The 576,716-nt window shown below is 42.4% G+C and overlaps 6 protein-coding genes, 1 long non-coding RNA gene, 5 other non-coding genes and 1 pseudogene across 17 annotated transcripts; 4 read left to right on the top strand and 9 right to left on the bottom strand.

Moving 5' to 3' along the window:
* Positions 1-19,519: 19,519 nt before the first annotated feature.
* Positions 19,520-44,146, top strand: tmem178a (transmembrane protein 178a). The gene is made up of 4 exons (XM_059986422.1): positions 19,520-20,121; positions 30,660-30,773; positions 34,104-34,241; positions 43,901-44,146. Exons 1-4 carry the CDS (start codon positions 19,761-19,763, stop codon positions 44,140-44,142), a joined length of 855 nt encoding a protein of 284 aa, XP_059842405.1. The 5' UTR covers positions 19,520-19,760; the 3' UTR covers positions 44,143-44,146.
* Positions 44,147-48,225: 4,079 nt separating this feature from the next.
* Positions 48,226-53,477, bottom strand: LOC132403124 (uncharacterized). The gene is made up of 3 exons (XR_009515185.1): positions 53,250-53,477; positions 51,096-51,190; positions 48,226-48,326 (listed from the first exon to the last, which is right to left on the bottom strand). It is a non-coding gene; the product is annotated as an uncharacterized LOC132403124 (long non-coding RNA).
* On the top strand, positions 52,873-52,986 carry LOC132403338 (U5 spliceosomal RNA). The gene has a single exon (XR_009515245.1). It is a non-coding gene; the product is annotated as a U5 spliceosomal RNA (small nuclear RNA).
* A 10,322-nt stretch (positions 53,478-63,799) lies between the features above and the next one.
* Positions 63,800-63,913, bottom strand: LOC132403340 (U5 spliceosomal RNA). Its single transcript, XR_009515246.1, has one exon. It is a non-coding gene; the product is annotated as a U5 spliceosomal RNA (small nuclear RNA).
* A 4,083-nt stretch (positions 63,914-67,996) lies between these two features.
* On the bottom strand, positions 67,997-68,110 carry LOC132403344 (U5 spliceosomal RNA). Its single transcript, XR_009515250.1, has one exon. It is a non-coding gene; the product is annotated as a U5 spliceosomal RNA (small nuclear RNA).
* A 12,744-nt stretch (positions 68,111-80,854) lies between these two features.
* LOC132403343 (U5 spliceosomal RNA) lies at positions 80,855-80,968 on the bottom strand. The gene has a single exon (XR_009515249.1). It is a non-coding gene; the product is annotated as a U5 spliceosomal RNA (small nuclear RNA).
* A 12,770-nt stretch (positions 80,969-93,738) lies between these two features.
* LOC132403342 (U5 spliceosomal RNA) lies at positions 93,739-93,852 on the bottom strand. The gene has a single exon (XR_009515248.1). It is a non-coding gene; the product is annotated as a U5 spliceosomal RNA (small nuclear RNA).
* Positions 93,853-103,039: 9,187 nt separating this feature from the next.
* LOC132403122 (retinol dehydrogenase 13-like) lies at positions 103,040-190,098 on the bottom strand. Its single transcript, XM_059986421.1, has 7 exons — positions 189,926-190,098; positions 160,374-160,492; positions 156,961-157,116; positions 133,439-133,543; positions 122,711-122,923; positions 108,287-108,388; positions 103,040-105,476 (listed from the first exon to the last, which is right to left on the bottom strand). The coding sequence occupies exons 1-7, from the start codon at positions 189,988-189,990 to the stop codon at positions 105,250-105,252; spliced, it is 987 nt and encodes a 328-aa protein (XP_059842404.1). The 5' UTR covers positions 189,991-190,098; the 3' UTR covers positions 103,040-105,249.
* Positions 190,099-201,317: 11,219 nt separating this feature from the next.
* On the top strand, positions 201,318-417,576 carry LOC132403121 (son of sevenless homolog 1). Of its 2 annotated transcripts, XM_059986419.1 has the most exons (23): positions 201,318-201,614; positions 297,321-297,446; positions 316,826-316,957; positions 319,856-320,020; positions 326,670-326,870; positions 332,059-332,202; positions 337,988-338,098; positions 338,202-338,300; positions 344,075-344,202; positions 345,232-345,887; positions 372,370-372,451; positions 374,004-374,126; positions 381,492-381,595; positions 381,706-381,928; positions 382,450-382,569; positions 383,280-383,442; positions 391,745-391,862; positions 393,900-394,072; positions 397,837-397,953; positions 409,892-410,171; positions 411,629-411,673; positions 412,362-412,483; positions 412,988-417,576. In XM_059986419.1, the coding sequence occupies exons 1-23, from the start codon at positions 201,528-201,530 to the stop codon at positions 413,477-413,479; spliced, it is 4,011 nt and encodes a 1,336-aa protein (XP_059842402.1). In that variant the 5' UTR covers positions 201,318-201,527; the 3' UTR covers positions 413,480-417,576. The 2 variants fall into 2 exon arrangements, with proteins under 2 accessions (XP_059842402.1, XP_059842403.1); XM_059986420.1 differs by lacking the exon at positions 411,629-411,673 and having other exon boundaries at positions 201,319-201,614.
* Positions 417,577-426,911: 9,335 nt separating this feature from the next.
* On the bottom strand, positions 426,912-427,467 carry LOC132402524 (peptidyl-prolyl cis-trans isomerase-like; annotated as a pseudogene).
* Positions 427,468-429,042: 1,575 nt separating this feature from the next.
* Positions 429,043-472,300, bottom strand: morn2 (MORN repeat containing 2). Of its 2 annotated transcripts, XM_059986418.1 has the most exons (7): positions 472,137-472,300; positions 452,082-452,117; positions 449,546-449,599; positions 447,511-447,617; positions 435,381-435,517; positions 433,834-433,876; positions 429,043-430,459 (listed from the first exon to the last, which is right to left on the bottom strand). In XM_059986418.1, exons 1-7 carry the CDS (start codon positions 472,141-472,143, stop codon positions 430,418-430,420), a joined length of 426 nt encoding a protein of 141 aa, XP_059842401.1. In that variant the 5' UTR covers positions 472,144-472,300; the 3' UTR covers positions 429,043-430,417. The 2 variants fall into 2 exon arrangements, with proteins under 2 accessions (XP_059842401.1, XP_059842399.1); XM_059986416.1 differs by lacking the exon at positions 433,834-433,876.
* dhx57 (DEAH (Asp-Glu-Ala-Asp/His) box polypeptide 57) lies at positions 472,301-567,821 on the top strand. Of its 3 annotated transcripts, none has more exons than XM_059986395.1 (25): positions 472,301-472,366; positions 476,123-476,228; positions 476,462-476,772; positions 482,476-482,628; positions 491,968-492,168; positions 497,158-497,960; positions 500,019-500,206; positions 504,513-504,634; positions 505,716-505,911; positions 508,232-508,356; positions 509,363-509,496; positions 513,024-513,078; positions 517,057-517,268; positions 518,798-518,914; positions 530,854-530,950; positions 534,965-535,138; positions 541,740-541,940; positions 542,848-543,124; positions 543,758-543,853; positions 545,839-545,922; positions 546,019-546,156; positions 548,137-548,211; positions 551,710-551,844; positions 563,305-563,505; positions 565,184-567,821. In XM_059986395.1, the coding sequence occupies exons 3-25, from the start codon at positions 476,474-476,476 to the stop codon at positions 565,325-565,327; spliced, it is 4,227 nt and encodes a 1,408-aa protein (XP_059842378.1). In that variant the 5' UTR covers positions 472,301-472,366; positions 476,123-476,228; positions 476,462-476,473; the 3' UTR covers positions 565,328-567,821. The 3 variants fall into 3 exon arrangements, with proteins under 3 accessions (XP_059842378.1, XP_059842377.1, XP_059842379.1); XM_059986394.1 differs by having other exon boundaries at positions 472,335-472,829; XM_059986396.1 differs by lacking the exon at positions 476,123-476,228 and having other exon boundaries at positions 472,338-472,366.
* Positions 567,822-567,915: 94 nt separating this feature from the next.
* On the bottom strand, positions 567,916-576,127 carry gemin6 (gem (nuclear organelle) associated protein 6). 2 transcript variants are annotated; one of them, XM_059986414.1, is made up of 3 exons: positions 576,074-576,127; positions 573,503-573,656; positions 567,916-569,910 (listed from the first exon to the last, which is right to left on the bottom strand). In XM_059986414.1, exons 2-3 carry the CDS (start codon positions 573,628-573,630, stop codon positions 569,526-569,528), a joined length of 513 nt encoding a protein of 170 aa, XP_059842397.1. In that variant the 5' UTR covers positions 573,631-573,656; positions 576,074-576,127; the 3' UTR covers positions 567,916-569,525. The 2 variants fall into 2 exon arrangements, with proteins under 2 accessions (XP_059842397.1, XP_059842398.1); XM_059986415.1 differs by lacking the exon at positions 576,074-576,127 and adding an exon at positions 576,029-576,060.
* Between the last annotated feature and the right edge of the window lie 589 nt (positions 576,128-576,716).

Here is a 576,716-nt window from a genome sequence, read left to right as displayed (position 1 = left end):
AGACACTTTCTGAGCACCATCTGGTGTCCATGACACCTAAAAACAAAGAACTATTTGGTCTAATTAACCACAAACACGAGGCCTTCTTGGACTGGGAAGTCAACCGGGCCTCAGGTAAAAGCTTTTACAGACAAAAAAGCTGATGAGTTAACAGATGGACAGGGTGCAGGTCATCCAGTAACTTACCAACAGCCAGGGACTGCATGGCCTTACCAGTAGTGACACCACCAGCCAGGCACCGAACAACCGTCGGCCATTTTTGCTGCAAGCCAAGGGCAACAGCACAAAGAACTTGCCCTTGACAAAGACTCCATGATTCCATCCATCACAGGGACTGCGGAGGGATATGGGTCATGTGATCATGGAACCGATACCACATTCAGCGCAGGCCTCGAGTGATGAAGGGCCTGTTCCTGGTCCACAGTAAACTATCCTGTATTGTTCTGTGGGAGCTCAATCCCCGATGTCAAACTCAAACAGGAGACAGTAGGACATATGGCTGGAGTTTTGTTAAAGCAGCAGGCTTTAAGCAGTACTGTGAAGGATGATTCAAGATTCAAGTTTGTTTATTGTCATTCTTTGGTGCCGAAGTGTAAAGGAGAACTAAACGATTGTAACTCTAGACCTGATGCAGCATTAAAAAAAACACAGTAAGTGTAAAAATGTGGTAAATAGAAGTACAAAATCAACCCTCTAAAAGACTGAGTGTGGCTGTGAATGACTAGCTTACGTGCATGCACGTAAAGTGACGAGGTGAGTCTTGGCAAGGGGAATTCCTCCTGGTAGCAGCAGGACATATGAAACCACAGCAGAGCAGTGACAGCGTCAGTGTAGGAATGAGGTGAGGAGTTTAAGCGTAAAGAGGAAGAGTATCACACACAAAATGCTGAAGGAAGTCAGCAGGCCAAGCAGCATCTATGGAAAAGAGCACAGTCGACATTTCGGGCCCAAAACCCTTCAGCAGGACTGGAGAGAAAAAGCTAAGGAGTAGATTTAAAAGGTGTCGGGAGGAGAGAGAGAAACACAAGGTGATAGGTGAAACCTGGAGGGGGAGGGATGAAGTAAAGAGCTGGGAAGTTGTTTGGTGAAAGAGACAGAAGCCATGGCAGAATGAATGGGGATGGGGGAGCACCAGAGATAAGGTGAGAGAGGGAGAAGGGGAAATGGGAAATGATGAAGGGGGGGTGGGCGGCATTACCAGAAGTTTGAGAAGTCAGGTAACCACAGGTAGCTATATGGGAATGGGAATGGGAAGTGGGTGACCACTGGGAGATTCCGCTCATTCCAGTGGACGGGGTGCAGCTGCTCGGTGATGCAGCTTCCCTATCTATCCCTGATAGGGATAGGGTTACTTATTAAAACGCCATCTCCTTCTCTCAATTCCTCCGTTGTCGCCACATCTGCTCTCAGGACGAGGCTTTTCATTCCAGAACGAAGGAGATGTCCTCCTTCTTCAAAGGAAGGGGCTTCCCTTCCTCCACCAGCAACGCTGCCCTCAACTACATCTCTTACATTTCACACACGCTTGCTCTTACCCCATCCTCCCACCACCCTACCAGGGGTAGGGTTCCTCTTGTGCTCACCTACTAGCCCACCAGCCTCTATGTCCAGCAATAATTTTCTGCCATCTCCAACGGGATCTCACCACCAAGCACATCTTTCCCTACCTCCTGTTACTGCTTTCCGCAGGGATCGCTCCCAGTGTGACTCCCTTGTCCATTCTTCCCTCCCCACTGATCTCCCTCCTGGCACTTACCCTTGCAAGTGGGACAAGTGCTACACCTGCCCCTACACCTCCTCCCTCACCACCATTCAGGGCCCCAAGCAGTCCTTCCAGGTGAGGCAACACTTCACCCGTGAGTCTGTTGGGGTCATCCACTGTGTTTGGTGCTCTCAGTGTGGCCTCCTATGTATCAGCGAGACCTGATGGAGATTGGGAGACCACTTCACCGAGCACTTACACTCTGTCTGCCAGAAGTTGCGGGATCTCCCAGTGGCCACCCATTTTAATTCCACTTCCCATTCCCATTCCAATATGTCCATCCATGGTCTCCTCTTCTGTCATGATGAGGCCACACTTTGGATAGAGGAACAACACCTTATATTCCGTCTGGGTAGCCTCCAACCTGATGGAATGAGCATTGATTTCTCAAACTTCTGGTAATGCCCCTCCAACTTCACCATTTCCCATCCCCTTTTCCCTCTCTCACCTTGTTTCCTTGCCCACCCATTGCCCATCTCCTCTCTCTGGTGCTCCTTCCCTCTTTTCTTCCTTCCATGATTTTCCATCTCTTTCACCAATCATCTTCCCAGCTCTTTACTTCATCCCTCCCCCTTCAGGTTTCACCTGTCACCTTGTGTTTCACTCTTCCATCCCCCCACCTTTCAAATCTACTCCTCAGCTTCCTCTCTCCGCTCCTGTACTCCTGGAGTACAGTCCACTCCACGCCAACTGAACTCTTTTCCACAGATGCTGCCCGTCCTGCTGAGTTCCTCCAGCATTTTGTGCGTGTTGCTCGATTTCCAGCATCTGCAGGTTTTCTCGTTTGTGAGGAGGCAGTGCAGGAACAGATTTATGGAAGGAATTCTAAAATGTAGCAACTGGATGACTGAAATTCAGTGACAGTGATCCACTAAATAATACACACCTTGATAATAACAATAGGTAGATAGCTCCTTTGTCCTTTTAGCTTCCTGATGTTTTGTTGCACAAGTATTTTACTGGTTGTCTGCACTCTTGTCTCTGAAACAGAATACAATGAGTTTCAAGCTCCGATTGAAAGACAGATTATGAGGTGTTGCTCCTCCAATCTCACCATGGCAGTAGGAATGGGAGTGGGACGTGGAATGAAAGCCGGCGGTCAGTGGGAGATCCCACGTTTTCTGGCGGACCGAGCATAGCTGCTAGGTGAATCTGTCTCCCCGATACACAGGAGGCCACACCGGGAGCACCTAATGCAGTAAATGATCCACACAGACTCACAGGTGAAGTGCCGCCTCACCTGGAAGGACTGTCAGGGGCCCTGAATGGTGGTGAGGGAGGAGGCGCAGGGGCAGATGTAGCAGTTGTTCCGCTTGCAAGGTGGTAGATCAGCAGGGAGGGATCCCTGTGGAAAGCAGAAAGTTGGGTAGGGGGTAGGCAAAGATGTGCTTGGTGTGGGATCCCGTCGGAGGTGGCAGAAAGTTGGGTAGGGGGTAGGCAAAGATGTGCTTGGTGTGGGATCCTGTCGGAGGTGGCAGAAAGTTGGGTAGGGGGTAGGCAAAGATGTGCTTGGTGTGGGATCCTGTCGGAGGTGGCAGAAACTTGGGTAGGGGGTAGGCAAAGATGTGCTTGGTGTGGGATCCCGTCGGAGGTGGCAGAAACTTGGGTAGGGGGTAGGCAAAGATGTCCTTGGTGTGGGATCCCGTCGGAGGTGGCAGAAGTTTCGGAGAATTACATGCCAGGTGCTGGGGTGGGAACAAATTGGCAAAAGCAACGCAAGCTCCTTTCCTCCTTCACACCCACATACACAGTCCTCCAATCCCAAGAACGGCCATCTCCAGCCTCCAGGTAAAAGTGAGAATGGAAGAATCCAGCTGGGAATGCAGGGGGAAGGACAAGTCGTGAGACGGCCAGGGAATGGGATGAGAGGTTGAACAACAGATGATGTACGGAGGTGGCAACGTGATCTTGGTGAAGGCCAGTCTGCGTGGCCATGGCACACTGCAGAGTCATGTACCACACCAAATCCACCAGCCTTCAACTCTTTATAGGAAAGATGCAGAGAAGATTTACCAGGATGCTGCATGGACTAGGTGGCATGTGTAATAAAGATAGGTTGAGTGAACTGGGGCTTTTCTCTTTCGAGCAGAGGTATCTTGATGGAGGTGTACAAGATAAGAGGCATTGACTGCGTGGATAGCCAGAGACTTTTTCACAGAGTGGAAATGGCTAATATGAGGGGCCATAATTTTAAGGTGATAGGAAGTGATTTAAGGTGATTTTAAGGTGGGGGAAATGTCAGAAGTAAGTTCTTTACACGAAGAAGGGTGGGTGCGTGGAACTCCCTGCCAGGGAGTGGTAGAGGCAGATTCTCTAGGGGCATTTGAGAAACTCTTAGATAGAGACATGGATGATAGAAAAGACTATATTAAATATGAAAAAGTTAAGAATAGGGTTATGAAGGTGAAATGGATATAGATTGATCTTAGAGTCGGCTAAAAGGTCGGCACAACATTGTAGGTTGTGGCCTGTGCTGTTCTTTGTTTATAGAACAGAACAGTTCAGTGCAGGACCACCCCATGGTCTTGTATTGAACCAATTAAATTAGTAATAAAATGGCCAATTAAACTAACCCCCCCCCCACCGACCTGCACAATATCTGTGTCCTATAGAACACTGTGGTCATATGTCTGCCAACAAATTTTGGAACTGGAAACAACATTTTTGAACAAAAATTTGGTCTTTATCTACTTTGTTAGGTGGTCAGTCAGATTTTTCCGATCTTCCTGTCTCCACTCCTCATGTGGCACCGCATTGCTGCTTGTAGAATTGCTGCCTCATTGTTCCAGTGATCGGGGTTCAATACGGAGCTCAGCTGCTGTTACCCCAGTTGCTCTGCATTCCTCCCACTGTCCTCTGGACTCTGAAAACTCACACTCGGCCCTCAATCATACTTCGTTCATTCGTGCACAGACAACTACGTGGCCCCTGTCACCACCTTGTTCCGAAATCTAAACAAAGAAAAGCCGTCTTTTCACAGAACTTGACGAGCTGGATACAGATCTTGACTAATTGGTAACCCTGTGTACGTTCAAATTCACTATTTGCATAATCAATCACCAATCACACTCCGATAATACAGGTATTAATAGACAATAGAATCGCCACATTAAAGGCCAATATTACTTCAGAATTATAAGGGGAAGTGACCAGAATCAGAAGCAAGTTTAATATCGCCAACATATGTCATGAAATTTGTTGCTTTGCAGTAGTACCGCATTGCAATGCATAATAATAAAAAACATAAATTACAATAAGTTTATATAAAAATTAATTAAATAACTAGAGAGGGATAAAATAGTGAGCAGTGGTCCTGGGTTCACTGATGGCGGAGGGGAAGAATCTGTTCCTGAAATATTGAGTGAGTGTCTTCAGGCTCCTGTACCTCCTCCTTGCTGGCAGCAATGAGAAGACTCAAAATTCGGGTGTTGAGCACCATCAATGGCAGATGCTACCTTTCTGATTTGGTGAGGGGTGGGTGGTGGACACCTACCTTGTCAGTTTGGACCAGAAAAAATGCCTTCATAAGATATAAGTCATAAGACGCAGGAGCAGAATTCGGCCATTTGGCCCATCGAGTCTGCTCTTCCATTCCATTATGGCTGATTTATTGTCCCTCTCAACCCCATTCTTCTGCCTTCTCCTCATAACCTTTGACACCTTAACTAATCAATAACCTATCAACCTCTACTCTAAATATACCCAATGACTTGGCCTCCACAGCCGTCTGTAACAATGAATTCTACAGATGCACTACCCACTGACTGAAAAAAACCCCTCCTCATCTCTGTTCCAAATGGACATCCCTCTATTCTGAGGCTGTGCCCTCTGGTCCTAGACTACCCCACTATAGGAAACATTCTCTCCGCATCCACTCTATCTAGGCCTTTCAACGTTCAATAGCTTTCAATGAGATCTTCCCTAATTCTTCTAAAGTCCAAGGAGTACAGGCCCAGAGACCTCAAAACTCCTCATACGTTAACCCTTTCTTTCCTGAAATAATCTTGTAAACCTCCTCCGGACCCACTTCAATGCCAGCATATCTTTTCTTAGATAAGGGGTCCAAAACTGCTCACAATACTCTATGCATGGTCTGACCAGAGCCTTATAAAGCCTCAGCATCACACCCTTGCTCTTATATTCGACTGCTCTCAAAATGAATGCTAACATTGCATTTGCCAACCTCACCATCAACCTGCAAGTTAACCTTTAGAAATCCTGCACAAAGACTCCCAAATACCTTTTGCCTCTGATTTTTGAGTTTTCTCCTCATTTAGAAAACATCTACATCTTTATTCCTTTAACCAAAGTGCACAAGCATACACTTCCTAGCACTATATTCCCACTGCCACTGCCTTGGTCATTCTCCTAATCTGTCTCAATCTTCTGCAGACTCCCTGCTTCCTCAACACTTCCTGTCTCTCCACCTATCTTTGTACCATCTGCAACCTTTGCCACAAAACAATCAATTCAGTCATCCAGATCATGAACACGTAATGTGAAAAGAAGCGGTCCCAACACTAAATTCTGTGGAACATCACTAATCAGCTGCAACCTACCACAAAAGGCCTCCTTTATTCCCACTCTGGGTCTCCTGACAGTTAGCCAATGCTAAATCCACGCTAAATCTTTCCTGTGATACCATGGGCTCTATGTTTGTTTAGCAACCTCATGTGCGGCACCTTATCAAAAGCCTTTGGAAAATCTAAGAAAAACTCTCCTACGCCTATCCTGCCTGTTGCTTCCTCAACAGATTCCTTTTTTTAACCTTCCACTTAAAGACAAAACAGTTTCTTTCTCCCTAAGGAAATCATGTTCTGACTTTGGCCTATTACTCATGCACTTCCAAGTACCCCAAAACCTCATCCTTAATAATGGACTCCAGCACCTTTGCAATAATTGAAGTCGGGCTAACCAGCCTACAATTTCCTTTCTTTTGCCTCTCTCACTTCTTAAAGATCTTCATCCTTCAACAAGATATTACACGTACCTGACCGACGTGCTCCCCAAAATCAGGAACTGGATCCAGCTGCTCAACACAGACATCTGTGGTGCAGTCCAAATCAATGGGTGGAAAGCAGATAGCTTCATTAAGTCTGAAGTCAGGCAGGACTGCCCACCCTGCCCTGTCTTGGTTGTGTGGTGTATAGAACCCTTCACCAAAACCATTAGGAACAATGAGAGGCAATGTTGCCGGACAGTGGAGGGACCAAGTGGAACTATCCATGGACATGGGAGATGTTACAGTATTCTGCTTGGATCTGAGGTCAGTTCACAGGTTGTCCATGTCTGTGACCAGTTTGAGTTGGCATCAGGGGCGAGGGTTAACTGCACAAAGAGCAAAGCCATGCTCTTCAGCAACTGGCCTGACAGTGTCCCCTTTCCCCTTCACCATCAGGCCCGCAGGGGCTGAGGCATGCAACAAGAACTTGCTGGAGCGGATTGGGAAAGTAAGAAGGAAATTGGGACCGCGGAGAGGACGTGCCCTTCCGGATAACTGGGAAGAAGCTGGTCATCAGGTGTAAGGTGCTCTCAGGCCTACTGTACTTGGCGTAGTGTGGCTCACCCCCTGCTCCTCCAAACTGGAAAACTCCCAAGCCATCTTTAGGTTCAGCTGGGGATCCAAGATGGAGCAAGTCAGGCAGGTCACAGTCCATAAGTCCCTGAACAACAGGGGCAAAAACACAAAATTCACCGTCACCCTGATGACCACCATCAATCTGCAATCTGCTGAGGGCCAGATCAGTGGGATTCAGGTCAGGTGACAACGTAAGATACAAGAGGTCCAGGTCAGCTCTCCGGAAAGCCATCTCACATGTGAAGTGACAACTCCGGACCAAGTTTGAATCCCTGAAGGATGCTCAACAACCATGGCTGGGCTTGAATGCTGTCACCTCTTACAAAGTGAAATCAGGTGACATAGGTGAAAACAAGGCTTCGCTCCCAGGTGAGTTCAATGCTTTTTATGTCCGCTTTGAATGTTAAAGCATGGAGGCAGCTTCACGACTCCTACTGTCCCTGACAATCCTGAGATTTCAGTCTGAGGCTGATGTGAGAGCATCATTCAGGAGGGTAAACCCACGGAAAGCATACAGCACAGACGGGGTACTTGGCCAGGTAAGCATACAGCACAGACAGGGTACTTGGCCAGGTAAGCATACAGCACAGACAGGGTACTTGGCCAGGTAAGCAGACAGCACAGACAGGGTACTTGGCCAGGTAAGCAGACAGCACAGACAGGGTACTTGGCCAGGTACTTAAGACCTGTGCCAATCAACTGGCTGGACTATTCACTGATATCTTTAACCTCTTGCTTCAGCAGTCTAAGATGCCCACTTGTGTCAAGCAGGCTTCAACTCTGCTGGTGCCTAAGAAGAACATGGTAACCTGCCTCAATGACTACTGTCCAGTAGCACTTTCATACACCATGATGAAGCGTTTTGAGAGGCTGCTGATGAAACATATCATCTCCCACCTGAGAAGCAACCTAGATCTGCTCCAATTTGCCTACCATCTCAACATGTCCACAGCAGCTGCCATTTCATTGACTCTTCACTCAACCTTGGAACATCTGGACAGTGGTGATGTATGTATACATCAGGGTGCTCTTTACCAACTACAGTGTGACTTTCAATACCATCATCCCCTAAAAGCTAATCAATAAACTTCAACACCTTGGCCTCAATGCCCCTTTGTGCAATTGGATCCTCCGCTTCCTTACTTGCAGACCCCAGTCAGCTTGGATTGGCAACAACATCTCCTCCACAATCTCCATCAGCACAGGTGCATCGCAAGGCTGTGTGCTAGCCCCTTGCTCTACTCGCTTCATAATTAGGATTGTGAGGCTAAGCACAGCTCCAGTCCCATAGTTAAGTTTGCTGATGACTCCACTGTCATTGGCCAAATCAAAGGTGGTGATGAATCAGCATATCGGAGGGAGATTGAAAATCTGGCTGAGTAGCGCCATAACAACAACCTCTCACTCAATGTCAGCAAGACAAAGCAGCTGATCATTGACTTCAGGAGGAGGAAACGGGAGGTTTAAGAGCCAATCCTCATCGAGGGATTTGAGAGGGAGAGGGTCAGCGTTTAAATTCCTCGGGGTTATCACTTAAGAGCTGGTCCCAACATGTAAGTGCAAATACAAAGGAAGCGTGGCAGCGCCTCTACTTCCTTAGGAGTTTGCAAAGATTTGGCATGACATCTAAACTTCTCTAGATGAGGGGTGGAGAGTATATTGACTGGTTGTATCACGGCCTGGTATGGAAACACTAATGTCCTTGAATGAAAAAACCTACGAAGAGTCGTGGATGCAGCCCATTCGATCCGGGATAAAGCCCTCCACCCCATTGAGCACGTCTACCCAGAGTGCCGTCACAGGAAAGTAGCATCCCTCATCAAGGACCCCTACAACCCAGGCCATGCTCTTTTCTCATTTCTGCCATCAGGAGGAAGTTACAGGAGCCTCAGGATTCACACCACCACCTTCTGGAACAGTTACTACCCCTCTACCATCAGGCTCTTGAACCAGAGGGGATAACTTCACTCAACTTCGCTCACGCCAAAACTAAACTGTTCCCTCAATCTGTGGGCAAGAATGTGGGCAGATGCTGGAAATCCGAGCAACACACACAAAATGCTGGAGGAACTCAGCAGGTCAGGCAGCATCTGTGGAAAAAAGTAAACAGTTGACGTTTCAGGCCGAGACCCTTCATCAGGATTGATCAGCCCAAAATTCAACTGTTGACTCTTTTCCACAGATGCTGCCTGACCTGCTGAGCTCCTCCAGCATTTTGTGTGTGTTGCCCACAATCTATGGACTCTCCATCTCATGTTCTTGATATTTATTGCTTATTTATTTTTTCTCTTTTGTATTTGCAGTTTGTTGTCTCGTGCACACTGGTTGTACGTCCATCCTGTTGGGTCGGTCCTTTGTGTTATTATGTGTGTGCATAATAAGTAACTCCAGTTCCCAGTGCCCGATACAAGCAGTTCACCCGGAACCAGAAGTGACACCGATGAGCTAGTCACACACACTCAGTGTTGAGCTGAAGCTGTTCTGGAAATAAGATGTTCTACCATTTACCCACACGAAGTTTGCCTTCATTAAGGACAAACATAACATGATGTCAGAGGTCTAAACACGGAAAGCAAATTAATACCACGCTCGACTGAGGAAAAGACTGCCTGAGCACAGAAGGCGCTAGCAGAGAGTGAAGTCGGTTGGCCAGTGAGGCAAGAGAGCATGTTGTGTCCCGAAGTTTACCAAGAAGTTCAGCTGAGAGGCCAAGAATTCCCGTCATGGATGATCTAAGTCCCCTCACACCTATGGAGTTTACCAGTAATTTAACAGATAACCGGAAACACTTCAAACAGCGACAGTACTTAGAGGCTAGCGAAGCTGCAGGGGCTGATGAGAAATTGAAAGCATCAATTTTTCTACATGTAATTGACGAAGATGCTTTGGACATCTATAACAGTTTTTAAATTACTGAGATAGCTTCTAAATTGGACACCTTGATGACAAAATTTGAAGAGTATTTTGTCCCCAAAACATCACATTTGAGAGTGATAATTTTTCTTCCCTGTGATCAGAAACAAGGGGTCAGCTTTGACCAATATTTAGCTGAGCATAACACACTGAGTCCTGCGAGTTTAGAGATTTGAGAGGCTCGCTAGTCTGACACAAAGTGGTTTGTGGAAACCCCAATAATGGGCTCAAAAGAAAGATTGCTTTGTGAAAAAAGTTTGACACTGGACAAAGCTGAGGATATGTGCAGGGCAGTAGAGACCACACAAACTCAAGCTAAGAAGCTGCACAGGGTAGACACAACAGTGCATGCTGTGAAAACAGAGGAGCAGAGGCCAAGACATTTCACAAATCAACAGCAAAGCAAAAAGGAAGGCTCAAACAGCAAACATGGAGATAATCACAATCCAAAATCATATCCTGCTTATGGAAAGTCCTGCAACTTTTGTGGAAAGAAGAGTCATTTTGCCAAGTGCTGCAAAGCTGGAGCTTCCAAGAAAATGGTGCACATGTTGCTGACAAAATGGAGGAATTCTTTGTGGATTCTCTGCAGACAACTGGTGCTGGTAAAACAGGATGGATTGTTCCAGTGACTGTGAATGAGACGGTAATTCCATTCAAGCTTGACACCGGAGCCCTGGTGATTCTGTTATCCATAGATGATTACAAGACTCTCACAGTAAAGAGCAAGACAGGCTACACTGGAGAGACCATTCTGGTAAAAGGGGGCATCTGCAGCCACAGCTACTGATTGTAGAAAAGAAATTACAGCCAATATCAGGTCTGAGTGCATGTGAAAAGCTCAACTTGGTGAAAAGAGTCTTCATAGTGATGGCACAGACCAAATATGACAATAGACAATAGACAATAGGTGCAGAAGTAGACCATTCGGCCCCTCGAGTCTGCACCGCCATTCTGAGATCATGGCTGATCATTCACTATCAATACCCAGTCCCTGCCTTGTCCCCATATCCCTTGATTCCCCTATCCATCAGATATCTATCTAGCTCCTTCTTGAAAGCATCCAGAGAATTGGCCTCCACCGTCTTCCGAGGCAGTGCATTCCACAACTCCACAACTCTCTGGGAGAAGAAGCTCTTCCTCAACTCTGTTTTAAATAACTGACCTCTTATTCTCAATCCATGCCCTCTGGTACTGGACTCTCCCAACATCTGGAACATATTTCCTGCCTCAATCCTATCAAATCCTTTCATTATCTTAAACGTTTCAATCAGATCCCCTCTCAATCTCCTCAATTCCAGCGTGTACAAGCCCAATCTCTCCAATCTCTCTGCGTAAGACAGCCCTGCCATCCCAGGAATCAACCTAGTGAATCTACGCTGCACTTCCTCAATTGCCAGAATGTCCTTCCTTAAACCTGGAGACCAAAACTGTACACAATATTCCAGGTGTGGTCTCACCAGGGCCCTGTACAAATGCAAAAGGACATCCTTGCTCTTGTACTCAATTCCCCTTGTAACAAAGGCCAACATTCCATTTGCCCTCTTCACTGCCTGTTGCACTTGCTCATTCACCTTCATTGACTGGTGAACTAGGACTCCTAGGTCTCTTTGCATTTCTCCCTTACCTAACTCTACACCGTTCAGACAATACTCTGCCCTCTTGTTCCTGCTTCCAAAGTGGATAACTTCACATTTATTCACATTGAATGACATCTGCCAAGTATCTGCCCACTCACCCAGCCTATCCAAGTCTCCCTGTATTCTCCTAACGTCCTCTTCGCACGTCACACTGCCACCCAGTTTAGTATCATCAGCAAACTTGCTGATATAGTTTTCAATGCCCTCATCTAAATCATTGACATAAATCGTAAAGAGCTGATGACCCAATACAGAGCCCTGTGGTACCCCACTAGTCACCTCCAGCCAGTCCGAGAAACACCCATTCACTGCTACCCTTTGCTTTCTATCTGTCAACCAGTTTTCTATCCATGTTGAAACCCTGCCCCCAATGCCATGAGCTCTGATTTTACTCACCAATCTCCTATGTGGCACCTTATCGAATGCCTTCTGAAAATCTAGGTACACTACATCCACTGGCTTACCCTCATCCTTGTTACACCCTCAAAAAACTCCAACAGATTAGTCAAGCATGATTTGCCCTTGGTAAATCCATGCTGGCTCGGCCTAATCCTATTTCTGCCATCAAGATATGCCACTATTTCGTCCTTAATAATGGACTCAAGCATCTTCCCCACGACTGACGTTAGGCTAGTTCTCCGTTTTCTCCTTCCCTCCCTTCTTGAAAAGTGGGATAACATTAGCCACTCTCCAATCTTCAGGAACTGATCCTGAATCTAAGGAACATTGGAAAATGATTACCAATGCATCCACAATTTCCTGAGCCACCTCTTTTAGAACCCTCGGATGCAGACCATCTGGACCCGGGGATTTATTAGCCTTCAGTCCTACCAGTCTACTCATCACAGTTTCTTTCCTAATGTCAATCTGTCTCAATTCCTCTGATATCTTATGACCCTGGCCCATCCATACATCTGGGAGATTGCTTGTGTCCTCCCTGGTGAAGACAGATCTAAAGTATGCATTAAATTCTGTTGCCATTTCCCTGTTTCCCATAACAATTTCTCCCAATTCATTCTTCAAGGGGCCAACATTGTTCTTAACTATCTTCTTTCTCTTCACATAGCTAAAAAAGCTTTTGCTATCCCCTTTTATATTCCTGGCTAGACTGAGCTCATACCTGATTTTTTCTCTCCGTATTGCTTTTTTAGTTAAGATCTGCTGTTCCTTAAAACTTTCCCAATCATCTGTATTCCCACTCATCTTAGCCCTGTCATACTTCTTTTTCTTTAATGCTATACAATCTCTGACTTCCTTTGTCAACCACTGTGTCCCCTTCCCCCTCTTTGAATCCTTCCTTCTCATTGGAATGAACTGCTTTTGCATCTTTTGTATTATGCCCAAGAATATCTGCACTGCTGATCCACTGTCTTTCCTGCCAGGGCATCCGCCCATTTAACTTTGGCCAGCTCTTCCCTCATGGCTCCGTAGTCTCCTTTATTTAATTGCAACACTGACACCTCTGATCTGCCCTTATCCCTCTCAACTTGTAGATAAAAACTTATCATGTTATGATCACTACTTCCTAATGGCTCCTTTACTTCAAGATCACTTATCAATTCCTGTTCATTACACATCACCAAGTCCAAAATAGCCTCGTTCCTGGTTAGCTCAAGCACAAGCTGTTCCAAAAATACATCCCTTAGACACTCCACAAACTCCCTATCCTGGAGTCCAGCACCTACCTGATTCTCCCAGTTCACCTGCATGTTGAAATCTCCCATAACGACTGCATTACCTTTAGCACATGCCAATGTTAACTCCCTAATCAATTTGTACCCAATATCCACGCTACTGTTTGGGGGCCTGGACACAACACCCATTAGGGTCTTTTTACCCTTACTGTTCCTCAGCTCAATCCACACAGACTCTACTTCCCCTGTTCCCAAGTCACCTCTTGCTAAGGACTGAATCTCATTCCTCACCAACAGGGCCACCCCACCCCCTCTTCCCATATTTCTGTCTCTACGATAGCACATATACCCTGGTACACTCAATTCCCAGGCCTGATCCCCTTGCAGCCATGTCTCTTGACCACACAACACTCATGAAGAGTACACAGGGGTTTGGATGCTTAGCTGGTGTACACTAAATTCATGTGGATGAGGCGGTAGCTCCTGTTGGCATGCACGTAGGGAAGTTCAGACAAACTTAAGGAAGAACTATAATGTATGGAATGGATGAATGTCAAACAGAAAATTGAAGGGCCAACAGATATTGTGATCTCTGATCATTGTGCAAAAGAAAACATAGTATTGTAGATATGTCTAGACCCAAGAATCTCAATAAGGCCATCAAGAGAGCATGTTAAATTGCCAACACGTGACCAAGAGATGAATGCTGATATACAGGTCTATGTTGACATGATTGTTGCCTCCATTTCTGTATCTCCCAATGGAACAGAGAAGATTAGGGCAGCAGCAGTGTCAGATGAAACAATGGAAGTACTCAAAGAGACAATAGAGAAAGGATGGCCAGCAACTAAGAACGAATGTCCAATGTGGATTCAAGACTATTGGGCATGCAGAGCTGAACTGGCAGTAGCAAAAGATATGGTCTTCAAAGGGAACAGGTTTGTGATTCATGTGTCATTACGCAAAGGAATGCACTAGAACATGCATAAAGGACATCTTGATGAGGAAAAATGCAAACGTTGAGCTCGTGAAGTGATGTACTGGCCAGACGTCAGCCAGAAACATGGGAAGCATGCCTGCTGGGTCAACGCATGCACACTAGCCTTCCAGTGCACCAAAACCTGTTGACACCTAAAGGAGCAAACAAAGTGAAATTGGCTAAAGAGAAACAGAAACAGTATCACAACAAGGCTGCAAAAAGCCTACCAGTCCTGAAGCCCGGAGGTCAAGTGCGGATGTGAGATCACGATTCTGGCACTGGTCCATGCACCACATTCCTACCAGATCCAGACGCCTCTGAGAGGAAACTGCGTAGATCCACGACCATCAGTTCCAGTCCATGACTGTGACCCATCACCTGTCAGTACACCACAGGGGCCAGCAGAGGTAAAAAATAAGCATGTTGATTGGAGTTCTCAGAAAGACACAAATATTAATGTGTCAAACGCAGGCAATACACCTGTGGAAACAAAAAGGATCATTAAAGCACCACAGAGACTGATCGAAAGTTGTTGCATGAATAGGGGACTTTATTAATATGAGCATGATAAAGACCTTCAGTTTCCAGTGGGCAACGGGAGTGGTTCAGCCGGAACTGGAAGTGACAATGGTGAGCTAGATCCATCCTGTAAATGAAATGTGCTACCATTTACCCAGGCTAAGTTTGTCTTCATTAGGAAGAAACATAACATCCTTCATTGATTCTATTGTGCTTCTTGGAGTTACTGTAAATGCCCGCAAGAAAATGAATCTCAGGGTTGTATGTGACATATATATATATATATATTTATATACACTTTGATAATAAATTTACTTTGGTTTTTGAAACTTTGTGTGTAGCTGCATCAGGCTGTATGTGCAATCTAAGTATGTGGGCACCAAGTTTCACTACATGCCAAGGTTCTTTCTGACCCCAGTGTTGTGAAGGATGGGTCTGGCCCCACTGCTGAGCAATGTCCCAGTCAACTGGACAGTGTTGGACTACCTGTCCTTCATGGAAAAGCTCTTCCAGATCAACACCTTTGACCACAGGCCCATCAGCACAGGACATCCAGCAGACACTGCAGGAGAACAGTGGGGTGGTTTCCTGAGCAGACTGTCCAGACCATCTGGCAGAATGCCACATCACCAGACCTCACCAATGGGCACCAAGACCTTGACTGGCAGGCAGTGAGAGAGGCCCTTCCAGTCATGTCCTTCCTGAATGCCTGGAGTATCACTCCCTCTGCACACAGCCTGCAGGATGGCTGCAGTAAAGAGGCGGTTGCTAACTTCTTTGCAGACTGTGGAGAAAGATGCAAGGGTTTGTGCCATGGTTAATCCCGGACTTTCTGATCTACAGGCTGTTCCCAGGGATACACAGAGACGGAATACACTGGCAAATCGTCAGTGGAGAAAGATGTCCTTTGATTTGCCCAGAACCTGTTGGTCTGCTAACACTTCAAGCTACTGGAATATATACTGAGGGACACAACTGAAGTTTGGTGCAGCCACCAAAAGGGGTCAGTGGGGAAGGACCACAGCATAGGGGCAGGGTTGGGTGAGGAAGCCCCTCAAGTGTACCACCCCAGGGGGTCACTTGAGTGGCAGCAGTCCTATTGCCTTTAAGTAATGTAATACATTGACTATGAATACAGGAGGAAAGGGGAGTGCATACTTTATTCCTGTAAATTGTTTTATTATGAATGAAATTTATTTTGATATAAAAAACCCTTGCCTAAGACGACATCCACACCACATCCCAAAGGCATGCGGGTTGGCAGGCCAACTGACCCCTGTAAATTCTCCCTAGTGTGTAGGTGATGTGTAGAACCAGAGGAAGGATAGGGAATCTGGAGAAAACTGAGGAAAAATTTGGAAAAATTAAGTGGGTTTATTATGGGATTGGAGTGGTCAGCAGGCTGAAGGATCTGTTCTTGTGCAGTGCATCTCTCCAAATATCTACCACTTCCAACAAGCACCTGTCTCAACGTCCCCTTACATGACATCAGATTTCCTCTGTATCTCTCCCAAGGTGTACCCAGGGACATGGTGGCACATTAAAATCTCTTCATACAAAGCTCTTCATTGTATGTGGAATTTACTCACATGTGACACAATGACAGAATACAAAAGACCATTCAGCCCACTGAACTTCTGCTAACCTTCTAACTCGTCCCATGTTACACCCCACCACCCCTACCATGCCTCCTTAACCTCACAAATTTCCCCATTCTGAGTTTTTACCTACAGCTGACCAGCACAAGCCTAGCTCTACCTCAGCAATGGAACACTACGGGACTCCTCTTGCACGGCCATGGTCTTGTCTCTGACTGGTTATTTTTTGCTTTAAGGTCTTGTTTTCACACGGTCTCTTTTTAATCTCTCATCACTGTCTTATGTAATTTGTATATAGTTTATAGTCTGTGCATTGCCTCAACTACCTGTCTATTATGGCGTGGCAACCAAATTTTTCATACTACCTGTACCTTGCCAAGATTGTGCACATCATGAAAAACTCAACTTGATATACCTAATGACTTTGAAAGGCATTTTTAAAATCTCCTTCCCATAAACAGCACCCTCTAGATCAGAACCATTCATCACATAGAAATAATTTGCCTCATATCACCTCTGATTATCTTGCCATTCACCTTACATCTGTGTTTTCTAACACTGTGTTTTCTTTATTTTATTTCTTCTTTGCCAAAATCATTCAAGGTGTCATCTCCCACCATGGCAACATTGTTTTCTCTGAGGCAGCCACAGTTTCTGTCATCTCACTGCGATGTTTGTCCCTGGGTTCCTCCTTGTGGTCTTCCAAAGGCTTCACATCCTCCTTAAAGTGTGGCATCAAAATTAATCACAGCACTTTTTACCTAGCTTCCTTCCCTTTGTACTATGTGCCCCTGCTCTAAATTCAAAGGATTTTGTTTGTTATTCCTCTCCCTGCCTTGTCACAGGTCTGGCAGCAACCTTTGCAATTTGTTTAGCATTGTCTGTTTTTTTTTACGAGGCCGAGTTGCTAGCTCAATGCTCGAGCCAGCACGGATGGAAGCGGGAAAGGAGCCATCCGGATTTGAACCTGCGACCACTCGCCTCAAAGTCCATTGTGGATACCACTACACCACTGGCTGGCTAAATGCAGAGAATCCTTGCACCTATTTATCAACTTGCCCTGTGACATCAGACAATTAAATGTCTTAATCTCGATGTAATCTTAAGTATTTGCACACTTTATAATCTCACTTGTGCATCTTTAGAAGCATGTTACATTAAAAAAGGAATTCCTTTCAAATCTTTTTGAAATTTATTCCCATTGAAATCCCAGCTCATATGGACAGAGGGAAAGGGGGTGTGTTGAAATATTTATAGCAGTGTAAGTTGTTGTTTCCTTATGGTGTTTTGCCTTGCTTTTTTTTCAGCAGTTGTCATAGTGATGGTGTCGGGACCTAAATGTGTACTGGGTGGAATTTGACAATTGCCTCAAGCTGAAATTTATTTCCTTGCCACTCTCAGGTAATATGTCAAATAATCCTGAATTGTATCCAAAAAAAGCGAACAAAAAGAACATTGCAGATGCTGGAAATCTGAAATAAAAACAGAAATGTAACTCAGCAGGTCAGGTGGCCTTTAAGGATAGCTGACATTACCATAAAACAAATAAGCAGAGTTAGCCTATTGAGCTCATCAAGTCTGTCCACATTGTTTGATTTACTGTACCCTTCAAATCCATTCTCCTGCCTTCTCCACATAACCTTTGGTACTCTTACTAATCACGAAGCTATCAACCTCCGCTTTTAGTAGACCCAGTGACTTGGCCTTCACAACTGTCTGTAGCAATGACTTCCACAGACTCACCTCCTTCTGGCCCGAGAAATACCTTCTCACCCCGATTCTCAAGGGACGTCCTTGTATTCTGAGGCTACGCTTACTGGTCCACGGGGGAAACATTCTCTCCACATCCACTCTTTCTTGGCCTTTCAAAATTCAATAGGTTTTATTGCGATCCCCACCCCTTATTCTTTTAAACTCCAGTGAGTACAGGGCCAGAATCTCAAATGTCCCTCCTAAGTTAACCCTTTCATTCACAGGATCGCTCTCGTAAACCCTCTTGGGACCCTCTCCAATGCCAGCACATCCTTTCCGTGATAAGAGACCTAAAGCTGCTCACAATACACCAAGACCAATGCCTTATAAAGCCCCAAGGGGTGTCAATGATCAATCAAATGTATTGATTACACGTCAACAACATTTCCTCACACTTGGAAGGAACATAAGAATTAGGAGCAGGAGTAGGCCATTTGGTGAGCTGCAGGGAAGGAGAAGTTGTGGACAGAACAAAGAGAATGCCCCAATGCAAGGTCATTCTCTTATACTATTAAACTGTGTCTCGATGAAGGTCTATTACTTGCACCTGCCAGCTAGTACACCTTCCCCTCGCCCACCACCCTATTTGGGCTCCTTCCACCGTCCTCTCCTGTCCTTGGCAGGATAGGAGGACATCCCTTTAGAACAGAGATGAGGAGCCTGAATCTGTGGAATTCATTGCCACAGGCCTGTGGAGGCCGAGTCATTGGGTGTATTTAAAGTGGAGGTTGATAGGTTCTTGATTTGTAAGGGTGTCAGACGTTACGGGGAGAAGGCGGGAGAGGGGTTGAGAGGAAGAATAAATCTGCCATGATGGAATGGCAGAGCAGACTAATGGCTGAATAGTCTAATTCTGCTCCTATGACCTGTGGTCTTACGGTTTAAATTGAGGGTATAATATTGTGTAAAATGGTGTAGAATGAAGGTATAATTGAGACCAGAGTACTGAAGACCACTATCTTCCTGTAAAAGTATTGCGGTACAATCAATGTTAATTTAAGTTTATGTGATTGAAGGTCGTGAAGACAAAGCTCATTGACTGTCCGCTGGGTACGTATCCCAGTGACAATAAATTTGAACCTGTGATCCTTCGGACAGTGAAACACTCCCTCGGCGCCACATCCCGCGTCTCCGAAGTGGGTCGAAAGCCCTTCGTAGCGTCCACAGGGCGCCGCGTCCGTGCTGTGGTTCCTGCCGCCCTGGAGTGTGCGGGGGCGGAGGGAGGGAGGCGGAGAGAGATCAGATGTAGCAGCCGGAGTGAGACTGCGAGACAGAGAGAGAGGGTAGAGGGAAGAGAGAAAGAAAGAGAAAGCCGCCCCCCCCCCCCACGTCCGGTCTGAAGGCAGGAAGGAGTGACCGACCTGGGTATCGGGGCGGCTCGGACGATGGGCAGCCGCGGCTGGAGCAGTATGGCCAGCCTGGCGCTGAGCGTCGGCGCGCTTCTGCTGCTCACAACCGCGATCTTCACCGACCACTGGTACGGCACGGACACCCGCCGGCATCGGCAGAGCTGCGGCGGTCCGGGGCAGCGGCGGCTGATGCCCATGTCGAGCCTGCCGCTGCGGGAAGCCCCCGAACCGCTGCCCCCGGGAGTCCCGGACTCGCCCACCGCCTGGCGCTCCGTGCTGAGACTGGGGGTCCTGGAGTCGGACTGTGCGCGCCCGCTCTTCGCCACCCACACCGGGCTGTGGAGGAAATGTTATTACCTGGGCGTGGACCCCGATATCGATCATCTCGTCTCCAGAGGTAAGGACCTCGCCCCCCTCCCCGCCGCCATCCCAATCCGGCATTGGGATGCCGCTCCCAGATCGGGTTTCATTGCAGACCGGTCCGGCCGCGAGTACCGGGGCTGTGGCAAAATCGGGCATTCGCCAGGTAGACACCAGCCGGATCGGGAGCTCCCGGCCGGTGTGGCTCGAACGCGCGGGTTTTGTTGTACAAGGAAGAATTGTAATTACGTGCACACTTTGACTAATAGTGTTGGTCCATGATTGGGAACTCCTGTCAGGACTTCACAATCTTATAAACACAGCCATGGTGTGCGATACACAACGTAGCGGAGATACATTGCGTTGCTTAACGAAAGCTTTTCAATTGAAGATAACGGTTGCTATCAACGGCTCTGAAAGGAAAAGGCCAACTAATTATTTTGCTCATTTACTCTTTTCTTTGTGGGGATCTCGGGCTTTGCGTTTCTTTTTATCCTCCAAAAGATAGGGGTGAGCTGCTTTCTTGACTCCCCGCTGTCTTTCCGGAGAATGGGCTCCCGTGGGGCTGCTCAATGTCGGGATTTAGACCCGGCCGCGGTGAGGGGCCGCGATTTACTTGGGATCGGTGGGGAACCTGCGGGTGGTGGTTCTCCCGAGACGCCGGCTGGGGTTCGGCCTTTGTGGCGGCGGGCTCGGGGCAACTAACTCCAGTCTTTCTTGTGGATGACTAGATTGCAGCTAGATCGGGCTTGGACCTCCGGCAAGGCGACCGGGGGTTTCATGATCTCTGCGCCCGTGGGGGAGGCAACGAGAGGGGAACCATCAACTGGGCTGCCTTAGAGCATTGAACAGTACAGCCCAAGAACAACCCCCACAATCAAATGGACAACCTAACTAATCCCCTCTGCCCGCACAATGTCCTTGTGCTTCCATTTTCCTCACATTCGTGTGTCTGTCTAACTGCTAATGTGTCTGTCTCTACCACCATCCCAGGCACCAACCACTCTGTAAAAAAGCTTGCCCCTCATATCTCCTGTGAAATTACCCCTTCACACCTGAAATGAGGGGCCCCCTGGTATTAGACATTTCAACGCTCTGGAAAAGGTGTGTCAATTTTCATGAGTGTTAAAACATAGAACATTACAACACTTCGAACTTTAAACCTACTCCAAGATCAATCTAGCCCTTCCCTCCTACACAGCCTCCATTTTTCTATCATCCATGTGCCTGTCTAAGAGTGTCTCAAATGCCCCTAATATGTCTGCCTTGACCACCATCCTGGGCAGGGTGTTCCACACGCCAACCACTATCTATGTAAATAAATTACCTCTGACAACTCCTACTATACACTCCTCCAATCATCTTAAAAGTCCTGACAAAGGGTCTCGGCCCGAAACATCGACAGTGCTTCTTCCTATAGATGCTGCCTGGCCTGCTGTGTTCCACCAGCATTTTGTGTGTGTTATCTTAAAATTATGTCCCCTCGTATTGGCCATTTCCACTTTGGGAAAAAGGTTGTTCACTTGATCTACATCTCTTATCATCCTGTACACTTTCATCAAGTCACCTCTCATCTACCTTCTCTCCAAAGAGAAAAACCCTAACTTGCTCAACCAATCCTCATAAAACATGGTCTCTAATCCAGTCAGCAGTCTGGTAAATCTCCTCTGCACCTTCCCTAAACGTCCACGGCCTTTCTATAATGAGGAGACCAGAGGTGAACACAATAATCCGGGTGTGGTCTGACCAGTTTTACAGAGCTGTAGAGTTGTTAGGGAGGTGGAGAGTGTTCCATCCCATTCTTCACCTTGTCAACGGTAGGAAGACTTTGGATTGTTGAGAGTTACAGATAGCCAGCCTCTGATCTGATCACAGTACTTATGTGACTGTTGTGGTAAGTGATGACTCTCCCCATCTCCTGCCAGGGTGGTGATGGTGAGAGAGTCAGCTATGGTCAAGGACTCTCCCATGTTACCGGCCGCCTACCTGCCCCTGCTTGACCGGTGTTGACCGGTGTGCAGCTCTGGCCGCCTACCTCCAGGAAAGATGTCAATGTGATTGAAAGAGTACAGAGAAAATTTACAAGGACGTTGCCAGGACTTGAGGACCTGAGTGATAGTGGAGGGTTGAAAGTTCGGAGATTTATTCCTCAGAATGTAGGAGAATGAGAGGAGATTTGACAGAGATATACAAAATCATGAGGGCTATAGATAGGGTAGATGCAAGCACTGAGGCTGGGTGGGACTAGAATTAGAGGTCATAGGTTAAGGGTGAAAGGTGAAATGATTAAGGGGAACTTCTTCACTCAGAGGATAGTGTGAGTCTGGAGCTTGCTGCCAGTGGAAGTGGCGATTGCAGGTTTGATTGCAACATTTAAGAGAAATCTGGATAAGTCGGTACAAAGTAGATGGGGGAATACGAAGGGCTGTGGTCTGGGTGCCGGTCAATGGGACTAGACCGATTGAGTTCAGCATGGATTTGATGGGCTGAAGGGTCTGCTTCTGTGCTGTAGCGCTCTGTGCCTCTATGACTTGCTGCATACTGAGGAGTTGTGAATGGAACTGAACGCTGCGCAATGGTCAACAAACACCCCCACCTCCAACCTCCTGTTCAGTGACGAGGCAGTAGAGGATGGTTAGAGCTGGGATACTAGCCCAAGGACCTCCCTTCAGTGGCGTCCTGGGTGTCGATCGACCTCCAACGACCACAGCCATCTTCCTTACTTTGAAGTTTGATCCCAGCCATTGACATACCCTCCCCTTTTGATGCCCCTTACCTTTATTTCTACCAGGGTGTTGAGATGTCATTGTCAGTGAAACACTGCCTTGATGTCAAAGTCAGCCGAGAAGCCCAACTCTTTGGCCGTGTTGATGTCTGAGGCTGGGTCTACTGGCTGAGCAGGTTATTGTGGCAAGGATCTGAAAGACATTAACTACTTCTAATAACTTGGGAAATCCGCCATTGCTTTCAGTACATTAGCACAGCTTTCATTTGGTTCATGAAACGTGTGCTTGAAGCGTAGAACATGGTCCAAAGCTCAAGATCCACCAGGCAGCCATGATCCCTGTCCTCTGGGTTGCTTCTGAGACCCAGACACCTACAACAGGCAGTTCAAGGCCCGGGAGATTTACCACCAACACTGTCTGCACAGCAGCACAGAGCAATACATGAAAATTATTAATATGTCACAAAATAAATTAATAGAGCATAAGGTAAATAACAAGGTTGTGTAACTTTGGTGAAACTCGGCAGGTCAGGCAGCATCCATGGAGACGATGGGTTGAGACCCTTCAACAGGACTAGCAAGGTAGTATCCATCGGTACGTGAACCAATCAGAAATCTGACGATGGAGGGGAAAGGGTGTTCCTGAATTGGTGAGTGTGGGTCTTCCGGCTCCTGTACCTCCTCCCAGATGAGGAGAGCATGTCCCAGATGGTGGGATCCTAAGTGATAAACGCTGCCTTCGTGAGGCACGGCCTCTTGAAGATGCCCCTGATGGTGGGGAGTGTTGTGTCCATGATGGAAAAGGCTGAGTTTACAGCCCGCTGCAGCCTCTTTCAGTCCTGTGCACTGGGATTAGTTGACCAGTCAAAGTGCTCTCCATCGTACATCTTTGGAAATTTATAAGGGACTTTGGTGACATACCAGATCTCTGCAAACAAAGCAGAGTTGCTGATGAGCCTTCTTTGTGATTGCATCAATGTGCCAGGCTGGGATGTTGGGTAAACCAGCCCGACATCCCCTGCACTGAGGCCCTAGTAACACTCCAGGCCATGTCATCTGTAAGTTAGTTCAAACTCTGCCTCAGGAAGTGATTACTGTGGGGGGGGGGGGGGGCGGGGGCGGGGGTTGCAGAGGTTCAAAGAGATCTGCTCAAATGCTCTTTCTGCACTGATGCCTGGGAAGCTCTGGGCCATGAAGTGGGAAGGAACATTGGGTTGGTGTTGAGAATATGAGACCATATTCCAGAAGCACACAGAGACTCACTAACTACCCCTTTGCCACCTCCTGCCTCATCTGTGGAAGAGTCTCTGTGGGCCACCTTGGCCTCATCAACCACTAAGAGCCCACATCTCTGGGGTGGCAGCAACTCATCCCCCAATCCAGCAGCACCTCCTGCCATACTCAAGGGCAGAAGGATTCTTCATTGCTGTTTCCCTAACAACTTTGCTTTACCAGTAAGGGCTGAACTCCCCCCCCACCCACCTCCCCAAAACCTGGAGGTCTGGTGAACCACTCTTAGCCTGGCCACTACCCTTTGACCTTTTTGGCTTGGGTGACCCTACCAAGAGCCAAAGCACAAGACCCTGACTCCAGCCAACGTAGCTCCCCAGGTCACTGAGGCATGCAAACCTCCAACTTTGATAAGGTTGTGGAAGTGGTCTGCTTTCTCACTGGGTTACTATACCAGCTCTTACACTTGCTTTGATCTTTGACGCTGGCTAAAGCCAACGGTTGTGAAGGGAAAACACCATGGCTCTGACGGTGGTTATCAGTAGCTACGAATGACAATGCCAACCACTCTAAGTGGAGCTGCTTTGTTTTAGCAGCAGTTAGCAGGACATATGCATGCTCACTCTCATGTCTGGAAGAAGCAGACTGGCTGACAGATTGAGAGTGCCAAATCTGTCAGCTTACCCTGCCAGAGCATCCCACAAGGAGTCCAGTGCCAGGGTTCCACTTTTCCAGATTTCTGTAGGCTTTGCTGAGGGAAATAACCTCTCGAATCTTGGGAGCACAGAGACTATTGTTTAACTAGAGATTAGGGCAAGTTATCTGTTTTCCCCTAGGGTTATGTACTTAATGATTTATGTGCTTGATGTTTATTAGCGTTAATTTTATGTTTTTATTTTTATGAAATACTAAGTAATTGCTGAAATTGAAAAGATTCACTTCAGTTGTAATAATATTTTTGTGTCTGAAGCTGGAGCCTCGTAAGTTCATTTTTAAAAAGATCACTCAGAACCTTTACAGCCAGAAGAGGTGGGGACAGGGATCTGGGGCTGTTTTGGAAGCTGGCTGACCTCACTGCCTGTGAGAGCCGGGCTCTTTGCACCCAGTCCAGGTTTGTACAGTTGTGAATGTGGGATTGAACAGCAGAAACAAGCCTGGTGCAGGATCTGGATCAGAGGCATCAGGCCCGTCACCAGCTGGTGTTCACTTCGCCCCCCCCCCCCATTTGGAGGATATTTCCCAGGATGCCAAAGGGGACAACTTCCTGTGAAGTTTTCCAAACCATTGTCCCAAGATGCTAAAGCCCACTTGAAAGGAGAGGTAGATGAGACCATAAGAAGACACAGGAGCAGAATTGGGCCATTCAGCCCATCGAGTCTTCTCCACCATTCCATCATGGCTGATTCCGGATCCCACTCAACCCCATACACCTGCCTTCTCGCCATATCCTTTGATGCCCTGACCGATCAGGAAATGATCAACTTCCGTCTTAAATATACCCACGGACTTGGCCATAGTCTGTGGCAGAGCATTCCACAGATTCACTACTCTCTAGCTAAACAAATTCCTCCTAAAGTTCTAAAGTGTCGCCCCTCAGATCTGAGACTGTGCCTTCTAGTTCTAGATACCCCCACCATAGGAAACATCCTCTCCACATCCACCCTATCTAGTCCTTTCAACATTTGGTAGGTTTCAATGAGATTCCCCACTACCCCCCACATTCTTCTAAATTCCAGTGAGCACAGGTCCAAAGCTGCCAAACGCTCCTCATCTGTTAACCCCTTCGTTCTCGGAATCATCCTCGTGAACCTCCTCTGGACTCTCTCCAATGACAACATGTGCTTTCCAAAATGCGTGGTCCAAAACTGTTGACAATACTCCAAGTGCAGCCTGACTAGTGTCTTACAAAGCTTCAGCATTATCTCCTCGCTTTTATATTCTATTCCCCCTGAAATAAATGCCAACATTGCATTTGTCTTCTTTACCACAGACTCAACCTGTAAATTAGTCTTGCACGAGGACTCCTAGGTCCCTCTGACCCTCTGATGTTTGAACCTTCTCCCCATTTAGATCTGCACTATTGTTCCTTTTACCAAAATGCATTATTGTACATTTCCCAACACTTTATCCATCTGCCACTATTTTGTCCATTCTTCCAATTTGTCAAAATCCTGCAGCAATTTCATTGCTTCCTCAGCACTGCCTACCCCTCCACCTATCTTTGTATCATCCGCAAACTTTGCCACAAAGCCATCAATTCTCAATACCGACCCCTGAGGAACACCACTAGTCACTGGTCATCAACTGAAATCTAATTGGAGTGATGTGAGGTTCTCAGATTTCCTGAATCCACAACCTCCATTGCACAGAGCGCACTCAAACCAATGCTGATTCTTGCATAGTGCCGTGTGTGCGTGTGTGTGTGTGTCTGTGCCTCTTTGTCTATGTATCTGTTTGTGTGTGTTAGTGTCTGTGCCTCTGCGTCCGTGTATCTGTTTGTGTCTGTGTGTGTTAGTGTCTGTGTCTGTGTATTTGTGTGTGTTCGTGTCTGTGCCTCTGTGTCTATGTATCTGTTTGTGTGTGTTAGTGTCTGTGCCTCTGTGTCTGTGTATCTGTTTGTGTGTGTTAGTGTCTGTGCCTCTGCGTCCGTGTATCTGTTTGTGTCTGTGTGTGTTAGTGTCTGTGTCTGTGTATTTGTGTGTGTTCGTGTCTGTGCCTCTGTGTCTATGTATCTGTTTGTGTGTGTTCGTGTCTGTGCCTCTGTGTCTATGTATCTGTTTGTGTGTGTTAGTGTCTGTGCCTCTGTGTCTGTGTATCTGTTTGTGTGTGTTAGTGTCTGTGCCTCTGCGTCTGTGTATCTGTTTGTGTGTGTTAGTGTCTGTGTGTGCAGGTGTCCATTTCTGTACATGCCTCCCATTAACGGCATATAGAATTGTAAAGAGAAACAGTCCCACTGCTTGTTGACCCCCTCCCATCCCCATTTACACCAACCCTACTTCAAATCCCAACTTATTTTATTCTCCCCACCTTTGCCTCATTTCTCCCAGATTCCACCACCCACCTGCGTACTGAGGGCAATTTTACTACCAACTCACGTACTTTTGGGAGGAAACTGGGAAATCTATGTGGTCACAGGGAGAACATAGGTCCAGGATTGAAGCTGGACTGCTGGAGCCTGACACAGTGGCTGGGTGTGTGTGACTCGTCTCTCAGACTGGCAGCTGCCAGCGAGCTGCCCAGCCTGTTCGGTAAATGGATGCAGCAAGGGATTAATTTACAAGCGTGTCGCAGCTATTTTCACAGCTTTACAGCAACACTTCTCGTGCATCAGTCACGCGTGCTGGACCATTTATAAACGTCTAGCAAACGCCTTAAACATATTGCCGAACTCAGGTTCTGAGCACATCCAGTAGATTTAACACAAGACCACGAGACCGAGAGTCACTCAGAAATGGAGAACCACGTCCTGCTCCCCACTCGGCGCTGCCTTGAACCCATTGCTCCCGGTGCAACAGCTTCGGAAGTCAAGAGAGACCAGACACGAGGGAAACGTGGCGACTTCGCAGTCCGCTCGCTGGTACGAGGCACCACTGCTGCAGAGCAAAGCAGCCCGAGTTCGGCTTGTGTTTGCTCCGGTTCCTCCCTCTCAGAACTGTGCAGAATTACCAGGGGTATGAACAGGGTAAATACAAGCAGGCTTTTTCCAACTGTGTGATCAGAACTAGAGGTCATAGGTTCAGGGTGAAAGGTTAAATATTTGAGAGGGCGCCTCTCAAGGTGGAGAGAGCATGGAAGGAGCCGCCAGCAGAAGCGGTAGGTAGGGGTGTGGCCCGATGGGACCAGGCAGAACAACAGGTTGGCATGGCCTAGATGGGCCAAAGGGCCTGTCTCTCTGCTGTAGTGATCAATGATTACATCACACAGTGCAATACTGGCTTTGAAACTCCCTAAGTACAACTCTCCTTTCTGCTTTTCAACAAGTTAATTACCACAACCCACAAATGATTAAAAGTAATAAGGATTGAGGTATGTTTGTGTGTAACAAATAGACAGGTGTACACAGTTTTTCAGACCTTGTGTAGTGGCACAGCATTGTGGAAAGAGCTGGAGCCTCCTTTCAGTATTTTAGGGGTTTTTAATGTTCACAGGGGTGGTTTGGGGGACAGAGAGGGTTTAGGGACGGCTTGTGGTGGAATTAGAGGACAAGCTGGAGTCTAACCCTCCATTCTGTGTTCAAAGGCCAGCGACGCATGTGTGGTTGGATGTCAGCTGGCAGACCAGTGAGGCCACTGTGCGGTTCCTCGGTTGTCGTCATTGACGAGCCCTGGGGTCGATACTAAGGCCCAAAGTTCAAAGGTCGACTGGAAGTCCTGATCGAACCCAGAGGCCCAGACTGAAGACCAAAGGTTGATTGGAAGCCCAGGCGTTTGATGCCTAATGCTCAGAGCTCAAGTCTGTGAGTCCATTGGAGAAGTTGAAGCCCAGTGTCTGCAAATCCACGAGTCCACTGGACCAAAGACAGCCTGTCCTGGGGTGTGAGGACTGTCGATGTGGGTGGAAGGGAGGGTGCTTTGTTCCGACATACATGCAAGTCTGAAGTCACACTTGCTCTACTTTATGCGCCATGATTTAGGTCAACGATGGCAGCTGTTTAGTGCACATCAGAGTCCTCATGACAGCTCCAGAGTGATGAACCGGTCAGTCTGTTCCACAGGCGTCAGTGGGAGGAGAAACGCTGTCCACAGCAAGCAGTGAACTTCCCTTTTAGCTCTGTATCTCTGCTGTCCACCCGTACCTCTGGAACAGATGGAGCCCGTGTTTCCTGTCTCAGCTAAACGCTGGTGCTCTTAACCGAAACAACTCGTAAATATCATTACAAACGTGCCAGATCCTGAAGACTCTGGAAACTGGTGCCACACACACAAAATGCTGGAGAGACTCAGTAAGTTAGGGCAGCAGCTACGGAGAGGAAAGCCAGGTGACGTTTCAGGCCAAAACCCTTCCTTAGGACTGAAAAGTAAGGGGGTAGAGGTCAGGGTGAGAATAGGGGAAGGGGTAAGAAGAGAATGGGGAGAAATCATAGGAAGTTAGAGAGATCAATGTTTATGCCTTCTGGTTGGAGGCAGCGCGGATGGAACATGAGGGGATGAGGGGTTGTGCCTCTGATCTGGGATTGGAGAGGAGGCCATGGACCGGCTCACCAACGTTGAGACCAGGAGCAACGGATACAGTAAACAAGCCCAACAGACTCACCTGGAAGGAGTGGTTGGAGTGCTGAGGGAGGAGGAATGGCACGTCCCACTTGCAGTGTCTGGGGGGGGGGGGGAACGAATGAACAGGGGAGTCGTGTAGAGCCCGAACACCTACGGAAAGCAGAAGGGGCAGGGAAAGATGTGTTTAGTGATAGGACACTCTGCCCCATCAGGAAGGCTTAAAGCTCACCTCTTCTTCATTGACAACAGACCTAACCAGTTTCCCTCCTCCATCCGACTGAACTGGTCCTCACCTCAATAATTTCTCTTTCCGCTCCCCCCACTTTCTCCGAGCCCAAAGGTGTAGCCATGGGTCCCAGCTACGCTAGCCCTTTCGTCGGCCATGTCAAAAAGTCCACGCTCCAAGCCGATACCAGCATTGCTCCCCAGCTCTTCCTGTGCCACGTTGATGACTGCATCAATCACATCAATCCTGACTATACCTCTTTCCACCATGTCTCTTGAAAAAATGCTGTTCCCTTTCTCAGTTCCTCTGTCTCTGCCACATCTGTCCGAAGGATGAGGCTTTCCATCTCAGATGCCCTGGTTTTTTTCAAAGAATGGAGGATTCCATTCCACCACCATCACTGGCATCTTCTCCATTTCTTGTGCACCCCATCCTCTTGCTGTAATAACAAGGATAGGGCTCCCCTCGCAGAGAGAGGAGAAGTAAAGGTGTGCTTTGTGGTGGAATCCCTTTGGAGATGGTGGACATAGTGGAGGAGAATGTGCTGGGAGAGGGGCTCCTGAGGCACGGGAGATTTAACGTGCCCAGTTCCAGCTCTTCATTAATGAGCTGACTTCACTTTCCTCTGTTCCACTGGAGCTGACAGACTGGGCTGAGTAACGCCCTTCCCTGAGCAATTTGCTTTCCCCATTTCCACCAATCGTTTCAGTAAACACATGAGAAGCAGAAGCCAAGCAGGCAAAGCGTAGAGATCTTCAGATGCCAATGCCCCTTGTTACACAACACAACAGATGCAAACATAGATTAAAGTTCCCCTGTGTACGCAGCACAAATGTGGAGGTCACTGGCCCTGAGCCAGGGTCCAGTAAACCATTTTCATTTACGGTTCTAATTAGAAGCACAATAATATTTGGCTAATGTGCTGTGCAGCACTTGAATATGAGAGACTAAAGAATTTTATTAAAATATGAATGATCAGCCTAATTTCATGAGCTAAATATTGTGAACATTGGCAGTATTCCAAAGTGAACGTATGATATTTTGCTGATAAGATTTAATCAGTTCTATTATAAAACAGTATATAATTATGTTGCTTTTGATGTTCCACACACTGCGTGTTTACAACGACTTCGTGCTACGTCCTCCTCTGTCTGATGCTCTGAATCTCATTCCCCCGTCAGGAATTGCACAGAGATGCACATCTGTCAAGTATCATTACTCCCAGCCCCTTCGTCTGAGAAATATTCCCTTCAACCTCACCAAGACTATCCAACAGGACGAATGGCACCTACTGCGTGAGTATAGACCAACGTTCAATGTCAAAGTTAATTTATTATCAAAGTACCTATATGTCTCCTTGAGATTCGCTTTCTTGCGGGCGGAAACACAGTAGAATTTAGGAAAATATAGTCAGCAGAAGACTGGCAAATGACCAACGTGCAAACAAAGACAAATTGTGCAACTGGAAAATAAATAGTACTGAGAAATGAGTTGTAGATGTTTACAGTGAGTCGGTGTGTTATGGAGCCAGTTCAGTGTTGAGGTGAGTGAAGTTATCCACACAGGGTCAGGAGACTGATGGCTGGGGGGTAATAACTGTCCCTGAACCAACAGGACATGTAGGACATAAATCTCCTAGACCTCCTGCCCAATGTTGGTGGCAAGAAGAGAGCACGGCCTGGATGATGTTGGGGGTTCCTTGACAATGGATGCTGCCTTCCTGCGACAGTACTGCTTGTAGATGTGCTCAGTGGTGGGGAGAGCTTTGCCTGTGATGGACTGGGCTGTATCAACACTCTCTATAGACTTTCCCATTCCAGGCCGTGATGCAATCAGTTAGGGTACTCTCCACTGTGCATCTATCGATGCTTCTCAAAGTTTTAGGTGACGTGTCTAATCTACACAAACTTCTAAGAAAACCTTCACTTCTCCTCCACACCCTGCCTTCACTACACATTTTTTCCCCGCATGCAAGTCTTTTCTTTAAACAAAATAGTTTTGTTACATAGAAATATTTCACTTGTTCATACAAGTCGTGGCTGCAGTCAATATGTTGACTTTTGAGTTTCTTTGGCATTATTCCACCTTGGCCCAGTTGTCTGATGGGGGTGACTCTTGTGTTGAATCCTGGGCAGAGATCTCCAGGTTGCTGTTCCAGTAACAGAAGGAATATAGTGAGTCAAACCATATGGGGCTTACAGGTGGTGAAATTCTTGTGCACTGGCGTCCTTCCAGGTATATAAATCAGAAACACAAAGGAATTCTGCAGACACTGGAAATCCACACACAAAATGCTGGAGGAGCTCAACAACTCTGGAAAGGAATAAACAGTCAATGTTCTGGGCTGAGGACTGGAAAGGAAAGGGGAGCTGAAGCCGGAATAAGAAGTTGGGGAGGGGGGAGGAGTACGAGCCGGCAGGTGATAGGTGAGACCAGGTGAGGGAGGGGGATGAAGTAAGAAGCTGGAAGGTGATGGATGGAAGAGGAAAAGGAATCTAATAGGAGGAGAGTAGAGCATGGGTGAAGGGGATCACTCACTTGATCTTTGCAGGCACATGGAGACCTCCTTACAGCTTCCAGCCACCGATCATTTTCACTGTTAGTAAATATAAGTACAGCACTTTCATCCAACTCACTAATACAGGCTGTAAAGATTTTAAGGTCCAGCACTAATTCTGGGGAAATCCCATTAGTTATTGTTTTATCACTCTGAAAATTATATCTTCATCCCAATTCTCTCTTTCACGTGAGCCACTCCTGTACCCATGCTGGTATTTTACCTCCAAACCCACGCATCCTTACCTTTTATGAGGGACCTTATCAAGTGTCTTCTGTAAGTCCAAATATACTACATCTGCTGGTTCTCTTTCATCCCTGAACAACAGGAGCAAATTTGACAGTCATTATCTCATGTTACCTAGTGACCCCTGCCGTTGTTGGTATAATTAAGGATACAGGAATGGTGGTGAGGGGTTTACACTTCAACCCAGCTCAGTTCAGAATTGGTGAACTTCCCTCTTCTCTCTGCTGGTTGGCAGACATCAGTCCAAATGGGGGTGACTTGGTGTTCGTTCCCCATTCAATCACATTGATCCTTGTACACAGGACGCCCGTGGCAATGCTGGCCGTCAGTGTACAAGCAGAAGTTTAAGATGCAAGAACTGGCAGGCGAGATCAACTCGCTCTGTGGGTAGTTCGACCACAGCTGGGCTCACAGCCTTGGGCCCTTCTACCATCTGGACTCACCTTTTGACAGGCCACTGGGGATGGCCGAGCCAGCGCTCTGACCCTGGTTATCAGGGAACAGTCCCTCTGCTTGCACAGTGTTAGGGGACACACGATCAAGAGAATTATTGGACAGACCAAACCCTTTGCTGTGTTCAGTAGAAACAAAATGTTATTCATTCAGCAAAGTTCATTCACCCTCATGTGCTCAAATCAGACACGTTTGAGGTTTGTTTCCAAGAATCAAAATCTGGATTATTATCACTGGCATGTGTCGTGAAACGTGTAGTTTTTATATACATATAAATTACAATTTTTATATAGAGAGAGAGGGCAAAGAGAGAGGTAGTGTTCATGGGTTCATTGTCCATTCAGAAATCTGATGGTGGAGGGGAAGATGCTGTCTTCAGGCTCCTGTACCTCCTCTCTGATGGTAACAATGAGGAGAGTATACTTCATGTGAGTTACAATCACTGCAATCTGCAGCCTCTAATTTCCCTTTAAGTACTTCTGAGCTATCCGAACGAACTAGTGATTTTACAGTCTCCTGAAGGATTCGGCCAGCTTAGCTCTCAGGAATGGCCATCGCTGGGGGCAAAGCCCGGGAGTGGAAAACGGACCCTTGCTCAGGTCTGTTACTTCGCACCAATTAAAGCACTGAGTCAGGATAAAGTGTCAAGCCCCAAGAGTGAATCATAAACCATTGTTCAGCACTGTGTGCCTGAGTTTGACCCAACTCCCTCCCTCATCACTACTACCATCGGGCAGGAGTCTTGGGCCCTACACCATTAGGTTCGGGAGCCGTTATGGCTCTGCAGCCATTGGGCCCCTGGACCAGCCTCACTCTCCTCAGCACAGTGCTGATTCTTCGACCGGCTGTCGGGGCTTCAGGTCATGTTCCGGGTATTATTTGTTTACTTTTTCACTATTTGCACGATTTGTCCTACTTTGCACGCTAGATGTTTGTCGGTCTTTATTGTGTGTGGTTTTTGTTGTGTTTCTTTGTTTTGTAATGCCTGCAAGAAGATGAATCTCAGGGTTGTGTATGGTGTATACCCGACGACAATGAATGTGAATTCTGGGGTGATGGGGGTCTTTAGTGATGGACGCTGTCTTTTTGAGGCACTGCCTTTTGAAGTTGTCCTCGATGCTGGGAAGGAAAGTGATGATGACGGAGCCTGGCTGAGTTTACAATCCGAACCTGGACAGTGGTCCCTCCGTACCAGACAGCGATGCAATCAACCAGTCAGAGTGGGAATTTGCCGGAGTCTTTGGCAACTTACCAAATGCCCTCAGACTCCAAATGAAGTACAGCCTCTTTGTGGCTGTGCCGATGTGCTCTGCCCAGGACAGTTGACAGTTCTAATGATCTTCTTCTCTTCCTCGCTTGGCCGACTTAGATCTGAGGAGGATCACAGCTGGGTTCCTGGGCATGGCCGCCGCTGTCCTGCTCTGTGGTTGCATTGTAGCCTCCATGAGCTTCTTCTGGGAAGAAAGCCTCACTCAGCACGTGGCAGGTCTCCTCTTCCTAATGACAGGTAATTTTCCAGCACCTTCCTTCGGCTACTCACCTGTCCGTGATGTCTGTGCACATGTGAAACGGGGTGTAGCGTTAATGTGACTCGGACACCGCAGTATTAAACACACACGTTTATTCACCAGACCTCCATTTTACAAAACCCCATGTTCTGACATCATATGCACTCTGACCTACGAATACTCACATAATACATTACATCCCCCCTTAAGTTTATTTTTACGATACTGTGAATTACCAAAACAATGCCTCTAGGTATGACTTTCTAACATTACAACAGCCATGACATAAACTAATAAAAATCTTAACTTCTTATACTGTATTCTACATTGTATCTTACAATACTAACAGCAGTATATTTTCTTTTACTAACATAGACTAATAAACCTTTTATTTCACACCTTGGAACTTATAACATGTGTGATTTTGTCTCAAACTGTGCGAGACTGTAGGTAGAACTAGACTCTGTATCTAGCTGGAAGTTTGACTTGTCTCCCAGACCTTGTGAGATAGAACTGTGACTGTGCTTGTCCTTCAGAGTCAGTCTCTCAAGTAACCTCTGCGTCTGCATTGCCAGCTCGGTCTGTCTGCGCCGAACTTTCACCGTCATTGCGTCGTGGGGTTTCATCACGCCCCTCACTCTTGGTGTCGTTTGTTTCCATGTCTGTATCCGTGGAAATGTCCTGTATATCTGTACGTGGAAACTCCCTCTCACCTGTCTTCAGCAAATGCTTCCTGTTCCTCCTGTAGACTCTTCCATCCGGCGTGCAAACTATGAAGGATCTTGGTTGCTGATGCCTGTTCACAACCACAGCCGGCTGCCAAGTGTCTCCTCTCTGTATTCTGACATTTTCACCTCTATGCAGATCTGGTAACTGTCTTGTATGTCTGTCATAGTAGCTCTTCTGCTTTATTTGCTTGTACTTTAGCTTGTCATGTACTTGAGCATTACCTTCAGGAGTCAGTAGAGTTGTGGATGTTGGCAGCTTGGACTTCAGATGATGTCCCATCAACAGCTGTGCAGGAGAGAACCCCACACCCTCAATCGGTGTGTTGCAGTATTCAAGCAGAGCAATGTACGGGTCACTGTTGCTGCTTTGTGCCTTCTTGAGCATGTTCTTCACAGTTTGTACAGTTCTCTCTGCTTGTCCATTAGACTGAGCGTTCCCAGGACTGGAAGTAACATGTTGAAATTCCCAGCTTTCTGAAAACTCTCTCAACTCACCACTGGCATATTGTGGACCATTGTCACTGACGACAATATCTGGAATACCATGTCTTGCGAATGTCGACTTCATTGCGGTAATGACACCTTGACTGGACATGTCACTTAACTTGGTGATTTCCAGATATTTTGAATAGTAGTCCACACAAAGCAGATATTCTGCGCCGTTATAGTGAAAGAGATCTGTGCCAATCTTCTCCCATGGTCTTCCTGGTAGTGGATGGGGAATCACAGGCTCTCTTGGATTGCTGCTTTTGTTTTCATTGCAGACGGCACACTGAGACACAATGTCCTCTATCTGAGTTGACATACCTGGCCAATAGAGAATGTCCCTTGCTCTTTCTTTACATTTCACTATCCCCAGGTGTGACTCATGAATTCTGTTGAGCATTTCCTGTCTCATTTGATTTGGTACTATGAGTTTTGCCGCTTTGAACATTAGTCCTGATGCATAGCTAATTTCCTCTTTAAATGTCCAGTATGTCTGTATTTCTTTTGGAACATCTTTTTTTTCTGTTGGCCATCCATTCATTGTAATGTCTCTTAGCGTTTGCATTTCAGGATCTTCTGCAGTTGCTTTCCTGAACATGTTCAACTTCTCCTCAGAGATGGGTAGCTGAGGTGTAACCCAGTTGACCTCCAGCTCTCTTCCTGGCAACTCTTCCTTTTGCTCTTTGAGGTAAGCACGGCTCAAAGCATCAGCGATGGCTTATAGGTGACTGTGAGAGTGTACCTCCGTAGCCTGAGAAGCCCCTTTGCAGCCTCATAGGAGCCTGGGGAAGTGGCTTTTTGAAGATGCTCTCAAGTGGTTTGTGATCACTGTCAACCTGGATTTCTTTGCCATATACATATTGGTGGAACTTCTCACACTCATAAACCATGGCGAGTAATTCCTTCTCGATTTGAGCATATCGGTGTTGACAGTCTGTAAGTGTTCGTGATCCATACGCCATAGGCCTCCCATCCTGCAGTAAAACAGCTCCTATTCCTCCTGAACTGGCATCCACAGACATTGTCACCGGTTTATTGACATCATAGAACTTGAGTGCTGGTGCATTGGTAACCAACTGCTTCAATGTGTCAAAACTTTTCTTTTGTTCATCTTCCCAATGCCATTCAGTGTTACTCTCTAGTAGCTTTCGAAGTGGAGCACTGACCTCCGATAAGTTGGTAATGAACTTGGCAAGATACTGTATCATGCCCATGAACCTCAAAAGTCCTTGCTTGTCTTCAGGTGGTGGTAGCTGTACCACAGCCCTGACCTTTTCATTATCTGGTTTGAGCCCATCAGCGCTGAGTACGTGACCTGTGTATTTGATCTCTGTAGTTCTGATCCTACATTTACTTTTGTTCAGTTTTAGGTTGTACCCATGTGCACTCTCCAGAAGCTTCCTCAATCTCTGATCATGCTCCTCAATGGTGTCACCACATATCAGCAAATCATCAATGATACTGACCACTCCATCCAGGCCTTCAATCATTTGTGCCACTGACCTCTGGAATACCTCTGATGCAGAAGAAATCCCAAAGGGTAGACGCAGGAAACGATATCTCCCTATGGGCGTGTTGAAAGTGCATAATTTGGAACTTTCTTCATCCAGCTTGATCTGCCAGAAACCTTGATTTGCATCCAATACTGAAAATACTTTGCATTAGGCATGCGGGAGACAACCTTTTCAACCGTGAGCAGCAGATAGTGCTCTCTTTTGATGGCTTGGTTGAGATCTTGTGGATCCATGCAAATCCTAATCTTTTTCTCTGTGACCACTGTCACCATACTATTCATCCAGTTGGTCGGTTCTATTTCTCTCATTATGACTCCCATCTGTTCCATTCTGTGTAGCTCCTCCACTACTCGATCCCTGAGAGCTACTGGAACCTTCATCGGAGCATGCACGACTGGTGCAACAGTTGGATCAATCTGGATATGGTGTTTCCCTGGTACACATCCTAGTCCAGAAAACAAGTCATTTTCTTTCTCAACAACATAGATTCGCATCACCAGGCCAAGCTCTATGCATGTTGCTCTGCCTAGTATTGCCTAAACATGCTGTTGCACAATCTCACACTCCATCTTGTGTTTCTGTCCTTTATACACACAGGTGAGTGTTTTCTTTCCCAATGATGCTGTCTTGTGGCCAAAATATGCAACAAGCTTGCAGGTGGATTTTCCAAGTTTTCCTCTGATGACCAGTAAGTTGAACTACATATTCCTGTCTGGACACGCCCCCTGCTGACTGCTCCTGTGGCTCCTCCCACAGACCCCTGGATAAAGGCGATTGAGGCCTGAGCCCGGCCTCTCAGTCTCCAGTATGGTGATCAACCACTGCTTGTTCCTTCTTCCAGTCAATAAAAGCCGATATCTCGCCTTTACGTCTCAGAGTGAGTTATTGATGGTGCATCATCCAGTGAGTTGAATGTTTCTGCTGACATTATATTGCATTTCGCCCCAGTGTCAAGCTTAAATGTCACATTCCTCCTGTTTGTTATCAGATCTTGAGTCCATTCATCTTCAACATCCATCTCTGCATTATCAATATTCTTGATGCATACCTCCTGTTCCACTTCAATTGTTCCAATGAACATGTCACTGTTGTACTCACTCTGTTCCACAGCATGCATTTTCCTTGCTTGTTCCTGCGATTTGCACATCTTTGCAAAGTGATTTTTCTTTCTGCATAATTTGCACGTCTTACCAAAGGCTGGACATTTTCTGTATCCATGTTTATAACCACATCTGTTGCAGTTAACTTCCTTTTGATTATCCTGTGGAGCTGGCTTTGTCCTACTCTTGTCAGTTTTCACAGCTTTTATTTTGTATACTTCAGTCTCTTCATTAAACATTTTAACCTGACTCAACGTGATCTCGCTAACACGGCACATATCAATCGCTTTTTCCAATGTAAGCTCCGCCTCTCTCAACAGCCTGCCTCTCACATGATCATCTCGCATTCCGCATACAATCCTGTCGCGTATTAAAGAATCATGCAGTTGTCTGAACTCAGTTTTTTGCCTTGTTCTTCAAATCTGTTACGTAGGCGTCTATAGTCTCTGTCGGTCCTTGAGCCCTCGTAAAAAATGTGTTGAATGTACGGTAGGTTTTTTCTCGGTTCGCAGTAATCCTGAAACTTTTTCTTCAACACTTCAATTTTATCTCGTTCACCCTCTTGGAAGATAAACGTGTTGCAAACCTTTATTGCCTCTGCTCCAGCCACATGCAGAAACGTAGCACACTGCACCTTCTCCGTCTTGTCATCTACACCACCAGCGGTGCAAAACAGCTCAAACTGCTGGAGCCATACCTTCCAATTCTCAGCAATATTACCTCGTAGGCTTAAACTCGACGGTGGCTGTAACTGTGATATCTTTTTACGTGTCTTCTCTTCCTTTCCTTTCCGCTTTCTTCTGACACCATGTAACGTTAATATGACTCGGACACCGCAGTATTAAACACACACGTTTATTCACCAGACCTCCATTTTAAAAACCCCGCATTCTGACGTCATACGCACTCTGACCTACGAATACTCACATAATACATTACATGGGGAGCCTCCAGGGAAGGGAGGAGGACAGAGGGCACTGCGTTGTCTTTCCTATCACTGGCAAGAGGAAAGAGGCCAGAGGAGAAGGAGGGAGTTTGCATTTATACTGTTAACTGTACAACTGCAAGAATTCCTGCGGCAGTTCACAACGTGCTTCCGACATGCGGACCAACTGCAACATCCTGCAGGTAATGGAAACCTGAGAAAAAATACAGGAAGTGCTGGAGAAACTCTGCAGGTGGGGCAGCATCTGTGATGTTCTCTCTCTCTAACTCTCTCCCTCTCCCCCTCCCTCCTTTTCTCTCCCTAACTCTCTCTCCTCTCCCTCCCCCTCCCTCCTTTTCTCTCCCTAACTCTCTCTCCTCTCCCTCCCCCTCCCTCCTTTTCTTTCTCTCTCTCCCTCTCCCTCCCCCTCCCTCCTTTTCTCTCCCTAACTCTCTCTCCTCTCCCTCCCCCTCCCTCCTTTTCTCTCTCTAACTCTCTCCCTCTCCCTCCCCCTCCCTCCTTTTCTCTCCCTCTCCCTCCCCCTCCCTCCTTTTCTCTCCCTAACTCTCTCTCCTCTCATTGCTGTTTGACCTGCTGATTATTTTCAGCTTCTACATTTGAAATATAGTCACTTTTGTAACTTAGGAAACACAGTAATAAATAGTTTTGCAAGGCCCCACGATGAATCATGTAACAATAACCAGATATTAGGCATTCAGTTCACTTTATATGCCACACTGAATGGCGGTTGTCCTTTATTTTACCGCCCGGGTGGGACGCTCCCAAAAGCTGGCAGAAATAGGGAAAATGATAATAAACACATGAAATCCAGGGCAACACACACAAGATGCCAGAGGAACTCAGCAGGTCAGGCAGCATCCGTGGATGTTTTGGGCCGAGACCCTTCCCCAAGACTGGAAAGGAGGAGGAAAAAGCCAGAATAAGAAGCTGGGCAGAGGGAGGGGAAGGAGTACAAACTGACAGCCATTTCTCCCCCTCATACCCTTCCTTCTTTTTCCATTCCCCATCCTGGCTCCCCTCTCACCCCTTCTCTTCTCCTCAGCTGCCCATCCGCTCCCTCCCTCCTTCCCTTTCTCCCTATTAGATTGGACCTCTACTAATAGATCCCTTCTTCAGCCTGTTATCTTTTCCACCCACCACCTTCCAGCTTGTTACTTCATCTCCCCCCCCCCCCACCTGTCAGCTTATACTCCTACCCCCTCAAACCTTTTTATTCAGGCTTCTTCCCTCTTCATCTCCAGTCCTGATGAAGAGTCTCCTCTTCATAGACACTGCCTGACCAGCTGAGTTCCTCTAGCATTGTGTGTGCGACTCAAGCATGGGGAAACGTACCTTTAAAATATTGCTGTGGTAATTGGGATGCTACAAAGACACACACTGCTGAACTATTTCCATTAGGAGCCATGGAAAGTTGGTCTCTGCCTTAGAGTACTTTCTCCAGGCAATCCCAGACTCCACTGACCCACTGACCTGGGGTCTTCTCTCACTTGCAGAACAGAACCCCCAGTTTCTCCACCCTCCATGTGGGTATGGTGTACCCCTATGTTGGGGTAGTCAGGGTAATGGAAATTTACCCTCACATAATTCGCAAATCCCCACAAAAATAACCTGAGATACAGAAAAAAATTCCACTCAAGCAGTTTATGTGTGAAAAAGTAGCTAAGTACAAAACGCGAACACAATTATGAATGTTGTCGGGGTTTGCGTTATGGAAACCAGTGAGACGGAAAGTTTTCCGGGATCCACCCCTTCCCGGGTGTGTGGGAGGCTTGTTTCTGCTGCTGCTGTGATGTTCTGCTCAGCACCGTGGGCTTGCTATTGTTGGCACCAGAATGCATGGCAACTCTTGTGGGCTGCCCCCAGCACACCCCCAGGTGTGTTATCCTTTCATCCTCTGTCACTTCCCTTCATATCCAGAGATTTCTATCAAATCAATCTTGACCTATTCTCGATTTATATCATCTCTGCTCATAATTTAATGTTTGGACTCCAAGTATAATTCTGATAAATGCATGCTCGATTTCCATAAGACGTAGGACATGGAAGCAGAACTAGGCCATTCAGCCCATTATCCCTCTCAACCTCATTCTCCTGCCTTGTCCCCATAACCTTTGACACCCTTATCAATCAAGAACCTATCAAGCTCCACTTTAAATGTACCCAATGGCTTGGTCTCCACGCACATCTCTGGCAATGGATGCCACAATTTCACCACCCTCTGGTTAAAGAAATCCCTCCTCATCTCTGTTCTAAAGGCACATCCTTCTATTCTGAGGCAGTGGCTTCTGGTTCTAGACTTCCCCACTATAGTTAACATCCACTCTCTCCACATCCACTCTATCCAGGCTTTTTGATATTTGGTAGGTTTCAATGAGAATTCTCTCCCCATCCTGCTAGGCTCCAGCGAGTACAGGCCCAAAGCCATCCTCATGTGTTAACCTGTTCATTCCCAGGGTCATTCATTCTCTGAACTCCCTCCAGAGTTAAGATATTTTTCCCAAGGGACTGCCCTCGAAACACCCAGTAACACCAACATTGACTTTAGAGAGGGTGCAGAGGAGATTTACCAGCATCATGCCTGGATGAGGATAGCTTCTATGAGCTAGGGCTTTTCTCTTTGGAGAGGAGGATGAGAGGTGACAATAGAGATCATTAAGATGATAAGAGGCTAAATTGAGTGGACAGTCAAGGAAATTTCCCGGGACATAAATGAATAATACAAGGAAGGATAATTTTACGGTGTTGGGAGGAAAGTGTGTGTGTGTGTGGGGGGGGGGGGGATTCCAGAGTTAGTTTCATTACATAGAGAGTAGTGAGTGCCTGGAACACAACGCCAACAATGTTGGCGGAGGCAGATACAATAGGGACATTTAAGAAGCTCTTAGATAGGCATATGGCTGATAGAAAAATGGAGGGCTATGTGGGAGAGGATTAGATTAATCTTGGAGTCAGTTAAAAGGCCGGCCTGTACTGTGCTGTAATGTTCTACGTTCTATATTTTAACCAAGTCAAAGTCAAAATACATAGGTATCACTACATACAGTACAAGTCTAAGATTCATTTTCCTGCAGACATTTATGGAAAAATAAAGTACAATAAAACATATGAAAAAACCATACTTAATAAAGACTGACAAACAGCCAACGGCCAAAAGGTGACAAATTGTGGAAATAAATAGACAAGCAAGCGCAGAAAACAATAAATAAATCTGAGAACACGAGCTGTCGAGTCCTTGAAGGTGAGACTGTAGGCTGTGGAATCCTTTCCGAGTTCAGGTGAGTGAACTTATCCACACTGCTTCAGGAGCCTGACGGTTGTAGGATGATAACTGTTCCTGAACCTGGTGGCATGGGACCAGAGACTCCTGTACCTCCTCGCCAATGGAAGAGAGAATGGCCTGGATGGCAGCCACCTCATTACTTTAATGGCAGAAACCCTGTTTACTTCAAAGTAGGGAAAGTCGCAGTTTCCAACTTTACTCCTTTCAAGTCAAGTCAAGTCACTTTTTATTGTCATTTTGACCGTAACTGCTGGAACAGTACACAGTAAAAACAAGACAATGTTTTTCAGGACCATGGTGCTACATGAAACAGCACAAAAGCTACACTGAACTACGTAAAAACAACACAGAAACAACTACACTAGACTACAGACCTACCCAGGACTGCATAAAGTAACATAGGACAGTGCAGGCATTACAATAAATAATAAACAGGACAGTAGGCACAGTAGAGGGCAGTAATTTGGTGTCAGTCTAGGCTTCGGGTATTGAGGATTCTGATGGCTTGGGGGAAGAAACTGTTACATAGTCTGGTCGTGAGAGCCCAAATGCTTCGGTGCCTTTCATTTAATCTTTTGAAATTTCTTTGCAATGTCTCATTTTTATTTTGTCCATGTGATGTATATTGCTGCTTATCTTCGCTTCATTCTGCTCCAGTTATAAGTAGGCAGCATTGTTGACATGGCTGCACAGGTCCCGGGAGACACCAAGCATCCTGTTGCAGCCTCACTGCAGTGAAATGAATGCCCTAGTGAGAGAGAATTTAGATGCAACTGTAAATCACATTGTACAATGGATTATTTCTGAAATTTGTTTCTGTTTGAATAATAGCCTTGTATGAATGTAAATTTTGTAAAGCAGCATGTATTACGTAATTGTGTTTTAGAAAATCCCTCCAAAAAGATCCTGTGTGCACAGCATACTCTCAGAGGCCACTTTATTAGGTTCCTCCTGTGCCTAATAAAATGGCCTCTGTGTGTATGTTCGTGGTCGCCTGCTGCTTTAGCCCATCCACTTCAAGGTTTGACGTGCTGTGCATTCAGAGATACACTTCTACACTCCACCGTTGTAACGTGTGGTTATTTGAGTTACTGTCGCCTTCCTGTCAGCTTGAACCAGTCTGGCCGTTCTCCTCTGACCTCTCATCAACAAGGTGTTTTCGCCCACGGAACTGCTGTTCACTGAATGTTGTTTTTGGCATCATTCTCTATAAACTCTAGATACTGTTATGTGTGAAAATCCCAGCAGATAAAGTTTCTTTGATACTCAAAACACCCAATCTGGCACCGACAATCATTCCACTGCAAAGTCACTTAGATCACATTTCTTCCCCATTCGGATGTTTGGTCTGAACAATAACTGAACCTCCTCACCATGTCAGCATGTTTTTATACATTGAGTTGCCGCCTCATGATTGGCTGATTAGATATTTAAATTAATGTACAGGTGTACCTAATAAAGTGGCCACAGAGTGTATCTTTATCAATTTAAAAGACCTTTTGCGTTTCATTTCATTCATCTCTCAATGAAAATGGTCCGTTGTTGAAATGGTATGTATTATGATAATGAGATTATTTACACTTGCTTTTTTTTGTTTCTTTTAGGAATCTTTTGCACAATTTCTCTTTGCACCTTCGCAGCCAGCATTTCTTATGACCTGTCACGCCAGCCAAAATTTATCTACGGGCTCCCGAGCGATGTTGATCATGGTTACAGCTGGTCCATGTTCTGTGCCTGGACCAGCCTGGGGTTAGTGATGATAGCAGGCTGTCTGTGCACTGCCTTTCCTTTCCTTAACAGAACCAAGACAATCCATCAAAAGTCCATCAGAGATTCCTCTGTCTGAGAAACTGTTGCGATCATCCGCAGAGTCTGGCTTTGTGTTGGAGGTGTTACATTCAAATATGCCCTTGTGTTTCTCATCCCTTGTAGGTTGTCCAAGAATTACTTCTTGCTATAGATCCATACTCGTGTCTTTAAAACACAAAGTGGTTAGTTGAAGTATTGCACATTCAATGTGAACCTGTCAAATGCAAAAAGGACTTTGAAGCAGGCATTAAGTATATTCTACAAGAAGCAAACAGTATGTCACAAACACAAGAGATTCTGCAGGTGCTGGGAATCCAGACGAACACACTTCCAAAATGCTGGAGGGACTCAGCAGGCCAGGCCGAATGGAAAGGAATATTTTATGTCAGATTGGTGCCTCCAGCTCTCAGTTATGGTGGTGAAACATTGCAGATGCAGGAAGTCAGAAAAAATGTTGGAAATTCTCATCAAGTCAGGAGCAGGAAATTGAGTTCGGTTCTGATGGATGACTTAAAAAGCCATTGTTCTGAGTTGTTAACTCTATTTCTCCCTCTGCAGATCCTGCCCGACTTCCTGAGGATTTCCATCTCCTGTTTTTGTACCAGTCGTTCATTGCTGTACTACAAATTCAAAAAAATCAAACAGAACTGTCACACGGGCCGGGGCCACAAATAAATTTTACATTTCCGATCATTTTTCAGTATCCAATGGAGAAAAAAACTCCATAAATTTTATATAAACAGCACAAATGCATAATGAAATTGTCCCTAGCTGGAATAATTGAACAGTCAATAGAAAATTCACAGCCAAAAGATATATTTTTCCACTCAATTGAGAAAAATCTCAGATTGTGCTTAAAATTGTATCACCATTTTAGCACTATTTCCACCACAGGTGATATCACCCCATTAAATTTAAATTGCCAGGTGTAGGGTCAATCTGCACTTTTAAATTCCAAATACTGTCTCTCATAGACATGTGTGATTTTCTTTATTGAACAGTGTATTTGAATGCGGTCCATATGCAATTATTTCATGGTAGCGTTCCGTCAATTTTTTAAAAAAACTGTGTGTTAAAGTGATAGTGTGTTGTCATTTGCCTTCTGGTAAATAACGTAAATTAAAATATGTGGGTATGTAGGTAGAATGTTCCATCGATGTGACACCAGGTGTAAATTCTTTGTGCTCTTTGCTTCTGGAGGTGATATTTTGTGTGATAAGGCTGAACGCTCTGTGGTCTGAATATTGCCTCTGCAGGTCTAGAGAAGGCAGCACTTTGTCCAGGGAGGCCTGTTAGTTCAGTGGCTCCTTTGTTTATTACTGGCAGCCCGCAGCCACGGGGTAGGAAAGGTGGCTGTGCTGCAAGGTGCTGACGGGACTGGGGGTGGGGAAGTGAGAGGGACTTCCCTGATCTTCCTGGCTCCACAGCGGAGTCCAGTGGCTCTGGCCGAAGGGAACCGACGGCTCTCAAGGTGGCAGGCTGGGCAGTCAGCTGCTCAGGAGCCTCTCCGTGACGAATCGTCAACGTCTGCCGAGAAAGAGGGCTCACAGAGAGCCAGACCTTACTGCCCAGAGCACACCGACCATCGACCGTCCCATCTCCTTCCCTCCGCAACCCCTCCCCAATTCTACCACTCACCCGCACAACAGGGGTTGATTTACAGTGGCCGGTAAACCGACCATTCCCGGACGTGGGAGGAATCCCATCTGATCACAGAGCAAACACCGCCCGGGGTCAGGATTGAACCTGGGCCGCGGGCAGCATCTCTCCCTGTGTGATTGGGGTGACCACCCTGGAAGGTAATGCCCTCACGTGGCTCACTCCAGTCTTTACTGAGGAGATCTGCCACTCTTACCCACCTGGTCCGTGTGTGTGATTCCAGATGCCCTACTCTGGGCCAGCTCTCGACTCTCATTCAGTTGATGAAGGCCGCCACATTGTCCCCTTGCAAGCAGATCAGGGGAAGTGGGGGATGAACAATAATCCACAGCAATCCAATCCCCACATCAGACATATGAGCAACGTAGGGTACTCTGCCGTTCCATTTCAGCCCCATTCCCCTGCCTTCTCCCTGCAGCCCTTCACACCTTTAATAACCAAGAACCTATCAACCATCACTTTAAGTATGCTCAATGACTTGGCCTCCACAGCCATCTGTGACAATGAATTCCACAGATTCAACACTCTGGCTAAATAAATCCCTCCTCATCTTTCATCTAAAGGGATGTCCTTGTATCCTGAGGCCATGCCTCTGGTCCTAGATTCCCTCACTTCAGGAAGAATCTTCTCCACTTCTCTGCAACCAGTCTATCTCGGCCTTTCAATGTTCAATAGGCTTCAATGAGATCCCCCCTCATTCTTCTAAACTCCAGTGAGTACAGGCTCAGAGCCAGACGGTCCTCGTATACTAACCCTTTCATTCCCAGGATCATTCTCATGAATCTCCTCTGGACCCTCTCCAATGCCTTTCTTAGATAAGGGGCCCAAAACTGCTCACCGTGTGGTCTGTCCTATGCCTTAAAGCCTCAGCATTACACTCTTTTATATTCTAGTCCTTTTGAAATGAGGCAAACGTTGCATCTGCCTGCCTTCCTACACAAGCACTCCCAAATCCCTTTGCTGCTCTGATTGCTAAATTTCCTCCCTGTTTAGAAAATAATCTATACCGTTATTCATTCTGCCAAAATATATGACCATACACTTCCCGACACTGTATTCCATCTGCCCCCTCTTCGCCCATTTTCCTAATCTGTCTCAGTCTTTCTCCAGCCTCCCTGCTTCCCCAACACTACCTGCCCCTCCACCTATCTTTGTATTGTTTGCAAACTTTACCACAAAGACATCAATTCCGTCATCAAAATCATTGACACATAATGTAAAGAGGATAGCTCCCAACACTGACTCCTGCAGAATGCCACCAGTCACTGGCAGCCAACTAGAAAACGCATCCTTTATTCCCACCTTTGCTCCCTACCAGTCAGCCAAACTCTTCGCCATGCTTGTGTCTCTCCTGTAATACCCCTCTTATCTTAATACTCCTTGTTTAGCAACTTCATATGCGGCACCTTGTCAAAGGCCTTTTAAAAGTTCAAGTGAACAACATCCACTGACTCTCCTTTGTCTGTCCTGTCTTACTTCCTCCAAGAATTCCAACAAATTTGTCAGGCAACATTTTCCTTTGAAGGAAACCATGCTGACTTCAGCCTATTTTATCATATGCCTCCAAATACCCCGAAACTTCATCCATAATAATGGACTTGCCGGTCACGGAAGTCTGGCCAACTGGACTATAACTTACTGACTTTTGCCTCTCTCCCTTCTTAAAGAATGGAGTGACATTTACAATTGTCCAGTCCTCGGGAACTACTCCAGAACCTATTGATGAACCAACTAAAATACCTCAGGTGTGTGTGACCCACCCTGAGGGTGAACATGCATGCCAGCCTCTCAGGTGCCCATTTTGACCCAACAGTAGTGACACACCCAGTTTAATATGTTGTTTATAAGATACCTGCAAGATAGGCCTTGCTTTAAGATAGTGTGACGGTTAACATGTTTAGATACTATTTGGGAGAATACAGTATATCTCTGTGTGGAGTATCTATTTGATGTTGTGCAAACCCTTGTTCGATACAATCTTTTTAATGGGCATTTGCTGTTCAGAGTAATACTTCTTTTCAAAAGTGAAGCAAAGATACCTGGTGACAAAAGCTTTACTTCCAATAAAAATAATAGAGTATATTAAAAATACATTTAATTATTCAGAATTTTACAAATGTCATTCACAAACCTCAGAGCAAAACACCTGCTCGCTGTGAATTTAGGATCTAGTATAGTTATCACTATGAGCCTGTTGCCTACAATGTAACCTCTGCCACACTATTATCTAAAATAGCCTGGCACAAGTAAAAGGTGCCACACAGAAGCTGGTTTCACTAGAAACACAACAGTGTGCCACAGCAGGGTTGTGGTTGGCATGGTACCACTAAAGCCCAGGACTGGAATTCGGAGTTCAAATCCAGCGCCGTCGGTAAGGAGTTTGTACGTTCTCCCCGTGACTGTGTGAGTTTCCTCCGGGTGCTCTGGTTTCCTCCCACAGTCCAAAGATGTACCGGTTAGCAGGTTAATTGATCATTGGAAATTGTCCCGTGATTAGGCCTGTGTCAAATGCTGTAGGTGGGTTGGTGAGTGGTGTGGCTTGTTGGGACGAAAGGCCCTGTTCTGCAAAAATAAAAAAATAAACATGGTTTTGCAGATGCTGAAAATCCAGAGTAATCAGCCCAAAATGTTGGCTCTTTATTCCTTTGCATAGATGCTGCCTGGCCTGCTGAGTTCCTCCAGCATTTTGTGTTGTTTACTGGTTTAGTGAAGAATGCACAGCAGGTTTCAGAAGTGGAGTGTTTTATTTAGCTGGGAGGCTTGGAAGTGGAGCAGGGAGCCGGCCAATCTCCATTCTAGCCCTGCTCACCTGGACCCACCTCTCACCGGGACCCACCTCTCACCGGGACCCACCTCTCACCGGGACCCACCTCTCACCGGGACCCACCTCTCACCGGGACCCACCTCTCACCGGGACCCACCTCTCACCGGGACCCACCTCTCACCTGGACCCACCTCTCACCCGGACCCACCTCTCACCCGGACCCACCTCTCACCCGGACCCACCTCTCACCCGGACCCACCTCTCACCCGGACCCACCTCTCACCCGGACCCACCTCTCACCCGGACCCACCTCTCACCGGACCCACCTCTCACCGGACCCACCTCTCACCCGGACCCACCTCTCACCCGGACCCACCTCTCACCCGCACCCACCTCTCACCCGCACCCACCTCTCACCCGCACCCACCTCTCACCCGCACCCACCTCTCACCCGCACCCACCTCTCACCCGGACCCACCTCTCACCCGGACCGACCTCTCACCTGGACCCACCTCTCACCTGGACCCACCTCTCACCGGGACCCACCTCTCACCGGACCCACCTCTCACCGGACCCACCTCTCACCCGGACCCACCTCTCACCCGGACCCACCTCTCACCGGGACCCACCTCTCACCGGGACCCACCTCTCACCGGGACCCACCTCTCACCGGGACCCACCTCTCACCGGGACCCACCTCTCACCGGGACCCACCTCTCACCGGGACCCACCTCTCACCGGGACCCACCTCTCACCCGCACCCACCTCTCACCCGCACCCACCTCTCACCCGCACCCACCTCTCACCCGCACCCACCTCTCACCCGCACCCACCTCTCACCCGCACCCACCTCTCACCCGCACCCACCTCTCACCCGCACCCACCTCTCACCCGCACCCACCTCTCACCCGCACCCACCTCTCACCCGGACCCACCTCTCACCGCACCCACCTCTCACCCGGACCCACCTCTCACCTGCTACCTGCTGCTCCACACCTTCCTTTCACCTCTTTTGGCTAGTCTGTGTCAGTCCAAATGAAGGGTTTAGACCAGAAACACCAACTGTCCATCTGCCGCCATTGATTCTGCCTGACCCACTGGGTCCCTTAGAACCAGATTTACTGTCACTGGCTTACTTGGATGAAATGCGCTGTTTTGTGGCAGCAGAACAGTGCAAAGGCATAAAGTTTCTATATTGTTCATGGGTTCCTGAAAACTGATGGCCAAGAGGAAGAAGCAGTTTCTGAATTGGTGAGGGTGGGTCTTCAGGCTCCTGTACCTCCTCCCTGACAGCTGTCTGGGACAGCGGGTTTCAAAATGGTGGTATAACTCAGTGTATCAGAAATGATTTACGATTAGCTGCTGTACTGGGTGAGTATGCGGAACCTGGTTAAATCACAATAAACAACATGTAGTCTGTTGCTTACACACTGTTCGGAACACGCAAGTGTACAGCACAGAAACAGGCCCTTCAGCCCACTATGTTGTGCCAAACCTGCTAAAAAGTAAAGCAAAAAGCCCCAAGGAACTGATCTCCTGCCTGCACCATGTCCATGTCCCTCCATCTTCCTCTCCAAACCTCTCTTCAAAGCCTCTACCACCGTACCAGGCAGCCATAACTCCGAGTAAAAAACTTACTTCTCATATCCTCTTTGAACCTACACCCTCTCACCTTCAATGCCCTCTGATATTAGACATTTCTACTCTGGGGAAAAAGGTGCTCCCTGTCTACTCTATCTATGCCTCTCAATCTTATAAACCTCTATCAGATCTTCCCTCAGCCTCCACTGCCCCAAAGAAAACAACCCAAGTTTGTTGTTATCATTGATCCAGCTCTACATAAAGTTCAGATCAAAGTACACATAAATAACCATGAGATTCATTTTCTTGTGGGCATACTCAATAACTCCAATAACCATAACAGAATCGATGAAACCACACACCAACAGGATGGACAACTACCATGCAAATACAAAAGGAAAGAAAGAAACATTTAAAAATAGCATTCTCAATAACATCTAATGCCAAGTATTTCTGTGTAAAGCACTATTGATGCAGGCAGCACGAGGTAAAGGCTTCAACCCCGAGAGTATCTTGTGATCTAAATTAGGCAGCAATTTAAATTGCATAACTTGCTGAGATTGGGCAGGGGAAAAAATCATTGCAGACACTTCCCAACCAGCAAACTGCCTTTTTCAAAAGTTCCCTTCTGGAAAGCAGTACAGGACTATTAAAACAACACGCTATATTAGAAGTGTCTTCCCTCAGGCAGTTAATCTGATCAACCATTCAAATTCACCCCACCCCATTCTCTCTATCTGTTACCTCAGTCACTGCACTGTAAACAGTGCTGTTTCTATTGAAAATACTCTACATGCTGGCATCTATGTATTTATGAGCTGTCCTTTAACCTCCAACTTTCTTTTCATATAATTCTTTACAACTGTTGAATGTTTTTGTTGCAAGTTGTGTCCTGACCAACACACAATGGCAAACTCCTAATGCATGTAAATATACAAACATGGCAAATAAAGTTGATCCTTGAAGATGAAAAGGATTGGCCTCACCTGAAAGCTGGGTAGGAGAAGAACAGAGGCCTTGCAGATCCCAAGACCAGGACCAGATCCATCTGAGGGCAGCAGGGATCAACAGGGGTTGCGAGCTGTTCAAGTCAAGGTTCAGAATCAGGTTTGTTATCACCGGCATGTGCCGTGAAATTTGTTAACTTGGCAGCAGCAGTTCAATGCAATACATAATAATACAGAAAGAAAATAAATAAGTGAATCAATTACAGTACGTATATATTGATATTGAACAGATTGAAAATAGTGCAAAAACAGAAATAGTATATATTTTTTTAAAAAGTGAGGTGGTGTTCAAGGGTTCAATGTTCATTTAAGAATTGGATAGCAGAGAGGAAGAAGCTGTTCCTGAATCGCTGGGTGTGTGCCTTCAGGCTTCTGTACCTCCCTTCTGACAGTAACAATGAGAAGAGTGGGTGATGGGGGTCCTTAATGATGGACACTGCCTTTCTGAGGCACCGCTCCTTGAAGGTGTCTTGGGTGCTACGGATGCTAGTACCCAAGATGGAGTTGACCAATTTTACAATTTTCGGTAGCTTCTTTTGGTCCTGTGCAGTAGCCCCCTCTGCCCACCACACCAGACAGTGTCAGAATGCTCCACGGTACATCTGTAGAGGTTTCAGTTGACAAACCAAATCTCTTCAAACTCCTAATGAAGTATAGCCGCTGAAAGTCTTGCCTTCTTTATAACTGCATCGATATGTAGGGACTAGGTTAGATCCTCAGAGATCTTGACACCCAGGAATTTAAAGCTGCTCACTCTCCACTTCTGACCGTCCATGAGGATTGGTTCATATTCCCTCGTCTTACCCTTCCTGAAGTCCACAATCAGCTATTTCATCTTACTGACATTGTCCCCATACGCCCTCTCATTTCCAACTGAGCTTCTACCAACAATCATGGGCAAACTTATAGATGGTATTTGAGCTCTGCCGAGTCACATAGTCACGTGTATATAGAGAGGAGAGCAGCGGGCCAGTGTTGATCGCCAGCAAGGAGATGTTTTGGGAGTAGCGCTAACGTTGGTCAAGTGTCATTCAAATGGAAATTACTATCACAGCTGCTTCTCTGCCCTCTTACCTGGAAGTTTTGGCAGACAGCCTGCGGTGTGCGAAATACAGTATATTGAATACTAATCACATACAGATTACACTAGGCGGTATAAAAGTATGTTAACCCATGAGATTAGGACAAACACGAGGAAATCTGCAGATGCTGGAAATTCAAACAACACACACAAAATGCTGGTGGAACGCAGCAAGCCAGGCAGCATCTATAAGGAGAAGCACTGTCGACGTTTCGGGCCGAGACCCTTCGTCAGGACTAACGGGTTTTATTTTTCACACAACACGGAGAATGAATTAATATCTAGCGAAGTCGGAAAGGACGCCTCTGCAACCCATCTGTGAAATCTCTCCCGCTGTTGCATATTAAAACCGAGAATAAACTCCAAATGCTAATTATTTTATACGTTTTGAGCAGAGAATTACGCCAGACCCGATTCTACAACGTCCTAGCCGGGAACCTCGGAGGTATTGGAAGAAGCCCCGCCCGTTAATTTACATACCCCAAATACATTGCATTTCGGGTGTAAGAGTTCGAGCGAGGGTATTGACAGTCTTTCAAATAGTCTTGTGTTCTAGAAGTAAAACCTGTCCCTATCAAAGATTTACCGCAGTTTATTGTTACTGTGGATGTTCACTTTGATGTTGAAGAGGTAAGTCCGAAGTGAGCTGAAGGTAGTCGGGAGATTGTTCTCAGTTCACTCTGGTTTCTCTTCAGATCGAATAAATCTTTCGCCTTTTACTAAAGATTTCCGTGGAGAGGAACGCTCAGAGTCTCGGGCAATTTTTTGTTGCCCTGCGCAGGCGGGGCTTGTTAATCACCAAAAATAGATGACTGTTTAATTACTGCCGGTGGTGCGGGATGTGGTCATACAGGGGCTCGAACCGCGGTCTGCTCCCGGAGAGGGCTCTGGCCTTCGGCCGGTACTTCTTTACGGTCTTTATTATTGTCCGTAAGTTTATTACAAATGAAGTTAATTTTAGTCGAACATCCATCTCGATGTGCTAGTGAGACAACGGGTGTAGCAACTCAAAGCATGTGAGGAGAGGAATAAACAGGAGTGAAAGGTCAAACCTGATACAATGACTCCTCAGGTGCTGCCTGTCCTGCTCGTGTGTGATTCTGGATTTCCCGCATCTGCAGAGTAACGTGTAGGTGATAGATAAAAGGATAGGTGAGGCGGGAGGTGACAGGTGGAAGGGTAAAGGGCCAAAGGAGAAGGAATCTGAGAGAACTCAATGGACCACGGGAGGAGGGGAACCAGAGGGAAGTGATAGGCAAGTGAGGAGAAGGGTAGAATGGAAAGGGGGGGGGGGATTACTTTAAATTAGAGAAGTCAATATTCATCCCATTATGCTGGCCGCTGAGAGCTTAACCTGGTGACATGGGTGGAGTGGGGTAATGACGATTAGAGTGTGGTGAACTATGTGCCTGTCGGGACACGCCCCTGCTGACTGCTCCTGTGGCTCCTCCCACAGGCCCCTGTATAAAGGAGACCTGCGGCCTGAAGATCGGCCTCAGTCTCCAGGACCTTGTATGATAGACACTCACTCCTGGTTCCTTCTTCCAGTCAATAAAAGCCGATATCTCGCCTACGTCTCAGTGTGAGTTATTGATGGTGCATCAATTTTATTGACTGGAAGTTTTAAAACATGGAACCCGTTTTGCGTCCGGACCGGTTGGATTTGGACCCTCAAGACCCTGACGCAGCTCTCGCTTTTGAACACTGGCTTGCATGCTTCCAATCGTACTTGGCGGAGCTTCGTGCGACTGAACCCGCCGTTATGCACAGAATCCTACTCTCGAAGGTCTCCTCCAAAGTTTACTCCTTTATCCGGGACCTGCCGACCTACGAAGGGGCACTGGACGCCCTCAAACGACAGTATCTGCGGCCGGTGAACACCGTCTACGCAAGACATCGCTTAGCTACCCGGCAACAGCGGCCTGGCGAATCGTGCGCTGAGTTTCTCCGAGCACTACAGACACTCGTCCGACCTTGCGACTGCAAGACGCTCACGGCAGAACAGCATGCGGAGCTGCTGGTGCGAGACGCCTTTGTGACGGGACTGAGGTCAGTGTACATGCGCCAGCGGCTGCTGGAGAACTCGGATCTTACCTTAAGCTCGGCGATAGAGAAGGCCAACGCTCTAGAAGCTGCGCGGCATAACGCCGACGCTGTCCAGTCGCGCGATTCCCCGCCGGTTTCGTGGACGCCTCAGACCCCGCCACCGCCGGCTCCCGGGAGCGAATTCGCCAACGCCGCCGCCAGTCGCCATTCCACGAGCTCCCCGACCCAGACCACGGCTGTGGCCCGTAAGAAACTCGTGCTTTGTTATTTCTGTGGCCAAAAGAAACATCCTCGACAACGCTGTCCAGCGCGAGAAGCGACCTGCTCCAGCTGCGGAAAGCGGGGCCACTTCGCCAAGGTCTGTAAGTCTCAACCTCGAGCGGAGTGCAGCGCGGCGGGTGAAACGTGGGGGCCGCCATCTTGCATGCCGGGATGTGGGCGGCCATCTTTGTCGACGTCAGCACGCCCCGCCCCCGATCCTCGGATGCTGACCGGGTACCCCGGATGTGAGCGGCCATCTTTGTCGGCGTCAGCATGCCCCGCCCCCGACCCTCCGATGCTGACCGGGTACCCCGACGGCGATCCAACTCTGGCCACTGTGACTCTCGACCAAAGCGCCCCACACCAGCTTGCAAGATCCATGATGGACATCCAGGTGGAGGGGCATTGGACTGGATGCCTGTTTGACACGGGCAGCACTGAGAGTTTTATTCACCCGGACACAGTGCAACGCTGCGGACTTGCAACGCGGCCGGTCAGTCGGAGGTTCCATTTGGCCTCTGGGTCGCAGTCCGCAGACATCCGGGCGGGTTGTGTAGCGACTTTGGTGGTGCAAGGCACAGTATATCGGGACTTTGAACTGCTGGTCATGCCTAATCTGTGTGCACCTGTGCTATTGGGGCTGGACTTCCAGAGCCATCTCGAAAGTGTGACTATGGTATACGACGGGCCCCTCCCACCACTCACTGTCAAGAATCCTCAGTTTTGTGGGACTTCTTCACATACCCCGCTACTGACCACACACACACACGGACACACACATCCCATCCAGAACCAGGCCAACAGCTGCGCTACCGACACTTGCAGCCTCTCCACTCTCAAGATCCCTCCCCCACCGCTGTTCGCCAACCTGACCCCCGACTGTAAACCTGTGGCAACCAAAAGCAGGAGGTACAGCGCGGGGGACAGGGCCTTCATTCAGTCGGAGGTGCGGCGGCTGCTCAGGGAGGGGATCATTGAGCCGAGCACAAGCCCTTGGAGGGCCCAGGTGGTTGTTGTTCGGACTGGGCAGAAAAATAGGATGGTGGTGGACTATAGTCAAACCATCAATAGGTTTACGCAGCTTGACGCATACCCCCTACCCCGCATCGCGGATATGGTCAACCAGATTGCTCAGTATAAGGTGTACTCGACAATAGATCTGAAATCCGCTTATCACCAGCTCCCCATCTGCCCAGAGGACCGCCCCTACACCGCCTTCGAGGCGGGCGGCCGGCTCTATCACTTCCTGCGCGTCCCTTTCGGTGTCACGAATGGTGTCTCTGTCTTCCAGAGGGAAATGGACCGGATGGTGGACCAGTACCAACTGCAGGCCACATTTCCCTATCTGGATAACATCACCATCTGTGGTCATGACAGGCCAGATCACGACGCCAACCTCCAACGGTTTCTCCAAGTGGCCGCAGTTCTGAACCTTACTTATAACAGGGACAAGTGTGTTTTTGGTACCACCCGCCTTGCTATACTTGGGTATGTCGTGGAAAACGGGGTTATTGGGCCTGATCCCGAACGTATGCGCCCCCTGTTAGAGCTCCCTCTTCCCACCACTCTCAAGGCCCTCAGACGGTGCCTGGGGTTTTTTTCCTATTACGCCCAATGGGTCCCCCATTACGCAGACAAGGCTCGCCCCCTGGTCAAGTCTACCTCGTTTCCCCTCTCTGCTGAGGCCTGCGCGGCCTTCAACTGCATTAAAGCGGACATTGCCAAAGCTACGATGCATGCAGTGGACGAGACCGCTCCCTTCCAAGTGGAGTGTGATGCCTCCGATTTCGCTCTGGCTGCTACCCTTAATCAGGAAGGCAGACCAGTAGCAATCTTTTCTCGCACCCTCCAAGGCTCTGAAATTCGGCACTCCGCGGTGGAGAAAGAAGCCCAGGCCATAGTGGAGGCTGTTAGGCACTGGAGGCACTATCTTGCTGGCAAAAGATTCACTGTGCTGACCGACCAGCGCTCGGTTGCGTTCCTGTTCAGCAACCAACAGCGGGGCAAGATCAAAAATGATAAGATTTTGCGGTGGAGGATAGAACTCTCCACCTACACCTATGATATCCTGTACCGGCCTGGCAGACTCAATGAGCCCCCTGATGCCCTATCCCGGGGAACATGTGCTAGCACACAGCTCGACCAGCTGTACGCCCTTCATGCACAACTTTGCCATCCGGGGGTCACCCGATTTTACCATTTTGTGAAAGCTCGGAACCTGCCGTACTCCCTGGAGGACATCAGGACGATGACCAGGGACTGCCAAATTTGTGCCGAGTGCAAACCGCACTTCTACTGTCCTGACACGGCACAACTTGTCAAGGCCACCCGCCCTTTTGAACGCCTGAGTGTTGACTTTAAGGGCCCCCTTCCCTCCACTGACCGCAATGTCTATTTTCTCAGTGTTATTGACGAGTTCTCACGGTTCCCCTTTGCCATCCCCTGCCCCGACACCACTGCCACGTCCGTCATAAAAGCCCTGCGCCAGCTCTTCACTCTGTTCGGGTATCCCTGCTATATCCACAGTGATAGAGGGTCCTCCTTTATGAGTGAGGAGCTGCGCCAGTACTTGCTAGCTAGGGGCATTGCTACCAGTCGGACCACGAGTTATAATCCCCGGGGTAATGGCCAGGTGGAGCGGGAGAATGCCACAGTGTGGAAGGCCACACTTTTAGCCCTTAAGTCCAAAGGGTTGCCGGTCTCTCGATGGCAGGAGGTCCTCCCTGAGGCACTGCACTCTATCCGCTCTCTGTTATGTACGTCCACCAATGCCACCCCTCACGAACGCCTATTCTCTTTTCCCAGGAAGTCTGTCACTGGGACCACCCTACCAGTTTGGTTGACGTCCCCGGGGCCAGTGCTGCTCCGGAAACATGTGAGGAGCAATAAATACTCCCCGCTGGTGGAGAGGGTTCACCTTCTCCATGCGAACCCCCAGTATGCTTACGTGGTCTTACCTGATGGGCGGGAGGACACGGTCTCCATCCGCGACCTGGCACCCGCAGGTGCAGCAGACCACTACCCTGAAGGCTCTCCGGTAACTGTGAACCCTGCACCAGAGGTGACACCGTACTCACCAGGCCCTACACAGACTCCTCACGACACTTGTATACCGGGCGTTTCGTACGCATTTATACCAGGCGCCTCGCACATGCATGAGGGATCACCGGCGCCTAGTGGGCAAGAACACGCGCAACCCCCGTCCCCTGTGCAATCGCCAATGTTGCCGGCACCTATGCAGTCACAGCCGGTGCTACGTAGATCGCAGCGACAGATTCGACCGCCTGATCGGCTTGACTTGTAAGAACCTTCGCTACATGAGGACTTTTTCAAACGAAGGGGGGGTGAATGTGGTGAACTATGTGCCTGTCGGGACACGCCCCTGCTGACTGCTCCTGTGGCTCCTCCCACAGGCCCCTGTATAAAGGAGACCTGCGGCCTGAAGATCGGCCTCAGTCTCCAGGACCTTGTATGATAGACACTCACTCCTGGTTCCTTCTTCCAGTCAATAAAAGCCGATATCTCGCCTACGTCTCAGTGTGAGTTATTGATGGTGCATCATAGAGAAGACATTGAGCGACTGTCACAGTTGAAGACACACAAAACCTTCCCGTTGTATACCCTTCTATGCCGGTCTGTACGGAGAAAAGGCCACAGACTCCACAGCCTCCCGCGACTTACTGTCGTCTATCACGGTGGCAAGCGGGAGAGTCTGGAGCAGCCACTGACCCTGGACGAGCTGACTGGCTCCGTCCGTTCCTTTGAGTCGGGTGAGACTCCCGGAGGAGACGGCTTACCGGTCGGGTTGTATTCGGTCTGTGGAACCGGATGGGCCCTGACCTGCTGGACGTGTACAACGCTCCGCTCCTGGCGGGCAGCATGTCCGAATCCATGAGGAAGGGCACCATCACCCTCATCTACAAGCAGAAGGGGGAGAGGGAAGCCATTAGAAATTGGAGGCCCATCTCACTCATGAAAGTGGACGACAAGATCCTGTCCAAGGCTGTCGCCAACAGGGTCAAGTCTGCACTGGAGTTGAGGGACACCATCGCCTACGTGCAGGACAGGGCGGTGGACAGCTGCCTGGTCAGCTTGCACCCGGGTGACACTGCCAGGCAGTGGAGGGACCCAAGTCAAAACCTCCCTGTACATGGGCGACGTCACCGTCTTCTGCTCCGATCCGAGGTCAGTTTGCAGGCTGATCAGCATCGGCGAACAGTTCGAGCAGGTATCGGGGGCCAGGGTCAACCGCACAAACAGCGAAGCCATGCTGGCCTGACCGATCCAGCGTCCCCTTCACCGTCAGGGCTGATCACCTGGAGGTGTTGGGGATCTGGTTCGGAGGGGCCGAGGCGTACAACAAGAACTGGCAGGAGCAGACTGCCAAGGTGAAACAGAAACCGGGGCTTTGGGGGGAGGGGGCAATCCCTATCGATAACGGGCAAGAACCTGGTCATCAGGTGTGAGGTGGTCTCAGGGCTGCTGTACTTGGCGCAGGTGTGGCCAGTCCCCCGCTCCTTCAGCTCGGAAATCACCTGAGCCGTCTTCAGATTTGTCTGGGGATCCAGGGTGGAGCCGGTCAGACCGACCACCATGCTCAAGATCCTGGACAATGGGGGCAAAAACGTTCCCAGTGTCGCCCTCACCCTGATGGCCAGCTTCGTGTGTGGATGTATCAGGTTGTGTGTGGAACTCAGGTATGTGGGCACCAAGTAACACTACATGCCCAGGTTCTACCTGTTGCCCTGGCTAGGAAGGATGGGTCTGGCCCCTTTCCCGCGCAACACCCCTGTCAGCTGGTCATTGCCGCCATACCTGTCCTTCGTAGAGAAGTTCTTCCAGGTCAATGCCTTTCTCCACAGGGCCATCAGGCAGTGGTCAGTACGCAAGGTCCTGCAGGCGCTGCAGGAGAAGAACGTGATGCACACAGTGGGGTGGTTCCCTGAGCAGACCGTCCAGTTTACCTGGCAAAATGCCTCATCGTTAGACCTCACCAACAGGCACCAAGACCTCGCCTGGCTGGTGGAGAGAGGGGACCTCCCAGTCCGATCCCTCCTGTACGCCCAGAACATCGTCTCCACACCCCACTGCCCACGGGAGGACTGCAGTGAGGAGGAGTCGGTGACCCACCTCTATGCACACTGTAGGTTTGTGGAGAAGGTGTGGAGGAGGAGGGAAGGGACAGTGTCGAGGTTCATCCCCAGCAGCTGTGTGACAGAGGACTCTCTGATCTACGGGCTGCTCTCGGGGACTCACACCGAGACCAACATCCGGTGCTGCTGGCAGATCATCAACTCGGTGAAAGACGCTCTTTGGTCAGCCCGAAACTTGATGGTCTGCCAGCACACGGAGATGTCCGTGGGGGAATGCTGCCGACTGGCACTCTCGGCTGCAGGAGTCCGTGCTGAGGGACGAACTCAAACGGTGCAGCCACCGCAAGGGCCCGGTGGGGAAGGACCACAGTCTAGGGTCCTTCCCCCGTGGGAGTTGAGGGGTGGGGTGTATACCCCTAAACAAATGTATGTAAATATGGAAAACAGAGTGCCACATGGGTGCGAAAAGTGTGAAAATGTAAAGACAGCAATGGAAACAGTTGTAAAGGATTGAAAGCCATTGAATGGTTTATGTATATAATTTATTTTTGAATAAAGTGTATTTTGTTTATTAAAAATATTTAATATCTGAGTAATCTTTTATATATTAAGCATTCTTGATTCAGCAATTCTTGTTCATTTATTACAGGTTATATGTAAAAACACGTGAATGGCGTACGCTATGTCCAGGCCTCGTTAAACGTAAAGACGAAGTTACACCCGCACTTCTGGACTCCCGTGTTTTCTCCTAATTAATTTAGTGTTTTGAAGTTAGAAAACACACCTCCCCCCACCCAGGTAACAGAGCACGTTGTGCCTGTTGCGGAAATCTTCACTATCCTGATCGTGGGCATGTGTGGGCATCAAGGACCTGTTTGAGATCTGGCCCCTTCACCTGGTGCTTTCTGGTCAAGTTAAGGGTGGAAACAAATGGAGCCACCCTCCTTCAGAGTTTGTGATCAGAGGGAACGCGGACATGTGCCATATGCAGAAAACCCAGACCGTGCAGGGAGGGTAGTGTAAGTGAAGAAGGACCCAGATGAACCCGAATTGACAGGTGGGACAGAGTGCTGGGAAGTGTGCGTTCATGCACTTTGGTAGAAGAAATAAAGACGTAAAGGATTTTCTAAACCGGAAGCAGATTCTGAGGTTTTCAGAGTCCTCGCGCAGGATTCCCTGAAGGTTAACTTGCGGGTTGGGTCGGTGGTGAGGAAGGCAAATGCAATGTTAACATTCATTTCGACGGGGCTATAGTACAAGAGCAAGCATGCAATGCTGAGGCTTTATGACGCCGAATGTGGAAAATTGGGAGCTGTTTTGGGCCCCTTATCTAAGAAAAGATTTGTTGGCATTGGGGAGGGTCCAGAGAAGGTTCACAAGAATTATCCCAGAAATGAAAGGGTTAATGTTTAATGGCTCTCGGCCTAAAATCGGTGGAGTTTAGGAGAACGAGGTTCTATCGAATACTGAAAGGATTTGGAGAAAATGTTTTATATAGTGGGGGAGTCTAGGATCAGAGGGCAGAGCCTCAGAATAGAGGGACATCCATTTAGAACGGAGATGAGGGGGAACCTCTGGGATTTTTGCTGTATTTCTGGGTGTATTTAAAGTGGAGGCTTTTAGGTTCTTGATTATTAATAGTGTTAAAAGTTACGGGGAGAAGACAGAAGATTGGAATTGCAGAGGAAGGCCGCTGCAGCGTGTGTGTGGAAGGGGACACCACCCAAAAGAAGCTACTAACGATGTCCCCAGAGGGCAGCAGTCTCCCCCCCCCCCACCCCAGCTCAGGGCCCTCCCCAGGGGAAGGGAACTGTTCGGCCGAGAGCGAAGGAGAATGGCAGGTAAAGAAAAGGAAGAATTCTTGGAAGACGCCACTCAAGGGACAACAGGGTACTGAGAGTCAAAGTAATAGGTAGAAAAGGCAATGAGCAGTTTTTAACTCACCCCAGCTCTGAGAGCACAGCGTCCACACTCCAGCTCTGGGAGCACAGCGTCCACACTCCAGCTCTGGGAGCACAGCGTCCACACTCCAGCTCTGGGAGCACAGCGTCCACACTCCAGCTCTGGGAGCACAGCGTCCACACTCCAGCTCTGGGAGCACAGCGTCCACACTCCAGCTCTGGGAGCACAGCGTCCACACTCCAGCTCTGGGAGCACAGCGTCCACACTCCAGCTCTGGGAGCACAGCGTCCACACTCCAGCTCTGAGAGCACAGCGTCCACACTCCAGCTCTGAGAGCACAGCGTCCACACTCCAGCTCTGGGAGCACAGCGTCCACACTCCAGCTCTGGGAGCACAGCGTCCACACTCCAGCTCTGGGAGCACAGCGTCCACACTCCAGCTCTGGGAGCACAGCGTCCACACTCCAGCTCTGAGAGCACAGCGTCCACACTCCAGCTCTGAGAGCACAGCGTCCACACTCCAGCTCTGAGAGCACAGCGTCCACACTCCAGCTCTGGGAGCACAGCGTCCACCCTCCAGCTCTGGGAGCACAGCGTCCACCCTCCAGCTCTGGGAGCACAGCGTCCACACTCCAGCTCTGGGAGCACAGCGTCCACACTCCAGCTCTGGGAGCACAGCGTCCACCCTCCAGCTCTGGGAGCACAGCGTCCACCCTCCAGCTCTGGGAGCACAGCGTCCACCCTCCAGCTCTGGGAGCACAGCGTCCACACTCCAGCTCTGGGAGCACAGCGTCCACACTCCAGCTCTGGGAGCACAGCGTCCACACTCCAGCTCTGGGAGCACAGCGTCCACCCTCCAGCTCTGGGAGCACAGCGTCCACCCTCCAGCTCTGGGAGCACAGCGTCCACCCTCCAGCTCTGGGAGCACAGCGTCCACCCTCCAGCTCTGGGAGCACAGCGTCCACCCTCCAGCTCTGGGAGCACAGCGTCCACCCTCCAGCTCTGGGAGCACAGCGTCCACCCTCCAGCTCTGGGAGCACAGCGTCCACCCTCCAGCTCTGGGAGCACAGCGTCCACACTCCAGCTCTGGGAGCACAGCGTCCACACTCCAGCTCTGGGAGCACAGCGTCCACCCTCCAGCTCTGGGAGCACAGCGTCCACCCTCCAGCTCTGGGAGCACAGCGTCCACCCTCCAGCTCTGGGAGCACAGCGTCCACCCTCCAGCTCTGGGAGCACAGCGTCCACCCTCCAGCTCTGGGAGCACAGCGTCCACCCTCCAGCTCTGGGAGCACAGCGTCCACCCTCCAGCTCTGGGAGCACAGCGTCCACCCTCCAGCTCTGGGAGCACAGCGTCCACCCTCCAGCTCTGGGAGCACAGCGTCCACCCTCCAGCTCTGGGAGCACAGCGTCCACCCTCCAGCTCTGGGAGCACAGCGTCCACCCTCCAGCTCTGGGAGCACAGCGTCCACCCTCCAGCTCTGGGAGCACAGCGTCCACCCTCCAGCTCTGGGAGCACAGCGTCCACCCTCCAGCTCTGGGAGCACAGCGTCCACCCTCCAGCTCTGGGAGCACAGCGTCCACCCTCCAGCTCTGGGAGCACAGCGTCCACCCTCCAGCTCTGGGAGCACAGCGTCCACCCTCCAGCTCTGGGAGCACAGCGTCCACCCTCCAGCTCTGGGAGCACAGCGTCCACACTCCAGCTCTGGGAGCACAGCGTCCACACTCCAGCTCTGGGAGCACAGCGTCCACACTCCAGCTCTGGGAGCTGAAGTGTGCGGAACTCCAGAACAAGCCAGACATTGAAACAGGAACACTGACCAATCTTCCCCCAGTGACAGACACCATCACCACCACTTCTTCACCCTGGGGGTTTTATAATTTTACAACAGTTGAGGGATTTCCTACCCCTCCCTCTCCAGGAGCAGAAGAACCCTGTACTGTGGTCCACCATCACCAAGGGTGAGTGTTTAAACAAACTGCTTGAGAGCTTTTCTGCACCTTCCGCAAAGAGTGGGTTCACCTCAGCTGCCTCTGGTGCCCCTCCTCTTTCTCGCACGATACACCTCAGCCTTTCCCACCTTAGCTTAGCTGTCTCCAACAACCCCTCTTCCACCCACTCTTTTCCGGCATCCTCCCTCTTCCTTTCCACTCCTGCTGAAGATGCTGGAAGGGGGTATTGGAGAAATCAACTGTTGCATGAACCGCCGAGTTTCCTACAGCGTCCAACAGTTACCCCCACTACACAACAGAAAATACTCCGTAGCGGTACATGTAAAGATAATCTCTTTTTGGTGATTAACAAGCCCCGCTTGCGCAGGGCAACAAAAAATTGCCCGAGACTCTGAGCGTTCCTCTCCACGGAAATCTTTAGTAAAAGGCGAAAGATTTATTCGATCTGAAGAGAAACCAGAGAACTGACAATCAGCCGTCGCCATTCTCTCCCCACACACCCCCTACCCCTCTAAAGTTAATGCGACCCGCTACATTTGTCACCAGAATCACAATAGCAGAGACCCCGCGATTTAACTCCAAGCAGTAAAACGTTATTTTACAATTCTTCACGCAAACCACAGGATGAGGAATTATTATTAACTTACATTTGCACAAAGCATTCTGGTATGTAAATAAGGGAGCGGGGCGTGACCAAGAACAGACTGAATTTGATAGCGGAACTCAGCATGTGTAGAGAGATTAACTGTCGACGTTGCGGCCCGAGACCCTCCATCAGGACGAGAAAGGAAGAGGAAAGCACCTTAAAACTGTGCCACCTTGTGTTAATAGACAATAGACAGTAGGTGCAGGGGTAGGCCATTCGGCCCGTCACTCACTGTGATCATGGCTGATCATACACAATCAGTACCCGGTTCCTGCCCTCTCCCCATATCTGGAGGCCAATTCTCTGGATGCTTTCAAGAAGGAGCTAGATAGGTATCTTATGGATAGGAGAATCAAGGGATATGAGGGCAAGGCAGGAACCGGGTATTGATAGTAGATGATCAGCCATGATCTCAAAATGGCGGTGCAGGCTCAAAGGGCCGAATGGTCTACTTCTGCACCTATTGTCTATTGTCTATCCCTTGACCCCGCTATCTATAAGAGCTCTAACTAACTCTCTCTTGAATGCATCCAGAGACTTGGCCTCCACTGCCTTCTGGGGCAGAGCATTCCACATATCCACCACTCTCTGAGTGAAAAAGTTTTTCCGCATCTCTGTTCTAAATGGCCTACCCCTTATTCTTAAGCTGTGGCCTCTAGTTCTGGACTCACCCATCAGCAGGAACATGCTTCCTGCCTCCAGCGTGTCCAATCCCTTAATAATCTTACATGTTTCAATCAGATCCCCTCTCATCCTAAATTCCAGTGGATACAGGCCCAGTCGCTCCAATCTTTCAACATATGACAGTCCCGCCATTCCGGGAATTATCTTTGTGAACCTACGCTGCACTCCCTCAATAGCAAGAATGTCCTTCCTCAAATTTGGAGACCAAAACTGTACACAGTACTCCAGGTGGGGTCTCACCAGGGCCCTGTACAGCTGCAGAAAGACCTCTTTACTCCTATACTCAATTCCTCTTGTTATAAAGGCCAGCATGCCATTAGCTTTCTTCACTGCCTGCTGTACCTGCATGCTTGCTTTCATTGACTGATGTGCAAGAACACCTAGATCTCGTTGTACTTCCCCTTTTCCTAATTTGACTCCATTTAGACAGTAATCTGCCTTCCTGGTCTTGCCACCAAAGTGGATAACCTCACATTTATCCACATTAAACTGCATCTGCCATATATTTGCCCACTCACCCAACCTGTCCAAGTCACCCTGCATTCTCATAACATCCTCCTGACACCCAGCTTTGTGTCATCAGCAAATTTCCTAATGTTACTTTTAATCCCTTCATCTAAATCATTAATGTATATTGTAAACAGCTGCTGTCCCAGCACCGAGAACCTTGCGGTACCCCACTGGTCGCAGCCTGCCATTCTGAAAGGGACCCATTAATCACCACTCTTTGTTTCCTGTCAGCCAGCCAATTTTCAATCCATGTCAGTACTCTGCCCCCAATACCATGTGCCCTAATTTTGCCCACTAATCTCCTTTGTGGGACTTCATCAAAAGCTTTCTGGAAGTCCAGGTCACTACATCCACTGGCTCTCCCTTGTCCATTTTCATAGTTACATCCTCAAAAAACTCCAGAAGATTAGTCAAGCATGATTTTCCCTTCATAAATCCATGCTGACTCAGACTGATCCTTCTACTGCTATCCAAATGTGTTGTAATTTCCTCTTTTATAATTGACTCCAGCATCTTTCCCACCACTGACGTCAGACTAACTGGTCGATAATTCCCTGTTTTCTCTCTCCCTCCTTTCTTGAAAAGTGGGACAACATTAGCCACCCTCTAATCAGCAGGAACTGTTCCTGAATCTATAGAACATTGGAAAATGATTACCAATGCATCCATGATTTCAAGAGCCACCTCTTTAAGTACCCTGGGATGCAGACCATCAGGTCCTGGGGACTTATCAGCCTTCAGACTCAACAGTTTATCCAACACCGTTTCTTGCCTAATATAAATTTCCTTCAGTTCATCCTTTACCCTAGTTCCTTTGGCCACTATTACATCTGGGAGATTGTTTGTGTCTTCCCTAGTGAAGACAGATCCAAAGTACCTGTTCAACTCGTCTGCCATTTCCTTGTTCCCCATAATAAATTCACCCATTTCTGTCTTCAATGGCCCAATTTTGGTCTTAACTATTTTTTTTTTTTGCTATTCACATACCTGAAGAAGCTTTTACTATCCTCCTTTATATTCTTGGCTAGTTTACCTTAGAACCTCATTTTTTCTTGGCGTATTGCCTTTTTTGTTATTTTCTGTTGCTCTTTAAAAGCTTCCCAGTCCTCCGGTTTCCCGCTCATCTTTGTTATGTTATACTTCTCTTTTATTTTTATACTGCCCTTTACATCCCTCGTCAGCCAAGGCCGCCCCTTACTCCCCTTAGGATCTTTCTTCCTCTTTGGAATGAACCGATCCTGCACCTTCTGCATTATTCCCAGAAATACCTGCCATTGTTGTTCCACTGTCTTCCCTGCTAGGGTATTGTTCCATTGAACTTTGGCCAGCTCCTCCCTCATAGCTCCGCAGTTCCCTTTGTTCAACTGTATACTAACACATCCGATTTTCCCTTCTCCTTCTCAAATTGTAAGTTTAAACTTATCATATGGCCACTACCTCCTAATGGTTCCTTTACCTCGAGGTCCCTGATCAAATCCGGTTCATTGCACAACACTAAACCTAGAATTGCCTTCTCCCTGGTAGGCTCCAGTACAAGCTGTTCTAAGAGTCCATCTCAGAGGCACTCCACAAACTCCCTTTCTTGGGGTCCAAGTGCCATTCTGATTCTCCCAGTCTACCTGCGTGTTGAAATTCCCCATGACAACTGTATCATTACCTTTGCGACATGCCAATTTTAACTCTTCATTCAACTTACGCTCTACACCCAGACTGCTGTTTCGGGGCCTGTAGATAACTCCCATTAGGGTCTTTCTACCCTTAGAATTTCTCAGTTCTATCCATACTGACTCTACATCCCCGATTCTACATTCTCCCTTGCAAGGGACTGAATATCATTCCTCACCAACACAGCCACCCCACCCCCTCTCCAGTCAGTCTGTCCTATCGATAAGATGTATATCCTTGAATATTCATTTTCCAGGCCCTCTCCGCTTGAAGCCATGTCTCTGTTATTCCCACAACATCGTACTTGCCGATTTCCAACAGAGCCTCAAACTCATCTACTTTATTCCTTATACTTCGTGCATTCATATATAATACTTTTAATTTGTTACTCCCCTCTCCTTTCATTTCAATTCCTATTTCACTTGGCCATACTGTATGATCTCTTCTTAAGCTTTCTACTGTTGTCCTTTTTAACGTTTCTTATTTTCACTTTCCCTTTAACTCCATCCTTACATTTCCAGTTCATCCCCACCCCACCCCCACCCCCACCCCCACCACTTAGTTTAAACTCATCCGTGTTGCAGTGGCAAACCTGTCTGCCACAATGCTGGTCCCCCGCCTATTAGGGTGCAATCATTGTGTTACATTTCAGCCCTGGGAAAAAGCCTCTGACTATCCACACCGCTATCAGGTCACCTGTCATCCTCCATCGCTCCAAGGAGAAAAGGCCGAGTTCACTCAACCTATTCTCATAAGGCATGCTCCCCAATCCAGGCAACATCCTTGTAAATCTCCTCTGCACCCTTTCTATGGTTTCCACATCCTTCCTGTAGTGAGGAGACCAGAACTGAGCACAGAGCATATATCCAAGTGGGGTCTGACCATGGTCCCCTATACAGCTGTAACATTACTTCTCGGCTCTTGAACTCAATCCCACGGTTCATGAAAGACAACACACCGTAAGATTTCTTAGGAACTGTCAACCAGGGAATAATGCCAGAATATCCTACGGACGATCACAATCTTTTCTTTGGTGATTAACAAGCCCCGCCTGCGCAGGGCAACAAAAAATTGCCCGAGACTCTGAGCGTTCCTCTCCACGGAAATCTTTAGTAAAAGGCGAAAGATTTATTCGATCTGAAGAGAAACCAGAGAACTGACAATCAGCCGTCGCCATTCTCTCCCCACACACCCCCTACCCCTCTAAAGTTAATGCGACCCGCTACATTTGTCACCAGAATCACAACGGAACAGAAACAACACTTTAGCAAAACTTCATAAAACAGCAGAAAGTCGATTTACAAGGTCTTTTACGAACTACAAAAGGAATTATATTCTTTTTTTTGCATTTGCGCAAAGCATTGTGGTATGTAAATAAGGGTCGGGGCGTGACCAAGCACCGGGTTCACTTCCGGTGGGTTGTGTGTTACGGAGAACAAAACCGGGTTCGGAATGTGATACACGGGGAAAGTAGATACTGCATAGCAGTTTCAAAATAAACTTCATTCACAATATAAATTGCAAGAATAAGCCGTGCAATACCTTTTCTTTGTTACATTCATAGTCAATTCCATTCGTTAAAACCAATAGGACTGTTGCCACTCATGAGACCCTCTGGGGTGTTTCACTATTACATTAATTGTGGGGCTTCCCCACCGACCTGACCCCTCTCTTTCCTGCAGTGGATGAACCCTACACTGTCGTCCTTGCAAACACCAGGAACTCTGCAGATGCTGGAAATTCAAGCAACACACACAAAATGCTGGTGGAACACAGCAGGCCGGGCAGCATCTATAGGAGAAGTACAGTCAACGTTTGATCCTGTACAGTCCTGACGAAGGGTCTCGGCTCGAAACGTCGACTGTACTTCTCCTATAGATGCTGCCTGGCCTGCTGAGTTCCACCAGCATTTTGTGTGTGTTACTGTGGTCCTTGGAGTGACTGCACCAGGTTTCAGTGAGTCCCTCTGCACGTAACCTGGAATGTGCCAGTCGGGCCATCTTGACATACTAGTGCAGGATTTTGTGAATAAAACACGTGATTAATATTGTGTGCTTAACAGAAGCCTTTACTTCCATTACCAACAAAGCAAAAGCAGTCACCTTACACTGACGTCACTACTACACCGGCTCCTAAAGTTAACACAACTGAAAGACAGTGTTTGTGAATAATGTCCAACAGTTTATATGAACAATATGTGTCACCCATTACACCAGTCCACACTGACAGCCCAAAATGGGAAATGGTGGCAACACTCAGACCAGGTGCCAGTGAAGGCCATTTGGCCCCTCATACCTAACCCCCTTCAGTAAACTCATGGTTACTCTGGCCTGACCTCAGATCCTCTTTCCTTCCTGCGGGGTTTAACCCTTCACTCTTCTACCAAAACTCCATCGTTCAGCCTGGACTGCAGCGATTTTACCTGCAATATCTGCTGATCATCCACTTTCAGCAATCACTCCCTTACCCAGAATAAAAACTACAAGAATAAACCACACAACCTCTTTCATTCTTACATGACAGAGTCAATGCTTTCAGTAATGTTTTATTGTACACAGGACCTAGACCCTCGATGTCCGGTGTCAGAATCAGAAAGGCTTCAGACAAGCAGAAGGGAGAAAAGGAAGATGTTAGGAACTGGAGGCCAATTTCTCTCCTTAGCATCGACCACAAGATCCTGCCCAAGGCAATCGCCAACAGGGTCAGGTCTGCTCTGGGACAGGTGATCCACCCGGACCAAACCTGTGCTGTACCGGGCAGGAAGATCTCGGACAGCCTCACGCTGCTGAGGGACACCATCACTTACGAGCAGGACAGGGGGGTGGACGCCTGCCTGGTCAGCTTGGACCAGGACAAAGCCTTCAACAGGATATCGTACATGGCGGATGTACTCTCCAAAATGGGATTTGGGGAGGGAATCCGGAATTGGATCAGACTGCTCTACACGGACATCTGTAGCGCAGTCCAGGTCAACGGGTGGGAAACAGGCAGCTTCCCCATTAGGTCTGGAGTCAGGCAGGGCTGCCCTCTCTCCCCTGTCTTGTTCGTGTGCTGCATAGAACCCTTTGCCGAAGCCATCAGGAGGGATGAGGGCATAAGAGAGGTGATGCTGCCAGGCAGTGGAGGGACCCAAGTCAAAACCTCCCTGTACATGGACGACGTCACCGTCTTCTGCTCCGATCCGAGGTCAGTTCACAGGCTGATCAGCATCTGCGAACAGTTTGAGCTGGCGTCAGGGGCCAGGGTCAACCGCACAAACAGCGAAGCCATGCTTTTCGCCAACTTGTCAACCGATCCAGCGTCCCCTTCACCATCAAGGCTGATCACGTGAAGGTGTTGGGGATCTGGTTCGGAGGGGCCAAGGTGTGCAACAAGAACTGGCAGGAGCAGACTGCCAAGGTGAAACAGAAACTGGGGCTTTGGGAGGGGGCAATCCCTTTCGATAACGGGCAAGAACCTGGTTATCAGGTGTGAGGTGCTCTCAGGGCTGCTGTACTTGGCGCAGGTGTGGCCAGTCCCCCGCCCCTTCAGCTCAGAAATCACCTGAGCCGTCTTCAGATTTGTCTGGGGATCCAAGGTGGAGCCGGTCAGACCGACCACCATGCTCAAGATCCTGGACAACGGGGGCAAAAACATTCCCAGTGTCGCCCTCACCCTGATGGCCAGCTTCGTGTGTGGCTGCATCAGGTTGTGTGTGGATCCCAAATACGTGGGCACCAAGTACCACTATGTGCCCAGGTTCTACCTGTTGCCCTGGCTAGGAAGGATGGGTCTGGCTTCTTTCCCGCGCAACACCCCTGTCAGCTGGTCATTGCCGCCATACCTGTCCTTCTTAGAGAAGTTCTTCCAGGTCAATGCCTTTCTCCACAGGGCCATCAGGCAGTGGTCAGTACGCAAGGTCCTGCAGGCGCTGCAGGAGAAGAACGTGATGCACACAGTGGGGTGGTTCCCTGAGCAGACCGTCCAGTTTACCTGGCAAAATGCCTCATCGTTAGACCTCACCAACAGGCACCAAGACCTCGCCTGGCTGGTGGAGAGAGGGGCCCTCCCAGTCCGATCCCTCCTGTACGCCCAGAACATCGTCTCCACACCCCACTGCCCACGGGAGGACTGCAGTGAGGAGGAGTCGGTGACCCACCTCTATGCACACTGTAGGTTTGTGGAGAAGGTGTGGAGGAGGAGGGAAGGGGCAGTGTCGAGGTTCATCCCCAGCAGCTGTGTGTCAGAGGACTCTCTGACCCGGGGGCGCACACCGAGACCAACATCCGGTGCTGCTGGCAGATCATCAACTCGGTGAAAGACGCTCTTTGGTCAGCCCAAAACTTGATGGTCTACCAGCACATGGAGATGTCCGTGGGGGAATGCTGCCGACTGGCACACTCTCGGCTGAGGGACGCACTCAAACGGTGCAGCCACCGCAAGGGCCCGGTGGGGAAGGACCACAGTTTAGAGTTCTTCTCCCGCGTGAGTGGGAGGGGTAGGGTGGCAAGGAGTATACCCCTCATCAGTGGTGTGGGTAGATGAACCAACATAGTGCCACGTGAGTGGCTGAGGGTGTGGAAATGTCTGTAAAGGATTGAGAGTCAATGACTGGTTTATTGTAAATAACTTTACTTTTGAATAAGAATTGAGAGTCACGAATGGTTAATTGTAAATAATTTTATTTCTGAATATTTTTCAAATGAAGTATATTTTTGGAGAAAAAAAAAGTGCTACACCTGCCCCTATACCACTTCCCTCACTAACATTCAGGGCCCCAACTGTCCTTCAAGGTGAGGTGATACTTCACCTGTGAGTCCGTTGGGGTCATATACGGCGTCCAGCGATCCCGATGAAGCCTTCTGAGTATCAGTCGGACTGGGAGACTGCTTCGCAGAGCACATACTCTCCATCTGCCAGAAAAAGTGCTGACCATCCATTTCAATTCTACGTCCTTTTCTCATTCCACGGTCTACTCTACTGCTGTGATTAGGCCCCACTCAGAGCATCTGTCTGGGTAGGGTTCAACCTGATAGCACAAAGATCAATTTCTCCGACTTCTGGTAATTGAGCCCCGCCCAGCATTCCCCCATTCCTGTTTCCCTTCCTCACCTTATTTGTCTCATCACCACCCTCTGGTGCTCCTCCCCCTTCCCTTTCTTCCATGATCTTCTCTCCTCTCCTATCAGATTCTGCCTTCACCAGTCCGTTATCTCTCTCACCAAATGACTTCCCAGCTCTTTAATTCATCTCTCTCAGCTTCACCTATTACCTTGTGCGTCTCCCTTTCTCACTCTGCCTTCTCGTCTATGCATCCAGCCCTGATGAAAGGAATCAGCCGACCCCTGAGCTGATGCCGACTGGCCTGCCGAGTTTCTCCGGATTTCCAGCGCCTACAAACCTCCGCCAGTTTTTTAAAATTCAAATTAAAGATATTTACAGTTCATTGACTCTCAAACCTTAGGCAAGGATTAAAGAGTTATTTACAATAAAATAAAATTATTAACAATAAACATCCGGGCATTGACTCTCATTCCTTTACCGAAGTTCCTTTATGGTCTATACATTTCCTGGAGCACTATGTTGACTCATCTATCCACACCGCTGATGAGGGGTATTCTCCTCCCCACCTGACCCCTCCCATCCCGCAGGTGATGAACCCTAGACTGTGGTCCTTCCCCAATGAGCCTTTGCCGTGGCTGCACCGAGTTTGAGTGCGTCCCTCAGCACGGACTCCTGCAGCCGAGAGTGCCAGTCGGCAGCATTCCCCCACAGACATCTCCGTGTGCTGGTAGACCATCAAGTTTCGGGCCGACCAAAGAGCGTCTTTAACTGAGTTGATGATCTGCCAGCAGCACCGGATGTTGGTCTCTGTGTGCGTCCCCATAGATCAGAGAGTCCTCTGTTATGCAGCTGCTGGGGATGAACCTCGACACCGCCCCTTCCATCCTCCTCCACACCTTCTCCACGAACCCACAGTGTGCAAAGAGGTGGGTCATCGACTCCTCCTCACTGCAGTCCTCCAGTGGGCCAGTTAGTTTAAAGTCAATAACTTCTACCTTAGACCACAAACTTATCAATCACCCCAGCTGTGGACACTTTCTGGAGGTCCAAGATCCGTATGCTCCACGACCGCCGGACTAAGTGTGTAAATGTAGGAGGGGACTATGTTGAAAACTAAATGTGCTAGGTTTTCTAAAATTGACTCCTTTTACCCTGGGCCATGAACTTATCAATCACCCCCCCACCCCCCTCCATACATGTACTTGTGTGTGTGAGACAATGAACTCAACTTCGACTTTGATGCTCTATCTGAATGTTCTGGTCATTCGCAGGATGTTCTGCTATGTTGGACTCTCATTGCAGGTGGAGAAAGTCCTGAGTAGGGGCTCCTTTGAGCAGAAATCCATCAGGCTAGAATGTGTTTGGAGTCCTGAGAAGAGGGAGGGTAATGGTCCAGCTGGGATGTAGCCTGAATGGTGGTGAAGCAGCTGATCTTTGTGCTGTCATTCCAACACACTGGCAACCCCATACCACTCTGGAAGCTGCATTCAGGAGCAACCTGCTGCTTTTCCTACTGCAAGGTCCCTCAGCTGAGAGACACGCGGTCCTGATAAAGTCCTAACACTAGCCTTTGTTCACCCAGAACCGTTCTCAGCGATGGATACGAAGGCAGACATTCATTGCTGCTGGATGACCATCAACTCTGTGTAAAAGAAATGGAGATCTGCTCAAACCTTTTGGTCTTTTTGCAGAAGGAACAGATCAGAAATGTTGCCAAGTAGCAAAAGGCACCTTGGCAAGCAGGAATATGCTCTGTAAGGGGCAGTAAAGCACTATGCAGCTAAACAATGGACCTATGACAAAAGTTTGCTCTTTCTTGCCACCTCTCCCAAACTGTTCACCACAATATACAACAGGATATTGTCTATGGGATGGGTGGATCCATAACTAGAATAAGATGCCTTAATATTTGACTGCAACATACAATAGCAGTCTATAACTGCATAAACCGGGTATGTAAATACAAAATAAAACTCCAAACTCCCAATTTACAAATTGTTCTCTCACCTTCATTGTGGTCATGGAGCGTGGGTATCACATTCACTGTCTGAATAACATGACCTCAATGATCACATGGCTTTACTGCACTGCAGGGAATTTTCTTCAAAATTACTGGTCTTATGGGTGCATGAAACAAAGGTACATTTGTGTGCCTTCTCAACCAGAATGACTGGTATTTGCTGATGATACAACCACTGCTGGCAGAATCTCAGGTGGAGATGAGAGGACGTACAAGAGTGAGATATGCCAGCTGGTTGAGTGGTGTCACAGCGACAAACTTGCACTCAATGTCAATAAGACAAAAGAGCTGATTCAAGTCAAGTCTGTTTTATTGTCATTTTGACCATAACGGCTATGTACAGTGCATAGTAAAAATGAGACGTTGTTTTTCAGGACCATGGTGTTACATGACACAGTACAAAAACTAGACTGAACTACATAAAAAACAACTCAGAGAAAAAAAACAACTACACTAGACTACAGACCTACCCAGGACTGCATAAAGTGCACAAAACAGTGCAGGCATTACAACAAATAATAAACAGGACAGTAGGGCAGTAAGGTGTCAGCCCAGGCTCTGGGTATTGAGGAGTCTGATAGCTTGGGGGAAGAAACTGTTACATAGTCTGGACGGGAGAGTCTGAATGCTTTGGTGCCTTTTCTCAGACTGCAGGAGGGAGAAGAGTTTGTATGAGGGGTGCGTGGGGTCCTTCATAATGCTGTTTGCAGATGCAGCGTGTGGTGTAAATGTCCATGATGGCGGGAAGAGAGACCCGGATGATCTTCTCAACTGACCTCACTATCTACTGCAGGGTCTTGCAATCCGAGATGGTGCAATTTCCAAACCAGGCAGTGATGCAGCTGCTCAGGATGCTCTCAATACAACCCCTGTAGAATGTGATGAGATGTGATTACTTCGCAAAAAGTAGACATGCTGCTGGGTTTTCTTTGCAATGGAGCTGGTATTGAGGGACCAGGTGAGATTCTCCATCAGGAGAACACCAAGAAATTTGGTGCTCTTAACGATCTCTACCGAGGAGCCGTCGATGTTCAGCGGGGAGTGGTCACTCCATGCCCTCTTGAAGTCAACAACCATCTCTTTTGTTTTGTTCACATTCAGAGATAGGTTGTTGGCTCTACACCAGTCCGTTAGCTGCTGCACCTCCTCTCCAGCTGTGTGTTGCGGCACAGATGTGGGTCAGTGGACTGAGCACACAGCCCTAGGGGGCCCCGTGCTCAGTGTGATGGTGTTGAAGATGCTGCTTCCGATCCAGACTGACTGAGGTCTCCCTCTCCCGGTCTGACTGATCGTGGATTTCAGAAAGAGTAACATAAACCAATCTCATAGAAGGATCATAAGTGGAGAGAGTGAGCAGTTTCAAGTTCCTGGGTGTCAAGATCTCTGAGGATCTAACCTGGTCCTAACATATCGATGTACTCAACAGTTAATAACTCATCGGGGTGATTGATAAGTTTGTGGCCTAAGGTAGCAGGAGATTTGTTAACTTCAAACTTTCTGCATAATCACTCAAAAAGAGTTTCCCTGCATGTGCATGAGATGAGAGCTGTATAACTCATCATCTCCTTCTTAGGCCACAAACTTATCAATCACCCATCTGTGGAAAACTCCTGGAGGTCCAAGATCCGTATGCTCCACGACCGCTGGACTAAGTGTGTAAATGTAGGAGGGGACTATGTTGAAAAATAAATGTGCTAGGTTTTCTAAAATTGACTCCTTAGGACACAAACATATCAATCACCCCTTGTGGTCATAAAGAAGGCAAGATAGCAACTATACTTCATTAGCAGTTTGAAGAGATTTGGTTTGTCGACTAAAACACTCAAAAAACTTCTGTAGGTGTACCATGGAGAGCATTCTGCCAGGCTGCATCACTGTCTGGTATGGGGGGGCTACTACAGAAGACCAAAAGATACTACAGAAAGTTAGTCAGCTGCATGTTTGGTACTAACCTCCGTAGTATCCAAGACATCTTAGAGGAGTAGCGTCTCAGGAAGGTGATGTCCAATATTAAGAACCCCCATCACCCAGGGCATTCCCTCTTCTCACTGTTACCACAAGGAAGGCAGTACAGAAGCCTAAAGGCTCACATTCAGCGATTCAGGAACAGCTTCTCCCCCACTGCTATATGATTCCTAAATGCACATTGAACCCATGAACACTACCTCACTTTTTAAAAATATAGTTTTTGCAATATTTTAAATCTATTTAATATATATATATTTACTGTAATTGATTGATTTCTATATTGTTATGCATTGCATTGAACTGCTGCTGCCAAGTTAACAAGTTTCATGACACATGCCGGTGATAATAAACCTGATTCTGATTCTGAAATTTCTGACTGACCCTTGGGTCCCTTTATAATTTATTACTTCTAAACTTTTAACCAAGAAAACAGCATCCATTATCAAGGACCCCCATTTCCTGGCCATGCTCTTTTCTCGCTATTATCATCAGGCAGGAGGGGCAGAATTAGAATTAATATCACCAGTAGATGTCATGAAATTTGTTAACTTTACAGCAACAGTACAATGAAATATATGACAAATAAATACAGAAAAACAGACTTACTTTAAGTATATATATGTCCATTAAATAATTAACTTAAAGTAAGTAGTGCAAAAAACCCCAGAAATAATAAAGTAGTGAGGTAGTATTCATGGGTTCAATGTCTATTTAGGAATGAGATGGCAGAGGGGAAGAAGCTGTCCCTGAATCCCTGAGTGCATGCCTTCAGGTTTCTGTACCTCCTTCCCGACAGTAACGGTATGAAGAGAACATGTCCTGGGTAGTGGGGATCCTTACTGATAGATCCTGAGGCGCCACTCCTTGAAGATGTCTTGGATTCTACTGAGGCTGATAGCCAAGATGGAGATGACTAATTTTACAAGTTTCAGTAACTTATTTTGATCTCATGCAGTAGCACCCCCCCCACCCCCCCCCCCCCATACCAGGCAGTGATACAGCCAGTCAGGATGCTCTTCATGATACATTTCGAGTCTGAAAGAAGCCTACGGTTCCACACCACCAGGTTCAGGAACAGTTATGACCCTAGAGCCATCCGGCTCCTGAACCAGCAATGATAATTTCACTGTCTGAACAAATTTCACAACCAGCAGACTCACTTTCAAAGAGTATGTATTATTTATTTACTTATTATTTATTATATGCACAATTTATTAATATTATTCAATTTTTGGTATTTGCATAGTTTGTCTTCTTTTGACCATTCTCATCTTTGTGTAGTTTTTCATCGATCCTATTGTATGTCTTTGTTCTACTGTGAATGCCTGCAAGAAAATGAATCTCAGGGTGGTACAGTATATGGTGACATATATGTACTTTGATAATGAACTTACAGGCTCGAAGGGCCGAATGGTCTACTTCTGCACCTATTGTCTATTGTCTATCCCTTGACCCCGCTATCTATAAGAGCTCTAACTAACTCTCTCTTGAATGCATCCAGAGACTTGGCCTCCACTGCCTTCTGGGGCAGAGCATTCCACATATCTACCACTCTCTGAGTGAAAAAGTTTTTCCGCATCTCTATTCTAAATGGCCTACCCCTTATTCTTAAGCTGTGGCCTCTAGTTCTGGACTCACCCATCAGCGGGAACATGCTTCCTGCCTCCAGCGTGTCCAATCCATTAATAATCTTATATGTTTCAATCAGATCCCCTCTCATCCTAAATTCCAGTGGATACAGGCCCAGTCGCTCCAATCTTTCAACATATGACAGTCCCGCCATCCCGGGAATTATCTTTGTGAACCTACGCTGCACTCCCTCAATAGCAAGAATGTCCTTCCTCAAATTTGGAGACCAAAACTGTACACAATACTCCAGGTGGGGTCTCACCAGGGCCCTGTACAGCTGCAGAAAGACCTCTTTACTCCTATACTCAATTCCTCTTGTTATAAAGGCCAGCATGCCATTAGCTTTCTTTACTGCCTGCTGTACCAGCATGTTTGCTTTCATTGACTGATGTACAAGAACACCTAGATCTCGTTGTACTTCCCCTTTTCCTAATTTGACTCCATTTAGACAGTAATCTGCCTTCCTGGTCTTGCCACCAAAGTGGATAACCTCACATTTATCCACATTAAACTGCATCTGCCATATATTTGCCCACTCACCCAACCTGTCCAAGTCACCCTGCATTCTCATAACATCCTCCTGCCACCCAGCTTTGTGTCATCAGCAAATTTCCTAATGTTACTTTTAATCCCTTCATCTAAATCATTAATGTATATTGTAAACAGCTGCAGTCCCAGCACTGAACCTTGCGGTACCCCACTGGTCACAGCCTGCCATTCTGAAAGGGACCCATTAATCACCACTCTTTGTTTCCTGTCAGCCAGCCAATTTTCAATCCATGTCAGTACTCTGCCCCCAATACCATGTGCCCTAATTTTGCCCACTAATCTCCTATGTGGGACTTTATCAAAAGCTTTCTGGAAGTCCAGGTCACTACATCCACTGGCTCTCCCTTGTCCATTTTCATAGTTACATCCTCAAAAAACTCCAGAAGATTAGTCAAGCATGATTTTCCCTTCATAAATCCATGCTGACTCAGACTGATCCTGTTACTGCTATCCAAATGTGTTGTAATTTCCTCTTTTATAATTGACTCCAGCATCTTTCCCACCACTGACGTCAGACTAACTGGTCGATAATTCCCTGTTTTCTCTCTCCCTCCTTTCTTGAAAAGTGGGACAACATTAGCCACCCTCTAATCAGCAGGAACTGTTCCTGAATCTATAGAACATTGGAAAATGATTACCAATGCGTCCACAATTTCTAGAGCCACCTCTTTAAGTACCCTGGGATGCAGACCATCAGGTCCCGGGGACTTATCAGCCTTCAGACTCAACAGTCTATCCAACACCGTTTCTTGCCTAATATAAATTTCCTTCAGTTCATCCTTTACCCTAGTTCCTTTGGCCACTATTACATCTCGACGATTGTTTGTGTCTTCCCTAGTGAAGACAGATCCAAAGTACCTGTTCAACTCGTCTGCCATTTCCTTGTTCCCCATAATAAGTTCACCCATTTCTGTCTTCAATGGCCCAATTTTGGTCTTAACTATTTTTTTTTTTTTGCTATTCACATACCTGAAGAAGCTTTTACTATCCTCCTTTATATTCTTGGCTAGTTTACCTTAGAACCTTATTTTTTCTTGGCGTATTGCCTTTTTTGTTATTTTCTGTTGCTCTTTAAAAGCTTCCCAGTCCTCCGGTTTCCCGCTCATCTTTGTTATGTTATACTTCTCTTTTATTTTTATACTGCCCTTTACCTCCCTCGTCAGCCAAGGCCGCCCCTTACTCCCCTTAGGATCTTTCTTCCTCTTTGGAATGAACCGATCCTGCACCTTCTGCATTATTCCCAGAAATACCTGCCATTGTTGTTCCACTGTCTTCCCTGCTAGGGTATTGTTCCATTGAACTTTGGCCAGCTCCTCCCTCATAGCTCCGTAGTTCCCTTTGTTCAACTGTATACTAACACATCCGATTTTCCCTGCTCCTTCTCAAATTGTAAGTTTAAACTTATCATATGGCCACTACCTCCTAATGGTTCCTTTACCTCGAGGTCCCTGATCAAATCCGGTTCATTGCACAACACTAAACCTAGAATTGCCTTCTCCCTGGTAGGCTCCAGTACAAGCTGTTCTAAGAGTCCATCTCAGAGGCACTCCACAAACTCCCTTTCTTGGGGTCCAAGTGCCATTCTGATTCTCCCAGTCTACCTGCGTGTTGAAATTCCCCATGACAACTGTATCATCACCTTTGCGACATGCCAATTTTAACTCTTCATTCAACTTACGCTCTACACCCAGACTGCTGTTTGGGGGCCTGTAGATAACTCCCATTAGGGTCTTTCTACTCTTAGAATTTCTCAGTTCTATCCATACTGACTCTACATCCCCGATTCTACATTCTCCCTTGCAAGGGACTGAATATCATTCCTCACCAACACAGCCACCCCACCCCCTCTCCAGTCAGTCTGTCCTATCGATAAGATGTATATCCTTGAATATTCATTTTCCAGGCCCTCTCCGCTTGAAGCCATGTCTCTGTTATTCCCACAACATCGTACTTGCCGATTTCCAACAGAGCCTCAAACTCATCTACTTTATTCCTTATACTTCGTGTATTCATATATAATACTTTTAATTTGTTACTCCCCTCTCCTTTCATTTCAATTCCTATTTCACTTGGCCATACTGTATGATCTCTTCTTAAGCTTTCTACTGTTGTCCTTTTTAACGTTTCTTATTTTCACTTTCCCTTTAACTCCATCCTTACATTTCCAGTTCATCCCCACCCCACCCCCACCCCCACCCCCACTACTTAGTTTAAACTCATCCGTGTTGCAGTGGCAAACCTGTCTGCCACAATGCTGGTCCCCCGCCTATTAGGGTGCAATCATTGTGTTAGCCATTTCAGCCCTGGGAAAAAGCCTCTGACTATCCACACCGCTATCAGGTCACCTGTCATCCTCCATCGCTCCAAGGAGAAAAGGCCGAGTTCACTCAACCTATTCTCATAAGGCATGCTCCCCAATCCAGGCAACATCCTTGTAAATCTCCTCTGCACCCTTTCTATGGTTTCCACATCCTTCCTGTAGTGAGGAGACCAGAACTGAGCACAGAGCATATATCCAAGTGGGGTCTGACCATGGTCCCCTATACAGCTGTAACATTACTTCTCGGCTCTTGAACTCAATCCCACGGTTCATGAAAGACAACACACCGTAAGAATTTTTAGGAACTGTCAACCAGGGAATAATGCCAGAATATCCTACGGACGATCACAATCTTTTCTTTGGTGATTAACAAGCCCCGCCTGCGCAGGGCAACAAAAAATTGCCCGAGACTCTGAGCGTTCCTCTCCACGGAAATCTTTAGTAAAAGGCGAAAGATTTATTCGATCTGAAGAGAAACCAGAGAACTGACCATCAGCCGTCGCCATTCTCTCCCCACACACCCCCTACCCCTCTAAAGTTAATGCGACCCGCTACATTTGTCACCAGAATCACAACGGAACAGAAACAACACTTTAGCAAAACTTCATAAAACAGCAGAAAGTCGATTTACAAGGTCTTTTACGAACTACAAAAGGAATTATATTCTTTTTTTGCATTTGCGCAAAGCATTGTGGTATGTAAATAAGGGGCGGGGCGTGACCAAGCACCGGGTTCACTTCCGGTGGGTTGTGTGTTACGGAGAACAAAACCGGGTTCGGAATGTGATACACGGGGAAAGTAGATACTGCATAGCAGTTTCAAAATAAACTTCATTCACAATATAAATTGCAAGAATAAGCCGTGCAATACCTTTTCTTTGTTACATTCATAGTCAATTCCATTCGGTAAAACCAATAGGACTGTTGCCACTCATGAGACCCTCTGGGGTGTTTCACTATTACATTAATTGTGGGGCTTCCCCACCGACCTGACCCCTCTCTTTCCTGCAGTGGATGAACCCTACACTGTCGTCCTTGCAAACACCAGGAACTCTGCAGATGCTGGAAATTCAAGCAACACACACAAAATGCTGGTGGAACACAGCAGGCCGGGCAGCATCTATAGGAGAAGTACAGTCAACGTTTGATCCTGTACAGTCCTGACGAAGGGTCTCGGCTCGAAACGTCGACTGTACTTCTCCCTATAGATGCTGCCTGGCCTGCTGAGTTCCACCAGCATTTTGTGTGTGTTACTGTGGTCCTTGGAGTGACTGCACCAGGTTTCAGTGAGTCCCTCTGCACCTAACCTGGAATGTGCCAGTCGGGCCATCTTGACATACTAGTGCAGGATTTTGTGAATAAAACACGTGATTAATATTGTGTGCTTAACAGAAGCCTTTACTTCCATTACCAACAAAGCAAAAGCAGTCATCTTACACTGATGTCACTACTACACCGGCTCCTAAAGTTAACACAACTGAAAGACAGTGTTTGTGAATAATGTCCAACAGTTTATATGAACAATATGTGTCACCCATTACACCAGTCCACACTGACAGCCCAAAATGGGAAATGGTGGCAACACTCAGACCAGGTGCCAGTGAAGGCCATTTGGCCCCTCGTACCTAACCCCCTTCAGTAAACTCATGGTTACTCTGGCCTGACCTCAGATCCTCTTTCCTTCCTGCGGGGTTTAACCCTTCACTCTTCTACAGACCAAAACTCCATCGTTCAACCTGGACTGCAGCGATTTTACCTGCAATATCTGCTGATCATCCACTTTCAGCAATCACATGCACCCTCTATACCCCCTCCCTTACCCAGAATAAAAACTACAAGAATAAACCACACAACCTCTTTCATTCTTACATGACAGAGTCAATGCTTTCAGTAATGTTTTATTGTACACAGGACCTAGACCCTCGATGTCCGGTGTCAGAATCAGAAAGGCTTCAGACAAGCAGAAGGGAGAAAAGGAAGATGTTAGGAACTGGAGGCCAATTTCTCTCCTTAGCATCGACTACAAGATCCTGCCCAAGGCAATCGCCAACAGGGTCAGGTCTGCTCTGGGATAGGTGATCCACCCGGACCAAACCTGTGCTGTACCGGGCAGGAAGATCTCGGACAGCCTCACGCTGCTGAGGGACACCATCACTTACGAGCAGGACAGGGGGGTGGACGCCTGCCTGGTCAGCTTGGACCAGGACAAAGCCTTCAACAGGATATCGTACATGGCGGATGTACTCTCCAAAATGGGATTTGGGGAGGGAATCCGGAATTGGATCAGACTGCTCTACACAGACATCTGTAGCGCAGTCCAGGTCAACGGGTGGGAAACAGGCAGCTTCCCCATTAGGTCTGGAGTCAGGCAGGGCTGCCCTCTCTCCCCTGTCTTGTTTGTGTGCTGCATAGAACCCTTTGCCGAAGCCATCAGGAGGGATGAGGGCATAAGAGAGGTGATGCTGCCAGGCAGTGGAGGGACCCAAGTCAAAACCTCCCTGTACATGGACGACGTCACCGTCTTCTGCTCTGATCCGAGGTCAGTTCACAGGCTGATCAGCATCTGCGAACAGTTTGAGCTGGCGTCAGGGGCCAGGGTCAACCGCACAAACAGCGAAGCCATGCTTTTCGGCAACTTGTCAACCGATCCAGCGTCCCCTTCACCATCAAGGCTGATCACGTGAAGGTGTTGGGGATCTGGTTCGGAGGGGTCGAGGCGTGCAACGGGAGCAGACTGCCAAGGTGAAACAGAAACTGGGGCTTTGGGGGGAGGGGGCAATCCCTATCGATAACGGGCAAGAACCTGGTTATCAGGTGTGAGGTGCTCTCAGGGCTGCTGTACTTGGCGCAGGTGTGGCCAGTCCCCCGCTCCTTCAGCTCAGAAATCACCTGAACCGTCTTCAGATTTGTCTGGGGATCCAAGGTGGAGCCGGTCAGACCGACCACCATGCACAAGATCCTGGACAACGGGGGCAAAAACGTTCCCAGTGTCGCCCTCACCCTGATGGCCAGCTTCGTGTGTGGATGTATCAGGTTGTGTGTGGATCCCAAATACGTGGGCACCAAGTACCACTATGTGCCCAGGTTCTACCTGTCGCCCTGGCTAGGAAGGATGGGTCTGGCCCCTTTCCCGCGCAACACCCCTGTCAGCTGGTCATTGCCGCCATACCTGTCCTTCTTAGAGAAGTTCTTCCAGGTCAATGCCTTTCACCACAGGGCCATCAGGCAGTGGTCAGTACGCAAGGTCCTGCAGGCGCTGCAGGAGAAGAACGTGATGCACACAGTGGGGTGGTTCCCTGAGCAGACTGTCCAGTTTACCTGGCAAAATGCCTCATCGTTAGACCTCACCAACAGGCACCAAGACCTCGCCTGGCTGGTGGAGAGAGGGGCCCTCCCAGTCCGATCCCTCCTGTATGTCCAGAACATCGTCTCCACACCCCACTGCCCACGGGAGGACTGCAGTGAGGAGTCGGTGACCCACTTCTATGCACACTGTAGGTTCGTGGAGAAGGTGTGGAGGAGGAGGGAAGGGGCAGTGTCGAGGTTCATCTCCAGCAGCTGTGTGACAGAGGACTCTCTGACCCGGGGGCGCACACCGAGACCAACATCCGGTGCTGCTGGCAGATCATCAACTCGGTGAAAGACGTTCTTTAGTCGACCCGAAACTTGATGGTCTACCAGCACATGGAGATGTCCGTGGGGGAATGCTGCCGACTGGCACACTCTCGGCTGAGGGACGCACTCAAACGGTGCAGCCACCGCAAGGGCCCGGTGGGGAAGGACCACAGTTTACAGTTCTTCTCCCGCGTGAGTGGGAGGGGTAGGGTGGCAAGGAGTATACCCCTCATCAGTGGTGTGGGTAGATGAACCAACATAGTGCCACGTGAGTGGCTGAGGGTGTGGAAATGTCTGTAAAGGATTGAGAGTCAATGACTGGTTTATTGTAAATAACTTTACTTTTGAATAAGAATTGAGAGTCACGAATGGTTAATTGTAAATAATTTTATTTCTGAATATTTTTCAAATGAAGTATATTTTTGGAGAAAAAAAAAGTGCTACACCTGCCCCTATACCACTTCCCTCACTAACATTCAGGGCCCCAACTGTCCTTCAAGGTGAGGTGATACTTCACCTGTGAGTCCGTTGGGGTCATATACGGCGTCCAGCGATCCCGATGAAGCCTTCTGAGTATCAGTCGGACTGGGAGACTGCTTCGCAGAGCACATACTCTCCATCTGCCAGAAAAAGTGCTGACCATCCATTTCAATTCTACGTCCTTTTCTCATTCCACGGTCTACTCTACTGCTGTGATTAGGCCCCACTCAGAGCATCTGTCTGGGTAGGGTTCAACCTGATAGCACAAAGATCAATTTCTCCGACTTCTGGTAATTGAGCCCCGCCCAGCATTCCCCCATTCCTGTTTCCCTTCCTCACCTTATTTGTCTCATCACCACCCTCTGGTGCTCCTCCCCCTTCCCTTTCTTCCATGATCTTCTCTCCTCTCCTATCAGATTCTGCCTTCACCAGTCCGTTATCTCTCTCACCAAATGACTTCCCAGCTCTTTAATTCATCTCTCTCAGCTTCACCTATTACCTTGTGCGTCTCCCTTTCTCACTCTGCCTTCTCGTCTATGCATCCAGCCCTGATGAAAGGAATCAGCCGACCCCTGAGCTGATGCCGACTGGCCTGCCGAGTTTCTCCGGATTTCCAGCGCCTACAAACCTCCGCCAGTTTTTTAAAATTCAAATTAAAGATATTTACAATTCATTGACTCTCAAACCTTAGGCAAGGATTAAAGAGTTATTTACAATAAAATAAAATTATTAACAATAAACATCCGGGCATTGACTCTCATTCCTTTACCGAAGTTCCTTTATGGTCTATACATTTCCTGGAGCACTATGTTGACTCATCTATCCACACCGCTGATGAGGGGTATTCTCCTCCCCACCTGACCCCTCCCATCCCGCAGGTGATGAACCCTAGACTGTGGTCCTTCCCCAATGAGCCTTTGCCGTGGCTGCACCGTTTGAGTTCGTCCCTCAGCACGGACTCCTGCAGCCGAGAGTGCCAGTCGGCAGCATTCCCCCACGGACATCTCCGTGTGCTGGTAGACCATCAAGTTTCGGGTTGACTAAAGAGCGTCTTTCACCGAGTTGATGATCTGCCAGCAGCACCGGATGTTGGTCTCTGTGTGCGTCCCCATAGATCAGAGAGTCCTCTGTTATGCAGCTGCTGGGGATGAACCTCGACACCGCCCCTTCCATCCTCCTCCACACCTTCTCCACGAACCCACAGTGTGCAAAGAGGTGGGTCATCGACTCCTCCTCACTGCAGTCCTCCAGTGGGCCAGTTAGTTTAAAGTCAATAACTTCTACCTTAGACCACAAACTTATCAATCACCCCAGCTGTGGACACTTTCTGGAGGTCCAAGATCCGTATGCTCCACGACCGCCGGACTAAGTGTGTAAATGTAGGAGGGGACTATGTTGAAAACTAAATGTGCTAGGTTTTCTAAAATTGACTCCTTTTACCCTGGGCCATGAACTTATCAATCACCCCCCCACCCCCCTCCATACATGTACTTGTGTGTGTGAGACAATGAACTCAACTTCGACTTTGATGCTCTATCTGAATGTTCTGGTCATTCGCAGGATGTTCTGCTATGTTGGACTCTCATTGCAGGTGGAGAAAGTCCTGAGTAGGGGCTCCTTTGAGCAGAAATCCATCAGGCTAGAATGTGTTTGGAGTCCTGAGAAGAGGGAGGGTAATGGTCCAGCTGGGATGTAGCCTGAATGGTGGTGAAGCAGCTGATCTTTGTGCTGTCATTCCAACACACTGGCAACCCCATACCACTCTGGAAGCTGCATTCAGGAGCAACCTGCTGCTTTTCCTACTGCAAGGTCCCTCAGCTGAGAGATACGCGGTCCTGATAAAGTCCTAACACTAGCCTTTGTTCACCCAGAACCGTTCTCAGCGATGGATACGAAGGCAGACATTCATTGCTGCTGGATGACCATCAACTCTGTGTAAAAGAAATGGAGATCTGCTCAAACCTTTTGGTCTTTTTGCAGAAGGAACAGATCAGAAATGTTGCCAAGTAGCAAAAGGCACCTTGGCAAGCAGGAATATGCTCTGTAAGGGGCAGTAAAGCACTATGCAGCTAAACAATGGACCTATGACAAAAGTTTGCTCTTTCTTGCCACCTCTCCCAAACTGTTCACCACAATATACAACAGGATATTGTCTATGGGATGGGTGGATCCATAACTAGAATAAGATGCCTTCATATTTGACTGCAACATACAATAGCAGTCTATAACTGCATAAACCGGGTATGTAAATACAAAATAAAACTCCAAACTCCCAATTTACAAATTGTTCTCTCACCTTCATTGTGGTCATGGAGCGTGGGTATCACATTCACTGTCTGAATAACATGACCTCAATGATCACATGGCTTTACTGCACTGCAGGGAATTTTCTTCAAAATTACTGGTCTTATGGGTGCATGAAACAAAGGTACATTTGTGTGCCTTCTCAACCAGAATGACTGGTATTTGCTGATGATACAACCACTGCTGGCAGAATCTCAGGTGGAGATGAGAGGACGTACAAGAGTGAGATATGCCAGCTGGTTGAGTGGTGTCACAGCGACAAACTTGCACTCAATGTCAATAAAACGAAAGAGCTGATTCAAGTCAAGTCTCTTTTATTGTCATTTCGACCATAACGGCTATGTACAGTGCATAGTAAAAATGAGACATTGTTTTTCAGGACCATGCTGTTACTTGACACAGTACAAAAACTAGACTGAACTACATAAAAAACAACACAGAGAAAAAAAACAACTACACTAGACTACAGACCTACCCAGGACTGCATAAAGTGCACAAAACAGTGCAGGCATTACAACAAATAATAAACAGGACAGTAGGGCAGTAAGGTGTCAGCCCAGGCTCTGGGTATTGAGGAGTCTAATAGCTTGGGGGAAGAAACTGTTACATAGTCTGGACGGGAGAGTCCGAATGCTTCAGTGCCTTTTCTCAGACTGCAGGAGGGAGAAGAGTTTGTATGAGGGGTGCGTGGGGTCCTTCATAATGCTGTTTGCAGATGCAGCGTGTGGTGTAAATGTCCATGATGGCGGGAAGAGAGACCCGGATGATCTTCTCAACTGACCTCACTATCCACTGCAGGGTCTTGCAATCCGAGATGGTGCAATTTCCAAACCAGGCAGTGATGCAGCTGCTCAGGATGCTCTCAATACAACCCCTGTAGAATGTGATGAGATGTGATTACTTCGCAGAAAGTAGACATGCTGCTGGGTTTTCTTTGCAATGGAGCTGGTATTGAGGGACCAGGTGAGATTCTCCATCAGGAGAACACCAAGAAATTTGGTGCTCTTAACGATCTCTACCGAGGAGCCGTCGATGTTCAGCGGGGAGTGGTCGCTCCGTGCCCTCCTGAAGTCAACAACCATCTCTTTTGTTTTGTTCACATTCAGAAATAGGTTGCTGGCTCTGCACCAGTCCGTTAGCTGCTGCACCTCCTCTCCAGCTGTGTGTTGCGGCACAGATGTGGGTCAGTGGACTGAGCACACAGCCCTAGGGGGCCCCGTGCTCAGTGTGATGGTGTTGAAGATGCTGCTTCCGATCCGGACTGACTGAGGTCTCCCTCTCCCGGTCTGACTGATCGTGGATTTCAGAAAGAGTAACATAAACCAATCTCATAGAAGGATCATAAGTGGAGAGAGTGAGCAGTTTCAAGTTCCTGGGTGTCAAGATCTCTGAGGATCTAACCTGGTCCTAACATATCGATGTACTCAACAGTTAATAACTCATCGGGGTGATTGATAAGTTTGTGGCCTAAGGTAGCAGGAGATTTGTTAACTTCAAACTTTCTGCATAATCACTCAAAAAGAGTTTCCCTGCATGTGCATGAGATGAGAGCTGTATAACTCATCATCTCCTTCTTAGGCCACAAACTTATCAATCACCCATCTGTGGAAAACTCCTGGAGGTCCAAGATCCGTATGCTCCACGACCGCCGGACTAAGTGTGTAAATGTAGGAGGGGACTATGTTGAAATATAAATGTGCTAGGTTTTCTAAAATTGACTCCTTAGGACACAAACATATCAATCACCCCTTGTGGTCATAAAGAAGGCAAGATAGCAACTATACTTCAATAGCAGTTTGAAGAGATTTGGTTTGTCGACTAAAACACTCAAAAAACTTCTGTAGGTGTACCATGGAGAGCATTCTGCCAGGCTGCATCACTGTCTGGTATGGGGGGGCTACTACAGAAGACCAAAAGATACTACAGAAAGTTAGTCAGCTGCATGTTTGGTACTAACCTCCGTAGTATCCAAGACATCTTAGAGGAGTAGCGTCTCAGGAAGGTGATGTCCAATATTAAGAACCCCCATCACCCAGGGCATTCCCTCTTCTCACTGTTACCACAAGGAAGGCAGTACAGAAGCCTAAAGGCTCACATTCAGCGATTCAGGAACAGCTTCTCCCCCACTGCTATATGATTCCTAAATGCACATTGAACCCATGAACACTACCTCACTTTTTAAAAATATAGTTTTTGCAATATTTTAAATCTATTTAATATATATATATATTTACTGTAATTGATTGATTTCTATATTGTTATGTATTGCATTGAACTGCTGCTGCCAAGTTAACAAGTTTCATGACACATGCCGGTGATAATAAACCTGATTCTGATTCTGAAATTTCTGACTGACCCTTGGGTCCCTTTATAATTTATTACTTCTAAACTTTTAACCAAGAAAACAGCATCCATTATCAAGGACCCCCATTTCCTGGCCATGCTCTTTTCTCGCTATTATCATCAGGCAGGAGGGGCAGAATTAGAATTAATATCACCAGTAGATGTCATGAAATTTGTTAACTTTACAGCAACAGTACAATGAAATATATGACAAATAAATACAGAAAAACAGACTTACTTTAAGTATATATATGTCCATTAAATAATTAACTTAAAGTAAGTAGTGCAAAAACCCCCAGAAATAATAAAGTAGTGAGGTAGTATTCATGGGTTCAATGTCTATTTAGGAATGAGATGGCAGAGGGGAAGAAGCTGTCCCTGAATCCCTGAGTGCATGCCTTCAGGTTTCTGTACCTCCTTCCCGACAGTAACGGTATGAAGAGAACATGTCCTGGGTAGTGGGGATCCTTACTGATAGATCCTGAGGCGCCACTCCTTGAAGATGTCTTGGATTCTACTGAGGCTGATAGCCAAGATGGAGATGACTAATTTTACAAGTTTCAGTAACTTATTTTGATCTCATGCAGTAGCCCCCCCCCACCCCCCCCCCCCCCCCCATACCAGGCAGTGATACAGCCAGTCAGGATGCTCTTCATGATACATTTCGAGTCTGAAAGAAGCCTACGGTTCCACACCACCAGGTTCAGGAACAGTTATGACCCTAGAGCCATCCGGCTCCTGAACCAGCAATGATAATTTCACTGTCTGAACAAATTTCACAACCAGCAGACTCACTTTCAAAGAGTATGTATTATTTGTTTACTTATTATTTATTATATGCACAATTTATTAATATTATTCAATTTTTGGTATTTGCATAGTTTGTCTTCTTTTGACCATTCTCATCTTTGTGTAGTTTTTCATCGATCCTATTGTATTTCTTTGTTCTACTGTGAATGCCTGCAAGAAAATGAATCTCAGGGTGGTACAGTATATGGTGACATATATGTACTTTGATAATGAACTTACAGGCTCGAAGGGCCGAATGGTCTACTTCTGCACCTATTGTCTATTGTCTATCCCTTGACCCCGCTATCTATAAGAGCTCTAACTAACTCTCTCTTGAATGCATCCAGAGACTTGGCCTCCACTGCCTTCTGGGGCAGAGCATTCCACATATCCACCACTCTCTGAGTGAAAAAGTTTTTCCGCATCTCTGTTCTAAATGGCCTACCCCTTATTCTTAAGCTGTGGCCTCTAGTTCTGGACTCACCCATCAGCAGGAACATGCTTCCTGCCTCCAGCGTGTCCAATCCCTTAATAATCTTATATGTTTCAATCAGATCCCCTCTCATCCTAAATTCCAGTGTATACAAGCCCAGTCGCTCCAATCTTTCAACATATGACAGTCCCGCCATTCCGGGAATTATCTTTGTGAACCTACGCTGCACTCCCTCAATAGCAAGAATGTCCTTCCTCAAATTTGGAGACCAAAACTGTACACAGTACTCCAGGTGGGGTCTCACCAGGGCCCTGTACAGCTGCAGAAAGACCTCTTTACTCCTATACTCAATTCCTCTTGTTATAAAGGCCAGCATGCCATTAGCTTTCTTCACTGCCTGCTGTACCAGCATGCTTGCTTTCATTGACTGATGTACAAGAACACCTAGATCTCGTTGTACTTCCCCTTTTCCTAATTTGACTCCATTTAGACAGTAATCTGCCTTCCTGGTCTTGCCACCAAAGTGGATAACCTCACATTTATCCACATTAAACTGCATCTGCCATATATTTGCCCACTCACCCAACCTGTCCAAGTCACCCTGCATTCTCATAACATCCTCCTGACACCCAGCTTTGTGTCATCAGCAAATTTCCTAATGTTACTTTTAATCCCTTCATCTAAATCATTAATGTATATTGTAAACAGCTGCAGTCCCAGCACTGAACCTTGTGGTACCCCACTTGTCGCAGCCTGCCATTATGAAAGGGACCCGTTAATTGCTACTCTTTGTTTCCTGTCAGCCAGCCAATTTTCAATCCATGTCAGTACTCTGCCCCCAATACCATGTGCCCTAATTTTGCCCACTAATCTCCTTTGTGGGACTTTATCAAAGGCTTTCTGGAAGTCCAGGTCACTACATCCACTGGCTCTCCCTTGTCCATTTTCATAGTTACATCCTCAAAAAACTCCAGAAGATTAGTCAAGCATGATTTTCCCTTCATAAATCCATGCTGACTCAGACTGATCCTTCTACTGCTATCCAAATGTGTTGTAATTTCCTCTTTTATAATTGACTCCAGCATCTTTCCCACCACTGACGTCAGACTAACTGGTCAATAATTCCCTGTTTTCTCTCTCCCTCCTTTCTTGAAAAGTGGGACAACATTAGCCACCCTCTAATCAGCAGGAACTGTTCCTGAATCTATAGAACATTGGAAAATGATTACCAATGTATCCACAATTTCTAGAGCCACCTCTTTAAGTACCCTGGGATGCAGACCATCAGGTCCCGGGGACTTATCAGCCTTCAGACTCAACAGTCTATCCAACACCGTTTCTTGCCTAATATAAATTTCCTTCAGTTCATCCTTTACCCTAGTTCCTTTGGCCACTATTACATCTCGACGATTGTTTGTGTCTTCCCTAGTGAAGACAGATCCAAAGTACCTGTTCAACTCGTCTGCCATTTCCTTGTTCCCCATAATAAGTTCACCCATTTCTGTCTTCAATGGCCCAATTTTGGTCTTAACTATTTTTTTTTTTTTGCTATTCACATACCTGAAGAAGCTTTTACTATCCTCCTTTATATTCTTGGCTAGTTTACCTTAGAACCTCATTTTTTCTTGGCGTATTGCCTTTTTTGTTATTTTCTGTTGCTCTTTAAAAGCTTCCCAGTCCTCCGGTTTCCCGCTCATCTTTGTTATGTTATACTTCTCTTTTATTTTTATACTGCCCTTTACATCCCTCGTCAGCCAAGGCCACCCCTTACTCCCCTTAGGATCTTTCTTCCTCTTTGGAATGAACCGATCCTGCACCTTCTGCATTATTCCCAGAAATACCTGCCATTATTGTTCCACTGTCTTCCCTGCTAGGGTATTGTTCCATTGAACTTTGGCCAGCTCCTCCCTCATAGCTCCGTAGTTCCCTTTGTTCAACTGTATACTAACACATCCGATTTTCCCTTCTCCTTCTCAAATTGTAAGTTTAAACTTATCATATGGCCACTACCTCCTAATGGTTCCTTTACCTCGAGGTCCCTGATCAAATCCAGTTCATTGCACAACACTAAACCTAGAATTGCCTTCTCCCTGGTAGGCTCCAGTACAAGCTGTTCTAAGAGTCCATCTCAGAGGCACTCCACAAACTCCCTTTCTTGGGGTCCAAGTGCCATTCTGATTCTCCCAGTCTACCTGCGTGTTGAAATTCCCCATGACAACTGTATCATCACCTTTGCGACATGCCAATTTTAACTCTTCATTCAACTTACGCTCTACACCCAGACTGCTGTTTCGGGGCCTGTAGATAACTCCCATTAGGGTCTTTCTACTCTTAGAATTTCTCAGTTCTATCCATACTGACTCTACATCCCCGATTCTACATTCTCCCTTGCAAGGGACTGAATATCATTCCTCACCAACACAGCCACCCCACCCCCTCTCCAGTCAGTCTGTCCTTTCGATAAGATGTATATCCTTGAATATTCATTTTCCAGGCCCTCTCCGCTTGAAGCCATGTCTCTGTTATTCCCACAACATCGTACTTGCCGATTTCCAACAGAGCCTCAAACTCATCTACTTTATTCCTTATACTTCGTGCATTCATATATAATACTTTTAATTTGTTACTCCCCTCTCCTTTCATTTCAATTCCTATTTCACTTGGCCATACTGTATGATCTCTTCTTAAGCTTTCTACTGTTGTCCTTCTAAACGTTTCTTATTTTCACTTTCCCTTTAACTCCATCCTTACATTTCCAGTTCATCCCCACCCCACCCCCACCCCCACCCCCACCCCCACCCCCACTACTTAGTTTAAACTCATCCGTGTTGCAGTGGCAAACCTGTCTGCCACAATGCTGGTCCCCCGCCTATTAGGGTGCAATCATTGTGTTAGCCATTTCAGCCCTGGGAAAAAGCCTCTGACTATCCACACCGCTATCAGGTCACCTGTCATCCTCCATCGCTCCAAGGAGAAAAGGCCGAGTTCACTCAACCTATTCTCATAAGGCATGCTCCCCAATCCAGGCAACATCCTTGTAAATCTCCTCTGCACCCTTTCTATGGTTTCCACATCCTTCCTGTAGTGAGGCGACCAGAACTGAGCACAGAGCATATATCCAAGTGGGGTCTGACCAGGGCCCTATACAGCTGTAACATTACTTCTCGGCTCTTGAACTCAATCCCACGGTTCATGAAAGACAACACACCGTAAGAATTTTTAGGAACTGTCAACCAGGGAATAATGCCAGAATATCCTACGGACGATCACAATCTTTTCTTTGGTGATTAACAAGCCCCGCCTGCGCAGGGCAACAAAAAATTGCCCGAGACTCTGAGCGTTCCTCTCCACGGAAATCTTTAGTAAAAGGCGAAAGATTTATTCGATCTGAAGAGAAACCAGAGAACTGACCATCAGCCGTCGCCATTCTCTCCCCACACACCCCCTACCCCTCTAAAGTTAATGCGACCCGCTACATTTGTCACCAGAATCACAACGGAACAGAAACAACACTTTAGCAAAACTTCATAAAACAGCAGAAAGTCGATTTACAAGGTCTTTTACGAACTACAAAAGGAATTATATTCTTTTTTTGCATTTGCGCAAAGCATTGTGGTATGTAAATAAGGGTCGGGGCGTGACCAAGCACCGGGTTCACTTCCGGTGGGTTGTGTGTTACGGAGAACAAAACCGGGTTCGGAATGTGATACACGGGGAAAGTAGATACTGCATAGCAGTTTCAAAATAAACTTCATTCACAATATAAATTGCAAGAATAAGCCGTGCAATACCTTTTCTTTGTTACATTCATAGTCAATTCCATTCGGTAAAACCAATAGGACTGTTGCCACTCATGAGACCCTCTGGGGTGTTTCACTATTACATTAATTGTGGGGCTTCCCCACCGACCTGACCCCTCTCTTTCCTGCAGTGGATGAACCCTACACTGTCGTCCTTGCAAACACCAGGAACTCTGCAGATGCTGGAAATTCAAGCAACACACACAAAATGCTGGTGGAACACAGCAGGCCGGGCAGCATCTATAGGAGAAGTACAGTCAACGTTTGATCCTGTACAGTCCTGACGAAGGGTCTCGGCTCGAAACGTCGACTGTACTTCTCCCTATAGATGCTGCCTGGCCTGCTGAATTCCACAAGCATTTTGTGTGTGTTACTGTGGTCCTTGGAGTGACTGCACCAGGTTTCAGTGAGTCCCTCTGCACCTAACCTGGAATGTGCCAGTCGGGCCATCTTGACATACTAGTGCAGGATTTTGTGAATAAAACACGTGATTAATATTGTGTGCTTAACAGAAGCCTTTACTTCCATTACCAACAAAGCAAAAGCAGTCACCTTACACTGACGTCACTACTACACCGGCTCCTAAAGTTAACACAACTGAAAGACAGTGTTTGTGAATAATGTCCAACAGTTTATATGAACAATATGTGTCACCCATTACACCAGTCCACACTGACAGCCCAAAATGGGAAATGGTGGCAACACTCAGACCAGGTGCCAGTGAAGGCCATTTGGCCCCTCGTACCTAACCCCCTTCAGTAAACTCATGGTTACTCTGGCCTGACCTCAGATCCTCTTTCCTTCCTGCGGGGTTTAACCCTTCACTCTTCTACAGACCAAAACTCCATCGTTCAACCTGGACTGCAGCGATTTTACCTGCAATATCTGCTGATCATCCACTTTCAGCAATCACATGCACCCTCTATACCCCCTCCCTTACCCAGAATAAAAACTACAAGAATAAACCACACAACCTCTTTCATTCTTACATGACAGAGTCAATGCTTTCAGTAATGTTTTATTGTACACAGGACCTAGACCCTCGATGTCCGGTGTCAGAATCAGAAAGGCTTCAGACAAGCAGAAGGGAGAAAAGGAAGATGTTAGGAACTGGAGGCCAATTTCTCTCCTTAGCATCGACTACAAGATCCTGCCCAAGGCAATCGCCAACAGGGTCAGGTCTGCTCTGGGATAGGTGATCCACCCGGACCAAACCTGTGCTGTACCGGGCAGGAAGATCTCGGACAGCCTCACGCTGCTGAGGGACACCATCACTTACGAGCAGGACAGGGGGGTGGACGCCTGCCTGGTCAGCTTGGACCAGGACAAAGCCTTCAACAGGATATCGTACATGGCGGATGTACTCTCCAAAATGGGATTTGGGGAGGGAATCCGGAATTGGATCAGACTGCTCTACACAGACATCTGTAGCGCAGTCCAGGTCAACGGGTGGGAAACAGGCAGCTTCCCCATTAGGTCTGGAGTCAGGCAGGGCTGCCCTCTCTCCCCTGTCTTGTTTGTGTGCTGCATAGAACCCTTTGCCGAAGCCATCAGGAGGGATGAGGGCATAAGAGAGGTGATGCTGCCAGGCAGTGGAGGGACCCAAGTCAAAACCTCCCTGTACATGGACGACGTCACCGTCTTCTGCTCCGATCCGAGGTCAGTTCACAGGCTGATCAGCATCTGCGAACAGTTTGAGCTGGCGTCAGGGGCCAGGGTCAACCGCACAAACAGCGAAGCCATGCTTTTCGGCAACTTGTCAACCGATCCAGCGTCCCCTTCACCATCAAGGCTGATCACGTGAAGGTGTTGGGGATCTGGTTCGGAGGGGCCAAGGTGTGCAACAAGAACTGGCAGGAGCAGACTGCCAAGGTGAAACAGAAACTGGGGCTTTGGGAGGGGGCAATCCCTTTCGATAACGGGCAAGAACCTGGTTATCAGGTGTGAGGTGCTCTCAGGGCTGCTGTACTTGGCGCAGGTGTGGCCAGTCCCTCGCTCCTTCAGCTCAGAAATCACCTGAGCCGTCTTCAGATTTGTCTGGGGATCCAAGGTGGAGCAGGTCAGACCAACCACCATGCACAAGATCCTGGACAATGGGGGCAAAAACGTTCCCAGTGTCGCCCTCACCCTGATGGCCAGCTTCATGTGTGGATGTATCAGGTTGTGTGTGGAACTCAGGTACGTGGGCACCAAGTAACACTACATGCCCAGGTTCTACCTGTTGCCCTGGCTAGGAAGGATGGGTCTGGCTTCTTTCCCGCGCAACACCCCTGTCAGCTGGTCATTGCCGCCATACCTGTCCTTCGTAGAGAAGTTCTTCCAGGTCAATGCCTTTCACCACAGGGCCATCAGGCAGTGGTCAGTACACAAGGTCCTGCAGGCGCTGCAGGAGAAGAACGTGATGCACACAGTGGGGTGGTTCCCTGAGCAGACCGTCCAGTTTACCTGGCAAAATGCCTCATCGTTAGACCTCACCAACAGGCACCAAGACCTTGCCTGGCTGGTGGAGAGAGGGGACCTCCCAGTCTGATCCCTCCTGTACGCCCAGAACATCGTCTCCACACCCCACTGCCCACGGGAGGACTGCAGTGAGGAGGAGTCGGTGACCCACCTCTATGCACACTGTAGGTTCGTGGAGAAGGTGTGGAGGAGGATGGAAGGGGCAGTGTCGAGGTTCATCCCCAGCAGCTGTGTGTCAGAGGACTCTCTGACCCAGGGGCGCACACCGAGACCAACATCCGGTGCTGCTGGCAGATCATCAACTCGGTCAAAGACGCTCTTTAGTCGACCCGAAACTTGATGGTCTACCAGCACATGGAGATGTCCGTGGGGGAATGCTGCTGACTGGCACACTCTCGGCTGCAGGAGTCCGTGCTGAGGGACGCACTCAAACGGTGCAGCCACTGCAAGGTCCCTCAGTTGAGAGACACGCGGTCCTGATAAAGTCCTAACACTAGCCTTTGTTCACCCAGAACCGTTCTCAGCGATGGATACGAAGGCAGACATTCATTGCTGCTGGATGACCATCAACTCTGTGTAAAAGAAATGGAGATCTGCTCAAACCTTTTGGTCTTTTTGCAGAAGGAACAGATCAGAAATGTTGCCAAGTAGCAAAAGGCACCTTGGCAAGCAAGAATATGCTCTGTAAGGGGCAGTAAAGCACTATGCAGCTAAACAATGGACCTATGACAAAAGTTTGCTCTTTCTTGCCACTTCTCCCAAACTGTTCACCACAATATACAACAGGATATTGTCTAAGGGATGGGTGGATCCATAACTAGAATAAGATGCCTTAATATTTGACTGCAACATACAATAGCAGTCTATAACTGCATAAACCGGGTATGTAAATACAAAATAAAACTCCAAACTCCCAATTTACAAATTGTTCTCTCACCTTCATTGTGGTCATGGAGCGTGGGTATCACATTCACTGTCTGAATAACATGACCTCAATGATCACATGGCTTTACTGCACTGCAGGGAATTTTCTTCAAAATTACTGGTCTTATGGGTGCATGAAACAAAGGTACATTTGTGTGCCTTCTCAACCAGAATGACTGGTATTTGCTGATGATACAACCACTGCTGGCAGAATCTCAGGTGGAGATGAGAGGACGTACAAGAGTGAGATATGCCAGCTGGTTGAGTGGTGTCACAGCGACAAACTTGCACTCAATGTCAATAAGACAAAAGAGCTGATTCAAGTCAAGTCTGTTTTATTGTCATTTCGACCATAACGGCTATGTACAGTGCATAGTAAAAATGAGACGTTGTTTTTCAGGACCATGCTGTTACTTGACACAGTACAAAAACTAGACTGAACTACATAAAAAACAACACAGAGAAAAAAAACAACTACACTAGACTACAGACCTACCCAGGACTGCATAAAGTGCACAAAACAGTGCAGGCATTACAACAAATAATAAACAGGACAATAGGGCAGTACGGTGTCAGCCCAGGCTCTGGGTATTGAGGAGTCTGATAGCTTGGGGGAAGAAACTGTTACATAGTCTGGACGGGAGAGTCCGAATGCTTCGGTGCCTTTTCTCAGACTGCAGGAGGGAGAAGAGTTTGTATGAGAGGTGCGTGGGGTCCTTCATAATGCTGTTTGCAGATGCAGCGTGTGGTGTAAATGTCCATGATGGCGGGAAGAGAGACCCGGATGATCTTCTCAACTGACCTCACTATCCACTGCAGGGTCTTGCAATCCGAGATGGTGCAATTTCCAAACCAGGCAGTGATGCAGCTGCTCAGGATGCTCTCAATACAACCCCTGTAGAATGTGATGAGATGTGATTACTTCGCAGAAAGTAGACATGCTGCTGGGTTTTCTTTGCAATGGAGCTGGTATTGAGGGACCAGGTGAGATTCTCCATCAGGAGAACACCAAGAAATTTGGTGCTCTTAACGATCTCTACCGAGGAGCCGTCGATGTTCAGCGGGGAGTGGTCGCTCCGTGCCCTCTTGAAGTCAACAACCATCTCTTTTGTTTTGTTCACATTCAGAGACAGGTTGTTGGCTCTGCACCAGTCCGTTAGCTGCTGCACCTCCTCTCCAGCTGTGTGTTGCGGCACAGATGTGGGTCAGTGGACTGAGCACACAGCCCTAGGGGGCCCCGTGCTCAGTGTGATGGTGTTGAAGATGCTGCTTCCGATCCGGACTGACTGAGGTCTCCCTCTCCCGGTCTGACTGATCGTGGATTTCAGAAAGAGTAACATAAACCAATCTCATAGAAGGATCATAAGTGGAGAGAGTGAGCAGTTTCAAGTTCCTGGGTGTCAAGATCTCTGAGGATCTAACCTGGTCCTAACATATCGATGTACTCAACAGTTAATAACTCATCAGGGGTGATTGATAAGTTTGTGGCCTAAGGTAGCAGGAGATTTGTTAACTTCAAACTTTCTGCATAATCACTCAAAAAGAGTTTCCCTGTATGTGCATGAGATGAGAGCTGTATAACTCATCATCTCCTTCTTAGGCCACAAACTTATCAATCACCCATCTGTGGAAAACTCCTGGAGGTCCAAGATCCGTATGCTCCACGACCGCCGGACTAAGTGTGTAAATGTAGGAGGGGACTATGTTGAAAAATAAATGTGCTAGGTTTTCTAAAATTGACTCCTTAGGACACAAACATATCAATCACCCCTTGTGGTCATAAAGAAGGCAAGATAGCAACTATACTTCATTAGCAGTTTGAAGAGATTTGGTTTGTCGACTAAAACACTCAAAAAACTTCTGTAGGTGTACCATGGAGAGCATTCTGCCAGGCTGCATCACTGTCTGGTATGGGGGGGCTACTACAGAAGACCAAAAGATACTACAGAAAGTTAGTCAGCTGCATGTTTGGTACTAACCTCCGTAGTATCCAAGACATCTTAGAGGAGTAGCGTCTCAGGAAGGTGATGTCCAATATTAAGAACCCCCATCACCCAGGGCATTCCCTCTTCTCACTGTTACCACAAGGAAGGCAGTACAGAAGCCTAAAGGCTCACATTCAGCGATTCAGGAACAGCTTCTCCCCCACTGCTATATGATTCCTAAATGCACATTGAACCCATGAACACTACCTCACTTTTTAAAAATATAGTTTTTGCAATATTTTAAATCTATTTAATATATATATATTTACTGTAATTGATTGATTTCTATATTGTTATGCATTGCATTGAACTGCTGCTGCCAAGTTAACAAGTTTCATGACACATGCCGGTGATAATAAACCTGATTCTGATTCTGAAATTTCTGACTGACCCTTGGGTCCCTTTATAATTTATTACTTCTAAACTTTTAACCAAGAAAACAGCATCCATTATCAAGGACCCCCATTTCCTGGCCATGCTCTTTTCTCGCTATTATCATCAGGCAGGAGGGGCAGAATTAGAATTAATATCACCAGTAGATGTCATGAAATTTGTTAACTTTACAGCAACAGTACAATGAAATATATGACAAATAAATACAGAAAAACAGACTTACTTTAAGTATATATATGTCCATTAAATAATTAACTTAAAGTAAGTAGTGCAAAAACCCCCAGAAATAATAAAGTAGTGAGGTAGTATTCATGGGTTCAATGTCTATTTAGGAATGAGATGGCAGAGGGGAAGAAGCTGTCCCTGAATCCCTGAGTGCATGCCTTCAGGTTTCTGTACCTCCTTCCCGACAGTAACGGTATGAAGAGAACATGTCCTGGGTAGTGGGGATCCTTACTGATAGATCCTGAGGCGCCACTCCTTGAAGATGTCTTGGATTCTACTGAGGCTGATAGCCAAGATGGAGATGACTAATTTTACAAGTTTCAGTAACTTATTTTGATCTCATGCAGTAGCCCCCCCCCACCCCCCCCCCCCCCCATACCAGGCAGTGATACAGCCAGTCAGGATGCTCTTCATGATACATTTCGAGTCTGAAAGAAGCCTACGGTTCCACACCACCAGGTTCAGGAACAGTTATGACCCTAGAGCCATCCGGCTCCTGAACCAGCAATGATAATTTCACTGTCTGAACAAATTTCACAACCAGCAGACTCACTTTCAAAGAGTATGTATTATTTGTTTACTTATTATTTATTATATGCACAATTTATTAATATTATTCAATTTTTGGTATTTGCATAGTTTGTCTTCTTTTGACCATTCTCATATTTGTGTAGTTTTTCATCGATCCTATTGTATTTCTTTGTTCTACTGTGAATGCCTGCAAGAAAATGAATCTCAGGGTGGTACAGTATATGGTGACATATATGTACTTTGATAATGAACTTACTTTGAATTTTAAACTTTGTCTTCTTTTGTACATTGGTCGTCAGTTTTTTGTTACTTATAGTTTTTCATAAATACTTGCAAAAAAACAAATCTCAAGAGAGTATATGGTGATATATGTATATGTATTTTGATAACAAACTTACCTTGACCTCATTCGGTGGTAACAGTAATTATCTCACCCCATCTGTTGGACAGTTGCAGAATTGCAGCTCAATGCCAGTCATGCACTTAGGTGATTATCCTACAGATGGCACAGAAGTTGGTCACCACGACCATCATCTCTCACAGAATTTTAAATTCTTTGCTGCTTGTAAAATTGTTCAGTGGAATCTTTAACAGGGAGACTCTGCATCTATGTTGAAAAAAAAGTAGGACTTACTGCTTTTCTTTCAGATCTGCAGTATTTTGATTTTGAATTTAGCCATGTGTCAATATGGTTAAAGACACAATGCCCCTGTGGTGTAATAGCAAATCCGTGTGGATGTGAGTAGCCCCCTGAATGTGCACTCAAAGGATACAATTGTCTGTGGAAATGGAATCATTGCAACTATTAAGTTCATGGTAACAGGGGACAAAGTGCTGCATTACAGCAGCAGGTGTGTAAAAGGGCCCGGACAATCATCAAGGACTCCAGTCACCCCAACCACAAACTGTTTCAGCTCTCTCTGTCTGGCAAATGGTACTGCAGGACCAACAGGCTCTGGGACATCAGATTCATCAACACACAGTAATTTGATTGCAAATCTGACTATATTGTATCTGACTGTACCTTGATCTGATTGTGTATATGACTGTATATGCTGTACACAAAACAATTACATATACAATTTTAGTTTGGCTAATATCCTCCCACATTTCCCTTCTTATTGCTTGTACATTGCGACAGAGATGTAACATAAAGATTTTTACTGCCTCATGTTGTGAGATGGATGTAAGAAATATATCTTAATGCTGAGGCTTTATAAAGCACTGGAGAGGCCTCACTTGGAGTATCATGCGTAGTTTTGGGCCCCTTATCTAAGATAGGTTACGCTGACATTTGAGAGGGTTCAAAGGAGGTTTACAAAAGTTATTCCAGGATTGAAAGGCTTATCATATGAGGAGTGATTGATGGCTCTGGGTGTTTGCTCACTGGAGTTTAGAAGAATGATGGGGGATCTTATTGAAACCTATCGAATGTTGAAAGGGCTCAACAGAGTGGATATTGAGAGGATGTTTCCTTTGGTGAGGGAGACTCGGACTAGAGGGCATAGCTTCGGAGTAAAGGGCACACCCTCTTCAGCCAGAGGGTGGTGAGTCTGAGGAATCCCGGGATAAACTTTTGATTAGTCAGGGATTGAAAGGTTACGGGGAGAAGGCAGGAGAACAGGTTTCAGATCGAAATAGATCAGCCATAACAAAATGGCAGAGCAGACTTAATGGGCTGAAAGACCCAATTCTGCTCTACGTCTTATGGTCATCAAAAGAAGATTCTTGGCTGATTTTGCAGTCAATGGAGAAGGAAAATTCTGATTTTAAACTCCCGCTGCCTTGCGGCCATTCCCACTCATGGGAAAGGCTTCAGGAGTAAACCCCAAGGAAGAAATCTGGAGCTGGGGTCCCTAAGGCAGTCTGATGTTGTTTACAAGTTCACTCTGGCAAACTCTGTAACGACACTGGTGTCAAGCTGTATCGGCGCTTGCCCTTCCCTTGGACTACATCAGTGACGTGGAGAGGGGGAACCCACTGGATGGGCCACAGCCATTTCTTCAAATCTTCCTACCCAGGCCTGCGCTCTGGAGAGGACACAGTCCATCAGAGGCACAAACTCATGATCCCCTGGGATCGATGGCTGCCTACCAGGTTCAAAATGAAATAGTCATATATCTTACATAATGTTGAGTGGAAACAAAATGTAAATTGATAGCTGATTGATTTTTGCAAAATTGTCTCTTAATAGCTTGAAGAACTTGTTTTTATACTGTGTCTGAAGAATTTAAACCTATCACATAAATCACAGACATGTACCACCAGTAAGAAAGCATTCTTTTGGAATATGACAATTACTTTATGGTTCATTTGTAACAGTTTAATTAATCTCATCCCAGAATACACAAGATCATTCATTCTTAGTTTCACAAACCTAACATGTGGGCACTTTAACTTTTAATATAAAAACATACAAAGATGAAACAGTGAAACACCTGTTGGTAAAATTATTAACTATGCCAGTTCTTGTGCTTAAAATGACAGTAGCTCACTTCAATGGTTGGAAAAATGTTCAGGAACTTCAGGAAGAATGTTCAGGAACAGTTTGGAGAACATCTCATGTCAACTAACCTTCTTCAGATATAATCTTCTGTGAAAGATGGAGGGCATTTGACTTGCCCTCAACCTTCTACCAAGGCAACAAGAAATTACCTTTCCTACAGTTCCATCCTTTGTATAAGGAAGTTGAAGGAACTGTGGTTATAGCTACACTGATAGGATTGGTTGTTCAGAAGAATTCATAAGTCCACTAATATATTGTTATAATGTTTCATTACTATTTCATTCTAACTTAGAGGGATACATGCGGGCAAATGGGATAGCTTAGTTGGACATCTTAGTCTGCATGGATGAGTTGGGCAAAAGGATGGATTTCTGCGCTGTAATCCTTAAAAGGAATTGTATAACACAGTGGAAAATTGCAGTGCACGGCTGGATAAATTAACAGATGGAGAGGAAATGGAGACAAGGTTAACCAAGTGCTCCACAGTGAAATTTATATGGGAATGAATTGTAATTGCAATCATAATTAAAAATTCACTAGCATATGATGTGTGACATACACTCAGTGGCCACTTTATTAGGTACACCTGTATACCTACTTGTTAATGTAAATAACAAGCTATAAATAACAAGTCAGACAATCATGTGCAGCAACTCAATGTATTAAAGCATGCAGACATGGTCAAGAGATTCACTTGTTGTTTAGGCCAAACAGAATGGAGAAGAAACGTGACCTAAGTAACTTTGATCATGGAATGATTGTTGGTGTCAGGCAGGGAGGTTAGAGTATCTCAGAAACTGCTGATCTCCTGGGATTTTCATGCTCAACAATCTCTAGTTTATAGAGAATGGTGCAAAAAACAAAATATCCAGAGAGGTCAGAGGAGAATGGCCAAACTGGTTCAAGATGACAGAAAGAGGACAATAACTCAAATAAATATGCCTTACAACAGTGGAGTGCAAAAGCGTATCTGAACACACAACACATCGAACCTTGAAGTGGATGAGCTACAGCAGCAAAGAGCACAAACAATAGGAAATCTGCAGATGCTGGAGATCAAGGTAACACACACAAAATGCTGGAGAAGGGAGAGCAGGCCAGGGAACATCCATGGAACAGAGCAAACAGTCGACGTTTCGGGCTGAGACCCTTCACCAGGACTGGAAAAAGAGATGAGAAGTCAGAGTGAGAAAGTCGGGGGAGGGGAGGAAGAAGCACAAGGTGGCAGGTGATGGATAAAACTGGGAGGGACAGGGGTGAAGTAAAGAGCTGGGAAGTCAATTAGAGAGAGATAACAGGCTGGAGAAGGGGGAACCTGATAGGAGAGAGTAGAAGACCATGGAAGGAAGGGAAGAGGGAGGAGCACCAGAGGGAGGTGATGGGCGGGTGAGGAGATACAGTGACAGAGGGAATTGGGGGGGGGGGATATTACAGGCAGTGTGAGAAATCTATGTTCATGCCATCAGGTTGGAGGCTACCCAGCCTGAGTGTGGCCTCATCGCTTTCTCCAGCGTGTGGAGCATAGGTGCTCGGCAAAGCGGCTTCCCAGTTTACAGCGGGTCTCACAGATATATGGGGGAAACACAGGGAGCACTGGAAATGACTCCAACAGACTCACAGATGAAGAGTCACTTCACCTGGAAGGACTATTTGGGGCCCCAAATGGTAGTGAGGGAGGAGGTGTAGGGACAGGTGAGCTTGCAAGGATAAGTGCTAGGAGAGAGATCAGTGGGGAGCGATCCCTGTGGAGAGTGGAAAGTGGGGGGTGAGGAGAGATGTACTTGGTGGTGGGATCCCACTGGAGATGGCAGAAGACTACACCAGGTTCCACTCTTGTGGCCACTTTATTAGGTGCACTACTGTTCCTAGTAAAGTGGCTAGTGAGTGTATATTACCTTTCAGTACGTGATTACATACTCATCTTTTGCATAGCTATTGAGGGTTGTTGAGTGCTCTGCAGTATTCATACTCAGGTTGAAATTACTGAGCAGTTGTGTCTTTGTTGTCCTCTAGTCCCACTAGTCTAGCACTGGTTTCCCACAGACGTCGGGCTGTCTCTGCATCCAGTGCCTGTGGGGAAGGATCCTTCTGCTTCATGACATCAAAGTATTTTCCAGATATTCCTTCTAATTCTTCTGCCACACTTAGATACACGGAAGGTTGTGCTCCCAGCTTGGGCGATTTCACAAGAAGGGAAAATAAAGGCCCTGAAAGAAAACATTTTTAAAAATCAAACTTTATTCATAATAAAATATTTACAGGAATTAACCACACATGGCCTTTTCAGTCTTTATATTAATAGTCAATACTTGCAGATCAGTTCTATTATATTGCTTCTCAGACAGACAGACATACTTTATTGATCCCGAGGGAAATTGGGTTTCGTTACAGCGGCAACAACCAAGAATAGTGCAGAAATATAGCAATATGAAACCATAAATAATTAAATAATAGTAAGTTAATCATGCCCAGTGGAAATAAGTTCAGGACCAGCCTATTGGCTCAGGGTGACTGACACTCCGAGGGAAAAGTTGTAAAGTTTGATGGCCACAGGTAGGAATGACTTCCTATGACGCTCAGTGTTGCATCTCGGTGGAATGAGTCTCTGGCTGAACGTATTCCTGTGCCTAACCAGTACATTATGGAGTGGATGGGAGTCATTGTCCAAGATGGCATGCAACTTGGACAGCATCCTCCTTTCAGACACCACCGTCAGAGAGTCCAGTTCCACTCCCACAACATCACTGGCCTCATGAATGAGTTTGTTGATTCTGTTGGTGTCTGCTACCCTCAGCCTGCTGCCCCAGCACACAACAGCAAACATGATAGCACTGGCCACCACAGCCTCATAGAACATCCTCAGTATCATCCGGCAGATGTTAAAGGACCTCAGTCTCCTCAGGAAGTAGAGACGGCTCTGACCCTTTTTGTAGACAACCTCAGTGTTCTTTGACCAGTCCAGTTTATTGTCAATTCGTATCCCCAGGTATTTGTAATCTTCCAGCATGTCCACACTGACCCCTTGGTTGGAAACAGGGGTCACCGGTGCCTTAGCCCCCCTCAGGTCCACCACCAGCTCCTTAGTCTTTTTCACATTAAGCTGCAGATGATTCTGCTCGCACCATGTGACAAAGTTTCCCACCGTCACCCTGTACTCAGCCTCATCTCCCTTGCTGATGCATCCAACTATGGCAGAGTCATCAGAAAACTTCTGAAGATGGCAAGACTCTGTGTTGTAGTTGAAGTCCGAGGTGTAGATGGTGAAGAGAAAGGGAGACAGGACAGTCCTCATCAATAGCTCTGCTGCCACTCATGTGAACCCCTGGGGTGGTTCATAACTGCAATAATTGAGGGGCTTCTTCATGCAACCTGGATCCTCCCTCCCCAGGAAAAGAAGAACCTAACACTGTGGACCTTCCCCACCGAGCTTCAATGCATCGCTCAGCACGAACTCCTGCAGCCTGGAGTGTGCCAGTCGGCAGCATTCCCTCAGGGATCTCTCGATGTGCTGGCAGACCAACAAGGCTCAGCCAGATTAAAGATCATCTTTCACCAAGTTGATGGTCTGACAGCTTCACTTGATGTTTGTCTCCATACATGTCCTTGGGAACAGCCCGTAGATCACAGAGATGGTCAGGATAAAGTGAAACAAAAATATTGTTTGTCTACACCTACAGGTAAAGCTTCACTATTGCAGCATTTCAGCCCTACTGTGAGTGGTCAGACATTTCCTGTATGATATACTGGTGGCAGGTAAAAGAAAACATTCACTGAGCAGAAGCAAAATGCTAGACCTTCCAGTTAGTAGCTCCACGTGGAACTGCCACCATTTCTCTCACCACTTGTCAGGAAACAAATGTAGAAGCCTCACATCTCCTTGGACTGGGGCACTGATGACTTCCAAATTATGATCCAAAACTATAACAGCAACAGAGTGGCAACTTCCACCAATCTATCAGCAGTTCAATTGGGAAAATCTGACTGATTTGACCTGCTGGAGATTCAGCATCTCCCTTCTTTTCAATAGAATGGCATTGTCACAAGGGAGAAAGATGAGTTCCAAGTAGTTTATATTTTCTCAGATTAATTGAGTTCAATGCATTTGCTTAACTTATTTACAAAACTGTCTCAGTTCTACAGGCTTCAGTTCTCTTTACGTGCAGTTACATGGCATTCTACACACCATGCCCGGAAGGATGTGGAGGCTTTGTAGATAGTGCAGAGGAGATTCGACAGGATTTGAGACTATTATCTTGGACTCTTTTCTCTGGAGTGTTGGAGGCTGAAGGAAGACCTGACAGACATTTATAAAATGATGAGAGGTAGACAGTCGGAGCCGCTTTCCCAGGCTGGATGTCTCAAATAGTCTTAAGCTGACAGGGGAAAATTTAAGTGAGATGCATAGAGCAAGTTCTTTTAATAAAACAGTGATGTTTAAGAGGCATTTAGTCAGGCACACAGAAATGAAAGAAATGGAGGGATGCAGGTCATGAGCAGGCAGCTGGGATTAGTTTCATTTATCGCTGTGATGAGCACAGACACGGCGGCCAAATGGCCTATTCTTGTGCTGCACTGCTCTGTGCTCAGTTGGTCAAGTCTCTCCCCTGGCTGCCACTACTATGTGACGATGCCTTTTCACTCTTCACCCTTGTGGTCAGTTCGTTCAGTACTGTGCTATTACATGCCTACACATCGATAGCACTGCTGTCGCTCGAGTGGCCCTCTGAGGTGGTATACTACTACAGTAGTCGAGGAGCTTTCACACCCAACCCAGCCCCTCCCAGTCCTGTAGCAGAAGAACCCTATGCTGCGGTTCTTTCCCCTTTCCCCCCCCCAAGCTCTTTTGTGGTGGCTGACCAATAAAACTAATGAGAAAATATTTATTTATAGGCAGTGAAGTATCTCACATACGAAAGTAATGTTGTGGTAAGCCAAGCATTGTTCAAAAACAACCCTGTTTATTAGGAAAGACGTTTGCTGTTTATAAGGTGAGGCAAGAGCTGTTGACTACACTTACCCATTACGGTGCTAGAAAAGCTGGATTTGTGCATTCCTGTGTGTCTGCCGAGCTCTGTATCAGTTACGCCTGGGTGCACGGCATTGGCAGTTACCCCAGTTCCTTGAAGTGAAGAAGAAAAGATTTTCCATGAAATTAGAGCATCAAAAAAGACATCACCTTCAAAGGCTCATGAAGTAATTCAGTGAATAGGTGGGAAATCTTTGTGGTGAGCTGTTCAGAAGACATTATGGTTACATTAAGGCTCATATGAGTCACACGTACTTCTTCGGCAGTGACACAGGATGACTCATTTCTTCTGACTTTGTGGCTGATTAGACCAATGTAGAGATCTATTGAATGGGGTAGGAGGTGCCTGATAGGATGGGCAGGTGGGTAGCTTCGGAAGATCAGGTTTATCATCACTGACACACATTAGGAAATAATGTTGTTTTGCAATAGCAGTACAATGCAACACATATGAAAATACTATAAATTACAATAAAAAATCATATTTAAAAAAATAAGTACTGCAAGAGCGCAAATTACTGAGGTAGTGTCCATTGGTTCATGGACCATTTAGAATCCGATGAGAGAGAGTAAAATGTTCCTGAAATGTAGAGTGTGGGTCTAGTGATCATAATTCCACTAGTTTCAAGATAATAACTGAGAAGGATAGGACTGGTCCACAGGTTGAGATACTAAATTGTTAAAAGGACAATCTTGATGACATCGGAAAGGATCTGGCAAATGTGGATTGGGATAGGTTGTTTTCTGGCAAAGGGAGGCCTTCAAAAGTTAAATATTGAGAGTGCAGAATTTGTATGTTCCTGTAAGAATAAAAGGCAAGGACAACAGGTTTAGGAAATGTTGGTTTTCAAAGGATATTGAGGCCTGGTCAAGAGGAAGAAGGAGGTGTGTAGCAGGTATAGGCAGGAAGGAGCAAATGAGGTACTTGAGGAGTACAAGAAATGCAAGGGAACACTTAAGAGGGAAATCAGAAGGGCTAAAAGAGGCACGAGGTTGCCTTCTACAGATTAAAGGCAAAAGAATAGCAAGGGAAAAAATTGCCTGCTTGAGGGTCAAGGTAGTCATCAGTGTGGAGCCGAAAGAGATGGGAATATCTCAAATGGATTTTTTGTAACTGTACTGACTTGGCAGACAGACACAGATACTATAAAACTGAGGCAAAATAGTGTTGAGGTCATGGACCATATACAGATTATAGAAGAGAAGGCTTGAGGCAAATTAGGGTGGATTAAGCCTCCAGGGCCTGACAAAATGCCCCCTTGGACCTTGTGAGAGGCTAGTTCAGAAACTGCAGGGCCCCTGGCAGAGGTATTTAAAATATCTTTAGCCACGGGTGAAATGCCTGAGGACTGAAGGAAAGCTAATGTTGCTTCATTGTTCAAGAAAGATTCTAAGAATAAATCAGGAAATTATAGCCAGAGAGCCTGATGTCAGTAGTGGCTGTTATTGGAAGGAATTCTAAGGGACTGATAATATTTGTATTGACACTGACTGATTAGGGATAGTCAGCATGGCTTTGTGTGTGTGTGTCAATTCAATCTTATAGTGTTTTTCGAGGAGGTCACCATGAAAGTTGATGAAGGTAAAGCAGCAGATGTTGTGCACATGGACTTTAGCAAGGCCTTTGACAAAGTCCCACAGAGGAGGCTGGCCAAGAAGGTTCAGTCACTTGGCATTCAGGATGAGATAGTAAACTGGACTGGACTTTGGTTTTGCGGGAGAAGTCAGAGAGCGGTAATGGTTACCCCTCTGACTGGAGACCTGCGACCAGTGGTGTATCACAGGGATTGGTGATAGGTCTGCTGTTGCTTGTTATCAATATCAATGACCTCGATGAAAATATGGTAAACTGGATCAGCTAATCTGTGGATGACACCAAGATTGGGGGTGTAGTGGACAGCGAGGAGGGCTTTTAAAGCTTGCAGTGGGATCTGGACCAATTGGAAAAATGGACTGTAAAAATAGCAGATTAAATTTAATGCAGACAAGTGTGAGGTGTTGTATTTTCGGAGGGCAACCCATGGTAGGACTTACAAAGTGAATGGTAGGGCACTGAGAAGTGCAGTAGAACAGGGAGGTCTGGGAGTACAGATCCAGAAACCCTTGAATGTGGTGTCACAGATAAATCATAAGGAGAGTTTTTGGCATATTGGCCTTTATAAATTATTGTGTATAGGGATAGTGGTATTATGTTGCAGTTGTATAAGACACTGATGAGAGAAAATCAGGAGGATTGTGTGCTGTTCTGGTCACCTACCTACAGCAAAGGTATCAATAAGATTGAAATAGTATGGAGATAGTTGACAAGGATGTTGTTGGAACTTTTAAAGACCTGAATAATAGGGAAATGTTGGATAGGTTAGGACTTTATTCCTTGAAATATAGGAGAATGAGGGGAGATTTGATATACATAATTATGAGGGGTATAGCAAGCATGCTTTTTCCCCTCAGGATGTGTGAAACTAGAACTGGAGCTTATAGATGAAGGGTTAAGGGTGAAAGATAAAATAATTAAGGAGAATCTGAGGGGGTAAGTTCTTCACTCAGATGCTGGTATGAATATAGAAAAAGATGCCAGAGGAAGTGGTGGATGCTGGTTTGATTTCTACATTTAAGTGTGGATAAGTATATGGATGGGAGAGGTATGGAGTATGATCCAGGTGTGGGTCAATGGGACAAGGCAGAATAACATTATGGCTAAATGGGCTGAAGGGCCTGTTTCTGTGCTGTAGTGCTCTATGACACAGTAATTTCAACATTAATTTGACATTCGTGAAGAGTGGTTCAGTGACCCAAGATAAGGAGTTTCCAGAAGGCCTATCTATATTCAGGATGACAGAGGAAAGATGGAGGTGGAGATGGAGAGTACCTGTGGCATTTCTTTTGCTCTGTACCTCATCTGCACAACTCATTGTTTCGTGCTCGCTGCTGTGAACATGAACACGGTTCACTGTGAGCTTCACACCATCAAGGAGTTTCATTACACCCTGAATATGAATTTGGAAGCAAATCAATAAAGTGGAAATTAATCAATGACTTGTCCTGAGCAGAAATCCTGATTTTGATATCATTGGCTTTGGGAGCTTAAAACAAAAGCACAGTGCATGGCTCTGTTCACATTCAGTGGCTCCCGAGTGGTCTGCTGCTGGAGCCCATCCACGTCAAGGTTCAATGTGTTGTGCGTTCAGAGATGCTCTCTGCACACTGCTGTTGTAACTCATGGTGATTTACCTTCCTGTCCACAGAACGGCTGAGCACTCTATGTTTAAAAATACAAAATGCTGGCAGAATTCAGCAGGCCAGAGATAGTGACGACGTTTCGGGCCGAAACCCTTCATCGGGAGTCATCAGGATCACTGTATGTTTCTTGTTTTTGTTTTTTGCACCATTCTCAGGCGATCAGCAGTTTCTGAGATACTCAAACCACCCTGTCTGACACCAACAATCATTCCACGGTCAAAGTCACTTAGGTCACACTTCTTCCCCATTCTAATGTTTGGTCTGAACCTTGACTATGTCTGCATTGAGCCGCTGCCACTTGATTGGCTGATTAGATGGACGGACAGGTAGATACTTCATTGATCCCAAAGGAAATTACAGTGTCACCATAGCATTACAAGTGCACAGATATACAAATATTAGAAGATAGAAAGAATAATGTACCATATAGCCTACTGTATATTATGGGACTACTTTATGTTGTAGTAACACGTTATTGAGCATGTGCTATTAGGTGTGTATCGATATGTATGTGTGTGTTCAGTTCGGGTTCCGTAAGTAAAAAGCCCTGTTAACTTAACTCCAGTCTCCAGAGTTTTTATTTATATTTTTGTTGTTTAACCGGACCACATACACAACAAATTGGTGACGAGGTTAATGAACCTACATCGTATTGGAACACCGTGTTTTAATTGACAACGGCACTTGGAGGAAGAGCGCAAGGAATGAGCCAAGGTGCAGGAGAAGGAGGCAGAGCAAGGCCCTGAGCAGCACAGCCGGGGTTGGGAACGTTGGGAGACCAAGAGACACAGTCAGAGCCACAGCACGTCCAGGCAAGGCCACAGCCAGCACTGACCCCCAGGGGCTGAGGGTCTGCCTGCCCAGAAGGGAGATGAAAAAGAAAGGAGTGACACACACATCTAGACGGAGTGCGCTCATGATGCTAGCAAAGAAGATCACTTGAGTCAAAAGGAAAACAAAGGGAAAACTGGGTTTAATTTAACATAACAAGGATGGCGTTGATTGGCACCATTACAACATTTGATAGTAGCATTGAAGACTGGGCAATTTATATTGAAAGAGTTATATTGTGATGTTAACAATGTTAATGAAGAAAAGAAAGCCAGTGTCTAACTTAGTGAAATGGGCGTGAAAACATACAGCCTGCTACGGAGCTTGTTAACCCCTGAAAAGCCAGCTGACAAAACGTTCAAGCAAATAGTAGACACTCTCCAACAGCATTTAAACCCCAAACCGCTGGTCGTTGCTGAAAGATTTAAATTCCATAAATGGAATCAGAGCAAAGATGAAAGCATTTCTGAATATTGTGCTGAATTGTGCAAATTATCAGAACATTGTCAATTTGGAACTGGTCTATCAGATGCATTGAGGGATGTGTGGCATGTACTGTGAAACCACACAGAAGAAGTTCCTGTGTGAAAAGACCTTACATTCGAGAAAGCGCTAAACATCTCAATATCATTAGAAATAGCCACATGAGGTGCTTCAGAGATACAACAAAAATCCCTGGATTATGCTACGAATAAAGTGTCACGGAGCAGAAATGAAGGAAAGAACATGTCACATGACCCTGAGGACTGTTGGTTTAAAGCAGTGGCAGTGCTGAGCTGGCGCTATAGTACCAGCAGAAATTACAATAGCACCACCAAGAAATCAACTGAAATTTGACATACAAATTACAGCTGCTTTCTCTGTATAGTTTTGAATACAGCTTGTTTCTCCAGTTGATCTAGTGCAGGGGTTGGCAACCTTAACCACTGAAAGAGCCATTTGGACCTGTTTCCCACAGAAAAGAAAACACTGGGAGCCACAAAACCTGTTTGACCTTTAAAATGAAATAACACTGCATACAACGTTTTTGTTTTGCCTTTATGCTATGTATAAACAAACTATAATGTGTTGCATTTATGAAATCCATGAACTCCTGCAGAGAAAACAAAACTACATTTCTGCATGCAACAAAAACATTTTGAACTCCGAAAAAAAAGACGTTGGTTGCAGGTTACTTTTAAGTAAAATACTCAATGTCTATTTGAGTCCTTCTTGTATTTATGAAAAACGCCGAACTTAAATTGTCCACCAGCAGCAAACCAAAAATAACGTCAGCCAGCTGTCAACCTGAAAATAAAAGTACTATTTCACTGAACAATGAAAACATTTGAATATACGTAAAATAATCGGCAATTAAAATATTTATCATACTTGGTTAATGGGATTTCTGCTCCTGGACCTCAGCGCACAGCATCTGCACATCAGGGCTGTATGACGTCACCTTCATCTTTACACAGGATCGCAGGCTGTCATCTATGAGGCGTGCACGATGTTTGTTTTTAATAAAGTTCATGTTGGAGAACACCTGCTCACATACATATGTGGATCCAAAGATTGACAGGACTCCAAGCACATACTTTTTAATGTTTACATAAATGTCGGGGATAGCATTCTATGTTTCGAACACAAGTTTGTCCGGTTTAGGGAGGTTTTCAATATCACTCCATCTGTGATTCTGAGCAAGAACGGTGTTCTGACGGGCAACATCTTCAAGGTCTGCTGTCAAGCGTCTAAACTTGGACACCCATATGTCTTTGTCGGCTATGTCGGCCAGTTCAATCTCAAGATCAGGTTGACTCACACCTGCCAATGAAATCGTATTCAGTAGGGATGGATCGATGCTTAGGGGAGTGACCGGGAAGGATAATGTGTTTTTTACCTCTCTGAACTCACAGAAGCGTTTCCCAAACGATGTTTGCATTGCGCTGATTGCAGAATGTAAATACTCCGAATTTATCATGTCATGACCTTGTTTGAACTCTCTCAAATTGGGGAAGTGAGACAATGTGCCTTTCTGTAAATCTCTGGCAAGCACTGTCAACTTGCGCTCGAATGCCAAAACATCCTCCAACATGTGCAGGGCTGTGCGTCCTTTCCCCTGAAGAGCTGTGTTCAGCGTGTTCAGGGTGTTCAGGTGCACTATCATGTCTACTATGAAGTGTAGCTTTTACAGCCACTCTGGCTGTTCCAGCTCAGGAAAGGTGAGCCCTTTGCTGCCCAGGAAAGTTTTCACTTCTTCCAGACACGCGACAAAGCGTTTCAGCACCTCCCCTCTTGACAGCCACCGGACTTTGTTGTGCAGCAGGAGATCAGAATATGCGCTTTCCAGCTCGTCCAGTAACAAACGGAATTGACGGTGATTTAAACTTTTTGCCATTATTTTACTGACAATCTGAATAACAACATCCATTACTTCTGTGCATTCTGGAGGAAATGTTTGAAGGCACAATGCCTCTTGATGCAAGATGCAGTGAAAAGTCAGCAACTTTCTGCCCAGTGACTTCTGCAGTAAAGCCACAAATCCCTTGTACGCTGCTGTCATACTTGGTGCCCCATCAGTAGCTACTGACACCAGGTGGGTGGTCTTTATTACTTTGGCTCTTAAACAATTCAAGACAGCCTCACAGATGTCCTCTCCCCGTGTTTGGCCTTTTAGAGGTATCAACTCAATCATTTCTTCCTGTGGCCAGGCAGAGTTTACATACCGGCAGAACAGCGCTATTTGTTCAATATCACCTTTGTCTTCAGACTCGTCACAGACAATCAAGTAGGCCACAGCTGAATTGATGTCTTTAATTTGCTGCCTTGTGATGTCTTCTGCCATTTTTATGGTTCTGTCTTTGACAGTCTTTGCAGAGAGGGGCATATCCCTGATTTTCTGCACAATTTCACTCGTTTCTAAAGTCCGTGAATAGATGTTCTGAAATCTTAATGAAAGGTTCTTTTATATATTCACCATCTGTAAACTGCTTCCTGTGCCTGACTATTTCAGGAGCGGCAGCAAAACTGGCATATGTAGTTGATTTTCCAGACTTCATCCACCTCTTGAAATGATTTTTGCTCAGCTCAACCTTCCGCATCAGCTCTGAAACGGCTTTTTTTCTCTCATCTCCATCCGGATATTTTTGAGCAAAGGCTGCGTGTTTGCTGGAAATGTCTTGCGACTTTTGACTGTTTGTTGTTTGCTAGTTTCTCGTTGCATATTAAGCATACCGGTAAACCAGTCTCGTCAGCACTGAAAGCAAATGAATCTGCCCACGTATCATTAAACATTCTGTTTTCTTCAGTCATTTTTCTTTTTTTAGAATTCTCCATAGTTCGCCAACCTTGGATTGAAAAATTAAAGAAATCGCGCACTGGCAGGTGTCAGGCATTGGCAGTGGTGACGTATATTAATAGCGACAAAAAACACGTTTTATTTAGATTGTACAAGATCACCATAATCTTCAAATTTAGAATTACATTTCAAAAACTAACAAACTAACATAAAATACATTTTAATTAAATACTCATCATTTATTTTCCAAAGCCACAGGGAGCCGCAGCACAGAGATGAAAGAGTCGCATGCGGCTCCGGAGCCGCGGGTTGCTGACCCCTGATCTAGTGAAACAGCGCCCCCAATTACCGTAGCACCCACGCAGCAATAACTTTATAAACTCTGTGCAGGTCTAAGGTCAGATCCACAATACACTTCTGCTTATTCCTTCGATGTCAATATTTGCCGTTGCTGTCCTCACTCAGGTCAGGTAAGCTGATCTAAGATCACCTAAGGTGACGATGTCACTCACGCGAGAGATTGGTAGTATACGTACATTGTGCGGGATCTAGGCGCAGGTCCATGGTCTTGCGAGACTAACGGATGCCACACACACACGTTGTGCTTTTACAAGCTAACATGGGCCTGGCTCGTGCATTATTTTAGCTGGTGTGAAAAATGGATCGATTTTTAGTGCGAAAACGACCTCATCCAGAGGAATGAGGAAACCAGAGGAAACCCTCCTGATGAAGGGTTTCGGCCCGAAACGTCGTCACTACCTCCTCCCACAGATGCTGTCTGGCCTGCTGAGTTCTGCCAGCATTTTGTGCTTTTATTTATTTCCAGCATCTGAAGATTCACTCGTGTTGTCATCCAGAAGAATCAGTGGTGTCTCAGCCTGAGCCTGTCTTAGTTGAAAGTGATGTGCAGAAAGAGGTGAGTGGGGATGAGGACAACAGCAGTTCATCGAAGGAGTGTGAGGGCAAAGTAGCGGAACAAGAGATGGAGCGGGATTCAGAAGAGAACCTGGATGAAGCTGCTCTTAGTGCTAGTGAGAATACTGTTAGCGATGTTAGCCAGCAGCCTGAGGAAGGCCCCCATCGGCCAGCATTGAAAAAGTTCCCTTTGCAACAGTTTGGCAATCAGCAAAGGAGTTTTATTTGTGGCTGGTTTGACCTGTACTCTGGCATATTCGATCACGAAAGATACTACGTTCTGCTTCGCATGCAGGCATTTCCTGTGTGGAGGACATGGGTTCCATTCTGGGTCACCGGTTACCACAATTGGTGGAAAGCTACAACAGCTTTCAAAACCCACCATGACTGCAGAGCTATATCAGGTTCAGCGTCTGCTGGAAACAAAAGCATTTCTAACTGAAATGAAAAGACAGTTCTCAGTTGAGACTGGGAGTGTTTTGACTGGAGTCTCAGCACTGAGTCCCAAACACAGACTCTTCCGAGACAAGAATTGTCTTTGGCCAATGGCCCAATACTATGGAGTGACTGAAGTGAACCTGACTGCAGAGCTACATCAGGTTTGGTGTCTGCTGGAAACAAAACAAAAGCAAGGACAGACAGTGAATGACACAGTGGAATTTCTAGCTCTAATGAGACCCTACCACGACGCATTTATAGATTTATACAAACTAATCGGTATATCACTGACTCTGCCTGTGACACCTGCTTCATGCAAACGGAGTTTCTCTTGCCTAAGGAATAGCAGCGGCGATGCTCGGAACAGCAACTTGGCTCTGTTGGCCATAAACAGCCGGAGGACCAAGGCACTTGACATCCAGAAAATCACTGACGCTTTCACCACCAATCACAACAACAGACGGATTGTGCTTCTCTGAAAAACTCAATGAGTGCAGTTGATTTTTAAAAATTTGGGCCTAGACTAATGCTGATTATAATTATTATTTTATGGTGGATACCCCATAGTCCTTATATTTCCTGCAAATCCTAAAATATTACATTTACTGCTATTAAGCCTGCTGGTTTTGCTTAGACTTCCAAGCAGTGATTCTGTTGATTTTTGTTTTAAATTCAGTAGTCGAATTAATTGAGGTATTGCATGGTCAGAGTACGATTTGTCCAACTCCTGGTAAAGCCTTGCATCTGTTGTTTGCCTTATTTGACTTTAATAACTGTGTATCTTTTGGCATTGACTGTCTATGTAATGCGAATAGCAGTGGACATTGTGGTTTAGTGTTGTGTTTTTCAGTTGACGCTGATTGCGTGATTCGTGTTGTGCGCTGTGGGTCGGATGCTCTGTTGGTTTGTTTGTTTATGCTCTGTGTTGTCTCCGATGCTGTTGACACTGTCACAGTTCACTTCCATATTAGATCTATCAATTGCTGTTGCTTGTGAATCAACAGAAGGACTTATAATAGGTACATAATGCTTGAAACTGGCTTTTGAATGCCGCACATCTGGCCTTGTGAATACAGATTACCATACTGTACATCCCTCAGCACCATCACTGAATAATTCAGCCCCACTGTAACACCAGCAAGAAAAAATCTCTGGTGCCACCACTGGTTTAAAGGTAAAGAATGCAGGAACTGTGGCAAACAGGGCCACATTGGCGCAAAGCTAGTCAACAGCAGAAAAAGGGAAACAAGAAACCCCAGATAGGGAAACGCAACAAGGTACACAAAATGAAAGGCGGCAGTTCCAATGAAAACGATTCAGATTGTCTTGTCTGCAGCTTCTCAGCGTGAAGGAGACAGATGATCGAAGAGTAATAAGCATCACTCCACAAGTGGCAGGTGAGAGACTGAAAATGGAGTTGGATACAGGCTCAGCTTTAACAGTGATCTCTGTACAGGACTACAAAAGACTATTTTCTCACATACCTCTAAAACGAACTAAACTACTGCTAAAGACTTACACAGGACAGAAAATGCGTCCCAAAGGTAAAATTAAAGTGACAGTGACCTACGGGGACAAAGCACAGCAGCTGAACCTCGATGTACTGGAAAATGGAGGACCACCGTTGTTGGGACATGAATGGCTCAGGAAAATCCAGTTGGATTGGCACTCCATCAAGGCACTAGATGTGTCAACAAAGGAGGGCAGCTCAGCGGGGAAGACGTCCGCAGCTTTCCTCTCACCCATTGTCGACTATTACAACAATGAGGAGGAGCCAGACAAAGTCGACAGGGAGACATCCTGCCAATAAGCAGGATGATGGAGACTACCTGGAAGTGAAAGAGCAGATGTACCAGGAAAAACTGACTTCTCTCAAAAGACAGCTACAGCAGTTACAGGAAGGCATTTTGCAGGAGCATCAGAAAAGGATGAAGAAACTAGATCAACAATACAAGGAAAGAATACGCAATGCAGAGCTTCTTCTGCAACTGGAGACAGAACAAGTGGAAAGGCATTATATTAAAAAGAAGAAAGCAGCAGTGAAGGAATTTGAAGATAAAAAGGTTGAGTTATAAGAAAAGAAAAAGTTGATTGAGAATAAGAGGCTAACAATGGAACTCACAGGAGATCCTATGGAGGTAAAGGAAACTTAGGTGGAGATCTAATGACCCTGTTCCAATTACAGACAAAAGAGGAAAATCTGCACCTACGCAGTTAAATTACTTGTCAACAGATGAACAGATAATGGAATATCCGCAAACTCTCAATAAACTTAAATCTCAGAAAAGACTAGCATCTCCGTCTGCTCCTGAACAATTTCCTTGGGAAAGATCCATGAAAACTGGTCATTCCTTAAAAGCTCCTGGATAAAATCAATTCCATTCAACAAAACAGCTTTCGCACAAGGTAAATCTTAAACCAATCATTTCCTCCATTGAGAATCATACACTTAATCCTTTGCAGGGAAGTTTCTTTTGCATGGACACATTTTGAATCCTCAGCCAATGTGTCTTGTTTTTCACAAAGAAGTTGGGAAACAGCATCAAAACAGAGGTGAATTCTGGCAACAACCTGTAAGATTTCTATTGCTGTATTTTCACACTTGCGCTGAATTTGCATCTGAAGGAATTCTCCCTCTTGAGCCAGACAGATAGCACTTCAAGTTATCCTTAATATCAGCAGAACTGTACCGTAACAGCAGCTTAAGAACAATGGAATGAACACAGGATTTCGATCAACTGCTGCATCAAATGGTGAAAAATTACTGGTAAAGTACTGATCTTTCTGTGAGTCAATGGTTTGCCCTGACTTTTGAATAACTAGCAGAGACAGCAGATCACCAACCACTTCTTTTGTTGGGGGCAAGTCATCTTTGAAGCAGACCTTGGAAACTCCCTATGCTTAGAGGTCAACTTTTCATGACTTTTATATGGAAATCTGTATTAAAACAAACAAGTTTATTGACAGACATTACCCAGAGAGGCAAAGAAGGCCCCCCCCACCAGAGACTCGAGTTATAATAATCATAATAATAATAATAATAATAATAATTATTATTATTATTATTGCTATGTTACTTTATTATAATTTGATATTAGTAAGTTACTAAGTAAACAGCTGGTGGGCATTTGTATGTTAAGAGTACACATATTTACACTAATACAATAAAAGGGAGGAGTGTACCATATAGCCTACTGTATAATATGGAACTACTTTATGTTGTAGTAACACATTATTGAGCATGCGCTATTAGGCACGTATCAATACGTATGTGTGTGTTCAGTTCGGGTTCCATAAGTAAAAAGCCCTGTTAACTTAACTCCAGTCTCTATCGTTTTTATTTTTTTTTTGTGTAACCCAGCCACATACACAACAAATAAAAATAAATTACCTTAAAAATAAGATATACAAGATTTACAAATCAAAGATTACAAGATCACTTCCACAGCTGAAGGTTGACTTATTACAGAGCCTAATGACCAAGGGTAAGAACAACCTCATTGTAACGTTCTCCTTCGCGTGTAACTGATAACGTCGAATTCAACGTCGAGATAAACCACAGTCAATGAGAACCAGATCGCAGTAAGATTAACCATTTACTGTTCACTCTTCACATTAACATATGGTGAAAACTGTTGATAAAACAATACAAGATTGATACAGTATTTGTTCCTTCCTTAATATCACATTTCAATTGTAGATACTTGCAAAGGTGACTATAACTACATTACACTAAGGTGCAGTATACAGGCAGAGTTTACCTGCTCCATTGACTACTTTAAATACACTTCAATGCAAACTATCCGCAACTCTTTAACTAACGAAAGCATAAACATTATCGACCGTCGTTACTTCTAACAGGATCGGCATTAACATCTTAGTTCAATATATCGATTATCTATTAACTTACAGCGTTGCTCTCACTGTGATTTCTCATGCCTGCAAAACAACTTCTGCTCAGGTGTGCCTCGTGGTGAGCCCCCACCCTTGCGTTAATTCCAAACCGGTATTTTCCCACAAGACGCGGCGAAACCGGATGTGACGTCATCGCATGCCGATATATTTTACATTCAATGAATATACTTTGAACACTTCTAATTCTAACTAGAAAACACTATCGAATGAATTACTAAGCGAAAATATTATAAACTAAATAACTGTCGTAAAGACAGCACACTCATATAACACTCTTTGGAGCCACACTGTTGTCTCAGTCTATTACTGAAAGTGCTCATCTGTTCAGCCAAGGTGTTGAACTGGAGGGGGGAGGAGGAGAGACGTTGGTGCTGAGGGAGCATTGGGTGCCTTGGCACCTGGACTGGTGCGCTGAGGGGGTATGAACAGAAGAGCAATTGTCAAACCTATTGAAGAATTGGCTTAACTCATTAGCCCATTCACCGCTGCGTTCCAAGGCTCTACAGCTAGGCTGACTGAAGCCTGTGATGTTCTTCATGGCTGTCACTCCTCCCGTGTGCAACTCTGCCCAAGCTTGTTCTCCAGATTTCTACTGTATTCCTTTTAGCCACCTTGATCTTCTTCTTTGGCTCCCTCTCTGCACGTTTCAATTCCTCCCTGTCTCCTGATCTAAAGGCTCTCTTTTTGTGGTTGAGAAGCGCCTTCAGATCACTGGTGACCCATGGTTTGATGTTAGGGAAGCAGGAAGCAGTCCTTGATGGTATTACAGTGTCCACCATTTGTATCAACGATCAGGTGTTCAGGTGTACCTAACAAAGTGGCTACTGAGTGTACATCTTCATTATTCAATTGAATAAGGATGATGTATTTGAATTAAAACAGAATCTATCACAGGGTGGCAGAATCTCAGATGGTAACAAAGAAGCATGTAGGATGAGCTACAGTGGCTAGTTGAGTGCTGTCACAATAATCTGCCACTCAACATCAGCAAAACCAAAGAATTGATTGTGGGAAGGGGAAGGGGAAGCTGGAAGAACACACGCCTGTCCTCACTGAGGGGTCAGCAGTGGAAAGCACAAGTAACTTCAAGTTCCTGGACCCAACACATTGATCCAATTATGGAGGAGGCATGCCAGTGGTACTACTTCATTAGGATTTTGACGAGATTCGCATATGTCTATAGATGTACGGTGGAGGGCATTTAACTGGTTGCAACACAGTTAAAGGCTGTGAAGGCTTCAATGCACAGGATTGCCAGAGGCTACAAAGGATTGTCGACTCAGGCAGCTCCACCACAGACACAATCCTCCCTGCCATCGAGAACATCCTCAAGGAATGGCACCTCAAAAGGTGGCATCCAGTGTTTAAAGATCCTCACCGTCCAGGATGACCCCATTCACATTACCACCAACAGGAACGAAATACAGGAGCCTTCCCCAATAGGTAAAGAATGATCTAATTTAACCTCTTATAGAGCAGTAGAGATGGTCACATTCTCAATACGTATGTAAAATCTCTGTCAACAGGTGAAAATTTGACAATCTACTAACCAGTGCTCTCAGTTTGAACTTAGCTCTTTTTCTCAGAGAAACATACATTTCCACATTTACTACCTTTATGTATTCATGGAGTTTTGAAAAATGTATTTATACTGCCAATTCATCTATCTATAATAATGCTTGCTTCAGTAAGATCTGTTGCTTAGAAAGAAATGAATTGGATAAGCCATTATATTTGTATTACATGGTAGGACCTCACTTATCTCAGGGGCTCACAAATAGCAATTTGACCCAACTTACCATCAAGGCGCTTAGCCAACTCATTTGTAAACAGCACATTTGCAAGTTTACTTTGACAGTATGCTGCCTTTGTGTTATACTTTCTCTTCTCCCAGTTGAGATCATCAAAATCAATTTCCCCTGCAACATGAGCCAGTGAGGACACGTTTATAATGCGACTCTTTCCAGATTTCTTTAACTTGTCAAGCAGTAGGTTTGTCAACAGAAAATGACCTGTGTAATAAAGGAAATCCATCATGATTAAGTGTTATGAACAATTATTTAATAAATGAAGATAATTAATTAGTCTACTTACAGACTTCACTACACATTTCAGAATCAGAATCAGGTTTAATATCATTGGCATATGTTGTGAAATTTGTTATTTTGCAGCAGCAGTACTTACCAATACATAATAATAAAAAACAAAACCTATAAATAAAAATAAGAGGATATATTAACAAATCAAATTACATCAGTAGTGCAAAAAGAGAGCAAAAGAAAGTGAGATGGTGTTCATAGGTTCATTGTCCATTCAGAAATCTGATGGTGGAGGGAAAGCTGTTCCTGATACGTTGAGTGTGTGCCTTCAGACTCCCGTACCTCCTCCTTGATGGTAGCAATGAGAAGAGGGCCTGTCCTGAGTGACAGAGGTTATTTTTGAGGCACTGGCTTCTGAAGATGTCTTGGATTCTGGTGGGGGGGGGGGGGGGGTTAGTGCTCATGATAGAGTCGGCTGGGTTTTTCCAGCTTTTCCGATCCTGTGCAATGGCTCCTCCATACCAGACAGTGATAAGACCATTAGACATAGCAGCAGAATCAGGCCATTTGGCCCATCGAGTCTGCTCTACCATCACGGCAAGATCCTTTCTTCCTCTCCTCAGCCCTATTTTCCAGCCTCTTCTCCCCGTAACCTTTGATGACGTGTCCAATCAAGAAACTATCAATCTCTGCCTTAACTACACCCAACAACCTGGCCTCCACAACTAACTGTGGTAACAAATTCCACAAATTCACCACCCGCTGGTTAAAGAAATTTCTCCAATTTCTGCTTTAAATGGATGTCCTTCTATCCTGAGGCTGTGCCCTCTTGTCCTAGACTGTCCCACCATGGGAAACATCCTTTCCACTACTTTGTCTAGGCCTTTCAACATTCGAAAGGTTTCAATGAGCTCCTCCCTCATCCTTCTAAATTCCAGCGAGTATAGACCCAGAGCCATCAAACGTTCCTCATACAATAACCCTTTCATTCCCAGAATCATCCTTGTGAATCGCCTCTGGACCCTCTCCAATGCCAGCACATCTTTTCTTAGATGAGAAGCACAAAACTGTTCACAACACTCAAGGTGAGGCCTCATCAATGACTTATAAAGCCTCAGCCTCATATCCCTGCGCGTGTATTCAAGCCCTCTTGAAATGAATGCTAACATTGCATTTGCCTTTCTCACTACTGACTCAACCTGCAAGTTAACCTTCAGGGAGATCTACACAAGATGCATCCAGTTAGAATAATCTCCACAGTACATCTGTAGAAATTTGCTAGTCTTTGATGACCTATCAAGTCTCCTCAGTGTCCAAATGAAAAATAGCTGTTGTTGTACCTTCTTTGCAATTGCATTAAAATAATGGGCCCAAGACACATCTTCAGGGATGTTGACATCCAGGAACTTGAAACTGCTCACTCACTGCTGATCCCTTGATGAGGTGTGTTCCCTCTACTTTCTCTTCCTGAAGTCCACAATCAATTTCCCAATCTTACTGTGCTCAGTGCAGGTTTGTTGTTGCAACACCATTCAACCTACTGACCTATCTCACTCCTTGTCACCATCTGAAATTCTGCCAACAACATCGGCAGATTTATAGTTGGCTTTTGTGCTGTGGCTAGCCACACACTTGTGGGTGTAGAGCAGGAGTTCCCAACCTATGGTCTAAGGACCCCTTGCTTAATGGTACTGGCCATGGCGTAAAAACGGTTGGGAACCCCAGGCGTAGAGAGGGTAGAGCAGTGGGCGAAGCACACATCCTTCAGATGCGCCAGTGTTGACTGTCAGCGAGGAGGAGATGTTATTTCCAATCTGCACTGAGTATGTTCTCTAGGTGAGGAAGTCAAAGACCCAGTTGCAGAGGGAGGTACAGAGGCCTAAGTTTTGGAGCTTGTTGATTAGAACCGAGGGTACGATCGTGGTGAATGCTGAGCTATAATTATAACAGCAGCCTGATGTAGGCATTGCTTTGTCTGGGTGATCCAAGGCTGAATGGAGAGCCAGTGAGGTTGTATCTGCTGCTGCCTCACTACGGGAAATCAGATCAACTTCTACTCCCTGAGTACAGGCTGAGACTGAAGACTGCAGCACCAGTAGTGAGGACCAAGAAGGTATGGACAAGGGAAGCACAGGAGTGCCTATAGGACTGCTTTGAATCAGTGGACTGGACTGTATTCAGGGATTCATCTTTGAATCTGGATGAGTATGCTGCAGTTGTTACCGACTTCATTAAACCTGTGTGGATGAGTGTGTGCCTACAAAGATAATTCTGTACATTCCCAAACCAAAAGCTGTGGATGAACCAGGAAGTACGTTGTCTGCTGAAGGCTAGATCTGTGGTATTCAAGTCTGGCAACCCAGGCCTGTACTGGAAAACCGGGTATAATTTCCGGAGGGCTATTTCAAGGGAGAAGAGGCAATTTTGAAAGAGGTTAGAGGCAACATCAGATGCACGACAACTCTGGCAGGGTTTGCAAGGCATTACTTCTTATAAAGCAAAACCCAATAACATGAATGGCAGCGATACTTCACTACAAGATGAACTCAACGCCTTCTACGCATGCTTTGAAAGGAAGAATACAATGACAGCTGTGAAGATCCCTGCTGCACCTGATGACCCTGGATTTCTGTCTCAGAGGCTGATGTTAGGCTGCCTTTAAAGAGAGTGAACCCTCGCAAGGCAGAAAGTCCTGAAAGTACCTGGTAAGGCTCTGAAAACCTGTGCCAGCCAACTGGCAGGAGTATTCAACATTTTCAACCTCTCACTGCTAAAGGGTGGAAGTTCACACTTGTTTCAAAAAGGCAATAATTACACCAGTGCCTAATGAAGAAAAATGTGGGCTGCCTTGATGACTATCGCCCGGTAGCTCTCACATCGACAGTGATGAAATGCTTTGAGAGGCTGTATATGACTAGACTGAACTCCTGCCTCAGCAAGGACCTGGACCCATTGCAATTTGACTATCATCACAATAGGTCAATGGCAGATGCAATCTCAATGGCTCTCCACACGGCTTTAGACCACCTAGACAACACAAACAGCTACATCAGGATGCTGTTCATCGACTATAGCTCAGCATTTAACACCATCATTCCCACAATCCTGATTGAGAAGTTGCAGAACCTGGGCCTCTGCACTTCCCTCTGCAATTGGATTTGTGTGGATTGGTGATAATATCTCCTCCTCGCTGACTATCAACACTGGTGTACCTGGTGTGTGCTTAGTCCACTGCTCTACTCTCTCTACTCATGACTGTGTGGCAAGGCATAGTTCAAATACCATCTATAAATTTGCTGACGATACAACCACTATTGGTAGAAACTCAGAAGGTGATGAGGGGGCGTACAGGAGTGAGATATGCCAACTAATGGAATGGTGCCGCAGCAACAACCTGGCACTCAACGTCAGTAAAACGAAAGAGCTGATTGTGGACTTCAGGAAGGGTAAGACAAAGGAACACATACCAATCCTCATAAAGGGATCAGAAGTGGAGAGAGTGAGCAGTTTCAAGTTCCTGGGTGTCAAGATCTCTGAAGATCTAACCTGGTCCCAACATATCAATGCAGTTATAAAGAAGGCAAGACAGTGGCTATACTTTATTAGGAGTTTGATGAGATTTGGTACATCAACAAACACACTCAAAAACTTCTATAGATGTACCATGGAAAGCATTCTGACAGGCTGCATCACTGTCTGGAATGGGGGCTACTGCAAAGGACTGAAAGAAGCTGCAGAGGATTGTAAATTTAGTCGGCTCCATCTTGGGTACTAGCCTACAAAGTACCCAGGACATCTTCAAGGAGCAGTGTCTCAGAAAGGCAGCGTCCATTATTTAGGACCTCAAGTGAAGGCACACACTCAGCAATTCAGGAACAGCTTCTTCCCCTTTGCCATCTGATTGCATTGAACCCTTGGACACTACCTCACTTATTAAATATTTGGTGTTTCTGTCTTTTGCACAATTTTTAATCTATTCAATCTACACATACTGTAATTGATTTAGTTCTTTATTATTATTATTATTTTATTTTGTGTTTTTCTTCTTCTATAATATGTATTGCATTGTACTGCTCTGCTAAGTTAACAAATCTCACATCACATACTGGTGATAATAAACCTGATTCTGAATCTAATTCTGTGGTGTTAGGCAAATTGCAGTGGGTCCAGGAACTTGCTTAGTCAGGAGTTGATTCAAGCTATGGCAACCTCTGAAAGCATTTCATCACAGTAGACGTGAATGCCACTATCTTTGAGGCAGCTCGCTCTGCTCCTTTTGGGCACTAGTATCATTGTCACCCTTTTGAAGCAGGTGGGAATCTTCGATTGTATGAGGGGTGATTGATAAGTTCGTAGCCTAACATAAGAGGAGATGAGTTATACAGCTTTCGTTACATGCATGTGCAGTTCAATTCTTTGAGTGATTATGCATAAAGTTTGAAGATAATAACTTTTGTGGTACAGGCAGTCCCCGAGTTACGAACATCTGACTTACGAACAACTCATACTTATGAACCAAGGAAGGAGAACGCCATCCACCATTTTAAGTTGTTGCCGTTGACATTGTGTTGAGTATGTAACTTTGTATTCAGCTTAAATTTTTCTTAGCAAGATTCACCTTGACTGCACCCCCCTTTTCCAGTCAGCACCACCCCCACTTGTCCCATTTAACCTGACACAGTGCAGTGGACTTCAGGACCTGGTGGAGCTCAGGACCCGCCACCCGCAGTGTTACTGTTCTGTTGTCGGAAAACGATCACAATTGAAAATAAAGTGGAAATAATAAAGCGATCGGAAAGAGGTGAAATGCCAACAGTCATTGGAAAAGCGTTAGGCTAGGTCGGTCAACGATCGGAACAATTTTAAAGAATAAGGTGAGAATAATGGAGCATGTGAAAGGCCCTGCCCCGATGAAAGCTACAATTATTAATGCAGTGGTTTAATTATTGGAATACACACATTTCTTAAGTATTTTATATGCATAGAAAGGTCAAATATATACTATATACTAAGACAAACGTTTGACTAACTGACACTAAATAATACTGGATGTACCTGTTCCGACTTACATACAAATCCGACTTAAAGATGGACTCAGGAATGGAATTCGTTTGTAACACAGGGACTGTCTGTATTTCTGTTTCAGATAACTGAATATTGTAAGTAAGCGCTGTCTGACAAAATGGACCGTAGGCCATGATCTTATCAACCACCCCTCATAGGTGTCCCTGAACACTCACGCCATTTGGTCGGCACAGGTTTTCCGTGCCCCACCAGGTACACCATCAGAATCTGACACTTTGCAAAGGTTCACCCTCTTGAAAGATGTTCTGATATATTGGCCTCTGAGACACCTCTTTGCCTTTTATGAAAAAATTCTCTTTCCCATAATGCCAGTGTCTGGAATATTTTGCAGTTTGTGAACACTGTTATCTTACTATATAAAGAATTCTGATCTTCAAATGATCAAAACAATAATGGTTCATTTGATTTTGGTGCTAATAGCACGTATTAACTGCTGGTTCCTTCTCAGCACCCTCACAGCTAATTGTTTTGGGAAAAATATGAACAATTAAAAAAAACTCAATTGGCTAGGGTAAGGGGACATCTTGAAGTTAAAGATATTCCTTTTGCACCAAGTGAAGAAGCAAAGTGCAAGAACTTGATGAATTTGAAAACATTACACCAAAAACCTCAGAACAGGTCTAGGGGCATGACTTTGAGAAACAAAATATTCTTTGCAATTTTTCCAGTTCAGTTTTAGGATTCACATGTGTGCTAGTTGGCAACCATGTTGCATCAGAACTCCACACAGTTTGCAAATAAGATATTGGGACAGCGGCTGGATCTATGGAAACTCCCTGATGATTTTGCAATTAAACACACCATATGGTATAGTATAAGTTATATGAACCAGTAAGTTCCAAGTTCAGTCCTTGATTTATAATATCCAATCTGAGCTAGAATTGAACGACTAGTCCAAATTGTGAAGTAGGATAGCTGGTTAGCTAGATAGATAAATATACCTACAGATGCCAACTGCATTTGTAATCAAGACCAATTTGTAAAGCACCTTGTTACAGGTTGTTAAGGTAAGGGGAGGACTGGGTTCAGCTGCTTCCACGTGATGTCCATCTGGTTTATATATACTGAAGCTCAAACAAAAACAATGGCAGCAGAACAACACATTCAATCTTATGAATAGGTGCCTGGAAGAAGGAAGATAAGGAATATTTACAGAAGGCATGCTAATCAATTCAAATTACACCTAGGCTTCAGGTGACGTTGAGAATGCTGGGCCAGTTTACTACCTTCAGGGTTCTTTAATGAGCAAAGGAGGGCACTTCCTCAGAAACCACGCAAATATTAAATCAAAGGCCAAAACAAAATGTAACTGCAAGCAAAGGGCAAACCAAACTCAAACTGAGCTGGCCATGTCCCAAAGGACATAGCTACCAAACTGAGTCTTGATATGTCATGAGTGAACCATAATGAAGGAAGAACAGACCGGAGCTCATCCTCATCAATCTATGGATGACAGAACTGGTGGAACTGATCACCATGCATTTTATGTGGAGATAGTTGAGGACATTAGGTCACGTTACATGGCATGGGAATAGTTCGATATGAGGTAAACTTGGAAGAGATCTGACAGATCAAAACTGCATGTAGTAAGCAGCAGTTTTAATACACAAGGACGGCACACAAGATCATCTGGTCCCTCAAGCCTGACCTGCCATTCAGTGTGATCACTAGGCCTCAATTCATTCTCTGTGCTCGTTCCCAAAGCCCTCAATTCCCCCTATTTTTCAAACATTTATCTAGCTCTATTTTAACTACTTCGAATGGATTACCCTCCACGATTCTCTGGGGTAGAGAACTACATAGGTTCATTGCTCACTGCAGAGGAAAAGGCTAAGTATCACAGCTTAAATGACTGGCCCCTTTGCTTGAAGCTATGTCCTCTCATTCATGATGCTCCCACTAGTGAAAACATCACAACATCTAACCTGTTATGCTTCCTTAGAACCTTGTATGTTTCAATAAGATCACCCCATTATTCTTCTAAACTCCAAAGAATACAGACCAAACCTGTTAAGCTTCCCTTGACAGGAGAATGTGATACCCCAATGTTATGCCTTATGGACCAGCATGCTCCTCACTCTATTGTCAATCCAAGGGAATCAAACCTGGTTCAAAAAGCAGCAGAAATGGTGCCAGAAACAGCACCAGACAGACCTAATGAGGCACCAACATAGTGAAAACCCATTAAAAGATCAAAATACTACGGAATGAACAGAAGTAAGCGATCCCCGATCAGTCAGATAATATCAAAGCTTGGCACACCTTGTCATGAATCATGGGAGGGGAGGGCAATTAGCCAATTAACAGGAAGAGAAGGTGCCAAGTACATCCCAAATATCAAGAATGGCAAAGCCTAGCATATGAATGCTGGAGTCAAGGCTGAAACATTCCCGTTCACACCCAGAAGGAAATACTGAGAGGCTGGGCCAACTTTGTTTCCTCCTGAGATACCCAGTCCCCCCCCACTGACGTCAGTCTTCAGCCGATTTGGATCTCTCCAGCTGAAACCATGGAGCAGCTGACAGTACTGGGTACAACTACGAGCATGGGTCCAAGCAATATCACAGCTGGAGTTGGGATGTTCCAGAACCAGCTACAGTACTAGCTGAGCAGCTCCACAGCAGTTCCATTCTGACACGGGAGGTACAGGAACCTGAAGAGCCCACAGTCAATGTTTTCGGAACAGCTTTTCCTTCACCATCAGATTTCAGAATGGTCCACGAACACCACCTCACAATTGTTTATGTGTGTTATTTACTTACTTTTGTAATTTGTAGAATTTCATGTCTTTGCACTATACAGCTGCCACAAATCAATGCATTGTCATATATCAATGATAATAACAATTACAATTATAACAAATCTGATTCTGATGGATAACCCAATCGATTCATCCACGCATCTTAAAAGTGATGCAGTGTGTTATTTTCAACTGGCACCTGCTTCAGTTTCACAAGGACAGCTTGGTTCCAGGCCATAAGACTATAAGACATAGGAGCAGCACACACAAAATGCTGGAGAAACTCAGCAGGCCAGGCAGCATTTGTGGAAAAAAAGTACAGTAAACGTTTCAGGCTGAAAACCTGAGACCCTCCAGCATTTCGTGTACGTTGCTCAGATTTCCAGCATCTGCAGATTTTCCCTTGTTTGAGACATAGGAGCAGAATTAGGCCATTCAGCCCATCAAGTCTGCTCTGCCATTCCATAATCATACATTTCCCAACACTGTATTCCACCTGCCACTTTTTTACCCATTCTTCTAATTTGTCTTAAGTCCTGCTGCAACTGCATTGCTTCCTGAGCACTATCTACCCCCCACCTATCTTCGTATCATCTGCAAACTTTGCCACAAAGCCTTTAAGTCCATTATTCAAACCATTGACAAACAATGTGAAAAGTAGCAGTCCCAATACTGACTCCTGAGGAACACCACCAGTCACCGGCCACCAGCCAGAGAAGATCCCCTTTATTCCCACTCAATACCTCCTGCCTGTCAGCCATTCCTCTATCCACGCCAGTATCCATAGGATTTTATCTTGTTAAGCAGCTTCATGTGTGACACATTATCAAATGCCTTCTGAAAACCCAAATACATTACATCCTCTGCCTCTCCTTTGTCCATCCTGCTTGTTACTCCCTTGAAGAACTCCAGCAGATTTATCAGGCAAGATTTCCCTTTACAGAAACCATGCTGACTTACACTTATTAATTTATCATTCGTCTCCAAGTACCTCGAAACCTCATCCTTAATAATGGACTCCAACACTTTCCCAACCACTGAGTTTGGGCTAACTGGCTTATAATTTCCTTTTTTTTTACTTCTTTCCTTCCTTCTTAAAGAGTGGATGATATTTGCCACAGCATAGTCTTGGACCATATCTTTGCAGACAGCTGTTCGTCACATGTATCAGTATCTTAATGGAATAAAGAGTATTACAGAGGCACAAGATGGAGGAGGATACTGGCAGGGGATGACAGCAGAGCAGAGATAGCTCTGGGATAGTTCACAAGGTGCAGGTTTGATATGTCCCATAGAAGTAGTAGTTCTCAAATGGCAGTGGTAGGCAGCCATGGCTGACAACGGAAGTTAAGGACTGCATAAAAGCCAAGCAAAGGGATTATAAGGTATCAAAAGTGAGTGGGAAGTTAGATGATTGGGAAGCTTTTAAAATCCAACACCAGGCAACCAAAACAAGCTATAAGAAGATGAAATATGAGGGCAGACATTTCAGGGTACTTGGACTCTAATGATAAAATAAGTTGAAGTCAGCTTGGTTTCCGTAAAAGGACATCTTGCCTGAAAAATCTGTTAAGAATTCTTCGAGGAAGTAACAAGCAGAGTGGAGAAAGGAGAGGCAGTGGATGTCATTTACTTGGATTTTCAGAAGGCACTTGATAAGGCGACACACATAAGGCTGCTTAACAAGATGAAATCTTATGGCATTGCAGACAAGATAATGGCATGGATAGCAGAATGGCTGACAGGCAGGAGGCAGCAAGTGGGAATAAAAGGGGCCTTTTCTGGTTGGTTATCATGGCTAGTGGTGCTCCTCAGGGGTCAGTATTGGGACTGCTGCTTTTCACATTGTCTGTCAATAATTTGGATTATGGAATTGATGGCTTTGTGGCAAAGTTGTGGCCAGAGTTGCGGAGAAATTTCGTTAGACAGAGGGTGGTGAATTTGTGGAATTTGTTGCCACGAGCAGCCGTGGGGGCCAAGTCATTGGGTGTACTTAAGGCAGAGATTGATAGATTCTTGATTGGACATGGTTACAGGGAGAAGGCCGGGAAATGGGGGCTGAGGAGGGAAAAAAAAGGATCAGCCATGTCTCATGTATTATGGTCTTACGGAAGTCAGTAATGAGACCCTCATTTCATTGATGATCATAGAATCCAGACCACTGTACTGAGTTCACAATTAATTTCAACATTGTCAGGAAATAACATTAGTTCAAGACCAAGCACTTTTGTATATTTTGACCAAGCGACAAATCTTTTTAGGTGTCTAACCTCTCAGTTCCACAATTAAAGAAATGGAATGCTTGCCAGCTGTAGGAAACTGCCAACAGTTTCCCACATCGTGTGATTCCAGCATTTGCTGGGCTTTAGCCAGGACAGGGGAAATATTAAAAAGCAACTTAATTTTTGAGTATTTTCTGATGGCGTTTCACAGAGCAGCAGCAGAGCCAATCTCTTGGCCAGGATCACTGATGCACCCAGAGGAAATGGAAGAAAAAAAAATTCAAAAATGAGCAATTTTATCCTAAAGCTAATGGAAAACTTAAACACGAGGGTACAAATGCCTAATCGATTCTATCTTACAGATGCAGATTCCATGCTCACAAGGAATCTCCAAACACGTCCATCAATACAAAGCAGGAAAGAAAAACAGTGCAGACTTACCAAGGTGATTTACACCAAACTGCATTTCAAATCCATCTTCTGTTTGCCAGTGAGGACATCTCATAACACCGGCATTATTAATTAGGATATTTATGTTCTCCTCTTCTAAATGAACAAAAGAAAAATATATCAGGTTTTGAAATTTCACACAGGCTGAGAACAATGTACTCTGCTGCTGGAGGTTTTCCTGTCACTCCACATTTGCGCCAAAGGTTCATGGTAATCTGGAGATACAAGAGACTGCAGATGCCGGAATCTGTACTTTATCAGTAACAGCCATCTTGCAGGTCACTTCAACTCTAGGGAGGAGGTATAGGAGCCTGAAGACAGACACTCAATGTTTTAGGAACAGCTTCTCCCCCTCCACCATCACAATTCTGAACAGACCAAGAACCTGTGAACACTATCTCACACCTTTGGCTCTCTTTTTGCACTACGTATTTTCATATACTTAATTTTGTATGCATTGCATTGTACAGCTGCAAAAAAACAACAAATTTCACAACTTATGTCGGTGACCATAGACTTGATTCTGAACTTGTAATGGTGCACAGGAAGTCCTGAGTGACTGTGTTGTCTGCAACCTGGCAGGGGAGAGTTGGTGATCAATGCCACTGTTCTCCAGTGACGGTAATCACATAGGCTGATTTACAGATCCTTTTTTTTGTAATTTATTTTTATTTAAGTTCATCATCAAACAAACATTTCCATAAGATGTATTTCAGACATTGTACATATATATCATATAATCATATATGTCACAAATCTCCACAAAGTATTCATCTGAGGTATACACTTATAGAAAAGAGTGGAGAGAAAAAACAAGCAAAAGGAAAAAACTATGTACAAGTAGGGAGTGATCTTTTTTTTACAACATATTCATTGATTTGTAAGAATAAAATCAGGCCTATGAGGCATTATGTAGTTAAACCATTTTTCCCAGTATGAATCAAATTGTTCCAGCTTATGATTAACAGATGCTGTTATCTTCTCCATTTTGTAAATGTCCATTGTAATTTCCATCCATGCATTTAAAGTTGGGCTCTCCTGTGATAACCATTTCCTAGTAAGAGTCTTTTTATCAGCCACCAGCAGTATACTCATTAAATATTTATCTCTTTTCAACCATTCTTGAGGTATATATCCAAAATATATGGTCTTACTCTTTAAGGGTATTTCACATTTAAAGATGTCTTGTAGGGCATTGTGTATCCCCCTCCAATAGTCATTAATAACAGGGCAGTCCCAAAAAATATGATAATGATTTGCATTTTGATTTCCACAATTTCTCCAGCAAACAGGGAGGTTACTATTATAATGGGATCTCTGAGAGGGTGTAATAAAATATCTTATCAAGTTTTTCCATCCAAACTCCCTCCATTTCTGTGAACTGGTACACTTCCATTGATACCTCCATATTATTGTCCATTCTTCCTCAGATATAATTATCCCTCCTTCCTTCTCCCATTTTGTATTAATGTATGAAGTCAAATGTGTTTTAAAATTTGACAACCCCTTATACATGCTTGAAATGACTCTACTACCGTTATCTGAATTATATGCTTTTCTAAGTAGCTCTATCAAGCATGTACTTGCCTTGGTTACATTTTTAAGTGTCTCATTAACATATTGTCGCATCTGTAAATACCGATAAAAATCTTGTTTTTCTAATAAGTGTTTCTCTTTAAGCATTTCAAAATTGAACAATGTTCCTTCTTTCATTGTGTTGCAAAGAACCGTTACTCCTTTAGCTGTCCAGTCCTTAAAACTAGCATCCAACTTATTCAGTGTAAAATCCGAGTCATATGCACACCATTTAAGAATTGCAGCATCTCCCTCCAGATTATATTCTTTTATAGTAGTTTTCCATATTTTAAGAGTCAATTTCACCCATGGGTTATCAATAGTATTTATGTACCTTTGCAGGTTGTTGTCAGCCAAAATTGCTTGTATGGGGATGGGAAGTACCCGCTCCTCAATGTTTTTCCATTGAGCATCATAAGATGGGTTGCACCAACATATCACAGCTCTCAATTGTGCTGCAAAATAATCATCTCTAAGAGAAGGTAGGCCCCATCCCCCCTTTTCCTTTGCTAATTGCAAAGTTTTGAGACGAACTCTAGGCCTTTTACCCTGCCAAATATACCTTGATAACATCATGTTCCATTCATTGAATTGATTTTGAATAATCTCTTTTGGTAGGGTCTGAAAGAGATAACAGTCTGGGCAATATATTCATTTTAATAGACTCAATCCTTGAACTGAGACTGAAAAAAGGAATCAGGTTCCATCTTGCCATATCTTCCTTAATTTTTTTATATAAAGGCTGATAATTACATTCTGATAATTTTGCCAAACCTTTTGGCATAATGATGCCCAAATATTTGAAAGACTCTGTTTGCCATGCCCAGGAATATCGACTTTCAATTTCTCTTGGTGGGCTATAGTAATATGAAAATAATTGGGTTTTATCTATGTTGATCTTGTATCCAGATAATTGACCATATTGTTCAAAGGATTGCATCAATTTAGGTAAAGAGTATGTGGTTGTCCTAGATAGATCAAAATGTCATCCGCATAACAAGCCAATTTATGCTCTGTCACTTTAATAGTAATTCCCCTGATATCTTCACTTTGTCTGATGTATTGAGCTAATGGATCCAGATATAATGCGAAGAGTAGCGGTGACCATGCACAACCCTGTCTCATGCCCCTTTCTAGGGTAAGACTATTTGATAAATATCCATTGATTTTAATCCTAGCAGCGGGGTTGTCATATAGTGCCTGTATAGATTTAATAATTGTGTCTTGGAAACCAAATCTATGTAAAAATCTGTAAAGAAAATTCCAATTAACCGAATAAAATGCCTTTTCAGTGTCCACGCTTATCACTATTGCTTCAATTTTATTTTTTTTTGTATATGATCCATAATGTGAAGTGTCCTTTGTATATTGTCTCGTGTTTGGCGTTGTCGTATAAAACCTGTCTGATCGTTACATACCAGTATGGGTAGAAACTCCTCTAATCGTTTGGCCATGATGGAGGTAAATAATCTATAATCTACATTAAGAACGGATATTGGTCTAAATGACCCGCATTCCATTTTATCCTTGCCTTCTTTCGGTATAGCTGAGATTATCGCTTCCTTCCAACTGGGTGGCATTTGTGCCTTTTTTAGAGCCCAGTTCAGTGTGGGGAGTAAGACAGGAATTAACTCATTTTTAAATTCTTTGTACCACTCTGCCGTAAACTCATCTGATCCTGGTGACTTGCTTAATTTAAGCCTACTAATTGCAGCTTTTAATTCAACTTCAGTTATGTCAGCAGTCATCGTTCTATTTTGATCTTTGCTTAAAGTAGGTAACTCTAGAGAATTCAAGAAGGTGTCAATTTGGGTTATGCTTCCCCCTGGAACTTTGGAGTATAGAGTTTTGTAAAACACTTCAAAATCTTCTTGAATTTCACTTAGCTTATTTTTTTATCATTTTCGTTCTTGGGTTCCTAATTCTATGAATTGTATTTTCTGCTATCTTTTTTTTCAGCTTCCACGCCAGTATTTTCATAGGCTTTGATCTACTTTCATAATGTCTCTGTTTCAGAAACATTAAATTTTTCCTGATTTCTTGCATAGCCAAACTATTAATTTCATTCCTAATTTTTTTAAATTTCCCCTAATGTATCCAGTGCCAAATTTAATTTGTGTTTTTTCTCTAGTTCCTTCAGCCTATTTTGTAATTCCTCTAATGTTTTATTCCTTATTTTTTTCTTATATGAAGATATCGCTATAATTGGGGAGCAGAATAATGAGTGTAATCCCTTCTGTCGGGAAAAAGGTCCCTCCATATATCAACTAAACCAACATCCTCAAAAAGTGTATTAACTTTCTTATCTACGGATTTTGTTTCATAGGTTTTTCTATTGGAAGAGTCTAAGTTTGGTTGTAATTGTGAATTTAAGTCTCCCCCACATATCAGGAGACCTTCTGTTTCCGCTACCATAATATCAGTAATTTTCTGAAAGAAACCAATATTACTTCCTGGGGGTGCATATATATTCAATAAAGCAACTGAATTTCCGTCTGTATTCCCCCTTACCAGAATATATCTGCCCTCTTTATCTCTCATTTCGAATACTTTTTCAAAATTTAGCTTACTTGAGATAAGAATAGCAACTCCTCTCCTATGTCCTGATTTATATGAGGAGAAAAACAGATTAGTGAAGCCCATTCTCTTTAGTTTTTTATGCTCAATATCACTTAAATGAGTTTCCTGTAAATATACTACATGGGCTTGTTCTTTTTTCATTTTGGATAAAATTCTATTAAGTTTGATTGGATTTAATAGCCCATTGACATTAAAAGAAATTAATTTTACTTTGTCCTTAGCAATCTGTATTTATTTCGCTCACTTACTCCTTTTTCCCCACCAAAATGAGAATATATATACATATACATATATGCATACGCATATATATTCTCATTTTGGTGGGGAAAAAGGAGTAAATGAGCGAATAAAGAATAACAACTAAGTAATATAAAATCCACGTTATAATAAGTATTTCTCGAGATAGGTATATCACTGTGTACTTTTGCTTCCGTTTAGTTTCTCAGCATTTTTAAAGTTAGCCAAACCTTATGGCTCTTTTGGAGGGGGTGAGGACTGTCTTTGGAAAACTCCCAGTCTCTTCCCAATATACTTCTCTTGGCCTCCTCCCTTCTCCTGCCTTCTTGATTCTCGCACTATTTCCCAAGCGGAGCGGGATAATTCCTCTGCCAGGCTTTCCCTCGGTTTGATCACGCTGATGGGCAAACCTCTGGCCTTCATGTCTGTAGTCACCTCTTCCACTGTCTGATACAGTTGGATCCCATCTTGATAAAACACTTGAAGTTCAGCAGAGTACGGAGTTTGAAATCTAATCCTTTCTTGTTTTAGTATTCACTTTACTTCAGAGTATTTTTTGTGTTTCTGCAGGACCACGGGGGTGGGGCGTAATCTTGGTCAAAATATATTAATTTATCATCTAAAAACACCCTCTTCTTACCCCAGGCCCTTCGTAGAATCTCCGCCTTGGTACTGTAGTGAAGGAATTTAATTACTATTGGGAGTGGCTTATCTTCTCTGCCTCAGGTAGGCCACAGGATGTTCGCACAATGCCCTCTCTCAATTTCCAGTTCCATAGTCGAGGGAAGCTCCAGCTCGTCCTGCAGCAACTTTCCGACAAACTCCCTCATAGACAAGCCCTCCGCTCCTTCGGGAATGTTGTATATTCTGATATTTTTCCGCTGTGATCTTCCCTCCAGGTCAAGCAGTTTACCTTCTTGTTGATGTAATATTTTTATCGTCTTATTCAGTATCCGTTCCACATTTTGAACGCGATCTTCCACCTTCTCAATTCGAGTCTCTGTCACTGCTATTTTTTGATTGACATTGGCAAGCTCTGACTTAATATCATGTAGCTGCTGTTTTAGATCTTTCTGGAACTCCCTTCTCTCTTTCAAAATTTCGATCATATTTGCTGCTTCACCTGAACGAGGCCCAGCGTCCGCCTCGCTAGCACGCAGTCGAGTAGGAGAGCCGCTCGCTGCACTCCTCTCAGCCGCAGGCTCCGCAGTGTCGCTTTTTTAATTTCCATTCTTTTTCCCCATTCTTGCCCCTCTTATAAGTTCAAATACTTTCGAAAAATACTATACTTGATGGGTTAACGGGGCTTAATAAGCATTTTTCCGGAGGAGCTAGTGACTTAAGCTGCCATTCCTGACGATGACGTCACCAGAACCCCTACAAAGCAGATAGCCATGTCCCATGGTCCTGATGGAATACATCCCAGGGTACTGAAAGAAATAGCAGAAATTATAGTAGAGGCTTTGGTAATTATTTACCAAAATTCCCTGGACTCAGGGCAGGTAGCAGCAGATTGGAAGATGGTAAATGTCACATCACTGTTCAGAAAAGGATGTAGGCAAAAGGCAAGTAACTATTGGCCGGTTAGTTTAACATCTGTAGTTGGGACAATGCTTGAAGCTGTCATTAAAGAAGAAATAACAAGGCATCTGGAAAGAAATGGATCTATCAGGCAGATGCAGCATGGATTCAGCAAAGGCAGGTCCTGTTTGACAAACTTACTGGAATTCTTTGAGGATACAGAGGGGAACAAATGGATGTTATTTACTTGGATTTCCAGAAGGCATTCGATAAGGTGATGCATAAAAGATTTATCCAGACGACAAGGATGCATAGAGTTGGGGGTGATGTATTAGCATGGATAGAGGGTTGGTTAACTAATAGAAAGCAGAGAGTTGGGATGCATGGGTGTTACTCTGGTTGGCAATCAGTGGTGAGCAGTGTGCCAGAGGGGCTGGTGCTGGGCCTGGGCCTGTAACTGTTCATGATATACATTAACAGTCGGGAAGAGTGTAGTTTATTGAAGTTTGCTGATGATACTAAATTGAGTGGAAAAGCAAATTGTACAGAAGATATGGAGACCCTGCAGAGGGATATAGAAAGGTTAAATGAATGGGCAAGGGTCTGGCCATCAACTTTGGAGGGAAAATGGAAGAGCAGATTATTATTTAAATGGCAAAATTTTGCAGCGTGCAGCTGTGCGGAGAGTCTTAGGAGTGCTTGTGCATGAATCACAAAAGGTTGGTTTGCAGAGGCAGCACACTATCAAGAAGGCAAATGGAATGTTGGCCTTCGTTGCTAGAGGGATTGAATTTAAGACCAGGGAGGTTATGCTGCAACTGTTCAGGGTACTGGTGAGGCCACACCTGGAGTACTGTGTGCAGTTCTGGTCTCCATACTCGAGGAAGGATAAACTGTCTTTGGAGGTGGTACAGAGGAGGTTCACCAGGTTGATTCCAGGGATGAGTGGGTTAGGCTATGAGGGGAAATTGAGTCGTGAGGGACTGTACTCGCTGGAATTCAGAAGAATGAGAGGAGATCTTATAGAAACATATAAAATTATGAAAAGGACAGATAAGATAGAGGCAGGTAAGTTGTTTCTACTGGTAGGTGAGATTAGAACTAGGGGGCATTGCCTCAAGATTCAGGGGAGTAGATTTAGGACGGAGATGAGAAGGAACTGCTTTTCCCAAAGAGTGGTTAATCTGTGGAATTCTCTGCCCTATAAAGCAGTGAAATATATTTCAGACAAGGTTGGATAAATTTTTGCGTAGCAGGGGAATTAAGGGTTATGAGAAAAAGGCAAGTAGGTGGAGATGAGTCCATGGCCAGATCAGCCAAGATCTTATTGAAAGGCGGAGTAAGCCCAACAGGCCAGATGGCCACTCCTGCTCCTATTTCTTATGTTGTGTTCTTATGTTTCAGTTTGACGATGAAGGAGGAGAAAGAGAACAGTGATTCTTCACAATCAAACAGCTGTCAAATGAGAGGTTAACCTGCTGACGTAGAAGGGGATTCTAATGCTGATTGGGAATCCAATCAAACGCCTCTGCAGAACATCACGGACAGAGACTGGAACAGGGACACAGACTGATCAGCCTAATCACACCCTGAAGAAGACCATTTCCAGTATTGTAGCCCAAAAACTGTGAGACCGTTCACTGAGGCTGTGGGTACAAGGGTTCAGGCTGATTGACGATGGACTGGATTTGCAAATCCTGAACTCCACTTAAAGGTGTGGGGGACTAACTATGAACTAGAATGATTGATCAGATAAACTGACTGGGGAAAGATCCTTTTAAGATGATATGAAGTTTTTGTTTTAATAGCACTTTAAGCAGGAAGGGAGCTTCCAGGAAAGGCAGTTTGCTGGGTGGATAGTGTCTGCAATGATTTTGCCTGCTCGCTTCTTTGTCCTGGACACTAAAGTCCTGCAGTAATGGTGAACCATAGCCATTCACCTTGTATATTCTGAGAAGATGGTACTTTGTTTTTTAATTTAAAACACTGTTTGCACTATTGCCTGCAACTACTACGAATGCAACACACACAAAATACTAGAGGAACTCAACAGGCCAGGCAGCATCTCAGAAAAGAGTAATAGTTGACATTTCAAGCCGAAACCCTTCAACAGGACTTCCTTTGTATATATTTTTATGATGAATAAAGTTTATTTTTTGAATAAATAATTGCTTTGAAATGTAGGAGTCAGTTGCTGCCATCCCCTACTGCCTATGAGGCATGGTCTTGAATTGTTGCAGTCCTGGTGAACTTGGGCACAGAACAAGATTCAGTCACTGTGATAATGAAGGGAACCTGCAGGTGGCAGTGGTTTCATGATAGCTGCTGCCCTCCTTTCTCTAAGTGGTAGAAGTCTTGGGTTAGGGCAGGGGTCGGCAACGTTTACCACTGAAAGAGCCAATATGGACCCATTTCCCACAGAAAAGAAAACACTGGGAGCCACAAAACCCGTTTGACATTTAAAATGAAATAACACTGCATACAACGTTTTTTTTTTGCCTTTATGCTATGTATAAACAAACTATAATGTGTTGCATTTATGAAATTGATGAACTCCTGCAGAGAAAACGAAATTACATTTCTGCATGCAACAAAAACATTTTGAACTCCAAAAAAAAGACGTTGGGTTGAAGGTTACTCCATAGGTAGCCTACTTTGGATCGAAGAATTAAAAGAAAGCGCGCACTGGCGGGTGTCAGGCATTGGCAGTGGTGATGTATATTAATAGAGATAAAAAACACGTTGTAGCGGTGTAGCGCTACACGCAGCGCTAAAATAAAGACACTGCAGTCAAAGGTAACTTTATTCGAACTAAACAGCCTTGCTTTAAAGCCTCCCTCAACCCGACCCCGTGGGCGCAGATGCTCCAAAAGACACATACTCACAAACCCCCGTAGGCTATCTCCCTTAGCCGGAACGGTGGCTAATTGTGAGCCGGTTCGGATGTGCCAGGAAATGGGGTCTCCACAACGTTTTTAGATTGTACAAGATCACCATAATTTTCAAAGTTCGAATTACATTTCAAAAACTAACAAACTACGGGGAGCCGCAGCACAGAGATGAAAGAGACGCATGCGGCTCCGGAGCCGCGGGTTGCCGACCCTTGGGTTAGGGCTACGCTGGCTGGTAAATGCAATAATGCAGTAATCACTGTTCATTTTGTAGCTGGCACCCACCATAGTATTCATATGATGGATTATGACTGTGAATATTTAAGATGCTGGACATATTATGAGCAAGATGGTGACTTCATCCTGCGCAGTATTATGCTTCTTTGGCTTTGTGGTTTCACCTATCCTGCAAATGAATGGTATTCCTGATATTCACCTTGTAGATGGTGGGATAGCTTTGAGGTGTCACAGTGGCAGCCATTGCTGTTGTAAGCATAGTACAAACACTCAGTGGTCACTTTATTAGGTACACCTTTACACCTGCTCATTAACACAAATATCTAATCAGCCAATCCTGTGGCAGCAAGTCAATGCATGAAAACATGCTGACACAGCCAAGAGGTTCAATTGTTGTTCAGACCAAACATCAGAGTGGGGAAGAAATGTGATCTAAGTGACTTTGACCCTAGAATGATTGTTGGTACCAAACAAGGTGCTTGAACATAACAGAAACTGCTGATCTCCTGGGATTTTCACACACAACAGCCTCTGGAGTTTACAGAGAATAGTGCAAAAAAAACATCCAGTGAGTGATGGTGAAAATGCCTTGTTAATAAGAAAGGTCAGAGGAGAATGGCCAGACTGATTCAAGCTGACAGGAAGGTGAGAATAACCCAAATAACCATGAGTTACAACAACACACACACAAAATGCTGGTGGAACGCAGCAGGCCGGGCAGCAGCTATAAGGAGAAGCGCTGTCGATGTTTCTGGCCGAGACCCTTCGTCAGGACTAACTGAAAGGAAAGATACAAAGAGATTTGAAAGTAGTGGGGGGAGGGGGAAGTGCAAAATGATAGAAGACCAGAGGGGGTGGGGTGAAGCTTAGAGCTGGAAAGGTGATTGGCAAAAGTGATACAGAGCTGGAGAAGGGAAAGGATCATGGGACAGGAGGCCTAGGAAGAAAGGGGGAGGGGAGCACCAGAGGGAGATGGAGAACAGGCAGAGTGATGGGCAGAGAGAGAAAAAAATCAACCAAATATGTCTGGGATGGGGTAAGAAGGGGAGGAGGGGCATTAATAGAAGTTAGAGAAGTCAATGCCATCAGGTTAGAGACTACCCAGCCGGTGTATAAGGTGTTGTTCCTCCAACCTGAGTGTGGCTTCATCTTGACAGTAGAGGAGGCCAAGGATAGACACAGATGAGCTACAACAGTGGTTTTTATAGCCCAGGATGGTAGTGGAGATACACTCCCACTACCTATTAAATGCTCCCAATGGCATGTACTTCAAATAGTTTCTGACAATCAAGTCCAACTCCTGGCCTTCACATGTCTTACCTACTAAGCCCAGCGGAACTGTTTCTACTAACAGGAGAAGGGGAAAAGGCAGGTTACTGAAGCCTTAAAACCAGCCCTTCGGACAGATGGTCATGTTTGGCAGCTCATCTAGAAGGAAAACTCTGTTCTCAAACCGCCACTGCCTTGCCATTATACCCAGTTCTTAAAACAGTACTACATTGAGTTCAACGCTGCTGGTACCAAACTGTATCGGTCTCTGCCATTCCTTTAGGCTCATCAGATGTGTGGAGAGGGGGAGTGTGCTACACGGGCAACAGCTTGCTCTCCATATCGTACTGCCCAGGCTTGCGTATCTACACAGCTAGGACACAATATCCATGGTCAACTCTGACCGACAGAGGCCTCAGCAGCAGCACAACAGTGGCATGCAGAAGAGCCTACCTGAACACACAACTCGTCGAATCTTGAAGTTGACGGGCTACAGCAGGATAAGACAATGAACATACACCTAGTGAGCACTTTATTAGGTACAGGACAAAGTGCCCACTGAGTGTACGGGGCTGGCCTACACAAATTTCTGGTCAGTAATGACTATTTGCATGTTGATGGCCTGGGTCACTGAAGCAGGATCTCCCAGTAGCCACACATTATAATTCTACATCCCATTCCCATTCTGATATGTCTATCCATGGCCTCCTCTATTGTCAAAATGAATCCAAACTCAGGTTGGAGGAACAACACCTTATATACCGGCTGGGTAGCCTCCAACCTGATGGCATGAACATTGACTTCTCTAACTTCTGTTAATGCCCCTCCTCCCCTTCTTACCCCATCCCTGACATATTTAGTTGTTTGCCTGTTCTCCATCTTCCTCTGGTGCTTCCCCCCCACCCTTCTTTCTCCTGAGGCCTCCCGTCCCATGATCCTTTCCCTTCTCCAGCTCTGTATCACTTTCGCCAATCACCTTTCCAGCTCTTAGCTTCATCCCACCCCCTCCGGTCTTCTCCTATTTCGCACTTCCTCCTCCCGCCACTACTTTCAAATCTCTTACTATCTTTCCTTTCAATTAGTCCTGACAAAGGGTCTCGGCTCGAAACGTCGACAGCACTTCTCCCTATAGATGCTGCCTAACCTGCTGTGTTCTACCAGCATTTTGTGTGTGTTGTTGTTTGAATTTCCAGCATCTGCAGATTTCCTCGTGTTTGCTCACTGAATATCTAATGGGTGTTAGGCTCTCACTTGAAGGAAGTAGCCTGAAGGTTACTTGCCACTCATCTCCCTATTGCTGCCCAGATCTTGTGCATAACAACGTGGATGTCTTCATTTTCTGGGGAATTGCAAAACAGAATTAGACACTATGAAATCCATTAATGAACTTCTGATCTTATGGCAGAAGGTGATAGGACAGTGCCCTGAAGAGGTTCTGCAGGATCTCCAGGAGCTGGAACGAATTACCAATGATCATAATCACCTCTCTGTGCAAGTATCATTGAATCACTGATGTGTTTTACATGTGGCCCCTCGATGCCACACACAGTCACACCCTGCCTTCTTATCAAAGGCGGTCATTTTCATCTTACCGTGTAATTGAACTCTTTCTTTCACACATAGACTTCAGGTAGAACACTGAGTCATGTCATCTGCAGAAATTCTCTGATAATTCAGCAATAGTTGGGGTGTCTAAAGGGAGGATGGGAGGATGAATACTGGACGTGAGAGAATAGGACCAATCGAGTGTGACAGTGGAAAAGTATGTATGGAACCAGAGGAGATAGCAGACATACTTAATGAGTACTTTGCTTCAGTATTCACTATGGAAAAGGACCTTGGTGATCGTAGTGACGACTTGCAGCAGCCTGCAAAGCTCGAGCATGTAGATATTCAGAAAGAGGATGTGCTGGAGCTTTTGGAAAGCATCAAGTTGGATAAGTCACGGGGACTGGATGAGATGTACCCCAGGCAACCGGGGGAGATGAGAGAGGAGATTGCTGAGCCTCTGGCAATGATCTTTGCATCATCAATGGGGATGGGAGACATTCCGGAGGATTGGAGAGTTACGGATGTTGTTCCCTTATTCAAGAAAGGGAGCAGAGATAGCCCAGGAAATTATAGACCAGTGAGTCTTACTTCAGTGGTTGGTAAGTTGATGGAGAAGATCCTGAGAGGCAAGATTTATTAACATTCGCAGAGGCATAATATGATTAGGAATAGTCAGCATGGCTTTGTCAAAGGCAAGGCGTGCCTTATGAGCCTAATTGAATTTTTGGAGGATGTGACTAAACACACTGATGGAGGTAGAGCAGTAGATGTAGAGTATACGGATTTCAGCAAGGCATTTGATAAGGTACCCCATGCAAGGCTTATTGAGAAACAAAGGAGGCATGGGATCCAAAGGGTCATTGCTTTGTGGATCCAGAACTAGCTTGCCCACAGAAGGCAAATAGTGGTTGTTGATAGGCCATATTCTGCATGGAGGTCGGTCACCAGTTGTGTGCCTCAGGGATCTGTTCTGGGACCTCTGATCTTCATGATTTTTATAAATGACCTGGATGAAGAACTGGATGGATGGGTTAGTAAATTTGCTGATGACACTAAGGTTGGGGGCTTTGTGGATATTGTGGAGGGCTGTCAGACGTTACAGCAGGACATTGATAGGATGCAAAACTGGGCTGAGAAGTGGCAGATGGAGTTCAACCCAGATAATTATGAGGTGATTCATTTTGATAGGTCCAATAGGATGGCAGAATATACTATTAATGGTAAGACTCTTGGCAGTGTGGAGGATCAGAGGGATCACAGGGTACCGGTCCACAGGACACTCAAAGCAGTTGCGCAGGTTGACTCTGTGGTTAAGAAAGCGTGCCGTGCATTGGCCTTCATTAATCATGGGATTGAGTTTGGGAGCTGAGATGTAATGTTGCAGCTACATAGGACCCTGGTCAGACCCCACTTGGAGTACTGTGCTCAGTTCTGGTCACCTCACTACAGGAAGGATGTGGAAACCATAGAAAGGGTGCAGAAGAGATTTACAAGGATGTTGCCTGGATTGGGGAGCATGCCTTATGAGAATAAGTTGAGTGAACTCAGCCTTTTCTCCTTGGAGCAACAGAAGATGAGAGGTGACATGATAGATGTGTACAAGATAATGAGAGGCATTGATCGTGTGGATAGTCAGAGGCTTTCTCCCAGGGCTGGAATCGAGAGGGCACAATTTTAACATGCTTGGATGTAGGTACAGAGGAGATATCAGGGGTAAGTTTTTTTACTCAGAGTGGTGAGTGTGTGGAATGAGCTGCCAGCAACGATTGTGGAGGTGGATACAAAGGGGTCTTTCAAGAGACTCCTGGATAGGTACGTGCAGCTCTGAAAAATAGAGGGCTATGGGTAACCCTAGGTAATTTCTAAGGTAAGGACCTGTTCGGCACAGCTTGTGGGCCAAAGGGTCTGTATTGTGCTGTAGGTTTTCTATGTTTCTATGACCCTGATGGAGCACTTTGCCAAAAAGTGCAAGCTAAATCACCTGCAACTTAACATCAGTAAAACAAAGGAGTTTGACTTTAGGAAGACTAAGCCTGCATTGCTCCCTGTTACTATTGATGCTGAGGACGTGGATGTTGTGAGGACCTACAAGCTCCTGGGGTGCATCTGGATGACAGACTTGAGTAGAGCACCAACACAGAGGGAGTGTACAAGAATGACCAGAGTCTCCTCTACTTCCTGAGGAGACTGAGGTCCTTAGGAGAATGTAGGCCTCTCCTTCACATGCTCTCCTGTCACCAGCACAACCTTCTATGTGGTGGTGTGCTGGGGCAATGGCATCAACATGGGTGATGCCAACAGGCTCAATAAACTGATAAGGCCGGCTCTGTTATAGAAATTAAACTGCACATTGGAGGCTGTGGTAGAACAAAAGACCCAAAAAAAAATCCTGGCAATTCTGGACAAAGTTCCTCACCCTCTGCGTGCCACCTTGGCTGAACAGAGGAGCACTTTTAGTAATAGACTAAGACAACTGTGCTGCTCCAAAGAGCACTATATGAGGTCATTCTTACTGTCGGCCATTAGGTTCTATAATGAGTCAATCTATAGCCAGGAAAGTGATGACCCTTCCTGTTAGACTGCTTGAGGTAACTTATTTTTAAATTTTTTTTCTTACTTCTCTTCTAATATTTGTATATCTGTGCACTTGTAATGCTATTGTGACACTGGACACTGTAATTAACTTTGGGATCAGTAAAGTATCTAACTATCTATGACCACAGTTGTAATGATGTCTGCAGCCACATGTCCTGATGAATCCCAAACTCGACATTACTAAGCAGGTTATTAGAGTGTTAGATTCTAGCACAGATAAAGCAGTGACAAAGATTGGGAATAAAGAGAGCCTTTTCTGGTTGGCTGCCAGTGACTTAGTTGTGTTCCACAGGTGTCTGTGTTGGGACCAATTCTTTTTACATTATATGTCAATGATTTGAATGATGGAATTGATAGCTTTGTTGCAAATTTTTATTTTCTAAATGGAGAGAAAATACAAAAAAACTGAGGTGCAAGGGGACTTGGGAGCCCTTGTGCAGGATTCCCTAAAGGTTAATTTGCAGGTTTGAGTCTGTGGTGAGGAAGGCAAATGCAATGTTAGCATTCATTTCAAGAGGACTAGAATATAAAAGCAAGGATGTAATGTTGACACTTTATAAAGCACTGGTGAGGACTCATTTGGATTATCATGAACAGTTTTGGGCCCATTATCTTGGAAAGGATGGGCTGAAACTGCAGAGGGTTCAAAGGAAGTTCACAAAAATGATTCCAGGATTGAACGGCTTTTCACATAAAGAGCGTTTGATGGCTCTAGACCTGTATTCTTCTGAATTCCAGTGAATGAGGGGTGACCTCATTGAAACCTCTGAAATGGTGGAAGGCTTTGATAGTGTGGATGTGGAGAGGATGTTTCCTTTGGTGGGAGAATTTAAGTGTAGAGAACAGAGCCTGGGATAAAGGGGTGTCCTTTTAGAATGAAGATGAGGAGGAATTTCTTTAGCCAGAGAGTGGTGAATCTATAGAATTCTTTGCCACAGGCAGCTGTGAAGGCTAAGTCTTTATGCATATTTAAGAAAGAGATTGAAAGATTCTTGATTGGTCAGGGTATGAAGGGAAATGGGGATAAGTCAGGAGATTGGGGCTGAGAGGAAAATTAGATCAGCCATGATGAAGTGGCGGAGCAGATTCGATGGGCAAATGTTCCAATTCTGCTTCTGTATCTTATGGTCTTATGGAATAAATGTTACTGATTACCACTACTTATGAAATTTCCCACTACCTTGCAGGCGATATAGACAGCAGTAGCTGGCTGGATGCTAGTGTTGCAACTCTGCAACACCACTATCATAATCAGCTGAGCAACTGTTTATTTTACCTGGAATTCCAAACTGGAACATGTTCTGATAGGCAGGATGAAAAATGTCCCACAGAAACAGGTGAAGAGCACCCCTTGCTGATCCTGATGGTTACTTCTGTGTCTGGCTGTCTTTCACAGTCTGTTCAGCCCAGGTACATAAACAGAAAGTGTTACTACAATCTACCTATTCCCTGCGCTGAGAGATTTGGATATAATCTCATGGGCTGAGAAGACAGGAGACATCCTGGGATTCTAAACCACATTGTCCCTCATCCAACACACACAAAATGCTGATGGAACGCAGCAGGCCAGGCAGCATCTATAGGGAGAAGCGCTGTCGACGTTTCGAGCTGAGACCCTTCATCAGGACCTAAAGAAGGGTCTTGGGACAAAACGTCGACAGCGCTTCTCCCTATAGATGCTCAAAAAAGCTGGATGAACTCAGCAGGTCAGGCAGCATCCGTTGAAAGAAGCAACTTTCAACATTGCTTCTTTCAACGGATGCTGCCCAACCTGCTGAGTTCATCCAGCTTTTTTGTATGTCTTGATTTGACCACAGCATCTGCAGTGTACTTTGTGTTCCCTATAGATGCTGCCTGGCCTGCTGCGTTCCACCAGCATTTTGTGTGGGTTGCTTGAATTTCCAGCATCTGCAGATTTCCTCGTGTTGTCCCTCATCCATCATCTTTTCTGGATGGAGAGGTTCCTGAAGAAGCATCCCTTTGACCTCAAAGTTGTCAGGCAATGCTCATCACAGAATGTGGTTAGGTTAAAGACAAAAGAACAGAGTGGATTCAACCGGATCTTCCCTGTGCTCTTAGTTAATGTCATTCAATAAAACATTCTGCTGCCAGAACTGCCCCATCGGCACTTGGATATCAACCAGAAATCGAAGAGGAGAATGCTTTACTTGATCCTTCCAACATGTTTAAGACCTCATGCCACCATAAGCTGACTCCCACGCTGCAGCAGGGAGAGACTTCTCCTGAAATGCCTCTTTGCACCGAAGCTAAGCGTATCTGAGTGTACACATTGTACACTGGGGCAGGCACCAGTTGCTGCTAGAAGATCAGCTTTGTGGAAAAAAGAGGTTCTGTGGTGCACACCAAATCATTGCCAGGTTAAGGACCTGTTCACAGCAAAACATTGCCAATATTGCATGCACGAATTGCAGAATGAACACAACAGGCCAGTGGGAAAGGCTATGTAAACAGAAGCTCCCCAAGACCTCATTTTCACACACTGTATGAGAGTAAAAGGCGGCAGTTCGGACTGCAATGTCTGTCAACATTGTGGCACAAACTCAGCTGTTTTGTTTAGGTTTGTAGGGAAGGTTTTAGCGACAAAGTGAGGAATTAGAGGTCAGGTTAGGGTTTAGGGACAGGGATGTTGGGGAATGTCTGGGCAGCAACTCAAGTCCAGGTAGAAGCCCTTCGCAGCTGTACACCGGTGATCCCAGAAATCATGCTGCAAACACTGAGGAGACCAGCGATCTCCAGGTTGGAAGTCCATGTGGGCAGCAAGTCCTAGGTATGGGTGTGAGTCACAAGGGCCTATAACCTCCCCAGGTACCCAGGGTTGGAAGTCTGTATGAGTCTGGAAATAGAGGATGGTCAAACCCAGTTGTCTGGAGGACAAGATTGAAGACTGAAGGTACAGGCCTTAAGGAGTCATGAGAGCCTAGGTCACAGGGGTCGGAGGTCCATGCAAGTCTTGAATTGAGGTCCAAAGGTCAAACCCATATTTGGCATCCTCCTGGGATGAAGTCTGAAGTTAGAATACTAGGGAGAAGGAATGGAGACCTGGAGGTGGCCTGTCCTGGGGTTGAAGGGCTGTCTTGGTGTGTAAGTGGGTGGATGGGAGGGAAGGGAAAGGGATTTATTTTGCTATTATTGTTTTGTTTTGCTGCTGCTTGTGGTTGTTCTGTGGAACCTTGTGAGCACACTATGCTGGAATGTGTGATGACACTTACAGCTGACCACAGCAAATCTTTGGGTGTGCTGGTTGTAAATACAAACGATGCATTTCACTGTATGTTTTGATGTATGTATGATAAATAAATCCAAAACTGAATCTGAGAGCACATCATCTACGTGGTATCATTTAAAAAATGATTTTGGTATATATCACGAAAGATTGTAAAATACAGCAAGTCATTGTCATAAATTTTTTTTTTTTTTTTTTTTTTTTAACGCACTTTTTAATGAAATGTTTGAAATGTTTAGTAAAGAACTTGACTTCCCTGAGGGCAATGAGATGGGTTCACCCGGAACCAGAAGCTACGACAGTGGTCGGGGTTGGTTGTACACGCACAGGGTCGAGCAGCAGTTCAGTAATAAAGTGTTCCAACATAAACCCACACCAAGTTTGTCTTTATTAAGAACAAACATAACATGGTTTCAGAAGACAGTGTGAGGTCTAAATATGGAGAGTAAATGAACATCACGTGCAAGTGAGATTGGACACCAGTTACGATGGAGATAATCTGGCCAGCAAAGCAAGACAGCATGTTGTTCCCTAAGTTCAGCCATCACTGGATTCAGGTGAGAGGCCGAGAGTCCCCATCACAGATAAGCTGAGTCCTCCCGCACCTATGCGGTTTACTGGCAATCTAACTGATAACTGGAAACGCTTCAGTGATTCAATATATATTTAGCAGAGTGGGGAGAGGTATCTATGAAAAACTGAAAGCATCTATTTTTATGCTTGTAATTGGCAAAGATGCTTTAGAGATCTATAACAGCTTTCAAATTGATAAGACAGCTTTTACGTTGGACACTTTGATGACAAAATTTGAAGCATATTTTGTCCCAAGTTAAAGCATCACTTTTGAGAGATACAAGATTTTTTTCCTGTGACCAGAAACAAGGTGTTAGCTTTGACCAACAGCTGAGCATCATACTGAGTAAATTTGGAAATTTGAGATACTCATTAGAAAGAGTCAGAATAGTTTGCAGAATTCCAGACAACGGACTCAGGGAAAAACTGCTGTGTGAAAAAGATCTGAGGCTGGAAAAGGCTGTGTAGGGCAGCAGGGACCACACGAGCATACGCTAAGGAGCTACACAGGGCAGACACAACAATGCATGCTGTGAAAACAGAGGAGCAGTGCACAAGGCTTTTCCCAAAGCAACAGCAAAGCGAAGGAGGATCAAACAGCAAATGTGGTGGTAATCACATCCCAAGGACCCATCTTTCTCTTGGAAAGTCCTGCAGTAATTGTGGGAAGAGCCATTTTGCCAAGTACTGCAAAGCTGGGGCTACCAAGAAAAAGGTGCACATGTTGCTGACAAAATGGAGGGATTCTTTGTGGATTCTCTGCAGACAACTGGTGCTGGTAAAACAGGATGGATTGTTCCAGTGACTGTGAATGAGATGGTAATTCCATTCAAGCTTGACACCGGAGCCCAGGTGATTCTGTTATCCGTGGATGATTACAAGACTCTCACAGTAAAGAGCAAGATTTGCCCACTGAAGTGAAAAGTGACAGACTACACTGGAGAGTATGTTGCAGTAAAAAGAGGGCTGTATAGAGACTTTCAAGCACAAAGAGCTGCACCTAAAGTCACAGCTACTCATTGTAGAAAAAAAGAGTACAGCCAATATTAGGTCTGAGTTCGTGTGAAAAGCTCAACCTGGTGAAAAGAGTCTTTGTAGTGGTTTCAAAGATCAAAGATGACCACACAGCACTCATGGAAGAGTACGTAGATGTCTTTGAGGAGCTCGGACGCTTACCGGGTGTACACAAAATTCACATAGATTCAACAGTGATTCCTGTTGTCCGTGCATGCAGGAAAGTTCCATTTGCACTTATAGAGACAAACTTAAACAAGAACTATCACACTTGGAACAGATGAATGTCATACAGAAAATTGAAGAACCAACAGATAGAGTGAGCTCATTAATCACTGTGCAAAAGAAAAACTGAGCATTCCGGATATATCTAGGCCAAAGGTATCTCAATAAGGCCATCGAGAGAGAGCATTTTAAATTCACAAAATGTCCCGGTTTGCAGGTACCAAGTGGTTTAGCAAACTCAACATGTCAAATGGGTTTTGGCAGACGAAGCTAGATGAGGCAAGTTCAAGACGACATACTTTAAACAGACCACTGCGAAGATATTACTTTCTTTGGCTACTGTTTGAGATTCTGCCCTTCACCAGAAGTCCACAATAAAACGATCCAAGTGCTCTTTGAAGACATACCTGATGTCAAGAATATAATAACCTCATCGTCTGAGTGTCTACCAAGGACGAACATGATACAACACTGAGACAAGTGCTTGATGTGACACAGTATGTCAATTTGAAATTCAATTTCTGAGATTAGCATTAAGATGCTGATCTTCGTAGGAGCTGTCATATCAGAAGAGGAGTGAAGCCTGACCCAAGAAAGGTGTCAGCCATTCAAAACACGGAGAGGACCCAAAACAAAGAGGAGATGAGATGTTTCTTGGGGATGGTGACTTGCCCGGCTAAGTTCATCCCTCGACTGTCAACTGTGTGAGCACCACTTCAGTCACTCCTTGAGCAGCAAAATCTGAGTGGATTTTGTCGCATGAGCAAGAAGAGCGTTTCCAGATGCTGAAAAGAGTCATAACTGATGAGCCCGTTCTGAAATTGTAAGACCTAGAAAGGTGTACTAGGATCCCAGCTGATGTGTCCCGGCAGAGCCTTGGAACAGCACTACTGTAGCAGCAAGATGACACATGGCAACCTGTGACCAGTGCATCAGGGTTTTAACAAGTATGGAAGCCAACTATGCACAGACAGAGAAAGAGCTTCTCATCAGCTCATATGCATGCAAAAGATTTTATCAGTACATCTATGCACAAACTTTTGAAGTGGAAACAGACCATAAACCACTGGTCTCAATGATGTCCAAACCACTGAATGATTGTCCCATGAAGATACAGTGCATGTTGATAAGGCTGCAAAAACACAATGTGAAGATTTTATTATGTGTGCATAAAGAAGAATCTCAGTTCTAGTGAGCAAAGCAAGTTCACCTGGAAGCGGAAGGCACGATGATCGCACATATACACACAGGGTTGAGTAGCAGTTCAGTAACAAAATGTTCCAACGTAAACCAACACCAAGTTTGCCTTTACTGAGAACAAGTATGTCAATATTTTATGAAATTAAGTAGCTAAATTGCAGAGTTTTCATGTGGTGCCAGTGTTAGGAGCACAGATTGTTTTTGATTTGTGTTAATGACCTGGACTTAACATAAGAAATATGAGGACTAAGGTATACAGGTCCTGGAATCTGCTCTGCCATTCAATAAAATCATGGATGATCAGAGTTGTGTATATGGAACACAATTTCAAAACCTTTGAAACCTCTGAAAATTTGTAAATGTAGTAAACAGTGTACAGGATTGATGCAGGCTACAGTTAAGTGTGCAGGGGACTAACTTCAATGTCTAAATTGTAAAGTTTTGCATTTTATGTTGAGTACAAGGACATACAATAACTGAAAAGGGGCAGAAACTAGAGTGGTTTTATGATTTACATATGTACACTTAGCAGGGCAAAATATTGAGGCTCTTAAAAATATATGGATCCTTGGGATTATAAACAGAGTTAGTTTAAACTTCAGCCCATCTTCTGAGGCAAGTGAGGCTCAAAATAAAAAAGTTTTTCATTTTGACTTTTGCAGACTGTGCCTTGTGCGGGTTAGGAAACCAAGCTGATCAAAGTCGGATTACTTCTCCTATCCTTACTCCATAATCAATATTCCTGCTCCTTGACCCAACCTCAACATTGGTTGGCTCCCATTCATTCAGAGGCTCTACTCAAGAACCAGGTGATCACTGAACACCAATATACACCATCCCCAACCCTTCCTCACCCATCTTCACCCCAGATATACTAACTGTTATTGGCCTTCCACCCAACCTACTTCCCAGCTCCACAGACAACCAGCCTTTGAATATAGTGGCCCATTGAGCAAGATACATGCCAAGATAATTAAGAACGTTTCCTACTGTTAAATTTTGCCGAAGCATGGAGAAACCCTTACTTCTAGATGTTTGATCCAAAAATCATCCCTCTCCAACTGTGCTCTCCAGTCTTCAAGGAGAACAAAATCAACTTATATTGAACCTTTATAAATCAATCATCAGGCTTCACATGAAGGCCTGTTAAATCTTGGGGTATCTGCTTTTGAAAGACCTTGGAGGTGGTCAGTGGGAAGTGAAAGTTTCTGTTTGGTTAATTGAAGGGACTAGAAGAGTTGGCATTGTTCTTCTTGGGGTAAAGTTTAGGGAAATTTCAAGGGATGCATATTTAAAGGCAAAAGAGCATTATTGTGATCAGAAAACACTGACAAAAGGAAAGTCCAAATAGGAATTGGGTAAGGTTACAAGGTGACAGGGAAAGAATAGGGAAGTGTGACTAATCAAACAACTCTTTCCAAGAGCTAATATTGATTATGTGAGCTGAATGACTTCCTTCTGTACTTAAGAATTCTATGATTTAAAAAAATTCTCTGAGTTATACAAACTCTTCTTTCCTCAATTTAATTAAGCTTCTAACTTAGTTTTACGAATAAAAGACAAACATTTTCCACTGAAATTGGAAAAATTGAACTATCCTAGCTGAACTGGAAAGTGGTTATCACAGGTAGAGAGGGTGGTAAAAAGGTGTTTAACAGGGCCTTTATTAGTTAGGTCTCTGAGGATAGGTGTTAGGACGTTATGTAGCAGTTGTACAAGACATTAGCGAGTGTGCACTTGGAATACCGTGTTTTGGTCACCCTGTTATAGGGATGAAATGGTTAATCTGGAAAGAGTGCAAAAAAGATTTTGAGTATGTAGGCATGACCAGAGAGAGCCGGAGTTATAGGCAGAGTTTGACCAGATTGGGAACATAGGAAAACAAGGAATGACCTTACAGAAGTGTTTAAATTTAAGGCATAAATAAGGTGATGGTAACAGTCTTTTCCCCAGGCTAGGAGAGTACCAAACTAGGGGCCACAGGTTTATGGTAAGGGGAGAGATTTAAAAGTTACATGAAGGACAACTTTTTCCAAGCAAAAGAGGAGAATATGGAACAAGTACCGGAGAGAGTAGTATAATTGTATTACAGTTGGCCCTCCTTATCCGCGGGTTCTGCTTGCACGAAATCAACCAACTGTGGATCAGGAAAACCCGGAAGTTGAGCATTGTTCGCCTTGCATTTTGTTTGTTTACTACTTATGTTGTGAGTGAGAGGAAGGAGTTTAAGGCTAGTAAGGGATGGATGGCTAGCTATATAAAGCCTCAAGAATTTAAAGATCACGGGAGAATCAGGATCGGCTGACGACAAGGCGGCATCAGCGTTCCCATAAGAGCTACAATGGTTGCGTCTGTACTGGACGTGTACAGACTTTTTTTTCTTGTCATTATTCCCTAAACAATACAGTATAACAACTATTTACATAGCATTTACATTGTATTGGGTATTATAAGTAATCTAGAAATAATTTAAAGTATACGGGAGGATGTGCGTAGGTTATATACAAATACGACGCCATTTTATATAAGGGACTTGAGCATCCACGTTTTTTGGTATCCGCGAAGGGTCCCGGAACCATCCCCCGTGGAAAAGGAGGGCTGCCTGTATTTGAGAAAGAAGAGCTGGGCTTGGAGGGATATGAGCCGATTGCAAAATTGAAAGCAGCTGGGTGTACGACAGGGTCAGCATGCCCTGGTTGGGTCACAGGACCTGTATTCATGCCGTATTGCTCTATGACTAAGCTACAGTACCTTCAGTCCCACTTGTGCCAAACCGCCAATGGAAACGATCAATATTTTACCTTCAGTTACTTTCTTGGCAAACTCCCTAATCGATTTAAGTGACGCAAGGTTCAGGTGCCTGGTGTATACATGATGATTCAGGGTTTCTCCTCGAATTTCTCGAGCCACAGCTTCACATTTCTCCATATTTCGACACGCCAAAATGATTCTGCCACCTAAAATGGAGATTTTTTAAAAAAGCATGTAACATAATTTTCTAGCCCTTATTTATTGCTTTCATTTTCCTAGACTACTAACTCCTACTGGGATAAAATTTTACTGATTTTAGCAGAACACCCTCACTTCACTTATATACTGTATTTTATATCTCCCATATTTCCTTATAACATAGGAGAAGTCTGTTTGGGCCATCAAGGCCATGCCAGTTTTCAGAGTAATCCCACCAGTCCTTTTCCATGTAACTTATTCACTTCCCATTTGCCCTTAAATCTCCTTGATCTTCCAATCACTCAACTGTATAATTTACAATGGCAAATTGACCTACTAACCAGAATGTTGTTGATTAAGTGGAAGAAGCTAGTGCACCCAGGGAAAAGCCTCTTGTGGTCAAAAGGACATGTTAACTCCTCAGACAACACTATCTCTAGTCACCAGAATGAAGCTCTTCCTGCTATGGTCACAGAAAACTACTCAAGTGACCATTTTTCATATTTGAAAAAGGATAATCAGTCTTGGCAAACTTGTGGGGAGTACGTGCTGAGGGACGCACTCGAACTTGGTGCTGCCACCGCAAGGGCCCAATGGGGAAGGATCACGGTCTAGGGTTCTTCTCCCACGGGATTTGAGGGATAGGGGGAGTGGAGTGTATACCCCTGAACAAATGTATGTAAATATTAAGTAACAGAGTGCCACATGGGTGGCAAAAGTGTGGGAATGTAAAGACTGTAATGGAAACATTTGTAAAGGACTGAGAGTCATTGAATGGTTTATTGTACATAATTTTATTTTTGAATAAAGTATATTTTGTTTAATAAAAAAAACTTTTAGCTTGTGGCCACCAGTGCCAGCTTCAATCCACATTCTATCTGCCTTCTCAAAAAGATTTTTCAAATTTGATAGTAAAAAATAAAGCTTTTTTGTGGTAAAGAAGGTTTTCATGGAGAGGAAGTTTTTAGCTGCTTCAAAATATTAATGGAGTGGCAATTGGAATTTGATAGAGAACTATGTGGATCAAACATGGCAGGGAAATACACAATGAATGGTACAAGACCAAGTGAGGACCAACCAAGGGATCTTGGAGAGCTGGTCCACACATCATTGATTCAAAGAGTCATTCAGTGTGCAAAGAGCCATTTGCCCAACTTATGCACACCAACCACATTAATTCCTTTGCCCTGTATTTGGTCTGTAAACCTCTATGCCTAAGTGATTCAAATGATCATCTGAATGCTTCTTTAATGCTGTCAGTGACTCAGCTTCAACCACTCTTCCAGGCAGTGGAACGAGTAGAAGTGATTAAGAAGCCATATGGAATACTTGGATTTAGTGCTCTAGTCTGCGAATATGAGAACCGGCAAATTATAACACAAGAGCTGAGCTGCGAGTGTTTTGTACAGGTATAGACACCACATTAAAGAGAGTCATGTAACCAGGGAAGAGAGTGTAGAAGAGATTCAGAGATGTATCAGGACTAGTTACAAGGAAAATAATTAGGAGTGGTGGGGATTCTTTGTCACAAAGGAGATCAAACCGAACCATTTTCTGTGAGAGTGGTTCACAAATAGGGGACATCAATTAGATGTTGGTAGAAGGAACAGAGAAATGACAAAATAGTTATTCTCCAAACAGTAACTGCAGTTCACGGGGGATGAGAGTGTTGGGGGAGGGGGAGGGGAGAGCAAGGCCCTCAACGTATGTAAAGAGCGCATAATGAGCATGAAATTCCGAGACCCACAAAGATGAAGATGAATGCACTGGAAGGGATAGCATAACTTCCCATCACTGTTTGCCCCAAGGCAGTGGGATCTTCTTGAACCATTGGAGTGTGTTTTGTCACAATGCCAGCAGATGTGGCAAGTGAAAGTAAGGTGAGACCAAATGTTACCATATGCTACCCTGAGATTCATTTTATTGAGGGAATCTGGAGTTGGAAAAGCTCTCATTCATCTGCTTTCCCTGTCTTCCTGGCCAGGAGGAGGTGAAGAAGTAATAAGGTTTTGTTGCAGTGTATATGAAGATGTTAGAACAGTCCCCTGGTAATGGAGCCACTGGTAATTTAGATGCCACTATATAATCAGCCATAAGACTCAAAGACACCATTTTGTCTTTGCTGAACCAGCTAGTGTGGTATAGGCCTTACCTTTTTAACAAACAACAACTGCTAAACTGAGAAACAGCAACAGCAGAAGTTCACCTCAGAAGCTAATGTAAGTGTTAATAAACCTTCTTTCCACACTACTTCAAACTAATCTAGAATCTTGCTTCCAAAGTCAATAGTGCAGGGTTTCTGTTTCCACACCAACACCATTTTATTTGACACCAGCTGAGACAGCACTCAACCCACACAATGTTTGCTTATGGCTTCTCCATTTAGAAGGCTAACTTTACACAATCTTGAACAGCTTCAATTGACATGGTCCTGATTAAGACCCATGAATGATTTGTATTAATGCACCTACTAAAATTTGACAGTTGTTCAAATTATTATCACTTTGGATAATTGGAAATACACTGCAAAATAATATTGGTAATTTATAACCTATCTCCTAATGATACAAAGAATTAATATGTCAAAATGAATTCCTAATGTTCGTTGATAGATTTTATTAACAGACATTCAAATCAGTTATTTTTCAAAGCAAGTAATTTGTAGGTTAAAGAAATCTCATCACAACGTATTAGCATTAGGTATCTTTTCTTACTAAATATATTATGTGGGAAATTGTAACAAGAATGACTGCTGTCACATTTGATAACTAGATCTGTATTACATGTCAAATTTTGAGACTGTGTAAGTCTAGGATTAGTGATTGAGGCAAAAATAGATTGGATCAAAGAAATGGCAAATATTACAAAATAAAATAAAACAAATAAGGGAGGAGAAAATGCAAAGAAAATATTAAAGTAATAAAATCCAGGAAATAAAATTAATAGTAGATATGAAAAAATTACACTTCATTCAAAAATTTACATTGAATGGAATCCAACCTCAGGTTAATATTTTAGGAGCTTCATAATTCCATATACTAAACTTGAAGATGGCACAAACAGATCATTTATGCATTATAACATCTTGATTTCTATGTGTAAAACTTAACACTGAGGATTTAAGATTTGGAAATAAGTTATTAAATGCTGTACACAAATGTGGGCCATTTAGTAATACATCACCTTGACAACAGTGTTACAAAATAATGACAATGATTCAAGATGATGAACTTCCTTTTCTCCACTCTCCCCACACCCATTTTACCTCTTCTGGCCAGCTCTTGAGCAGTTTCTTTACCAATTCCAGTGTTTGCTCCAGTTATGATTATAGTCTTTCCTGAGACAGTTGCTGAACTTGGACAGTTTCCACCAGTTACATAATCTCTAAAAAGGCAAATAAATCACAGAGAATGAATGAAAAATTACCTGGCATGCATTATCACACAAGCATAACTTGAAACATGTATTCCACAAATACTAAGCACAGTTGATTTCAGATAATCTTTACTGATACTAAAGTAAAAATTTTAAATGGATGAGGATCTATGTAAATGCTAATTGTAATTAGCAGAACCAATTGTAAAGGCCACAAATAGCCTGAATGGGAAAATATGCATTTGGCACAGTCAGTGTCTAAAATAGGAGTTCCTTTATCCAGACCCAAAATCTCGCTCTGAAGTACAAACAATACCTTTTAACTTTTCACTATCGTTAACTAAAATGCGTATGAATTTAACTTTGCCTTTTTGTTTGCTTTGCCCTCAAACTTCACTTTGTTTGACAGAATTAGTGAATGAATGATCATATTCTCTTGGCCGCAATTATCTTTTCAAGTGCAGTTGAAATATTTCACAAACTAACAAAGGACTTTATGGTCTGGATTACATCATTCCAAAAGCTTACTTAAAAAACCTTGACAAAGATCTAAGTGAATAAGTGTACAGCCCACCACATCATTAAAGACTGGAGCCCCAAGTTTAAATCCAAGGCTGGGCTGTTAACTAGTCTCACCCAAGCAGTTGTGAGAATGCTGTTGAATAGCTGAACACCTTCGACTAAGAAGAAGAGTGATTTAAAGTATGGTTTCCAATTTGCTAATATATTCCTGTGACCTTGCTCGGAAGTGCAAATCTGTGAAGGACAGCTGAGCATGGTGAGGCTGGGCGCGTCTCAACTGGTCAAAAAACTCTCTGACTTTCAGTCTCTATTAATCTCACATCACAAGCATGCAACCGACGAGCTCAGTGTCCAATCAGCCACATCCAAGCAACAGCAAAGGACTTCATAACAGGATAGGGGAAAAGATGGCCAAAATAATACTCCTTCTGCACTTCCTTTCCGAAGAGATGATCTAAATCAACAACCAAAAAGAACAGATTGGTCAAGTGATAATCAGAAACACATTTGATTAAAATACCAAGATCATATTTGGATTTATACCCATCATCAATTGCTGACATTTCTTAGGAGACCTCAATGTTACCAGAGCTCAATGCTCAGAGCTACCAAAAAAGATGAGCTAATGAATCATATACTATACTGCACGTGAGTAAAACACCTTTTCCATCAAAAGTGTAAAGTATGTCTAACAGAAGGGAAAAATACAAGGAAAAAATAAAGCAAGTATCGCACAGCTCAGGAACTAAATAATTAAACAGCATACAAGGAGAACTGCAATTCATCAAAAAATTCTTAATGGAACAAATCCATCTCTGGTTAGTGGTTTAGGAGTTTCATAATTGCAGGCACTATGCTTGAAAACTGAAAGCCAGTACATGTGATTCAGAATCAGGTTTATTTATATGAGATGAAACTTGGTGCTCTGCAGCAGCAATACAATGGCAAAGAAGCATTGAGAGCCAGTGAGACTGTGAGATCACAAAGTCTAAACAGATACCAGCCTGGCTGAACAAGCTGTGTTACTTTGTGGCAGGAGCACACGTACACCAGACCAATGCAGGTTTAAAGGCGGAACTTAGAAAATGCAACAAAGTAGGACACATACAAAGAGCATGTCGGGCAGACAAACATAGATGGACTGCACAGGACTACACTAATCTGCATGCTATTGATGAAAAATCTGATTACGATGACAGTAACACAGGACAAGTCAGCCTTGAGAATTATAACGTGAAAATAATAGACAAACAACGTGGTTTACACCAGAAGTGAACGGCAAATTAATTAAAATGGAATTGAATACTGGCTCAGCTATTTCAGTCATTCTATAAGATGAGTTTGAATGGCATTTCAAAAATATTGAACTGAAGCCTGCAGATATTCAACCAAAAGCTTATACTGGAGAAAAGATAATTCCTGTGGTAATGACATTCAAAACAGTGAAATGCAACAACCAACAAGCCACATTGAGCTTGTATGTGGTACATACAGGATGGTCAGCGTTGTGGGCACATGACTGGCTGAGACAACTACAACTTGATTTGAGTCCCATCCACTGTTTACATACCACATCCCCTGCAACAGAGTCAACTGAGAGCAAATTAAAAAAAGTACCAGATGATATCATAGCAGTGTTCAAGGACAGGCACCAGAAAATTCAAACATTTCAGGGGTAAAATAATGTTAAATGAAAATTCCACACCCAAGTTTTGCAAAGCCCATCTGGTTTCTTATATCAATCATGATAAAGTAGCCAGTATTTTTTCTCACTGTTACCATCAAGTAGGAGGTACAGAAGCCTGAAGGCACACACTCAGTAATTCAGGAACAGCTTCTTTGCCTCGGCATCCGATTCCTAAATGGACATTGAACCCGTGAGCACTACCTCACTTTTTAATATATATTATTTGTTTTTTTGTGCAATTTTTAATCTATTCAATATACATACACTGTAATTTATTTATTTATTATTATTATTTCATTTTCTTCTTCTTCTATATTATGTATTGTATTGAACTGCTGCTAAGTTAACAAATTTCACGACACATGCCGGTGATGATAAACCTGATTGTGGTTCTGGAGGTTGAAGTCATTTTTTTCCAAGGTTGAGTGGAGCTCATGAGCAATGCCAGTGGTCTCAATACCTAAGAAGAATGGGTCTGTCAGGATTTGTGGTGATTTTAAGGCCACCATCAACCCAATACTGAAAGTAAATCAATATCCTCTGCCCAGGCTAGAGGATACCTTCGCAAACCTTTCTGGAGGAAAACAGCTGAGGCCTACCTACAAATGGAAATGAAAGTCTAAAGTGTTTCTCACCATAAAAATTCAACAATTCACTATAATAGTTCTAATGTTAGAGGAGCATCTGCACCTGCACTCTGGCAGAAAGCCATGGACCAGGTGACCAGGCACTCAGTGTTACCTAGATGACATCATTGTTACCGGTGAGGATAACAAGGAACATCTCCAAAATCTCAAGATAGTGTTAAAAAGATGAGAAGATAATGTGCTCAGAGCACAATGTAACAAGTATGAATTCTTTAAACCAAGCATCACTTACTGTGGTCACACCATTGATGCACAAGATTTATACAAGTGTGCTTAGAAAATTCAAGCAAGGGTGGATGTCTCAAGGCCAAAGGACATGTCACAGTTGCAGTCCTTTTTAGGCTTCATCAATTACTATAACAGGTTCCTGGCAAACCTAGTTACGGTACTCCAGCTTGAACTTATTACCACAGATCAGGAAGAAATAGCAACGGACGAAGCATCGTGAGGCGGCTTTCAATATGGTAAAGAAAATGGTGACATCAGACACTGTGCTCACACATTATGATCCACATCATCCAATGAAGCTTGTCTGTGATGCCTCACCTTATGGGATAGGTGCAGTCATGTCACATGTTATGAGTGATGGAATTGACCTTCCAGTCTGAGCATCACGATCCTTTTCTGCTGCAGAGAAAAATTATGCACTGATTGACAGAGAGGCCTTGAGTCGAGTTTGGGGTGTAAAACGGTTCAACTTTGGTCTGCACCTCCATGGTACTCTCTCTCCGTTCTTCCCTTGCCATATTTGCAAATGAAAACATGCTGTTTTCTCTACTTTTCCAACCTGATTGAGGGCCCATCACACAAAAGATCAAGCCTGCTTCTCTCCCAACTCATGATGCTTGACTGGCTGAGTGATTTTCCCATGGAACTCTGATGAAGAGGAGAAGTTAATTATCTTCAATTAATAGTTTAAGAACAAATGTCAATATTATGCTTGGTTGCAGTACATTAATGTATTCAATCCCAAAGAGGGTTTGTATCTAATCCAGGGATTAAAAATAACAAGATTCCAAAGAAGCAATTTTGGAGACAGAACATAGAATTTAATAGGTGATGGATAATGGAGAATGAATATACAGTCAAAAAGAAACAAAACGCTTTTCAGAATTTCAAACTATTATATTCATTAAAAAAATAAACATAATACAAAACTTACATGCCAACATTTCTTAATAAATCACATTATTCCCACTACTTTAGTATGCACGTGGGTTCCAGCTAATCGGGACATCTGTTAATTGGGGCAGCTGCTTATTTGGGACAACTCTTAAAGAACAAATACTAATCAAGAAAATAGTTGTGATTCCCCTCGTTTATTTGGGACACTATACCACTTAACTGGGACAGAAGACTGTTGCTGAAGTTTCTAACTAGCATTAGATGCATGCATTTGTGTGGCCATTAGACACTACACTGTCTAAAAGCAAACAGCTTTTAAGTAGCGTCAGTTGTGACTGCTTCTGTGTATAAAACAGTGATCTTTGTCACTGATAGTTGTCAATAAATAAGCGGTAAGGCAATTCAGAACAGTTTTGCTCTCTGCGGTTTCAAGCATTCAGGCTTGTGGATGCCAGAAACAGTGGCATCTGCCACTCTCGACACTTCTCTTGTGGTTGGCACAATGAAAAGGTCACGTCCACTGTAGAGCTGCCTGCTCTGAACCTGCACGAGGACTCTGAATGCAAGGCTCTGAAGTCGTGCCAAGACGACGCGGGCAAACACTTTCTCTGCAACACTAAGTAGTTGTTACAGTCACTACCATTGCTCTTGTTTTTGTACAGACAATGTCCTGTGTATGTTACTCAAAATGGCTTCTTTGGTTTGTTATAAGTAGGAATGCTTCTTTGTCGGATAAGTGTTTCTCTCGCCGTTGTTTTGCTTTAGAATGGCTGATATGGTAATTGTATTCATTTGTTAATCAATGGGGAATGTTATTGTGTCTTGTGAGGCTGGAAACTTGGGGGAGGGGTTTTCGCGGGTTTTTGGTGTGAGGGGAGTCGGGAGGAAGGTGGACGTGCGCTGGACTGCTCGTAAGACCACCGGGGTCCCAGGTGCGACGGCGTGGCGGTCGGATGGGTCGTTGGTTCGTTGATTGAGCTCCAACAAGTGCACTAAACAGACTGAACTTTGATAAGTTGGCGCCTTTTGTTTTTTTATATATATATATTATTGCCTAATACTCTTTTTAATTTTAGTAAACTCTTTAAAGTGTATTTCCTGACGGTATTTGTTGTGGGTTTGATACTTTGATACTGTTGGCGGGCGCGAGGCATAAACTCGATTCTCACAGCACCTGTGCGAACGGGAGGAGGGTTGGTGAGTGGCTGGATCTCCGTTTCCCCTAGACATATACCAGCCTTTTGGGTAAGTGTTACACTACCATTGCTCTTGTTTTTGTACAGTGTGACAATGCATCTCGCATGTCTTGGGGGACGTGGCCTTTCTCCCAGTACAGACAGAGAAGCTCATGAAGATGATGCAGCAAGGCAAACTTCCTGTTCTTCAAGACTTTGGGGGTGGGGGGGAATTCCATCTTTCCCTGGGGCTTTCCCACTGCGAGACAGTTGATGACTTTGCTGAACTCCTCCATAGATGGCAACGTGTTAAACTCTTCCATGACTGGCAAGTGAGGCAGCATTGGTCACCATGTTCCGAGTTACATACAGCTCTGGATATTTCTCTACCCAACGTTCAAGCTGCTTGCTCTGGTCCGTGATCACTCTCCATTTTTCAACTTCAGTGGGGGGAGTCTTGGTGGCTGAAGAGCCTGTTGCTGACTTGATGCCAGCAAACATCCCTCTTGCATTCTCACTGTCGGCAGCTGATAGGATTTTGCTGCACAACTTCAGTTGTTTTCACACCGTCGGGCAGTTTGCCATGCCTTGTTTCTAGCAGCTCTGGGGGCATTGCATATGCTGGTGCAGGGTAAGCAGCAGGGTTTTTCTCTTGGTCTCAGTCTCTTGCTCCATTTCTTCCCAGCGTGCTGCTGTACTCTGTCAGTGTTCACTGTATAGCAGGAGTTGATGCAAGATTGGCCCTTAATCTTGGAATGATGAAGTCTCTTTGGCATTAACCCCACTCTACTGACAAGGGAGTGGTCTGTGTTGCAGTCTGCTCTGTGGTAACTGTGCGTGCCAAGAACACTGCTCAGGTCCCTACGCCTGGTGATGGTAAGGTCAGGCTGATGACTGTGGATGTCTCCAGGAGACCCTGTGCCATTCCTTACACTGAAAATACATGTTGGTGGTGCACAGTCCATGATGGCAGCACAGCTCTAGCAGTCTCTACGTGTCCTTGTTCATCATGCTGATGGAAGGCCAAGGCAAGAAGCCCATGCATCGTGGTCAGCTTCAATTCTAGCACTGGTCTCCAGGCAGGTACAATCCTTCAGTGCCTGGGATTCTGGATATTGTCTTGTCCAGAGTCTCAAAGAACTGGTCTTCAGTCTCTGGTGAAGAACAAAGTGTTGAAGCACAGATGCTCAGGAGGTTTACGGGGCCAGAAAGTGACAATAAGTGGAGAGCAAGGATCCTTTCTGTTCCACCTGTTGGTAGTTCCATGGTGGTGATGATAGAGTCCTTCACTGCAAAACCAACCCTATATTGCCTAGGTCTTCATGAGGGAGACCCAGCCAAAAGAAGGTGTAATTGGACTCTCTGACGGAACCGTTATCCACCAAATGGGTCTCTTGGAGGCAGGCAAAATCGATGTTCAGCTGAGTGAGCACCCAGTCTATGACTACTGTTTGCAGGCATCGTCAATCAGTCAGTCCGGGATACATGGTGCAGATGTTCCAGTCTGCGAGGCGAAGAGCTGGCATCTTCCTAGTTTTAATACTTCTACCTGGTGCAGACTCACAGCTTGCTTGTCGAGGTGAACTCTGAGTCCCACACACCCAGTGAGGCAGGCAAGCAGTGGCAGGACAGCGCCTTACTGACTGGGGGCTGCCCAACCTGAGGCGGGCGGTAGCTGTCCAGTGAGATGCACTGATCTCTGCCACCATCAGGAGTGGCCCCCGGTGCTCCTTATAACCAGTAACCGAGATCTTGCGACATTGATGGAGTGTCCTTTCCATATTGCCACAGGCCTGTGTGAGGGGATATGGAGGACTAGCGCTGCACAGATGTCGACCCCCCCCCCCCCCAGCTTTGCTGGCAGAGTCCAATGGGAAGGAAGAACCAACACAGCTGGTGTCAAGCACAGCTGCAGAAATTGCCAGAAGGTGACATAATAAGCCATCCATCCGCCTTAGATGTCGACTCCGGATTTTATGTAAGGTTTACTCCTCAGCCTTTGCCTTTCCCAAGGGATACACAAGGCAGTGCGACTATTTACCCACAGCTTTGATGGTGTTGCTGGCAATGATTCCCTTGGCTGTTCCTCCATAATCTCCAGAAACAATTCTAGTCTCATTGAGATTTGGTCCAGAGGTCACCACAGCAGCATGCTGCAATTTTTTAATCATTTAAGAAATCATCCGCTCTTTGATTTTTCCTTCCAAAGGGGATGGCCTTGAATTTATCAACATTGAACTCCATCTGTGAGACCCTCGCCCACTCACTTAACCTATAGATATCTCTTTGCAGACTCTCTGTATCTTCTGCATAATTTGCTTTTCCACTCAATTTAGTGCCCTCATAGGCATCCGTTAGTCTTGTGAGACCATGGATTTGCGCCTTGAAAAGTTTCCAGGGTGCAGGCCTGGGCAGGGTCATATGGGAGACGGGCAGTTGCCCATGCTGCAGGTCTCCCTTCTCCACACCACCGATGTTGTCCAAGGGAAGGGCAAGGACCAATACAGCTTGGCACCGGTGTCGTCAGCAAACTTAGATACACTACACTCGTTCCCCTCTTCCAGATCGTTAAAGTATGTTGTGAACAGTTGTGGGCCCAGCACTGACCTCTGCAGCACACCACTCACCACTGATTGCCGACCAGAGTAACACCCATGTATCCCAACTCTCTGCTTTCTATTTGTTAACCAATTCTCTACCATGCTAATACATCACCCCCAACTCTATGCATCCTTATCTCATGGATAACTCTTTTATGTGGCACCTTATCGAACGCCTTCTGGAAATCCAAGTAAGTAACGTCCATCTGTTCCCCTCTACCCACTGTGCTTGTTATATCCTCAAAAATTTCCAGCAAGTTTATCAAACAGGACCTGCCTTCGCTGTGTCTGCCTGATGGATCTATTTCTTTTCAGATATCTTGCTTTTTCTTCTTTAATGATGGCTTCAAGCGTTTTCTCAACTACAGATGTTAAACCAACTGGCCTATAGTTAAAGAGCAAACACGAGGAAATCTGCAGATGCTGGAAATTCAAACAACAACACACACAAAATGCTGGTGGAACACAGCAGGTTAGGCAGCATCTATAGGGAGAAGCGCTGTTGACATTTCGGGCCGAGACCCTTCGTCAGGACTAACCAAAAGGAAAGATAGTAAGAGATTTGAAAGTAGTGGGGGGAGGGGGAAATGCAAAATGATAGGAGAAGACCGGAGGGGGTGGAATGAAGCTAAGAGCTGGAAAGGTGATTGGCGAAAGTGATACAGAGCTGGAGAAGGGAAAGGATCATGGGATGGGAGGCCTCAGGAGAAAGACAGCGGGGGGGGGGGAGAGCACCAGAGGGAGATGGAGAACAGGCAAACAACTAAATATGTCAGGGATGGGGTAAGAAGGGGAGGAGGGGCATTAACGGAAGTTAGAGAAGTCAATGTTCATGCCATCGGGTTGGAGGCTACCCAGCCGGTATATAAGGTGTTGTTCCTCCAACCTGAGTTTGGATTCATTTTGACAATAGAAATTTTGGTAAATTATCACCAAAGCCTCTACTATAACTTCTGCCATTTCTTTCAGTATCCTGGGATGCATTCCATCTGGACCAAGGGGCTTGTCTATCTTCAGACCATATGTTTGCTCATCACTACCTCTTTAGTGATAGCTATTATATCGAGGTCCTCATATTTTAATTTAATATCTGTATTTAAATTGAATAAACTAAAATTTCACATGTTTTCAAGATTTATTGCTTATTTATTATGATCTATTTTTGTACTTGCACAGTTTGTTGCCTTCTGCACTCTGGTTGAATGCCCAAGTTGGGCAGTCTTTCATTGATTCTGTTATAGTTATTATTCTATAGATTTGAGTATACCCACAAGAAAATGAATCTCAGGGTTGTATACGGTGACATATATGCACTTTGATAGCAGTACAATTGTAATAGTTTTTGAATATTTTACAAAGCTGTGAATGTCAGAATCCTAAAATGCCTTCTGAGAATTTCTCCAGACACTCAACCTGATGGCTTAGCTGTCGATGCATTGCAGCACAAAATCTTTCGATTTACAACAGGGTGGCCCCGTGTTTCACAGATAAGTAACTGTGGTGAACTATGTGCCTGTCTGGACACGCCCCCTGCTGACTGCTCCTGTGGCTCCTCCCACAGGCCCCTATATAAAGGCGATCTGAGGCCTGACGCTCGGCCTCAGTCTCCCGGACATAGTATGATGGACACTCACTCCTGGTTCCTTCTTCCAGTCAATAAAAGCCGATATCTCGCCTTACGTCTCAGTGTGAGTTATTGATGGTGCATCAATTTTACTGACTGGAAGTTTTAAAACATGGAAACCGTTTTGCGTCCGGACCGGTTGGATTTGGACCCTCAAGACCCTGACGCAGCTCTCGCTTTTGAACACTGGCTTGCATGCTTCCAATCGTACTTGGAGGAGGTTCGTGCAACTGAACCCGCCGTTATGCACAGAATTCTACTCTCGAGGGTCACCCCCAAAGTTTACTCCATTATCCGGGACCTGCCGACCTACGATGGGGCACTGGACGCCCTCAAAAGACAGTACCTGCGGCCGGTGAACACCGTCTACGCAAGACATCGTTTAGCTACCCGGCAACAGCGGCCTGGCAAATCGTGCGCTGAGTTTCTCCGAGCACTACAGACGCTCGTCCGAGCTTGTGACTGCAAGACGCTCACAGCAGAACAACATGCGGAGCTGCTGATGCGAGACGCCTTTGTGACGGGACTGAGGTACATGCGCCAGCGACTGCTGGAAAATGCCGACCTTACCTTACGCTCGGCGATAGAGGCGGCCAACGCTCTAGAAGCTGCTTTGCATAATGCTGACGCTGTCCAGTCGCGCGATTCCCCGCCGGTTCCGTGGACACCTCAGACCCCGCCACCGCCGGCTCCCGGGAGCGAATTCGCCAACGCCACTGCCAGTCGCGATTCCATGAGCTCCCCGAACCCGACCATGGCGGTGGCCCGTCAGATGCCTGTGCTTTGTTATTTCTGCGGCCATAAAAAACACCCTCGACAACGCTGTCCAGCGCGAGAAGCGACCTGCTCCAGCTGCAGAAAGCGGGGCCACTTCGCCAAGGTCTGTAAATCTCAACCTCGAGCGGAGTGCAGCGCTGCGGGTGAAATGTGGGGGCCGCCATCTTGCATGCCCGGATGTGAGCGGCCATCTTTGTCGACGTCAGCACACCCCGCCCCCGACCCTCCGATGCTGACCGGGTACCCCGGATGTGAGCGGCCATCTTTGTCGACGTCAGCATGCCCCGCCCCCGGCCCTCCGATGCTTACTGGGTACCCCGACGGCGATCCAACTCTGGCCACTGTGACTCTCGACCAAAGCGCCCCACACCAGCTTGCAAGGTCCATGATGGACATCCAGGTGGAGGGGCACAGGACTAGATGCCTGTTTGACACGGGCAGCACTGGGAGTTTTATTCACCTGGACACAGTGCAACGCTGTGGACTTGCAACGTGGCCGGTAAGTCGGAGGTTCCATTTGGCTTCTGGGTCGCAGTCCACAGACATCCGGGCGGGTTGTGTAGCGACTTTGGTGGTGCAAGGCACAGAATATCGGAACTTAGCGCTACTGGTCATGCCTAATCTGTGCGCACCTGTGCTATTGGGGCTGGACTTCCAGAGCCATCTCGAAAGTGTGACTATGGTATACGACGGGCCCCTCCCACCGCTTACTGTCCGGAATCCTCAGTTTTGTGGGACTTCTTTACATACCCCGCTACTGACCACACACACACACGGGCACACACATCCCATCCAGCACCAGGCTGACAGCTGCGCTACCGACACCACTTGCAGCCTCTCCACTCTCAAGGTCCCTCCCCACCGCTGTTCGCCAACCTGACCCCCGACTGTAAACCAGTGGCAACCAAAAGCAGGAGGTACAGCGCGGGGGACAGGGCCTTCATTCAGTCAGAGGTGCAGCGGCTGCTCAGGGAGGGGATCATTGAGCCAAGCTCAAGCCCTTGGAGGGCCCAGGTGGTTGTTGTTCGGACTGGGCAGAAAAATAGGATGGTGGTGGACTATAGTCAAACCATCAATAGGTTTACGCAGCTTGACGCGTACCCCCTACCCCGCATCGCGGATATGGTCAACCAGATTGCTCAGTACAAGGTGTACTCGACAATAGATCTGAAATCCGCTTATCACCAGCTCCCCATCTGCCCAGAGGACCACCCCTACACCGCCTTCGAGGCGGGCGGCAGGCTCTATCACTTCCTGCGCATCCCTTTCGGTGTCACGAATGGTGTCTCTGTCTTCCAGAGGGAAATGGACCGGATGGTGGACCAGTACCAACTGCAGGCCACATTTCCCTATCTGGATAACATCACCATCTGTGGTCACGACAGGCCAGATCATGACGCCAACCTCCAACGATTTCTCCAAGTGGCCGCAGCTCTGAACCTTACTTATAACAGGGACAAGTGTGTGTTTGGAACCACCCGCCTTGCTATACTTGGGTATGTCATGGAAAACGGGGTTATTGGCCCTGATCCCGAACGTATGTGCCCCCTGTTAGAACTCCCTCTTCCCACCACTCTCAAGGCCCTCAGACGGTGCCTGGGTTTTTTTTCCTATTACGCCCAATGGGTCCCCCATTACGCAGACAAGGCACGCCCCCTGGTCAAGTCTACCTCGTTTCCCCTCTCTGCTGAGGCCCGCGCGGCCTTCAGCTGCATTAAAGCGGACATTGCCAAAGCTATGATGCATGCGGTGGACGAGACCACTCCCTTCCAAGTGGAGTGTGATGCCTCCGATTTCGCTCTGGCTGCTACCCTCAATCAGGAAGGCAGACCAGTAGCATTCTTTTCTCGCACCCTCCAAGGCTCCGAAATTCGGCACTCCGCGGTGGAGAAAGAAGCCCAGGCCATAGTGGAGGCTGTTAGGCACTGGAGGCACTATCTTGCTGGCAAAAGGTTCACCTTGCTGACCGACCAGCGCTCGGTTGCGTTCCTGTTCAGCGACCAACAGCGGGGCAAAATCAAAAATGATAAGATTTTGCGGTGGAGGATAGAACTCTCCACCTACACCTTTGATATCCTGTACCGGCCTGGCAGACTCAATGAGCCCCCTGATGCCCTATCCCGGGGAACATGTGCTAGCACACAGCTCGACCAGCTGTACACCCTTCATGCACAACTTTGCCATCCGGGGGTCACCCGATTTTACCATTTTGTGAAAGCTCGGAACCTGCCATACTCCCTGGAGGACATCAGGACGATGACCAGGGACTGCCAAATTTGCGCTGAGTGCAAACCGCACTTCTACCGTCCTGACACGGCACAACTTATCAAGGCCACCCGCCCTTTTGAACGACTGAGTGTTGACTTTAAGGGCCCCCTTCCCTCCACTGACCGCAATGTCTATTTTCTCAGTGTTATCGACGAGTACTCACAGTTCCCCTTTGCCATCCCCTGCCCCGACACCACTGCCAAGTCCATCATAAAAGCCTTGCGCCAGCTCTTCACTGTTCGGGTATCCCTGCTATATCCACAGTGATAGAGGGTCCTCCTTTATGAGTGAGGAGCTGCGCCAGTACTTGCTAGCTAGGGGCATTGCTACCAGTCGGACCACGAGTTATAATCCCTGGGGTAATGGCCAGGTGGAGCGGGAGAATGCCACAGTGTGGAAGGCCACACTTTTAGCCCTTAAGTCAAAAGGGTTGCCGGTCTCTCGATGGCAGGAGGTCCTCCCTGAGGCACTGCACTCTATCCGCTCTCTGTTATGTACGTCCACCAATGCCACCCCTCACGAACGCCTATTCTCTTTTCCCAGGAAGTCTGTCACTGGGACCACCCTACCAGTTTGGCTGACGTCCCCGGGGCCAGTGCTGCTCCGGAAACATGTGAGGAGCAATAAATACTCCCCGCTGGTAGAGAGGGTTCATCTTCTACATGCGAACCCCCAGTATGCTTACGTGGTCTTACCTGATGGGCGGGAGGACACGGTCTCCATCCGTGACCTGGCACCCGCAGTTGCAGCAGACCACTACCCTGAAGGCTCTCCGGTAACTGTGAACCCTGCACCAGAGGTGACACCGTACTCACCAGGCCCTACACAGACTCCTCACGACACTTGTATACCGGGCGTTTCGTACGCATTTATACCAGGCACCTCGCACATGCGTGAGGGATCACCGGCGCCTAGTGGGCAAGAACAAGCGCAACCTCCCTCCCCTGTGCAATCGCCAATGTTGCCGGCACCTATGCGGTCACAGCCGGTGCTACGTAGATCGCAGCGACAGATTCGACCACCTGATAGACTTGACTTGTAAGAAACTTCGCCACATGGGGACTCTTTCAAACAAAGGGGGGGTGAATGTGGTGAACTATGTGCCTGTCTGGACACGCCCCCTGCTGACTGCTCCTGTGGCTCCTCCCACAGGCCCCTGTATAAAGGCGATCTGAGGCCTGACGCTCGGCCTCAGTCTCCAGGACATAGTATGATGGACACTCACTCCTGGTTCCTTCTTCCAGTCAATAAAAGCCGATATCTCGCCTTACGTCTCAGTGTGAGTTATTGATGGTGCATCAGTAACTAGTACTGGAGCCCAGCTTGTTGCTCAGGCAAGCATGGGTACAGGAAAAGAAAACCCTATATCATTGCACCACTGCCAACGGTAAAGCCTGAACTAGGAGTTTTCAAACCATTTTTGAACAAAGAAATGTCAAAGTATCTGGCATTCATGATTTATACTTAAATATTGTTAACAACTGATTTTAAAAGATGCTTACTTATTCTAGATAATGGAGTAACATGTGATAATCAGATTCCAAAGTTCTACTGCAGTGAGAACGAGAGCAGTAGCAGTAACGTAGAGAAGTCTTATTAGAACACCATTCATTGGCATTATGGGAAACTTTTCAGTTAACCTTTACCATCTGATGTCTTAGCTCAAAAAGGTATTAACTTTTCTCAATGGAGCACATGATTCTTTTAATGATTACTGATGTAATTTAAACCAAAACTCATGAAGGCAACTTGTTATAACAAATTTCAGTGCTTGGTAACAATATTGTCTTATTTAAGATCTGATTATAGAAATTTAAAAACTGATATATTAAAACAAGTACATTAAATAGTAAATTGCTATGAAATAATGAATTACCATGAAGGCAGATACATTAGGAAGGTTTAAGAAATTCTTAAACAACCACATGATGAGAGAAAAATGGAGGGCTACGTGGGGGGGGGGGTGAAGGAAGTGTTAGATTGACTTTGAGTAGGTTAAAAGGTCGTACAACATCTTGGGCTGAATGGCCTGTACTCTGTTTTATGTTCATAAATAGTTCTCTTACTTGTGAAAATGAAGCACTTATCAGAGATGATTAAGTAAGTTTCATCCGAATTCTTTTGGATGTTATTTTGTTTGTTTAGCATGCCCTTTATATTCTTGGCAATGGCCCATCTCTGATCTCACAGAAACTACACCTTGGGGTCATTAGCTACAGGCTACAAAATGCAAATTTTAAGTACGACCTCTATTTTTCATTCTTTGGCAAGGTGTCAAGCTTTCCAACCTGGAAAAGGCCAAGGCCTAGGGAAGGCAAATTCAGACAAATTAATTGTGAGATAAACAGGCATTTTCATTTGGAGATTTGGCAGTGTGGTGGTAAAAGTATTGAATTAGTAGCTAAACACCTGGATTATTGATCTGCAGATATGTTTGAATCCCTACAGAGCAGCTGGAAAACTCAAATTCAAGTAAATAAATGAACCTGGGATTAAAACACCAGCATTATTAACACTATTTACTGAGAAACTATCAGATGGCTTTAAAAATGTTACAAGTTCACTAATATGTTATAGAAAGCAAATCTACCATCTTTCCCTGATCTGGCCTGCGTGAGGCTCCAGAGCTGTTAGTATAGACTAGCTTTCCTCATTATTTGAAACAACCTGGAAACCTACTCAGAGTACTGAGCAATAAGGGATTGACTGACACTAAAGAGCAGCTATATTAGCAACTTAAGTAGGTAAACTGTCAAGATGAAATTTTCCCATTATATTATGAACTGATCATTAAGTATAAATGCTCCAGTGCTAAGAGAGTTCACAATTTTTCAACGGCTTATAGGCTTTGTTTATTCTTGAAAGATGAATGATTCATGTACAGAAGTACCAATTTCCACCTTACACGTACAAAGTCCATGCAAGACTTAGTTACAACATTAAATCAGCACCAGACATTCTGTCATACAAGGCATTGCTTTTCTTGGAAAGTTCATATAAAACTATTCTTATTTAATAAGCACAGCTTATTATTTTCCCTTATAGCCAGCTGACAAACACTGCACAACTGGATGTTGTATAATTTATTTTTGTTCAGCAACCAAGGAACTGTCTGGTTGTTGTCCTGTCTGGAGTAATATATTAGAAGAAAAAAATTAATTCAAACACCCTTATGTGTAATATTAACATAATATTTTAAAATAACTTGGCTATTTACTTTAAAGAATATCAGGAGAATGATTTTATAGTGTTGTTCTGTATTGTTAAAATAACTATTAAGAGGGCAGTAACTAAGCAAATAGATTGTTGGTGTACTGCAAAAGATTAACCCTTATAGTTTTCCATTTAACTTGTTCTACTTGTCTTAAAGTTGTACCTACTTTGAATGCTAAAAATATTTTATTTTATGAGAAGGCTTTTTGTAACTATTGTCTATGTAGAATCATCCAAAACAGGAAATGTAAAGAGAACTACTAAAAGAATGATCTTATCAGTAAATGTTAGCCAGAAGATTTAAAGATATTATTTATTAAGAATTCTGCATTCTCTGTGGGGCAGTAGAAGGGGGTAAAAGTTGCAAATGATTTTGTTTTTCTCTCCTGGTATCTTAGCCACATTTCATTACAACCAAATAGCTCAATTGGTCATTTAATCTATTCCAAAATTAACTTTTATTACTTCAGAAACATGTCAAAGCTGCCATTTCTAGTGGAGGCTACAAAAATTTCAGTAAATTCAGGGATTTTGGTCAGCTGCATGTTCAGTTTGGTTGGAGTACTATTTTGTATTCCGCTGAAAAGATTTAACAGACAATCTATTAAAAACTAAAGGCGTACATAATAGCAGAGCATAGTGCTAGCAGCAACAGATTAAAGTTGCATTGTTTCAAGACGAGATTGTGTAATTAGGGAATCAAAGGTCTTTGCCATAACCTTTCCCTCCCCCCTCCAGTGAAGAACAAAGCTCTTGAATATTTCTGATGCTTACAACTGGGAAGAATGTAAAGGATCTTCTTTCTTAGCATGATGGATTGGTTTCTACCGCTTGATCTCTAGAAGGTCTAATCCCTAGGACATTGAGATGTTTACTACACTGTTAACATATCTGCGCACTACATGCATTTTGAACTATGTTTCATTAACTTATTGATGGTAATATTTTATGTTCTGTGTGCGATGTGCTTTGTGGGTGCACCGTGGTCCAGAGGTATGGTGTTTCATTTAGTTGTATACATGTACACTCAGATTACAATAAACTTGAATGAGACTAATGATGCCTCATTGAAACCCAGACTTAGGTCAGGTAAATAAGTGGTAACAGGTGCAGCCCGTTGAATGAAGACTCAACGTTTTTTTAAAAAAAGTCCTCAGCATTTCTATTTCAGATCTCACTATTCTCTTATCACAAAGGATGCTTTATGAAGGAAGATGGTAGAAGAAATGGCTTCTCTTGTGCAGAGAAAAGGACATGCCTTTAACTCAGTGAACTTCAAAGGCAATATCCAATTGGTATTGATTCAATATGTAAGGATTCTTATCTGAAAATGCAAGCTAAATTACTTCGAAAACTGATGTTATAACCAAAGAAACAGCACAATTGCTTTTTTCCCACCTGGGCATTGCAGTCACGCTGACTCTGAGGAACTTGACGGCAATGAACCATGAGCTTAAAATTAATTGGGTATTGAGATAGTTATTTTTGGAATTGTAAACGATCTTTTTGAACATCAATTGGATACTCTGGATTTCCACACTTTGTCCCTTCCAGGCCTAACCAGGCCTATGGTTAGCTTCCACGTTGTCTTGGGAGAAAGCCTTTAAGCAATCAAATTAATGTAGGAAATTGGAATGCTGGCATAATGCACTTGCATAATGTTTTCTCCATGCTTGCTGAGCAGCCATTTTGTTTTAATAATAATGTACTCTTTTAGCATGCCAGTAGCCTTCAATTTCCGTATACCTCAAATAAGGTCAGAAAAGCTCCATAGGGAATGGAACATCTATTTAAATAAAATTAACTAGCAGGATTATCGAATAATTAAAAAACAGGGTGGATTTTACAAGATTTATCAGTCCCATGCTGTTTAATTTACATTCATATCCCATACTCCTTGTATAAACCTAGAAATTTGTTTACTTAAAATATTTGTATAATTACTTTTATAATTTTTTTCAAACAGTAAATGATTTTACTGCTCTTCCAGGTAATAAATTCCTAATGATAGAAACTGTGTGAAATAATTTCCTTTACAGTTCTTTTGTTTATTATTGTAGACCTGAGACAACAAGTCCAACCAATTAACCAGAGGAAAGAGTTTTGTCATATTTCTCCATCAAAACCGATCATAATCTGGAACAGCTTCATTGGGTCTCCTCTTTGGATTCAAAGGAAAGAAACCCTAACTTCTTCAATCTCATATTATTCTGGTAAAGCTGCTCCATAGTAAGGTGCTACCATCCTGAACTACAGCAGCTGGCATGCTACACTACACTCCAGATGAAACCTGATTAGCCAGCACGACTGCTTCTCTGCAGTGTTAAAGTCAATAATACAGGTCATGTTTTATTGGAACTGGAAAATGCTGGAGATCCAGCAGGTTTTAAACAAGTAAAAAGCAAGGGGAGTAGGTATAAGCCAAACACAGTTTGTGAATAAAGTTTGTGAAATACTCCAAGATACAAGAGGTTAAATATCAAAATGGACAATAAGTTTTATTTTGAACTTTGTTATCATAGTATGCACATGTCACCGCATACAACCCTGAGATTCTTTTTCTGTGGGCATACTTGGAAATCTATAGAACAGAAACTGCAAACAGTAAACATCAGGAGCTGTTAACTGTAAACTCTGCAAATTCAGATAAAAAAATACCAATAAATAACAAGCATGAAATAGCAATATAAAGGAATCCATAAATGTGCATAGTTATCCCCTTTTGTTAAAGAGCCTGATGGCTGAGGAGTAGTAACTATTCTTGAACCTGCTCTTCCACGTAACCATTCTTAGAATTTTCCCATAGAACAGCATCAAAAAAGGATACAAATCATCATAGAATTAGTATTTCCCAATCTAACATTCAATTTGCAAATATATTAATTTTCTGCGTTTTTAATGTCACCTTTTCCATTTTTTAAAATCCATAAACCACTCCGAGAATGAGAGTGAGTGAATAGTCTTCTTCCAGACTTCGCCAGTGTCACCATCTAAACAAGTGGACTGAGAATCAGAGATATGCTGTGTGTGGAAAAACTACCACTCCACTCTCTGCTTCTTCCTGGCAGTGATATAGAGATTGATTTATTGATTTAATCCTTCTTGTTCTTCCATAATGTGACATACAGTAAATAAACCAAAGCAAAACTCCTTCAGCACAAGTATTCTTACATGCAAAATGAACGAACCTTCACTTAAAGGACTGAACCAATCATCCAAAAAGGCAGCTCACCATTACCTTCTCAGGGGCAATTAAGAATGGGCAATAAATGCTGAGGCAGTCACTTATAGACAAATAATAAAGTAGAAAATGGTGGTGATTTATCACTAGGACTCAGAAGCAACTATGAATGAGAATGCTTCATACTGAAAACAAAACATAATTAGAAGATTAAGAGGCCCCTTCCACTTTCTTATTCTGGCTTCTTCCCCCTTTCTTTCTAGTCCTGATGAAGGGTCTCAGCCCAAAACGTCAACTGCTTATTCCCCTCCATAGATGCTGCCTGATCTGCTTAATTTCTTCAGTACTGTGTGTGTGTTACTCTGGATTTCCAGCATCTGCAGAATCTCTTGTTTATAATTAGAAGGGTAATTTTTAACAGAAAACAAAAAAAAACCTTAATAAGAGATTTGAGGAAGATATTGTAAGGAAATCTATCAAAACTCATGGAAGAACCATGAAACAGAGGGCTGTCTGTTCTTTCTGGTGGATGTAAAAGATACTATTATTTCATAAGACAGTGAAGGAGCTTGCACTGGTGTACTGGCCAATAATTATTTTTCACCATCATGTAAAAGAAAAGGATCCCATTATAAGGCTTTAAGGAGATGGGCTATTCCCTGAAGTGCATTGCTATGGTACAAGACGAGTCAATTTACTCATAAATATATAATAGACACTGATTTAAAAAAAAACAAGAAAGTATTTTATAACTGCATGCTTTGAGTTTCATTTCAAGTATCAATATTAAAAAAAACTAGGCATAGATTTTACATTCCATCCTCACTGAATATACTTCAGAAAGCAGAAGTACTTTTCTTTGTGCTTATGCTCGCAAGAATGCAGTCAGCTTGGGAAGTGAGCTTTTGCACTTCTATTAAAGTCCATCAAGAACATTAAACCTTCCTGGGTTAAGTGCAACACTGTTTAAATGCAGAGCATGCCTTCCTTTACTAACCTCTATTAATGGGTTTCCAATTTATTTTCAGAGGGTTCCCCCTTCCCCCACATTCATCAACAATTTCCTTTCCATTTCCTGCTCAGATCATGGTCTTAGGAGTTCTCAGCTATAATATACACTCAGTGGCCATGTTATCTGGTACCTCCTCTACCTAATAAAGTGGTCATTGAGTGTATGTTCTGCTGCTCTAGAGCACCAACCTTAAGATTCAATGCGTTAAGCATTCACAGATGCTTTTCTGCACACTACTGTTGTAACGCGTGGTTATTTGAGTTACTGTCACCTTTCTGTCAGCTTGAACCAGTCTGGTCATTCTCCTCTGACCTCTCATGAACAAGGCATTTTCACCCACAGAATTGCCACTCACTGGGTTTTTATAAAACTTTTTTTTACACCATTCTATGTAACTCTAGCGGCTGCTGTGCGTGAAAATCCCAAGAGATCAGCAGTTTCTGAGATATTCAAAACAACCCCGTCTGGCACCAACAATCTTTCCACAGTCAAAGTCACTTAGATCACATTTCTTCCCCATTCTGGTGTTTGGTCTAAACAACAAATGATCCTCTTGACGACGTCTGCATGCTCTCATGCATTGAGATGCTGTCGCATGATTAGATACTTGCATTAAAAAGCAGATGTACAGGTGTACCTAATGAAGTGGCCACTGAGTACACATTCAAAGTAAATTTATTATCAAAGTACATATATGTCCCAATGTACTACCCAGAGATCCATTTTCTTCTGGGCATTCACAGTAAATACAAAGAAACACAATACAATGAAAAACTACACAAAAGACTGATAAACAATGTGCAAGACCAACAAACTGTGCAAAAAACCCCAAAATTTATTAATAATAAACAAATAAGCAATAAGTGTTGAGAATATGAGTTGAAGAGTCCTTGAAATTGAGTCTTGAAACTGGTTGTGGAATCAGTTCAATGCTGGAGTAAGTCAATGAGTGATTATCTCCTCTAGTTCAAGAGCGTGATAGTTGTGGGTTAATAACCGTTCCTGAATCTGGTGGCGTGGAACCTGAGGTTCCTGCTCTCCTGCTTGATGGCAGCAGTGAGAAGAGAGCAAGGCCTGGATGGTGAGGGTCTTTGATGATGAATGCTGCTTTCCTGCAATGTGCTTGATGGTGGAGAGGGTCTTACCTATGACGGATTGGGCTACAAACACAACTTCTATCAGGCTTTTCTGCTTATGCATTGGTGTTTCCATATCATGCCATGATGCAACCAGTCAGTGTACTCTCCACCACAAGTCTATAGAAGCTTGTCAAAGCTTTAGATGACATGCTGGATCTGTGCAAAGTTCTAAGCAAGCAGAAGCACTGCCATGCCTTCTTTGCAATAGCAGTACTGGACCATGACAGATTCTCTGAAATGACAGTGCCAAGTAATGTAAAGTTGATAATCCACCACCTCTGATCCCTGATGAGGACTGGTTCATGTGACGAAAACCTACAGTACTTAGAGCCCAAGGTAAGCTATCAATGAGATTTTTTGCAACTAAATTATAATACTTAACATTGGTTACATTTGGGAATACATTTAGTATGAAAATGGTAAAACCAATGTTCATAATGTGCCTTATAAAGTAATTATTGGTGTCTGAAAATTGGTATCATTTAATTATTTCTGGTTTTATTTTGCTATATTTCTACTCTATTATTGGTTGGTGCAACTGTAACAAAACCCAATTTTCCTTGGGATCAATAAAGAATGTCTGTCTGTCTATTACCTCCTTTTGACACCAGCAAATAAGCCAATACAAAGCTTATGATCCAGTGATTCTATTTCTATCATTTTTACTTCTTATTACTATCCAGTCATTCCTACATTTGTTAATCATAGAGGAAAGAGAAAATACAGTAGATGGGGCTTATAGCACACCATTGTAAAAAATAAAGCCAAATTCACTTCTCCAGTTTATCATATCCTTCTCCATTTTTAATGTACCAAATTCCAAATTTGGAATTTGATTATCTCATTAGATAATCACTAACACTAATATACTTTTTCATTGGACTTTGAAACTGGAATCCTGACATTCCTCAGTATCACTTCTATAATTGGAAGTTGTTAAAACCAATTATAGTATCATCTAAAGACTCTATGAGACCTATAGAACAGATGGCAGATTGACAGTGCAAGGTCGTTCACTACCTTGTAGGCAACCATAGCATGTAGGCTCTTCAGTATTGCTATGGCACTCAATGGCCTAAAAGCTCGAGACACCTCCCCACCAAGAGCCGAGAACAGGGGTGAGCTCATTAGGCAAAGTTATAGCTTAGAGACCTTCTCAGTTGCAATTCTGTCCCTGAAATAAACAGCCATAACTCCATCCCACAGAAAGCTATTTGGTCAAATTTTGCCACACCTTTTGACTGACAAGAAGTCACAAAGGCTACACCCCAAGTAAAAAAAATAATGAAGTCCAGAGAGCAGACGGGATCTCTGCTTAAGCTCATTTAAAAAATCCTTAGTAACCCTCCGTTTCAGTCAAAGATATATACTCCCATTATTTGCGTTTGAAAAGGGACATCAAAGTTGGAATAGAATTTATTTAAATCTTACATTCATCCCACAATGTGAGTGAGTAAAAGTCTTTGTACTATGACTCCAGACATAGGAATTTTAAAGTCTAATGGCTTGTAGAAAGAAGCTGCCCCATAGCCTATCAGTCTTGGCTTTAATGCTGTGGGACCATTTACCAGACGGAAGCAGCTGAAACAGTTTATGGTCAGGGTGACGTGTGTCCCCGATGATCTTTCAGGCCTGGTTTCTGCACCTGCTGCTATAAATGTCCTCAATGGAGGGATGTTCATGTCCACAAATGTGCTGGGCTGTCCGAACCACTCTCTGCAGTGCCCAGCGATCAAGGTTGGTGTAGTTCCCATACCAGGCAGTGATACAGCCAGTCTGTATGCTCTCAACGGTGCCCCTGTAGAAGGTCTTGAGAATTTGGGTGTCTACGCCAAACTTCTTTGGTCGCCTGAGGTGGAAGTGATGTTATTGTGCTTTTTTACCACAAAGCCGGTGTGTACAGTCCAGGAGAGATTATCGGTGATGTGTATACCGAGGAACTTGAAACGTCTCACCCTGTAAACTGCACACCCATTGATGTTGATTGGTACGAGCCTGCCTCCATTCCTCCCATAATCCACAACAGCTCTTTTGTCTTTTGGACATTGAGGGAGAGGCACCGCTGTGTCATAACCATGACCATCTGCAAGGGAAGGTTATCCTGCACACTGCCATGGAGAAAGTCATTGCCAAGGTCCTCCTCAAGAGGCTGCTCCAAATGACTGAAGCACTGCTCCCTGACTCACAGTGTGGTTTCTGCACATCTAAAAACATAGTAGACACCATTGCCACCACTTTACCAGACCAACAGAAATGCAGGTAGCAGCACCAACCATTATACCTGGCCTTTGGGCTCAATCATGAGGGATGTAGAAAACCCTCTTCAAATTCAGCAGCCCACTGAAATTTTTTTAAAAATTAGTTTTTTAATACATTTTCTACATAGCTACAGATAAAAAAACCCAGATCAAAATGAAGAACACTGATACAGTGCAAAAATAAACATACAATAACAATATGATACAAAGAAAGATAATTGAAAAAGCACCAAAATTGAAGACAAGTAAAATTAGTATCCTCCCCAAGCCCCACAACACATAAAAAACTCCAGACCAACCACAACACAATATAGAGAATATAAATCAGGACAATCAAACCCCCAAAGCTGTAAATACACTTAGCAACAGAAGATATTAATGCCTATTACCAAAAGAAAAAGGAGCTGAAAGCAAGGGACCGAAAAAAAAACCTTAGTTAAGAGGAAGGTTATGAAAGTACTCAATAAAAGGTCCCCAGACCTTATGGAACTTTAAATCCGAATTAAGAACTGAATAATGAATTTTTTCAAGGTCGAAGCAGGCCATAATATCGTTAAGCCATTGAGCATGCGTGGACGGGGCAACATCTCTCCATCTAAGGAGGATTAAACATCTAGCCAGGAGAGAAGCAAAAGATAATATTCGACACTTAGTCGAACTCAGACGTAAATCTGTCTCACCCCAGAAACCGAACAAAGCAATTAAAGGGTTTTGTTCTAGGTGGTGATTCAGAATATAAGATAATGTTATGAAGACATCTTTCCAAAATTTCTCCAAGCTAGGACAAAACCAGTACCTATGAATGAGAGAGGCCTCGCCCCTTTTGCATTTATCACAAAGCTGACTAATGTTAGGGTAAAATCGAGATAATTTAGATTTAGACAAATGGGCTCTATGAACAATCTTAAACTGTAAAAGGCAATGGCGAGCACAAAGAGAGGTTGAATTAACCGATTTGAGAATAGAGTCCCAAGTCTCATCAGATAAGGAGGTATTTAAATCCTGCTCCCATGCCATTTTAATTTTATCCACAGGGGCACGTTGTAAGCCCACTGAAATTTATCGTCACTTCCATAACTTAATGTCATTGAAGCCAGGTACCTAATCAGTAGGTCTACAACAGCCATGTCTCAGCAACCACATACGTCAAATAACACTGCCCCAACACCTTTCTTGTTGCATCTTACCTCCAACAAACTTCCTGACAGTGAAGATAATCTTCAAAGTAAATTTATTATCAAAGTACATATGTTACAGTATACAACCCTGAGATTCATTTTCTCAGGGAATCTTCAAAGTAATGGGAGATTGTTTCAGAACCAAGGATACTCAAATACCAGCAGTGGAGCTGAGCTGCAGTAAGCAGATGATGTTTACATTTGCATGTACTTTGACGTCGTTTGGCTTGTTCACTTAAAAGCATCCAAGTGGATGGGTATCACATTCACCACTCACAAGACACAGGTCATTTGCTAACCTGCTGCACAACACTGCCCTCGGACAATAAAGATTCATGATGAGACCCTGGAAAACGTGAACCAATACCACTGTCCTCATCCAGACCAACGTCCCCTGTGCTGAGACCCTAGTTATACTCAGTTTGATCTGTTAGGCTGACCACACTGTTTGCATACCTGACACCAGACTTCCAAAACAGACATTCTGTTTCAAGTTCTGTCACTGAAATAGATTATGAGGCAGAAAGGGGAAGCCTCTTTGATAATATACAGCGTTCCCACAAACCGTTGGGAAGACTGGGCAAATGATCATCCCAAATAGCAAAGGAGCATTTTGGGATTGTAAGAAGAGTTTCAAGTCCAGACACACAGAAGTTCTGCTTAAACAGAAAAAAGAAAGCACAACACCTCACGACCTCAACTGCCCAACCCACTAACCCTTCAGATAACCCTGCCCCTCCTATGGAATTCAGCCCTTTCCACATTGACATTGTAACCCCCAGCACCCACAAAACTGAACAGGGGCAAGCCACCACTGATCCCTTGGACAAGAGGGGAAAAAAGGGAAAGCAACATGGTAAAGTTCTTCCCTAAAAAGAAATGGATTGGAAAGCTCTAAGCAGTGCTTAAAACCTGTTAAATTTCTAATTTTATCATTTCTAATGAAAAGTCCTTAATCTAAATGACTTTGAGGATGTGACTAAGCACATTGATGAAGGTAGAGCCGTAAATGTAGTGTATATGGATTTGACAAGGTACCTCATGCAAGGCTTATTGAGAAAGTAAGGAGGCATGGGATCCAAGGGGACATTGCTTTGTGGATCCAGAATTAGCTTGCTAATTCTTTTGCAAAGACTGGTTGTAGATGGATCATATTCTGCATGGAGGTTGGTGACCAGTGGTGTGCTTCAGGGATCTGTTCTGGGACCCCTACTCTTTGCGATTTTTATAAATGACCTGGATGAGGAAGTGGAGGGATGGGTTAGTAAATTTCCTGATGACCCAAAGGTTGGGGGTGTTGTGGATAGTGTGGAGGGCTGTCAGAGGTTACAACGGGACATCATTAGGATACAAAACTGGGCTGAGAAGTGGCAGATGGAGTTCAACCAGGTAAGTGTGAGGTGGTTCATCTTGGTAGGTCAAATATGATGGCAAAATATAGTATTAATGGTAAGACTCTTGGCAGTGTGGAGGATCAGGGGGATCCTGGTGTCCGAGTCCATAGGACACTCAAAGCTGCTACACAGGTTGACTCTGTGGTTAAGAAGGCATACAGTGTATTGGCCTTCATCAATTGTGGGATTGAGTTTAAGAGCCAAGAGATAATGTTGCAGCTGTATAGGACCCTGGTCAGACCCCACTTGAAGTACTGTGCTCAATTCTGGTCGCCTCACTAGAGGAAGGACATGGAAACCATTGAGATGGTGCAGAGGAGATTTACAAGGATGTTGCCTGGATTGGGGAGCATGCCTTATGAGAATAGGTTGAGTGAACTCAGCCTTTTCTCCTTGGAGCAACAGAGGATGAGAGGTGACCTGACAGATGTGTATAAGATGATGTGAGGCATTGATCGTGTGGATAGTCAGAGGCTTTTCCCCTGGGATCAAATGGCTAGCATGAGAGGGCACAGTTTTAAGGTACTTGGAAGTAGATACAGAGGAGATGTCAGGGGTAAGTTTTTTTTTACGCAGAGAGTGGTGAGTGCATGGAATGGGCTGCCGGCAGCAGTGGTGGAGGCGGAAACAATAGGGTCTTTTAAGAAATTCCTGGATGGCTACGTGGAGCTTAGAAAAATAGAGGGCTATGGGTAAAGCCCAGGTAGTCCTAAGGTAGGGACATGTTCAGCACAGCTTTGTGGGCAGAAGGGCCTGTATTGTGCTGTATGTTTTCTATGTTTCTATGTAATCAATTCTCTCATTCTGTACCTATCATTTTATGTGACACCAAGCTGGCAGCTCTTGATAGCTTATCAACAAACACACTGAAAACAAGCACAGTTAGCAAACTGTGAATATAATATGCAATAATGCTTGGAGCATTCCAACTTTATAAATGGAAGTTGCCTGAAAGACTAGTAAGACAATGAATAGCATAAATAACACATTCCCAAAATACTGGTATCCTTTCCAGTCCTGATGAAGGGTCTCGGCCTGAAACCTCAACTGTTTATTCATTTCATAGATGCTGCCTTAACTGCTGAGTATTTTGTGTATATTACTCTGGATTTCCAGTATCTAATGAGTCTTTTGTGCTTAAAGTAATAACTGCTCAATTTGAAGTGAAAGCAAGATTAAAGAATGATTGTTAAACATACTGAATTAAATTGACTAATAGCACTTTAAAGGAAGTTCTCAGGGAAGAACTGTTGCTCTAAATAACTGTTACAATTTCAATCTGTGGTCAGGCTCATCTATATCAAGCAAATTCTGACAAAACATGTTTTATAGGATTTGTGATGGGTATTTACTTTCCAGGGCGCAAGAGGTTTATTGCTAAAGTCAGCTTTCAGCTGCATGGCCAAAGTTGTGTTGGTGATAAAGTTAAACTTTTAGCAAATATTGTTTGCACAGCCTTTTGTTGTAAACAATAAACAATCACCAGCTATTAATGTAAATTGCAAGCAGCAATCAGTTTGAAGTTGGAGATGCAGCTTTGTAAAGTGACCAGGAGACTTGTCTCCACTAGCCACACACAATACAGTGGGGTTAGATTAACTCAGCACATCAAACACAGTTACAATTTGGGAGGTTTGTGTAGCAGGGGGTCAAGCCCTTACAGCATTAATTGTGGATGATTGGGATCTCAGTTACCAAAAGCTTTTCCGACCATCTGTTTAAGTTACTTTGTCCCAGCAAAGTTCTCTGGAAAACATCACATACAGATGATGTCATAAAGTAGAACAACAGTATAAATATCAGAAAGACGTGGGGGGGGGGGGTGTGGTTGTTAAGAATGACAAAGAGAATGACAGAAAGCCGGAGTTACAGAAAGAAGAAACAGAACTCACTTCTCAACCTTCAGTTTCTGCAATGGACGACTTTTTTATCTGCAACTTGTTGGTATGTTCTTTTAGTTTGTAAGAATTGTACCTGTTTGGAAATTCTTTGTACATTTTTTATAAAGTAAAAATCCTCAGTGAGTGTTAAGTGTGTGTTATGAATAATTTTTTTCTGAATTTAAAGATGCATCATTAAAAATAAATGTGTTTAAACTACTTCATTGGCTCAAAGTATCTCCTCCTGGTACAGAGGGAGCATCATTGTTATAACACAAGAAATTTACCCACCCCACCACCATGATATCCATATCAGCAACTCCTCTCCACAGTCCCTCCACACCCTTCATCTTCTCCCCAAGCCCTGCCACTTTACACTTACACTCCACACCTCGTACCCACACTGAGTCAGCCACTGTCCGACTGTGTTTTCACATTTCCTGCTGCTACCTGGAAGAGTTCCTCTTGCCAAGAGTCTCTTGGTCACTTTATCTAATTTCCTGTCAGAGGCTCAGATACTCCTGCACCTAGCGTCACTTTATGTCCATACAGTTAGTCTATTTATCTAATGTATATACACCTACATTCAATGGTTACTTGTACATTCTGTTTTATAGGATTGCTTTTATATTTATTGAGTTTTTTTAATGCTCATTATGGTTCTTTTTGCTGCCTCAGACCTAGAAATAATTATTTCATTCTCCTTTACACTTGTGTACTGAAGAATGATTTAAAAGAAAAGCAATCTTGAATTTGGTGGCTAGTTTTCAGATATCAAACTCCCAAAAACAGAAATATTACTGATCATCTGGGTTTATACCACTGATTGAGAGATGAACACAGAACACAACAGTAGGAAAACTAGCTTAATGATCTCAAATATTACCATTGTATTGTTACCTCCATGGGGCTATTTGAAGGTCGAGGATGGCAGGCAAAAGGGCCCCAGTTAAAAATTGCATCAAAACCTGGCACCATTTATACTGCAGCAGTTCTTCACCACCACACTGGATTGTCAGTCTAGGTGCTGTTCTCAAGCCTCCAGACTGAATCATGATCCATGAAGTACCTCCATCAGCAAAGATCCCCACCATACATGCTATGCTCTCTTCTCGTCCCTACCACCAGGAAGGAGGTACGGGAGCAGTAGGTCCTACACCACCAGGTTCAGGAACAGTTTTTACCCCTCAACTATCGGGCTCCTGAACCAGCATGACTAAATTCACTCATTTCAACGCCGAATTGATTCCACGACCCACGGACTCACTTTTAATTACTCTAAAGTATTTTTCTATTTGTACATTTTGTCTTCCTTTGTATATTGCCTGTTTGTCAGTCTTTGTATGTAATTTTCCTTTGATTCTTTCGTTCTATTGTGAATGCCTGCAAGAAAATGAATCTCAGGGTGATTGATACATATGTTGACAGTGATTTTACTTTGAACTTTGTTATCTGGATCAACAAAACCAAAGTTGACTGACGTAGCAGTTTCGGACAACTCATGACTTAAAATCACCCTTAAAACCTGCTCTCAACGTATTCTTTTGACAACTTTCCTAATAATCGCCATCCATATTCAACTTCCTCCCGACTTTCACGTGAATTCCCATTGCTTTCAGTCACTGACTTGGCACATTTACTGGGGTTTGCAGGCTACAATTCAACAAGATACTGTACAACGGCTAGGGCTCTGCAATTTACGCGTTCATGACGAACCAAGTTACAAGCAACAGCTCAGGTCGACTCCCAATTAACTACTCACTTGACGAGGACCATCCCGCCAATTAAAGTGCCCGCGACCGACAGCGGTAGTATGTACTTGGACATAGCTCTCGTTCCAATATTCCCTGTTAACACACACACGCGATCACTTCACTGGCCCCCGACGACTTCCATCATTAGCCGCCGGGACAGCACATTAAGGCGCCGGTTGGCCTTAGAAATCGACCAATCAGGGCGCGCCAAAGCCAAAGCGCAGGTGCAGTGAAACAACGAGGCGTGGGCTTTCTGGGAAATGTAGTTCATATTGAGAGCCACTTCCCATACTGCAACACGACCTTCTTCAGACCTTTTTCTTGAAAGGTCATCAACCTGAAAGTTGAACTTTATTTGCCTACACAGATCATTCTGGCCTACTGTGTATTCCTAGCATTCAGACGAGAAAATCTGCAGATGCTGGGAATCTGAGCAACACACAAAATGCTGGAGAACTTTTGGCCTGCTGAGTTCCTCCTGTCCCTAGCCATTGTTGGTTTTACTTCAGATTTAAAGCACAGTGCATTTTATTTTATTTTGTTTTTCTCTTAGCATTACCTCTCTGTTGTGTGTTACTATAAACAGTTTTCAAGTGACAATATTAAATTTAGGTTTGTTATTTACAGGGAAGTAAATTTAGCTTTTGGGAAAGTTTTGCAGTTACACCTGTTACAGGGAAAGTTCTGCGATAAATTCATCGTACTTCAATGATCCTGAAAGGAATCTTATTGTCTCCTAATATTGTCTCGAAAAATAAGTTTAAATGACCAGGGGATTAAGTGCTGTCTTTCTAAATTATACTGATGTAAATTAAGTGATAATGATGATGCTTAAAGTGATCAATTGTAATCAGTAAACTCTGTTAATCTGACATGCTCGCGATGCAGGTGGTGTTGGATTGATGAATTTTTTGGATTATTAATTGTTATTTCATGCTAATACCACAGCACGCTTTTAATTCAGTCTTTTATTTTAAGATTTTGCGTAGTGATATAATAGATTTTCCTTCCAGGAAACTCAGTGAGTTTAAGGGAAGTTTGGAAAATTGGGCCTACTGTTTTCAAAGAGATCAGGGTGGGGCAGGGCCAGTTGAGTTTAAGATATTTCAGAACACTGGGCTCCTGCGAGTTTAAGAAAGAACAAAACTTGGGGCATGCCTTCGTGTGTGTGGACAATGTCACCTTCTCCTCAGAACTACGGTAGGCTTGCAGATTGACCAGATCATCACCAGTTTGACTGGCCTTCAGGTCCCAGGCAAAAGATGGGAAAATTGAGGCCATGCTCTTTGGAAACTGACCCCACCATTCCACCACCCACTTCATCATCAGGTACAGGGAATCTAGTTCACAGACACACCAAGTTAAAGCAAAACTGGGACTGAGGGAGCAGTGCTCCTTCTCAATAGCTGGCAAGAACATAGTCATCAGGCATATGGTTCTCTTGCTTTTGCTGCATGGTGCAGTTGTGGCCTTGCTCTATGTAAGACCTTCTCAAATAAGTGGCCACATGAGTGCCAGTGGTGCCTTTTACATAGCATTTACACTTAAATGTCAAGACCCAAAAATGCAATAAATGCATAGACTGAAAAATGCTATGAATATAAACAAAGCCATGTACTTTTTAGTATTTTCTGCAAATATTTTCTATGAATAAAATTTATTCTTGGAATTAAAAAGAAACAGGGCCCCATTGCATTAATAGGAGTGTGAGAATCTGCATCTGGTGAACCATCAGAATATCTGAACAACTGCACAGTTTTAGTTTTGAGTTTTGAGTATTTGAGTTTTACTCCAATTTTCAGAAACAAAGTGCTGCAATTTTGTAAGTACCAAGAAATTATAAAGGTCATCAACCTGAAACAATTAACTCTGTTTCTTGCTCTACAGATGATGCCTGACCTGCTGAGAATCCTATGGAAAAAGTATCAGAATCAGGTTTGCTATCGCTGACATTGTTGAGAAATTTGTTATTTTGCAGCAGCAGTACAGTGCAATACATAAAAATACTATGTCACAATAAGAAATATAGAGAAAAATAAGCGATGCAAAAGGAGAGCAAAATAATGACGTAGTGTTCATTGATTGTTCAGAAATCTGATGGTGGAGGGGAAGAAGACGTTCACAAAACACTGAGTGTGTGTCTTCAGGCTCCTGTACCTCATCTCTGATGACAGGAATGAGAAGAGGGCATGTCCTGGATGGTGAGGGTCCTCGATGACAGATGCCGTCTTCTTCAGCTGTCTTTTGAAGATAACATCAGTCGTTGGGAGGTGGGTGCCCGTGATGGAGCTGGCTGAGTTAACAGCCTTCTGCAGCTTTTTCTGATCCGGTGCATTGCTACCTCCACACCAGATGGAATGCTCTTCGCAGTACATCTGTAGAAACTTGCTAGAGTCTTTGGTAATATTACAAATCTCCTTTAACTCCTAATGAAATATAATCTCTATTTTGCCTTCTTTGTATTGGATTAATATGTTGGGCCTAGGATATATTTTCAGAGATGTTGACCCCCAGGAACTTAAAACTGCTCACCCTTTCCACTGCCGATCCCTTGGTGAAGACTGGTATGTTCCCTCAACTTCCCCTTCCTAAAGTCCACAATCAATTCCTTGGTCCTACTAATGTTGAGTGCAAGGTGTTGTTACGACACCACTCAATCAGCTGACCTATTTTACTCTGGTATGCCTCCTCATACCTATCTGAAATTCGGAAAACAATAGTTGTATCACTGTACCTTTGGTGAATTTATTGATGGCCCTCGAGCTGTGCCTAGCCCCACAGAGCAGTGAGCTAAGCAGGCATCCTTGAGGTGTGTCAATGTTGATTGTTAATGAGGAGGAGAAGTTATTTCCGATCCACACTAACTGTGGTCTCCCAGTGAAAAAGTCAAGGATCCAGTTGCAGAGGGAGGTGCAGAGACCCAGGTTTTGAAGCTTGTTGATTAGTACTGAGGGGGTGATGGTGTTGAATGCTAAACTGTAATTAATAAACAGCAGTGTGACATAGGTATTGTTGTTGTCCAGGTGGTCCAAGGCTGAGTGTAAAGCCAATGAGATTGCATCTGCTGCAGCCCTATTGTGGTGGGAAAAAAGGTCCAGGTCCTTGCTTAGGCAGGAGTTAATTCTAGCCATGACCAACCACTCAAAGCACTTCAATACAGTGGATGTGAATGCAACTGGGTGATAGTCGTTAAGGTAACTCACTCACTCTGCTCTTCTTGGACACTGCTATGATTGATACCAGTGAAGCATATGGGAACCTCCGACGAAATGAGAGATTGAAGACATCATTGAACACCCCCCCCCCCCAGTTGGTTGGCACAGATTTTCAGTGCTCTACCAGGTACACCATTGGAGCCTGATGCCTTGCAAGCATTCACCCTGTTGAAAGATGTACTAATATTGATCTCTGAGACAAATATCACAGGGCCGCCAGATGCTGCAGGGATTTGCATAGGTTTAGTTTTATTCTTATTTTCAAAGCATACATAAAATGTGTTCAGCTCATTGGGATTGAAATACCACGGCCATTTATGATGATGAGTTTCGCCTTGTAGGAAGTAATAGCCTGCAAACCCTGTTAGAGCTGGTGTGCATTTGATCACTAGGTTCAGAATATTTTTCTTGCACCTACAATAGCCTTCTGTGGGTCCATAACTGGACTTCTTTCAGAGTTCTGGATCATTGGTCTTGAACACCACACAGCTAGCCCTGAGCAGATCGGGAATCTCACCATTCATCCACGGCTTTTGATTTGGGTATGTCCACTATGTTGTCGAAGACGCACGCTTTGGCATTCTGTGACCTGGAAATCACTGCAGACTACATGTCTTCAGTAATGCAGCCTGACGTTGTGTTTTCTAAGCCCTCAGCATTGTCAGCTGGCAGCTGAGTGCTTTTTAGAAAATTTGTAAGAATGCAAGTCCCCCTTTCTTCCAGTCCTGATGAAGGGTCTCAGCCTGCAACATCGGCTCTTCATTCCTCTCCTTGAATACTGACTGACCTGCTAAGTTCCTCCAACATTTTGTGAGTGTTACTCTGGATTTCCTGCATCTGCAGAATCTCTTGTGTTAAATGATCAGGTAATCTGTTTTTACAATTGCTGTCAGGCAGGACAACATGGAGAAATTTGCTTTCCTTTGAAATCATTCATGGAATCTTTTATGTTCATTTCAGATTTTGTATAATATCAGATTTACAGAGTGGCCCTCCTTAAGTACTTGACTGATGTTTCAGCCTAATTTTTGTGTTCAAACTCTAGAGTGGACGAAAACAGAACTGCTGGAAATATCTAGCAAATCAGAATAAGAATCAGGTTTATTATCACTGACATACTGTATAAGACCATATGACATAGAAGCAGAATTAGGCCAATTGGCTCATTGAATCTGCTCCACCATTCCATCATGACTGATTATCCCTCTCAATCCCATTTTCCTGCCCTATCCCCTCTTTAAAGACACCCAATGACTTGGCCTCCACTGCCACCTGTGGTAATTAATTCCACAGATTCACTATCCTCATATTCCTCCTCATCTCTGTTCTAACAGGACATCCTTCCCTCCTCAGGATGTGCCTTCTGGTCCTAGACTCTCCCATTATGGGCAACATCCTCTCCACATCCACTCTAACTAGACCTCTCGCTATTCAAAAGGTTTCAATGAGGTTCTTCTAAACTCCAGCAAGTATAGGTCCACAGCCATCAAATGCTCATCATACTTCAATCCCTTCATTCCCTGGGCCATTCTTTTGGCCCCTCCAATGCCAGCCACATCCTAAGGGGTCCAAAACTGTTAACAATACCCCAAGTGGAGTCTGAGCAATGCCTTATAAAGCCTCAGCATTATGAGATGGACCTGGAGGAAATTATTACGTCAAGAATACACAAGCTAAATCCAGAGTATTAATAATGTCCATCTGCAGACATAACTGAAAAACATGAAACTATTTGATCACAGTAAGTTACATAAAATAGATAAAATATATGACGCCACCCTCTTGTTGCTAGTCTCATTTTGTAGTTACTTTTTTCACTATTTCTGTCTTTCTCAATTTGGGTTTCAATTAATTCTTTTTCTTATTGCTGTTTTTTCTTCACTTTGCCACTGCTTCTCACTTTTTCTCTTTCGGATTCTCTTTTACTCTTGTTTTCTCACCTGCTCCCACTTTGAAGCAAGAAGACAACTTTTCCAGCACCATGGTGCAAAACCATCCAAGCAATGAATACTGTATTTGTATTTGAATTTGTATTTAAATTGTTCCTTCACATGTTTCAAGTTTGTGAATGCTATGAACGTGCATGGTATGTTTATTTTCCTGACAGGAAGATTTTCAAAAGTTCCCTGTCCCTTTTAGTAATCAGACCTGATGGTAAAGGAAACAAAGAATCAGTTGAACCAGTTGCAGGGAATGTGGTCTTGCCTTTGATTGACTTTGGCTGATGAAGTCCCTTCAAACTGGACATTGATGCTGATCAGTACCCAGACCAACAGTGAATCCAAGCAGAAGACAGTGACGTATAGGGAGGTTTTGACCCGAGTTCCCCCAATGTGTGGTATCATCCCCATCTTCTCACCCTGTCCCTCCTGAATCATTTGGCAAAGGGCTTGATACAACACACAAAGTCAGAGGAGAGAGGGCAGCTTTTCTGAAAAACTTCTTAATCTGAACTCTCCTACTAATGTCTGGTAGGATAGGTTAATAACATCTCATCAAGACTGGGAAAATTAAGAGCTGAGTTTTAAAGTATGAGGAAAGGAGGAAGATAAGGTGTAAATTTAGGACATTTGTGATGGGGTAAATTGTAGCAAAAATAAGTGAATGAAAGGCCTGTGAAAGAATGAGAATGGGACAACTAATCCCAGAGGAAATGGAAATAGAAAATCACAAAAAGGAAATAGGGTAGATGCTGAAATATAAGACCATACACCATAGAGCAGAATTAGGCCATTCAGCCCATTGAGTCTGCTCTGCCATTTTGTCATGGTTGATCTATTTTTCTCTCAACCCCATTCTCCTGCCTTTGCCCTGTAACCTTTCACACCCGGACTAATCAAGAACTTATCAACCTTCAGTTTAAATATACCCACAGCCGCCTGTGGCAACAAATTCCATAGGTTCCTCAGTCTCTGGCTAAAGAAATTGTTCCTCTTCTCCATTCTAAATGGACGTCCCTCTATTCTGAAGATGTGCCCTCTAGTCCTAGTTTCCCCCACTATAGGAAGCATCCTCTCCACATCCACTCTATCTAGACCTTTCAACATTCAAAAAGTTTCAACAAGATTCCACCCCCCACTTACCTTTCTAAATTCCAGTGAGTTCCAGTCCAGAGCCATCAAATGCTCAGCATAAATTAACCCTTTCATTCCCAGAATCACTTTTGTGAACACCCTTGAAACTCCAGTGTCAGCACATCTGTTTTTAGATAAGGGGCCCAAAACTGCTCGCAGTTCTCCAAGTGAGGCCTCACCACTGCCTTAAAAGGTCTCAACATTTTATCCTTGTTTTTATGTTCTAGTCCTCTATGAAACATAAAGTGGTGGAAAAGCCTCAATTCTCATTCTTGTTTTCAAACCATTCTGCGATCAACCTTCACGTATCTTGGTAATATTTTCCAACATGGTTTAAGGTGGCGCTGGTGCAGCACAGTGATGACTTACTGGCAGCAAACACAACTATTAACTACTGTATTACTCACACTTCTTCCCTTGAGCTTTGAACCGTCTGTACGACCTGGAATTTTTATGGTGTGAATTCTTGTGGGCACAGGAGGGTTGTGGTGTGGCATGTACGGGATGAATCAAGCCAATGTTTGGTTGCTGGAGAGGACATGGGGGCAATTTGAAGCAGCAGAACTGAGGTGAGGCAGAGTCAAAGCATCAGGCTGAATCGGAAAGGTCAGACATGGGCCAAGTTGAAGCAATGGGGTCCGGGTCCGAGAGCATATCGATGGGGCAAGGCATGGGTCGAAGAGCGAGGAACAACCTGCTGTTTGGTTGCTTGACACACTGGCCAGACTGATGGGCCGGTGTCCAGCTCGCTGCTCTGTGAGGTTTACTCGTCCCGATGCTGAACTGAGTCTGTGGCCTGCAATGAGCCCCTTGATTGTCTGCAGTGATGACCGGCTTCGTGGCGGTGGACTCACTTTCGTGAACTTTGGTTCTGAATGTTATTTGCTCACTTTTATTGTTTGCATGATTTGTTTATTTTTCTGTACACTGGGTGCTTGATGGCCTTCTGTTTATAATGGATCCTATTGGGCTTCTCTGTTTTGTGGCTGCCTGTAAGGAGACGGATCTCAAGGTTGTATATCTCCCTTTTGCCCATTATGCCACTGGTCTTCCATCTCTGGCGGTGTTAATGGCTTCCTTCATCGTTTCAGTAGCAATCTCTCGGTTTGCACTACTGTCAGTCATGCAGGTCGCAGGTGGAGGCTCAGGAATACCGTCACTCTCGGATTCTTCGTTGCTGTTTCTGTAACAATTTTGTTTCACCAGTCAGGGTTGTTGGCCCTGAGCTGAACCCCCGAACCTGGAGGACCGGTGGACCACTCAGCCTGGCCTCCACTGTTTGACCTGTTTGGCATTGGTGACCCGACCAACAGCCACAGCATAAAGCCCTGACTCCAACCAACATCGCTCTCCAGGTCACTGAGGCATGCAAGCCTGCAAACCATGACAAGGTTGTGGTCCTCTTGGAGGAGGTTGTGCCCTCTGCACTTCAATTTGTAGCCTCTCACTCATTCCCAAATTTACTTGGCCACTTAGACAAATGTAATTGTTTTCAAAAGGCATGGTGACCCGACAAAATTTAATTCTTTCATCCTTTTCCATAACAACAGAATGCACTCCTCAGCATCCAGCATTCATTAGTACACCCGAGTTACTCAGCAACTGATGGGCAGAGTCTGACAGATACAACCAATGACATATTTAGTTTCTTTTATGTTCAGATGCAAACCAATACTCTCTTGTCAGTTGATTTAAGAATAGGCTAAGGCTGTGTAGATAAGGTAATATTATTGCATGCTTGCCATAATTGGAAGGGAATTCCAGAGGGAGCAAAGGCAGAGAGCTAATGAAATAGCTCTCAACATGAGGTCTTGTGTGACTTCACTCATGCCTGTTGAGGATAACTGCCAAAGTCCGATCAAACAACTGATGCAGTGGTAAGAGACAGAAGTAACTGTGGCAAAAAGCAAGAGGGGTGGTGGCAACCTGAAGAAGTGTTTTTTTCCCCAGAGGGTGGTTGGATTCTGGAACACGCTGCCTAAAATAGTGGTGGCAACAGGCACTGTATTTCTTTATTTTCTTGTAAATGCCTGGAAAGAAAGAAATCTCAAGGTAGGATGTGATGACATATATGTGCTTTGATAATAAATTTTCTTGAGAAACAGGTGAAGGAGACAACTGAAAAGCAAGTGGCTCTCCACTCAGCAACAATGGCAACTTCACTACAATGGAACTTAACCCGAGTGGGAGCTGAAGAGCTGCACTTTCACCTTCACCCAGTGCAGACACAATAAGTTATGTATGTTGTATATAGAATAATTAACTATACCAATGTAGTTTTAGACTTTAAGGCTACAAAACAATGGGATTAAAGATAACTGCAAATATTTTGCAACCTTTGGGATATTGCGCCTGGGCAACCCCCAACGGTGGTTGCGATGATGACCCTATAGCACATGCTCAGAAGGTAGCAACTGCCGCTCCTCTGCTCTGATTGTGGAAGGAACTTGCCCATCACTGACGTCGGAAAGGCGGCTGTGACTGTTTCCTTACAGCAGATGTAATGTACAGGAACACTCTGCTCCAGCTAATCTCTGCATACGTCCAGCTCGGGAAAATGAATGAATGGCTATCCTGTAGCTGTTCCCACTGCTATTGGCTATGTCCTGACCCATCGTTCTGGGAATGATTTCAAATTTATTATTAATGCAGCTGAAAGGTTTGGCCCAGTGTACAAACTGGACATTATCTCCAGAGTGTTGACTGAAGCAACAAAAGAAGCCGAAGATGCAACTTCAGCAACCCTGCAGGTGCAGCGCTTTGGCCAGACAGCTCAGTAAGGTTTCTGAGATGATTACTATTGGTGAACCATGCACACATAAACAGAACTACTGATGTCTTCTCTGACCATTCCCTCATTTTTGCTGACTGTCACCTGCAGAAAAGCAAGAATTCTGGCAAGGGGATATGGGAGATGAAGAAGAAACCAGGAAATAGAAACTTTATGGAGTCAGTGGTTTCAGGTTGTAGAACTGTGAAACCCCTTTTTGATTCTACCTTGCACAGGACGGTAGCAATTTGGATGAACATCAAGAGATCATTTATCCTCAAGAGTGGTTAGAAAGTGAGGGAGATGAGGGAATTTCCCAAAACCCAGGAAAGAATAACTTCTTAGCAAACACAATCAAAAAGGAGATGGGCAACCATCTTGTCTGCACTGCAACTAGCTCAAGGGTTGTGTGTGATAGTATTGGGAGCCCAGCTTTGCATGAAGGGTCTGATTCTCAACATCATCCAAGTGAGACCATCTCAGGAAATGATCCAATAGACAATACTTCAGTCCTGAAGAAGGTTCTCAGCCTGAAATGTTGAGTATTTACTCTTTTCCATAGATGCTGCCTGACCTGCTGAGTTCCTCCAGCATCTTGTGTGCCTTACAACACACTGCTGCCTTCTTCTCCCTTAAGTCCTGAAAGGCATTCTGTGCAGACTGTTGCCTGATTGGATTGTGGTCAAAGAAACTAATCAATAAGCTCCATGACCAGAGTCGCAATACTTCCTTGTGCAACTGAATCCTCGATTTTCTCATTTGCAGACTCCAATTTGTACAGATTGGCAGCTACATCTCCTCCACAATCATCATCAGCACAAGGCTGCGTGCTTAGCTCCTGCATAATTAAGTTTGTTCTCAGGCGTATCAAAGGAGGTGACAAATTGACATGACGGTAGGAGGAAGATTGAAAATTTGGTTGAATGGTGCCACAACCACCTCTCACTTGATGTCAGCAAAAAAAACTACAGGAGGAAGAAACGGGGGCGGGGTCCACAAGCCGGTACTTGGGAGTGCAGAGGGTCAGTCACGTAAAATTCCTTGGTGTGGTTATATTAGAGGATCTGTGCTGGGATCAGCACTTAAGTGCCTTTACAAAGAAAACACGGCAGCGCCTCTCTGCACATTTAGATGAACGCGCAGATTCGGCATGTCATCTAAACTCTGACAAACTTCTGTAGATACACAGTGGGGCTAAGAGGGCGGGAGGAGGGGAGGGAAGAGAGATGCAAAAATGAATTCAATAGTTCAAACTGCAGCAGGTGTAATTCCAGCAAATTTATGCGTACGACACCACAGAAAATGGCTACGGAATTTTAAATGATTATTCCCCGGGAAGAGGAGTTCCCAACCTTTTTTTTAATGCCTTGGACCCCTACCAGGTGGGGATACCCTGCCTGGGATGATATATTTAGTAATCCCTCTCACACTGCGCTAGTACTGGAAACTGCAGAAAAATACAATGCTCAGCTCTGATGAAAGGTCGCCGCCGTTAGAAGTGATGAGTATCTCGCTTACTCCAGAGAAATGACCCAACCAACTAAATACCTCAGTAATCTTATTTATATACAAGGATTCCAGCGTCAACAATTCCCTCCCCTTCAGCTCAGCATCGCCAGCAGGGACTCCATTTCCCAGAAGAGGCTGCGAGCGGCCGCCCGTAGACGACGACCTTTCACCCTGTTCCTTTTCCGCGTTCGGCGAGAAGGAAAATGCGGCTGCCCGCATGCGCAGTCGCGCCTAGCCCTCAAGTTTGAAGACAACACACGGGACATTTTTTTTCTGTGGTTATTTTGTAGTTAAAGGGGCGATTTCTACCGACTCCCCCCTCTCTTCCAATTTTTCTTCTTCTCTCTCTCCCTCCTCAAACGGCGGCGCGGAGCTGGGGTCCTAGGATGTGATCGCAGATACCAGGGGGAAAAGGGGGAGAAAAGAGAGAAAAATCCAGATTGGGATCCTGTAAGTGAGGTCAGCTGGCGAGTGCCAACCTCCCCCTTCCCCTCAGGGCGACTGTTGGCCGCCGGCGCTCTCGTCTCGGGAGGGTGGAGGGGGGAGACGAGCCGTTGGGAGAGGGCGCGAGGGCGGCGGGCGGCGGGCGGGCGGGCGCGCGGTGCGTCTCGGGCGCCCGACTCCCCGAGCGCTCGGGCAGCCGGATGGTGTCCCCCGGCGGGCGAGCGGGGGGCAGCCGGGCCGGAGTCGGGGGAGTGGGGGTGGTGAGGCGGGACAGGGCCACATAAAATAAAAGAAAGTTGAGGGGGGGGGGAACGATCACTTCCAAAAACTTTAGGTGGGGAGGGGTGGGTGGAGGGAGGGAGGGAAGGGGGTAAGAAGACGTTTTTTTTCGGAGGGAGAGGTTTCGCTGTGACTGGAATGAGAGACGGCCGGCCAACGCTCGAGCAAGTGAGGGAGGGAGGTTTGTAAAAGGGGTGGGGGTGAGAGAGAGGTATTTTTTGTCTCGGTGGAGGGGAGTGGAAGACGTCTGCTGTCTGCTGAGGCGAGGGAGAGTGCGGGTGCGCGCCCGCGCCCGTGCCCGCTGGCTGGAGGCTGCACCATGCAACAGCCGCAGCAACAGTACGATTTCTTCAGCGAGGACAATGCACCCAAATGGCGGGGTCTGCTCGTCACTGCTCTGCGGAAGGTAAGCGCCTTGCTCCCGGGCTCATTGGGTGTGCTCGGAGATCACACCAACGCAGCCTTGTTACGTTTATGCAGTTGGGTTTTATTTTTGACATGGAAAGGGGCGGGAGTGGGTTGGTGGTGAATGGGGAAATGCATCAACTTGGTGTTTTTGTTTTTCATTTTCTTTCGGTGGCGATTTGGCTGCCTGTGTGATTTGTTAAGTAAATCAATGACAATGTTTGTGGTGCTCGTTTACCGACAGAAGACTTGCTTTATTAGAATAGTGTACAGTAGGTTTAGCAAATGATATCCTCGATGAAGAGCAACTTTGTGCAACGTTTCAGTCCAGTTGTCGCATAAATCTCTTAATCTGCAATTTCAGTTTTACCTGATTTGATTTCGTTATTTCCTGTTGTAAATTATGTTTGATTTAATTGTTAGACGATTTGTGTATGTTTGGGCAGCAAAGAATGTGTTGTTGGAGGAACTCAGCGGGTCGAGCAGCATCTGTCGGAGGAAAGAAATTGTGGACGTTTTCGGTTAGAAGCCTGCATCAATTTTTTTCCTCCCGCAGATGCTGCCCAATCCGCGGAGTTCCTCATGCAGTTTGTTGCTCCAGATTCCGGTGTATGCGGTCAGTTGGGCTCGGGTAGTGTGCCTTGTCATTGGTCGTCTTCAAGGTGCATATTCGTCCTGCGGATTTGTCTGGGTAGCAAACGGCATGAGAGTGCAAAAATGGGATTTCAGATGCTCCTCCCTCTTTATTTTTGTGTGATTTAAGACGGTGTGAAATTTATGACTAAAATGGTATCCTGACGTTTGGTGGGTGTACTGATGAGATAAATTTTAAGAGGATGTAGGGATGGGCTTTCAATCCCGTTTTCTGCAATCAGAACTCAGTTTTGAAGCATCATTGACTGCATGAAAACTCAAGTGCAGAATGCCTCTTTCAGAACGTTATTACCTTTAAGGTCTGAGGCAAGTAACTTAAAAGTGATTTTGAGAACAAATTGTTAGAACAATTCTAAAACACTGATATTTCTTACCCGAATTAACTTTTTTTGTGTAAGGGTTCATTTAGAAATACCATTGTAGTTTCTGAACAACAGTGCCCTGGTTACAAAGCAATATTTTCTTTATTATAAAATAGATAATGCACTACAAAATATAAAAGTGCTGTGAATGTCAATATATTTATTCATCATACTTGGTATATCTGACCTCAGATGGAACTGAATTTGATTATTTTTTATATTCTCTGGTATCCTCTTGTGGATCTCTTTTAGAGAAGTGATAGTTTTTGAATTGTGAATAATTGACATGACTGGTGTGACACAGAAGTCTATCCTTGGGTGCATGAAACAGTGAACACTTAATTCAGATGTTGATAGTGCATGTGTCTGCACATGGGAAGAGATTTTGAATCAGAATCAGGCTTATTATCACCGACATGTGTCTTGAAATTTGTTGTTGCGGCAGTAATACAATACATAATATGTATATAATATGAATGCATTGTCTATGTTATTTATGGAGGGTGGAGAGAGTGGTTCTTGTCAAGGTGTAAAGTACTTGGGCAAATAATATGAATGAACGATTTAAAAAAACAAGCTGCAGAGGAACTCACTGCTGGGAGATGAGGGGGCTAATTGATGTTTCGCAAGGAGACCTTGCATCAGGACAGAACCAGCTGAATTTCTCCAGCAGTTTGCCTTTTTTTGCTTTGTGTGCAGTCTCTAGTGAAGTTGGTTCTAAATATTACAAAAATTTTGCTTTTAAATTTAAAAACACCCTAATTGAATTATGAAGTGAATTATAAAGCAGAATATATATTTTTGAAGCATAATGTCCATTTGGAAAGTTTACTTCAAAATTTTTTTTGAATTAAGTTAATCAAAGAATCAGAAGGAATGAATATAACTTTTTATTACGGAGCAAGGTTTTACATAATCCAGAAGTTTTTTTTTGCTGGCCTTTATTACTCTTCCTGCACTTTAGTCACTTTTATCATCCATCAGTGCTCCAGTTATTCAATCTTTCCTGGTCTCTAATCTGCCATACTTCCTTTCTATGTAGTGTTTTATCTTTAACTTTATCCAGTTTCTAAAATGAATCCTATTCACTTCAAATATTAACTCAGTTGCTCTCTCCAGATGTGCTGTCTGATCTGGTGAATAGTATTTTCAAATTTTCAATTTCATATGTGTTTGTTTATGAGTTTGTGTTGCACTTATTTGAAGGATAGTAGAGCCAGGTTTAATAGCAGCTTTCAAGAGGAGTTTGTATATATACTCTAACAGAAAAGATTTGCAGGTCAATGAGGGAAAACTAGGTCTAATTGCACAGCTATTTCAAAGTGCTGGCATAGGCACAGCATTTTATTGTTTCATTGGTTGTGGGTCTTAATGGGGGAGGTTGAAATTTATCATCTTTTCATAATTTCCCTTGAAGACAGGGATGTTGGATACCTTTCTATACAGCTGTAAGCTAATGAGTACCAAAATCTCAACTTGGTAATAATGGAGGATTGTTGACATCTTTCCGAGTTAGGATGGTGTGTAACCTAAGAGGATCTTGTAAATTGTGGTGTTCCTATATGTCTTTGTGTTTATGCAGTTGTAGGGGTGAATGTTGGGGTTTTTTCCATTCGTTTGCCTATTTAGTTATTCATTTGGGATAGAGACATTGCTGGTAACGATTGAAATCTTGGTGACTTGGATTTATGTTGCAGCAAAGTTGTAGTATTTATGGACGGTGATAATGTTTCAAGGTGAGCCAGTCAAATAGGTACTTTGTCTTGTGTCAAGCTTCTTGAGTGTTGTTTGAACTGTATTTATCTAGGTAAGAAGATTACATCACATTCCTGATTAGTACCTTGAAGATGATGGAAAGACTCAAAAGATGTGTTCTTCAGATTAGACTTTATCTCTGATCTGATGCAATTGCAGTATTTATGTGACTGATTTAGTCTGGAATTCTAAAAAGTGACTTTTCAGATTACTAACTGTGTCAAATTTCTTAATGTTAAGCAAAGAAGGAGCTGTCTATCATCTTGCACTTGGTGTTATGAAGTTTAGTTGTGACATATCAGCTCTTGTCTCAAGTGTTGTTCTGTCTACTGGGACACTAGCTTGAGAATTTAACTGAATATTGCAACCATCTTTAAACATTCCCAGGAAGACCTTTGGTGCTGCATGATTGTGTAGTTCTTCAAACTGGAGACATGGAATTTGATATTTCACTTGTGTATTAGCCTGTAGAACATTTGTATCCTGAAACATCTGTGCCTTTACTTCCTAAGAATATTCAATATGTCCCCTATGACACTCTCAATTTTTACAGATGCACCATAAGAAAGCATCCTATTAGGGTGCATCATTGCTTGGTATGACAACTGCTCTGCCCAAGGCCATAAGAAATTGTTAAAAGTTGTGAATGTAGCCCACCCAGCCTCTTCTCGATGGGGAAACAAGCCATTGTATTAAGACTTTGTCACTCTGCTCATTCTTTCTTCTTGCCCCTTCTGCCAGGCAGTAGAAAAACTTGAGAACAAATACCACCAGGTTCAGGGACAGCTTCTGCACTGTTATGAGACACTTCAGTGGACTCCTTGATTGTTAAAGTAAACTTCTGATCTCTCAATCTATATCATCATGATTTCTGTTTTGTCTTCCTTTTGTACCACCTTAGTGTACTTGTATATGGAATGATGCATGCAAACAAAAACTCTTCATTGTTTCTCAGTACATGCGATAATAAATGAATTATTATGCATTTCCCTGTATATAGAAGTTCTGAATTAATTTCACAGGTCAGTTATTTTTATATTGAAAACTAATTTACTTTAAAGATATGCATGTTTATAAAGTGATCAAATGTTAACTAATTCTAATTGTTTTCAGATATTGCTTTAGAATGCCATCTGTTATATCTTGTACTAGAACTTTTAAGATGTTCTGGACGCTAATGCAGCAGTATTTAGGATAATTTGGTCTGTGTATTTCATATTGTTCCTTTTTGCACCTAGCTGCATCAAGTTGCATTTTTGTAGCATTTCCGTAGCATTTGACTGTTTTATGAGGCTGATTTGCAAGGAGCTGACTGGGTTCAAACTCCGTTACCATTTGCTTCGAAGTCCAGTGGTGATGCTATTACATCTCCGGCTGGCTAATGTTTCATATACAGAATTATAAAAAAAACTCTAATTCCAAAACATGTTTGAATAACTATTGTTGATAACCAAATAGTTAAATATTGAATTTTTTTGGCTAGAGGTACAAAACTTCACAAAAAAGAGCAATTATTTCATCTCCTGCCATTTGAAGAACCTGGAGAGTGAAGGAGAATTGTGAACAGGATTTTATTAGCCGAATCAGAATCAGATTTATTATCATGTGACGTGAAATTTGTTAACTTAGCAGCAATTCAATATGATACATAATCTATCAGAAAAAATAAACAAAAAATATTAATAATAAGCAAGCAAATCAATTACATATATTGAATAGATTTTTTTAAAAACATGCAAAAACAGAAATGTTGTATATTTCAAAAAATGTGAGGTAGTGTCCAAAGATTCTCTGTCCATTTAGGAATAGGATGGCAGAGGGGAAGAAGCTGTTCCTAAATTGCTGAGTGTGTGCCTTCAGGCTTCTGTACCTCCTTCCGGATGGTAACAGTGAGAAAAGGGCATGCCTTGAGTGCTGGAGGTCCTTAATAATGTGACACCACTCCCTGAAGATGTTCTGGGTACTTTGTAGGTTAGTACCCAAGATGGAGCTGATTAGATTTACAACCTTCTGCATCTTCTTTCAGTCTTGTGCAGTAGCTCCTCCATACCAGACAGTGATACAGCCAGTCAGAATGCTCTCCACGGTACATCTCTATAGAAGTTTTTGAGTGTATTTGTTGACATACCAAATCTCTTCAAACTCCTAATAAAGTATAACTGCTCTCTTGCCTTCTTTATAACTACATTTATATCTTGGAACCAGGTTAAATCCTCAGAGATCTTGATACCCATGAACTTGAAGCTGCTCACTCTCTCCACTTCTGGAGGTTAGTATGTGTTCCTTCGTCTTGCCCTTCCTGAAGTACACAATCAGCTCTTTCATCTTACTGACGTTGAGTGCCAGGTTGTTGCTGCGGCACCATTTCACTAGTTGGCATATCTCACTCCTGTACGCCCTCTCGTCACCTTTTGAATTTCTACCAAGAATGGTTGTATCATCAGCAAATTGATAGTATTTCAGCTATGCCTAGCCACACAGTCATGTGTATATAGAGAGTAGAGTAGTGGGTAAGCACACACCCCTGAGGTGCGCCAGCGTTGATCATCAGCGAGGAGGAGATGTTATCACCAATCCGCACAGATTGTGGTCTTCTGGTTAGGAAGTCGAGGGTCCAGTTGTAGTGGGAAGTACAGAGGCCCAGGTTCAGCAACTTATTAATCAGGATTGTGGAAATGATGGTATTAGATGCTGAGCTATAGTCGATGAACAGCATCCTGACGTAGGTGTTTGTGTTGTCCAGGTGGTCTGAAGCCATGTGGAGAACCATTGAGATTGTGTCTGCCATTGACCTGTTGTGCTGAAAGGCAAATTGCAATAGGTCCAGGTTCTTGCTGAGGCAGCTCAGTTTAGTTCTGACCAACCTCTCAAAGCATTTCATCACTGTTGATGTGAGTGCTACCAGGCAATAGTCAATAAGGCCGCCCACATTATTCTTCTTAGGCACTGGTATAATTGTTGCCTTTTTGAAGCAAGTGGGAACTTCCACCCATATCAGTGAGAGCTTGAAAATGTTCTTGAATACTCCCTCTAGTTGGTTGGCACAGGTTTTCAGAACCTTACCAGGTACCCCATTGGGATCTTCCGCCTTGCGAAGGTTCACTCTCTTTAAAGACAGCCTAACATTGGCCTCTGATGGAGATTACAGGGTCATCAGGTGCAGCAGGGATCTTCACAGCTGTAGTTGTATTCTCCCTTTCAAAGTGTGCATAAAAGGCGTTGAGTTCATCTGGTAATAAAATATTGCTGCCATTCATGCCAATTGTAGGAGGTAATGTCTTTTAGACTCTGCCAGAGTTGCCGTGCATCGGATTTTGCCTCCAACCATGTTCAAAATTGTCTCTTCACCCTTGAAATAGCCTTCTGCAAATCATACCCGGTTTTCTGGTACAAGCCTGGGTTGCCAAACTTGAATAGCTATGCAATCACAACCTGGGTATGTTCTATTACAATATCCACGTTGATAGGATTATGACATCCATATCACTAGGGAAGATATCAATTTGCCCAACAATTTTCAAGCATTTGCAATCAGATTCCCAATCTTGACTTTAAAATTGAGGATTCATTAATGGTTAATTTGGTCATGGTCTCACAAGAGTTTTCACTGAACCGATTTAAAAAAAAAAGGACAATCACAGAAGTATAGTGGTATGTTTGATCTGTGGAGATCCTTTTTTTAAATTTATCTCTGGCATTAACACATCTACGTATTTAAATTTTTTTTTGCATTGATCATAAAGATATTTGATGCTCTATATTTTCTAATATAGAAATCAAATAATAATAACTGTAGAGGGATTTAAAGCTTTTTTTTTAACCTGCATTTGTAAAGTACAGAAAGCAGCATCATACATGGGTGCTTTTTTAAATCATCTTAACACTTATAACAAAAAAAACACATTGACTTTCTGAACTGAGGAGAGCTGTGGAGAGTCATTCTCACGTTTGGCTATCCTAAGAAATTTGTCTTCACTTCTACATTTATCAACCTCTGCTACATGATGAAGACAAACCTAATCTCAGTGCAGATTGGAGCCAAGGAAGGCAAACTGAAAAATAGCCCATTTGCAGAATTACACTTCATCTCTCTCTGGAAAGGAGCTACACTATTGGATGAAAAGGAAATATTCCAATCTCTGTTGCCTCAGCTCCAGAACAGAGACCACTCCCGCCTAAATCATTGAGTTGCTGAATGCAAATGACAGTTCAATATGTAAAGATTTGGAGGCTGAGTTCCAGTCATTGTTGATCATGTTTATCAAAACACACCTAAGAATAGGCTTTCTGTAAAAATTAACAAATAAATTCATTTACCAACTTGTAATTAACATATAAGATTAATTCCAATGCCCAGCAATAAAGTTCCATGACAAGTTGCTGGAAAACAATAATTGGCTCTGCATATCTTGGGAACAACTGCTCAGCAAAGCTGAATATCAATGACAGATTTAATCACTGCCTCAAGTGTGCCATCACAGCCTTTGACTGAACAAGAATAGTATTAGGTCGAGATTTCAGACTTGGCAGTGAACCCATGGTCTACTCAGCAACAATGATTTATTTTCCCTGTATGCTTCTGAAACTTGAGTTACTGACAGCAAGCACTTCAAAGCACAAGGGAATTTTGTGTATGGTGTAGGTTAACTTGTGCAGAGGAAAAATGTTTAGAGTAGTAAAAAGGGTGCTAGTATGCTCGATGGTCTTTCCCAGGATATTGTTGAGCTTCTTGAGTTATTGGAGGTGAACCCATCCAGGCAAGTAGTGAATATTCTACGATGTTCCTGACATGTCTTGTAGATGGTGGAAAAGCTTCGCCAAAGGGTACTCAGCCTCTGGTCTGCTTTTGCAGTCATCCCTTTCAATACATTTAAATCTGTCACAAATTTTATACAGATTTTTTATTGCTAACTCTCCACTCATAAAGAGAAAAGAACAAAATGTATACCTGCTGTATTATGCTACAAACTGGTTTTAGACGTTAATGGTAGATTATCCCTCATTAAACAGTTTATTTTATCTGTAATTTTTAAAAGATTTTTTCAATCACCCCCTTCCAGTGGATAAATTTGTTAAGTTACATAATGTTTATGTAATGTTTTTGAATTTCAAGTATCTAATTGCAAGATGTTCATGATGGATGATTATAAGGAGAAATACTGGAAACTTTGGGATTGTTTTCAAAGATTTGATAAGGCTTACACTTTTTTTTCTGCTTATTGCAGTGTGCTTTTTTTTTGCAATGTTTATGCTTCGGGCATGACATTTTTTAATGCTTTTTTAGACCATTCTTAATGTTCACATTGCAATTGTTTCCTCCAATAAATCCTTTTCTGTCATTGTTTCATGCATGAAAACATTGTGAACAAATTTTGACAAATGTTATACATTGTACATAAGATACAGAATGTCACAGAAATGCCACAGAATTCGAGAGACCCTTGAGGTACAAGTGCTCCATTTGAGCCTGCCTCAGAACTGGTCAGCATAAGTGGTACAAAACAAATTTTCCTGAATTGTGTGATGGCATACTGATTCAGCAGAGATTCTTTGTTTATGTCAATGTGCCATATGATTTCATTTGATTAAATAAGAATAATTCCTAGTGTGAATTCTTAAGATAATTTTGTATCCTGCTTTTATCATCAAAACTGATCTGTAAGAGGATGTGGATCGAAATTGGAATTTATTAATCACTGATGTGTTTTGAGATGCAAGTTTAAATCACTTCTGTGATATTTTTGCCAATCTCCATCAGGATATGAATCTTCAGACTCAGCAATATTCCCAATAATAAAAAAGTTGCTTCTGTTCACTTGCTGAATGCAGAAATCAGGTGCTTTGTAGATAAGACACAATGGTTTTGCATCTCTAAAAGCAAATGCAATATCAGCCTGGAAAGGGTCCCAACTGAGGTGGGAAAACATCATGTGTGGTCCCAGCACCCAAGAAAGGGCAACCAAAAGTCTTGAATGGCTACCATCCTCGTGGCCCTGTGACCTCACATCATGAAGACCCTAGAGAGGCTGGTCCTGACTCACCTCTGACCCCTGGTTAGATCAGATCACAATCCCCTGCTGTTTGCCTAACATGAGCACATTTGGAGTCAGCAATGCTGTCATCAACCTGCTGAACAGAGTTAACTCCCATTTGGATAAGCAGGGCAGCAGTGTGAGGATCATGTTTTTTGATTTCTCAAGTGCCTTCAATTCCATACATTGCTGAGGGGAAAACTCCATTCAATGCAGGTTGGCACTTCCATTTTATCATGGATAATGGACTACCTGAATGACAGACTACTGTTTGTGCGGCTACAGAGCTGTGTGTCAGGCATGGCTATAAGCAGCACTAGGGCACCACAGGCAACCTTCCAGATTACCCTGTATATCTCGGACTTTAGATACAGCACTGAGTCATGTCATCTGCAGAAATTCTCTGATTTAGCAATAGTTGGATGTACAAAGGGAGGACGGTTAGATGAATACAGGTGGAGGATTTTTTCAAATAGTGCAAGCTGAATACACAACATCAGTAAGACAAAGGAATTGGTGATGGACTTTAGGAAGACTAAGACTGCACTGCTTCCTATTGCTATTGATGGTGAGGACCTACAAGTGGATGACAGGCTTGAATGGAGCACTGACACTGAGGCTGTGTACAAAAAGGGCCAGAGTTGCCTCAACCTCCTGAGGAGACTGGGGTCCTTTGGAGAATGAAGGCCTTTCCTTTAATATGTTCTACCAGTCTGTTGTTGTCTGCACAAATTTTTATGCTGTGGTGTGCTGGGGTGATGCCAACAGACTCAATAAAGTGATTTGAAAGGCCAGCTCTATTATAGGAGTCAAACTGGACACTGGAGGTTGTTGCAGAACAAAGGACCCTCTGGAAAATTCTGGCAATTCTGGACAAAGTTTCTCACCCTCTGCTTGCCACCTTGGCTGAACAGAGGAGCACTTTTAGTAATAGACTAAGATAACTGTGATGCTCCTGTGGTGCTATGTGAGGTCATTCATACCATCGGCTGTTGGGCTCTATAATGAGTCAACCTATAGCCTCTGATGATCCCCTTCTGTTAGACTGTTTGAGGTAACTTAAATTTTATTATTTCTTCTCTTATATTTGTATCTTTGTATATCTGTGCTGCTGTGACACTAATTTCCTTTGGGATCAATAAAGTATCTATCTATCTGTCTGTCTATATCTATCATCCTGTTCTAGCTTAAATCTAATGCTTTCTTCTTCACACCAATTAGAGTAGAGAAAAATAGTAAAAAGGAAATGCTGAAGACTCTTAATCTGAAAGCACATATGGACAAATTGATAACAAATATTGAAATAAATATATGCTGTTATTGAGATATTTCAAATGATGTGAGCAATTGCATTTTCCAGTATGCTTTCAGGAGAGAGGCAATATAGAGGAGGAGGAGGAGGAGTAGCCCTAATAATAGAGGATGAGATAAGGGTAATAGAAAGGATTTTAGCTTGGAACATGAAGAAGAATACATTTGGGTGGAACTAGATAGGATGGGACTTTGTATCATTGCCAAGATAACGGTGACAATTTAGGGTAAAGTGAAAATCAAAGTTAGTAACACACTTAACAAACTCTATAATTTTTCTTGCCTTTAATCAATAAATAAGTTGGATACACAAATGACCAAAGAAAAAGTCAAAGAAAAATTCAGTTTGTGTCCTCTGGACCTGATTGCCTGTTTCTTGGTATTCTTTTGAGGCAGTGGATGCATTGGTTATGATCCTCTGAGATTCCTTAGCTTCTGCAAACATCCCAGGGGATTAGAAATTGCAAAAGTATTATCCCTGTTTAGGAATGGTGGGGTACGTAGAAAAAAAGGCAGCTGGCATTGAGTAAACTGCTAGAATCAGTTATTAAAATAATGGTGGCAGAAGATCAACACAAGGTTAAGTAGTGATGTGAAAATATGTGGATCTATTGGGCAGGCAGGCTTGATAAAGGAAACCAGAAGATATAGTATATTTAGATTCTCCAGAGAACATTTAGTAAGATACCATATACCTTGTGAAATAACGTTTGTGAATTGTCCAATTAACTGGGGCATTTTCAGTTTGGTATGCTGTAAGTAAAAGTTCCACGAGGATCAGTGCTGCAGTTTAAACTTTTTATAATCTATGTTAAAGGCTTGGATGAAGGGATTGATGTCAGATTTTCTGTCTCTGCAAAGAGATGAGGAAGCATGTTGTGAGGAGAACAGAGTCTACAAAGCGATATAGATTGGTTGAATTTGAGCGTGGGTTTGCTGTTTGAAATATACAGTGGCATGCAAAAGTTTGGGCATCCCTGGTCAAAATTTCTGTTACTGTGAATAGCCAAGTGAGCAAAAGATGACTTGATTTCCAAAAGGCATAAAATTAAAGATGATACATTTCTTTAATATTTTAAGCAAGATTACTTCTTTATTTCCATCTTTTACAGTTTCAAAATAACAAAGGAAAAGGGCCTGAAGCAAAAGTTTGGGCACCTTGCATGGTCAGTACTTAGTAACACCCCCTTTGGCAAATATCACAGCTTGTAAACACTTTCTGTAGCCAGCTAAGAGTCTTTCAGTTCTTGTTTGGGGGATTTTTGCCCATTCTTCCTTGCAAAAGGCTTCTAGTTCTGTGAGATTCTTGGGCCATCTTGCATGCACTGCTCTTTTGAGGTCTATCCACAGATTCTTGATGGTGTTTAGGTCGGGGTACTATGAGGGCCATGGCAAAACCTTCAGCTTGCGTCTCTTGAGGTAGTCCATTGTGGATTTTGAAGTGTGTTTAGGATCATTATCCTTTTGTAGAAGCCATCCTCTTTTCATCTTCAGCTTTTTTACAGATGGTGTGATGTTTGCTTCCAGAATTTGCTGGTGTTTAATTGAATTCATTCTTCCCTCTACCAGTGAAATGTTCCCTGTGCCACTGGTTGCAACATAAGCCCAAAGCATGATCGACCCAGCCCCGTGCTTAACAGTTGGAGAGGTGTTCTTTTCATGAAATTCTGCACCCTTTTTCTCCAAACATATCTTTGCTCATTGCAGCCAAAAAATTCTATTTTAACTTCATCAGTCCACAGGACTTGTTTCCAAAATGCGTCCGACATGTTTAGATGTTCTTTTGCAAACTTCTGACACTGAATTTTGTGGTGAGGACACAGGAAAGGTTTTCTTCTGATGACTCTTCCATGATGGTCATATTTGTGCAGGTGTTGCTGCACAGTAGAACAGTACACCACTACTCCAAAGTCGGCTAAATCTTCCTGAAGGTCTTTTGCAGCCAAATGGGGGTTTTGATTTGGTTTATAGCAATCCTATGAGCAGTTCTCTCGGAAAGTTTTCTTGGTCTTCCAGACCTCAACTTGACCTCCACCGTTCCTGTTAACTGCCATTGCTTAATTACATTATGAACTGAGGAACAGTTAACTGAAAACGCTTTGCTGTCATCTTATAGCCTTCTCCTGCTTTGTGGGCATCATTTATTTTAATTTTCAGAGTGCCAGGCAGCTGCTTCGAGGAGCCCACGGCTGCTGATTTGACAAGGTTTGAGGAGTCGGGTATTTATAAAGCTTTGAAATTTGCATCTCCTGGCCTTTCCTAACAATGACTGTGAACAAGCCATAGCCCTAACAAGCCAATTAAGGTCTAAGACCTTGGGAAAAGTTATCTGAGAGCTCAAATCTCTTGGGGTGCCGAAACTTTTGCATGGTGCTCCTTTCTTTTTTTTCCACTCTAAATTTGAACAAAACAAAATAATGCACTAATCTTGCTTAAAATGTTGAAAAGAATGTTTCATCTTTAACTTTCTAACTTTTGGAGATTAGTTCATCTTCTACTCACTTAACTATTCACAGCAACAGAAATTTTGACCAGGGGTGCCCAAACTTTTGCATGCCACTGTATCGTAAGGAAATCTGAAATTATCCACTTTGGTGGCGAGAATATGAAAGTAGAACATTGTTTTAGTGGAGATTGACATGTTGTTCTAGAGAGTAATGCGGGTATCATTAAACTGAAGATGTTGAATTTAGGAAGACAGCGGGATGTTGGTCTTTATTATCCTGGCAGTGGAATACAGAAGTTACCAAAAAGTTGAAGGCACGATCCCGGAGTGTTTTTATGACAAAAGTTTTGAAAAGCTTAGCTCCAGTTTTCTTAGAAAGGTACAAATGGGAAAAACCAAACTTCTTGAAATTTGGATCTGCTACCTATTTACACTTGTGCATTTTATTGCATGTCTTCTGTTTTTGAGCTTACTTGCAGTTGAGTTTCTGTCCTTGCCTTTTCAAAATACTATATTGCCATTAATCTCTTATTTTCCTTGGCTTAGTAACCTGGGCTTTAGTGTTAAGAGTCCATGCTCTTGCTAATGGATTTTACCATGACCGTATCTTACTGTACCTTGGTAATTCCTTCCAGCCGGACGTAATTGAATCCACAATCCCAAGAACTTGAGCTAAATTTGCAATAATTTATACTTTGTTCAATCATTGTGTTACAAGTAATGTTATCTATAACAAAATATGGATTTATAAACTATGATAATTTAATTTCAGTCATCCACTGTTTACGTTGCAGCTATGCGATCCCCAGCCTCCAGATTTTTACAGTAATCTGTTGCACTAAATGAACAAGCTTTGTATCACAGGCTTTCATACCCATCAGGCAATGACAAGTCTAATGTGTTTGGGAGGAAAATACTTCACTGTTCATCTTAATCCTTTTTTGCAACACCCCCCCCAACCCCAAAATTAAATGTGCTTTGAATGACTATTCTGATTGTTTTGGATATGGATTTTAAGATCAAAGTATTTCTTGACTGATTATATAGTATGCATTACCAATTTTTAAAGAGTCAAAAAAGTGCATGTTCAAGTTAAGCAGATACAGGTGTCCCCCACTTTGCTAATGTTCGCTTTATGCCACTTCGCTTTTACAGAAGACCTACATTAGTAACCTGTTTTCACATTACAAAGAGGATTTTCGCTTTTACAATAACTTTTCCCATATAAATTAATGGTTCTTCACTTTATGCCATTTCGGCTTAAGAAAGGTTTCATAGGAATGCTCTACCTTTGTGAAGATGGGGATACCTGTATAGGGAAAATTGGATTAACTCGTAAGTGAAATGAGTTAATCCCCCTCCCCAAACCCCTTCCACACCCCTTAATATATTGACAATAAATTAGCAAGATGCTAATCTTCATGAAACAAACAGTCTGCTGGAGGAACTCTGTGGGTTGAATCGTGCCTGTTTCTGTGGATGAGGGATGGTAGTGGAGAGGGGGGGCTGGAATTGTTGATATTGTACGTCTAAATCCTCCATCCTAATGCAGGATTTCAACCCAAAATGCCGACAATTCATTTCTGTCTACAGATGCTGCTTGGCACACTGATTTCCTCCAGGAGTTTGTTTGATGATCCAGGTTCCTGTATCTCCTGTTAATCTTTATGCATGACTTTAAGCATTGATTGTGTGCAGCTTGAAATAAAGCCAGAAAATGTGGAAGTATGAAGCAGGTCAATTGGCATCAGTGGAGAGAAACAAGGTCACTGTTCAGACAGATGACTTGATTAGAACAAGGAAAAGTTAGAAACCAAACCAGTTTTAAGTTGCAGAGAAGCAAGAGGGGTGGAGAGAGCAAAGGGAATGTCTGAAAGGACTGGGTCCAAGAGAAATACAATGACAGAAGTGAAGGTGCCAGGTGACAGCGAGTGGTTAAGGCTTGTCACAGTTTATCTATATGGAGGAGATGTAAATACAGAGAGATAACGGAGAACAAGAAATAGATGTATTGTGGAACTGGGTTGAAACAGTATAGTAGTTGCTGGAAATTTAAAATAAAAGAGATTGCTGGAAATGCCCAGCTAGTTTGGCACCATCTGTAGAGAGAAGGTTAACAATACAGGTTAATAATCTTGCATCAAAGCTCAGCATTTCTGACACAAACTGGAAAACTGCTTATTTGAAATTGTTGAACTCATTGTGAATCCTGAGGCTTGTGCAATACCTGGTCAGAAGATGAGATGTTTTTCCTTGATGTGAATTGGTTTGAGGAAAGTAAGCTTAAGGAATAGTATCCCATTTTCTGTCAAGAGACTCTATAACTATCAGAATTCAACATTGAATTCATCAATTTTAATGTATGGTTTATCTGTATCATTACCTGTTTTTTCTCTCTCCACACATGTCTGTCTTGCTAGCGTTCTCTTTTGTTTCTTACTTACATCAGGAGTTGTGTTATGCATCTCACAGTTCCAGCAATTCTACTCCCCAACTCAGTTCCAGTAATTCTACTCCCATCCATTTTCATTCATCCAACTATATTTACAGTTCCTATAGACATGAGTGATAAACTTTCATCTTCTCTCTGTTAGGGCTACCACATTTATTGGTCTCCAACTATAACATACCTTTTGCATGAGAATCAGGTTTAATATCTCTGGCATATGTCATGTAATTTGTTTTGCGGCAGCAGTACAATGCAATACATTAAAAAATATAAATTTTAGTAAGAAGGTATATAAAATATTTAATTAAATAAGTAGTGCAAAAAGAGCAAAAAAAAGTAATGTACATAGGTTTATGGTCTGTTCAGAAATCTGATGGCAGAGGGGAAGAAACTGTTCCTAAAGTGTCTTCAGAATCCTGTACCACTACCTTGATGGTAGCAATGAGAAGAGAGCATGTCCTGAGCAATAGAGTGTCAATGATGAACACAACCTTTTGAAGATGTCCCAAATTTGCTTGAGTCTTTAGTGACATACCAAGTTTGCTCAAACTCCCAATGAAGTATAGCTGCTTATGTGCCTTCTTTGTAATTACATCAATATGTTGGACCCAGGAAAGATCTTGTTCTCACTCCTAACCTCCTTCATTCATTTCATTCTTCCCCCAAGATCATTAACCTGATATGCTCTCTTTTTCCACTGCTGCAGTGGAACCTATTCAGTATATTTTTATTTGGAGATACAGCATGGAACAGGCCCAACAAGCACCCCACCTATTTAACCCTAGTTAATCCAGAGCAATTTACAATGACCAATTAACCTACTAACTGGCATGATTTTGGAAAGTGTGAGGAAACCCACACGCACGGGAAGGATATACAAATGTCTTACAGATGGCATCAGAATTAAACTCAGAATTTTGACGGCTGAGCTGTAACGTGGCGACCCATTTCCTGGCGCATCCGAACCGACTCACAATTAGATAGCCTACGGGGGTTTGCGAGCACAGAGCTTTGGAGCCTCTGCGCCATGGGGGGCCGGTTGAGGGAGGCTTAAAAGTGAGGCTGAAGTTTTCGAATAAAGTTTTTTCCTTCGACTGCAGTTACCGACTCCGTGTCGTAATTTTAGCGCTGCGTGTAGCACACCGCTACAATTGGTGACCCCGACGGTCCAAACGATTTTTGGACCAGAAATGACCGACGCCGCCTCTGTTCATGCGGTTTCGTTGAAACTGCCGGGTTTCTGGACACAGCGCCCGGACCTATGGTTCCAGCAAGCCGAAGCCCAATTCCACGTTCGCCAGATCACCTCAGAAGAGGTGATCTACTACGTGGTGAGCTCCCTCGACCAGGACACAGCGGCCCAGGTCGCAGAGTTCGTACAGTCGCCCCCCGGCAGACGGCAAGTACACGGAATTCAAAGCCCTGCTCCTCAGGACTTTCGGACTCTCACGGCGCGAGCGGGCTGCCCGTTTACTGCACCTGGATGGCTTGGGCGACAGACCTCCATCGGCTTTAATGAATGAGATGTTGTCTCTGGCCGACGGACACACATGCCTCATGTTTGAGCAGGCATTCCTGGAGCAGCTGCCCGAGGACATACGCCTGCTGCTATCCGACGCGGATTTCAGTGACCCCCGGAAGGTGGCAGCCCGGGCGGACTTGCTGTGGAACGCCAAAAAGGTGAGCGGGGCGTCCATCGCACAGATCTCCCAGCCACGCTCCCGGCAGCAAACCAGTCCAGGCCCGGCCGCAGAGCCCGTCAACCCCCGGCCCAATGAACACCGGTGCTTCTACCACCAGCGGTGGGGCGCAGAAGCCCGCCGTTGTCGCCCGCCCTGCAAGTTCCCGGGAAACGCCAGGGCCAGCCGCCGCTGATGGCTACGGCGGCTGGCCATCGGGATAGCCTCCTGTATGTGTGGGATAGAAGGTCGGGACGCCGGTTTTTGGTCGATACTGGGGCTGAGATCAGCATTTTACCTCCGACGAGTTACGACACCCGCAGCAGGGCACCAGGTCCCCCCCTGAGGGCCGTGAATGGCAGCACAGTAAGGACCTATGGCACCCGTCAGGTGCGGCTACAGTTCGGCTCCAGCCAGTTCACGTGGGACTTCACACTGGCCGCCGTAGCTCAACCGCTTCTGGGTGCGGATTTTTTGCGGGCTCACAGCCTACTGGTCGACCTGCCCAGGAAGAGACTGGTACACGCCGAGACCTTTCAGACGTTCTCCCTGGGTGCAGCCCAGTTGCCAGCCCCTCACCTCGGTTCTGGCACCGCAGTTCACAGCGGCCATGCCCAGGCACAGCGTACAGCACCACATCCCGACCCAGGGACCACCCCTCCACGCCCGCGCTCGGCGGCTTCCCCCGGACAAGCTCCGACTGGCGAAGGAGGAGTTCCAGAGGATGGAGGAATTGGGGATCATCCGGCGGTCCGACAGCCCATGGGCCTCCCCCCTGCACATGGTGCCCAAAGCGACGGGGGGCTGGAGACCGTGCGGCGACTACTGCAGGCTGAACGAGGCTACCAAACCGGACCGCTACCCTGTGCCGCACATTCAGGACTTTGCAGCAAACCTGCACGGCGCACGGATCTTCTCCAAGGTAGATCTCGTCCGAGGGTACCATCAAATCCCGATGCATCCTGACGATGTCCCCAAAACAGCTCTCATCACCCCTTTCGGCCTTTTCGAGTTCCTCCGCATGCCGTTCGGCCTGAAGAATGCCGCACAGACGTTCCAGCGGTTAATGGACGCGGTGGGACGGGACCTGGACTTCGCGTTCATCTATTTGGATGACATCCTCATAGCCAGCAGCAGTCGTCAGGAGCATCTGTCCCACCTCCGTCAACTCTGCGCCCGACTGAGTGAGTACGGTCTTACAATCAACCCCGCCAAATGCCAGTTTGGACTCGATACCATTGACTTCCTGGGCCACAGGATTACTAAAGACGGGGCAACCCCTCTGCCCGCTAAGGTAGATGCGGTCCGCCTTTTTCCCCGACCCACCACGATCAAAGGCCTTCAGGAATTCGTAGGTATGGTCAATTTCTACCGCCGCTTCCTCCCTTCAGCTGCCTGGATCATGCGCCCCCTGTTCGCCCTGATGTCGGGTCCGAGCAAGGACATTACCTGGGACGAGGAGTCCGCCGCCGCTTTCGTTCAAACGAAGGAAGCTTTGGCGGACGCCGCAATGCTAGTACATCCCAGAATGGACGCCCCTACCGCCCTCACAGTGGACGCATCAAACACGGCAGTCGGTGGGGTGCTGGAGCAACTCATCGCAGGTCGCTGGCAACCCCTGGCGCTTTTCAGCAAACACCTGCGACCACCCGAGCTTAAGTACAGTGCTTTCGACCGGGAACTGTTGGCGCTCTACCTGGCAATCCGGCATTTCAGGTACTTCCTAGAAGGTCGGCCCTTCACCGGGTTCACGGACCACAAACCGCTTACCTTTGCGTTTACGAAAGCGTCCGACCCCTGGTCGTCCCGCCAGCAACGCCACCTGTCCTACATCTCTGAATACACGACGGATGTCCGGCACGTCTCAGGTAAGGACAATGTCGTGGCGGATGCGCTCTCTCGCCCTACCGTTCATGCCCTTTCCCAAGGGGTAGACTTTGAGGCACTGGCAGAGGCGCAGCAGGCGGATGAGGAGATTCCGAGTTACAGAACCGCAGTCTCTGGTTTGCAGCTCCAGGACCTCCCCATAGGCCCGGGTGAGAGGACCCTACTCTGTGATGTCGCCACCGGCCAGCCCCGTCCAGTCGTCCCGACAGCATGGCGGCACCGCGTTTTCGACTCCATTCATAATTTGGTGCATCCCTCCATCCGGACAACTGTCCGGATGGTTTCCAGCAGGTTCGTTTGGCACGGACTCCGCAAACAGGTCAGTGAATGGGCCAAAACGTGCATGCACTGCCAGACGGCCAAGGTGCAGCAGCACACCAAAGCCCCACCGCAGCAGTTCCATCCCGCCCACCGGCGTTTCGACCACATTCATGTGGATATCGTGGGCCCCCTGCCAGTGTCGCGCGGAGCGCGGCACCTCCTGACTATCGTGGACCGGTTCACAAGATGGCCAGAGGCAGTCCCGCTTACCGACACCACCTCCAAATCTTGCGCCCGAGCCCTGATCACCACCTGGATATCTCGCTTTGGTGTACCAGCCCACATTACCTCCGACAGAGGCGCCCAGTTCACCTCCAGCCTGTGGTCAGCTATGGCCAGCCTTTTGGGGACTCAGCTGCACCACACAACTGCCTACCACCCACAGTCGAACAGGCTAGTGGAGCGTTTCCACCGTCACCTGAAGTCGGCCCTCATGGCCCGCTTGCGAGGAGCCAACTGGGCGGACGAGCTTCCCTGGGTCCTACTCGGCATCCGCACAGCGCCCAAGGACGACCTGCACGCCTCGTCGGCCGAGTTGGTATACGGCGCGCCCCTGGTCGTCCCCGGGGAGTTCCTACCAGCCCCAAGGGGGCAAGAGGAAGATCCCGCAGCAGTCCTGGGCAGACTACGCGAGAAGCTCGGTAACCTGGCCCCCATACCCACTTCACAGCACGGGCGGAACCCGACCTGCGTACCCAAAGACCTGCAGAACTGTAAGTTTGTGTTTGTACGAAGGGGCGGGCATCGGCTGCCACTGCAGCGGCCATACGAGGGGCCGTTTATGGTGCTCCGGAACAACGGGTCCACGTTCGTGCTGGACGTTGGGGGGAAAGAGGAGGTTTTCACGGTGGACTGCCTCAAACCAGCCCATGTGGACCTGGCGCAACCGGCCGAGTTTACGGCGCCTCGGCGCAGAGGCCGACCTCCCAAGCAGGTTCTGGCCCAGACTGTGGACGTTGTGGGGTGTATCACCGGTTCTGGGGGGGGGGGGGGGGGGTGGGGGGGGTTATGTGGCGACCCATTTCCTGGCGCATCCGAACCGACTCACAATTAGATAGCCTACGGGGGTTTGCGAGCACAGAGCTTTGGAGCCTCTGCGCCATGGGGGGCCGGTTGAGGGAGGCTTAAAAGTGAGGCTGAAGTTTTCAAATAAAGTTTTCTCCTTCGACTGCAGTTACCGACTCCGTGTCGTAATTTTAGCGCTGCGTGTAGCACACCGCTACAGTAATAACATCACGCTTACTATTATGCTACCATGGTATCCTGCATTTTCTGTTTGTTTCAGATTTCCAGCATTTGTTTTCCCTTTTCAGTTGTAGGGGGCCTATTTAATTGTGATGCTTGATCTTGATGCATCAGGTATCTCAGATACGTGTTTGACTTGAAGAAAGTATTATTTTAGCCATTTCGGCTCATCTTATTGTCACAGTTAAATATGATTGACCTGTCTCTGTTTCATGCTTAGCTTTGTAACCACTAATTTGCTTGTTAACAAAATTCTTTTTATCTTGATGGTTCAATTTTTTGGCTAATCCATCACCAGCTTAGAAGAAGGACGTGCAAATTTCCCCCTTCTGTTGAAGTATTCTGGTTTGAGCTAGGTGTCTATTAGAGTGGTAATGGAGACAGTTTATAATCATGTTACCCTATCTTTCAATCACCTTATTGCATCACTTTCTAGATTGTACTTTTGGTATTGACATTATCCTGTGTTATATAAATTATGATGGATATTATCCAGGGATAAGTGAAGGACAAATTGATTTATCCAGTGAGGTTTATAATGCATTGGCTGTGCAAATATAATCCTAAGGCAATGATGAGCATATGCTTTCCAGTGTTTTGTTTTTAATTTGTGGACTTGCATCAAAAACAACAATGATCCATTTGGAAAATACTGTTGCTGCAAAAGTAACCTAGATTCTAGGCATGTGATCAAAGCCCTTTAATGTTACTTTATTGTGCACAAAAATTTATATTAAATTCAGTGTCTTCTATAGTGATGCATGTCAACTGTCCAAAGTGCAAATTTTTTTTTGTGAGATGAAATTGGTTTATTTATGGTAGAGTAGAATTTTAGTGTAGGACATGCTGGATGTGTAGAATAATCAGTTTTGTTGGTTTTGTTATTGATTATTTGTTATCGCTTACATATGTCATAATATTTTGTGGCAGCAGTGTACTGTGCATATAGTGCATAGACTTAAAATTACTAGAAGTTATAAAAAAAAGTGTGAAAGAGGAATAGCAAGGCATTGTTCATGGATTCGGTGACTATTTAGAAACTATTCCTAAAACATTGAGTGTGGATCTTCCGGCTCTTGTACCTCCTCCCCCCCCCCCTCCCCCCCCCCGATGGTGGTAATGATAAGAGGGCATGTCCTGAATTGTGAGGGCCCTTGATGATTAGGAACTGACCTAATTCTACTACAGTCATTGGAAGTGAGCTCTGACAGGTTTACTCAGAATAATGGGACCGTAGAAGAAACTATTACTGAGCTCAAAGGTATGTTTTGGAAAAGAAAACAAGAAAAGGTCAAATTCATTAGTATTTGAAAATTAACTCTAGATAGCCCATTGCTACTTCTATAGATACCTACAGAAGAAATTTCTGTATTAATGCTGAAGGCGATGAACTCAAAAATGTTGATAGACTTAGTTGTAAAAGGTGATGGTGAAGGCTGCATTGTACTCTTTGGATGAAGGATTATCTAAATTAGTATGTGTAAGTGGACCCAGTCAAGCTATTTATCAATGAAGGGTTGTATTCAAAATTTCAATTTTAATGCAAAGGAAAATCATTAAATGTGGAATACCAATTCAGTATGAAATTAGATTAAAGTTCTATCTGCTTTCTAGACCAGATTTAAGATGAATCATGGCATCGCTGGAAGCACAGGCAGTATATTAAAGTGTGATGTAAAATGCTGTTCTCTTGAGGACTAATTCTCCAGTAATATGATAAACAAATAAAACTATCTATCTATCTGTGCGTGATTTAACCCTAGCCTAATCATAGAATGATGATGTACATTGACTAATTAACCTACTAACCAGTACATCTTTGAGCTGTGGGGTAGGGGGAGAAAAGCACCCGGAGGAAGCCCACATCCTCATAGGTAGGGTATATAAGCTCTTTGCAGGTGACTTCGGAATTGAACTCTGAGTTCTGACACTCTTAAGTGTAATAGAGTTGCGCTAGCTCCCATCTACCATGATGCCCAGGGCTTTGCGTTGTGAGTTATCCAGTATGATGACTGTTCTTGGAATAAATCTTAAACTACTTTATTATTAGGATTTATTCTGTCACTGGCGAGGTCTCCATTTAATATTCCTTTTAACTTTTCAAGAATGGTTGTGAGCTGCCCACTTAAATCATTAGTGCTTGTGATGAAAGTACTCTAAAAGCATTGTTAGTCAAGGAATTCCAGGATTTTTGTTCAGTGACGGAAAAAGCATGATGATATATTCTGAAGTTAGGACATAGTAGTGATAGTGTCACCATGTCCCTATTGCATCCTTTTAGGTGGCAGAGTATTGGAGATTTAGAGATACACTTGAAGATTTGAATTGCTGCAAAATTAAGTAATAGATAATACACTTTAGTACTCTTGCATTGAAGGAAGGAGAATTCTGGGTAGTGATTGGGGTAAAGCAAAAAGATTGATTTGCTTTAGATTGTATTACGCTAATTAAATATTCCTGGAACTGCACAAATCCTGTATTTCAGCATATTGCCTGTGTATTTGGATGATGAGATGATTTCATCATCAGTCATTCACTGCTGTAGCACAAGAATTATTTGCCATTAGCAGCTGGGCTAGGATATTGTCTAGGAATAATTACATATGACTATGAACAGTTTTATTACCTGTGGAATTAATAATGGAACTCAGAATTTTGCTACTTCTAGTAATCCCATTTTGAATTTTTTTGATGGAGGGGAGGTCATTGATGAAGCAATTAAAGCTGAAGTCTGTAATCAGCAGCCTGGCATATGAGACCCCATTTTTCCGGGTAGAACAGGACAGAATACTACAGAGTACATGTAGGGATGGCTGCAATGAAAAACTTGCAACAGTATGACAGGTACAGAGGATTATATAAGCAGCATTCCAAGAAACATATAAATTAAACATAAATTATACACAATTTTTACAATGATGCAATTAGAACAATTTTAGTGCAAAGTGATCAAAATTATCACAGTGTTGCTGAGCTATAATGATCAGGGTTGTGCTAGTCAACTCAAGATCTGAATGGTTGAAAGGAAATAGCTGTTAATAGTGTTGGACTTCAGGCTTCTCTACCCCTGCCCATTGGTAGCTACGAGAAGATGGCTTGGTCCAGATGGTGGGGATCTTTGGATATTTTTGTCTTGAGGCAGGGCCTCGTTCAGACTCCTTTGGATACTGCTGATGATGGAGAGAGATGTGTTCCTTTTGTACTGGGCAGAATCCCCTATACACTGCAGTTTCTTGGGTTCATGTGCATTTGAATTGCTGTACTAGACCATGATACAATGAGACAGGATACTTTCTGTGGTACATTTGTAGAAGTTTTGAGTATTTGGTGACCTCTAACTTCCTGAGAAGGAAAGACACTAGTGCCATTTACTTTGTGATTGCATCTATGGAAAGAGCCCAGAATGAGTCACGGGTTATGTTAATACCCAGAAATTTGGATCTGATGATTTTTCTCTACTACTGATCCCCCAATGCAGAATCAAGGAAAATATAAACACAAAGACTGATAAACTAACAATGTACAAAACAACAAAGAAGGTAAATAATGGTCTGATCAATATATCTCAGAGCTTCTGAGTGGCTGTTTTGATTCAGACTGTTCCCTCCTCTTAGCCTCATCAGTTATATAAATACACAAATAAAGTGGCTTGGCTTCTCCAACAGACATTGCAATTAACTAATAATATATCTTGTAGTAGTTTTAGTTCAAGACTGTGTTCTGAGTTCAGCTGAAGGAGCCACCTTTCCTATCATGTTACTGCTTATTCCATACTTTATGCATATATTTTCCTATTATGATATCCATTTTCATTGGTCTATTGGTATGGGAACTGCCTCCACGTTGCTATAATTTTGTTTTTACCTTTACATTTGTTTCCTGGTGTTGTGAAATTACCTTGAATGAAACCTTCAGTATTTTTAATTCTTTAAGCAAGCCAAAACTAATTTCTACTGGCTGAGTCTATTACTGACAGGTCTGATTCAAATTTGATCCAGCTATTAGTGCAGCAATAGTGTTATATGATCACTGGAGTGCAAAGTGGTATGCACTTCACTGTTCTGTCTCCCTATAGCCAGTGACTCTTTTTTTTAAAAAAAGGAACTAAAAACAACACACACAAAATGCCGGTGGAACACAGCAGGCCAGGCAGCATCTATAGGGAGAAGCACTGTCGACATTTCGGGCCGAGACCCTTCATCAGGACATATTTTTATGTTGTTATTAAAGTTAATGTTTTAATCATAAAGCAATAAATAATGCTGTCAATGCTAAATGTATAATACTGTAGCTTAGCATCTGTGGAGAGCAGACGTAATGGTACTAGAAATTTTGTGCACCCTTTAGGATTTTCTCTGTTTCTGCATAAATATTACCTAAAATGTGATCAGCTCTTCATGCAAGTCCTAGAGCTAGATAAAGGGAACCCAATGAAGTAAATAACACAATAACATTATACTTGTTCATTTTTTATTGAGAAAAGTGTTTCAGTATTACATGTATTTGTTGGAAAAGTATGTGAACCTCTAGGATTATCAGTTCATTTAGAGGGGAAATTAGAGTTAGGTGTTTCAATCAATAGCTTGACAATCAGGTAAGAGTGTGGGAGGCCCTGCCCTATTTACAGAACATAAACCTGGGTCTTTACTATCAAAGTCTGATCTTCACCACACAGGTTTTTAGAAGTGTGTCATGCCTTGATCATATATTTCTGAGGACCTCAGAAAAAAAGTTGTTGATGCTCACCAGGCTGGAAAAGGATACAAAAGCATTTCTAAAGAGTTTGGGCTCCACCAATTCACAGTCAGGCAAATGGATGATATTCAACACTGTTGTTACTCTCCCTCGGAGTTATCGACCAACAAAAATCACTCCGAGCAAGGCCCCTGGGTAATATTTAAGGAGGTACAGGCCTCTCTTGCATTGGCTAATGTCAGTGTTCATCAGGCAAACACTGAACAACAATGGTTTGTGCATGAATGAATGAATCCAAAATAGAACTTTTTGACTTAAATGAGAAGTGTTACGTTTGACAAAAAGCAAACACTACATTGCAGCATAAGGATTTTATCCCATCTGAAACGTGGTGACAGTGTCATGGTTGGCGCCTGTTTTGCTGCTTCAGAACCAGGATGGCTTGCTCTCATTGATGGAACTATGAATTTTGAGATGTACCAGCAAATTCTACTGGAAAATGTCAGTGTATCTATCAGTTAACTGAAGCTCAAGAGAAAGTGGGTCATACAGCAAGACCCTAAACACGCAATTCAGTCTATCAAAGAATGGTTAAAGTAGAAGAAATTTCACATTTTTGAATGGCCGAGTCAAAGTCCTGACCTTGATGCTATAGAAGTGTTGTGGAAGGACCTGAAGAAAGCAGTTCATGCAAGGAAGCCCACTAACATCCCAGGAGAAAGCCACTACTCTCCATGAAGAACATTGCTGCCTGTCTAAGTTTGCTAAAGACCACTAGATATGCCAGATGGCTATTGGAAGAATGTTCTGTGGACTGATGAATCCAGAAGTGAACTTGTTGGCAGTGGCCATCCATTTTAATTCCACTTCCCATTTCCATTCCAATATATCAATCCATAGCCTCCTCTACTGTCACGATGAAGCCACACTCAGGTTGAAAGAATAATAACTTATATTCTGTCTGAGTAACCTTCAACCTGATGGCATGAACATTGATTTCTTGACTTTCCAGTAATTTCCCCCCCCCCGCCTTACCATTTCCAATCCCCTTTTCTTCCTTTCATGTTATATTGTTACCTGCCCATTGCCTCCCTCTGATGCTTCTCCCCCTTTCCTTTCTTCCATGGTCTTCTGTCCTCTCCTTTCAGACTCTCCCTTCTCCAGTCTTGACTCTCTTTCACCAATCAACTTCCCAGTTCTTTACTTCATCCCTTCCCCTCCCAGTTTCACCTATCACCTTGTGTTTCTCTCTCCCCTCCCCCCTCCTTTTAAATTTACTGCATCATTTTTTCTCCAGTCCTGCCAAAACGTAGACTGTAGTTTTTTCCAAAGATGCTGCCTGGCCTGCTGACTTCCTCCAGCATTTGGTGTGTGTTGCTTGGATTTCCAGCATCTGCAGATTTTCTCTTGCTTGTGATCCTAGAGTTGAAGCAGTTTTGTAAGGAGTGATGGCCTAAGATTCCTCCAAGTTGATGTGCAGGACTGATCAACAGTTACCAGAAATGTTTTGCTGAAGTTATTGCTGTATTTGGGGGGGGGGGGGGAGGGGAAGTCACACTGGATACTGAAAGCAAAAGTTCACATACTTTTTCCAACAAATACATGTAATATTAGATCATTTTTCTCAATAAATAAATGAAAAAGTAAATGTTTTTGTGTTATTTATTCAATTGCATTCTCTTTATTTTGTTTTAGGACTTGCGTGAAGATCTGATCACATTTTAGGTTATATTTATGCATAAATAGAGGAATTTCTAAAGGGTTCACAAACTTTCTGGCATCGCTGTAAGTGATTTTTCATGAGAACTGATTTTTTAGTCATGTTTTTACTTTCCTTCTCAATAGGTCCAAAGGGTTATAATTTTTCCCAGCAGAGCTAAATTTGTAGGTTTGGTTAATTCAGGCTTTCTTTATTGTGACAGTATATTCTGTTGCAGCATACTTTTGATTCATAAACACAAGGGATTCTGCAGATGTTGGAAATCTTGTGCTACACACACAGTGCTCTAGAAACTCAGTAGGTCAGTCAACATCTTTGGATGTTAAGCCCCCCAGCTGTGATCTTTCAGCCATGACCCTTTGATGCCTACAGCATCAAAACTGCCAATTTCTAGCTGCAGTATAAGTTCATTTACCTTATTTTGCATTCAACCATAACACCTTAAGTCCTGTAGGTCCAAAAGGATAGATGAGTGGCTTTGTTAGTTAAAAAATAAATCCTTCAAATCCTTAGAAAGAGGTGACATGGGATCAGAAGATGTAAGTTTCTAGTGGGTAGAGTTAAGAAACTGTAAATGTAAAAAGGCACTGATAGTTATTTGCAGGCCTCCAAACAGCAGCCATAATCTGGGGTACAAATTACAATGGGACGTAGGAAAGACATGTAAAAATGACAGTGTTGCAATGGTCATGTGGAATTTCAATATCCAGGTAGATTGAGAAAATCAGGTTGGTTCTGGATTCCAAGAGAAGCAATTTGTAGAATGCCCATGATTTGTCTTTAATAGCAACTCGTGGTCAAGTCCACAAGGGAAAAGGCAATACTTGGGTGTTGTGTAATGAACCAGATTTGATTCGGAAGCTTAAGGTAAAGGAACCCTTAGGAGCCAGTGATCATAATATGATAGAATTCACCCTGCAATTTGAGACAGAGAAGCTAAAGTCAGATATTTTAGTTAAATAAAGGCAACTACATTGGCATGAGAGAGTTCAAAATAAATTTATTATGTATGTATACGTCATCATATAATACCCCGAGATTCATTTTTGCAGGCATTCACAGTAAATTCAAAGAAACAGTAGAATCGATTAAAATCTTTGCATGAGCAAAGATGTACAAACCACCAACATGTAAAAGAAGGCAAACTATGCAAATATGCTTTTACAGCTTAGGATATTCCAGAGTTCAGTGTTCAATTTTGGCTCTGTCTGTAAAGAGTTTGTTCTTTCTCCCTGGGTTTCCTCCAGGAGTTCTGGTTTCCTCCCACAGTCTGGTTAGTAAGTTGTAAATTGTAAATTGTCCTGTGAATAGACTAGTGTTATATAGGTGGGTTCTGGACAGTGGGGCTCATTAGGTTGGAAGGGCCTGTTCCTCGCTGTATCTCTAAATTAAAAAAAATAAATAAAAATATTGAGAGCCTGGGTTGTAGAGTCCTCAAAAGTGAGTCCATAGGTTGTGGAAACAGTTCAGTATTGAGGAAGGTAAAGTTATCCACGCTGGTGGGGGACTTAAGGCTCCTGTACCTTCTTTCCGATAGCAGCAGTGAAAAGAGAGCAAGGCTTAGAGGAGCTGGTCAAAGTAGATTGGAAGAGAATGCTAGCAGGGATGATGTAGAGAAGCAATGGCTGGAGTTTCTGAGATTAATATGGAAGACGCAGGATTGGTTCATTCCAATGCAATTGACGAGAGAAGTTAAAGACAGCATAAAAGCAGAAGAGAAGGCATACAAAATAACAAAAATAGTACAAAGCTGGAAGAATGGACACTTTAAAAATGAGCAGAAGACAACTGAAAACAAAACAATGAGAGAAAAGATGAAATATGAAGGTAATCTAGGCAATAATATATAAGTGAACACAATTTTTTTCAGATATGTAAAGAGTAAAAGAGAAGCAAGAGTGGATATTGTACCACTGGAAAATGATGCTAGGGTGGTAATAATGGGATAATGGAAAAAAAATGGTGGGTGTATTTGTGTATATGTAACATTGATTAAAGATTATTTAAAAATATTCATTGTTAATTATATGTAGAAATACATGAATTGCATATGTCATCACACTACCATATGACTATGTGAGCGTCAACACACATTAGTGGTGGTAATTTAAAACCAAATTCAAGATGGTTGTTGACCTGTTGAAGTGCAGCAAGACATTCAAACTTTAAAAATGCAGCAAGGAATTGTGGGTAAAATGTGAAGCCTAGCACTTATAAGCAGACTGTCAAGTTTTAAAAGAAAGAGCAGTAAACAAGACTAGGCACTGAGTGCTAATAATCATAAATAAAAGCAAAAATAGTTGGCTACGCTGGTTGGAAAGATTGACACAACAGGTAACTGGTTCATGTACACTGAGTTAATTTAACAATATCTTGAAACAAATGAAATGGCCAATGAAAGTACCAATTTTAGTGGATTTGGCCCAGGACATCATGGGTAAAACCCTCACAGCTGTTGAGCACATCTACATAAAATGTTGTTGTAGGAAAGCAGCACCAATCAATAAAGATCTTCTCCACCCAGGCCATGCTCTTTTCTCTCTGCTGTCATCAGGTAGAAGGTACAGGTGCCTCAGAACTCGCAACACCAGGTTCAAGAACAGTTACTTCCCATCAACAATCAGGCTTTTGAACAAAAGAGGATAACTACACTCATTTAAGGACACATATTGTTATTTTATGCTCTTTATTCATTGCTATTTATTTATATTTGCATTTGCAGTTTGTTTACAGTTAACAGTTCCTGATGTTTATTATTTACAGTTACTTTTCTTTAGATTTGCTAAGTATGCCCATAGGAAAAGAATCTCAGAGTTGTATGTGGTGACACATATGTACTTTGATAAATTTTACTTTGAACTTTGAATTTTGCAAAGTGCATAGGGTTTAGGCATGCAGTTTGCTTCAAAACTTAACTGCTCCAACCAAACTAGCAGAAATGAGCTTTGCTGATACTGTGAAAGTAATGCAGGAGCATTTAGAACCAAAACCATTGTTGATTACAGAATGTTTTAGGTTTCATAAGCTGAATCTGTAGGAAGACGAGGCAATTTTATATGTGGATAAATTGAAAAGATTGAGTATTTGCATAAATTTTACGTGGGAGGGCAAAAAACTTCTTGTTGCAAAGACCAAAGCCCAGCTGAATGAATAGAAGGAAGAAAGGAGTCAATGGAGATATGAAAACAGAATTTGTCAGCTGATGTGGAAACCAAGATCAGATCGTAGAGGGAGCATTATAAGGATTAATTAGAAAATACTCCAGTGAAACTAAATGCCCCTTCCCAAGATCAAGATGTACAAACTAGAAGAAGAAGAAAGGTGGCTACTGCTGTCAGAATCACTTCCTATGATCTCAGAGTCAACTGCTACAACCACCACAGAGGAGGCTCCAGAACCTAAAATTGTTTCACAGCCACAAGTATCACCTACCAAGCAGAGTGATTTCCCTTGTCAGGAAAGACATTATCCCATGAGAGTATGAAAGCCTTCAGAGCTATTAAATCTTTAAGCCTTAATGGGATAATTTAAAATTTATTATGCTGTGGATGTATGTATATAGTAGTTACATTGTATATACTGTGTATATACAGGCAGTCCCTGGGTAACGTATGAGTTCTGTTCCTGAGTCCGTCTATAAGTTTGATTTGTACGTAAGTCGGAACAAGTACATCCAGTATTATTTAGCGTCAGTTAGTCAAACGTTTGTCTTAGTATATAGTATACATTTTACCTTTCTGTGCATATAAAACACTTAAGAAACATACGTATTCCAATAATTAAACCACTGCATTGCTTGGTAATAGTTGTAGCTTTCATCGGGGCAGGGCCTTTCACATGCTCCATTATGCTCACTTTTTAAATATTGTTAATGCACTTAGATAAACTGCTTTCTCTGGCAGCTAATTATTTATATTGGCAACCTCTGGGTGAAAAATTTGCCCCTCAAGTTCCTATTAAATCTCTCTCCTTTCACCCTAAATCTATGCCCTTAGATCTTAATTCTTCAACCCTGGGAAAATAAGCCCTCATTTTTTTTTCCATCTCTTTAAGTTCATCCCTGTAAGATCATCCCTTCTTCACCACCCTGTGATGTCACTTTCAGGGAGAAATATGCATGTACTGCTACTCCATTGGTTCTACAACTCACCAAGATCCTACCATTGACTGTGAATATCCCATCTGGCTTTGTCATTTAAGAAGCACATGGATCGGTATATGGATGGGAGTGGCTCGGAGGGATATGGGCTGAGCATAGGAAATTAGGACATACTGGGTGGGCACTGTGTTCCCATTGTTGGCATGGACTGGTTGGGCCAAAGAGTCTGTAACTCTGTGACTCTAAAATACAGCACCTCACACTAACTGAATTAAATACTACTTGTTGCTCTTAGGCTCACTTACCATTGGATCAGGATCCCTCTGCAAGTCATGAAAGCCATCTTCATTGTTAACAACACCATATATTTTAGTTTACTCTGCAAACTTACTAACCATACCTTGTAAATTCTCATCCAAATCCTTGAGTACCGATGTTAAGCAGGCACTCAAGATACTGAGTGCTGCCATCAGCAAAAAAAAGGCCTAACCGATGCCTTTCAAATCATTGTTGAGGACTTCAATCAGGCTTACTTGAAGAAATCTTTGCCCAGTTGTCATCAACTTTTCACCTGCAGCACCCAGCATACTCAACCACTGCTATACTACTGTCATGAATGCCTACCATTCAATCCCTGGACTGTATTTTGGGAAATCTGATCATTTGGGTGTCCCCCTCCAGCCTACATACAGGCAGAGGCTAAAGAGCAAGGCTTCAGAAGTAAGAACATTGAAGAGGTGGCTGTGGGAGGCAGATACAAGATTGCTTCGAGTCGATGGACTACACCCAGATCAAAGACCTATCAGAGAATCTGAATGAATACATCATGGTTACAATGGGCTCTATAAAAACAGCCGTAGATGAGTGTGTCCCCACAAATCATTTAGAGTTTTCCCCAAACAGAAGCCCTGGATGAACTACGTGACGCACAGTTTGCTGAGGACCAGATCGGTGGCGTTGAAGTCTGTGACAAGTAAAATACAAAAGGTCCAAGTAAGACCTCCAGAGAAGCCATCTCATGTGTGAAGTGGCAATTCCAGACGAAACATGAACCGCAGAAGGATAGTCAATAGTCAATAGCTGTGGCAAGACTTGAACGCTATATCTCCTTCAAAATGAAACCAAGTGACATAGGTAACAACAATGTTTTGCCCCTAAATAAGCTCAATACCTTTTATGCTCGCTTTGACTGGCAAACCATGGAGGCACCTTCACACTCCTCCAACACCAATGATCCCATGATTGCATCCTTGCTGTGAGAGCATCCTTCATGATCATGAACTCATGGAAAGTACCTGCTTAGATGGGGCATTTGGCCAAGTACTAATGACCTGTACTGATCAACTGGTTGGAGTGTTCACCATCTTTAACCTCTTGTTTTGGCAGTCTGAGGTACCCATTTAAAACAGATTTCAATTATACTGGTGCCAAAGAAGAATATGGTTATCTGCCTCAAAGATAATCATCCAGTGACACTTACATCTACTGTGATGAAGTACTTTGAGAGGTTAGTGATGAAACGTATCAATTCTTACCTGAGAAGTGACTTTGATCCACTCCAATTTGCTTACAGTGGTGCTAGAAAGTTTGTGACCCCTGTAGATTTTGTGACCAATGTGCAGGACTGATCAACAGTTACTGGAAATGTTTGGTTGAAGTTATTGCTGTAATGGGGGTCACACCAGTTACTGAAAGCAAAGTTTCATATACTTTTTCCAACAAATGCATGTACTATTGGGTCATTTTTCTCAATAAATAAATTAACAGGTATAACATCTTTTGTGTTACTTATTTAATTGGGTTCTTTTTATTTTGTTATAGGACTTGCATGAAGATCTGATCACATCTTAGGTCATATTAATGCATATTTAAATTTCTTTAAATAGGGCAGGACCTCTCACACTCACACCTGATTGTCATGCCATTGATTGAAATACCCAACTCTAATTTCCCTTTTAAATAAACTGATAATCCTCGAGGTTCACATACTTTCCAACAAATACATTTAATATTGAATCATTTTTCTCAAATAAATATTAATAAACAAGTATAATGTTTTTTGTATTATTTATTTAATTGGGTTCTCTTTATCTAGTTTTAGGATGTGTGAAGATGTGATCACATTTAGGTCATATTTATGCAGAAATAGAGAAAAATCTACAGGATTCACAAACTTTTCTTGCACCATTGTATCTTCACAACAGGTCAACAGCAAATGCCATTTCATTGGCTCTTCATCCAACACTGAAGATTATGGACAGTGAAGGTGATACATATGGATGCTCTTCAATGACTTCAGCTTGGCATTCAATACTATCATCCATCAAAACTAATCAATAAGATTCAAGATTCACTGGAATTTAGAAGGATGAGAGGGGATCTGGTTGAAACATATAAGATTATTAAGGGATTGGACACACTGGAGGCAGGAAGCATGTTCCTGCTGATGGGTGAGTCCAGAACTAGAGGCCACAGTTTAAGAATAAGGGGTAGGCCATTTAGAACAGAGATGCGGGAAAAGCTTTCTCACCCAGAGAGTGGTGGATATGTAGAATGTTCTGCCCCAGAAGGCAGTGGAGGCCAAGTCTCCGGATGCATTCAAGAGAGAGTTAGATAGAGCTCTTATAGATAGCGGGGTCAGGGGATATGGGGAGAGGGCAGGAATGGGGTACTGATTGTGTATGATCAACCATGATCACAGTGAATGGCGGTGCTCGCTAGAAGGGCCAAATGGCCCACTCCTGCACCTACTGTCTATTGTCTAAGACCTAGGTCTAAATACCTCCTTGTGCACCACCAGGTTCAGGAACAGTTATTACCCATTAGCCATCAGGCTGTTGAACCAGAGTGAATAACTTCATTCACCCCATCACGAAATATTTCCCACAACCCATGGACTCACTTTTAAGAACTCTTCACCTCAATACTTATTGCTTTATTTGTAATTATTATTATCACATTTTTCTTTTTGTATGTGCACATTGCCTGTCTGAATGTCCTGTTGGGTGCAGTCTTTGATTCTATTGTGTTTCCTGTATTTACTGTGAATGCCCGTAAGAAAATTAATCAGGGTTTATATGATATATATGTACTTTGCAAAGTAAATTTATCAGTAACACGGGTGACAAATATTAATGGGTCTATCACCGACTTCCAGAGAACACTGCTAGTCTTGGCTCTCCACCATTAATACCTACTTCCTACCATCTCTCAATTAGTTTGCTCTCTTTGGATCCTATCTGGTGGCTTACTGGTCTATAGATGTTAGGCTTACTGGCCTGCAGCCATTCTTAAATAAAGGTGGAATTAGCCACCCAGCAGTCTTTTGGTACTTCAGTTGTTGCTAGCGACAACTAAGTACATCTAAGTACGTCTAAGTCAGGACTCTTGTAATTACTTCTTTAGCTTCCCACAATGTTTTTGGATATCAAGTCAGGCCCGAGAGATTTATTTACCTTCATATGTGTTAATAAAGTCCTAAGCCATCTCTGCAGTAACATGGACTAACCTCAAGATATCCCTATTAAATATCTCAAGTTCTGAAGTCCCCATGTCTGTAACAATGGTAAAACAAAGAAGTAATATTCATTTGGAAAGATGCCCATCTCCAGTGGCTCCACATAAAATATCCATTTTGGTCTTTGAGGGGGCTTCTTCTCTTTCTAGTTACTCTTTTTTCCCCTTAATATACTTAAAATCTCTTTTGGGTTCTCCTCAATCTTCTCAGCCAAAGCTATCTTGTGACTCCATTATGTTCTTCTGATTTCCTCCTTCATTATACTCCTGCATCTCCAAAACTCCCCCAGTGATTCACTTGATTCATACTGTCAGTTACTGATCCATACCTCATTTCATTTCTGACTAGAACATCAATATTCCTGGACATGTGTTCCCATGTCCTGCTAGTCTTGACCTTTACTCAGCAGGAACATGCAGATCTTTAATTCTTAATATCGTAAAATAATCCCCATTTGAAAATCTAAAATAAATATCAAAAAGCTAGAAATACTCAAGGTTGGCAGCTTCTGTGGAACAGAAACGAGTTAATGTTTGAGGTTAAGGACAAATCTTACCTCTAGCATACCATACCAGTATAAATCCCATTCTTTCCCCTTTCATCATTCCAAAGAAGCTTTGTAGTGCAGTGTGTAGTCTTCGCCCTGGCAATTGTCTAACCAGGACTTAAACACTAATTTACCTGTTCCATTTCTGATCTGGTATATTCTATGTGCAGTTTTTGATGCTTTTTTCAAAGATCTTTTGAAAGTTTGAAAATTGCTTCACTGAACACCTTCATTTATTTCTCAAGATGACACTTATCTTCTGCTTGCTCATTACTTTAACACTCTATGCCATCCCAGTCTAACATCAATATTCTTGTCCTTCTGATATGTTCCCAATGAGACTTGACGAACAGAATTCATCGCACCTTGTGGTTTTATCATTGTATAACAATTTCCAGTCTTAAACTACTGATATTATTTTTTCTTAGACATCAAGTGTTGTTAATGTAAAGTGGATGCACCAGCACCACTAACCATGAGTAATAAGGAAGGACGGGCAGGAAGGTAAGGGAGAAACAATGTAAGATCTAAGGAGCAGAATGTTAAATCCATCTGGGTAGAGATTAGGAATAGTAAGGGGGAAAAATCACTGGTGGGAATTGTCTACAGGCTGACATTACAGTGGCAAGGCAATAAACTGAGAAATATCTGAGGCATATAAGAATGGAACAGCAGTTATTGTTAGGGATTTTAACTTGCACATAGATTGGGTGAATTAAGTTGGTCGAGGCAATCTTGAGGAGGACTTAATAGAATGCATTTGTGATGTCTTTCTTGAACAATGTGTTACTGAATTTACAAGGGAACAGGCTATCTTGGATCTGGTCCTGTGCAATGAGACAGGTAAAATTAGCAATCTGTAGTTAGGGATCCTCTTGGAAAGAGTGATCACTGCATGATTGATTTTCTTATACATATGGAGTGTATTATGCCTAAACAAAGGAGACTACAACAGGATGAAAGAGGAGTTGGATAGGGTAGACTGGGAACATAGGCTATATGATGGGACGGTTGAAGAACAGTGGAAGACTTTCAGAGAGATTTTTCACAGTGCTCAACAAAATATATTCCAATTAAAAGTAAGGACAGTAAGGGTGGGGAGAGCCAGCCATAGATAACTAAGGAAATAAAGGGAGGCATCAAACTAAAAGATTGTGTGTACAAAGTTGCCAAGTGTAGTGGGAAACTGGAAAATTAGGTAAACTTTAAAAAGCAACAAAAAAACCACAAAGCAAGCAATAAAGAATGGGAAGATAAATTATGCAAATAAACTAGCACAAAATATAAAAACGGATAGTAAAAGTTTTTATAATTTATATAAAGCAGAAGAGGATGGCCAAAGTGAACGTAGGTCCCTTGGAGGATGAGAAGGGGGAATTGAGTAATGAGGAGATGGCTGAGGCGTTTAATGACTATTTTGTGTCATTTTTCACAATGGAGGACACATTTAAAATGCAGAAGAGAAATTATATGGATGCGATGGGAGGTGAAGACCTCTACAGTAGCTATCACTGAAGTTGTGCTGAACAAACCTAGGGGCTTAAAGTTAGACGAGTCCCTTGGTCCTGATGGAATGCATCCCAGGGTACTGAAAGAAATGACAGAGGTTATAGTTGAGGCTTTGGTGATAATTTACCAAAATTCTCTGCACTCTGGACAGGTCCCAGCAGACTGGAAGAATGCAAATGTCACACCACTGTTCAGAAAAAGTATGTAGGCAAAAGGCAGGTAACTGTAGGCCAGTTAGTTTAACATCTGTAGTTGGGAAAATGCTTGAAACTATCATTAAAGAAGAAATAACAAGGCATCTGGAAATAAATGGATCCATCAGTCAGATGCAGCATGGATTCAGCAAAGGCAGGCCTTGTTTGACAAACTTTCTGGAGTTCTTTGAGGATATAACAACCACAGTGGGTAGAGGGCAACAGATGGAAGTTATTTACTTGGATTTCCAGAAGCCATTCAATAAGGTGCCACATCAAAGAGGTATCCATGAGATAAGGATGCATAGAATTGGGGGTGATGTATTAGCATGGTAGAGAATTGTTTAACCAATAGAAAGCAGAGAGTTGGGATACATGGGTGGTGCTCTGGTTGGCAATCAGTGTTGAGTAGTGTGCTGTAGGGGTCAGTGCTGGGCCTGCAACCGTTCACGATATACATTAACGATCTGGAAGAGGGGACTGAGTTTGGAAAAGCAAATTGTGTGGAGGATACAATGAGTCTACAGAGAGATATAGATAGGTTATAGAGAGATATAGATGGAGTACAATGTTGGTAAATGCAAAGTCATCCACGTTAGAAGGGAAAACGGAAGATCAAATTATTATTTAGATGGTAAAAGATTGCAGCATGCTGCTGTGCAAGAAGGACTTGGGAGTGCTTGTGCATGAATCACAAAAGGTTGGTTTGCAGGTGCAGCAGGCTATCAAGAAGGCAAATGGAATGTTAGTCTTCATTGCTAGAGGGATTGAATTTAAGAGCAGGAGGTTATGCTGCAACTGTACAGGGTACTGGTGAGGCTGCATCTCAAGTACTGTGTGCAGTTCTGGGCTCATTACTTGAGGAAGGATATACTGGCTTTGGAGGCAGTACAGGAGGGATTCACTAGGTTGATTCCAGAGATGAGATTAGATTATGAGGAGAGGTTGAGTCGCCTGGGACTGTAATCCCTGGAATTCAGAAGGATGAGAGGAGATCTTATAGAAACATTTAAAATTATGAAAGGGTTAGATAAGATAGAGGCAGTAAAGTTGTTTCCACTGGTAGATGAGAACCAGGGGCATAGCCTCAAGATTCAGCAGGGAGTAGATTTGGGACGGAGATGAGGAACTGCTTTTTCCGAAGAGTGGTGAATCTGTGGAATTTTTTGCCCAATGAAGCAGTGGAGGCTACCTCAATAAATATTTAAGACAAGGTTGGATAGACTTTTGCATAGTAGGGAATTAAGGTTTACGTGGAAAAGGCAGGCAGGTGGAGATGAGTCCATGGTCATTATCAGCCATGATCTTGTTGAATGATGAAGCAGGCTCAATGGGGCATATGACCTTCCTCCTAACTTCATGTGTTCGTATGTAGGATGAAGTGCTACATGCAGTCAAAATTTACATCTTTGTGGTCCATCTACTCTCGTACATTCTGAGGCCAAGATTGCCCTTTCCATTTACAATGTTTTTTATAATTCTCCCAGTTGCTCTAGACAATTTCTAGATACATCCCAACATCCTCCCTTTGTGTGTTTTCCCATTATCTTTTGTCTTTTAATGATGCCTTTCTTTTCTCTATCCTATAGCAGACGTTTTATATTAATTCCTCTTTTCTGCCACCAGTCCCCTCCCACTACTTAGCCTTGCACTATTTATAAATTCATGCATTTTAAAATTCTTATTCCTTATAAAAGATGATTAACCTGTTTATACAAATATCATCTGAGCAGCTGAGTGCTTTGTTTTAGTTCAGGTTTCTTTTTGCTTTCAAAGCACATTCTTATCTTGCTACAATGTAATATTTTGCATGGTACTATGATTAAGTAGTTATTCTACTCTTCTAGAGGGTATTTGGTTAATCTGGCTTCTGTGATTGATCTATTATTTAACATTTCTAAATTAATAAGGTTTTGATAATTTGAACTAAGCAGCTAAGTCAATAGAATGAACAGCTTATTACTCAAAGTATTATGGATTGAATATAAGAGTATCTTTGAAGACTGCATGCTTAGTTTGCATTGTTGTAATAAATTTTGTATTTCTGACTTCTGTACAAATCAAATAGTAGCTACATTTGTACTATAATCAATTACAGATTTTGTCTATTTAGATGGATGCTAGATTGAAACATTTTAATAGACTTGAGAATTGCTGTTGATTTGAAACTACTGTATTGATGCATATCGATATTTGCTTTTTTATTGTAGAGAAAAACAGAATTTAATTTTATCAACTATTACAATCTTGAAACATATCCCAGGCCAGTTAGCACATAAGACCATAAAATATAGGAGCAGAATTAGGCCATTTGGCCCATCAAGTCTGCTCTGCAATTTCATCATGGCTGATCCAATTTTCCCCTCAGCCCCAATCTCCTGCCTTCTCCCTTTTTTGCCCTGACCAATCAAAAATTGATCACCCTCTTCCTTAAATATGCATTGAGATTGGTCTCTTCAACTGCTTGTGGCAAAGAATTACACAGATTCACCATTCTCTGGCTAAAGTCTTCAGTACATTATTTATTGTATGCATAGAAGGTAACACTATTAGTCAATTTATCAGTCTTGCTACCAGGTATAGCTCCTTAACCTTTGCACATTGCAGACAAACTAATGAAACCTATGAACATGGCACCTCAGACCAATTATCTGTATTTAGTCTCATCAGGTGAAAATGATCAAATATTACCCATTTTTGTAAGACAGGAAATGTAAGTTAGCTGGCTGTGTATTCCTATGTAATCATATTTGGATTGAATCAACAAAGTCCCATTAATGTTTCTAATTTTCCGCATCTATGGCTAAATTTCTATTTGTAGCAAATATACTCCACAATCATGTAGTAACATTACTGAAATCATTTCACTTTGGGATTAAAAATAAGTTTTTGTTTACAAGTATTGTATTTAATGTCTTTTGCTTTGGAAAAATTGATGTGTCTGGTTAATTTAATCTTTTTTTGTATTGTGCATGAATGTCACTGTTACAAGCCTGCACTGGCAAAATTGTATTAAAGAGCAAATTCCAAGCATAACTTTGGCTTTATCTAATATACATTACACCCTCCAGCCAAACAAGTTTAAGCTTCAAGCAATAATTCTGAATAAAACATGGTTAACAACTATGGCTGTTACTCAGTTTTTGACAGATTACTCTGTCGGGTACTGCTACTTCCTCTTAAAATATTAACATGAGGCACTAAAGTATATTTCGGTTTTCAGACATAAAGCATCTGCCATATCTTATTTCAGCTTTGTAATTCATTAGAGAACCGAAGAGAAAATGTATAATAAAGAGGAGAACTGGAAAAGGAATTAAGAGGAACAGAGAATATGAGAATGGAACAGCATGTAACACGAACTGCAAATAGATAGAAAAAACTGAAATACAAAGGGGAGTGACTTCTCATAGCAGAGAGGATAGAAAATGTATTATATGAATACTTTTCATTTGCTTTATCTAATGAGAATAAAACAAATAGAGCATATTAGCTATTTGAGAATTTGCATTGGACAGTAGGAGATCTAAGAAATTCAGCAGTACCCACAGTAGAAATCACTACACCTTGAATAGATCCACCTTGGATTGCTGAAGGAAATGAAGGTTGGAAATTGCTAAAATTCTGTCTACGGTTTTTGAGTTTTCATTAACTGGAAATACTGACAAAGAACTGGAAGAATTGAGCAATGTGTTCAAAAGGGAAACTTGAATAAATCTAACAATTTGAAAGTCAATTATAAGCAAGAGAAAATCTGCAGGAAATTCAACTGGAAATTCAAGTAACACACACAGCATGCCAGAGGAACTCAGCAGGCAAGGTAGCATCAATGGAAAAGAGTATAGTTCTCCAGAGGAGGTCCTGCTGAAGGGTCTTAGCCCAAAACATCAACTGTGTGTTGCTTGAAAGCCAATTATTGTAGCTTTGGTGGTGGAGGCATTTGACAGATCTGTTTCAATGGAGTGGATTAATATGCTTTGGAGATGGGAAGAATAAAAGATTCAGAGTGGGCATGGCATGATTGATGTTATTGTTTCTGCTAGTGGAGACTCTTGATTGAGAGGACATATTTGTAACATTTGGGGGTGGGGGAGGTGATAATTTAAAATTGCATAGGAGCAACTTAAGGTTGGAGAATCTTTAGAATTCCCTATCCCAAATGGTTGTGAAGGTTAGGTTACTAGATGTTATAAACAGCAAGTAGATAATATTTTTGAAAGCTCATGCAGTCGAAAGCTTTGGGAAACTGCTGTAGTGGGAGATGTGAGGACTAGGACAGATCAGTTACTGTCATTTTGAATGGTGAGGCAGGCTTGAGGTGCTGAGTGGCCTGCTGCTATTCCTTCCTATTTTCTTATACTGAAAATCAGTCTAGTATTAGTTGTCATGTGAAACCACATAGATTTGTTTAAGGTAACTTGTGTATTGGCTGGCTAGGTTGTTCTTGAAACAGTGGAAAAGATTTATATTGCATGTATGAACTAACAAAAGCAATTCATTAAATCACCATGTAAGAAGTTTGAAGACATTCAGAATAAAGGGGAAGTGGGAGCATAGATAAATATTTGGCCAAGGGACAAAGTTGCAACCAGTGGTAGGTAGTTGTTTTTAGCTGGCCGGTAAGCATGCATGAGTGTTGATGTTTTGCCCATAGAAGATCCAGGCTGAGGTACATATTCTGCAAATGATATTAAGCAAACAAAAAAAAAGTAATAAATGGTGAGGATAGTAACTTTAGGCTAGTAGAGATAGTTTGAGTAGATTGTACACAAATTGGCAACCAAAAGGAAAGTGGAGTTCAACATAATACTGAAATGAACCTAAATGGTACATTTTTCTTTTTTTGTTATTTATTTTTTTTATTGAAGTTCATCATCTAAAACAAACATTTCCATAAGATGTATTTCAGACATTGTACATATATATCACAAATCTCCACATAGTATTTATCTGGGGTATACACTTAAAGAAAAGAGTGGTTGAGAAAAAACAAGCAAAAGGAAAAAGCTATGTACAAGTAAGGAGTGGTCTTTTTTTTTACAACATATTCATTGATTTGTAAGAATATAATCATGCCAATGAGGCATTATGTAGTTAAACCATTTTTCCCAGTATGAATCAAATTGTTCCAGCTTATGATTAACAGATGCTGTTATCTTCTCCATTTTATAAATGTCCATTGTAATTTCCATCCATGCATTTAAAGTTGGGCTCTCCTGTGATAACCATTTCCTAGTAAGAGTCTTTTTACCAGCCACCAACAGTATATTCATTAAATATTTATCTCTTTTCAACCATTCTTGAGGTATATATCCAAATATATGGTCTTACTCTCTAAGGGAATTTCACATTTAAAGATGTCTTGTAGGGCATTGTGTATCTCCCTCCCGCCCTGTCTTTGATAACAGGGCAGTCCCAAAAAATATGATAATGATTTGCATTTTGATTTCCACAATTTCTCCAGCAAACAGAGAGATTACTATCATAATGGGATCTCTGAGAGGGTGCAATAAAAAATCTTATCAAGTTTTTCCATCCAAACTCCCTCCATTTCTGTGACCTGGTACACTTCCATTGATACCTCCATATTATTGTCCATTCTTCCTCAGATATAATTATCTCTCCTTCCTTCTCCCATTTTGTTTTAATGTATGAAGTTGAATGTGTTTTAAGATTTGACAACCCCTTATACATGCTTGAAATTATTCTACTACCGTTATCTGAATTATATGCTTTTCTAAATACCTCCATCAAGCATGTATTTGCCTCGGTTACATTTTTAAGCATCTTATTAACATATTGTCGCATCTGTAAATACAGATTTAAAAATCTTGTTTTTCTAATAAGTGCAAACACGAGAAAATCTGCAGATGCTGGAAATTCAAACAACATACACAAAATGCTGGTGGAACACAACAGGCCTGGGTCCTGAAGAAGGGACTCGGCGGAAAACGTCGACAGTGCTTCTCCTATAGATGCCACCTGGCCTGCTGTGTTCCACCAGCATTTTGTATGTTTTCTAATAAGTGTTTCAAAACTGAACAGTGTTCCTTCTTTCATTATGTTGCAAAGAACTGTTATTCCGTTAACTGTTCAGTCCTTAAATCTAGCATCCAATTTATTTGGTGTAAAATCCGAGTCATATGCACACCATTTTAAGAATTGCAATATCTCCCTCTAGGTTATATTCTTTTATAGTAGTTTTCCATATTTTAAGAGTCAATTTCACCCATGGGTTAGTAATAGTATTTATGTATCTTTGCAGGTTGTTGTCAGCCAAAGTTGCTTGTATGGGGATGGGAAGTACCCACTCCTCAATGTTTTTCCATTGAGCGTCATATGATGGGTTGCACCAACATGTCACAGCTCTCAGCTGTGTGTCACATACCCTATGACTGGGTTACCAAACCAGCAGAAATGAAATAATACGTTGGAGTCTGGTGGTACTGTAAATAAAAGTGTTTATGAGTAAACTAAGTAATACAGTATTATAAAATGCAAATATACATATAAAACAGGTTAGCAATGATGTATACAGAAATGTGAAATAGGAATCAAAACCAAGCTCTTTCAAAGTCTAGGGGCAAATGAATAATCTTATGATGGTGCAGAGTTCAGTTCAGTTTTAAGTCGAGGTAGTTGCTGTTGTATCATTGGGGGCAGGGGGAGAGAGAGCGCAAGCGAGAGGTGAGCAGTTGCATCAGGCAAACCTTCAGTTGTCTTCTTGTCCTGTTGTGGTCACCGACTGTGACCCCTCTGTACCAGGCCAGACCAGGCCTTCAGTGTCACCCAGGCGAGGGTGGACACATGCACAAGCCCACACCAGTCTGCCTTCACACACTGTGAGCCTCTGATCGATACCTCCGAATCGATCCTCCAAACCCCCACCTTTGCGTGTCCCATGGCGTGTCTGCCTGTGTCTCAGCAGACCTGCTTTTATCTCCCATGACGGGGTACCAGCCATCCATCAACTGTCCATGTCCATCACCTCACCCTGCCTTGCTGTCTCAGCAGGAATTCACACCAGCAGGCAAAATCAGTGTCCTTGGAGCCAATTAAAAAATTATTGAAGAAGCCATAATACTAAATCATCCATGGAGCCATAACTTTAAATCTTTGTCTCTCTCTCTCTCTCACATCTGCTTTAGTGCCTCGCCCCCTTCTTTTTCTCTTATTAGCAGCATAGTTCACGGGGGGGGGGGGGTCACCTCTGGACCCCATCTCTGCCTGGTTTGCACATCACATGTGCTGCAAAATAATAATCTCTAAGAGCAGGTAGGCCCCATCCCCCCTTTTCCTTTGCTAATTGCAAAGTTTTTTGACGAACTCCAGGCCTTTTACCCTGCCAAATATACCTTGTTAACATCTTGTTCCATTCATTGAATTGATTTTGATTAATCTCTGTTGGTAGAGTCTGAAAGAGATACAACAGTCTGGGCAGTATATTCATTTTAATAGACTCAATCCTTGAACTGAGACTGAAAAAAGAAATCAGGTTCCATCTTGCCATATCTTCCTTAATTTTTTTATGTAGAGGCTGATAATTACATTCTGATAATTTTGCCAAATCTTTTGGCATAATGCCCAAATATTTGGAAGACTCTGTGTGCCATGCCCAGGGGTATCAACTTTCAATTTCTCTTGGTGGGCTATAGTAATATGATAGTAATTGGGTTTTATCTATGTTGATCTTGTATCCTGATAATTGACCATATTGTTAAAAGGATTGCATCAATTTAGGTAAAGAGTATGTTGGTTGCCCTAGACAGATCAAAATATCATCCGTGTAACAAGTCAATTTATGCTCTGCTCCTTTAATAGTAATTCCCCTGATATCTTCATTTTGTCTGATGTATTGAGCTAATGGTTCCAGATACAGTGCGAAGAGTCGTGGTGACCATGCACAACACTGTCTCGTGCCCCTTTCTAGGGTAAGACTATTTGATAAATATCCATTGATTTTAATCCTAGCAGTGGGGTTGTCATATAGTGCCTGGATAGTTTTAATAATTGTGTCTTGGAAACCAAATCTATGTAAAACTCTGTAAAGAAAATTCCAATTAACCGAATCAAATGCCTTTTCAGCATCCACGCTTATCACTATTGCTTTGATTTTTTTGGTATATGATCCATAATGCAAAGTATCCTTCGTATATTGTCTTGTGTTTGGTGTTGTCATATAAAACCTGACTGTTCGTTACGTATCAGTATGGGTAGAAACTCCTCTGGTTGTTTGGCCATGATGGAGGTAAATAATCAATAATTTACATTAAGAATGGATATTGGTCTAAATGACCAGCATTCCATTTTATCCTTGCCTTCTTTCGGTATAGCTGAGATTATCGCTTCCTTCCAACTGGATGGCATTTGTGCCTTTTTTAGAGCCCAGTTCAGTGTGGGGGGTAAAACAGGAATTAACTCATTTTTAAATTCTTTGTACCACTCTGCCGTATACCCATCTGATTCTGGTGACTTGCTTAATTTAAGCCTACTAATTGCAGCTTTTAATTCAACTTCAGTTATGTCAGCAGTCATCGTTCTATTTTGTTCTTCGCTTAAAGGGATAACTCTGGAGAAATAAGAAGGTGTCAATTTGGGTTATGCTTCCCTCTGGAATTTTGGAATATAGAGTTTTGTAAAACACTTCAAAATCTTCTTGAATTTCACTTAGCTTATTTTTTTTGTCATTTTCATTCTTGGGTTCCTAATTCTATGAATTGTATTTTCTGCTATCTTTTTTTTCAGTTTCCACGCCAGTATTTTCATAGGCTTTGATCCACTTTTATAATGTCTCTGTTTCAGAAACATTAAATTTTTCCTGATTTCTTGCATAGCCAAACTATTAATTTCATTCCTAATTTTTTAAAATTTCCCCAATGTATCCTGCGCCAAATTCAAATTGTTTTTTCCCTAGTTCCTTCAGCCTATTTTGCAATTCCTCTCATGTTTTATTCCTTATATGAAGATATCGCTATAATTTTCCCTCTTAAGACAGCCTTCAAGTATCCCATAAAATGGGAGGTGAAACCTCTCCATTATCATTGAATTCTAAGTAGAGACCAACTTCTTTTTTAATTTGATCCTTAAAGTACGGATCATTGAGTAGACTTGAATTTAGTTTCCAAATAGTATTCTTTGCTTGTAGGTCAAAATCAACAGATAAATATATAGGTGCATGGTCACTTACATCTATTGTCCCAATCCCACAGGTGTTTATTTTGTCTTTGTCTTTTCCAAATGTTATGAAATAGTCTATTCTTGTATATACAGTATGAGGAGCAGAATAATGAGTGTAGTCCCTTCTTTTGGGGGAAAGGTCCCTCCATATATCAATTAAACCAACATCCTCAAAAACTGTATTAACTTTCTTATGTGAGGATTTTGTTTCATAGTTTTTTCTGTTTGGTTGTAATTGTAAATTTAAGTCTCCCGCACATATCTGTTTCCACTACCATAATATGAGTAATTTTCTGAAAGAAACAAATATCACTCCCTGGGGGTGTGTATATATTCAATAGAGTAACTGAATTTTTGTCTATAGTTCCCCCTTACCAGAATATCTTTATCTCCCATTTTGAATACTTCTTCAAAATTTAGCTTACTTGAAAATGGTGCATTTTTCAATAGAACCTTGATAATATCATTAAAAAAAAACTCAATCTAGATTCTTTGAAAATAGAAATTAAAGTAATCTAACACAGCTCCACATGGGACTTAGTTTATGAAATTAGACACAGAAAGAAAGGACAATCTTACAAAGCTTCATGCTGCACCAAAGGTGTGACTGAAAAATTGCTTAAAGAAGGGAGTTGTAGGGAAATTTGGGTGAACGAGTTATTAGTGCAGACTTTCCTTCAATATTGTTGACACTTTTATATCAGAAAATACACTTGGACAGGATTTCCCCATTTGACTATATTCTAGCATTAGTTTACAATTAATTGAATACAAAGGTCAGGTAATACTGTATAGAGGGGAAAGAAAATCAGTTGGAATTTCTCCACTTTTACTTTGGTTGGGGCTATTGGTTTGAATGCAACCTTTAATCTCAGTTTTAAGAACTAAATTACCAGGGAAGAATTCTCAAAACCTAACTTCTGGAGTATGATCACTGCTAGTTAATTGTCAACCTCAGAACATTCATACTCATTCATGACTCAATACAATCAAGGGCAGTTAATCACTGGTACAGGCAGTCCCCAAGTTACGAACGTCCAACTTACGGACAACTCATACTTATGAACCGAGGAAGGAGAATGCCATCTGCCATTTTAAGACGGATCGTGACACTGTCCACTATTTTAAGTGGGATCGCGATGCCGTCTGCCTTTTTAAGTCGGATCGAGACACTGTCCGCTATTTTAAGTCGTTGCCGTTGACACTGTTGAGAGTTTAATTTTGTATTTGGCTTAAATTTTTCTTAGTAAGATTCACCCCGTTCCGGTCGGCTGGTGGCACAGTGAGATCAGCGCCGGGCTCGAGTTCGATCCAGTGACAGACCGCTCCCGTGCTGGGTTGATGTCGATCCAGTGACTCCTGTACCATCTGTGCCGGTTTGATGTCGAGCTCACAACTCGACCTCGTAAATAAAAACACTGCCACCTCCAGTTTAAATTCCCACACAGAATATTGTGGAGGATCAAATACCCAAACCCAGCACAGCCCCCACTTGTCCCATTTAGCCTCTCTCAGTGTGGTGGTCCTTGGGAGCCGTTGGAGCTCAGGACTGCAGTGTTTCTGTTCCATTGACGGGAAGCGATTGCAATTGAAAATAAAGTGGAAATAATAAAGTGGTAAATAAAGAAAGAAGTGAAATGCCACCAGTCATTGGAAAAGCGTTAGGCTACAGTCAGTCAACGATCAGAACAATTTTAAAGGATAAAGTGAGAATAATGGAGCACGTGAAAGGCCCTGTCCCAATGAAAGCTACAATTATTACTAAGCAACGCAGTGGTTTAATTATTGGAGTACATATGTTTCTTAAGTGTTTTATATGCATAGAAAGGTAAAATAGATACTATATACAAAGATAACCACTTGACTAACTGACACTAAATAATACCGGATGTACTCGTTCCAACTTACGTACAAATCCGACTTCCTAAGACAGACTTAGGAACGGAACTCGTACGTAACCTGGGGCTGCCTGTATTGTAAGTAAACATCTAAGCTCTCTTTTGAATGTAATGGAAAATTAAAACTGCTGGAAATATTCAGGTCAGGCTACATCTATTAAGTGAGAAAAAGTCTTAATGTGTTACATTGATCATTTTTGCATAAGCAGTACAGCTTGTTTATTGACCTTCAGAATTGGAAAATGTTCAGAATTTTCAGGTTGGTCGCATGATAGGCTTGTTCTAATTCAAAAGAAGTCCAATTTCCAAAACCCCTATCCAGCAAGTTTGATGTCAATTACTAACCGTGCAGGCTAATGACATCTATACCAGGAAAGGTTTTCAAAACCACACAACTTTTCACAATATGAGTAATACCATATATAGTGACTGTTTAACCTCTTAATTTTTTAGTGTATTTTTCTCCCAATATAATCCATTGTCTCCTTTTCTTTCGATAATTTGTAATTGTGTTTTTCTGCCATGCTGTACTGAACTGCATCTGTCTCATAACTTCATTAAGAGTGATGCTGAACATCAGTATCAAATTTGGCAATCTATTCATGGTGTAAAATGTGCAAAGCAAATATTTTAGCAATTTAACTTTTTGATGCATTCACTAATTATAAATATATCTGCATTATAAAGTAATTTCACTTTTAAATAGTTTTGCAAATTTAATTAATTTGTCAGTTTTTATTAATTGATATAAATGACACAGGTTGTGGCTAAAATCTTTGAGTAATGCTTTCTTTAAGTTGGTACTGTTGGCAAATACCCATGATGACCCACATGTACCATATTTACTCAAAATTTATATTTAACATGCAGATTACTTTGTTGGCAAATAAAGTGTATTGAATTTTTTTTTTAAAATTGCACCGTTGGACATGGAGAAGAAGAGTAAGAACTTCATGATGAATCTTTTGCAAAATATTGGCTTGGCTCCATCTGTAGTATTGTAAGCAGCTTTAGGCATCATTTTTTCAAACAATATTAAGATCTTAGGGTACAGAGAGAAATACTACAATGATCCCAGAGATGTATGGTTCAATTAAACTGCTGGGATTTTTCTCCTTGGAAAGGAGGTATGGAAAAGGCCACAAAATTTTGTAGAAATGGCCCAATCCATCATGGGTAAAACCCTCTGCACCATTGAGCACATCCGCAGAGTGCTGTAACAGGAATGCAGTAGCCATCATCAAGGACCCCCCCCCCCCCCCGACTATCCAGTCCATGCTCTCTCCCCAATGCTGCTATCAGGAAGAAGGTCCAGGAACCTCAAGACCTGCATCACCAAGTTCAAGAGCAGTTATTGCCCCTCAACCATCATGCTCTTAAACCAAAGGGGATAACTTCAGTTGCCCCATAAGCTTTGGACTTGCTGTCACGTACTTTCAAAGACGCTTCATCTCATGTTCTTGATTTTTATTGTTTATTATTATTTATTTTTCTTTTTGTGTTTGCAGTTTTTTTTTTGCACATTGGTTATTGTCCATCCTGTTGGATGTGGTATTTCATTGATTCTATTGTGTTTTCTGTATTTACTGTGATTGCCTGCAAGAAAATGAATCTCGGTACAGTATATGGTGACATATATGTACTTGATAATAATTTTTTTTTGAGCTTTGAACTTCTGAAATTAAAAGGCACAATCATTAGATATGTATTTAAAATGATAAAGATGAAGAGTAACTTTTCCCATGGCTGAAAGATCAGGAACTAGAAAACAAAAAATAATGAATAGATACTGAAAATTATGGCATCAAAAACAGGCTTGAATAAATATCTCAGTGGAAATAATTTACAAGGGTGTGAGGTGGAAGCCACAGCAATGGAACTAAAGGAATGCCCTTGCACACTACTTCCTGTGATTCTGTGACTCCGATGTTCAACATATTTCTGACTGGCATCTTTCATTCCTACCTAGATCAGGACTGAAGAATGTACTTCTGAACAATTGCATGAATCTAGGTCCAGGACAGGAATTTTGGTTGTCACAGGATAGTTATTATGTTCAAATGTATTAAGTTAATTTCCAATCCTGCTTCGCCATAGAGTTTTGAGTAAGCCTGAAGTATGGTGTTCTGTAAAAACAACATTCCAATATTTTAGATATTCCTTGGTACTCTGTAAAATGATCTATGCCCATTTAATTGATTCTTTATCCTGCAATGAGGAAGGAAGCACAGCATGCCAGTTTCATAATATACTACCAGAAACACCTTTAAAACACCTTGCACCTCTCCAATATTTAACTTTGCACAAAAGGAACACAGCCACTTTTTCAGTTTGTTGAAAGCTGAGATAGGATGGTTGCATTTTGAGATTGTGACATTTAATTAATACTTAAAGTCAAAGGATCAGACTAGCATATTAAATTAAATTACAGATTGAGGTTAGGATTGCTTGTGATTGAATGACTATGTTGCCTGGATTGGAGAGCGTACTTTATGAGAATAGGTTGAGTGAACTTGGCCTTTTCTCCTTGGAGTGACGGAGGATGAAAGGTGACCTGATAGAGGAGGTGTATAAGATGACGAGGGGCATTGATCCTGTGGATAGCTAGAGGCTATTTCCCAGGACTGAAATGGCTAACACAAGGGGGCAGTTTTAAGGTGCTTGGAAATAACTACTGAGGGGATGTTTTTCCACACAGAGTGGTGAGTGCGTGGAATGCACTGCCGGCGGCGGTGGTGGAAGCAGATACAATAGGGTCTTTTAAGAGACTCTTAGATAGGTACATGGACTTTAGAAAAATATAGGGCTATGCGGTAGGGAAATTCTAGGCAGTTTCTAGAGTGGTTTACATGGTCAGCACAACATTGTGGGCTGAAGGGCCTGTAATGTGCTGTGTAGATTTCCATGTTCTATGTAACTTGAAGATGTATCAATGAGTTAATTTATAGATGTAATTTGACTTTCCATGCCTGTCAGTATTTCTGTTCATCCTCTTATTAGCCAGACATTTTTCTGTGTTTGATTGTGCCACTATGAATAATTTAAATGGTGGTTATTCGGCAAACACAGTAATTACAATTTCTCAGACTATTGTCTTTAATGCTAATAAACTGAAAGTTAAAGGATATATGTATATGATGTTATGAATGTACCACAGCTCTGAGGGGCTCCTTTGTGAGAATCGCAAGAGCATTATTGGGTTGGGTCAGAGGACCCAGGAAATGAGAGAGAGACATGACCATTGTCTCCTGGAGACAACGTTTATGGATTGGGGGCTATGCTACGTGCAAGCCCTCGGGCAAAGTGGGCTGGTTGGGAGAGAAATTGCATCATCCCAACCTGATTGACATCTGATACCCCGTGAGGAAGTATAAAAGAGGGTCTGGGGAACAACCCCTTCAGACGCACCAGAAGAAATGCTAGTGATCCCGTAATAGCGGGAAGCCATTTGAAGGAAGTCACGTGCGTTCGGTTCCCTCGCCCGTGGGCTGGTGGCTGGTACCACGGAAAACGACTTGGAACTAACAACGGGGAACCAACTCCCCCGACTCAACGGATTGGCCTCATAAAAGACCCAGGCAAGTTTCAAACCGTCTCTCTCTTAAACCCAAAGAGCTGCAGCTTGAAAGGACAGTGACTTTTATCTTTCCATCGGACAATACAATATCCCCTAGACCAGGGGTCGGCAACGTTTACCACTGAAAGAGCCATATGGACCCATTTCCCACAGAAAAGAAAACACTGGGAGCCACAAAACCCGTTTGACATTTAAAATGAAATAACACTGCATGCAATGGTTTTTTTTTTGCCTTTATGCTATGTATAAACAAACTATAATGTGTTGCATTTATGAAATTGATGAACTCCTGCAGAGAAAACGAAATTACATTTCTGCATGCAACAAAAACATTTTGAACTCCGAAAAAAAGACGTTGGGTTGAAGGTTACTCCATAGTTAGCCTACCTTGGATCGAAGAATTAAAAGAAAGCGCGCACTGGCGGGTGTCAGGCATTGGCAGTGGTGATGTATATTAATAGCGATAAAAAAAACACGTTGTAGCGGTGTGCTACACGCAGCACTAAAATAACGACACTGCAGTCAAAGATAACTTTATTCGAACTAAACAGCCTTGCTTTAAAGCCTCCCTCAACCCGCTCCCCCTGTGGGCGTGGATGCTCCAAAAGACACGTACTCACAAACCCCCATAGGCTATCTCCCTTAGCCAGAACAGTGGCTAATTGTGAGCCGGTTTGGATGTGCCAGGAAATGGGGTCTCCACAACGTTTTATTTAGATTGTACAAGATCACCATAATCTTCAAATTTCGAATTACATTTCAAAAACTAACAAACCACGGGGAGCCGCAGCACAGAGATGAAAGAGACGCATGCGGCTCCGGAGCCGCGGGTTGCCGACCCCTGCCCTAAACAAACGATAGAGCTATTGCTTAATTGATGATTATTATTATACCCGCGTTTCTAGATTGAGTATTGATGATGTATGTTATCTGAATGTCTGTATTAATCTTATTTTTGTGCCCCTTTATAAATAAAGACTTTTAAAAATAGTACCATCAGACTTCAACGGACCTCTATCTTTGCTGGTAAGTGATCCAGTTACGGGAATTTCGTAACAATGAGCACTGGGTGTTTGATTTTCTGTTATTGAAGGAAATTAAAACATTCAACTTTGTAATGTAAGAGATTACAGAAATATATTGGAAAAAAGTTAAATCATGTGCATTTTCTTTGCTTAGGAATGCATTTATACTGAAGAGATATAGTTATTAGGGTGTGCATAATCAGCAATTTGAAACTCAAATCAGATTCTTTATACCCTTACAGTTTCTTAACTCTACCCGCAAAGGATTCTTCATCTTCTGATCCTGTCACCTCTTTCTAATGATTTGATTTCATTTCTTTAACAATAGAGCCAGGTTACACCCTCTGCTTACCTGCCTGGCCTTTCAATACAATGGGTTTCCTTGGATGATAAGTTCCCAAATATAATCACCTTTCAGCCACAGCTCTGATGCCCATAAACGCCTTACATGCCAATCTATAACTGTGCTACAAGATCAACTACCTCATTCCATATGCCGTATGCATTCAAATAAACCTTCAGTCTGTATCTGTCACCCTTTTCAATTTTGTCCCCATTTTACACTGCATCTCATTCCACTGACTGCAATTTGTCCTATCATCTGGCTGTCCTTCTTGACAGTCTCACTACACATTGCTTCTGCATGTAAACCACAGCTCTATCACACTGGTTCACTTCACCCTACCAAATTAGTTTAACGACAATCCCCAACAGCTCTCGTAAACTTGCCTGCAAGGATATTGGTCTTCCTCGGGTTCAGTTGTAACCCATCCCTTTTGCACAAGTCACACCTTCCCCAAAAGAGATTCCAATAATCCATAAATCTGAAACACCACGTCCTGCACCAGGTCTTCAGCCACACATTCATTTGCCAAATCATCCTATTCTTAATACTTTTGGAAATGAAAGTGTTACGTGCCCCGTAACTGGGTCACTTACCAGCAAAGATAGAGAGGTCCGATGAAGTCTGATGGTACTATTTTTAACAGTATTTATTGATAAAAATACACAAAAATAATATCAATGCAAACATACAGATGATATATGTTGCCAATACTAAATCTAAAAGCGTGGGTATAATAATAATCGATAAGGAATAGCTCTATCGTTGTCTAGGGGATAATGTATTGTCCGATGGAAATATAAAAGTCACTTAAGTTCATTCTAGCTGCAGCTTTTTGGTTGGAGAGAAAGATGGGTTAAAACTTACCCATTCCATTTATGATGTCAATCCTTTGAGAGTTGTTGGGAGTTGATTTCCCCGTTATTAGCTAAAAACCGTTCTTCCGTGGTAAAGGCACAACGATGCCGGGCAAATGGAAAAGGACGCACGTGGCCTTCCCACCGGCTTTTGCTATTACGGGATCGCTAGCGTTTCTTCTGGTGCATCTGAGTGGCTGTTTCCATAGACCTTCTTTTATCCTGACTCACAGGGTCTCAGATGTCAATCAGGTTGAGACGATGCAATCCCTCCACCAACCTCCCCCTCGGCTCATTGCCTGGGGGCTTTGATGTATCGTACAGGATGCAATACACAAGTCCATCTCCAAGAGACAATAACCAGTATCAATGGGTCCGCCTTTCGGAGGCCAGGACACATTACAACTCTTTGTGGATTCTGCATTTCTTTCTCTCATTTCCTGGGTCTCCTGGACTGACTCAATATTGATCTTGCGATTCTCACAAAGGAGGGGGCTACCCAGCACCCTTCAGCCCCTCAGAGCTGTGGTACATTCGTAACAAAAGATTGCCAGGTATGATGTTATAGCCATTACTGAATTGTGGCTGAAGGATGGTTGTAGTTGGGAGCTGAATGTCCAAGGTTACACATTATATCAGAGGGATAGGAAGGTAGGCAGAGGGAGTGGTGTGGCTCTACTGGTAAAGAATGGCATCAAATCACTAGAAGGATGTAACATAGGATCAGAAGATGTTGAATCCTTGAGGGTTAAGTTAAGATGGCAGTTATATACAGGCCTCTCAACAGTGACTGGGAGGTAGACCACAGGTTACAGCAGGAAAAAGAGAAGGTGTGTCAAATGGGCAAGTTTAATGGTAGTCATGGGAGATTTTAACATGCAGGTCGATTGGGAAAATCAGATTGGTAATGGATTTCAAGAGAGTGAGTTTATTGAATGCCTGAGAGATAGCTTTTTAGAGCAATTTGTCGTTGAGCCTGCTAGGGGATCAGTTATTCTGGATTGGGTGTTATGTAATGAACCAGAGGCGATTAGGGAGCGTAAGGTAAAAGAACACTTAGGAACCAGTGATCACAATATGATTGAGTTCAATTTGAAATTTAGTAGGGAGAAAGTAAAGTCTGATGTAGCAGTATTTCAGTGGATTAAGGGAAATTACAGTGGTATGAGAGAGGAGTTGGCCAAAGTAAGTTGGAAGGAGCAATTTGAAAGCTATTATTATTACTAAGCAACGCAGTGGTTTAATTATTGGGTTTTGGGGTTTTGAGTTTTTGATCCTCCACATCAACCTGCCACAGATGGAGAGCGCACTCGAAAGCGATCTGTCATTGGCTCGCACTTGGGAACGGTTCCCGAGCCCGGCGCTGAAACATACGTTCTTAAGTGTTTTCTATGCATAGAAAGATAAAAATATATACTATATACTAAGACAAACGTTTGACTAACAGATGCTTAATAATACCGGATGTACCTGTTCCAACTTACTTAGTAAGAGAACTTCCGATTTTTGTTCGATCCCGATCCACCATAACCCACGCACATCCTCCCGTATACTTTAAATCATCTCTAGATTACTTATAATACCTAATACAAATTAAATGCTATGTAAAATAGTTGTTATACTGCATTGTTTAGGGAATAATGACAAGAAAAAAAAGTCTGTCCACACTCAAACAACAAGTGCTGGAAGAGCATTTCCGGGTTTTCGCAATTTGCGGTTGGGTGAATTCGCGGTTAAGGAGGGCCGACTGTATTCCAAAAATGAAGGAATACTCAAATGGTAAAATAGTACAACCATGGCTGACAAGGGAAATCAAAACTATTGTAAAAGCAAAAGAGGGGCATACAACAAAGCAATAATTAGTGGGAAGAAAACTATTGAATAATGACCAGCAGAGGTAGTGCGAACAGCAGGCAGGTGATAGAGGATGTCTGAATGGTAGAAAATGATGGATAATAACTTGGAGGAAAGAGTTAACTCAAAATATTAGGGGTGCAGTTTGAATTGGACTTTTTTCCTTTTACTGATACCACAATAAGAGAACTTATGGTAGTGTAGAGTGTAATGATTAACTTGGATTAGTAAGTGTGAGCATGTTTAATGGTGTAAATAGTTTAAAGCAGTAAAGAACTGCTTGTCAATCAAAACCCTTCTGAAGTCCACTCATAATATTTTGAATTTCCTTGAAGGTCCTTGCCACTATCATTACAAATATGGGTTGATGTTGTGGTATGCTGCAGTTGTGCTGAGAAATCTGGTAATTGCCTTAACTTCACAAGGAAAAGAGGCAAGTTTTGCATAACTGAAATGTTTCTCATTAATCTTGTTTAAGTTTTAAACATACTTAATTGTTTGAGTTATTTTAATTAAACAGCTACAGACCAATTAAGGTACCATGGATAGTATGCAGATCGTGGGGGCGGAAATGTGACAACCACAAACCAAGTTTTAGATTAGCATGGATGGAGATCTTGAAATGCAGAAAGGTGGATAAATTTCTGGGGCTTAACTAAAAATATCTTAGGACATTACAGGAAGCAAGCAAGGAAATTGCTGGGGCCATAACAAAGATTTTTGCACAGTTGAAGTATATGCACAGTTGAACTAGTGGAAAATTGAAGGATAGCCTTGATTTCAGAAGAGCAAAAAGGATAAGCCGGGATCTACAGGCAGGTAAGCCTTGAATCAGTCATCGGAAAGTTATTGGAAAAGATTTAAAGAACAGCATTTATTTGCATTTGGAAATGCATAGACTTGTTCAGGATAGTCAACATGGCCTTGTGAGTAGGAAATTACATCTAATAGATTTGACATCTTTTGAAGAGATGACCAAGTGATTTAGAATATAGAAATCTACAGCATATTACTGGCCTTTCGGCCCACAGTGTTGTGCCGACCATGTAACCTACTCTAGAAACTGACTAGAATTGCCCTACTGCATAGTCCTCTATTTTTCTGGGCTCTGTGTACCTATCTAACACTCTCTTAAAAGACCCTTTGTATCTGTCTCCACCTTTGTCACTGGCAGTGCATTCCATGAACCCACCACTCTCTCTGTATAAAAAAAATACCCCTGACATTTCCCCTGTACCTACTTCCAAGTACCTTTAAACTCTGCTCCCCCTCATGTTAACAAGAACAAGGTAGTGGATGTTTACATGGATTTAGCAAGGCCTTTGATAGGTTCTAAGTAGTAGATTGGCCTTCAAGGTTAGAACATGTGATCCAAAGAGATGGCAAATTGGATATAAAATTGGGTTGATGATAGGAATCAGGGTTGTTGTGGATTTGAGGCCTATGCCCAATGGTGTGATGCAGGGATCAGAGCTTGGTCCTTTGTCATATATATTAACAATTTGGATAAAAATGCAGGTGACATGATTAGTGTGTTTGCAGATTCCATAAATATTAGTGGTATAGGGCACAGTGAAAGAAGTTGTCTCTGAGCTCACCCCAACTTCCTGCCACCTTAATAGTGATAGAGTCCCTTTTGTCCTTACCTACCATCCCATCAGCCTTTACATCCAACACATTATCCTCTGTAACTTCTGTCATCTCCAAAGGGATCCTACCACTAAACATATCTCCCTCCCCACCCCCCCCCCCCCCCCGATGCAGCTTCATCTACATTGTGAGACTAATTCCCCAACCCCTCTTCTTTTAATTCCCCACTCTGGCCATTCATTTCTTCTCACCTGCCTATTACTTCCCCCTGGGTCCCCTCCTTCTTCCCTTTCTCTCTTATGGTCCACTCTCATCTCCTCTCAGATTTTTTCTTCTCCAGTTCTTGATCTTTCCCACCAACTTGACTTCACCTATTGCTTTCCAACTAGCCTTCCCCCCCCCTCCCCCACCGTCTTTTTATTCATGCATCTTCCTCCTCCTTTCGCAGTCCTGAAAATGGGTCTCAACCCAAAATGTTGACTGTTTACTATTGCAGAGTTCCTCCATTGTTCTGTGAAGGTAGTCTGTAGTTATAGCCAGATGCAGATCAACTAGGAAAGCGGGCAAGGGCATAGCAGATTAAATTCAACTCGAAACAAAATGATGCATTTTGGAAGGTAAACTAGGCTAGGGCATACATATGAACACAGATTGACAGGAAGGTGAGGAGGTCACATTTGTTACCTTCATTAGTCAAGACTCTTGGGACAGCTGTGAAACAGAATTGTTTGTTAGACCGCACTTGGAAAATTGTGTATGGCTCTGGTCACCACACTATAGGAAGGGCATGAAATTGCAGAAAATGATTCACAATCTAGTTCGGAGGGCTTTAATTATAAGGAGAGATTGGATGGCCTGTGTCTGTTCCCCCAGCTGAAAGATGACATGATGGAGGTATATGAAATTATGAGAGGCATAAATAGGGTAGTTGCAAGAATCCACTGTAGGTAGGGTTATCTAAAACTGGGGGGCATAGGTTTAAGAGGAAAGAGAGGACGCTTAAAGGGGATTTAAATAAGCAGGGCAAAGTTCAAAGTAAAATTTATTGTCGCCATATACAACCCTGAGAATCTTTTTCCTGTGGGCATACTCAGCAAATCTATAGAATAGTAACTAAACAAGATCAATGGAGGAGCAGAGCAAAGAAGACAGCAAACTGTTCAAATGCAAATATAAATAAATAGCAAGAGCAGAGTACATCTCAATAGATGAGTGTAGTTATCCTCTTTTGTTAAAGAGCTTGATAATTGAAGGATAGTAACTGTTCTTGAAACTAGTAGTGCAAGTTCCAAGGCACTTGTACCTTCTACCTGATGGCAGCAGTAAGAATACAGTGTGGCCTGCATGGTGCGGATCTTTGATGATGGATGCTGCTTTCCTACGACACCGTTTCATATAGATGTCAATGGTTGGGAGGGGTTTACCCATGATGTACTGGGCCAAATCCACTACCTTTTTGTAAGGTTTTCCATTCAAAGTCATTGTTGTTCCCATATCAGGCTGTAATGCAGCCAGTTAATACACTTTTCACTCCACATCTGTAGAAGTTGGTCGAGCTTTTTGATGTCATGACGAATCTCTGCAGACACCCAAGGAAGTAGAAGTGCTGTCATGTTTTCTTTGCATGTGCTTTTAAGTTATGGGTTCATGACAAGTCCTCTGAGATAGTGACAGCCAAGAATTTAAAGTTACTGACCCTCTCCACCTCTGATCATCCGATGCATACTGGCTCATGGACCTCTGGTTTTCCTCTCCTGAAGTCTACAATTAGTTCATTGGTCTTTCTAACATTGAGTGAGAGGTTGTTGTTATAATGCCATTCAGCCAACTGTTCATTCTCCCTCTTGTATGCTGATTCATTACCACCTTTGATACAGCCCACAAGAGTGGTGTCAATTGCACAAGGGGGTAGTGAGGCCCAGCATGAGGAGTTTACTGATTAGTTTTGAGGGGATGATGGTATTAAATGGTGAGCTGTAGTTGATAAAGAGCATCCTGATGTATGCATTCTTGCTGTCCAAATGTTCCAGGGTTGTGTGAAGAGTCAATGAAATGGCATCTGCTTTGGACTTATTGCTCTGGTAGGCTAATTGGAGTGGATCCAAGTTGCCACTCAGACTGGAGATGATTTATTTCAACACCAGCCTCTCAAAACAGTTCATTACTGTGGATGTAAGTGCCACTGGGCAATAGTCATTGAGGCAGGTTACCAAACTGTTCTTGATTGAAACCTGCTTGAAGCAGATGAGTACCACACACTGCTGAAGTGAGAGGTTGAAGATGTTTGTGAACACAGCAGCCAGTTGGTCAGCACAGGTCTTCAGTACTTGGCCAGATACTCCACTTGGACTGGATGCTTTCCTTGGATTCACCCTCTTGAAGGCAGCCTGCACATCATCTTCAGATACTGAGACCAGGGATCATTGGGAGATATGGGGGTGCTCAGTGGTTCCTCCCTGTTCTGGTGGTCAAAGCGAGCATAGAAGGCATTAGGCTCATCTGGAAATGAAGCTCTACTATCTCATGTGTCACTAGATTTAACTTTGTAGGAGGTTATGGCATTCAAACCCCGCCACAACTGTCAAGCAACTCTTGTTGATTCCAGTCTAGTTTGGAATCTCCACTTCGCCTGTGAGTCAGCTTTCCAGAGATCATACCTGCACCTTGTAGCATTCTTGATCTGCAGACTTGAATGCTCCTGACCTAGACCTCAGGAAATTCTAGATTTCATGGTTCATCCAGGGCTTCCGATTGGGGTAAACCCTGAATGATTTCATGAGGACACACTCATCCACAGCTGTTTTAATAATAATAAAAGTCTGTTACAACCCTGGTGTAGTCATTCAGATCCTCAGATGAGTGCTTAACCATGGCCCAGTCTCCTGACTCAAGGCTATTCAGTAACCGTTCCTCTTCCTCTCACAGCCAACTTGCAGTTTTATTTAATCTGGAGCCTTGCTCTTTAGGCTCTGTCTGTATACACATATTGGGAGTATGGGTAAATGGTCTGATTTGCCAAAATGTGGTCTTGGAAAGGAATAACAGGTGTTCCTTATCACAATGTAGCAGTGGTCTAATGTTTTGGAGCTCTGGTGCAACAGATTACATGCTGATGATAAACTGGACAGGGTTTTCTTCAAACAGACCTGGTTGAATCACCAACTATCATTTGAAATGTTTTGGGATGGGCTGTTCCTTACCTGCAGGCAATATTGTGCAGTGTTGCAAATGCTTGCTTACAGTCAGCTGATGGTGGTATATAACCTGGTCAGGATCACGAATGAGAACTGCCAAGGGAAATACAGTTGGCCCTCCTTATCCGCGGGGGATTGGTTCCAGGACCCCTTGCGGATACCAAAATTCACGAATGCTCAAGTCCCTTATGCAACCTGTCTCAATCCGGTGGACCTTAGGACCCAGCGGAACTCCAGACCTTATTTAACCTGTCTCAGTGTGGTGGACATTAGGACCTGGCGCCAAAGCTCTGAATGCGCAGTGTTTTTGTTTTTGAAAATAATCGCAATTGAAAATAAAGTGGAAATAATAAAGCAATCGGAAAGAGGTGAAATGCCATCGGTCATTGGAAAAGTGTTAGGCGAGGTCGGTCAATGATCGGAACAATTTTAAAGGATAAAATGAGAAAGGCTCTGCCCCGATGAAAGCTACAATTATTACTAAGCAACGCAGTGGTTTAATTATTGAGTTTTGGGTTTTTGATCCTCACATCAACCTGGCACAGTGGAAAGCGCACTTGGGAGCGATCTGTCCCGAGTCCCGAGAACTTCAGTTCCCAAGCCTGGCACTGAAACATATGTTCTTAAGTGTTTTACATGCATAGAAAGGTAAAATAAATATTATAGACTAGTTTGACTAACTGACGCTAAATAATACCGGATGTACCTGTTCCGACTTACTTAGTAAGAGAACTTCAGATCTTTTTTGATCCTGAAACACAATAATCCACTCACACCCTCCCACTTGAAATCATCTCTAGATTACTTATAATACCTAATACAATGTAAATGCTATGTGAAATGGTTGTTATACTGCATTGTTTAGGGAATAATGACAAGAAAAAAAGTCCATACATGCTCGAACAACAAGTGCTGGAAGAGCACTTCTGGGTTTTCGCGATCCATGGTTGGTTGAATTCGCGCATGCGGAATGTGCAGATGAGGAGGGCCGACTGTAGAATGGTCTACATTTGATCGTTAAGTGTTCCAAATAGGGAACAAGAAGTTGACATAACCCTCATGTCCGAACACCAAAGAGAATTGACCAAAATGCACATGTCACCAACTTTTTCCTTACCAGAGATCGTGGTTTGAATCATTCTGAAAATCATAAAACCGTCTGGTCTGACTGCCATGCCTGGTATGTCTGCTGATAGCTGAGTGTCGGTGCAGCAAGCAGTTGAGATCTGTCTCTGATACAACAGCCTTGCTCTGAGATCATCAGTCTTATTTTCCAGCGACTGCGCATTCATCAACAAGTTGCTGGGTAGAGGAGGCCTCATTCCTCTGCTCTTCAACCTGACTTGAATCCCACATTTCATGCTGTATTTTCAGCTATGGCAATGGCCCTTAAAGGCACTACGCTTTAACAGCTTCGCTGGAACACATAGAGGAAGGCAAGTGGGATTACGGTATTGTCAATGAGTATGATGGTGGGCTGAAGTCCCTGTTTCTCTGCTGTACAGGTGACCCCTGAGTTACAACTCTTTATATAACCATATAACAATCACAGCACGGAAACAGGCCATCTCGGCCTTCCTAGTCCGTGCCAAACTCTTAATCTCACCTAGTCCCACCTACCTGCACTCAGCCCATAACCCTCCACTCTTTCCTGTCCATATACCTATCCAATTTTACCTTAAATAACACAACTGAACTGGCCTCTACTACTTCTACAGGAAGCTCATTCCACACAGCTATCACTCTCTGAGTAAAGAAATGCCCCTTGTGTTTCCCTTAAACTTCTGCCCCCTAACTCTCAAATTATGTCCTCTCGTTTGAATCTCCCCTACTCTCAATGTAAACAGCCTATTCACGTCAACTCTATCTATCCCTCTCAAAATTTTAAATACCTCGATCAAATCCCCCGTCAACCTTCTACGCTCCAATGAATAGAGACCTAACTTGTTCAACCTTTCTCTGTAACTTGTGCTGAAACCCAGGTAACATCCTAGTAAATTGTCTCTGCACTCTCTCTAATTTATTGATATCTTTCCTATAATTCGGTGACCAGAACTGTACACAATATTCAGTTCATGATGCACGTGCAGATAATATATTTTTACTTATAAAGGAAAATTGTGATTGTGCCTTTTTACTAGGAACAAAGAACCCTGCTGTAATGCAGGGTAGCATGTATGACTCTAGGAATCAAAGGTGACTATCACGGACTTGTCAGATGAATCTTAATATGAAGTGATGAGGATATCCCACTTGATACAGTATGCTTTGATCTTAGCAAGAATTGACAAAGTTCCGGATTAATTAAGAAAGTGAAAGGTAAGGGATCCAAAATAAGTTTCAAGTTATTTAAAAAGTTACATAGAAGAAAATACACAGTGATATTCTGCAGGATGCAGTACTTGGCTCTTGGTTTTATACCAGACACACAAAATGTTTTTAACTTAAGTGTAGAGGCATCAATTAAGAAGCTTGCTGATGCTGCGTTAGAGAGATGTTAGGACAGAGTGTGTCATCTGCTTCAAGGAATCCTGGTTAACCCTTCCATACCTGATGCAGCGATTCAGGGTTCACTATACACCATCACGATAGCACTGTCAAGTCTCTCAAACACAAAGGTGGAGGTGTATGCCTCATGATCACTCCTCTTGGTGCACAAATGTATCAGTGATGTCCCGATTCTGCTCAGCAGATCTGGAATATCTCACAATTAAAGTACTGTGCATTTTACCTGCTACGGGAGATTTCAGCAATCTTTTTGGTAGTGGTGTACCTTCTACCTCAGGCCAATATCAGACAGGGTCTAGATCAGGGGTCGGCAACGTTTACCACTAAAAGAGCCAATATGGACCCATTTCCCACAGAAAAGAAAACACTGGGAGCCACAAAATGAAATAACACTGCATACAACGGGTTTTTTTTTTGCCTTTATGCTATGTATAAACAAACTATAATGTGTTGCATTTTTGAAATTGATGAACTCCTGCAGAGAAAACGAAATTACATTTCTGCATGCAACAAAAACATTTTGAACTCCGAAAAAAAGACGTTGGGTTGAAGGTTACTACATAGGTAGCCTACCTTGGATCGAAGAATTAAAAGAATGCGCGCACTGGCGGGTGTCAGGCATTGGCAGTTGTGATGTATATTAATAGCGATTAAAAAACATGTTGTAGCGGTGTAGCGCTACACGCAGCGCTAAAATAAAGACTGCAGTCAAAGGTAACTTTATTCGAACTAAACAGCCTTGCTTTAAAGCCTCCCTCAACCCGTCCCCATGGGCGCGGATGCTCCAAAAGACACGTACTCACAAACCCCCGTAGGCTATCTCCCTTAGTCGGAACGGTGGCTAATTGTGAGCCGGTTCGGATGTGCCAGGAAACGGTGTCGCCGCAAAGTTTTCATATTGTACAAGATCACCATAATCTTCAAATTTCGAATTACATTTCAAAAGCTAACAAACCACGGCGAGCCGCATCACAGAGATCAAAGAGCCGCATGTGGCTCTGGAGCCGCAGGTTGCCGACCTCTGGTCTAGATGATCTGAGCAACATGATCAACGTGCATGAAACAACACACCCTGATTTTAACGAGGCCAGCTTGAAAAAGTCATTATATAATTATCATCAACAAATCACTTGTAGTGCCAGAGGAAGAAACACACTGGACCACTGTAACATTAAGTTCAAGAGTGCTTACTGTGCTATTCCATGCCCACACTTCAGAAAGTCTGATGGCCTGGCGGTACTTCTCCGAGTATAGGCAGAGACTGAAGACTGCATACCAGTAGTGAGGACCAAGAAAGTATGGACAAGGAAAGCACAGGAGCACTTACGGGACTGCTTTGAATTGGTGGACTGGACTGTATTCAGGGATTCATCTTCAAATCTGGATGAGTATGCAGTAGTAGTTACTTCATTAAAGCCTGTGTGGATGAGTGTGTATCTATGAAAACTTGCTGTAAAATTTCCAAACCAAAAGCCATGTATGAACCAGGAGGTTCATCGTCTGCTGAGGGCTAGATCTACGGCATTTAAGTCTGAAAACTAGGTATGACTTGCAGAGAGTTATTTCAAGCGCAAAGAAACAATTTCAGGAGAGGTTGGAGACAACATTGGATATATGTTAACTATGGCAGGGTTTGCAGAACATTACTTTCTACAGAGTGAAACCCAATAGCGTGAATGCTTCACTACCTGATGAGCTCAGTGCCTCTTATGCCTGCTCTGAAAGGGCAAATATAACTTGAGCTGTGAAGATCCCTGCTGCACCCGGTGACCCTGTGATCTCTGTCTTGGAGATTGATGACAAGCAGTCTTTCAAGAGGGTAAACCCTCATGAGGCAACAGGTCCGATGGAATACCTGGTAAGGCTCTGAAAACTTGTGCCAACTAACTGGCGGGTTATTCAAGGACATTTTCAACCACTCATTGACACAATTGAAAGTTCCCACCTGCTTCAAAAGGGCAACCATAATACTAGTGCCTAAGAAAAGTGTGAGCTGTGTTAATGACTACCATCCAGTAGCACTCACATCTTTTTTTGAACAAAATATTCTTTATTCAAAAATAAAGTTATTTACAATAAACCAGTCATTGACTCTCATTCCTGCCAGCAGCACTGGATGTTGGTCTCCATGTGTGTCCCCAGGAACAGTCTGTAGATCAGAGAGTCCTCTGTTACGCAGCTGCTGGGGTTGAAACGTGACATTAGCCCTTCTATCACTGACTCCTCCTCACTGCAGTCCTTCCGTGGGCAGCGGGGTGTGGAGACAACATCCCAGGCGTACAGGAGGGATCTGACTGGGAGAGCTCTCTCACTGCCAGCCAGGCGAGGTATTTGGTGCCTGTTGGTGAGGTCTGGCAGTGAGGCATTTTGCCAGATGAACTGGTTGGTCTGCTCATGGAACCACCCCACTGTCCATCACATCCTTGTCCTGCAGTGCCTGCAGGACATTACGTCCCGACCACTGCCTGATGGCCCTGTGGTCAAAGGCATTGACCTGGAAGAACTTTTCTATGAAGGACAGGTATGGCGGCAACGACCAGCTGATAGGGGTGTTGCGCGGGAGTGGGGTCAGACCCATCCTTAGTAGCCAGAGTGACGGGTAGAACCTGGGCACAATAGTGGTACTTGATGCCCACATACCTGAGTTCCACACACAACCTGATTCAGCCACATGAAGCTGGCCATCAGGTTGAGGGTGACATTGGGAATGTTTTTGCCCCCATTGTCCAGGGACTTGTGCATGGTGGCCCGTCTGACCGGCTCCACCTTGGATCCCCAGACGAATCTGAAGACGGCTTGGGTGATTTCCAAGCTACAGGAGCTGGGGGTGGGGGGGAGGGCAGGCCACACCTGTGACAAGTACAGCAGCCCTGAGAGCACCTCACACCTGATGACCAGGTTCTTGCCCGTTATCGAAAGGGAGCGCCCTCTCATCAGTCCCAGTTTCTGTTTCACCTTGGCAGTCTGCTCCTGCCAGTTCTTGTTGCACACCTTGGCCCCTCTGAACCAGATCCCCAACACCTTCATGTGATCAGACCTGATGAAGGGGACAGTGGATCGGTTGGACCAGTTGTTGAAGAGCATTGCTTTGCTCTTCGTAGGGTTGACCCTAGCCCCTGACGCTAGCTCAAACTGTTCGCAGATGCTGATCAGCCTGCAAACCAACCTCCAATCAGAGCAGAAGATTGTGATATTGTCTATGTACAGGGAGGTTTTAACTTGCTTCCCTCCACTGCCTGGCAGCGTCACCCCTCTTATGCCCTCATTCCTCCTGATGCCTTCAGCAAAGGGTTCTATGCAGCACACAAACAAGACAGGAGAGAGGGCAGCCTTGCCTGATTCCAGACCTGATGGGGAAGCTGTCTGTTTCACATCTGTTGACCTGGACTGTACTCCAGATATCTGTGTAGAGCAGTCTGTTCCAATTCCAGATTCCCTCCCCAAATCCCATTTTGGAGAGTACATCCATCATGTACGTGTGAGATATCCTGTCAAAGGCTTTCTCCTGGTCCAAGTTGACCAGGCAGGTGTCCACCGCCCTGTCCTGCATGTAGGCGATGGTGTCCCTCAGCAGCAGGAGGCTGTCCGAGATCTTCTTGCCCGGTACAGCACAGGTTTGGTCTGGGTGGATCACCTATTCCAGAGTCAACTTGACCCTGTTGGCGATAGCCTTGGACAGGATCTTGTAGTCCACATTCAGGAGTGAAATGGGCCTCCAATTTCTAATGTCCTCCCTCTCTGCACTCACATCTACAGTGATGAAATGCTTTGAGAGGTTGGTCATAGCTAGAATGAACTCCTGCCTCAGCAAGGACCTGGACCCACTGCGATTTGACTTTCACTTACAATAGGTCTATCGCAGATGCAATCTCAGTGGTTCTTCACATGGCTTTAGCTCCCCTGGACAATACAGATACCTATGTCAGGATGTTGTTCAAATGCTGTCTATAAATTTGCTGAAGCTACAACCATTGTTGGCAGAATCTCAGATGGAGACGAGAGAGCGTACAAGAGCGAGATGTATCAGCTAGTTGAGTGGTATCACAGCAACAGCCTTGCACTCAACATCAGTAAGAGCAAAGAGCAGATTGTGGGCTTTAGAAAGGGTAATATAAGGGATCACAAACCAATCCTCATAGAGGGATCAGAAGTGCAGAATCTGAGCAATTTCAAGTTCCTGGGTGTCAAGATCTCTGAGGATCTAACCAGGTCCCAACACATCAATGCAGCTATAAAGAAGGCAAGACAGCAGTTATATTCCATTAGGAGTTTGAAGGGATTTGGTTTGTCACCTGAGACACTCAAACTTCTGCAGGTGTACTGTGGAGAGCATTCTGGCAGGCTGCATCACTGTCTGGTATGGAGGAGCTACTACCCAGGATCGAAAGAAGCTATAGAAAGTTGTAAAATTAGTCGGCTCCATCCCGGGTACTAGCCTCCACAGTATCCAAGACGTCTACAAGGAGCGGTATCTCAGAAAGGCAGCGTCCATCACTGAGGACCCCCAACACCGGAACATGCCCTCTTCTCATTGTTACCAACAGGAAGGAGGTAGCAACAGCCTGAAGGCACACAATCAGCGATTTAGGAGCCACTTCTTCCCCTCTGCCATCTGATTCCTAAAAGGATATTGAGCTCATGAACACTACCTCACTTTTATTATTTCTGTTTTTGTACTATTTTTAATTTAACTATTTAATGTACATATCTCTATATACTTTAATTGATTTACTTATTTTTTCCCTATGTATTACATTCTACTGCTGCTGCTAAGTTAACACTTATGCTCGTGATATTAAACCTGATTTTGATAGCAAAATTGGTAGTGTGGTTCATAGTGAGAAAGTAAGTTCTAGCCTATTGGAAGAAATGCGGCCTGATTCCTAGAACTGGAAGTGACTAGAATAAATTGGTCTGGAGAAGTATGAGGTAATTTAATTTGGGTAGAGTAAACATGACATTGGGAATATGCAAGAAATGGCAATATACTAAAAGATGTAGAAGAGCAGAGGGTTCTTGGAAGTTCATGAGCATGGAAAACCAAATAGATTAGGTAATTCAGAAGTCATTTGTGTCCTTTTCTGTTAGTGAGGCTTTGAATATTCTCAAATTCTAGTGTTACGAACCCCGTAACTGGGTGTCTTACCAGCAAAGATAGGAGTATCCGTTGAAGTCTGATGATACTATTTTTAACAGTATTTATTAGTAAAAATACACAAAAATAATATCAGTGCAAATATACAGATAATATACGTCATCAATACTAAACCTAAAGGTGCGGGTATAATAATAATCAATAAGAAATAAGCTCTATCGTTGTCTAGGGGATTAATGAATTGTCCAATGGAAGTATAAAGTTCAGTTCAGTACATACAGGCTGCAGTAGTTGTTGTTCACAGTGTTGCAATTGTTGGAGAGAGAGAGTAACTTGCTGACTTTCCTTTTACGATCTTGATCCGTCTCTGTCCTTTAGCTAGATCGTTCCGTGGAGGACTCGTCACCCAGGCAAGGGTGGACACACACACACAAGACCCCACCAGTCTCGTAGCGTCTCTCCTGGTGCATCTGAGGGGTGTTCCCCAGACCCTACTTTTATCCCCACTCACGGGGTCTCAGATGTCAATCAGGTTGGGATGATGCAATCCCTCAACCAGACCACTCTGGTTTCCCCCTGAGGGGTTTCAATGAATAGTACAGTACTCAATACACGTCCTCCTTCAAGAGACAATAGCAGTAATCTCTCTCTTTGTCAATAGGAGACATTCCACCTTTGTGTATCCCAGCGTTGTCTCTCTCTCTCATTACTGACATACTGTCTCTCTCTCTCTCATTTCCTGGGTATCAGACTCGAAATAATAGCGATTTTGTGATTCTCAAAAAGGGGGGGGGGGCGACTTTGCACCCTTCTGCCCATCAGAGTTGCTCCTCATTCGTAACACTAGTCATTTTAGAACTAGAGTATTGTGTAGAAGTACTGCTTATTACACCGCAGGAAAGGTTTTGTAGCACTAGAAAGAGGGTATTGAAGATTTGCACTGGTATTGCCAGGGCTGAAAAATTACTGTTACTATGGAGAGGAGTGGCTAGAATTAGATTTTTTTTCTTTGGAAGTCAAAAGGAGACAGGTGCTTTGTTTCAGGTGTATAAGGTTATGAACAACAACAGAAGCAGAAATTGGAATTAACCATTTCCCTTGAGAGGACAATAATTGTTTGAATAAGGGGAAGGATAAGAATTATTTCAGCATGTAGAAGAACTCAAGATCGAAGAAAGTGTTTTCACTCTACAAACCTTGGTGATCTGGAAATTGGGACATGAAGAAAGCATTGCAGTGCTTTAAATATGCAAAATAAGTTCCTTCCATTAACTCTGGATTGTGAGTCAGTCATGCATTACTTATTAGTTTGAATACAGAAGTTTTTAGCCATTCTCAAACCTCTCTGAGGTTTGCTCATCTCTATGCTGAACTGAGGTTGTGGCCTGCAATTAATGAACTCCTGGATTGGCTGGCTGCTGGCTTCATATCTGTGGACTTACTTTCATGAACTTCAGTTCTGAATGCCAGTTACTTTTATTGTTTGTGCTACTTGTTTTTTTTTACTGCACGTTGGTGTTTGAAGGTCTTTTTTAAACAAGTTCTATTGGTTTCTTCATTTTGTGGCTGCCTGTAAGGAGATAAATCTCATGGTTGTAAATAGTATACATACTTAGAACTTTGATATATATATTTGGTTAATTGATCACCCATTAAAATAGGTTTTCTGGATTGGACAAAACTTCTTCCTCCTTGTTCTTGAGTTGGATGCCCATAATTTAATCTCTTATTAACAGTGCCATTGTTTTTTAACATTTTACCTTCACATTAACAATCACTAACTCATTATTCCAGACCTGGCAGACTGTTCATTTGCTAAAATCACCAGTCAGAATGACTTTTGGCTTCAGAATTTCTGTGCGTACATGTGCTTACACGGAAGTGTAGGCATTGCTGTCATCTATTCACCACTTATTGACATGCTGTAGGACTTAGGGATTTAGCTGGGGAGTGGGAAATGCCAGTGTCTTTAAAGATAGGAATTCACCAGGCAATTATATGTCAGATTTTAGATATTAAAAGTGGAGTTCATACATGGAGGGCAATAGCTTTGAGAGATCCCAGTTAAAGTAAATAGGTGGGCTATTCAAAAAATTACAAAAATATTATTTTAAATCTTTCAAGGGTTTTTAAAGAAAAGCTAATGATTTGTTAATTTCTATATTTGAACATTTATAAGTATTTGAGTGTTTTAGTTTTTTAGTAGTTTTAACAATAAAAAAAACCTAATCTTTTTAGCTATTTGAAGCATTGAAGGGATAACCAGGGGTTTAAGTTTAATTGTTCAGATGGCACTGAGGCAATAAGATCTACCTTGGAAACTCACTACCTGGAAGCAGCAACCCATGTGACATTTGACATACTCATGGATAAGCAGCAGAAGCATATTTGAACAGAAATGACAATGGATTAGAGAATTCTTGTGTTGTAAATTTCTGCAGTTTTTGATTTCAGCATCCCTTTTCAAACAATTTTATTGCAAGTTTGTTTTTCTGTCACAACTTGTACACTTCTTGGTACTTGTTTCTTATTTGAGTTTTTGTGTAACTGTTGACTTCTTTCACTACTTTCCCATCTACCTTTCCTGAGATCTCATTTAATCCTTTTCCAATGAACTTAAACCTATAACCCTTTTTTACTGCTCTTTTGATCTTTCATTAATCTACTTCTGTTTTAAAGAAATCTCCCTAGCCTAGTTAATCTCTTTACATAACTATTATCCTTTTGTCCCAGCATCTTTTTTTTTGCATCTGGTCTGTGGTAGTACCACATCTTTTTGTAGGGTAGTGACCAGAAGTGTATGGTTTGTTGGCTGTGGCTTATGTACTGTTTTATAAACGAGAAAATCTGCAGATGCTGGAAATCCAAGCAACACACAAGTACAGTTAACATTTTGGGCTGAGGCCATTCAGCAGGACTTTTAGACAACTGGCAGCATTTTGTGTGTAGCGTTTCATAACTGGGAAATTGTGGATCATGTCACAATAAGGTCTGAGCAAAGGAAATATAAAAGGTTTGACTTGAATGCAGAAAGTCAATGGGACCCCAATGGCAGGTGAAGAATTTAAAGGAATCTTGAGTTTGCTTATATTTGTCAGCTTGGCTGGCTTTCAGTTTCCTTTGAGAAATTCACCCTCTTTTTGTAACACAATGAGTGAAAGCAGCAGTTCTCCATTGAAATTGGAAAAGCAGAATGAGGTTTATTCTACTAGTAGACAGCACTGTAGCTGGAGTTGATTAGGGGTTGGCTTGCTGAAGAATGGGAATGAAAAGTTTGGCAGAGAGTGAGGCTTGGTGCTCCACAGAGAGGCTGGCTTTCAGGTGGTATAGCAGTCAATTGTATGAGACAATCTGGACATTGAAATTCATGTAATTCCCTTGGGCCAATGAAAATGAAAGGATAAGATGACAGAATACAAACCATTCTCTGGAAGAGAATATAGATATGTTAATCAGATAATAAAAAGACCAAAACTTAATACACATAGATGTAAATACAAGGCTGAAATTTAGTTTAATTGCTATATGTACACAACTTCAGTTTTCTTTCCAGTTAGTCACATCAAGATAATTTCTGTTATTTGTAGAAATATTCAGGAAAAATCTTTTGGATTACGGCAATATAATTGAGTCTATGATGTTCCTGAATTAGAACCTAGGAACAATGTTAGGCCATATAGTACATCCAATGCATCCTTCTCCCACAGTATCCCTTTGCCAACATAGGGCTGGCAGGCCATTTAGAACCAACCCTCCCCAAGGCTTTTGTCACCATTTGACAAAATGTTGATTGATACCAGATAGCCACCTTTGTATCTATTTTCTATTTTGTGGTTATCTATTTCCTTATAACTTTGATCAAGAAAACTAAATTACCAATCTTGTATTTAGGAGTTGCAATTGATGTAGTGTCATTGCAGAAGTGTTCTTAAATTCACTGCACCTTGTACATGTATGCCATGGTTAAACTCCTGAATTGCTTAGCTCTTTTTCCCTGTTCCTGACCCAGACCAGCCAGAATGATTACTCTGTATCTTATCAGCTCCCCTTAATAACATTAATCCTTTAATAAATCCTATAATTATTTATGAGACAATAGTTTGTGAAGTCTCACCTTGAATTCCATTTAGTTTTGACAAATCTGGAAGGCAACTCAACTCCCCTAAGGCCAATGAATCCCATTGTAGATGCTTTCAGTAAAGTGGAGGTGCAGCTCTGCTCTATTTGAAACCTGTTTAATTTTTCCTGTTGTGATTGCTTCTTGCGATAGAAGTAAAACTATATATAATTTATATAATATATATATATATTCTTAAATATAATTTTTCTCCACCCCATATGGGTATTTTCCCTCAATCTTGGGTCCTCTACCAGAGGCCTGGGAACTTGAGGGCTCAGCACAGTATCCTTGCTCTTCCTGGTAGTGTGCTCGTTTGGACTGAGATCTCAGATGTTGTTCCTGGGATTTGTTGAAGCCACTCTCCCAGTACAGGTGTCACAGTCCCAAGTGCCGGGATGACTCTGGTTTTAACTTCCACATCCTTTCTATCTGCTCTTTCAAACCCTGGTATTTCTTCAGCTTCTCATATTCTTTCTTCCTGATGTTACTGTCATTCAGGATTGCCACATCTATTACTATTGCTTTGTTCTGTTCCTTGTCCAGTTTTACTACGGTTGGTTGGCCAGTACCTGCTTATCAGTCTGTATTTAGATATCCCAGAGGATCTTAGCTCTTTCATTCTCCAGTACCTTCTTGGGTGTTCCCATTTGGACTTGGGAGTGTCCAATTCGTACTCAGCACAGATGTTCCTGTACACAATTCCTGCAACTTGGTTGTGGCATTTAGTGTATGGTCCTTGCCTGTATCTTGCACAGTCTGCATCTTGGGTCTTATCTGGTGTGAAAAACCCCAGCTCCTTATTGCTCTTGTGCAGCCACAAGATGTGCCTCTGTGCTGCCCCTCTGCCTACCATTTTCAGCCCTTGGTAGGACTTTCTTATGTCAGACACCTCTGATATCTGGCGATGGTACATACTGTGCAGTGGCTTGTCCTGCCACGACCTCTGGTCCTCTGGCTCTGCTTCACCCACTTCCATTTCCATATCCCCTGCCTGCCTTCTGAGGTATTCTCCAAGCAGGTCATCCTTAGGCGCCATCTTCCTGACATGCTCATGGATGTTTCACATTTTTTCCAGGACTGTGGCCTTGAACTTCCAAGTTCCTGTCCTCCTTTATTCCGGTGAGTGTACAGTTGCTTGACATTGGACTTTGGAAGGAATCAGTGTTAGTCGTTTAGTTAGTCGTTTCAGGGTCTTGATGTCAGTGGCTTCCAGTTCATTCCTCGGCCAGCACACTATTGTGGCTGGTATCTGAAGACTGGTAGGGCGAATGTGTTGATGGCTCTAATCTTTTTGTTCCCATTCAACTGGCTTTTTATGACCTGTCTCACTCTTTGGAGATACTTGGATGTTGCAGCCTTCCCTGTGTCCTAATCATGCCTTTTATGCACCTGCAGCATCCCCAGGTACCTGTGGCAGTCCTGTATATGTGGTATGTGGCCTTCAGGTAATTCTACACCTTCAGTCTTGATGAGTTTGCCTTACTGGAGACAAACTCATTGCACTAGAGAGACTGAAGAAAATCAAAGCTAGTATAAATTAGTATAAGAAAGAGATGCATGCATTTCTGCCTTCCCTTTCTCAGGGTTAGAATGTACCAAATCACTTGACTGCCAGTTAAATATTATTGTTTCAATATTAGTTTCATACAAATGTCTAGTATGGTTTCCTCTTCTGCTTGAAAATGGTGCAAATTAATTATTTCCTACAGTTTCTTTACTGCAATTACTGATTTTAAATTAACTTGCCCTGCTTTTTTCTTAATAGAATTAATATTTTTTGCTAGTTTTGCAAGTTTCTCCCATGTCTAAATTTTGTTTTTTTTTTAGAATCAGAATCTGTTTAATACCACAGGCATAAGTCATGAAATTTGTTGTTTTATGGTAGCAGTACTTTGCAATACATAATGAAAAAATGTTCAGAAATCTGATGGCAGAAGAGAAGCAGATGTTCCTGAAGGATTGAGTGTGTGCCTTTAGGCTCCTGTACCACCAACTTAAGAAGAGAGCATGTCCTGGGTGATGGGGGTCCTTAATGAGGGTTGCTGCCTTTTTGAGGCATCGTTCTTTGAAGGTGTCCTCGACACAGGGGAGGCTACTGCCCATTAAAAGGCATCTTTTATGCTTTGTACTGTTCCCAATTCTTGCTCTGATGGACATTACTTCGCCTTTTTTTTTGTTTTCTCCTGTTTCTTTAATCATCTGTTGATGTTTTTGATTAATCTCTTGGATCTTAAAGTTTTTGACAGTTGATCTTAAAATTTCTAGGAATTAAACATTTTAGTCTGTTCTGAAGAAAGTTATGAATGTATACAGGTGCTTTTTAGACTGACAGCTAATTTCTTCATGGCAACATTCCTAGTACAATCCTGTCTGTTACTTCCATAAATTTGACCCTAAAATACTAGAAATGTAAGAAATTTAATGTTAATGCTGTGAAGGACCCCACGGAGATAGATAACATTTCACAGGTAATCTTTTTGATTCGCAAGCCCATAGAAATCACTGTTCAATGCCCTGATGTCTATCTTCATTTGCATCTATAAAAAGATTTTTGGCTTCTCTGCCAAGAAAAACCAGGATTGATTTGGTGAGAATTACAATAGACAATAGACAATAGGTGCAGAAGTAGACCATTCGGCCCCTCGAGTCTGCACCGCCATTCTGAGATCATGGCTGATCATTCACTATCAATACCCAGTCCCTGCCTTGTCCCCATATCCCTTGATTCCCCTATCCATCAGATATCTATCTAGCTCCTTCTTGAAAGCATCCAGAGAATTGGCCTCCACCGTCTTCCAAGGCAGTGCATTCCACACCTCCACAACTCTCTGGGAGAAGAAGCTCTTCCTCAACTGTTTTAAATAACTGACCTCTTATTCTCAATCCATGCCCTCTGGTACTGGACTCTCCCAACATCTGGAACATATTTCCTGCCTCAATCCTATCAAATCCTTTAATTATCTTAAATGTTTCAATCAGATCCCCTCTCAATCTCCTCAATTCCAGCGTGTACAAGCCCAATCTCTCCAATCTCTCTGCGTAAGACAGCCCTGCCATCCCAGGAATCAACCTAGTGAATCTACGCTGCACTTCCTCAATGGCCAGAATGTCCTTCCTTAAACCTGGAGACCAAAACTGTACACAATATTCCAGGTGTGGTCTCACCAGGGCCCTGTACAAATGCAAAAGGACACCCTTGCTCTTGTACTCAATTCCCCTTGTAACAAAGGCCAACATTCCATTTGCCCTCTTCACTGCCTGTTGCACTTGCTCATTCACCTTCATTGACTGGTGAACTAGGACTCCTAGGTCTCTTTGTATTTCTCCCTTACTTAACTCTACACCGTTCAGACAATACTCTGCCCTCTTGTTCCTGCTTCCAAAGTGGATAACTTCACATTTATTCACATTGAATGACATCTGCCAAGTATCTGCCCACTCACCCAGCCTATCCAAGTCTCCCTGTATTCTCCTAACGTCCTCTTCGCATGTCACGCTGCCACCCAGTTTAGTATCATCAGCAAACTTGCTGATATAGTTTTCAATGCCCTCATCTAAATTGTTGACATAAATCGTAAAGAGCTGTGGTCCCAATACAGAGCCCTGTGGTACCCCACTAGTCACCTCCAGCCAGTCCGAGAAACACCCATTCACTGCTACCCTTTGCTTTCTATCTGCCAACCAGTTTTCTATCCATGTTGAAACCCTTCCCCCAATGCCACGAGCTCTGATTTTACTCACCAATCTCCTATGTGGCACCTTATCGAATGCCTTCTGAAAATCTAGGTACACTACATCCACTGGCTTACCCTCGTCTAACATCCTTGTTACACCCTCAAAAAACTCCAACAGATTAGTCAAGCATGATTTGCCCTTGGTAAATCCACGCTGGCTCGGCCTAATCCTATTTCTGCCATCAAGATGTGCCACTATTTCGTCCTTAATAATGGACTCAAGTGTGGCGACCCATTTCCTGGCACATCCAAACCGGCTCACAATTAGATAGCCTACGGGGGTTTGCGAGCACAGAGCTTTGGAGCCTCTGCGCCACGGGGGGCAGGTTGAGGGAGGCTTAAAAGTGAGGCTGAGGATTTCGAATAAAGTTTTTCCTTCGACTGCAGTTACCGACTCCGTGTCGTAATTTTAGCGCTGCGTGTAGCACACCGCTACACAAGCATCTTCCCCACAACTGACGTTAGGCTAACAGGGTGATAGTTCTCTGTTTTCTCCTTCCCTCCCTTCTTGAAAAGTGGGATAACATTAGCCACTCTCCAATCTTCAGGAACTGATCCTGAATCTCAGGAACATTGGAAAATGATTACCAATGCATCCGCAATTTCCTGAGCCACCTCTTTTAGAACCCTCGGATGCAGACCATCTGGACCCGGGGATTTATTAGTCTTCAGTCCTACCAGTCTACTCATCAGTTTCTTTCCTAATGTCAATCTGTCTCAATTCCTCTGATATCTTATGACCCTGGCCCATCCATACATCTGGGAGATTGCTTGTGTCCTCCCTGGTGAAGACAGATCTAAAGTATGCATTAAGTTCTGTTGCCATTTCCCTGTTTCCCATAACAATTTCTCCCAATTCATTCTTCAAGGGGCCAACATTGTTCTTAACTATCTTCTTTCTCTTCACATAGCTAAAAAAGCTTTTGCTATCCCCTTTTATATTCCTGGCTAGACTGAGCTCATACCTGATTTTTTCTCTCCGTATTGCTTTTTTAGTTAAGATCTGCTGTTCCTTAAAACTTTCCCAATCATCTGTATTCCCACTCATCTTAGCCCTGTCATACTTCTTTTTCTTTAATGCTATACAATCTCTGACTTCCTTTGTCAACCACTGTGGCCCCTTCCCCCTCTTTGAATCCTTCCTTCTCATTGGAATGAACTGCTTTTGCATCTTTTGTATTATGCTCAAGAATATCTGCCCCTGCTGATCCACTGTCTTTCCTGCCAGGGCATCCGCCCATTTAACTTTGGCCAGCTCTTCCCTCATGGCTCCGTAGTCTCCTTTATTTAATTGCAACACTGACACCTCTGATCTGCCCTTATCCCTCTCAAATTGTAGATAAAAACTTATCATGTTATGATCAGTACTTCCTAATGGCTCCTTTACTTCAAGATCACATCAATTCCTGTTCATTACACATCACCAAGTCCAAAATAGCCTCGTTCCTGGTTGGCTCAAGCACAAGCTGTTCCAAAAATACATCCCTTAGACACTCCACCAACTCCCTATCCTGGGGTCCAGCACCTACCTGATTCTCCCAGTTCACCTTCATGTTGAAATCTCCCATAACGACTGCATTACCTTTAGCACATGCCAATGTTAACTCCCTAAGCAACTTGTACCCAATATCCACGCTACTGTTTGGGGGCCTGTACACAACTCCCATTAGGGTCTTTTTACCCTTACTGTTCCTCAGCTCAATCCACACAGACTCTACTTCCCCTGTTCCCAAGTCACCTCTTGCTAAGGACTGAATCTCATTCCTCACCAACAGGGCCACCCCACCCCCTCTTCCCATATTTCTGTCTCTACGATAGCACATATACCCTGGTACACTCAATTCCCAGGCCTGATCCCCTTGCAGCCATGTCTCCGTTATCCCAACAATATCGTAGTTCCCCATTTTCATCTGAGCTTCAAGCTCATCTGTCTTATTTCTGACACTACACGCATTCAAGTATAGAATTCTTAGCCCATTCCTCCTCTCTTTGCTTAAAACACTGACTACTGTACCTAACCCAGCTCCTTGAACTTCCATCGGGCTAATTGCACCCTGAATTACCAGAGAATATTGCAGCTAATCATCCACAATTGAAACATTTCTGAATTAAGCATGTCTCAAGGGTTATCAGAAGCAGCACGTGCAGCAGAAAACCTGAGATCTAAAACACAGATGGCGTGAGGAAAAAGCACAGGAGGCACTGCAGACAGTGCAGTGTTCATAATACTCTCAAAGCCATGTTTGGCCCAAATAATCAAGATCCCTTCTCTAGCTAGAGAGAAAAATATGCAAGTGAACTGAAGGACAGAGAGGCAGTCAGTCTCTTGGTTCTTGAGTGAGTATCTGGCTGCAGTATATTTGGTCTAGACTTGTCATCACTTGTGACCAACAAAGCCCATCTGCCAATTGAATAAGGAGGCCTTGAGAACAAGGTTTCTATCATGTTCTAAAACCTGGTGGTAGGGAGCTCCAGTCACATATTCATAATCTCATTGCCTGTATCTGGGAGAGGTGATATGACAGGTGACCTCCAAAATGCCAAAGTCATCAGCATCTCCAGTAAAGGAGACAAATTCAACAGTCCAAATTACAGAGGAGTCTTTTTATCCATAGGGCAATAATAACAAAGTCATTCTCAATCAGCACTTTTCAGTGCTGAAGAGCTACAGCTGAATCATATTTTGATTTTGTCCCTCTGGAGGAGCAGTTGATATAACTTTCACCACATGACAACTGATGAAAAGAAACATTACCAATCACTAGAATTGATCCTTTTCAACCTGTATTGAAGCCTTTGACTCAGTCAACCAGGAGGGACTGTGGAGCACTTTCTTCAAATTTTCCTCCTTGTAGAAAATCATTTCACCTTAGGTTTGCTTCATGTTGGGATGCAAACCATGATCCCAACCGCAGGTCCACAAAACTAAGCTCACAGGAGTCCAACAGGCTCTTTGTCCCAAGATGACTATGCCAAAGATGAGGAAATATTAAAGTAAGTCTTTTTTCCTCCACGTTATTTGTTTTATTGCCCGTATATTGATGTGTTTATTTGAAAGCCTCCTAAATGTCACTAAAAAAATCTGCCTCCACCGCTACCCCTGGCAGCTAATTCCAGGCACCTGTCACTCTTTTTAAAAAAAAAACACACAACAGATTGTGGTAAGATCATCAAGGTCATTATGTGGCTTGTATATTTGAGCCATTTTAGGTGTTTTGAAATAACTAACTTTTCTAATCATGAAGAAATAGCAACTATTTGAAAAAAAGTTTTGACAACTCTGAAAGCCGATGAATTGTAGCCTTGCTACAAGAAAAGGAGAAGTTCTGCAGTGGTTTCATTTACTAGAGACTGTTTCTATATAGAATAAGGAAAAGTATTAGTATAGTGGCTATTTTTATATTTCCCCAGAAACTTGCCACCATTTTTAACAACAATTTACCCTCAAGGCATCATGACTTATCAAAGTGCAGTAACGTTAAATTCTCCTTGAAAGCATTCATCCTTAAGCCATTTTGAAACTACATTAGCTTCAGTTTTACATGATAAATTCAGTTTAGTTTCTCTTTGTACTTGTGGTTGATTTTAGCTATGTTCCATATTGTAATTTTTTTGTGAAGAGACAATTAGCATGAATACTGTTGCATTTTGAATAATTGCTCATTGGTAATGATACATTTCAATTTTTAATTAACTGGTAATTAATGTAAATTGATAATTGGTAAATTGGTTTACTGTTGTCACATGTACCAAGGTATAGTGGAAAAACTTGCCTTGATATCTTTCAAACAGATCAACAATACATTCAGGTAGTAAAAGTAAAACAATAACAGAATGCTGAATAAAGTATTGTAATTACAGAGGGAGTGCAATGCAGGTAGACAATAAGGTGCAAAGCCATAACAAGGTAGATTGTGAGATCAGCTGTCCATCTTACTGTGCCAGGAGAACAGTTTAATAGTCTTAACAGTTAGAATATAGCTATCCTTGATACGTCCTTTCAGGCTTTTGTATATTCTGTCTAGTGGGAGGGTGGGGAGAATAGTCTGCAGTGGGTGTATCCCTTGATTATTCTGGTTGCTTTACAAGGGCCGTGAAAAGTGCAAACAAAGTCCATGGAGGAGAGACTAGGTTCTGTGATTTGCTGAGCTATGCCCGTAGCTCTGCAGTTTCTTGTGGTCACAAGCAAAGCAATTGCCATGCAAATCTGGGATGTATCCAATACTTTCTATGATGCAATGATTTAAAAATTGGTGAGGATCAAAGAGGACATGTCAAAGTTCTTTAGCCTCTTGAAGAAGTAGAGGTGCTGGTGACGTTTCTTGGCTGTGGGTTACATTGGTGAGCAGAACAGGCTACTGATGATCTTAAATCCTAGAAATTTGAAGCTCTCAATCCTCTTGACCTCAGCTCCATTGATGTAAATAGGAGCATGTATACCAACCCCTTCCCAAAGTGAATGATCATTTCTTTAGCTTGTAGTATTTGGAGGATGAATGGTATCCATGGTCAAAACATACTCTTCTTCTGGACATTTAGCCCATCTTACTTCTGAGTGATCGTAGCCCACTTTCTTCCAATGTTCACCAAAGGAAGACTAGAGGAGAGGTCAGAGCAGAAAGCAATGAGGTATACAAATATGAAAACTCAAGCTAGGGAGTACACACAGCCGCATGCAGAATTTCCAGTGTGCAGCACCAAGCTTGCTTGCCTGGAATGGAAATGGTTTGTTCGCACGAAAGGAATGGCAGCATGGAATGACAGCTATCAAGTTATCATATTCTGCTTTGAGCTAATCAATTTCAATAACTTGTATATCCTCTCTGGAGTAGCGCTATTAAACATCTGGAAAGCAGTAGCTTGACAGTCAGATAAAGCTGCAGATAAGAGACATTGTCTGTATGGCTACAGCAAATAACAACAATTCCACCTGAGCTTCCACACTTCAGCAGAGTGGAAGATACTGAAGTGAACCACAGTTTCCTATTAGTCCACAGATGCTGCTTCTCCAGATGATTTTATTTTTCTAAATATCAGCTGCAGAACTTTCCAGCAAACTCTTTTTCAGAGTTCCTTATTCATCATCATGTTATCTGTTATTAATCTTCCCCCTTTCCATGTGCAACAGTTCTGAGCTGCTGGTGACAAATAGAATCAAGAGTTGACCCTTGTGCTGACTGAATGTGTGTCATAGATTCAAAGAGTTAATACAGCAAAGAGGCAGATCTTTCGGCCCATTGGTACATGGGACCACCATATCCTCCCTGCTGGTCGCTGTTGCCTGTGTTTTGCCCATAATCATCCAAGCCCTTTCCCTCTGTGTACCTATCCAAATGCCTGTTAAATGTTGCAATTATACCTGCCTCAACCTCTTCTGGCAGCTCATTCCAGGTACCCACAACCCTGCGTGTGAAGAAGTTGCCTCTTCTCTTTCAGTTGCCTCTCTCAGGTCTCTTTTAATCTCTCTTGTATCTGTGTCCTCTAGTTGTGGACTCCCCAACCCTAAAGAAAAGATTTTGACTGTCTTTCTTATCCATACCCCTCATGATTTTATAAACTTATTACATCACCCCCCCCCCCATTTGCCTACAAAAGATTCAGCCATGGCTAACCTCTCCCTATAACTCAGGCCCGCTAGTTCAGGCAGCATCCTTGTAAATCTTTGTAAAGATTCGTCCATCATCATCAAAAAAGACCTCAACACCATTAGATGGTGTCGAGACTAGTGCTTGATTTGGATTTATGTGAGGGAGAGTTGTGCAGTGTCAACCTCACTCTCTCTTCCCAATTCCCATCTGGATCCAGTGGCAAGACAAGACTCAAGACGGCTGGAGATGGGACTAGGTGCAGTGGATGACCAGGACATCATCTGTGTCTTGTCGTGCTCTACATGTTCCACGATGCTTGCAGAGACTGCCTTCTTGACTCTTGGACCTTCCATTGGTCTCATCCGCTCAATCCTTCGGAGTATGTCTTCACATGCTGGATTAGTCAATTCCCTATCTCAGAGGGTTTGAGACCCATCAACTACCCTCACCTGGTTTAGCTGACTTGTCGAAGCCACTGCCACATGCAAATGGCTATGGAGAGCCACAGGTGAGAGTGGAGTGCCAGGTGGGGACCAAGAGTGGACAAACCACCTGAAAAAGACGCGACATGTTCCCCCACCAGAGGTGCTACCCCTCCCTGACACCCCATACACCCCAAACTGCACCCTGACCAGATACACAATGTCTTTGTTATAGCTGTACACAATATTCCAAGTGCTATCTCACCAATGACTTGCATAGCTGCTGCGTAGTGTTCCTACTTTTAAACTCGATACCCTGACTGATGAAGGCCAGCACGCTAAGCACCTTCTTCACCATCTGTTTGCTTATGAGGCCACATTCAGTGAACTGTGCACTTGTATTCCTTGGTGTCTCTGTTCCATAAAACGTCTTTGCCCTGCTATTCACTGTATAGGTTCTACCCTAGTTTGTACCAAATGACAGTATCTCATACTTATTTAAGTTGAAATAATTTATCATTCCTCTGCCTTTTTCCCTAAATGATCAAGATCTCTTTGTAAATACACTATCACAAGACCCCCTGAACTGGCATCATTAGCATAATGGTGCCATGTACATTCATATCTGTATCAGTTACATAAATAATAATTAAGAGCTACCAACACCAAACCCTGTGGGATTCATTAGTCACAGTCCTCCAGTCAGAGAATTGACCAAGAGCTACCACCCACTGCAACCTATTAATCTGGCTTCTTAGCTCACCTGAATCCTGTGATTTAACTGTTCAGATTAGCCTGCCATGCGGAACCTTATCAATGGCCTTACTGAAGTTCGTATACACAACATCCACTGTTGTACCTTCATCTATCCCCTTAGTTACTTCTTTGAAAAACTCCAAAAGATTTGCAGATTTCACCTCCTGTGCATAAAACCATGCTGACTATTCCTGATCAGGCATTGACTATCCAAGTGATGATAAATCTTGTGCCTCAGAATTTCTTCTGGTAACTTCCCTATAGCTGAAGTCAGGCTCAGTGGCTTGTAGTTCCCTGGCTTGTCATTCTTTAACAATGGAACAACATTGCTCATTCTCCAGTCCTCTAGAACATTAGCCAGTGGCTAATGGCGAAGCAAATAGCTCTGCAATAGCTCTGTGATTTCCTCTCCAGACTCCCACAAGATTCAGGGTGTACTTGGTTAGTCCTTGGGGATTTGGCCACCTTACTTGAAGGCTATGCTCCACAGCCAGTGTCACACGTTATTACCCTGCTATTCACTGAATCTCAAGGGAGCTGTGTGTGAGGGATAGTTTGCATACCTGTCATACAATGCACAACTACTTTTGCTTTTATATACACAGTACATTTTGGTAAATGTAAGTTGATGGAGACCAGTTTGTATTCACTATCTTAATTTTAAATTGTGATTTAAAACTAGAAATCAAAACTAATTAAACTCCTTATGTTTTTTGGCAATTAGAAATTCAAAGTATTCTAATTATCAAAATTTGGGAGAAAAATGTAAAGAAATGCTGTAGCTTACTTCTTCCTGATTTGATATATTCAAATAAATTAAAATGGAAAAACAAAGCTATTTAATGGGACAAAGCTTGGATGATGAATTTAATGAACCCTCACAGTCTGCTGTTGAAGGAAGAGTAATCACTGGATAGTTCAAAGGAGCAGGAAAGGTTAGATACAAGAGCAAAAGGCAGAAGGAAAAGGAATGGAGGATGTTAAGTGCTGTGGGTTTGTGAAGAGCATGTGACGCAGAAGGCAATGAAGGCCATATGCCTTCCAAAATACAAAATGCAAAATACAGCCTGCAGCTATTATTTCCTCAATGCATACTGCCCTGCAACATCATATTAGAGTAGACCAATTCCCACCTGAAAGAAAATAGTAAAAGACAGAAAAGAAGAGAGGAGAGAAGCAGAATATATTCTGCAATATGAAAATGAACTTATTCTGTAATGAGAAATGTAGGAAGGTAAACAAAGGAAATAAAACAAGGTGTAGGCTGTTTTAGGTACTCATGGTGTTCGTCACAATTTTTAAAAATATTAAGCTACAAAACACATTGTTGCTACAATCTGAATGTTTTCAGATCCATGAGAAACATGAATTTTCTAGTAAGAAAAGGAAGTAAGGTGATTTCTTATTCTGATCTTCCAAATGTTTTAAATGTGAATAGTAATTAAATTTTGAAAGTTATTTATTAGGTGCAAGTATCATGTCATTTAATGCTTTTATCTGAGGAGGGATGCCACCCTGGAGATTTCTAACCAGTGAGTATTTTCTTTTGAGACAATTAAATATTTCTCTAAATTTTTTTTTGCAATTACAATAAGGAAAATAAAGAAATATAGTTTCCAGGCTGCTTGTCATCAGAAATAATGTGCTTTTTTTTCAAGTATGGCAAGCTCGAGGGTTCTCTCTCCCCATCCTCCTTTGCAGGTCATGAAAATTCCCTGCTAATTCCATTCATTTCTGCTTACTTGCAAGTGCCTCTACCTTACCTGGCTACGCATTGATTTTGCTTCATTTTGACTCCTTATATTGTGGGGGATTAAGAAAAAAAGTGTGAGAAGGAATTGGGTACGTTTGTAAGAAAATATAATTACTTGTAAATGGACATTTTAGCTTTAAGCAATAGTTACTAGGATTGCATAAATCAGCTGTGATATTGGTTAAAATTCTTAGAACATCATGTAATAATACACACTTGTGGCCTTGTCAATTGTGTACACTAGGCAAACTTGTGAAGTAAGTCCTGATGTGGGATTTCAACCCAAAGCATTGACTGACCATCCGTTGGCTCTACAGGTGCTGCTTGACCCACTGAGTTTCTCCAGCAGTTTTTTTTTTGGTATCTTGAAGTAATACCTCCTGCTTACTGTTCTGTTAGCACTCCCTTTGTACTTAGTTACTGGTAAATTTTATTTTGACTGTCTAATATGCATAAAATAATTCTCCATTTGATTACAGTATTGCAATGCTTAATTACTTGGATTAAAATTACTTGTTTAAAATTACATAGTTAATTCTCTTTGCTTGTCTGATTGGAATTGAAACTGGTCAGCATGTTAAATCTATAAGAACTCTGAAATAAATAGCAATTATGCTCCTGAGTAACCAAAACATGCCAATTAATGAAGCTCTGCGAATAGGTGTCATTTCAGAATCTGGTTTATTATCATCGGCATATCGCGTGAAATTTGTTAACTTTGTTAACAGCAGCAGTTCAAAGCAATACATAATATATAAGAGGAAATAAATAAATTAAAATTAATAAATGAGTAAATCAATTACAGTACCTCAATTACAGGCCCTCCTTATCCGTGGGGATTGGTTCTGAGACCCCCCGCAGATCCAAAAAACGCGGATGCTCAAGTCCCTTATTTAACCTGTCTTAATGCGATGGTCTTTAGGACCCAGCAGAACCACGGACTTTATTTAACATGTTCAGTGCGGTGGACATTAGGACCCGGCGTAGCTCTGAATCTGCTGTGTTTCTGTTCACGAACATAATCACGATCGCGATTGAAAATAAGGTGGAAGTAATAAAGCAATCGGAAAGTGGTGAAACGCCATTGGTCACTGGAAAAGCGTTAGGCTACAGTCGGTCAACGATCAGAACAATTTTAATGGAGCATGTGAAAGGCCCTGCCCCGATGAAAGCTACAATTATTACTAAGCAACGCAGTGGTTTCATTATTGAAATACGTATGTTTCTTAAGTGTTCTATATGCATAGAAAGGTAAAATATATACTATATACTAAGAAAAACTTTTGACTAACTGACGCTAAATAATACCAGATGTACCTGTTCCGACCTCAAATCGGACTTAAAAACGGACTCGGGAATGGAACTAATTCATAACCTGGGGACTGCCTGTACTTCTAAGCCATTTCTAGATTACTTATAATACCTAATACAATGTAAATGCTATATAAGTAGTTGTTATACTGTATTGTTTAGGGAATAATGACAAGACAAAATAGTCTGTACATGCACAAACGAGTGCTGGAGAGGGAACTTCCGGGTTTTCCCGATCCGCGGTTGGTTGAATCCGCGGATAAGGACTATATACATATATTGACTAGATTAAAAAACATACAAGCATCAGAAATACTGTATATTAAAGAAAAAGTGAGGTAGTGTCCAAGGGTTCAATGTCCATTTAGGAATCGGATGGCAGAGGGGAAGAAGCTGTTCCTGAATCGCTGAGTGTGTGCCTTCAGGTTTCTGTACCTCATCCCTGATGGTAACAGTGAGAAAAGGGCATGCCCTGAGTGCTGGAGGTCCTTAATGATGGAAGCTGCCTTTCTGAAACACCGCTTTCTAAAAATGTCCTGGGTATTTTGTCGGCTACTACCTAAGATGGAGCTGACTAGGTTTACAACCTTCTGCAGTTTCTTTTGGTCCTGTGTAGTAGCCACCCGCCCCCCCCCCCTCCATACCACTCTGTGATGCTGCCAGAATGCTCTCCATGGTACATCTATAGAAGTTTTTGAATGCCAAAGTATTTGTTAACATGCCAAATCTCTTCAAACTCCATTAGGAGTATAGCTGCTGTCTTGCTTTCTTTATAACTACATCGATTATGTTGGAACCAGGTTAGATCCTCAGAGATCTTGACACCCAGGAACTTGAAGCTGCTTACTCTCTCTACTTCTGATCCCTCTATGAGAATTGGTATGTGTTCCTTCATCTTGCCCTTCCTGAAGTACACAATCAGCTCTTTCGTCTTAGTGGCGTTAAATGCCAGGTTGTTGCTGCGCCAGCACTCCACTAATTGGCATATTGAGATATGAGTCCTCCTGTATGCCATCTCATCACCACCTGAGATTCTACCAACAATGGTTGTATCATCAGCAAATTTGTAGATGGTATTTGAGCTGTGCCTAGTCACACAGTCATGGGTGTAGAGAGAGTAGAGCAGTAGGCTAAGCACACGCCAGTGTTGGTCATCAGCAAGGAGGATATGTTATCACCAATCTGCACAGATTGTGGTCTTCCAGTTAGGAAGTCGAGGATCCATTTGCAGAGGGAGGTTTAGAGGCCCAGGTTCTGCAACTTCTCAATCAGGATTGTGGGAATGATGGTATTAAATGCTGAGTTAGAGTCAATGAACAGCACCCTGACATAGGTGTTTATGTTGTCCAGGTGGTCTAAAACTGTGTGGAGAACCATCGAGATTGCATCTGCCATTGACCTATTGTGGCAAAAGGCAAATTGCAATTATCTGGGTCCTTGCGAGGCAAGAGTTCAGTCTTGTCATGACTAACCTCTCAAAGCATTTCATCAGTGTCGATATGAGTGCTACTGGGGGACAGTCATTTAGGCAGCTCATATTATTATTCTTCTTAGGCACTGGTATAATGGTTGCCTTTTTGAAGCAAGTGGGAACTTCTGCCCGTAGCAGTGATAGGTTGAAAATATCCTTGAATATTGCTGGTAGTTGGTTGGCACAGGTTTTCAGAGCCTTAATAGGTACTCCATCTGGACCTTCTGCCTTGTGAGGGTTCACTCTCTTTAAAGACAGCCTACCATTGGCCTGAGACAGAGATCACAGGTCATCGGATGCAGCGGAGATCTTCACAGCTTTAGTTGTGTTCTCCCTTTCAAAGTGGCATAGAAGGCATTGAGTTCAGCTGGTAGTGAAGCAGCGCGGGCATTCATGCTATTCATTTGAAGCTGGACCTGTAGTTGATGGTGTTGCCAAAGATTTACTGCAGTTGTCACCTGGCAGATGAGATGCCTGATTTGGGAGATTATGTTGGAGTGGGCCAGGCAAGTACAGTCAGTCCTCCTTATCCGCGGGGAATTGGTTCCAGGACCCCCCCGTGGATACCAAAAAACACGGATGCTCAAGTCCCTTATTTAACCTGTCTCGATGTGGTGGACCTTAGGATCCAGCGGAACCCCAGGCCTTATTTAACCTGTCTCGGTGCGGTGGTCTTTAGGACCTGGTGCAGCTCTGAATCCTCAGTGTATCTGTTCACGAAAATAATCACGATCACGATTGAAAATATAGTGGAAGTAATAAAGCGATCAGAAAGAGGTGAAATGCCATCGGTCATTGGAAAAGCGTTAGGCTACAGTCGGTCAACGATTGGAGCAATTTTATTGGATAATGTGGTGTGCAGATGATGGAGTGAATTAATATATAACTTCATGGTAAGGTGCTGATCAAACATTTCCAAATAGGCCATTTGGCCTATCACATTAGTGCTGATCAGTTCCCATATGCCTTGCCTATTTGTGTGTCAGTCTAAATGGCTCTTAAGCATGGTGATTGTATCTGTCTACATCACTTCCAATGGCAATGTTCCAGATTATCAACCACTCTGGAAAAGGTTTCTCCACAATTCCCCATTATCATCTCATCTACAGTGATGAAGTGCTTTGAGAGAATTGTTGGAATTAACTCCTGTCTCAGCAAGGACTTGGACCCACTGCAATTTGCCTATAGCAGCAATAGGTCTACAGCCGATGTGATCTCATTGGCTCTTACTGCCTTGGATCATCTGGACAATACAAATGTCTATGTCAGGATGGTGTTTATTGACTACAGCTCAGCATTTAACACAATGATTCCTACAGTTTGATCAAAAAGCTCCAGAACCTTCTCTGAAGCCTCTGTACCTTCCTCTGCAACTGGATCCTCAGCTTCCTAACCAGAAGACCACAATCTGTGTTGATCGGAAATAGCATCTCTCCTCACTGACAATCAACACTAACCTACCTCAGGGATGTGTGCTCAGCTCACTGCTCTAGTCTCTCTTTCCCCCTGACTGTACGGGTAGGCACAGCTTAAATGCCATCGAGAAATTTGCTGTCAATACAACCGTTGTTGGCAGAATTTCAGATGGTGATAAGAGGACGTATAGGAGTGAAATATATCAGCTAGTTGAATGGTGTCACAGGAACAACCTTGCACTCAATATCAGTAAGACCAAGCAACTGATTTTGGACTTCAGAAAGGGTAGGTTGAGAGAACACACACCGGTCCTTGTAGAGAGATCAGAAGTGCAGACAGTGAGCAATTTCAAGTTCTTGAGTGTCAAAATCTCTGAGGATCTAACCTGGACCCAATGTAAAGATGCAGTTACAAAGAAGGCATGACAGCGACTCTATTTCATTAGGAGTTTGAAGTGTTTGAAGTCTCTCTATTTCATTTGAAGTTTGAGTATGTCACCAAGAACACTTGCAAATTTCTGCAGATGTACTGTGGAGAGCGTTCTAACTGGCTGCATCACAGTCTGGTGTGGATGGATCAGGCTATTGCACTGGATTGAAATAAACTGCACAGAGTTGTAAACCTAGTCAGCTCCATCATGGGCATTAGCCTCCGTAGCATCCAGGACATATTCAAGGAGCGATGCCTCAAAGGAGCGATCCCTTGTTCTCATTGCTGCCATCAGGAAGGACGTACAGAAGCATGAGGGCACACACTCAAGTATTCAGGAACATACTGGAGGATCTCAGCAGGCCAGGCAGCATCTATGGAAAAAAAGCACAGTTGATGTTTTGGGCCAAAATGTCAACTGTACTTTTTTTCTATAGATGTTGCTTGGCCCGCTAAATTCCCCCAGCATTTTGTGTGTTGCTCGGATTTCGAACATCTGCAGATTTGTGATTCAGGAACATAGTTGTTTTCCCACAGAGCGGATGGTTTAAAAAAAGTGGTATCCCTTTAAGATCAGATGCAAGAGATTTAAAAGGGATATCAGGAGCAGCATCTTTACACAAAGGGTTCAAAGATCAAAGTACTTTGAACACAAAGAGCGGTGCATATTTGGAATGAGCTGCCAGTAATGGTGGCTGGGGCGGGGGGGGGGCACACTAAATACATTTAAAAGCCCTCTAGATAAGTACATGGATGAGTGGTTTAAAATGCTATGGGCTAAATGCAGACTGATGGGACGAGCTCACTGGGTTGTAATGGGGCAAAGGTCCTATTTCTATGTTGTTAAACTCTGACTTGAAACCTCTTGAATTCATATCCAAGTTGTTAACGTACATACAAACAGCAAAGGTCCTCGCACTATTCTTTAGTTACACCACTAGTCACAGACTCCCAATTAGAAAAACTTCCCTTCACCTCTTGTAGAATAGGATTCTCCTTTTTCGTTCCTACCAAAAATATTTCATGCACCCTTTATGTCCAAGGTCTCATTTGCTTACAGTTGCTTGTCATGTGCTTCCCTTTTTTAAATCAAATATTGAATATACTTTGTTTTCTGAGGTTTCCTCAGCATGCCACCATTGCATTTCTCAGTGCTATGACCAGTTCTGAGTACCATACATTCCAACTTAAAGACAGTACCAGTGGTTGGCATTGTTCTATTAAACCCAAGGTTGGAATTCAGATTTAAGTTGTACAATTAAGCGATTGAAAGATACTGATAGGTTTATAACTCTTTTAATTGGGTATTTAGAATGACAGGACATCAAAAAATTCAAGTTCAGCTTGATACTAAAGATGAGACTATTTGGAATTCTTGCTCAAATACTTCAGTGTTGGGCGCATTACTGGAGAGATCCTTAGAGGTATGATTTATGAGTATTTGGAGAAGCACAGTATGATTAGGGATAGTCAGCATGGCGTTGTGATGGGTTGGCTATGCTTCAAAAGCCTGCTTGAATTCTTTGAGGAATGGACAAAGCACACCAATGAAGGTAGAGGAGTGGATATGCTCCCTTTCTGAAAGACATTTGATAATATCTCCCTTGGTAGGGTCTTTCAGAAAGGGGTCATAGGATCCAGGGAAGCTTGGCTATGTGGATACAAAATTGATTTGGTCATTGAAGGTAATATATGGAGAGTATTCTGCTTGGAGATCAGTGAACAGCGTGTTCTGCTGGGATCTGTTTTGGGACCCCTGCTGTTTGTTATTTTTTAAATTACTTGGATGAGGAAGTAGAAGAGTAGATTTGTTTGCAGATGACACAAAGGTTGGTGGAATCATGGATGGTATGGAGGGCCGTTGTAGTTTGCAACAGGACATTGACAGAATGCGAGCTGGGCTCAGAAGTGGCAGGTGGGGCTCATACAATTTAAAGTTTTACATGGAGTACATTTAAGTAAAGCCAGGCTTGCTGACATATATCCTGGGATCGACGCTGGCTGTGACAGGTGTTCCTTCTCTCCGGCTGGTTTAGTGCATGCATTTTGGTCTTGCCCTCGGCTTGATGGCTATTGGGCACTGGTTTTTAAAATTATCAGTGAGGTTTCGGGGGTGACACTGAGACCTTGCCCGCTTATAGCTGTATTTGGTGTGGCGGATGATGCTTTGAGTTTAAATACAAACCAGTCGGATATTGTTGCATTTACATCACTTTTGGCCCATAGGAGAATCTTACTGGTCTGGAAATCAGCCACTCCCCTATCTGCTGCTGCTTGGTTAGAGGACGTAATGTTTTTTCTGAAATTAGAAAAAATTAAATTCACTTTGAGGGGGTCTGTGAAAAAGTTCTATTCGAAATGGTGATCTTTCTTGTCATATTTTGGGAATCTTAAGGAATTACCTACTAGTGAAGGGCATGTGATTGTACTTGGGAAGTTGCCTCTCTTTTAACAAGCATCTGGTTTACCTCACAGGGTGGTTGATGAATTGTAATATGAGTGTATTCTGGATCATCTGACATGTTGTGGATGTGTGTGTGCCTTCATCTTGAAGTAGTGTGGGGGTATGGCTGTGAAATGTCCGTACTTGTATTTGTGAATTGTATTGTAAATACATTAGCTGCCATGGTATGTTCAGGGAGGGAGGGTGAGAGGAGGTTTGTTTAGGGGTAAGATATAAATGCAAAATGGAGGAAAATGTAATGCATTATGTATTCTGTATTGTGTCATTCCTTCAATAAAAATAAATTTAAAAAAAGAAGTGGCAGGTGGAGTTCAACCCAGAAAATTGTGAAATGATTCATTTTGGAAGGGTGAATTTGAAGGCAGAATACAAGGGTAATGAAGGGATTCTCGATGATGGGGGGGAACAGAAAGATCTCGGGATCTGTATCCCTAGATCTCTAAGTTGATATGCAAATTGACAGGATGGTTAAGAAGGTGTATGGTGTGTTGGCCTTTGTTAGTCAGGGATTGAGTTCAAGAGCCACAAGTAATGTTTCAGCTTTATAAAACTCCGGTTAGACCTCACTTGTGTTCCGTTTTGGTCACCTCATTGTAGGAAGGATTTGGAAGGTTTAGAGAGGGTGAAGAGGATGCTGCCTTGACTAGTGAGCATGTCTTATAAAGATAGGTTGAGTGAGTTAGGGATTTTCTCTTTGGAGCGAAAGTGGATGGGAAGTGACTTGATAGAGGTATACAAGATGATGAGAGACATAGCTTGGATAGCCAGTATTTGCCAGGGTGGAAATGGCTAATACAAGGGGACATAATTTTAGTGATTGAAAGAAAGTATAAAGAGGGTATCAGTTTTTTTTTTACACAAAGTGCGGTGGGTGCATGGAATGCCCTTTTTTGGCCGGTGATAGAGGCAGGCACGTTAGGGGCATTTAAGAAATACTTAAATAGGCACACAGATGATAGAAAAATAGTGTGTTTATAGAGGAGGTTAGGGTTAGCTTGATTTTAAAGTAGGTTAAAAGGTTGGCACAACATTTTAAGCCAATAGGTCTGTACGGTGCTGTTTTGTGTAACATTGTGCAGCAACAACTAGGACAGAGTTTGTACTAGTTGAAGCAAATCTTATTGGATGTGGGTCGAGCAGCATCTATGAGAGAAAACGAATTGCTGACTTTTCAGGTCAAAACCCTGTGAAAAGGCACCTGGAATAGCAATGCCCAGGACCTGCGAGAGCAGAGGTTCACACTTCACAGAGAAGCCAATTTGGTACTTTTGTTCCTGGAAATGTTCTCTGAACCCGAAGCAAGATACCAGAGAATTATACCATATCTGATTTTTAAAAAGCATCAAAATGTTAATGGCATTATTGACACCTAGTGGCCAAGATGATGATTAGCAGTTTCTTTTAATACAGCATCATTAATGCACTGATACAGGTGTCCCCCGCTTTACAAATGTTCGCTTTACAAAAAGCCACTTCGCTTTTACAAAAGACCTACATTAGTAGCCTGTTTTTGCATTACAAAGAGGATTTTTGCTTCTACGAAAAATTTTCCCATAAGATTAATGGTTCTTCGCTTTACGCCATTTCAGCTTAAGAAAGGTTTCATAGGAACGCTCTACCTTTGTAAGGGGGGGGGGCACACCTGTATTGGTAAAGTTCATTACGTTAACAATATATAGCAGAGATTTGTCACAGAAAATTATTTGTATTCAGACATGCATTATAAGATTGGAAGGTCCCTGATCATGACTTAAAGACAATCAAGAGAAATAGGAAATGCAGCATAGAAAATTTGAGTCATTCACAAATGCCATGTGCTATTTTTATGCTCTTTGAATTCTTCTTTACTTCATTAACCATATTAGGATCTCATTTTTATATCACTCCTGTAAAAATCTGTTTATTTGCTCTAATACCTCTGTGTTGTCTTATGGCAGTTATTTAGTTTATAATATTTTCGCTTAGTAATTCATTTGTTAGTATTTTCTAGTTAGAATTAGAAGTGTTTAAAGTATATTCATTGCCTGTAAAATATATCGGCATGCGATGATGTCACATCCGCTTTCGCCACGTCTTGTGGGAAAATACCGGTTTGAGATCAACGCGAGGGTGGGGGCTCACCACGAGGCAGACCCGAGCAGAAGTTGTTTTGCAAGCATTAGAAATCACAGTGAGAGCAACGCTGTAAGTTAATAGATAATCGATATGTTGAATTAAAATGTTAACGCCGATCCTGTTAAAAGTAACGACGGTCGATAATGTTTATGTTTTTGTTAGTTAAAGAGTTGCGGATAGTTTGCATTGAAGTGTATTTAAAGTAGTCAATGGCATAGGTAAATTCTGCCTGTATACTGCACCTTAATGTAATGTAGTTATAGTCACTTTTAGAAGTATTTACAATGGAAATGTGATATTAAGAAAGGAACAAATACTGTATCAATCTTGTATTGTTTTATCAACAGTTTTCACCATATGTTAATGTGAAGAGTGAACAGTAAATGGTTAATCTTACTGCGACCTGGTTCTCATTGACTGTGGTTTATCTCAGCGTTTAATTCGGCGTTTCAGTTACACCCGAACGAGAACGCTACAACCTCAATTGAACCTTGTCTAAAAGTTTCCATTTTCTAATCACTGCCTGGTTTTGAATGCTTTATTTAATTTTGCTTACTTTGTATTTATAGTGACAATTTGTGGTCTTGGTGTCAAAAGTGGTCCAAATGAATCTGTAGCAAAGGTGATAAAATTGAGGAGTTTCACATGATTATAGGAAGCAGCACCAATGCAATTATCATTATAATGGTGGAAGAGTTATGGAGAGGTGCCAGAATAGGTTTGGGATAAAGATGGTTACATGTAGCCAATGAAAAGACAGTTGTAGTTGTAGCCCATGCAAGAGCCCATGACTACTTGCTCAAGAAAGAAGCAGACAGCTCTAAATCCTTCCTGATGGGGGGGGGGGGGGAATGGAAATGTATAAAGACTGGATGCCCATGGGATGTTGGCGCCAAAGAAATTGAAAGTGGTCAGAATGCTTGCGAGTCCAAGAGGTGTTCTGATGCTGGTGGAAAAAGAGGACCAGATGAAAGTAGATGGGATAAGTCAAAGAAGGAAGAGATTAATTTAGTGGGGCATGAAGAGATGTGAAGATTCAAAGATTAGTTATGAATAATTTGGAATACAATTTCATAATTAAGTGTGTAGAATAAGGGACTCTGGCTTTAAACTAAGGGTTTATTTAGTGCTGATAAATTATTTTCACACACACTTTGATTATTGCATTGAATTGACTTTTAAATTAAGAAATGCAATATATGTGCAATACAATAACCAAATTCTTCCTTATTGAGCAATCACATTTTAGGATTTCTGTTAATAGGAAGAGGTCTTTGGTAAAATTCATCCTAAAAATAGAATAGCTGAGTTAAGCTTAGCTCTGAATAGTCTTGATTTCCTGCAAATCTGTGAAATGCAGTCTAGGCTCAAATAGAGATCAAGATTCCATTCCAGTGATTTGCATTTCTTCTTGGTTATTGGCTCTGCATCATTTCCTAAGTAGAAGTCAAGTAAAGGTCTCGACTGTTAAGCAGGTGGATTCCACTTCTGATTGAATACACTTTAACCAAAAACTTGCACTGAAATCAGACAGCAGAAAAACAGTTATTTGCAGAGAATGGGTGCTCATCCAGGGCTGAGTGGCAGACTTGTAGAAATAAATCCTCTTTAAGTTGAGTAAAATTATTACCAGATGTTGGGAGGTTTTTTGTAGTAATTAAAGATCATGAATAAATGGAAAGGTTTGATTGAAGCAATCTGATTGAACATACATTCACCTTCAGTGAAGTAAAAGGAGTTAGATAATTCAGTTAAACTTTGTGTATGCTTGATGTGCCTTCTGGATGATCGAAGAAATACTTGCTCGAAAGATAAGAATATCCAATTCAAGTCACGCAATAGCATTATGACATCCCAGATGATCCTCTTCTGCAAATCAATAATATCAGTCAAGTGAACTCCCAGATAAATTAGGCATACAAACAGCATTTGAACTGTGAATTGACTTCATTACTTACATCCTTCACATACATAAGGGGTAAAAATCTTTACATTATGCCTCCGTCTAAATGTGCAAATAGTCATTTGTACTAAATAGTATGTACAACAGGACAGTCAATATAGCATAAAAATACAATTATCAGTGTGAATTATCAGTTTGATGGCCTGCTGGAAGAAGCTGTCCTGGAGCCTGTTGGTCATAGCTTTTATGCTGTGGTACCATTTCTCAGTTGACAGCAGCTGGAACAGTTTGTGGTTGGGATGACTTGGGTCTCCAATGATCTTTTGGGCTCTTTTTACACACCTGTCTCTGTTTAATTGCTAATGAAGCCAGTGGACCTGTAACATATCCAAAGCAGAACCAAATTTGTCATGAGAGAGAACTTGACCTTTCTGGATGGATGAATGTAGATGAGCCAAAAAAGGTGACCACATTTAGAATGTATCAACATCTTTTGTTAGAGTTGAATATACTACCAATCAAAAATATACAACTGAGAATACCATAAAAATTGAATATGGAAATAGCTTTTTTAGTCGGGTATTTGAAGTATTACTTGGGAAATTTAAAAATTATGAAATGTGTATTTATTAACTGTTTTGTTTCGGTTTTAATTGTAAATTGCTTTTCCATTTGGTGTTGACAGGTTCAACAACAAGTACATCCCAAACTTAAATCTACTGAGGATGCTTTGCAATATATTGAAGAGCTAATTCTACAGCTACTAAGCATGTTGTGTCTGGTTCAGCCCCGCAGTGTTCCAGATGTGGAGGTAAGCTGAAATAGAACTAAATTATATATGGCAAAAGAATTCAAACCAGTTGTTTAATGACACAAGGACATATCCTAACTGAGACAATAAACCTGTCATAACAAGCCTCTCTGGATTGTTTTAATACTTCAGCACCTACTTCCATAATGTCCTTTGTTCCAGCTGATCCTCTTCCCATTATTCCTTTCCTTCCCATCTGTCTTAATCAAGCCTGCATTTCTTGTATCAAGATACTTCAGTGTCTGAATTTTTTTCTGGTTCTGTAGTTTTCATACCCTCACAAGTTACACACCTGTAATCTACAGCACACGCACCAAAGAAATTATAGTTAAACCCACTAGGGAAAAAACAATTTGGATTGTCAACCAGATTTGATTTGGGAACTTAAAGTAAAAGAACCCTGGGGAGGCAGTGCTCATAATCACTGATGATAGAATTCACCTTACAGCTTGATAGGAAGAAACTAAAATCAGTAGAGTAAAGGGAACTAAAGAGACAGAGAGGAGCTGGCCAAAGTTGATTGGAAATGGATAGTAGCAGGGATGATAGCATAACAGCAGTTGCTCCAGAATCTGGGACCAATTTGGAAGGCATAGGATCAGTTCATTCCAAAGAAGCAGCATTCTAAAGGGAGAATGAGGCAACCATGGCTGACAAGGGAAGACAAAGGCAGCATAAAAGCAAAAGAGAGAGCATACAACGTAGTAAAAATTAATGGGAAGGTAGAGGATTGGGAAGCTTTCAGCAACTAACAGAAAGCAATTTAAAAAACAAGGAGAGTGATTGTGAAATTGTAGCAGTGTGCTACACACAGCGCTGGAATAACGACACTCAGACAGCGAGTTGCAGTTGTGTAAAAGATTTATTCAAACCACGGCCTCGCTTTTAAGCCTTCCCGTTTCTGCCCTCCCTGGGCAGGAATGCTGTAGGGGACGCATATTCACAGTCCCATCTGGCGCTTTCCCCTTTGCTGGTGAAGAAGACCTGACACCCTTTTTGGGGCCGGCCTCTCTGCCGGCGCATGCCATTTTGTGAGCCGGTTTGAGTGCACTGGAAAGTGGGTAACCACATAATTCTCCGCCCCCCCCCCCCAAGAACCGGCGATTAACCCCCCCCCCACAATGTCCACAGTCTGAGTTGGGCTCTGTTTGGGAGGTCTGCCTCTGTGCCGCGGTGCCTGAACTCCAACCGGCTGCACCAAGTCCACATGGGCCGGTTTGAGTCGGGCCACTGTGAAAAACTCCTCTTTCCTCCTGATGTCCAGCACGAACGCGGACCCGTTGTTCCCGATTACCTTAAACGGCCCCTCGGAGGCTGATGAGGTGTGCAGATCCTCTTTGGGCGCCATGCGCATTCCGAGCAGGACCCAGGGAAGTTTGTCCGCCCAGTTAGGCCCTTTCAAGCGGGCCATGAGAGCCAACTTCAAGTGACGGTGGAAATGCTCCACTAGTCCGTTCGATTGTGGGTGGTAGGCAGTTGTGTGGTGTAGCTGTGTTCCCAAAAGGCTGGCCATAGCTGACCACAGGCTGGAGGTGAACTGGGCGCCTCTGTCGGATGTAATGTGGGCCGGTACACCAAAGCGAGATACCCAGGTTGCAATCAGCGCTCAGGCGCAGGATTTGGAGGTGGTGTCGGTGACCGGGACTGCCACTGGCCATCTTGTGAACCGGTCTACAATAAGTGCTGCGCTCCTCGCGACACTGGCAGGGGCCCATGATACCCACGTGAATGTGGTCGAAATGCAGGTGGGTGGGGTAGAACTGCTGCGGCAGGGCTTTGGTGTGCCACTGCACCTTGGCTGTTTGGCAGTGCATGCACGTTTTGGCCCATTCACTAACCTGCTTGCGGAGTCCATGCCAAACGAACCTGTTGGAGACCATTCGGACGGTTGTCCTGATGGAGGGGTGTGCTAAGCTGTGAATGGAGTTGAAAACTCGCTGCCGCCAGGCTGCTGGGATGATGGGGTGAGGTTGGCTGGTAGCTACGTCACACAGTAGGGTCCTGTCACCTGGGCCTACGGGGAGTCGTGGAACTGCAAGCCGGAGACTGCAGTCTGTAACTAGGGATCTCATCATCTGCCTGCTGCGCCTCCGCCAGCACTGCATAGTCCACCCCTGGGACAGGGCCTGGATGGTAGGTCAGGATAGTGCGTCTGCCACAACGTTGTCCTTTCCCGAGACATGTTGGATGTCCGTCGTGTATTCGGAGATGTAGGACAGATGTCGCTGCTGGAGGGACGACCAGGGGTCAGACGCCTTCGTGAACGCAAAGGTAAGCGGTTTGTGGTCCGTGAAGGACCTACCTTCTAAGAAGTACCTGAAATGCCGGATTGCCAGGTATAGTGCCAACAGCTCCCGGTCGAAAGCACTGTATTTGAGTTCGGGTGGTCATTGGTGTTTGCTGAAGAACACCAGGGGTTGCCAGCGACCCTCGATGAGTTGTTCCAGCACTCCACCGACTGCTGTGTTGGATGCGTCCACTGTGAGGGCGGTAGGGACATCTGTTCTGGGGTGCACTAGCATCGTAGCATTTGCCAAGGCTTCTTTGGTTTTAACGAAAGCGGCTGCGGCCTCTTCGTCCCAGTTAATGTCCTTGCCGTTACCCAACATCAGGGTGAACAGGGAGTGCATGATTCGGGCTACTGAGGGGAGGAAGCAGTGGTAGAAATTCACCATACCCACGAATTCCTGCAGGCCTTTGAGTGTGTTGGGTCGAGGGAAGTGGCAGACTGTGTCTACCTTGGTGGGCAGAGGGGTTGCCCCGTCTTTAGTAATCCTGTGGCCCAGGAAGTCGATGGTGTCAAGTCCAAACTGGCATTTGGCCAGGTTGATTGTTAGGCCGTATTCACTCAGTCGGACGTAGCGTTGACGGAGGTGGGACAGATGCTCCTGACGACTACTGCTGGCTATGAGGATGTCGTCCAAATAGATGAATGCAAAGTCCAGGTCATGTCCCACCGTGTCCATGAGCTGCTGGAATGTCTGTGCGGCATTCTTTAGGCCGAATGGAGTGATGAGTGCTGTTTTGGGGATGTCGTCCGGATGCATCGGAACTTGATGGTATCCCCGGACGAGGTCTATCTTGGAAAAGATCCTTGCGCCGTGCAGGTTTGCTGCAAAGTCCTGAATGTGCAGCACAGGGTAACGGTCCGGTGGTTGTAGCCTCGTTCAGACTGTGGTAGTCGCCGCATGATCTCCAGCCTCCTGTTGCTTTGGGCACCGTGTGCAGGGGGGAGGTCCATGGACTGTCGGACCGCTGTATGATTCCCAAGTCCTCCATCCTCTTGAACTCTTTTCGCCAGTCGGAGTTTGTCCAGGGGAAGCCTTCGAGCACAGGCGTGGAGGGGTGGTCCCTGAGTCGGGATGTGGTGCTGTACTCCGTGTCTGGGCATGGCTGCCGTGAACTGCGGTGCCAGAACTGATGGGAAATCCGCCAGGACTCTGGTGAAGGACAGTGTGATGGAGTCCACGTGTGGGGCTGGCAACTTGGCTTCACCCAGGGAGAATGTTTGAAAAGTCTTGGCATGGACTAGTCTCTTCCCTTGCAGGTCGACCAGCAGGCTGTGAGCTCGCAAAAAATCTGCCCCCAGGAGTGGTTGGACTACGGCAGCCAGTGTGAAGTCCCACGTGAACCGGCTGGAGTCGAACTGTAGCAGCACCATACGGGTGCAGTGGGTCTGTATTGTGCTGCCAATTGCGGCCTTCAGGGTGGGTCCCGGTTCTCTGTTGCAGATGTCGTAACTTGTCGGAGGTAAGATGCTGATCTCGGCTCCGGTGTCAACCAAAAAGCGACACCTCAGCTGTTTGTCCCAGACATGCAGGAGGCTATCCTGATGGCCAGCCGCCATAGCCATCAGCAGTGGCTGGCCCTGGCATTTCCCAGGAAGTTGCAGGGCGGGCTTCTTTGCCCCACTGCCGATGGTAGAAGCACCATTGTTCGTTGGCCTCCGTACTCCTGCCTCTGGATTTTGTGGGCTTTGCTGCCGGGCCTGGTCTGGTCTGCTGTTGGGCGGGTGGCTTGGTGATCTGTGCGATGGACGCCCCACTCTCCTTGGCTTTCCACAGCACATCTGCCTGGGCCACCACCTTCCGGGGGTCACGAGATCCGCGTCAGACAGCAGCAGGCATACGTCCTCAGGCAGCTGCTCTAGGAATGCCTGCTCAAACATGAGGCAGGGCTTGTGTCCTTCAGCCGGGGCCAGCATCTCGTTCATTGATGCCGACGGCGGCCTGTCTCCCAAACCATCCAGGTGCAGTAAGTGGGCAGCTCGCTCGCGCCTTGAGAGTCCAAAAGTCCTTATGAGCAGGGCTTTGAATGCTGTGTATTTGCCATCCTCTGGGGGCGACTGTTTGAACTCCTCAACCTGGGCAGCTGTCTCCTGGTTGAGGGATCTCACCATGTAGTAGTAACGTGTGGAATCCGAGGTTATCTGCCAAATGTGGAATTGGGCTTCTGCTTGTTGGAACCATAGGTGAGGTCGCAGTGTCCAGAAGCTTGGCAGTTTTAACGGAACTGCATGAACAGATGCGGCGTCGTTCATCGTCGGTCCAAATATCGTTTGGGCCATCGGGGTCACCAATTGTAACGGTGTGCTACACATAGTGCTGGAATAACGACACACAGGCGGTGAGTTGCAGTTGCGTAAAAGATTTATTCAAACTTCGCGGCCTCGCTTTTAAGCCTTCCCATTTCCACCCTCCCCGGGCGGGAATACTGTATATTCACAGTCCCTTCCTGCACGCGGGCTTTTCCCCTTGCTGGTGCCCTTTTTGGGGCCAGCCTCTCTGCCATTTTGTGAGCCGGTTCGAGTGCTCTGGAAAGTGGGTCACCACAAAATATGAAGTTAAGCTAGTCAATAATATAAAAGAGGTTACCAAAGTTTTTTTCAGATATTGTTACGAACCCCGTAACTGGGTCACTTACCAGCAAAGATAGAGAGGTCCGTTGAAGTCTGATGATACTATTTTTAACAGTATTTATTAGTAAAAATATACAAAAATAATGTCAATGCAAATATACAGATAATAATATACATCGTCAATACTAAATCTAAAAGTGCAGGTATAATAATAATCAATAAGAAATAAGCTCTATCGTTGTCTAGGGGATAATGTATTGCCCGATGGAAATATAAAGTTCACTCAGTTCATGCAGGCTGTAGCCTTTGGGGACTGCTGGGTTGCAATGGTTGGAGAGAGAGAGAGAGAGATTTGGGAGAAAAACTTGCCAGCCTTCCTTTTGTGATTTTGATCTGTCTGGAGTCCCGTTGGTGTGGCCGTTCACTTGTGGCCTCTCCTTTAGCTAAGCCGTTCTTCCTTGATGAGCCTGCCAACCCAGGCAAGGGAGGACGCACACAAGCCCTCACCGGCTGTCGCTATTAAACGCTGTCACTGGATTTCCAGCGTTTCTCCTGGTGCGTCTAAAGGGGTTGTTCCCCAGACCCTCTTTTATCCTTACTCATGGGGTCTCAGATGTCAATCAGGTTGGGTTGATGCAATCCCTCAACCAGCCCACTCTGGTTGTCCCCTGAGGGGTTTCAATGAATAGTACCATACTCAATACACAATTCCGTCTCCAAGAGACGATAGCCGTTATCAGTGGTTTTGTTTCGCTGAGGCCAGGACACATTCCAAACCTTGTGGATTCTGCGTGTCTCTCTCTCATTTCCTGGATCCCAGACCTGAATTAATAGCGATCTTGCGATTCTCAAAAAAGAGGGGACTTTGTATCCTTCAGAGTTGCGTCACATTCATAACACCCCCTTCCTTCTAAGATTTTTACCACCGGTAAAAATTAATTAATACAGAGTCTTACAGGATTTCAGAATCTAACACAATACAAAAGAGTTTTTCACTACATAGTAATACAGTTATACATTCAATTCAGCATCTAAACAGTTTGTGATTACATTGTCACTTCCTTTAATATCTTAATATCTTGTACCTTAATAAATTCTTGTAGCATCAGACTCCAATTTAATAACCACCCTTTTTTTCTTTTTCTTCAGTAAAACAAAACTAAAGAGTTGTGATCTTAGCTTACATGTATACTACAAAAGTTCATGCAAATACTAATTTTTATTTTACTTTCAAACTTAACGGTCAATCTTCCATGGGGTTGTCTTTATTAGTTACATGCTTTGTCGAAATCCCTTAAAACCGGATCCTGTTATTTAAAGTGACATCCCGTCAACCCTCGCCCCTTTTCCAGTTAACTCCCACGTGGTTAGCTTGTACACCAGTGTGGAATAGGCTTTTGCATGCTCCTTTCATAGGAGTTATTTTATCAACAATGTGTTCCAAACTTGGAACATTTTCAGAATTTCCACACAATTCTTTAATTTTAAGCAAGTTGTTAGTTTTATCTTCAGGACCCTTCATGCAATACAGTTTAAACTCAACAAGCGATCCCTCTTTGTCGAAACAGCATTTCAAATTCTGTCTCTTCACAGCACTGTCTTGAATAACAATAGCGTGTGGGGCACCTTTACATTCCAAATCAACCTGTAGTTGATTTGCAGGCATCTTGTTACCAAGCCATTGTCCCTGTAGCCTGGTTGCTGTTTCTGACATCAATCCAGACTTTAAATTTTCTTCATTCAATTTCGGAACTACACTTCTCCCTTTCCCTTCAATAATAATATTCACCTCACCACCTTTTATCTCCTCACTAACTTTTAACACACCTTCGAACACAAACAACTGGGAATTCTCACTTCCCACTAGTACCACGGTTAACCCTTTCTTCACTGAATCAAGTTCATCTGACCCACAAGGACTGCATTCCTTTTCAACTGAATCAAATACCTCAGACTTTTTCTGAGTTCCATTACTAGGTTCAGTACCACGTGCACCCACATCTTGAACACACTCAAATGGGACATCTGCCTCTTCCAGGCTTTCAATACCCATACCCTTTTCAAATTCTGAGTTCCCCTGATCCTCCCAGTTACTCTCTGGGCAACTCCCTTCCGGAGTAAACTCAACCCTGCGGGCTGAAACAACCTCATCTGCCAACCCAGCAGACTTCTTCAGGGTAATGGCATCCTTTTCATCTAGGACTGCCCTCATTTCATTATTGGGAACACCTTTAAAATTTTCAACTTCTTCAAACAGTTCTGCCAAACCAGACAGATCATTCATGTCCAACCCTGGACCTTCTAACAGCCTTATCTGTTTCTCATTTTTACTCCGTGCCTCTATAAATTTCCTCCTGGCTAAGGGCAGGTCTACCTCCTTTCCCTTACTCTCTTTCACCTCCCTATTCTCTGTTTTACCACCCTCTAACCCCTCTTGGTACAGGGTTGGTAAAAACGTCTCGGCCAAATCAATACTGGCCGGATTTAAACTGGTCTCGTTCTCAGCTGCCTTTCTCGACATGCTGTGAGTGGTCGCACATGCGGGATAGATCTTGGAATCTAGGGGCGGGACCTCAACACTTACAGGCTGGCTCAGCAGCTCCATGGCCGACCAGACTTCACCACCAGCTAAATCGTTACCCAGAAGGATGTCTACGTCAGTTCTCGGAAATTCTGATCACACCCCTATTTCAACTAGTCCAGGTACCAGCTCACAATTTATAATGATCCTATGCAAAAGCACCGCTTCTGTCCCTTTTCCTATGCCTCTCAAAGCTACCTCTCCAGTCTCGCGACCAAAATCTAGTACCGTACTGCGAATCAATGACAGCTCTGCTCCAGTGTCTCTCCAGATCCGCACTGGAACTGGTGTGTCTCCCTCTTTCACAGACACGGTTCCTTCTGAAATAAATTTCTCAGGCCCCTCCCGTATTCTGTCTACCTGGGCTTTCTCGTCGATTTACTGATCACCACAATACATCTTGTAGGGACTGCTGCTCTCCCTTTTCCTACCTCCTTCCTCGGAGCAAGGCACTTCGATGCAATATGACCCACCTTTCCACAATTAAAACAGGTCAAGCCAGGACCTCTCCTGCCGTCTTGCCTTTCCTCCTCCTTAGTTTTACCACTAGCTCCCGACTGGATCTCTGCCTCAGCCGGCGGGCTTTCTCTACCGTTCCCACGGTCTCTCTGGTAACTTTTATTCAAGGAAAACTTTGTCTTGTGGGTTAGGGCATATTCATCTGCGAACCTAGCAAATTCGGATATGGACTTATTCGGCTTCTCGTTCAAATACATCCGGATATCATCTGAAACACAACCATTAAATTCCTCAATCAGAATTAACTCCCTGAGACGCCAAAAATCCTCTTCCACAATTTCTGCTGCACACCAACGACCCAAGAGCACACCCTACTCATAGGCAAACTCTGCATACGTCTGATTCCACCCTTTCTTTAAATTTCTGAACTTTTGTCTATAGGCCTCAGGTACCAATTCATAGGCCTGAAGAATGGCCCCCTTTACTTTCTCATAATTCTCAGACTCCTCCTCCTCCATGGACAATGCCGCATATGCCCGTTGTGCCTTCCCTGTTAACACACTTTGTAACAACGCCACCCACTGATCTTTGGGCCACTTCTGACTCACTGCCACCTTTTCAAAATGCAAGAAATAACTATCAACACCTGTCTCCTTGAACGGAGGTACTAACCTGAACTCCCTGCTAACATTAAATCTCTCCTCTCGGTCTGACCTTTGAGCTCTTCGCTCTTGCCTTAACTTCTCCAGGTCCAAGTCATGTTGCCTCTGTTTCTCCTTCTCCTCATACTCCCTCTCCTTTTCGGCTTCTCTTCGTCTCTTTTTCAGCTGCTTCCAGCTGTTTTAACTTAATTTCATGCTCCCTCTGCTTCTCAGCTCTTTCCTGCTCCCTTTTCACCTCTAACTCCTTTAGCTGGAGCTCATGCTCCCTCTGCTTCTTGGCTCTTTCTTTTTCTTTTCCAGCTGCTTCCAGCTATTTTAACTTAATTTCATGTTCCAACCTTAATTTCTCCAACTCTAACTGAGCCATCCCACTAGCTGGTGCCTTGTCAGAGATATTTTCCAATACCTCAGCCGAAAACACATTCTTCACAATATAATACTGAGTTATGGCCCTCCGCACCTCCCGCTTTTTCATCGACAACCTCACCTCTGCAAGATTTAGTCATTTCGCAATATTTATCAAGTCCGACTTTGTGGCAGCCTCTAGCACCTCCAGAGTCTGGTTTTCTATAAATTTGTCTACGTTCATCTTTGCTGGTTTCCCGTCTGGTTACCTGCGCAACCAGACCCACGTTTGGACTTAAAAGCCCGATTTACTGGCCCTCCAATTTGGTATCAAATCTCGAGACGAGGCCCCACGTTGTTACGAACCCCGTAACTGGGTCACTTACCAGCAAAGATAGAGAGGTCCATTGAAGTCTGATGATACTATTTTTAACAGTATTTATTAGTAAAAATATACAAAAATAATATCAATGCAAATATACAGATAGTGTATGTCATCAATACTAAATCTAAAAGTGCGGGTATAATAATAATAAGAAATAAGCTCTATCGTTGTCTAGGGGATAATGTATTGTCCGATGGAAATATAAAGTTCACTCAGTTCATACAGGCTGAAGCGTTTGGGGACCGCTGGGTTGCAATGGTTGGAGAGAGAGAGAGAGTTGGGAGAAAAACTTGCCGGCCTTCCTTTTATGATTTCGATCCATCAGGAGTCCCGTTGGTGTGTCTGTTCACTTGTGGCCTCTCCTTTAGCTAAGCCGTTCTTCCTTGATGAGCCCGCCAACCCAGGCAAGGGAGGACGCACAGGAGCCCTCACCGGCTGTCGCTATTAAACGCTGTCACTGGATTTCCAGCATTTCTCCTGGCGCGTCTAAAGGGGTTGTTCCCCAGACCCTCTTTTATCCTTACTCACGGGGTCTCAGATGTCAATCAGGTTGGGATGATGTAATCTCTCAACCAGTCCACTCTGGTTGTCCCCTGAGGGTTTCAATGAATAGTACAGTACTCAATACACAATTCTGTCTCCAAGAGACAATAGCCGTTATCAGTGGTTTCATTTCACTGAGGCCAGGACACATTCCAAACCTTGTGGATTCTGCGTGTCTCTCTCTCATTTCCTGGGTCCCAGACCCGAGTTAATAGCGATCTTGTGATTCACAAAAAGGAGGGGTCGACTTTGTACCCTTCGGCCCCTATGAGTTGCGTCACATTCGTAACAATATATAAAGAGTAAAAGAGAGTCAAGAGTGAATATCGGAATAGTGGAAAATGATGCTGGAAAAATGAAGGGGAACAGAGAAATTGTGGATGAACTCTAGGTATTTTGCATCAATCTCCATTGTGAAAGACACCAGCAATATACCATAAATTTGAGAGCGTCAGGAGGCAGAAGTGAGAAAAGTCGCTGTTACTAAAGAGAAGGTACTTGGGAAGCTGAAAGGTCTGAATGTAGATAATCACCTAGACCAGAAGGCTTCACCCTAGGGTTCTGAAAGAGGTTCAGAAGTTGACAAAATGTTAGAGTCCATTATTAAGGATGAGATTTCAAGGTACATGATAAAATACAGTGGTGCTAGAAAGTTTGTGAACGCTGTAGAATTTTCTCAATTTCAGCATAAGTATGACCTAAAATGTGATCGGATCTTCATGTAAGTCCTGAAACTAGGTAAAGAGAACCCAATTAAATAGGTAACTCACACACAAAAAAAAATCATATTTATTTATTTATTGAGAAAACTGTTCCAATTTTACATGTATTTGTTGGAAAAAGTATGTGACTCTTTGCTTTCAGTAACTGGTGTGACCCCCTTGTACAGCAATAACTTCAACAAAACATTTGTGGTAACTATTAATCAGTCCTGCACATTGGTTTGGAGGAATTTTAGCCATTCCTCCTTTTTAAACTACTTCACCTCTGTGATATAGATAGGCTTCCTTGAATGAACTGCTTGCTTCAGGCCCTTCCACAACATTTCTATAGGGTTAAGGTCAGGACTTTGTCTCAGCCATTCCAAAACATGAATTTTCTTCTTTTTAAATCATTTTGTTGTTGACTTATTCTTGTCTTTCTGATCATTGCATTATCCAAATTCTGTTAATCTTCAGGGTAGGGCACCTCTACAACTCACATCTCCAATCTCACCTCGTTGATTGGAATACCTGACTCCAAATAGCTTTTGTAGAAGACATTATCCCCAAGGTTTACCTATTCTTTTCAACAAATGCATCTAATATTGGATTATATTTATTTAATTGGGTTCTCTTTATGTAGTTTCAGGACTTGCATGATCTGATCACATTTTAGTTCATATTTATACAGAAATAGAGAAAATTCTACAGGGTTCACAAACTTTCTAGCACCTCTGTAGGTTGAAGTCAGCATGGTTTACTTCTTGGAACATCTTGCCTGACAAATCTGTTGGAATTCTTTGAGGAAATAACAGACAGGATGATAAAGGAGGGTCAGGTAATATTGTTAACTTGGATTTTCAGACAGCCTTTGACAAGGTGGTGAACATGAGACTGCTGAACAAGATAATAGTCCATGGTATTACAGGAAAGGTAGCAGCATGGATAGAAGATATTTGACTGGTTGGAGGCAAAGAATAAAGGGGGCTTTTTCTGGTTGGCTGTCAGTGACTAGAGATGCTGCACAGGGGTCAGTGTTGAGGCACTTCTTTTTACATTATATATCAATGATCTTTATGATGGAATTGATAACTTTATGGCCAGGTTTGTGGACGATGACAAAGATAGGTGAAGGGATAGATAGTGTTGAAGTAGGGAGTATGCAGAAGGACTTGGGCATATTAGGAGAATGGGCAACAAAATGGCAGATGGAAGGGTATCCTTTGGTAAAAGGAATAATGGTGGTGAGCAAATTCAAAACTTGGAAGTGCAAAGGATCTTATTTGAGCTTGGTGCAGGATTCCCTAAAGGTCAATGTACTTCTTGAGTTGGTAGTAAGGAAGGCAAATGCTATTTCAAGAAGAGTGTAATATAAAGGCAAGGATGTAATGCTGAGGCTTTATAAGGCATTGTCCAACTGCATTTGAAGCTTTTGGGCCTCTTATCTTTTTTTTAAAAAAAGGATTTTCTAGCATTGGAGAGGGTCCAGAGTAGGTCCATGAGAATAATCCCTGGGATGAAAGGATTAATATATGAAGAGTGCATGATGGCTCTGGGCCAGTACTTGCTGGAGTTTATAAGAATCGGAGGATCTCATTGAAACCTATCAAATATTGAAGGGTCTAGAAAGAGCTGATTTGGAGAGGAATGTTCCCTAGAAAATGTATCCCTGTGGAATACAAGGGTGTCTCTTCAGGACAGGGAGGAAGAATTTCTTTAGCCAGAGGGTGCTGAATCTGTGGAATTCATTATACCAGATGGCTTTTGAGGCCAAATCATCGGGCACATTTAAAGCGGAGGTTGATCGGCCTTGATTAGTAAGGGCACCAAAGGTTATGGGGAGAAAGCTGGAGAATGGGGTTCAGAAGGACAAACAAGCTGTGATTGATGACGGTGTGAACTCGATTGACTGAATGGCCAAGTTCTGCCTGTCTTATTGTCTCATAGAAATATGCTAGATATTTCTCTTTGCTGTTATATCATTTGTTCAGCAGTGTGGGACTTTCAGATGGAAATTAGTTTATATTGTCATAATTGGATGTGGACATGATAAAACATGAATGAGAGTTTCAGCAGGCAATAGGCTGATATAGAAATAGAGGAAGGGGATGTTGAAGGTGGCTTAGATGGTCCTTGTGATTGGGAAAGATCTAATGTTGATATTTCAGACCAGGGTAAAAGAGGTTATCTTCCTAAGATGTTCACTAGGGAAGGAGCAGAGAACCACTTGAATGGGTCAAAATAGTGTTAAAGCATACATTTTTCAGCTGAGTCCTTCTTTCAAATAGCGATGCAGAATATCTTGTCATTGAGAAAGAAGGGATGCTAAGAACTTTTGAATGGAAAGCCATTTAGGAAGGGTGAGAAATTCTTGAAAACTGAACATTAAAGGAAAAATGTTGGATTAGGTGATTATTTGATAAAGGTTAAGCAACATGAATAAAGATAAGATGAAGACGTGGGACCTCAGCCGTTCTCACGAGGTATGAGTGACATCCTTCGGCGTGATGATTATTTATCCTTTGTTGATCTTTGTATATTTTTGACATCAGTAGCTGTGTGGCATCACACTTGGTTGATTCAGTTCTTCTCTCTCAACCATTAAATCATTTTTGAATAATTTTTCTTCCTCTTCCACTTATTAATATCCTGTCAACAGCTTAAAAAAATACAGCATGTTCCACATGTGCCCTAATGACTCTGGGTAAATATTTCACCAATTTCTCTCTCAACCTTTCCACTGTCTCTAAGTTATCATAGCACTTATCAAATGGCCAGATACATTAAGTTGTAGATAAAATGAAAATGATCATGATAAATACTGTTCTCACTATTCCTTGGATCTTCTTACTGATGACAAATGATCAGTCTTTAGCAAAAGCCCTTGCTTCAACACCCAACACCTGAATTCTAATGAATTTTCAGCCTAATATTATGTTGAACTCTTCTTTTGTTGACTTCACCCCCATGCCTATTTTCTTGGCCAGAAATCTTAACATAAAACTGTGGACCCTTTTCTTTAGTATTCAGAAATCCTGTATCCAGTTTGAACATTTCTTCAATAGCCTTATTTTCTTTAGATCACAAACTATTGAAATAGTAATGTCTAAAATTCTCTTCTGCACCTACTCAAATGAACCCATCTCAGAACCTGTAACAGTTATATCACTAATGACAAGTCTAAACATCGTTATCATTGGTGATAATGATAGTACTTTTGTGATTTGGTGAAATGACTTTCACCTTGTAGAGGCTCTCCATCAGCCCTCAGACAGCTTTTCATTTTCCATTATACTGTACCTCACCACTGACCATGAGGACATTGTCTCCCTGACAATCCATAACCTAATTCCCTCTACAGGCAATAGTGATTCAATAGACACATTGATTCTTCCAGCCTTGACCCTATTCTTTCTCCTTTTGTCCAGTTTCTTCTCACTTAGGTCCATGCCACCCAGTGCCTTCCTTTAGTTTCCTGATGCACATTGACTCGTCTTTGCTTAGGATATTTAATCTCCCTATTTCTCCACCCCACCCCTGAAGACCCTTTGCTTCCTTGAATAGGGCCTAACCAGAACCCTTCCACCATTACCCTCAAAGGCAACACGAGTGAATCTGCAGATGCTGGTAATAAATAAAAAAACACGAAATGCTGGCAGAACTCAGCAGGCCAGACAGCATCTATGGGAGGAGGTAATAACGACGTTTCAGGCCGAAACCCTTCATCAGGAACCCTTCATTCACTCCTGATGAAGGGTTTTGGCCCGAAATCTAGTTAGTACCTCCTCCCATAGATGCTGTCTGGGCTGCTGAGTTCTGCCAGCATTTCGTTTTTTAAAATTTATTTCCAGCATCTGCAGGTTCAGTCGTGTCACCATTACCCTCATTTGCTTGTTGAATCCATTCTTACATTGATCAGTTACTACTTTAACTCTGTTCGCTTTCTTGAAATTGAATGTGTCTCTGGTCCTCCAAGATGGCAGCACGCACAGAAGCAGTGCCCTCTCCAGGACCAATGAAAGTTGTTTTTTGTCTTTTTAAAATATTTTTTACAATTGCAAGACACTACTGGACATTAAGAACTTCAGGTACTATAGGTCTGCCCCATCAGCAAGTTCCTCAATAGCGGGTCTGGAGAAGCCGGACTTTGTACGGACTGTGTTGCTGCCTTCTGCAGAAAGGTGTTGGAGTCAGTGCGCAAAGGAGGTGTGCAGTCTAACAGCGAGTGACTGTCTTTTAAGGTTTTTATTGTGCTCACAAGACACTGCAGAACATTGGTAGTCTGGAATACTGCAAATCTGATTCACTGGTCTATTGACAAGACCAACAGCGGGGGTCTGCGTGGTCTTAGTTGTAGTGTAGACTAGGCCCCATGCTGTGACCTCACCTGTTGCTGCCGCCCAGAAGAGAAGATGCCGGAAGTGCTGTGGCGCGGCATCCATGCTAGTTTGGGGACAGGCCAACCATCCATGCACCGTTAATCTGCAGGATATGTCTCTTAGGTACTTGGGCTATATTTTGTTTTGTATTGACTGTATGCTTACTGCTGTCTTACATGTTCTATATATGCCTTGTACAGTATTTTGCACCATGGCTCCAGAGGAATGCTGTTTTGTTTGGCTGTATTCATGGGTATTTATGAATGGTTGAATGATAATTAAATTTGTACTTAGTTCTAGGAGCTTCAGTGAGTCCAAGCTATGACCGTTTTTGCATGAAATGTTGAACGCCTTCACTTTATTCTTACTCTGCATCCTCCCAACCTTTTTTAATGTGGTTCATTGATGACTGCTTACTGAAATGTTAAAGAGTCTGGCATTTTCATTACCTTTGTTGTCAGTTTCCATCCTGCTGTCACTTCCATGCATTCCTGACCTTTCTGAGGAAAATTTACATGTTCTCTCTTTGAAGTGTCCTTGCTTTAGGTGCTCTAATTTCCTTCCACATTCCAAAAATATGCATCAACCATTTGTGATTACATGGGTATAGTGGTGCTGGAAAGATCATGAACCCTGTAGAAATTTTCCTATTTTAGCAAAAGTATGACCTACATGTAAGTCCTAAATATAGTCCACTATAAGAAAAACACTGAACAAGAATGGTGTTCATGGAAGAACACCACAAAGGAAACCACTGCTCTCCAAAAAAAAAATAACACTACTGCACATCTCAAGTTTGCAAAAGACCATCTGGATGTTCTACGATGCTCTGTGGACAAATGAGACAAAAAAACTTTCTGGCAGAAGTGCATTGCAACACCAAAACCTCACTCATCTGTTGCATGGTGGAAGGAGCATCATCTTTTAGGGCTGCTTTGCTGCCTCAAGCCTGGATGGCTTGCAGTCATTGAGGGAACAATGAATTCAAAATTGTATTGTTATGTACCCCCAGGGTTCATTTTTTCTGTGGACTGTCACTTTAAAATGCTGAGGGAATGAGTATGAACATTTACATTTTTCCTGCGGCTTGTTTTGAATATACAAGGACAGTCATAGACACACAGAAAGACACAGCTCAGAGTCAAGATGGATTCAGTTAATGGAAGACACCAGTGAGTCGGTCACTGGTTTAAACTTTCAGTAGCCAAAAAGGGGTGAGTTAAGATTGATCCAGAGTATTGATAAATGACTCTCTCTAAGTAGCTTGTGAGGGTGAGTTTGTTTCCATTCGAATACGAAAGTGTGATTGTCACTTAATTAATCCACAGGAGTGGGTTCTCTGGTGAGGGGAAACCTTTGTGAATACCACTTGTTTGTTTACCCTTTGTCTAGGTGTGGTAGTTCATTGAAGAGAGGCACCCCTGTGGCAAATCACTGTTGGAGTTATTTCGTATGTTGTGGAACTGGATAAGTGGCTATCATGTTGTTTGTGATTGGGGTAACCTTGTGGAATCTACCGGTGTGTTGACCCTTGCCTGGGTGGTGGTTCCCTTGAAGATGGTGCCCTTTATGATAAGCTACTGGTGGTGATAAACCTTACGTGGATTCTGTTTGAGTATCCTGTGGCCACCACTTTGAGATGTCCCATAGCTGAATTCGGGTGTGGTACCTCTTGTGTTAAAAGGATATTCGTTGAAGATCACTGTGGTGATACTTCGAGTGTAGAGTGTGTTATGAAGGATGAACAATTCTGATGGGCAGAAGGGTACAGAGTTGCCCATGTTCCACCCCCCCGGGAGAATCACAAACTGTTACTGTTACCACGCTGCTAATGAGAGAGAAAGAGAGACAAAGGGAAAAAATACTGGGACTGGAACATCTGCTTCAGACAAGGGAGAGATAACACCGGGGGAGAGAGACTTGTTGACCCACCTTATTATGACTCCTGAAAGACTTATGGCTCCGGAGAGGGCTGTTTACTTGGTACCATTCTGTTCATTAAAATTCCTCAGTGGACAGCCGGAGTGGGCTGGTTTGATGGACTAAGCCATTCAAAACTGATTGACATCTGAGGGCCCGTGAGTGGGGATAAAAGTGAGGTCTGGGGAGACACCCCTCAGACACACCAGGAGACACACTAGTGAGCACTGCTTGAGTGTTGGAACCCACGAGAAAATGTGGGGCATCGGGGACCAAACAAAGGATTGGTCAGTTTAACTCACTGTTATAGCAGGGCTGGTGGGGGCTTGTGTGTGGTGTCCGCCCTTGCCTGGGTGACGAGTCCACCACAGAAGAACGGTCTAGCTGAAGGACAGAGGGGTCATACCTGAATGGCCACAACACATCGACGGATCAAGAACATAAAGGAAGGTTTGCCTGACAATAGCTGTCACTGTTTGCTCACTCTCTCTCTTTCTCTCCAATGATTAAAACACAAGAACCAACAACTACCTCAGCACGTATGAACTGAACTGAACTTTATATTCACATATGACAATTCATTATCCCCTAGACATCGATAGAGCTTGATTATTATTATACCCACACTTTTAGGTTTAGTATTGCTAACGTGTATTATCTATATATTTGCATTGTTGATATTGATTTGTATATTTTACTAATAAACACTGTTTGAAAATAGTACCACCAGACTCCAACGGATTCTTCTATCTTTGTTGGTCAGACACACAGTTACGGGGTACGTAACAAGTGGAACAACTTCACAGATAAAACCTACTGCTATTGTTATTTTGATTTGCTGTCGTGGAATCTGTGGAAAATCTACGTAATTGCCTTCTCACAACATTCAACTTTGGATTACGAACATCTTGCATTAATTAACCTGTGCATTTGAACTGAACTTTTCTTGTATACCATCGTAAGACTGTAACTCTTGCCACCTGAGCTTGAATAAATTTGGGAACTTTATTTACTCCTATATATGCATAACACCATTAGCTCTTGATTTACCTGGTTTAAGTTACTATTTAACGTAGTTACTAATAAAATTTTGTTTTGTTAACAGCAAAACCAGACTCCAGGTGTTTTCTGTTGTTGCTGATACTTTTACAGGGTTGCATGTATGTAACAGTATCAAGGCATTTTACAGGAGAATGTCAAGGTAGCAGTCAGGCACCTAAAGCTTAATGGAAGTTGGATATTGCAACAAGACAATGATCTGATAGACAAGAGTAATTCAACAACTAAATGGTTTTAAAAGAAGAAAATTTGTGTTGTGGAATGGCCAAGTCAAAGTCCTGATCTTAACCTTATAGAAATGTTGTGGAAAGTTCTGAAGTAAGCAGTTCATGTAAGGAAGCCACCAACCTCCCAGAGTTGAAGCAGTTTTGTAAGGAGGAATGGCCTAAAATTCCTCCAAACTGATTTGCAGGACTGATCAACAGTTACCAGAAACGTTTGGTTGAAGTTATTGCTGTATGGTGGGGGGGGGAGGGGGGATGTGGGGGTGTAGGTGGGTCATACCAGTTACTGATAGCAAATGTTCACATACTTTAACAAATGCATATAATATTGCATCATTTTTCTCAAATAATTGAACAAATATAATGTTTTCTGTGTTATTTGTTTAATTGTGTTCTCTTTATCTAGTTTTAGGACTTGCGTGAATATCTGATTACGTTTTAGGTCATATTTATGTAGAAATAGAGAAAATTCTACAGGGTTCACAAACTTTCTAGCACGACTGTATTTCAGAATACTACTAAGCTGCAGAGTTATGATATTTGAATATATTGATTTTGTCTATTTTTATTGTCCTTCAGCCATTTTTTTTCAGTAACACAACAAATATGGATCCAGCATTGTTTTCAGTGGAACAATGGAAGAAATATTGCATGTAAAGCTACTTCCCAAAAGGTTGATGCTAAGCATAGTAGAAGTTGACAATTTATTCTCATGGCCTTAAGAATGTTCCATGCACCCCACCCTTTCCCTTCTGTATTTTTTCTTGCTTTTCAATTTGATCAATTCTTTTGGTCAAGACAATTTTCATGATGTGTATTAGAGAATTCTCACTAGAGATGAACTGATGCCTATTGATAATCAGACAACTTTGTTATGCAGAGGAAAGGATGAGTAGCAGCATCAAATCAATGTGGTTTTGTACAATGAGAAAGGCAGGAAAGACGGAATCAATAGGAAATTGGAATGAATGAAAAGAAGTTTTGCCCTGCAGACAAGAATTGAAAATGTTGCTCTTGTCCGTTAATATTATCCGGTTAATTATGGCGTCTGATTGTTCACAAATTTTCAACAGTGCAGACAGAAGTTAATGTGGACTGACAACAGATTTCCTGGTTTAAGAAGTTGTGCCGGGTGTTGACCTCATAAACTCAGGATTTTAAATGATAAAGCTAGTAATAGAAATTTGTCAGCAGGTATCTTGTGTTGTCCAGCTGACAATTAGTTTCACAGGTTACAGGGTCTTTTCTTAATTTATCCATTAGGAGCGAGTGCAGAAATCATTTCCACATCCAATTGACAAGTGGGCCATAGCAGATGCTCAATCTGCCATAGAAAAACGCAAGCGTAGAAGTCCCCTTTTGTTGCCTGTTGATAAGATTCATCCTCTTCTGAAGGTAAGTTTTAAACAATTAAATTTAGAATCATGCTGCCATTTTAATAAAGGTGATTGTTTTTAAAATGAATGAATGAAGAAACTGCATGTGGGTGTAAGATTCAAGGAACAAGATTTCATTATTAAAATTTTGCCTCATGTTGTAGAATAATTGAACTGTTGTGAAACTTGGATTCTAAATTCTTTCCTTTGTAGGAGGTTGTCATTTCTGTACCTTCCTAGAACTTTTAAAAATTGTTGGAGCCCTTTACCGTATGGCAATAAATTGAATTCAATTGATATTCATAGGCTTATGTTTAAATGTATCAAGCTGTTAATTGATTTCAGTTGAAACGTAAATTTTATCAGAGAACCAAAGTAAAATTCTTGCATCACTTAATTATTCATTTTATTGTGAATGATAAAAATATGCTGCTTTATTACTTTTGTCAGAATTAGAAGCTATCGCTTAATATAACCATTAATAAAACCCATTACTCACAGAGTAGTGCATTATCCTTTTCTGATTTTGGCCTCATTAGCACTTTGTTTCCCTCTCTTGGCACCTCCCTCAGTATTACCAGTAAATTGGAGGTCAAACAGATTCAGAAAGTAGTGATGCATGCAGGTAATTGTCATGAATGTGGGCTTTAGATGCAGGTGGTTCAACCAAAAGTATAAATGGGGGATCCTAGAAATAACTGAATTGAGGGTTTTGAAGTTCCATTAAGGACCTCGTGTGTCACCAAGGTTGTGACTACTCTGACTCAGCTTAGGGTATTTTCTTCGGAGAGGGATGAGTTGATGGCTGAGGAATAGAATTTGTGGTCAATTCCTGATGGCTTCATTTTTCCAGTAAGTTATCCACAAACTTGGAGGAGGAAACCCCTGTCCTCTGACAATTTCACATGCTTTCAAACAGTCTAAAATGTAAATTATTAATATTCTCATTTGATTTCCCTGTGGCAGGACTGGTATACAGTTCTCTTATCCAAGCATCAGACACCTAAAGTATCCTTTTCCCCTAGCCATTTTGCCTGTTTTTCAAATTCTGTCTCCATAGAATTGGAGTTGTTAGCTACATGCTGTAGGAATTCTTGATGTATGTCACAAAAAAACTAATGGGACTTAATTAATTACATCTAAATAGCTACTGCTACTTTTCTTTAGTACTGCAAGTGCCAGCTTAGAGTTTTGTACTCAAGGCCTTGGAGAGGAGTTTGAACCATGAACTTTTGACATTTTAGCTCTATAAAACTCTTGACAGGCCATACTTGGAGTACTGTGTCCAGTTCCGGTCGCCTCACTACAGGAAGGATGTGGAAGCATTGGAAAGGGTACAGAGGAGATTTAGGCTGGTTTAGAGAGTATGCATCAGAGATTAAGGGAGGAGGATGAGAGGAGACATGATAGAGGTATACAAGATATTAAGAGGAATAGATAGAGTGGACAGTGCCTCTTCCCCTGGGCACCACTGCTCAATACAAGAGGACATGCCTTAAGGTAAGAGGTGGGAAGTTCAAGGGGGATATTAGAGGAAGGTTTTTCACTCAGAGAGTGGTTGGTGTGTGGAATGCACTGCCTGAGTCAGTAGTGGATGCAGATACACTAGTGAAATTTAAGAGACTACTAGACAGGTATATGGAGGAATTTAAGGTGGGGGGTTATATGGGAGGCAGGGTTTAAGGGTCAGCACAACATTGTGGACCAAAGGGCCTGTACTGTACTGTGCTGTACTGTTCTATGTTCTCTCACTAAAACGAGTGATCTGATTGATTATTAGTGTTTCTCCTGTTTCTTTTTCCATTTAATTTGGGAATCCCTGCTACTGCATTCATGTGTTAATTCAGTGAGAGAGGCTGCTTTGATTTTATTAATTCATTGGTATGCATGCTTGATTTGATTAATTTGCTGATTTCTAGTTTTTTAATTTAATGATATGGACTGTTCCATTAATTGGTGCTTGCCTCATTGTGTTGCAGTGCCTGTCATAAATTTTGTATGTGAAATTCATGTGTTTTATATTTGTTTCTGTATGTTTATTTATGTAATAGTGTCAAAAACAGTATATTTTGTTCTAATTCATATTCTTAAATATATTCCATTTTTAATCTCAGTTTATTATATTGACTGCTTGTTTGTTAAACTGACATTACATCTCTTTTAATTATTAAAAGCCTGTGAGTATATTACAGAAGAAAAGCCACCCCATGGGGCAAAACATCTACCAGCAGCAGTGCCATGCACCTCCCAAGTCAGCTCATTCCTGATTTCTGTTCCTGCACATTACAATGTTGAAGTCAGAAACGGTTGGAAGTCAGAAGCCAATGCACATAGCTGTCATTTTGCACTGTGTCCAGGAATGGAGCACTAATCTATGCAATTAAGGAGCCAGATGCACCAAGGATAGCTAGCATGGGAACTGCAATCCCTTTATTCGAATGGAGTCATTGATATTGATTAATGCAGGCCTATGCTTTGTTTTTCTAATCTTTTCCCTTTTTGTTACCTTTTGTATTAATTTTTTACCCATTTAAAAGCTGACTTAAGTTGAATTTTTCAAAACAATTTAATTAATTCAGTTTAATTAGGCTTTTTAAAATCTGTTACTATCAGAGATATTTTACCACAGGTGAAAAGAGTTTGACAGCAGTGATGATCAAATTGCCATTGGGACATTACTTTGCCTGTAGCCTAGTCAGTGGCCCCTTTCACTTTACAGAATTCTGCAGAAGGCAATTAGAACTATAAAATTACAAATGGAGTGTGTTACCACAGGCCAGATTGAGCAACCTACATGCACCTCGATCTGGTTTCTCATCAAATCTGAATTTCACATCCATTCAAACCATGTTTTGATTTATTTGTCTATTCTTTGAAGACCAGTAACTGATGAATGGTATTTTTCATATTTCTGCAGGAGGTTCTTGGATACAAAGTTGACCATCAAGTTTCTGTTTACATCGTTGCAGTGTTAGAGTACATATCTGCTGACATACTGAAGCTGGCAGGCAATTATGTACGAAATATACGGCACTACGAAATTACCCAACAGGATATTAAAGTAGCAATGTGTGCTGATAAGGTAAGAAAACATACATTTTTTAAAGGAATTTGCAAGCTTCTTCACCAATATTTTTATTTACTTTTCCCTTGGACCTATAAGGAAACTTAAAGCTTCAGTGGAATATCAGATACTTTTGTAAACATAGAAACATAGAAAACTTACAGCACAATTCAGGCCCTTTGGCCCACAACATTGTGCCAAACATATTCCTACCTTAGAAATTACTAGGCTTACCTATAGCCCTCTATTTTACTAAGCTCCATGTACCTATCTAAAAGCCTCTTAAAAGACCCTATCATATCCGCCTCCACCACCATTGCCGGCAGCTCATTCCACACACTCACCACTCTCTGAGTAAAAAACTTACCCCTGACATCTCCTCTGTACCTACTCCCCAGTACCTTAAACCTGTGTCCTCTTGTGGCAACCATTTCAGCCCTGGAAAAAGCCTCTGACTATCCACATGATCAATGCCTCTCATCATCTTGTATACCTCTATCAGGTCACCTCTCATCCTTCTTCGCTCGAAGGATAAAAGGCCAAGTTCACTCAACCTATTCTCATAAGGCGTGCTCCCCAATCCAGGCAACATCCTTGTAAATCTCCTCTTCACCCTTTCTATGGTTTCCACATCCTTCCTGTAGTGAGGCGACCAAAACTGAGCACAATACTCCCAAGTGGGGTCTGACCAGCGTTCTATATAGCTGCAACATTACCTCTCGGCTCCTAAGTTCAATTCCATGATTAATGAAAGCCAATACACCATATGCCTTCTTAACCACAGAGTTAACCTGTGCAGCTGCTTTGAGCATCTTATGGACTTGGACCCCAAGATCCCTCTGATCCTCCACACTGCCAAGAGTCTTACCATTAATTCTATATTTTACAATCATATTTGACCTACCAAAATGAACCACTTCACACTTATCTGGTTTGAACTCCATCTGCCACTTCTCAGCCCAGTTTTGCATCCTATCAATGTCCCACTGTAACCTCTGACAGCCCTCCACACTATCCACAACACACCCAACCTTTGTGTCATCAGCAAACTTACTAACCCATCGTTCCACTTCCTCATCCAGGTCATTTATAAAAATCAAGAAGTGTAAGGGTTCCAGAACAGATCCTTGAGGCACTCCACTGGTGACTGACCTCCATGCAGAATATGACCCATCTACAACCACTCTGTGCCTTCTGTGGGCGAGTCAATTCTGGATCCACAAAGCAATGTTCCCTTGGATCCCATGCCTCCTTACTTTCTTAATAAGACTTACATGGGGCCCCTATCAAATGCCGTGCTGAAATCCATATACACTACATCTACTGCTCTTCCTTCATCAATGTGTTTAGTCACATCCTCAAAAAATTCAATCAGGCGTGTAAGGCACGACCTGCCCTTTACAAAGCCATGCTGACTACTCCTAATCATATTATAACCTCTCCAAGTGTTCATAAATCCTGCCTCTCAGGATCTTCTCCATCAACTTACCAACCACTGAGGAAAGACTCACTGGTCTATAATTTCCTGGGCTATCTCTACTCCCTTTCTTGAATAAAGGAACAACATCCACAACCCTCCAGTCCTCGGGAATCTCTCCCGTCCGCATTGATGATGCAAAGATCATCGCCAGAGGCTCAGCAGTCTCCTCCCTCGCCTCCCACAGTAGCCTGGGGTACATTTCATCCAGTCCCAGTGATTTATCCAACTTGATGCTTTCCAAAAGCTCCAGCACATCCTCTTTCTTAATATCTACATGCTCAAGCTTTTCAGTCTGCTGCACGTCATCACTACATTCACGAAGATCCTTTTCCATAGTGAATACTGAAGTAAAGTATTCATTAAGTACCTCTGCTCTTTCCTCCGGTTCCATACACACTTTCCCACTGTCACATTTGATAGGTCCTATTCTTTCACATCTTATCCTCTTGCTCTTCACATACTTGTAGAATGCCTTGGGGTTTTCCTTAATTCTGCCTGCCAAGGCCTACTCATGGCCCCTTCTGGCTCTCTTAATTTCCTTCTTAAGCTGGTTCCCAGTAGCCTTATAATCTTCTAGATCTCTAACGTTACCTAGCTCTCTAAACCTTTTGTAAGCTTTTCTTTTCTTGACTAGAACATTACAGCCTTTGTACACCACAGTTTGTGGATCCTACCATAACTTACCTGTCTCATTGGAACATACCTATACAGAGCTCTACACAAATATCCCCTGAATACTTGTCTCATTCCTTCTGTACTTTTCCCTGAGAACATCTGTTTCCAATTTAAGCCTCCAATTTTCTGCCTGATAGCCTAATAATTCCCCTTACTCCAATTAAACGCTTTTCTAACTTGTCTGTTCCTATCTCTCTCCAATGCTATTGTAAAGGAGATAGAATTATGATCACTATCTCCAAAATGCTCTCCCACTGAAAGATCTGACACCTGACCAGGTTCATTTCCCAATACCAAATCAAGTACAGCCTTTCCTCTTGTCAGCTTATCTGCCTACTGTGTCAAGAAGCCTTACTGTACACACCTAACAAACTCCACCCCATCTAAACCCCTCTCTCAAGGGAGCTGCCAATCATTATTTGGGAAATTAGTATCTCCCATCGTGACAACTGTTATTTTTTTTTACACCTTTCCAGGATGTTTCCCTATCTGCTCCTCGATATCCTATTGCTATTAGGTGGTCTATAAAAAACACCCAGTAAAGTTATTGACCCCTTCCTGTTCCTAACCTCCATCCATAGAGACTCTGTAGACAATCCCTCCATGGCGTCCACCTTTTCTGCAGCTGTGATTCTATCTCTGATCAACAGTGCCACGCCCCCACCTCTTTTGCCTCCCTCCCTGTCCTTTCTGAAACATCTAAAACCCAGCACTTGAAGTAACCAATCTTTTCCCTGAGCCATCCAAGTCTCTGTAATGGCCACCACATCATACCTCCAAGTACTGATCCACGCTGTAAGCTCATCTGCTTTGTTCACAAAACTCCTTGCATTAAAATAGACACATCTCAAGCCTTCGGTCTGAGCGCGTCACTTCTCTATCACCTGCTTATTCTCCCTTTCGCACTATCTACAAGCTTTCTCTATCTGTGAGCCAACCTCCTCTTCCCCAGTCTCATCAGTTCAGTTCCCACCCCCCCAGCAATTCTAGTTTAAACTCTCCCCAGTAGCCTTAGCAAACCTCCCCGCCAGGATATTGGTCCCCCTGGGATTCAAGTGCAACCCGTCCTTTTTGTGCAGGTCACATCTGCCCCAAAAGAGGTGCCAATGATCCAGAAATCTGAATCCCTGCCCCCTGCTCCAATCCTTCAGCCACAAATTTATCTTCCACCTCATCCTATTCCTATTCTCACTGTCGCGTGGCACAGGCAGTAATCCCAAGATTACTACCTTTGCGGTCCTGTTTCTCAACTTCCTTCCTGACTCCCTGTAGTCTTTTTTCAGGACCTCTTCCCTTTTCCTACCTATGTTATTGGTACCATGTGTACCACGACCTCTGGCTGTTCTCCCTCCCACCACAGGGTATCTTGGACACAATCCAAAACATCCCAGACCCTGGCACCTGGGAAGCAAACTACCATCAACAAGTTTCTTTCCTGCATCCACAGAATCGCCTGTCTGATCCCCTAACTATAGAGTCCCCTATCACTACTTCCTTCCTCTTCCCTTCCCTACCCTTCTGAGCCACAGGGTCAGACTCTGTGCCAGAGGCATGGCCACTGCTGCTTCTGCCAGGTAAGCTGTTCTTCCCCCCCCCCCCCCCACAGTACTCATCCAGGAGTACTTATTGTCAAGGGGTACAGCCATAGGGGTACTCTCTAGTACCTGACTCTTCCCCCTCCTGACTGTGACCCACCTGTCTGTCTTTCGTGGCCCCGGGTGCAAGTACTTCTCTGACAATAGATGTGTAACAGCCTAATGTAACATTGTATGGAAATACAAGATAACACTGATGCAGACATGTTTTATACATTTAACAAGGTGCTTTATTAATGCAACAGAGTTAGTCAGTTTTTCAATGTTCGTCATCAGCCGGGTCAATTTGTCCGTGAACTCCTTGTTGGTTGCCTCCATATGCTCCAGTATTTGTTTTTTTTTAACTTTTAAGTTCTCCTGCGTGAAAGCCAACAGCTGTCGGTCATTTTAAGTTTTTCTAGTCTGTAACTACACAAACATGCACTTTTACGGCGAGATTTAACACCAAACATGTCACTTGTTTTTGGTAGATGTGTCCTGCACATGCGCAGTAGGAGGAGATTCGCCAAAATCTCCGTTTCAATGTGGACAGAGATATTTTTAAAAACGCATAGTGTGGATTCCTATAGTTTTTATGCAAAACTGGCTTTTTCCAAAATTATCCTGTCTAGTGTGGATGTAGTCTCAGACTTAGAGATGTCACAAATGGCCAGAAGTGAAAATGAAACAATTTTACTACCACAAGTTAGAAACTAAGAAGAATATGAAGGTTACAATCATCTTGAACATTACAATGAAAAAGAAGACTTGGAGAATGCAGTTGTTAAAAGCATTGTATGAAAGCAGTTCATTATCTGCCCTAGGTGTCTGTGCTGATCCTGTTCACTTACAGTCAATTAAAAGAACACAGTGTACTCAGTATGAATTCCTCCATTGATAAACATTAGGAGCTAATACAGTTTTATGGTACTGTAGTAGTATTGGTAGTTTTCTAATTTGTTCTGTATTTCATTTAAATACATAATTTACTACTCAGTTAAATGGTAGTTTCTTTTTTTTGCTTTTTCAACTATTTGCATGAAACTTCAGTTCATTGGAGCAGCCACTTAATTAGGCCAAAATATACTGGTCTTGATGTGGTCTGAATTAACCAAAATCTATTGTATTTTGTTTGATTCAGATGCATACAGAATCTCCAATAATTAATATTGTTTACTTATTGTTTTTTTTTTACAAATTCAGATGCTCTGAAATATCATGATTGCAGCAATGTTACTAATGCTCATGTTAACTGTTTCTAAAAATGAACATGTTACCAGATGTCACCATTCCACAAAAAGAGAAGTCACATTTTTTTTTCCTTTAAGATATTTAGTAATTGATGATTTCAGAGCATCGGTTACATGTCACCTTCATTCATGTCATTCTTATATGACATATAAGGCCATTCTGTAAGCACAAGTTTTTCCAGGGTGCTTTTGCCTAGATTTGTATGTAATTGGCATCAAAATAACTGTTCGGACTTCAGGCTCAGATAGTATTTAGTATTCCTAGAGATTGCCTTTTCCTTGGCATTGGATGGTCTTGGGTCCATCGAGTGTTTTTTGATTTTTTTTTTAAAGAAACCAGGTAATTTTGGGCTGTATTTCTCCTCTTGGTTTTCAATCCACCTACCCTTTGTTATTGGTTGGGATTTTTACTGGAATTATAGGAGTCTATTACTTGTACTCCCAGTGAAAGAACTTGTATCTTGAACCTGCCAAAGTAATAAATATGCATCCACTGAGGAATTGTTGGTAAAAATTGTTTAGTTGTCAATATAACATTGATTTCCGTGTATCTAAGAAAACAGCAAAAATCTTAATCATTATGGTTTTCTACGTTTTGTTTGCATTAGCATCTCAAGAATGTTCTTTCATCTGCAGTCTGCTGAAGGGAAGAATAATCCACATGATAAATCTGTGGATTTAATGCTGTCGTATGATCCTGGGTGGCAGGGTGGAGATAACGGCTCTACAAAAGGATTTGTGAGGCGCTCCTTCCCTCTGCTAGCCTGCAGGTCATCCTTGGGCAAGGTGTAGTACCTGCTTAGTTTCCACCCCCCCACCCCACCCCCAATCAGGGGCCATGTAAAGCCAAAGGAGTAGATGGTGGATGATCGTATGTGCAGCTGGTGCACATCACAAATCCTGTTAATTTGACCACTGACGCCAGGCAGACAGTCTCTGAAGAATGGTGATAATGGCTAGGGTCACCCATCATGTAATTACACTGCCCAGAAGAAAACATTGGTTAATTAGTTCTGTAGAAAAAAATTGCCAAGAGCAATCATGGTCATGAGACCATGATCCCCTACATTGTACAATATGACACATCATAATATGAACATGTATAGATGGAGTATTTGATTGAAGACATGGTCACTTTGAAAAATAACATGCAGCAATGTGATACCATAATGTAACGCTATTACAGTGCTGTCTGTAAGATTGGGGTTCAATTCCCGCTGCTGTAAAGAATTTGTTCATTTTCCTTGTGATCAGGTTTCTTCTGGGTGCTCTGGTTTCCTTGCACGTTTCAAGATGTACAGTTAAAGTTAGTAAGTTGTGGGCATGCTATGATGGCGTTGGAAGCATGGTGACCAGTACAGTCCTTGCTAATTTGATATGCCACCAACGATGCCTTTCACTCTATATTCCAATGTGACAAATAAAGTTGATCTTTATCTTTTTATCTTAAATTATTTATTTTCTGGTCTCTGAAAAGTGATTTGTTTGTTATTCATTCTTCATCTTCTCCTAATCAAAGGACACAAAGAACAGTGGAAATGTCTTTTAAAATGTTAAAGGGGTTATGACAAAAGTCATCCTCAAAGAAACTAAAATGCCACATCTGAAGAATAAAACTACATTTCCATGTGTGCAATGTTTTCTTTATTTCAGAGTACATGAAGTGAAATCAAAAATATGTTTTCTAGGTACTAATGGACATGTTCCATCAAGATGAGGAAGACCTAGGTGTGATAGAAGAAGAACCCATTAACACTGGTGAACAAGCATACTATGATTTAGTGAAGATGTATATGTCTGAGATCCGGCAATATCTAAGAGAACTGAATCTCATCATTAAAGTCTTCAGGGAGCCATTTGTATCCGATGCAAAACTGTTTTCTTCAAACGTATGTTGTAAATTTTATGAATATGTTTTTCAAATATGTGGATTGTTATGTTTGTTGCCTATTTAAGTCTTGCATTTTCCTTCCCTTTATTTTGCCCAAAACACACCTATAGGCAGAGCATTGTGAAGCCTATTTCTAGTTGCTTTTGTTTGCCAGGATATATACACAAGATATCAAAACAAAACTCCACGGCTGGAAATCTGAAATCAAAGCAGAAGATGCAAGAGTTCAGCAGGATCAGTCAGTATCTGTTTCGTGAGAAACCAAGTTAATGTTTCAAGTCCAATAGTTTAGTAGTTCCATTTAATATCAGAGAATGTATATAATTTCAAACCTCAGATTCTTGTTCTACGCAAACTTCCACTAAAACAGAAGAGTGCCCCAAAGAATAAAAAAACGATGGAATCACAAAGCCCTCCCTACTCCCTCCTCCCACGCACAAACAGCAGCAAGCGACATCACCCCCACCCACTTATTTCATAAAAAAGCATCAGCATTCTCTACCCTACAAGCAAACAAAAGTCCCCGAAAAAGACAATGATCTGCATTACAACAAAAACTAATTGTTTATTTGACAATTTGACCTACCACAGGCTCCCTTTCTCCCCTTTTTAAAAAAGAGAGACAGCTAGATGTCACTGAGCGAGAGGCGAGAGAGAGAGAGCGAGCGAGCGCAGTTCGCCAAGTACAGAGCCGTTTGACAGCCGATCCACTGTTTATGATATTCCATCTTCTCCCATGAAGCTTTAGTGGCACCGGTATAGAATCAAATCAGCTCCAGGGCTGCAAAGCCTCAGAACCCCGAAGGTATGCTCATCTTCTAGGCTGCATCACTGGTTAGTGAGTTCCAGGAGTGGGTCCCATCACTGCAAAGAACTGAAGTTTGAGTATATCTCTAGGTCAGAGTCTTTGACAGAACCCTGACCACCTTAAAAAGGAAAAAGAGACATTAAAGGTAGAAATTAAGCTGTTCTGCAAATGAACTTGAAGTTGCTGTCTAGTGCTATCATACATAGACATACACTGCTTATAGAAAGTATTCACCACCTTTGAAGTTTTCATGTTTTTTATTGTTTTATAATATTGAATCACAGTGGATTTAATTTGTCTTTTTTGACACTGATCAACAGTAAGACTTGTATCAAAGTGAAAACAAATTTCTACAAATTGATTTAAATTTATTACAATTATTAAACACAAAATAATTGATTGCATAATTACCCCCTTCAAATCAGTGGATACACCTTTGGCACCAGTTACAGCCTTGAATCTGTGTGGATAAATCTCTATCAGTTTTGCACATCTGGACAGTGCAATTTTCCCCCAATCTTCTTTACAAAACTGTTCAAGTTCTATCAGATTGCTTGGGGATCGTGAGTGAACAACCTTTTTCAGGTCCAGCCACAAATTCTCAATTGGGTTGAGGTCTGAGCTCTGACTTGGCCACTCGAGGATATTAACTGTTGTTTTTCAACCATTCCTTTGTAGATTTGGCTTTATGCTTGGGGTCATTGTCCCACTAGAAAATAAATTTTCTACCAAATCATTGTCCTCTTGCAGACTGCTTCAGGTTTTCCTCCAGGATTTCCCTGTATTTTGCTGCATTCATTTTATCCTGTACTTTCACAAGTTTTCCAGGGCCTGCTGCAGTGAAACATTCCCACAGTATGTTGCAACCACCACCATGCTTCATGGTAGGGGTGGTGTGTTTTTGATGAGGTTTTTAGCTTTTGCCTAACATAGTGTTTAGTCTGGTGGCCAAAAAGCTCAACTTTGGTTTTATTAGACCATAGAACTGTTCAAGCTCTATCAGATTGCTTGGGGATCGTACCATACCATAGTCCAGCTGACTTCAGAGTCTCCCACGTGCCTTCTGGCAAACTCTTACCTGAGCTTTCATGAGTGTGTTGTTCAACAGTTTTCTCTTTGCTACTCTCCGTGACTGGTGAAGCATGAGGAGAACAGTTGTATGCACAGTCTCCCATCTCAGCCACTGAAGCTTGTAACTCCTCCAGAGTTGTCATAGGTCTCTTGGTGGCCTCTGTCACTAGACCCCTTCTTGCAGGCTCACTCAGTTTTTGATATCGGCCTGCTCTAGGCAGACTTACAGCTGTGCCAAGTTCTTTCTATTTCTTGATTATTGACTTAACTATACTCTAAGGAATATTCAATGACTTGGAAATTTTCTTGTATCCATCTCCTGACTTGTGCTTTTCAATAATCTTTTTGCGGAGTTGTTGAAGTGTTGTCCGTTTAACTAATTATGTGACTTCTAAAGCCAATTGGCTGCACCAGTGATGATTTGCTGTGTCATATTAAAGGAAGGTGGGTGGAGTACTTATGCAATCAATTATTTTGTGCTTTATATTTGTAACTAATTCAGATCACTTTGCAGAGACCTGTTTTCACTTTGACATGAAAGTGTCTTTTTCATGTTGATCAGTGTAAAATAAAAGGCCAAATTAAATCCACTGTGATTCAGTGTTGTAAAACAAAACATGAAAATTTCCAAGGGGTAAACACTTTTTATAGGCACTGTATATCCGACCAAGATCCTTCATCAGAGCTGGGAAAGAAAGGAAAGGATCGTCGATGCTAAAATATTAATGCTGTTTCTCATTCCACAGCTGCTGCCTAACCTTCCTGAGTGCTTCCAGCACTTTCTGCTTATTTGACCAATATACATAAGACAACCATTAAGATTGCGAAATTTCGGTCAATTTCCCAGTCAAGTTTCCAAATTGCTCAAAGAATTTTCTTTCTCAGTCAAGAAACAATGAAACCACTTTAATGTTTAATATTGTTAGCATTTGCAAGTCTCATCTTAATGCGTAGATTTTAATTTAAAATTTAATGTCCTTTATTACTTTGGAATGCTAAGAACTGCATTGCTGCTACTTAGCACTAGATGGCGATATGTGTACATAAGTTTGAAAATCACCTTTTTTAAACCTGATAACACATTTTGAATACAGAAAGCACTTGTGTAGGGTATCTATAATTAGGTTTCCTAAAACTGTAATACAAAATATAACAATTTAAACTACTTAGGTTAAATTCTGCAACCATAAGATTATGTCATTAACAGGAACTCTTCAACGTGACCTTTCCTTCATAAAGGAAATGGTAAGGTTGACATAACCTGTTCTTTTTATTGCAGACTATTGTGTTGCTGCTCTTTGTTCCCATATGGAAAGCTTTTAATTGTTTTTCTGAAGTTCTGTCTCAGAATTTATTTCCCTTTTGTTTGAAGAAAAGCGTCTATGTATTTTTAACTCTCCAGAACTTCTGTAGTTAATGCATATGTCTTCAAAAAAGAATGCAATATGATATTGAACCCAGATAAACAGTTAAGATGGTGCACCAGAGTCTCTATGTACTTCTGTGGTATGCTATCTTATCAAAAAAGATATCCCCTTGGGAGGTCAACATCTAGCAGAATGGTATTATTGCAGGAGGATTAATCTGATTTCATGTGTGTTAATGTGCATCTGGAGGTCTTTTGAATTTATTGACCACATTTGTATGTGGCCTTTTATATGATGTACATACCAAATAAAATGAACTTTTATTTGGTTAATGTCATTACATAGGATTTATATGGCACAATATTATCTCCTACTTGATCACTTAAATTCAGATATCGGTCAGATTGTGTTGTAAATTGAAAAGTTCTGCTTAAGTATTAGAGAAGTTGTGAATTAAATTCAGCATTGACTAAGCAGTAAAGAACCCCACTCTACACAATATAAACAGAATAATGAAACAGTGAAAGAAAGTATTGTCTTTGGCAGTGATGATCGACCAATGGCTAAACAATTGACAAATAGTTACATCTTTCTTTTAAAAGTTGTTTTTTTTAAACTGGTAGACCTGAATTTTGCTTTCTTCCCCACTATTTAATAAAGTTATTTTCTGCATTTGTGGTCTGCAGTTCTATTAGTTATCGGTTGTTCATTTAATTTGATCAAGGCTTCTTTCGGTATCTAGCTTGTTTCTTTTGCATTTGAATATTATTACTCCAGTGAAAGAAAACCATAAACACTATAGATGGTAAACCTGAAACTGCTGGAAATATTCTAATGGTCAGGGTCCGCCAATTTAAAGCCACTTTAATTCTCCATCCAATTTCACTGTCATGTCTATTGGTGTTTTCCTGCACTGTTACAGTGAGGCCCAATATATCTTCAGGAATAGCACCATGTCTTCCCACTTCCAGCAGCCTTTTATACTGTATAATGAATTCCCCAGTTTCTCACTCCAATAGCTCAATTTCACTGTCAGGAACTGTCAATCTTGGCTCAGTTTCTACCCTCTCCTTCAGCACATTCTGGCTAGCTGTTTGCAACCTGTCAAGTTTATGATGCTCCAATTGCCACATTAACAAATATACCAAAATATCCCTGGCCTCAACCCATCAGAGGTTCCCTTTGCAGTCCCCTGTTCCCTCCACTTTCTCTGTAACCTACAACTAACTTGTTTTCTCTCTGTTGCAGTACCGACAAAATGGTCTTCAACCTGAAACTTAACCCTTTTTCTTGATCAACAGATGCTGTCTGACCTGCTTATTTCCAACACACTGTTATCATTCCCAGTGTTTTGCTTTTTTAGTTCTTACTTTGAAGGGTTGATGTTTCCGAATGTTCTCCTACTTGATTAACTCATTTACTTTACTTCAGAAGGCTCTAGTTAAATTGCTTAAATATTTCACGAAAGTCGTGACAGTGTAGTAATATTTTTTATCTCAAATTCTGTAGTTTTATCTACAGGTGATTGCCCTTTTAAATAATTATTAAGAAAAAAAATTAATTGAATACCAAGTGTGGTATATAGTAAATAATTAACCCTCTGTTGGATTTATTTCGGATTCTTAGCTGTACCACTTTATGCAGATAGTGGGCAGAAGAGTTTGTTTCTATGTCAATGTCATCTATCTCATACCTCTATCTCCTAGAGCTTGTTTAGAAGTTTCTTAAATGTGCGAATGTTTGCCTTCACCACCTGTGGGAGGATTAAAAAGAATTCTAAAGCACATCCCCTTATTGAGTCTTACCCATTTTCCCTTTTGTCTCAGACACTCCTAATGTGAGAAAAAGGTTTTTTTGCTACCTACCCCATCTATTCACCTCAAATGTAGTTCATTGCCTCAGATACAATTGGCCTATGTTGTGTCATTATCTTTTCATAGGATGTAGAAACCATATTTAGCCGTATTATGGATATCCATGAGTTGACTGTAAAGTTATTGGGCCTAATTGAAGATACTGTGGAAATGACAGATGAAGGTAGCCCCCATCCCTTAGTGGGAAGCTGTTTTGAAGACTTAGCTGAGGTAAGTGGTGAATTTAATAGACAAATCTCTTGCCTGACGAAATTATTTCAGAATCACATGAAATTTCCTATAATTTGTAATTGGTTTGTTGTTATTATATATACAGTAAAAGTCTGTTTTGCACACAGTCTATACAGATCATTTCATCAATTCTACATTGAGTTAAGATAAAAGTACAGTTCAAGAGTAAAGCAGTAACAATGCAGAATATAGTGTTACATTTAGAACAAAAGTGGAGTGCAGGCAGATGATAAGGTGCAAGGTTATGACATGGTAGATTGTGAATTCAAGATCCCATCTTATTGTACAGAATAGACTTACAGCAGTGGGATGAAAGCTATGTTTAAGTATGGTAATATATACTTTTGTATCTTCTGCCTCAAGTTGGGGCAGAGGGTCCAGGTTGGGAGAGTCTTAAATTATGTGGCTGCTTTGGCATCAAGAAGTATAGAGAGAGTCCATGAAGTGAAAGCTGTTTTTCATAATGTTCTATATCCAAAACTCTTCTCAGTTTCTTGCAATCTTGAGCTGAGTGGCAAAGTTAAATTTTTTGTCATATGTTGAAATGTATGTATGAGTACATGTATGCCCAGGTGCAACAAAAACTAACTTGCATCCCAGGAATATAACATTACATAAACAACACTAGAAAGAAAAAGCATACACAATTTTTATTAGTGCAAAGTGGTCATAGTAGTGAAGTGAAAGCTTACCTCCTGTCTCATGCCTCTGTAATTCCCTTTACTCCACTGTAATACCAGTATATCTGATTTTAGCTTTGCCCTCTCAAACTGCAGGGTGAATTCTATCATATTATCATTATTGCCTCCTAAGGATTCCTTTACCTTAAGCTCCGCAATCAAATCTGGTTCATTACACAACACCCAAGTATTGCCTTTTCCCCAAACTGTATATCATTTGTAACCAATTGACTTAATATATCACTCACTAAACCATTATATTAAACCATGGTTAAATGAGAAGAGGAATTCTTTATGGTAGGTGTACCTGGTATTACTAAAACTGTTCTGCCTTCCATGCTCACTGTCACGCAGGAGTTCATTTGGCCCATTTGGTCCATACCCAAATCCCACTGGAACAGTCTCATCTGTCACATTCTCCTGTTCCTCTTTTCCCTATATCCCTACAATTTATGTGCTCTTACATGTGTTGAGATCCTTTTGTCAGTTGCCCACATTAAGTCTTTGGGATGTGGGAGGAAACTGGAGCTCACAATGAAAATTTGTGCAACACGGAGTATCTGTGGACTCAACAAACACATTTAGCACCTGATGTCGGGATTAAAACTGGATGCCTTAAATTGTGATACAGAAACTGCAATTGCTATTCCATTATACCTGCCAACACAGTAAACCTACAACAGAGGACAATATGTGTGCTAATCAGTAAAAACAGCATGCAAAGTGCTAAGTTCCTATAGTTATTGGGTCAGGTAAAAGATCTGGTTCTCATTATGATTAGTAATGGTCAATTAAGCAGTTAACAGAACAGGATAGTCCAGAAAGTTTCAACCTCAACTACGGCAGAGCCCAGAGTTTGAGTACTGAAAACAAGCTTAAAACAATCTCATCCATGCTTAGCCAGAAGTGCCAAGTGGATGATCTATCTCCATCTATGTTTCCACCCAAAAAACCAATATTATAGAAGTTTTATTCAATTTGGTTTGTTCTACATGTCAGCAAGAAATAGTCAAAAGCATTAATGCAGCAAAGGCTATGGCACCAGCGAAAATTTTCACTGTACAGTCGGCCCTCCTTATCCGCGGGGGATTGGTTCCGGGACCCCTTGAGGATACCAAAATTCGCTCAAGTCCCTTAATCAACCTGTCTCAATCCGATGGACCTTAGGACCCAGCGGAACCCCAGACCTTATTTAACCTGCCTCAGAGCAGTGGACCTGGCGCCAGAGCTCTGAATGCTCACTGTTTCTGTTCATGAAAATAATCACAATCACGATTGGAAAATAAAGTGGAAATAATAAAGTGATCAGAAAGAGGTGAAACATCATTGGAAAAGCGTTAGGCTAGGTCGGTCAACAATTGGAACAATTTTAAAGGATAAAATTAGAAAGGCTCTGCCCCGATGAAAGCTACAATTATTACTAAGTAATGCAGTGGTTTAATTATTAGATTTTGGGTTTTTGAGCTTTTGATCCTCCACATCAACCCGGCACGGTGGAGCGCGCACTAGGGAGCGATCTGCCCCGAGTCCTGCAAACTTCTGTTCCTGAGCCCAACACTGAAACATACGTTCTTAAGTGTTTTATATGCATAGAAAGGTAAAATATATACTATATACTAAGACAAACGTTTGACCAACAGACGCTAAATAATACCGGATGTACCTGTTCCGACTTACTTAGTAAGAGAACTTTGGATTTTTTTTTATTCCGATACATGATAACACGCGCATCCTCCCGTATACTTTAAATCATCTCTAGATTACTTATAATACCTAATACAATGTAAATGCTATATAAAATGGTTGTTATACTGCATTGTTTAGGGAATAATGACAAGAAAAAAAAATCTACATGCTCGAACCACAAGTGCTGGAAGAGCACTTATGGGTTCTCGTGATTTGCGGTTGGTTGAATTTACGCATGCGGAATCTGCAAATAAGGAGGGCCGATGTAATGAGAAATTGCTCAGCTATATCCATTCACAAAAAGCAGGAAAAATCAAATCAGGCTACTCTATCATCAACAGTACTATTAAACTGCAATTAGTTGCCAATAACCTGCTCATTGACACTGTTTGGATTTTATCAGACATACTTGGGTCCTAACATCATTGCAATCTTAATACCAGAATCAAACACACAATAAGATTTCCAGAGGTGAGAGTAACTGCTGATGAAAAGGTAGCATTTGACTTAGTGTGGCACCATGGAGCCTAGGCAAAATTGAATTCTTTGGCAATCAAGGGAAAACCCTCCAATGGTTAGATCATATGTGTAAAAGAAATTGGGATTGTTGGAGGGCAGTTATTCCAATGTCAACACATAGCCAGAAGTTCCACAGGGCAATGTCCCAGACTGAACCACTAGCACTGCTTCACTCGTGCTCTTCTTTCCATTGAGGTCAGAAGTAGTGATGTTTCTTGATGATTACATGATGTTCAGTTATGTTCTCAGTTCTTTAGCTTACTAATCTGAAAAACATTTGGGCATGGGAGCTACAACTAGTGACAATATCTATGTAGAATTTAGATAATGGAGTAGAATGGGGGATTGTAAAACTGTAGTTGGATAAAGTCCCTGCTAATGACCATCTCAAATAAGATAGATTAACCACTTCATCTTGATATTCAGATATTATTTTTGCCTAATCCTCTTTCCAACAACATTCTTGCATTCACCCTTGACTACCAATTCATTTGGACCAGACAGATAAATACTGCAGAAATGAGAGAAGATGAAAGGTTGAAGAATATCCTTTGTTGAGTGACTCTGCTGCTGACTCCCCAGTGTTTTTCCACTACCTTCAAGACAGAAGCCAAATGTCAAATGGATTACCATTGCTCTAGTAGCACATAAAGCTCAACACCATTGAGGGCAAAGCAGCTCACTTGATTGGCACCTCATCCATCTTGTTAAATGTTTGTCTACAACCCTACAGTGCGTAACGTCTACCAAATTCTCTGTTATTATCTCAACAGCCCTTCTGAAAACAATGACACTGCTATCAAGCAGAAAAGCTTCAGGCATTTGCAAATATCATCTGTTTCCCCCTATTCTAGTATTAATAATTGAACTTTAAGCTATCATGCCATTAAACTGCAATTTTCTTATCTAATTTAGTTTTTTCTCATTGCACTTAAAACTACTTTAATTGGCCATTTGATTTTTTTCTCTTTGCTCCTGCTCTGAACCCTTTGGAACAGACTCTCCTTAAAGGACAATATGATTTTTAAAGTGTTAAAGATATAGAGATTAGCTTTATTTGTCACATGTGAGGTCTCTGTCAGTCAGAGTTGACCATAGATATTGTAACCTAGCTATCAAGATAAGCAAGCCTGGCCAGTACGATATGGAGTGCAAGCTGATGCCCATGTAGCAAGCTCCCCCTCACCACACATCTGATGAACCCAAAGGAAGAGCAGAAACTGATACAGTTTGGCACCAGCAGCGTTGCAGGAGTTGCCAATCTGCGTTGAACTCAATGTGGGACTAGCTTAAGGATTCCAGCTCCAGATTTTTCTCTCGGGGTTTACTCCGGAAGCCTCTCCCATGAGTGTAAATAGCCACATGACAGCAGAGGTTTGAGATCAGAGTTTTCCTTCTAGATGAGCTGCCAACCATGGCTCATGAGCTAAATCTGCCCGAAAAGACTGGTTTTAAGACACCATTAACCTGTCTTTACCCCTTCTTCTGTCAGTAGAAATGAATCCACTGGGCTTAGTAGCTAAGCCACACATGAAGGCCATGAGCTGGGCTTGGTTGTCAGAGGCTATTTAAGGTACACACCAGTGGGAGCATTTAATAGGTAGTGGGAGCTTGTCCCAATTACCATCCCTGGCTATAACAGCCTTAAGGAACCACATGTACGTCAAAACATATAGTGAAATGTGTCATTTGTGTTAAATCAAAATAGTGAAGTAAATGCCAGGAATACAGCAGGTGTTGCAATACTTCTGGTGCCAACATAACATACCCCAAACTCACTAACCCTAATTGACCACCTTTGGGATGTGGGAGAAAATCCACACAGTCATGGGGAAAACATGTAAGCTCCTTACATACAGTAGTGGGAATTAAACCCCAATCTTACAGTTAATGCTGTGAATCATTGCACTAAGTTCTACACTACCATGCAGCTATAAAAGCTTTATTTATTTATCTATCTATCTGTTTATTGGTATAGCACAGAACAGGCATTTCTGGCCCAACAAACCACATCACTCAGCAACCCACCTATTTAACACAACGTAATCACAGGACAATGTACAATGAACAATTAACCTACTAACCGGTGACATCTTTGGACTGAGAGGAAGCCCACATGATCATGGGGAGAATGTACAGACTTCTTTCAGATGGCAGCAAAATTGAATTCTGAACTCCAGAATGTCCCATATTGTAATAGTGTCACCCTAACTGCTACGTTACCATGGTGCCATTATATAGTAGGAATGTTATAACCTACATTGTCACCATTGGAATTGCCTTAGTGCTTTGTTACTTGGTTTAGAAGAAACACACAAAATGCTGATGGAATGCAGCAGGCCAGGCAGCATCTATAGGAAGAAGCACTGTTGACGTTTTGGGCTGAGACCCTTCGTCAGGAATAACTGAAAGGAAAGATAGTAAGAGATTTGAAAGTAGTGGGGAGGGGGAAATGCGAAATAATAGGAGAAGACCAAAGGGTCTCGGCCTGAAACGTCGACAGTGCTTCTCCCTATAGATGCTGCTTGGCCTGCTGTGTTCCACCAGCATTTTGTGTGTGTTGCTTGAATTTCCAGCATCTGCAGCTTTCGTCGTGTTTAGTTTAAAAGAAGTTATTTTGATTCTTTTTGGTTGCTTATGAAGCTGCTTGATACTTTCTCTGTTTTTAGTTAAAATAAATTGAAGATTAGTTACTTAAGGTACTTCATAAAAATAGGTTCTAAAGTTAGCATCTTGAAACTAGAGTTTGTTGTATTGATATATGTTTTGTTTTGGACAGAAACAAAAGAAAATGTTATTAACTTTTAAATTAATAGTTAGGAAAATTCACTTGTTTCCTGCACGAGATGACATAAATGTATATTTGACATTTATTTCAGGAGTTAGCATTTGATCCATATGAAAACTATGCACAGGATATATTGCGACCTGGTTTTCATGACCACTTCCTCAGCCTTCTATCAAAGCCTGGTGCTGCATTCTACTTGCAGGTGAGTTTTTTCATAGGTAGATTTCTTAAAATCTCCCTTCTAAATGAGTGATTATAAATGTAATCTAGATTATATTAAGTCTAATTGATATGTTTCATTTCAGTCAATTGGTGAAGGTTTCAAAGAAGCTGTGCAGTATGTTCTTCCCAGACTCTTATTGGCACCCGTTTACCATTGTTTGCATTATTTTGAACTGCTGAAGGTATGAGAAGGGATTATTGTATTGATTTATAATAATAACCAATAATTAATAATAAGCTATGAAATGTATAAGATTAAAATGTTATTGTGATAAACACAACATAACTTAAAGAATTTGATCAATTGCTTAGCAACTGACTTGCTGTGTATGATGCTATGTGCTGGTGCAAGTAAAATTTTCATTGTGCTTGTGCATACATGTACTTATACATATGACAAACTATAATTTTGTCTCAAACTGTTAGAAACTTTTTGCAAAATCGACAATAGATTAAATAGGTTATACGCTGCAGCCCTTGTTATGTCCTTATATGGATCTTAAAACATATTATGTTCAAATATTTACCTATAGAATATATACTCACCCAACCTATATCAAAAAAATGTTGTAAGTGCTGAGGGGATTCACCAGGATGTTGTCTGGAATGGAGGATTTTAGCTACAAGGAGAGTTTGGATAGTCTGAGTTTGTTCTCAGGCTGCAAGGTGACTGCATAGAGGATCATAAAGTTAAGGAGCACAGATAGGGTGAATGTCTTTCCCAGATGGAGCATCTAAGTATTTTTTCCACAGAAGTAATGATGGGTATGTGGAAGAAGCTGCCAGAGAAAATTTGCATCTCAAATTTAACTCTTTTATCTCTCACACCACTCTTAGACCCAATGTTTGCTTGACACAGTGACAGTTTGGTGTAGCTCACATAAAATTGCAGAAATTATTACATGAGATTTTGCATTTTTGTTTTGACCTTATTTCCAATTCTAGTCAGTGGAAGCTCACTAAATGGAGCGACATACATTTAGTGTCACTTTATTCAGTACAACTGTACAATAATGCAAATATCTAATCAGCCAATCATGTGGCAGCAACTCAGTGCATAAAAGCATGCAGACATGGTCAAGAGGTTCAGTTATTGTTCAAAGCAAATATCGGAATGTGGAAGAAATGTGATCTAAGTAATTTTGACCATGCAATGATTATTGGTGCCAGGTGGTGTGTTTTGAGTATCAGAGATTGCTGACCTGAGATTTTCATGCACAACAGCCTCTGGGGTTTACAGAGAATGGTGCAAAAAAGCAAAAAACAAAAAATCTGGTGGCGTAAACGCCTTGTGTTAATGATAGAGATCAGAGGAGAATGGCCAGACTGGCTCAAGCTGATGGGAAGGTAACGGTAACTCGAATAACCACGCATTGCAACAGTGTTGTGCACAAGAGCATCTTTGTGAATGCTCAACATGTTGAACCTTTGTTGATGGGCTGCAACAGTAGATGACCATATTAGGTTCCACTCCCATGGCCACTTTATCAGGTACACTTCTGTATCTAATAATGTAGCCATTAAGTGTATGTTGTTTTCTACATGACAAGTGGATGCTCTTCTTCCTCCTTCCCAGCCTCCATTTCTATGGGACCATATTGAACTTCTGATACCTCACCTATGATGCAGCTATCACATCCCTTTTGACTCCTCTTATACTGTATTATCACAATGACAGAGTTTGTCCTTCAGCCCTGCAACATATGATCTTATTCCTTTTGCAGCAATTTATCTCACACCTATTGTTTACGGTCAAAGTCTGAACCTTCTGTATTCACTGTGACCATACTTGTCTAATTTAATGTCATTCACCTATTAATTGAGTGGTCAAGATTGCAGTGCACCCAGTCACAGTGGCCATTCCAGGTCCAACAAATGGTGCAATTGTTTGTTTTATCATCTTTCTTAAGAATACAAGGCCCTGCTGTACATCTACACAATACTTTTTTATCTGTTAATATTATTGTGTTAATATTTTATGTGATAGATGCAGTGTGTTTGCACCTTGGTACAGAGGAGCGTTTTTTCATTTAGCTGTATACATGTGTACAGTTGAATGACAATAAACTTGAACTTGAACTACTTATTGCAAGGAATGTGGTTTGTGGTTGAAACAGTGAGAGAAATCAAATCATTAAGGGGCCCACTCCTTCCTCACACACACCAATGACTGGAGATTGGGCTCCACCTTGACAGCTCCTTTAACATTATTTAAGATACAGATGTGTTTATTCACACGGAATATGACAGCATAGTACAGGCCCTTTGACCCATCATGTTGTGCCGACCTTTTAACCTAGAATCATACTGGTTTCTGTAATTTATACATGCTGGTGTTACAACATGCCTTCTGCCTTGTCATCCCTATTGAATCTTGTTTTGCTTTATATATATTTCAGTTAATTTAAAAGGGTAAAAAGCATATGATTTTAATATAATTTTTACCCATTCAAAGGGTGCTGTTCAATTTGCTTGCAGTGCCTTTTCAACAATGAATTTTAGATGATAAAATATCAGTGTTTAAAAAAAATGGTGCTCAGAAATTCTAGTGTATTCTGAAACTCATTTTGTATAGTGTATTTAAGGAGACTCATTGAATGTTTTGTTTCAGTCACATCTGTCACAACATAACCAAGTGTGTTGTTTGTCTCCAGATCAGGCCCAGAAGGTCAGCAAAGGCCTAGTTAGTATTTCAGGAGATGGTGCGGGGCTGTGGTGAGAAAAGACTGTTGGGGAGAGGAGGATGAGTTTGCAGCATCATTTTGTTCTATTAGGGCTGAATGGAGATCATTCTGATGCATTTGTGGTGGGGAGAGGTATATCTACCAGATGTTTGTTAGTTGTTGCTAGGGAGATCCTGGATTTGGGGAGGCATGAAGTTGGAGTGTCTTGTTGTACTAGGAGAGTGAAATCGAGGAAGCCACTTTCATATGGGTGGGAGATGGAGATGGTGACAGTGAGGACGTGGGCTGGTGAAAAAGGTAATTAAATGTGGGAATGTTGAAGGTTGTGGCCCAAGGATTTCAATGGATTATTCACTGATCTTCCAGGTCTCTCAGACTTGTAGTGTGAGAATAAGTCCATGTCCCTGGAGTGCTCAATGTCATGCACTCCCATAATGAAGTGTGTTAAATCTCAAACCCCTGCCCTCAACGCCTCTGTACCTCCAAATGTTCCAGAGGAAAGTTGTATGTCGGAACGATGTCATTCTGTGTATTCATATCACAAAATTGCAGTGTGGTCAATAAAATTCTTATTTATGTGTGTGATTTTTGGATTTATCTTGAAACTTTTTTATAAAAATAATTTTGTATTTAACTGAAAAGTCCAAAGGTAACTGAAATGACTTTAATATTTGTACAGATAATATTCATTGGATTTGCTAAATGCTTAAGAGTTGTCATTTTAAAACCAGGAAGATTACTTGTAATTTTGCTTGTACTTCTATATTTAGTGTCACAATCATATTATCCACAATAAAAACTTGATTTCTGATGTGCCTCGTTTAGCCTGCTAAAGAAGAATGACTGTTGCAGGAAAAAAATATTTCTGCCATTTTATTGTTTCCCTGTTCTTAACTCATAGTCAATTTGCCTGCTCTATTCATTTGAGTTTACATTATTGCTGCAGACATTTGTTATCTTCAAAGTATAATAAAGTTTGACCATTCTTGTGCTTTTTTTGTATATTGTTATACATTTGAAATTGTTCTCCTAGAATCAGGTTTAATATCACTGGCATATGTCATTACATTTGTTGACTTTGCACCTGCAGTACAATGCAATACTAAGTAATATGGGGAGAAAAAAAACATTAAATACAGCATGCACAAAATGCTGGTGGAACACAGCAGGCCAGGCAGCATCGACAGTGCTTCTCCCTATAGTTGCTGCCTGGCCTGTTGTGCTCCACCAGCATTTTGTGTTGTTTCAATTTCCAGCATCTGCAGATTTCCTCGTGTTTGCCTTCCAAATGCAGTGTGTGTGTGTGTGTGTTTTTGTTTGTTTATAAAATAACTGAGTAGTCCAAAGCTGCAAATAAAAGAAGTAGTGAGACTGTTTTCATTGATTCAAAGTCCCAAAGTCCATTCAGAAATTGGATGGCAGAGTAGAAATAGAATTAAAAATAGGAGCAGGAGTAGGCCATCTTGCCTGTCGAGCCTCTTTCGGCATTCGATAAGATCATGGCTGATCTGGCCATAGATCCAACTCCAACTATCTGCATTTTCCCCACAACTTCTTAATTCCCCTACAATGCAAACCTCTGTCTGAAGGTATCTTAAATATATATTAGTTATCTCTGCTTCTTCCATAGATGAAGAATTCCACAGATTCACACTAGGAAAATTTTCCTTATCATCTCCTTCCTAAATCTACTTACCCTGATTCCAGAAGTTGTGTCTAGTCTCACCTTCCAGTAGAAACGACTTTCCTGCCTCTGTCGTATCTATTCCTTTCATAATCTTAGTTTCTATAACATCCTCTCTCGTTCTTCTGAAATTTAGCTATTATACTCCCAGGTGACTCCATTTCTTCTCAGGCTAACCTCCATCTCCAGAATTGACTCCAGGTGTGACATCACTAGTACCCTGTACAGTTGAGGCATAACCAACCTGCTCTTAAATTCAATTCCTCTAGCAATGGAGGACAACATTCCATTTGCCTTCTTGATAACTTGTTGCACCTGTAAACCAACTTTTTGTGATTCATGCACAAGCACTCACAAATCACTCAGCAAAACAGTGTACTGCAATATTTCACTGTTTAAATAATAATCTAGTATTCTATTTTTCCTCCAACATCACTTTTGCTAACATTGAACTCCATCTGCCACAACCTTGATCATTCCCTTAACCTATCTATATCCCTCAGTAAGCACTGCATCCTCCTTGCAGTTTTGCTATTCCTTTCAATTTGGTGCCATCAGCAAACTTCTATATGGTGCACTCAGTGGCCTCTTTATTAGGTACAGAAGTTTATTTTTATTTTATTTTATTTTGAGAAACATCATGGAATAGGCTCCTCTGGCCCTTCAAGCCACTTAGCAACACCCGATTTAGCTCTAACCTAGTTATGGGACAATTTACAATGATCAATTAACCTACCGACTGGTACGTCAATCGACAGTGGGAGGAAACCGGAGAAAACCCATGCATTTCACGGACGGGGTATATCCTTACAGATGACATCAGAATTAAACTCTGAACTCTGATGACCTGAGCTGTAATAGCATTGCACTAACCGCTATGCTACTGTGGCACAGTGTACCTAATAAAGTAGCCACAGGAACGGAACTCTAGACTATTAAGTGTGAAAATCCCAGGAGATCTACAGTTTCTGAGATACTCAAGCCACCCTCTCTGGCACCAACTATCATTCCACAGTTAAAGTCACTTAGATCACATTTCTTCCTCATTCTGATGTTTGGACTAAACAACAACTGAGCCTCTTAACCATGTCTGTATGCTTTTATGCACTGTGTTGCTGCCACATGATTGATTATATTTGCATTAATGAGCAGGTGCATCTAATAAAGTGGCCACGGGTATATATTGTGAACAGTTCCAGACCCAGCACCAAATCCCTGTAGCAGTTTACTGATTATAACAATAGAACCATTAAGTTACCTCAATTCTCTGACTTGTATTGGATCCCAGTCTATGCTAGCCAGTTTCATCCTCATCCCATTGTAGTCTCTTTTGTTTAGGCATAGAACACCGGTGTTAGATCAAACTGTTACACCCTCAATTTGTATGAAAAAGTCCATCATCCTGTGATCACCCTTTACAAGAGGAAAGAGATTATAAATTCATTGTTAGTTGTCAGGGATAAAAATTCAAAGAGTTTCATATTCTAAATCCCCAAAATATTATTCCTTATGTCATAAATGTAAATGTATTTAATTGGGACATGTCTTATAAGCTGCTCAACTGTTTGTTCTTTTCTCATCTGAATAGCAATTAGAAGAAAAAAGTGATAATGAAGAAGACAAAGAATGTTTAAAACAAGCCATAACTGCACTACTTAACTTGCAGAGCAGTATGGAAAGGATTTGTTCAAAAAGCCTTGCAAAGAGAAGGCTGAGGTAAGCAGTTTCCATTCATCCCTGAAATTTTTGTGATTGGCCACAAGTGTAAGTTGCCGTTGTTCCCATTTCCTTTTAACTATTCGCAACAATAAACTACTTTAGTGGCGAGCCTGCTTGTTACACAGGAAGTAACGTCAGGTGTAAAAAGCGTGTTTTTGTTCAAAGTATTTTATGTGCTTAAGGCTTTTACAACTGAAGCTAAATTCAAGCAAAATCTGAATTATGAACATAACAACTTTGCTGCACATCAGATGGTAAGCAGTGAAACATTCCAAAAGTAATTGTTTAATAATTGTTTTGCTTGAAGTAATAAGCTACAATATTTTGCTTTTTAAAATTAAGAACATTCCATGAAAATTTTCACTAGAAAAAAATCTGCTATGGTGCTAACTCACTGTTGCAAAATAGGAAAATGTTTTTTTCCCAGTTGTGTTTTTGCTTGAACAGACAAACTAAATAGATTTATTCCATAACTATTTATGTTCAAGAATAAGTACCATTTAGTGTAGCAAGTGGGACAATTGGGTAGTTCCAGTCATTAAACAGTGGCAATCTCAACAGAAAGCTTGTTAAAATAGTAATGTGACCCACAGTAGGTGGATTTGCTTTTTTATTTAGGTTGCTTAGTGGAGTACATATTGTAGTGTGGTGCGTCTTGCCAGGAAGAAAGGGAAAGACCAGCAATACTGGCCTTTCTTATAAAAGTCTGCTCCGTGTTGACAATTGTGACTATTGGCAATGCCCCAAGCAAAGTCTGTGATCTGAATTCTGGACTAAGGATGAAATGTGCTCAAGGGTTGCACAAAAGGGAGTAAATTGTTTTAGAACTGATGAAATATATTATTTTTAGATTGATAAACTGTTAATGTCCAATACACTTGAATATTTTGTGATTTACTTTTGTGCATCTCAATATTAAACTCGATATTATTAAAATAATAGCTTTTAGTTCAGAAGTGCATCAATGCACAGACAATGAAGGTCACAATATGCTGATTTTTGAAAGACCATTATTTTCTCTTCTAGTGAGTCTGCCTGTCGCTTTTATAATCAACAAATGAAAAGCAAACATCTGGCAATTAAGAAAATGAATGAAATCCAAAAAAACATTGATGGCTGGGAAGGCAAGGATATTGGGCAATGCTGTAATGAGTTTATTATGGAAGGCACACTGACACGTGTTGGTGCAAAGCATGAAAGACACATATTCCTATTTGATGGCTTGATGATTTGCTGTAAATCAAATCATGGTCAGCCTAGATTACCTGGTGGAAGTTGTGCTGAATATCGTCTCAAAGAAAAATTTTTCATGCGAAAGGTACAGATTAATGATAAAGACGACACTAATGAGTACAAACATGCCTTTGAAGTTATCTTAAAAGATGAAAACAGCGTAATATTTGCTGCCAAGTCAGCAGAGGAAAAGAATAACTGGATGGCAGCTTTAATTTCTTTACAATATCGGAGTACACTGGAGAGAATGTTGGATGCCACTATGCTACAAGAGGAAAAAGAGGAGCCACTTAGACTCCCAAGTCCTGAAGTGTACAGATTTGCTGAGCCAGACTCTGAGGAGAACATTGTATTTGAGGAGAATGTACAATCTAAATCGGGAATTCCTATTATCAAAGCTGGAACTGTTATAAAACTAATTGAGCGGCTGACTTACCATATGTATGCAGGTAGGTGGAAATTTTTCAGAACAGCCTCTCTGCCATATTGGGAGTGGGGGAGGGGATTCGTTTTGTTCCTACTACTGAAATGGCTTACTCATTGATTTGTAAATATTGAAAGAAACTCACATTTTATTCAGTTATTTATAAATGGCTGTCGCATCAGTTCAACTCCTGTGTTCATCTAAAGTACAAGGAAAATTCTGGATATTGGAAATCTGATATAAAAACAGAAAATGACATAAATGTTGCTTGACTGGCTAAATATTTATGGAAAGGGAAACAGTTAATGTTTCAAGTCAATGACCCAGAGGGAAGATGAGATGTGTACTTTCAGCTTACATTGGCTTTATTTATTTTGATTTCATGGGAACAGTGGTTGAAGGCAGATGTCAGAGTTGTAGTGGGATGGAGAAAGTGACAAGTACCTGGAAGCTAAGGGTCATCCTTATGGACTAAGTGGATGTGTTCTGCAAAGCAGTCACCCAATCTGCATTTAGATTCCCCAACAAAGTCCAATGTAAGCTTGAGATAGAGCATTTTATCTTCCCGCTAGATTTGTGGCTCAACTCTGAGTTCAACAGTTTGAAATAATCAGCCTTTTTAGTAGGTATATCAGAACTGGTCAGTTCAGATGAAAGGGCATCAACCTGTGACATTAATTCAGCTTTTGATTTTCCGCAGGTGCTGCCTAATCTGCTGAGCATTCTGTTTTCTTTCAGATTTTTGGCAACTGCAGTTTTATTTGAATTTTCTTCTCTAAATCTTCTTTCATCTCCTTTTATTTAAATCTGCAGACAAATCACCTAATTGCCAGAAATATCTCCAAAATCATCATTTGGTGTCTCATTCTTCCCCCATCATAGACATTCACTCCATTCTTTCTTCCCACAAATTAAAACAGTTTGATTTCTAACATCCTAATTTCAGTGGGAAGGTCATCTCCTGAAACGTTTACTCTGCTTCTCTCTTTCCTTTTCTTTCTCTTTTTTATTTTTCTTTCTGTCTGTCTCTCTCCCTCTCCCCCTCCCCCTCCCTCTTTCTCTTTCTCTCCCTCTCCCTCTCTATACAATGCAGAATAGCCCTCAAGGCCCCTTACGCTGTGCTGCCTAGCAATCCCTGATTCAGTTCTAGCCTAATCACGGGACAATTTACAATGACCAATTAACCAACCCATCGATGTGTCTTTGGACTATGGGGGGGGAAACTAGATCACCCATAGGAACATACAAACTTCTTACAGGTAGTAGGGGGAATTGAACCTGGGTCACCTGGGTAAAACGTTGTGTTAACCACGCTACCATGCCACTCCAATTTATTCTGAGAGTGCTTTTAACTTCAATAAAAAAATTTTAATGTTAACTAGACGTAAAGCAATCAGCCTCTTTAGTAACACTAAACTGCTATATTGCTGTTTGTGTCCATAGACTGAATAACAAGAATGCATTACAAATAAGGAAGTAGGGATTTAAAAACTCAGAAGGTTTTTTAAAATCTTATTTTTCATTTAAATAATACCAACTATATAAAATAAATGAATTTTATTTCAGGTTTCTGAATTTAGAAGCATCAAGTATATTTAAGAGGAAGTTAGATATGGCCCTTGTGGCTAAAGGGATCAGGGGGTATGGAGAGAAAGCAGGTAAAGGGTTCTGAGTTGGATGATCAGCCATGATCATACTGAATGGCGGTGCAGGCTCGAAGGGCTGAATGGCCTACTCCTGCACCTATTTTCTATGTTTCTAAGTAATAGCAATGTTATTTCAGTTTTCAATGTTATCCCTATTTCAGATTTGCCCCTCTAATTCTCACTTTCTTGCATTAAGTCCTGTTTGACAAAACTGTTTCTGCATTGTCCTATGGTTATTTTTATTCCTGTAGTTTGTTTTTCTTGTGCATTTAAATCAGATGACATTGCTGAAACCAGTCATTTCTAATTTTGGAACTATTTTTGATCCTATCTTTTGAGTCAACTTTTCCTTTAGTCATCTGTGTACAGCAAGATAGTTAAGATTTCAGACAGAATATTGCCTTTCCATGATAGGTTTTCTGGAAGAAATAAGTGAGTGTATTTTTGTAGTCAATGTCTCAGCGTTTGATTTCAAAATCTATATGTACAATTTTGTATGAGACCCAGACAGGGTATTGATATACTACTTGACTTGACTGGATGGAAAACAATTCAACAGTTCAAGTTTTTTGGTTGCCTTACCCCGGTTTCCTTTTAATGTCAGAGTCATAGAGTAGTACAGCATAGAAACCAGCCTTTCCGCCCAACTTGTCATTTCTAACCATGGTGCCCATTAAGCTGGTTTTATTTGCCTGCATTTCGCTTTAATTGCCTCTTATCCATATACTAATCCAAATATCTTTTAAATGTTATAATTGTATCTGCCTTAACTACTTCCTCTGGCAGCTCATTCTATATACACCCACCTTCTGTGTAACTCAGTCCCTCAAGCCCTATCAGCATCCTCGTAAATCTTCTCTGCACTCTTTCCAATTTAATTGTGGCTTTCCTTTATACAGGCAGTTAAACCGTACACAATTATTGCGTGGTCTCACTAGTTTCTTGTACAATTGTATCATAATATCCTAACTCCCATAGTTAGGATAAAGAGTAGCATGCCAACTGCCACCTTCACCACCCTGTCTACCTGTGATGCTGCTTTCAGGAAGCTATGTACTTGTACTGCTGGGTTCTTCTGTTCCACAACATTCCCCAGAGCTTAAACCTTCACTATCTTGATTAACTTACCAAAACTGTATCTCTTCATACTTCCCTGAATTGAAAGCCCAGTTACCATTCTTTAGCCTACTTGCCAAGCTGATCAGGAGCCCTCTGTAATTTTTGAAAACCTTCTTCATTATCTATAATATCTCCTAGTTTAGTATCATTTACAGATATTCATTGTATCTCATATATTTGCAGTCAAATTGTTTACATAAATAGCAATCAACAAATTTCCCAGCGCTGACCCCTAGCATACCAAAGGACACAGGCCTTCAATCCAATAACAACTTTTGCCTTTCTCTGTTTCCTATCATTGAGCCAATTACAAATATACTTAGCTATCTCTTCTCAAATTCCATGTGATCTAACCTTCCATACTAGCCTGCAATAGACCTTGCTAAAATTCATATGGAAAGCATCTAGTGCCTTACCTTCATCTATCCTCTTTATTCCTTCTTCAAAAAACTTTTATTTGTCAGAGTTTGTGTTTTTAAAGGAAAACATAATGCACTAGAGATGTACTACTTTAGTCAAATAATTGTTGTTGATAGATTGTGTACTTTTGAATATGAATGATCCATTCTCAGTAAAATACACTTTAAAGTGAAGTTCATTACCTTTGTCTAACAAGTTATTTTATTATAAATCTTTGGAGGATGATTTTTTTCAGCTTTGATTAATTGATGATGCTTGACTTTGCTGTCAGTTGTGAAACTTTGCTTTGGAAAAATTGTGTTCTACAGTTTTTTGTGTACTCATAATTAATCTTAAAATGGTTAGTGGCACATTGTTTCAAAAGATCAAGTTTTTAAAGTGAAAGTTATTTATTTTCTTAATGCCTGTACTAAGTCTTTTTCTCATCCTTTAATTCAACCTTTCCGGCATCTCCTTGGAGCAAGGGGCCTCGATAGGGTGGAGTTTGTTAGGTGTGTTCAGGAAGGTTTTCTGATTTAATATTTAGATGAGCCAACTAAAGGAGAGGCTGTACTTGATCTGGTATTGAAAAATGAACCAGGACAGGTGTCAGATCTCTCGGTGAGAGAGCATTTTGGAGGTAGTGATCAAAACTCTGATCTCCTTTACTATAGCACTGCAGAGGGATAGGAGCAGACAGTTTGGGAAAACATTTAATTGAGGGAGGAGATATGATGCTATTAGGCAGGAACTTGGGAACATAAATTGAGAGCAGATATTCTCAGGGAGATGCATGGCAGAGACGTGGCAAATGTTCAGGGTACATTTGCCTAGTGTTCTGTATTGGTATGTTCCATTGAGGCAGGGAAAGGATGGTAGAGTAAAAGAACCATGGTGTGCAAGGGATGTGGAAAATCTAGTTAGGAAGAAGGGGAAAGCTTACAAAAGGTTCAAGAAACTAGATACTGATACAGCTCTAGAAAAATACAAGGTTGCCAGGAAGGAGCTAGCAGGGCTCATGAGTAGGCCTTGGCAAGCAGGATTAAGAAAAACCCCAAGGCATTCTACAAGTATGTGAAGAACAGGAGGTTGAGCCACGTGACGATAGGACCAATCAGGAGAGAGAGTGCAAACATGTGCATGGAGCTGGAGAAAGAAGTGGAGGTACTTAATGAATACTTTGCTTCAGTATTTCAAGGCAAAGTACCTTGTGGAGATGACTTACAGTGGACTGAAACGCTTGAGCATATAAACATTAAGAAAGAGGATGTGCTGGAGCTTTTGAAAATCATTAAATTAGATAAGTCAGCAGCACTTGGCGAGACATACCCCAGGCTACTGTGGGAAGTGAGGGAGCAGATTGCTGAGCTTTTGGTGATGATTTTTGCATCATCTATAGAGACAGGAGAAGTACTGAAGGATTGGAGGGTTTCAAATGTTGTTCCCTTGATCAAGAAAGGGAGTAGTGATAACCCAAAAAATTATGGACCAGTGTGTCTTTCTTCAGTGGTGGAATAGTTGTTGAACATCCTGAGAGGCAGGATTTATGAGCATTTGGAGAGGCATAATCTGATTAGGGATAGTCAGCATGACTTTGTCAAGGGCAGGTCGTGCCTTACAAGGCTGATTGAATTCTTTGAGGATATAACAAAGCACATTGATGAAGGTAGAGCAGTGGATGTAATGTATATGGATTTCATTAAGTCAGAAAAATATTCAATGTTACAAAGTTACACAGTGCATTAATTTATATTGGTGGTTGAAAGGAGCTTCCTGTTCAATCCTCCCCCACCCCACCCCAATGTGTTGTGTGTAAAAGATTTTTGTACCATTTGTGAAAGTTAATGTAAATTCAGCACCTCTGGTTTCTTTTTTGAAAATGTAATTATTTTGCTTCTTTTATTTAAGTTTTTAAATAGAACGAGCAAATATGACAGCGTTTCCCAAAGTTTTGAGACTGATGACAGATGCCCAGCTTGTATTTCACTGAAGTGTGTTCTATTTATAACATGTTGGTGTTTAAGTGCACTCTTGTGTGCGTCAGCAGTGTGTCCGTTTCCTTTCTTGTGGAACTTAAGGATGATTGTTTTCAAAGAGGCTTATTGTTCATTCTTGACTCAGAGCAGTTTGTAGTAGAGCTTGGTAATTAGGGCATTTGGCATTTTATTATGTATTAAATTTCCCAATAAAGCTTTGAAACCACTAATAAATGTTTAAAGATATAACTTACTCAGCTAATTGACCCAAATCTAAATTATACTAAATGTGATCAAGTAAATGCAAGCCCTTCATGTAAAATCATTTATATAATTTCCTGGTTGTTGAATCCAGAAAAAGCAGTTGTATAACCAAACCTTTTTGTTTGAGGTGGGGGAGAGGTGGTTTGAATGGTGTTCTCCCCTTCTAATTTAAGGATTCCGTGAGGAAAGTGAGCTATATTTAATAGATACATATATTCCAAACCTCAGTAATTTACATGATGTGAGAAATAAATATTCAAATATAAGGAGATCTAAAGCATTATTTTGCTGAAAATCTTTTTATAAAACTATTTCCACATTCGTCTTCCACAGTAGTATGAAATTTTTTTGGGTTTTGCTTGTCCCCAACATCAAGTCTGTCAATTTATTTATTTATTAATTAATTATGTCGTTAGATTCTATCCCATCTTCTACATTGCTCTTTTTAAGATAATCTTATCAGAGGAACTGGAAAGTATACCCACCTGCAGTTCCTCTGATCCTAAGCTATTGATCATATAACATTCCTTGCAGGTTAGTTGTTAAAATGTCAGGCAACCATATCCATCAGTAAAAAGTCATTTATACTTGAAATTCATTGGCATTGTATTCAACAGGAAGAGTGGGGGAAAATGCAATGGAGACGGTGAGTGCATGTTATTTAATCTGTTGCTAAAGCAGGTAATTATTCAAAGATAATCTCAAACTATCACAAATCATTTTATTAGATGAGCAAATTTTTAAAAAATATATATCAAAGCTAATGCCATTGTCTTTGGTCCTCATTACAAAATCAGTTTCTTTCCATCCATTTCTGTCCCAGAAAATGATCTGAAGGGCATTTGATAAGTTACCCCATGCAAGGCTCATTGAGAAAGTAAGGAGGCATAGGATCCAAGGAGATCTTGCTTTGTGGATCCAGAATTGGCTTGCCCCCAGAAGGCAAAGGATGGTTGTAGATGGTTCATGTTTTGCATGGAGGACTGTGACAAGTGGTATTATGAACCCCTCCTCTTTGTGATTTTTATAAATCACCTGGATGAAGAAATAGAATGATGGGTTAGCAAGTTTGCTGATGAAACAAAGGTTGGGGGCATTGTGAATAGTCTGGAGGGTTGTCAGAGGTTACTGCGGGACCAGATAAACGTGAGGTGGTTTATTTTGGTAGGTTAAGTTTGAAGACAGACTATAGTATTAATAGTAAGACTTTGGCAGTGTGGAGGATTGGAGAGATCTTGAAGTCAATCTCCATAGGGCACTCAAAGCAGCCACGCAGGTTGAGAAGGCTACGGTGTGTTGGTATCCATCAGCTGTGGGATTGAGTTCAAGAGCTGTGAGGTAATGTTACAGCTATATAAGATCCTGCCCTGACCCCGCTTGGAGTACTGTTCAGTTCTGGTCAAATCTCTACAGGAAGGATGTGGATACTATAGAAAGAGTGCAGAGGAGACTTGCAAGGATATTGTCTGGATTGAAGAGCGGGCCTGATGAGAATAGGTTGAGTGAACTTGATCTTTTCTCCTTGGAGTGACAGTGGATGAGCGATGAACTGATAGAGGTGTATAAGATGATCAGTGACATTGAATGTGTGGATAGTCAGAGGTAGTTTCCCAGGGCTGAAATGGCTATCACAAGGAGACATAGTTTTAAGGTGCTTGGAAATAGGTACAGAGGGAATGTTAGGGGTATGGTTTTCGTACAGAGTGGTGGGTGTGTGGAATGCACTGCTGTTGACAAAGATGGAGACTCTTATATAGGTACATAGAACTTAGAAAAATAGAAGGCTATTCAGTAGGGTAATTCTAAGCAGCTTCTAGAGTAGAAACTGATCAACACAACATTGTGGGCTATAGGACCTGTAATAAGCTGTGAATTTCTATGTTCTTTACCTTAATTCTTACTGCTTTTAATATCAGTACCTTCCTTTCTCTTCAAAACCCTCTGCATATCAAAATATCCTCAACCTATATTCATGGTTGCACCCTTGGCCTTGCTATTTCACATGACCATTATTCTAATTGTAACTAAGATTGATAGGGTAATTTTGAAATTTTCCTTGTTTTTCTGTTATTTTTTCAGCTTACACCACCATTTTTTTATGTGCACCACAAGAGAAAACATCTTAATCACAGCATATTCACAGCATATGTCTAGATTCTGGCCCACAATATATTGTGACACTTTTACAGGTAGCAGGCCACTGAATCACATAGTACCAGAGGATACTTTACTGCTTTTATTCCAGTTCAAACTCTCCCATCTCATTGTTCCCCTTAGTTTAACCCTCTTCTCCAATCCCTTAATTTCTAGGAGTCCTCATTTGAATGTCCTTAGGGATTGGGAAGAACTGCTTTAACCATCCCTTACCAGATTTATTTGGATCACAGTGAATGTTATTTAATCCACTGCTAAAACACTATCACAAATTTTCAAGATAAACATTGATTAAATGCAAAACTCTTTGAAATTCTCTAAATATCTCCGTAAAGATATTAATCATGTTTCTTCCAGATCACCAGCTCTGCACTGGGCTTTGCTAGTGCTGAGAGATTGAATGGTGCTGGTGTTCAGAAGAACTTGGGTATTCTTATACCAAATCACTAAAAGTTAGTACAGCAATCATTTACAAAGGCAAAGCGCACTTGGTTTATATTACAAGAGAATTTAAATACAAGAGGAAAGATGTATAATTGGAGCAAGATTAGGTCCCTATTGAGACTGCACCTACAATATTAAATACTGTTGTGGTCCCCTGTCTGGGGAATTATATATCTGCAGCAGAAGACATGTAGTAAAAGGTCTTCATATTGACTCCTAAGATGGTGCTTTTCTGATAAATAGAAAGATTACAAAATTCTTAAAAAACTGATGGCAATGAACACCACCTCTGAATCTATAGTGATCTGTTTAAATGTCTCAGCCTGAAACATCAACTGTTTATTCATTTCCATAAATGCTGCCTGACCTGCTGAGATCCTCCAGCAATTTTTGTGTTGTCTTTTCAAATTTTCTTTCCCTATACCCTCCCTGCTTTGTTGTATGCCTGCTATAAATATAAATTCAATTATGTCAATGCTTCAAAGGCACAGCTGTATAACCATTCGTCTCACAAGCATTTGTACAACTATTGATCTGCTGAGTAAAACACTTGTCCCTCATTTGAAATATTGGTCCCGATTAAACTAGTGTCTTATTTTGGTGGTTCCTGGTAGAATTCTTATCAGTCTGCCTCCTTGTATATAAAGCCTGAAACTTGAATGGATATGACAGGCCATCGGTGACCTTGATCTTGGGTAGAAACTTGAAGTTGAGGGCGACTGCTTCCTTTACAATGCTATGAATTATGAAGTGGCTGTGGAGCTTTATATGGGTTACAGTTGATGTCATTGGATTGAATTTTTTGATATTTGCACATGGCTTCTTTATACTCCCATCACAGTTCAATTCACTCAGTGCCTACCTGGGTGTTCCATTTCCATTTATGACAATTAGGGGCAGGGACTTCCATGAATCAGTAAGAAATTTTATTAACAGTAGTCTTGAAACATGATCTATTCTGGAATCGTGTTGCTGCATTGAGCTTAGTGTTTGTTTGGAAATCTGACTTTGAAATATGTTGTATTGGGTCTGCAGCAGGATGTGCAGAGAAATACACCAGTTTGATTTCTGGGTGGTGGAGCTTGTCATATGACGAATTGAATTGAATTTGGATTGAAATGAATTGACTATTTCTTACATCTTTTACATATATGAGGAGTAAAAATCTTTTGTTACGTCTCTGTCTGAATGTGCAATGTGCAAATTATTGTAATTTGCAATAAGTAGTATGTACAATAAGATATACAACAGAACAATCAATATAGCTATGAAATACAATTGTGTCAATGTGAATTAATCAGTCTGATGGCCTGGTGGACGAAACTGTCCTGGAGCCTGTTGGTCCTGGCTTTAATGCTGTGGTACCGTTTCCTGGATGGTAGCAGCTGGAACAGTTTGTGGTTCGGATGGCTCAGGTCCCCAATGATCCTTCCGGCCCTTTTTACACACCTGTCTCTGTAGATATCCTGAATAGTGGGAAGTTCACATCCACAGATGCGCTGGGCTGTCTACACCACTCTCTGCAGAGTCCTGCAATTGAGTGAAGTACAGTTATCACTAGGCAGTGATACAGCTAGTTAGGATGCTCTCAATTGTGCCCCTGTAGCAAGTCCTTAGGATTTGGGGACTCATACCAAACTTTTTCATCCATCTGAGGTGAAAGAGGCTCTGTCATGCTTTCTCCACCACATGGCCGGTATGTTCATACCAAGATGATGTGTATATGGAGGAACTTTAAGCTGTTTACCCTCTCAACCACAGATCCATTGATGTCAATAGGGATGAGTCTGACTCTGTTCCTCCTGTAGTCCACAATCAGCTCCTTTGATTTTCGATGTTGAGGGAGTGCTTGTTTTCTTGACACCACTGTGTCAGCGTTATGACTTCTTCTCTGTAGATTGCCTCGTTATTATTTGAGATCAGGCCAATCAATGCAGTATCATCTGCAAATTTAATTAGCAGATTGGAGATTTGGGTGGCAAGCCTGGGAGGAATTACGGTGTTGAATGCTAAACTGTTGTCCAAGAACAGCATTCTCACATAAGCATCCCTCTTCTCCAGATCTGTTAGGGTGGTGTGGAGAGCTGTGGCTACTGCGTCATCTGTCGATCAGTTATGTCAGTGGGGGAATTGCAGGGGGTCCAGTGTGGGTGTAACTTGCTGCAGGTGTAGTCCTTGACCAGCCTCTATAGAACTTGCTTATTATTGAGGTGAGTGTAACAGGATGCCAGTCGTTCAGGCATGTTACCTTGGTCTTTTTAGATACAGGGACAGTGGTGGATATTTTGAAGTAGGAGGGCACTCTACACTGGGAGAGGGAGATATTAAAAATGTCTGCAAACACACCAGCCAGTTGTGGTGTGCACATTCTGAGTGCTTGCCCTGGGATGCCATTCCCAAAGTTTCTCAGGTACCTCCTGCTAACAGTAAAGCATGACCACTCCCATCTGGTCTATGTAATCTATTCTCAGTATTAAGTAAATGTATGTAAGGTGTCATTGACAGTGTTATCAGGACATAGACCAAAGAGCTGAATTCCAGAACTGAGAGAACAATTTGCCCCTGGCATCAAAGCAACATTTGATCAGCAATCAAGAAGCTCAGATAACTTAAGTCAGTTGCATTAAGTGGAAAGCTCTCCCAGTGGAAGGATTCATTCTACACACGAAGATGCTGGCTGTGGTTGTTGGGGGGCAATCATTATCACAGTAGATGTCTGCTGGACAACTTCAGGGCAGTGTCCTTGACTAACCACCTTTAGTTACTTTATGTTCAATTCCATTTCCAGCTTCATGGAAAATGAAGCGGCAGCTAGCATTCAGCCATGGATCGATAAATGACATAAATAAATATCACAAGATTGCCTGACAGTAAATATCATGAACAACAGTGAGATCACTTACCCTTGACATTTGGTGGCATATCCAGCAACATCCTGGTGGGGTCACAACTAACCCAAATCTTGACTGGACTAGCTACCATAAAAATGGGTATGAGAGTGCATCAGAGATTGGATCCTCTGGAGAGTGACTCACCTTTTACCTTTCCAAAATACTTCAGTCATCTATCAAAATACCTGTAAGATGGAGGCACACCCCGAAGCATTGCCCACTCTTGGTCCAACTAAAAGTGCAATTGTTTGTCTTTTTTTTTACAATTGCAAGACATTGTTGGTTATCAAGAATGTCAAGTACTGCAGATCTACTCCATCAGTAAGTTGCTTAATAGCGGGGGAGCTGGAGGAGCCAGACTTGGTGTGAACTGTGTGGCTGCCTGCTACAGAAAGGAGTTGTAGTCATTGTGCAAAGGCAGTGTGGAGTCTTAACAGCGAATGGCTGCCTTGGAAGTTTTGCTTGCGATCACAAGACCCTGTTAGCCATTGGTAATCAATGTTGCCTGTAATTTTGTTTTACAGCTGCGCACACCAACCATTGCTCTGAGCAGAAAATTTTTACATGGTCTAAAAACTGTGTGGCACTTCAATAAAAAATTTATAAAAGAAAATTCCAGCTGCACAGCAGCAAAGGCTATGAGTGTGGTAGCATTTCAGTTACTGCACGGCCATGCACCCGTGCAGCTTAGAAGGAACAGTATTGTTAATGTAGAATACTGCAAGACCAGTTCACTGACTTATTAGCATGATCAATGGCAATAAAGTTGTATATACCCTCTGTTGTAGTGCAGACCAGGCCACATGTCATAGTGCTGTTCTCCAGTGTGTTCATTTGGTGGAAAACAGGTTGATTTGCATTTGTCTACGCACTGCTGTGGGCTTATTCTGGCTAACAACATCTGTGCACATCAATTTATAGGACACAACACTTATGGACTTGGGCTATATTATACCTTTTGTGTGACTGTTTACTGCTATCTTATATGTGCTAATTGTGCCCTACACTGTGTATGACTGTTGTTTCTGTGTTGTTTTTACCTTGGACCCAGTGAAATGCTGTTTTGTTTGGCTGTATTCATGTACAGTTGAATGACAATTCAACTTAAGGTTGAACTTGAACTAGGTGGCTACAGTGAAGAGTTTGATGTAATACCTTCTACTTACCAAAATGTATTCAACCTCAGCTAACATAGGAAATGAACACCCTCCTGACAAAGTAAGCTGTTTGATTGGTAGCCTAACAACCACCCTAAACATTTGTTCCCTCCAGTACCTTTTACAAAATGCACTGTAGTTTCTTGCCTCGAACACTTCAAATGGCACCTACCAACCCATGACTTCTGTCGTCAAGAAGGATGAGAGCTTAAGGCACATGTGTAGTTCACCATCTGTGTGCACACCTCCAAGTTGCATACCATTACTGATATTTCATCTATATTATGTCTAAATCCTGAACTTCCTTCTCCAATCACTTTCTAGGATTACCTTCACTAGAAGTTCAAAAAGATGGTTTACCACTACTGACTCAGCAGCAATAATGGAATAGGTGTCTGGGTCATCTAGATCCTGGGGGGAAAAGGATGAACAAAACTATTTCTGCTTTTGTTGTAGCACAAAGCAGCTCTAATTAGTGACATGAATAATCATGTCAAAGTTAATCTCTCTCGTTTATTCCTTTTAACCTTTCTGCATCATTCCATCGTCCTGCAGCACTCTGCCATCAGCATCCAGCATAGTGGGCATCATCCTTCCATTTTTTTTCTATTTAGACAGCTTCTTTTACATGTCCGCATGTTAATCTAGAGTTCCATGATGGCCTTTGGTCCCATCCAATTTCTTTTCTTCATTCTATTCTTAACAACATTGCCAAGAGGCACTTTACACTGATAACTTTTCTCAGCACTACCTTCCACTTTCTCTAATTTTTCAGATTGTTTATTCAGTATCATTATTGTTAACAGAAATTTCTTTCAGTTCAACGTTAGACAAAACTGCCCATCGCTAACTTCATTCTTTAGCCACAACACCATTCTCTCAAATAAAACATACATTTTGCAACTGTTGTCATATTTCAGTTCCTAAGTTGAGTTTCTAACCTTTTATCCATGCAAAGTCTAAGAGTGCCTTTTCTTGCCTTCAACTACATCAAGCTTTTGTTTTTGCTACATTAAAGGAGGTTTGTAAATGGAGAGTGTTAAAAGAAAACTTCATCCTGTGTCCAGAGATTCTCCAAACTCCCTAAATGTCAAGAAAAACAAACCCAAAAGAACACATTGACTGTGACATCACAGCTAAATGAAAGTCCTGGTGGGCTGCTTAGAGTGTTATGCGACATAATTATGTCTAAATTTTTGTAAGGTCGTACATATCATCTACTTGGGAAGCTGTTAAAAAAGCAAGCATATTGATAATCAGGGTGAAGACTTGATTCAGTGCAGCCTACTCAAGTTCAACTTTCTTTCAACTTTGTCAACAGATTCTTCCACACTAAAGTTGGTAGTACCTGCTAAAATGCTGCAATCTGAATTCCAAACTACCAAATTGAATCTGCCAAAATTTAAGGAATAGGGCTAAGCATCGCTTTCTTAAAGAAGATACTCTTTAGAACAGCTCTTCACAACCAAGATAAACTTCTAGCTCAATCAATTAATTTTATTCTCTGAAAGCACAAAATATTTAGAAGATTATAATAAGCAAGGATTTACCAATCTTTAAACATTTGATGTAATTACTGGTTCATAGGGTCTCTGGTCTGTTGTTCAAGAACTCAAAAATCAGTCACACAGGGGCTAAGGCAACACACACAAAATGCTGGAGCAATTCAGCAGGCTGGGCAGCATCACTGGAAGAGTATAAACAGTCAACACTTTGGGCCAAAATACTTCTTCGGGACAAGAGTAGAATTAGGCCATTCAGCCCATCAAGTCTGCTCTGCCATTCCATCATGGCTGATTCCAGATCCCACTCAACCCCATACACCTGCCTTCTTCTCATCGTATCCTCTGATGCCCTGTCCAATAAACTTCTGTCTTAAAAATACCCATGGAATTGGCCTCCGCCGCAGTCTCTGGCAGAGTATTCTACATATTCTCTACTCTGGCCAAAATATTCCTCCTTACCTCTGTTCTAAAAGATCGCCCCTCAATTTTGAGGCTGTGCCCTCTAGTTCTAGATACCCCCACCATAGGAAACAACCTCTCCACATCCACCCTATCTAGACCTTTCAACATTTGGTAGGTTTCAATGAGATTCCCCACTACCCCCCGCATTCTTCTAAATTCCAGTGAGTACAGGTCCAAAGCTGCCAAATGCTCCTCAAACGCATTATTATACATTTCCCTTTCTTTGTTTTTTCAACATTTTTATCGATATTATATAAATTGCATGAATACAAATGCAAAATTCATAGGAATACAAGTAATACGAATTACATTTAAATCACAGTAATGTGATCACAGTATTCCATATGCCAAATTAACTATGTAGAAAAAGAATTGAATTATGAAATGAAATAAAATAATTGTATTTTATTACAAAAAAAATCTACCCCCACTACCAACATGAACTGGTTGGTGAAAGAAGAGAAAAAAATACCTTACCATATAATATTATAATAATAATGTATCAGATCCATACTTTAATAACAGTTCAAAGATTATGAAAATAACTCAGAAACATTAGAAAATCATGTTTAGAATCAGAAATCGAACAACGAATCTTCTCTAGATCAAGGCACAACATAACTTCAGATAGCCATTGAACATGCGTGGGCAGGGCAGCCTCCTTCCACTTGAGCAAGATCTCTCTCCTGGCTATAAGAGACATAAAGCCCAAAACCCATAAATTATATGGCTTCAGTTTTGTAATACTATCCTCAACAATACCAAACATGGCAGTCAAGGGATTGGGCTTAAAACTAACATTGAAAAGTACAGAAAAGGTTTGAAATACATCTTTCCAAAATTTTTCAGGGCTCGGACATGTCCAAAACATATGAATTAGTGTGGTCACTCCATTAGTACATCTATCACAGTAGGGGGAAATATCTGCGTGGAAATGAGAGAACTTGTCTTTAGACATATGAACTGTATGTACCACTTCGAATTGTGATAAAGAATGACGAGCACATAATGATGAAGAAATAATCAATTTTAAAATAATCTTGCAGTTCTCTTCAGATATAATAATCTGTAAATCCTTTTCCCAGTTTCCTTTAATTTTATCTGAAGAGGCCTTTTTCAGTCCCAGCAGCAGACCATAAATGTAAGATATTGAACTGTTGTCAAAGGGTTTCAAATTAAAAATTGTATCTATTCTTATCTGGACTTGTAGGAAAAGTATTTAGTTGGGATCTTTAAAAATCTCTAATCTGTAAGTATCGAAAAAAGTGAGTATTGGAAAGGTTAAATTTCGTTGAAAGTTGCACAAAAGAAGAGAAGTTCCCTCCATCAAACAAATCCTGGAATTGTTTAATACCCAATTTATCCTATTCTTTAAAAGATAGGTCAATTAAAGATGGTTTAAAAAAAACAATTAGAAAAGATGGGACTCGAGAGAGAGAGAATCTCAATAAACCAAAATGTTTTCTAAACTGTAACCAAATTCTCATAGTATGTTTGACCACCACTTTGTTAGTTTATTTAAAGGTAAAGGAAGTGAGGATCCACGTAAAGAAATAATGGAAAATTTCACAACAGAGTTGACTTCCAAAGAAACCCATGTAGGGCAATTCTCATGGCTAATGTAATATATCCAGAATCTAATATTTCGTATATTAACTGCCCAATAATATAACCTAAAATTGGGTAAGGCAAACCAAAATTCTGTTTGGTTTGTTGAAGGTGAGCTTTATTTGTTCGAGGTTTTTTATTCTTCCATATATAGGAAGAAAGAATTGAATCCAAAGAGTCAAAGTTAAAGAATTTTCCTTAAATAAATCTTTATAATTCTTGGTAATTGTTACTCCTAAATAGGTAAATTGTTTTCTTAAAATTTTTAAAAGGTTAATATCAGTTGGTATTAAATTATTTAAAGGAAACAGTTCACTCTTATGTAAATTTAATTTATAGCCTGAGAACTGTCTAAGTTTAGTCAGTAAACGGAACACAAATGGTAAAGAGGTTGTAACATTAGATATAAAAAGCAATAAGTCATCGGCATAGAGCGACACTTTGTGACTAGTACCTCTCCTTCAAATACCAATAATCTCTTTTAGACTCTCAAAAAGCAATTGCTAAGGGTTCTAACGCCAAATCAAAAAGCAGAGGGCTCAAAGGAACTTGTCTAGTTCCACATTGGAGTTTAAAGGGCTTAGAATTCTGAAGAATATTAAGAACCCAAGCAGAGGGATTTAAAGTAATTTAATCCAATGAATAAAATAAGGTCCGAAATTAAATTTTTCTAAGGATGTAAAAAGATAATTCCATTCAACTCTGTCAAAGGCCTTCTCCACATCCAAAGATTTCACACATTCCGATATTTCCTTAGATAAAGATTGCATAACATTTAACAAATGCCGTATATTAAAATGGGAATATTGATTTTAAATAAGTCCTGTCTGATCATCCAAAACTATTGAAGATATAATATTTTCAAGTCTGCGAGCCAACACTTTAGATAAGATTTTAGTATCAAAATTGAGTAAAGAGATAAGTCTATATGAAGAGTATTCAGTAGGATTCTTATTCTTTTTGAAAATAAGTGAAAAATACTGCGGTAATCTTCCTACCTTGAAGGAATCTGTAAGGGTAGAACATAAGTGTGGTATAAGCAAGGAGGAAAAGCCTCATAAAACTCTCCAGAGAATCCATCGGGTCCTGGGGATTTCCCAGAATGTAATTCTCGAATAGCCTGAGCAATTTCCTCCTGGGAAATGGGTTGATCCAATTGCCTATGATCGCCTATCGAAAGATTAGGAATATTTAATTGATCTAAAAAAATTATTCATTGCAATATTATCATTAACAGAGTCATTATCATTAACAAACTATATGTTTTGGAATAAAATTCCCTAAAAGTGTCATTAATTTCAAAGTGGTCAGTTGTCATATCCCCATTAATTTTATATATTTCTTTAATTTGCAGCTTGGCTATAAATGGCTTCAATTGATTAGCCAGTAGCTTACCAGTTTTATCTCCGTGAATATAAAATTGACTTATATCTTTTAAAAGCTGGCTTTCAATTGGATACGTTAAAAGGAGATCATATTTAGCTTTGGTTTCAATACATCTCATATGTTTCAGGATCAGGTACCAAAGCATATTTGAGATCCAGTTGTTTTAACTGATTAGCTAGTTCATTTCTCTCTTTGTTGCTTTTTTAATGATGTTTGCAGTATAAGAAATAATTTGACTCCAGATATATGCTTTAAAAGTATCCCATATAATAAGACTAGACGTCTCTTCCAATGTATGTTCTTCAAAAAGAAAGAGTAATTTGATTCTTCATAAATTTTTAAAAGTCCTCATTGGATAGCAGAGTTAAATTGCTAAAATCTATTCATAGGAATAGGACCAGGAAGATTTAGAGATAAAAGTACAGGAGAGTGGTCAGAAATAGCAATCTCTTTATATTCGATGAATCGAATCAATGGAATCATTCGACTGTCTGTTTAAAAAAGAAATCAATCCTGCTATAAGAATGATGGACGTGAGAGAAATACTCCCTGTCCGTCAGATGAAGAAAACACCTGGCATCAACTATACCACATTTAGTTAAAAAGGATTGGATAAACAAAGCTGATTTATTAAGTGTGGCTGGTTTGACAGAAGAGCGATCTAATACTGGATCTAACCAGCAATTAAAATCTCCTCCCATTACAAGAGAGCAAGTACACAAATCTGGCAAAGACAAAAATAGACGTTCAAAAAATCCTGGATTGTCTAATTTGGGGGCATGTACATTAGCAAACACAATGAATTTGCTGTCTAAACTCCCTGATACAGTAACAAATTGACCATTAGGATCCGAAACAACTTAATGCTGAACAAAGGAAACTGTATTATCTATAAAAATCAAAACTCCACATGATTTGCATTAAACAAAGAATGAAATTGCATACCCTTCCACCGAGTAAAAAACGTAAGCTATCACAGCCGCATATGTGTGTTTCTTGTAAGAAAATAATAGGTGCTTTTAATATTTTAATATAAGCAAACACTTTGTTCCGTTTAATGGGGTGATTCAGCCCTTTCACATTCAAACTAAGTAAGTTAGTATTTTGAACCATTTTAAATACAAATCATCATGTAACTAAAAGATCTGGCCATAAGTTAGTAAAACTAGAAAACAAATTGTAAGGTAAGGTCGTCAAACAGACAATCGTATAATCAATCCAGCACAGCTCTCAGAAAGAAATAGGCCCTAGTCCCTCCCCACCCAAAGCCAGAAGGCTGACCAATAGGCAGTCAGTGAGCTAAGAACTAAGTTCCCTCCCCAAAAAATCCTGTTGACAGAAACTCTGGTCCTTCAAGGTCAAATTATGTCCCTACCAAGACACAACATAAAATGACAAATAACTCAGTATTCAAAAATAAAAAAGGATCAACTTAAACAAATACGAAGAAAACTATATTAAAATAAAGCCTCAAAAAGGGATATAATAAAGAAGTATCAAAAGAATAACAAATGACAGTATATGAACAGCCAAAACGTAAGCTTATTGAAACCTTATTTCAGATTCATATTTACAGAAGAAAAAATTGATCAAATATGAAATATAAGTTTTAGACTTCAGCGTTCAGAAACTCTTTTGCATCTTCAACCGACTTTATTCTTCTTTGCAATCCGTTCTTCAAAACAATACTCAGATGGGCAGGAAACCGAAGGGATGGTTTAAATCCTTTATTGTAAAGATCCGTCATTACTACTTTATATTTCATACGATCAGCCATAACTTCAGGCGAATAGTCTTCCACAAATCTGACCTTGTAACCATGGAAATCAATCATTCCTAGTCAACGGGTATAGCAAATGAAAAGGTCCTTAGTATGAAATTTATGAAAACTTAGAATGACCGACCTGGGTCTCGCTGCTGACGATAATTGCTTTGAAGTCGGCGAGCGATGCACTCGATTGAGCTTTGGCTCAGAAGTGAACAAAACAGGGAATAACTTTCAAAAAGTTTGTAAAGAACTTCATAGGGTCAGCGCCTTCAATTGATTCTTCAAGACCCAGAATTCACAAGTTATTTCTCCTGCTTTTATTTTCTAGACTAATAATCCTTTTCATAATTTTTTTCATTGGATAAGGATAACTGTTTGCAGAGTTTAATTGAAAATTCAACATCCTCTTCAAGTGACATCAGCTTTGCAATATTTTCCTGAATTTATTTCTCATGCTCAGTTAAAGTTTGTTGGATTGTATCCAATTTGCCATTAAGTCGTTGAAACTGCTCAGAAAATTCCGATTTTTGCCGTTTAAGGAAGTCACTGCTCGAATCCTAAGTGACTGGGGATTCATCTTAAGTTTCTCTTTCTTTTGCAAAAGCTTTTGTTCTTTTCCCAGCCATAGTAGAGCAGTATTAAAGTATTATAATGTTTCAAAGAAAAACTGGTAGGAGACAATAAAGTAAGTAGGGTAGGAGCAATCTAAAACAATGTTACTCCATCAGCTGCCAACAGGACTCTGTCCCTACATTTCCCAACACTGTATTCCATCTGCCATTTTTTCTGCGCAATCTTCCAATTTGTCAAAGTTCTGCTGCAAACTTTACCACAAATCTATCAATTCCATTATCCAAATCATTGATAAGTAGTGGTCTCAATACTGACCCCTGAGGAACACCACCAGTCACTGCCAGCCAACCAAAAAAGGCACCCTTTATTACCACCTGCTCCAGAAGAGGTCCCAATAAATCTGAATCCATGCCCCCTGCTCCAATTCTTAAACCATGCATTTATCCACTACGTCATTCTATTCCTACCCTCGCTGTCATGTAGCACAGGCAACATTCCAAGACTACTACCCTTGAGGTCCTGATTCTCAGCTTCCTTCCTAACTTCCTGTGTTCTGTTTTCAGGACCTCCTCTTTTTCTACGTATGTCATTGGTACCAGTTTGTACTACAACTTCTGGCTGCTCATCCCCCCTTTTCAGGATATTCTGGACGCGTTCAAAAACATCGTGGACCAGGGAGGCAAACTACCACCTGTGTTTCTTTTTCGCATCCGGAGAATCGCCTGTCTGTCCCTCTAACTATAGCGTCCCCTATTACTGCTGCCATCCTCTTCAGTTTCCTACCCTTCTGAGCCACATGGCCAGTCTCATTGCCAGAGGCACGGTCACTGTTGCTTCCCATAGGTAGCTTGTTCCCTCTTCCCCCCCCCCCCCCACCCCCAACAGTACCCAAAATGGAGTACTTATTGTTGAGGGGGACAGCCACAGGGCTGTTCTCTACTACCTGATGTTCTCCTTTCTCTCTCTTGACAGTCACCCATTTATCTGACTCTTGTAGCCTTGGGATGACCCACCTCCCTGTAGTTCCTGTCTATCACTTCTTCACTTTCCCTAACAAGCTGAAGGTCATCGAGCTGCAGCTCCAGTTCCTTAACACTATCTCTAAGGAGCTGCATTTCGATGCACCTGGTGCAGATGTTTCCACTGGGGAGGTTCTCTGGCTAAAAAGAATTCCTCCTTACCTCTGTTCTAAAAGGTCACTCATCAATTTGTGGCTGTGTCCTCTAGTTCTGGATACGCCCACCATAGGGAACATCCTTTCCACATTCGGTGGGTTTCAATGAGATTCCCCCCCCCCCCCCCCCCGCATTCTTCTAAATTCCAGTGAGTACAGGCCCAAAGCTGCCAAATGCTCCTCAAATGCATTATCATACATTTCCCAATACTGTATTCCATCTGCCACTTCTTTTTGCCATTCTTCCAATTTGTCAAAGTCCCCATGCATTCTTCTAAATTCCAGTGAGTGCAGGCTGAAAGCTGTGAAACACTCCTCACATATTAACCCTTTCATTTCCTGAATCATCCTCATGAACCTCCTCTGGACCCTCTCCAATGACAGCACATCCATTCTGAGATATGGGGCCCAAAACTGTTGACAATACTCCAAGTGCAGCCTGACTAGTGTCTTATAAAGCCTCAGCATTATCTCCTTGCTTTTATATTATATTCCCCTTGAAATAAATGCCAACATTACATTTGCCTTCTTTACCACAGACTCAACCTTCTGTGAGCCTTGGATGAGGACTCATAAGTCCCTTTGCACTGCTGATGTTTGATTCTTCTCCCCATTTAGATAATAGTTTGCACTATTGTTCCTTTTCACCAAAATGCATTATTGTACATTTCCCAACACTTTATCTATCTGTCACTTTTTTGCCCATTCTTCCAATTTGTCAAAATCCTGCTGCTTGCTTCCTGGACACTACCTACCCCTCCATCTATCTTCGCATCATCTGCAAACTTTGGCACAAAGCTATCAATTCCATTATCTAAATCATTGACAATGTGAAAAGTAACAGTCCCAGTACTGAACCCTGAGGAACACCACTAGTCACTGGCAGCCAACCAGAAAATAGCTCCTTTATTTCCACTCTCTGCCACCTGCTTGTCAGTCATTCTTCTATCCATGTAACGCCATATGATTTTATCTTGTTTAGCAGCCTCATGTGTGGCACCTTATCAAATGCCTTCTGAAAATTCAAGTAAATGGTATCTGCTACCTCTCCTTTGTCCATCCTGCTTATTTGAAGAACTCTAACAGATTTGTCAGGCAAGATTTCCCTTTAGGCTCCAAGTCCCCTGAAACCTCATCCTTAATAATGGACTCCAAAACATTTCCCAACCACTGAGGTTAGGCTAACAGGCCTATAATTTACTTTCTTTTGCCTTCCTCCCTTCTTAAAGAGTGGAGTGACATTTGCAATCTTCCATTCCTCTGGGACCATGCCAGAATCAAGTGATTCTTGAAATAACATGACCAATGCATCCGTTATCTTTTCAGCAGCCTCTCTCAGGACTCTGGGATGTAGTCCATCTGGCACAGGTGACTTATCCACCTTAAGACCTTTGAGTTTGCCTAGCACTTTTTACTTTGTAATAGCAATGGCACTCACTCCTGCTCCCTGACACTCATGGACCTCTGGCACACAGCTAGCGTCTTGCACAGTGAAGACTGATGCAAAGTACCCATAAGTTAATCTGCCATTTCTTTGTCCCCCATTGCTAACTCACCAGCATCATTTTCCAGTGGTCCAATGGTCCAATATCAACTCCCACCTCCCTTTTATTCTTTGTATAACTGCAAAAACCTAGTGTCTTGTTTTATATTATTATCTAGTTTGCCCTCATATTTTATCTTTAGCTTTTTCAGTTGCCGTTTGTTGAATTTTATAAGCTTCCCAATCATCCAACTCCCACTCACTTTTGCTACCTTATATGTCCTTTCCTTGGCTTTCATGCAGTCCTAGACTTCCCTTGTCAGCCACGGTTGCATACCTCTGCCATTTGAGAACAACTTCCTCTGTGGAACAGCGCAATTTTGTTTACAAAACAAATAAAGCATTGCATACTTGCAACAATGCATACGAATAAATACAGTTGCAAGAAAGGGTTGTGAACCCTTTGCAATTACCTTGTTTTCTGTATCACTCATAAAATGTGGTCTGATCTTCATTTAAGTCATAATAACAGATAATACAATCTGCCTAAACTAATAACACACAAACATTTGTACTTTTCACATCTTTATTGAGCACTTTGTTTAATTACTTACAGTCCAGGCTGGAAAAATTATGTGAATGTTGTATTTAATAACTGGTAGAACCTCCTTTAGCGGTGATAACATCCACCAAACATTTCCCTGTGGCTGCTGATCAGACTTGCCCAATGGAGAGGAGGAATTTTGGACCATTCCTCCATAAAAACTGTTTTAATTCATCAATATTTCCTGGATACTTTGCATGAACAGCCCTCTTCAAGTCAAGCTACAGCATCTCAATTGGGTTAAGGTCTGGACACTGTCTTGGCCATTCCAAAACACAAAGCAGCCTAAACCATGATGCCTCCGCCATGCTTCACAGTTGGGATGAGTTTTCGGTGTTGGTGTGCAGTACCCTTTTTCCTCCGAATATGTACAGTCGGCCCTCCTTATTCATGGGTTCCGCATGCGCAAATTCAACCAACTGCGGATCAGGAAAACCCGGAAGTTCTCTCTCCAGCACTTGTTGTTTGAGCATGTTTTTTTCTCTTGTCATTATTCCCTAAGCTGTACAGTATAACAACTATTTACATAGCATTTACATTGTATTAGGTATTATAAGTAATCTAGAGATGATTTAAAGAATATGGGAGGATGTGCATAGGTTACCGCAGATCGGGAATTGATAAAAAATAACGGAAGTTCTCTAAGTTGGAACAGGTACATCCGGTATTATTTAGCGTCAGTTAATCAAACGTTTGTCTTAGTATATAGTATGTATTTTACCTTTCTATACGTATAAAACACTTAAGAAATTTATGTATTCCAATAATTAAACTACTGCATTGCTTAGTAATAATTGTAGCTTTCATCAGGTAGGGCCTTTCACATGCTTCATTATTCTCACTTTATCCTTTAAAATTGTTCTGATCGTTGACTTACTGTAGTCTAATGCTTTTCCAATGACCGATGGCGTTTCACCTCTTTCTGATCACTTTATTATTCCCACTTTATTTTCAATCGTGATTGTTTTCCGTCAATGGAACAGAAACTGCGGGCGGTGGGTCCCTAGTTCCACTGGGTCCTAAAGTCCACCGCACTGAGACAGGTTAAATAAGCTCTGGTGCTCCACCGGTCCTAAAGTCCACCAATTTGAGCATCCGTGTTTTTTGGTATCCGCGGGGGGAGGTCCCAGAGTCAATCCCCCGCAGATAAGGAGGGCGGACTGTAGTAGAGGTATGCATTTCTGCCAGAAAGATCAACTTTTGTCTCATCTGTCCATAGGACGTTGTCTTAGAAGCATTGTGGAGCATCCAGGTGGTTTTGCAAACTTGAGACGTGCAGCAATGTTGTTTTAGGAGAGCAGTGGTTTCCTTTGTGATTTCCTTCCATGAACACCATTCTTGTTCAGTATTTTTCTTGTAGTGGACACATGAACAGAGACTTTAGCAAGTTCAAGAGATTTCTGCAGGTCTTCTGTTGTTACCTGTGGTGAACTACATATACCTGTCTGCACACGCCCCCCCCCCCACCCCCCCCCCCCCCCGCTGACTGCTCCTGTGGCTCCTCCCACAGACCCCGGTATAAAGGTGATTGGAGGCACAGCCCCTTCCTCAGTCTCCAGGATGTTGTGTGATGGTCACTTGCTGCTTGTGCTTTCTTCCAGCCAATAAAAGCCCTACCTTAACTCACGTCTCAGAGTTATTAATGGTGCATCAATACCCTTGATTTTTTTCACCTCCTTTATAATTTGCACATTGTGATCTTTGTAGGATGCCCATTCCTAGGTAGAGTAGCAACAGTACTGAGTTGTCTCCATTTGTAGACAATTCCTCTTACTGTGGACTGATGAACACTCAGGTCTTTAGAAATGCTTTTCCAGTTTCATGCCTCTCTACAATCCTTCTTCTAAGGTCCTCTGGAAGTTGTTTTGATCGAGGCATGGTACACAGAAACAAGTCTTTCTTGAGAAGAGCAGACTCTGTCAGTAACCTAATTTTGTGTGTCTTTTTTTTAAGGCAGGTCACCTCTCTAACCCACACCTCTAATCTCATCTCATTGATTGGAACGCCTGACTCCAAATAGTTTTTGTAGAAGGCGTTACCCCAGAGGTTCACCTATCTTACTGAACCTAGGCTGTGATTGTTTAAATGGTGTACTTAGTATTGATGAGAAATGCAATTGTTTGTGTGTTAATAGTTTAGGCAGATTGTGTTTGCCTATTGTTGTGACTTAGATGAAGATCAGACCACATTTTATAAATAATTAATGCAGAAAACCAGGTAATTACAAAGTGTTCACAAACTTTTTCTTGCAGCTCTGTATGTACAAAGTCCTCATCTATCTTGCACCACCTCCTCCCAGTATTATTTTTTCTCTTTTTCCTGCTAGGCTACGGTAGTGCACGTTTAAAATTCAGTCATTCAAAGAATAGTCTATCAAGCACACTTCTCTGGACGTTTGAATGGTTCCAGCACCATATTCATTTTGAGCCAACCATGTGGACACATGGTGCAGATGTCAACTGCATAAGATGCCACATTTGGCATGTGCAAATCAGAATTGCCCATTGGGGATTTCTGGCACCTTGATTGGAGTTCTGCAGGTGGCATTAAAACAGTTTAAAAGGTAAACTGACATGTTTATGAAAACATATATCTGCTGTTTTGATTTGCAGAGCTCGCTGGGTGATTCGGTAGTTTCTGGTGCCGCTAGGTCAAACTACCATAGACACAAGACCTGATCCAAGATGTCCACTGTGCTGTCATTTTACAAATCAGACGTCCACTTTGTGTTGTTGCTGCAGGAGGTCAGGCAGGCCGGCAGCCCTGAAATCTTAAAGGTAGGCGTTAAGCAGCAGTGGCATCTTGTGAGGTAAAGGCACATAAACAAGGAAAAAAGAAAGTGACAAAAGATTTGCTTGAAGAATCCCAAAATGACATATGGCATTTCTCAACATCTTTTAGACATTTACACGTGAGCAGACTGCGCAATTAATCTGTACATTTTCTAAATTTGATTATCATTTTTGGAAAATACGTGACAAGCTAACTGAAAAATTGACAGTTCTCCATTTGAAGGAATAGTCACTCAACTATTCAGGTGGATCTTAGTATGTTTAGAGAAGGCAGGTTTAATGAATTGTGTATTGGTGTATTGTCTTTAGGAAAAGTAGGCAGGTAGTGTTACAAAGATGAATTGAAAAGCTGAAAGGATGTAAGATGCTTGTTCAAAAGGTTTTTAAGTACATAAGTTGGAATAAGAATATCCTGAAGGTACTAAAAGGAGGAAAAAGTTTTCCCCTATGGCTTTGTTTGTTTTTGTTAATTGTCTGTTATATAGAACAGAACAAATAAACTGTAGGAGTGTTGGGCTAATAGTATTTACATGGCAATAGTTTCACAAAATATATTCTGCTTTGTAAATGTATAAGAAGTGCTATTGGCTTTGATGCTCTTGTTTATTTTAAATTGTGGTGCTGGCTCTGCTTAAATTGATAGCAATTTGGTAATAAGTATATCTTCCGTACTTCAACTGAAGAAATGTGAAATGTTTAGTTAGTTTTACATTCTTCTATTTTTCACCATGCTTTCCCATCTCTAAAATATTAAGTGAATACCATACACAGTATTTATGATTCACTTGCTCATCGGAAAAACAGAATGCTATGTACTATTCTGATATTTAATATTTGCACTGGTATTGTAAAGCAGACACCTTAAATGGCATAAGGAATAAAATGCACAAGAAAATAGATAAAAACATATTATGAACTCAGTGGTAAATGGTCAATGTTTTACTTTTTGAAATTAACGGATCTTTTGAGGCATTAAATAGTAGAAATAATAAACAAATATTTTGTAGTGGGCTTTTTGATGTCACAATTCTTTTGTTTTCAAAAAAAATTTGCAAAAGTTACATTAAAGGCGCCATGTTCAAAATATTTTCTATTTTTCTAGATCCAAACTTCGTTAGGACATTCCTCACAACATATCGTTCTTTCTGCAAGCCTCGGGAGTTGCTTGGTCTTTTAATTGAAAGGTAGGTTACTGAATGATCTTATGCTGCAATTTGTTATCTGAATGTTGAGGAATAGTAAAAGAAACATAGCTGCACAAAACCAGGAACTTAATAAAATTGAAGTTTTTTTAAATTGAATTGTTAGCTTATATAAATTATGCATAAGTATTGTTAGCTTCAAATCTTGTATCCCCAGAAGAAAACTGGCAAATTAGAAGCTGGGGAAAGAGAACTATTGCTAATGTTTGTTGGTTCCTAAATATTTTGGATTGTAGAGCATTGCTGTATTTGCTGGTATTAGTGTAAAGGCCAGTTTATTTTCCATAAGCTGACTCTAAAGTGCTTTCTTTATTTAGATATGTAGTTGTATCTAAGCTTTAGGCCAAAGTTTAGACAGATGCCACTTTCACTGCATTTAGAATGCTTTGTACTGTCTGGATTGCAGACAGTTATGGATCAGGAAATCTCTTCTACAACAGTGACTTTTGGTCGGCCTTGGAGGTAGCCAATATACACAGTCATGTAAGGATTTCAGGTGATGTGAAACTGCTGTCAGTCTCTTCATATCTTATTCAGTCCCATCTCTTTTATTCCTGATGTTGGTGTGTGTTACACCCTTCCTGTTCTGTTTAGCACACATTTTTTCTAGTGTATGTCTCCATAATCTGTTTCTGTTAATTTGTTTCATTTTCATTCAGACTATTCCTTTCCGTTTGTTTCTGTGATAGTTGTACCAATTTTCTGTTGTATAGAGCAGAGCAAATCTTTGGCAGGGTGCAAGCAGCATCACAGAGGATAGTAATTGGGAGAGTGACCAGGAGAATCCAGAGAAAATGGGAAGTGGGTAAAAAAAAACACCTGCCACGTGTGAGATATGCTAAATAATGTTTTTGTATTTGTCTATTGAATGAGACTGGGTTCTAGAATAGAGTAATATGGGTGGTGTGGAAAATTTGCCTTGAACAGGAGGGGGAATTATTGTGATAGATGGAGACATTTCATTATGTGAATTAAAAATATATTTTGAACTATTTGTATATTATTGTGTAATTCAGCATTTCTGGTTTTCTGGCTACACAAACGGAGGCTGAGGAACATTGGTGGTTTGAACTTGGCAGAATTTTGCAGAATTAGAAAATCTTCTGATAATAATGACTGCGATAAATAATATAAATCAAGTTAAAGTTAAACTACAGCAGAAAATAATGAGAAAGGAATAGAAGACAAGATGAAGTAAGATCAGACAAGCCTTATGCAGAACAAAGATGGTTGGTCTTAATGACCTATTTCTGTACTATAAAAGTATAAAAATTCAAGAAGCTTGTATTCTTTCATTCACAAGTGTAGATGGAGACAACACAATTGGTAATGAGAAAGAAAGCTGATGAATGTGAATGCAGTACTGATGTGCGTAATGTTTGCAAGAGACAAATGAAGTGGTGAAATTTAGTTTTATTTATGTTTAGCTTATAATTTTACTCTGTTTATCACTTGGGTAAGGTATTAAATGAATTATAACATACTTTGGATGGACACATTTTGATTTTGTGTTGTATACTGCACTTAATGTCAGATTTGAGATTCCAGAGCCGGAGCCCACTGAAGCCGATCGAAAAGCTTTGGAGCACGGTGACCAACCTCTTAGTGCAGAACTGAAACGGTTTAGGAAAGAATATGTTCAACCTGTGCAGCTTAGGTAAGTAGCATTTTGTAATACTACAAAAAAATTGGTATTCGAAGTGACATCTAAATTGATAATCTCCACAAGGTGCGAGGTTGCAGTAAGAGTTTCTACTTCTGTATTCAACTCTCTCATTTAAAAAAAGATAAATTCACCATTTGACTTGCTCATTGTTTAACCTGCATGTTGCTGTTTAATGACTTGTTTGTAAATATATGTAGGTCTCCGAACATGAACATTATACAGTCTCTAACCATTTCACAAGGGCTCCCAACTTTTCTATGGTGTGCATAATTTCATATTTTTCATTTATATTCCACTTGTTTTATTTGAGCCCATTCATCTACTTTATCCATATCCTCGAAGCCTATTTCCATCTTCTGCTATACTCACAATCCTCTCTAGTCTGGTATAATCAGAAAACTTGAAAATATTAAATTTGATTTCTTTACCACATTGTTGATACAGATTGTGACTACTCGTAGCATAACAACCATATATTGCCTCAGTAGTCACATCCTGCAACCTAAAAACAATCAGGTAGGGAACTCTGTAGTTAGGGGGTCAGAGCGGTGATTCTGTGGATACAGGAAGGATGCACGGATGGTAGTTTGCATTCCAGGTGCCAGGGTCCGGGATGTTTCTGATTGCGTCCACAATATCCAGAAGTGGGAAGGAGAGCAGCAAGAGGTTGTGGTACATATTTGTACCAGAGACATAGATTATGAAAAGGGAGGAGGTCATGAAAGCAGACTACAGGGAGTTAGGAAGGAAGTTGAGAAACAGGACCTCAAAGGTAGTAATCTCGGGATTACTGCCACATAACAGTGAGTATAGGAATAGAATGAAGTGGAGGATAATTGCGTGGCTGAGGGATTGGAGCAGGGGGCAGGGATTCAGATTTCTGGATCACTGGGACCTCTTTTGGAGCAGGTGTGACCCGTTTAAAAAAAAAAGGACGGGTTGCACTTGAATCCGAGGGGACCAATATTCTGGCAGGGAAGTTTGTTAAGGCTATTGGAGAAGAGTTTAAATTAGAATTGCTGGAGGGTGGGAACCAAACTGAGGAGACGAGTCACAAATCAAGAAAGCTTGTAGACAGTGTGAGAGGGAGGATAGGCAGATGATAGAGAAGGGATACACTCAGACTGATGGTTTGAGATATGTATATTTTAGTGCAAGGAGTGTCATGAACAAGGCAGATAAGCTTAGAGCATGGATCAGTACTTGGAGCTATAATATTGTGGCCATTGCAGAGACTTGGATGGCTCGGGTAGGAATGGCTACTTAAGAGTGCCAGGCTTTAGATGTTTCCGAAAGGACGGGGGGGGGGCAAAAGAGTTGAGGGCGTGGCACTGCTGATCAGAGATAGTGTCACGGCTGCAGAAATGGAGGAAGTCATGGACAGATTGTCTACCGAGTCTCTATGGGAGAAAGTTAGAAACAGGAAGGGATCAATAACTCTACTGGGTGTTTTTTATAGACCACCCACTAGTAACAGTGACATCGAGGAGCAGATATGGAGACAGATTCTGGAACGGTGCAATAATAACAGGGTTGTTGTGATGGGAGATGTTAATTTCCCTAATACTGATTGGCATCTCCCTAGAGCAAGGGACTTAGATGGGATAGAGTTTGTTAGGTGTGTTCAGAAAGGTTTCCTGACATGATATGTAGATAAGCCTACAAGAGGCGAGGCTGTACTTGATCTGGTATTGCGAAATGGTGTCAGATCTCTCACTGGGAGAGTATTTTGGAGATGGTCATCATAATTCTATTCCCTTTACCATAGCATTGGAAAGGGATAGGAACAAACAAGTTAGGAAATCACTTAATTAGAGTAAGGGGAAATATCAAGGTATCAAACACGAATTTGGAAGCATAAATTGGGAACAGATGTTCTCAGGGAAATGTACAGCAGAAATGTGGCAAATGTTCAGGGGATATTTGTGTGGCGTTCTGCATAGGTACATTCCAATGAGACGGAAAGAATGGTGGGGTACAGGAACCATGATGTACAAAGACTGTGAAAATCTTGCAAGCAGAACAGAAAAGCTTATGAAAATTCAAAAAAACTAGGTAATGATAGAAATCTAGAAGATTATAAGGCTAGCAGGAAGGAGTTTCAGAATGAAATTAGGAGAGCCAGAAGGGGCCATGAGAAGGCCTTGGCCAACAGGATTAAGGAAAACCCCAAGGCATTCTACAAGTATATGAAGAGCAAGAGGATAAGACATAAGAGAATAGAACCGATTAAATGTGACAGTGTATGGACCTGGAGGAGGTAGCAGAGGTACTTAATGAATACTTTGCTTCAGTATTCACCAAGGAAAAGGACCTTGGCGATTGTAAGGATGACTTACAGTAGATTGAAAAGCTTGAACATACCGGACGAGATATACCCCAGGCTACTGTGGGAGGTGAGGGAGGAGATTGCTGAGCCTTTGGCAATGATCATTGCATCATCAATGGGGACAGGAGAGGTTCCGAAGGATTGGAGGGTTGCAGATGTTGTTCCCTTATTCAAGAAAGGGAGTAGAGATAGCCCAGGAAATTATAGACCAGTGAGTTTTACTTCAGTGGTTGTTAAATTGATGGCATAATATGATTAGGAATAGTCAGCATGACTTTGTCAAAGGCCTTATGAACCTGATTGAATTTTTTGAGAATGTGACTAAACACACTGATGAAGGTAGAGCAGTAGATGTAGTGTATATGGATTTCATTTAGGCATTACTCCATGCAAGGGTTATTGAGAAAGTAAGGAGGCATGGGATTCAAGGGGACCTTACCTTGTGGATCCAGAATTGGCTTGACCACAGAAGGCAAAGAGTGGTTGTAGACAGGTCATATTCTGTATAGAGGTTGATGACCAGTGGTGTGCCTCAGGGATCTGTTCTGGGACCCCTTCTCTTTGTAATTTTTATAAATGACCTGAATGAGGAAGTGGAGGGATGGGTTAGTAAATTTGCTGATGACACAAAGGTTGGGTGTGTTGTGGATAGTGTGGAGGGCTGTCAGAGGTTACATTGGGACATTGGAAAGATGCAAAACTAGGCTGAGAAGTGGCAGATGGCATTCAACCTCGACAACTGTGTGGTGGTTCATTTTGGTAGGTCAAATGTGATGGCAGAATATAGTATTAATGTTAAGACTCTTGGCAGTGTGGAGGATCAGAGGATCTTGGTCCATAAGACAAGTCCATAAGACACTCAAAGCTCCATAAGTCCATAAGACACTCAAAGCTGCTGTGCAGTTTGACTGTGTGGTTAAGAAGGCATATGGTGTATTGGCCTTCATCAACCATGGGATTGAGTTTAATAGCTGAGAAGTAATGTTGCAGCTGTATAAGACCCTGGTCAGACCCCACTTGGAGTACTTTGCTTAGTTCTGGTCACCTCAGTACAGGAAGGATGTGGAAACCATAGAAAGGGTGCAGAGGAGATTTACAAGGATGTTGCCTGGATTGGGGAGCCTGCCTTATGAAAACAGGTTGAGTGAACTTGACTTTTTCTCCTTGGAAGGATGGAGGATGAGAGGTGACCTGATAAGAGTTGTATATGATGATGAGAGGCATTGATCGTCTGGATAGTCAGAGGTTTTTTCCCAGGGCTGAAATGACTAACATGAGAGGGCACAGTTTTAAAGTGCTTGGAAGTAGGTACAGAGAAGATGTCAGGGGTATGTTTTTTATGCAGAGAGTGGTGAGTGCGTGGAATGGGCTGCTGGAGATGGTGGTGGAGGCGGATACAATAGGATCTTTTAAGAGACTCCTGGATAGGTACATGGAGCTTAGAAAAATAAAGGACTATGGGTAACCCGAAGTAATTTCTGAAGTAAGTATATGTTTGGCACAGCATTTTGGGCCTGAGGGCCTGTATCCTGCTGTTGGTTTGCTATGTTCAAAGGTCCAATTTAATGTCAGAGAAATGTATACAATATACATCCTGAAATGCTTTTCCTTCACAGATATCCATGAAAACAGAGAAGTGCCCCAAAGAATGAATGACAGTTAAGCTTGAAAACTCCAAAGTCCCCCCCCACCCGCACGCAGCAATTTCCCCTCCTCCCCAGCAAAGAGAAAAGCGCACCCACTACCGAGCATAGGCGTGAGCTAGGCAATAGCAGTTACTCAAAGGCTATCTCATTTCATCCGGCATTCAACAAACCACATGTTCTCTCTGTCCCTAATAAGGATGAGGGAGGTGTCCCCCTTTTCACAACAAGCAGGAGACATAACAACAACCCCCTAGTTTACGATGTTAAGTGTCCGTTTCATCACTTTTTATGAGCTCTGTGCCTGAAGATTGCAAAGATCTCAAGTCATCAGCCCCACAGCAAAGATTTTCCAGCTTCCCCGACAACACACGAGTCTCCAGCCTTGACACAGAGGCTCGATCCGCCCGTCTCCAGAGCTCCAAGATCTCAGGCTTGCAAATACAAGCGAGACTCTCAAGCTGACCAGCAACAGCCGGTCCTGAAACCCTGAGAACGGGTCCCATTCCCACAAAGAACCAAAGTCTGCGTGTAACTCCAGGCCAGGGTCTTCAAAAGAACCCTTAAAGGGAAAAATAGAGATATTAAGGATGGAAATAGAGCTGTTTCCTAAGATGCAAGTAAAGAAGTCACTGGTTAGCGCTACCTTAACTCCCACTCCAACTTCCTTTTTTTTTATGTTTCTAATCTGTTTAATCCCATTTTTTATATCTATATAATTCTTAATCCACCTCAGTATATTAGCTCACAAATCCTGGTGTTATAACCATCTTGATTATATTCTAAACATATTTACCATATTGATCAGGGTCTTATTGAAAGCACCCTGAAAACATGTCCACTGGTTCCCTTTATCCTGATCACATTTTCAAAGAATTCTAATAGTCATATATGATTTCCTTTTTAGAAATCCACACTAACTACTTAATCCTATTATTATTTTGTAAGTGTTATGTTACTCCATCATTCATTATAGAAGCCAGCATTTTCCTGATCTCTAACCTTAGGTGAACTTTAGATCATTCTCCAATTTTTTTCTCCTTTCTTAAAAAAGGAGGTTACCTAATTCATAGAAACAATTCCAGAATCTGTAGATATTTGGAGTTGATCTGAGCGTCCATCATGTATAAAGCCATCTCTTTCTAAACTCTGGCATGTTTCTTTAGAATTATTGGCTTTCAGGCTTACCAACTTCTCTACTCTATATTTTTGCCTAATAATTAATTCCTTCAGTTCCTCATTTCTCCCATTATAAATCCTGTTGTCTCTGCACGAAACTCACATTTGTCCCTGTTAGTCTTTGCAGATTATTTGAAAAATTGATTTGCAGCTATAGTTGTCAAAGATGGTTTTTATCACCATGAATTAAACTTCAAATTTTCTCTTGGAGATATTGAATTAATATCTGTACTTTTGGTTTGAACAAGATTTGCTCATTTTTGCAAATGGTTTAATGCAGATCTAGTTCATTAGTGGAAATTAATGATGTCCATGTTTCAGGTTGATTTATCACTGTGAATATCTCAGTTGCAATCAATGGAACTGGTTTTATAGCTGTCCCACTGGATTGACTGCTCACAGTTCAAAATTTATTGCTTCAACATTGAAAGGCTAAAAATATTTGTGGAGCATTACTTGTGTATATTGTGTCTGGTGGGGACAGCCATTTTGTGATTTAAAAAAAATTAAATTGCTTTCAATTCTTTGGCATGCACATTATCTTATCACAGATGTCCCAACTGATCAGATTTTGTACCAGTTTTCAGAAGCTTGAGTTTGCCAGAATTTCAAAGGCAACACGAGTGAATCTGCAGATGCTGGAAATGAATAAAAACACAAAATGCTGGCAGAACTCAGCGGGCCAGACAGCATCTATGAGAGGAGGTAGTAACGACTTTTCGGGCCGATGAAGGAGTTCTGCCAGCATTTTGTGTTGCCAGAATTTCATGTTGTTTCTTTATTTGTGGCATTAGTAAGCAATGTTTAATTTCTGGTCGTCTTGAAGTAATTTCACAGAGAACTTGATGGAACTTATGAGATCAATAGAATTGATGAGTTTGCTTTTAAAATGTTAGAACTTGGAACTACACTCTGTGGCCACTTTATTAGGTATAGTTGTACACCTGCTTATTAATGCAAATATCTAATCTGCCTATTATGTGGCAGCAACTCAGTGCATAAATGCATGCAGACATGGTCAAGAGGTTTAATTGTTGTTCAGATCAAACATCATAATTAGGAAGAACTATGATCGAAGTGACTATGACCGTGGAATGATTATTGTTGGCAGACAGGGTGGTTTGCCTATCTCAGAAGCTATTGATCTCCTGGGATTTTCACACTGAACAGACTTGAGTTTACAGAGAATGGTGCAAAAAAACATTGAATGAGCAGTAGATGTGTGGGTGAAAATGGTCCAAGGTGACAGTAACCACACATTTACAACAGTGGTGTGCAAAAGAGCATCTCTGAGTGCTCACCACATTGAACCTTAAAGTGGATAGACTCTAGCAGCAGAAAACTACTAACATACACCCAGTGGCTACTTTTTTTAGGTACCTCATACACCTAATAACGTGGCTCCAGAGTGTACTTAGAACTTCTTTATAGGCAATAAAACTAATTTTTTTTTGAAATGAGCTCCATATAACCATATAACAATTACAGCACAGAAACAGGCCATCTCGGCCCTTCTAGTCCGTGCCGAACGCTTACTCTCACCTAGTCCCACTGACCTGCACTCAGCCTATAACCCTCCATTCCTTTCCTGTCCATATACCTATCCAATTTTTTTTAAATGACAATATTGAACCAGCCTCTACCACTTCTACTGGAAGCTCGTTCCAGACAGCTGCCACTCTCTGAGTAAAAAAGATCCCCCTCGTGTTACTCCTAAACTTTTGCCCCGTAACTCTCAACTCATGTCCTCTTGTTTGAATCTCCCCTCCTCTCAATAGAAAAAGCCTATCCATGTCAACTCTATCTATCCCCCTCATAATTTTAAATACCTCTATCAAGTCCCCACTCAACCTTCTACACTCCAAAGAATAAAGACCTAACTTATTGAACCTTTCTCTGTAACTTAGGTGCTGAAACAAAGGTAACATTCTAGTAAATCTCCTCTGTACTCTCTCCTTGCAACATTGTGTTGCCATGTTACATATAAAAGTTTTAGAATCTATTAAAGATGAAAGTATTATGAGTCAACATCCTTTCCTACACAAACTTATCTTGCTTTACAAATTATGCTAATTTTTGTGTAGTTGGGTGGAATACTGTGGAATAATTAAATTTATTTTAGTCAATTGAACAATGAGAGGCATTAATGAGAGGAGTTGCTAAAACTGCAAAACTTATTTTCTGATTTTTATTGCATTCTTTAAGAGTTCTGAACGTTTGTCGTCACTGGGTGGAACATCATTTCTATGACTTTGAAAGAGATGTAGAGTTGTTGCGTCGTCTAGAAGAATTCATTGGGACAGTTAGAGGTGAGTGCCCTAAAGTTACCAAGCATCTTCAACTTGAAAATATTTGCAAATAAAAAGTCATTTTGATAATAAAGGATAATTATAGGAACCCTCTCATGTTTGTGATGCAGGTAAAGCCATGAAGAAATGGGTTGAATCTATCAGTAAAATTATTCAGAGGAAAAAACAAGCACAAGCAAATGGACCATCACATGCTATTACATTTCAAAGTTCACCCCCGTCTATTGAATGGCACATAACTAAAGTTGATCAGACTGAAGCATTTGACTTGTTGACTTTGCATCCAATAGAGATTGCAAGGCAGCTAACATTATTAGAATCAGATCTTTACAGGTAACAAGTTTTCTAATGCTGCTATTGAATATGCCTAATTTCAGAGTTAGAATCACACTATTACAGTAAATAAGCAACATTAGATTTTACTAAGATTTTAAGACAAGGTGAGTTCAGCTGTATGGCTGAACCTTCAAAATAGTAATTTTATGTTTTGCTGAAAAGCTTGTTACAAAATGAAATAGAGGACACTTAATGAAATATTGATAATTCAAGTCGGTCCAGAAGAACTTGTAAATGCTTAAAATTGTTTCAGTAATGTTTTTCGGATTATATACGTGAGATGAATTCAAGGGCAGAATGCACTGGTGTTATCTGCTTTGCTCCACTGTTTCGGTTTAATAGAGCTTTAAAGTGAAAAACCAACTCTTCTTTGGACAAAATACAAAATTGTTATGTAAATAACTAATAATGCTGTAAATTGATGAATTTACACATAGCATTTGTCATGTGAAATGCTGAAGTTTGAACTTTATTATTACTTGGTTTTAATGATGTGGTTGTATGAATATGGATTTTAGAGCTGTTCAGCCATCAGAACTAGTAGGAAGTGTGTGGACGAAGGATGACAAAGAAATAAACTCTTCAAACCTCTTGAAGATGATACGGCATACGACCAATCTCACTTTATGGTTTGAAAAGTAAGGCATTTACATGTTTGATTACAGTCTGATAAAGTGGCAATGCGTGCAACAAGGTTCAATGCTAGAATATTTGTTAGTGATCGGCTAATACAAGCATTTTGGGCTAACACTTGGATTCAGTACGTGGTATATTATTTTGCAATGATTAAAATTATGATTAATTTTTTTATTTATACATAATAGAGTTTTAGTTAATTTATTATTTACCTCCTTTGTAAATCAAATTGCCATCAGTGCTGACTTTCCACAGATTCAAAGCTGTGTCTTAAAACCATTGGTTGTATTTGTGGTAGGTCCTCTGCAATGCACTAGCTGAGGTTCATTCACTATCTAAAGCCATGCCACCATACTCTAAGGTTTAGAGAACCGGTAGACTTCTCACTAATGATGCAGGTGAACACCGAACTGGGTGGTAGGGGTCTGAGCACAATAATCTAGCCTATATTTAGGTAACATTTTCTCTGAAGACATTTTGAGGGATTTGGATGCAGGTTGCAACGGGAATCTACTTTTGAAAACTTTAATAGCTTTGTTGATTTCCAAAAGTTAATTATCAGTGACGTGCAGAAACGAATATAATTTCTCGTCTTTTGGTAACACTGTTAAATTTAATTAAGTTTTCTAAGTTTTGAATATATGAATCAATTTGTTTATTTCTTGTTGGAATAAACTTTGTCTTAAGTTTATAATTTTTTTTAAACATTCAGATGCATAGTAGAAACTGAAAATTTGGAGGAAAGAATTGCAGTGGTCAGTCGCATAATTGAGATCCTGCAGGTTTTCCAGGAGCTAAACAATTTTAATGGTGTGCTGGAAGTGGTTAGTGCCATGAATTCATCTCCTGTTTATCGACTAGATCACACATTTGAGGTATGTAATCCAGTCAAAGTTGTAATGTAATATGTAGAATTATGTGAAAAGAAAAGACTATACTGGATAAATGGGGTACCATCATAATCATGTGAACTTGTGATTAATTCCTGCATTACTTAATCCAGTGTTTTGTAATATGTGACTGAATGTGTAAAAGAGGAGAATGTGAATGACCATTTTCTTTTCGATTATCACTGCAACATAGCTCTCTTATAGAAACTGTTTCCCTTGATTTCTTTTGTGGAAGAAAGGTATTCTTATCCAGCTTCAAATATTAAATACAATAATTGAAGTATTATTTGTGGGGTAAACTTCATTAAAAAGTACTTTCTGGGTATGAACTTTTTAATAGGTATGCATGGTGCAATTAGTGAGTAGGATTCTATTCACAGAAAATAGAATTTTATAGTGAGGAGTAACAATTGGTCACTTTAAGTATAAGTCATTGGTATTCTGTCGTTAAATGTGCAATTTTTTAAGGACTCCTACAATGTACATTTGAAATAGGAGCGGGAGAAACTTCCTCAACATCTGAGCTGCTCCGCCTTTCAATTAAATTTCTAACCTGATTTAAATCTCAGATTTTCATTCCTTCCTACACAATTAACCTTTTAATCCCCGAGTTATCAAGAATCTGTCCAACTTTTCCTTAAAATTAATCAGAGTGCTTCCTCAACAAGTTCTGTGATGGAAGATGAATCTCTTTCAGTGAAAGTTTCCTCTCTCATTCATGGAACATATTGATCATAAATTAAACTTCTTTGTGTGTTATTCAAATATTGAGAAACTGGTTTGATTCAGTCACTTACTACAAAACATTGGATTAAGTAATGCGAGAAGTAATTCACAAGTTCACATGATTATGATGGTATCCCATTCTGCTTCTTAAGCTGCTACTTGCACCATGTTGGCTACTCATTAAATTTTGCAGCTCCCAATGTATTGCCTTGGGACTTCTGCAGGTTGTAGGAAATAATGTCTCACCTTGACTTATCCTAATCCTAACTACTTATGATGTTAGTTATTGGACATTTACAATACACGCTGCATCCGCAAAGCAAACAGCATTATGAAGGACCCCACGCACCCCTCATACAAACTCTTCTCCCTCCTGCCGTCTGGAAAACGGCGCCGAAGCATTCGGGCTCTCACGACCAGACTATGTAACATTTTCTTCCTCTAAGCTATCAGACTCCTCAATACCCAGAGCCTGGACTGACACCTTACTGCCCTTTTGTCCTGTTTATTATTTATTGTAATGCCTGCACTGTTTTGTGCACTTTATACAGTCCTGCGTAGGTCTGTAGTCTAGTGTAGTTGTTTATTTTTCTCTGTGTTGTTTTTTACATAGTTCAGTCTAGTTTTTGTACTGTGTCATGTAACACCATGGTCCTGAAAAACGTTGACTCATTTTTACTATGTACTGTACATTGCAGTTATGGTCGAAATGACAATAAAAGTGACTTGACTATTTTGCTGCCACCAAATATTTTGAGATATATGGAAGCAGTTGAGGATAAAAGTAATTTTGAAAGTTTATTTTAAAACATTAAACTTTTGTGATTAATTATAAGCAAATGTACTGTAAAATATAAGTAAAATAAAATAACTTAAACAAATAAAATTACATTATTACATAAAGATACAGATGGAAGTTAATGGGTGAGCATGCATTACAGTTTAAGCTTTGGTGGCATTGGAGAGCAGTGACTATTTGTTTGCATCTCCAAAAGAAATCATCAAATATTCCTGTTTAGGACTACTTCAACTGAAATCTGTAGTTATAACCATAGGTATGTCAGTAAGCAATGTTTTAAGACATTTAAAAAAGCAGTCTATCCACAAAATTGGTAAACTCTGGACTGTAGAGTATCCACATACCAAGTGCAGTTTCCTTATAAGAAAACACTGCCAAGGTGATGGGCAGCAGGTAAAACTGAATCACAGGGTCCAGAGGGTTGCCACTTCCTCAGATCCTCTGGAGAATAAAATTGAAAGCCTCAGTACAAGACTGTAGTACCTCAAGGACTGCTGTTAACTTTGCTTCACAGAGATGTGGCTCACCCCCCAGCATTCCAGACACGAACCTTCACCTTCCAGCACATGGATTAGAGAGTAGCACCAGGTAAAGGCAGAAGCAGCAACACTTGCTTCATGATTTAATCATCGTGTTGCATGGATCTGGCTATTCTGTCTCAGTCCTGCTACCACAACCTGGAACATTTACCAGGCAATTGTCATCCATTCTATCTGTCGAAGGAATTTTCTGCCATCATCCTGGCCAGTGTTAGGTTAGTGCTGGAGCAGCTGATCACCGTGATCGGTAGTCATGAGACAGCACACCTTGATCCTTTCCTGATCATTGTGGAGACTTAAAATAGGCCAGCTTGAGGGGGTAGCTGACCAACCACCACCAGTCTATCATCTGTGGAATCAGAGGAGTCAGCACACTTTGACCTCTGTTATACTACCATCAAGATCGCCTACCATGCCATCCCACGCCTGCACTTTGGCAAGTCCAATCATCTAGTCTATTTCTACTCCCATTATACAGAGACTGAGGACCACAGGACCAGTAGTGAGGACCTCAAAGGTATGGTCAAGCGAGGCAGAGGTGCTATGTTAGAGTTTGCAGACCGTTACTTCCTACAATGCAAAACCTAGCGTCATAAATGGCTGTGATGCGTCACTCCCCACCTTTTGTGCATACTGTACTTTGAATCGGAGAATAAAGCTATAGCCATGCAAATCCCTGCAGCATCTTTCAGGAGGGTGAGCCCTCGCGAAGATCAGGCACCGATGGTGTAACTGGTACCTGTGCTCAAGAAGATCAGGGTGAACTGCCTCAAGAGCTATGGCCCAGTACCATTCATATCTACTGACGCAAAGTGCTTTGAGAGATTAGTCATGGTTGAAATTAACTCCTACCCAAGGAAAGACTTGGACCTGTGTCACAATAGTGTCATAGAGAAATACAACACAGAAACAGGTCCTTTGACCCATCTAGTCCATGCCAAAACCATTTAAACTGCCTACTCCCAATGACCTGCACTTGCACAATAACTCTCCATATCCCTACTATCCATGTACCAATCCAAGCTTCTCTTAAACATTTAAATCGAGCTCACAAAGACCACTTTTGCTGTTAGCTTATTCCACACTTTCACAACCCTCTGAGTGAAGAAGTTTCCCCGCATGTTCCCCTTAAACTTTTCACCTTTCATCCTTAAACAATGACCTCTAGTTGTAGCCCCAACCAACCTCAGTAGAAAAGGCCTGCTACCCTATCTATACCGCTCATAATTTTGTATACCTCTATCAAATCTCCTCTTGGTCCACACTTGTCATTATCATTTCTGATACCATTCCCCAATTTAGAATCTCAACCCACAAACCAGACCTATCTCTTTATATATTTACTTTGAAACTAATGGCATTATGTTCCCTGGAAGCAAAGTGTTCCCTACACAAACTTCTGTAACTTGCCCAGTCTTATTCCCTAATAGTAGATGCAGTATCACACACTCTCTCATAGGGACATCTAAGGAATTTTTCCTGAACACACTTAACAAACTCTATTTCATCAAGTCCTTTTACTGAATAGGATTCTTAGTCAGTGTGTGGAAAGTTAAAATTGCTTACTATATAACCTTATGTTTCTTGTAACAGCCTGCAATCTCTTTACAAATTTTTTTCCTCCAAATCCTGAGGACTGTTGGGTGGTCTGTAATATAGCCCTATTAACGTGGTCATACCTTTCTTATTTCTCAGTTCAACCTATAACACCTCACTAGTTGAGTTCTCTAGTTTGTCCTGATGGAGCACTGCTGTGATGTTTCCCCGATTAGTAATCCACCCCTCCTCCTTTAATCCCTCCCACTGTCACGTCTAAAACAACGAAACACGGGAATACTGAGCTGCCGGTCCTTCCTCTCCTGCAACCAAGTCTTAGTAATGGCTACAACGTCATAATTCCAGGTGTTGATCCATGCCCCAAGCTCATCCGCCTTTCCTCCAATACTTCTTACATTGAAATATATGCAGCTCAGGACACTAGTCCTATGTTCAACCTTTTGATTCCTGACTTTGAGGTCTTATCAAAATCTGCCTCCATAACCTCTCTACTAACTGTTCTGGCACTCTGATTCCATCTCCCTGCAATTCTAGTTTAAACCCCGTCATGCAGTAGTTAACATGCCTTTCCACTAGGAAATAGATCAACAGTGGATGCAATCTCTTGAATCTGGATGAGTATCCCACAGCTGTTACCGACTTTGTTAAAACCTGTCTGGATGAGTATGTGTCTTACGAAAACCTGCTGTACATTCCTAAACCAAAAGCTGTGGAGTTTCGTCATCTGCTGAAGGCAAAATCTGTGGCATTTAAATCTGGTGACCCAGCTCTGTATAAGAAAACCAGGTATGACTTGTGGAGGGCTATTTCAAAAGCTAAGAAACAATTCCGAGTGAGGTTGGAGGCAACATCAGATGCATGTCAACTCTGGCAAGGTTTGCGAGACATTACTTCCTACAAAGCGAAACCCAATAGCATGAATGGCAGTGGTGCTTCTCTACCAGATGAGCTCAACGTCTTTTATGCCCAGTTTGAAAGAGAAAATAAAACTACAGTTGTGAAGATTCTCGCTGCACCCGGTGGCCCTGTGATCTCTGTCTCAGAGGCCAGTGTCAGGCTATCTTTCAGAAGGGTAAACCCTCACAAGATGGCAGGCCCTGCTTAGGCCCTGAAAACTTCTGCCGACCAATTGGCAGGTGTGTTCAAGGACATTTTCAGCCTCTCATTGCTACAATAGAAGTTCCCACCTACTTCAAGAGAGCACCAGTGCTCAGGAAGAGCAGGGTGAGCTACCTTAGTTACTATTGTCCGGTACCAATCACATCTATGATGATGAAATGCTTTGAGAGGTTGGTCATGGCTAGAATCATCTGCTGCCTCACTAAAGACCTAGACCCATTGCAATTTGCCTATCACCACAATCAGTCTACATCAAATGCAATCTCAATGGTTCTTCACGCAGCCTTGGATCACCTGGACAATACAAACACCTATGTCAGGATGCTGTTCATTGACTATTGCTCAGTGTTCAACACCATCATTCCTACAGTTTTGATCAAAAAGCTACAGAACCTGGTCCTCTGTTCCTCCCTCTGCAACTGGATCCTCTCTGAAGATCAACACTGGTGCACCTCAGGGATGTGTGCTTAGCCCACTGCTCTATTCTCTACACCCATTACTGTGTAGCTAGGCATCACTGAAATAGCATCTATGAATTTGCTGATGATTGTTGGTAGAATTTCAGATGGTGACAAAAGGCCATACAGGAGCAAGATTGTGGTGAACTACATATACCTGTCTGGACACATCCCTCTGCTGACTGCTCCTGTGGCTCCTCCCACAGACCCCTGTATAAAGGCGATTGGAGGCACTGCTCCTCCCTCAGTCTCCAGGATGTGGTGGTCTCATTTGCTGCTAATAAAAGCCTATTGTTCACCTCCCGTCTCCGAGAGTTATTGATGGTGCATCAGAGATATACCAGTTAGTTGAATGGTGTCACAGCAACAACCTTGCACTCAATGTCTGTAAGACCAAAGAGCTGATTTTGGACTTCAGAAAATGTAGGATGAGGGAACATGAACCAATCCTCATAGAGGGATCAGAAGTGGAGTGAGTAAGCACCTCCAATTTTCTGGGTGTCAAGATCGCTCAGGATCTAACCTGGTCCCAGCATATCAATGCAGCTACAAGGAAGTGAAGATATCAACTATACTTCATTAGGAGTTGGAGGAGATTTGGTTTGTCATCTCAAACTTCTACAGATATACTACGGAGAGTATTTTGACAGGCTGCATCACGGTCTGGTATGGGGGGTGGGGGGCTAATGCATGGGATTAAAAGAAGTTACAGAAAGTTGTAAAATTAGCCATTTCCATCATGGGTACTGGTCTCCATAGTTTCCAAGACATCTTCAAGGAGTGGTGCCTCAGAAAGGTGGTGTCCATCATTAAGGACTGTCATCATCCGGGACATGCCCCTTGTCATTGTTACCATTGGGAAGGAGGTACAGAAGTCTGAAGGCACATGCTTAGCGATTCAGAAACAGCTTCTTCCCCTCTGCCATTGGATTCCTAAATTGCATAAGCACTACCTCACCTGTTTTAATTATTTCTGTTTTTGAACTATTTTTAGTTTAATTATTTAATGTACATATATTTACTGCAGTTTATTTTTTGTATATAATCATGTATTGTACTGCTACGTTAAGTTAACAAATTTCATGACGTATGCCGGTGATATTAAACCTGATTCTGATTCATTGGCTCTCTGCTCGGCGTTGGACCACCTGGACAATAGCAATACCTATGTCAGGCTGCTGTTATTAATTACAGTTCAGCATTCAATGCCATCACCCTCTCGGTACTGATCAAAACCATTAAAACCCAGGCCTTTGTACTTTCCTCTGCACCTGGATCCTTGACTTTGTCTTTGGGAGTCCACAGTCAGTGTGGGTCATAGAAAGTCATCACAGCTGCGCCTCAAATATACGTGCCTACTGCTCTACCTTTTCTTCATGCATGACTGTGTGGCTAGGCACAGTGCAAACGGCATCTATAAATTCGCTGATGATACAACTGTTGTCGACAGAATCTTAGATGGTGTTAAGGCTTACAGGAGTGAGATAGATCAGCTGGTTGAGTGGTTTCACAACCACAACCTTGCACTCATCGTCGGTAGGACCAAGGAACTGATTGCGAACTTCAGGAAGGGAATTCAGCCCAGAGTGTCGTGAATTTGTGAAATTTATTACCACAGGCAGCTTTGGAGGGCGGGTCTTTGGGAGTTTTTAAGGCAGACCTTGATAAGTTTTTGCTTGGACATGGCATCAAAGGTTATGAAGAGAAGACTGGGGAGTGCAGCTGAGGAGGGGGTATAAAGGATCTGCCATGATTAAATGGTGGAACAGGCTCGATGGGCCAGATGGCCTAATTCTGCTCCCGTGTCTTATGGTCATGTGGAAATCGATGGAACACACACCAGTCCTCATCAAGGGTTCAGCAGTGGGAAGAGTGTGCATTTTCAAGTTCCTAGGTGTCTACACCTCTGAAGATCTATTTTGGAACCAACATATCGATGCAGTTACAAAGAAGGCATGGTTCTGGCTATATTTCATTAGAAGTTTGAGGAGATATGGTATGTCACCAAAGACTCTAGCAAATTTCAACAGAGAGGAAAGCACTCTGACTGGTTGCATCACCATCTAGTATGGAGGGGGGGGACCTCATCATTAATTCATCATTAAGGTCCCTTACCATCCAAGACATGCCCTCTTTTCATTATTTCCATCAGGGAGGAGGTACAGGAGTCTGCTCATAAAACACTCAAATGTTTTATGAGCAGCTTTTTTGCCTCTGGTATCAGATCTCTGAACAGCCCATGAACATTACCTAACTACTTATGCGCTACTGAGATAAATAGATTATAGATATAGGTATACACACACACACATTTTTGTGTGTGTGTGTCTTATTGTATATTTTATATGTTGCATTGTACTGCTGCCACAAAACAACAAATTTCAAGACAAATATTAGTGATAATAAATCTGGTGCTGATCCTCAAAATTTGGGCTTGAAGCCAACAGATGTTAAGTTATATTATCTGTGCTGGGGACTTGGACAGTGTACTAGGAATTTTGCTTAAAAACTACCTTGTGCAGCATTTTGTAATGGGAACCATCACTGGCAGTGACATTAAAATGATGCATTAAATCAAGCATGAAGCTAAGAGCTGTTTCTAACCATTTATAAAATGTTATTATGCCATCATGACTTATGCCCCAAATTGTCACTGGACTTAAGGTAAAAGGAGATGGTGGAAATAATTAAGAACTGCAATGAAAAACCACTTTTATTTACCTGTGGGAAAAGATAAAAGTAATTAGTTTTCTATTTGCTAAACAAAATAAATTTAAGAAAGGGGAGAATTTTTGAATGCAAAGTGATTACATTTGGAATCAAAATGTATTTTGTCCAATCAAAAATCCACAAATTAGCAATAATTTGGGAAATACCTTCATACTTGGTCGTCGACGTTTTCCATGTACAGTAATGCGGTACAGCAACTACTAAGTTCATTTATTCAAAAGACAACTAGGTTGAGTCCAAATTTAATCTAGACTAAATTAATATATTTGGGTATGCAAATATACAATGTGCATGTTGGAAGTTGGTTGAACCAAAAGGAATTCCTCAATCCTGATTGCTCTGTTTGTTTGGTTTCATAGCAAATACCAAGTCGGCAAAAGAAAATTTTGGAGGAAGCTCATGAATTGAGTGAAGATCACTATAAAAAGTATTTGGCCAAACTCAGATCCATTAACCCTCCATGTGTGCCTTTCTTTGGTAGGCTGTGATTTTTTTTATTCCTTGATGTACTATATATATTATAGGTATTTGTATTTTTGTTTAGTAAACCACAGTAATGGGATGAGAAATTTCATATGAATTTGTTTATATTTTATCTGGAGAAACTCTTCCTCCTACATTGTCTTTTGTAAGTTAAAGTAATCTAATAAGGGCAAGCTGACTATTTTGAATTAGAGCTAGCTTTGGAGAGATGGCAGATTATTTCCAATGTAGGAACTATCTTTGGTGCAGCTCCCCTACAACTGCAGCAGTGCAAATTTGACCCTGACCTCTTGTGCTGTCTGTGTGAATTTTGCATATTCGCCCCTTAATTGCATAGGTTTCCATCTGCTGCAGTGGTGACCGTAGACATATGAGAAGAATTGTGCCATTTGGCCCATCAAGTTTACTGCCCCATTCAATCATGGCTCAACCCATTTCTCCTGCCTTCTTCCTATAACCATTGACACCCTTACAAATCAAGAACCTATTAACATCTGCTTTAAATATTATCCATTGATTTGACTTCCACAGCTGTCTGTGGCAATGAATTCCATGGATTTACCACCCTCTGAAATTTCTCAGCATCTCTGTTTCAAAGGAATGTCCTTCTATTCTGAGACTGTAGATTTTCCCACTGTTGGAAACATCCTCTCCGTGTCCACTCTGTTTGGGTCTTTCAATATTTGGTAGTTTTTTATGAGATCCCTCCTCATTCTTCAAAACTCCAAGGGGTACAGGCCCACAGCCATTGAATATTCCTCATATGCTAACCCTTTCATTCCTGAGATCAATCTTGTAAACCTTTTCTGGACCCTCTCCAATATCCTTTCTTAGATTTGGTGCCCAAAATGGTTCACCATGCTATTGGTATGGTACAACCAATGTCTTATAAAGCCTCAGCATTATATCCTTGCTTTTTTTATTTTGGTCTTCTCAAAATGACAGGGATGTGCTGATAGTTAATAGGCCACTGTAAAAAAAAAAAAATCTCTTGGTACTTTTAAGTAGACAAGGGGAGCTGATGGGCTTACAAGAATGAATAGGTTGTATGGCTACAAGGAATGAAGGAGGGAGGAATGGAGCTGATGAGGCTGTTCAGCTGGGAACCAACGCTGACCTAATGGCCTGAATGCCATCCTTCTGTATTGTCATAAACAAGTTATGACATTGTAACATGCAGGTATTTCATTAATCTATTCAGTTGGTCTATCTCCAGTCATACTAAAGTGTTATTCGTAGTTTGACTTGGACAATAGTATTGTACCACTGCAAAGGTTTGCTCAGCTTCAGTCATCCGTAGCAAAGTATTTGCAAAAGGGAAAGCAGGTAACGGCAGTTCTTGCATGCAACGTGACAGCTCAGTATATTAATGCGCTATAAAATCTGTGAGTTTGATGAGAAGTAACATACACCACATTGCAGAAGAGTCCTGATGAGTTAAGTTCTTAGCTCTCATTGATGTTTGCACACTCTGCCTCGGTGTTGTAGATAAGTTGAAAACTGATACAGCTATATATTGGGCTTTAAAAGGCACAAGGACAATTTTGGTGTGCCAATCCTCATCATGTTCTTGTAATACACTGTTAATTGTACTCCACCTCAACTTTTAATCCAAGATCTTACACGGGGGGGGGGGGGGCTTTTATAATTATTTAATAATTTTACTTGAATTTTAAGGTTTCTAAATATCTTTGAACATCAGAAGCTTTTAAAAACTGTTGTAAAAGAAAAAAATCAACTAGATTTTACTACCCACAAAGCCCTGTCCCAGGTTCTGTTGGCGATCAAAAGGTGTGGTGAACGTTTCAAGGTTGTGATGCCTGAGACTGTTGAACTGTGGAATTTAAAAGAGCAGTGAGGTTGACCCTTCATATTCACACATGAAGTCCATTTTGAAGGAACAGGCTGTGTCTTTATCACTGGATTAGCTGTGTTTTAAATAATCTTTGTAGTTTGATTGTTTCTAATTTTACTTGGGCATTTCAAATTAATATATTAACAAAGTAACTGGCAATTTATTTCATTATTTAGGAATATATTTGACAAACATTTTGAAGACTGAGGAAGGTAATCCTGATTTCCTGAAGAGACATGGTAGAGAATTAATAAACTTCAGTAAGAGAAGGAAGGTTGCTGAAATAACAGGAGAGATCCAGCAATACCAAAATCAGCCATACTGCTTACGAGTAGAGCAAAACATTAAGGTCAGTCCTTTTTTAGAAAGACCAAGAGGAGAGGGAAAATGCACCAATGCCTTATTTTGCAAAAATAGTTCAGTAAAGTGTTTTATTCATTGTGTTGTTTTATTCAACACTTCTTCTGTTAGAGAGAGGGAGATTTCGGACCTGACGTAATTCAGAATGCTCAAATTTATTCAACATGCTGTGATTGAATAATTATTGCTGGGAAACTTTGTCACCTCACATTTAAACAGAGCAATCTCAATGTTGGACAGCCATTTTTTTTTGTATTTCAGGCAAGAATCAACAAAAAAAAATCCCTGTGTGAGGAACTTTGGTGAAGATAGATTTTTTAAAAATTATTGCTGGAGTTAAAAAATTTACTTTACAAACAAAAAAGCAGATGATAGCAGCTATTATTCCAGTCCCATGTTTGTTTACAGCACAGACCATCATGAATTCAGATTGGAGTCATAGAGTAATAAAGCACTGAAGCAGGCCCTTTGACCAACTGGTTCATACCGACCACAGCATCCTCCATGTGCCTATTCAACTGCCATTTAAATATAATTGTATCTGCCTCAACCACTTTTTGTGACAATTAATTCCAGGTACTCACTACCCTCTGTGTAAATAAGTTACCCATCAGATGTCTTTTAGATTTCTCACCTTTTATCTTGTATCACTGCTGTCTTGTTTTGGACTCTAACCCTGGGGAAAAGCCTGCAGCCATCCACCTAGTCCAGGCAATGACTTTATAAATCTTTTTTGCACCCCCTCTAGCATGATGTCTGTTCTATAACAGTGACCAAAACTGTACACAATGCTCTAAATGTGGTCTCAACCATGACTTGTATAACTGCAACATAATATTGCTACTCCTAATCTCGGCACCCTGACTAATGATTAGTCTAGTTTGACTGCCTAAAATGCACCACCATACATTTACATAACATGAAATATGTTTGCTATTCCTCAGCCCACCTCCCTAACTCATCAAGATCTCTTTGCAATTCATTGCAAAGTGGTTCATTAGCAATAAGACCTCCTAAATTTGTATCATCAGCAAGTTTGATAATCGTGCCATGAACATTCATATTTTAATCATTTACATAAATAATGAATAACTGAAATCCCACACTGACCTCTGGAGCACCCAACAGCCCTCTAGATAGAGAATTGATCTTGAACCATTACCTATCATTGAGCCAATTCTGAATCCACCTCACAGCTCCCCCAAATCCCATGTGACCTAACCTTTATCATCCTACAATCCAGAACCTTGTCAAAGGCCATATTGAAGTCCATATAAATAACACCCACTGCCTTATCTTCATCTATCCCATTAGTTATCTCTTTGAAAATTTCCAAAAGATTCATAAGACATGACTTTGTATGCACAGAGCCTTGCTGTTTCTGCCTGATCCAAGCCTGAAGTATCCAAGTGGTAGTAGATCTTGTCCCTCAGAATTCCCTCCAGTGACTTTCCTGCAACTGAAGTCAATTTTAGCAGCCTGTAGTTCCCTGGCTTGTCCTTGCTAGCCTTCTTGAACAATGGAACAACATCAGACTTCCTCCAGTCTCTGGAACTTCACCAATGGCTAACAATGAAGCAAGTACATCTACAAGGGCTTTCTTCCCTGATTTCTCATAGGATCTGGGGATTGCACTTGGTCTGGCCTTGGGTATTTGCCTACTTTAATGCACTTCAAGGTTGTAAATACCTTCTTCCTTATAAGACCTCACTAATTATTACCTTCATTTATTTGGCATCCATGATATTCTCCTCAGTAAACACAGAGAAGAAACAGACCAGTGGCTTCACACATAGGCAGCCATGATAGTATATAAGAGGGCCCAGTGTCTCCCTAGTCACACTTTTACTGTTAATATAACCGGAGAACCTCCAAGGATTATCTTTAACCCCGCATGCCAAATACATCTCATACCCTCCTTTTGCCCTCCTGATTTCTTTATTAATCCTGGCTTTAAATTGTTTATACCCGGCGAGGGATTCATTCATACCCAGCTGCCTAACTGTGATATAGGCTTCCTTATTCGTCCTTACCAGAGCCTTGACATTTCTTATTGAACAAGGTGCCTTAAACTTGTTATGTCTACCTTTTCACCCTAACCCCCGGACTCTTGATATGATCCTATTAAAAGCCTCCCTCTTGCCAACTGTTCTTTGCCTTTACATAGTCACCAGTCAACCCCAGTTAGACCCCTCAAAGTTGGCCTTTCTTCACCGTCTTTAAACTGTGGATCTTTTCTATCTTTTTCCATAACTTTTTAAAACTAATAGAATTGTGGTCACTGGATTAAAGTGCTCCCTAGCTACCACTTCAGTTATTTGGCCTGCCTCATTCCCCAAGAAGAAGGTCCAGTTCCTCATCTTAGGGAATGAGGCAGACTGAATAACTGAAATCCCAGCACTGACCTCTGGAGCACCCGACAGTCCTCCAGTTAGAGAATTGACCTTTGACCATCACCTAGCATCAAGCCAGTTCTGAATCCAACTCGCAGCTCCCCCTGAATCCCAGGTGACCTAACCTTCAAGATCATCGTACCATAAATTGCATGAGGGTGTTGTTCAGAGGGACTGAATTAAACTGAAATAATATAAGTCCTGACGCTTATCCCTGTAAATGGCTTAAGTGCCACACCTGCCCATACACCTCTTCCTTTGCCTCCATTCAGGGCCACAGGCAGTCCTTCCAGATGAGACACCACTTCACCTGCAAATCTACTGAGGTTGTCTGTTGTGTCCGGTACTCCCAATGTGACCTCCTTTACATTAGTGAGAACCATAGTACAATTGGGGGACCATCAAACACCTCCACAATTGGGACTCCCCAGTGACCAAACATTTTAATTTGCATTCCTGTTCCAGTATGTCAATCCATGACCTCCTCTAGTGCCAAGATAAGGCCACCCTCAGGGTGGAGTAGCAACATCTTATATTCCGTCTGGGTAGCCTCCAACGTGATGGCATGAATATCTATTTCTCCTTCCAGTAAACAAGTTCCCCCATCCCATTCCACATTCTGACCTTCTACCTCTTTTCACCTGCCTATTACTACCCTCTGGGTTCCCTCCTCCTGCTTCTCCTATGGGCCACTCTCCTCTCCTATCAAATTCCTTCTCCAACCCTTGACCTTTCCTACCTACCTGGCTTCACCTACCACCTTCCAGCTAGCCTCATTTTCTTCCCCTACCTTTTTATTCTGGCACCTTTCCCCTTCCATCTCATGTCTGAAGAAGGGCTCAGGAAGCTTCCATAGGTGCTGCTTGACTTGCTGAGTTCCTCCAGCATTTTGTGTGTGTTGCTTTGCATTTCCAGCATTGCACGCTTTCTCATGTTTATATAGTTTTATTGTCTAAATTGTACATCAGAAATTATGTTAAGATATACACTTGGAGAAGAGCCATGTCTGTCTGAAACTGATATTTGGTAAAAATACTGGAACCAATCATACAGAATGTTTAGTTCTTTATAAATTTCTAAATCAAATCTAAGAGATTGTGTAACTTTTAAATAAAGGTTAGCTTCATTGTTTTCCTAATATTTTCATTAATCCAGATCAGTCATTTTTCTTTTATTTGAGAGAGATGCATAGAGATAAGATTTGAGGGAGGTGAGGGGAAAATAAAAAATGTTCAGCCCAGGTTCAGTTGCCAAAAGGTCTGTTCATTCTGTATGATTACAAAACACATCAACTGCAATTTTGGACAGATACCTACATTTCCATTTGTACAGTATTTCATATTTCCATTTCTTTTAACAGAAGTTTTTTGAAAATTTAAATCCAATGGGAAACATATTAGAGAAAGAATTTACAGATTACTTGTTCAATAAGTCTTTGGAAATAGAGCCTCGGAATGCCAAGTCTTTACCTAGATTTGTAAGTATTTGTTTTTATCTTTTAAATGCATATTAACAGTGATTCGTTATTGGGAATGCTGAATGTGATCTGGATGTGTCCCAGGAGGATCTATATTTGAGCACTCTTGTGATAAAGTAGCTCTTTTCTAGCCACCAATGAACTAATACACCTTTAAATTAAACCCTTTATTTCTTTTATCTTTCTGGGACTCACTTTGTCTCAGTCACAACTGGATTCTCTTCTCTTACTCAGGAACAAGTTCACTGATTTCATCAGAATCAGGTTTATTATCACTGTTTGGTATGTCATGAAATTCATTGTTTTTCAGTAGTACACGGCAGACGTAAAGTTACTATAAAATACAAAATAAATAAAATAGTATAAAATGGGAATAATAGCAGTGGTGCTGCATTTCTTCAAACAAATTTGAGCATATCCTGGATCTTGACTTCTGTCTGTCATTGGCTTCTCGAGAGAGCTCAGAATCTGGTCTCAGGCATGCAAGGGATTTACTGTAGCTGTTAAATGGAGGCAATGGAGTGTTGGTCCTGGATAGAATATTGATGTTGGTTTATTTACCTTTCAAGTGAATTTGGTGGATTTTATGGAGACTGCCTTTCTGGTATACTTCTAGTGCCTGCTGCAGGAAGTCAAGATTTTGGAAGCAAAGTGAAGTGCAAGGATTACTGCTGTCCAGCAGACCATAATTCTTATGTCGGTGTTGAAGTCTTCAAATCAAGCAAAGGCTCTACGAGTGCATTGAATTTGTCCAATGTCCATCAATTTTGTCATCAATTTCCATCATTAGAAGAGGAGCCTCTTGAGATATGGAGCATGGTCCACATGTTCCAGGGTCTCTCCATGAATCTCAGTTGTCAGAGGAAGTTAGTAGACTATTTTTGACTTGTGTATATTAAAAGTAAGGGCCATCCACTCAAACCACTGTAAGTGAATCAATGAGGGGTTAAAGCTTAGTCTCTGCATCTGTTCAAATGCAGGTATCAACAACATACTGCAGCTCAGGTTTGAACAGCAGTCTTGTTTGTCAGTGGTCTTCACTGACTTGGTTCTGTTAGAGTGTCGTTGGTTAGAATCTTGGCTTGTATATACTATCAGTGAACAAAAATAAGGATGCAGTTTTCTGAGAGCAGCCAAATTTGAAGAAAATGCTGATAGAGTTAAAACTTTTGAAACAGTCTAGAAAAGGCTGTGTATAAAGGCTGGTACTACTCTCTCTTTTTTTGCTTGAGTTTGTGCTTATGTTTATGCAAATCACCTTCTTTGTGCCTCTAGATGGGTGAGGAATAATGGTCAGAAGGTGGCTAGTGTAAAGAACAAAGTGGTGGGTTCATTTTCTGAAATGGCAAACCAGAAGAAGAACCATGAGGGATTCAGTGAGCTTAGCCATCAAGAGTAAGCTAGCCTGCTGTCTCAGCAGTTCCCAGTGCAGAATTGGTAAATGCTTCAGCTCAATGTAACATGTATTCATCTTGATACAGTGGTCAGTACAGTAACTCTAACCCTGGAAGTTTCAGAACAGCCCAACAAGAACTTCTATTCAGACCTTAAAAAAATCTTTGTTTACATCTCAGACAAACTGATCTTCCTTACCAGATTGGGAAGGGGTGCAACTCTGGAAGAGTTGCATTCAAAGATTCTTTCTCTTGACAAACTGCTTGGAGCACTGCCCTGTCATAACAATACCCTATGTTATCAGAGGAACAAGTGCAAGCAGCACTTTTCCCTATCCCCTATTCCCTCTAATCCAAATGCTGTTATAGTATGTAATCTGAACAAATTTCATACTGCAGCTCAGTTCTCCCATTACTTGTAAGTACATATCACCAGGCTCAATGACAGCTTCTATCCTTCACGATGTTATACCATTGAACAGTCCCCTAGTATAAGAAGGTCTCTCGACCAAACAATCTACCCTGTTATGGCCTTGCACCTTGCTGCCCGTCTGTAGTGCCATTTCTCTGTAACTGTACAAATTATTCTGCATCCTGTTACAGTTTTTCATTCTACCTCAATACATATGACAGTACTAACCCCTATTGACATCAGTGGACCTGGGGTTGAGGGAGTAAACAGCTTAAAGTTTCTCGGCATCCACATCACCAAGGACCTCACCTGGTCTGTGTACACCATCTGTGCAGTGAAAAAGGCACAACAGCGCCTCTTTCACCGCAGACGGTTGAGGAAGATTGGTCTGGGCCCCCAAATCCTAAGAACTTTCTACAAGGGCACAAATGAGAGCATCTGGACTGGCTACACCACTGCCTGGTTTGGGAACTGTACCTCCCTTAATCACAGGATTTTGCAGAGAATGGTGCGGACAGCCCAGTGCATCTGTAATTGTGAACTTACAATAATTCAGGGCATTTACAAAAACAGGTGTGAAAAAAGGGCCCTAAGTATCATTGGGGACCCAGGTCACCTCGACCACAATGTATTCCAGGTGCTACCATCAAGATATGGTACCACAGCATAAAAGCCAGGACCAATAGGCTCTGGGACAGCTTCTTCCACCAGGCCATCAGAATGATTAACTCAAGCGGATTTGAGTGTATTTCTATGTTACATTGACTGTTCTAATTATTATAAATTACTTTGATTGCACATTTAGATGGAGATGTAACGTAAAGATTTTTGCTCCTTGTGTTTGTGAAGGGTGTAAGAAATAAAGTCAATTCAGTTCAATTCAATTTACCATATTATCCACATTTCTGAGTTATCAACACGAGCTCGACTGACCACTGTGGAATCTGCCCTACTTGTTTCCATCAACCTGCCTACAAAGCATCTCCAGAAGGAAATTGACATCAAAGCTGTCACAAACCGCAGTACGAGAGCGCTTCACAGAGCCACAGAAACTACCTATAAAATCACAGCTTGAGTAGCTGCAAAATTTAAACTGCTTGGAGGCTGCCCAAAAGTTTTTAATAATTGGCTTCTGAAAAGAGACTTTTGATTTCTTATAAATTGGACATTGTATGTCAGCCAGATGATCTTCACAGGACCTAAGGACACGGCCAGGGATACCATCCAGGCCAGATGCTTTCCACAGGTTAACTCTCCAGAAGACTGATCTGATGACTGCAAAGGTGATTGTGAGTTCAGGTGCACTGAAGGCTGTCAAGATGGGGAATGACATACCAATTCCCTTGTCAAAAAGTGCATAGAATGGATTAAGTTCATTGGGAAAGGATGTGCTATTGTCAGCAATGCTGCCCAACTTTGCTTTGTAGCTCAGTAGAGCATTCAAGTCGTGCCACAACTGATGTCTGTTCTGAGGCTCTATTTTGTCTCTTAACATCTCTTTTAGCTTCTCAGAGGTCATGTCTTGATTTCTTGTAAGGGTCAGAGTCAACTGATTTTAATGCTGTAGAGCTGGGCTTCAGCAGGGAGTGAATCACCTGGTTCATCTTGTCATTTTAGCTTGGGGAACACACTTGCTGATAAAGTCTGTGATAAACTTAAATTTGTGCTCAAGTTATCTAGAAATTAAGTAACACAGAATCATAGAACAGACAGACAGACAAACTTTATTGATCCCGAGGGAAATTGGATTTCATTACAGCTGTACCAACCAAGAATAGTGAAGAAATATAGCAATATAAAACCATAAATAATTAAATAATAAGTTAATCATGCCAAGTGCAAATAAGTCCAGAACCAGCCTATTGGCTTAGGGTGTCTGACTCTCCGAGGGAGGAGTTGTAAGTTTGATGGCCACATGTAGGAATGACTTCCTATGACGCTCAGTGTTACATCTTGGTGGAATGAATCTCTGGCTGAATGTACTCCTGTGCCTAACCAGTACATTATGGAGTGGATGGGAGTCATTGTCCAAGATGGCATGCAACTTGGACAGCATCCTCTTTTCAGACACCACTGTCAGAGAGTCCAGTTCCACCCCCCACAACATCACTGGCCTTACAAATGAGTTTAATTCTGTTGGTGTCTGCTACCCTCACCCTGCTGCCCCAGCACACAACAGCAAACATGATAGCACTGACCACCACAGCCTCGTAGAACACCCTCAGCATCAGTCTGTCATAGAAACAGGCCCTTTGGCACATCTAGACTGTGCTAAACCATTTAAACTGCATACTGTCATTAACCTGCCCCTGGACCATATCCCTCCATACCCCTACCATCCATGTACCTATCCAAACTTCTCTGAAATGTTGAAATTGAGCTTGCATGCACCACTAGGTTGGCTGCTCATTCCACACGCTCATGACCCTCCAAGTGAAGAAGTTTCCCCTTGTGTTCCCCTTAAAAGTTTCACATTTCACTCTTAAGCCATGACCTCTGGTTGTAGCCCCACCCAACCTCAGTTGGAAAAGCCTGCTTGCATTTACCCCATCTATACCCCCCTCATAATTTTGAATATCACTATCAAATCTCCCTTCAATCTTCAACGTTCTAATTCTAACCTATTCAAACTCAGGTTCTCCAGTTCTGGCCATATCCTTGTAGATTTTCTCTGTACTCTTTCAACCTTTTTTACATCTTTCTTGTAGGTCAGTGACCAAAACTGCACACAATACTCTATATTGGGCCTCACCAATGTCTTATACAACTTAGACATAACATTCCATCTCCTGTACTCAATATGTGATTTATGAAGGCCTATATGCCAAAAGCTTTCGTTATGGCCCTATCTACCTGTGACTCAATGAATTATGGACCTGTATTCTCAGATCCCTTTGATCACACTCTTCAGTGCCCTACTGTTCACTGTGTAAGGCTGCCCAGGTTGGTCCTACCAAAGTGAAATACCTCGCACTTGTCTGCATTAAATTCCATCTGCCATTTCTCAGTCCATTTTCCTGCTAGCTCATATCCTGTTGCAACCTCTGATAGTCTTTCTTGCTGTCCACTACACCCCCAATCTTGGTATCATCTGCAGATTTGCTGATCCAGTTAACCATACTATTATCCTGATCAACATTCCCTCTAAGGTGTGCACATGCATACACATCTTTTGCTACTATCACACAAAGGAATTGCACAAAGAAATTGCGTCATGATGGACTTTAGGACCCGGGGGAGCCAGGGAGCTCAAGAATCTCTACCTGTGGCTGCTGCTGAGTCCTGAATCAGTAGAAAGTCAGTGTAAATATAAATTTGCAGAGAATGAAATAACACGATTTGAGAGTTATTGATCCATTAATTTTAATCGTTAACAGCATCATTAACAGAACAGAAATACTACGGATTCAGTAGCAGCCGTGGGTGGCAGTTCCTGAGCTCCCTGGTTCTACCTGATCCGAAAGTCCATCCTCAAAACACAAATTCTTTGTGCAATTCCTTTGTGTGCTGGTAGCTAAAGATGTGCACGTGGCAAACACCTTAAAGAGAACATTGATCTAGATTGTTGATATAAATGACGAACAACAGCAGACCCAGCACCAATCCCTGTGGCACTCCACGTATCACACACCTCCAGTCGGAGTTAATCATCTACTACCACTCTCCAGCTTCTCCTCACAAAGCCAATGTCTAATCCAATTGACTACCTGACCTTAAATGTCTTGCTAAAGTCCATGTTGACAACATCCACTGCCTTGTCCTCATCAACTTTCCTGGTAACTTTCTCAAAAAAAACTGCAAGATAGGTTAGGCATAGCCTACTGCACACAAAGCCATGTTGACTAACCCTAATCAGTCCGTGTCTATCCAAATACTCATATATCTGGTCCCTTAGAATACCTTCCAATAAGTTTCTCACTACTGATGTCAGACTCACCAGCCTATAATTTCCTGGTTTATTTTTAGAGTCTTTCTTAAGCAACAGAACAACATTAGTTATACTCCAATCCTCTGGTACTTCACCTGTTGCTAAGGATGATTTAAATATCACTGCTAGTGCCCCGGTAATTTCATCACTTGTCTGCCATAGGGCCCAAGGAAACATCTTGTCAAGCCTTGGGGATTTATCCACCCTAATTGTCTCAAGATGGCAAACACCTTCTCCACTGTAATCAGTGGACCTTTCTGCTGCCTCATTTCTATAAATGCTGTGTCTGTCTCCTGAGTCAATACAGATGCAAAAAAATCCATTTAAGATCTCCCCACCTCTTTTGGCTCCATGCATAGATTACCATTCTGATCTTCCAGAGGACAAATTTTTGTCCCTCGCAATCCTTTTGCTCTTAACATATCTGCAGAAGTCTTTTGGATTCTCCTTCACCTTGTCTACTAGGGCAACCTCATGCTGCCTTTTAGCCCTCCTGATTTCTTTTTTAAATGTTCTCTTGCATTCCTTATAGTCATTTGTTCCTACCTGCTATGCACCACCTTTTTTTTCTTAGCAAGGCCTCAATATCTCTTGAATACCAAGGTTCCCTACACCTGTTTTCTTTACCTTTTACTCTGACAGGCACATACAAGCTTTGTACTCTCAAAATTTCACTTTTGAAGGGGTCCCACTTACCAAGCACATCTTTGCCAGAAAACAACCTGTCCCAATCCACACTTGCCAGATCCTTTCCGATACCATCAAATTGGCTTTCCCCAATTTAGAATTCCCCAACAGTGTGCAATCTCTATAAGTTTGTTCCTCTAAATCCCCCAGACTGTTGGATGGTTTATAATACAGCCTGATTAGTGTGGTCATACCTTTCTTATGAGCACAAAGATGAGAAAACCTGCAGATACAGGTAGTCCCCGAGTTACGAACGTCCGACTTAAGGGCAACTCATACTTACGAACTAAGGAAGGAGAACGCCGTCCGCCATTTTAAGTCAGATCATGACGGCGTCCACCATTTTGTCAGATCGCGACGCCATCCGCCATATTAAGTCATTGCAGTTGACACTGTGTTGAGTGTTTAACTTTGTATTTGGCTTAAATTTTTCTTAGTAAGATTCACCCTGACCCAACGCCCCCCCCCCCCTCGTTCCAGTGGGCTGGTGGTGCAACAACAGAGGTTCCCAAGTTCAATTTAGAGATAGACTGCGCCCGTGCTGGGTTGGTGTCAATCCAGTGACTCCCATACCATCTGTGCCAGGTTGATGTCGAGCTTGCAACTCGACCTCGTTAAAAAAAGCACTGCAACCTCCAGTTTAAATTCCCATGTGGAATATTGTGGAGGATCAAATACCCAAACCCAACACAGCCCCCACTTGTCTCATTTACCTGTCTGAGTGCGGTAGAGTTTAGGACCCAGGGAATTCAGTGCGGTGGTCCGTAGGACCCAGCGGACCTCAGGAGCCGGCACAGCTCGGGACCTGCCACCCGCAGTGTTTCTGTTCCATTGATGGGAAGTGATCACGATTGAAAATAAAGTGGAAATAATAAAGCGTTTGGAAAGAGGTGAAACACCATCGGTTATTGGAAAAGCGTTGGGCTACAGTGGGTCAACGATTGGAACAATTTTAAAGGATAACGGATAAAGTGAGAATAATGGAGCATGTGAAAGGCCCTGCCTCAATGAAAGCTACAGTTATTACTAAGCAAAGCAGTGGTTTAATTATTGGAATACATACATTTCATAAGTGTTTTATATGCATAGGAAGGTAAAATATATACTGTATACTAAGACAAACATTTGACTAACTGACGCTAAATAACATCCGATGTACCTGTTCTGACTCACGTACAAATTTGACTTAAAGACGGACTCAGGAACGGAATTCGTACATAACCCGGGGACTGCCTGGAAATCAAAGCAACACACCCGAATGCTGGAGGAACTCAGTGGGCCAGGCAGTATCTATGGAAAAGTGGAAATAGTCGACATTTCGGGCTGAAACTCTTTATCAGGACTGGAGAAAAAAGATGAGAAGTTAGAGCAAGAAAGTGTGCAGAGTGTGCAGAGGAAGAAGTACAAGTTGGTATGTTATAGGTGAAATCAGGAGAGGGGGAGAGATGAAGTAAAGGGCTGGGATGTTTATAGGTGAAAGAATAAAGAGTTGGAGAAGTGAGTATCTGATGGGTGAAGGTAGAAGATCATGGAAGAAAGGGAAGGGGGAGGAGCACCAGAGCGAGGTGATGGGCAGCTAAGGAGATATGGTGAGAAAGGGAAACTGGAATGGTGAAGGTAGGGGGGCATTTACCAGAAGTTCAAGAGATCAATGTTCATGCCGTCAAGCTGGAGGCTACCCAGACAAAATACAAGCTGTTGCTCCTCCAACCTGAGTGTGACCTCTTTGCAGCAGTAGAGGAGGCCATGGACTCTGACATGTCTGAATAGGAATGGGACGTAGAATTGAAATGGGTGGCTATATGGAAGTCCTGATTTTTCTGGAGGACAGAGTGTAGATGTTCAGCAAAGTGGTCTCCCAATCTGCACTGGGTCTCACCGATAAACAGGAGGCCACATCAGGAGGAGTGGATACATTAGATGACTGCAACAGACTCACAGATGAAGTGTCGACTCACCTGGAAGGACTGTTTGGGGCCCTGAACAGGGATAAGGAAGGTGTAGCGGCAGCTATGGCACTTGTTCTGTTTGCAAGGATAAGTATCAGTGGGGAAGGATGAATGGACAAGAGAGTTGTGTAAGGAGCGATCCCTGTGAAAAGTGGGGGAAGAGAAAGATTTGCTTGGTGGAATCCCGTTGGAAATGGCAGAAGTTATGTAGAATTATGCCTATCCCTGATGGGGTAAGGGCAGACGTGTGCAAAATGGAAGAGTTGCAGATGAGGGCAGCGTTGATGGTGGAGGTAGATGATGCCTGGCCTGTTGAGCTCCTCCAGCATTTTGTGTGTGATATCTTTTTTTATTCCTCAGTTCCACCCATAAAACCTCACCAGATGAGTTCTCCGGTTTGTCTTGACTGAACACAGTCATGTCATTTTCCCTGACTAGTAACATCACCCCTCCCACTCTGTGGAGCCTAAAACAATGGAAGCCAGAATATTGAGCTTTCAGTCCTGTCCCTCCTGCAACCAAGTCTCATTAATGGCTGCAATATCATAATTCCATGTTTTGATCCATGCCCCGAGCTCATCTGTCTTTCTTACAATACTACTTACTGCTACAAGCAGAAATTCCCATTTGCTTAAAAAAGGCAACAATTATACCAGTGTCAAAGAAGAATAATGTGGGCTACTTTAACGACTGTCACCCGGTAGCACTCACATCGACAGTGAGGAAATGCTTCGAGCAGTTGGATATGACTAGACTGAACTCCTGCTTTAGCAAGGACCTGGACCCATTGCAATTTGACTATCGTCACAATAGGTCAACAGAAGACGTAATCTCAATGGCTCTTCATATGGCTTTAGACCACCTGGACAACACAAACATCTACGTTAGGATGCTGTTCATCGACTATACATTTAATACCATCATTCCCACAATCCTGATTGAGAAGTTACAGAACCTGGGCCTCTGTACCTCTCTCTGTAATTGGATCCTCGACTTTCTAACAGGAAGACCACAGTCTGTGCGGATTGGTGATAACATATCCTCTTCGCTGATGATCAGCCCTGGCACACCTCAGGGGCATGTGCTTAGCCCACTGCTCTACCCTCTGTATTCACATGACTGTGTGGTTAGACATACCTCAAATACCATCTACAAATTAGCTGACAATGCAACCATAGTTGGTAGAATCTCAGGTGGTGATGAGAGGGCGTACAGGAGTGAGATATGCCAACTAGTGGAATGGTGCCGCAGCAACAACCTGGCACTCAATGTCAGTAAGACGAAAGAGCTGATTGTGGACTTCAGGAAGGGTAAGACGAAGAAACACATACCAACGCTCATAGAGGGATCAGAAGTGGAAAGAGTGAGCAGCTTCAAGTTCCTGGGCATCAAGATCTCTGAGGATCCAACCTGGTCCCAACATATCGATGTAGTCATAAAGAAGGCAAGAGAGCGGCTATACTTTATTAGGAGTTTGAAGCGATTTGGCATGTCAACAAATACACTCAAAAACTTCTGTAGTTGTACCATGGAGAGCATTCTGACAGGCTGCATCACTGTCTGGTGTGGAAGGGCTACTGCACAGGACTGAAAGACGCTGCTAGATTTACTAGTTGTAAATCTAGTTTGCTCCATCTTGGGCATTAGCCTACGAAGTACCCAGGACATCTTTAGGGAGCAGTGTCTCAGAAAGGCAGCGTTCAATATTAAAGACCTATAGTATCCAGGGCATGCCCTTTTCTCATTGTTACCATCAGGCAGGAGATACAGAAGCCTGAAGGCACACATTCAGCAATTCAGGAGCAGCTTCTTCCCCTCTGCCACCCAATTCCTAAATGCACTTTGGAGCTTTGGACACTACCTCACTTTTTTAATATACAGTATTTCTGTTTTTGCACATTTTTAATAATCTATTCAATAAATGTAATTGATTTGCTTGTTTATTTATTAATACCTTTTATTGCTTTTTTTCTCTCTGTGCTAGATTATGTATTGCATTGAACTACTACTGCTAAGTTAATAAATTTCACGTCACATGCCAGTGATAATAAACCTGATTCTGATTCTGAGCTTAGAACATTAGTTGCACCATGCTGAACCTTTTGATTCCTCACCACTATCTGTTCTAGCACTCTGGTTCCCATCCCCCTCCAGTTCAGGTACAAACTGTCTCTTCTGTACAGGTCCCACCTTCCCTGGAAGAGAGCCCAATGATCCAAACATCTGATGCCCTCCCTCCAACACCAGCTCTTTAGCCACATATTAAACTATATGATCTTCTTATTTAACTTAACACCTAGTTCCCTGAACTCACTTTGCAGAACCTCGTCGCTCTTCCTACCTATTTCATTGGTGCCTACGTGGACCACGACCTCTGGCTGCTCACCCTCCCACTTAAGAGTGCTGAGGACTCGATTTAGGATGTCCTGGACTCTGGCACTCCAGAGGCAAAATACCATCCAGGAATCTCGAACTTGTCCACAGAACCTCCTTTCAGTTCCCCTAATGAGTCCCCTATCACATCAGCTCACGTCTTCTTCCAACCCCCCCTTACCCTTCTGGGTCACAGAGCCAGACTCTGTGCTGGAGACCTGAATGCTGTGACTTTTCTCTGCTAAATCATCTCCCCCACCCCATCACAACATTATTCAAAGTAGTAGTGTACTTCTTGTTGAGGGGGATGACCATGGGGGTATTCTGCAATGGCGACTTAACCCCTTTCCTCTTCCTGACTGTCACAATCTCCTGTAACCTGCACCTTGATTTTAAGGACTTCTCTATGTGTCATATTTATCACCCAGTCGGCTTCACGAATGATCTAAAGTTCATCCAATTCCAGCACCAATTCCTTAATGCGGAGTGTTAGATGCTGCAGCTGGATGCTCTTTTCACAGGAGTAGTCATCAGTCTCCATACCTTCCCACATCCCACAAGAATAGCATTCCTACTGTTGTAACTGTGCAAATATAAAGAGGAAAACAACAAATAAACTGGGGAGAAAAACTGGGTGACAGCTTTTTCACCCTCTCTCACACAAGCCTCTCCGCACTGAAGCCTCAAATAAACACTGTGACACTGTTCTGTCCAATGATGGCCACTCCACTTGCCTCTGCTTTATTTTAATTTCTTCTCGCCAATCAATCATGATCACTGATTGGCCGCTACTCTGTAGAGATCTGCTGTACCTGGCTTCTTAAACTTGCTAAACTGTTTTTATCTTATTCCTATTCTGAGCTTGCATGGGACATTAAAAAGGTCACTGATGCAAATAATATCAGATACTGTAATACTACAGAGCTAAATATAAGTCTCTAACTTTTCTGTAATTCAGTAAGGTAGAAAATCGGAGAAGGAAGATTGAACTTGTGTTGTGCAAGCCTTCTGGCTTGAGATACAGGCTTTAGTAAAATTTGGAGATAAATCTATTAGAAAATATTTCATTTGAATTATCTTGTATCATTTTACTTAAGTTCTTTATCCCTACTGTATTGATAACTAATTAACCCATTAAAATTTTCCATTGTGGATGTGACTCAACTTAGCTTCTTTCAATTGTACTGTATTTTAGGCAAAGAGGTTTAACTACACACTGAAGTCTCCCGGTGTCCGGCCATCTAACCCTCGGCATCCAGGATCAGGAACCTTGCGTGGGCATCCTACACCACTACTGCAGGAACCACGTAAAATCAGTTACAGCCGCATCACAGAAAATGAAACTGAAAGTACAGCATCAGCACCAAACTCTCCACGTACACCTCTGACACCACCCCCTGCTTCAGCAGCATCCAGCTCAACAGATGTCTGCAGTGTATTTGGGGACTCTGATCCAGCTAGTCCTTTCAATTCAAGTATGCTGTTAATTTTATAACCTTTAAACCTCAAAATAAAGTTACCAAAAGTAGGCCTTAATTCAATAATAATATCATTGGCCTTTAAGTTTTGCTTGTTATTTAGTCATAAATATTTAGAAATTGCTTCCTTAATTTATATGTTACTACTTGCATGCTTTGAGCTGGGAAATGGAGTAGCTTAATATGCAAGCTAGAGTTGAAAACCATCTGAAGAAAAGATGTTTTTTCACATATTACCAAAACTGTCTCTGTGTGAAATGACCTGATAAGTTTGTGAGCATCAAAACAGATAATTGTTTCATTTAGCCACATCAAGAAATACTGTAATTTTAGCTTGTTATAGGAATGAGAGCAATTATTACTGAAGTTTATGTTCATTGAGAAAGCAAGGTTATCTAGGGATTCATTTTGCAAAGCACCCTTTTAAAATTGTTTCTTAAGGTCATATGCCCAGGTTATTGAGGCATATTGAGTTCATTGAGGAAACATGGCAAATATTTTTGGAGAGATAGCACTACTTTTATATTAGTGCAAAATAATTACAGTTTGTGACACATTTGTAGAGTGCATGCTTTTTTTAATCACATTTCTCAAATTCACCATAAACATTCATAGCAATGAGTACTATTTTTATATTAATATTTCTTTAATAGGTGTTAGCTATATGATTGCATTAATGAAAGAAAAGACAAGTAATCTCTCAAATCATTTTGAAATTCACTTAAAATGTATCTAGATTCTTTGTGATGACCTAATTTATAGATAGATATTTTATTGATCCCAAAGGAAATTAGTGACCCAGTAGCATTACAAATGCACAGATATACAAATATTAGAAGTAAGAAAGAATTTTAAAAAGTTACCTTAAATATAAGATGTACAAGATTTACAAGTTCACACTGATAAGATGGTAGTGCAAGAGTTACCATAATATTATACAGTAATGGGTGCACATTCAGATCATCCAGATAAGAAGTGATTGTAGTATTGCATAGGGTGTCTGCGATAGCAGGGTGTAGTAAACAGGTTAATAACAGTCTAGCAGGAGGGGGTCATCACTTCCCCAACTATAGGTTGACTCATTATAGAGCCTAATGGCCAAGGGTAAGAATGACCTCATTTCTTTGGAGCAGTGCAATCGGCTTAGTCTTTTACTGAAAGTGCTCCTCTGTTCAGGCAAGGTGGCATGTAGAGGGTGAGAAACATTGTCATCAACTTTGATTTCTTCCTTTGAACCTGAAGGGCAGAGTATTTGTATTATCTATATTAAGGTGTGCCAATATTAAACAATAAGTTTCTTTGTGCCATTATACTGTCCATAGCAAATTATTACACTACCAAATCTACGTATCAGAGGACATAAAAAGCACATAACTGACATCTACAAATGGTAAAATTCAATAAATCTGTTTAGCTTGGTTCCTTCCTTAGATTTTCTCTATTTTCTTCCACAGGCAGTGATACCATATTTTCCCCCGTTTCACTGGCCCATGGCACAAGTTAGTATTGGGCTTTAATGTTGCATATTTAATATACAGCACGGCTTTTTAAAGCTGACCATGCACTGTCTTTTATGCTAAAAAGCAGCTTAGTTTTAACATAGATGACAGCATGCATGCTGGAACATTGAAACCGTTCGCTTTCCTTCATGCCTTTATTTCATATGCATCTGGACTTTTCACCAGTTTGGTATTCAAACAGAACAAATTTTAAGGCATTGTAATTTATAGTTAATCATATATAGATTATGGTGAACATTTTAAAGTTGGACTTTTCATTTTACCATTTAATTTTAAGTTAAAAAATATTATTGAAGTAAATTATAACTTGTAGATACAGCATTTCAGTTTTAGATTGTAATACATGTAACCTTTTCATTGGTACATTACAATCAGCTTTATCTGAGAACCCAGGTTAGAGCTTTTACTAATGCTTTTAATGCCTTATTTTATTGCAGATATTACTGAAAGTTAACCATAAATTTGCATGTTTGTAACTGCTTTTACCCTCTGCAGTTCAGTATTGGAATTCATGATCCAAGTTGCACAATTCAATGCATGCACACACTTGACAATGAATGTCCTCTTTGAATTTTGCCAGTGGTTGATCCTATAAAGCCTGTAATGTAAATATTATTTGAATGAATTCTAGTGTTGGCAAAGCTGAATTGTTTTTTTTTAATCACAGGATCACAATCAATCTCTTCAATAATGAGTTGCAATAAAACTGCTGATGAAGCACACATGCCTCCTCCTATTCCACCACGTAGACGTCCTGAATCTGCTCCAACAGAATCATCCCCATCTAAGGTGAGCAAACTAAGATATTACTTCAATATAATCTATGGTATTGTGTGAAATATTGCCTGTGTGTCTTACTTTTTATCAGAACTTTTATAATGTTTTTATGCACTCTAGATTTTTAAAAGGTGTCCTCTGCCAATGGATTATTTTGAATACATCATTTGTAGACACATGCTGCAGTAATATTTCACATAGAGCAAACCCACACAAATACATGAATAGAGTATAATTGTTCTTGATGTTGTTGGTTGAAGAAAGAATCTTGGTCCCTGCGCTCATAATTCCTTGCAATACATCTGTAGTATTTTATCAGTACACCAAACAGGGCCTTATTTTAATATCTTGACCAAAATAAGACACTTATAATAATGTAGCTATCCTTTCATATAGCAACTCTTTAGAGTTGCTCTGGATTTCATGCTTTAATGACTTCTGAAAGGTTAATGATTTTGGAAATTGTATGATTCACAAGGCTAATCAGTCACTAATGTGCACTCTTCTCTATTTCAGATCAAGTCAAAACATTTGGACAGCCCACCTGCTATACCACCTCGACAACCCACAGCTAAGGTTTACTCACCTCGGTATCCATTGTCGGAGAGGTCATCGATTTCAGAACCTCCTGACAGTCCTCCCAGCTTGCCACCTCGAGAGCCCGTACGAACACCAGATGTATTTCCAGGTTCACCTTTGCCTTTGCAACCTCCTCCAATGGGTAGAAAAACTGAACTGCCCAACACTTTCTTCCCTAATTCACCTACTCCTTTTACACCACCACCTCCTCAGATGCCCTCACCACTTGGAACTCGCAGACAATTGCCATCTCCTCATTTGCCACAAGAAGACGTTGGCATTACAGCAGGGCCACCTGTTCCACCAAGACAGAGCTCCACATCTCAAACAATTCCAAAGCTTCCACCAAAAACCTATAAAAGGGAGCACACGCATCCTTCATTCCATCGAGATGGACCACCTCTGTTGGAAAATGCCCATTCTTCTTAGCTATAAAATATTTACATTAAACACTACAAACTCATGGAAACTGCAGAGGATGCAGCATGAGGGAGAGGGAGTTTGTGAGGTGGGTGGAATCTAAACGTCTCAGCTACAGGAATACAGTTAAAGTTCGGACTGTGGCAGAGACTGGAATCTCCATCCATTTGCCTTCTCTGTTTGCATTTAGGCAGTGAAGAACAATTTGGATAGTTAAATGTAAAAACGGAACCATGTTGACTTTGCCAGTAACTGAGAATGCAGCTGTAGGGTTGTTATACCAGTAATAAACTTCTATCAACAATGAAGGTCGACCATTGATATCAACTGGTCAACAAGACATTTCTTTGACGATAAAGTGGCTTGCACCTTCAACTTAAAACACAGGATTGATGTTTCACATAATCATGCCTTCTTTCATTTCTGAAAATGCATTTTTGGTACCTAGAATATTGAGGAAATACTAGCTCTGCAGAGTGGTCACTATAAAACTTCTTGAAATGTGGGTACCTGCTACACCAAAGAAGCACATTCTTTGTGAAAGTGATTCAAGAACAAGTCAGACCAGAACAATCCTTCAGTAAGAATGTAGCACCTATCTCCATTACCCAATGCAGTAAACTGTGGAAACTAATCATTTCTACATTTACATTTTCAGTGGGCTCTGACATATTATTCTCTTAAATTTGCAATTACTGACTTAAGTCCAGTGACAACTCATTTCATAACATCACTGCAGTTTCTGAAATTATATGGTAGAATGGATTATTTCATAAGATTCAACTAGATAATTGGCTATGATAAATATAAATCATTTATTCAGATTGCCAAACGTTCCCATACCTTGCACCAGCTTGAGTTATATGATACATAAGATAAAGGAGGTTGATGCTGGAACAGAATTATATACACTCTGTATAAGTGAACAAAATCCCCTGAGGTTTTTAAGAGGCAAGATTCTGTTGAAGTAGCTTATACTGTTTAATGTAAATTGGATTGTAGAGTAATTGCCTGTGATATGAGTAATAACTATGACATACTGCAGTGCATAAGAAAGCTTTGTACTTCATCTACAATCTGATAACCACATGATTTAATATTGTAGTGGCTGTTCTTGGCTTTATTCCATATCCTCCATGACAAGTAGAATGTTTTCTTTCAGTCTTTACTGAAATCATCATCTTTGCCTTAAAATAATTCCTGTAGGCTTATCATTTAACATTTTTCAAAACACCATTTTTTTAATAAATTAGTCGGAATTATCTGCTCTCGTTTTCAAATCAGCTGCATTTCTATTCAAAACATATCTTGCTGTCCCATGAAGATGGAAACTAATTTCTGCTACAGTTGTGTGCTGTTCATCTCACACAGCCTCAAATAACTCTCATTTGATATTACAACAGGCATGTGGGTCAAAAAAAGGAATGCAGGATGTTTAAAATGGGAACTATTTCATTTTATTCAAGCATGGGACTTAATAACAAGCCTCATCCTGAACTGTGGTATTTACAAATGCAGATCCAAATAAAAACCAAATGTTACTATTGATCCAAAAGTAATGATGTTATGATCTGGGTCACTCTTCAAGCTTCATTCCAGTGTCTTACATTGTGGTCTGAATAAACACACCTAATGCATGCTAATTTTTAAATAAATCAGTTTATTGCCTCTACAATAAATAAATTCACCTAAACTTAAATATACTGTACTTAAATAGATTTCATATTGTAGGTTATTATGCTTTACGCAAATATTTCAGCATATATGGGACAGGCAACAACATAAACATGCTATAATTTCAGCAGACCTTTTTAAGCACTTAGATATGCCAATGGTTACTTTTTGTTCAGTTAACCAATTGATATTGATAGGGCTGCCAAATCTAAACTGTTATGGGTATTTTCAGTATATAGCCCTGAATAAAAGGCTTAATTGGCATTAAATAAAACTGTTTTTGAACAAAAGTTCAGTTTGTGGTGTTTTCATTGATTCTGTAAATTGGTAAAATGCTGAAGGGCTGCCAAAGGTGTGGGTATAAAATGCAAAATGAAATTTGCCACAGATCTAATATACACACTATTTTGAGTCATGAGCTAAACAGGTCATAAACTACTGAATTATTTCAGCTTGATATCAAAACATTAATGCTGAATAATGAAAGATTTATATTTAAGCCCATTAATCCGGTAGTTTTGGATGTAAAATATTTTTTAGTTTCATAAATGCCAATGTCATTCAGAAAACCTCTGCATATTGACCCTGGTCAAGATTAGTTCTATCTTTTTACTAGTTGATTTTTTTTCTTGACCCTGAGGAATGTTTATTGGATCTTTTAAGACAAGCAGCACACTTAAACCACTTGAGAATAATATGCATGCTGTTTTCATTTTAAATGATCCCACTGTGAAAGGCAGTGAGTGCACAGAAAGCAAAACTTGGGGAATAATTTTAAAAGCATTCAAAGGGAAACTCTAATGAAAAAAAGTTTGAGCAATGAAAAATTGCATATCAGTTGCTTTCATTTTCAGGGTTACATACCAGTTGGAAAACACCATTACCAATGTGTAGTTCAGTTTTTATGATTAATATCAAGTGGTTGTGGTTAGACAAATGAGAGAAAGCACTTGTGAAAAATATGGTGAAGGCTTAACTCACGATGAGCTAAAATCCATAGCTGTTATCTCAACTGCAGGTGACAAATGAGACACTTTCCCTTTCTGTACATCTTATATAGATAATTATCAAAGTTACATTTATTACATGTCACTGAATGCAGTAAAAGACTTAAGTTAAATTCATATTTGTTTTAACAAAACCATTTGTTAATAATTTTTCTATACTCTAATTCTTTAAAATTTTATATTCGATAACCACAAGGCAGGGATAGAAATACATAGGATTTTTTTTTACAAAAAGAATGGCCAACTCCGTAAATTTGCAGAAGTTGCAGTGTCTCCTGATACACGCATTAATTTTTCAAAATATATTTTGTAAAAGATAGGAACATTCACCCCCTTGAGCATGTTCCACCATAGAGCTACATCATAGTTGATCTGTACCTCATCTTCAGTTATCTGCTGCTCAATGTTCCTGTTGGGGGATAATAAATTGAATGAGCCTTCCTTCATAGAAGAAAAAATTGCAGCAAATTACTGCAACAAGGCTGGTGATCCTTGATGCATAAAACAAAACCTATTTCAGCCTGAGTGATTTGCTTTGGTTTAAATGAAGTCAATTAACCTGTGACTGAATGTGTATTAATGCGCACTGTACTGTTTGTGTCGGGCGCACGTCAGTTTTAGTAGCTGCCAAATGTGCCTTTTTTATTACATCTCAATTTTCTTTTCTGACTTTTTGAGCTTAATCTTTTTATTTTTGAACTGAGTTGGGGTTTGTATTTCCAAACAGGTGCAAAGAAAATAAGCCTTTCTACAAACATAAAATGTACATACTGGTGGTAAAATTTTATTGTATATATGTAACTTGTTTTAATGGCATGGTTATTTGCAGCTTTGATTATGTGTAAAGATTAGATAAAGTTGACCAGATTTAAGAACAAAGCGATAATCTTTCTGGCACATCTAATATGACCTGTGTACTTTAACCTTGTCTGTAGTATTTAGTATTCTCTGTTAGGAATAACAGTATTCATTTTGTATTTAAGTATAATAATTGATATATTTTTCCTTGTATTGATTACACTGAGAGGTAGTCAGAAAGAATGGGAGCAAGTATATGATGGCTAAGCAACGTTTGACTTAAGAATTGGAAGCCAAGGAATATATTCACAACAGAAATAAAATAGATTTTGCCTTATGAACTCTCATCCAAAGTGTATTGGACTGATGTATTTTTAATGTGTTAAACCAGGATGTTTTGTTTCTTTCTTGGGGCAATTATTTTTAAAGAAATCTTGAGTCTTTTTTTCAACTGGTATGTAAATCCTAGAATCTTTTGCAATGGGAGTTTTTGCAGTTGCCTAATTGTTGTGTGTAATTGGGTTTTATTCTTTTTAAATGGTTATGTTAAATTTCCAGGTGTCAAATGTTCTGTTTCCTTTTAATTTATATTTTAAAAAACTGTATATTAAAAATCTTGGAATCATTTTTATTAGTGTTTTTGTTTTTTCTATTAATACATTTAGACGTTGAGTTGTATATCAAAAAGCTTTGAAATATCTAAAATAGTCTATTAAATACAGCATGCAAGATTGATTCTAACTTACATCCATTGAAAATGTTGAAGTGTTTCAAGGACATCAAGCCAAATGTGATATACCTGAAATTTTTAAAAAAAGCCTCAATTTTACTTAAGCTTCTTGAACTTTTATTTTCTAAAAGACCAAAGAAAACCCAATCAAATCAAACAGGTTAAACACATAGGGTAGTGAACCATATTTAGCCTAATTGACAGTTATTAGAAAAAAATATAGTTTACACTTCATGTACATTTTTGCAAATCAGATTTTCATTTTCTTATTGTGTTAAGATGTCATGACAACTTTTCACTCAATGTTATTTAAATAAAAGAGCTAGTCTTGACCTTAGGAAGTGGGAAGAGTTGGTGCACATGCTCTTGTCCACATCAATGGTGCTGAAGTCAAAGGAGTAAACATTAGGCTGTCTTCATCTAATCTCTCTGGTTCCACAGCCAGGAAAGCTTACCATCACCTCTTTCTCAGGTGACGAAAAAATTTGGCTTGTTGCCTTTGACACTCACTCATTTTTCCTAATGCACCATAGAACACATCCTATCTGTAGCAACACAGCTTGGTATAGCAACAGCTCTGCCCATGACTGCTGGACACTGCTCAGCACAAAACAGAAACCAGCTTCACCTTTATGGATAATTAAAACCTGAAGAAATCAGATTCTGCAAATGCAGTAATTTTCAATATGAGAGGATTTAGTGAGAGTAGTTAAAGCATATGAAATATATTGTAGACCAAAGTAAAGTAAGACTACAATGCTAGCATGAGTGATGTTAGGAAAGCTTATTGGGGCTTGCCTACAAAAATGTGCAGAGAGAAAAAAACTCAGAACTGTGAGCACCATTTGCCAAGACATGACCATTAACATTAAGTAACATAACATTTACTGACAATGCTACAGTAGTCTAACAACAACCCTCTCATTATCAGAAACATAATGGAGTGCCAAACAATCCTTGATTATGAGTTTGCAACTTTCTGGTGGAGCACCACGGTCTTGTTCTTGTCACCTTTAGGCTTCTTCAGGCTGCCTGCATAAACTTGAACCTGAGTTTTGAAGCATAAGTTAGCAACAAATTCCCCAAAAATGTTCACAAACATAAATTAGTATTCAATCTACCTGTCTTGTGTTGACATATTTCTATGTTTTTCTGACTGTGGGCTTTGTTCTGCTGCAGCATTTCAAGGTCCTCCTGTATCTTTTTTCAAAAAAAATACTCACTTTAGTAATTTGAGTGGTAGTTCCTTGAAATGTTTCCTGGAAGATTAATTAAAACAATATTTGATTGCTGGTGTTTATTTATTTATTGAGATACAGTGTGAAATAGACCCTTCTCGCCCTTAGGGCCATGCCACCCAGCAACCCACAATTTAATCCTAGCCTAATCATGAGACAATTTACAATGGCCAATTAACCGAACAACAAGTGCATCTTTGGCCTGTGGGAAGACACCCATGCAGTCTCAAGGAGAACATACAAACTCCTTACAGACAGTGGTGGGAATTGAACCCTAGTCACTGATACTTACCGTAAAGCGTTATGCTAACTACTATGCTGCCGTGCTTACATAACAGATGTTACTAATCCAAGGCCTATGGACCCGATGCTGGTACACACCTCAGTATGCTACTGAGGGAATGCCTCATCCCGTTAAGAAGCATCACCCCATTAAGAAGAAAATTTGAAACCAGCTCTACACTCCTGGCTAGATGTTTGAAATCCCATGTCATTATTCAAAAGATGACATGGTCTATTCTCTGTGCCCAACTTTTAACTTTTAGCTAATATTATTAAACATCACTTACTTCACCATGTATAAAATGGTGTTTGCTTCACCCTTCATTACAATAGTGACTACATTTGGAAACATTTCATTGGCTTTAGGATCCTTGAGGTCACAGAAAGTTTGTCTGTTCGAGGCATGTCCCATCGAGGAATCAAGAATCTAAAGTACTAAAGCAGGCTATTGCTTTTTAAATGCAACTGAACAGGTTTTGATATCTTTTAATACTGGCTGAGACTGACATATTGGGCATTCTGTCAATTCTTTATCTGGAAATTACCAAACACAAATGGTGAACCTGGAAAGAAATATAGATATTATTTATAACGAACAAACTTAAAACAGTAAAAGAGAAGCAAGAGTGAACATTGGGCCACTAGAAAATGATGCTGCAGAAGTAGTAATAGGGGACAAAGAAAAAGTGGACAGACTTAATAAATATTTTGAGTCAATCTTCACTGTAGAAGACACTAGCAGTATGCCAGAAATCTGAGGGTGTAATGGGGCAGAAGTGAATGTAGTTCTTATTACTAAGGAGAAAGTGTTTGGGAAGCTGAGTGGTCTGAAGATAGATAAGTCACCTGGACCAGATGGACCACATCCCAGAGTTCTGAAAGGGGTAGCAGAAGAGACTGTGGGGGTATTAGTAATGATCTTTCAAGAATCACTGCACTCTAGAATGGTTCTGGAGGACTGGAAAATTGCAAACATCACTCCACTCTTTAAGAAGGCAGGGAGGCAGAAGAAAGGAAATTATACACCAGTTAGCCTGTATTCAGTGGTTGGGAAAATGTTGGAGGCCATTATTAAGGATGAGGTTTTGGGGTACTTGGAGGCATTTGATAAAATTGGCTAAAGTCAGCATAGCTTTCTTAAGGGGAAGTCTTACCTATTGGAATTATTTGAGGAAATTGCAAACACCATAGACAAAGGAGAGTCAGTGGATGTTGTTCACTTGGATTTTCAGAGGCCTTTGACAAGGTGCTACACATGCTGCTGCTTAAAAGATGCTCATGGTACTACAGGAAAGACACTTGCATGCATGAATAAAAGATTGACTGACTGGCTGGAGTCAAAGAGTGGAAATAAAGGGAGCCTTTATGCTGGCTGTCAGTGACAGGGGTGTTCTGCAGGGGTCTGTACAGGGGTTGCTTCTTTTCATGTCAATAATTTGGATGACGGAATTGATAGCTTCATGACCAGATTTGCAGAGGATATGAAGATAGATGGAGGGGGCAGATAGTGTTGAGAAAGCAGAGAGTCAGCAAGACTTAGAAGAATGGACAAAGAAGTGTCAGATGCAAAGTGTAGGGAAGTGTGGGTCTTGCACTTCAGTAGAAGTAATAAAGGCATAGACTATTTTCTAAATGGGAAGAAAATTTAAAAACTCAGAGGTGCGAAGGATTCCCTAAAGCTTAACTTCCAAGTTGAGTCAGTGGTAAGGAAGGCAAATGCAATGTTAGCATTCATTTTGAGAGGACTAGAATCTAAAAACAAGGATGTGATCCTGAGGCTTTAAAAGACACTGGCCAGACTGTTCTTGGAGTATTGTGAGCAGTTTTGGTCCCCCTTTCTAAGAAAAGATGTGATGGCATTGGAGGGGTTCCAGAGGAGGTTCACAAGAATGACTCCAGGAATGAAAGGGTTAACATATGAGCAGCGTTTGATGGCTCTGGGCCTGTTTACATGAATTTAGAAGAATAAGGGACAATCTTATTGAAATCTAACAAACATTGGAAGTTCTATAGAGGGTGAGTCTAGTATCAGAAGACAGAGCCTCAGAATAGAGGGATGTCCATTCAGAACAGAGATGAGGAGGAATTTATTTAGCAAACATGAGGAAATCTGCAGATGCTGGAAATTCAAGCAACACACACAAAATGTTGGTCGAATGCAGCAGGCCAGGCAGCACCTATAAGGAGAAGCATAGTCGACATTTCAGGCCGAGACCCTTCGTCAGGACTCATGAAGGGTCTCAGCCCAAAACATCAACAGTGCTTCTCCTTATAGATGCTGCCTGGCCTGCTGCGTTCCACCAGCATTTTGTGTGTGAGGAATTTATGTAGCCAGTCAGTGGTAATTCTGTAAAATTCACTGCCATAGATGGCTGTGGAGGCCAAGTCATTGAGTATAGTTAAAGTGGAGGTTGATAGTTTCTTATTAGTCAGGGCATCAAAATTTATGAGAAGGCAGGAGAATGGTTTTGAGATCAATAATAAATCAGCCATAATGGAATGGTGGAGCAGATTCAATGGGCTAAGTGGCCTAATTCTACTCCAATATCTTATGGTCTTATGGTGAAAAGTCCCATGCTCTCAATTCTCCACTATTTTGAGTGCTTTGTATGGAGAATGATGAACAGTTTGAACACTTTTTGCTATACACATAAATCAGATGAATCGCAAAAGGAATATGAGATGCATTTCTCCTCTTTCTGAAACTAATAATATTCTTTGAAGACTTGAATGCTTCATTCAGTAATCAACTCAACAATATTAGGCATGATGTTGCTTATTTGTGAGAATTATTCAGAAAATATAATAAGATCAATCTTCAATTGCAAGGAAATGATGTGAATCTTATCAAACTCAGTCGTCTCCATATTTTTATCCAAGTTAACCCTATTTAAGTACAACATTGGTTGTGTGACCTTTTCCAATTTCCAAACTTCTCTGAGTTGGAAGAGAAAGAAAGAATACCAGAGGATGATCTTCAAGTGTACTCTCCCACCTGGGTGAGCTGCATAAAGACATGTCAGAGAGATTTCAGGATCTTCTCTCAATTCAAATTCCAGATTGGGTACTAAATCCATTCCTGAACACTTGGTATGAAGAATTAACAGGAAGGATGGCTCATTTCAACGGATGCTGCCCGACCTGCTGAGTTCATCCAGCTTTTGTACGTGTGGATTTGACCACAGCATCTGCAGTGTACTTTGTGTTTAGGATGGAGGAAGAACTGATCTCGCTACAAAATGACTTTGAGCTGAAGCCGAGGTTCAAAATATCATATCAAGACTTTTGGTTGCAAAAAGAAATCTCTGAGTGGTATCCTGCACTGTTTAATAAGGTCTTTCACAAACAAGAGGAAATCTGCAGATGCTGGAAATCCAAGAAACACACTCAAAATGCTGGGGGAGCTCAGCAGGCCTGGCAGCATCACTGGAAAAGAGTACTGTACAGTTGTTTTGGGCCAAAACCCTTCAGCAGAACACTTTTTATTGCCTTTCCAATATCAGATTTAGTGGAGCATGATTTCAGTGCAGTCACCCAACTTTTTTCACTCCAATGAAACAGCCTGCAAATTACTGGATATGGGAATCCGAGGCTCGTTCTGAGTGACACTCAGCCTGATGTTGAGAAGCTGATATCACTTCACCAAGCCCGTCCATCTCAGTGAAAGATGAAAAAGCAATGAAGTAGTGAATAGTTTGACTACTAATGTACACACTAAAATAGTTGATGAAAATTGTTGTTATTGTAGTTAATTAAATAAACAATTTTATTTGTAGCTTTAAATAGACGAATAATTTTTTGCAATTATTTGTCACCACTTTGAATTTGCAGTTCCTAAATTCTTTCACTGTGTATTGTAAATAAAAATTATTTATAGATTTTATGTAATGTCCAAAAAGGGAGAAGGAGGTGCTGGGGATGTGGACTGGGAGCCAAAGGAGCAGTAACCCAAAAAAATGTTTGGGAACCACTGGGTTAGATTAATCTTAGAGTATGTTGAAAGATTGGCACAACATCGTGGGCCATAGAGCCTGTACGGTTCTGTAATATTCTATGTTCTATATATCCTTCATTGATGGTAAACATTACTGTAATAAGCACAGCAGTGGTTAATACAGAAATATATCCAAGATCATGCTGCATGCCTCACATATTTTAACTGGTACACACACACACACAGAGGGATGCACTCACACTCACACACTCACGCTTATGTTGCATTTATGTATGTAATTGTCTGTCTAGGTGACATGTAAACAAAAGCTTTTCATTGTATCTTGATACACTATATGACAAGAATATAAATTCAACAGTATGTAATAATATCAATGTTTATACAATGCACTTCTAATTATAACAACTCTGCCATTTATTGAAGGGTTACTTCACCATAACATGACCAATAAATATAACGTGCTTATAAATTAGGAAAATAAATATCACTGTCCCCTCTATATTCAGACTAAGCTCATCAAAGACCATACATGATAGCACAACATCTGATTCTAATCTGTATCTCCAGCTCTCTTGGTCCGTTTCCTGATGATTCCCTTCCACCCATGATTGACTCAGTTATGCTCATCATGCAGACTTTCCTCAGCGTTTGCTTTCTTGCTGTCCTACAGTGAAGAGGATGTCTTGCCTTGTACCTATTGTAACAAGTCAGAAGGAAGCCCTCTGGTCCACTGATCCCCTGCTCCAGGAGAGCAATCCCATTGATTCCATTTCCTCTCTCCCTACTTCCTGAACCCCTAGAATTTATGCTCTTTCACACTTGCCCATCCAGTCCGATTTTGATTGATCTTGCAATTAATCTACACAAAGGAGTACTTTACAATAGACATTTAATCTACTACTGCTTCTCTGGGATGAGGGAGCAAACCCACGCAGCCATGGCGAGAATGTGCAAACTCCACATAGACAGCAGTTGAAGGCAGGTTTAAATGTAGATCCTGGAGCCATTGAGGCAGGAACGCTACTTACTTTTGTTATACATTGCTCAGTTCCTGCTGGCAGGTAACCACGCTTGCAAATCTTACAGCTCTGTTAACTTCACATCGGGGTGCATTGCCTTTCCACACTACAGGATTTTCCACATGTGCACATGTAACCACTGCATGCATTGACCCAGCTTCTGAACTGTCTCATGCACATTTTTCAACCTCTATTATAACCAGCAACATAGATCGTTGTCCATACCATGATCATCAAACTAACTTTCATGGAGAGAGTTAGAGTAACTTTTCCATAATCCCCTTGCAATAGAGTAACTGTAAATCCTGGTGTGACTTCTGGAACACAACTTGAGTGACTCTGGGATCTCATTGCCACAAAGTTGACAGTCCCTCAGCTCAACTCCTGCCCTTCCCTTTCACTCCAACTTTCTCCAGTGTTGCAACCCTCAGATTTTCGTTTTCCACCATCGCTACTCTCCTTTACAGATCTGATTTTAATCTCTCCCACACTGCCAGGCTGCCTGGGGCCTACCTACTGCATTACAACAGAGGAATGGGATTAAATCAAGATCTAATTCAAAGGCAGAATAAGCCCAGTGGCTGAATGTTTTGTTTCCTGGTTCCTCAATTCCTATAACAACAAATTCTGCCAGAATAATGATTATTTCAAAAACGTTTCCCAAATGAACAGTAGAAAAATAAATGTTTGATTGTTTCTATATCCTGATTACATATGAATAACCTTCTGTTCAAAACCAAATGCAAAGATCAGAGCTACTGGCTATCTCATTGAATTGTGAGCTCGAAAGTGAGTTTCCTGAAAGTGCCTCAAAATAAAATTGAAAAAGTGGATTCTATTGTAATAGGAAAGGTCACCAAAGGGTAAAACAATATGAAAGGGATCTACAAATCATTAGTAAAGTGAGTGTGGTTTTTAATTCCCTCCCTCTGCTCTCATTCCCAACGGCATAGCCCAAGTCGAATTCTGTAATCATCTCCAGTTCAATTATCTTCTGTGGACTTCCAAAAATCCATTCTGCATTTGTTGATTGTGAAACCTCCACATAAATCTCCAAAACTTCATCTCTTCTTTTGTCAGCCAGCAATAACTATTGGGAATTAAGGCTGATGTCTGTTAGCGTGAACGTGAAGGAAATCCATGGGTATCATTCTATCTCCTGTGTACTCATGTATTCTTATCTCCAGAGTAGCAAACAGCAGAGGAGAGAAAGAACAAGGTCAGCACGTGATAGAGAGATCACTCATTCTGTGGAGAATATGGTGAACATATTTATCTTGAATAATATAAAGGGAACGCTATCACAGTGGACAGCAGAAATATTATGGATGCAGGATCTTCAGGAAAAAAACTGAGCAAAAATAGTCTTGGTGGCCATCTTTTAGGTGCCTCCTGTTCCTAATGAAGTGGTCACTGATTGTATGTTTGTGATCTTCTGCTGCTGTAGCCCATCCGCTTCAAGATTCGGCATGTTATGTGTTCAGAAATGTTCTTCTGCACACCACTGTTGTCACACGTGGTTATTTGAGTTATTGTCACCTTCCTGTCAGCTTGAATCCATCTGGCCATTCTCCTCTGACCTCTCTCATTAACAAGGTATTTTTGCCCACAGAACTGCCACTCACCGGATGTTTGGAGATCAGCAATTTCTGAGATACTCAAATCACCCCATCTGGCACCAACAATCATTCCACATCAGAGTAACTTAGACCACATTTCTTCTACTATCTTCTACTATTTGTCTCCAGAGATATATTGCTTTCACTTGCTGTGTTACTATTAGTGTCATTTTGAGAACGCTAATCACCTGTTCTTTCCTTTCACATCGTTCAAGATCCTAACTGTTCCTCTCTGTTCTTGTTCTTGCTGTGTGACCATAATTCACTCCATGTGCCTCACAATGGAGCCATGGACTACATCCATGTGATCAGTGAGTCTTTGCACAAGTTCCATCTGATTCTGTCTCAATTCACTGAGACCCCTCTGTTGGCTGCGTATCATAGACAACCCCTCCTGTTGGTTTGTGTTTGCTTGGTGCTGTTGTTCTGACCTTGGGAATTGCGTGGCCTCCCCATCTTCCTTTTAATTTTTCTTCTTCAGCTTTGGAGAGGGTTGTGGAGATATTTTAGATTTCCGGTCTGTAACTGGAAGTCGATGAGCGGCAGATTTCGAATCAAAGCCACATGATGTAGATGCAGGACTGGCGACTTCTTCATCATGATCACTCCTGTTCAGCACTGGCATCCTGACTGTTGTGCTGGTGTGGATGTCTATGGAAAGTGAAGTTCCTGTGCTTCTTCTGCATAACCTCTCTGGATCTGTCACGGCTGTTGTTATGAGTTTCTCGAGTTACATCAGGTAAGTATCTGAGACCATCAAAGACGTCAGCATACTCTTAAATGAGTGTTGTGTGGTCATCTTTGGTCTGTGCAGCCACTACAGAAACTATTTCCACCAGGCTGAGTTTTTCACTTGCACTCAGACCTAATTTTGGCTGTGCTCTCTCTCTTTTCTTTTTTTTTTGGTGAGCAAATGTACATTTTATTTGAATGAAGTGTTTTAGTACAAGGCTAAAGTAAACAAATAATTCCATTATACCTCATGATAAAGTTAAAGGCTAAGCACTGCCAGAGATCACTGAAAATTGAAGGTTTAGGCTCTAACCTGGGCAAAAGCCTCAGGTAACTTGGAAATGTACAATTACACAAATCAACTTGAGATTTGGATTTTGCCACCTTCATAGCAATGTACCAATGGAAAAAAGACTGGGCACCCACCATAGGAATGTTCTCATCACATTGTTCCACAGTCAAGAATGCGAACAGTAACACTCGTCTTTCCACTCTGCGATCCCTTTGATTCCATTTGTTGTACGACATCGTAGCCTTCTACCACACGGCCAAACACAACATGCTTTCCATCCAACCAACTAGTTTTCTCAGTACAGATAAAAAATTGTGATCCATTTGCATTGGGCCCAGCATTTGCCACTGACAGTATTCCTGGTCCTTCATGTTTGAGTATGAAGTTCTCATCTGGAAATTTGTTACCATAGATGGATTTGCCCCCTGTGCCAATGCCTTTTGTGAAATCTCCACCTTGGCACATAAAGCGGAGAATTATTCAGTGAAAAATTGATCCCTTAAACCTGTCACCCTCTGGCTTGGTACAAAGCACACGGAAGTTCTCTGCAGGTTTTGGAACAACATCACTCCTTAGCTCAAATACAATGTGGCCCACTGGCTGCTTATCAAAACCAATGTCGAAGAAGACGCGAAGGTTGCCCATTCTCATTTTTCTCTCTCGCCACTTGGTGCTGACCTCAACCGAGCATGCTGCCAGGAGTGCTAATTCCCACTCTCTCTCTTCTACGATCAGTAGCTGTGCCTTTAGGTGCTGATCCTTGTGCTTGAAAGTCACCACATAGCCCCTTTTTACTGGAACATTTTCTCCAGTATATCCTATCACTTTTAACTTCATCGGGTAAACCTTGCTCTTTACTGTCACATCCACAGTCACCGGAACAATCCATTCAGTTTTGCCAGTACCAGCAGTCTGCAGACAATTTACAAATGCTTCCGTCATTTCCTTATCAACATGTGCACCTTTCTCTTGGTGGCCTTGGCTTTGCAGCACTTTGCAAAGTGATTCTTCTTCCCACAATTATTACAGGACTTTCCATAAGCAGGACACGTCTTTGAAATGTGCCTACCTCCACATTTGCTGTTTGATCCTACCTCTTTGCTTTGCTGTTGCGTTGGGAAAAGCCTTGTGTATTTCCTAGCATGCATTGCTGTTTCCGCCTTGTACAGCTCCTTGGCTTGTGCTCATGTGGTCTCTGCTGTCCACAGCCTTTTCCAGCATTACATCTTTTTCACTGAGTTTGCTTACTCTAAGTTCTTTATTTGAAGTTCCACAAACTATTTTGTTTCAGACGAGTGACTCCCTCAAATCTCCAAACTCACAGTGTGGGTCACAGCTAACACCTTGTTTCTGGTCACAGGAAAAGAGCTTTCAAATGTTCTATTTTTACTTGGGGCAAAATACTCCTCAAATGTTGTCATCAGAGTGTCCAATGTCAAGGCTGTCTCATCAATTTGAAAGATGTTATAGATGTTCAAAAAACTTTTGCCGATTAAGTGTAGAAAAATAAATGCTTTTGATTTTTCCTCCGCCCGCCCCCCACCCCCACCAATGCTAAATATATATTGAATCAATGTTTCCAGTTATCATTCAGATTGCCAGTAAAGTGCACAGGTGTGGGAGGAATTAGCTTATCCATGACTGAATTTTCAGGCTCTCACCTGAATCTCTCTTGGTGAATTTGGCAACAGCAGCAGCTTCAGCACACAATGTACTCTCCGGTTGACAGCTTCTCTCCGTTGGAATCTAGTGTCTCTTTCTTAATTGCTTGTAGTACATTTACTCTGTGTTTAGACCTCACTCTGTCTTCTGACACCATATAATGCTTATCCTTAATAAAGCCAAACTTAGAGTAGGTAAATATATCGGCACATATTTATTTACAGATCACGCCAGCAATGGCTTCAGTTCGACCCGAGCCTCCAGTGTCACTTGGGACACTGGGAACTGAAGTTCTTTATTACGTTCACACATAACGCAGGTGGGAAAGTAAGGCGGGTTCTTGCTGTTGTTGCAGCTTGGGTTGTTCTGCTGAATATTGTCAGTGCCAGAATGTGTGACGGGAATTTGCGGGATGCCCCCGGTGCATCCTTGGATATGTCGCTTGTAAAATTACACATTTCACTTTATATTTCAATGTACATGTGATAAATAAATCTGAACTTCCTGCCCTTCCTCAAAACCTATAACTAATACTTGAGAAAGCAAATGGAATCTCAGTTTAATCAGAATCAGGTTTATTATCACCGACATGTGATGTGAAATTTGTTAACTTAGCAACAGTAGTTCAATGCAATACATAATATAGCAGAGAGAGAAAAAATAAATCAATTGCAGAATACCTATATTGAATAGATTTAAAACATGTAAAAATCAGAAATACTGTATATTAAAAAAGTTAGGTAGTGTCCAAGAGTGCAAAGTCCATTTAGGAATCGGATGGCAGAGGGGAAGAAGCTGTTCCTGAATTGCTGAGTGTGAGTCTTCAGGCTTCTGTATCTCTTACCTGATGGTAACAGTGAGAAAAGGGCATGCCCTGGGTGCTGGAGGTCCTTAATAATGGACACTACCTCTCTGAGACACCGTTCTTTGAAGATGTCCTGGGTACTTTGTAGGCTAGTGCCCAAGATGGAGCTGACTAGATTTACAACCTTCTGCAGTTTCTTTCGGTCCTGTGCAATAATGCATCCAAAAAAGTACTCCCTTTCTAAGTCTAGGCTTGAATCGTCAATGCTTATGAGATGAAACTGCTGTTACTGAACATCGGTGGATCATTACCAACTCAAACACAGGATGCAGTATTTTGTTGAATATCTAACCTTGTCTAATTTCTGTAACTGTATCAGAGAGCATGACAGATAACGATCGCTCAACTAGTTGAATTAGTCATACAATAACATGAGCTGGTGGAAGATGATAGTGTAGTGAAGGCAGAAGAAGGCTGCAGCAGTGAAGGCTCCTCGATCATCTTGCAATCCATGCCACTGGACACTGACCCTGATCTGTCTAGGACAAGTTGGTGGCTGCCTGTGTATCAGCCTCCCGATATTAAACAAAATCATGCACAGGCATTCTCCATTAAGTGAATCCATCTTAACAGCCCAGATTAATCCCTTAGAAGAACATCATACTTGACTTAAGAGATCACACCACTACTGCCTCTTATTTAGATTTTGTTTCACACTAGACTTAATCAGTAAAATTATGACTGTGCTCAGTGTGTCCTTGGACTGTCATAGTACAGTATACTGAATGATCTTACAAGGCATACAGCACTGCTAACATAACACCTTACTTCAGCATCATTCTGCCTGTTGTTCTTCCTGTTGGATCTTGATCAAATAATCAGAATGTTATTTTATTGTTTCATTAAGACAAAACTATCCCATTAAATAACTCAAAATAAATTAAATGTGCATGTTGTGGAGTATTTGAAAGAAGACTAAGTTTCGACAGTAATATTTTTAATTTACCAAAACATTCAGTGATATTTTAAGAAGTCTCAGAAACTTGACTGCAAAACAATGTTTCAGACATCAATTACACATCCAGCTTCAACTTCAGCCCCGGTGCAGCTTTGTAGTGAAATGTCCCTATCCATTCATAGCCCTGTGCATCGATGAATTTGCCTTCTCCTTCCAATCTGCAGGAATTAAAGATATTCAGTTGAAGTGGCATTTTCTGGGATTGCCATAGGATGATACACATAAGTTAGGTAAATGAAACACAGCACAAGGATTACATTGCATCCTAAGAGCGTGGCTGGATTAATATACACTCAGTGGCCACTTTATTAGGTACAGCTGCCCATTAATGCAAATATATAATTAGCTAATTATTTGGCAGCAAATCAATGCATAAAAGCATACAGATATAGTCAAGAGGTTCCAGTTGTTACTCAGACCAAACATTAGAATAGGGAAAAATTGTGATTTAAGTATTTTTGACCATGGATTGATAGTTGGTGCCAGATGGGGTGGTTTGAGTACTTCAGAAACTGCTGATCTCCTGGCATTTTCAGGCACAACAGCCTCTAGAGTTTACAGAGAAGAGTGCGGAAAACAAAGAACATCCAGTGAATGCCAATTCTGTGGGCAAAGACACCTTGTTAATGAGAGAGGTCAGAGAAAAACAGTCAGACTGGTTCAAGCCGACAGGAAGGCGAGTGTAACTCAAATAACCACGTTACAACAGTGGTGTGCAGAAGAATGTCAAACCTTAAAGTGCATGGGCTACAGCAGCAGAAGACCATGAACGTACACTCAGTAGCCACTTTATTAGGTACAGGAGGTAGCTAATCAAGTGTCTTCTGAAGTAATCCGTTAATGATGCTTGATGGATCTTGATAGCACAATATTCAATTATCTTCATGTCTGTTTTTGCTAACATTTCAAAAGAACTAACATCTGTCCTTAAACATACACACAGCAGATGCTGGAAATTTAGAGTCACATACACACACAGTGCTGAAGGAACTCAGCAGGACAGGCAGCAACTATGGAGAAGAATGAAAGTCGACGTTTTGGCTGAGACCCTTCATCAGGACTGGAAGGGGGGGTGGTGGGAAGAAACCAGGATATTTGTCCTTCCTCAGAATTCAACCTGAACCTTTCTCTTTCCACAGAGGCAGTCTGACTTGCTGAGCATTGATTTCGTTTTCAGTTTCTGTCCTGGCAGTAATGGCCCAGCACTTACCATGGGCCACGGGCTCCCTCCATTGACACAATTATGGACTAAATCCTAGGGAAAAGTAATCAATGACATCAGGAAAGCTGTCAGAAGAAGTGAAATTAACCTATTGTTACACTGCAGTCTTCACTAATGTCCCTCAATCATTGAAAATTATTGATTGCAAATAAAAGATTACAGATTCAGTAACTAAATAGTTAAATATTGGAACTAGATCTAAATACCTGGCAAATTAAACTACAGAATGAGAGTCAAAATTGCACAATGAAAATGTTAAGGATTACAATGTTCTTTTTAAAATGTGTGCATGAAAATCTGGTATAAACAAAGGCAACAATGAAACTGTTTGATGAAATCGATAGTGAACCAAATCTGACCCACAAGAGATGAGCACCAGCATAACTGGCCCTTTAAATAGTCTCTCATATGGCGAGGCAAGTTACTTAGCTGCATCAAAACTGTCAATAGAATCAGATTTAATATCACCAGCATACGTCGTGAAATTTGTTAACTTTACGGCAGCAGCACAATGAAATAGATGATTAAATATAGAGAAACAACTGAGTTACACTAAGTTTGTTTATATACAGAGTGTATGCGTAATTTTATATATACATATAATTAAAATCAGTGCAAAAACAAGAGAAATAAAAAAAAGTAATGATGTAGGTTCATAGGTTCAATGTCATTTAGGGATGGGATGGCAGAGAGGAAGAAGCTGTCCTCGAATTGCTGAGCGTGTGCCTTTTGTACCTCCTTCCCGATGGTAACAGTGTGAAGAGGGCATGTCCTGGGCAGTGTGGATCTTTAATGATGGATGCCGCCTTCCTAAGGCACCGCTCCTTGAAGGTGTCTTGGATACTACAGAAGATAGAGCTGATAGAGCATGATAGAGCTGACTAATTTTACAAGTTTCTGCAAATTATTTTGATATTGCGCAGTAGCCCGCCTCCCTTACCTCTCAGTGAAGCAGCCAGACAGAATGCTTTCCACGGTACGTCTGTAGCTGACTCCTCAAACTCCTAATGAAATATAACCGCTGTCTTGCATATTTATAACTGCATCAATAAGTTGTGTCCAGGTTAGGTCCTCAGAGATCCTGACACCTTGGAACTTAAAACTGCTCACTCTCCCCACTTCTGACCCCTCTGAGGATTGGTATGTGTTCCTTCATCTTAGCCTTCCTGAAGTCCACAATCAGCTCTTTCATCTTACTGACATTGAGTGCAAGGTTGTTTTTGCAACAGCACTCTGCTAATTGGTATATCTTGCTCCTGTATGCTCTTTCGTCACCATCTGAAATTCTGCCAACAATGGTTGTATCATCAGCAAATTTATAAATGCCTAGCTACACAGTCATGGGTGTAGAGACAGTAGAACATTGGGCTAAGCACACATTCCTGTGAAGCCTCAGTGTTAATTGTCAGCGAGGTGGAGATATTATTTCCAATCCGCACGGATTGTGGTCATCCAGTTAGAAAGTCAAGGATCCAGTTGCAGAGGGAGTACAGAGGCCCAGGTTCTGTAGCTGTTCGATCAGGACTGTAGGAATGATGGTGTTAAACATTGAGCTATAACCATTAGTATCCTGACATAGGTATTTTTTCATGGTCCAGGTGATCCAAGGCTGCATGAAGAGCCATTGAGATCACGTCTGCTGTAAACCTACTATAGTGAAAGGTAAATTGCAGTGGGTCCAGATCCTTGCTGAGGCAGGAGTTCATTCTGGCCATGACCAATCCCTTAAAGCATTTCACTACTGTAGAGGTGAGTGCTACTGGACGATAGTCGCTAAGGCAACTCATACTACTCTCGCCTCTGAAACAGAGATCACAGGGTCATCGGATACTGCAGGGATCCTCATAACTGTGGTTTTATTCTCCCTTTTAAAGCGAGCATAAAAGGTGTTGAGCTCATCAGATAGTGAAGCATCGCTGCCATTCATGGTGTTGGGTTTTGCTTTGTAGGAAGTGATATCCTGCAAACCCTGCCAGAGCTGACACACATCCAATGTCACCTCCATCCTCTCCTGGAATGGCTTCAAATAGCCTTCCGTAAGTTATACCTTTTTTTCTTACACAGACCTGGGTCACTATACTTAAATACCAGAGATCTAGCCCTCAGCAGTCTACAAACCTCCTGGTTCATCCACAGCTTTTGGTTTGGGAATGTACAGCAAGTTTTCATAGGTACACATTCATCTACACAGTTTTTAATGAAGTTGGTGACAACCGTGGCATCCTCAACTAGACATGAAGATGATTCTCTGAATACAGTCCAGTCCACAAAGCAGTCCTGTAAGCACTTCTGTGCTTCCCTGGCCCATACCTTCTTGGTCCTCGCCACTGGTGCTGCAGTCTTCAGTCTTTGCCTATACACAAGAGAGTAGAAATACAGCCAGGTGATCAGACTTCCCGAAGTGAGGGCATGGAATAGCTCAATAGGCTCTCTTGAACTTAGTGTAACAGTGGTCCAGTGTGTTTCCTCTGGTACCACAAGTGATTGTTGATGATAATTATTCAGTGACTTTATCAAGTTCGCCTGGTTAAAATCCCCTTAAATGCTGGGGAAGGCATCAGGATATGCTGTTTCATGCCTGTTGATCACATCACTCAGTTCGTCTAGAGCCTGTCTGACACCTCTAGCAAAATGATTGCTATAATCTCTTGCAGCAGGTAAAATGGTTGGCATTTAATTGCATGGTATTTCAGGTCTGATGAGCGATATCGGGGCATTACCCGAAGTTGATCATGGGGCATACACCTATACCTCTGCTTCTGAGAGACCTGACCGTCTGATCTTGATAATTAATGTATTATAAACCCGTCCATTTGAATTGCTGCATCCAGCATGGAAGGGGTTAACCAAAATTCTGTACAACAAAGGATGCACATGTTCCTAACGTTCCCATGATACAGCACCCTGGCTTTGAGATTGTCAATTTTATTTACCAGAAACTGCATGTTTGCCAGCAAGATGGTTGGTATTCGGAACCAAAAACCTTGTTTTTTTTAAACTCACCACCAGCCTAGCACGTTAACCCCTCTTTTGCTGGCAGTTTCTTAAAGGAGCAGTGTGTCAAGTACAATCCAGTCTATTTCCTTCAGTTTCAAGCAGTGATGGATCATTCAATCGCATTACAGCTTCATCACTGACTCTACACATCATAGATACAATTATGGTTCTCAGCCATGGCAGGCCAAAATGGGAATATTTGATGCTTTCTATCATTTTCAATGAGAGTTGCCATTAGGGTCGTCTGTGATGTTGGTGCTCCGGAAGTCTATACTAATAATATTCTAAGAAATCCAAATAATACATTCTAAAATTTAACAGAGAACAGCACTTGTTCTGAAAGACCACTCTCTTTAGAATGATCGACATATATTTTTAATAAATCACATTTTAAATTTTAGGACCCTTCCTTAGCTGCACTTTGACAACATATTAGCTGCTAGCAGGCTGAGTGCAGGAAGCATGGGTTGAGTTAATTTCTCAACTTATTTATAAATCAGTAGGTGCAGTTGGTGGTGTCATTCCTCTTGAATTGTCCTGAAATTTCCAGGCGTTTCAGATCAATCTCCAGCACATTCAAAGAGAAAAATCATGGAAGGGGAGGGGTGTTAACAAAGCACCTTAAGATAAGAGAGAATTCAGATGAAAAAGGCTGGCTGCAGATAAGGGTAATTAGATTAAACAACAGAATCTGTTTGCTTCCTGTTCAATGTAGAACAGTGTGCTATAGGGAAATGAACACTATGTATAACCACTGGATAGAGAATAAAGTGCATTCAACCAGGCATACATCTGTGTACATTTGTGTCCTTCAAACAGAGCACAATCTAAGTTATACATTAATGTTTTAAATAACTTACTTGTTTTTATTGAAGTTTCCAATATATTTGACATTATTCGGCCATGTGTATATCCCTGTACCATGAAATGTGTTGTCTTTAAACTCTCCTTCATATGTTGCACCCGAAGGATGCACCAGTTTTCCATGGCCATTCATCTATGGGAAAGAAATATACAAATCAAATGATAAAATTACATCAAGTATTGCATGAGAAATTATTGCTTGGTTCCTCACTCTAAGAACAGAGGATTGGAATAGGTCATTCAGTTCTGAGACCCTGGTAAGTTGTACTGTATTTAAATTTCTGCCACCAAAGCTCGTTTCACAATCTGAGCCAGTAAAGATCTGTCAGTCCCAACTTTGACATTTTCACTTTGTCCAGCCTCAACAACGAGAAAATTAGGGAGAAATTAGTCAGAAAACAGAGATTAATAATTTAAATTTTAAAACAATGCTTGTTTCACAAAAGTATTTTTTGTATCCCTGAATATCTTTTCCCTGTTTACCTGGTAATCTCCTTCTACAAATAAAAACTAAGAAAAGCATCTGTTCAGTGAAGCCCCTGCATAAATGAACAACTTCACTCAGCTCTGAACTGATTCTACAACCTAAGGAAGAACTCATGTTTTCAATAGTATTTATTCATTTTTTATTTACACTGTTTGTCTTCATTTACACATTGGTTGTTTGTCAGTATCTTGTGTGTAGTTTTTCATTGACTCTATTGTATTCTTTGTTTTCCTGTAATTGCCAGCATGAAAATGAATCTCAAGGTAGTATGTACATGATGGCATATACGTACTTTGACAATAAATTTACTTTGAACTTTGAAAAACTATGTATTCACCCGACCCTCCATTAGCCACCTCCAAGCCTGTCTACGGAAGAGACTGCGATTGCCACAATTGCTTTAATAGACACATCAAGCTGGAGTGAAAGTCATTCTCAATCCCAAATGACTGCCAAGAAGAATTTTAATTTCGTTTAATTACAATACAGCCATACACAAATACAGCCAAACAAAACAGTGCCAAGGTGCAAAGCATATTACCAATAACACATAGCACAAATTGCATATATGGTTACGATTTCAGAAAAAAACATAGTCACAAAAAAATGATGCATTGAGAACCTTCATTTATTTAACAAAGTGAAATGTCTCTACCAATTAGAAGTTTAATATTATTTCTGCATTATACCAATTAAGAAGTTTAACATTATACATATACATTCAGTGGCAGTATACCTGCTTATTATGCAAATATCTAATCAGCCAATCAAGTAGCAGCAGCTCAATGTATAAAGCATGCAGAGGATCAGCAGAAATGTGACCTTGACTGCAAAATGCTTCTTGGTGCCTGGTGGGGTGGTTTGACACAGAGAATAGTGCATAAAACAAGAAATATCCAGTGGGTGGTAGTTCTGTGAGTAAAAAGTACCTTGTTAATGAAAGATGTCAGAGGAGAATGGCCAGATTGGCTCATGTTGCCAGAAAGGTGGTAGTAACTCAAATAACCATGCACAGTGGTGTGCAGAAGAGTATCTCTGAACGCACAACACATTGAACCTTGAAGTAGTGGATTACAGCAGCAGAAGGCCACATACACTGAGTGGCTACTTTATTAGGTACAGAACATACCTAATAAAGTGGTTGCTGGGTGTACTTAGATTTACTTTGAGTGTTCATTTGGTTATCTTTTGCTAATTTGCTAGATTGGTTGTATTATTTATTCCTGCTTACAAACAAAATTCAGTTTGGTTGCAGGTGTAGGCAGGTGTACTGTTATTGTACTAGTACATCCTGAAATATAATATTTAGATGGTTGTCATAATCCATAGAAAGGTTTTCAGGAATCCCTTTATACAGTGTCTATAAAAAGTATTCACCCCACCCCATGGAAGTTTTATAATATTGAATCACAGTGGATTTAATTTGGCTTTTTTTGACACCAATCAACAGAAAAAGACTCTTTCATGTCAGAGTGAAAACAGATCTCTACAAAGTGATCTAAATTAATTGCAGATTAATTGCAGATCACCTGTGTGCAGTCAAGGTGTTTCAATTGATTGTAGCAAAATATACCTGTATCTGGAAGATCCAACTGTTGGTGAAGTCAGCATCCTGGCAAAAACTACTACACCATGAATACAAATACTCCAAGCAACTCTAACTGTAAAAAGGTTATTGAAAAGCTCAAGTCAGGAGATGGATACAAGAAAATGCTCAACTCACTGAATATTCCTTGATCAATCCTTAAGTCAATCATCAAGAAATGGAAAGAATATGTACAGCTGTAAATCTGCAGAGAGCAGGTCGTCCTCAAAAACTGAGTGACCGTGCAAGAAGAGGGACTAGTGGGGGAGGCCACCAAGAGACCTATGACAACTCTGGAGGAATTACAAGCTTCAGTGGCTGAGGTGAGAGAGAGACTGTGCATACAACTATTGTCCAGGTGCTTCACCAGTCGCAGCTTTATGGGACAATGGCAAAGAGAAAGATGCTGTTGAAAAATCTCACATGAAATCTCGGCTAGAGTTTGCCAGAAGGCATGTGGGAGACTCTGAAGTCAGATAGAAGAAGGTTCTATGGTCTGATGAAACCAAAATCAAGCTTTTTGGCCATCAGACTAAACGCTATGTTTGGCATAAACTGAACATCACACATCAAAGACAAACCATCCCTACTGTCAAGCAAGCTGGTGGCTGCATCATGCTGGGGGGATGTTTCACTGTGGAAGGCTTGTGAAGGTAGAGGGTAAAATGAATGTAACAAAATACAGGGAAATCCTGGTGGAAAACCTGATGCAGTCACAAGAGAACTGCGACTTTGGAGAAGATTTGTTTTCCAGCAAGACAATGACCCCAAGCATAAAGCCAAAGCTACACAGGAATTGCTTAAAAACAAGGCCGTTGGAGTCTGGAGTGGTCAAGTTAGAGTCCAGACCTCAATCCAATTGAGAATTTGTGGCTGTACTTGAAAAAGGCTGTTCACTAACAATCCCCATACAATCCGACAGAGCTTCAGCAGTTTTGTAAAGAAGGATGGGGAAAAATTACAGTGTCCAGATGTTCAAAGCTGACAGAGACCTATCCACACAGACTCAAGGCTATAATTGCTGCCAAAGGTGCATCTGCTAAACATTGGCTTGAAGGGGGTGAGTAATTAAGTAATCAATTATTTTGTGTTTAATAATTGTATTAAGTTTAGATCAATTTGCAGAAATTGGTTTTCACTTTGGCATGAAAGAGTCTTTTCTTGTTGATGAGTGTCAAAAAGCCAAATTAAATCCACCGTGATTCAATGTTGTAAAACAATAAAACACAAAAAGTTCTGGGGGGGGTGAATACATTAAATAGGCACTGTAGATTTCTTTGTCTGCTGGAACCAACAGAAAAATAAAGAACCAGTCATGATTTCTTATGAGATGAAAAAGAAACTAAAATAAAAAACTTATGGAACTCAATACAAACCTGCTGGTGCATGATCTTGAATTAACTGCTGAGGGTAATATCTTTCAAACATATCAACACTGTATTGCTGCCAAAAGTATATCCATGTTTCAGATAATGACATCTTGACTTCCGGTCAAAATGGCACCTGTTTACAATGCTCCTTTGGTTGCCATCTTCTGGACAGATCATGAAACCATTTATTTCATTTCTTTTAAGTCTCTTTTATTTGATTTTCATCTTGGATGTGAACTGCTGGAGCCCGTGATTTGCTGTTTGGAGATTGTTGGGTGTTCCAGAGCTCTGCAGTCTCCAAGAAGATTCTAGGAGGCAGAAGTAGCATTTGTGAACCTCGTGGCAGCCAGACTGCGGGCTAGGGTGTGAGCCGATAAAAGCTTCCATTGTTCTACAATTAAAGCTTCAATGAAGATTGAAACATAGAGGCCAATGCAGAAGTTTAGAGATTGTTAGGGTGCTTTAGCACTCTGCAGTCTCCGAGAGGATTCAGGGAGACAGAAGCAGTGTGTGCAAACTTTAAGGCAGGCAGGCTGCAGGGCGGGGCACAAGCCGATGTTTGACTTCATTTCACCGATTAAAGCTTCGATGGAGATTAAAACGTCGAGGCGAGTGTGAAAAGCAAGCACAGCTGCCTGCCTTTCAATCACTAAGGATCACTCTGCTATGTTACTGGAGAGGGGAGAGCCTGCTGCTGTGCCCAGAAAATGTTGCCCAGGGTTTCTGTGTTTTGGATGAGGACTTGGTCTAAATTTTTTTTTGGTCTTATGGGTTTTTTAGTATTGTGTCTTTCACCTGATTTTTTTGTTTTTTGTGTGGGGGTGGAGTCAAAGTTGTTTGTAAGGAGGAATTTGGGGATTTATAACACACACAAAATGCTGGTGGAACACAGCAGGCCAGGCAGCATCTATAAGGAGAAGCAATGACGATGTTTCAGGCCGAGACCCTTCGTCAGGACTAACCGAAAGGAAAGATAGTAAGAGATTTGAAAGTGGTGGGGAGAGGGGGAAATGCGAAATGATAGGAGAAGACCAGAGGGGCTGGGATGAAGCTAAGAGCTGGAAAGGTGATTGGCGAAAGTGATACAGAGCTGGAGAAGGGAAAGGATCATGGGACGGGAGGCCTCGGGAGAAAGAAAGGCGGGGGGAGCACCAGAGGGAGATGGAGAACAGGCAAACAACTAAATATGTCAGGGATGGGGTAAGAAGGGGAGGAGGGGCATTAACAGAAGTTAGAGAAAATGTTCATGCATCAGGGAGGAGACGGATGTTGATAATTATTTCTTGCATTTTGAAAACGTGGCAGTGAGTCAGAAGTGACCCAGAGATCAGTGGGTGGTGTTATTACAAAGTGCGTTAAAAGGGAAGGCATAATGGGCATATGCGGTGTTGTCCATGGAGGAGGAGGAGTCTGAGAATTATGAGGAAGTAATGGAGGCCATTCTTCAGACCTACGAATTGGTACCTGAGGCCTATAGACAAAAGTTCAGAAATTTAAAGAAAGGGTGGAATCAGACGTATGCAGAGTTTGCCTATGAGAAGGGTGTGCTCTTGGGTCGTTGGTGTGCAGCAGAAATGGTGGAAGAAAATTTTCGGCGTCTCAGGGAGTTAATTCTGATTGAGGAATTTAAGGGTTGTGTTTCGGATGATATCTGGATGATATTTGAACTAGAAGCCGAATAAGTCCATATCCGAATTTGCTAGGTTCGCAGATGAATATGCCCTAACCCACAAGACAGTTTTCCTCGAATAAGAGTTACCAGAAAGACCGTGGGAACGGTAGAGAAAGCCCACCGGCTGAGGCAGAGATCCAGCCAGGAGCTAGTGGTAAAAATGAGGAGGAAAGGCAAGACGGCAGGAGGGGTCCTGGCTTGACCTGTTTTAATTGTGGAAAGGTGGGTCATATTGCATCTAAGTGCCTTGCTCCAAGAAAGGAGACAGGAAAAGGGAAAGCAGCAGTCTCCACAGGATGTATTGTGGTGATCAGTAAATCGACAAGAAAGTCCTAGGTAGACAGAATATGAGAGGGGCCTGAGAAATTTATTTCAGAAGGAACCATGTCTGTGAAAGAGGGAGACACACCAGTTCCAGTGCAGATCTGGAGAGGCACTGGAGCTGAGCTGTCATTGATTCGCAGTAAGGTACTAGATTTTGGTCCCGAGACTGGTGAGGTGGCTTTGAGAGGCAAAGGAAAAGGGACAGAAGTGGTGCCTTTGCATAGGATCATTATAAATTGTGAGCTGGTATCTGGACCAGTTGAAATAGGGGTGTGATCAGAATTCCCGAGAACTGACGTAGACATCCGTCTGGGTAACGATTTAGCTGCTGGTGATGTTTGGTCAGCCATGGCGCTGATGAGCCAGCCTGTAAATGTTGAGGACCCGCTCCTAGATTCCAAGATCTATCCCACATGCGCGACCACTTGCAGCATATCGAGAAAGGCAGCTGAGAAAGAGGCCAGTATCGATTTGGCTGAGACGTTTTTACCGACCCTGTACCAAGAGGGGTTAGAGGGTGGTAAAATGGAGAATTGGGAGGTGGAAGAGAGTAAGGGAGAGGAGGTAGACCTGCCTTAGCCAGGAGGAAATTTATAGAGGCACGGAGTAAAAATGAGAAACAGATAAAGCTGTTAGAAGGTCCAGGGTTGGACATGGCTGATCTGTCTGATTTGGCAGAACTGTTTGAAGAAGTTGAAAATTTTAAAGGTGTTCCCGATAATGAAATGAGGGCAGTCCCTGATGAAAAGGATGCCATTACCTTGAAGAAGTCTGCTGGGTTGGCAGATGAGGTTGTTGGCAGGGTTGGTTTTACTCCGGAAGGGAGTTGCCCAGAGAGTAACTGGGAGGATCAGGGGAACTTAGAATTTGAAAAGAGAACGGGTATTGAAAGCCTGGAAGAGGCTGATGTCCCATTTGAGTGTGTTCAAGATGTGGATGCAAGTGGTACTGAACCTAGTAATGAAACTCAGGAAAAGTCTGAGGTATTTGATTCAGTTAAAAAGGAATGCAGTCCTTGTGGGTCAGATGGACTTGGTTCAGTGAAGAAAGGGTTAACCTTGGTACTAGTGGGAAGTGAGAATTCCCAGTTGTTTGTGTTTGAAGGTGTGTTAAACGTTAGTGAGGAGATAAAAGGTGGTGAGGTGAATATTATTATTGAAGGGAAAGGGAAAAGTGTAGTTCCTAAATTGAATGAAGAAAATTTAAAGTCTGGATTGATGTCAGAAGCAGTAACCAGGCTGAAGGGACAATGGCTTGGTAACACGGTGCCTGCGAATCAATTACAGGTTGAGTTGGAATGTAAAGGTGCCCCACGCGCTATTGTTACTCAAGAGTGTGGTGTGAAGAGGCAGAATTTGAAATGCTGTTTGGACAAAGAGGGATCACTTGCAGATTTTAAACTGAAAACCAATAGAATGAAGGGTCCTGAAGATAAATCTAACGACTTACTTAAAAATAAAGAATTGTGTGGAAATTCAGCAAATGGGCCAAGTTTGGAAAACATTGTTGATAAAATAACTCCTATGAAAGGAGCATTCAATAGCCTATTCCACACTGGTGCGCAAGCTAACCACGTGGGAGTTAACTGGAAAAGGGGCGAGGGTTGATGGGATGCCACTTTAAATAACAGGATCCGGTTTTAAGGGATTTCGACAAAGCATGTAACTAATAAAGACAACCCCATGGAAGATTGACTGTTAAGTTTGAAAGTAAAATAAAGACTAGTATTTGCTTGAACTTTTGTAAAATACACGTAAGCTAAGATCACAACTCTTTAGTTTTTGTTTGCTGAAGAAAAGGAATAAAAATAGGTGGTTATTAAATTGGAGTCTGATGCTACAAGAATTTATTAAGGTACAAGATATTAAGATATTAAAGGAAGCGACAATGTAATCGCTAACTGTTTAGATACTGAATTGAATGTATAACTGTATTACTCTGTAGAAAAAAAACTCTTGTATTGTGTTAGACTCTGAAATCCTGTAAGACTCTGTATTAATTAATTTTTACCTGTGGCAAAAATCCTAGAAGGAAGGGGGCGTTACGAATGTGAAGCAACTCTGAGGGGCCGAAGGGTACAATGTCGCCCCCTCCTTTTTGAGAATTACAAGATCACTATTATTTCGGGTCTGAGACCCAGGAAATGATAGAGAGACATCCAGAATACACAAGGTTTGGAATGTGTCCTGACTTCAGCGGAACGGAACCACTGATAACGGCCATTGTCTCTTGGAGACGGAATTGGGTATTGAGTACTGTACTATTCATTGAAACCCCTCAGGGGACAACCAGAGTGGTCTGGTTGAGGGATTGCACCATGCCAACCTGATTGACATCTGAAACCCCGTGAGTGAGGATAAAAGAGGGGTCTGGGGAACAACCCCTTTAGACGCACCAGGAGAAATGCTAGAAATCTCGTGACAGCGTTTAATAGCAAAAGCCGATGGGGGCTTCCTCCCTTTGCCTGGGGTGGCGAGCTCACCACGGAAGAACGGTTTAGCTAAAGGAGAGGTCACATTTGAACGGCCACGACAACGAGACTCCTGACGGATCGAAATCATAAAGGAAAGCTGGCAAGTTTTTCTCCAAATCTCTCTCTCTCTCTCTCTCTCTCTCCAACAATTGCAACACAGCAATCCCCAACGGTTGCAGCCTGCATGAACTGAGTGAACTTTATATTTCCATCGGACAATACATTATCCCCTAGACAACGATAGAGCTTATTTCTCATTGATTATTATTATACCCGCACTTTTAGATTTAGTATTGAAAACATATTATCTGTATATTTGCATTGATATTATTTTTGTGTATTTTTACTAATAAATAGTATCATCAGACTTCAACGGACGTCTCTACCTTTGCTGGTAAGTGACCCAGTTACGGGGTTCGTAACAGTATCCTTTAATTGCAAACTGAATAAGATTGACAATTCTTGTAACTGATTATTATACTTTAAAGCAATAGGTTTAATAGCCCTCATTAACAGTAAATACCATGATATTGTTCTGAAAATTGTAACCAATGTGAATCAATGATGCTGACCACTGACCTTGACGAAAGCTGCCCTCTAGTATTTGGTTATCCCCACTTTCCACTGGCTTCTGTTCAAGAAGAGAAGCTGAGCAGAACACAAACTGAAAAATTCTCAGAAAGTAAACCAGCTGATTTTTAAACTGAAATATTAGAGTGCAAAATAAATAGATTTTGTATAAATTTTGTAGAATAGAGAGAGCAGGTTAAAAATAAGACTACAGAAGAATCTGAAAAATGATGAACTGTCTAAAACATATTATTTTTGTTCGATATTCAGGAGATTTGGAATAGTGTATAGAGAAAGCAGGCATCAATTTAATACAAATATAATCTTTATTACACACACACCTTTACAAACATCACTTATCCAGCATAATGTTCCCACATTCTTCAAATCAACCACTAACATCCCTGTACGAAAAACTCTACTGCCTGGTGGCACTGATACTTTCAGCAGCTGGTAATGGCACACATCAAAAACTGCATTCCTGCCACACTAGACACCCACCAACATGCTTACCGACAGAACCACTCTAACATCTGTCATGCACCTGGCCCTAACATAACTAGGAAACATGGACACTTATATCAAAATGCTGTTTCTGGATTTCAGATCAGCATTCAACACTGTTGTCCCCATGGACCACCGTGAACAAACTCTACTCCTCGGTCTAAATACAGCAATGTGCAACTGGGTGCTGGACTCCCTAACCGATGGACCTCAGACAGTCAGGATGCACAACCTCCCTCCCTCCCCATCATCCTCAACACGACTGCCCCCCCCCCCCCATGGCTGTTGGGTAAGCTCACTGCTATACCCTCTGTTCACACATGAATGCATCTCCAAACATCCGGGTAATCACATTGTCAAATTCATGACAGCTTACAGAGAGAAAGTGGAAGAGCTCGAGGCCTGGTGCCTGGCAAATAACATCTTCCTCAATGTCACCAATACAAAGGAGGTGGTTATTGACTTCAAGAGAATGTACTCCACACACACCCTCTTTCATCAGCGGCACAGTGGTGGGGACTGCAAGCAATTTCAACCACCTGGGAGTATACATCCCACACAACCTCTCATGGTCCCAGAACTCATCCTACACGATCAAGGAACTTCTTTAACGCTTCTACTTTTTGAAGAGGCTGAAGAGTGCTGGATTATGCACATAATGAAGGATCTCAACCACTCTGCTTATGGACTGTTTGTCCTACTCCTATCAGGAAGGAGGTTACAAACATCCACACCAGGACCACCAGACTCAGAAACAGTTACTTTCTTCAAGCAGTAAGGCCGATCAATACTTCAGCCCACTAACCTAGTCCATGACTACTTTATCATTTTCTGTCAGAGTCACCTTATGTACAGACACTCCTGTACCTAGTATCACCTTATATACATATACTCCATCTATGTATTCATAGCTATTAATGTAGTTATATTTATTTTAAACTATTCTGTTCTTTACTTAATGTATTTAACACCTTATTACCGACTGGATAGCCTCCAACCTGATTGCATGAACATTGACTTCTCTAACTTCCATTATTGCCCCTCCTCCCCTTCTTACCCCATCCCTGATATATTTAGTTTCTTTACCCCCTCCCTTTTTTTTCTTTCTCTCTGCCCATCACTCTGCCTGTTCTCCATCTCCCTCTGGTGCTCCCTTCCCCCTTTCTTTCTCCCTAGGCCTCCCATCCCGTGATCCTTTCCCTTCTCCAGCTCTGTATCCCTTTTGCCAATCACCTTTCTGGCTCTCAGCTTCATCCCTCCCCCTCCGGTCTTCTCCTATTATTTTGCATTTTCCCCTCCCCCTCCTACTTTCAAATCTCTTACTATCTTTCCTTTCAGTTAGTCCTGACAGAGGGTCTCAGCCCAAAACATCGACAGTGCTTCTCCCTATAGATGCTGCCTGGCCTGCTGCATTCCACCAGCATTTTGTGTGTGTTGCTTGAATTTCCAGCATCTGCAGATTTCCTCGTGTTTGCCTTTACCTTAATGTGTTTTTTTTTGTGCTGCATCGGATCTGGAGTAACAATTGTTTCATTTTCCTTTACACTTGTGTACTGAAAATGACGTTAAACAATCTTGAATCTTGAAATATAAACACAGTACGTTCCTTTGGTCAATATGTTAACACATTGTGGAGATAGCACCATTGTCACTTGAGGCCTTAGATCAAGGCCCTTCCCCACACAGCCTTTGCCTTGACTGTACCTACTCTTGTGGTTCTCTGGTTTCCTCCCATATTCCAGAGATGTACAGTTAGGGTTAGTGAAGTGTAGGCATGCTCTGATGGCATCATAAGAGTGACAACATTTGCAGGCTCCCAGCATATTACTCACTAATTTGATTTGATGCAAACAATGCACTTCACTGTATTTTTCAGTGTACATGTGACAAGTAAAAATCTTTATCTCTAATCTTCAAACAGAGCTATTTACACTGCTATTATTCTACCATTCTCAACAAAGTAAACATAAAGGCCGTAGAGACCTGTAGCATTTTGTTCTTAGGCAAGCTGCTTTGCCTATTGTGTATCAACTGAATGCAAATTTTTATTTAAAATAAATATTAAAGGATTAATAATAATTTTTCAAGAAGTATCTTCAACCACTGAAAATGAAATAAAGCTAAGGTAATAGAGAAAATAAGAAAAACACTCATCTGTCCTGTCCTTACAAAATCAAGATTGAATGGAGTTGTACATTCTGCCTGGTATACAGTAGGCCAGGTAATAGGATGCATTTGACCCCGAACTCAGAAAGCTGCGTTTTGCCATTGGACACTATTAAGAGCTGCTTTCCAACAGTAAGAATTGACTTCCAGTTTTGCTTGGCTTTTGAGAGTTCAAGCCCTCGTATCAATGGGTCAGTAGGTATTCTGGCAATGATCCATGAATAATCGTGACCCACAAATTAACAACTTAGGAGCAGAATTTGCTCACAAAACATGCATGATAGTTTCACCAGAAATACAACCAAATTGAAATGAAGTACAGGGTTAATTGTACATACAGATTTAGCATTCCCATCTGAGAACAATTTAAAATTTCTAGGAAAAAATGTTCTGAGTATTTTTCATCAAGAATACTTCAGAAATATCTTAAATTTTTGTCTATTTCCTTTTAATAAGTTGGAGAAATCTGCAAGATGTGCAACCTTTGGATTTCTCTGCATCATTACAGCAACATTTGGATTTCCCTTGTTTAACAGTGACTAATGTTGATTACCCCTCAACCATTAGACTCTTGAACCAGATAACTTCACTCATCACATCAGTGAATTATTCCCACAACCTATGGACTCACTTTCAAGGACTCACTTTCAAGGACTCATCTCATGTTCTTGATATTTATTGCTTGCTGGTTTGTTTGTTTGTTTTAATTATTATTTTATTTTTACATTGCACAATTTGTTGTCTTTTGCATATTGGTTGTTTGTCTGCCCTGTTGGATGCAGTCTTTCATTGATTCTATTATGGTTCTTGGATTTACTGTGAATGCCTACAAGAAAATGAATCTCAGGGTTGTATATGGCAATATATATGTACTTTGATAATAAATTTACTTTAAACTTCTGAACGTTGAAGATATTCGACCATTAAATTCTGTTTCAAACATTGATAAAAGGATTGTTTAAACTCGTTGATTACCTTATCATTTTTCCATTGCCCTGTGTATATTATTCCATTGGATGAAGTATGAATGCCAAATCCATTTCTCTCCAGTCCAACACCATCAATTCTTATGCATTCTCCTTCTGTAAAAGTTATGCAGATCCAGACAGATTTAGAAGAGTGTAATTAAAGTACAAGGGTGGGGAAAGGCTCTAATTTGGCGAAACAGTGAATTATTTTAGGTAGAGCTCCTGCATCATTATCTCCTTTATTGTCATTATACCTTCTACTGGGCATGCAGAAGAACAAAGTGAGATACCTGATGAATCCACGCTTTATTTCTGTTATTCTATTTAGACTGGAAGAAATTTTGGTATCAATCATTTGCTGTCATCAGGGCCTGCAAGAACTAATCCAGGTTCCATGAATGAAATCACCATCTCCAGAGAACATTGTCATCAATCATAAATGATTGAACTGAAATCTGACATCCTCCCCAATGTGGAATATTTGCCTCGTGGTACAATTTGCTATCGTCCTTCTCCTTTACCTTTCCTCACTGATGTTGCCCCAAATTCTACACCTTGTCCAGCAGAGTAGAAATTGCAGATGACTGCAACCTCTGATATGGACTCATCATATGTCCATACCAATATTCTCTGCTTGTGCTTATTTCCAACTTGAAATTGTTGTCAATACTTATGGTTTACAACAGAAGCTGTGTGAAACACAGGTCTTAAAATAACTGACCTTTCTTCAGGCAATGAGTAATTTATTTTGCAAGTTTAAAAATGTGCCTTTGTTTTCAATCATCAGGCAAATTTTTGAGTTTCAAGATTGTTATTTGTCATTCTTCAGTGCATGACTGTAAAGAGTGAAATGATTATTACTATGGATCCAATGAAGCATTAAAAAAACATAATAAGCATAAAGAACACAATAAATATAAATATAAAAGCAATCTTATGAAACAATGTACAAGTAACTGATAGATATGTAGGCTGATTGTATATACATAAAGTGATGCTCGATGAAGTGTATGTTGAGGTAGTGGGGTGGGTTAATGGGTGGAGGTTTTGACCACCCTGATGACTGACTTTGAGTTGAGTGGATGCTTTGAAGCCTCTTCTCTGATGGGAGTATGACAAACAGTTCATAAGCAGGGTGGGTGGGATCCTTCATGATATTGCTGGCCTTTTCCCGGCACCTTTCTGTATATATGTCCCTACTGGCAGGTAGGCTGGTGCCAGTGATAAGTTGGGTAGTTTTAAGTACCCATTTGCAGGGCCCTCCTGTCCACTGCAGGGCAGATTCCGTACCACAAGGTGATGCAGCAAGTTAAGGTGCTCTCCACTTCACACCTGTAGAAGATTCTGAATATTGGTGTGCACAGACCCGCTCTCTTCAGCCTCCTCAGAAAGCAGAGGCATATGCATAACATGCCATCTGGTTAACGTGAAGCCAATCTCAGGATTTCTAAACTTCATCCTCACCCAGGGTGTAATTAGAATACTGAATATATGTGATGTAAGACAGTTGATGTGACAACAGGAATACAGAATACATAATAGGGAATTTAATCCTTTTAGGAAGCCAAACTTAACAGAAGTGTATCAGTCAGTGATAACACAAATGTACATAGTCATTCCACCATTATTTTTCTGTGACCAAAACACAAAAAAACCGCACAACACAGGTCACATGAAGAAAGTGGGATAAATGCCCTAAACAATCTGACTTTATTCTTCTGCTCAAACAATTTAAATCTAGCACGTATAAACTTCCTGTAGGATATAATTCTCTAAGTGGAAGCAAGAACAACTCTGGTCTATAATTAACTAAAAACAACTTTGCTAAATTTATGTGTGAAAATACTCAGCCTAATTGTGGCAAAATAGCAAAACAGATCAAACAATACAATTGTTTTCAAAGAATCTAAGCAGGTGCTTATAATTGTGAGGAAGGAGAACAGGACGAAATTTCAGACAGGGTGCAAACATACTTCTGTAAAATACAAGAATTCTGCTTTACTAATATCTACTATCATGTGAAGAACATCTTGTTTACTTACCATATCTATCTTCATTAGGGAAGATGACATTCACAGTTAAGATTTCAGCAATTGCTTGAAGGAATATAAAGAAATTTGTAATCTTACATATCATACACAGCATTATGTAAAGACTTAGTTCAGTGTTCAGACTTTGATATTTATTAAATAAAAGATAAGGTGGCTTTATATCATTAATCTCTAATACTATCCAGTATTCTGGATAGGAAATCACTAACTGTGCTAAAACTTATTCTTTATAAACAGATTTTCCTGAGACTGAAGTTGTTATTACCATAGTTAGTTTGAAGCATATTGGCTAAATTTAACAAGACTTTAACAGCAGCCATAAAGAATGCCCTAACTCTTGAGAACAGTAATCCAAAGATTATAGTGAGAAAAAAGAAGCATAAGAAAAATAAACAACATGATAGAGTTTGAGGCCAGGATGGCAGTAAATATTTGAATACAGGTTTGAAATTCAGTTCTAAATTATGGGTATGTTTGAATCAAAGTCCACTATTGTGATCTCTCTAGTTATTTCCAGTGGACCAAGCAGAATGCAAAATTGACCACTGCGTGGTACAACATAAATCAGCACCTAAAGACTGAGGCAAGAGGTTAAAGTTCAAAGAAATGTTATTATCAAAGTACGTATATGTCACCATATACTTCCCTGAGACTGATTTCCTTGCAGCCATTCACAGTAGAACAAAGGAATACAATGAATCAATGAAAAACTACAGAAAGATCAACAACCAACATGCAAAAGAGGACAAACTCTTTACAAAAAAAAAAATCATAATAATAAATAAATAATACTAAGAACCAGAGTTATAGAGTCCTTAAAAGTGAGACCATTGGTTGTGGAATCAATTCATTGTTGAGGCGAGTTAAGTTATCTACACTGGTTCAAGAGCCTGATGATTGAGCAGTAATAACTGCTCCTGAACCTGGTGATGTGGGACCTATTCCTGTAACTCCTGCCCAATGGTAGCAGTAAGAAGAGAGCATGGCCTGGATGGTAGGGTCCTTGATGATGGATTCTGTTTTCTTGTGGCAGTGTTGCTTGCAGATATGCTCAACAGTGGGGAGGGCTTTGCTTGTGATGGAGGGGGCTGTATCCATCACTTTTTGTAGGTTTTTCAGTTCTTGGGCATTGGTGTTTCCATACCAGGCTATGAAGCAACCAGTCAGGAGTATCCACTGAGTATCTATAGAAGTTAGTCAATGTTTTAGATAAGATGTTGAATATGAGCAATCTTCTAAGAAAGTTGAGGCTCTGTTGAGCCTTCTTTGAAATGCACTGAAATGTCTGGTCCCAGGACAGATCTTCTGATATTAAGGAATTTAAAGTTACTGACCCTCTCCACCTCAGATTCCCTAATGAGGACTGGCTCATGGACTCCTGGTTTCTTCCTCCTGTAGTCAATAATCAGCTCTTTGGCTTTGCTGACATTGAGTAAGAAGTTGTGCTGTGACACCATTCAAATAGATTTTCAATTTCCCTCCTGTTTGTCAATTTGTCACCAACTTTGATTGGCCAGCAACAATGTTATCAGCAAACTTAAAGATGGCATTGGAGCTGTGCTTAGCCTCAGTCATAATTACAAAGCAAGTAGAACAGTGGGCTAAGCACACATCCTTGTGGTGCGCCTGTGCTGATGGAGATTGTAGACGAGATATTGTTGCCAATCCAAACTGACTGGGGTCTGCAAGTGAAGAAATCGAGTATCCAATTGTACTAGGAGGTATCAAAGCCCAAGTCATGGAGCTTATTGATTAATTTTGAGGGGATGATAGCTTTGAATACGGAGCTGTAATCAATAAAGAGCATCCAAATGTATGCATCTTCACTATCCAGGTGTTCCAGAACTGTGCGAGCAGTAACAAAGCAGTGTTAACCACCAGGCAGAACAAACAGGATTTAGAATACTTGATGCTCAGTATAACAGAATACATGATGTGCTAGAATGTGCTTCGTTTGTGCCTCTCGTTCACAGCTCTAATTGAGCTTGAGGTCTCTCTGCAGTAGCTATCTTGCAGAGAAGTCTACACCCCATGAGGACCATCTTGCCATTTTAAACTGCTGATATTGAAAAATTATGGCCCAATGTATTGCACCCTGAAATGAAGCTTTGCATCAGTTAAAAGTTGGGTAAGGACTTGTAGCATCAATCTAGATGGGCACATTACATGGTTATTTTTGTTTTTGGCCACTTTATACCTTCTCTGTATTGATAAGCGGTAAGTTTCGTACTGTGTATCCATGTCCACTTAGACTCATCTTGATATCTCTTAATCTGCACTGACATGTGGAAAGTAGATTCAAACTAAAATTTAAAAGATAGTATTTTAATTTGATGTACAATCCCACATGTGAACATTCCCTGATTTCTCTTGTAATTCAAACAATTAGCACTTAACTAATTCAATTAAGGTTTTTCAGCTGGAAGGAACTAATTCTTATAATTCTTAATTCTTATAATTATAATTCTTATAATTCTTATAAAAAAAGGCACCTAAACGAGAATAGAAAATTGTGAAGAAATTTCACCTCTTTCATTCGATTGACCTTTCTTTTTTGGTTTCACTGTAACAAAAAGACAAACATGCATGTTAAAGGTAAATTAAAACAGTGCGGCTCACACATTGCAGCATAATAAATTCCACAAAAAATAGTTAATTTCACCAGTTAAAAAAGTGGACAAGCCCAAAATTCATTACCATACATGTCATAATTTGGAGTACACAAGATGGAGCATATATTTTCCTGATGCATGTCTTTTTGATAGTTCAGTTTCTGCCATTCCTACCATGGAGGAACTAGGCTTTTAAAATTATACGTTTATAAACAGGGTATTATATTCTCTCCTGATTTTTTATGATCAAGGTATGCAACTTCTTTGTTACTAGAGACATGGCTTGATTATGAAGTTTCTTTCAATATAAGCCAGGTGCTAGGCTAGGAGTGTGGAACTTCTATTTAAGATCAGCTTCCCTTCAGGTTCTCCTCTCTGAGTGAAAATGATATGTGGCTAATGTCAGCAGTTCAATAGATGGGAAAAGTAAATAGGTAATACTGTGATCCTTCTCTTGGCATTTTAATTCAAGTGAAAAGTGGCAACCATTTCTTGAAGAAGGCAGACATTGATAAGTAAATTTGACATTTCAATGAGCCAAAACAGACTTTGGTCAATTGTGAAAAGGTTATATGAAGATCAAGCTTTCATACCAAACACAAGACTCGTGCTACTGGGTAGCAATGACCTGTGCCTTCTACATGTGACCTGGACTACCTAAAGCAAGAAGTTCAAAGCACTGGAAAATATCACCAGTGCTGTCTCACAAGATCCACAGGAGGGCAACTTTGGTGTCCTCAGCAAATGTCCATCTGATGAGGGGTCTTTGACCTGAAACGTAGGCTCTGCTTTTCACAGATGCAACCTGGCCAACTGAGCATTTCCAGCATTTTCTGTTTGTACATTAAAGAAAATTCAAGCATGTGCTTAAAGCTTCCTGGGAGAAATCCACAATCCCCACTGTCTTCTGGGAATCTTAGAACAATCTTAGGTCAAAGAACACTGAGGCTGTCTACAAGAAGGGTCAGAGCCGTCTCTATTTCCTGAGAAGACTGAGGTCCTTTAACATCTGCTGGATGATGCTGAGGATGTTCTATGAGGCTGTGGTGGCCAGTGCTATCATGTTTGCTGTTGAGTGCTGGGGCTGAGGGTAGCAGACACCAACAGAATTAACAAACTCATTTGTAAGACCAGTGATGTTGTGGGAGTGGAACTGGACTCTCTGACGGTGGTGACTGGAAAGAGGATGCTGTCCAAGTTGCATGCCATCTTGGCCAATGATTCCCATCCACTCCATAATGTACTGGTTAGACACAGGAGTACATTCAGCCAGAGACTCGTTCCACCGAGATATAACACTGAGCATCATAGGAAGTCATTCCTGCCTGTGGCCATCAAACTTTACAACTCCTCCCTCGGAGTGTCAGACACCCTGAGCCAATAGGCTGGTCCTGGACTTATTTCCACTTGGCATGATTAACTTATTATTACTTAATTATTTATGGTTTTATATTGCTATATTTCTTCACTACTCTTGGTTGGTGCGGCTGTAACGAAGCCCAATTTCCCTCGGGATCAATAAAGTATGTCTGTCTGTCTGTCTTAGCCCATGACCACTCAAAGTAGAGAAAGAGCATTTGGATGCTATTGACAACTTCAGGATAATGAATCTGGAGCACACTGAAGTCCCTTGTAAGCAGTGAAGGAGAACACCAACTTACAAGTTACCCACCTGCTCTGTTGGTAAAATAATGAATCAAGGGCCAAAGCCTATAAAGTGTTTAGAGCAAGTGACAGACAGGATTTTACAAGAATCAGCAGCAAGGGAAGCATAAGTTAATAATAAGGCAGAAAATGGAATTTGAGAAAAAACATTTTGTAATATGGATACAAAAAAAGGAAAAAGTAGCTAGGGTAAGGTCAGATCCCTAGACTACTACATTCAGAAAACAAAAAAAGTTTTACAATAGGTTAAACCAGTACTTCGCATTAGTCCTCATGGTGGAAGGTGGGCTGCTTTGAAACACTATGTTAAAAGATTCATAATACCGACCTCTATCATGAAGGAATTAGAAAGAACTAAAGGCAATAAGTCTTCTGCTCCTGAGAGTTTTAAAGGCTGTAGCTGCAGAAATAATGGAGCCATTGGTTCAAAACTCTCCTATACCAACAGATTAAAAATTGGCAGATGTAACTATTGTTCAAGGGAAGTAGACAAGTAGGTGGTAACTATAGGCTTTTAAGTTAGATATCTGTGATTAGCAAGGTGCTCGGTTCCAGAATCAAGGAGGAAATTGTGAGGCATTTAGAAAAGCTTAATGTAATTAAACTAAGACACATGGTTTTACAGAAGGAATTTGATTGACAAATTGCTGGAGTTCTTTCAGGATAGAACGAGCAGAATTGATAAAGAAGAACATGTAAATTTTGATTGGATGAAACTTGTCAAATGGAGTTTAATGCGGGAAAGGATAAGGTTATAGAATCAGGGATGTCCAGCATAGAAATGAGCCTTTTCAGCCTACCTTGTCCATACCTATCTATTTATCCGCATTAGATCCTTACCCCTTTTGTACCAAGTACCTAACCGTAAGCCACTTAAACATTGTAATTGTATCTGTCTCTATCATTTCCTTGGGCTGCTGATTCCTGATAACCACCATATTCTGAGTACAAAATGTACCTCTCAGATATCCTTTAGATTCTCCTCTCTCATCTTAAATCTCTATCCTCTAGTTCTAGGCTCCCCTGTTCTGGAATAAGTACTCATACCATCTATCCTATCTATACCTCATAATTTTATAAGCCCCTATAAAGCCACTCCTCGGTCTTGTACATTACAGTAACAATAACAGCCTATCCAGTCTCTTCTTCCAACTTCAGCCCTCCGATCCAGGCAACGCCCTAGTGAATCTCTTCTACACTCTCTCCATATTCTTTCTGTAGTGTGGTGACCAAAGCCGTGGCAATAGAGAAATCTGAGGATAGACATGTAGGTGTGGGGATGAAATGAGATGAAACTAGAAGCTGAAGACAGCCATTGAAGACAGTGCACAGATGTCCAAAAAAAGCAGACCCAAGATTTTGTTTTAGATTCCAGTGCCTTGTGTCTCCACATGGCTAATTCCTGGGATGAGAAGGATGTTCCACCATAAGCAGTTAAAAAATTTATATACCTATATATATAAGACTGAGGAATAACCTTTCTGAAACATGAGAGGGCATGATAGATGTAAAAATGTTTCCACTTACGACAGAATTTTGAATGGGGACAGAGAAAGATTAGTGGGTGGTCCTTTAAAACTGAGGTGTGCAGAACTTCTTCTCTCAGAAAGAATCTTTGGAATTCTTTACTCCAGAGTACTGAAAATGCTAAATCATCAGAAGTAATTACAGAGGAGTAGGTAAATTTTTGAAAGAACAGTGAATTGAAAACTTCGGAGAATTAAGGGAGTTGAGACCTGGGGCAGTCATGATCATATTGAATGGCAGGGCAGGCTTGAGGGGCCATGCACCTATTTCTTTATTTCCTTGTGTTTTTATATCAGGAGCCTCTTGCCTCATCTATGGAAGTGTCTGTGTTTCCAACATTGGCCTCATTCACCAACTCACAATCCACAAAGCTGGAGTGTAAGGAACTGATCCCCAATCCCAGAGAAATTGCCTAAGAAATATTATAGTAATGGTCAGGAGTTATTCTTGGAGATTGTGACTGGGATTAAAATGTAGACTTTAGTAGCTGCAGGACTGAGTCAGAGAAGAGGTCAGTACTGGTAACAGAAGTCCACAGACTGTATGACCCCACAGAAGGCCATAGTGAGAGTGAAAAGGCAATTCCGAATGCACTACGAAGTTAGAGACCCAATCCAATGCACTATGGCTATGACAGGGTTTGTACAACATTTCTTCCTACAAGGTGAATCCTAACAAAATAAATGGCAATGATGCTTCACTCTCTGGCAAGTTCAATACCTTTTATAGATCTTTGAAAGGGAGAGGTGCTCCAAACTTGTGTGAATCCTCATGCAGCCAGCAAACCCTGTGACCTCTGAGGCTGATGTTGGAATAGCCTTCAAGAGGGTGAACTCTCGTAAGGCATCAAGCCTTGACAGTGTACCTGGCTCGATATTGAAAACTTGTGCCAGCCAACTGTTTGGGATGTTCAAGGACATCTTCTGTTGTGTATTTAATAATTCAGTAATTTGTAAATATATTGTTTGATTCAGCATTCTTTGTTGTGTAAATAATTCACTACTGGTTATATGTAAAAGTATGTGAATGGCATACATCATCACGCCACCACATCACGTGTGCATGTCTTGATAAAAGCAAAAAATACACGAATTATTCTCAGCTCCATGTTTTCCTTTCAGTTAATTTTTATGTTTTGAAGTTACAAAACATAACAGTGGTGATGAGGAAGTTTTACAGAAACTTGAGCCGACTACGTACCTGTTGAAGCACAGTGAGACATTTGAGTAAAAAGAAACGTGCAGCAAGACGTTTGCATTTTTAAAAAGCAGTGCTGCATGTGTTCTTCAGAAGGGAAGACATGATCAAGTTTTTTTTTAAAAAGGCAGAAAACAGTCAAATTTATGGGCTTGTGGCGACCCACTTTCTGCGCAGGCGAACCGGCTAACAAATAGCCAGCGCGCAGGGAGAGACTTTGGTAATGCGCCTCTGACGTTGTTTCCACCCGGAGAGGGTGGGTGTTAGGGATGAAATGCCAGCGCCGCGAAGTTTGAATAAACTAGTCTCGAACCAACTTACCCACTGCGTGTAGTTATTTCAGTGCTGTGTGTAGCACATTGCTACATTGGTGATCCCCGACAGTCCAAACTGGATTTGGACCAAAGATGACCGTCTCTTCATCTGTTCACGCAGTTTTGCTAAAACTGCCGACTTTCTGGACGCTGCGACCACGTGTGTGGTTTAGCCAAGCAGAAGCCGAGTTCCAGATTCGGCAGATATCCTCTGATTCCACGCGTTACTATCACGTGGTGAGTGCCCTTGACCAGGAGACGGCTACCCAGGTTGCGGATTTCATACAGTTGCCCCCGGAAGAAGGCAAATATGAAGCATTCAAAGTGCTGCTCATTGGGACCTTTGGCCTCTCACGGCGTGAGCGGGGTGCCTGCCTGCTTCACCTGGACGGTTTGGGAAACACACTGCCATCAGCATTGATGAACGAGATGCTGGCCCTGGCCGACGGATACAAGCCCTGCCTCATGTTCGAGCAGGCATTCCTAGAGCAATTGCCCGAGGACATAACATCTGCTGCTGGCCGACGCAGATTTCAGCGACCCCCGGAAGGTGGCGGCCCGGGCAGACATGCTGTGGAAAGCCAAGAGGGAGAGCGTGGAGTCCGTCGGTCAGATTACCAGGCCACGCGCCCAACAGCAGACCAGACCAGGCCCGGCAGAGGGGCGCACACAACACAGAGGCAGGAGTAAGGAGGACAGTGAACAGTGGTGTTTCTACCACCAGTGGTGGGGCACAAAAGCCCACTGTTGTCGCCCGCCCTGCAAGGGCCAGGGCCAGGGCCAGCTGCCGCTAATGACTATGGCGGCTGGCCACCAGGACAGCCTCTTATACATCTGGGACAAACAGTCAGGACGCCACTTCTTGGTTGACACCGGAGCGGAAATCAGCATCTTGCCCCTGACGGGGTACGACACCCGCAACAGGAAGCCAGGACCCACCCTGAGGGCCGCAAACGGCAGCACGATATGGACCTATGGCACCCGCACAGTGCAGCTGCAGTTCAGCGCCAGCCGGTTCACGTGGGACTTCACACTGGCCGCCGTGGCCCAACCACTCCTGGGGGCGGACTTCTTGCAAGCTCACAGCCTGCTGGTCAACTTGCAAGGGAAAAGACTGGTACATGCTGAGACTTTCCAGACGTTCTCCCTGGGTGAAGCCAAGTTGCCGGCCCCACACCTGGACTCCATCATGCTGCAGGACAATGAATTCACCAGAATCCTGGCAGACTTTCCATCGATTCTGGCACCGCAGTTCACAGCAGCCATGCCCAGACACGGGGTACAGCACCACATCCTGACCCAGGGACCACCCCTCCACGCCCGCGCACCAAGGCTCCCCCCGGAAAAGCTCCGCCTGGCGAAGAAGGAGTTCAAGAGGATGGAGGATTTGGGGATTGTACGAGGTCCGACAGCCCATGGGCCTCCCCCTTGCTCATGGTGCCCAAAGCAGCTGGGGGTTGGAGACCATGCGGCGACTACCACAGACTGAACGAGGTTACAACTCCAGACTGCTACCCCGTGCTGCACATACAGGACTTTGCAGCAAACCTGCACGGGGCAAGAATCTTTTCCAAAGTAGACCTCATCTGGGGATACCATCAAATCTCGGTGCACCCTGAAGACATCCCCAAAACAGCAGTCATCACCCCGTTCAGCCTGTTTGAGTTCCTCCGAATGCCATTCGACCTGAAGAATGCCGCATAGACATTCCAGCGGCTAATGGATGTGGTGGGACGCGACCTGGACTTTGTGTCCGTCTATTTGAATGACATCCTTATAGCCAGCAGTAGTCGTCAGGAGCATCTGTCCCACCTCTGCCAGCTTTACTCCCACCTAAGTGATTTCAGCCTCACAATCAACCTGGCCAAATGCCAGTTCAGTCTTGATACTATCAAATTCCTGGGCCACAGGATTACCAAAGGCAGGGCAACACCTCTGCCCACCAAGGTAGATGCGATCCTCCAATTTGCCCAGCCCAACACAGTCAAAGGCTTGCAGGAGTTCGTTGGTAAGGTGAACTTCTACCACCGTTTCCTCCCCTCAGCAGCCCGTATCATGCGCCCTTTGTACACCCTGATGTCGGGTAAAGGCAAGGACATTACTTGGGATGAGGAGACCGCGGCCACTTTTGTTAAAGCCAAGGAAGCCTTGGCAGATGCCGCGATGCTGGTGCACCCCAGAACGGTAGTTCCGACCGCCCTCACGGTGGACGCATCCAACACAGCAGTCGGTGGGGTGCTGGAGCAGCTCATCGAGGGGCGCTGGCAACCCCCGGCATTCTTCAGCAAGCACCTACGACCACCCAAACTCAAGTACAGTGCTTTCGACCGGGGAGCTGTTGACACTGTATCTGGCAATCCAGCATTTCAGGTACTTCTTGGAAGGCAGGCCGTACACCGCGTTCACGGACCACAAATCGTTGACCTTCGTGTTCACGAAGATGTCTGATCCCTGGTCAGTTCACCAGCAGCAACATCTGTCCTACATCTTCGAGTACACGACGGACATCCAGCATGTCTCGGGAAAGGACAACGTCGTGGCGGACGCACTCTCCAGACCAGCTGTCCAGGGCCTGTCCCTGGGGGTGGACTATGCAGCACTGGCGGAGGCGCAGCAAGCAGATGACGAGATGCCCAGCTACAGGACTTTCTCGTAGGCCCAGGTGAGAGGACCCTCCTGTGCGACATGGCCACCGGCCAATCTCGCCCCATCTTCCTGGCAGCCTGGAGACGGCGAGTTTTCGACTCCATTCACGGTTTGGTGCACCCATCTATCAGGACAACCGTCCGGCTGGTCTCCAGCAAGTCTGCATGGCACGGACTTCGCAAGCAGGTCAGCGAATGGGCCAGAACGTGCGCGCAGTGCCAAACAGCTAAGGTGCAGCGGCACACTAAAGCCCTGCCGCAGCACTTCGAACCCACCCACTGGAGGTTCGACCACATTCATGTGGATATCGTGGGCCCCCTACAAGTGTCCCGAGGAGCGCGGTACCTCCTAACAGTGGTAGACCGGTTCACGAGGTGGCCAGAGGCGGTCCCGCTCACCGACACATCTGCCGATTCCTGCGCCCGAGCACTGATTGCAACCTGGGTAACACGCTTCTGGGTACCGGCCCACATTACCTCCGACAAAGGCGCCCAGTTCACCTCCAGCCTGTGGTCAGCTGTGGCCAGCCTGTTGGGAATGCAGCTACATCACACTACTGCCTACCACCCACAGTCGAACGGACTAGTGGAATGCTTCCACTGTCACTTGAAGTCGGCTCTCATGGCCCGCCTGAGAGGACCTAACTGGGTGTACGAGCTTCCTTGGGTCCTCCTTGGAATTCGCACAGTGCCCAAAGAGGATCTGCACGCCTCGTCGGCTGAGTTGGTATCCCCTGGCTATCCCATACCAGCCCCAAGGGGGCAAGAGGAAGAACCTGCAGCTGTCCTGGACAGGCTACATGAAAGGCTCAGCAACCTGGCCCCCGTGCCAACTTCACAGCACAAACGGACTCCGACCCATGTACCCAAAGACCTGCAGAACTGTAAGTTTGTGTTTGTATGAAGGGGCGGACACCGGGCACCGCTTCATCAGCCGTATGAGGGACCGTTCAAGGTGATCAACAACGGGTCCACGTACGTTCTGGACATTGGGGGGAAAGAGGAGGTTTTCACGGTGGACCGACTCAAACCAGCCCATGTGGACTTGGCACAGCCAGTCGAGGTTCAGGCACCTGAGCGCAGAGGCAGACCTCCCAAACAGAGGCTGATCCAGACTGTGGACATTGGGGGGGGGGGGGGGGTGTATCGCCGGTTCTGGGGGGGGGGGGGTTATGTGGCAACCCACTTTCTGCGCAGGCGAACTGGGTCACAAATAGACAGTGCGCGGGGAGAGACTTTGGTAACGCACCTCTGATGTCATTTCCGCCTGGAGAGGGCGGGCGCTAGGGATTAAATGCCAGTGCCACAAAGTTTGAATAAACTAGTCTCAAAACGACTTACCAACTGTGTGTCATTATTTCAGCGTTGTGTGTAGCACATCACTACAGGCTCATAAACAGTGTGCTTCTGTACACCCTTCCTGACAGTATTAATGAGAAAAGTGTTTGCCCTGGGTGATGGGGGTCCTTAATAATGGACGTCGCCTTTCTGAGGCACCGCTCCTTGAAGGTGTCTTGGGTGCTACGGAGGTAGTACCCAAGGTGCAGCTCACTAATTTCTGAAGCTTCTTTCAGTTCTGCGCAGTAGCCCCCCCCCCCCAACCCCATACTAGACAGTGTTGCAGCCTGTCAGAATGCTCTCCACTGTACTGTACATCTATAGAGGTTGTCTGAGCATTTTCAGTTCAGTGATGGGCTTAATGATACACTAAGAGATCATTTAGTTCAAAGGTCCAATTTAATGTCAGAGAAATGTATACAATATACATCATGAAATGCTTTTACTTCGCAAACATCCACGAAAACAGAGAAGTGCCCCAAAGAATGAGTGACAGTGAAACATGAGAACCCCAAAGTCCTCCCTACCAGCTCCTCCCTACCACGCATAAGCAGCAGCAAGCAACAATCTTCCCTCCCCCCAGCAAAAAAAGCGCACCCACTACCGAGCACATGCGTGAGCTAGGCAATAGCAAAGACATAGACCTTGCAATTACCCCAAAGACTATCACATTTCATCCGGCATTCGACAAGTCACAGGTTCTAATAAGGACCCTAATAAGGAGTCCCTCATTTTCACAGCGAGCAGAAGACATAACATCGTAAACCAATGGGTTGTTGTTAAAAAGTCTGTTCTGTCATTTTTTAAGTTTGTGAGTCTTACAAGAAAGCATTCAAAAATGGCTCCTAACTGAAGTACAACTTACATCTAAAAGAGCAGTTGAAATAGCTGTATCAATAGAAACAGCAGACGGGGAAGCAACTGAGTTGTAGTCAGGAATGAAAATGAGCATAAACAACATTACAATATCTAACTACCTGGCTGAACAAGTTGTGTTACCATTGTGCAGGGGCTCACATACATCAAATGTAAAGGTGACAAAGTAGGACACATATAAATAGCATGTCGGGCAGATTCCACAGGGAAGAGAGAAAGCTAAAGTCAATTTGCAATTTCAAAAAGGGCATTATAGGGCTGAGTAGCCTTGAGATTTACAACGTGAAAACTAGCAACAGTAAGCAATATGGCTTACACCAGAAGTGAACAGCAAATTAATTAAAATGGAATTGGACACTGGCTCAGTTGTTTCAGTCATTCCACAAAATGAGTTTGAAAAGTATTTCAAAGATTCTGAACTAAAGCCTGCTGATATCCAACGAAGAACCTATACTGGAGAAAAAATCACTTCTGTGGAAATGACATAGATAGCAGTGATATACAACAATCAACAAGCCACATTGTGGTAAAAACAGGATGGTCAGCATTGTGGAGACAACTACAACTTGACTGGAGATGCATCCACTATTTGCATGCCCCATCCCTTGTAAGAAAGTCAGCTGAAAGCAAATTAAGGAAGGTATTGGATGATGCCACAACTGTCCCTACACTAAACACCATGAACCATTACCGAACAGAGGGCAAACAGGTATTGGTGCCAACCTTTGTGCCTCTAGTTAAAAAGCATATTGGGGGGAGGGGGGACTTCCGGTAAGATGGCGATTGTTTAGTCACTTCAAACTTTTGCTCCGTTATACTTCCTATTTTCGCACTATGTGTCTCCCTTTTTAAACCTTAGTTCGTTATTTTATTTGCTTTCTTTTATCTGCCTGCGAATACGTCTATCTTATAATGACTACAAAAAGTACTAAACTCGGGAAAAGAGAAACTTTCCTGTTGGCTGAGATTCTCTCTATCCTGGAACAGCATCGACAAGATACTCTAACGGATATCAAGACTGAATTTAGAGCTTCTATCAGTCAGCTGGAGTCAAAATTGGATCAGATTAATGCCAGAGTGGATGATCATGCTGAACATCTATCTCGCATCGACCTAACCTCTGAAGATTTAGAACGCCGTGTTCAATATCTAGAAACTCTCTGCTCCAACCTAACGGAATATACTAGTAGTACTACTGGAGAATATAAGTGGTTTAAATCAGTGAAGGAGGCTGAATTGTTTGTTGGAAATCTTCCAGCCATCTTGGCTTCTTCGGACCCGGTTTGATTTTCTAAAATGGCTGATAAGTACTTCTTGAACCAAAGTTTTTTTTGTGAACTCGGACTCTACTTGAATAATTCAGGCATTAACTATTGAGATTCTAAGGGTTCTAGTTAGTCTCTCCCTGGACTTGGTGCGATTTTCTTAAATAGATTATTTAAATTTAATGTTTCCCTGCGTCTTAATTTGTTTTGGAGGCATGGAGTTTCTTAATGAAGGCCTCCCTGTTGATTTATGGTATAAGATTTGCTTTTTTTTTTTAAAAACGGCTGATATGTATTCTCTTTAAATTTATAATTTCCCCCTTCCCCCCCCCTTTATTTTTTTCTTTCAATTTTTCATAGTTTCTCGCGGGTAGGTTAGTTTTTTTGGGATTTTTTTTTTGTATTAAGCTTTATACCTTTTCTGACGAAGTTGTTCCTATTTGTAACTTTGCTCTCTAGTGCATAAATTAGCTAGTATTTGCTATATTATCTATATGGAGCCTATGTCAATGATACGGAACTGGAAGTTATTTTTGGGGTAACATTTTTTTTTGTAGAGCTAGCTGCTTTTTTGGGTAGCTATCTAGTTTTGGGTTGCGAGGTTGGGGTGGGTTCTCTAGTTCCAACACTATTTACTGTTTTTTTTGTTTTCCCTTGTTATTCAGGACATGTTTCTGCCCTAATTTTACTGATTTATGTTTATATTTTTGCTCCCAGACTGTTATTGCAATATTTGATTTTATATATTCCTACTACCTTTTATGTACTAACAATTGATAATGGTTAATACACTTAAATTTGTGAGCTGGAATGTAAAGTGTTGAATCATCCTATTAAAAGGAGGAAGGTCTTCTCCCATATTAAGCAACTCAAAGCTGACATTGCTTTCCTTCAAGAAACTCATATTCGTAGTTTTGATAATTCTTGGCTTTTGTCAAAGTGGGTGGGTCAGCATTTTCATTCATCCTTCCTGGCCAAAGTGAGGGGGGGGGGTTCCATCCTTATTATATCAAATATTCCTTTTGAACTCCATAATAAGCTATCTGACACAAATGGCCGTTTTATTATCGTTCTGGTAAATTATATAATACTAAAGTTGTACTAGCAAACCTGTATGCTCCCAATTTTGACGATGTTAATTTTTTTTGAACATCTTTTCTCCTCACTACCAGATTTAAATTCATATTCTCTTATACTGGGTGGCGACTTTAATTGCTGATTAGATCCCAATTAGGATCGATCGTCCCCTGTTACTAGATCACCTACTAAATCTGCTTTAGCTATTCACTCTTTTCTTTCTAATTACGGTATCTCTGATATGGCGTTTCCTTCATCTTACTTAGAGAGATCATTCCTTTTTTTCACATGTTCACCATACCTTTACTAGAATTGACTATCTTTTAATTGATAATCAACTTATTTCATTTGTCCATTCTTGTGACTATCAGAGTATACTGATTTCTGACCATGCTCCAATTACTTTGTCTCTAAACTTTCCTGGTCTCCCTCAGAGGAATAAACATAGGTTTTTTAACCCGACTTTATTATCGGATGATGATTTTCTAAAATTTATTAAGGATCAGATACCTTTTTATTTAAACACTAATACGTTATCTGAAATGTCATCCCAGATTGTCTGGGATGCCATGAAAGCATATTTGAGGGGTCAAATAATCTCATATACAGCAAATCTTAATAGAAAGTCCTATATAGATCGATTAGACCTAATTAATCAGGTTAAAGAATTAGATCAATTGTATGCTCAAACTAATAACCCTGAATTATATAAGAAGCGTGTAGAACTTCGAACTAAATTTGACCTTCTTTCTACTTAACCTGTTGAACGTCAACTTCCTGAAAATTAGAGTGGCCTTTATATTCACGGTGACAAATCTGGTAAATTTCTTGTTAATCAGTTGAGGCGCTCTAAAGCTAAACAACATATCACAAAGATCCCGAAGGAGAACGGGGATATTACATCGGATCACTCAGAAATCAATGACGTATTTAAACATTTTTACTCTCGGCTTTATTCCTCTGAATCTCTGAATGAGAATATTTCTGTTGATCTTTTCTTAAATACTCTGAATATTCCTTTGCTTTCATCTGATTTTAAAGCAAAACTTAATGAGCCTATATCATCAGAAGAAATATCTTTTGCAATTTCTGCACTGTCTTCAGGCAAATCTCCTGGACCTGATGGGTTCTCCATAGCATTTTATAAATCATTCTCTTCACTCCTTTTTCCTCAGTTACTCTCAGTACTATCTGACTCGTTTAACTATGGTAAATTGCCACCCTTATTTAATGAGGCATATATTATTCTTTTATTAAAAAAGGGTAAAGACCCAACAGAGTGTTCCTCATACAGGCCAATCTCTTTGCTTAATGTTGATGTAAAAATCTTGGCCAAAGCCTTGGCTCATAGATTAGAAACGGTTATACTCTCTATTATTTCTGATGATCAAACTGGTTTTATTAAAAACATTCTTCATTTTTTTAAACATATGGCATTTATTTAATATTTTATATTCACCTTCAACTGGGATTCCTGAACGCATTATTTCTCTCGATGCGGAGAAAGCATTTGATTGTATAGAGTGGAACTACCTCTTTGCGGTTTTAGAAAAATTTGACTTTGGTCAAAGTTTTATCTCTTGGATCAAATTGCTGTATCTATGTTCTACTGCCTCTGTTTTGACTAATTCTCAGCAATCCCAGTTACTTAACCTCAAACGTGGCACCCTGTTGTGATGGAAAATAACTGGTTCTTTGAGTCTCAACAGTAGAGGCCTGGACTCACACAGTTTTAATAATAAGGAATTTATTTACAAGGGGAAGTCGGGTCAACACAAGCAACTACAATACACAAGAAGCGGTGTGGAGACAAGGTACGGTTACACAAACAAAGAACAAGGGAAAAGCACTAAAACAGCTATCCCCCTTGACCTTGGATAGCTGCGGCTCCCTTACTGGGACAAACGATAGACCTTCCCAAGCATAAATCAATGCACTTACCTTCAATGAGGTGGTCTGTAAGAGTGAGCCAGGGACAAGTCTCACCTTTTATAGCATGGGGCTGGGTGAGATAATCCAATTAAGGTGACCAATAATTTAGATGTGCATTGATTAGTTGGGAGGGACCAAATGTTGATTGGCATGTGGTGTGTCCTCCGAACAGCCAGGTGGCAGTGCATCTGTCACGTGGCCGGTATCTCTGGATACACACCCGTCAAGGATGCCCTTTAAGTCCCTTTCTTTTTGATTTGGCTGTAGAACCTCTGGCGACAGCACTCCAAAGCTGTCCTGAATTGACCCGGATTTGGAGGGTGGGTGTTGAGCATAAAGTTTCTCTTTATGCTAATGATCTATTACTTTTTCTTTCAAATCCGTCCACATCCTTACCTCCAATGTTTTCACTTATTGATCAATTTAGCCAGTTTTCTGGCTATAAACTTAATTCACATAAGAGTGAACTTTTCACAATTAATAAAGAAGCACAAGTATTAGCATTCCCTGACCTCCCCTTTAAAGTAGTTCATAATCAATTTACTTACCTTGGTATTACAGTTACAAGGAAGTTTAAAGATATTTTTCATGAAAATTTTGCCAATCTTTTATACACTACAAAACAGAGTCTGTCACAATGGTCACCTCTATCTATGACCTTGGTAGGTCGTATTAATGTTGTTAAAATGTACGTTCTCCCTAAATTTTTATATTTATTTCAATCTATCCCAATTTTTATTTCTAAAATCTTTTTTGATTCCTTAGACTATTATCTTGTCATATCTGTGGAAGAATAAGCGTTCTAGAATTAATAAAGTTTATCTTCAAAAATCTAAAAAAGAGGCCTTACCTAATTTTTGATATATACTACTGGCAGCTAACATTTGTTGCACTATCTTTTGGTCTTTTTTTCATAGCCAATCTGAGTGCCCTAATTGGGTAGCAATGGAGCTGAATTCCACTAAAGATCTATCTATTTCTGCACTTCTTGGTTCTGCACTCCCTAGTAGTTTGTCTAGACTAATTGTTAATCCTCTTGTTAGACATACTTTGTGAAGATGGGCCCAGTTTAGGAAATGTTATGGTTTTTATGGTTTTTCCCTTCCCAGTCCTATCTTACATAATCATCTTTTTTTTAACCTACTATGTATGATTCAACATTCTATGGTTGGTATAGGAAGGGCATTAGACATTTTGAAGATCTTTTTATCGATAATCGCTTCGCATCCTTTCAACAGCTCTCTGCTAAGGTCAATCTGCCTAATGCCCATTTCTTTAAATATCTCCAAATCAGACATTTTATCAATCCTTTAATTCCCAACTTCCATGAAATGCCCAAGAAAAATGCTATGGATTTATTTCTTTCTATTAATCCACTGGGTAAAGGCTTAATATCATTTATCCGTGATAAATTAGTATCCTTATGGCGTGCCCCTGTGGATAAAATTAGAATGGCTTGGGAGCATGACTTAAATATCCCTTTATCTGATGAGATTTGGGACTCGATTCTCAAATCGGTTAATTCAACCTCCCTTTGTGCTCGCCACTGCCTTTTACAGTTTAAGATTGTTCATGGAGCCCATATATCCAAATCTAAATTATCTCGATTTTACCCTAATATTAGTCCTCTTTGCGATAAATGCAAAAGTGGCGAGGCTTCTCTTATTCATATGTACTGGACCTGTCCTAGCTTAGAGAAATTTTGGAAAGATGTTTTTATAACTTTATCCTGTATTCTGAATCACCACTTAGAACCTAACCCTTTAATTGCTCTGTTTGGTTTCTTGGGTGAGACAGATATACGCTTGAGTTCGACTAAATGGCGAATATTATCTTTTGCTTCTCTCCTGGCTAGACGTCTAATCCTCCTTAGATGGAGAGATGTTGCCCCGCCCACGCATGCTCAATGGCTTAACGATATCATGTCCTGTTTAGACCTTAAAAAATCCATTATTCAATTCTTAATTCGGATATAAATTTTCATAAAGTCTGGGGACCTTTTATTGAGTATTTTCATAATTTTCCTCTTAATTATTTTTTTCAGTCCCTTGCTTTCAGCTCTTTTTTGGTAGAAGGCATTATTATGTTCTGTTTTCAAGTGTATTTACAGTTTTGGGGGTTTGAATGTTCTGATTTATATTTTCTACATTTTGTTTTGGTTGGTCTGGAGTTTTTTTTTGTTGTGGGGCTTGGGGAGGATACTAACTTTACATGACTTCAATTTGGGTGCTTTCTCAATTATCTTATTTTGTATTATATTACTGTTGTATGTTTATCTTGCACTGTACTAATTTTCTACTTTGTTTTGGTTTTTTTTATTTGTAGTGTTGTAGAAAATGCATTAAAAAATCAATTTTAAAAAAAGCATATTGGGCCAAGAACTATTGGACTATGCTGCTCAGAGGGATTACAGAACTACTGAAAGCAGTGGTCTGACTACAACAGTTTTTGTAGGCAACATATGTGAGAAAGCTTCTGATATGTTAATCAGCCAATCACTCGTGAAATGTGGCTTGGCTTTAAGCTGGAAAAGAATTCAGGTAGCTTCAGGAAAGTTGCAAGCATTCGGCTTTTGTGAGTATAAAGAACCAGAATCTATTCTGCATGCATTAAGGTTATTGATTAAACTTCAAGTGGGAGAGAAAAAGCTGTTTGTAAAAGTAGATGCAAAGACCAAAGCCCAGCTGGATGAATGGTAGGTCAAAAAGAAAGGAGTCAATGGAGATATGAAAACAGATAATTCATTAAATAATGTTGTGGATGAAGAAACCAAGAGGAGAGATCAGATCATAAAAGGAGCAACAGAAGAATTAATAAGCGATTACTCCACTGAACTAAATGCACTAGAATTAAAAGCAAGAAAAAGACAAGCTATGAGAAAAGCAAAGACTGAAGTAGAGGAGCTTTGGAGAATCAATGGCACCTAACAGCGACTCCTTTGCTTGCAGCTTTGGAAACAGCTCTATTTCCATCTTTAATACCTCTATTTTTCCCTTTTGAAGACCTTGATCTGGAGTTACAAGCTGACTACTGTTTTTTGTGGTAATGGCACCTGCAATTGGGGATTTCACAACTGGCCATTGTTCAGCACGCCAAGGGCATGGCCTAAGAGCTCAGCTTGCCTTCAGAGGGCTCTGGAGACAGGCAGATCGAAGGTTGGTGTCCGGGCAGAAGATCGGTGTGTTGTGGGGAAATAGAAGACCTAAGGCTGTGCGCCCAGAGACCCAAGATCTTCGGGCACAGAGCTCGGAAAAATGACACAACAGACTTTTAACATCGCAAACCAGCAGGTTGTTTGTTATGTCTCCCCTCTCGCTGTGAAACGCAGACACCTCTTTCTTCCCTATTACAGAGAGAAAGGGAGAGAGCCTGTAGTACGTCAAATTACTGGGTGAATGTGCAGTCTTTGGAGTTCTGCAAATCTGGGTCTTTGCTGTTGCTTTGCTCACACCTGAGTGCTCAGTGGTGGGTGCCGATGCTTTTTTTGCCGATGGGAAGGAGGGATTGTTGTTTGCTGCCTCTTACGTGTGGGGGGAGAGGAGCTGTGGGGGACTTTGGGGTTCTAACATTTAACTGTCGTTCATTCTTTGGGGGCACTCTTGTTTTCTGTGGATGGTTGTGAAGAAAAAGCATTTCTGGATGTATATTGTATACATTTCTCTGACATTAAATGTACCTTTGAAATCCAGAGAGAAAAGCTGAGAAAAAAAGAAAGGTGTCCAGAGCTGTCAGAACCACTTCCTGTGGTCTCAGAGACAACTCTACAACCACCACAGAGGGGCCCCTACTCTGAGATGGGTTTGATAGCTACAAGTCTCACATACCAAGCACCTACCCTTGTCAGGAAAGATGTTATCATACAAGAGTAAGAAATACTCCACAGCAATTAAATCTTTAGGCTAGAATGGGACAATTTAAAATTTACTGTGCTGTGGATGTCTGTATTGTACAGTAATTGTTACATACATCAAGTATGTGTGTATATACTTGAGATGCATTCTACATTGACTTGGAGTTTCTAGCTAAGCAGGGAGGTGTGTTGTGTATTTAGTATTTCAGTAATATTTGAGTAAAATCATATAGTTATATGTAAAAATATATGAATGGCATATGTCATCATGCCAACATGTCATAAATGTGCATCTTGCTAAAAGTAAAACTAAAAATGTACACAATTTATTCCTGGCTCTGTATTTTAATTAGCCTTTATGTTTTGGAGCTACAAAGTGTAACATCTTAACCTCTCACTGCTTGGGTCTGTGGTTCCCACCTGCTTTAAAAGGGTGGCAATTGTACTGGTGTCCAAGAACAGCAGGTCCTTGTTTTTGGGAAGTTGCCTCAATGTCTATTGCCCAGTGGCACTCATATCTACCATACTGCAGTGCTTTGAGAGGTTTGTTATGCTAGAATTAACAACTTCCTTGTCAAAGTGTCACAAGGTGGGGACAAGGGTGCTGGGAGAGGACCCACATGCAGGACACAAACACGTCTTTCTTAAGTACAATAAAATAGCATTTATTACTGGCTACACAGAAGATCGGGAAATCGAGGACAAAGAGGAACACGAACCTCGGACTAGGGGACTAGGTACTTGGACAGCCGCGGACCTCGGACTTAGACCCTGGGACCGCCATGGCCCTTGGTCTTGGACCCTGGGACCTTGATTCACTGCCGCCAGACACTTGGATACCATGGATCGCTGCAGCCAGAAACGTGGACACCAATTCACAGGACAAGGAATCTTGAACCAGGACTCGGCCTCCAGATCAGGCATCGAGCCGGGACTCTTCTTCGGGGGTAGACATGGACAAGGGGCATGAACGTCGAGTCAGGACTCCGCCTTCAACTCAGGCACCGAGCTGGGACTCTTCGAGGGGTAGACACAGACAAGGGACATGAACGTTGAGCCAGAACTCCGCCTTCAACTCACCCCTGGCAGATTGACCTTGCCCAGACCCACTCTGGCGACGGAAGGCGAATTGCTGGCACTCCGATACGGGCTGGATCACTCTGGCTTGTTGTAGCGACTTGCGAAGGCTTCTTAACACTCTCGCCCCAGACGGCTAAAACCAGGGGCTTATAAGCTGCCGGTTCGGGTCGAGGGTAGATTACCTTGATTACCAAGCTCAAGGGACGCGTGAAACAATATTAAAAGGGAACAAGGCGTCAATGGTCCGGATCGCAACCTAACTAAATTTAAAGGGGAACCGATCCGGACCATGATACAAGGAGCTGGACCCACTGTAACTTGCCTACCACCGCAGCAGATTCTATCTCACTGGTGCTTTGGAACACCTAGACAACAGCAAAACATACATCAGGATGCTATTTGTTGATTACAGCTCAGTGTTCAACACCATCGTCCCTTCAGTACTAATCACCAAGTTTCAAAATCTGAATCTTGGTGCACCCTATTTAATTGGATTTTTCACTTCCCTATTCAATTAGATTTTCAATTTCCTTATCAGGGCACTGCAGTCTGTGAAGATCGGTAATGACATCTCCTCTCTATCTATCCTGGGCTAAACATATTGATATAATCACAGAGAAGGCACACCAGCAGCTCTGTTTTGTTAGGAGTTTGAGAAGTTTGGGTATGTCAACAAAGATTCTTGCAAATTTCTATAGATGTCAGTGGAGTGCATTCTAACTGGTTGCATCTCTGCCTGGAGGCTCCAACGCACAGCACCGAAAGAGGATGCCAGGGCGTCGCAGACTCAGCTAGTCCAACCCTCCCCACCACTGAAGGCATCTTCAACATGCAGTGCCTCAAAACAGTGATCCATCACTAATCTACAACATACTCCCCCTCGTAATTCCGTCTCTTTAAGCTATTTATTTATTTTGTCATTTATAGCAATTTTATATATTTTCACTGTATCGCTACCGCAAAACATCACATCTCCTGTTATTTAAATAAGAGATAATAAATCTGATTTTGAGATGAAAATTATTGGCTCGGGGTGGAACTTTAGAATTCATTCATGATAATGTCGTTATCACTGACACAAAATGAAATTTGTATATTTTTTAAAATCATAGAGAGAACATGATGTCAAGGTAAGGTATCAGCGTGACCAGGTGAACGGTGGCGAGTCTGGGAGGGAGAGCGGATGCTGACAGGCGACACTCACCCGGCATGTTAATTGATGGAAAATTTCCTGGAACATGGAATGAAAGCCCCTAAGTACCAGAGAGCCCGATCGAAGAAAATGAACCGAAGTGCAGTCCAGATTCAAACAACGTGGTTGAACCGGCCGACGCCGCTGTCTCTTTGGTAACCAGTGTCCTGCTTGACCCGGAACTTCATTGGGAAGAAACTTCTTCCGGGGGATCGGCTTGTGGTGCTGGGACTGCTGCAGAGGTGGTTGTTTTGGGGAATATTGTACAAATTGTTTTTGGTGTGTTGACGCCGTGCTTCATATTGGTGATTTCCTCAGGTCCCAAGGCTTGACCGAGCCAGAGGAGGAATTTTGGAACAAATTGGTCGGCGGCTGTGATGTGGAAGGTCATCAGCCAATTTACGCACTGCATGCTCCCATAAACAGAAATGGGGTGGTGACCGCACCAGTGTTAGTAACTAAATTCAGTGAGTCCAATCAGTCTGTGAAGGATGAATGACAGCATCCCCTTCTCTTTGAAGCAGAATTGAGGGATGTTCAGGCCCACTTGAGATGGCAGTGGAGGCAACGATTTAACGTTTCCCGTGGAGGAAACGCCTTCACTTTGAATGCTAGCCTGGACTTTGTGTCCAAATCTGTGAGCTGGGGATTTCCACAACTCAAAACCTTTGATGGAGCAGGAAAACTGCCACAGACCGAGTGTTGGTGAGGTGATGGGCGTGAGCTCCACTAGTTTTACATCTTTTTGTCTTGGTGTTGGTTGCTACCGAGCAGTTCATTTCCGTTTAATTTAAAATTACATCTGAATTGCTCTCTGTCAACTATTAAAGATAGTGTGCCCTGTGTATTGAAAAGTAACATGCAAATATTGGAACTCATAAGTTTAAAATTAAGAATTATGAAAATACTTCGTGTTTTTGATAGTCTAGTACCAGTTATTTATCTGTTGATTATATTTTGTGATTTTTCAAGGGACTTAATAATAGAATAAATATCAAATTAATTTGTTTTGGGCAGCCTAGTGCAATTTGAGTAAATGACTAACTGGGAAGAAAGGAGAAAGTGGTTGGATGGGTAACTTAAAAATGAATTTGAGGAATCATTTTTATCATTTTAAATGGTCATTTGAAGCAGTCCAGAGAGATGCCTGAAATGGCACTGATTCATTTAAAAGAAGTTTTTGAAGCTTAGACCTGCCAAGGAAGGTATAACAAGCTGGCCAAAGGAAGTGACTGGACCAATTAGAAACATAGAAAACCTACAGCACAATATGGGCCCTTCGGTCCACAAAGCTGTGCTGAACATGGCCTTACTTTACTACCTAGGCTTACCCATAGCTCTCTATTTTTCTAAGCTCCATGTATTCATCCAGGAGTCTCTTAAAAGACCCTATTGTTTGTTTCCGCCTCCACCACTGTCACTGGTAGCCCATTCCACGCACTCGCCACTCTCTGCATTTAAAAAAAAAACTTAGCCCTGACATCTTCTGTGTACCTACTTCCAAGTGCATTAAAACTATGCCCTCTTGTGTTAGCCATTCCAGCCCTGGGTAAAAAGCCTCTGACTATCCACACAATCAATGCCTCTCATTATCTTGAACACCTCCATCAGGTCACCTCTCATCCTCCATCACTGCAAGGTCTAAAGGCCGAGTTCACTCAACCTATTCTCATAAGGCATGCTCCCCAATCCAGGCAACATCCTTGTAAATATCCTCTGCACCCTTTCTATGTTTTCCATGTTCTTCCTGTAGTGAGGCGACCAGAATTGAGCACAGTACTCCAAGTGCAGACAAACCAGGGTCCTATATAGCTGCAACATTACCTCTCGGCTCTTAAATTCAATCCCACGATTGATGAAGGCCAATGCACCATATGCTGCCTTAACCACAGAGTCAACCTGCATAGCAGCTTTGAGTATCTTATGGACTTGGACCCCAAGATCCTTCTGATCCTCCACACTACAAGAGTCTTGCCATCAATGCTATATTCTGCCATCATTTCTGACCTACCAAAATGAACCACCTCACACTTATCTGGGTTGAACACCCTCAACCTTTGTGTCGTCAGCAAATTTACTAACCCATCCCTCCACTTCCTCATCCAGGTCATTTATAAAAATCACAAAGAGTAATTGTGTCAGCTGTGGCTCAGTTGATACCACTGCGATCTGACTGAGAGTTTGATCTTTGCAGTTCCTGTCCACTATCGAGAGCCAGCTTTCATCTCCAGATGACACATTCAGCTGAGATCCTTGCTGTAATTTAGGTTGATCCAAAACCATACTGAACAGCACAAGCAACAGTAGCAATGACAACAGAACTAACTAAGACAACAACATCAAAACAAGCCCTTTCCCACTCACTTATTTCCAGACACATGTGCATGCATGTGCACATACACAGGCCTCCAACCCCAGGACAGGGTGCCTCTGGGCCTCCAGGCCTTGGCCCTGGATTCTCTGACCTCGGGCATCTGACCTCCAGTAGCTGGTCCAGACTCTCAGATTCCACCTTCAACCCCAGACTTTGGTTTTCAATCTTTCCAGCTTTTTGCCTCTGGACTCACTGAACTCTGGACTTCAACCTCTGACTCTGCCGATCTTTTGGGCCTTGACCCCAGGACTGGTCGATAATATGTTTGACCTTTGGGCCTTGACCTCCATACTCTCCAATCATAGGTTTGGCCTCGACCAACCCGACCTCTGGGATCAGTAACCTTGACCACGGAGTGCTTTGCGTCTCAACTTCACACAGACCTCTGACCCCAGTGGCCTTGCGTAAAATTGTTGCTGAATGTTGGGGGCATGCTATGTTGGCACTGGAATGTGTGGTGGAACTTGCCTGCTGACCCCAGCACATCCTTGGATGTGTTGGTTGATGATGCAAATGACATATTTCACCGTCAGTGTTAAATAAGTCTGAAGATCCTCTGCTTTGAACTGCAGGGTTGTTCTCAATGTTTATCTATCAATCAACATTGCTACATTTGTACATTATATGCCATGTTGTATGATGTAAGTGATCATGGTCTTTCCAGGATCACCTATGTCCTATTCTTGGCAAATTTTTCTACAGATGCATTTTGCCATTGTGTGCTGTGTCTTTACAAGACAGAAGACTCCCAGCTATTATGAATACTATTCAGAGACTGTCTGCCTGGCATCAGTGGTCGCATTATTGGGACTTGTGATGTGCACCAGCTGCACATACGACCATCCACCATCTGCTCTCATGGTAACCCTGATCGGGGCGGTGGGGGGGGCCTAAGCAAGTGCTACCCCTTACCCAAAGGTGACCTGCAGGCTAGCGGAGGAAAGGAATGCCTTGCACCTTCTTCAGTACCGCATTTCCACTGAACCTGGTGAATTTCAAGGAAGTGGGGAAATGTTGCCAAAACATCAGATTTTTGCTTCATTATGCTGAGATTGCATTGCCATATTCCAGGGTCCATCGTTTGCCAGTTTGCTGCTGTATTTCCTGCATCCACTGAGTTCAGTTCAAAAGTGTGGTGGAGCATCATGGAAAGGAAATGAAAGAAACTATAGATATACACAAGCCTTTCTGTGTAGCTTCACAATACTGGGCTTTTGTTCATCTCATTAGTTGATGGAGATTGATTGTTGTTACTCAATTAATCCATTAACACTCACCTACAAGGAGCCAGTGAGATGGACCATGGTCTTCAGTTGTCTATCAAATTCCTGTCTTCTCATGTAAAACTTCTATCATTAATAAATGTAAATCATAACAAGATATAAGTATGCTACTAAACATAAATTATTTACATTAATTTAATTTACTATGTTATTTTGAGGGACAAATCATTTCACACACCAGTATGTTTCTTGACTAATTCTATTGATTTTGTATCCAAAAAATGTGGCTAGATCTGTAAGTGTTTGCTGAAAGGTCTAAGTTTGCATTTTCATTGCAATTAATGATACTAATTAAGATCATGATTATTACTGATTTCTTTGCCTTTGATTTTCCCCGACAGACTGAGAAGTATATTAAATAAAATAAGCCACTTTGAAATTGAGCCAGCACAGAGAGAAATGAAATAATCTGAACACGAGCTGCCTTGAAAAGTTTACAGATCAATTGTGAGTGATTGCTATATTTTGTAATAAAATATGGGCAGGTGGAGCTAGAGGGTATGTTTTGAAATATGGTCTCAGTTTTGAAGAAGCACAAAAGAGTATACTGTGTTATTTTGAGGGACAGATATTGTTCTGGATACTGGACAGAACTTGCTTGTAAATAATTACAAATGTCTAGGCTTGCTGGTTATATTGAAATCTTCCATAAAGTAACTAGTGATTCATCTTTTCAACAGTGATAGCAGAAAATGAACTTTGGAAGGAGGCCAAACAGAGGGGGAGGAGGATTCAGCAAACCCCGCAGAGGCTCAGGAGCAGGAAGCAGAAAAGGCTCAGGCAAAGCCTGGGATGATGGGGAAGATTTCAGTTTTAACCAAAAACCAGCTCGCCCGACCAAGCCTCGCGGCCGGGGCAGAGGTGGAGTGAGAGGTAGGGGTAGAGCTTGGTCTGGAGGCAAAGCTAGTATCCCAAGTCGAAAATACCCCGAAGAAGAGGTGAAGGAACGTGGAGAATTCAACTTATTTGGTAATCTGGTCAAGTCAGAAAGGTAAGCGTTGAAGTTGTCTTTGATTCCCTGCAGTTGTCCTGATGACATTGTTTGTGAAAGTGGCAATATTATGTCTTTACACACACCCAAAGTGTGTAAAGTGGGGCAGATTTATAAACCCTCTGAGATGTTTCTGCTCCCTCTTCCCCAAAACATTGGGATCCTAGTTTGACTGCAGTTTTAGTAGCCCTCCAAAGTTAAACACAATCAGAATTACCTCTTCTAGGGAACAGGCCAACTTGGTTTTATCAGCAGGCTGGGCTTTTATCATTTGAAAGACCTGGTGACCATGATTGAATTGTGTTTTCCTCCTTTAGTTCAAGTTCAATTTTATTGTCATTTAACCAGACACATGTATACAGCTAAATGAAACAATGTTCCTCTGGGGCCAAGGTGCAAAACACAGAACATACAGTCACACACAGCACATATAGTTACAATTCAGCACATACAGTCATATAACCATATAACCATATAACAATCACAGCACAGAAACAGGCCATCTCGGCCTCCTAGTCCGTGCCGATCTCACCTAGTCCCACCTACCCGCACTTAGCCCATAACCCTCCACTCCTTTTCTGTCCGTATACCTATCCAATTTTACCTTAAATGACACAACTGAACTGGCCTCTACTACTTCTACAGGAAGCTCATTCCACACAGCTATCACTCTCTGAGTAAAGAAATACCCCCTCATGTTTCCCTTAAACTTCTGCCCCCTAACTCTCAAATCATGTCCTCTCATTTGAATCTCCTCTACTCTCAATGGAAACAGCCTATTCATGTCAACTCTATCTATCCCTCTCAAAATTTTAAATACCTCGATCAAATCCCCCCTCAACCTTCTACGCTCCAATGAATAGAGACCTAACTTGTTCAACCTTTCTCTGTAACTTAAGTGCTGAAACCCAGGTAACATCCTAGTAAATCGTCTCTGCACTCTCTCTAATTTATTGACATCTTTCCTATAATTCGGTGACCAGAACTGCACACAATATTCTAAATTTGGCCTTACCAATGCCTTGTACAATTTTAACATTACATCCCAACTTCTGTACTCAATGCTTTGATTTATAAAGGCCAGCGTTCCAAAAGCCTTCTTCACCACCCTATCTACATGAGACTCCATCTTCAGGGAACTATGCACTGTTATTCCTAGATCTCTCTGTTCCTCTGCATTCCTCAATGCCCTACCATTTACCCTGTATGTTCTATTTGGATTATTCCTGCCAAAATGTAGAACCTCACACTTCTCAGCATTAAACTCCATCTGCCAACGTTTAGCCCATTCTTCTAACTGGCATAAATCTCCCTGCAAGCTTTGAAAACCCACCTCATTATCCACAACACCTCCTACCTTAGTATCATCTGCATACTTACTAATCCAATTTACCACTCCATCATCCAGATCATTTATGTATATTACAAACAACATTGGGCCCAAAACAGATCCCCGAGGCACCCTGCTAGTCACCGGCCTCCATCCCGATAAACAATTATCCACCACTACTCTCTGGCATCTTCCATCTAGCCACTGTTGAATCCATTTTATTACTCCAACATTAATACCTAATGACTGAACCTTCTTAACTAACCTTCCATGTGGAACTTTGTCAAAGGCTTTGCTGAAGTCCATATAGACTACATCCACTGCCTTACCCTCATCAACATTCCTCGTAACTTATTCAAAAAATTCAATAAGGTTTGTCAAACATGACCTTCCACACACAAATCCATGCTGGCTACTCCTAATCAGATCCTGTCTATCCAGATAATTATTAATACTATCTCTAAGAATACTTTCCATTAATTTACCCACCACTGATGTCAAACTGACAGGTCTATAATTGCTAGGCTTACTTCTAGAACCCTTTTTAAACAATGGAACTACATGAGCAATACGCCAATCCTCCGGCACAATCCCCGTTTCTAATGACATCTTAAAGATCTCCTTCAGAGCTCCTGCTATCTCTACACAAACTTCCCTCAAGGTCCTGGGGAATATCCTGTCAGAACCCGGAGATTTATCCACTTTTAAATTTTTTAAAAGCGCCAGTACTTCCACCTCTTTAATTGTCATAGGTTCCATAACTTCCTTACTTGTTTCCCACACCTTACACAATTCAATATCCTTCTTAGTGAATACCAAAGAGAAGAAATCGTTCAAAATCTCTCCCATCTCCCTCTGCTCCACACATAGCTGACCACTCTGATTCTCTAAGAGGCCAATTTTATCCCTCACTATCCTCTTGCTTTTAATATAACTGTAGAAACCTTTCGGATTTACTTTCACCTTATTTGCCAAACCAACCTCGTATCTTCTTTTAGCTTTTCTAATCTCTTTCTTAAGATTCCTTTCACATTCTTTATATTCCTCGAGCAATTCCTTTACTCCATGCTGCCTATATCTATTGTAGACATCCCTCTTTTTCCGAATCAAATTTCTAATATCCCTTGAAAACCATGGTGCTTTCAAACCTTTAACCTTTCCTTTCTACCTAACAGGAACATAAAGATTCTGTACCCTCATAATTTCACCCTTAAATGACCTCCATTTCTCTATTACATCCTTCCCATAAAACAACTTGACCCAATCCACTCTCTCTAAATCCCTTCGCATCTCCTCAAAGTTAGCCTTTCTCCAATCAAAAATCTCAACTCTAGGTCCTGTCCTGTCCTTCTCCATAATTATATTGAAGCTAATGCTATTGTGATCACTGGACCCGAAGTGCTCCCCAACACATACATCTGTCAGTTGACCTATCGCATTCCCTAACAGGAGATCCAACACTGCCCCATCTCTAGTCGGTACTTCTATGTATTGTTGCAAAAAACTATCCTGCACACATTTCACAAACTCTAAACCATCCAGCCCTTTTACAGAATGAGCTTCCCAGTCTACGTGTGGAAAATTAATATCTCCCACAATCACCACCTTGTGTTTACTACAAATATCTGCTATCTCCTTACACATTTGCTCTTCCAACTCACGCTCCCCATTAGGTGGCCTATAATACACTCCTATCAGTGTTACTACACCTTTCCCATTCCTCAACTCCACCCAAATAGCCTCCCTAGAGGAGCTCTCTAATCTATCCTTCCAAAGCACCGCCGTAAGATTTTCTCGGACAAGCAATGCAACACCTCCTCCTCTGGCCCCTCCTACTCTATCACACCTGAAGCAACTAAATCCAGGAATATTTAGTTGCCAATCACACCCTTCCTGCAACCATGTTTCACTAATAGCTACAACATCATAATTCCAGGTATCAATCCACGCTTTAAGCTCATCCACCTTTCTTACAATGCTCCTAGCATTAAAATAGATACATTTAAGATACTCTCCACCTCCTCGTCTCTTTTCATCCTTAACAATGCATTCAAATTTATTATCCTTTTCTTTCTTCTCCCCTACATCTTCGGGCTGAGCGCATCCCTTCTCCATTACCTGCCTTTCCTCTCTCGCACACTGTCTCTTTACTTGCTCTACTGGTGAACTAACCTCCTCTCCCATAGTTTCCTCAAATCGATTCCTGCCCCCCCCCCCATTTTACTAGTTTAAAGTCTGCCCTGTAGCCCTAGCAAACCTCCCCGCTAGGATATTGGTCCCCCCAGGATTCAAGTGTAACCCGTCCTTCTTGAACAGGTCACGCCTGCCCCAGAAGAGGTCCCAATGATCCAGAAACTTGAATCCCTGCCCCCTGTTCCAATCCCACAGCCACGCATTCATCCTCCACCTAATTCCATTTCTACTCTCACTGTCGCGTGGCACAGGCAGTAATCCCGAGATTACTACCTTTGCGGTCCTTCTTCTTAACTGCCTTCCTAACTCCCTATACTCTCGTTTCAGGACCTCTTCCCCTTTCCTACCTATGTCATTGGTACCTACATGTACCACGACCTCTGGCTCCTCACCCTCCCACTTCAGGATATCTTGGACGCGATCAGAAACGTCCCGAACCCTGGCACCAGGGAGGCAAATTACCATCCAGGACTCCCGATCACCTCCACAGAACCGCCTGTCTGAACCCCTGACTATCGAGTCCCCTATTACTATGGTCCTCTTTCTTCTATCCCTGCCCTTCTGAGCTTCAGGGCCGTCCTCTGTGCCGGAGACCTGGCCACTGTCACTTCCTCCAGGAAGGCTGTCCCCCCCCAAGCAGTACTCAAACATGAGTACTTATTGTCAAGGGGTACAGCCGCTGGGGTACTCTCTAGTACCTGCCTCTTCCCCTTCCTGACCGTGACCCACATATCTGCCTCCTGTGGCCCCGGAGTGACCACCTGCCTGTAACTCCTCTCTATCACCTCCTCACTCTCCCTGACCAGGCGAAGGTCATCGAGCTGCAGCTCCAGTTCCCTAACTCGGTCCTTCAGGAGCTGCAGTTCGGCACACCTGGTGCAGATGTGGACGTCCGGGAGGCTCGGAGACTCCAGGATCTCCCACATCCGACACCGAGAACATCAAGCTGCCCTCACACTCATACTTCCCGAATAACTGAAAACAACAAGAACTAAAAGATAAGCCTACTGTGCCCTCTTCCGCCTAAGCCCCCTGAGCCCAAGCCCTACACTCTGCTCCCGGCGCACTCCGCTGCCCGCAATGAAGCTGCCCGCTTCTTAAGGCTGCGTTCTTTTTATATCTTCCCTCCTTCCCAGGCCTCCTTCACATGCCTGCGCAGTCCCGCCTCTCAGAACTCCGATCTGAGACGCAATTGGACAATTTGAAAATGGCCGCCGCCGCACTTCCTCTCAAAGCCTCGCTGTCCTCTTCCAAAAGAGAACTACCTCACTCAGTCTCCTCCTTTCTATATCTTCCCGCCTTCCCAGGCCTCCTTCACGCGCCTGCGCAGTCCCGCCTCTCAGAACTCAGTCACAAAGTAAAATCAGCACAAGTCCCTGAGTGGCACGGCCTGAAGATTGACAGGTTGACATAAAGTGCAAGTTGTTGTGAAATAGTTCTTTAGGGATAAAACTTCCTTAAATGAAGTAATTTTTAGAAGTATAGTCACTATAGTATTGTTTTTAGTAAGTGTTTTTTGTATGACTAGAGCTAGATGGGAATGAAATGCTGCATTGTTCAAGATAGACAGGTAGCATTTCTCACACAAAGTGCTGGTGGAGCTCAGCTGGCCAGGCAGCATCTATGGAGTCGATGTTTCGGATCCAAACTCTTCACCTGCAGAATCTCTTGTGCTTACGGGTAGCATTTTTAGTGCCTTGTCATGTGCATCAGATGTAATCTTGATTTGGAAATACTTTCCTGTCCATTGACTGAACAGATAGCCTTGGATTAGAGAATGGTCTCCACCTCCATTGCAATGGATTCCTGGTGCCTTGATTTTCATTCCATTTCCTTTGAGGAAAATAAGCTTGAGCTCTTAATAAAATAGGCATTCATTTTGCACTTTCTGTGCTAATGTTGTGGAGCACTTTCTCTTACACAACATCTACCCTCCTCTCTGCCATTCTTGGGCACTGTAATATATAGCAAAAATGGAATTGATGCATTATTATAACCTATTGCAATTAGGGACTGTTATCTTTCTCAAGCAGTGTTACCCTAAGCACCCTTTCAGATTTGCATGTACATGTTTGTTTTTGAAAACAATTCACTCCTATATAGATTTTGAACTGATGCCTCCAAAGGGAAGTTATATATGCTGCATTTCAGCAATTCTTGTATCTTTTTTTTTCCTGCAGGTCAAAACAGGATAGCCAAAGAGAAAACATGTTGAAAGCCAAATCCCAGCCTCGCTTACCTTTGCAGACAATAAACATGACTGCTGAAAACCAAAAGAAAGTTAAGCAGCTTCTCCAAGAACTACAGGTTCAAGAAAAGGAGGCTGCCGATGAGTAAGCTCTCTGTATATTTTGTCCTTCTGTCCTTTTTTGTATTGCTGCCATAAAACAATTAATTCCGCAACATATGTCACTGATTCTGAATGAATATAAAATTTCATTCATTTTAGTTTTCCTGTAATGTTCTCATAATGTGGGCTGAGGTTGTGGGTTAGGTTTCGGCTTGTTTAAACACAGTTATTGTGATTTGTATCCAGCTCAGATTATGGAGGTATGCCATTCTGTGTTAAATTTGGTTAATCTCATCGCAGTCTTTAATAGAAAGGTCCCATTCAACAGCATTGACAAGCCTTGCCTGGAAAAGGATAATGTCATTCCCAAAATAGAATAATCTAGAGGCTCTGGTGTAAAAGCATCAGCTGAACTGAAGTTTCATTGAATAGTCAAGTTAATTGATTCGTGTGTAGTTTTTAATTGATTATATTTCTCTGTTCTATTGTAAATCCTTGCAAGACAATGAATCTCAAGGTTTAATATGGTTGCATGTATGTACTTCAATTTACTTTGAACTTCGAATACCTCCTACTTATTACCTCCTTTGAATAACTGCTTACCTCCTACTTCATGAGGCAGGGAGAAGAGCACAACAGCTGCTGAATTTGTGAGGTTAAAACTTGTGAACAAAATCAGCTTAAAAGTGTACACCAAAGGAAAAGTGTATGTCAAGTTACACGTTGTGTACAGTAAAACTCCACTTATCCACTATTACTTATTTAAGCCATAGGCTGTCAACAGCAGCTCACCGGAGTCTTCTGTCCTGGGCCAGTCTTTCACCTTGGCCCCAGGTGTAGCCCATCTTTGAAGATCCTTCCTTTCCCAGGGATAAGTCTTTTGACTTTCTGTTGGCATCTATATAGCACTGTTTCTTTTTACAGAATGGGGTTGCTAGCCCCATTCCCTACCCTCCTCCTTTTAGCCCGCCACCCCCCGATCAGGGTTACGTGAAGCCATGAGAGCAGATGGTGGATGGTTGTATGTGCAGCTGGTGCACATCACAAGTCCCAATAATGCGACCACTGATGCCAGGCAGACAACTAGAGGAACCAACTAGAGAGCAGGCCATTCTAGATTGGGTATTGAGCAATGAGGAAGGGTTAGTTAGCAATCTTGTCATGCGAGGCCCCTTGGGTAAGAGTGACCATAATATGGTGGAATTCTTCATTAAGATGGAGAGTGACATAGTTAATTTCGGAACAAAGCTTCTGAACTTAAAGAAGGGTAACTCTGAAGGTATGAGACGTGAATTAGCTAAGATAGACTGGCAAATGATACTTAAAGGGTTGACGGTTGATATGCAATGGCAAGCATTTAAAGATCGCATGGATGAACTACAACAATTGTTCATTCCAGTTTGGCAAAAGAATAAACCAGGGAAAGTAGTGCACCCGTGGCTGACAAGGGAAGTTAGGGATTGTATCAAGTCCAAAGAAGAAACATATAAATTAGCCAGAAAAAGTGGCACACCTGAGGACTGGGAGAAATTCAGAGTCCAGCAGAGGAGGACAAAAGGCTTAATTAGGAAGGGGAACAAAGATTATGAGAGAAAGCTGGCAGGGAACATAAAAACTGACTGTAAAAGCTTGTATAGATAAGTGAAAAGAAAAAGATTGGTCAAGACAAATGTAGGTCCCTTACAGTCAGAAACTGGTGAATTGATCATAGGGAACAAGGACATGGCAGACAATTGAACAAGTACTTTGGTTCTGTCTTCACTAAGGAGGACATAAGTAATCTTCTGCAAATAGTAGGGGACCGAGGATCTAGTGAGATGGAGGAACTGAGGGGAATACATGTTAGTAGGGAAGTGGTGTTAGGTAAATTAAAGGGATTAAAGGCAGATAAATCCCCAGGGCCAGATGGTCTGCATCCCATAGTGCTTAAGGAAGTAGCCCAAGAAATAATGGATGCATTAGTGATAATGCATCTTTCAAAACTCCTTAGATTCTGGATTAGTTCCTGAGGATTGGAGGGTGGCTAATGTAACCCCACTTTTTAAAAAAGGAGGGAGAGAATAACCGGGGAATTATAGACTGGTTAGTCTGACATCGGTGGTGGGGAAAATGCTAGAGTCAGTTATCAAAGATATGGTAACAGCACATTTGGAAAGAGGTGAAATCATCGGACAAAGTCAGCATGGATTTGTGAAAGGAAAATCATGTCTGACGAATCTTACAGAATTTTTTGAAGATGTAACTAGTAGAGTGGATAGGGGAGAGCCAGTGGATATGGTATATTTAGATTTTCAAAAGGCTTTTGACAAGGTCCCACACAGGAGATTAGTGTGCAAACTTAAAGCACACGGTATTAGGGGTATGGTATTGATGTGGATAGAGAATTGGTTGGCAGACAGGAAGCAAAGAGTGGGAGTAAACGGGACCTTTTCAGAATGGCAGGCAGTGACTAATGGGGTACCGCAAGGCTCAGTGCTGGGACCTCTGTTGTTTACAATATATGTTAATGATTTAGACGAGGGAATTAAATGCAGCATCTCCAGGTTTGCGGATGACATGAAGCTGGGCGGCGGTGTTAGCTGTGAGGAGGATGCTAAGAGGATGCAGGATGGTTTGGATAGGTTTGGTGAGTGGGCAAATTCATGGCAGATGCAATTTCATGTGGATAAATGTGAGGTTATCCACTTTGGTTGCAAGAACAGGAAAACAGATTATTACCTGAATGGTGGCCGATTAGGAAGAGGGGAGGTGCAACGAGACCTGGGTGTCATTGTACACCAGTCATTGAAGGTGGGCAAGCAGGTACAGCAGGTGGTGAAAAAGGCAAATGGTATGTTGGCATTCATAGCAAAAGGATTTGAGTACAGGAGCAAGAAGGTTCTACTGCAGTTGTACAAGGCCTTGGTGAGACCGCACCTAGAGTATAGTGTGCAGTTTTGGTCCCCTAATCTGTGGAAAGACATTCTTGCCATAGAGGGAGTACAAAGACGGTTCACCAGATTGATTCCCGGGATGACAGGACTTTCATATGAAGAAAGACTGGATCGACTAGGCTTATACTCACTGGAATTTAGAAGATTGAGTGGGGATCTTATTGAAACGTATAAAATTCTAAAGGGATTGGACAGGCTAGATGCAGGAAGATTGTTTCCAATGTTGAGGAAGTCCAGAACGAGGGGTCACAGTTTAACGATAAAGGGGAAGCCTTTTAGGACCGAGATGAGGAAGAACTTTTTCACACAGAGAATGGTGAATCTGTGGAATTCTCTGCCACAGGAAACAGTTGAGGCTGGTTCATTGGCTATATTTAAGAGGAAGTTAGATATGGCCCTTGCGGCTAAAGGGATCGGGGGTATGGAGAGAAAGCAGGTACAGAGTTCTGAGTTGGATGATCAGCCATGATCATACTGAATGGCAGTGCAGGCTCAAAGGGCCGAATGGCCTACTCCTGCACCTATTTTCTATGTTTCACACACAAGCTTGGGACCGTCCATAGCGGAGCTGGTAATCATCTACTGCCTGACTATGGGAAATTTGGGATGGCTCAGCCTAACGTCTTATACTGTACTGCTCTATGTTATTTTCTATCTGGTTCCACGAGTATTGTCTCTGCTTCAATCCTCCAAGTCACAAGAGCCCCACTTCCCACATTCTCTTTCAACTCACTGGTTCCATTGCTCATCTTTATGTTTACCAAGTTCACTGGAAAGATTATCATTCTATTCTGCCACATAAAAAGAAAATTTAACATGTTGGAGAATTGATAATAATGTCCTGTAATCTGGAAAATCTGCTGAGTCAGTATCACCAAAATCCTGAGAGTGCTGGAGCAATGGAGTTTTATGTAACAGAAATAAAGAAGCCCGATGTTTTTCACTAGAACGTTGACGCATCGAGACAGACAGACGTACTTTATTGATCCCGAGGGAAATTGGAATAGAGTCTTTTAAGAGACTCCTGGATAGACACATGGATCTTAGAAAAATAGAGGGCTTTGGGTAACCCCAGGTAATTTCTAAGCTAAGGACATGTTCAGCGCAGCTTTGTGGGCCGAAGGGCCTGTATTGTGCTGTAGGTTTTCTATGTTTCCAACAGGCATCTTGCATGGTACATTTAAGATTAAGCTTCTGTGGATAATTTTTCATTGATCCTTTTGAATAAAGGAAAATTGAGCATTGTGTCACAGGTAGCCAATATGGTACTGAAACGTTCTCCATGGGTGACAGATGGCAAATGAGCATCCCCCTTCCTTAATACACTGTGAAAGTTTCAGAAACTGGGCTAAATTTAAGTGACTTAGAAAAATCTGTCTTAGTATTCCTGTTCTAACAGCATCTAAACCAAAAGTTGCCTGCAGAGAATCATGTAGGAGAATATGGTTGCACTTGTGTGTCTGTAACTTCCTTGCCTTTTGAAATGTAGTATAAAAAACATTTAGATCAAAGGTATAATTGGCTTTTGGGTTGAGATCTACGTCAGGACAATCTCTTCTGTGTCCAGAAATGTGTAATAGGTGGGTTGGATGAAGTAAAGAAAAAAGATGCTCATGTTGAGAGCAAAACTACGGGCTTAGATAAGACAAATTGGGCTGATTGTCCTTTTACAATATTGTAACTTTGATGTGATTCTGTAAACACATCCATACACATTGGTAACATAGAGGCTAGTGCATCGCTTTACAGAAACAGTGATTACTAATCAGGGTTCAATTTCCACTGCTGCCTGTGAGGAGTTTATATCTTCTCCCCGTGACCAGTTGCTCTGGTTTTCTCCCACATTCAAAAGTCAATATGATTAGGTAAGTTGTGGGCATGCAGGATTGGCGCTGGAAGCATGGTGACACTTGCAGGCCGCCCTCATCACAAAACTTGCTGAGCAACACACACAAACTGCTGGAGGAACTCAGCAGCCCAGGCAGCATCTATGGAAAAGAGTGCTAGCGACATTCTGGGTCTTGCCAAAGGGTTTCGGCCTGAAACGTTGGCTGTACTCTTTTCCATAGATGCTGCCTGGCCTGCTGAGTTCCTCCAGCAGTTTGTGTGTGTTGCTTGGATTTCCAGCATCTGCAGGTTTTCTCTTGTTTGTGATTTGACAAAACTTGCTGATTTGATTTGACACAACGAGGCATTTTACTGTTATGTTTTGGTGTAGTTACGACAAACAAGGTTAATCTTGATTTCTTTCTTACAAAATTTGGCCAGTGACTGCATTTTGTTGAGGGAAGTGCCTGGTGTGAAAAGTGCTAGTCTTTGGCTTGAGAGTCTTCGGTGAGGAGGCTGAGGGAGAAGACTATGCCAGTCACAATTGGAGAGGGTGAAGACATGACCACTGAGCTTATTCAGTGTGCTACGTGCATGATGTGGGAGGTCAGGGACACTGATGGTGCCCCCGGCTGCTACAGCTGTAGAAAGTGTGTCCAGATTAAGCTTCTGAAGGAGCATGTTGCAGCACTGAAGAAAGAACTGGATGACCTCAGGTTTATCTGCGAAAACGAGAGTTTTCTGGACAGGACCTATAGTGAGGTTGTTACACTGAGGATACCGGAAGAGAGAAAGGGGGCGACGATGAGGAAGGAAAGGGTGCCTGAAGTACAGGAGACCCCAGGGGATGTGCCTCTCGTAAACAGGTTCACCCTCTTGGAAGTTGTCAGGATAGAAGATACTACCAGTCTGAGAGGCGGACAGGTCTGCGAGCCGAAAATTGTGCAGAAGCAGAGCCGAGGAGTCAGACATCAGGAAGAGCCGTGGTAGTAGGGGACTCCATAGTAAGAGGTACGGAAAGGGGTTTCTACGGCAACAGGTGAGATTTAAGGATGGTGTGTTGCCTCCCTGGAGCCAGGATCCAGGACATCACAGACCGATTGCAGGGAATCCTCAAGGGTGAAGGTGAACAGTGGGAAGTGGTAGTACATGTTGGCACAAATGACATCGGGAAGAAGAGGAAGGACATTCTGCAGCGGGACTTCAGAGAACTCGGAAGAAGGCTGAAAAGCAGGACTTCCAGGGTGGTTATCTCTGGTTTGCTTCCAGTTCCTCGTGCTGGAGAGGGCAGGAACAGGGAGATAATGGATCTGAATGTGTGGCTGAGGAACTGGTGCAGGAAGCAAGGATTTACATTCTTGGACCACTGGGATCTGTTTTGGGGTAGGGATGAATTGTACAAAAGGGACGGGTTGCACCTTAATAGGTGGGGAACCAGCATTCTGGCAGACAGGTTTGCCACTGCAACACGGATGTGTTTAAACTAAGTAGTGGGGGAGAGGGGATGAACTGGAAATATAAGGATGGAGTTAAAGGGAAAGTGAAAATAAGAAAAGTTAAAAAGGACAACAGAATCAATGGAGTAGAAAGCTCAAGAAGAGATCATACAGTATGGCCAAGTGAAATAGGAATTGATATGAAAGGAGAGGGGAGTAACAAATTAAAAGTATTATATATGAATGCATGAAGTATAAAGAATAAAGTAGATGAGCTTGAGGCTCAGTTGGAAATTGGCAAGTACGATGTTGTGGGAATAACAGAGACATGGCTTCAAGCAGACAGGGCCTGGGAAGTGAAGATTCAAAGATATACATCTTATTGAAAGGACAGACTGACAGGCAGAGGGGATGGGGTGGCTCTGTTGGTGAGGAATGATATTCAGTCCCTTGCGAGGGGGAACGTAGAAACAGGGGATGTAGAGTCAGTATGGATAGAACTGAGAAATTCTAAGGGTAGAAAGACCCTAATGGGAGTTATCTACAGGCCCCCAAACAGCAGTCTGGATGTAGGGTGTAAGTTGAATGAAGAGTTAAAATTGGCATGTCGCAAAGGTAATGATACAGTTGTAATGGGGGATTTCAACATGCAGGTAGACTGGGAGAATCAGAATGGTACTGGACCCCAAGAAAGGGAGTTTGTGGAGTGCCTCCGAGATGGATTCTTAGAACAGTTTGTACTGGAGCCTACCAAGGAGAAGGCAATTCTAGGTTTAGTGTTGTGCAATGAACCGGATTTGATCAGGGACCTCGAGGTAAAGGAGCCATTAGGAGGTAGTGACCATAATATGATATGTTTTAACCTACAATTTGAGAAGGAGAAGGGAAAGTCGGATGTGTCAGTATTACAGTTGAACAAAGGGAACTATGGAGCTGGCCAAAGTTCAGTGGAACAATACCCTAGCAAGGAAGACAATGGAACAACAATGGCAGGTATTTCTGGGAATAATGCAGAAGGTGCAGGATCGGTTCATTCCAAAGAGGGAGAAAGATCCTAAGGGAAGTAAGGGACGGCCGTGGCTGATGAGGGAAGTAAAGGGCAGTATAAAAATAAAAGAGAAGTATAACATAACAAAGATGAGCGGGAAACCGGAGGACTGGGAAGCTTTTAAAGAGCAACAGAAAATAACAAAAAAGGCAATACGCCAAGAAAAAATGAGGTACAAAGATAAACTAGCCAAGATCATAAAGGAGGATAGTAAAAGCTTCTTTAGGTATGTGAATAGCAAAAAAATAGTTAAGACCAAAATTGGGCCATTGAAGACAGAAACGGGTGAATTTATTATGGGGAACAAGGAAATGGCAGATGAGTTGAACAGGTACTTTGGATCTGTCTTCACTAGGGAAGACACAAACAATCTCCCAGATGTAATAGTGGCCAAAGGAACTAGGGTAAAGAATGAACTGAAGGAAATTTATATTAAGCAAGAAACGGTGTTGGATAGACTGTTGAGTCTGAAGGCTGATAAGTCCCCGGGACCAGATGGTCTGCATTCCAGGGTACTTAAAGAGGTGGCTCTAGAAATCGTGCACGCATTGGTAATTTCCAATTATCTATAGATTCAGAAACAGTTCCTGTTGATTGGAGGGTGGCTAATGTTGTCCCACTTTTCAAGAAAGGAGGGAGAGAGAAAACGGGGAATTATAGACAGGTTAGCCTGACGTCAGTGGTGGGAAAGATGCTGGAGTCAATTATAAAAGAGGAAATTATGACACATTTGGATAGCAGTAGAAGGATCAGTCCGAGTCAGCATGGATTTATGAAGGGAAAATCATGCTTGACTAATCTTCTGGAGTTTTTTGAGGATGTAACTATGAAAATGGACAAGGGAGAGCCAGTGGATGTAGTGACCTGGACTTCCAGAAAGCTTTTGATAAAGTCCCACATAGGAGATTAGTGGGCAAAATTAGGGCACATGGTATTGGGGGCAGAGTACTGACATGGATTGAAAATTGGCTGGCTGACAGGAAACAAAGAGTAGCGATTAACAGGTCCCTTTCGGAATGGCAGGCTGTGACCAGTGGGGTACCACAAGGCTCGGTGCTGGGACCGCAGCTGTTTACAAATACATTAATGTTTTAGATGAAGGGATTAAAAGTAACATTAGCAAATTTGCCGATGACACAAAGCTGGGTGGCAGTGTGAAATGTCAGGAGGATGTTATGAGAATGCAAGGTGACTTGGACAGGTTGGGTGAGTGGGCAAATGTATGGCAGATGCAGTTTAATGTGGATAAATGTGAGGTTATCCACTTTGGTGGCAAGAACAGGAAGGCAGATTACTATCTAAATGGAGTCAAGTTAGGAAAAGGGGAAGTGCAACGAGATCTAGGTGTTCTTGTACATCAGTCAATGAAAGCAAGCATGCAGGTACAGCAGGCAGTGAAGAAAGCTAATGGCATGCTGGCCTTTATAACAAGAGGAATTGAGTATAGGAGTAAAGAGGTCCTTCTGCAGCTGTACAGGGCCCTGGTGAGACCCCACCTTTAGTATTGTGTGCAGTTTTGGTCTCCAAATTTGAGGAAGGACATTCTTGCTATTGAGGGAGTGCAGCATAGGTTCACAAGGTTAATTCCTGGAATGGCAGGACTGTCATATGTTGAAAGATTGGAGCGACTGGGCTTGTATACACTGGAATTTAGAAGGATGAGAGGGGATCTGATTGAGGCATATAAGATTATTAAGGGATTGAACACTCTGGAGGCAGGAAGCATGTTCCCACTGATGCATGAGTCCAGAACTAGAGGCCACAGTTTAAGAATAAGGAGTAGGCCATTTAAAACAGAGATGCGGAAAAACTTTTTCACCCAGAGAGTGGTGGATATGTGGAATGCTCTGCCCCAGAAGGCAGTGAAGGCCAAGTCTCCGGATGCATTCAAGAGAGATTTAGATAGAGCTCTTATAGATAGTGGGATCAAGGAATATGGGGAGAGGGCAGGAACAGGGTACTGATTGTGTACGATCAACCATAATCACAGTGAATGGCGGTGCTGGCTAGAAGGGCCGAATGGCCTACTCCTGCACCTACTGCCTGTTGTCTATTGACAAAACCAAATTCCTCTCGCTGGTATTTGAAGTCCTGTTCAGTTTAATGCTCTGCTTTCCTCCTTCACTTTTATTTTGCAGAAACGAGAAATCTGAAGAGGACTATGATACGAAGGAAGAATTGGATCACCTGGATCACAGATACGATGATCAATACTGGTCAACGAAGGAAGAGGGTTTGGCTGTAGCTGAAAGCTCTTCGCCAGTGTGTCTTCCTGCTGAGCAACAGACAGAGTTGAAACAGCCCGAGGTTTCTCTGTTTGCAGTTTGGAAGCTGACTAGGTTTGTTCAAATAGATCTTGTATGAGATTTTGGACCGCTGCACTTAACACTCTCGTTTAGGAATGTGAATGTGAAACTTGGTTGTTATTTAGCTGTTAGTGGAGTAGCCTAAATGTACTTGATGGAAGCTAAGCAAGTTCAAGGGAAAAAGGAGGGAAAGAATGATTGAAATGAATAGTAGGGGCTCGTGGACACAAGAATAGACACGTTGGTGCAATTAGTAAAGACACGGGGTTCTGCTGATGCAGGAAATTGTTACGTTCAAAATGGCGGTGCGGATGGTCACAGTGGCCACTTCGGCTCTAATCAGGAAATGCTCCTGATCATAAAGAACACTGAAATCCGCACATCTACCTCGCTAGCAAGTGGGATAACAAAGGTGCTGTACAGTTAAGGACTCACGCATGGAGTGGGCCCTCGTGCCGCGTGCTGCAGTCTGCTACAGCTACATGGGGAAGCAGTCCGGAAGAATGCAGAAGTGCGGTAAGCATGCAGGTCTTTGAGCAAGAGAAAGCGGATTCCTGCAGGCCCACAGTTCTGTCATTTCTTCTCACTGATGTCTTAATGGCTAGAAAATAAGCTGGATTACTTGCGTCTGCACCTGAACCAATGGGAGACAAGGGACTGCTGCATACTTGTCTTGACAGAAACATGGCTTCAGGACACCAGGCTCAGCCATCCAGCTAGAAGGCCTAATCTTTCGGGCAGATAGAAATACCATGATCTCTAGCAATACCCATGGAAGAGGTCTTTGTGTCTACTTAAATATAAACTAGTGTGTGGACGCCACTGATCACTGTAGATAGAGTTTTTAGTTGTGAAATGCAGGCTTTCTGCTCACCAAGGGTGTTTACTGCCATTGTTTTTCACATTCCCTCCCCCAACCTCCATGCTGGTGCTGTCTGTGACCTCAAAACCACTCACCTTGAGAGTTTCTTCATTGTTGCTGGTGACATCAATTTAAAAACAGTCCTGCCAAAGTTCTACAGTACCAGCATATTAATTTTAGATCCAGAGGAGAGAATATATTAGACCTGGTCCAGACCACATATCCACTTTGTTGAACCCTGCATACAAACCACTGGTTAAATGAGTCAAACCAGCTTTACAGGGAGATGCCACCTCAGCACAGCAGGACTGCTTTGAAAGCACAGGCTGGAGCATATTGAGGGAAGCAGTTGCCTGCGATCACTACGTCAACACTGATGAACAAGTGGGATCGGTGACTGGCTATGTGGGAAAGTGCATTGAGGATATTACCGTGATTAAACACTACACTGTCAGGGCAAACCATGGCTGACTGCAGAGGTCCATCCAGTGTTCAGGGATTGGGACGCTGCCTTCAGATCGGGGGACAGGACGACTCTGAGGTCAGCAAGAGGCGTGTTCTCCCGTGCCATCAGGAAGGCAAAGCATGAACATGCACAGTAAATCCAGACACCTTTGTGACACCAGGGACACGGCGCATGTGGCAGGGTGTACAAACCATAACTGATTACCAGTCCATCCCATGCGTCAGCGACAGTGATGCCGCCGTTCCTGATTGGCAGAATACCTTCTATGCACAATATAACGCAATGAGTGATGTGACATTGAGAGAAGGCCCCTCTCTTGAGGAGCAGGTACCCTGTCTGGTCACAGCTGAGGTGAGGATGATCTTAACCAGGGTAAACCCACACACTAAACTGTGGTGCTGGACAACATGTGCTGAGAGAAGGTACCGCCCAGATAACGAGACTTTTTTAATATCTCTTTGAAATAGTCCATTGTCCTTGTAGACGTCAAAGGCCGCCATCATCATTCTGGTGCACAAGAGAGTGATGGTGACCGGCCTAAATGATTACTGCCCAGTGGCACTGACTTCAACAACCATGAAGTGGGAAATCGGATACATATTTAAGTGTAGATAGTTGGAAGAAAGAAATCTATGGTTGTATTCCATTAGAAAAAATTACTTATAATTTCAGAGATAAATATGAAACATTTCTGAAAATTTGGTGCCCTTATTTACAAAAGACAGGATTAAATATATAGGTGCTCTGAAGATGAAACAATTGGTTACTTAGGGAAAGAAAGAAATATACATACTAAAGTTATTACGAACTCCATGGAGCATGTGGAGATCTTCCAACAACCAGGCACTCTTTCTTTTTTTTTCTTTCTTTCTCTTTTTTTTCTATAGGGAAGTTAGGGGGGTGGGGAAGGGTTATATACTTTTTTTTTCCATACTTTACTCTGTAATCACTTAAAAACGCAATAAAAAAAGTTTTAAAAAAAAAACAATCATGAAGTGTTTGAGCAGCTGGTAATGGATCATATGAAATCCCACCTTCCAGCTACATTGGCCTCTTTCCAGTTCACCTCTTGCATAGACCAATCCCATTGAGGATGCCACTCTGTCCTGTCCCACCTAGAAAATACACCAGGATCTTGTTCTTCAACTCCAGCTCGGGGTTTTAATGCAATCATTTCTCAGGCTGGTGGGTAAACTGTCCTCATAGGGACTAAACTCCCCTCTCCATAACCGGATCTTGTACTTCCTGACGGAGAGACCCCTGTCAGGCCGAGTTGGCAGCGATATCTCCAGCTCCATTGCACTGAGCACTAGTGCCCCAAGGGCCGAGTGCTCAGTCCGCTGCTGTTCACGCTGTTGACTCACGACCAGACAGCCAGGTCCAGCTCAAACCTCATCATCAAGTTCACTGACGACACTACAGTGTTGGCCTCATCAACAGTGAGTCGGCACACAGAGAGGAGGAGAAGAGGCTTGTCAACTGGTGCGAGAACAACAACTTGAGTCTCAACGCGGACAAGACTAAAGAGGTGAGTGTGGACTTCAAGAAGGTGTGGGTCGACCACTCTCCATTGTACATCCATGGCTCTGCTGCAGAAGGAGTGAAGAGCACGAAGTTCCTTGGTGTGCACATAACTGACATTCTAACCTGGACCCACACCACCACCTCATTAGTCGAGAAGGCACAGTGGTGTCTGCACTTACTGAGAAGATTGAAGTGTGTAAAGCTCCCTGCCCCCATTCCAACAACTTTCTACAGGAACACCTATGACAGTGCCCTGCCTGGCTGTGCCACTTTGTGGCACAAAAGCTGCAAGGCATCGGACCACAAGACCCTACTGAGGATAGTAAAAAGTACCGAGAGGATCACCAGGGTCTCCCTCTCACCTACTTGTGATCATCACCGGGAGCGTTGTAGACATAGGGCCAGAAGCATTGTTGAGGATCCCTACCACCAATCCCACAACCTCTGACCCACTCCCATCAGGAAGGAGGTACAGGAGTACTGCCAGACTGGGTAACAGCTTCTTCTCTCAGGCTGTGAGACTAATGAATACCCTGTCATCACCAAGGTTTTGTCACTGGGTCATTGAGCTCTGTACTGTTAACTGCTTATCTGTGCTGTGAACTACATGCATTTTTGATTTTTTTAAAAAGTTATTCATAGTAATATTCTGTTTTATGTGATGTTTTGTGGGTGCTCTGTGGTCCACAGGAATGTTGTTTTACTTGGTTGTATATATGTACACTCTGATGACAATGAACTATCAACTTGAGCTTAAAATCCAGACCTCCAAATGCAGGAGGAACTCAGCATAGGCAGCATCTGTGGAAAAGAGTAAACAGTCGACATTTTGGTGAAAATCCTTCGTCAGGACTGCAAATAACCTGTTCTTGTGCTTCAGATTCTACATAAATGATCAGGACCTGCCTCTCCACTGTCTGAGCCATAAAACCAGGGTTTTATAGGGCTGTAGCATTACCCCGTGGCTCTTGAACTCAATTCCCCAAGTAGGCCAGCGTTTGTGACCACGCCTGGAATATTGCGCTCTGTTCCTGTCAGCTCATCATGGGAAGGATGTGGAAACTTTACTGAGGTTGCAGATAAGATTTACTAAGATACTGACTGGATTAGAGAGCATGTCTTAAGAGGTTAGGTCAAGTAGCTAGGGCTTTTCTGTTTGAAGAGGAGTATGAGAGGTGTACAAAATGATTTAGGCAGAGATAGAGTGGAAGTCCAGACTGTCCTCCCAAACCCCCCCTCAAGGGTGAAAATGGCTAATATGAGGGGATATACTTAGAAGGTGATTGAAGGAAAGTGTAGGGGAAATCTCAGAGGTAAGTTGTTTTTTTTTACACAGATTAGTGGGCACATGGAACGTGCTGCCAGGGGCAGAGGCAGAAATATTAGGGATATTTAATAGAGTCTCAGGTGGGGAGAAAAATGGAAGGCTGTGTATGAGGGAAATAAGGTTAGATGAATCTTAGAGTAGGTTAAAAGGTTGGCACAACATTGTGGGTCACAGGTCCCGTGCTGTGCTGTTTTATTTACATGGTTATATAAAATCATTTGTTTAACGTTGACTCCAAAATGAAAATCTGTATCACTGTCCAATTCTTGGTTACTTATCCTGTTTTGCTTGCTTTTCTTACAGTTATTCTCTTCCTGGTAGAAATGTCAAAGTAGATTGATTATGCACCGCACAATGCTTTGGGACTGAGGCCAGCTCAAAGGCAATGTCTTGCCCCAAGTTTGGCCAAAGTCCCAAAATATGGTCCACTTTATTCATTTTGGACATATCCTGTTTATTTCTAATTGTAGAGTACAATAAGAAGTTTTACCTTTTGTGTCGAAATGGTAGCTTACTCTGTTATTTACCACGTCCATTCAAAGGGTGTGAAGGCCCACATGAAAGTTTATCCTGCACTTTTCCAGCCACCTTTACTCTATTGTTTCGTCAGTCACTTTATTCTGTCCAAAAACACATTAAAAATTAAATGCTGCAAAGTTTGGATCTACTGCAAATATGTCGATGTTATGACTAGTTTTACTTACTTGATTTTAAAGTTAAGTCGTATTGTGCACTTAGTTTTAGGTTTTCTTGTATTGCATGGTTGAGAGATTTATATATTGCAATGAATTCAGTTGGAGAATTTTTAATTTATACAAAAATAACAGATTATTTCTGCTTCAGATATGGATTTCACACAGAGCATTGTATGTCAGCGCTCAGAATGTTTGACGGGGATGTGGGATTATCTGTGGAAAATCTGTTACTCCAGTGCTTCAAGGAAAAGTTTGGAAATAAGATCGAGGTCTCTCCCATATCAGATAACGTCAGCTTAGAAGAGTGTGTGGAGCGGAGACAAGAAGAGGCTCTTGCTCTCCGTTCCATATACGAAGGCAAATTCTCTGAAAAGATTCAGAACAGAGTTTGGACCATTGAATTGCCACTCAAGTTTCTGTCGCAGAAGCTTATTAAATCGAAAATGTGCAAGACTGAAGAATCGGAATTGAAGGCGGTGAAAGGCATTTGTCAACATTACCTCAAGGGTAGATGCTGCTTTGGATCGAGGTGCAAGTTCAGGCATGAGCCTCTTGGGAAGGAAGAAAGGAAAGAGGACAGTCATTTGCGTTGCGACATCAGTTCAATTCTGTACACACTTGAAATCCGTTTTCCACCTTGCAATAAGTATCCATACCAGGCTCCACTTTTAGGCTTTTCTACCATCAATGACAATCTTCCGCAAGCTTGCCGTTTGCATATAGCCGAGTATCTCTATGGAGAAGCCTTGTTAGCATCGGAAACAAATGAGCCAGTCGTCCACACTTTGATAATGTGCCTGGAAGATGAAACCAAAATGAGTGAACTGCTCCTTGAAACCTCCCATAAATACAGCATGGCTCCTGTTACACTTTCTATTTTGACCAAACAGACTAACGGTGAACAAGATCACAGAATGCCTGCCAGCCATCTTCTTGGTCATCAGCTGACAGGTACTCTGTAAACGGACCATCTTTGAGATTTACTGTGATACTCTTTGAAAGCTTGATTTTGTGTAGACTCCAGTTACACTTGCAGAAGCCGAGCTGTATTTTGCAGGAGTTAACTGTTGAATCTGGTTCTTACTGAGGTGACGTGGCTGATGTTTTTTTTTGTGTGTGGCAGAATTCCAGGACATGAGTTTAGAACACAAAAACACAGAAAATCTACAGCACATTACAGGCCCTTCGGCCCACAATGTAACCTACTCTAGAAACTGTCTAGAATTTCCCTACCACATAACCCTCTATTTTTTCTGAGCTAAGAGGCTCTTAAAAGGCCCTATTGTATCTGCTTCCACCACCGCCGCCAACAATGCATTCCACACACCCACCACACTATGTGTGGAAAAACTTACCCCTGACATCCCTCTTGTACCTACTTCCAAGTACCTTAAAACTGTGTCCCCTCGTGTTTAATATGGAACCATAACGGGAGAAATTTTTTAAAAACTAGCACTCAATATTGTAAGTGAGGAAGCACAAGCAAGCACTCTGTATACCACTTTAAAAATGGTTTTATAAAGGTCGCCACAGTTGTATCCAGGTTATTCCACAGATCTATCTTTTCTGAAATTCGCTGCTCCTTAATATAAGCAGGGTCCTGATGGAGTGCCTTAACCCGAAACACTGGCAATTCCTTTCCCCCCAAGGATGCTGCCTGACCCTCTGGGTTCCTCCAGCTGATTGCTGTGTTATTCCAGCAACTGCAATCTCATTGTGCCTCCCCCTCCATAACAGGTGGCCACTTGACGTGGGGTGGTACGGCCGGCTGATTCGCAGTCCTGCACCTGGCTGCACTGGTGCAACCCTGACCTCGGATGCTGTCTGTGTGGAGTTGGCACTTTGTCCCAGTGACGGTGTGGGTTTTCCCTTGGGTGCTCCGGTTTTCTGCCACATCCCAAAGCACGCAGGTTGCTGGGATAATTAGCCACTGTAAATTTCCCCTGGTGTGTGGACGAGCAGTTCATTTGGAGAATTGATGGCAAGGTGTGGAAATTAACAAAAACATTAATTTAAATGATGGTTGATGGCAGGCGTGGATTCAACAGGCCTAAGGACCTGTTTTCAGGTCTGCATTCACTTCCTTTGATATTGAAGGAGGCAAAATTGATGAATACTCCCAAGAGATCTTTTGTGTCTGTCTATAATTGACAGAGCCTCAATTTAAGAAAGTTGCTTTCAAAACATAGAGCCTCCAATAAGATAAGTACAAGAAGTTCTGCAGATTCTACAAATCCAAAGCAGCACACTTAAAAGGCTGGAGGAACTCAGCAGGTCAGGCAGCATCCATGGAAATGAACAGATGGTTGACGTTTTGGGCCAAGACCCTACCTCAGGACTGGAAAGGATTGGGGAAGACACCAGAATAAAAAGGGGGGAGGAGGGGAGGGAGGATAGATAGAAGGTAATAGGTGAAGCCAGGTTGGTGGGAAAGGTAAAGGGCTGGAGAGGAAGGAATCTGATAAGAGAAAAGAGTGGACCATAGGAGAAAGGGAAAGAAGAGGGGCACTAGGGGGAGGTGATAGGCAACTGAGAAGAGGTAAGAGGTCAGAGTCGGAAATAGAAGAAGAGGGAGAGGGAATTTTTTTTACCAGAAGAAATCGCTATTCAAGCCTTTAGGTTGGAGACTACCCAGATGGATTATAAGATGCCGCTGCTCCATCCTGAGGGTGGCCTCATTGTGGCACAAGAGGAGGCCATGTCTGTTCAGGAATGGAAGTCAGAATTAAAGTATTGAGTCACTGGGAAGTTCTGCTTTTGGGGATGGAGCGGAGGTGCTCAGTGAAGCAGTCCCTCAATGACAATGGGTCTCACCAATGAGTGAGGTCTCCAGTAAGTCTCCCTGGGCATCAAACTGGGCATGCTTGTGCAAACTCCTGCAGTGGGATTTGACTTTAAACATCAAAATGGAAGGTGTAAGTGGATCTAAAGCTGATTCTTATTCTTATTATGCCTATTGTATTTTGACACTGTTGTCTTTCCAGTTAAGCTAATGTTTTGCAATTGCAGAGAAATGCAGTCCCAGGAAAGAGGATGAAGATGACATCTTGGAGGAGGAGGTTGAAACTGCAGCTGTGGTTGTAGAAACAGAGAGTTATGCACATCTGAAGAAGAGGCAGTTGAAAAAGTTTACCTGGAAAGTGGAAAATATATACAAAGAAAACCAAAAGCTCTGTAAACAATTTAAAGACAAGCAGGTAACTTCAGATGTTCTCCATCTTATTCTAAAGGGTGTGTTTAATGCATGACAGCTTGCTTTTTCCTCAGCATTTTAAGCACTGATCATTTGGTAATTTTGGTTGTAGAAAGCATGTTCTGTCTATCTGAAGTCTGTTCTTCAAGAATATAAGAATTAGAAGCACTTTTTTAGGTGTTTGTTTTTACTCTGAACTCAAGATGCTGATTTGTCTATTCCAAAATGCTTTCATGATCTAAAATCTGTTCATCTGTCTTCAATATGCTCAACATTTAAGCAATAGTAGTACTCTAGGATTGAAAGTTTCCCCACACCCACTCCTCCTGATTCAAAGACAGTGAAGCTCACTTCTAGCTACCACACCAGTGAGATCTTCCTTGGACCACCTTAACTTATGTCAGAATGTTGTTTCTGGTTTTCAGCTCAGCATTCAACACCTCTGTCCCACAAACTCCTACTCCTCTGCCTAAGTAGGCCAGTGTGCATCTGGGTGTTGGACTTCCTAACCAGCAGAGCTCGTACAGTCAGGATGAACAACCGCTCCTTCCTCCCCATCATCCTCAACACAGATGCCCCCCTCCCTGCAGGCTGTGTGCTGAGCCCATTGCTGTACATTCTGCTCACACACAACTGCGCGGCCAAGCAGCTGAGTAATCACATTGTCAAGTTTGCCAATGGATTCACATTGGGCTCAATACCAACAATAATGAGACAGCCTACAGAGAGGAGGTGGAAGAGCACAAGGCCTGATGCCAGGCAAATAACCTCTTCTTCAATGTCAACAAGACACAGGAGATCGTGATTAACATCAGGGAAATTATGCCATTCACACTGTTATTTATATCGGCAGCACAACAGTGGAAACTACAAGTGGTTTCAAACTCTTGGGATTGCACATCTCACACAACACATCCTTCATAATCATTAAAGTTTACCAATGCCTCTGTTTTCTGGGAATGCTGAAGAGAGCTGGGCTATGCACATCTATGCTCTCGTTCTTCTACAGATACGCAGTAGAGAGCATCCTAACAAACTGCATTGCTGCATGGTATAGAAACTGCACTGTGGCGGAAAGGATGGCTCTACAACAGGTAGTCAAAACTGCACAATGCATCACCGAGCATTGTGTGCCCACCATCAAGGACACATATACCAAAAGGTGCCAGTAAAAGGCCAGCAATGTCATAAAGGATCCCACCCAACCTGTTCATGGACTGTGTGTCCCACTTCCATCAGGGACAGGGCTGTGTAGCCTCCACACCAAGACCACTAGTTTCTACAACAGTTACTTTCCTCAGACAGTAAGGCTGATCAACACCTCCATCTACTAATCCACCCCTCCACAGCCCCCACCACCACTACTTTATTATTTCCTGTCAGAATCATCTTGTGTATAGACACTCTTGTGCCTGGTGTCACTTTATGGATGTACAATTAATCTATGTAAATAAGCTATCTTATGTATTTGTATTTATTATGTTTTTAAATTGTTGTGTTCTTCATCTTATTGTGTTTTTTTGTGCTACACCAGATCTGGAATAACAATTATTTTGTTCTCTTTTACACATGTATACTGGAAATAACATTAAACAATCTTGAATCTTGAACCCTTAAAGAAAATTTTCATGGGACCTTTCTTATAAACCCTTGTCAATTTAGGCTTCGTCTACCCATTCCCTCTTCAGAATCAGAATCAGGTTTATTATCACCAGAATGTGTTGTGAAATTTGTTAATAAACCTGATCATTGATCAATAATCTCCCTCCCCTAAATTCATGTGAGACCAAAGTATGTTTGTTGCTCTTCTTCAAGGCAAATACACTCGTCCTTAAGCAATGAGAGCTAAACTACATTCATCCACATATGGTCTCTTCAATGTTCTGCACAATTACAGTAAGATTCCTTCAATCTTGAACTTAAATCCCTTTCACATCTGCTTTTTCTAATTCCTTTCTGTACCTGCATGTGACTGTTTTCTGATTAGAGTCATAGAACATTACATCACAGAAACAGGCCCTATGGCCCATCTAATCCATGCCAAACTATTTTGCCTAGTCCCATCGACCTTCACCCAGACTGTAGCCCCCAATACCCCTCCCATCCACATACTTAACCAAACTTCTCTTAAATGATAAAAATTTCTCCCAAGTATTACTGACATTGTTGGACAATGTCATCCAGGGCTACCTGGATCTTAATATTTCTGTTTCTGTCTTGAGTACTCATTTCATCTATCAGTATCCCTTTGTGGATGTTTTGATCTTTGTAGCTTGTTTTACTTTTTTTTTACTGCTAACCTCTCGTCACAGTCATAATGTTAGAGTCATATGGCATGAAAATTGATTCTCCAGCCCATTGAGACCAGACTGGTTCCATCAAGCATCCATTTGCACTAATCCTGCAATGAAACCCTTGCTAATCTCCTCATTTCTCCTCTATTCCCCCTGGAATTTACCACTCGTCTACAAATTAGGGCTATTTGCAGAGGACATTTAACCTTCCAACCTGCCTGCTTTTGGGATGTGGAAGAGCCCACAGAATTTACACACAATTAAAGGGAGGACATGCAAACTCCACACAGACAGCAGCAAGGTCAGGATGGAAGCTCTGTGGTTGCATCACTGTACTACCCAAATGGGGATGTACCAGTCGTGTATCTCTCTAAAACATCCCTCTAATGGATGCCTGTATTTCTGTTTGTTTCACCTCTTAAATTTTGGGTCCATTTTACCCTAGCCAGGCCCTCTTTCATCCCATTGAGGTTATCCCTCCTCCAATAAAGAAATTGCCTTTAGATACATTTTTTGTAGTTCTCTCTGACTATTCTAAAGTGTATAATATGGAGTTTATATTTCCCTCTTGTAGAAGCAGAATGTTTTTTGCTCACAGGGCCGAGGCAGATTTGTGAACTTTCAGATCTGATTCTTGTGTGGCAATGAATCTGTGGTATTCATTGCCACAGATGGCTGTGGAGGCCAAATCATTGGGTATATTTAAACTGGAAGTTGATAGGTTCTTGGTTTGTAAGGGCGTCAAAGGTTATGGGGAGAAGTCAGGAGGATGGGGTTGAGGGAGAGAATACATCTGCCAAGATGGAATGGTGGAGTAGACTCAATGGGCCAAATGGCTTAGTTGGGCTCCCATATCTTATGGTCTTGTTGTCTAAGCCAGTCAATACTTCTACCTGTCCTATTCTCATACCCTTTTAATTCAATTACTTCATTTGACTTATTTTCTGCCTCAACAATAAACCTGGAGGTGAGCTCCAATTCTATAATTCTGCATGGTTATTACACCAGTCTTTTACTCCAAATCCTGCACAGAAATTTCATTTATTTGATTACTAAACTAGTGGAAACTGCCTGCTTCTACTCTTTTTATAATTTTAAGCATCACTCTCTACATCTGCTTATTTCTGGAGTTCCCTAAGGATTTAGCCTCATTCCCCCTCCCTATTTTGTTCTTGGTCCTCTGCAATCTAATCCAAAATCACAACATAAGGTTATATATGTACACTGGCAACACAGACTTCTACCTCACTACTGCCCTCAAGCTCAAGAAATGTCCCCACATCTCTGTTCTAAAAGGATATCCTTCTATTCTGAAGGCTGTGCACTCTGGTCCTAGATATGCCAACTAGTGGAGTGATGTCACAGCAACAACCTGGCACTCAATGTCAGAAAGATGAAAGAGCTGGCTTCAGGAAGGGCAAGATGAAGGAATGCTTACCAATCCTCAGAAAGGGATCAGAAGTGGAGAGAGTGAGCAGCTTCAAGTTCCTGGGTGTCAAGATCTCTGAGGATCTAACCTGGTACCAACATATCAATGTAGTTATAAAGAAGGCAAGACAGAAACTATACTTCATTAGGAGTTTGCAGTTTACGTATACTGTACTTACTATTTTTTCTTCGACACCCACTCTATCTAGGTCTTTCAATATCCAATAGGTTTCAATAAGATTCCTCCCTTCATTCTTCTAAACGCCCATGAGTACAGGCTCAGGATCATCAAACTCTCTTTGTACCTTAACCCTTTCATTCTGAGATAATTCTCACAAACCTCTGGACTCTCTACAATAGGGGCACATCCTTTCTTAAATAGGGGCCCAAAACTGCTCACAATACTCCAAGTGCAGTCTGACCAATGCTTTATAAAGCCTTAGTGTTACATCCTTGCTTTGATACTCTGGTCCTCTTGAAAGGATTGTTAGGTTAATGGTCTACATGTGTGTCAAAGCATCTGTGTGTTTTCATGTATCATCTTTGAGATTTATTGTTGGTGGTAAAATCATGCCCTAATTTTTACAGTCTTCCAAACGCTACCTGTCAATGTTGCAAGAGAGGAAGAAACTCCCAGCCTTTGATGCAAAAGACCAGATCTTGGATACGCTGAGTAAGGCACAGGTACTGGTGGTGAGTGGAATGACAGGGTAAGTTTAGCAGATGTTGGATCTGATACTAAATTGTAATATTGCCAAGTTCACACCTTTTTAGACATTTAAGTAAGTGAGCCACCAGACAGTAGTGAGTTGTTGTAGTGTTGCAGGAGTAATGTCCATTATCTTAAACCTCATTAAATTGGGCTGCATTGGAAGAACATGAACATAACTTGATTACTTGTAGCGAGATGGAGTATATTCTACTAACCAGGTTGGGTGTGGCTGTCAATTGGGTGCCATTCATTGTGAAGCAGTTCACTTGATTGATGACTTGCCCACCCACCATCAGAAAAGTTCACATTCCTCACATCATTTGTACAACCACATGATACTTTGCAACAGTTTCCAAAGCTGCTTCAAAACTTTCCCCTCCATTGCTTACCAAAAAGGAGAGGGGGATTGAGTCACGGGAGCATATGATTTCCAAAATCACATCCATATTACCTCTCTGTGACTGCTGGACCAGTATTTCAGTGCCTTTTACCTAGCAGCAACATGAGAGCACCTTCACCAGTCCATCTGCAGTGATGGAGACTGCCTTCTCAACGGGAAGCGAGGTGTACACAGCAAATGCTGGCCTTGCTAATGCCGAGATAGTGGACGTCGACTATTTTTGGTATCTCTTGTATCTCTTGCAAGTATCTCTTGTATCCTCAGTGGATGTCGTTAACTACAGAGCAAGATGATTTCAATGGAATTTTTAAAAAATAAATCAGATAATGTCATCTCTATCAAATATTCATAACACAGTTTTGGCTCACTGTATTTATTTTGTTTTGGGCTTCAACTTGTGCCAATAACTGCAATCCTGAAGGCTCACTTTAAATCACTGAAACAATGGGGAAGTACTTGCAGCTAACATTGACCAGCAACTAAATTTAAATGCTGTACTAGAATTCTTATCATTATTTTTTCACTTTCTGATAGTTTGAAATTTCAAGTTGCAAATGATTCCAATCTTAAATCTTTATTCAAATGTTCATGTGTGTACTGGGTGGGGTTGTACATGCTTATCCACATAATGTGTGACACGTATGGAAAGCAGTATTTTCTTTTCTCTAAAATCCCACAGGTGTGGAAAGACAACCCAAATTCCTCAGTTTATCTTGGATGACACCCTCAATGGTTTTCCGGGAGAAGTTGCAAACGTCATCTGTACTCAACCTCGGAGGATCTCTGCTATCTCTGTGGCTGAGCGTGTAGCTAAAGAACGAGCTGAGAGACTGGGAGAAAGCGTAGGATACCAGATTAGACTTGAAAGTGTGAAGGTTGGTCTGTGTTTACCAAATAAGTAATATTTAAAAACACAGGATGAAGATCTAATAAGCAGCATTTTACTGGTTTATTTGATATGGTGACACTAGGGATTATGATTTCTCCAGATCAAGTGCTGTTGCTCTGTGGGTCTATCTGTGGTCAAGCAACTAGCTAGTTGATGCATTATAGTTTTGAACGATCTATGGACTCACTTTCAAAGACTCTACAATTCCTGTTCTCAGTATTATTTGTTTACTGATCTATACTTGCTCAGTTTGTCTTGTGCTCATTGGTTGCTTGTCAGTCTTTGTGTGTAGTTTTTTATTGATTCTATTACTTTTCTTCTACTGTAAGTTAACCATAGCATAGCAAATGGTGACATGTACTTTGACCTTTGAAAATAGTATTTATAAATAGACTCTTCCTTCAAGGCATTGATAACATTTTGCTAATTTCTCTTTCACTGAACAATCACTTCCTAAAAGTATTATTACCTTTGCTCAGCACTTCATATAACCACCAAAATGAAAGCTGGTCAAAAGTTTGTTGTCAGCACTTCTTCAATCTTGGGCTGTCTAGAAAAATGATTTAGCTAATCCATTCTCCGTTTCCTAGGATTTTAAATGTCTTCTCTATTATTTCTGTCCCCATTTAAACTGTGACTTCATGTGATGTCAGGCATCCTTCCCCAACCCCCGATTAGTTATGTACTGTTCGGGTCCCTTAAATAAAAGAGGAGTGTTAAATGCCAAGTTCATTATGCTTTCAGTAATGCTTCAGGTTAGTAAATTCTTAAATCATTGATACTTCCTTCAGGGCCAAGCAAGATTTTGCTGACACCTTATACGTCAGATGTATCTTTAATAGAAGTTTGTAGAAAATTGAACATTAATTAGTTGCTTCACTATTGCAATATATATTGTTTTATTATACCATTATTTTTACTAGTTGATGTTGAACCAATATACACTCAGTGGCCACTTTATTAGGTACTGATCTACGTCTCCTTGTTAATGTAAATATCTGATCGGCCAGTTTATGCAACTCAATGCACAAAAGTGTGTAGTCATAGTCAAGAGGTTCAGTGGGTGCTCAGATCAAAGATCAGCCCAGCTTTGATAAGTTTACCTTGTTTTTGATTTTTCAATTTGTTTTTTTTTTAATTTCTTTATATCATGCTTATATTAAGAGCTTGGGAGGTCAACTATATTGATATAGCTTATATCAACATGTGTTAATTACCAATAATGTAATCCCACCCACTGTGTACAATTATGACTGCTATGTATACATGTTTAAAACTTAATAAAAAGATTGAAAAAGAAAGAAAGAAAAATCAAAGATCAGAATGGGGAGGAAAGTGGCCTTAGCCAAGGAATGTTTGTTAGTGCCAGACAGGGTGGTTTGAGTCTCAATAATACTTAAAACCTGTTTGCAATGAAGGTTTTTATAAAAACAAGCTGATATCATTGCTACTCAAAAGCTTTTGGAAAGCATTTATTTAAACGTTTCAACTTGCATTGCATTCTGCATTATCTCCATTGCCATATGTGACTTTATTGCTGTTCTTTGAATTATCATTTACTTGGCAACTAACTGTAAAGTGCTTTTTGACATGCTGAGGTTGTGGAAAACTTTACACAAACGTAGTTGTTCACTCACTATTACGATTCCAGGGATTCCCTTTGATCTGCATAATAAACTTGTTTTCATCTCCAGAAATCTCTATCCACTCCTAAATTCTTGTTAGCATTTTTTATTGTGTATTTGTATATATTTAAATTTACTCCATTTTGCCTATATTTTCAGTATTTTCCTTTTCAATTCGGAGCGAGCTGATTGAATTCAGTTTTTATTGGTCTCTCTATAAAACAACTTATTGGTCTAGAAATGTTGAGTTGCCCTCAGTGAATAATTACAATGAATTACAATCTTTGCATATGAATCTGCTAGTGTTTCACTGACCTCAAATAAACAAGTAGATAGCTGGAGACCCAACCCCAATGCTGAATGGTTAATACAAGGGAGCATAATTTTACGGCAAAATGGTGGGGGGGGGGGGAATGTCAGAGAAAAGTCTGTTTTACAGAGTGCTGAGTGTGTGGAATGCCCTGATATGGGTGGGGGTAGAGGCAGCTATATAAGGGGAGTTCAAGAAACACTTAGATGGGCACATGGACGACAGAGAAAAGCGAGGGCTACGTAGAGAAGAGTTAGGTTGACCTTAGAGTAGGCTAAGAGGTTGGTGGACATTGTGGGCCGAAGGACCTGTACTGTGCTGTTGAGTTTTATGTAAAATTCCGATAGTCACATTTGGCATTTTACTTCCAGTCCTCCTTGACCAGGTTGCTGTACTGTACTGCAGGAGTGCTACTCAGGCGCCTGGAATCAGATCCAGATCTTAAAGGCGTGTCCCATGTTATCATAGACGAAGTTCACGAAAGAACAGAGGAAAGGTAATTCTATGTAAAATTCTCTGTAAAGCCGGGGTCACTCTGCTGTAACTTTCAAAGCAGTGGTAGTGCTGGGTGCCATCAAGTGGAAAAGTTACTAATTCAGGAAAGGCAACCAAGAGAGTTTCAAACCACAGGATTTGTGAAGAGAAGCTGCTGGGAATAAGAACCTGCAGTGAAACATGATGTTGGGAGGGAGCAAATTGTGCAGGAAGGAAAAAAAATTAAAAGATTGTGCAGGAAGAAAAAAAATTAAAAGATTGTGCAGGAAGAAAAAACTTTAAAAGATGTTGCACAGTAAATTTAAAGAACAGAACCAAGTAAGTTTCAGGGGAAGGTCCCCAACAGATTGAAGTGAATTTAAAACAGGCATGGTAACTCGTGCCCTGCAAGTGGCAGGGGTCGGTGGTGGCCAAGGTAAATCCCTCCCTACCATACATGTAGACCACAGAGGAAAGGAATAAGTGAGGGAAATGGAGAAAATTGATGAAATGTCTATCCCGTTTGAGTGGTCATGTGGCTGGTACATCCTTGTGGACCGCTGCAACGGGCAGCTTTTCTGTTTCCCTCTCCCTCTCCCTCCCTGTTAGCTGAGGTCAAGGGCAGTGGGCTGCGAAACTCCTCTTGAAGCCTTCTTTGTTTCATCTTCTGGGACATTGGCTTCATCAGCCGAGGACAATCCTGTAGCTTCCTTGTGTGCAGCTGATCGATCTGATACAGTACAGCATGAATTTGTGATGCGAAAAGCTTCCATGTATTGGCAAATGTAATGCTGTCACAATTCATTGCCTGCTTTGTTGTCTGTAGTCTTTGAAGTAAATGTAAACTTACTGAAATATCACTGGGTAAATTTCTGAAGTATATTACAGGACCTGTTCAGAGCCAAGCAGATGAATCTCCCTGGCTGTGGAGAGACAATTACACATACATTTCTGTGCTAACATTATTGAAGCTAGCTATTGCTTTTTGTATACACAATATAAATGAATCTCCATTGATATGTTGGCAGTGATTTCTTGCTGTTGGTACTGAAGGATTTGATACTGTCTCGACCTGACCTACGTGTCGTCTTGATGAGTGCAACACTGAATGCACAGCTGTTCACTGAGTACTTCAATATGTGCCCCTATCTTCATATTCCAGGTAGGACTGAGCCCATGTTGCTTTATAAAGCTGACCATCAGTGAAGGGTGCAGGAGCTTCTCATCAATGTAATATACAATATTTGAGTTATTTGTTTAACTTGAGGAAATATTTATGAGTAGTGTTATTGTGGGGATCTAAGAGTTCTTGTTATTAGTTAGAAGGCTTTCTGCTTTGTAATGCTGTAATGAGTGTTTGAACCACGTTTAAGATCAGTGCATAACAGAGACTTGGTGAGGGAGGACAGGAATGGGTGTTTGATGGTCCAGGATTTCAATGTTTAAAAAAAAGGAAATAAAAGTTGGGGGAGTTGTGCCATTAATCAGGGACAATATCACAGATGACATAATGGAGGGTTATCCACTGAATCGATGTGGGTAGAGCTCAAAAATAAGAAGTAACTGATGAGATTGTACTGTTGACCCTTGCCCCCACCCCCTTTCCAATAGCTGTGGGGACATTGAGGAGATGATATTCAAGTAGATTAGGGAAAAGGGTGAAAATAACAGAGTTAGTGTTGTCACTAACTTCAGCTTCCCTAATAGAGACTGGGACTGGTTCAGTGCAAGAGGTTTAGATGGGGCAGAATGTGACAGATGCATCCAGGAAGGTTTCTTAAATCAATACGTAGACAGTTCAACAAAAGGGGCTGTACTGGACCTGGTGTGAAGAACAGCAATCACAACTCCTTAAACTACAGATTAAGGACAAGAATAAACCTGGGAGAGTGAAATTGGAGCAGGGCAAATCACGAAATTACTTGGCAGGAACTAGTTAATAGGGAACATCTGTTATTGTGCAAGTCCAGATCTGGAACATTTAAAGACAAACTGCACAGAGTACAGAGCAGGTATGTTCCAGTAAAAAGCGAGAACAAGGGTGGCAAGGTCAGGGAACCTTGGCTGTTAAGAGAGGGATTGAATTTAGTCAAGAACAAAGTCTATGTAAGATTAAAGATCAAACAAAACTCCTGAGGATTATGAAGAAGCCTGGAGGATTCAAGAAGGGAATTAAGAGTCCTTGGCAAGTCCAAGGCATTCTGTACATACATCAAGAGGATAGCTAAGGAGCAGATAGGACCAGTCAACAATAAAAATCAGCATATATGCTTGGAGGTGGAGGAGGTAGGTAGAGTCCTAAATGTGAGATGAGGTTCAATATTTACAAAGGAGAAGAATGTGAAGGATAGGAGTTTAGTGTGGAGCCTGCTAATTTACTAGAGTATTGTGAGATAAAGGGAGATAATGTGCGGTCCCTTAAAGAACATTAAGATGGATAAGTCCTCAGGACCACACGGGATATACACCAGATTATTGAGAGAGGCGAGAGATGAGATTGCTAGGTCCTTGACCAATATCTTCATGTCCTCTTTAGCCATGGATGAGATCTGCGAGGACTGATGAATAGCAAATGTTGTTCCTTTTTTTCAAGAAGGGAAACAGGGATAATCCTAGAAACCAAATTGGTGAGTCTCACGACAGTGTTGGGGAAGTTACTGGAGAGAATTGTTAGGGATAGGATTTATGAGCAATTGGAAAACCATGGCCAAGATAGGGACAGTCAGCATGGCTTGGTGCAGGGCAAGTTGCATCTTTCTGACTTGATTGCGATTTTAAAGACATGATGAAAATAGAGCTGTGGATATTGTCTGTATGGATTTTAGTAAGGCATTTAACAAGGTTCTTCATGAGAGAATACCAAGATGCATGAGATCTGCGGTGAACTGGCCATTTGCGTTCACAATTGACTTGCCCATGGAAGTTGGAGGGCAGAGGTCAATGGGTCTTATTCTGGCTGGAGGTCTCTGACTCGTGGTGTTTATTTATTTAGAGATACAGTGTAGAATAGGCCCTTCACTGCCCAGCAATCCCTGATTTAACCCTAGCCTAATCATGGGACAATTTTCCTTGGCCAATTAGTCTGCCAACCAAGATGTCTTTGGTCCGTGGGGTAAACCAGAAGACCCATAGAAAACCCATGCATTCCACAGTGAGGACGTACAGACTCCTTATAGATAATGTTGGAATTGAACTCCAAGCTCCAACACCCCGAGCTGTAATAGTGTCGCGCTAACAGCTACACTACCAAGGCGCCCAGTATGGATCCCTGTGTTCCCCAGGATCTGGACTGGAACCTCTGCTGTTTGTGATGGATATAAATGACCTGGATGAAAACGTAGATGGGTAGGTTAGTAGGTTGGTAGACGCTACAAAGGTTGATGATATTGTAGACAATGTAGAAGACTTTCCAAATGATGCAATGGGATATAAATCAGTTGTAGACATGGATGGAGAAATGGCAGGTGGACCAGATGTGACAACTTGACCAGATGTGAAGTGTTGCATCTTTGGAGATCAAGTGTAAGAAAGGCATTACACTGTAAATGGCAAAGAACCTAGCCAGTGTTGATGAGCAAAGGGATCTCGGGGTCCAAGTTCATTGTTCCCTGAAAGTGGTGGTAAAGAAGGCGTATGGCATCCTTGCCTTTATTTGATGAGGTTTGAGTCAGGAAGTTATGTTGCAGCTTTATAAAATTCCAGCTGGGTTGCACCTGGAGTATTGCATTCAGTTCTGGTCATCCCAATATAGGAAGGATGTGGGGACTTTGGAGAGGGTACAGAAGAGGTTTACCAGGATACTGGCTGGATTAGAGGATATGTGCTATAAGGAGAGGTTGGATGAACTCTAGGATGCAGCTGAGGGGAGATCTGATAGAGGATTCTGAGAGGCACAGATAGAGTAGCCAGTATGGTTTTCTCAGAGTCAAAATGTGTAATATATTTAAGATGAGAATGAGCAAGTTCAAAGGAAATGGGCAAGGCAAGGCACGGAGGTTGGTGGGTACCTGGATAGTGCTGCTTGGGGTGGTGGTGGAGGCAAACACAATAGAGGTGTTCAAGAGGCTCTTATAGGTGTACGAATAATGCAAGAAATGGAAAGATAAGGACATTATGCAGGCAGAAGGGGTTTGCGCAGTTGAGTATTTGATTACTAATGAAATTAGTTTGGCACAATGTGGGCTGAAGGGCCTTTTCCTGTGCTGTACTGTTCAACGTTCTCAGGATTTAGATATGTAGCTGAAGGTGACGTGAGAATGGGAATCAGCAACCTTGAGGTTAGGAATACTGCCAATGAAAAACATCAGTGTGAACTGGGTGGGGCAAACTTTGCACCGTCTGTGCGACATACAAAAATAGATCTGCAGAGGAATTGGATTCAAACGAATTGTTTTTGCTGAGTATGGAGCAAAATGTAACTAATGTTACCAGTAGAAGGCACTTGCCTCCAAACAGAAGGTCAAGTCTGAAGGCAGAATCCATGTTGAAATGTGAAAAGTGTTGCAGATAAAAGTCCCAGTGACTCACCTTTCCCAGGATTATTTGTTAGTGCTTATTGCTCTTTACATCTGTAGGTATCAGCCTATTATCAAAGAATATGTAAAATATTTTTGCAGTTTATGCTTATTACCTTAATATTGAGGAGGTAAAAATGCTGTGACAATTGAAACCTGGATTTTGCTGTTCTAGAACGTACTTTCCCAGTGGATCAATATTTCTTGGAAGATGTGCTTGTGCGGACAAGGTAAGACAATTATATTTATCAGACCATTTCAAATGATTATGAAGCATTTTTTATCTCTTCAGTACTTTGTCGTTCATTCCTGCTTCTTGAATTCACAAATGAGTAATCATCTAGTGAAGAAGTGATGTGCTGGAGGAACTCAGCAGGTTGTGCAGCAACTGTGGGTCAAACCCCTACATGAGGAGTGAGAATAGACAGGCCAGAGTAAAGGGATGAAAGGGAGTGGTTGCAGTGCCTTTAACTGTCCATGCCTACTCCTTTGTGTTCCTTCCACGCACTTCACTACCTACTCTTTCAGGCCTTCTGGAAACTTCTGGTCAAAGTCTCCTAACTCTCCCTTGAGCAGCTGATTACGCTGAACCTGGAACACGCCTTGAACTCTTTTCCTGTTATGCCATGGGATTTGCTTTCAGACAGCGTGCTAGAGTAGCAGTTAACATAATCGCCATACAGCACCAGCAATCACCAATCAGAGTTCAGTTGCTGTTGCTGTCTGTAAGGAGTTTGTGCATTCTCTCCATGAACACATGGATTTCCTCCACGTGTTTTGGTTTCCTCCCACATTCCAAGGATGTATGTTTAAGATTAGTGAACTGTGGGCATGCTGTGTTGGTACCGGAAGCATGGTAACACTTGTGGGCTTCCCCCAGCACAATCCCTGGGTTCTGTTGGTCATTGATGCAAAACAACACTTATCACTGTATGTTTTGATATTTTGATGTACATGTGACAGTTAAGAAGGTGGATGAGCTCAAATTTACTATCTTATCAAAAGCTCCACCTTTGCTGCATGCTAAGTAGATTACACTTAACCAGTTTCCCACTGCTTCATCAATTAGGCACCATCTTCTACTCCATTCCCAGATTTCAGCTGCATGTACAGGAATAGTTGGTTGCAAGTCACTCTTGTAAAGAAAACTGTCTAATCACAACTTTCTAACAGAGAAGCCAAAATAGTCACAGCTGCCTCTCGAACAGATGTGAAGGCATTGTGTTAGCCATCATAGAGAAATAGTTTGTGGTGTGGGATAACGCACAGACATCAGAGACTTACACCAGATGAAGTTGAGTGGAAATCTAAATCAAATTGGCAGCTTCATGAAAATATCTCAGTGACAGTGAAAAGTATTTGCTGTGCAACTGGAGAAAGTTTTCTAGGAAAGGGGGTGATTTCCCTTGTTCACTCCATAACAAAACTGTAAACTTGTTTATATCTGTGTGAAATTTACAGCGATGAAAAGACCATTTAGTCCTACCAGACAATGCCAGTTCTTGTTTTGTTTCATGTGACCCCCATTGTTGGGGCAGAATAGAAGGAAGTTTTATTCTGCATGAAACAATGCAACACCTGACCTTCGAGTGGTTGGTGTTACCAGTGGGTGCCAGAATTGTTTCATTCCCTCAGAGCTGAAATCCTGAACTGAATTCTGTAGAGTTTCTAAAGCAAAATGATGACTAAGTTGAAGATCACTGAACAGCTGCAGTAAATCTGACCGATTTCTTGCATGGAGACCCGGGAAGTTCAGTGGGATAATGAGGATTGTAGGTTGGGCACATGCCTCTGTGGGGAGGAGGAGGGATTGCAAGCTCTTAGTGACTGATGTAGTTGGTTGGGGTGAGGAGCAGTAGGATTGGAGGCCAGGAGATCAGCTGCAAAGGGGGAGAAGAGAGGATGGATAGAAATAAGGGATCACATGGCTTCTTGATGGAAGCAAGTTCCTAATACCACTCAGAATGGAGGGCGATGCTCCACAATCTGCCTCTACTGGTGAGGTCAGAGGATTTTGTTGAGTGAAACATAATAGCAATGTATAATATTTATTTATTTAGCAATATAACACAGTGACAAGCCTTTCAGGCCCAACAATCCCGTGCCACCCAATTATGCCCATGTGACCAATTAACTTACTAACCGGTACATCTTTGAAATGTGGGAGGAAACCCATGTAGTCACGTGCAGACAGCAGCAGGAATTGAACCCAGGTTCATATACATTAAATATTGATATTGTTTTCCCACAGCCAAGGACCAGTCTTGCTAATTTGTGATCTTTTTCTATAACAGATGAGTAGGAGGAGAGATTGAGCAGATGTGCTTTGTGATCCCTGCAGTTCAGAAGAGAGAAAGGTGGTCTCTCTAGGACACGAGATTTAGTTTTGGACAGGGTAAATTCAGGAGGGATCTGTCGAATCTTGATCTGGAGAACCTGTCTCAGGACAAGGAGCTATGATATTGATGAACAGTGTCCGAAGCTTGAAAGACCGGGTGGTCTATTCCACTTCCAGTTATTTTATGCATTCCTTTTAAAATCTCTCAGTTTTGAGTTTCCACATAAAGTAGACATATCATGTTGACATCATGATTTCCGATGGGCAACCATTTTAATTCCAATCCCCATTCCCATTCCAAAATGTTGGTCCATGGCCTCCTCTACTGCCAAAATGAGGTCACTCTCAGCTGAGTAGCCTCCAACCTGATGGCACGAACATCAACTTCTCCAGCTTCTAATAATTTTTACCCATCCCCCTTCCTCCTCCTATTCCTCACAACTTTTCTTCTCATCTTCTTTCACGCCCACCTGGTGCCCCTCCTCCTTCCCTCTCTCCCATGGTCCACTCTCATTTCCTATCAGATTCCTTCTTCTCAAGCCCTTTACCTTTCCTACCTATCTGATAGGAGAAGAGAGTGTCAATTGTACATATTTATAATTGGAAATTGGACTCAGATAAGTATAGTGGGTATATTGGTAAGCTCCTGCACTAGCAGTCAGAATTTGGTACCCTTGATCTACAGACTTAAGTTTGAATCCCACCATAGCAGCAGGGGAAACTCAAGCTCAAATAATTAAATAAATCAGAGATTATGAGAATACCATTTGTCAAAGGTCAGTTGGTTCACTAATGCTTGTCAGGCAAGGAAACCTGTCACCCATTTGGAGTGGTTAGGGATATATTACAAATGCCGGCATTGTTGGTGACACTTTCATCCCATGAACAAACACATTAAATCAGTTTAGCTTCAACCTTCCAACCCACATCTTTAAGCTGGTGTAATGAAAATATTCAAAGTCCCTTTCCTTGTTCTTTTGTGATTGAGCAGCTAAAGGTAAGTGGAAGCAAAGGAAGTACTGCACAGAGTTATGTAAAGAATAAAATATAGGAAGAAGGAGATTGATCAATAAAGTAGTAAAAGAGACAAAATAATACGTATCAATCAGTCACTAAGCCACTCCACACAATTTTCTCCAACACTCCCTCTCAATGTCCTCACCTTTTTGGCCAACCCTTTACAGAAGTCTCTACCCAGTTCTGGAAAGATTCCTCCTTGCACTAAGAAATTGTGCTGTTTTATACCCTTTCGGAAAATTACTTTTCTAGACAAACACGTTTTTCACCATTATCTACTTGCCCTAAGTTCTCAAAATATTGATGTGGACTAGTACCTTAAAACATTCCCACATCCTAAGCTAACACTATTTTGTCTTACAAACTTCCATTTTGTGTTGCACATTTTAGCATCTACCAAGGAGGAATCAAATTTAACTCTCTCCTCTCAGTTGGTCATCCATACAACTGCTGCAGGTTATTACAATTCTCCCATTTGTCTGCTGTTTGCTATTTCTTTCTTCTTTCCTTTACATTTGTCTAACAATGTGTTTATTTGCATTTGCTCTCATCTAACCAGAATCTTTTTATTGGACTCCTTGTTTCTTGCATTTAACCCTACAATTACATTTTAAAAGTGGTATTTATGCTTCAAGGGTTATGACAATGATATTGTCTGCTGTGTTTTTACTTCTGTAGAAAATACTACAATGATCTTGAGAATCTTTATTTGCCAGAACTCTCAGGTACCCCTATCATTACAGTGTAGCCTTTCAAAAAGTAAGGTGTGTTCACCAAAATGGCAAAACAAATTTGTAAGATTTGGATAAAAGATTCTTTGCTTCTGATGTAATGACCGCTATGCTAATTCTAGGTATGTTTTAGAAGATAGAAGCCCTTATGCAAGATCCGCAAAGCTGAACCAATATGATGAGTCTTGGGTGGCTAAAGGTAAAAATAACTTGAATCCAATGCCAGTCTTTGAGGAGCAGCTAAAGTCTCTGCGACTACAGGATCAGCCAGCAGTCAAAGATAGCATACCTGACCAGCAGCTGAATGTTAATCAACTGATGGTTCGATACAAAGGTAGGCTTCTGGCTTCTGGAAAGTGCATATTTTATCCTTGTGTGGAATTGAAACAAGAAACATAGTGATTAACCCCACTAAACATATAATTTTAAGTTCAAATCTAACCAGATTTTAAAAATAATAATCTACATCTTTTTCTAATTGGCATCCTCAGTCAAGTTAGTTTGGGCACTTTCATGGTGAACTTCCATTTCATGTAGTGTGATTTATCTGTTGATGTTCAGGTCTTTCTCTCCACTTTCTGTTCTATTTGTCCTCAGACTATTCATTACTGGAACTTGTGTCATTGCTTTTACATCCTCTTTAAACTTCAGCCTATCAGATCTGATACCTGTTTCCTATTCTGCATGAAACGTGCTCACCCATTACCAGTTGATGCTGGTGTGTTAGCTTTCAGTGCCTTAGGAGCTCAAGCTCCAAATTCTTTACCAGTTTTTTTAGGTCATTGGTGATCTCCGTTCCTCTTCACCCTTACAACTCCAATTTGCTAAACTCGCCATCTATCTCTGGCTTGCTCTCCTTCCTCTTCACACTCCAGTCTCCAAGCTACAAATATCCTTGCTAAACCTTTATGCCTTTATCACCATCTTCTGCTCTACTTTCTTAAAAACACATCTCTCTACCCTCTTATCTCCTGCTTTGACTCAACGTTTTATTTTACCTACAATAAGAACCTGGGGAAGTGTACCTACGTTAAAGGTGCTGTGAGTTCTGATTTGTGGTGACATTGGATCATGTAAAACAGTAGACGGCCATTTAGCTTGTGAATTCTTTTAAAGGAGCTAGCCTGGCATTTTGATTTGCTCGCTGTTAAAACCCCATGATCTGGATATGGACCGATGTGCTTGAGGTCAAACACAAAAAAATTAATCAGTATCCTAAATTAACTGCTCCTGATGCTTTTGCCATAGCAGCTTTGTGGAGAGTACAATAGAAATGAAAGCCAAGGAGGACATTTAGTTATCCTGAAACTGTCAAGGCAATATTTTGAAAAGAGCGGGAGAAAATGTACGTTCTTGATTTGTCCAGTTCATATACACTTAATGTACGTAAACTGCAAGGCAGAAGGTGATAATATCCTGATGAATTTGATGATAAGCTGTGTTGTTTTTTTATTTTTTATTAGTTTCTACAATGAAAAAAACAATAAAAAGAAGTTTATACATTACAAAACAAACTTATCAAATGTACAGTTCACAACAGTTAAAGAAAAGCACCCATGGTAGGATCACATATAGTTACCACCCCATCCTCCCATTCCCCAACTCCAAGCCAATCTTACAATAGATAGAAAAGTTAATCAGAACTTTTATCTCCACAGAGCTGTACTTATAAAAAGAAGGTATATTGCCTGCTACCTGGGCTATTATATGTTTACACATCAAATACCGTAAATCTTAATTGAAAGAAGCTAGAAGTAAGGGATTTATATGCAGAATAAAAAGGGATGGACCTTTAAACTAAGCGGGAATTATGACAATACTCAAGAAATTTTTGCTGTGTTGGTAATTAAGACTTTTTTTTAGATGTTAGTAAATCTGTATTAAAGACTCTGGCTAGCATGGATCTCGATAAAATCAACTTGGATTTAATTGAAGCTCTACTGGAGTGGATTGTGGATGGAAAACATGATTACCCTCCAGGTTAGTGGAGTAAAGTCTTATATATGCTTTCAGATGTGATACTTCAATTAAGGTTATTGAAGCAGCCATGTACAGTCATAATGTTAGATTCTGATTGGTTCCTTTTCTTAACCAAGTGTAACCATATCAGTAAAAATTCCCTTTCAAGCAGAGTTCAATTTGAATGCTCTGTGACCTGCCCTTGAAAACAAGTCATGCCTCGAGACAAGTTGCTCCAGTACAGACACAACAGTAGCATCTACCCAAAAACCTTTGCTGATAATTCTAAAATGTTATGTTAATGAGAATTACAGCTCAGTAACAGGCCCTTGTAGCCCTAAGAATCTGCGCTGCCCAGTAGCACCTGTGTGACCAGTGAACTTACTAACCTGTGTGTGTTTGGAATGTGAGGGAAACCAGAACACCAAAGGAAACCCACACGGTCACAGGGAAAATGTACAAACTCCTTATAGACGACAGCAGGAACTGCACCCCAATCTTCTGAGATCTGATGTTGTAAAACATCACGCTAACTCCTGTGCTACTGTGCTGCCAAGGTAAGTCTATAAGATATAAGAGCAGAATTAGGCTATTTGGCCCATCAAATCTGCTCCAACATTTCATCATGGCTGATTCATTTTTCCTCTCAGCCTCAATCTCCTGCCTTCTGCCCCACATCCCTTCATGCCCTGACCAGTCAAGAATCTATCAACCTCTGCTTTAAATATACATTCAGACTTGGCCTGTGGCAAAGAATTCCATAGTTTCACCACTCTCTGGCTAAAGAAATTCTATTTCATCCTCATTATAAAAGGATGCCCCTCTATTCTGAGGATGTGTGCTGTGGTATTGGACTCTCCCACCATGGGAAGCATCCTCTCCACATCCACAGCTTCAAAGCCTTTTACCATTTGACAGGTTTCAATAAGATCACCCCTCATTCTTCTAAATTCTAGTGAATACAGGCCCAGAGCCATCAACCGCTCTTCATATGACAAGCCGTTCAAACCTGGAAGCGTTTTCTTGAACCTCTTTTGAACCCTCTCCAGTTTCAACACGTCTTTCCTAAAACATTAGAGGCCCAAAACTGCTCCAAGTGAGGCATCAGCAGTGCTTTATAAAGTGTCAACATTACATCCTTGTTTTTATATTCTAGTCCTCTTGAAATGAATGCTAGCATTGCATATTGCTTTCCACACCACAGACTCAACTTGCAGGTTAACCTTTAGGAAATCCTGCACAAGGACTCCCAAGTCCCTTTGCAGCTCAATTTTCTCTCCATTTGGAAAATAGTCAATGCTTTCATTTCTTCTACCAAAGTGCATGACCATACACTTCCCGACACTGTATTCCATCTGCCACTTCTTTGCCCATTTTCCTAATTTGTCTGTCCTTCTGTAGCTTCTCTGCTTCTTCAAAACTACCTGGCCCTCTACCTTTCTTCATATCGTCTGCAAACGTTGCAACAAAACCATCAATTCTATCATCTAAATCATTAACATATAATGTAAAAAGAATCTGTTTCAACACAGACCCCTGTGGAACACCACTAGTCACCAGCAACAGCAACCAACCAGAAAAAGCTCCCTTTATTCTCACTTTTTGCCTCTTGCCAGTCAGCCACTGCTTTATCCATGCTAGAATCTTCCATGTAATACCATGGGCTTGTAGCTTGTTAAGGAGCCTCATGTGTTGCACCTTGTCAAAGGCCTTCAGAAAATCCAAATACACATCAATCAATTCTCCTTTGTCTATCCTGCTTGTTACTTCTTCAAAGAATTCCAGCAGTTTTGTCAGGCAAGATTTTCCCTTGAAGAAACCATGTTGACTACAGCCTATTTTATCATGTGCCTCCAAGTACCCCGAAACCACATCCTTAATAATTGACACCAACGTAATCCCAGCCACTGAGCTCAGACTAACTGGCCTATAATTTTCTTTCTTCTGCCTGTCTCCCTTCTTGAAGAGTGGAGTGACATTTACAATTGTCCAGTCTTCCGGAACCATTCCAGAATCTAGTGATTTTTGAAAGACCATTGCTAATGCCACCGTAATCTCTTTAACCATCTCATTCAGAACCCTGGGGTGTTCACCATCTGGTCCAGGTGAGTTATCTACCTTCAGACCTTTCAGTTTCCCAAGAACCTTCTCTCTAGTTTTAGTAACTTCACACACTTCATGACCCCTGACACATGGAACTTCCACCACACTGCTGGTGTCTTCCATAGTGAAGACTGATGCAAAATACTTATTCAGTTCATCTGCCATTTCCTTGACCCCTGTTACTACCTCTCCAGCATCATTTTCCAGTGGTCCGATATCCACTCTTGCCTCTGTTTTACACTTTGTTTCTGAAGAAACTTTTAGTATCCTCCTTAATATTATTGGCTATCTTACTTTCGTATTCCATCTTAACCTTCTTAATGACTTTTTGTTGCCTTCTGTTGATATTTGGAAGCTTCCCAATCCTCCAACTTCCCACAAATCTTTGCTCTATTATATGCCCTCTCTTTAGTTTTTATGTTTGCTTTGACTTCTCTTGTTAGCCACAGTTATGTTATCTTGTCTTTAGAATACTTCTTCCTCTTTGGGATGTATTTATCCTGTGCCTTCCAAATTGCTTCCAGAAATTCCAGCCATTGCTGCTCTGTTGTTATCCCTGCCAGTGTTCTTTTCAATCAGTTCTGACCAACTTCTCTCTCATGCCGCTAATTCCCTTTACTCCACTGTAATACTGATACATCTGACTTTAGCTACTCCCCCTCAAATATCAGGGTGAATTCAATCATATTATGATCACTTTCCCCTTAGGGTTCTTTTTACCTTAAGCTCTCTAATCAATTCTGGTTCATTACACAACACCCAATCCAGAACAGCTGATCCCCTAGTGGGCTCAATCATGAGCTGCTCAAAAAAGCTATCTCGTCAGCATTCTAGAAATTCCCCTCTTGGAATCCAGCACCAACCTGATTTTTCCCGTTCTACCTGCATAATGAAATCTCGCATGGCATTGGAACGTTGCCCTTTTGACATGCAGTTTCTATCTCCTGTTGTAGTTTGTAAACCTCATCCTCACTGCTGTTTGTTTGGGGGGTGGGGGTCTGTATATAATGCCCATCAGGATCCTTTTACTGTTGTAGTTCTTTAACACTATCCACAATGATTCAACACCTTCCAGCCCTATGTCACATCTTTCTAATTATTTGTTTTTTTTATTTATTTTGTTATTTTGCTCTGTTTTTTCAACAGAGCAACACCACCCTCTCTGCCTTCCTGTCTGACCTTTCAATACAATGTGTATCCTTGACGTTAAGCTCCCAGCTATAATCATCTTTCAGCCTTGATTCAGTGATGTCTACAGCATCATGCCTGCGAATTTGTAACTGTGCTACAAGTTCATCTACCCTACTCTGTAAGCTGCATGCATTCAGATATAACATCCTTAGTCCTGAGTTCACCCTTTTCAATTCTGTCCACCTTTTACGTTGCAACATCATGTTCCTATCAACAGTCTCTCCTTGCTAGGAGTCTCTGCCTCTGTTTGTAAATAAACAACCTCAACTTCAGCACCATTGCTCTGGTTCCCATCACCCTGCCAAATTAGTTTAAACCCACCCGAACAACTCTAGCCAACCTGCCCGCAAGGATATTGGACCCCCTCGGGTTCAGGTGTAACCCAACCCTTTTGTACAGGTCATGTCTTCCCCAGAAAAGATCCCAATGATCTATAAATCTGAATCTCTGCCCCCTGCACCAGTTCCTCAGCCATGCATTCACCTGCCAAATCATCCTTTCCCTCACTGGCATGTGGCACGGGCAGCAATCCAAAGATTACTATTTTGGAGATCATGTTTCTCAGCTTTCTACCTAGCTCCCTAAAATCTCTTTTCAGGACCTCCTCACCTTGACTGCCCATGTTATTGGTGCCAGTATGTACTGGTTTCTTACCCTCGCCATTGAGAATGCCATGGACCTGATTCAAGATATCCCTGATCCTGGCACCAGGGAAGCAACGTACCATCCAGATGTCTCTATCACACCCACAGAACCTCATCTCTGTTCCTCTGACTAAAGAAGCTTCAAACAACATCGCAGTCCTCTTCTCCTCTCTGCTCTTCTGAGCCAAAGCACCAGTCTCAGTGCCAGAGACCTGGTCACTGTGGCACTCCCACCTCCACCTCCACCACCACTCGGAAAGTTGTCCCCCTCAATAGTATCCAGAGTTATATACTTATTGAGGGGATTGTCCACAGTTGTACTCTGTACTGGCTGTGCAATTCCCCTCCTCCTCCTGACAGTTGCATGTCTCCTGCAAACTAGTGGTGACTACTTTCCCGTAGCTCCTGTCTGGCACCTCCTCATTCTCCCATATGGTCATCAAGCTACATCTCCAGTTCCTTAATACATGCTCTCAGGAGCTGCAGCTCGATGCAGACTGGGGGTCTCTCAGCCTTCCCAAATCCCACACAAAGTACAAAACTCTCAAGCCATTCTCACTATACTATGTACCAATAGATGAGGAATGAACAAATGAGAGGGAGAGAGTAACTTCCAAGACAATGTACCTCACCCAAACCTGATCTCACTTCTGCAGAATGAGGCAAAGCCACTCCAAAAGAATGGCCGCTCTGCTTGCCCTTGATTTATTCTTATTGGCCCTTTCTCATGAGTCCCCTTGCTGATTGGTCGCTCCTCAACTCAGAGAAGCTGCTGCAAAACCCTGCCTTTGAAATATTCAATTGCATTTGAATCTTCTCAGCAAATGCCTGAATGCAGCAAGACCAAGACAATGTTCAGATATAGAACAGTAAATGAGGAGTAACATTTGCCCCACAAAAGTGCTGGGAAATTCCATCTTCCACAATGGTATAATCCCTTGACGTTCAGTGGCATCGCTGTCGCAGAGACCCTGCCATCAAAAACCTGAGGCCACTTTTGACTACAAACTCACCTGGACCAACCACATAAGCGTAGTAACACAACAACATGTCAGAGGCTGGGCATCCTGAAACAAGTGGCTTGCCTCCTTCTGTCCTTTTGCCTTTCCACCATCACAATGCCCAGGTCATGAGTGTGGTAGAATATGCTTCACTTGCCTGGGGCTACCCAGTGCCAGCAATTCTCATGATAATTAATTAACATCCAGTCAACCATCCTACATATGTGTTGTATGTCCTTGTGTGCCATCTATAAACTGCGTTGCAGTTACTCTCCCAGTCTGCTCTGTCAGCACCTCCCAAATCTGTGACCACTACCACTAGAAGGATGAGGGCAGCAGGTCCATGGAAACCCCATTAGCCTCCAGTTAGCTTCCCGATCTCATGCATTCCTGATTGGGAAATGTGTTGCTGGTCCTTCCTCACCATTGGGCCAAAATCCTGGGATTCTGTAGTCAATGACACAATGGGAATGCCTTCAATAGAAGAACAGTAGCACCTCAAGAAGCGGGCACCCCCGTCCCATGTCTCTGATTAGTAGAAATACACTCAGTGGCCTCTGTAAACATTAGGGCAGGGGTTCCCAACCTGGGGTCCATGGATCCCTGCTTAATGGTATTGGCACATGGCATAAAAAAAGGTCGAGAACCCCTGCTCTAGAGACTATTGTGCATGAAAATCCAGCAGATCAGCAGCAGTTTCTGAGATACTCAAACTACCCCATCTGGCACCAACAGTCTCATTCCACAGTCAAAAGTCACTTAGATCACATTTCTTCCCCATTCTGATGTTTGGTTTGAACAATAACTGAACCTCTTGACCATGGCTGCATGTTTTTATACATTGAGTTGCATGATTGGCTGATTAAGTATTTGCATTAATGAGCAGGCGTACCTAATAAAGTGGCCACTGAGTATATAAGACTTGTATCTATATTCTGAGATCTGTGAACATCTGTTTCTCTTGAAGGCTTGGCTGCTTCCCACCCTTTGACTTTACCCATGCTTTTGATATTCCCTCTATATTGCATTTCTCTGATGCTTACAGTCAGAATCGGATATATAAACCCTGACTTAGATGATGTGAAATTTGTTGTTTTGCGACAGCAGTACAGTGCAGCGACACAAAAATATCTCTAAATTACCTAAATAAATAGAGAAACAAAAGGAATAATGAGGTATTGTTGATGGGTTCATGATCCATTCAAAAATCTGATGGCAGAGGGCAAGCAGCTGTTCCTAAATAATTGTCAAAGTCGTATTGCTGTTATACCTCCTTCCATATGGTAGTTATGAGAAGAGGCCGTGTTCCGGATGGTGATTTATTAATGATGGATACCACCTTCTTAAGGCACTGCCTCTTGAAGATACCCTTGACGGTGGGGAGAGTTGTGCCCATTATAGAGTTGGCAGAGTCTTCATTTCCTGTGAGCCTCCATAACAGACGGTAGTGCTCTTCATTGTGCATTATGGAAATTGTAAGTCTTCGGTGAGATAGCAAATCTCCTTCAATTCCTGATGAAGTAAAGTTGTTGGTGTGCCTCTTTCTTGATCTGCCTTGATGTGCTGAGCCCAGGATAACTCTTCAATTTGGATACTAAACCTGCCCAATAATCTAGATGTCTTGACGATTTCTACCAATTTAGCATCACGCAACTCCCAACTGGCATTTGTACTCAACAAAGTAGTGGCATAGTGTGCCCTGGGACTTGAAGCTTTTCATGGTTTCACTGCTGACCCCTCAATGAGAACTGGTGTGTGTTCTCCTGCCTTCCCCTTCCTGAAGTCTGCAATCAGTTCCTTGGTCTTGGTGACGTTAAGTGCAAAGCAGTCAACCAGCCCATCTGTATGCCTTGTCGCTATCTGAGATTCTGCAAACAGTGGTGTCAATGGTAAATTTCTCAATGGTGTTTGAGTGGTGCCTAGCCATGCAGTCATGAGTGTAAAGAGAGTAGAGCAGTGAGTTAATCATGCATCTTTGAGGTACGCCTATGTTGATTGTCACCCCTCCGCAACTCTGTGCTTTCCCCTAACAACAAAAAAGGCCAACTACCCAAAATCACCTTCCCATCTTGAGCCAGTTCTGGCTGCTGATACTGAGGAAGCCCAGTTATACTGGAAGATTTGATAGGCTGTAATTGCGTGTACAAAAAGAGGATAATTTTCAAAACTCCAAGGGACTTACATGAAACAGGTCAAAACTGCTTTCACTGTCAGAATTAACCAGGGTGTAGAACTTGCAATAGTTGGTAAAATTCCATCTTCCCCAGAACATACTGGTGCAACTCTACACTGCCATCACAGAGAGCATTGTCACATCTGCTGTAGCACCCTCTCACAATATACAAACCTGCAGCGAACTGTCAAGTCAGCTGAAAAGGTCTTTGCCTGCAGCCCACCGTCACTGCATGACTTGTATGTATTTGGGACAAAGTGAGCAGGGAAACTCATTGCTGACCCTACCCAGCAAACTGCTTTTTCCAAAACATCCCTTCTGGAAAGCGCTATAGGGCTAAAACAAAAACTACGCCATCTTAAAAGCCCTTCTTCCCCCCCCCCCCCCAGCAATTAATCCGATCAATCATTCTACTTACCTCCTCACCCCCACCCCATCCTCCCCACCAATTAGCTCAGTCACTGCACTACACTGTAAACACTTTTATAATGCTGTTTACATTGTAAATACATGCTGGTATTTATGAACATTTTATTCCAGTTCTGTATTTTAACCTCCAACTTTATATTTTATAAGATCCTTTATTCTTATAATTGTTGAATGATGATTTTTGTTTGATTGCATGTCTTGCCCTGACCAACACACCACCACAAATTCCTAATACGTAAATGTATATGGGGAATAAATTTGATCCTTGCTCCTTGAGAGCAGTTGAAGAAAAACGGGGTGCTCCATTTTCCTCCCATGTTCCAAAGGCATACAGATTAGGGTTAGTAATTTGTGGGCATGCTATGTTGGCATCAAAGTGTGTCGACACATGCAGGCTGCCCAGCACAATTCTTGCTGATCTGATTTACCACAAATGATGAATTTCACTCTGTTTTGATGTACATCTTTAATCTTCTTGTAAAGCCAGCACAGGCACATTGGTCCAAATGGGCTTTGCTGCAATACACGATTTTGTGAGCTCACTGCATAATTCTGTGGTTCTTTGTGCAACTATACTTTATTTATTCCCACAATTCTAAAACCTAACACACAATGGTTTTCATTTTTCCAAATATATTCCTGGAGCTGGCAAGTAATGCTCTAAAAGACAAAATAAAAATAAGTTTCCTGCTGTAACAGAAACTTCCCAAAGTACTTGGCATCATAGGGGAGAGAAATCGAATTGGTGCTTCAGATCAAGGAGTCTTTGTCAGAACTGGAGAGGTGAGAAAATAAGTCCGTAAAAGCAGCCGGGTGAAAAGGTCAGAGAGGTCTGTCATGGAGTGCAGGCCAAAGTTGTCATGAAGTCAGAGCACTACAAAACAGATAGTCCTTTGATCCGTCTAGTCCAGGGGTCGGCAACCTTTACCACTGAAAGAGCCAATATGGACCCATTTCCCACAGAAAAGAAAACACTGGGAGCCACAAAACCCGTTTGACATTTAAAATGAAATAACACTGCATACAACGGTTTTGTTTGCCTTTATGCTATGTATAAACAAACTATAATGTGTTTCATTTATGAAATTGATGAACTCCTGCAGAGAAAACAAAATTACATTTCTGCATGCAACAAAAACATTTTGAACTCCGAAAAAAAGACGTTGGGTTGAAGGTTACTCCATAGGTAGCCTACCTTGGATCGAAGAATTAAAAGAAAGCGCGCACTGGCGGGTGTCAGGCATTGGCAGTGGTGATGTATATTAATAGCGATAAAAAAACACGTTGTAGCGGTGTAGCGCTACACGCAGCGCTAAAATAAAGACACTGCAGTCAAAGGTAACTTTATTCGAACTAAACAGCCTTGATTTAAAGCCTCCCTCAACCTGTCCCCGTGGGCGCGGATGCTCCAAAAGACACGTACTCACAAACCCCCGTAGGCTATCTCCCTTAGCCGGAACGGTGGCTAATTGTGAGCCGGTTCAGATGTGCCAGGAAATGGAGTCTCCACAACTTTTTTAGATTGTACAAGATCACCATAATCTTCAAATTTCGAATTACACTTCAAAAACTAACAAACTACGGGGAGCCGCAGCACAGAGATCAAAGAGTCGCATGCAGCTCCGGAGCCGCATGTGGCTCTTTTACGTCTGTGCTGCGGCTCCCTGTTGCTTTGGGAAATAATTGGTTGTGGCGACCCTTTTCCTGGCACATCCGAACCGACTCACAATTAGATAGCCTACGGGGGTTGCGAGCACAGAACTTTGGAGCCTCTGCGCCATGGGGGGCAGGTTGAGGGAGGCTTAAAAGTGAGGCTGAAGATTTCGAATAAAGTTTTTTCCTTCGACTGCAGTTACCAACTCCGTGTTGTAATTTTAGCGCTGCGTGTAGCACACCACTACATGGTCAGTATTTAATTAAAATGTATTTTATGTTAGTTTGTTAGTTTTTGAAATGTAAATCTAAATTTGAAGATTATGGTGATCTTGTACAATCTAAATAAGATGTTGTGGCGACCCATTTCCTGACACATCCGAACCGGCTCACAATTAGCCAGCGTTCAGGCTAAGGGAGATAGCCTACGGGGGTTTGTGAGTACGTGTCTTTTGCAGCATCCGCGCCCATGGGGGGCGGGTTGAGGGAGGCTTAAAAGCAAGGCTGTTTAGTTCGAATAAAGCTATCTTTGACTGCAGTTTACTGACTGCGTGTAGCACACCGCTACAACGTGTTTTTATCGCTGGCTGTCCAGAGGGGAGGTGCTGAAACGCTTTGTCGCGTGTCTGGAAGAAGTGAAAACTTTCCTGGGCAGCAAAGGGCTCACCTTTCCTGAGCTGGAACAGCCAGAGTGGCTGGAAAAGCTACACTTCATGGTAGACATGACAGCGCACCTGAACACGCTGAACACAGCTCTTCAACGGGGTAAGGACGTACAGCCCTGCACATGTTGGAGGATGTTTTGGCATTCGAGCGCAAGTTGACGTTGCTTGCCAGAAATTTACAGAAAGGCACAATGTCTCACTTCCCCAATTTGAGAGAGTTCAAACAAGGTCACGACATGATAAATTCGGAGTATTTACATTCTGCAATCATCGCAATGCAAACATCGTTTGGGAAACGCTTCTGTGAGTTCAGAGAGGGAAAAAACACATTATCCTTCCCGGTCACTCCCCTAAGCATCGATCCATCCCTACTGAATACGACTGCATTGTCAGGTGTGAGTCAACCTGAACAAGTATGATAAATATTTTAATTGCCTATTATTTTACGTATATTCATATGTTTTCATTGTTCAGTGAAATAGTCCTTTTATTTTTCAGGTTGACAGCTGGCTGACGTTATTTTTGGTTTGCTGCTGGCGGCAAATTTAAGTTTGGCGTTTTTCATAAATACAAGAAGGACTCAAATAGACATTGAGTATTTTACTTAAAAGTAACCTTCAACCCAACGTCTTTTTTTCGGAGGTCAAAATGTTTTTGTTGCATGCAGAAATGTAATTTCGTTTTCTCTGCAGGAGTTCATCAATTTCATAAATGCAACACATTATAGTTTGTTTATACATAGCATAAAGGCAAAACAAAACGTTGTATGCAGTGTTATTTCATTTTAAATGTCAAACGGGTTTTGCGGCTCCCAGTGTTTTCTTTTCTGTGGGAAACGGGTCCAAGTGGCTCTTTCAGTGGTAAAGGTTGCTGACCCCTGGTCTAGTCCATGCTGAACTATTATTCTGCCTAGTCCCATTGACCTGCACCTGGACCAGAGACTTCCATCCATGTACTTATCCAAACTTCTTTTAAATGTTGCAATGGTGCTCTCATCCACCATTTCTGCTGGCAGCTCGTGCCACACTCACCACCCTCTGAGTGAAGAAGATCCCCCTCATGTTTCTCTTACACATTGTATCTTTGATCTAGAACCTCTCATTTTAGTCTTCAGTGGAAATAGCCTGTTTGAATTTTTCCTGTCCATAATTTTGTACACCTTTATCAAATCTTCATTCTACTACACTCCAGGGGGAAAAAAGTGCTAACCTATTCAGCCTTTCCTTAAAGTTCAGTTCCTCAAGTCCCAGCAACATCCTCGTAAATTTTCTGTGCTCTTTCAGTGTTATTGGTATCTTTCCTGCAGGCAGATGATCAGAATGGCACACAATTCTCCAAAATAGGCCTCACCAACATCATATACAACTTCAATATAACATCCCAACTCCTGTATCAACACTTTGATTTATAAAGGTCAAGTTAACTATTCAAAATCATTAGTTAAAGTCAGAAGAATGAAATTATAATGCACTGGTTCTGCTATAACTGTGGGTGAAAGAAGGAAATAAGAATGATGATCTAGTGCAGAGGCTTTGGTGTACTCTGAGGGAAGTGTTGGAAGAGTACAGAAAGTGAATGGCAGAGACTAGAGTGTGAGTGAGGCTGCGAGTTACAAACTCAGTAGCTGCCCTTACAGACCAAAGAGTTTTTTTTCACTATGAAGGTGGCACAGTAGCATAGCAGTTAGCATAATTCTTTACGGCGCCAGTGACCCGGGTTTAATTCCCTCTGCCATCTGTAAGGAATTTCTACGTTCTTAAGTTTTCCCTGGGGCTCCAGTTTCCTCCCACATTCCAAAGGCGTGCGAGTGAGTAGGTTATTTGGTCACATGGATGTCTTGTTGGCCAAAGGGCCTGTTGCTGTGCTGTATCTCTAAATTAAGTTATAAGTTGCTGCTTGTTTTAATTTCCTTCTGTTCCTAGTTGTCCATTGTCCAAAGGATACCTGTTTCCCTAATATTTTTAAAGAAACATCCAATCAAGAAATTCTAATTTTTTGTGATTGCTAGGTTTAAAAGTAATGTAGTTTTGGAATATCAAGAGTGTGTTTGATGTATATGTTGTTGCTTTTCTTTTCATTTTTCATCCAATTGTTTTAATAGGAGCTGTTTTAATATTCTTGCCTGGCCTGGCAGATATCAAGTTATTATACGAACAGCTTCAGTGTAACCCTCTCTTCAACAACAAGCATGGGAAAAGGTCTGTAATGTAAGAAACTGACTACAAAAAGATTGAGAACTCTCTTAAGAAAGAAAACAGGAGGGCAAAGAGAAGGCCTGTTATAGATCTGGCAGGAAAGGTTAAAGGAAATCCAAAGAGGGTCTTTATCTAAATAAAGATGGATGGCTAAGGAAAGTTCCTTTGGTCTTTGACAAGGTCCCACTTGGCAGCTGTCGTCCTGAGCTGCAGGAAGTGGTGGGATTTTCAGTGAATATTTCTCCTCAGTGTTTGCTGGGAAGAAAATCATGGTTGTTCAAGGGGTAAAGGAAACAAGTGGTGACATTTTGGAAGGCATTTACATTATCAGGGAGGAAGTATTTGGAGCCTTGCAGCACCTTAAGGATAGCGCATAAATTGCGGAGATACTTAAGGGGACAGTTGCTTCACCGTTATCCACTGGTGACATTCCAGAAGACTGGGAGGTGGCTAATGTTTTCTTGTTTGGAAAGTGTAACAAGGACAAGTTGAGGAAGTACAGGCCATTAAGTGTGACATCAGTGGTGGGGAGGTTACTGGAGGGAATTCTGAGGGACAGGGTCTACTGGCATCTGGATAGGCAGAGTTTGATTAGGCAATAACTTGGATTTTGTGAATGGAAAACCAAGCTTGGTGAACCTTGAGTTTTATTTTTGTAGAAGTACTCATGAAGGTAGATGAGGGTAGGGCTGTTTGGACTTTAGCAAGGCCTTTGAAAAGGTCACACAGTAGGCTGCTCTGGAAGGTTAGGTTCCGTGGAATTCAGGAAGAGCTTGTTAGGTAAATTTAAAGTTGGCCTAGTGGTCGGAAGCAGAGTGTGGTGGTTGAAGGTTGTTTCTCAGAATGAAGGCCTGTGGCTAGTGTGACGCAGGGGTTGGTGCTGTTATTTGTATGTGAATGCACAAGACCTGATGCCAGTTCGTAGGTTAGTTGGTCATTGTAAATTGCCCCACGATTGGGTTAGGGTTAAATTGGGGGTTGCTGGTGATGCAGCTCAAGGGCCTTTTCCACACAGTGACTAAGTAATAAGCTGCTTCACAGAGTGGTGAAAAGGGCATTCGGCACACTGGCCTCCATTTGTTAAGGGACTGAGAATAGGAGGCAGAACATTAAGTTGCAGTTGAGTAAGATGGTGATGAGACCGCACTTGGAGTACTGTACAGTTGTGGTCACCCTGTTATAGGAAAAATTTGAATACACTGGAAAGAGAGCTGACAAGATTTACAAGGACATTGCTGGGACTAGAGGGTCTGAGTCACAGGAAAGGTTGGCCAGGCTAGGAGACCAACGGTAAACTCGAGTAAGGCTGCAGATGCTGGAAATCCAAAGCAGTGCACACAAAACACTGGAGGAACTCAGCAACTCAGACAGCATCTGTGGAAAAGAGTAAACTGTCGACATTTTAGGTCGAGACCCTTCTTCAGGACTGAAAAGGAAGGGGGAAGGTGCCAGAATAACAAGGTGGAGGGAGGGGAAAGAGGCTAGCTGGAAGGTGATAGGTGAAGCCAGGAGGGTGAGAAAGGTCAAGGGCTGGAGTAGAAAGGATCTGGTAGGGGAGGAGAGTGGACCATTGGAGAAAAGGAAGGAGGAGGGAACCCAGGGCAAGTATTAGCAGGTGAGAAGTAGTAGAAGGTTGGGAGGGGGTGGTGGGAATTTGTTTACGAGAAGGGGGACCTTATAGAAATGTTTAAAATTATCAGAGGCCTCAATAAGATGAATGGTGAGCCTTTCCCCAGGGTAGGGGAGTCTGAAACTAGGGGCGTAGATTTAGAGTAAGAGGAGAAAGATTTAAAAGGGACCTGAGGGGTAACTTTTCCACACAGAGGATGGTGTGTTGTGGAATGAGATGATTGAGGCAGGTACAAGCACTTAGATCAGTACACGGAGGGGCAGAGCTTAGAGGGACATGGGCACAGCACAGGAAATAGGGACAATCTGGGTGAGAACGTTGGTGGCATGGACTCTTTGGGCTGAAGGGACTGGATCTGTGCTGTGTTGCTCTAGGACTCTAACAATGGGGCTCATTGACAGCTGCCACTCTTCAGCAATGATGTCCTGGACAAGAAATGAACAGGCGATACACTGAGATGATGGGCTTTATTTATGAGGAAAGGCAACATAATGGGGGACTCTTTTCACAAAAAGTTGATGAGAAAGGGAAGAACAGAAAAGCCAATAAAAAGTAGTGGAGTTGATGTTTCGGCCGGAAACATCAGCTGTACGCTTTTCCATAGATGCAGCCTGGCCTGCTGAGTTCCTCAGCATTTTGTGTGTGTTGCTCAGATTTCCAGCATCTGCAGATTCTTTTCTTGTTTGTAAAAAGTAGTGAATATGGCCCGGTCCATCACAGACAAACCCCTCCCCACGTTGAGCACATCTATATGGAGCGCAGTCACAAGAAAGCAGTATCCATCATCGAGGACCCCCATCATCCAGAGTGCACACTCTCCTCACTGTTGCCATCAGGAGCCTCAGGACCCACACCACCAGGTTCAGGAACAGTTACTACCCTTCAACCATCAGGCTCTCGAACCAGAGGGGACAACTTCGCTTGCCCCTACAACCATCAGATTCACTTTCAAATGCTCTTCATCTCATGTTCTCTATGTTTATTGCTTTCTTACTCAGTGTTAATTTTTTTTCATTTTGTCCTTGCACAGTTTGTTGTTTTTTTATACATCCTGTTAGCTGCGGTCTTACATTGATCTTGTATTAACTGTGAAAGCCCACAGGAAAAATGAATCTCATGATTGTATATAGTGACATAGAGTTATATACCTTGACAGTAATTTTACTTTGAACTTTGAGTAGGGCTATAGGACCTGTTTCCATGCTGTATAACTCTGACTCTCATAGAAAAGTTTCCACATTAGCCAGTCATCTGTCAAGAGGCTGCTAGATCATTGCAAACAAAAATCTAATTGGTATTTATGATAAGAGTTTTAAGATGTTGAATACCAGAAATAATGGTGTGAGTAGAGGCTTTAATGCTTTTAGGGGAGAAGTGCATAAAAATAGCAAATACAAAGTTCAAAGGTAGCAGAAAGGGTACCAAACAAACGGGTCTTTTGGCGAACTAGCAGACGTGATGGATTTCTCTCTCTAAAAGGCCTCAGATTCATTGTTTTTAAATTGTTTTGTTTGGCAATTACAAGATGCTGTGCTGTGAATTCCAGTTATGAAGTTGTGATTCATAATAATATGATGAAAATTCCATATGGCTGTTGATGGAAGGGTGTGCCCTGCTGATGAAGTGGGGGACAGAGATATTTGTTCAAAACCTCATCTCCCACAGGAGGAGATAATGAAAGTGGGAGATATTTTCTAAATGTGTGACTTGGCTTTAAAACTTTACCAAGGTGGAAAGGCTGAAGGTGATAACCAGGTGTACAGTTTGGAATGTTGTCCCTGGAAGATGATATTAATTTGAAGGTTAGAAATGAGAAAAGGGTAATCAGTCAGGCCACAAAGTTTGTATCCAGTTCAGTGCTTGACCCACTCGTTTATGAGAATGATATTCACACTGTGGATGTACTTAGGCTTTCGTTACAAATACTTGCAAAACAAAGTGTGTAATGGAGGAATGATGAAAGGTTTTCCTTTATTTCACCCAGGTTAAAGTTGGTATTTTAATTGTTCAATGTGAATGGCTAAATGCTTGTGCTTTTTAAATCAGTTTCCCTTTATGTTTGTGATTCATGTGGTATGGGCACCTGATGCTCCAGGCACGTATTTTAACTCTTCTGTCATATTGTTAAAAGGGCAAAGCCCATGAGAAAAATCTGTGGGAAATGACTAGCTTGCACCTCCTGGCAACTGGTTATAAAATACTGTCAGACCTCCATTTCAAGTATAGATTCTAGTTTTTATTAAGCTTGTATTTTTGAGTATTTAATAAATTTACTGTAAGTTTTTTTGCTCTTTTATAGGTAGTGTACAAAGTAATTTTTATAATTCTTCAAAGAGCTGCTTTGACTCTTTGCCATCACATGAACTAAGACGTCTCTACTGTTGCAGGTGTCTTGTGTACCCACTCCACTCTTCACTGTCCAGTGAGGAACAACAAGCAGTCTTCCTTCGTCCTCCTGAGGGAACCACCAAGATCATAATCTCCACTAACATTGCTGAAACCTCAGTCACTATCGATGATATTGTTTACGTCATCGATTCTGGCAAGATGAAAGAAAAGAGGTACAAAATTACTTAAACTATGGATGCATTGATACCAGGGGCAAGGAATACCAAGAAAATATTGAATCCAATAATAGCCCTTAAGGTTTATTACATAGAAACACAGAAAACCTTCAGCACATTACAGGCCTTTCGGCCCACAATATTGTAACCTACTCTAGAAGCTGCCTAGAATTTTCCTACCACATAGCCCTTTATTTTTCCAAGATCCATGTACCTATCTGAGAAGCTCTTCAAAGACCCACTATGATACAATAGTATCATCCTGTACCACCACCGGTAGTGCATTCCACGTACCCACCACTCTGTGTGAAAAGTTATTGTCATAACTTATTTAGAAAAGAATGGAAAATCTAATGTATCCAGAAAGATGGGTCCAACAGTAAGTTGCTCATCTGTTCAAGCCTGTTCCACCTTTATGTGTAATGTTACCTAACTACATAGCCCTTTTTTCCTAAATACCTTTGTTTAGTGAAAATAATCTAATTTAAAGTCAACTATTACTGAACACGGATGAGAGTTCCAGATATTTATCTCCTTCTGTTTCTATGCATCAGTCAAGAAAGACCTAGCTCTCAATTTTATAATCTGCACCGAGGTCCAGCTCCTTCTCAGCTACCCCATTAACTCCAGATACAATTCAACCTTTCATGAAGACTGGGACCGACAAGACTGCTGTTATCCTCTGGTACATTGAGGACACATGCAGAGGCTGGGAGGGGTGGCAGTAAAACCATAAGATAGTTAATCATCTCACAACATTGGATGAGGCAGGCATATTAGAAGCATGAGGGGGAATCTCATTGAAACCTAGATAGAGTGCACACAGAGAGGATAGTTTCCTTTAGTGGGGGTGGGGGGAGCGTAGGGCCAGAGAGCACAGGCTCAGAATACAGAAACAACCCTTTAGAATGGAGATGAGGAGGTGTTGAATCAGTGGAATTCATTGTCACAGACGGCTGGGTATATTTAAAGCAGAGGTTAATAGGTTCTTGATTAGTAAAGGCATCAAAGGTTATGGAGTAAAAGTGGGAGACTGTGGTTGAGAGGAATAGTAAATCAGCCATGGTGGAATGACGGAGCAGACTCGATGGGCCGAAGGAGTACAATTGGTTCATATGTCTTATGGTCTTATTAACAGCATTTAAAAAGTACTTGGACAGGCATATGATTAGGGAAATTTTAGAGGGATATGGGCAAAATGCAGTCAAATGAGAATGCCTTTTATTATGGCTATTTTTCATGGGATTTTTGCTTTTTTTTATTATATGGAGCTGCAAGATGGAGAACAGGGTCAAAGGTTATTAGTTAACATGGGACCAGCCTATTGGTTTCCTTGAGTGGGGGGAGGGGGAGAGGTCTATTAGAGTAGGTTATTTTCTTGATTGGGCAGTTCTTTTGATGGATTTCTCTTTCGTTAGTGCGTCACTCCTTCTGGTTGTACCCGCACCTTTTGGTTTAATCTGTACTTGCGTAACATTTCTTTTATATAATATTAAACTCAATTTTAAACATGGATGTTAATAAAATCAATATAATATCTTGGAATTGGAACTGTGTTAATCACCCCATTAAGCGTAAAAAGATTTTTAAGAAATTAAAAATGCTTAATGCTGATATTATTTTTGCGCAAGAAAATCATGTACGAAAACAGGATGAGGATAGATTTCTTCGCTTTTGGAAAGGGCCTTTATTTCACTTGCTGTCAGATAGTAAAATAAGAGGCGTTTCTATATTTCTTAGTCCCAAAATCCCTTTTGTACACCTTAATACTACTACTGATACGATTGGAAGATATTTAATTGTTACTGGTTTATTATGCGAGCAAAAGGTAGCTCTGGTGTGTGTATACACACCTATTGTAGATAATTCTGATTTTCTTAAGAAACTTTTTTCAGAGTTACCAAATCTCAATGAATCATGGGTGGTGACTTTAATTGTTGCTTAAATCCGGCGATTGACAGGTCATCAACCAATCCATCGCTTCCTAATAAAGCGGCAGCTTGTATTAACTCTTTTTTGTTAGAATATGGCCTTGTCGATATTTGGAGATATAAACACCCCAATGATAAAGAATTCTCTTTTTTCTCACACGTCCATCACAAGTATTCTCAAATTGATTACTTCTTTTTAGATACACGTCTGTTAAACTCCGTTGTTGAATGTGTGCTTGACATCATTGCGCTTTCAGATCACACGCCTTTAAAGTTAACCCTTAAGCTTTCGGATAGATTTTTGAAAATCTCACAGTGGAAGTTGAACCCCGTATTGTTACAGGATCCAGCTTTTGTTAATTTTATTAAGGAGCAAATTTCTATATTTTTTGAATTTAATACAACTGAAGGAATGTCAAATCTAGTTATATGGGACACCTTGAAATCTTTTCTTAGGGGACAGATAATCTCATATTCAGCAGCCTTGAGAAATAAAACTAAAGCGAAATTGTCAGTGCTTATTAATAAAATTAAACAGATAGATAAAGCATATTCAGTTAAACCTACTGAAGATCTATATAAAGAAAGGGTCGAACTTCAATCACAGTATGATTTACTTCTGACCTTTCCCATTGAACAGCAAATTTTTTAATCTAAAAGTTTATTTTATATACATGGGGAAAAATCTGCTAAACTTTTAGCGGGTCAGTTAAAGGCTGGGATGGTCAGAAGACAGATTTTAAAAATTCGCCGACCAGATAGAACAGAAACTTTAGATCCTTATGAAATTAACAAGATATTTATGGACTTTTATTCTAATCTTTATAAATCTGAATTCTCTGATAGTACTATGACTATACTTTAAAAATTTGGTTTCAATTTCATAGATTTTTTGAATTAAATGATTTTTTACTTTCTAGTAATATTTATTCTAATTTCTTTTTTAAACCATTAACTTTGGATTAGGCTTCTTTAACATGGAAAATTAATGGAATAAAAACTTCTTTAGATTTGTTTTTACAAGACTGTTTAATGTCTTTTTCACAGTTAATGGATAAATATGATATCTCTAATGCACATTTTTTCAGATATTTTTCAGGTTAGGAATTTTTTAAGTGATTTTTTTACTGAATTACCCCTTGGCCTGCTCTTTAAATTTGGCTTATGTTATTTTTCAGTTTAAACCTTTTCAAAAACGATTAATAGCTATCATTTATAAACAGTTAATGAATGCTCGCATGTCGCCTAATGATAGGGTTCAACGCACCTGAGAAGTAGAATGTCAACATTCACTTTCAGATAATCAATGGAGTAAAATTTATTATTTAGTCAATAATTCATCTATCTGCACACGCCATATCTTAATTCAGTTTAAGATAGTATACAGGGCCCATATGTCCAAAGATAAATTGGCGCATATTTTTCCTAACATAAGCCCTATTTGTGACAGATGTAACGCAGAAGTGGCTACTCTAACTCATATGTTTTGGTCACGTGTAATTTTAAATAATTTTTGGAGGGATGTGTTTGGAATATTATCTAAAGTTATAGATATGGATGTTCAACCTAATCCACTTACGGCAATTTTTGGGATTATTCCAGAGGAAGCAAGCAAAGTGTCTGCTTCCGCCCAACATGTGATAGCTTTTTCAACTTTACTGGCTCGGAGAGCTATCTTGCTACACTGGAAAGACTCTAATCCACCTACTGTTTTCAATTGGCTCTCCTCCATTATGTCCTGTCTAAGCTTGGAGAAAATTAGAAGCCGGACATTTGATACATCCTTTAATTTTGAACAAGTCTGGCAACCGTTTATTCAATATTTTCACATGATTTAATTCTATTTATTTATTTTTCTTTATTCTCTTTGGGGAAAATCCTTCTCCGTGAGGTTCGGAGATGACTGGAAGGATGTGTTTTTTTCTCTTTCTCTTTTTTTCTAATTTTATCCTCAATTGGACTGCCCAATCTTTCTTTTTCTTTTCTTTTTTTTCTCTTTTTTTTTGTCTCAGTTTAGTTAGTGGGGTTTTTGTTTCCTTATCAATAAAATTTCTAATTTTTTTATGATTGCTATGAGTTGTAGTTTTTTTTGACCATTGTATATATAACAGCATAATATTTTACCTGTTTGATTTTGACATTATATACTTTCTGTTTTTACTATTGCTGTTTATATGTCTTTTATACTACTTGTTAAACTCCTCTTCCGATTTATATATTCTTTATTTGGAAATCAATAAAAAAGATTGAAAAATGAGAATGTCCCAGATGGGGATCTGAGTCACCATGAACTGTTTGTGTTGGTTGACTAATCAGGGAGATTAAGAAAACTTTATGCAACAAGCCACGATCTCAAATGCACTGCCGGAAGTTTACAAACCAGAATTGATTAAGGTGCATGGGTGTGAGGCTGGTTGCAGATTACGCCTCAGCATTCAGTTGAAGACTGTTTCTGTCCATTGAGAAGTTCTATGCAAACCTCACCACTCCTTCCAGGAAACGTGACCTGCTGTCTGCTTCAGCCTTAGGCAGTGAACATTGAAGCCACAATTTGAAATGGTTTCATGAAATGGATGGAAGGAGGACCAAAAGGCAAAGGAATCTCAGGTAGTTCTAATGACTACACAGAGGATCGGTAACTGCATAAAGAAACAACCGATCTGTGCTATGGAGTCCAGGATAAAAGGAACACAAAAAGAAGCAAATCTCCAGATAGACGATTAGAGATGACAGAAGCATCAGTAATAGGACACAGGGATTGAAAGGCATTGCAGCTGGATCCCTGTGCAGGTCAGTAAGAACATGTGCTTGCTGATGGTGGACACAAGGGCACCTCGAGGACGCATCTGTTGTCTGGGGCTCTGTTCTCTATGCCCAGAGTGTGCAGCTAAACATCTGTAAATTCATGGATGAGATGATTATTGTTGGTAAAATCTTGGACGGCGTTACAGCACTGACGTAGTTCCGCTGATTGTGCGGCGTCACAACAACAGCCAAGCGCTCAACAAGACCAAGGAAGGGGAAGTTTAGGGAACACACACCAGTTCTTATCGAAGGGCCAGCAGTAGAACAAGTGAGCAGCTTCAAGTTCCTGGGTGTCAGTGTTTCAGAGGATCCATCCTGGCTCCAACAAGTTGATGCAATTACGAAGAAGGCATGCCAGCAGCTCTGCTTCATTAGGAGTTTGCGGAGTTTTGGGATGTCGCATGGAGTCTTGCGTATTTCTATAGATGTCCATTGGAGAGCATTTTGACCAGTTACATCACTGCCTAGCACGGAAACTTAATGCACAGGCTGTAGGAAATTGTAGGCTCAGCCTGTTCCATCAGTCACAACTCTCCCCACCATCGAAGACGTCTTCAAAAGGCGTCAACAAAGTGGCATCCTCACCCCCCAGAACATGTCCTATTCTTGTAACTACCATTGGGGAAGAGGTACAGGAACCTGAAGACCCACAGTCAACAATTCACAAACAGCTTCATCTCCTCTGCCATCAGATTTCTACCTCAGTTTTCAATTTGCACTGTATTTTTTGTCACTTGTCATTTTATGACTTTGCACTGTAAAGTCAGTAATAATAAATACTGAGTTATTGTAAGCAAGGAGGAATATCAAAAGCATGGGTAAAACCAAAGGGTGCATAGCACCCAAGCATTCAAGAGAAAGGGATGTTCACAGAACTCAGAACAGGTCATGTATTGTGTCTCATGGAATTTAGAGTAAGAGAATGTTTCCCACTGCTCTGTGTCAATAACCGTGGAAAGATTTTCTCCCATGCATGGGGATAACTTACTGTGCATCAGTAGCAATGAATTTTCTGGCTGTTGTATCCAGTCTGTCTTTCTGAATTAGATGTGCTTGTGCAATCAGAAAGGTATTAATTAAACCCTGAGAAGTTTTTAACTTGCTGAAAACCAAATACATTTCAGAAGGATGTAGTTTAGACAGGTGTGTCAGTCGGCACGGATCAGGAACACACACCCAAACAGACATCTAATGCTTCTGGAAGGTCAGGGAGAAATGCCCTTTGGTCTGCCTGAAACTTGCTTGTCTTCCAATGCAGTGAGTCTGGAAAGGAATACTCAGACTGGCACTGTAGGATTACATTCTAAGGGATTCTCTGAGACTAAGTGCAGCAAGTGGAGAAGGACACAATCTAGGCGTCTTCACCACTACACATGAGGGGTAGGGCTTCTCAAATAGTGAAAAGGGTGTATCACACCAGTGGCATGGTCTATGTCAGTCTCAAAGTAAAAAAAAATCATTACTATTGACTCTGAATGTATATTTTTTGCATTATTCCTCCTTTGTATATATTTTAATTCTGAATAAAATCTATTATTTGAAATCTTCAATAATTCAGATCAGAGGGTCTGTTTCTATGTTGTATGACTCTCCCATTTAATCATTGAGTCTCATGATCCATAGAGGAAGTCATTCATGCCCTTGGTACCAAATTCTTTATACGTGAACATGGCAAGTAGAGTTGATCCTTGATCATCCCATTGTAGCTGTACTATCTTTGAAAGTCCACTTTATTCCATGTAGAACTATCATTTGAAGTACAAGATATTTTGGAATTTAAGTTTCAAGTTACAAAGTTCTGATGTTGTATGCAAATGAAAGAGGAACTGTGTCTCATTTGCCTCATTCTTACTGACTCACAGGTATGACCCATGCAAAGGGATGGAAAGTCTAGAGGACACCTGGGTGTCACGAGCCAACGCCCAGCAGAGGAAGGGTCGAGCTGGGCGAGTTGCCTCGGGAGTCTGCTTCCACCTCTTTACCAGTCACTGTTACCGTCACCACCTCCAGGAGCAGCAGCTGCCAGAGATCAAGAGGGTACCTCTGGAACAGCTTTGTCTAAGGTTGTGGAGAACTGATCACAGTAGTCCATCACTTATCCATTCTGTAAAATAACCTTTTACAAAAGAAAGAAAAGTTAGATTTCAGCTTGGAAAAACTTGCATGATTGAAACTTTAGAAACTTATACATTTAGCTTATACTTTATTGGGTATAGAAGGTATTCTATATCCTTGTTGACTTCTGTTGTACATTCACTTCAAGGTTTGATATGTTGTGTGTTTAGAGATGCTCTTCTGCACACCACTGTTGTGTCATGCTTGTTTGAGTTACTGTCACCTTCCTGTTAGCTTGAACCAGTCTGGCCGTTCTCCTCTGACCTCTCATTAATAAGGCATTTTGCCACTCACTAGATGTTTTTTGTTTCTATACCATTCCCTGTAAACTGTGGAGACTGTGCATGAAAATCGTAGGAGATCGGCAGTTTCTGAGTTAGTCAAACCACCCCATCTGGCACCAGCAGTCATTCCATGGTCAAAGTTCCTTAGATCACATTACTTCTCCATTCTGATGTTTATTCTGAACAACAACTGAACCTCTTGACCACTGCTTTCATGTATTGTGTTGCTGCCACGTGATTGGCTTTATTAGATATTTGCATTATCAAGCAGCTGTACCTACTAAAGTGGCCACTGAGTTTATATTAATGGTGTATTCCATGGTCTTGGGATCCTGAAATGGTTTATATTACTAAACGTCAAAATGTAGTTTTTTATTGTAGCATCCATGATCCTCAATTTTTTCTATCAATAATTCCAGTAAAGATACAACCAAGTAGCCATCTGTAGCCGCAGCCTTTGAGTTTATATTCTGGATATCATTAATTATGGAGAACTGCATGGCAAAAGCAAAATATAATGTGAAGGAAAATTTCTTTTTGTGAGTTACTTTTTTTTTCCTCTTTTGTCCAGGATCAAACTTTTGGACATTTTTGCAGATCTTGACTTGGAGTTTGTTCTATCGCGCCTAATTGAAGTGCCCACAGAAGAAAGTTTGAAAGCAGCTAAGAATCGGTTGCAGGATTTGGGAGCCCTCACACCAGATGAAACACTCACTCCACTGGGCTATCACTTGGCCTTTTTGCCCGTTGATGTCCGCATTGGAAAACTAATGTTGTTTGGTGCTATCTTCCGTTGCCTCGATCCTGCTCTGACCATTGCAGCTAGCTTGGCCTTTAAATCCCCTTTCGTAAGTACATCCTATTCTTGAGACAATACTGTATATAGTGCAATCACTCAAATCAAATATGACATTCTCCTAAGAGCTTGTCTATTGGTGGGTCCTTGGGTAGAGGTAGAAGCTGATCTGGTATCTACATATTCCGGTGCAGTGTGGGCAAGAGCAAGTGGAGGCTGTGGTTCGTGATTGGGTCTTTTGGTTGTTCACTCTCCTCTTTTGCAGCTGCTGCTTGTTCTCTGCGGCACGGCAGTGATCGTTCTCGTGTAGCACGGCCTTCCCTTGAACAAATTTCCTCCAGGTGTATCTAGTGCTACAAGAGCTTTAGTGTCTATTGGAGAACTTGGTTTAAGGCCTCCAGAGAGAAGAGTCACCTGTGGCAATGCAACACTGTGGTTACTGCTTTAAAATGTCAGCCTCCATTATTCATTTATGCTCGCAATTTGGTATGTGAGCCCCAGAAACGGTGTAGGTATAGCCTCTGAGGCAAGGATAACAACTTAATGACCGTAAGAGCAAGGTATTGGGACTCAGAAGGGTCTTGAATGTTTAAACCTCAAGTAAAATGGAGGAAGGAAAGGAAAACAGTTCAGTCACTAGATAAGTAGATTACCTTTCAAATCACATGGTTTGTGCTGTGAATAGGTTGCACCGTGGGATAAAAGAGAAGAAGCAAATGTGAAGAAGCTTGAGTTTGCTGTGGCTCACAGCGACTATCTCACCATCTTCAAGGCCTATGAGGTAAGACAGCAGTCTGCTGGGCATTTCGCACCCACTCCCAGTGTTGGTTACGCTTCCCAGTGACAGTGCTCCCCTTTGAAAATCAGCAGAATTTTTTAAGCTTCAAATGGAAAAGTTCATTTCTGACCATTTGCTGGAAACCTGAAATCATTTAACTTTTACTTCAACCTTTGAGACTGATCTTGATTTGTAGGTATCTATCAGTTCTACCTGTGGTAACTGACTAGGGATTTTCTGTCATTTCGCCATACCTTAGAATCTGGTCTCTTATTCATCAGCTCTCCTTTAACCTGGCTCAGTTTAACTTGGAAATGGGTGTTCATTTAAAATGAAACATTTTGAGGCAGTGGCAAAAGGTTATGTAACTTTAAACAGCTAAAGAAAAGGATCATCATTGTCACGTGCTAAGGTACAGTGAAAGCTTTATTTTACATGCCATCCATACAGGTCGTTACAGCATATCAGCACAAGGGAAAAGCAACAACGGAAGGCAGAATATAGTGGTATAATACAGAGTAAGTGCCATGCAGTCAGACAATAAGGTGCAAGGCCATGAAGATCGTAAGGTCAAGAGCCCATCCAGGAGGTCCATTCAGTAGTAACAGTGGGGTTAAAGCTGTCCCTGAGCCTAGTGGTACAGGCATTCAGACTTTTATGTCTTTGGTCTGATGAGGGGGCAAAGCTAAGAAAGTGAACTAATTAGAGCAACACACACGAAATGCTGGAGGAACTCAGCAGGCCAAGCAACATCCATGCAAAAGAGTAAACAGTTGACTTTTCGGGCTGAGACCCTTCATCAGAAGTGCCTGCTAAGTTCCTCCAGCATTTTGTGTGTGTTGCTTGGACTTACAGCATCTGCAGGTTTTTTCATGTTTACGAGTGAACTAATTGTCATTTGAAGGAGGAATCAAAGCTGCAGTGACAACAAAACATTTGTGACTTATTCTCTTGAAAGAGGCACTTTATTTTTAACCATTTGTTCTTGAGGCTGCAAATAAAAAACTGTACTATGTTGATGCCCTGTTTGATGGTATGCCACCTTAAACTAGAGGTACTCCTGCATTCCATCATGGCTGATTGATTAGCCCTCTGAACCCCATTCTCCTGCCTTCTCCCTATCACCTTTGATGCGCTTACTATCAAAGAACCTATCAACTCCGCTTTAAATATACCCAATGACTTGGCTTCCACAGATGTCTGAGGCAACGTATTCCACAGATTCACCATTCTCGTCTCTGTTGTAATTGGATGTTCTTCTATTTTGTGTTTGTGCTCTCTGGTCCCAGACACATCCTCTCCTCTATCTAGGCCTTTCTATGAGGGCCCTGCTCATTCATCTAAACTTCAGTGAGTACAGGCCCTGGGCTATCAAGTGCTCGTCATATGTTTACCTTTTCATTCCCAGTAACATTTTCCTCTCCGATGCCAGCAAATTCTTTTGTAGATAGAGGGCACAAAATTGCTCTCGATACTCCAAATGACAATTGCGTTATTAAACCTCAGCATTACGTATTTGCTTTTATATTTTAGTCCTCTGGAAATAAATGCTAACAGCTACCGACTCAGCCTGAAAGTTAGCCTTCAGGGTCTCCCACGTCCCTTTGCACCTCTGATATCGGATCAAGAAGTGACTCCCCAAGCTCTGCTCCTTGGGTTGTGCTGCTGACAAAGTTTCTCCAGGGTGGGGGGGCTAATGATAATGAGTCACGCGTTACCAAGCTACAGTGAAAAGCTTTGTTTGCATGCCATCCAGGCAGATCATCCATTATTACACGTTGAATTCATACAAAAGAATACAGAATATAGTGTTACAGTTACAGAGGAAGAGCGGTACAGGGGATCCCATAAGGCTAAGGGTCAAAGCAGAGTAGGGAGATGGCTGTGCTTTTCCTTGTTACATCTGGTAGTTACCTAGTAGTGTGGTGCAAATACCATATGTACAACTTTATTTTCTTTTATTCTTTTAACTTAAATAACCCACCTAGGGATGGAGCGCTGCCTTAAAAGAGAGTGCTCGAGCAGCGTACAACTACTGCAAGCAAAACTTCTTGTCTGGAAGGACACTGCAGGTACAAAACGGTTCAGTTCTTCTGGCACTTAATGTAGTCAGAATACCATATTGTAACAGCTTTTGTTACCCTGTGTGGTGTTCTTCCTCAACATAGGAAATCTCCAGCATGAAGAGACAATTTGCAGAGCTGCTGTCGGACATTGGCTTCGTGAAAGAGGGGCTGCGAGCCAAATACATTGAGAAGATGTCTTCACAGGGAGGCGATGGGATTGTTGAGGCCACTGGTCAAGAGGTCAAATAAAATGCTTTCATTGATTTGTTTTCATGATCGATGTAACGCACAGTGCAGTGATATCAGGGGACAATACTTTATGTAAAGGACAGTGGACACCTGGAATTCCCATTTTCTGTATAGCTTAAAAATCTCAAAACTGGGATTGATAGTTTTTTTTTTTGTTAGGCACATAAATTTAGAAATATAATCATTGAAACATTACCATTCCAAAGAAATCCCTTTAACCCTTTGGGTCTGAACATGCTGACCCACAAACCACATTTCCATGTTCTTTTCCAAAAGCCCTGAAGATTATTTTCCTTCAACTGCCTTTTGAAAGCCCTGAAGATTATTTTCCTTCAACTGCCTTTTGAAATTCCCTTTCCTACTGAGAGTCTAATTAAGATAGCAGTAATGGATAAGTGGAATTAGGGTTTAGATCAGCCAGAATCTCGGTGAAAGTTGAAAAGATTGAATGACAGATGAGTTATTGCGTGCATCTGTGAGTTACTTGGTATTTACAGATACACTCAGAAGCCACTTTATTAGGTACACCTGTGCACCTGCTTGTTAATGCAAATATCTAATCAGCCAATCAGCAACTCAATGCATGAAAGTGTTCTGAAGAAGATTCAGATTACGGGCAGAGCATTAAAATTTCTGTCTAATGAACTGAGGTTTCTAATTGTGCTTGTCCAAGACAGAAAATTGTGCAGCAGTAAATATGTCTGTTCTTACTGCTCCCCCCTTTATCAGCCACCTCATGGATAATGAGCACCTCCGTGTTTGTACCAAGACGCTCTGAAAAGATGAGTCTTGGTACATTTTCATTTTGTTGATTCAGTCAGCACAGCATCAACCAATTTGAACAACTTGGAGGCAGGGTGGCTTGGGGTTGATGATCAGTCTCTTTCTAAGAGGAGCAGTCAGAGTTTAACGAGTCATGTCTAGCAGAATCGCCACATCTGGTAGGGAAAGATTAAAAATAAAGATTAGCTTTATTTGTCACATGTACATCAAACCATACAGTGAAATGGGCCATTTTGTGTCAAAGACCAACGCACAGCCCGATGACAGGTCATAAGTATTGTCATGCTTCTGCCCCCAACATACCATGCCAACAACTCACTAATCCACTATCGTCATGCTTCTGCCCCCAACGTACCATTCCCACAACTCACTAATCCACTATCGTCATGCTTCTGCCCCCAACGTACCATTCCCACAACTCACTAATCCACTATCGTCATGCTTCTGCCCCCAACATACCATGCCAACAACTCACTAATCCACTATAGTCATGCTTCTGCTCCCAACGTACCATTCCCACAACTCACTAATCCACTGTCGTCATGCTTCTGCTCATAATGTGCCGTGCCCACAACTCACTAATCCACTATCGTCATGCTTCTGCCCCCAACGTACCATTCCCACAACTCACTAATCCACTATCGTCATGCTTCTGCCCCCAACGTACCATGCCCACAACTCACTAATCCACTATCGTCATGCTTCTGCCCCCAACGTACCATGCCCACAACACACTAATCCACTATCGTCATGCTTCTGCTCCCAACGTACCATTCCCACAACTCACTAATCCACTATCGTCGTGCTTCTGCCCCCAACGTACCATGCCCACAACTCACTAACCCCAACCCTGACCATATGTCTTTTGAATGTGGGAGGAAACCCACAAAGTCACAGGGAGAATGTACAAACTCCTTGCAGATGGCAGCAGGAATCGACACCAGTTAGTGATTGCTGTAAAGAGATCAAGTCAACCTCTAAGCAGGAGAAATTCAAATTCTTAGGAATGTACATCTTAACCAAAAATTAGATTTTTTTACAGAAAAATTAGGGCTTTTATTTAGTGGTTCAACCTCAGGGTTGTTTATGATATATCAGTATATTGTATGTATCCTGACTTTCAAATTCATTTTTCAGATGTTTTATAAACTCAAAGATAAAATCTTTTGTCATTTACATCTCTTCTAGGCCAACTCCAATGCAGGCAACATGAAGTTAGTTTCAGCAATATTGTGTGCAGCCCTCTACCCCAACGTAGTCCAGGTTGGTTCTGAATTCTTTTAATTTACTTCTCATATAATTCAGTAGATTTTAAATTCTGCTTTTAGCAAGGATTAAATGGGGATAAGACAAAAAACAAGGGTGTAACTCAGGATAGTGGAAGTTCAACTACTTTTTCACTTCAGGATGTTTCTTCTTGAATCCACATCAAGGAGATTTGATTAGATGCCAATTTCTAAATGCAGACAGTGGTTCTGAGCAATAAAGTCAGGTCCATTGATCAGCGCCCTCTAATGGACAGAGGCAATACTACAGTGAATGGCCAGTGAAGTTAGGAGACATTTTTTTGAAACTGGTCTTAATTGATTTTATTTAAATAATGTGAAACTGACAAGGATTGACACTCGAAGTATTAATTTCTTGTCAAAGTATTGGAGTATCACCTGAATTTCAGGACAGTAACAGATGAAAGAGAACTAAGTTTAAAAAAAAGATGGTAAAATCAGTCAGAAAGAACTAAAGTAATGATGGTTTTTACCTCAGGAGTCTAGCATTGAAATATATGTTCTAGTTGTATAGAGCTGTGAGCAAACTTGATTCGTATGGATATCAGAACTGGAAGGGGAGCAATTCCCTTCTGTACTAATGTCATATTCTGTATATCTGTACTAATCTCATATTTATTGATTCTCCTAATATTCAAGATTGGCAAATGACAGTCAAAAATGGGCTAAAAGAACAAATTTAAGTCATGAGTATGCTCTGGGCGATTTCATATTCTGTGGATTTACATCCACTAATTCCATAGTCATCGACTTCGAAAATTAGAATACAGGCCGTCGGATACTCAGCAGTTATTGTCCATTGGTCCCATTATTTCCTCCAATAATAATTAATTTCTGTGAACTCCTCATTCATTCTAGACCCATAGTCTTCCACTGTTTCCAAGAGGTTTTCATAATCTTCTGTGAGACTGTAATAAATAACATTAAATTTCTTCACCAATTTTTTATTCCCCAATATAATTTCTCCTGTCTGTAAGGGGTCTATTAACTTTTGTTGCTGTTAAATCTTTTAAAGAAGGTTGGAAGTTATTGTAGTCGTGTTTCTCTCACTAAATCGTTGTCCTGGTCTGACTTGGGCCGTCTTTGCTGAGTACTGATCCCTCAGCCATGAGGCTCCTGAACCAGGGTGGATAACTTCATTCACCCCAACACTGAACTGATTCCATGACCTATGGACTCACTTTCAAGGACTCTACAACTCATTTTCTCAGTTTTATTTATTTATTACTATTAATTTGTTTTTCTTTTTTGTATTTGCACAAATTGTTGTCTTTTGCACACCAGTTGTTTGCCTTTGTTGTCAGTGGCTTTTCATTGATTCTATTGTGTTTCTTTGTATTTACTGTGAATGCCCACAAGAAAATGATAACACATTTCCTTTGAACTTGGAAATTGTCCAAACCTCAAGCTTGCTGCTTTTGACATCAATATAATGTTTACCTTTGATTTTTAAAATGCTACCCTTGACTTGATAGCTAAAGCAAGTCATTTTCCTTGTGTATTTTTTTGCTTTAATTATGTTAACCATGCTGTTCTACTGTATACTGTAGTTTCCCAGTACAATAGCCTGCTTACCCCTCAGATCCTCGGTTTGCTTTGTTTAGTTTCAACACCCTGCTGTCAGTTTTTAACATAAAATTTTATCATTCTATAGTTACTGTTTCCTAAACCCCTGTTAGTACCAGTGTGTTCCCTGACCCAGATCTAACATAGTCTTTATCCCTGTGTTTCCGCTACACACACGTCTAGCAACCCAGTATTATTTCGATGAATCTGTGGTCCACTTTCTTAAAGTTCAAAGTAAATTTATTATCAAAGTACATATTATGTCACCATAAGTAACCCTGAAATTAATTTTCTTGCAGGGATTCTCAATAAATCCAATAACCAGTGAATAATAGAATCAGTGAAAGACCACTTCAACAGACGAACAACAAACTGTGCAAATACAAAAGAAAGAAAAAAGGAATACTAATAATAAATAAATAAGCAATAAATATTGAGAACGTGAGATGAAGAGTCCTTGAAATTGAGTCCATAGGTTGTGGAAACAGTTCAGTGATGGGGCAAGTGAAGTTGAATGAAGTTATCCCCTCTGGTTCAAGAGCCTGATGGTTGAGGGGTAAAAACTGTTCCTGATCCTGGTGATGTGGTTCCTAAGACTCCTGTGCTACCTTTCCGATGGCAGCAGCAAGAAAGGAGCGTGGCCTGAGGGTGGTAGGAGTGTCAGATGATGGGTGCTATTTTTCTGCGACAATGCAATGTTCTCAATGAAGGGGAGGGCTTTACCCCCAATAGTCTGGACCATATCCTCTACTTTTTTGGAGGATTTTCTGTTCAAGGATATTTGTGTTTCCACACCAGCCAGTCAATATCATGATCTCCACAATAAATGTATCTCACCTGTAGTGCAGGAACCAAAACTGAATGACAAAGTAGCTAAAAAGTCAAAACAGAAAGGACTTCGTCTGAATTTCTGCAGCATTTATATACAATAGGACAGGTGAATTAATGGAGCAATTAGAAATAAATGGGAATGATTGAAAAACCATTGCAAAGATTCAAAGTTGCCAAAATAGGGAACTAAACTTTCCAGGATACTAACCTTTAAGAAGATGTAGGGAAAATGGAAAAGGAGGGGGAGAAGATCTGATAATAAAGAAAGGGGCAATGCCTGTAGAGAGAGAACTCTAGCAGAAGAATATTTATTTTGAATCTTTCTGTAATTAGACACTCCACATGAAACTCTTTTGATTTGGTATTTTCAGTATTTTATAAGGATTATTGCCCTCTAAGCAGCTCTAATTTCCTAAGTTATGTTGTGCTCTGTATTATTAGTGATGTTTGGGAGGCCTCTGTTCAATTTCCACCAGTATTTTCTTGGCTCCACCAAAATAGATGATAGAAACTGATAATTTATCTGTGGGACATGTGTAGGCAGTCCCGTTCTGCCTGGCAGTCGCAGCTCAGAGACAGGCTGGTTGGCCTGAAGTGTCCATACTAGTATTTTTTCCACATGCAGACTGTGTCTTGCCTTCATCATCACATCTATTAATGTAACCGCTTCCTTTTGCTACATTACTAGCTTAATACTCCAACTCTCCCTGTACTGATTAGTTTGGCATTCTATCAAATCCAAGAAATGAACTGAATTCCTGAGTGGTTTGATTTAATGTAGATGGGGATGTTTTCTCCTGAGGGTGCTGAATCTTTGCAATTCTCTATCCCAAAGAGCTGCACTGATTTTATTCAAAAGGGAAATTATTAAATTTCCAGATATGTAATGGGGCAGGGTAAGAGTGAAAGTAGAGGATCAGGTGTGATTGTTGCTGAACAGCAGAGCAGGCTGGATGGGCCAAATGGCCTATACCTGCTTCTATTTCACATGTTACATCAGTCGGAACAGACATTGGAAAATCAGGATGCTGAAATTGGTCGAAATATATCAACCTCAACATGTTTGTCTTGCATCTAGGTGACTGCTCCTCAGAGTAAGTACACACACACCATGTCAGGTGCAGTGAAGTTGCCACCGAAGGCAGAGGAGCTGCAGTTTGTCACGAAGAATGATGGAAATGTCCACATCCACCCTTCCTCAGTCAACTACCAGGTCAGTGTGGGAGATCGCAGTGTCCCAGTGGGGCGGGGGAGTCAGTGTGGTAGGTTTCTGTGTCCCATTGGGGAAGGGGGTTGTTCCAGTGAGGGAGATCGCAGTGTCCCAGTGGGGCGGGGGAGTCAGTGTGGTAGGTTTCTGTGTCCCATTGGGGAAGGGGGTTGTTCCAGTGAGGGAGATTGCAGTGTCCCAGCAGGAGATCAGAGTGGGAGATTGCAGGGTCCCATTGGGGAAGGGGGTTGTTCCAGTGAGGGAGATTGCAGTGTCCCAGCAGGAGATCAGAGTGGGAGATTGCAGGGTCCCATTGGGGAAGGGGGTTGTTCCAGTGAGGGAGATTGCAGTGTCCCAGCAGGAGATCAGAGTGGGAGATTGCAGGGTCCCATTGGGGAAGGGGGTTGTTCCAGTGAGGGAGATTGCAGTGTCCCAGCAGGAGATCAGAGTGGGAGATTGCAGGGTCCCATTGGGGAAGGGGGTTGTTCCAGTGAGGGAGATTGCAGTGTCCCAGCAGGAGATCAGAGTGGGAGATTGCAGGGTCCCATTGGGGAAGGGGGTTGTTCCAGTGAGGGAGATTGCAGTGTCCCAGCAGGAGATCAGAGTGGGAGATTGCAGGGTCCCATTGGGGAAGGGGGTTGTTCCAGTGAGGGAGATTGCAGTGTCCCAGCAGGAGATCAGAGTGGGAGATTGCAGGGTCCCATTGGGGAAGGGGGTTGTTCCAGTGAGGGAGATTGCAGTGTCCCAGCAGGAGATCAGAGTGGGAGATTGCAGGGTCCCATTGGGGAAGGGGGTTGTTCCAGTGAGGGAGATCGCAGTGTCCCAGTGGGGCGGGGGAGTCAGTGTGGTAGGTTTCTGTGTCCCATTGGGGAAGGGGGTTGTTCCAGTGAGGGAGATTGCAGTGTCCCAGCAGGAGATTAGAGTGGGAGATTGCAGGGTCCCATTGGGGAAGGGGGTTGTTCCAGTGAGGGAGATTGCAGTGTCCCAGCAGGAGATCAGAGTGGGAGATTGCAGGGTCCCATTGGGGAAGGGGGTTGTTCCAGTGAGGGAGATTGCAGTGTCTCAGCAGGAGATCAGAGTGGGAGATTGCAGGATCCCATTGGGGAAGGGGGTTGTTCCAGTGAGGGAGATTGCAGTGTCCCAGCAGGAGATCAGAGTGGGAGATTGCAGGGTCCCATTGGGGAAGGGGGTTGTTCCAGTGAGGGAGATTGCAGTGTCCCAGCAGGAGATCAGAGTGGGAGATTGCAGGATCCCATTGGGGAAGGGGGTTGTTCCAGTGAGGGAGATTGCAGTGTCCCAGCAGGAGATCAGAGTGGGAGATTGCAGGGTCCCATTGGGGAAGGGGGTTGTTCCAGTGAGGGAGATTGCAGTGTCCCAGCAGGAGATCAGAGTGGGAGATTGCAGTGCCGCAATGGGGGGGGGGGGGGGGAAGGGGGGTGTCAGTGCAGGAAATTGCTGTGTCCCAGTGGGAGACAGCAGAAGTTAGCCCAACTCTGTCCTTCAGTCTGGCTGTATCAGCTCAGGGAGATGTCACTTTCTGTCAATGTCCTACCATTTTGACTGTATTTGGGAATTGTCACAGCATCTGTCTATCGAGTTTGACATAGCCTCATGAAAATAGCATTATTTGAATCATCTGCTAATTAATTGCATATTACAGCTGAAAATGATCTACTCTGCTAGAAAGCTGTCTGGAAGAGCTAATGGAATCAGCATAAAAACAGGTCCTTCAGTCCAAATTGTCCAGGCCAGCCACGGTGCCCACCCAAGCTCGTCCCATTTGTCTGTGTTTGGCCCAGATTCTTCTAAACCAGTGTTTCACAACGTATTTTTTTTAGCCCAACGCCACCAAAAGCACCATCATACTTGCCAATGCCCTCTTAGGCACAATATAATTTCCAACACCCCCACAGTGTAAAAACATGTTTATCATACGCTAACATAAGAAAAATAATTCTGCTTTAAATTTGTATTTGTCTTTAAACCTAGCTTACACAGTACCTGTGCACCGTACAGCAGCTTTGATATCAATGTTACCCTTCAGCTTGATGGTTTTTAGCAAGAGTTGAAATCTCTGGTTCAAGTTGTGACAACAAAAGCCTTAAGCCCCCACACATAACAAATGTTCAAGCAGTTTCTGTTTTTTGTGAGTATGTGGTTCACTGCACTGAAGCTTTCTTCAACAAGGAGAATGAAAATGCAATCAGGAGCGGTTTGGTTTTCTTCAAAGACCAGGAAATTTCATATAACAGTGCAGCCATATACTACAAAAACAGACACTTTAGATAAGCATATTTGCTTCTTCATCATTCTGAATTTCATTAATTTCTTCTTGCAAGCTCTCTTCCTGTTCTTACACCTTGCAAAGAAATGGGTTAACTCAGTCCCTAATATCTAGATTGTTCAAATCCTTGAATCCATTCTGAAAATCCTTCTTCAGTGACTACAGGTGTAAGCAGTACTCACCAGCTGTGAAAGAGAGTGCCATACTTTCAATGCAGGGAAACTGAGAACATTCTTCTCCCAATGTTTTGCCCATATATTCTAATTTTTTGGTAAATGTGGACACTGCACTTTTTACACTGGTTAAATTGAAATTCTCACCCTGCAGTTTCATATTTAGAATGTTCATGACGTTATACCGATCAGCCAGATATATGTCCACGTAGAAGTTCAATCACGTTTCCCAAACTCTTGTTGACTTTGAGTAAAAATTCAACCAAAGTGTCAAAAAGATCAAAGAAACTGCTTATGCAGCCTCCTTTCAACAGCCAGTGCAATTCAGTGATGAAGCAAGTGTTCAAACTCTTCCTTATCTTGCTGTAACTGATGAAATATTCTGTTATTTAATGGGTGATCTTTAATTTTGTTGATAATATTACAAGTAACCCCCTGGGTCGCCTCAGGCTCGCTCAGCTCGTTCTCGTCTAGGGGGAGCAGCCTTCGGCCCCGCCAAACTGGGTAATCAGCTGGTGTGGATACTGTGTGATGTCCCCGCCTCGCCCAAAAACAGACAGTACACCATATGCGATTAAATGAGTACAATTTATAAAGGTTACTATAACTAAGTGATTAATAACGATACAGTATATATGAAGAGAAAATTAAAGAAAAGGCGCCAAACTTATCAAAGTCCAAACCACTTCGTGCACAGCCGTTGGAGCTGAATTACTGAAGTCTTCTGGCCACCATTCGATCCCCTCCGAACTCCTCGACTCGCAGCTCAGGACCCTCCGAACTCCTCGACTCTCCAAACAGCTCAGGACCCTCCGAGTGGTCAACCAAGCACATCTAGCTTCATCCCCCCCCCCCTCTCGGAGAATCTCCCAGCCTCGGACCCCCCTTTGGGGTCCGATCCTCACCCAGCTTAGAGCATTGCGTCCTCTCTCTCGACCCCCTCGCGCCGATCTGCCCAAAAGCCCGTCAACAAAAGCTTACAGACTCAGAAGAAAGAACATTAATCCCCATTTGGTTTACAAAGGAATACCATTCTCGTTATCAGTAAATTAGCATTCCTGCTAGTTAACAAAAGGAAACCCCTTTCCCAACAATAACAAAGAAAAAAAAAGAAACCCCCTTTACACACTTCCTCCACCAAATAAAAGTCATGTCCTCATGACTACTAAATAACTCGCCACCTTTCCTGCCAACACACCGTAACCCAAGCACAAACAGTGACATCTCCTCCCCACACAGTAACCCTCACGCCCTGTTCCTCAGGCGCTACTTAGGCCAACTATCTGGGAGTTCCCTAACCCTTCTGAGGCCTCCGTACCCCCTCACCTAAACCCTTCAGGCTCGGACACAACTGGGGATACCTTGGGCCCACTACCAACTCCTCTCTCAACCTCTCACTCATGCCCCACACTGCACACAGCTAACCCTCCCCGCTACACCTGACTCAATGGGAGAAGGGCCAAAGGTCTCTTCCTCAATCGAGGGAAAGTCAGCAAAAGGCAGCATGTACCACACATCCAGCACATCATCCATCGAATCTGTATTCTTCCTCATTCCTGTGATCGGTAGCTGCTGTTTGATCTTCTCCAAACGGAAACACGTGGCCTGCATTGCTCCCGCAGTCTCTTCAGCCTCCTGTTCAGTATTCACTGCACTTCTCTCCAGCTTTTTCTTCCTCATGACTTCTTCCAGATCAACTATCAGGTTTTGCACTTCATTTGAACTGTCGATGGTCATCTTCAGGTTCCCTTCAAGCTTCCGCTTCTCTCTTCTGAGATTCGTCTGTAATTTCTTCACCTCTGCAAACTCCCCTCTTCGGGTTCTCAGTTTGCTATTACCCTCAGTCAGACAACTTTCTTCATTCTCTCCAACTTGTAAGTCTTCCGAATGGTTCCAGATCACTTTCTCCAGTCTCTCCATCTTCATTTCAAACTTGATTCCGTAGAGACAGTCACTCACTAGCTGCGACCTTCGCCAGCCCTGGCACGTGTCCCAAAAACACTTTAACTTGGTAGTTCTCAGCTGCTCCTGCAACGACCTCACTTCATATTCTCCTGAGGCAAATCCAAACACCAAGAGATCATCCACATACACCAAAACTCCAAACGCCTCCACATCCCCTATGGTCTTCCACCTGCCCAGCAGGAAGGTTGCAAGGGCTCCAGATATGCCCTGTGGCATCTTTTCGGACCCGAAGACTCCTAGGGAATTTATAACGGCCGTCTTCTCCTTGTCGGCCCCACTCATCGGGATCTGACAACATCCACTCCTCAGATCCAGCACCTTAAACCATTTCGCACCACTCAGACAGGCCATCGCCTCTCTGGCCCTCAGGGCCATATTCTGGTCACTGACAGTGCACCTCTTCAACGCAATATAATCCATACACACGCTGCCTACATCTTCCACGGCTTCAGGGGCCAGTCGCCGCAACCTCTCTCTCTCCGAGGTGTCTTCAGCAGTCAACTCCGCTCCCTCGTGGTATTTCGCAGCGTCCACTAAGAGGGTCTCACCCTCAGATACTTCCCCCAGGCCGTACCACCACTGGCTCTTGTTTGAATTCGGTATCAGCCCAATGCTGCTACACACGTCCACACAAGCAGCTCGAAACTCTGGGTGCATCGACAATGCCTCCAAACAACGCTCACCCGCCTCCCCCGGGCAGGCCCCCAAGCACACCAGCAGGATATTGGTTCTCTCTAGAACAGAAACGCTGCCCGTCTCAACAGGGTCCGGACACATCAGCATTAACAATTCCTGAACCTCAGTCTCCTCCACATTTGCCTCCAAGAACTCCATTTTCACTGACCAACAACCGTCATCTGGATAATCACCGGCACTGGTACCCCGAATCTCCAGTGTCCTCAATGTCGTCAAGGGTAAATGCTTCCAATAACGGTTATGAAACAAACTGTACAGCAACTTAACCGGCGCCCCGGTGCCAAGGATGGCTTTAACTTGATTTCCATCCATCCGTAACAACACCTGTGCGCTTGGTCCCTCTAAGCCTTCAGGAATAGAGTCTGTTCCTTTCGGGAGTTCCTTGGTACATTGCTGGGAACGTGCTCCCCCAGAGACCCCAAGCCGTTCCCCCACTGGGAACAACTGATCCCCTTGACAGATCCCCTTGGCACCACAAGCAATTTATCTGCCCCCCTAGGCAAAAAGGGATACCCTAAAAACTTCCCACCAATCTCCTGCCACGGATATGATAAGCCCCCCAGCTGCGGCATTTGACTTCCAGTCGAACCACACGCATTTTCCCACACTTTCCCAGAACTGGCAGCGGTCACTTCGAGGTAATTGCGCCCGACAGTTCTAACAAAGTCACCAGCCCGCCTACTCAAACTTTCAACCCGTCCCTGTCGCTTTCCCTCAGCCAAGCACTGCCACTCACCCCACAACTGAGGGGTCCGCTCCGCCCACGCCTCCGCCCCTTTAGGGCTGGACGTTATTCCAACAACCGGGCGGAGCTCACCACTGCTGAAACATCCCAACCTGTCACTCCTCACTCTCCAAACAGTACGGACAGCCCATGGTCCCACCACCATTTCGTCAGCACTAGTCGGAACTCGAACAACGACCTCCAGGCTAGCAACAGCAGCCACCCCACCCAACACACACGTAGCAATAACCAGCAATCACACACCCACAAAGGCACACCAGCTCTTCGCCGCAGACACAATTTAAAGAGGGTGATCACACAGCTTCCACAGAAATCAACCCCGGACGAGCACCCCACAATGTAACCCCCTGGGTCGCCTCAGGCTCGCTCAGCTCGTTCTCGTCTAGGGGGAGCAGCCTTCGGCCCCGCCAAACTGGGTAATCAGCTGGTGTGGATGCTGTGTGATGTCCCCGCCTCGCCCAAAAACAGACAGTACACCATATGCGATTAAATGAGTACAATTTATAAAGGTTACTATAACTAAGTGATTAATAACGATACAGTATATATGAAGAGAAAATTAAAGAAAAGGCGCCAAACTTATCAAAGTCCAAACCACTTCGTGCACAGCCGTTGGAGCTGAATTACTGAAGTCTTCTGGCCACCATTCGATCCCCTCCGAACTCCTCGACTCGCAGCTCAGGACCCTCCGAACTCCTCGACTCTCCAAACAGCTCAGGACCCTCCGAGTGGTCAACCAAGCACATCTAGCTTCATCCCCCCCCCCCTCTCGGAGAATCTCCCAGCCTCGGACCCCCCTTTGGGGTCCGATCCTCGCCCAGCTTAGAGCATTGCGTCCTCTCTCTCGACCCCCTCGCGCCAATCTGCCCAAAAGCCCGTCAACAAAAGCTTACAGACTCAGAAGAAAGAACATTAATCCCCATTTGGTTTACAAAGGAATACCATTCTCGTTATCAGTAAATTAGCATTCCTGCTAGTTAACAAAAGGAAACCCCTTTCCCAACAGTAACAAAGAGAAAAAAGAAACCCCCTTTACACAAGTGTCATACTTGAAAAAAGTCTGAGGTTTTTGGCTGCGAGATGATGATTTGCACAATGGATTACAAACAGAGTTGGAATTTTTTTTTCATAAATGCCACTAAACTAGCATGGCAACCTGTCAAATATGGTGCTCCATCTGTTGCACAAGAAATCATGTCCCCAGTTGGAAAACTTTTATCCTCAATGTACATTTTGAGTTCGTCATAGATTGATTCTCCTTTGATATTTGTTTTTAATTTTTTACAAAAGAAAATTTCTTCATAAACTTTTCCATTTTTGATAAACTATACATATGCCACTAGCAATGTTTTGTTGTCTCTCACAGTTGACTCATTCAGTTGTATCCCAAATTCTGTTTTTTGTAGCACTGTGCTTAGTTGATACTCAGTATCTTCACTTATTTCATCAATACGACGAGTTACAGAGTTATTACTCAGAGGAATTGATTTTAAAATACTGGTATCCATTTTGAGAACAGTGGCGAGCACATTATTCATCTTTCACCAATGGTATGAGATTTTCCACACTTTGCTATCATTTTGGAAATGTTATAAGAAGCAATGAGACCACTATCAAGGTCATTTTTAGCTTTCTTGGCAAATGTCTTGAGTGTGCAATGCTTTTCAAATGCTCCTTTCATCTTCTGGAGCTGAGTAATATCATAAGTAGCCTTTTCAGGGTGTCTTTTATGGAAGTGTTCCTGAAATCTTGACGGTTTCTTGGCTTCGTTAGTTAGTACAGTAATACAAATAAGACATTTAGGGCATAGCTGAACTGACGGAAACAGAATAAAATCGTACTCCAGGTATGTAATATTATATTGATGCACTTTCTGTTTCTTAGCTTAGTTAGAATTCAAGGCTTCACCACCTTCAGACTTGTAGAGATTGCGCTGTACGTATTCATCCATCATTAACGGGGCTAATTTAACATTAAGAAATGAATGCAAACGGGGAGTGCCTATTGGATGTTGACAATGGCAGTGAGTTGATCGATGGTAATGCCATGCAAAGGAACAGCGAGTCTAAGATGAAGATGATCACAACAGGATTGACAAGGATTCAGATTGGAATATGAATGTTAGTCAGGATAGAGCTGGTGTTCGGCTAGCTACTTTTATTCTGTTCTATTTAGTATGATTGACCAATCACAAAAGGTCTCATAATCCCCAAAGATGGTTCTTGACCGCACATACGAAGCCGAGGTCACTTTGAACACCTCAAAAGGAATCCTCGGGATCAGCAGGTTTCACCATTTGGTTCTGGTCAGCACTGTATGATATAGAGTGATACAGCTGGTACTCAGAACCCCAACAGACACCCTCTTTACCACTCACTCCCAGTGTCAAGTTGCCTGCAACTATGTATTGTACAGCCTTGGTCTCTGTTCTACAAGTCACCCAGGGCCTGCCCTAGTTTATAGAACATAGTACTGTACAGGCCCTTCAGCTAACAACATTGTGCTGACCTTTTACCCTATTTTGTTGTCCATTTAACCCAGGGGTGGGCAAACTTTTTGACTTGTGGGCCACAAAGGGTTCTAAAATTTGACAGGGGGGCCGGACCAGGAGCAGATGGACGGAGTGTTTTGGTAATACACCTCATAAGAGAAAATAAAATATCATGGGATATGTAGAGAACATGTGCTTTAATTTCAATTGAAAATGAGCAAATGCATTACAACAAAATATCTGTCTTTGAAGTCCCATGGTATTTAGCTATTTATTGAAATGACTTTTAAAACTGAAAATTAAATGAATAAAATACAGCTTTTTTTAATAGTAACAGTTATTATTTTAAAGCACTGAAAATTCTGTTATCCTTCAAGATATTATCATCATCACTCTCCTCCTGACTGTCTTTATTTCAAAAACGGTAGGAGATGCAGGTCTACTTGTCCTGCTCCTTCTTATTCAATTGTCCCCTGTGCCAAAACTCAACAACGACCTGCACAAGGACAGAACAGTGACAGCGCGCCAGTATGCGGAGCGCGTTATTTGATCTGGAGCACATTTTTTATTTTGAGAACGTACGTGCACCTGCGCACTACTCATGTCCATCACTTAACAGAAATGACATGTAACATGTAAGGCTTATTGAAAAAAATATTTTCAAATGCATTTTTTACATAACACAACGAAAAAACTTATTTTTAATTTCAGTGGGAACAGTGTTGTTGGTCTCCCTTTTTAGCCAGCGCATCAAAGTCTGGATTTAGTTTTATTGTGGCGATTCTCAGGATGGATCTGAGGTGTTGGTCAGTTAACTTGGATCTGTGGCTGGCTTTGTTGATGTTCATGACGCTGAACGCCTGTTCACACAAATAGGTCGAGCCGAACAAAGAGTAAAGCGCAAATGTGGAGTAATACGCTGCACCTCAACAAAGGTCAATGTATATAGAGTGCGTCATCTATTGGGAAAACGCCAGAATTGCAGGGAAAAAACGTTAACAAGGTTTATTAATATAATTTCATCAAGTTCTGCGGGCCGGATTAAAAAGCTTAACGGGCGGCATATGGCCCCCGGGCTGTAGTTTGCCCATGCCTGCTCTAACCCTTCCTTCCTACATAGCCTTCTATTTTTCTATAAGAGTTTCTTAAGTGGCCCTGTACCACCATCCCTGGCAGCACGTTCCATACACCCAGCACTCTGTGTTAAAAAAAATTACCTCAGACATTCCCCTTCACCCCACCCCCAGCCATACTTTCCTCCAATTACCTTAAAATTATGCCCTCTCATATTACAGACAGACATACTTTATTGATCCTGAGGGAAATTGGGTTTCGTTACAGTAACTCCAACCAAGAATAGTGCAGAAATACAGCAATATAAAACCATAAATAAATAATAATAAGTAAATTATTCCAAGTGGAAATAAGTCCAGGCCCAGCCTATTGGCTCAGGGTGTCTGACACTCCGAGGGAGAAGTTGTAATGTTTGGTGGCCACAGGCAGGAATGACTTCCTATGATGCTCAGTGTTACAACTCGGTGGAATGAGTCCCTGGCTGAATGTACTCCTGTGCCTAACCTGTGCATTATGGAGTGGATGGGAGTCATTGTCCAAGATGGCATGCAACTTGGACAGCATCCTCTTTTCAGACAACACCGTCAGAGAGTCCAGTTCCACCCCCACAACATCACTGGCCTTACAAATGAGTTTGTTGATTCTGTTGGTGTCTGCTACCCTCATCCTGCTGCCCCAGCACACAACAGCAAACATGATAGCACTGGCCACCACAGACTCGTAGAACATCCTCAGCATCATCCGGCAGATGTTAAAGGACCTCAGTCTCCTCAGGAAATAGAGACGGCTCTGACCCTTCTTGTAGACAGCCTCAGTGTTCTTTGACCAGTCCAGTTTATTGTCAATTCGTATCCCCAGGTATTTGTAATCCTCCACCATGTCCACATTGACCCCTTGGATGGAAATGGGTCACCGGTGCCTTAGCCCCCCTCAGGTCCACCACCAGCTCCTTAGTCTTTTTCACATTAAGCTGCAGATGCTTCTACTGACACCATGTGACAAAGTTTCCCACCGTCGCCCTGTACTCAGCCTCATCTCCCTTGCTGATGCATCCAACTATGGCAGAGTCATCAGAAAACTTCTGAAGATGGCAAGACTCTGTGCAGTAGTTGAAGTCCGAGGTGTAGATATTAGCCATTTTCACCCTGGGAAAGCTTCCCAAAATGCGTCAGGCCATACTTGTCTGCCATTCCTATGCCCATTTTTCCATTTGGTCTGGATTCTGACTGCTGAAATGTAGCTGAAGCAAAGTATAGTTCTGATGAGAAAGACTACAGTCTCCTTCTCTACAAACATTTGTGTTTTCCACCTAGGGCTGGCTCAGGATTGGACCACCAGTGCAGTAAAATTCTATGAATCTTTTAAAATAGCAATTCCCCTAATAATTAGCAAAGTAATGAATACATTAGCTTCACACTGGTGGATTTGCCTGTTTGCTTTTAAAGGATCAATACATTGTAAATGGAGTTTCATTCTCCTAAATAAAATACATGCCACAGGATGTTTTGTGGCATCATTGTCTCTCTGCTGTGACATAAAGGTTAACATGCTGTAGATACTGTAACATTGGTGTTTAAATACACACGTTACCCAGTTTGCCTGTGAATCAAGTTTTTTGAACAGTTTGGTCTAGCATCATTTCCGATTACTTGATTTTTTTCCCCAGTGTAATGCAAAGAGAAGCTCTTAATTTTTATTCTTTCTGACCAAAGCAAGGCCCCCCCTTTGCTCTGCAGGTGGATGCAAACTGATGGCACCATTCCAAGAGGGGTTATAGAGTCATTCTGATAACATGGACAGGAGTTACTCTCAATTGTGATCCCATTCATGGTGGGACTGTATTTCTAAAACCAGCGAGTGTACCTCCAAACCACTGTAAAGAATTCAGAAAAACTGAAGGTCAGATTAAATGTTTTCAGCAAAATCAGGGTTGTTTTGTCACATTAATTATACTGTTTTTGCTTAAGTTATTTTACTTCCAGTAGGTTTCCCTGCATAAGAAATATGAATATTAAGCCATGGCTATGTTGTACTCTAGGTCCGTCACTTTGAAAGTCCATACTTGGTGTACCACGAGAAAGTGAAAACTAGCCGGGTGTTTTTGCGAGACTGCAGCATGGTGTCCGTGTACCCTCTCGTCCTGTTTGGGGGAGGCCAGGTCAATGTGGAGCTCCAGAGGGGGCAGTTCATCCTCTCTCTCGATGATGGGTGGATTCGATTTGCGGCTGCCTCCCACCAGGTGAGGTTCTGGTGCAGGGTCAGTGCTGGGAGCTTCCTGTGGGCCAAGACGTTTGTTACGTGATTTCACTGCTGTGCTCAGTCTGTTTGGATGGGGGACCGACTGCAGGCAGTTAATCAAAAGATCACGAGTTCCATCACCATCTGTGCTGGATTTGCCAACTTGGCTGATTATTGTTATAAATATTATAACTACTGTTATTACTCTTGTCCACAAGAGGTGTCCAGTCCTGATGAAGGGTCTCAGCCCGAATCATTGACTGTTTACTGTTTTCCTAGAGGCTGTCTGGACTGCTGAGATCCTCCAGCATTTTACGTGTGTTATTACTCTTGTAATGTGCAGAGGACATCTGGTTAACAATAGGCTGTGGACTGCAACTTTCAGGAAGATCTGATGCAAGGTCAACCTCTCCATTTTACTTTAATATGGTTTTTATTCAACCTTTTTTTAAATTGCATTAACATTACAGCTAGAAATTCAGTTGCAAGAAAAAGTTGGTGAGGCCTTTGCAGTTACCTGGTTTACTGTATTAATTACTCATTAAATGTGGTCTGATCTTCATCTAAGTCACAATAATAGACAAACACAATCTGCCTAAACTAATAGTACACAAACAACTTAATCAAAAACAACTTTCAGAGGACCTTAGAAGAAGAATTGTAGAGATGCATTTCTGAAGATCTGAGTGTTCATCAGGCCACAGCAAGAGAAATTGTGTACACATGGAGACAACTCAGTACTGTTGCTACTCTCCCTAGGAGTGGACATCCTGCAAAGATCACACCAAGAGCACAGCATGAAATGCTGAAGGAGGTGAAAAAGAACACAAGGGTAACAGCAAAACAACCTGCAGACACCTCTCAAACTTGCTGACGTCTCTGTCCATGTGGGAAGCTGTGCATCTGGAGAACAGTACTGCAGCATAAAGGCCAGAACCAACAGGCTCTGGGACAGCTTCTTCCACCAGGCCAGCAGACCGATGAACTCACACTGATTTGAGTGTACTCTGTATTACATTGACTGTTCTATTTATTACAAATTATTATAATTACTATGATTAAACATGGCACATTTAGATGGAGACGTAACAAAGATTTTTACCCCTCATGTATGTGAAGGATATAAGAAATAAAGTCAGTTCAATTCACTATAAGAAAATCACTGAACAAGACTGGTGTTCATGGAAGGAAACCACTGCTCTCCAAAAAACATATTGCTGTATGTCTCAAGTTTGCAAAAGACCACCTTGATGTTCCACACACTTCTGGGACAATGTTCCATGGACAGATGAGACCAAAGTTGCACTTTTTTTTTAGCAAAAATGCACATTGCTATGTTTGGAGAAAAAAGGACGCCAACACCAAAACCTCATCCCAACTGTGAAGCATGGTGGGAGGAGCATCATGGTTTGGGGCTGCTTTGCTGCCTCAGGGCCTGGACACCTTGCAATCATTGAGGAAACAATTAATTCAAAATTGTATCAAGACATCTTACAGGAAGATATCAAGGTTGCAGTCCGTCTCCTGAAGCTTAATAGAATTTGGATGATGCAACAAGACCATGATTCCTTTGTGTAGGGTAGTGGTAATGTATATTATGTATGTATAGTACAACTCTAATACAAATATGCCCCCTTTCTAACCCATATTCCTCCCCCCCCCCCCTGTACTGTTCTCAGATTGCAGAGTTGATTCGAGGGCTTCGCTGGGAACTGGACCAGCTACTGGAGGACAAAATCAAGGAACCCACAATGAATTTGTGCACCTGCCCACGAGGGTCACTTATCATCAAGATGATTGTGAAGCTTGTAACGACCCAGTGATGGCTTGGCCAAAAAGGTGTCCTGCCAAGGTGCTGTTCAGATGCAGTGAGAACCTAACGGCCAGGGGGAGCAACTTATCCTCCCGTTGCCTCCGTAAACACTGGCAGCCAAACCCTTCTGGCCACTTCAGTTACAGATGGGTTAGTGAACTATGTGGCACAAGTACTGTGGGTAAGGATTCAGTACTTGAATCATTACATCAAGAAAATCTTCGCTGCATCTCTTAGTAAAGGAGATCTGATGACAACCTGATTGATTGCAAGGGCAAGAGGAAGCATTATTTATTGTTCAATATAGGAATAAAAAAGGAAGCTTGAAAAATTATTGAATTATTTTTACTTTAAATGTATAAACTGATAAGCCTGAGAACTGAGATTAACTTCGTTTCCACATTGGTGAGATTTAGTTTCTATCAGAAAACTATTTGAGGCCAACCGACAATATTGCTGGCTTTAGTTTGCTCACCTTTGAGTGGCTGCTACAGTCTGAGATCCTGGTTGATCAGTCAAAGTAACACACAATAAATTGGTAGTCTTTCACTGTTAACTCTGTAAACAAGGGTCGTGGGGACGAAATGGTCAGCTTTTAAATTATTTTGCTATCAAGCAAGCAACTAACTGTTCCATGTTTATGGCACTTTAATAAGCAGTGGAATATAAAATATAATTTAAAATTGGTATTGTAATATCATTACCAACCGGTGCCAGACCACTTGCAGGTGTATCAGAGGAATGATGGTGGCTAGTGGAGATGACTAGCAGCTCCAGTAACCAGGGTTCAGTCCTGACCATTTTGGAACTTGCCTGTTCTTTCTTTGATCAACTGTGTTTCCTCTGCACACTCTAGTTGTCTCCCATGTCCCAAAAGGGTTAGGAGGTTAACCAGCCACTGTTAAATGCCCTCCTATATAGCAGGATCTTGGGGAGTGGTTGCTGAGGAAATGAAATGGGTTTAGATAATTCTATTGATGGTTGGCACTAATGAGGTGGGTCAAAGTGCATGTTCGAGTGCTGTGACTGTGACTCCCATTGCCTCTTCCACACGAACCCCACACACCAAGTTCTCACTCCCCATCGAGCACAACAAAACAACATAACAAGAAAACAAGTCCTGAGTAAGGGTTTCAGCCCAGAACGTCAACCATTTACTCCCCCACCCCCATAGATGCTGTCTGACTTGCTGAGTTCCTCCAGCCTTTTGTGCGTAGGAGCAGGTGTAACTCATTTGCACTAATTCCATTTTTATTTTCCCTTGACCATCAAGCACCTATTTATATTAATCCCAGTTTTATTTACCACACATTCTCATCAACTCCTCACCTACGCGATAAAGGAAATTTATAATGGCTGTTCAGCCAAGTACAGGTTAGTAGGTCACATGGGTGTAATTGGGCGGTGCAGGCTTTTTGGGCCAGAAGGGCTTGTTACTGTACTGTATCTCTAAAGATGTTGGCACAACATAGAGACCCTGTATTGTAGTGTAGTGTTCTGTGTTCTACAGTAATGCCTTGTTCTTCCGGAGATTGCTCGGAAAAAAAGTCAATACGCTAAAAAAATCTTCCTAATGCAGTCAGATCCAGACTGCAAACAGGATGTTATTAGAGTAATTTTTTACCTTGAATGGGCTTAAATAAAATTTCTGCATTATAGCTGCAAAAAAAAATCTGCCTTTTAAAAGAATATATTTTCCTAGGACTTTTCACATAGATCATAAGATAGTTTTAATTTAGCCAGAAAGGCCTACAATCCTTTCATTTGTATCATTCATTTGTGCCTCTGCTTTGCTGATTTAAAAGTCCACATTTAGTGTGCTGCTCACTCTTTGCAAAGCGAACTTCAGATCCATTTAACAGATATATTCAATGGCCTCTTTATTGGGTACCTCCTGCACCTAATAAACAAATTCCCCAACCCTTCCTGTATTCCTCATTCTGACCTTTCACTTCTTCTCTCCTGCATATTACTACTCCCTGGGCCCCCTCTTCCCGTTTCTCCAGTGGTCCACTCTCTCCTATCAGATTCTTCCTTCTCCAGCCCTTGACCTTTCCCACCCACCTGGCTTCATCTGTCACCTTCCAGCTAGCCATTTTCCCCTACCCCCACTTTTTTATTGTGGCATCGTCCCCCTTCCTTTTCAGTCCTAAGGAAGGGTCTCGAAACCTCGACTTTTTATTCCTCTCTACAGATGCTGCCTGACCTGCAGAGTTCCTCCAGCATTTTGTGTGTTGCTCTGGATTTCCAGGTACAGAAGTTTTGGTTTCTATGATTGCTGCTGTAGCTGGACTTGTTAAAGGCCAAAATCTGTCCAAGCTAGTAAGCACTTAAATTGTATATCTGCATTGTTAAAGTTAAGGAGGTTGGTCTATGTCTGACTTTCTAAAGCTGTCGGAACAGATATTTATCATTACACATAATTCTCAGTTTTTACTTATGAGAACTTGCTGTGTTAGTTTAAACAACTTACAATAAATCTAATAAATTTGCAGATAACCATGCTGATTTGTAACTTTGTATATTTTTTTTAAATGTATATTCCAAAATTCTGATTCCACTGAGCATTTGTCAACTCTATGGTAACTGATTGTCAGGGTCATGCACGATTCCATTGTTCCCCATAGGATTTAACTTGTCCTTCCTGGGGAAAAAAGGTAAGTATGAATGAAGAGACAAGTTGTTCATATTTTAACGAGTAAATGGAAGAGGATAGGGAGGGAGAAGGTAGAACCACTCAAGGATAAAGGGGAGAACATCTGGCTGGAGGCAGGAGATTTGAGCAAAGTCCCAAGTAAGTATTTACTGAGGAGAAGGACCTGGAGGATACTGGGAACAGTGTGGAGCATATTCATAATCTAAGGAATTTCAATATAGATAGAGAGGCAGTATTGGGTCTCTTGAGAACGTTAAGGTGAATAAATCCCCAGGTTAAGAGATTGCAGGAGCTTTGACCAATATCTTTGTGTTTTCTAATCACAGGCAAGGTCTCAGAGAACTGCTTGAGTAACTAATGTTCCATTGTTCAACAAGGGAATTGGGGATAATCCTGGAAACTGTAGACTGGTGAATCTCATGTCAATGGTACAGAGGTTACTGGAGAGCATTCTTAGAGGCTGAACCAGCCTGGCTTGTTTTCTCTGGAGCGGTGTAGGTAGAGAAGACCTGAGAGAAGTTCATAAGAGACGTAGACAGACAGGCAGTATCATCTCCCAGGGTCAAAACGTGTAATGCTAGAGAGCATGTATTCAAGGTGAGAAGGGAGTAAGTTCAAAGGAGATGTGTGGAGTAAGTTTTTCTTTTAAAAGTATGGGCACCTGGAATGCAACGCCAGGGCTGGTAGTGGAGGCAAACATGATAAAAGCATTTTAGACATTCCTAGACAGGCGCTTGAATGCTCAAAGAATGGAGGGTTATGTACATATTGAGATTACTAGTTTAAGTAACTCAGCACAACATTGTTGGCTTAAGGACCTGTTCCTGTGTCGTACCATTGTAAGGTATCATTGAAGAATATTTAGTATTTTGTACTTCCTTTTCTATGCTCTTGCATTTTGTATTTTTTCTCAACTCTCATGCCCTGTCCTTTGGGCATTTTGGTGACTCTCTCTCTCTCTCTCTCTCTCTGCCCCTCCACTATGTGGTAAAATGAACATTTTTCCATTTTCTCTGCCAGATTTACAAGATCATTTTCCATTTTAGATTTAAGATTTGCCTGCATGCTCACAGTATTCCTTAAATTTGAGGTGCTAAACAGCACTTCCCATTCTATTATAAGAATGTACTGACAAATACTTATTTTCACCCCGTCTCCTGATACAAATCCCCAAAATTCCATTTTCATAATGTACATATAACTTCTGAATTAGGCAGAATTAAACTGCGTATGGTTTCAAGTCTATAACAGTGACAAAGAAACTGTTGTCTTTGTTATATCTTTTACTAATGAACTTCAGAATGGAAGTTGTATATTTACAACAGTACCTTGTGAGATGAAAACATACAAAAACTCAACATGAGATTTTCTTCTGGATTGTTAAAAATGGTACATCGGTTTGGATGACAAGCTCATTTTGAACTTTAGTTTTACTCTGCACAGCAGCAATAAGAACTGCATCATAATTCTGGTCTGGGGAGTATCTGCAGAAGAATGGTAAATGTTTTACAATGGAGTTGCAGATACTAAATTTACCAGAGAAACCGGTACTCTATTCATTTTTGTCACCAGCTTCAGGGTTACAGTTGATGAGGCTTTGAACTCTAGATAAGATGATTTCATTAGAGCTATTGCAGTCTTCCGCATTATATGGCGGAGAAACAGTCAACACCCCGGCCACACACAGCGTCTTATTTTGGTCCCCTTGCTCTGTAACAGGAATCCGGTTTTTCTCCAGCCAGGACTTCAGGCGGAGTTTCCGCTGTTCGAGCTCCTCATTGCTGTAGGCCCTGCTTCCTACGGGCATGAATAAGGCCGAGAGCCTCTCAGTGGTGTTACTTTCTCCCTCACTAATCAGTTCCACCGCCTGGATCGCATGGCCCATGACGGTCGCAACAGACACCTTCTCAGCATCTACGAAGTTCACCAGAACAACACTAGAAGAAATTAAAAATCCAGTTAATCACCAAGGACACCTGACAGCAAAAGATATACTACGGTATTATTAAAGATACTTTATCTGAATAGAACTGTGAGTGCTGTCAGATGGTCGCCTATTGGCTGCACCATACACTGCTAGGCTAACTGTAGACACACACACACACACTTTTCACTGCAATAATCTAGAAATTGCCCCATGTAGAAGCACTACCTTCCTGGCAGAATATCGGGGGGTCTATTCTGCGCTCAACATATTGATGCAATCACAAAGGAAGCACGCCAGCGGCTATATTTCATTAGGAGTTGGTGGAGATCTGGAACGTCATCAAAGACTCTAGCAGCTTTCTACAAATCACTCTGACTGGTGGCATCACCAGCTAGCATGGCAGTGCCAATGCACAGGATCGGAAAAGATGCACAGCGTTGTAAACTCAGCCAGTTCCATCATGGGTACTAGCCTCCTCACCATCAAGGACATCTTCAATGGGCGATGCCGCAAGAAGAGAGCATCCTTCATTAAGGACGCCCACCATGCAGAAGATGCCCTCTTCTCATTGCTATCACCAGGGAGGAGGTGCAGGAGACTGCAGACACACACTCAACCTTTTAGGAGTAGCTTCTTCCCCTCCGTCACCAGATTTCTGAATGGACAATGAAACCACTTTTTATTCTTTTTGCATTAATTTTTTTCCTTGACTTTTATGTCTTCACAGTACTGCTGCCACAAAACAACAAATTTCACAACATCAGTGCTATTAAACCCGATTCCGATTCAGTTAGGAGCAAGGAGTTGGCTATCCATTCCTTTAAAACTACACTACCACAGCTGGTCTTCGCCCTCTGCTCTTTTTTCCAACACTCTTCCCATCTCTCTTGATGCCTGGTTGAATGAACAGAATTACTGAACCTCCAGGGTAAAAAAATTCCAAAGGTTCATCGTCCTCTGAATGGAGAATTTCTCCATGTTGTACCTGCCCCTTGTTCCCAAACTATGCCCTGTGGTTCTAGATTCCACAGCCCCTAGCTAGTTTTGATGAGATCTCCTGTAAGCCTTCTAAACATCAAAGAATACAGTACTACTCTATCCAATCTATCTTCAAAAGGCAAACCAGTCCAGTCATATCTGGAACCAGTCAGGTGAACATCAGGTAAATAACTCCTTTCTTGGGCAAGGGGCAAAAACTGTTGCTCTCCTTGCATCATGTTCTGTGAACTAGCAATAAAACTTGTAAAGACCTATAATCAAAACTTAAAAAGCTAATGTAACACTGGACTGCTTTCAATACCTGCACACTGGCCTTAACAGACAAGTGTACAACCACTGCTGGAGACTGTACCACCGATTGTTGGGCATTGTCGCTCAGGGTCTTGGACCACATCGGTTTATTTTTGCGAGTGAATATGCTTCTTTACTCAATATTTTGCTCCTTGGCCCCAGAGGAACGCTGTCTCATTCAGCTGTATCTGTGTATGGTTTGAATGATAATTAAACTTGATTTGATTTGACTTGGGTTCCCTTGACACTACCCAATTATCATTTAACAATTACTTTACTTTTCGATTAATATGCAAAGTGAAAAATCACTTTCTTTTATGTTTGTATTCCATCTCAAGTTTGTCATTCAACTGTACACATGTACGTGGCCAAATAAGACAATGTTCCTCTGGATCAAGGTGCACAACACAGAATGAATGAATGAATGAATAACTTAACACACACACACAATTAAAACAAATAAATTAACAAATAACAAAATATATTCCAGAATATTGGAATTTAAGCTGCAGTCAGGACACAAGTTAGGAAAGTGAACAGTATAATGTTACTGGCGCTTTCTGAGTGATGAGACCTGGGCGGGGGCAGAGAGTTCAGTAGTCTCGTGGCCTGGGGGTAGAAGCTGTTTCCTAACAGTCCATCTGCCAGGTCTCAAACTTTTGTTACATCCCAGTCAGGACAAGTGCTAGCAAGCCAAAGGACAATAAGGTAGGCGTATATAAATGAAAGGTAATTCAGGAGAGAAAATATATATATAAAACAAATTCATGTAAGGGGAAGCTAGTCAAATGCACAAGGAAGAAACAAATATGGAGCAACAGTCACAAAGTTCGATGGAGAAAGGGACAGTGCAGTAGCATAGCGGTCAGCGTCACGCTTTGGGTGGAAATGTAGATGGGTGGGTTAGTAAGTTTACAGATGGGTAGAGTTGTGGATCGTGTAGAAGACTGGCAAAGAATGCAGCGTGATATAGATCAGATGCAGATATGGGCTGAGAAATGGCAGATTGAGTTTATCCCAGATAAATGTGAGGTATTGCATTTCAGTAGGGCAAGTGCTAAGCAGAGAAATATTGGGGTCCAAGTTCAAAGCTCCATGAAAGTGATTACAGGGGTCAATAGGGTGGTTAAGAAGGCTTACGGAATGCTTGCTTTTATTAGTCGAGGCGTTGAGTTCAAAAGTCGAGGTTATGTTGCAACTTTGTAAAACTCTGGTTAGGTCACATCAGGAGGATTGCATGCAGTCTGATCGCCCCACTGTAGAGAGGATGTTGAAGCTTTAAACAGGGCGTAGAAGAGGTTTACCAGGACGCTGCCTGGTTTAGGGAGCATGTGCTCTCATGAGAGGCTCAACAGACTCGGGTTGTTTTCTCTGGAGGGGTGGAGTCTGAGGGGAGATCTGACAGAGATTATGAGAGGCATAGACAGAGTGGACAGGGAGAATCCTTTTCCCAGGGTAGAAACGTCTAATACCAGAGGGCGTGCATTGAGGATGTGAGGGGTAAGGTTTTTACTCAGAGAGTGGTGGAGTCTGAGGGGAGATCTGACTGAGGTTTATAAGATTATGAGAGGCATAGATAGAGTGGACAGGGAGAATCCTTTTCCCAGGGTTGAAACATCTAATACCAGAGGGCGTGCATTGAAGGTGAGAGGATGTGAGGGATAAGGTTTTCACTCTGAGAGTGGTGGATGTCTGGATTGTGCTGCCTGGTATGGTGGTAGAGCAAACACATTCGAGGCTTTTAAGAGATGTTCAGATAGGCAGATGAATGTGAGAAAGATGGAGGGATTAGTTTGGGGGGGGGGGTTATGTAGTTTTTAGCTGGTTGGGCACAAATTGTGGGCAGAGGGCCTGCTCCTGTGCAATTTTTTTTAATTAAACAAAATATACTTTATTCCAAAATAAAATTATATACAATAACCATTCAAAGACTTTCAATTCTTTACAGTTGGTACCATTACTGTCTTTACATTTTCAAAGTTCAAACATTTTGCCACCCACGTGGCACTCTGTTCTTTCATATTTACGTTCATCGCCCACTCTGTCTGTAGGAAGTTCGTACAGCTCTCCCTGTGGGTTTCCTCACACATTTCAATTAGGGCTAGTAAGTCGTGGACGAGCAATACATCTCACACTATGTTTCAATGTACGTGACAAATAAACTCAAAACGCGGTGCTAGAAACATTATGAAACTTGTGGACTGTCCAGCACAATCTTCGCTGATTTGACTTGACACAAATGATGGACTTCACTGAATGTTTTGATGTATGTGTAACAAATAAAGCTAATCTTTATCTTTATTTTCAATTACCTTCCTGATACTGGATCAACCGTGAAGACCCAGCCCTGGTAAGTGTTCTTTTCATCCGCAGTAACTTTCACTTCTTTATTTAGGTATTTCTCCCATTCTAAGGGTTTCTTTGTCTTCCATTCATTCATATTTACCAGACAATAATACCTCAAATCTATAAAGATGCAAACAGATACAAATCGAACATTTTATTCTTCAAAGCAAAACATGAGGTATTCTTTTGCTGCAGTATTAGAAACCAGCTTGGGATATATTTAACACAATATTGTAAGGCCAGACAAAAAATGATCCAGAGTTAAAAGATATACACTCAGTGGCCACATTATTAGGTACACCTGCTCGTTAATGCAATTATCTAATCAGCCAATCATGTGGCAGCAACTCAATACGCTAAAGCATGCAGACATGGTCAAGAGGTTCAGTTGTTGCTCAGACCAAACATCAGAATGGGGGAGGAAATGTGATCTAAGTGACTTTGACCGTGGAATGATAGTTGGTGTCAGACAGGGTGGTTTGAGTATCCCAGAAACTGCTGATCTCCTGGGATTTACATGTACAATGGTGTAAAAACAAAGAACATCGAGTGAGCAGTAGTTCTGTAGGCAAGGACACCTTGTTAATGAGAGAGCTTCGTCCCACTGAGGCAGAGTAAAGGTGATAGGGTGATGGAACTATGGTTGCCAAGAAATGTGGAACATCTTGTCAAGAGGAAGAAGGAAGCTGATGGTTTAGGAAGCACGGATCAGACGGGAGTTACAAGATAGTCGGGAAGGAGCTGAAGCACAGATTTAGGAGAGCATGAAGTGGCCTTGGTAATAGATTAAGGAAACACCCAAAGTGCTCTGCACATACGTGAACAACAGGACGATGACTAGAGTGAGAGTAGGACTCATCAGGGACAGAAAAGGGAACATGTCCCTGGAGTCAGAGGAGGTAGGGGAGGTCCTTAATGATGCTTTGCTTCAGTATTCACCAATGAGAGGGACAGCATGATAGGCTAGAACATGTCAATTTTAAGAAAGGATTTGCTGTAACTTTTGAACAGGATATACCCCAGGAAGTGTGAGAAGAGATTGCTATGGCTTTGGCGAAGATCTTTGTGTCCTCACTGGCCACAGGAGTAGTACCAGATGATTGGAGGGTGGTGAATGTTATTCCTTTGTTCACAAAGAAATAGTGATGATCCCAGGAATAATAGACCAGTCTTACAGCAGTGGCGGAGAAAATTCTTAGAGACAGGAATGACCAGCATTTGGAGAAGCATAGCCTGATTAGAGATAGTCAGCATGGCTTTATGAGAGGTAGCTCATGCCTCGTAATCCTGACTGAATTTCTTGAGGATGTGACAAAACACATTGATGAGCATAGAGAATTGGGTGTAGTGTGTATGGATTTTAGTAAGGCTTTTCATAAGGTTCCCATGATAGGCTGTCAGACGTGGGATCCAGGGAGACTTGACTCTGTGGATTCAGAATGGACTTGCCCACAGAATACAGTGGGTGGTAGTAGATGGAATGCATTCTGCCTGGAGATCAGTGACCAGTGGTGTTCAACAGGGCTCCGTTCTGGGATTCCTGCTCTTTGTGATGTTTATAAATAACTTGTATGAGGAAGTGGAAGGATGGGTTAGCAATTTTGCAGATGACACCAAGTTTGGTGAAGTTATAGATAATGTAGAAGGTTACTGTAGACATTGACAGGATGCAGAGCTGGGCTGAGAAGTGGCAAGTGGAGTTCTGCCCAGAAAAGTGTCGAGAATTACATTGGAAGGTCAAATTTGAAGAGAGAATACATGGTTAATGACAGCGTGGAACAGAGGAATCTTGGGATCCATGTCCTTCCCCAGGAAAAAGATATTGTCTGTCCAGTCTCTCTATGCCCCTCATAAATCTCTATCAGATCTCCCCTCAGCCTCTGCAGCTCCTGAGAAAACCCTTCTAATCAAGGGAATCAGCATATTTTCCTGATTTGACTCTTTAACCAGAACCTTTCTGGGTGCAGACACCCTGTCCCATGGAGATTTTTAAATAGCTTCCCTATCATTAATATTATTCCAACCCCAGAAGAGGAATGTATTTTCCCCGGTCTAGGAGCGTCCAAAATTAGGCGGAGCTTTAAAGTGGGGAGGGGGGTGGAGGAGAAGAGAGAGATTTAAAAGGGAAGCAACTTTTTCCACAAACGATTGTGAATATATGGAACAGTTTGCCAGAAGAAGTGTTTGGGGCAGAGACAAGAACATATAAAACATTTGGACAGGTGCATGGCTATGAGTGATTGGATATGGGACAAAAGCAGGCAAGGTCGGCAACTTGGTCAACGTGGACGAGTTGTATCGCAGGGTCTCAGATCTATAATAAAAAATGCATGCAAGGGGAACCGCTTTTCGTCTAGGATCAAGCGATGAGCTCTGCGGCATTTAATGCAGACACAGTTCCACAGGGCGCGGAGTGCCCAGGGTGGGAGGTATGAACCCCCGAACACCTCGGCCAGCACCCACAGCCATTCAACCGTCAGGCCGTGACCCACCTCCCAGTTCCCCGGACCCGCTTCGCCCGCAGCATCACCACTCACCCCGCTCTGGCGCTCCGCTATCGTCGTCACCTCACCGCCACCACCGGCGCTCCGCAATGACGTTCAACGCGATGATGTTGCCTGCCGTGGTGACGTACACGGAAGCGTGTGGCCGGACCTCGGGTCGCGTTCACTGGGAGGTCCCGAAATCCGAGGGGCGACCCGGGGTTGGTTCTCCCGCCCTCAGGAGCTGCCCCGTGACCGTGAAAAGGAGGAATACGTCCCGGTCGGTCTGATGTCCGAAACTGATCGACCCTTTCCTCCAGGCTTCACCATCTACTTAACTCGCCCACCCCCGCTAGAATGGCCTTGATGGGCCGAATGGCCCGGTTCTGTTCCTATGTCTGGTGGAATGTGAAGCTTGACTCCAGATTGGGTCAATGCGGGGATTCAATGACTCGGCGCCCATATCAGTAAACTCGGCCTGGAGTTGGATTTCAGACTTGAAAGATACACTGAACATAGAAGCTCACATATGCCGAACACAGGGGCTGACAAACCACGATTCCTTATTTTCCTCCTAGTTTGCCGAAGGGGTGAATAAGAATGGTAGCTTTGCAGTCGGTTTCTACTGGATTGTTACACATAAAGAGCTGCAGGAACTGAGCGAGTCGGGCAACATCCGTGGAGGAAAATGTCAGTC

The sequence above is a fragment of the Hypanus sabinus genome, chromosome 12 (genome assembly GCF_030144855.1).
Source record: "Hypanus sabinus isolate sHypSab1 chromosome 12, sHypSab1.hap1, whole genome shotgun sequence".
In the NCBI taxonomy this organism is placed as follows: domain Eukaryota; kingdom Metazoa; phylum Chordata; class Chondrichthyes; order Myliobatiformes; family Dasyatidae; genus Hypanus; species Hypanus sabinus.
Note: the sequence above shows the minus strand (reverse complement) of the source record. Positions and strands in the feature narration are given on the sequence as shown.

What these genes read in the sequence shown, in the direction of transcription:
- tmem178a (XM_059986422.1), top strand. Translation starts at nt 19,761, where the DNA reads ATGGGCAGCCGCGGCTGGAGCAGTATGGCCAGCCTGGCGCTGAGCGTC. An exon ending in CGATCATCTCGTCTCCAGAG is followed by an intron (nt 20,122 to 30,659) that starts GTAAGGACCTCG and finishes TTCCCCCGTCAG; the next exon opens with GAATTGCACAGAGATGCACA. An exon ending in GGACGAATGGCACCTACTGC is followed by an intron (nt 30,774 to 34,103) that starts GTGAGTATAGAC and finishes TGGCCGACTTAG; the next exon opens with ATCTGAGGAGGATCACAGCT.
- LOC132403122 (XM_059986421.1), bottom strand. Translation starts at nt 189,990, where the DNA reads ATGTCCAAGTACATACTACCGCTGTCGGTCGCGGGCACTTTAATTGGC. An exon ending in GGCGGGATGGTCCTCGTCAA is followed by an intron (nt 160,493 to 189,925) that starts GTGAGTAGTTAA and finishes TTGCCTTTTTAG; the next exon opens with AGATTATGTAACTGGTGGAA. An exon ending in TGCCAAGAAAGTAACTGAAG is followed by an intron (nt 133,544 to 156,960) that starts GTAAAATATTGA and finishes TTGTTCATTTAG; the next exon opens with AAGAGGAGAACATAAATATC.
- LOC132403121 (XM_059986419.1), top strand. Translation starts at nt 201,528, where the DNA reads ATGCAACAGCCGCAGCAACAGTACGATTTCTTCAGCGAGGACAATGCA. An exon ending in AGATTCATCCTCTTCTGAAG is followed by an intron (nt 316,958 to 319,855) that starts GTAAGTTTTAAA and finishes ATATTTCTGCAG; the next exon opens with GAGGTTCTTGGATACAAAGT. An exon ending in ATTATTTTGAACTGCTGAAG is followed by an intron (nt 338,301 to 344,074) that starts GTATGAGAAGGG and finishes TCATCTGAATAG; the next exon opens with CAATTAGAAGAAAAAAGTGA.
- morn2 (XM_059986416.1), bottom strand. An exon ending in GGCAATGGAAAAATGATAAG is followed by an intron (nt 435,518 to 447,510) that starts GTAATCAACGAG and finishes TCTTTCCCATAG; the next exon opens with ATGAATGGCCATGGAAAACT. An exon ending in GGAAACTTCAATAAAAACAA is followed by an intron (nt 430,460 to 435,380) that starts GTAAGTTATTTA and finishes TAATTCCTGCAG; the next exon opens with ATTGGAAGGAGAAGGCAAAT.
- dhx57 (XM_059986395.1), top strand. Translation starts at nt 476,474, where the DNA reads ATGAACTTTGGAAGGAGGCCAAACAGAGGGGGAGGAGGATTCAGCAAA. An exon ending in GAAAAGGAGGCTGCCGATGA is followed by an intron (nt 482,629 to 491,967) that starts GTAAGCTCTCTG and finishes TTTATTTTGCAG; the next exon opens with AAACGAGAAATCTGAAGAGG. An exon ending in TTGAGGCCACTGGTCAAGAG is followed by an intron (nt 546,157 to 548,136) that starts GTCAAATAAAAT and finishes CATCTCTTCTAG; the next exon opens with GCCAACTCCAATGCAGGCAA.
- gemin6 (XM_059986414.1), bottom strand. Translation starts at nt 573,630, where the DNA reads ATGAATGAATGGAAGACAAAGAAACCCTTAGAATGGGAGAAATACCTA. An exon ending in GTTGATCCAGTATCAGGAAG is followed by an intron (nt 569,911 to 573,502) that starts GTAATTGAAAAT and finishes AATTTCTTCTAG; the next exon opens with TGTTGTTCTGGTGAACTTCG.